General features: G+C 38.0%; 2 protein-coding genes, 1 non-coding gene and 1 pseudogene across 3 annotated transcripts; 3 read left to right on the top strand and 1 right to left on the bottom strand.

Annotated features, from left to right (window-relative positions):
• The first annotated feature begins 239,959 nt into the window (after nt 1-239,959).
• On the top strand, nt 239,960-487,103 carry PCSK2 (proprotein convertase subtilisin/kexin type 2). Its single transcript, XM_036229694.1, has 12 exons — nt 239,960-240,483; nt 274,480-274,584; nt 371,547-371,660; nt 373,926-374,034; nt 381,213-381,250; nt 422,389-422,465; nt 436,292-436,380; nt 444,188-444,363; nt 463,658-463,873; nt 465,941-466,041; nt 475,797-476,024; nt 484,070-487,103. Exons 1-12 carry the CDS (start codon nt 240,307-240,309, stop codon nt 484,554-484,556), a joined length of 1,917 nt encoding a protein of 638 aa, XP_036085587.1. The 5' UTR covers nt 239,960-240,306; the 3' UTR covers nt 484,557-487,103.
• LOC107498659 lies at nt 274,595-291,019 on the top strand (annotated as a pseudogene).
• A 7,379-nt stretch (nt 487,104-494,482) lies between the features above and the next one.
• Nucleotides 494,483-527,409, bottom strand: BFSP1 (beaded filament structural protein 1). Its single transcript, XM_016164896.2, has 8 exons — nt 526,983-527,409; nt 523,519-523,579; nt 514,340-514,435; nt 511,688-511,780; nt 507,474-507,581; nt 499,774-499,994; nt 497,427-497,512; nt 494,483-495,603 (listed from the first exon to the last, which is right to left on the bottom strand). The coding sequence occupies exons 1-8, from the start codon at nt 527,339-527,341 to the stop codon at nt 494,639-494,641; spliced, it is 1,989 nt and encodes a 662-aa protein (XP_016020382.2). The 5' UTR covers nt 527,342-527,409; the 3' UTR covers nt 494,483-494,638.
• On the top strand, nt 509,971-510,077 carry LOC118610139. Its single transcript, XR_004953798.1, has one exon. It is a non-coding gene; the product is annotated as a U6 spliceosomal RNA (small nuclear RNA).
• Nucleotides 527,410-559,477: the final 32,068 nt, after the last annotated feature.

Genomic DNA, 559,477 nt, shown 5'->3' on the forward strand with positions numbered 1-559,477 from the left:
AATATGTATTCAGTATGCTGATATTTTATATAGAATTTTCCATCTATATTCATAAGTGAGACTTGCCTATGATTCTTATCTTCCTTTGCAACTATTTTATGGTTTATGCATAAAAAGTTTTACTTGCCTTATAAAATGAGTTAGATGATACTCTGAAATAATGTGATGAAGATGGAAATTCTTTTTTTCTTAAAAGTTTAGTGGAATAATTCTATATCTATTGCATTTTTGGGGGGTAGATATTTGACTATTGTGACATTTTCTTCTATAATTACTAATCTATTCAGCTTTTCTATTTTTTCCTGCCAATTTTGATGATTCATTTTATCTACTTTATCTATGTTTTAGTAATTGTTGGTATAAATTTGTATATAGTGTTCTCTTATTTTTAAAATTCTTCTCTATTTGTTAATTATGACTTTTTCCTTCTGTGAGTGTTCTCTCTCTCTCTCTCTCTCTCTCTCTCTCTCTCTCTCTCTCTCTCTCCTACTTGCCAAAGAGTCATCTATTTTATTACTCTTCAAAGTATACATTTTTAATTACCTTAATTGACTATTTTGCATTTTTGTTTTGTTTTGTATTTATATTAGTCAAGGTTCTCTAGAGGGGGGAAATATATACATATGTTTTATAGAAATCGGTTCATTAGATTAAGGAGGCCAAGGAGCCCAACGATCTGCCATCTAAGAGCTAAAGAACCAGGAAAGCTAGTAATTTAGTCGGAGTCCAAAGGCCTGAGAATTGGGGGGGACCAATGGTATAAACCCTGCTCTGAGTTGAAAGGCCTAAGAGCCAGGAGTACCAATGTCCAAGGGCAGGAGAAAATGAATGTCCCAGCTCAAGCAGAGAGAAAATTTACCCTTCCTCTGCCTTTTGGTTCTATTTAGGTCCTCAATGGATTAGACGATGCTACTTACGTTGGTGAGAGTAGATGTTTTTACTTGCTTTACAGATTCTAATTCTACTCTCTCTTGGAAACATCCTCACAGACACATCAAGAATAATGTTTTGCTCGCTATCTGGGCAACCTTTAGGTCATTCAAGCCAACATGTAAAATTAACCATCACAGTACAGTATTATTTTCTGCGCTTATGTTCGTTATTTTCTACATCTACTCTCTTTGTTCTTTTTTCTACCTTCTAGTGTTGATGAAGCAATCATACCCCACACCAAGTCATAACCTTGCTAACAAAAGGTCAATAAACTAATATTTTAATGAATAAATAACATGACCAATTTCAAATGTTTTAGATTGGATCAATTTATGAAAGAAATCTGTGATTAGGTGTTAGATCAGCTCTGTATATGCCATTCTAAGATTAATTATTTTCCATCAACACTTTGAAGATAGTAATCTGTCATCGTGCATGTAGGATGTTAGTCTGTCTGACTGTGGACCAGATTTAGTGACTTGCTTGTAATAAATAGAAAGTGATACTGCATAACATCTTAGACGACATAATAAAAAGCAGCACACCCTACTCTGACCTCTCTTGGAATGCTTTCTCTTGGAACCCTGCCATCAACAGCTGGTAACAGCCACTGTAACAGTAAGGAAGTCTTTGTGGTGCCTCCGGCCCAGACACTGTCTGTCTGAAACCCCATGAGGAACCAATGTGAAAACCCCCTAACTGAGCCCAGTTAACCCTCTAGAATCATGAGTTGGGCCTCCTCCTGACTCTTTCATTGCCTAACTGTGTGACTTCGGGAAAATTACATAACTTATCTATAAAATGGTGCTAATAATACCTACCCCAGAAAGTTGTTCTGAGAATTAATCAGGACTATAACTCTCCAAGGTAGGTATTATTAGGCTCATTTACCTATGAGAATATGTGCCAAGAAAGGTCAAGCAAATTGCTCAGTCAGTCAAACATATAAGAGTTAGAATGTGAGTTTAAACTTAGATCTGAATTCCAAAAGCTATTCTTTTTATCATCAATTTCATTGCTAAAAATGATCACTGTAACAAGTCACTAACATACCTGGTCTCATACAAGTACCAAAAGAAATGTGTCCTTGCATGTCTGAGTTTAATTTAAGTCAGACTTGGCAATAGGCTAAAGCTGTGATGCCATTTAAAGCAAAAGAAAAAAAAATGTACTATGGATTTTAAATACCTGAGCCCACAGTAGGGTAAGCAGACATCATACTGTGCCAGCGTGAGAGAGAACAGCAAGTTCTTTTTGGCCTCACTTTCTCATAATACCATTTTTGGAAAATGGTTTTTACCAAAATAGCATGCATGTATGAATCTTGTTCAAATGCCAGAGTTGCTCTTGGAACCCAAATGTTGTTATATTGCATATTTTCATGGAAGACTCTAGCAAGGAGAAAGGAGCTGAGTAACAGAGAAGAAAGTGTGGTGAGGGTAAAATAGAGTCTCAATGCAAAATAATTTTCACACTCAAAATTTTCATGTGAATCTTGTTTGCACTGATGGAGCATATATGTCAGCATTGTTAAAATGTCGTCACAGAGACTTCCAATTAAGATGGTATAGTAGGTTGATGTTGTGCTCAATTTCCCTCATGACCACATAAAATTACAACTAACCTACAGAAAAAACTATCATTGGAAGTCACCTGAGGTCTGGATAAACAAATTCTGCAATGGGGAACATACATAAGAGGCCACCTGGAGACTGGTAGTAGGGGCGGTGACACAAAACAGGTTGGTCCCACACCCGCATGTGGTGGTCAGGAGGGATATCTTGGTTGTAGAGGTCCCCAAAGAGGAACGAAGTGTCCTGGCCCCAAAGTGGGCTACCCAGCCCAGGGTTCCAGTGCCAGGAAGAGAAGTCCCCACAAGCTCTGACTGTGAAAACCAGTGGAGATTGTGACTGAGTGAGATGGAGGGCTGCGGGAGTAACAGACATTCCTCTTAAAGGGCCCTGCATGAAGTTACTCTGATGAACTTGCTCTGAGCTCCAGAGTTGGGGCAGCTGCTCAAAAAGCACCAGGGACATACCAGGAGGAAATGAATCGTCTGGCTTCAGAGTGAGGGCTAAAAGGGCAGCTTTCCCCTGGGCAGAAGTGCTGGCAGTATCCATTGTTTCTTTGTTGAGCCCTCCCCTGCTCCCATCATGCAGATGCAGGTGGCAACCATAAACGAGTCTCTATCCCTCTGCTAACACTACTTGAGACACCCTGGTGATTACCTGCATCCTTGCCCCTCCTAACTTGCAGGCCCACCCAAACCAATTCCAGGGGCTTCTCTAAACAAATGGTTTGTCTTGGCTCATGCTTCAGACTTCCCTTACATCTCTCAAAGGTTCAAAAAACCCAGACAAACAGCATCTGATCTTGGTGTGCTCAGTACCTTTTGCTGAGCAGCCCCAAGCCTGGGACTAGTGGCAGTGACCTAAGTTTCTAGCTTGGCCTTTCAAAGTACCTCTAAGCCCAGCATGAGTGGTGACCATCTAAGATTGTTTGGTAACTTGCCAGGTGGTCCCAGGCAGTACACAGGCTGCAGCTGAACTTGGCCTATGGCAGAACCACCCCCTGGAGGTCCTGGGGCCAGCATGCCCAGTGGGTGGCTTTGACAGAGCTAGAGCATCAGCCAGGGCTGCATCAGACAATAATACTTTCAAAGGCTAGCATCAGAGCCCTGCTAAAGTGAATCCTACTCCATAAGATAAGCCCCTCACCAGCCTGTCCTCACAGCCAATCAACCCAAGGGGCCATCTCTTCCACTGATGTTCAAACAATAACCAAGGCTCAACTGCAACAGGAGGGAACATACCACCCATGCAAGTGATGCACCCAGCTCAGGTGACTAGGGAAGACTGCACCACTCAGCCTCACTGGACACCTACTACATAAACCTCCTCTACTAAGACTGGGAGACTTAGGAGCCCTAATTAATACATAGAAACTAACACAGGGAGGCAGCCAAAGTGGAGAGACAAAGAAACATGTCCCAAATGAAAGAACAGAATAAAGCTCCAGAACAACAACTAAACAAATGGAGATAAGCAATCCATCAGACGCAGAGTTCAAAACAGTTTGTTATAAGTCTGCTCAATGAACTTAAGGAAAAAATAGATGAACTCAGCGAGAACTTTAACAAAGAGATAGGAAATATAAAAATGGAGATAGAAAACATAAATAAGTCAGAAATGAAGAATACAATAACTGAAATGACAAATACATTAGGGAGAAATAACAGTCATTTAGATGAAGCGGAGGATTGAATCAGCAATTTAGAAGGTAAGGTAGCAGAATACATCCAATCAGAACAGCAACAAGAAAAAAAAGAATCTGAAAAAAATGAGGATAATTTAAGGGGCCTCAGGGACAAAATCAAGCATATGAACATTTGCATCATAGGGGTACCAGAAGAAGAGAGAAAGCAAGAAATTGAAAACCTTTGAAAAAATAATGACAGAAAAATTTCTAACCTGTAAAAGGAGATAAACATACAAATCCAGGAAGCTCAGAGAGAACCAAACAAGATGAACCTAACCAGGTCCATGCCAAGACACATCATAATTAAAATGCCAAAGGTTAAAGACAACGAGAGAATCTTAAAAGCAGCAAGGAAAGAGCAATTGGTTATCTACAAGGGAGCTCCCATAAGACTGTCAGCTGATTTCTCAACAGAAACTTGCAGGCCAGTAGGAATTGGCATGAAATATTCAAAATAATAAAAAAACAAAGACCTACCACAGGGATTACTCTACCCAGCAAAAAATCGAAGGATAAAGATATTCCCAAACAAGAAAAAGCTAAAGCAGTTAATCGCCACCAAATCAGTATTACAAGAAATGTTAGAGGGTCTTCTTTAAGAAGATGGAAAAAGAATAAACATATATGAATAATAAAAAGGCAAAACTACATATCTATCAACAAGTTATTCAAATGAAAAAGGATTAAATGCTCTAAATAAAAGACAGGGTGGCCGAATGGATAAGGAAATAAGACCCTTCCATATGCTACCTATAGAGACTCACTTCGGATTTAAAGACACACACAGAGTAAAAGTGAAATAATGAAAAATTATATTCTATAAAAATGGAAACAACAATATAAAAATCTATGATAACAATACTTGTACCAAACAAAATAGACTTTGTTTTATTTTATTAAATTTATTTATTTATTTTTCTGGTGACATTGGTTAATGAAATCCAGTAAGTTTCAGCTGTACACTTGAACAGTAAGATGTATATATATTTTAAAACAAAGGCTATAACAAGAGACAAAGACACAGTAATCTCACTTTTGGGTATTTATTTGAAGAAACCTAACTGCTTTAAAAGGATGTGTGCATCCATATATTTATTGTAGCACTGTTTATGATGGCCGGGAAATGGGGCACCCTGAGTGTCTATCAGTGGATGAGTGAATGCTGAGGAGGTAGTGTGGTGAAATATTAGTCATAAAAAGTAATAATAAAGAATGAGGTCTTGCTAAATGGCATGGATGGACCTGGGGCTATTGTGCTGCATACAGTAGGACAGATGAAGGACAAATGCCATGTAATTTCACTTATATATGGAATTTAAAAAACAACATGAATGGACAAACAAAACAGAAACAAACTCATGAATACAGAAAACATTTTGAGGGTTACCAAGTGGGAGGGGTTTTCAGAGTAGGTGAAAAGTGAAGGGATTAAGAAGTACAAATTGGTAGTTACAAAATAGTCATGGGAATGTATCGTATAAAGAATAGAGTTGATAATATTATAATAACTATGTATGGTGTCAAATTAGGCCTACATTTATTGGGGTAATTGCTTCATAAGTTATATAAATGTTTAATCACCATGTTGTACACTTGGTGATGTATACTTATAGCTCATCATCATCATCATCATCATCAATATGTTGAATACTTAGTATATTTAATATATAATATAGTTACTTTATAAACACTTACTATGTACCAGGAAGAGTTTTAAATACTTTTCGTGTATTATCTCCTTTAATCCTCAGAACAAAGTATGACACAAATGCTTTTTAATGCACACTTTGCAGATGAAGAAATTGAGGCACAGAGAAGTTAATTCATTTTCTCAGGTAGAAATTCAGGATTTGCAGGTAGACAAATTTCAAATCCAGCACCCATGTTCTTAACTGCTGAGCTATTTGTTAATATTATTAATATTAGCATTATCAATATGAAATATAGATAACATTTATTGATATATATGCCAAACTCAATGCAAAGTACTTCACCTTGACCAAGGCAGAGGGACAAGAGAGTAAAAGGGGAATGAATTTTTCAATATTTGAGTCAAAGTTAAATAATTCCTTACCTTCTTCTCTTATTATTCCTTAATAAATTTTTTGGGTTCTTTGATATATATATTTAAACTCACAGGTTCATTGAAACACAACACTTGGAGAAATTCTGGGTCTTTTATATTAGTGCCTTAAATTTAACAGACAAAATCTGAACATCTGTAGGACATAAGAGCTGTGTTCTCTGTCCTGCGATGATAGGAATAAAATTTTTCAAAATCATTTTTACAAACCAGAGTCTTTGTTCCTAACTCATTGTAGGAACTTGGCCAACGTGTCTAATCTGATTGGGCCTCATTTTTCTTATCAATGAGAAGAACTGGTTGGTGTGGGAATAGCCAAGAATCCTCACACTGAATATCTGCACTGTGGCCTAAGTGCCCTCAGGTCTATGCCATTTCATTTCAATATTAGAAAATAAAGCTCCCCTTTATACAAAGATTCCATTTTTTTTTGTAAGTCCAATTAGACTACATTGTCCTGACCAATGCTTCACAAATTATGGGTTAAGACCACCCACTAGAAATTCTGATTGTAAAAGAATAAAGGGAAGAAAATCAGATAACTTAGAATCATGCTTTTCATGTAATCTTTCTGCCTTCATCAGGGTGAAGGTCTCACTTTCATGGTCATGTGTCTTTCTCACACTTTCAGCACTTTTCTTTTTAATAAAGGACCTTCCCAGACAACATATCAAGCTAAAATTTAATAACATTGTTCAGTGTTTTCATTGTATTTGCTTTTAGTTTGCTTCTATTTTTCAAGTGAAAATATTTTTTCCTCTATTTGCAGAGTGCCAAAAAGACTGTTTAAAAATGAAGTTATTTAAGCAAAAAGGTTGTTTTAGAGTAAAATGTTGAATGACTAGTAGTAGGGAGGTAGACACACACACACACACACACACACACGTTATTTATTGCTGTATAACAAACTACTCCAAAAGCTAGTGGTTCTAACTACAAATATTTTATATAGATAACTATCTTATGGGTGACCAATTTTGGCTGGTCTCAGTTGGGTGTTCTGAACCTGTGGAAAAATCCGCAGATGGGTTATGGCTGCATTCCCTGTTTTATTTTGTTTTGTGTCTTCAGAAAAGCAAAGGTGTGCCAAAAACCTAGGGAAATAGTGGTTTCATCTTGATGAATATATGTTCTTTCAAACTCTTATTGGCTTTTATTGCTTGAGATTTTTTTTTATGAGCCGTATGTTGTTTGCTAAGGTTTAGTGTAACACAATGTTCCCCTTAGCTCAAATCTGAGGTTCTTTGGCATTTTGCTAAAGCTTCAGAGAGCTGTCTTTGATCCTTATCTTTTTTTCACAGGACTCAGATGAGCCTTACTTGATATTATCTATTTCCAAATATTTCCAAAAGATTCCCTGATGTCTCATGCAAGTGTCTGTCATTCTAACACATTTGGTTATTATATGTAATTGGTGGACTAAGGATAAAGGTTCTGGGGTGAGTAGGAAAGAGAACAGGAAGTAAATAAATGAAGGATGAAGAATGATGGTATGAGATCCCAATTCTTCTGGGATAATGAAGATACGATTTTGTCAGTGTTTAGAAAATGTTGGTGGGGCTATGTGTTGCGGCTGCTGATGCGAACCCGGAAAGCAGCTATGTTTCATTCCATTTCTTTGCCCTTCCTGGAAAAAGTTGCACCCTGCCCTTGCTAGGTAGTTATCTATATATCATAGGGCATATCACACAAAGATTCAAGAAATAACTGATCCCTTTTTCCAAGGACTTTAAGAAGGCATTTATCATGCTTTGCTATGGGGGATTCATTGGGAGTGTAGAGACCATTATGCCAAAATATATGATGCCTACATTATTGTTTAAGTGTCTGGAGTGCACAAAAATATTTCAATTAGATAATGAAATCTGAAAATTAAAAGAAAGAAACTGTGCTAATTATATATAGCTGATGACCTATATTGGCTAAGAAGTTTTCACTATCCATTAGAATTATAAACAGAACTCTCTGCAGAATGCTGCTGTAAATACGATGATATATAGCCAAGTAAGTCAGCCAAGAACACTTATTTTGGGGGGAATTAAAAATGCAGAAGTTTCAAGGGCTCTCATAGGGATTAAAAAAGAGGGAACTAAAATTTTCTCAGTACAGGATTAAATGAAGGACGGTACCCAACTAATGCAGTGTCAAAACTAAGTAATTATTTTACCCACTTGCCCATTTTTTTCTACTGTGTCATCAAATACCCATGAATCATTTAAAACATTGCATGTTTTACTTGTTCATTTTTAGATTACATAAGTAATAAATGTTTGTTGCACAAATACAAGTGATACAAGTAAAGATAAAAAATTATTTTCTTCCTATCAATCCATCCCTTGAGATAATAATTTTAAACAATTTAGTATAGTAGGTACATTTATCTTCTAGATCTAAATATCCACATTTAAGTGTGTATGAATATATAATCAAAATAGGGTTATTTTATACATATTGTTCTACAATTCACTTACTTTGCTTAAAATAACTATCTATAACTGTTCTATATAAAATTCCATTGTATGACCACCCTACTACCATTTATTTAAATTCTCCTAATTTTTGGTATTTAGGTTGGTTCCCACTCAATGTACACTAATTGAGAATTTGTTACCCTTTAGAAATGCTGAGGAAGAATGCAAGATATATAAGGAACTGCTGCTTCTCTCAAGGAGTTTGAGACTGAATATCTGAGTCAGATATATTGTGTAACAAATAGCCTTCACATTTCAGGAGAAGGTGATAAGAAATCCCAATTCCTCAGAATGTAATAACAAACTGGATGAAAATACCCCCCAAAAGAAAGGCATTGTGTAAGAGCATTTTATCAGTAGAAAATTCAGTATATTAAAACATAATGGTTAAAGGGCAATTATTCATAATATAAAGACTTTTTCTTACAAAATCTTTGATATAAGTACCTCTCTAGTACTTAACTCTTGATTTTTGTACCAACAGTTATTTGATACAGTTTAAGACACCTACCAAATTAAAGAAAGCTTAAATATTAGGAACTCCTGAAGACTGGAACTGTATCCCCATCTCCCAGAATATTTAAGTGAAAAAAAAAATTCAGCAGATTTAAAATGGGTTTTTGAAATCTAGATATGTCAGGAACTTTTAGTCTCACTTCAGATTATCTCAGGTTCACCTAGGACTGTTGGCCTCTTATTCCTCCTCAGCTTTCACTTTGTAGATCAACTTCACATAGATTCTTAATACTGCCATGGCCGCAACTGACAATGTATAAGAATTACCTGACAATGCCATGTCTCAAGCCCATACCTTGAACTTCTTGTCTTCAACACAGGGCTTCCCTGTTGCCACTGAAGCCTAAGATACATCATGACCTACTTGGCACTCACAGAAACACACTCTAAAGAGCACAGGAATTAATGCACCATGGGATAAAACTTTGATTAGTGGTAGCTGAAAATTAGTAGATAAATTCTCCCTCTTGCTTTACTCTTCTCCTCGCAGACTATCTTCAGATGCAGTAGCCCTTTTGGCCTTTCTGAAGCCCCATGAGGTGGTTCAATTACTTAATTTTACTTTAAAGCAGTGACCATCTCACTAGCGCACCACCTTATTTTTGCTCTGTTGTCTTCTTTGCACCACTCTCTTTCCTTCACTTCTCGTTATCTAATAAAAGAGTTGCAGAAGAGCTGTTGCCCCACATGCTGTTTTCTGAAAAACTCAGGATAAGACAACACAGTCTTAACAAAAAGAAGTAAAGTTAGATATATTCATTTTTTCTGCTCATTACCTAATTTTTAGCTACCCTTTGTTGAGCTCCTACTAAATGCTCAACAATTTTGCCAAGAGCTTTATATGCCATTGAACAACCTTCTTGTGAAGAGATTATTACTAGTAAATGCAGTTTTTATTTCATTCTACAGGAAGTAAAACTGAGGCTTGGAGAGTGCTTATATTGGATTACATTCTAATATCTTTGGCCTGGCATGTTATTGCAACTGGTGGAAGAGAGAGGAGCTAGAGGGTGCCCATTTCTACGTGATCATTCAAGCCCTCTTTAATCTTGAGGCTCCTCATGTTTAAAATATGTATATCGAGTATGTAAAAATGTAGTCATCATACAAGAAAGACAGATTTTGGACTTAGTGTTGTGTTCACAGGGCAATGCAGCAGAGGTGCCAGCTCAGAAAACCACTGACATATATCCAATCAGAAAGGATCAGCTCAGCCAGCATGGGATCTTGTTATTCATGGCATGACTCAGCTGTGGCCTCAGTTTTCACACCTCGGGGAATAGAAAGGGTAGCATATGTTCTCTACTAAAACCATCCCCAGCTTCTCAGAGTGCCACACGAGAAAGAGAATTGAGTTCTCTGCAGCCAGGATCTTTAACTCCTACCATTCTTGTTTCCTCATTGTGCTCTCTGTTCCTGTCCTATCTCCTTTAACCTGAGTTCAATCCCACTCAAGTTTTCTGTAAGAAAGTCTCTCATACCCAACTGATTGGTGGCCTTATAAACGTATGACTTCTAACCTCACCAAGGCCACCTTGATATTCAACAATGATTTTACTTATTCTCAGTGTCCCCCATGCCACACTCTGTTTCACACAGAAACTGTTTCAAGCATTTATTCCTCTTCTGCCTTCTTTCAAGTGGTTGTCCCCCCACCAACCCCACACTCTCAAGAGAAGAAAGATGAGAGCTCAACCTTATTTCTATCTTACAAAACTAAACTCATATAGGCCTTCCCCAGTTCTTTCCAACTCAGACTGTTTATGAAGCTCTCTGTGGTGCTTCCAGGTATCCTGGTAGGATTCAGGAAAAACAAACAAACAAACAAACATCTTCATGCCTGGCTCTCAGGTCTGAGATTTGACATGGAGTGACAGCTTTCCCTCCTTTTATTCCACATAATACAAAATATATAAGCCAAAACCACACTGGACTTTTGGTGTAACCCTTTAGAAATTCTTATTCAGCTTTTTGTATATGTGTGGGTCTCATTTATACAAGCCATTGCTGATTGCAGTCACTTAGGTATAAGGTTTCCTTATGGAAGAGATGGACAGTGAGGTCAGGTCACTTCAACCTTGGTCACATTTGGGAAGATGGAGACTTAGAGGTGGGAAAGATAGGAATCTAGTTCTATTTTAATTGGCCATATAAGTTTTATAAAATTTTGTAAATTTCATGATCTCATGAATCACAATATGGCACAAAACATGTCATGGAGCATTCTCCCCAGACTACTTATTACTGAGCTCATCTATTGGAAAGACCAGAGGAGCACACCAACAGTCCTGATGATAGCATGTGTCCTATACTTTGGGGCTGATGGAAATAAATTTAATTTGGTTATGAAAGTATGTTTATATCACAGCTCCTGGTTATTAAAATAAAATTCAGGTCATAGAACGCAAAGGCCTTTTTGCAGAGCTAAATTACTTTTGCTTTATACTAATTTCAATTAAAGAAACAAATTTATCCTTTTGAAAAGTTTTCTCAGTTTATTCCTACCTTTCAGGTCTATTTCCAACAATCTTTACCTTATACAATGAAACACAATAAAATATAAATAGTTAAAGTTCATTATTTTGATTTAAAAGGAAGAAATTGGTTAAGAAAAAGTTTGTATTGGACTTGAAAGAAATACAGTAGAAAACTTTCAGATGGGCTGACAGAGCAGTGTTTCACTGAGTGTCAATATCAGCAAATATCTCTAGATCACCTGTTAGATGCTAAGTACCATGTTATTTTTTCATACATAAATGCTAACAACAGCCCTGTAAGTTGAGTGTTACCATTCACATTCTATAGAGAAAAACACAGAACTTTCTTGACATCCAGCATTTAATAAGTTGCAGAGGTGGAATGAGTTCTGTACTGGATTGTGTCCCTCCAAAATTTGTATGTTGAAGTCCTAACCCCTAGTACCATAATGTGACTGTATTTAGAGGTAGGGTCTTTAAAGATGTAACTGAATGAAAATGAGATTATATGGGTGAGTCCTAATCCAATATGGTTGGTGTCCTTATAAGAAGAGGAGATCAGGACACAGATCCATACAAAGATGAGACCACTGGTTTTGTGCTTGCCATAGTTTTATCGTACTGGGGTTGCTTTTACCCATCTGCTGTATGAAAAGACCTTGTATAGAACTTGTTGGCTTTTCCTTTCTGAATTGCAGTTTGAAGTTTTCTCTTCAGCTTTCTGGGGTTGAGGGTTCACAGGTGAGGTAAGAGATGCATTCTATTGCATTTGTGTGCAGCTATTTCTGGAAACACAGATTTTACTCTCTCTCTTCCGAGACTCCATTATATGTCTAGCACCATAAGAAACCCCTGTGAATTTCAAATCCTTCTCCCAATTCAGCACAGTACACTGGAACATGGCAAGCCTGGGTCACTCTCTCTACCTATACAAAAGTAGATAGAGTTAGATGATTAGATGCAGAGCCAGGCTTATAATACAGGTGCGGAAGCTGGGTCTTGCTAAGCAGAGGGCAGGAAGCTGATTATAGAGGTTGGCAATAACCAGATGTGACTCAGTATACTGAGTTATCAGGAGGGTAAAATAAGAATAGGGTTCCAGGTAGACAGATAGATACTATAAATTAGGAATAAAGACAAAGGTGTTTGTTTGCTTAGAGATAATTCAACACCTTGGATAGCTCCATGGGGAGGAAAATGTTTTAAGTCTAAAGGACTGTTCTTATCTATTTAACCGTTTTCACCACAACTCCCCGCTCTCCTGCCTTTTTGAGCTGCTTTCTTAATGGAGGTTAAACCTGTTACTAGAGGTTAAGCCTGGATTACCATTTTAATCTAAATTTCATCTCTATAGCACCTGCATCATATGAAAGAGCTACATATTCTGTCCATGTGGATGCCCATATAATTCAGAGTTTTGGAGTATGGATAGCTCGGGTTGTCTCCCTCCAAATAATACTTGCATACATGAAAGTTAATTCAAATAGTTTATGTAGGAAATTATCCATGGAGCATTGGTAAGAGAGTAAGGAAGTGAGGCAAGGGAGAGAAAGAAGCCTATAAGGAGTATGTATTGAGCATATTACTGCTATGGACAACTGGGTTCAATCTGGATGAATGAGACAGCAGAGAATATGCCTTAGAGTTATCCACCCAAGGAGCAAGGGATCTTGGATATTTATCTTCAGACTCTTGTCAGTTATTAGTTGAAAACTGCTCCTAGGTTGTATAAGCTCCCTAGCATTCTCTGTATGTCTCACACTTTGGCTAAATGGACACTCACAGCTACAGAAAGCCCTCATGCAGAGAGGTGGTATGCTCAGGAATGGTGATTGTGAAAGGGTGATGAATGGAGCATCAATAACATTTGCCACACTGGGTTATGAACCTTCTTCTCCTTCTGTCTGCAGGACTGAAAAATCTTTCTGGTGAGTACTTCCCCTAGAGTCAGGCTCAGACAGATACAGTTTACAGAGACTTCCCTCATTCCCTTACTTAATAATGAATTGATATATAATGAAAAAATACGGTAAGGAACTGTGGTCATCAGGCTAGAAACACAAATGGCCAAAAATGATGAGAGGTAGCCAAGGCTACCTGAGTGATGGCTATGAATGGTTCCACTATCAACCTTTATATTTCCCTAATTATGAGAGATTGTTTTTCTTTAAACATTGAATCATGTCTTGCATTGGTTATTTGAAAACAATGAAAGTCATTTTTTTGTTGAGGGCTGGAGAATTAATAAATTCATATTTATTTTCTATCCTATACAAGTTACATAATTAAGAAAAGAAATATTTTTTTTCTGTGGAATGAGTTGTGTCCCTGTATCAAATTGTTAGTAACGTCATAACAAATACTCTTAGAAATTTCATGGTTATTCAAGTTCATATCTCTTATTTATAAGGCTAGGTGACAACTATTTTCCTTTGAGAAATTATTTTTCTTTTTTGTAATTAACCATTAGATAACATGTGATATAGAATTTTATGTTAAAAGAACTTTATTATATCTTGTGATAAAATACATATTTTTTACTTCATATTATCTTGATTAAAAAAAGGAAATTAAACAGAAAATTTAAATACAAAATATTCTCATTAAATGTAATTATTTTCTTAACTTTTTCTTACAAAAACCTTCAAATATGCAGAAAAGTCAAAATAGCAGTACAATAAACTCACCACCTTGGTTTAACAATTAACCTATTTTCATTTTTCTTTGTATAGGCTTATATTTTTCTAGTCACTGATATCATCTTTAAATATTTTTTCATTTATCTCCTGAAATAAAGATATTCTTATATAAAATTGCAATATAATTTTCCATGTAAAAAAACCTCACAATCATTTTCTAATATTATCTAACAACTAGACTATATTTGAATTTCTCCATGACACCCAAAATATCTTTTATAGCAATTTTTTCAAGCCAAAAGTAAATAAATTTTATGTATTACATTAGTCTCATAATTTAGAGCAGTATTCTTTACGCATTTTTATAACATTTCTTTCTTTTTTAAAAATAATATTTTTTATTTTTTAATTATAATTGGCATACAGTATTACTCTAGTTTCAAGTATACAACATAATGATTAGATATTTATAAATCTAGTACCCATCTGACACCATATGTAGTTATTACAATATTATTGACTATATTCCTTATGCTATACTTTATATCTCCATGATAATTTTATAACTACCAATTTTTACCTCTCAATCCCTTCCCCATTTTCTGCCCTTCCCCCAAAGACCATCCTCCCATCTGGTAACCCTCATAATGTTCTTTGCCCTTTGGGTGTGTCCTCTTCAGATGCTGCCTATAGTGGTGTTCCAGCTCTGGCTGAAGCAAGCCAATGGGTGTGCCAGCCTAAGTTGCAGGCCAAGTTCAGCCACAGCCTGTGCACTTCTGGGTCCACCTGGTAATAGTGACCAAGAAATCTGCAGATGGCTGCCACCATTGCTGGGCATATTGGTACCTCAAGAGACCAAGCCAGGAAGTGAAGTCGGCTCCTCCGAATGCTGATCTTGGAGCTGTTCAGCCAGAGGTACAGGGCATGCCAAGGCCAGATACTGCTTCTTTGGGTTTTGTGAGCCTTCGAGAGATTTTAGGAAAGTTTGAAGCATGAGCTAAGACAGGCTATTTATATGGATTAGACCACTGGAAGGCGATTGGGTGGGCCTGCAAGTTGGGAGAGGTGGGGTCTCAGGAATCACCTGGGCAGAGTGATCTGTGTTAGCCAGGTTGATGGAGACTCAGATATGGGGACCATCAGCATTCATACGCTAGGAAGGAGGAGAGCTCAATAAAGGAACTATGGATACTGCCAGCACTTCTGTCTGGAAGAAAGCCACCCCTACAGCCCTCATCCTGAAGCCTGACAATTCAGTTCCTCCCTCTATGTTTATGTTGCTCCTCGAGCAGCTGTCCGGGCACTGAAGATCAAATCGCAAGTAAATTTGTGTGCAGGCCCCTTAAGGGAATTTCTGTGACTCTTACAGCCCCTCATCTCACTTGGCCGCAATCTTTGCTGGTTTTCACAGCCAGAAATTGTGGGCACTTTTCCTGGTACTGGAGCCCTGGGCTGAGGAGCCCAGTGTGGAGCCAGGACCTCTCTCTCTCCTCTGGGGGAGAGGGCTCTGTAGCCAAGATAGCCCTCCCAATTGTTGACCACCACATGTGGTTGTGGAACCAGCTTGTTTAGTGTCTCTATCTCTCCTACTAGTCTTGAGGTGACCTCTTATATATGTTCCTACTTATAGGACTTCTGTTCAGCCAGATCTCAGGGGATTCTCAGTGATTGTTGTTCTGTGGTTTCATTATAATTTTGGTGTGGTCCTGTGAGGAGGCAAGCACAGCATCTACTTTCTATGCCATCTAACTGGACCCTCCCCCTACCCGCATACACACACACACAGTTGTTTCTTTAAGAGATCAGGCCAGTTGTCTTGTAGCATGGTTCTTACTCCAGATTTGTCTGATTGTTTCTTCAAGGTGTTTAACAAGTCCCTCTCTTCCTTGTATATCCTATAGGCTGGGAATGATATTTATAGGGTTGATTTAATTACAATCGTATTAAATATTATAGGCAATAATCTATCACAGATGATACTGCCTAATTTATTTTGGATAACATCAAGAGGCATATAAAGTCTGACTTTTTCACTATATATGATAAGTGTTTAGGTGGATTTCTCTATCATAAAGGTACATTTCCCATTGCTATTGACAATCTGTGGAGTGATACTTTGAAATTGGCTTAAATACATTTAAACTTATATTCCTATAACTAAAATTTGATTGAAAATATTTGTTATATAGTTTGAGTTCTAAAGCCACCACTAATTGTCTATATAGCATTCATCTATTTGTTTCTGTATAATAAATGTATTGAAATAGATCTTGAGTTAACAAACTACAGTCCAAATCCAGCCTACATTCTATTTTTGTAAATTAAAGTTTTATTTGGACATTACCTATGGTTGTTTTCACACTATATTGGCATCTGTAAATGGAAAGTCGGTTCTCACCATATGCAAGGTTCTTAAACTTCGATCTTAAACTTCCAGCCTTCAGAACTGTGAGAAATAAATGTTTGTTGTTCAAGCCACTCAGTCTATGGTAATTTGTTATAGCAGCCTTAAGTAATATTGTGCCCTTTTTGTGCACCATATTGATGAAACTCGGTGTCAAACTCTTATTTTTGGTGAGGCTTACTTTGATCTTGAAGAAGATGGTATCTACAGGGTTACTTCACTGTAGTTCCTGTTTTCCCTTAGTAAAATATTTTGAGACTATGTACATATCCTGTTTCTCATCATACTTTCACTCAATTTTAGCAGTCATCAAAGATTCTTATTTTCAATAATTGTCACTGTGGTATCTACCTAAAGGTGATTTTCTCTTTTTTTATTTCAATTTATTTAAACTAAAAAAAAGAAAAAAGAAAAACAGTTCACCCGTTTCTCTCCCCTCAGCTCATCTGTCTCTGGCAACCACTAATCTAGTCTCTGGTCTCTGAAATTATGAGTGTGTGTGCGTGTGTGTGTGTGTATGTGTGTGTGTCTGTGTGTATACATACATATACACTTTTTTATGGATGAATAATATTCCATTGCAGATATATATCACCATTTCTTTATCCATTCATCTATCAATAAATGCTTAGGTTGTTTCCATAGTGTTTTTGTTTTCTTTGGATAAATACTCAGTAGTGGAATTGCAGGGTCATATGGTAGTTCAGTTTTTAATTTTTTGAGGAATCACCATGATGTTTCCATAGTGGCCTCACCAATTTATATTTCCACCAAACATTCAAAAGGGTTTTCTTTTCTCCACATCCTTGTCAACACTTGTTATTTTTAGTCTTTTTTATAATAGCCATTTAATAAGTCTAAGGTTATGTCTCATTGTGGTCTTGATTTGCATTTCCCAGATAATTAATGATGTAGAACTTCTTTTCATGTATCTGTTTGTCCTCTGTATGTCTTCTTTGGGAAAATGTCTATCCAGATCTACCCATTTTTAAATCAGATTGATTGTTTTTTTGCAATTGAATTGTATGAGTTCTTTACGTAATTTGGATATTAACCCCTTATCAAATATATGATTTGTAAATATTTTCTCCTGTTTAGTAGGTTGCCTTTTTATTTCTTTTCCATACAGAAACTTTTTTAGTTTGATGTCATACCACTTGTGTATTTTTGCTTTTGTTGCTTTTGCTTTCGGTGTCAGATTAAAAAAATCATCACCAAGACCAATGTCAGGTAGCTTACTGCCTATGTTTTCTCTAGGACTTATATGGTTTCAGGTTTTATGTTCAAGTCCTTAATTTATTTTAAGTTAATTTTTGTGTATGGTGTGAGATAGTGATCCAGTTTCATTCTTTTTCATGCGGTTGTCCAATTTTCCCAACACTATTTTTTTTTTTGAAGAAACTGTCCTTTCCCCACTAAAGGTGATTTTCTGTTTTCATTATATCTTCTATGTTTTCTATGTTCATCAGGTGGAATTTGACTGTAAGGCAGAATTTAGTGAGTATTTGCTAAATGTCTGTGCTGTAAGGGAAGTGGGTCAGGGAATCAGCCTTCCTTCTTTTCTTCTAGGGGTCAGCGCTGGCTAGTAAAGCTCTCATTGGTTGTTTGATCCCCACAGCAGCAGCTGCAGAAGGAGGAGGAGAATGTTCACTCCCCTGAGCTCTTTGCTGCTCTTCTCATTTTCTTTCCTGCTGTTCCTTACACCCCAAAACTCTCCCCCTCACCTTTTAATTGTTCTACCAGCCTTACCTACAATAAATACTGAGCAGGGAGCTTTCTTGTCTTTAATCTTCCACAACAACCTTAGCACTTCTCTGTGCTCTGTCTGTCACAGCAAAGAATATACTATTACAAAACAGCCAAATTTCTTTATCTGCCACACTGTGAGTAAAGACTCACAGTTATTTATCTTTATATTGCTATTAGGCAGCATCTGGCATATAAGACCTCCCTGGGTAGGGATTGACGGAGAAGAAGTGAAAATAAAATAGAGTATTTGTCATAAAATCTTTCTCTACATTTAACATTTAAAAATATTTTAAGGTACAACATATACAGAAAAATTCAGTATTTTGATGTACAATTCTATGAATTTTGACAAATATACCCTCAGGTAATCATTTGCATGTTAAGACATAGAAATTTTGCATCATCCCTAAAGTTCTCCTGTGCCCTTTGTAGTCATTCGCTCTCACCCCCACATTCCTATCCTTTGGCAAACACTGATCCACTCTCCGTTTTTCCTTTTCCAGAATGTCATATAAATGAAATCATAAAATATGTCACTTCCCATAATGCTTGTGAAATTCATCCATCTTACAGTTACTGTCGGTACTTCAATTCTTTTTATTCTTGAGAACTATTTCATTTTATGGATTTACCACAGATTACCCAATCGCCAGACATTGGACATTGAGTCGTTTTCAGTTCTGAGCATTATTAATAAAGCTAGTACAAACAGTAATGAACTAGTTTTTGTGTGGACTTCGGTCTTCATTTATCCTGGATACATACCTAGGAGTGAAAAGCTAGGTCACATGGTAAGTGCATAGTGAACATTATTAATAATTGCCAAACCTATTCCAGAATGGTTGTACATTTTGCATTCTGTCCAGAAAGGTATGAAGTTGCTCCTCATCCTCACAAAAACAGAAAGGTAACTATAGTGCAATTTTAATCCCCATAATTTCGGACTAATGGTGTTAGGCACCTTTTCATGTACTATTTTCCATATGTATATCTCCTCTGGTTAAGTGTCTATTCAAATGTTTTGTGAATTTCTTAGTTTCTTTGTTATTAATTTTTGAGAATTCTTTATATAGTCTAGATATAAGCTTTTTATCAGATACATGATTTGTAAATATTATCTTTCAGACTGTGGCTTCTCTTTCCATCTTAATGGTCCTTTTTAAAGTAGAACTTTAAAATTTCAATAAGGTTTATTTATCATCTATTCCTTTTATGGTTCATGTTAAAATTTCTTTCTTTTCCTTCCTTCCTTCCTTCCTTCCTTCCTTCCTTCCTTCCTTCCTTCCTTCCTTCCTTCCTTCCTTCCTTCCTTCATTTCTTTCTTCCTTCCTTCATTTCTTTCTTCCTTCCTTCATTTCTTTCTTCCGTGATTGCCTAAATTATTTTCCTCACTCTGTCAGAATTTCTGAAAGAAATATATCTGTCTTGATTTCTAAAGCCATACCTAGAGCAATTCGCTTAACCTTTCGTGACTTTGTTTTCTTATGTTTTAAATGGAAACAATAGTCCTGTCTTTCTTGAAAAACTTTTGTACTTCCTCTTGGATGTGTCAAGATTTTTGGCTACAGAGAGAAGGAAAAAAGTGGTTGAGCTTTGAGAGTTTTAAGTGAACAGCAGCAAGTTGACGTGGCAAAAGGGTCGGAATTTGTGTTATCCTAGGATCCTCTCCTACAGGAAGACAAGGAGAAGCAATAGCAGAGAGAATTCAAAGAGATCTGCTTCCCCTTAATAAGGCCAGACTCCAGAGAAGGAAAAGTCTAGGAAAAAATATAAAAAATGATTAATATTTAATAAATTTAAGAGAAAGTCCAAACATTTAAAAGTAAGAAAAGTCATACATTTTCACTCTTCAATGCTGTCATAACCACTTCTCATGGAAAGATATTTTTCTATGAAAGTATTGTCTGGCCTCAGTTCCCTTTAGAAAGTTAATTTTTAAAAAAAGTAAGAAAGAAGATCCCATATACAGAATCCAAATATTTTCATACAAGGAATTCCTGCCCTGTGACAAGAACTTTACTTGCTCCCTTTGTTTGCTGCTCACAACTCCCTAGTGAGGACCCAGTGAGCCAGGATGCTTTGTCCCAATAACTGAAGAATATAATCGATGATGAGTGACCATGTAACATAGTATAACTGAAAATTTTAAATGACCTTCCTCGGAAAGTCGAAGTTCATTCCTCTTCATCATGCTTAAGTAAACCAGGCTTCTTTCTCCTGCTAAAGACAAATAGATTTAGAGAGAAACACAAGGCTCTCAATGCAATAACCGAGTAACTCTATTTGTATAGAACGGCTTCTCTTATTCCTGTCCCATTACATTCCTCGTTATAGTATCAGTTCATCTTAGAAAGGAGATGTCCTTCTGTGGCATTGCTTGAGTTAGGGATGGGTTAGGTACTAAGGTGGCTCTCCCACAAACTACCAAAACAAACTGCAAATTGAGTCATTTTTCACCACCTACCTCACAAGTGAATTTTGAATCTCTGTTCAAGTAGGATGGTATAGGATCTTATCAGACAGAACTTCGCCAGCTGGAACCAGAAAAAAAATCTGTCCATCTGGCCTGGGCAATGTGCCCTCCTGGAAAATCACTGAGTAGCTCCAAACTCCATAAAAATACATTCCTTAAAATGCCAGCAGAAGGCACAGACTTATGGAGAAACGAAGAAATTATGCAGCCTGCACAAAGCTCAATTCATCACCAGGCTTGGGTAATGGAAATAAATGCCCACCCGGACTTTGAGCCAGGAACATTAATAATTAGTCCATGAGAACTGCCATGCAGAAATGTCCTGGCTGTAATTCAGGTTCTGGGCATGAAAGAATGTGATGTAAACACTGTGAGACCATAGAGTAATGAGACATTTTGTCCTGTGTGGGTTGGGAATCAGAAGCAACCCTCTTGTGAAAGGGAGGCAGTGAGAGTGATGGCTCTGGGGATGTCTCTGTGGGTTGAAGAAAATTTGCCAAGTTAGTTCTGGCTGCCCTTTTCTCTTATTGTGCCCTTTACAAAACTTTTATTATTGTTGTCTTACTCTTCACAAAGAGGGAAGCCATCAGACTAATGTCTGTCAGCGTCATCCTGGCTGCTCTTCTATTGCCATTGCCTTCTCACAAGTCCCACAATACCTCCTCACTGGCCTCCCCACTTTCTCCCTCTCATGATCCATCTTGCCCTGTGCTATAGAATGTGTCCCCCAAAATTTCATATGCTGAAGCCCTAACCTCAACACGTCAGAATGCGACTGCATTTGAAGATAGGGCTTTTAAAGAGGAAATTAAGGTAAAATGAGGTTGCTAGGGTGGGCCCTAATCCAATATGACTGCTTTCCTTATTAGGAATTGGAGATTAGGATACAGACAGGTAAAGATAGAAAGCCATGTGAAGGCACAGGGAGAAGATAGATGGCCATCTATGAGTCAAGGAGAGAGGCCTCTGAAGGAGCAACTCTGCTGCCATCTTGATCTCAGACTTCCAGCTTCCAGAAGGGTGAGAAAATAAATTTCTATTGTTTTAAACCCTTCAAGCTGTGGTACTTTGCAATGGCAGCCCTAGAAAACTAATATGCTCTGCTACCCCAAAGAATCACTCTATCCCTTCCTCAGAACCTGACAGTGTCTTTCTGCTGCCTAATGAATTAAGTACAAAGGCTTGACTCTGACTGTGAATTTATTTTCATAGTATAATCCTCCCCAATCTTACCTTATTGTTTCCTACATGCTTTTGCATTCAGCTTCCCCGATCACCAGTTTTATCCCACACTTTCTCATCCCTTTGCCTGTGCCTTTGCTGTTCCCAAATTAAAATCATTCTTCCCTAATCACGGCCCCTCCTGCAAGTATGGTTCCCCTTCTCTGTGGAGTCCTCATTGCTCTCTCAGCTAAGAAGAAATCCCCCTTTCATATTTTTTGTGGCATCAATAATTTTTACCGCATATCCTAATTGTTTATATGCATGTTCTCCCTTGAGACTGGGAGCCATGCCCAATTCAACTTTGTATTCCTTCTTACCCTTTGCATACTGCTTTGCAGATTATAAGTTCTCTACCAATATTTGTTGAAAGGATAAAAGAAATAACTTGTGATTAATAATGGCTATATGACTTTCTGCCTAAGGGCATTTATACATGAGATGACAAAAATAACCATGTCTTTATGCTCAAACAAACAAATCTGTTTAGAAATGTTGGCTAAACCACATACTCTCTACTCTCTTTTAGAGCATTTCGTATTTCACTGCCTCTTGGTATGCTCATCTCTACAGGGTTATTTGTATCTACTTTATGAGGTTGCTGTATAGATCAAAAGAGAGAACACATGCAAAGTACCTACACGTATCAGACCCTTAAAGATACTAGTTTCACTCTCCTTTATAATTGTCTGAATGGAAATGCTTAACCTAAGAAATACATTTCTAACGAGAGAATTGTAAATATCAGAGGCAACTGGGTGGGATAGCCACCTCTGCAGGAAGCACTGTCTGAGGAAGCCACGTGCACCAGGTAAATAATCAGTCCCTCTACCCCTCCCTAACTCATTAGATCCAGTCATCACACCTGATGTGACGGTTCCAGATCCCAGGCAAAAACCTCCTTGTGTGTGTCAAAGGGCACCAGCTGTTACAGCCAACCTGGCTTAAATGACTCCTGGCTGCCATACCATGAAGGTTTAATACACATGAAGCTTAATTCAGTTCAGCATATATTTAACAAATGCCTGCACTCTGTGTACCTACAGAGTACATTCCATGACTGTCAGTGTTTTCACCTGACTGTGGGTGCAGAGCCACAGAGGCAGGGTGTTAGGAGCTAAAAAGTAGGGAGTTTCAAGTAGACTAAACTTCATCATTCATGGATTCCACATTTTCGAATTTTCCTACTCATTAAAACTTGTTTGCAATGCAAAAATCAATTCTCATGGTGCTTTCATGACAAGTGCAGGACGGTGAAAAATTGGAGTCACTTGACATGAACATTCCCAGGTGAGTTTGAACAAGATGATGTTCTGCTTATTGTTTCAGCTTTCAGACTGAAAACAAGTGTTGTTTCCATGGTCTACATACTATGACACGTTTTTCATATTTTTGTATTTTCTTTTTGGTGAGTTTGCTGTTTAAAATGGCCGCCTTAAGCATAGCATCAAATACTATCTAGTGTTCTTAAGTGCGAGAAGGGTGTGATGTGCCTTATGAAAAAAAAATATGTGCATTAGATAAGCTTCATTCAAGCCTGAGTTATAGTGCTGTTGGCTGTGAAGTCTATGTTAATGACTCAATAATATATATTATTTAAGGTGTCTTCTAATAAAAAGTCACATAAAACAATGTCATATATTGTTCAGTTGGTGGGTGGAAATGTTGCAACCAGAGGCTCACAGAAACTAAATTCTTCTAGGAGCAATGGTTCCATATTCTCTAATTCATTGTTCACAATGACTTTCTAGAACATAACTCCATCAAATAATAAGAATTGAATGTATTTTGGTATAAAGTATAGTTTAAAATTGGAAGTGGTGGATGAAGCTGGAGAGATATATATAAGGAAGTTTCTCAAATAGCAGAACTGGACTTTGTATTGCTGCTGGAGAATCAATGGAAGTGTAACACGATTAAATCTTTCCACTTTGATTCCTGTGTGAAGGATGGATTTAAAGAAAGATTTTGGCTAATGGAGGCTAGATTAAAATTACTCTCCAGGATTCTTTTACCTGTATCAGCCAGTTGCACACAACTTATAGGTATGCATACACTTCTAAAAACATGATTCTGTATGTGTTATGGGCTGAATTTTGTCCTCTCAAAATTCATATATTTACACCCTATCCCCCAGTGATGGTATTAGAAGGTGGGACCTTTGGGAGGTAATTAGGTTTAGATGAAGTCACACAGGGCTCTCAGGATGAGATTAGTGACCTTATAAGAAGCAACACCCCTCCCCCCTCCCTTTCATGTGAAGACACAATTAGAAATCAGTTGTCTATAAGCCAGAAGAGAGCTCTTACCAGAAAATGACTATGCTGTCACCTTAATCTTGGACACCTAGTATCCAAAATTGTGAGAAAATAAATGTCTGTGACATTTTGTTATGGTAGCCTTAGTATACTAAGGCAGTATGCAGGCTTAAAATTCCTAAAGACGATTTCGGAGATAAAAAAAAATCAGTTTGGTCTTGGGCATGTGGTTATCTTTTTACTGGAAAACCCACTATAAGTTAAGAAAAATTGGATATTTTCTACATTAAATTTCTTTCATTATCTGATTAATTAAACATACCACATGCACATTTGCATTTATGTACAAAATTCTCTCTACTTTGGAACACATTAGAAAGAGCGATGGATTAAGAGGCAGAGATTTGAGTTGAATCTTCAATTTTGCCACCAACTAGATAGCATCTCTGTGCCTCTGTTTCTCAGTACTTAGGTAAAGACAATAATGTTGTGTCGGTTTGATCCAGATCGTAAGGTCATTGCTGGGAGAGTAACAAACTATAGATGTAAAAAAAAAAAAAATCTATACGGATGCAAAGTGTGAACACAGCAGAAATAGAAATTGCTTCTGAATTGCTGGGAACCCAAGCCTGAAATAATTCTTGAAAGTAAGAAAGTCATATTGGACTTCATAAGTATCACATTGCTCTTCATGGTTTAAGAACACTATAGTAGCTAAGAGATGTTACTAAGGAAATTCATTCCCACCACTTGATTAAATAGTAATCTTATGGAACTCCAGTTTTTACTCTCATCTGCATGACAAATACACTCATATGCAAATTAAGTTCTGAATCAACTAAAATTCTGGAAAAAAGAAAAGAAAGAAAACTTGTGCTACAAACTAAAGTAGCTAGTTAATTTATCTTGTTCACAAATATCTGTGTACCTGTTATGTGCTAAGTATTGTTCTAAACGTATGGGGAAATATATAGCAGCATAAGATCCAATCTGTGCCTTCGAGAAGATAACAATGCATTTGGGGATAAGAGAATGACACTAAGAGCTGCTAAATAGAGCAGGGAAGTAGTACAAGAGATGTCACAGGCAGATCTCTGACAAGCACTGACAGTATGTCAAGATTTCAGAGAAAGGAGAGAAGAAAGCCTAAGTAATCATTAAATTTCCTGTTGAAAAGAAGGAACTTCGGTTGGGCTTCTATAGCTGACTAGGATTTAGATAGGCAGAAGATGAGACTGGCTTTGCAAGTAGAAGAAATATGGGTTCAAGAAGTCATGTACCAATCAGCTAGCTGGGACAGCCTCAACAGAATCTCTGCATATGGTGAAACCCACAGTACAGTTGGGCTCAGACCAGGATCATGAATACACTGATCACATAGCTCAGGCCACAATCACTACTCCTGCTCCCTTCTGGGTCACAAAGCCTTCAAAGTAACGAACACACAAAATAACCCACAGTGAATTCCATGGGACCTTGAAACCTTTTGAAGTATATCAATAGGCCTTACCCCAAAATAAAAACATGCGGTCAATAAAGTTTAGGAAAGACTACACACCATATCTCTGTAGAGATTTTCAATATACATTAGTGGATGCCTCAGATCGATTTTGGTAGTAGCCCCATTCCTTCCACATTTTTTTTTAAAGACTTCAAGATTCTTTGGTGTCCTGACATAGTACATGGCAGACTCTTAGCTAGAGGAAAGACAGGGTTTTTTGTTATAGTTCAGATGAGAAAAGCCTGCTTTATAGGGGTTGCACAAGGGGACAGGGTAATAACAGCAAACTAGAGATGTAAAGAGCAGCTTATGTATGACAAGCAGGCTGAGAGGTAGCTAGGTGTCACAGGCTCTCTGTAAACTGGCTAAGTTAAATAATTTTGTGGGCTCAACAGCATAGGGGCTGTCCCTAAATGTCTAGTACCCGACCCCAGTCATTTTGTGTAAGCCAATAATGGCCAAGGGTGAGTGTGAGAACCTGGTAAGGGAAACTGTTGGGTGTGGACTTAATTAAGGAAACTGACCAGTCTCTAGCCAATGTCTCAGCACCAAGTCAAGGCAATATTTCTAAAGCAACAACAACAAAACATATCACTCCCTTCTATGATCTCTGCAAAATTACAGAGACTATAAACCTGAAAACTGTATTACTAAATTCCTGGGGGCGGGGCGGAGGGAGGGGTAGGCAGGATTTTTATTAGATGCTGATATGAAGAGGCATTTATTCAAGAAATAAAAGAAAGAAGGGAAAGATTTACTGTTATTTCTCCACCAAGTGGCAGGAGCACATATGAACTTAATGAATCTGAGGCTTTGTCATTCTTTCCTGATATTCCTCTGGACATTGGTCTTGGGGCTGGAGGCAGGAGTGGTAGCTCCTGCAACTTCCCTCTGGTGATCCTTAAATCTAATGGAACCTCCACCTGATCTTTGCAGCTATAACCTTTTCAATCAGGTTTTATATTTCCAATTCCCTTGTAGTCAATTCTTTTCTGCTAGAATTCTAATGTGATTGCTACTACCTGACTGGGCCCCAATGGTATTGCATAGGTAAGCTTCTGAGGAACCTTGCTATAAAACAAAACAAAATAGTTTAAACTAGCATTTCTTAAATTTGAAAATATATTTGACCACAGAACCTATCTCACTATTGTACTCCACCCCCTGCGCCACAAGACACACCTGATATTCTGGGGAATCTGTGTTTCATGGTGTACCCTTTGGAAAACACCTAAGGGTTTGTAGGTTGAGAGCTAGAAATCCAGAAGTGTGCGCCTAATCTCAGCTATGTTGGCCTTGGGTAAGCCACGTCATTTCTCTGGTTTTTAATTTCTTCAGTGGATCAAAAAAAGAACTGGATGGAGTTCACCAGCAGGAGGTTTTCTAGCTCTAACATTTTTTGATTTTGTGAGAAATGGTGTTCTTAAAAACTGTTACCATTCAGGTAGTAAAAGCAAAATAACCAATGTATTTTGCTTTGCCTTCTCCTTTTTGACTTAATTTGCATAAATATTTTGAGATTTGAACTGAGAAAATTCCAAGAGAACTGGCAGCAAGTAAAGAAATGCTGGGTAGCTCTTACCAAAGTGATGTGGTGCTTTTAGAACTACAGAATATTAGTGGTAACCCTAGAAATATAACTCCTTCAGACCATGTTTACTTTTGCATTCCCAGAGCATGAAAAAAAAAGAGAGACATAAAGGAAAAATTGCAGCACTCAAACTGAGCCCCTTTAATTAGGTAGCGAGCTCCATGACACTGGAAACATCCAAGTAGAAACTAGATGTTAACTGGGCAGAAATGACAGAGAAAAAGTTTTGTCTTTTCAGGTTGTTATAGTTGAAAGAGATGGTACCAATCATCTACAGATCCCTACATTTTAGAGATGAGAAAATGAAAAAAAAACAGAAAGGCTATATGAATTTCCCAAAGTCACACAGCTAATTCATGGCAGAACTATGAGAAAGACCTAGGATATCTTCTTGTTCTCCACTGTGTTATTTTGCGTGCCTGGAATTCATTTTAGTTTGAGAAGTAAAATTCTCTTTCTGAACCTTTATTTAACATCCCTTTAAAGAAACGAAGTCATTTAGTTTGAGCTGGAAAACATTTGATGTTTCCAGATACTATGGAAAGCTGACAAGTCTGGAAAGTTTGAAGACATCTTTTTGGCTTCAAACCTCTCTTTGGGGCATCCTTGGGGTGGAGACCCTGTGCTCCAGCACTGCAGTGCCAATGATGCTAGAGCACCCACCATGGTTCTGAACATTCTGCATGTCACTCTGTCCTCAGAAAGACTGTCACTCCTGCCTCATTCTTACAACATCAGTCTCCCCAGGCAGTACTGAAAAACCAACCAAGCCTCTTCTGCAGGGTGGTTTGAGAAGAAACTCCCCATCTCCCCTCATCCCCCTCAAAGAGAAGCTACACAATAGAGGGAATGCAATGCAATTTGTAGTGCTGGTGGCTTGGATCTGAGACTGGGCTTCCTTTCCTAACTGCTTGACAGGATCCACGTGTGCTTTCTCAGTGCAGCTGGTAGTGGGTGTGTGTGGAGGGTAATGGCCTTTTCTTTTATTATCTAACTGCTTTTATCATCCAAATGCTCTTGTAGGGGGATCCAAAAACTGCTACCAAAATAGAGATCTGTAGCTGTGACTTTGCAGAGGAAGAGGTGCCTAATGTAAATCTGATTTTATCCTGAGTGTTTTTTCCAAAGAAAACCCAAGAGTGGTCAAGGAAGAAGGAATAAACCTCGGAGGTTTTTCCTTCTCTTCAGAATGATAGGAACAAAGACAAAGTAGCCTCTAGTTAAAAAAAAAGGAAAAAAAAATCTGAACTTTAAGTAAGTTATTTGTTCCTTTTGTGTTATAGTGTGTGGGACTTGTTTAGATCTTGTGAGAACTTCTAACAGTGAGGAATCTGGCACAGTTGAAAAAGTCAGCCCTGACTTTCTGGCAGACCATGGTTGAGGATTCTGCTGGAAGTCAAGAGGGCAGGTTAGATTAGGAGAGTTTGGGCCTAATACTATATTTTATTCTATATTTTATTTTATTTTACTTTATTTTGTTTTATTTTATTTTACTTTTTTATTATTTTATTTTCAGAGTTAACACTAAAGCACCATCCTTATCCTTGTTCTGATCTCTTGGCCACTACACTGAAGTGGTCATAGGTTCTGTTGATAATTTCCCTTTGATTCCACATTCCTTGTCACTCACTCACCACCATCACTTGCCTTTTACTCTTATTTTTGGTTTCTCACTGGTGTAGTGCCTTCATTCTCAACATGCTACAGTTGGCTCCTGGAGATGACCTTCTTAAACCCAGATTTAATGTTGTGAGTTCCCATTCAAAATCCTCTGATATCTGCACTCTCAAAGCCTTTCACGACCTAACCCATCTCCTTCCTCCTGCCCTAACCTCTCCAATCTCATTCTTGTTCTTTATCTGAGGCTTGTGAAACTTTGGAGGAAAGATGTGGCTTAATCTACACTTCTCATACTTGAGGATTATCAACCACATGGCCAGGGTTTAAGTAGTATGTCCTCACACCTTGTTGCTGTCCCCCTTATGGAGCAAAGGGAGTGTTCATGATTTCTCCTCCGAGTAGGACACATGGCTTGAAAAGTTTTGTTTTTTCTTCTGCTACACATCTATTTGGACAGAAGGCTCTCTGCTAGGTCTCTAGGACACATTAGTAAAGCAGACAAGCAAGATCCTTGCTGGTGAGAAGCTTAAATTTTAGTAGAAGACACAGATAACTAGCAACTAAATAAATAAAAGTGAAACTAATGAGTAGAAATTACCTATGTGGTATGTTAGAAGGAAGAGATGCTACTTCAAGTTGCCAAATAAGGGCTTTATGGTAAGATATTATTTAAGTTGAAGCATAAAAGATGTGAAAAGGATTTTTATAGGGGCTATATTTTGCAGAAGAAATAGACCTGGTGATATAGAAAATTGTGGCAGGGCAGACCATACATAGTAGGAAAAGGCAATGTGTTCTGCTCTTCCTACTTGGGAGAGAGATAAAACTCACAAGACAGTTGCCATCCTTCCTTTTTCTATTTAACATTGTATTTGAAGTCCTAGCTAATGCATTAAGTCAAGAAAAAATAAAGTTGTAAATATTGGAAAAGAAGTGAAACTTTTTATTTGCAGAAAACATATTGTACATAGAAAGAATCTAAAGGAATTGATTAACTCTTAGAAAAAATAAGTCAATTTATCAAGGTCACAAGATACAAGAGTGATATAAAAATGGTAAAATATTTCTATGCCAAGAGCAAACAGTTGGAAAGATGATAGTAAAAATAACAATATTATTTACATTACATTCAAGACATTAATTACATTGTAATAAACGTAATAAAATATGTGCAAGACCTCTATACTAAAAACTACAAATGTTGCTAAATAAATAATTAAAGTAAAATTCCATATTTATTATTGTGGCACATTCAAATCTTAGATCCACGGAGCCAATTGAGATGAATTGTGAGCCTTTATTAGCTGGCCAGTGACTGACTCTCCACTGACTCTCTACTATGCAGGGTTAGAGGAGATCAGCCCTGAGCTCCCAAAATAGGCAGTTTATAAAGCCTAGAACCACACCCTGGTTAACATCAAATAAGCAAGCAGATTACAAAAACAGAAGTTGGCTCACTTGAAAATTTTCCACCCTTAACATTTATGAATTAGAAGACTCAAAATTGTTAAAAATGGTGATTCTCCATAAACCGATCAATAGTTTTAATGTGATATTAATAAGACTCAAACAGGATTTTTGCAAGAATGGACATTCAACAATTTTATGTAAATAAAAAATCTTACAATTTTGGAAAAGAGAGCAAAATTGAAGGACTTACACTACTTGATTTCAAGACTTATTATAAAGCTATAGCAATCAAGGCATTTAGATAAATAGAACAGAATAGACAGCCTTGGATGGTCAAATATATAGTGAAATTATTCTAAATGAAGGACACAATGAGATTTAGTAAAGAAAGTTTTTTTTTTTAACAAATAGTTACGGAACAACTAGATACCTGCAATATCGTGATTTCGAATAAACATAGATGTGGTCATTCAGATGACCAATATATATTTCACATATGTATTTGGTCTTCATCCAAGGTTTCCTGCTCACAACTTCCAAAATTTGTGGAATTTCCTGAGTGATAAGAGCAATGCAAGCATCTTTTGTTATAATATTTGGTCTTTTGTTCTTAGTTCCTGAAATTGCTTCAGAGGCATGAACGTAAAATGGGTGTTTTGTTATTCCTAACAAGACTCTTCCACAACTGGGTTAATGTTAATGAGATAATTTATGGAATCTCCCAAGGACAGATGGGGGTTGGTTGCCAGGGGAACTAAGTAACTAGAAGATTAGCACTTTTAGGTTCACCCTTTCTAGGGAAGGGAAAAGGGGCTGGAAGTTGAATCAAAGACCAATAGCCAAAGCTTTTATCAATCATACCTTATGTAATAATGAAGCCTCCATAAAAAAAAAACAAAGAGGGAGTTCAGAGAGTTTTGAATTGGTAAATGCATAGAGATTTGTGGAGAATAGTACATTCTGAGAGGCAGCGTGGAAGCTCCTCTGTGTGTTGCGGGATTAAATTGTGTGTGTGTGTGTGTGTGTGTGTGTGTGTGTGTACACACATACATATACATATAATTTAATCAAAACCACAAACTTCTCAACCAAGACATCATTAAGAAAATGAATAAGCAAGCTATAAATTGTAGAAAAAAAATCAAGAACTTGTTATATAATACCCACAAATCAATAATTTAAAAAAATAAAATAAAAATGGCCAAAGACAAAAGAAGATAGAAGAATGGCCAATAAGTATGGAAATTAAAACATTGAAATACCACTTCACCCACTGTAATGGCTGAAACTTTTAAAAAGACTGTTAATACTCAGTTTTGTCAAGGATGAGGAACAATTAAAACTCATTTATTCTACAATAGGATTACAAAATGCTGCAGCCATCTTGGAAAACTAGCTGATAATTTCTTATAAATTAAGCATACAGTTATATGAACCAGAAATTACATTACTAAATATTTACACAAGAGAAATAAAAATACATGTACACACACATACACACACATATGCCTACAAGAATATAGAGTGTTCCATCGACAGGTGAATGTGTAAACGAAGTATGGTATATTCATAAGTGGGAGATTACTCATTTATAAAAGCGAATAAACAACTGATATAAAGAACAACATGGACAAATCTCCATAATATGTTGCAAGAAAGCAGTCAGACCTAAGAGTATTTAATATATGATTCCCATTATGTGAAGGTCAAGAACAGACAAAATTAATTTATAACGATATACATCTGAACAATGGTTGACTCTGTGAGTCAGACTGGAAATAGTCACAAGAAGACTTCCAGAGGTGATGGAAATGTTCTATATCTTATTTTGGGTAATGATTCTAAAAGTGTTTATACTTTTCAAAACTTATCAAACTGCACACTTATAATCTGTATACTTAATGTAAATAAAGTACACCTCAACTAAACAAAAGTGCTGCTTTTCCTCTCCTATTGCCACAAAGTAATGAAAACATTTTTTTAAATATTCAGAAAGCCTGTAGAGTAGGCAAAATTCTGGGTAGAGATGTCTATGCTTTTGTGTTGCCCTTATCACACCTTCATTTGTTCAAATTATCTAGACTGCTTCAGATGGTAGTTGTAAATTTAATACTACTAATAAATTATAATGTCATGTGTGTGAAAAGTGCATTTCTCTATAGATAAAATGTGTTTTTCTTTTTTTTTCTTTCTTTTTTAAATTTTTTCCTGAGCAGCACAGACTCTGACATGGAGCCCGCAGACAGCAGTGGGTTTCTTTGGTAGAAGCAGAAGCAGGAAAGAAGTGGGGCAGGAGAGCCACTCTCTTCCCTTCTCTCCTCTTCTCTCCCAGAGAGTAGTTCCTGAGGCACCTTTGTTCAAAAGGAAATAGTTGGAAACCATAAATGAAAGGGATTCTTTTGTGTCCAACTTATTACTTTGGCTTCCACCTAAAAAATCTTAGTAAATACTATTATAGAACCTCTCGGTCTTGCTGGAAACACATCATTTCTCAGCTTTGAGTAGCTTAAAAATAATAGAACCAGGGTTCTCTAACTGGACCTGTCCTGATCTACTCATTCAGTGTAGTCTCTGTTTACTGTAGGGGATCTAAATTTCCCTTCCCTGTCCTCCAACTCTCAGATCTATCAGAATCTGCTCCTGGCTCTTGCATACCAGGGTCCTGTACACATAGGGGTGAGTCAACACTACTGAGTTTTACACAAACTTCTTTTTCAACATTAGCTTTTTTTTTTCTTTCTTATTTACTAGCTCCTTTTTTACCTTTGTTTCACCCTTTTTTTATGATCACTACCTGCTTCCTACAGGTGTTTTTTCCCCTACTCTCTCTGGACCTCAGAGAAGGAAGGGATATATTAATGACTACAAAACCCCATTTCTAAAAATTCATTGCTCTGCAACTCTTCACTAAATTTTTGATAATGGGAAGGTAGTTGGTAGGGGTGGAAAAAGGCCATGGGTCAACACAATCATAATTGAATAAATACACAGTAATTGCTGAATTAATTTGAAAGAAGTACCCCAGTGAGGTGTTACTTGAGGTGCATGTTCCACAAACCACATTAAGATTGCTCATAGAACACCTTGCTTGCTCCACCTTAAAGAGAGTTTTAAATATTAACTAATATATGATTAATTCAGCCTTATGAGTTATCACTTTAATAAAATGGGCGTTGAAGCACAATCACAACTAGTTTGAGTGTGTTATTGGTTTTCTAATAGACTTTAATTCAACGATTAAGAAGCATAAAATGTGGTTTAATAGACATAATTCGATGACATAAAATTATTCATCTAGTGTGAGCCATTCATCTTCACTAATATATCTCAGGTCACATGGAAAGTGATTCTTTTCAGTAGGACCTACAGAGGCTGTTGTGTATGTGTGTTTTTTTCCTTCCTCTAAACTTTTTGTGCTGGAAAACCATGGGAGGTTTTTCCTGATACTATCTCTGTTATCAGCTCTTTGATCTTGGGCAAGCCACACCATCAAGTAGAATGATTTGGCTGCAGTATATGTATTGAGTGCATAATAAAATCAAGCTCTGTGAGTAGATACCCAGTCTTATATCTCTCATGTATATCTCCATAATACCCAGAAGTTATGAATAACAAGTATTTTGAACTAAATTAAAAATTAAATTTCAATTGTTGAATCAAGTTAAAAATAAAATGAGAAGAACTTCACATGGAATTCAGTGAGTTCACATAAACTGTGGTTTATTAAATCATGTTCATTTCTCTATGCAGTGGTTCTTATTTCACTTTTTCTAAGAGTATTATCCATTTTAAAACTTTATAGTTCCCCAACACTATTAGCATCCATCCTTGACCTTCTCCTGCCTCACTCACAATATTTGAATTTCCACCATCATCTTTGTCATACACAAAGTCCCTGGGTAAAATTCTTTGTATTTTGGTCTCTTCTTCAATTCCTGGTTTTATCATTCAAGATAAAACTTTAATAATTTAATAGGACTTATGTTTTCTTATTATGTTTTCACACTAATTTAGTGATAACTCTCTTGTTCATTCTTCGAGGACTTAATGTTATTCATTCTTTTCACTGCTTAATGGCCAATTCAACAAAAAATTACATTATTATGAATTTAAACATTAAAAGGGGGCAGTATAACAATAGTGGAAAAAATTAATTAGAAGAAAATATCTTGGGTTCCTGTTCTAGCTCTGCTGATAACTTAGCTCTTTATGTAGCTATGGACAATTTACCAAGGCTCTCAAAACCTCACTTTACTTATCTATAAGTTGAAGACAATTATACCTCCCAGGGCTGCTGTTAAAATCAATTGGGGGATAATTTCACAATTGATGTGAAAATTCTTTCAAAAATAAGAGTTCAAAGCCAAGAATAGTAATGCATAACAAAGCCTGAAGTATTGGTCTTTCCCCCTGCATGGCTGGCTTATATAAAACTTACCTGAATCTTTAATTAGGTGAATGTCCTTTAGTGCCTCAGTCCCTGGTGTCCAAAACCTGCAGAAGCTGCGGGTTTTAACCTGTTTCATAACATAGCTAATCATATTGCCATCTTAGCCACCCAAACCTAAATCATTGATGCCATCTTTGACCTGGGTAGCCATGTTCCAGTTTGGATAGCGTCATTCTGGTTATGCCTACTGACCCCATTTATTCATTTCTAACTACTGTAAACTCAATGGTTTTGAACAAGAGGTATTTATTTTCTTACCACTCTGGAGGTTAAAGTTCAGAACCTAATTGTCAGTAAGGTTGGTTCTTTTGGAAGTTCTAAGGGAAAATCTTCTCCATATCTCTCTTAGCTTATAGTGGTTGTTGGCAATCCTTGGTGCTTACAGATCCATCACTCCAACCTCTTCACATGGTATCTTTTTGTGTCTCTCTTTATCTTTCCTCTTATTATAAGGACACCAGTCCTTGTGTTGAAGGCCCACCGTGTAATCCAGTATTAACATAGGGAGGAGGCAAGAGAACTAAAATGTTAAATCAAGCTACATTCAGGGACTGTAATATGCTAATTAGCTCTGCAGCCAGGCCAGGAGACATCTGCAGAACAAAGGAAGATTTTTTGCTGAGATTGCTTCAAAGTGCTTGATTTGAATGATAAATTTTACAGTCACCAAAAACTTTGATTCTCTACTCACCTCCCTATCATCTCATCTACTTGCAGAACCAGGAAGCAATGATTTCTTGGATTTTATCTGTATCAACTTTAGCTGCATCATGGATCTTGATTTGTGACATCTCTCGTTACTCTGTTTTATCTCAACATCTGACCTCTGGCCAAACCTGCCATTGTCCTAGATCTTCAGGTTCAGCTTTTGGGGTCCTCTTACATGCCAACTCCTCATTCTTAGATAGAACTATCAGCAATCTGCATGCCAAATCAGCCTCTTAAGTGGTATATTTTTCTAGAATGCAAACCATTCATGCTTTGAATAATATATAATTTTGAATTGATGCATTTTAATCTCTTTCTCCTCCTATGAAGATAATAACTAGAACTATAAAATATTTTGCTGCTTCTTTTCAAGACTAAATTAAGGGTATACCGTGTTTGTTGATATTCATTCTTATGTCCTTAGGACTTCTTGTTAAATCCTTAAATTAAGAGTCAGATGAGGGTAAGAATTGGAAAAAGAAGGACAATCAGTTGAAGTTCAGACTTTTACAAATTATTTCGTAAACGCAATATGATGTACTTCTTTGGGTAAATATCAGAATTTTGATTAAAGGGCACTCATGATAATCTTGATTTGACTCTTAGTTTTGTAATAACTTGGTGTAGCTTGCTCTGCATTCGTACAAATCTGTGAGATTATGTGGGAGAAGATTATTTCAGAACTGAGTGGGTTTTGAGCCAGAGACTGTGGGAGGCCCACATGACATCTGTCTGCTTTTTCCTCCTCATGACTAAAATTGTAGTATTTTTGACAGACTTAAATTCCCAGGAATGGAAGAAAATTTGAGTGCTTTCTAAACAGCTAAATCTGCTCTGAATTCTGCTACACAAATGCGTAATAGATTACCATCAGGCAGAATTGTGAAGGTTGACTATTTTAAAAATCCACAAAAGAGAAGTGGTATATTTCTCCTATTTAGTACTCAAAATGTATGCTTGTGAGAGCCAGCAAGCTCTGTGTGAAGACTACTCCATTTAAGTGTATTAAAAATGGAAGGAGAAAAAGAGAAACATCTTTTAGAAACAGGTTTAGAATGGGCTGGAGGATTCTGACATGGTTAAAGGTTAATTTTTGGCATTTAGACCTAATTTAAGCCATTTAAGTTTCAAAGGACAGGAAACTCTGGCTGTGTAATGTATTCCAGGGTGATTTTTTTCTGGCTCTGGCCAAACCACTTGGGGCAAAGAGGTTTTCTGAATGAATGAATGAATGAATGAATTAAAAAACCAGTCCTGGCATAGTTGGAAGAAATGCTAACAAGGTGTCTTGAGAAATGACACTTCTCAAAGAGGAAAGAAAGCAGATGAAGGGGGAAATCAGAGCCACACCTGCAGCAAGCCATAGAGTAACCAAATCATGTTTCTGGGTCCTCATTTTTCTAGCACATTACGAAGATGGCAGAAACATTCTTATCATGATGGACCCCAGTGTGACTGGAAACAGGGGAAGTTTGATCTGAGCAGAAGACAAATTATAGTATTGGTTCTGACTGTATTTTAATCTACATATTTGTGTATTTATACATGGCAATTAGACATAGTGAAAATATGATACTGATTATGCTAATTAATAATTAAACAGTTAAAGGAAATACATAGTTGACAGCTTTCTTCTTGTGCTACCTAAGAAATATTTTCAGGTTGGTGCTGGGACATGCAGCAGAAGCAGGCTCTGCTCTAACCTTTGGGAGGACCACCCACATAACCACACCTAGAAGGAAATGAATGCTTGTATTATATACCCGGATCTCTATGTGTTTGATTGCAAATATCAGGTTTCTGGATTCTGCCACTGGATTCCTAAAATCAATGCAGAAAAGAAAGAAATATCATTTTTCTTTCATCAGAAACCTTTATGTTTTTCAGATATTTAAAAATAAGGAATGTTGCAGAAGCAGCCCAAGAAATAATCAGTAAAAAACAAAACAAAACAAAACAAAAAAACAAGGCGGCATCAATGGCAAACACTTTCCTGGAAAATACATTTTTACGAAAATTTTTATTTTTCATTATTTTTTCTTTTCTCATTGGAGGGAGGCTTTGAGAAAATGTCCTTGCCTTCTGGAGAGCTGTGAAACAAACAGAAGCTCTGATTAAAAAGTTCAGGTTTCCATATGGAGAATAATGTTTGTTCCCGCCAGCCTAGGATCCTCTCAATTGGCTGGTGATGATATTCCAGGAAAACTGACAACTAAGGAGCCCAAGGAGTTGTAGCTAAAATAACTACCTCTTTTGTCTTTCCACAGTTTTTAGCCCTCCCCTCACATCTAGCGCCCTTCTGAGCAGAGGATATTCAGTTGCAGGGAGTACACAAGTCTCAGATGAGGGACAGAGGAGACTGAAGAGAGTGATTATGTTCATCTCTGGACTGATTGGAAAGTTAGCGATTCTAGATTCGCTTGTGGATGCAGATAAAGCAGTAATCATGTCAGCTTATTGATGAAACACTGACAAAGATTCTTTTCCCGACTGTATTTTAGTCGGGCTCCTCTGAACCCTTTCCCCAACAATGCCCATTGATGTGTTTCCTTTTAAAATTCAGTTTTAGCAAGAATCTTGCCAAGTCAGCTCAGCGAGAATTTCCCACCTTTGGTATCTGATCAAACTCTTCATCCCTACTATGAACCCCAGGTGATAGCTGATCACTCCGGCCTGCCTTCAGCAAGAATCATATTAGATCAGTTCAGCCAGAATTTCCCCAGACTCGATATCTTTTTTTAGTAGTTGTCTATCCATCAACACCACCCCCCATCCTTTCAACTTGATCCTTGGCTATTGTGTGAGAGGAAAAATAATTTTATTTCTACCCTTCTGAATTCTTTTGGGTGGACTAATAATCAAATTAACATGAGAGATTAACAGGAGAAAGTGACAAGATTTATTATGAATGTACATGCAGGGGTTCCATAAGAATATAGGATCCTAGGAAACATGGAGCAGTTAAGTTTTATATGCCATTCTTGAGCTAAAGAGAAAGAGGGGGTAGTGATTTGGGACTTCAGAGGACAGGAAGTCAATTTACATGGAGATGAAAATGCAAATGTTTGGCAAACAAATGTTTGTTGGGCCATGCAGAGACAGTAGGACACAGAGACGACTTTGATCAAATAAGCCTTGCTAGGTCCTCCCTGTCTATTATACTAATTCATATTAAACTATAGTTATGTATGATGATAGCTCCCTTTCTGGATGCTACTAGCAGATTTTGTCTAAATTCTTTTAGACAGTTAGGTGAAAGGTCAAGGTTTTTCCTGAGTCTTTTGTTTATTGAAAATAATCAGTTTAAAATAATCACTATCCCAAAAGGCATATTTTGGAATGGAAAACTTTGTTTTCCTTCACTATAAATCCCCACTTGTTCTGGCTATATTTGGAATCAAGTCTAGTTTTATCCTGGAGTTCATCTTCACTTATAGCAATAGTTTATTGAATAAAATCTATCCCAAGTGCTTTAACTTCTGCCTGACTCTGACTTTATTTTGACAACACTAAGCATTTCCAGGTAGTATTTTCATCAGGTTAGATAATGGCAGTCCCAAACATGCCGGTGTTTGTTCTGTGACTGTTCATGGAATCAGCATCCTTATAAGACAAATTCCTGCTTTTCCATGTTGAACCACCACAGTCTGAATGGGGCAGTCACTGGTCCAGTGGTCAGCCCCACAGCTCCCTTCCTGCAGCTAGACCCCTGGTCTGCTCCAACTGGAAAGAGAATATAGGTGTGTTTGGTAACTGTAGCCAGAAAGACTAACTGGAGTGCCTTAAGTGTGAGGATTGAGGATTGTTATTCCCTGGCAGCAAACAATAACCCCAGAATACTCCAAATGGATTGAAATCATATTAACTGTATCCATTCCATTTTCACTGCTGTTCCTATGCCAAACTGAATTTTCACCATGTATAATCAAAACAAAGAGCTAACAAGCTGGGCCAAAAAATTCCATTTCCTGTTCACCTATGACATAACTGATAATTGTGTCTAAGAAACAATGGCTCACAATGTGATAACTCAGAGTAGCATTTTACATTGTACTTGTTTTTCACTTGAAAATTTAAATTTATATTTCATATCTTTTGTTCGTTTTAAAATAATTGTGTAACATTGACCTTGTTCCCTTTGAGATCACTTATTGTCTACATGTGAGTGTTAAAATGCTTTCTTTCTTTTATAAAGCAATGTGTGTAATAGATGACATCTTTGGCATTACAGTTAATTTGGATGAAATGGGAAAAAGTGATCTCCATATTAAATTAATAAAATACAAACATACTGGACCAAGAAATTCAAACATTTTAGAATCTCTAGAGAAGATGCTCACTTCACTCATTTATTCAAACATTTGTTGAGTATCTATTTATATGTGGATGTTCTAAGGCAGTGCCATGCAAGAGAAATATAGTGTGAGCCACAAATGTGAGCCATCCATGTAATTTTAAATTTTAAAAAAGTAGGCACATTTTTAAAAAATAAAAAGAAATAGGTGTTTAATTTTAATAATGTATTTTATGTAACATGCTGCATTCAAAATATTATTTTGACATATAATCAGCATAAAAATGTTAAAAAAGAGAGGGTGTCTGGCCTCCTAGAGAAGTGATAAACAACCAGGAGATGTGGGTCTACATGATTACCATTCAAGACAATATGAAAGAATATGCACACAGAAATGGGACTAAGTCCATTAAAGCACTTGTATCCATGAGAATCTGGGACAGTTCTATGGAGATGGGAGCATCTGGGGCAGACCTTGAAAAATGAGTGTTGGGAGGGAAACAATGAAAAGGGATTCACATAGGAAACCTAACTGGAGTGGCATGAATGTGGGTTTTGTTGGTACTTGAACATACAGCTCAGGGTCCCAGCTTCCGTCCTTTCCTATAATGACTACCACCTTGCATCAGGGAAGCTTCTTTGGAGTCGATATCACTGAAGCATGTAATTTTCATCTTCCATCGCTGTGGTGCCCTCGTCTGAATCTCTGTCTTGGGGTTGGGGTGCGAAGAAACCTTTCCTAATCCTTAGTTCCTTCACTAGCCACTCACCCTAGAGATGGCAACTGATTTTTATACTTGTGCTTTTGGACTTTCTTAGAATTCTCTTTTACCCCTTCTGGAAGTTAACCACCTTCTACTACTAGCTAATAATTATTTAGATTAAGTTTTCCTTATTTGAATCACCAAGGTGGCTTTTGTCTCCTATTAAGACATTCACCAATATATGCTCTTTCTCTCTTATTAAAACACTTACTTTTGTTCTCCTCATGATTGTATATGATTTAAGAAAGAGAACTTGAGCAAACATGCCTCTATTCCACATTTAAGCATATTTGTTGTGTCATCATTAAGTATGTGCAGCAACTTTGCCACATTACTTATATTCCGTGGGTCCTACCACTTCAGCATCCCTCCCTATTTCCAACTGTGACATCTAAATCTCCCTACTGGGGGCTTTCTCTGAAGCTGCAGAAAGTTGCTTAGCTGTTGTGAAAATTTCCAGGGCCAACAGACAGAAGAAAGAGAGTAACGATTCCAGAATTAAACAAAGAATTTATTAAGGGAACTTACAGACAGAAGCAGAGTCTTGGGTGGCAGCAAGATAGTGGATTTCTGCACCCAAAAGGGTACAACATGTGTTGTGTATTATAGATAGTGGCTCATGCTAACATAGTGGCTTGTAGCCATCTGGCATGTGCTTGTTAAGAGCTGTATAATCCAAGCAGTAAACAGCTTAATAGGCCCACATATCTATGCAAGAACATTACTTTCAGGTGATACAGCCCCATCCCTCCTGGGGTGAACTGCTGGTCAGCTTACTTCCTAAGATGGCATTGGTCATGTTAACTATTGAAATCATTTTGTCTAACATCTTCCCAAGCACATGGCAGATCAGAAATGCCAAGAAATTAATATACCTCAAGAGCAGGAGTCAGCCAGTGACAAACAAGATTCAGGGTACAAAAGACCCTGCAGGCAGAGTAACTTTGAGATGTGTGTTTTACATGGTCTCCCAGAATTCTCCATGAGGTGAAGCTCCAGTCACCCACAGTTGTAGCTGGGTTAACAATGCACACTTTATTGGCAGTATCCTTTCCTTCTCTGACTTTAAGAGTTTCCTGGGATTGCCTTCTAAATAAAATATTTTCACTGGAATCCTTGTCTCACGATCCGCTTCTGGAGGAATTGAATTCACAACAGTATGAAATCCCAAGTTCACTGTCATAGGGTGATTTACCACATATAAACCTTATAGATCATTAGTTATAATACCATCTATCTATCGCAATTTGAGGCAAAAGAATTGGTGTTTTTAAAATCCTAAATATGCTTTGAAGCTTTGAAAACATGTTGCTAAAACATCTGTTTGGTTTATTTACTTCAGTCCAATCATCAGTCAGTTCAGCCAAAAACATGTTTGCTTATATAAACTGAATCCCCAGGGGACTGTTGAAGCTTTCTACATTTCAGTTCCCTAGTTTGGTGTTGCTGGGACACATCTGTCATCTCAACCACCACTATAATAAACTGAAATAAGCATAGCAGCACTCTCCCTAGGCTGTTTTGAGGATAATTCCTAAATATTGTTGTAGGGCACACGGCACATAGGGAAGTGTTATGCAAATGTTAAATAACAAACATAGAATACTCTATTTAAAGGTACCTGGAGAAAACAGATTGAGGTGTATTAGTGCCTAGAACTGATATTACTTTTCTCCTTTGTACCACTGGTTAAAAGTATCTTTTATTGAGTAGATTTCCTGGTCATTTGGCTTTATGTTAAATATGAATAATTTCTGATGTCTGTCATACCACCATTTGGCTTATGAAGTCTGATAACACAAAACTGACAGATCAACATAAGTTGAATAACTAGCATAGTAGATTGTAAAGATAACCCCATTTTCCCCTCCTTGCACCAACTCTTTCACCACTAGACTTTGCTTTATAACACTTTCCCACCATAGGAAACCTACCCCACTCTTTGAATCTGGGCTCAGCTCTATGACTTGCTTTGCCAAATAGGATGTTAGCAGACACAATGCAAGCAAAGGCTTGAAGTGGGTTTTGCATATTTTAGCTTGTCTTCTCCTCTTTCACTGTCTTTACCATGAACACTTGGGTAGTGCTGGAGAATGGCAGGCATGTGGGGCAGAGCCAAGTCACCATAGTAACACTAGATGAATCCAGTCACAATCTGTCAATAGCATGCTATCCCCCACGCATGTGAGTGAGCCCAGCAGAGAGCAGAAGAACCACCCAGCTGAGCTAAGCACAAATTGTAAACCCACAGACTCACAGGCTAAATTTATGCTTCTTCTTTTTTTTAAGTGATTCAATTTTGTGGAGAAGTGTTAAGCAGTGTTATGGTAGTACATAACTATACATCTAATGCGGTCAAACCTACCGGCCATTTCTGCTGAGGTGTTGACTGATCCAGTTTCTTACCTCATCTCTTCAGTGTTGGTGATATTCTCAGACTTTCTGCACTGCCTTATTGCCAAGATCTTCCCTTCTCCTGGCTCAAGAATTCCATGGCTTTTCAACATTTTTCTTCCTTTGCCATTATTTCTCTTCTTAGTCTGCTATTAGACAAATATGGAGGCAAATTACTCAATGTTATAACTTTTCAGTAAGTTTCATGCCCTCTTTCACCTTTTATAACTGGAGTTCATTATAACACAGCCAGCAGCCACAAAAATATTCATTACTCTGACAGACAGCTTAAAATAAATTTTCTTTGACATTCTCCCGCCATTGTGGAAGCTGGAGAAACACACCGTGGGTGGGAAGAAGCTGATTGGCAAAGACACTTTCAATATATTTTTACACAAAGGGATGTATCTATAGTTTTCATAGCACTTGACACTTGGGTTGGAAATGCAATAGATAATTTTTCTCAAACCATATATTCAGAAAAAGAATATATTTAACAATATATTCAGAAGAAGACTCCCTTCTTTTCATGTACTCATGAAGATCATATTCAGTTGGGTTTTCTTTGTGGGTTCTATTCATACCTTCGGTTCATGCCTTTAGTATTACCTTTCTCTTCTTTTTTCTCTTCCCTCCTTTGAAGTGCTAAAGTAATCCCTAAAACACTAAGAATTAGTGAAGATTTTACTTAGGAAGCAAAGAATGAAGTCATATTTCCCATCATTTTGCAATAAAATCTCATGAAAAACTCTTTCACCTTTTGCCCAAAGAAGGAGCTTTATAAGTAAATACTAATATAAATACTAAAGCCTCAATATTTAATATTATTTGGGTAACAGCATGTAGTAGAAAATTGGGAGAAATGTTTTCTCCCTATTTTTGCTTGAAACACAACATAGTTCCAGAATTTTAAGGGCTCCAGAATTTTCGACATTACCTCACTGCTTCTTGAGCTCAGTTTTGGGGAGGAGGGTTCCTGGACATTAGCTAAGAAGCATTAATATCCAACAAAATGGACCTCAAGAGGCAGCTATGCTAATATTCCAGCGATGAGAGAGGTACCTTTCTGGAGCTTCTTTAACATCTGAAGCCTCAGTGGACACCACTGAGGAGGGTTGGAGGAGAAAAGGAACAGATTTCACTACCCACTTATCTTCTAATATTTGTGAGCAAGTGTGTGACACCACTGTGGTTGCCCAGAAATATGTAAATATGTATGAGATTTATTTTACAGAGCATTGGGGTTTGCTTTATTAGATGGGGTGTGAATACAATTCCTGGTTTTAAGGGGAAACATGAGTTATATATGAATAAAGACTCCATGTACTAGAAAGTCAACCTTTTCTGAGCTTCTTCAGTTTTGAATGTTATTACTTTTTGAAATTATTTACCTTTATTTAATTGCAAATACTTGATGTTATATATAAGGGAAATAAGAGATGGCGTGGGCCATAAAATATTCACTTTATTTTCTAATTCTGATTCTGGAGCCAAATAATAAAATGGAAATAAGAGAAGAATATTTTTAAATGAGTCATAAGATCCACAATGGTCTGAATAAATGATTTTCAACTCATAGATCATATTAGAATATACATAAGCTAATGAATCATATATCAGTGCTACTTTCCAGAGTGCTAACAGATGGCATTTTTTTTTTCTGAAGGAAAGTGAAATTTACTCATCTCTGTAGAAATCCTCTTGGATTAAGAGCAAGTAGCACAGAGTCTAGCATCAGTTAAGCAGCTAATTTCACATATCTATGTCCAGTGCTGTGAACTGGCCTCTCCACAAAAGTCTATCTTCATCTCTGCACAATGCAAATATACAATTAGAAATAAGATATAGAGGTGAATTATTGCAAAAAAACTATTATGTCCAGACTTATAGAGAAGGAACTATAAAAGCAAAGGCAACTACATTAAGAGAATTTTTTCTTTGAAGAGAAGTTATCATTGGCTATAGTGGATTCATTTGCATAGGAAAGGAATGGATATTACCGAAAGTGAAAGAAGGAAGACAACTGAGCTAAAATTTCATGGTTTAGATGCAACAGATGTTGACTTAACTGGGTTCATAACAGCTTCTATACAACCTTTCTACCAGACACTGTAGGTGCTGTGCCCACGTCTTCTTGATTTCTTTTATCATTTCTTACTCCTCCCTTGATTTGTGGTGGTGGTTGTTTTTCCTTGTAATGGCCTTTACTTGGACTCTCTTTGAAGGCCTGTCATTGAGTTTACTGGAGTCACTTTTCCCACAAGTGCAGATTTGGAAATGCCTTTGAGTTTAAGCCCCTTTGGGTGGCTGTTAGTAAAGACTGATGAGGGAAGATGAAAGCCCAGCTCCTTATGCTCTAGAGCTCCTCTTAAGCTGTATCAGGCCTGAAATCACACCCTTTTATGCCTTCTTTGGCTACCCCTATCTTACTTCTTCACCCGCTCACTGGTTTCTCCTGGGAGAACTTTCCTAATATGCTCCTGACAAATTGTTACTTTGTATCTTCCCCTAGGAATTGAATCTAAGATCCTTTCTAATGAATAGTCCTATCTATCCATGTGTTCAGTGGAACTTTTCTTCTCAACATTAGTTCTTGGTTTTAGATTATAGACTCTCTTATAGGTGGAGCCCAAACACATTTTATCAGAACATCTCAGGAAGGTGTAGATAGCAAGAGTATTCTTCACTCTCTTTCATTAGAAAAACCATAACTAGAATGATAAAGAGCCTCGATCTTCCAATGACAGGAATAAAACGTGACTTTTTCAATTTAAGAAAAATGACTGGGAAAGTTGATAAGTCGACTATCTTGTTAAAAAAAGAATACCTCCTTCTCTCAGTCAAAAGAAGTTAATAGCTTTCCTATTGGAACTTATTCAAATTAGAGGTGAGTTAAAAGCTAATTCTGACTCTGAAAGTCTGAAGAAAGGAATCATAATTAGTTTACTTGGAACATTTCATTATGTATTGGTTACCACGGATCATAAGTATAGAAAATTTGCCCTGAGAATTGGGGGTATCAGGGGGTGAATTTATCCAAACACAATGAAGACATTTGAATTTTCTTAGTCTAGAGCTCAAAGTCACAGTTGTTGAAATTAAGAGAAAACGCGATTCATTATTTGTCCCTTACATTTACGTTCTTAATGCAAGTTTTTTAGGAAGACTGCCCCTAGTCAAATTTACATTCTTTGACTTTGCATGAGAAAACTATTGTACCATTTAATCTGCAGGACTTCCCAGAACATTTGTTTTGCTAATGTGAGTTACAAATCTCTCAACACTATATTTTCCAAACTTAGTGTCATAAAATCCTGTTTTCCAGAGCACATTTGGGGCTATAGAAAAGATTGTCAACTGATAAGATTTCTTTTTACATTTCTCTACTTGATTTCTTTATCTCCTTCCATGGATTCCTTATATGAACCATCTGGTATAAAAATAAGTATGAGAAGTATAAGTCTATTATCCTCTTTGTCATTTACTGTTGTAAACTCAAATATTCTTTCTATAAAAATTCAAAATGTATTTCTTAAGGGACATAGAATCTATTGCATTCTAAAATGGTTTTATGCTTTGTTATTCTTCATTTATATGTCTCTGCCTCCAATTAGATTAGAAGTCCCTGGATAGCAGGGACTTATTTTTTTTGAAAGAAATCAAATATTGATGTTCATATTTAATTAATACAATTAATATAATAGTTCCAAAAGTTACAAAATATTTCCACTGAGAAGAAAGCGTGACAATACCTTTGGGAAATAGTCTCAAAATGTAAGTCTTTAGCATTTGCTCTTCACTGTCCTGAAACACTTCTCCCAGAGAATTTCTTATCACCACCATATATATATATATATATATGTAATCTCTTCCCTCCAGAATGTAGATTCTATAGGCTCAAAGACTTTATTTTATTTGCTGTAGTTTCCCCAGCGCAAGGCACATGGCAGATGTTCAATATGTAACTGTGGGGAAAAGGAAAGAAGAAAAGAAGGAAGGAAAGAAGGAAGGAAGGAAGGAAGGGAGGGAGGGAAGGAAGGAAGGAAGGAAGGAAGGAAGGAAGGAAGGAAGGAAGGAAGGAAGGAAGGAAGGGAGAAATCTAATATGTATATATGATCAGGGTACTTTTGTGCTTTTTGTCAGGATGAGGCTATGCTTTACATTCATATTTAAAATATAATTAAGTAAATGTTAATTTATATCATTAAATAGTAGTATAAATGGTCTCCTAGTACTTGAGTGACTTAGGGGTTAAGATAATTCTATTGACAGAATAGTTAGGGAATTAACTGAATTGAAAGCTGCAGTGAATATCTCTTGTTTTGGCCAGTTCGCTTGAAACATATATGTTAGAAAGGAGTTTAATTTATTCTAAATCTATTAAACACAGAAGCAACTAGGCTAAAAAGAAGAGATTAGTTAAGTTTTCATGTGAGGATTTGAGGCCTCAGATTCTTGTGGTGAGTTGAGTGGTGGCAGTGGGTGGGAGATGCTATCATCAGGAAGAGGTTTCAAGATGTTCCTGGCATTTACAACAGTGCTAGTTATCTAAAAACAAAAATACTAAAAAAGCAGAAAATTGGGTCCATTGGGAGATTCTGATTATTCCTTCTTATAAAAATTTATTTCTTCTTATTTTAATTTTTATTTTATTTATTTTAGTTTTCAATTATAGTTGACATTCAATATTATTTTATATTTCTGGTGTATAGTATAGTAGTTAGACATTTACATAATTTACAAAATATAGATTCCCTCAATTAGTCTAGTACTCATCTGGCACTAAGCATAGTTATTACAATATTATTGACTATGTCCCCTAATGCTGTACTTCACATCCCATGACTATTTGGTAACTACAAAATTGTACTCAATTCCTTCAACTTTTTTACCCAGCCCCCAACCTCCTCTCATCTGGCAAGTAGTTTGTTCTCTGTATATATGAATCTGCTTTCATTTTGTTTGTTTATTTTGTTCTTTAGATTCTACATATAAGTGAGATCATACGGTATTTGACTTATTTCACTTAGTCTAATACCCTCTAGGTCTATCAATGTCATTACAAATGGTAAGATTTTGTTTTACTATTGCTGAGTAATATTCTATTGTATATATGTACCACAACCTCTTTATCCAATTGTCTATTGATGGGTACTTAGGTTGCTTTTATATCTTGACTATTATAAATAGTACTGCAGTGAACATAGGGGTGCATATATTTTTTTCAAATTAGTGTTTTGATTTACTTTAGCTAAATACCCAGAAGTGGAATTGCTGGGTTATAAGGTAGTTCTATTTTTAATTTTTTTGAGAAACCTCCAAACTGTTTTCTGTAGAGGCTATTCCAATTTGCAATCCAACCAACAGTACATGAGGGTTCCCTTTTCTCTACACCCTCACCAATACTTGCTGTTTTTAAATTTTTTAAATTAAATTTATTGGGGTGACATTGGTTAATAAAATTATATAGGTTTCAAGTGTGCAAGTAAATAACATGTTATATGTATACTGCATTGTGTGTTCATCACCTAAGGTTAAATTTCCTTCCTTCATCATATATTTGATCCCCTTTGCCTTTTTCTACCTCGCCTGCTCTCACTTCTCTCTGATACCCCCTAAACAGTTTCCCATCCCGGTGTTTATAGCAGCATTATTCACAGTGGCTAAGACATGTTTTTTAAGACATGTTTTTAAAATTTTTTGATGATAGCCATTCTGACTGGTGTGTGATGATTGCTTATTGTGGTTTTAATTAGCATTTTTCTGATGATTAGTGATGCTGATATTTCTATTGGCCATCTGTATGTCCTTTTTGGAGATATGCCTATTTAGTTCCTCTGACCATTTTTAAATTTGATATTTTGCTTTTATAGTGTTGATTTGTATGAGTTCTTTATAAATTTTGATATTAATTCCTTACCAAATGTATTATAGGCAAATATCTTCTCCCATTAAGTAGGTGTCTTTTCATTTTGTTGGTGGTTTTTTTGTTGTTGTGCAAAACTTTTTAGTTTGGTGCTGTCCAATTTGTTTATTTTGTTTGTTTCTGTTTGTAAACTTATTTCTTAATTTTCAGTGAAAGTCAGTGGGGGAAAAAGAGTTTACTGGAACTGACTTTAAAATCAACTACTAGAATGTGAAAATTGTTTATGATTCTTGATGACAGGTCACCAGTTTTAACCCGCAACATTGGACTAATATAACAACTTGGTTCTTATGTTGCAGATGGTTTCAATATTAGAATAACTTTTTGCAATAATTCCTGTGGTTTTTTTTTTTTGAGAGATACCTCTAATCGTCTGTTCTTCTAAATTAGAAATATTGCAGTCCTCCTTGATCCTGTCTCCCTTTATTAAAATATTAAACCTACCATCAAATCTTATCCATTCTTCCTTCAGTGTGCCTCTTTTTCATCTCAAGCGGCATTTTCTTCATCCAAGGTGGGTCCCCATCAATTACCATTTGGATCCCTTCGCCAAGCTACTAGCTGCCTCCAGGCTCAGTGAGTCCTGGTTTTAAACCCAGATTGCTCAAGGGGACTTTCAGGTGGTGTAGAGAGAAGCACAAAGAAGTATAGGGTTCTAGTTATATGTAATCAGCAGGGAAAAATTGGAAAAAGACCTTTAGTTTGCTCAAGAAAAATTCTGGGATTTTTGTTTTTTAGTTATTGTAATAGGGTGCCCAGTGAGGATGAATTTAACATAGAAATTATGTTAGCTGATTTTTGTATAGGCAGAAACATGGGGTCTCCACAGAATAGATTTTTTTGTTTATAATAAGGTACCCATCTCACTTATGGAAATGTTGGCCGCTTACATGACGGAAAGCCTCTATGTTAGATTGTATTATTTGTTTACAATTCTTTCATCTCTCCATGGCTTTAGCATGGCTTCCCTAAAGGAAGAGTTTATTTCCAACCTTTTCAATTTGGGATTTGCCCGTGTAACTGACTGTGACTAATGGAATATAGGTGGAAGGGAGAGTACAACAGCTCTAAACAGAGGCTTCAAGAGGCATGACCTATTTTAACTGATCTTCTTGAGCTTCTAAGTTCCCCCATGAGAAGGGGATGCCTAACGTAGCCATGTTTCATTCAACCAGCCTCCCAAAGTAAAAACATATAGAGCAAACATGAAATTGACACAAAGCCTAGAGTTCAACCCAGCCAACCCAAGCCAATTGACCTACAACTGATTAATGTACCCATAAGCAAGAAATTAATGCTGATTTTAAGCTTCTGGTTTGGGCCATGTTTTTTATATACAATTGCTGCAGCATGACTTAATATAATTGTAATAGGGTCTCATGTTATTTTGGAATGGGACTCAGCCAAATCCTTTTTACCCACAAGAAGAAAATTTTCAGCCATGTATTGTGGTTTTCACCCCACCGTTCTGATTCATGCTATTTGCTCTTTGTTCTGCTACCATCGGACGTGGTAAGCAATATTCAAAATAATCATAAATATGTCAGAGAGGTTGACAAGGTGGATAGTAACAAAATAAATAATTCCTGGACAGAAGAGAAATTCTGTAGTGTTCTAGAATGTTGATGACATTTTTTCAATGGATAGCTAAGAAATAAATTCAAACCATCTGACAGTGGATATTACTGGGAGAAATTACCAGTACAAAATAGAGTTGACATTGTTGGCAACTTCACAGAAGAAAATTTGTTGCAGAAGAAAAACTTTTAAAAATATAGAGGAAGTGCTGAAAACTGCAATAATTGAGAAAAATTAGACTTTATAGAAGTAATCACCAGAAAATAAAACTAACAATGAGTCAATAATTTGACCAAGGAATCAAATCGTCTCAAGAAAATATTGATGTGAAAAAGATAGCCCTGGGAATATTGGGCTTGGTATAAATAAGGGTCACAGAAATATACTCTCAATAGTAGAAGTTGTAATTTGAATGATATAGACTTAAGTGGTACTTTTTTTGTTCCACATCCCCTATGGCATTGTGTATATGATATAGGCCTGACCGGCCTGAGTCAGGACAAGTGAGGACAAGGGAGGGGGCAACATTCTTGTCTCCTTAGGGAGCAGCACCTGCCAGAGGGCCCTGGCTGCCAAGGTCCTGCTTTGTGTATATATGGATCTCATATTCAGGAGTAAATCAATGTTACCAGATCAAAGCGTCACCCTCCTACTTCCAGGCAATCCTAGCTTCATGAGGCCGCACCACGGACTGTGATGAAAGCCAACCTCCAGTGGACTTTTTCAGTTCACCTCTGTCTGCCTTATAGACAGTAGGAATGTTCTCAGATTTTGATATTTTATTAACAATAAGTTAACTTTTCAGAAAGAACCTCCTAAAAATATGTCATGTTTTAAACCAGACCTTCCTAAAACAATTACGTTACTCTTTTAAGGTACAGTTGTGTTGTTGGTGTATGTGTGAGTGCATGTGCATGCAATATATATATATATATATTGCATAAATATATATATATATATTTTTTTTTTGACTGGCCATTCAATTCCAATAGTATTTTTATTAGAGTTTATGTTTTCTGTACCAACACTAAACTACTTTAATGTTGTTTTCTATATGGTTTTACTATCTGCAATATCGTTTTAATTGGGTAATCATTATTGTCTGTTTCACTACTGAAGAGATTACTCAGTCATGGATAGTCTCAAGTTAAACTTGAGGTTTACTTGGAACTCACAAATTCCATGTTTCTAAAAATATTGAATACCTGCAGAAGTGTAGTGGAACATCATTTTAGCCCTATGCATCCCAGCACTGGCACATAAAGGGTGAATTTATTTTCTCACTTGGCATATTAATGCCCATGCTACTTAGAGTATATTCCATGGGCCAGCAATGTTAGCATTACCTTGGAGCCTATTTGAAATGTAGAATCTCAGGCTCCACCCAGACTTCCTGAATTGAAACTTTCATTTTAACAAGATTCCCAGATGATACATATGAATATTAAAATTTGAGACTCTAACTTAAAGTTCTCAGTGGTTGCCAAATCTGAGTGTTCATTAAAAATAGCTTGAGATATTTTAAAAATGTAGAACTGGTATAAGACATGGATTTAAGGGGGCTGGTACAGCCAACTAAAAAATTCCTCTATGATTGGGGAGAAATTTCACATACAGGGCAGGTCTATGGATGTAAATGCTCAATACAATCCAGGTAAAACTATTAAGTCCAAATGCGCAATGAAGATTCCAACATAGAGTCCAGGTACAAACCAGGAAGGTGCAGATGACCTGAGGGGAGAGATTACGGGGATGGGGGACTGCCTCTGCAAATCCAATCACCATACTGTCACTGGACACTGGTGACTGCTGTCAAGGTTGTCTTTCTCCTCATATTCTGCACAGTGAAGCAACCCTCACAACTTGTGATAGTAGTAGGTCCTTAGCATCTAGAACCCTGAGTTTTCCTTCCCAACTTTCAGCCTTCACTCACTTGTTAATTCCTACTGAGCTAGAAGACAAATTCCAGATGAAAGGAATTTGAGCAGTATAGTTTTTCTTCTTTAGATGAAAAAACAAAGGTACCAAGAATTTTATTAAGTTATATATAACCAAGTTGATCTAGTTTCTAGATTTATTGATCAAATTTCCAGATACTTTTGATGAATCTACACTATCTCTCTTGAAATTGAGCTTCAGAGTTTATAGCATCTCATTATTTCTAAAGCATGTTATTGCTAAATAACATTTTAAGAGTTGTTCAAAAAATAATATTGCTAGTTTGTTTTTGGTGCATCGCATAGGGTATAATTTTGGTAGCCTAATATTGCATTATATAAATAACACAACTGAATTAAAATGATAAGCTGTGAATGTGAATTGTGCTTGATATATAACACAGCCTTTTATAATGCTAAGCTGTAACTAGCTATGCATTGATATATTATTAGTTCAAAATGATTACTCTTGTCTGTCTGAGGCAAAATGGCAAAATGATGCTACATGCAAACTCTTTCCTTTTTAAACCTGAAAGAAAGTTGGACTAAAGTTATCAGCAAGAAAGAGGACTATCAGAAGTTAAATGAGAAAATAAGACAATACTCTATGTTTTAATATTTGAAAAATGACAGTGATAGAAATGAGGATATGGAAGAATCTTGACATGATTCAGTGCCCCTACCACATCCCAAGGCAGTGTGGAAAAAAAAATTATGTAGAACAAATCTTTAAAAATCTGCCCAAATTTTGAGAAGAATGAATTAAAAAGATGAGTAGGCAGTCCAGAAATAAATGAAACATCTGTGAAATAAATCCTCCAACCACCCTGAGGGCTCTACAGAGATTAAAAAATAATTCTATTAGGCTCTGTTATTTTGTTTCTCCTGCTGGGCAAAAAGGTAAAATAGAAGACAACGTTATCATAATGACTCTAAACTAATTATCTCCAGAGATGAATATGAATCTAGTAGAGTAGTAGACAAAAGCTGAAATTCTTTGAAAGACAAAGGGAGAGAAAGAGTAATGAGGGTTTCAGATGAAGTTTCTTTCTCCCTCTTGCAAACTCACAGCTCTCACCTATATTTTCCCTCCATATATTGGAAGTATGTGAAATTCACTTAGAGAGAAGCAGCTGATTTGAGGGAAGAGAACAACTGAAGGTCTTCGATGAAAGTGATGGCCCTAAGACCCAGTTTTGAATTGGGAAAACAATCTAAAATATGCAGATGTCTATATGTACCTCCTAGACTAAATAGAGTGAATCTTGGTTCATGACAGCTAAAATTTCAAGAGAAAGTAGTATTTCAATCCCTAATCCACTAGGCTAGAGAAAAGTCCTCAATAAACAGCCCTCAAACTGAAAGTCTGAGAGCAAAAGACATAGGCTTGACAGATTCTAGAAAAATTCACCACATCATTTATGAATAAATTGAAAGTTTTAATATAGGTTGAATTCAATCTCACTTATACAAAATTATGAAAAAATATAAATAAAAAGAAAAGCAAATGAAAGTCTATTAGCATCCCCAAATCAAGAAGTTTATCCACAAAACATAAGAATGGTTTGGAGTTAATAAATATTAATATGATATAAAATAAAACAGAGTGAAATATATATGTATTGTATCCATGATATATTAAAATGATATGTCAGTATTAAATAGTAGCATAAAAAATTGTAAATCAATTATAGGGGAAAATTAGGAAAATTCAACATCCATTCTTGTGGAAATCAAACCAAACAAAATTGCTTTACAACATACTTGCTTACTACTCGAAATGACTTTTAAAATATATCAAACTAAATTCAAAATCTTGTAAGCCAATATGTGTGTATGTGTGTGTGCCCGGGGGTGGAGGAGGGATGAGATGGTTCCCAGTGTTCAAATTTTCCATTTCAAAGAAGTTTCTTATTAGTTAGTGGAAAATACAGTCCTTTCTTCCACATCAGAAATTTAAGGGATGAGATGTTCACTCCTCTTACCACCAGGTAGAGAGGTTAACAGGCCCATAACCTACGCTTAGCATTTTTATCTTTTTGTTTGAGAATTTAGACCATGAACAAGAGGAAAAGAAAAAAATGAATAATTATTTATTCTGGATGAAAGATTTTAGATAGTAGCTAATGACAAATCTTATTTTCTAGCCTCCTGCTGAATGCTAGAAGTATTTGATCATTTTCCAAAAATTCCTACTTGCTTAAAGTAAGTAGAGTCTGCTTTTGTTGCTTGCACCAAGGTTCTTGCCTAGCACTATGATATACTGCTTAATGGTGAAAAAAAAAAAAAAAAAAAAACAGAAACACTTTCATTTAAGTCAGAAAAAATACAAGGCTACATACTATTATTATTATTATTATTATTTATTTTCATTATCATCATCATTTGCTTACTTTATAAGTTTTTTAAATTTTATTTTATTAATTTTTAACATTGTTCTGGAAGCAATAGCCAATATAATTAGACAAGAAAAAGACATTTGGTTTACATGTCGGAAAGAAGGCAGAAAAAGTATTGCTTGTAAAGTGTTTTATTTTCTACCCAAAAAATCTAGGGAAAACAAACAAACAAACAAAACTATTACAAACAATAAGAAAATTCAGAGATATTGTTGGTTATAAAATCAAAATGCAAATATCCATAGCTTTTCTAGCTACAAATAATAGTCATAGTCTTTAGGAATAAAATAAATACAACAGGAGCTTGAATATAGAAATATATTTCTCTCTCTAAGCCCAGAGGTAGGCAATCTAGGCACAATTATGCTCCTTTTCATAGGGGAGATTCTATTAGTAAAGAATAAGGAAAGATATTACATCGAGAAACAGTTTGCCACTACCAATTTAAAAATAGAATTGAAGTAAAAATTTTATTGAAAAGAAGAACCCAGATATTTTTTTTAAACCAGAAATAAACTTAATAAGATTCATAACATTTTTCTATTCGGTATGAAATTCTTACATAATATAATGTATAAATTTTTTTCTGTAAAAATACAGAAAATACAGTGAAAAGTTGTTAGGGAGAAAGACATTTTCATGGTGCTAAAGCGTCACCCCATTAAGCACTTACTGGCAAGGTGGGGAAACAAACTTTTACAATGGCAAGATCATCTGGACCAAGTAATGAAAAAATATCATTAGCACTGCAACAACCTGATACTGTGGGCTTCCCGGCATGATCAAGTCTGAAGATGACAAAATCTTTTGTGAAGCACTCTCACTAGCTCGTCAAGCCTTTTGACTTAATTTCAAGTTTACAGGAAATACAGAAATATTGAAAAGCAAGTATAACAACTCCTTGAGAAAATAATCATATAATTCCAGAATGCAAAATATTCTATAAGACAGTTGGCCTAATCTCTTTGATAAGTCAATATCAAGAAAGAAAAGAATGAAGGAAGGAAGAAAGAGAAAGATGGAAGAATGGTGAGAGGACCGCTCTCTATTAAAGAGACTAAAGAGAAATAATAACAAAATAAAAAGGGTGAACTTTGCCTGGATTTTGGTTTTAAAACAAACTCAAAAGTTCATTGGTTAATGAATGGATAAATAAAATGTGGTATACATTCAGACAATGAAATATTTTTCAATAATATAAAGAAATAAAGTACTGATTCATACTGTAACATGGATAAACCTTGAAAAATAGGATAAGTAAAAAAAGCCAGACACAAAAAACTATATATTATATGATTTCACTTATATGAAATGTTCAGAATTGGAAAATTCTTAGAGACAGAGGGTAGATTAGCTGTTGCCATGGGCTAGGGGAGGGAAAATGAGCAGTGAATAAATTGGGAGTGACTGCTAATGGAACAGGGTGTCTTTCTGGGTTAATGAAATTATTCTGGAATTAAGTAGTAGTGATGGTAGCACAACTTTGTAAATATACTAAAATTCACTAAATTATACACTTTAAAAGAGTGACATTTAGAGTATAAATAACAAACAAACAAACAAACAAATGTAGCGAAGCTGCAAAAAACAACAAAAATTCAAAAGCTATAAGTGGCATTTTCAAAAAAGTTGAGAACATTTGAATATAGATTGGATATTAAATGATATTAAGGAAGTTACATAGGTATGATAATGATATTGTAGTTAGCAGGAGAATGCCTTTTCTAGGAGATTTTTATTGATATACTTAGAAATAAGTATCACAATGCTCATAATTTGTTTAGAAATAGCTTAGCACAAATATAAATAAAATAAATAAAAACTCATGACTAGAAATAAAATATGGCAAATATTAGTAACATTTGAATATAAGTGGTGAGTATATAAACTATCATTTTACCATTGTTTCAACTTTTCTGTATCTTCAAAATTTCTCAGGTTAATAGAAAGACACAAAAGAGGAACCAATAATACAATGACATCAAGTCTACTGACGTCTATACTTTAAATGTCATACCAATAAGAATACTATCAAGACTGTTTTGGAACTTGATATAGTAGTACTAGAGGTTGGCTGGAGAAATAAACATGTGGGAATAGCCAGTGAAATTCTGAAAATGAAGACTAATAAGTGAAGACCCTTATGAGCTATTAAACCATTATATAAATCTAAACTATTTTAAAACAGCATACTATAGAAGAAACAGTCAATTTAACAAAATTAAATAGGGAGTTCAGAAATTGACCCAAATACATGTGGGAATTGCTTATATTTAAAAGTAGCATTAAACATAAGTGGAAAAGAAGGATTATGTAGTGGATCGCTCTGGATCAAATGGTAAACTTTTTGTAAAAATGCAAATGTGGATCTCTACTCAATTCCTTAATCCTGATAATTAAGTCACATCTTGTGTTCCTGTAACAGAACAGCAAACTGAAATTTAAAAATAACTGAGCACTTCACATGTCGCCATTGTGAAAATGAGCCTTAATTCTCAAAACCTGGTTGTGCTGGAGGTTTTCGTTGCATTGCACGTAGTCAAGGAGGCCCTTTTTCTATATATCATCGAATGAGGGGAGTTACTTTTGCCCCCTGCCTGAAAAGAGAAAGAGGGTTTCACTTTGGGCTGGTGGTAGGAAAGGGCAGCCTAGAGCTTCAGATGCTTGTTAATCACAATTCAAGTTTAGATAGGCTCTGAGAGCAAGTGTGTGCGGTGATTTCAAAGACAAGAACAAATAGCTGATACCCAGCATTTTGTAGCCTTCAAGGGACATCCCAGGGCTTGCCTGGTTAAATAAATTACAATTCTAGTGCAGCTTTCTTACTTCAGGGTGTGCTTTGAATGTACAATGGACCCTAAGAATGATGATGAGGTTCACATTGAAAACTATAAACTCCATAGGTTTTCCATTTTCCTAAAAGATGCACCATGAGAGCTATATCCAGCTTCCCCTAGACACATGGTTTCATGGCTCCTGCAACTACGCAGGCTTCCCCACTGTTGGCTGAAGTAAAGAACCTTGTGTTTTGTTATGTAGTTGAAATTGATTTGATCTCTCTATCCCTGGCTTTGGACATTGGGATCTAATGTCCTTTCCCAAAAATCTATCTCTTGTTATTCTTGTGTAGGTGAGGCAGGCCTTACTGAAATAAATGGTTGGGGAGAAGAGGGATTTAAATGCCCTCATTCCCTATAAAAGTGCTTGTCCATGGGACCTTTCTCTCTCTCTCTCTCTCTCTCCCTCCCTCCCTCCCTCCCTCCCTTCCTCCTCCTCCTCCTCCTCCTCCTCCTCCTCCTCCTCCTCCTCCTCCTCCTCCTCTCCCTATCTACTTGGTTAAGCCCTCCCCTCACAGTATGTGGTGACTCAGTCCCTAGAACCTGTGAGTTTAATACATTTTGTTTTCTTGTGCTTCTCCTGTATCCCTTTCTTGTAGTCACACCTTACCGACCATCTGATAAAACAATACAAAGCAATCCCTAAGAAACATTTGGCATTATCTCTTAAAACTAAGGTTAACATACCCTAGGACTCCTCAGCAATTTCATTCTTAGGCAGATGTAATTTTACATGCTTTAAAAATGTTTATAAATAAAATAGTAATATGATATATTCTACTGCAACTTGATTTTTTCCTTCAATATTATGTTTGTAAGATTTATCTATATTGTTATGTGAAGCTTTGGTTTATGTATTTTTATTGCTGGATTATATTTCATTGTATAAATGTACCACAGGTGATACACCTAGGCTCCTGTTGATGGAATTACGTTATTGCCAAATGTTTGCTATTACATTCTCTTACGAACATTTGTTTTTGTCTTCTTAACCACATGTGCAACAGCTTATCTAGATATATACCTAGATATATACTAGGAATGAAATTGCTAGGTCATAGGATATATGCTTTATCGAATGCTGTTAATGTTTTTTCCAAATGGTTGTGTCAGTTTATCCTCCCATTAGCAGCGAATGACAGTTCCTTTTCTCTGCATCTTTTCTAACACTTGGCAACCTCATACTTCTCATATTAGTCAAATGATGGTTTTGAAATGTTATTGTATTGTTTAAAATTTTATTTCCCAGATTTAGTAGTGAGATTGAATGCCTTTTCATATATTTACTATTCTTTGTTCTGTTTTCTGTAACTGTTTCTTTCATATGTTTTGTCCATCTTTTTTTGTGTGTGGTTCATCTTATTAATTTATAGAAAGTATGTAATCTGGATAGCAGTTCTTTCTTTGTTACATGAGCTGCAGATATATTCTTCCTGGCTGTGGCTTGCCCTTTCACTTTTTAATGTGGTTATTATTGAACAGAAATTGTAGATTCTGATGGATATATTCATGCTTTCTTTTAAGGTTTACATTCTTTGTCCTAAGAACTCACTTCCTATTTTGAAGCTGAGAGACAATTCTCTTATTTTTTCCCTATAGTTTTAAAGACTTAAAACAGCATGTTATCTATATCTAGCCTGATATGAAAAGGAGAATTTTTATTATTATTCAGTTCTAAGATTTTAAATAACTTATTATAATTTCTTCCTTAAATTCTGAGTAATTTGAAAGTTTTTAAAAATTTACAAGTATTTGGGGAGTCTTCTGTGGCTTAATTTAAAAATTTTTAAATTTGTAAAATACACATAACACAAAATGTTATCATCTTAACCATTTTTATGTGTATAGTTCATTGGCATTAGATACATTCACATTGAATTCTTTTTGTCTTGCAAAACTGAAACTACATATCCATTAAATAATAATTATGTATTCTCTTGTTCCAATATCCTTGCCCCCAAAATGTGGGCAACTACCATTCTACTTTCTGTCTCTGTGATTTTGACTATGTACCTCATATAAGTAAAATCATACAATTTCGCTCCTATGTGATGAGCTTATTTCATTTAGCATTAGTTGGGCCATGTTGTTGTTGTTGTAGGAGTTCCTTATATATTCCTCAAGGTTCATCCATGTCGTAGCATGTGTTAGAATTTCCTTCCTTTTTAAGGCTGAATATTCTATTATAAGTATGTACCACATTTTGTTTACCTACTCATTCATCCATGGACTCTGGGGTTGTTTCCACATTTTGGCTACTGTGAATAATTCTGCTATAAACATGGATATAGACATGCCAGTTCAAATCCCTGCTTTCAGTTCTTTTGGGCAACTACCCAAAAATGAAATTGCTGGAATACATGGCATTTTGAGAAATTGTCATACCATTTTCCATAGTGGTTGCACCATTTTACATTCCAACTAAGAGTGCAAGGGTTCCAATCTCTTTATGTTGTTGACAACATTCATTATTTTTTTATTATTTGATAGTAGTCATCCTAATGGTTGTGAGGTGGTATCTTACTGTGGTCTTGATTTGCATTTCCCTGATGATTAGTGATACTGAGCATCTTTTCATACACTTAGTGGCCATTTGTATATTCTTGACATACACTTAGTGGATTCTTGACATATTCTTAAATGTCTATTTAAGTCCCTTGCCCATTTTTCATTGAGCCATTTTGTTGTTGTTGTTATTATTATTGTTGTTGCTGTTATTGTAGTTGTTGAGTTGTAGGAGTTATTTATATAGTCTGGATATTAACTTCTTATCAGATACAATATTTTCTCTGAATCTGTGGGTTGTGTTTTGACTCTGTTGATTATGTCCTTTGATACACAGAAGTTTTTAATTTTTATGAAGTCCTATATTTTTTTCTTTTGTTGCCCGTGTTTTTCATGCCATATGCAAAATATTATTGCCAAATAATTTCCAATGATTGTCATGAAGCTTTTCTTTTCTTAAAGAGGAGATGGTAACAATACCAATAAGTTTGTCCATGACTTTGACATTGTCTTTCTATTGTAAAAACCAAAGCAGTGCCATCAGGCTCTTTCTGACAATACTCATCTGCCTAGGATCAATGTATTTGATTAGCAGTCTTTGATGAGAATAAGCAGTCTTTGGGGGAAGCAAAATAATGTGGCTGAGGTGTGTGGCTGTTTATAAATCCAGGTTAATCCAGGGATATCTCAAAGTATATAATGGAATGAAAGGATTTCCTACTCATCATATATTTCTAATTAAATCCTGTTTCTTTCTGCTGAGCATTTGAAAATATTGAGCCACTAAGTGTTTCAAATTATATACCAACAAGTATGAATCAAGAGTTAATAGTAGAATGAATATGAGCATAGGTTGGCCTAGTTAAAATCCCAACTCCGCCATCACCTAACTGGGAGATACGGGAAAAGTTATTTAATCTCCCTGTTTCTTTACCTATAAAATGGGTGAAATAATATCTACTTTACACGGTTGTTGTGATAACTAAAAGAGAAACTTAAAAAAAAATGAATCCTAGTGTCTGATAACAACAGGTGTCTAAGGAACAGTTGTCCATTGTTACCTGTGGTGCCATAATCCTGTGGTATCAGTTAAATATAGAACCATGGTCTAAATGACTCAAGAGCTCAGGGGTAAGACTCAGATTATTTAAAAGATGAAGAAAAGAACATGTTCCTGAATGGACATCTTCTTCATCTTCCCTTAAAGGTAATCAGAGGAAGTATTTATTCACTGGTCCATAATTCTCCCCAGAAAATAATCTTCGTTGTTATGTAACCATGTGAACAATAGGGCAAACTATTCTTTCCTTGCATGGTTGTGGAAAACTTCTATAGCTTGTGTAACCAACTATCTCTTTGAACGTATAAATAATAAAACAAAGCTCAGCAAATGCATGAATAGAAGGTCCAATTTTAAAGGGTCAACTTCCTCTGGAAGTAGCTGAGTGTACATTTGAATGAAGGGAATTGTTTCATAAGGATGTCAAATATAGAGATCTTAAATGATATGTGGGTAAAGAGGAGGTAGTTTTCCAAACCAAAGATTTTGGTTTTATTTTATTTTATTTTTTAAATTTTGGTTTTAAATGATTGCTCTCCAGCCCTTCTTTTTGACAATAACTGACATAAATGGCGATAATAAACCTCGCCATCTGTAGACAAGACAATGCTTTTTTTCCCTTACATTTATTTTATCACCAAAGGGCACATACCCAGCCTAGAATGTATGTAATGTCACTAAATTTAACAAGCACCTAGGAGATGATGCACCAGTAATTATAGGTGGATTACAAGAATTAAGTAGACATGTGAAGCAATTGGAACATACTGCTAGTGAGAATGTAAAATGGTGCAGTCATTGGAAAACGGTCCGGTAGTTTTTCAAAAAGTTAAATGTAGAGTTACTGTATGACAAGCACATCAACTCCTAGGCATATTTACAAAGAAAGTGAAAACATACATCCACAATAAAATAATGTATAATAAATAATACCTAATAAAAAAACATCCACACATGCAAAAAATGTACATGAATATTCATAGCAGCACTATTCATAATAACCAAAAGATAAAAATGACCCAAATTTTCATGAACTGAAGCCTGGATAAACAAAATATAGTATATCCACATGATAAAGTATTATTCAATAATAAAAAGTAATTAATTACTAATTAACGCTACAACATAGATGAGCTTTGAAAGCATTCTGAAGACAATTATAAAAGGCCATATATTGTTTGATTCTATGTGAAAAGTCCAGAATAAGAAAGTCTATAGGGATAGAAAGTAAATTAATGGGTGGTTGCCTTAGAATGGAAGGAGGGTGGAATGATGAGTGACTGCTAATGGGTAGAGAGTTTCTTTTGGAGGCGATAAAAATGTTCTAAACTTAGATTATGATAATGGCTGCCCAACTCTGTGAATATACTAAAACCATTGAATTATATACATCAACTGAGTGAATTATGTGGTATGTAAATTGTATGTCAATAAAGATGTTAAAATGAAAGAATTAAGTAGGTAGTTTGGCTGAACTTATGAAGGGAATGTTATTCTAAAAGTAGCTGTGGGGGAAGAATCACAGATGGGATATTCCAGGTCAATAAACTCTAGAGCAGTGATTCTCAACCAAGGGTGACTTTGCTCCTCAGGGGACATCTGCTGATGTCTGGAGACATTTTTGGTTGTGACAACCAAAAGGAATGCTACTGGTACCTAGTGAATAGAGGCCAAGGATGCCGGTAAATACCCTACAATGCAATAGCCTTCACAACAAAGAATTGTCCACTCCAAAATGCTGATTTTTTTTTTTTTTTTGCTGAAAGGAGTTAGGAAAAAGTAGGATCGATTTTATAGTGTTATTCTTTGCACCTCCAATGCAACAAAGAATCTGGGTTAAACAGAGGTAGGAAGTTGTTACCTATTGGCATAATTTACACTGAGAATTTCATAGTCTAACAGTCTACAGTCTGATTCTTAGAACTGCTGACCACCCAGGATCTGGCTTGGTGGAAATTCACTGACATTTGATCAATTTCCAAAAAAATCTGGTAGTTTGGGGAAAAAAAATAGCATATCATCTCTACAGGTAGGTCCCAAGTTTATCTTTCATAAATTTTCAGGGATGAAAGAAAAATTATTTGTCATTTATTTTTAAAGACTAGAAACTAAATTTTTCTTAATTTACAGATAATCAGAACCCATTGTCTATGTGTTATTTCTGAATCCAGTTTCAAAAAATCACAAAATATTCACAGTGAAGGAGAGGATTTTTAGCCATTATTTAGCCCAGAAATAAAATTTGTAGATTTATGTATTTGATAGAAAAATCTATACAGAAGCCAATATAAACACATGGCTTCTCCTAGGATTTCCAGAAATTCTTTACAATCAGCCACACTTAGAGACAAGCCAAGTAGCTAATCAATCAAGCAAATTAGAGGCAGAGAATTTGAGAAAAACATATGTTGCCATAAGACTAGGCACATAACAGGCACATTCAAATATTTTATCTGGAACTTTGGGACATTAAATTGAGCTCAGGTTGCCTGTCAAATATAAATAAGGTTCCAGAGAGGTCAGGGGAACTGGTTTATTCACTTCCCAGATCTTCAGGGTTTCATTTTCTTTATGTATAAAAAAAAAAGGATTAGAATAAATTGGCGGCTCCCTGAATTTGTGGAGCTTATTAAATAAGTCTGGATTCCTACACTGTATTCCTAGGAAGTCTAAGTCCATAGATCTGGAGCCCAGGCACCTGGGCTTCAAGTAATGGATGATTTCATGTACATCCTGATTTGGGAATAACTGGATATAGTTATCATGTTCATCTTTGGTGTGTTATCTACAGAGATCCAGGGGTTATCATTGTGTGGCATTAATTACCCCTCTGAGCTCTTTGTCCAAATAAATCATAAAGTAAAAAAATAAAGAAATATTCCAGGGAAATTGAGGGCCTGGAACGGAGGGTGCTAAGGGGAGGGAGGATGCAGTAGTGCTGGATGTTGTTGCTATGGCAACCCCATTCTTTCTCAGCTTGTGTTCTGAAAGGCTGCCTGTGCTATGCAGTGGGCTGTTCCTCTGATGGTGCACAGATCGTTCATGTTGCCAATCTGGAGATAAGGACTCGTGGATAGAGCAGAATAATTAAATAAAAGTGCATTGAATGTTAACAATAAGCAGCATTTCTCAGTAACCTTTAGGGTTTGGTTCAGGTCCATAGCAGGTGAACCAAATGGAGCACAGGTTTCTGCTTTTTGTTTTTAAGAGACTTCTCTGAGTTTGCTACTTTTATGTTTCTCCCTACTCCAAAGCCCCACCTCAGGAAGGTTCATTGTCTCCTTTTGGGGGGAATAGCAAAAATGTCATAAAAGGTTTCCATTGACTCAAGTGAAGCTGCATATTTAACCTCATAGTCAGCCCCTGGAGGATGAACTTATTTTTTACTCTGGGTCAGTCCTTTGGCATCATTTGCTTTCTCTCCCAGCTACTTGTGAGATAGTGTGAATGATAAGAAGGGAGTAGGTCCTCTGTGGGATAGTAACTATGGGAAATGACTGACCAATACAGAGAAGTTTTCTTGTTAATGGCTCAAAAGTCCAAGGTGATGGGCTGGAAGAAATGTGAATTGTAGTCACAACTTTCCTTCTAACCAATAAAATCTGGTATTTATTGGAGCCTGCTATATGCTGCCCTAAGCATTTCCACGAATTACTTGTTTAGTCCACAAAGCAACCCTATGATTTAGGTTCTATTATTCCCACCCCACCCCCAGAGGGGAAAACTGAGGTTTGGAGGGTTTCTTTGACTTGTCCAAGATCTCACTGCAAGGTAAGTGGTAGAACAGGTCCAGACATCTGTCTGCCAAAGCTTGTGCTCTTAACTAATATTGCCTCCCAATAAGCCACATAACTTTTCTCATGTCCCCATGAAAGGACAGGATTAGACAGGGCATTCTTTAATTGGTGACACTTGAAAAAAGTTTGGGAAATAAATTAAACAAGGTGAAATAAATTAAACAAAATTTGTTTATAGGACTTCTTGAAGCCAATTTATTTTTGCTTTCATATAGTGATAGAACATTTATTTATTTCCAGGATTCATTTGACCTTAGAATGTACTTTCCTCTCATCTTGCAAGACTTTTGAATAAAAGCCACTTCAAGAAATATGATATTTGACAATTTTTAACTTAGTTTTCAATTATAGTTAACATTCAATATTATATTAGTTTCAGGTGTATGGCATCGTGGTTATACATTTATATAGTTAATGAAATGATATTCTGATAGGTCTAGTACCCACCTAGTACCATAGATAGTTATTACAATATTATTGATTATATTTACTATTCTCTACTTTACACCTATGACTATTTCTAACTGGCAGTATATACTTCACCCCCGTCCCAACCCTCCTCTCATGTGGCAACCACCAGTTTGTTCCCTGCATCTGAGTCTGTTTCTGTTTTGTTTGTTTATTTTGTTCTTTAGATTCTACATATAAGTGAAATCATGTGGTATTTGTTTTTCTCTATCTGACTTATTTCACTAAGTTCATTCATGTTGTCACAGGCATTTGATGATTTTTAAGAGCTTGACTAGAATTAAAAACAAGATTCTTTCTCTCCCTCACCTGTTAATTCTTGCTGTGCTTTTAATCTGCCCTACCTCCTCGTTTTTTTTTCTTTTGACAACTCTATTAGGGTATGATTTATCTATAATAAACTGTATATACTTAATGAGTACAATTGGATGAATTTTGACAGAAATATACCCATGAAACTACTGCTATAATCACAATATAAACATTGCCATTGTTTCCTTGTGTCCATTTGCAATCCATCTTTTTTGAGATCTTATTTCCAGGCAACCAGTTGTACTACCAGTTTTAAAGTGAATATTCTGACTTTGGACCAAATGGAAGATTTTTCCCGAGAATGGTGAAATATCACAGTTTTTCAGTCATTTCACCAACTATATAAGGAGATTTTTCTATTGAATGAACTTTCTAGCTTTTTTTCTTCTCCCTTTCATTTTTACTAACACAAAATGGTGTGCAACCCAGACATTTATTGCACCAGTCATGTATGTAAAGTTATCCCTAGAGCCCATCACTTTGACAGGAAACCCACCCATGTTCTGACTATCAGGAAAGAAATAAAAGGCTTTCATGTATATTTGAGAGAACTTGGAAATGTTCATCATCATTAAAAGAGGAAGGCAATAGGAGATAATTCACTGAGTTCTTTAAAATGCTGCTTGGCATTTCACAAACATTTATGTGAAAAAAATTGATTGTGCATTCTGTTTCTTCATAGAGAAATGAGAAGTTGAGGGTTTGTACTATTTTTATGAACTGTGTGGCCTGAAGAATGTTCCTTAATTAATTCAGGAATTATCTGTGAAGCTTCTACTATGGGAACAGCATTTTACTAGATCCTAGAGAGACAAAGGTGAATAAAACAGTACCAGTTATCAAGGAGTTAAGAGTCAAATATTTTCATATCATTAATTTTTATTTCAACACTTAGTTTTTAGCTTTGTAGTAAAACAAAAAAGAACAAATAAGAGGTTTTACTTAAATTGTGTTTTGCAACTTAACTAAATGTTTAGAGATTGTTTACAGTAATATTACTTCTTGTGACAACACCAATCTCATAGAAAATAGTAGTGTTAAAAAAAAAGTCTTATTTTGATGTTGTGTAGGAAGTCTAACTTTTTCAACAGCTTTTGATATGAATTAGCTTATTTCAACCCCCATATAAACCAGTGAGATAGGTAGTAAGGACATTATGATTAGGAAGGTCTCTGAAAGGATAGAAAGAATGCTGGTCAAAAGATGGCACTTTGTAGCTCTACAGTACTTTGAGATGGCTGTGATTATCTCCACAAGACAAAGACAAATAATATGGTCTTCCCAGGATCACACAACAGGTTATTGCTAGAGTAAGGCAAAAGGTCACCATTGGAAATGAAGCTAAATATTGATATAAGTCTGCTGCTCTAGGGTGGGATGGAACTTTAACACTCAAATGACAGTGCATAAGGCTCCAGAGGTCTTGACCCAATGTGAGGGAGGATAATTCCACACCCACAATGGAGCGAATCTGACATGAAGCTGACCTAGGAATGGCCGATCATACTTCAACTACATTCTATTCAGAGCCTTAAGAGAGCTCCTGGAGAGAGAGCTGAACAACATACTACCTCATTTGGTTCTCACATTGGACAGAGTCATGCTCAGCCACTGCTTAGCATTTGACTTTAGATAGAGCATTGCCAACCAGAGTCCTTGATAAGGGTTAAGAAAAATTCAAAGGGGGTGAATGTGCCATGAATTATCTGAGGCATTGGGGAAAGTTTATCTCCAGAGTTCTAGACCCAGTTATCTCCACTTTACCATCTTTAAATGATGCCTTAGTTTATTAATGCAATTTATTTACTCTTTTGTTTATTATTTCATTGAGCCTCATTATTTTTTAATTGCCAGATAGACATCACAGTAGCAGCAGTCCTACTAGTATAAATGTCTCCAACATTTATACTTCTTAAAATTGGATTTTATCTTTTTTGTTCTTTGTTCTATTCTATTTCTATACTTTAAATAAACTTAAGCTATTAGTTCTCATATGGTTAGGGCTCCTAATTCAATATAGTTATTAGGAAGAATGTTGGTCTAAAATCAGACATCATGGCAGTAAATGACTTCAAAGGAAGTCAGCCAGTAAACTGTTATAACATCTTTTCCCATTAGAAGCACATTTCGTGTTCCTAATCAAATTACCTGATGCTTGTCAAGTTATTCCTTTCACAAAACTGTTTCTAGTATTTTTCCACAAATGATATTTAGCTGACTAGCATGTAATTTGTTATTCCAGCTTATATTCTGGCTTCAAATAATGTTATTTAAAAATTTCCAGGCCTTCATCATTTAATCTGTGGAGACTTTTGGTTATTTGGAATGAGGGCCTCAAAGACCATGACTTATTTATCATCTTTGGCTACCTAAAGTCTGACAGAGTGCTTGAGATGCAGTAGATGTGTAATTAACACTTGCTTTTCCTTGTCATTGCCTTGCTTTCATTGTTACTCATTTTTTCATTGGAACTCAGAGATCTGCTATATGATTGTTGGGTTGGCCCTTGGATCCCCAAATAGCTCCTATATTTTCCTGTTGAACCCACTTCCAATCTTGTAATTCCAATAGTCAACTCACAGTTCTCCTGTAGTAGAAAGAAAGGAATATGAATTAACAGCTGCAGGGTGTTAGAGACCATGACGGTCTCTTTATATATGTTATCTCATTTTATCCTCCCAGCAGTGCTTTGAGATAAGTCCTTTTATCTCTTTTTTACAGATGAGAAAACCACAGTAAGCTGAAGGAACAGGGCTGATCTGATTCAAATAGGAGATGGTAGAATCAGAATCCAAGTATAGCTGTTTGACCACCTAAGCCTGTTAAATCATTCTGTATCATTTTCCCAGTTTGTCTTCATCTTCTTCAGCTTTGGATCAGCAGCTAATTTTATCTTTCCCTTTGCTTCCAAATTTCTAGTACTTCTACCTCCAAACTTTTTTTTTTCTAATTTCTTTATCTAGATCTACCAGACTTCTACTTTGTAAATTGTTTGCTGTGTATCCAACCTCTACCCCAGCATTTTCGGGTCATGTCATCTTCCTTTCTATCTTCCACTTCTATCCAACAGTACCGTTGTCTTCTCTACCAGAGTTAATGTTTGCACTCTCCACCTAATCACACTGAACACACCACTTTCCTTAAAGAATTTCCAAACTTGATCAAGAAACAAGGCTGCTACATACCACAAGTTAAAATATAATTCAAGATTTAAATTGTCATTGAAAACAATGATTTGAACATGACCACAAGACAATGTGTGATAACTGTCTATTGAATGGACTATTCATGTCATGGGGGTTGGTCACAGAAGGAGAGCTTGGGGAGCAAAATTAAGCTGGACCATGGATGATGGCAGGACCCAGGTAGGCAAAGAAGAGTGTCAGGGCCATGGCGAATAGTTGGAGGAAACACGTAGATTCATATGAACATGGCAGATTCAAAGGACAAGGGAGGAACTTGTTTCTGAATAGCTTCTGTGTCTCACCATGAGAGATGAGTTCTTTTGAAGAATAAACTTAAAGGCCATAGAGGTTGCCAGGACAGTGATCTATTTCATTGTTTTCATTATTCAGTTACATCATTTCTCTGCAGGTTGTTAGAACATTGCTTTAGCTTCACAGAGGACAGATAAATTTAGAAGCTATGATTTAAGCACTGACTTAGGTATTTATCTGCTTCTATAGGAATGTACCTTGCATCTCCATAATAATGATTATTGCTCCTCCAATTATTTATATTTTCAGATTTGCCTCTGCCAACTCTTATTTAGCAATTATTGAGTCGTATTCATCAAAATCAAATTCTTTTCTGTCTTTTTGTAGTAAATTTGGCTGCAGCCTGAATATTTTGACTGAATATTCTGACTGTAATTCTGACCTAACTTCATTTTTGAGATTGTCAAAAGTAATTAGGGACAGAGAGATTTTCTCAGTCAGCATCTGGAAATGCAGAGATACCAAAGAGCCTCAAGGGTTGTTAATAGCATCTTTCTGCCTGCTTTTTATATCACCCTATAAAATAGTCTATTTCACAGCCAGCAAGGTCTATTATGGAAGATTTTTTCTCCTGGAGTGTCAGATTTTTCCCTCTATTGAGAGGCTAGAATGGGTCACCACCTTTAGAAGACAGCATGGGTTTTGCTGTCACATTGACCTGCCATTGATGGCTGTGTGACATTAGGCAATTTACTTAACTGTCCCTGCTTCAGTTTTCTCATTAGAGATTATCTTTAGAGAATTTTTGACGATTCCATGGGATAACATGTGTGAGGCAAATTGCTAGTAATTGGCATGTTACAGCACTCAATAATGTTAGCTGTTAGGATTGGTAAGTATAACAGTGGAGAACTTTACACTCATATTATTTTCTATACACTACATTTTTCTTTTAATGAAATCAACAAAAAATATATTCTCAGAAGACTTTTTTTCTTCCAGAAACAACATGATCAAGAATAGCAATATTTTTGGAAGAATAGAGGTGAGATACAGAATGTCAGAGGAGTGAAGAGGGGTGTACGTTACTGTCAAGACCTACCTTTCATTTAATAATAGCTGAAGTCGCAGTACATTTTTTGTAGTGACTTAAATCTTACAGAAAAGTTGCAAGAATGCACCGATATAGCCAATCAGGTAAGAGAAAAAGATGAAGAAGGAACTGAGCGCAATGGCAATCGTTTGTGAATCCACCGCTTCTTCACCAAGGGCTTTCTTTCTTACTATCCCCTTTAACTAGTGCAGAGACAGCAAAAAATACATTTGCAGACACTTGTATGGAATCCAACAATGCATGCTCAAGTAAGCATTGCCTTTCAGCTGCAAGATAACTCAAGTTCTCATGATTTAAAGTGGATTTTATTTTAAGCACATCTTTTTGTTGTTATAGAGTACTTAATAACAAAGTTATTCTTCGCTGTACAACTTAACCAGCTGGGCTAAACCTCTGGATGACTTAACAACTGGTATTTTTTGGCATTTTATTTTTTGAAGAAAGAACCAAATGACAAGTAGAAAGCTTAAATTATTCTTAATGACATTAGGTTACAGGGAATTTTTATCTGAGAGACATGATGTTCTGTAATTAAACGTGAAAAATACCTTGTTCTTAATATGGCCTTATATCAAACAATCAGTTAAAATGGATCCATGTAGTACATATTAAGAGTTTTCGGTTTTAAGAGAAAGTAGCATGGGATGAGAAATAGCAGCCAGTGGGGAAAATGGTTGCTATGGTGAGATTGGTCAAGACTGGCAGATGCCAGTCATCAGGGTGAGTTGATAGTCACCAGAGTTACAAAGAGAGCTTAGGATGAGAAAAATCTCAGGGTCTTGAGAGAGTTCTAGGAGAAAAGGTGTCCTGGTGAAGGTAGACATGACTATGGACTGATGATTCATAGGTCCTTATATTTTTCTTACTCCATAACCTTACTTTATTCCTGCACTAAACAATCCTTGAAAGTTAAAGGTACAGTCCCAGTTTGGTGGCCTAATTATCACAGGTATTCAGTGGTCTTTTTTTTCCTTTGCCTAGAAAGGTCTGAAAACATTGTCCAACAGAGGGTCCTGTCTTCTGGGATGACACGAAGCCAGTTGGGGGTTAAACATTTCTGGACTGGATTCAATGCTGCCACCTGAAAAATTGGATGGGGTAATCTGGTGAGCTATTATCTTCCGTGATTCCCAATTCTTCCTAATGTGCCTACAAAATTGAAAGGAGTTTTGGTCATGATGAGAAAAATAAGCCTGCATTAATAGGAGATATGTAGGGTCAGCAGGGATTTGCAGGCATGCACACACACACAGAGTTTGATCTTTTATTTAAATATTTTTGAATTTGTATTTAAAAACCAAATTCTCACCATAGACCTACTAAATCAGAAACTCCAAGATTGAGCCCAGCAATCTCTGTCTTAATGAGAGCTCTGGTGCATTCTGATGAACACTGGTGTTCAGGAATCACTATGTTGAATACATTTTAAATGATAAAAGCCAGTCCTTGAAAGAGTTTTCTGCATTTGTTTTAGTTACCCAAGAAATTAATGTTGACACTATAGGTAACAATTGCACCTTAGAGGATGAAGGCTCAGATGTTAATTTTCATGTAGAAATAAGAATCATTCTCATTTAGGTGACTTTAAGGAAAAATTAAATCATAACCTAAAAAGTTTACATTAATCTTTTTTAGCCCCATTAGATTTTTAAGTCCTCCTAATCTAAAACTGCCATACTGTGAGATTTTAAGTCTTGTGCTTATAATAGAACTGTGGGTTTCTATCCACTGCACTCCTTTCTGTGAATCAGAGGATAGCCTCTCCTTGATGTGTAACATATTTGGTCTGCTCCATTAGCATACCACCACAGAGAAAAGAATCTATATAATGATGCAGGCTCTAAGAGGTTCAAAGAAAGTAGGAATTGTGCTCACATATGAGGACGAAATGCCCTTTCTCTTAATAGTTACTAGTGCTAGAGTATTTCTTATTTGGGAAATTACTCAGAGCAGCTTTGCTTTGAGTAGCCGAGATCCTGAGAGGGGAAAAAAAGGTCTGAAAAATGCAAGACCATGAAGTACTATGAAGAGCTTTGGCATGATACCAGAGGAGGAATATGTGGCATGCCTTAGGAGAAGAGAGAAGAGAGAGAAAGAATTAGAGAATGGTGGGGAGAGAATAGCCATGGGGCATATTGAGCTTACTGTGAAAAAGGGTTTTGGAGAATGCTCATAATTAAGTAGCTTGAAAAAATTTCAAGATGCCTAATATAAAATTGTAAACTTTTGCATTACTGCATTCGAAATGTGCTTTCTCTTCTCTAACTTACTTGTAAACATTTTCTTGGGCAGGATATTTTGTGGAGGGAAACAAAGTTGAGGTGGCTGGCTAAATGCCTGGTTTGGATCGATGTGGCAAAAAAGTAGAAGTCAGGAAACAGAGGTCACCATGAGAATAGAGGTGCCATGAATATGTCCAAATATCTTGGGTAAGACTTAAAACTTCCATAGAATGTCTTCTCCTCACCACTGAAATCTCAGCTTAAACTCCATCTCCTCAGAGAGGCCTTCCCTGATCATCCTCCTGAAGCCAATTTTAGTTTGTCTAGGTAGCAGCTTCTTTCTATTCTTTTCTCACCACTCATTATATCTTTTCTCCCATGTTCTTCCTCCCTAATTCAATCTATGAGCAGAGAACACATATAAGGAAAGTCTCGATTCAGTATATCATAACTTGTTTTCAAAATCTCTGTATATCTTGCAATCTTGACCTTGGATTTTGACACTTAAAAAAGCTCTTCATCCCAAGGACCCATAAAAGTAAGGCGTGAATGTCCAATGACAACTCTTTTTGGTTCTCTATAATATGTCTTCAATGGCTACTATTCTGTCTAGCTCCTGGATGTTGGATTTCTCTTCTATTTATGCACTGTACTCATTTTTATCTGCTAAGCCCTGGGTCACAAATTTGCTCTCCTATTGGTTTTGATCCATAGGGCACTTTATAACTTCTGATATAGGGACTTTGGATTTTTATTTTGTAATGTTCCTGGCTTCCTTGGAAATATACTCCATGTGCCTTGTATCCTGGCCAGAGTGAAGAGGTTGGATATCATTATATAGCTGGATCCAGATCCCATTGCTCAGTCTTTCTGTGTCCTGACTCTGCTGACCATTACTCAGCATCAAAGGACAGACTCCACTTTCTATCTCCCAGGACCCAAGTTTTTGCTCACAGGTTCTTAATGAGAAGTCCTCAATTCTGTGCCAGTTTACACATTTTCTCTGATCTACTTGTGCTGTTTTTCTAGATTTGGAACTTGACTTCCTGAATGGGCTTGTCCAATCCTCATGTCCTTGTTCCTTCTGCCCTTAGTCTTCCATGTTGACATATTCCAGTCCATCTCTGTCTGAGCCATGACTACAGCAAGAATTCAGTTATTAAGAAGATATGCTCACTCTTTGGGTTTCTTTAATCCCATAGTTTAGGAGCTCTGATCTCAGTAAGAAAATTTCTCCAACTTTCCAACATCTTCAACATATTACCCTTCTGCTAGACACACGCACACACACACACACACACACACACACACACACACACCATTATACAAATAACAGGGAAAACAGGATAGCCACAGAAAGACAAGGAATCCATATGTAAGAAAGACAAAAATATTCAGTAAGAAAAACTGGATAAGAAGAACAAAGATAGTCTCTTCCAGTCAAGATGGCAGAGTAGGTAACTGTGCTTGCCTCCTCTTAAGATTCCCTCAAAATTACAACTAAACTACAGAACAACCATCATTGAGAATCGCCTGAAGTCCAGTTGAACAAAAATCCTATAACTAAGGATATACAGAAGCAGCCACCTTGAGACTGATAAGAGGGACAGAGACAGAGAATGGGCTGGTCCCACACCCATGTGTGGCAGTCAAAAATCAGGGAAGGATATCTTGATTGTGGAGGACCACCCTGAGCAGTTAGGGGTTCCAGTCCCACAGCAGACTCCACACACCAGGGTTTCATTGCTAGGAAGAAAAGTCCCCAAAACTTCTAGCTATGAAAAACTAGTGGAGATTGTAGCTAAATGAGAGGAAGGGCTACTGGAGTTCCAGGCATAGACTTACTCACTAATAGATTCATTGGCTCTGAGCTGCAGCAATGAGGCAGCAGCACAAAAGGTGCCAGGGACATACAGGGAGGAATTGAACTGTCGGGATTCAGAACAGGAATGGAGGGGCAGCTTTCTCTCAGATAGAGGTGCTGGCAGATGCCATTGTTCCTTTTTTGAGCCCTTCCCACATCCAGCATACAGATAGCTACAGACAGGCACCAGATCTGAGTATCCATCAATCTAATACTATTTTCCCTTCCCTGGTGATTCCCTGAGATCCCTGCAGCACCCAACTGTCAAGCCAACCCAAGCCATTTCCTGTGGCTTACAAATAGCCTGTCTTGGCTCATGCTGTGGACTTTCCTAAAATTTCTCAAAGGTTCACAAATCCTAAACAAGCAGTAGCTGACCTTAGCATGTCCTGTACATCTTGCTAAGCAGTCCCAAGCCTGACACTAGTGGCAGCTGGCCTTGGCTTGAGCTTAGCCTCTCCCAGGCTCCCACAAGCCCAACACAAGTGGCAACCATCTGCAGAACACTTTGGCATTCATAGAAAGTGGACTTGGATGAGCCACAGGAAGCAGCTGATCTTGGCCTGCAACAGAGCCCCTCCCAAGAGGCCTTAGAACCAACATACCCAGTGTCTAGTTTCAGACCACACAAGAGCATCACCCAACCACCTCCACAAATGACACACTCAAAAGGCAAACTGGGCAGGTACCAAAGCCCTGCTAAAGCAAATGCTACTTTGTGAGTCAACCTCTGCACAATAGCTCCTCCACAGTAGTCCCAGCCAGTCCTCACAACTAATCAGCCTGAGGGTCAATCCCTACCATTGATGTGGAAACAGTAACCAAGGCTCACCCATAACAGGAAGACACAGAGAACACATACACACATACAACGTACACACTTGGAGCACCTGACTCAGGTGACTAGGGAGACTCTGTCACTGGGCCCCACAGGACATCTACTACATAAGGAAACTCTACTAAGACCAGGAGACATAGAATCCCTACCTAATACATAGAAACAAACACAGGGAGACAAATAAAATGAGGAGAAAAAGAAACGCGTCCCCAATAAAAGAACTGAACAAAACTCTAGCGAAAGAATCAAACGAAATGGAGACAAGGAATTTACCAGATGGAGGGTTCAAAACACTGATTGTAAGATGCTCAATGACCTCAGTGAAAACTTCAACAAGAAATAATAAACATGAAAATAGAGATAGAAAATATAAAAAAGAACCAGTTAACAATGAAGAACACAATAACCGAAATGAAGAATACATTAGAGATAAACAACAGTAATTAGATGAAGCAGAGGATTGAATCAACAATTTAGAAGATATGGTAGCAGAAAACACCCTATCAGTGCAGCAAAATAGGAAGGAAAAAATGAGGGTAGTTTAAGGGGCCTCTGGGACAACATTAAACATACCGATATTTGCATAATAGGGCTATCAGAAAGAAAAGAGAAAGAGAGCAAAGATTTGGAAACCTATTTGTGAAGAAATAATGATGGAAAAATTGTCTAACCTGGAGAAGGAAATAGACATGCAGGCCAGAAGGGATTTGGCATGAAACAGTCAAAGTGATAAAAAGCAAGGACCTACAGCCAAGATTCTTCTCCCTTGCAAAGCTATCAGAATCGAAGAAGACATAAAAAGCTTCCCATGCAAGAAAAGGCTAAAGAGTTCATCACCACCAAACCAGTATTACAAGAAATTTTAAAAATACTTCTTTAAGAAGAAGATAAAAAGTATGAATACAAATAGCAATAACTACATATCTATTAACAATTACTTCAAATGTAAATGGATTAAATGCTCCATTCAAAAAATAAGGTGGATGAATGAATAAGATAACAAGCCTCATATATGTGCTGTCTACAAAAGACTCACTTCAGATTGAAAGACAGATGGACTGAGATATTTCATGAAAATAATAAGGGAAAAAAACTATGTTCTTTTTAAAATGTTGTTTTAAAGTCTATTTTATCTGGCAATACTTATACTAGATAAAAAAGACTTTAAGACAAAGACCATAACAAGAGAAAAAGAATGACTTAGTAATCCCACTCCTGGGTATTTAGCCAAAGAAACCTAAAACACTACTTCAAAGGGACATATGCATCCATATGATTGTTGCAGCATTATTTATAATAGCCGACATATGGAGGCAATCTGGGTCCCCATCAATGGATGAATGGATAAAGAAGAAGTGGTACATATATGCAAAGAAATATTGCTCAGCCATAAAAAAGAATGAAATTTTGCCATCTGCAACAACATGAATAGATTTGAAGGATATTGTGCTCAGTGGAGTAAGTCAGACAGAGAAAGACAAATATCATATGATTTCATTTACAGGTGGAATCAAAAGAGCAAAATTGATGAAGAGACAAAATTGAGACAAATTTATGGATACAGAGAACATTTTGATGTTTGCCAGATTGGAGGGTGATTGGGAGGATGGGTGAAAAAGGGGAAGGGGTTAAGAAGTACAAATGAGTAGTTACAGAATAGTCATGGGGATATAAAGTATAGCATAAGGAATACAGTCAATAATATTGTAATAACTGTATGGTATCAGATGGGAACTAGATTTATCAGGGTGATCACTTTGTAGGTTATATAAATCTCTAATTACTATGTTGTACACATGAAACTAATATAATATTATTTTTAACATAGTTTCTAACTGTAATTTAAAAATTAAAAAAAATGTTTTTTTTTAAAAAAGGAACCACCCTCACATACTGGTGGTCAGAATGAAAGTGATACAGCTGCTTTGGTAGTTTTCAGCTCCTCAAAAGTTTAAACAGAGTTACCATATGTCCCAGCAATTTCAATTCTATGTATATATTCAAGAGAAATGAAACATATGTTTACATTAAAAAAAAAAAGAAGAGCAGAGAGAGCTGTAGCTTTAATTTCTAAAGAAACAATAACTACATTGATGTACAGTATCAAGGCGATGAATTCTAAGAATGGAACTCAGTGAATGTACTATCACATCAAGTATTGGATTTCCAAGATTATGAACAACTCTGGTAAAGATAAAATAAGGAAGAATGAAATTTGGAACCTTGACTTGAGGCCATGCATTGTAACATTTATATTTCGCTTTGCAGGTTATAAAGCGGTGTTTCCTCTCATTAAATCATAGTCATCTATCTCCACATGGGTCTGCTCAAAACAAACCATTTGCTATTTGAAAACAAGAACCATGTCTTGCCAATTTTGATCTCAATGCCAAGCACTAAGTAGGACTTCTGCTTAACTGGTTTCTTAGTTGTTTCCTCAGAATAACTCCATGAGGTAGGCAATTTGGTGTTACAAAGGGTATTAACGGTGTTAGTACTAAGAGACCCTGATGGATGGAGACTTTGTGCAAATAAACATGATTTCTGATCCCATAGAGCATGAGCTAGGATCAAAATGTTGAAACACAGAGGCAAAAAGTATTTATCTGCAAGAGCCTTCAAATTGGCTATTGATCCATCTATTTTGGTGATTTAGACAATGTTGGGCAAGAGTTGGACAACATGAAGGAAATGTGGTGTTAGAACAAGGAAAATAAAATCAATGTTGTCTCCTGTTCTTTCATAATGCTGCTGGCTGCCTTGACAAATATATCTGCTTAGTGTTTTGATCAAGGCCCTCTCTTGCCACCCTCCTTGAGAAACAGAGATAATGGACACCTTTATAAATCACTCAGTAACCTCAAATTTAACCCTAATTAAGTCACCCCAAATAAGCCAATAGTAAACTCATCATAAATGAGCAGTAAACCTATGGTCACACCTAACTTCCCCTCATCTCCTAAATTTCTTCAGATCTCCATTGTTTTTCCAACCACGTTTCTCTTGCTGTGATCTACACAATGGCTGTTAGGAGGGAGAGGAATGAGAAGGGCTTGGGACTGAACATTTCCCTTAACAGAGCTACCCAAAATCTGACGAGGGAAAGCTGAAAAATTGTCAAAATAATGTGGCTATACTGTTTATTTTCGTCATTGGATTCAAATTAGTGCTCTTTCCATTCTACAGATAATTTAAATTTGGCTATAGAAACGTGAAATTACATAAGAGAGTTTTCTGTTCTATATTGGCAAATGAGGACAAATATTAAAAAGCATGAAGTAGGATTATTTTATGGGGGTAGAGGGGATAAATCTTAACTGCATATGTATTGTCTAATGGCTACATTCCTTAAGCCTTCTATTTGCTTCTTATAATTTCTAACTTACAGTTTTAATACTAACCATGGAATGTAAATGTTCTAAAATAAAGAAGCAGATTTTTGAGCCAAATAAATCCACTGCCATTAGCACACAGCAAGTTGTATACTGTTAATAGCTAATTATTCATGTGGCTAACATAACCCAAGCATAAAGAAGCAGATAAAAAAAAAAGAGCTAGATGGGACTAGAAAAACAGCCTTAAGTAAAGCAAAGCTACTTAATCAAATTCCCTGGAAATAAATTTAAAAAACTATATTGTCCACTTCTAATTTTTCTTGAGATGCCAAACTGTTTCCACAACCTGAAGACACAAACATCCCAGAGAGCAGTGGCAGAAGCACCTTCCTCCTGCCTTTCCTGCTCTCGGATGCAAAGGTGCTCTAATTTCCGGGCCCCCTGTGAGCATTGGGATGGAATCTTGACCAGGCTATCATGAGGAAGTATTTTTTCTCTTTTTTGTATTTGATACCCATCTTTGGTAAATGAAATAATTTCACATGTTTCACTGATTATTTTTAGAAGAATTTTGTGTCCAAGGAAGAGGCCAACCCAAAGTGATAGAGTAGTGGCATGTCCTGTCTCTTTACTCAGATAGTCCCAGGAACACTAGTCCTTGGAGAGACTGTCCCTGCTCTCCCATTGAACAGGGTAGACTTTTAGAGTTGTGCAGTACCTGAGAGAGCATTTGCTTCAACTCTCACAAATAAACCGAGGACCAGAGCTGAGTGATGATTCATCCAGGGCCACACAGCTGGTAGGGAGCAGAATAGGGAGTTCAAGTCAGATTTGATGATGGTTGGACTAGCGCTCTTTCAAGAAACTCCTCTGTTTCCCCTTCCTCCAATGAAACATGCTTCTGCTCCATGCTGTGAGATTTTAGAAATTCTTTCAGTGTTTGACAGTAAGTTTGCATGAAAAAAAATTATCTGTGCCAGTATGTAAATGAGGATTGCATGTATTTTTTCTCTTTTGAATAAAATTTATTATTTGTTTGTTTAAATACTGAAAAACATAAATATTATGGTCCCAGAGCTCTACTCCTAGATAACCTCTGTAGATTTTAAAAATATAGGTACATTTAAAATGATAATAAATATAACATTAATTAAATTCTTATTTTGGGTCAGGTACTATTCTGAGCACTTCAAATATATTAAATCATCTCACTCTCAAAACAACCTTATGAAGTAAAAATTATTATTCGTTTTATAAATGAGAAAACTAAGGCCCATAGAGGTCGCACAGCTGTTAATTACAGGAGGAATCTGATTCCAGAAAGTCTGGCTTTATGGCTTGTGCTATAAACAAACTACTGATTGGTTGAATGATCAGAAAGTTTTTAAATGAAGATCAAAATCTTCTGCCATGCCCTGCTGGATTTTTCCTAAAAAGTTAGTAGTATTTTGAATCTCTTACCAAAGAAAAATAGTTCAGCTATACCAACATGCTATAAAAGCTATAAAATTTATATACATCTCTCTCTCTCTCTCTCTCTCTCTCTCTCTCTCTCTCTCTCTCTCTCTCTCCCTCTCTCTCTCCCTCTTCTTCACTGGGAGGCCCACCTTTGTGTTGGCTGACCTCCACTTACTGGTTTTTAGGCCTTTGCCTCTTCCTGGGACACCACAGTGGAGGGACCTGAAGACTGGAGCTTTTCTAGACCACAGTCTTTTAGTGGGAGTAAGTAGATGGGTGAGAAGGGATAGGATTCCATAGCACCAGGCAAATTTTTACAGCCTAACACAGGAAAACGGTTAATCTTTAAATTTAAAAAATAATCAATATAGTTTCTGTGCATTAGTTATAAATTACACTTACAATGATCCTTGCATTTCTCAAACAGGCAAGTAAGGGAAATCTGCAGCTATATCATATAGGTAAAGAAATAGAACAACAATTAATACTTTCTTTACTATTTCTAATCATCACCTCTTTGATTTGTATTATGGTTAGGATATGTTGTCTCACAGTTGGGAATGTTACAGTTCAGTATAGGGATTGGGGTAAATTTCAGAGATGGGTTAGAATTAGCCTCCGGAAAGCAGATGATGTGGAGTCATATGTTTGCCACATTTGCCAGTTTCAGGAATGACCTTTAAGTGCCATGCCTTTTTATTCTCTGAGCATTCACGGAAATATTAAATGGCCTGCATCTCTCTTGAAATTACAATAAGTATCTTTGTTTAATTTCACCTAATAAATAAATTTGGCTGCCTATTATTTTTTCCAACTTTATTAAAATATTATTGACATATGTCATTGTGTAAGTTTAAGGTATACAATGTGATGATTTGATATACCTATATATTGCAAAATGATTACCACAATAAGGTTAGTTAACTTATTTCCTCACATATTTACCTTTTTGTGTGCATAATGATAATTTTTAATAGCTACTCTTTTAGCAACCTTCAAGTATATAATACAGTATTGTTAACTATAGTCACAGTATATATATTGATACAACCTTCAAGTATATAATACAGTATTGTTAACTATAGTCACAGTGTATATATTGATATAACTACTATTTTGTATAGTAGTTGTATCAATTTATATTCCTACCAAGAGTGCACAAGTCTTCTCTTTTCTCCACATCTTCGCCAGCACTTGTTATCTTTTGTCTTTTTGATAATTTCCTAATGGGTGTGAGGTAATATCTTATCAGGGTTTTGGTTTTTATTTCCTTGGTGGTTAGTAATGTTTAGCAGCTTTTCAGGTACCTGTTAACCCTTTGTATATCTTCCTTGGAAAAATGTCTATTCAGATCTCTTGTCAATTTTCTAATAGGATTATTTGTTTGTTTGTTTTGCTATTGAATTATATGAGCTTCCTATATATTTTGGATATTAACTACTTATAAGATATATGGTTTGCAAATATCTTCTTCTATTCCATATGTCACCTTTTCATTTTGTTGATCTTCTATTTGCTGTGTACAAACTGTTTGATTTTATATAATGTCACTTGTTGATTTTTGTTTTTGTTGCTTCTGCTTTTGGTGTTGTATTTCTGCCTGGGTGAGGCTGCAGGCCTTGCTCAGCAATCTTGCAGGCCATATGCTAGTCTCCAGTGCTGGGTGGAGTTGTAGGCTGGGCTCTGCCACTGGGTAGTACCATAGGCTGGACTCCAAGGCTGCTCAGTATCACTGTTCAGTCTCCCTGGTTCTGGGGGCCAGAAGTTATGCTCAGAAGGTAGGCAGGACTGAAAAGCTGTTCCCCTGCCTGGGAAAACCTTAAAATGTTCTCCTTAGCTGCCAGGCATCTGTGGCTAGTCTTCTAAGAGGTATGGGACTGGAGGCTATGCTCAGCAGTTGGGTGGAACAATGAATTTGCTCCCTTGTCCAGGCAAAGCTGTAGAATGAGCTTTGCACCAGTGGAGTCCATTAGCAAGGCATCCAACTCAGGCAGAACTGCCATCCAAACTCCTTGACTAAACGAGGTCATCGGCTCAGCTTTGTAGATAGGCAGAGCAATTGGCTCGGATCTCTGCTCAGGTGCTCCTGCTAGCAGGAATGCAGTTCCCCAAGAGCTGAGTACCAGTTACTCTAAGTTCCTTTTCTCCTTCTCTTAAACCCAGTGTTCTAGTCCAGTAGATTCACCATGGGGTCCACCTTGGGCTCTGTTTTCCCTACTGTAGGAACTGTAGACCCAGGGTGGATTCTTGGTGTATCACTGTGCTGGCCTAGTGGGTGGGTGATGGAGTCAGAGTGTAGCGCTCCACTTACCTTCTAAAGCAGTTCTTCTCAGTCTCTGTGTTCCAGAGGGGCCCTTCAGCCTCACCCTCAAGTTCTGGGATTTTTCTCAATGGTGTCTTGCCTATGGTCCTCTTGTGAGGGAGACTGACTGGAATGACCTATGCTGTTACCTTAATAATCTCACTTCTGGCTGCCTATTATTAGCAGTACATATTCCATTTTCATTTGAAATTTTTGAAGTAGACATCACATTCTTTTTAGAGACTTCATGGGTTACACCAACCTCATTTAGTTTGATATCTTTGTACTGTGGGAGTGTTGGGAAGTTAGCACACAGTGTGAGCTCTTAGGGTAGATCTTTATTTTTTAATTATAAAATTTCTCAAGCTTATAAATTACTTAAGCAATACAGAAATGAATAAAATAAAGTTCCATACTTGGGTTTAGAATTAAAATTAGAGTAAGAGACTGGGATGGAGTAATACTGAAGTACGTCAATCATATGCTTTACCTGGCAATAAAAGCAGTGATTTCCTATTTTGACTGAGCTGACTTAATCCAGCATGAAAATGACAGCACTAAACTACCCCAACTGTCAAGTAAGGATGCTTCTCTTGGAAACATGTCTATGAAGGTAAGAAGAAAGGGCAATAGCTAGATGGGTCTGCATTGTCAAGGTGTTTAATTTTTTTGTTGCTGTTCTTAATTAAAAGTGACTCTTGGTCTATGTAAAAGTTGATATGAGGAGAGACTCTACCAACACAACTGGGATTAAATCTACAGATGACAAGCAAAGCAGAGCAAATCCCCCCTCACACTTTTGCTGTGCAGGCCTTATGCTCCTGTCTTTCTTTATGGTACCAGATGGAAATCATTCTTGAATAACTCTCCTTAGTGACTCACTGGCTCATTATCTCTTGGCCAACTAATGTATTTATATACTTTGTCATTTTATCTTGTGAATTCTCCAGCACATTTAAATCTGATGGTCCATTTTATTGCCTGATCACTGACCATCATATGGGGTATTTAGCTGAGGAGGTATTTCCAACACCTTGTGAATACTTTTCCTATATAAAGGCAAGCATTTGTTTAGGGCAGCTAGTCATAGGAGAGTAAAAGCTTTTGCTTCTACACTTTCTAGAGTCCTTGCAATATTCATTCCCTTAAGGAAGCCAGACAGATCCACCTGCCCTTGGTTCGTGCATAGTCAGTCAAAGCAACTCAGAGCTACAATTTTAATATACTGATTATTTTCTAAAGAAAAATATCTTGCTTTGTATGCAAGAAAATAATTTGTGCCTATTTCAGACATTATAGATTCTTTATATGGACTTGAATTTTTATTCTACAAAAAAGCCATTGTATTTATAGGGTACCAACACTGTTTTTGCTGCAGAAGTTTGGGCCCAAATAAAATTTGTGAATTATTTGTTGTAAATAATTTTTACTTTGTAAATATGTCAGTTGTACTATTGGATTATGTGAACTGCAGATGACTGGATAGTTTTATGACCCATAAGCAAGACATTGGCCAATTGGCACACGTTAACTCATGTACAGATTGGCCATAGAGAGTTTCATAAAGAAAGAGATAAACTTAATTCAGGCTATAAAATATGTTACTATTTATTAGCTCTTTCTATTACCACTTATGAGTTCACTGGTTTTTTTTTTCACCTTTGTATGTAATTTTTTAAATTAATAATATTTTTTTCAGTTTAGTTGCATATAATACTATATTAATTTCAGGTGTATATTAGATATCTATATAATTCACAAAGTGACCATCCCAATAAATCTAGTATTTCTCTGACACCATACATGGTTATTACAATATTATTGGCTATATTCCTTATGCCATACTTTCTATCTCCATGACTATTTTGTAACTACTAATTTGTACTTCTTAATCCCTTCCCCTTTTTTCGTCGACTCCTCTGAACCCTCCTCTCATTGGTAACCCTCAAAATGTTTTCTGTATCTATGAGTTTATTTTTGTTTGTTTGTCTGTTTTTTATATTCCATATAAATATGCAATCATAGAGCATTTGTCTTCCTCTATCAGACTTACTCAACTTAACACACTAACTTCTAGGTCCATCATAAAATATCTTTGTCCATCCCATTACTTGTAGTGTGTGTGTTTCTTTTAATCTGAAGTGAGTCTTTTGTAGGCAGCATATATAAGGATCTTGTTTTCTTATCCATTCAGCCGCCCTATCTTTTGATTGAAGCATTTATTTTTTTTACATTTGAAGTACTCATTGATAGGTATGTAGTTATTGCCATTCTTTATATTTTTGATACTTTTTTCTTTTTTTTGAAGAAGTCCCTCAAACATTTCTGTTAATACTGGCTTGGTGGTGATGAACTCCTTTAGCATTTTTTTTTTTTGGTCTGGGAAGCTCTTTATCTTTCCTTCAATTCTAAATGATAGCTTTGCTAGTAGAGTAATCTTGGTTGCAGGTCTTGGGTTTTCAGCACTTTGAATACTTTGTGCCAAGCCCTCTTGTAGCTAATTAACTACTTTCTCTTGCCGCTTTTAGGGTTTTCTTTGTGTGTTTAACCTTTAACATTTTAATTATGATGTGTTTTGGTGTGGGTTTCTTCGAGTTCAACTTGTTTGAGACTCTGAGCTTTCTGGGCTTGTATGTCTATTCCTTCACCAGGTTAAGAAATTTTCTTGCTCTCTTTCTTCGCCTTTGGTACCCCTATACTGTGAATGTTGGTATACTTGATGTTGTACCAGAGGTCCCTTAAACTATCTCATGTTTTCAGATTCTTTTTTCTGTTGTTGTTCTGATTGGGTGTCGTCTACTACCCCATCCTCTAAATCACTGGTTGATTATCTGCTTCAACTATTTGGTTGGTTCTTTATAATGTATTCATCATCCATGGGTTCAAATCTTAATAGAGTAAGAAACATAGCCTTTTAGTTTTCTTAATAGGAAAATGGGAATAGTAATAGTTGAAGTGACTATTGTGAGAATTAAAGAATATAAAATGCTTAAAACAGCACTTGATCTGCACTTAATTAACTCAATAAATATTAATTATTTTCATCTCTCAATGGCTTGATCATAATCAGTGTAGACAAGCTGGGAGTGTTGAAGCAGCATTGCTTCCCTAGGCCATTGCTCCTTGGAAGACTTGAGGATTAATACATGGTCAAATGTGTTGTCCTGGTAGGTTTTGTGAAATGGCTTGGGTTACTAATGAGTAGGGAGGATTTTTCAGCCTTGATGACTTTTCCTGCTTTTTAAAGAAAAATTTTGCTCTTTTTTTTCCTTAAGGGATTAGCATAAGAAGATGAGAATCAACATTTGCATATTTAACATTGGTGGTATCCTAACAAGCATGTGATTTGACTTTTGATTTTTTTACTTAATATTACAATAAGAATTTTCTAATTTGACTTATTTTCATAATGTTGATAATGTTAATGCTTAATATTTTGCTTAATATTGATATGTACATAATAGTTCCCTGTTTGATTCTATCATGATATAAGTAACTATTGTCGACTGATGAAGATTTTATGAATTCCAATATTGTGGTATTTTAAATAACATGGCAATGAGCATCTCTTATTGATTCACTTCTTCAGCAACTATTTATTGAGCTCCTACTATGTTCCAGGAGCTACTCAAGGCACTGGGGATAGCAATGAACTTAGCATAACTTTTGGTCTACACTTTTGATTTTTCCTAGGATCCCATTATTCAACTTCAGCAATCACCAAGACATATGTCCATTGTTGTTTTTTAATGCCATAATCAACTTCTGCTGGGTTGGTGGAGATGGGTACCATCAAAAATTCCGGATATCATTCTCACTTTGCTCAACATCAGAAATTTTATCTCTTGATTTTTAAGATAATTTATCTTTCATTATATCTGGCCACTGATTAACAAAAATATTTTGAAACACACATGCAAACACAGCTAGAAAAGAGCAAAAGTCTTACTTAAGGATCAATTTAGCAGATCAAGTTTTAAATATGGGTTTTTAAAAGGTGTTAATGTAATGCCATGGTCAGGGACATTCAGTATGGTGAGAACAATTTCTGGCACCCTCAAATAGACACACCAGCATCAGCGGAAGCAAATTCAACCTCAAACTGAGCACACTGGTTGTATTTCTAGACATAAAGAGATGATAGGATCAAAGAAAAAATGTTTGAAATCTGAAGCCATTATGGATCTTCTTGAAAAGTGAAATGACTTTCTATAAATGATTGTTAGATAAAACATTTTTAAACAATCTCATTCTTTAAGCCAAATATTCATGTTTTAATGAGTAAAGAGAACACTTGGAGAGAAAATATTGTTGCTTTTCAAATAGTTGAGAGTATGCCTAGAAGAGGAATTTCACTGACCCACTCTTATTCCTGAGGTCAGAACTAGGACAAATGGGGTGAATATTGCTGGAAGGTGACTTCATATCAACTTAACAAAAACAAACAAACAAACAAACAAACAAATAAATACAATAATTAACATTTTTCTAAAGTGAAGAGGGCCTTCATGTAAGACAGTGGGCTTCTGGTCAGTGGAAAAACTTAAACATAGGTTGGATAAGTACTTTCTGGGGAGGCTGAAGAGGGATTTTTATAGTACAATATGTATTAACTTGGTGTGTGTGTGGTGTATGTATGCATGTGTAATTGTTTATTCATGTCAAACTTTGACAACTAAAATTTTTGGTGGCCTCCAGAAAACATTAAAAAATGACTAGGAACAGCTTTAAACACATCATTATTAATTACAATATAATCACCACTGTGGCATAGTAATACTCCAAAGCTCTATAAAATGTTGGCACAGTTTACACATTATTCTTGTCACACTTCTTCCAGCCCTGTTTGTATCAAACTGTTTACTGTCATAAAAGACCCTCCTCTATATCAAAAGCAAAATTCCAGCATGTTCAGTGATTTAGCTCTGGGGCTGGGTAGATGCTATTCTACACTTTTTATCACTTGTCTAAAACCTAATTTATTCAGCTCAACATTCACCAATAGCATTGCTGTAATTATAATAAAAAAATTAACAGTACCTGTAATGACTTTCGCTATACTAATATGAGTTAACATACCAGTGGTTATAGAAAAGATGTTGGGTCTGACCATTTCTAAGGGGTTAAAGTCACTTCTCTAGCTTTGTATTATGCTTTTTGGTAGGAATTAAATCAATAATGAACAAATAGTTTCAATATTCTATGAAAGGAGGGATGTTCTTCTCCTGTGAAGTTTGGTTTATTTAAAAATCAACAGAAAGAGGGTGAGAATTTCTTTTTCTGGGGAGGGGTTCATTAGTTTTTTAAATTTAATTTTATTATTAATTTCAAGTATACAGCACATTGGCTAAACATTTAAATAGTTTATAAAATGATCCCCCCCCCCCCTAATTGCTTTTTCTCTCCTCTGGCTCTCTACCTCCACCACATTAATGTTAACTGCATTCCTCACGCCATGCTCCACATCCCCGTGACCATCCATCAGCTACTAATTTGTACTTCTTTAATGCTTCATCACATTCTCTCAGCCCCAACTCCCCTCCCCTCTGGCCATCACCAGATGAGGGCAAGACCTTCTAAAAATTGCTTTTGCCGAGTCCTACAATGTTAACTAAAGACAAAAATCTCAAGCACATGTTTTTGAATAAAATAACAGCTATACATAAATCATTGATGCTTGCATTAAAGAGTATGATTCAGCTTGTTTTGGAGAGTATATGGTACAGAAAATAGAGTCAAATAAGAATCTTATTTGCTTTATCCATGCCACCATCTTGAGTTGAATGTATGTATACTGAAGAAATTGAAGAATCAGCACATTATAGTTGATGCTTTTTATGTAACTGACAACTTTAATTTTTTTCTAATGACTAAAGTTATAAATCCTCAGTATGTAAAATTTGAAAAAATACCAATAGGTACAACAAGAAATCATCATTAATCCATTACTCATTGGTAAATTTTCTTAGGTATTGAATCTAAGTCTACCTAAGAATGTAGGAATAGATGATGTTAATGATGAAGAGTTATTATAAGTCAGAAAACCAAACTTTTCTGTATATATTATCACTAGTGCTATGGAAACCAACATCTGGCCTGGAGGGGACAAACAAGCATGTTTGATGAAGGGGAAGAAATGTGAGCTAGCAGCATCATGGAGGGCTGCTGGATGGAGAGGTACCATTTTGAAGCTGACTGTGCCCTAAACGAGGACCTCGGGAGGAATAGGCAGTACATACTGACATCTAAGTCAGGACAGAGAGCCTTCAAGGGCCAGATCTGACAAGAGACAGACCCATTTATAACAACAAGGCCAGGGTTCCAACCTAATTACATGGAATTAATCACCACTGTGTTATGGCAGAGAAGGTGCTCTCTAAGTATCTGTTGGATGTATGAGCAAAAGAAATAGAATAATCAGGACCACAATGACCCTTCCCCAAACCCTTTCTCTTCCATTTGTAAATGGGCCTTAATCAGCCTGTGATGGTTATTATGATTATAAATACAAAAGACTTGATATAAGCTGGTTTTGGTTTCCCTGAAAACATCTCCCTGGCTATAGCGAAGCATTCAGAACCAGGAACTTTGAATACAGTAGGACTTCGCACTGAGATGGCAGTTAGGGAATGATTAGGCATGGATGACCTTCATGCTAGAGAAGTAATTTAATAATAGCATGCTCTGGCTTCGGGCTCTTTACTGTAATCCAAATAAAAAAAGCATTTTCATAACTGAGTGACAGTACTCCAAATTTATCTGGAACCTTCTTTCTATAAAGTCTAGAGGGTAAAATTACTAACTAAAATTTGTATAAGCCCCTCCATGAGGTCTCTTTTACTGACAGTTGCAAAATTTTAGTTCTCTTTATAAATTTGTACACATTCCTCCAATTAAAGAAATATAGTATCCCTTAAAATATAGTTTAATTTATCTTTCATTTTCACTCCACTTGAAAATGATCTGTTAAAGAAGACCAGATAATAAGGCTCATGACTATGGCATTCCAAAGCAAATGAAACAACTTTTGAAAGCTACTAATCATTTGATAAACTAGGGCAATTTGTTTCCTAGAGATTAAGAATACAATATGTAGGAAAATGTGAGGTACTGATAAAAAAGTAACCTGAATAAAACATATTAGGGTAAATATTGTAGCCAATTATTAAAAAGGAATTTGTGAGCCACCAGTTCTGTGATCAACAATGATCAGAAAGGTGCTTAACACCCAAATGGGACATGCTTTGTCTCATGTCATCTGTAACACAGGAATTGTAGGTTTTCTTTTAACATCACTAGGATTAGGTTATTGTCTTAACAATTATTTCAAGGTCTTTCCAGTTGTCTATGGATTTTACAAGCAATTCTTATACATTTACCAAAGCAGCAAATAAAATTCTGCCTGCAACCGTTCCTTCTCCATGATTACATCTATCTGAAAAAAACCCACTCACTATTGTCTTCAACTGTGTATATTTAAGCCCCTATTGTAGAGAGCAACTAATTGCATGTTTTATGCTATACCCTGTAGCAGATATTAAAATGTCAGGTGACAATTTCATATTCCAGATATTAATCATATTTAAATATAGCTCTTGAAACGCAGCAACTCCCTTTAATGGGGAGTTTAAAATTTTGTGGGGTTTTTTTTTGCATAATTTTTTGTTCTTATACTATAGTAGGCAGAACTCTAAAATGGTCCTCAAGATTCCTGACCCCTGGTGTAAATGCCTTGTGTAATCCCCTCCCCTTGAATGTGTATTTACAGAGCATGCAAATATGATGAAATATCACTTCTATAAATAAGTTTCATTACATGGCAAAGATGACAAGGTTTTAAAGATGCAATTAAGGTCACTAATCTGTTCGCTTTGTGTTAATGAGAGGGAGATATACCTGATCTTTTAAAGCAAGATTAGAGGTCAGACAGATGAAGTCAGAGAAGGCTGCTCTTTGTGGCCTTGAAGATGAAATCTGCCATGAATCCTATAGCTGCAAGGAACAGAACTTGACCAATAAACTGAGTGATCTTGGAAGAGGACCCTGAGCATCAGATGAGACTACAGGCCTAGTTGACAACTCGCTTGCAACCTTTTGCGACCTAATCAGAAGATTTAGCTAAGCCATGCCCGAACTTCTTACCCATAACAACTGTGAGATAATAAATGTGCCTTGTTTTAGGTCACTAAGTTTGGGGTAGTTTGTTATATAGCTATAGAAAACTAATATGCCTCCTCTTTTACGAATGTGTGCAGACACGATCTATACCCATTTCATTTTTTTCAGCTTCACTGAAGTATATTTGATAGACAAAATTGTAAGATATTTAAAGTGTACAACATGATTTGGTATATCATTTGATAACGTTGTGAAAGGATTCTTCCTATCTAGTTGACTAACATATCTATCACCTCACAAATCTATCACGATATAAATGTATGTGTATGTGAGAGAACATTTAAATTCTGCTTTCTTCACAAATTTCAGTTATATAACACAGTGTTATCAATTATTGTCACCAAGTTTATTTGATAGGGAGCTCTCATTTAGAAAATTTTCCACTTTTCTTCTGGTAAATAGAGAAGATTTCCCCCTTCCCTACTTTGGGCACTTCTGTCTCAGTGTCAATGACAAGCAAGTTGCACCTGAATTTAGGATTTCCTTCCAATCCAAAACTTGGAAACAATCTATAGCACTATTAGCAGTATTTGTGATTTTGTCACTAATGAAAGTCACAGATATTTTCATACTACATTTCAGTTGTTGCAGCTCACAAAATATTATTTATAACTATCACAACTTCTAAATTATAATAGTTATGTACTAGGGTAGTTAGTTATTTAATGTATTAAATAATTATTTACTGCATTTATAGGGTAGCTGGTTATTAAATGTATTCATAAGAAAAAACACATTCTTGCAAGAAATACATAAACACAATCCAATCATAAGAAATACCAGATGAACTCAAATTGAGAGATAGTCTAAAAATAATTGACCAGTACTCTTCTAAATTGTCAAGGTCACAAAAGACTAAGGAAATGCAATAGCCACATACAATGTGGGGCCCTGGATTAGATTCTGGCACAGAAAAAAGGACATTGATGGAAAAGTCAGTGAAATCCAAGCAAGTGTACAGTTTAGGTCAGAAAATCATCCAATGTTAATTTCTTATTTTTGATAAGTGTGCCATTGTTATCTAAGATGTGGACATTAGGGGTATCTAGGTGAACAGTGTACTGAAATGCTCTATACTGTTTTTGCAATGTTTCTGTAAATCTTAAATTATTTCAAAATAAAAAGATAAAAAGAATTACATTTTGAAACTGAAGAAAAAGTAAAGAACTGCATATATTACTCTATCAAAATTTGTTTTTGTATCTTGATAACAGTGTTTTGAAATGATTATTTTCCTTTGAAGTTCTGTGTATTTAATGATTTAAAAATATTATCCTGAGAAAGGTCCCATTGGTTTTCTCAGACTGCCAAAGAGATCATGGCACCAAAAGATAAAGAGTCACTGATTTAAAGCAATTGAGTTGCAGATATCAAATGTCAAAGTGACTGGATTGAAATCTATGACAAAAAAGAAGCCAGAGGAACCTCTCCGTTTGGCTTTAGTTTTCAATGAGTTGGCCTGAATCCAAGGCCTTTTCTTCAGCATCTTTAAATTCCCCTCTTCAAATGTGTCATGGAGGGGAGCTGACTTAGAATGACAGGTGATACCAACACACTGAAAGCTTCTGGCTGTGAGCCACAGAGACACTTGCATCCTGCTACTCTCCCAGCATAACAATGCAGAAGGCTCATCGTTATGATCACACAGTTGTTTATAGCTTGGGTCAGGGATTAAATTAGTAATAACTTCCAAGGATAGTTGTTCCTCAGATTAGTTTCCAAACACGGACACACAGGCTTTATCTTTCTGCCATGCAATTACACAAAAACAACCTTGTAGATGTTACTGGCCACTTCTGCAGGTACTAATGGTAGAACCAAATCGATAGAGGAAAAACTAACTTGAAGCTACATGTTAAGATGCTTTTAGAAATGGGCATTTATCCAAATGTCTGCATTACATAAGAGGAGAAAAGAGTAGTGCCAAGAAAAAAGGGTGGGATGAGAATTCTGACTGCATCATCGGATCTACTCTAAAGGTGACTACAAAGTCTGCTTCTAATAAGGAACGGGCATCTGGGCACCAAACCTACCTTCCTTTTCTCTCCTCCTCTGACTAAAAGAGCCCTTAGTGAAATAAACTTGAGTGCCTCAAAATGAAAACATGAGTTTGCTCCACTCAGCATTAAAACAACTGTTTAGAAATAACCTAATACAATTAAATTTAAAAAGTACAGGCTGTTTAGTTCTTCAGTGGTAAATTGTTTGGCCATTGTGTACAGAAGTAGAGTAATATTAAACTACTGCCATCAGGTGACGTAGGGGCAGTTCATCCACCTTCCTACTTAGAGAAAACACCTTCATTCAGACTTCCAGAACAGCACCACCACAGAAATTTGCCTGTGTTTTGCCAGTTAAGTATTTCAATGTTATAGCTGTAATGGTTATTACTATCTGTGAGAATTAGCAGTGTTAGTACGGGTTCAGAACTGAGAATGGCAGGAGGGAAATCTTAAAAGCAGAACTAAAAATAAACATTCAACTAAGGTTTGGAAACACTTCATTTGGAATCTTAAGGGAGGTATTGGGAGGAGTGCCTGGTGATTTTATTTGGGCATAAAAAGAGTCTTCAGGACTTTTCTATGTTCTCAGCATCTTTATATGTTATGGGGCCTTGTAATCTATGTACTTTCTCTGTTGAACAGAATTAGAAACAAGGCAATTATATCTTGCATTCCCTCCGAGGAACTCCTTAACTACTAAATTGAAGGTGAAGTGCTAGACATTGTATTAAAAGCTTTATAGGCACCAACTCCTTTCATCTTTGCTACAGTCTTAGCAGATGGATACTATCAGTCCCATTTTACAAATATGCATGACTTCTTTGTGGACTGGGGTTCTGTATTTAGCGGTAAGCCACAGCTTTCTGGCCTATCTTCAAGAATTTGGCATTTCAAGTTCTGATCCGTTAGAAACTGAGAATTTCCTTTAAAAGTAATCCTTGTTTCTTTCCCTTAAAAAATTGTCACGTTGATATTATCAGAGAGAAGGTGCCATAAAACTCACATTATGTCTAAAAGCTTATGAGTTTTTTTAGTTGTGCAAATTTGTTGTGAATAATCTTTTAGATGAAATGTCACAGAAAAGAATTAAAGAAGCTACCAGTTTATAACTATGAGAGTAAAATTTCCTGGCCAGACTAGATGTTTTTAATCTAGAGAGAGGACAGCTCTGAATTAATTAACAAAGGGCCATGAACTTAAAAAATGGTGACATTTCTGTAAAGATGGCGCTGGTCAAGTGTCCTTGTAATGAGGTGAGAGATTGAGCACCTCCTTAAGAATTCCTTCCAAGTCTAAAATAAATAGAAGGTGAACGATGGATGGGAGAGATGAATCCAGCTAAGGGCAGCAGATACTGGCACTGTTCTAGGAAGATTCCTTTAGGGGCTACCTCAGGGCAACAGGTAAAGGACTGAAAAGAAGGACTTTTAACCCAATGTCAGGCTTCAGGTCTTGAGGCATCAAGGGCTCAGGTGGAAAGACCACTAAGTTCAGCTCTTCTCTCCTCTACTGAGGGCAAACCTATAAGGTATTGGTTAATAGCATGTTTAGAGTTGAAAGAACTGTGTTCAAATCTGTGCTGTGCTACTTAATAGCAATATGATGTTGGGCAAGTCACTTCATCTCTCTGATTTTTAATCTCCTCATTATAAAGCAGAATTATAATACTGCCCACTATAAAGAGTTTCATAAAGTTTAATTACTTAATATATGGAAGGAACTTGGCAGAGCTTCTGGCACATAATAAGTGCTCAATAAAAGGTAGAATTTCCTATTGTTATGCCTCCCAACCTAGGTTCCCTACTCTAGGCTGGACAGTATGAGGGAGGCTAAACTAATCAAACAAATTCACAAGAGTTAGACTGATACACAGATGGATAAAATCAAAATGTGTCAATTCCACAAGAGTCAGGTTAACACAAAACATGTAAAATATCATCAGTATATTTTCTCATTATTTTATTTACTACTTTATTATAATCTAAATTTAAAAAAATCTAAAATGAAAGAACTTTCATAGGTTCACAAGGAGACTTTTTTCCCCATACAGTCTGAAGTTCCTCAACATTATATTTAGTATAATATAACTCTTGGGGTTGAAGAGAATCTAATACTCTCTGTTCTCAAGGAAGTGACAATCTAGGGCTAAACCCAGACACAGAGGAAACAAAATGCTTCTCCGAAACACTTGTACAACATTAGGTTTATCTTTATGTTTCTTCTCTAGAATGTTTCTCTTTTTTTAAGATTTATTTAGTAAATTTTATGCATATTTATGAAATAAAACATTCATTTATCATTACTAAAAAAGAAATGTCTCAGAAAAAGGTAGCCTGGCAAAACTTTTATTCATCCTTAAAAGACTAGCCATTCAATTGTGACTCAGTTTGAATCAGTAAAATAAACTTGAGTGCCTTTATTCAACAGACATTTATTGTGCAGCTACCGTGCATGTTCTAGGCACAAGGTCAAGAGATGAGCCAGGGCAACCCTCTTGTCATGCAACACGCATTCCAGTGTGTGATACAGAGTAGCACTAAACGCGAGCAGGCATCTTGTGCCTGCTGTGTGCCACATGTCATCTGAGCACTCCCTATGGTTAACCATCCCCTGAGGTAGGTTCTATTACACATCCATCTTACAGAGCAAGATGTCAATGCACAGAGAGGTAGTGTAACCTGTCCAGGATTCCACAACTAAAATGTAGCGGATCTGGAAGTAGAAGCAACTAGTTCTAGTTGCAGAGTCTAAATTCATAACCCATCAGGCTAAACCATCTAAGTGAGAGAAGTAACAGGTAAACAAGTAAGTATAAAAGGATAATTTCAGGTAGATATAGTGCTATGAAGTGATAAATATTATAAAGAAATTAAACTGGAAATTAATGGGGGAGGGAAGTAAGTGATGATTTCTCTGGGAATCACATTTGCACTGAGACAAGTGATAAGCATAAACTAGCTGTGACCTGATCAGTCAGAGAGGTGTGAGCAGAGGGGTGTTGAGGCAATGGAGCAGAGGCAACAGCAAGACAAAAGCTTTAAGGTGGGAACAGGTTTGGTGCATTGCAGAAGGCCAGAGGGGCTAGAGCATCAGAATAAGCATTGGGTGGGGTCTGAAAGCTAGAGAGAAGCGGAGGGGTCAGGGCCCCAAAGGTCATTCTTAGAGCTGTGGGAGCCCTCAGAGAGTTTCACATGACAGGGATATGATCTAACACATACCACAGAGATGACACACTGGAGTTACTTTATTTAGTCTTGTGAGGAGAAAACCATCCTATTATTGGTACTTTTCACATAGAGCATAGGCCCTATCTCTACATAAATCAAAGATGTCACTTGACTACAAGTTTTCTGCTCTAGGTTTGTTTTCATCAGGCAACTGATCTATGGTTATTATTCACTACACACACACACACACACACACACACACACACACACACACACACAGCTCCAAGCCACATATCCTTGCTCTATAGAAGAGGAATCGTGGATTTCTCTCACCATTCTGGTCACTGCACCTGGAAATAAGCGCTAAGGGAACAAAGTCAGAAAGAAAGAACATAAAAAACATAGAAATGAGGAAAGGAACTAGGGGAGAAGGGAAGGAGAGAACGAGGGATGGAAGGAAAGACGGAAGGAAGGAAGGAAGGAAGGAAGGAAGGAAGGAAGGAAGGAAGGAAGGAAGGAAGGAAGGAGAGTATTGGTCAGGGTTTCCCAAACAGCAATGTATTATTAGTGTTAATATTACTATTAGGAATTGGCTCACATAATTGTGGAGGCTGAGAAGTCCCACGGTCTGCCATCTTCAAGTCAAAGACCTAGGAAGGTTGGTAGCTCAAAAGTTTAAGAGCTGGAGAGCAGATTGTGTAGATTCCAGTCCAAGCCTGAAGCTATGAGAATCAGGAATGCTGAGGGCAAAAGACAAAAAAAATAGGCAGCTCTTCAAACTTTTTGTTCTATTTAGGACCCCAACAGATTGGATGATGCACACTCACATTGGGGGGAGCATCTGCTTCTCATAGTACATCAATTCAAATGCTGATCTCTTCCAGAAATACCCTCAGAGACGTACCTCATGACCCAGTCATGTGGACAATAAATTAACCATCACAGAAGGAAAGAAAGCTGGCCTCTGAATGCAGACAGCACCCTGTCTCCAACACCTGGCCTGTTAGCTTCACTGCCCTTGAGGGCAACTCCCTGCCCCATCCTTCCTCACCACACTCTACAGTAGAAGTGAGCTATAGTTGATTACAGAGAGAAGTTCTTTGTTTTTGTTTGTTTGTTTTTTATGTCTGCTATTTTTCTCTCTGGACTCCAAGAAAATTGATCTCTTTTTGTGTTTACTGCCTTGTGCAGACACTAAAGAAAGATGAACAATTGTCTTTCTACCAACATTTCCACATTTGCTTAGCTGGAGATCTCATTTGCATGATGCAAATACCCCATTAATAAACTAGTGGCCTGGTGGGCCTAGTAGGCTTTGGGTCACAGAAAAAGGGACTATATGAACTACTGAATTGCTATTACAATGCCCCCTCCAGACAACCCACACTCAGATGGTGTGAAAACTTCCCTGGAGTCTGCATTCTTTGTTCTTTAGAGGATCTAAGAGGTAATAGAGGTCAGTGAGAACTGTGTAGACTCTGAAAACTGGTCTTGAAGGCCACGCCTTTGAAGTAGTAGTGGGCCAACTCTGAGTCACAAAATTCACCTCAACCTCAATCATTTTCTTCTTGATGTCCTGATTTATATATGAGTCACCTGGCCTTTTTAGGCCTCAGGGTTTTTATTGTTAAATAGTTTGCAGGATAAATAGCACTGACTGAGCATGTGCTGAGTACAGGTGCTATTCCAAGCACTCATGGGTTATTTCACGTAATCCCAATGGCCCCCTCATGAATAAGGGATGAGTATCACCTCCATTTTACAGAAGGGTACACTGACTTTAAATTACATCTGATATTCACTTTGATGGAAAGAAGTGCTTTTCTTGCTGGGCTCCCTGAGTTATGTGAGAAATGAAATTCCTTTTCAGAATGCCACTGGCTGGCTTTTGCTATCCATTCCTATCTCCCCTTTCCTAACAGATCCTGGATTTGCTCAAAGTGACAATGTGCCTAACTAAAAGTTGTCAGCTTTCCAGACCCTTTTGCATCTGGGAGTGGCCATGAGAAAGTTGATGTTACTAAAATGAATGTTCTCCAATCCCCAATTCAGACAGGTTAGAGATTTGACTGGCTCACAGGAGATGGTAAAACAGAACCACTGTCAATCATGTGCTTTTCCATGTAAACTATGTTCTCAACTCTACTGCTTTCACTCCCTATACCCTTGGGGCTCCTATCTGGTGAGAAGATCACACATGTTAACAGTCAACAATAAAAGAGGAAAAGAAATAGTAAGCAGTATAGGTGTGACCAAGACATGCCATGAAGCCACAGGCAAGAGTGAGTGTTCTTCTAAATGGAGGATCTTAGGGCACATCATAGGAGAGATGGGACTTGAAGGAGTCTTCCAGGGCATCCAGTGTCAGGATCGGCATGTGCAAATGCATGGAGATGGCCATGCATGGGGATGCTAAGGGATCAGATATTGGCTCCATTTGCATGCACACAGCATGTGTGGGGAAAGGGGTGCAGGACTTTGCTTTCTTGTTTCCAATCATTTTCCCCCTTTTTCCCTTTTCCTTATGGTGTGTTCTTCCTACTCATGGATCATCTTTCTCCACTCCGGTCACTCAAGAAGCACAATTGGTGCTGTTTCTTGAGTTTGATCAAAAGTCCTCATCCAAGTAGCATTTTCTGTTTGAGTCTCCCTCACATAGGTCTATGAAAGAAGGGCAAAGTGCCCAGATTCTATTTTGGGAAATATTGATCTGCATGTTAATTACACACTTTAATTCTCACAGTGTGTTACTTTGGTGGCAAACCTAGCTTAAGCCAGATCCAAGGTGGGTTGCACAAACAAATCCTGGAAAGGAAAATGATAAGCAACAGAGTTCAGGACACACTACCCCAAAATATGACACCTCGGCATCTTAAATATTTTAGGCTAAAGGAGTTTGAGAAAAAAGCAGAAGCAGGAAAGTCATTCAGACCTTCTCTTGACACTTCTCTCTTGGAACAGGTCATAAAATCCTCTTTCTTCCTCTGCACCTGGAAGAAAGAGTATCCTTATCTCTGAAGACAAGTGGACACAGAGAAGAATCTGAACAAGCAGTCCTTGCTGTTTCTCCCAGTTTACTATATTTACCTTGTGCTCCTTAACCTATCATATTCCTACAGGACTACCCACTCTTCATCAAACTTCACTTAAAAATACTCAGGTCTGTTTCTTCGGGTCTTCATTTCCCTATGAAAGCTCTCATATCATGTAAAACTTATATTAAATAAACTCATTTGCTTTCCCCCTGTTCTTTGTCAGTTTTAATTTTCAGACCTAGCCAGGCACACCAAGAGGTTCCAAAAAAACTTATCCTCCATTGTAAAGGATGAGCCCAAGCCTCAGAAGCCCTGAATAATGCTTGGTCTGTACTTGGGTTTCATGTCTGTTTCTCTGTAATAATGTTATTTTCTCTCCCACAAGGAGAAAAGCATGGATGACGGCAGCTCCCAAGTTTTATATTTTTCAGCTTCACAGAGAGATTTAGAATTCCCTCTTTTTCTCTCTGTGGGAGGATTTATTTAGTCAATCAAAGACCCAAAGTAATGATATGGCAGCCCAAAGTTGCCATTGGGATCATGGGGTTCCTAAAAGAAGGGAGGTGGAAGGGCAGATGGCACCCTAGACATTTATTTGCTTTATCTTCATCAACATCTCAGTATGGCCTCCAAGGCAGCACATTATTGAATTTGCAGAGTATTAAATTATTTCTAGACTTTAAAACAGTCATCTACTGCCTTCTGTTTTAATGTTAAGTTCTTAAGCCAAGAAGATCTCGTCTTCCTGCTTCCACCTGACTTATATACCCTACTTCCTCTGTTTCTTTTTTTCCCCATGTCTCCCTTGCCACATACCTCCCTATTGCACTAATTCAAGTTGCCCTACCTTTCCTGATCTAAAGATACATTCTTAGCTCACACCTTTTACTTCTTTCTCACTATACCTCCTAATTAGCACATTTTCTACAAATTAATAAGCCAGAACATAATGCTGACAGACAGCATGCTGCCTCATTAACTAGATATTTTGTTCTAAATTCTTTGTTTCCCCACCAGACTGTGGGTCCCTATTGGCAGGGACTTTGTCTTATGCTTTCTCATATTATAATGTTAGGTATACTAGTTAGGTTTGCATAACAAGCCATCCCAAAGCTTAGTAGCTTAAAATAACAGCTATGTATTTAGTTTATGCATCTGTGAATTGGCGATGTTGGCTAGACTCAGCTGGGCATCCTGCTGGCCTTGTGTGGGCTTACTCATGGGTCTGTGGTCAGTTTTTTGTAATTTAGGCAGCTCTGCTTCTGGAGGTGGATGGTTGTTTATTGAGGTTAGAAGGTTACTGGGCTGCATGTTTCTCATTAGCCAGCACACTAGTCCAGGCTCATTCATAAAGCGGTGGCAGCTTTCCAAGAACAGTGAGAGAGAAAAGGCTAATGTGCAATTACTTTCCAAGTTTCTGCTCATGTCACATTTGCTATTGCCCCGTTGACCAAATGAAGTCATATGGCCAAGGTCAGAGCCCATATTGGAGGAGAATAACAGGATGGATATAGAAAGAAGAGGAATTTTTGCCTATTTTAGTAATCTGTAACATAAGTACATTCTAATTTCTCAATAAACATGTATCTAGCTGTTTAAATCGTATATTTTCTTTAAAAAATCTATCTAAAAAAATTGGTAGAGGTGATTCTCTTAAAGTGGTTTTCCCTCTGTGGTCTATTTTTTTACTGGCCTTTTTCACACTATATTTGCTCACTTTCTGTCTTTCATTTCTCATTTGATCCTTTTGGGGACTGGATAGAATATATTTATCACTTTGAACTTGGATCCTAGACTTCAGGGTTTTGTATATGTGTATATGTATGTGTTTGTACATGTGCATGCACAGGCACATACATGCACATGTGTGGCAAATAGAAAAATATTTCTCCTTTGCCAAGTTCTAATTACCTTTAACCCAATATCACATCATCGGATACAAGTCAAGTTAAAATGGGAAAAAATCGAGTACATCATTTTTATATGTGCTAATTTTTCAATATTCCATGCTAGGAAAAGTAATGATAACAAAACTGATTGGACAGGGCATTTGTTACTTAGCCATAACTTCTATGCTTCCTTTGAAGCATATTCTGGAGAATTGTTTTGAGACAATGATGCTTTAATGGCAGCAAAGAACCATGGTCCATTGGACTTTCAATTCAGCAGCCAGGAATGCTGACATTTATCTTCACGTGCGAAGCCCCACTCTTACCAGAGAAGGTGTGAGCATGTCAACTCACATTTATATGGTTCTTCCATATACATTTGCTTGGTCCTGTGTAGAAAAATATGTTGGACATACAAAAACTTATTCAGACCTCTTTTTGGAGAAGTTATATCAAGTTTTAGAACTTTTGAAGAAGGCTAAAATAGTAGTTTAAGAGACTGCCTTGAAAAGGAGAACCAAAGAACAGATTTACACAGACTGCTCAACTCCAGGATGACATAAAGTCTAATCCCCATAATAAACCCTCATGGCATATCACTCATAGTAGATCTGTTTTTCTAGTCAACCCTTTACTAAAAAAGACATTTTCCTTTGCCTTTACAAATAGCATAGGGAAGAAGTGGCACAGAAACTTAGCTTGGGTTTTCCCCAGAGGCAGACACTGAGATGGAGACTTGGGGATAGTTTACTTAGGAGACAGTCCCACAAAGCACTGTGAGTGATGAGAGAGAGGCAAGGAAAAAAGCAGAGCTAATAAAAAGTATGTTAGTGAGCATCACTTTTGGGGGTACTTGGGGCTCAACTCTGTTAAGCAGTCAACCTCAAAGTCAACACCCCATTGGGAAGAAAGGCTGAGCATTCATCCACCTGTTTCCATCCTTCATTGTGTGAGGGTTACCCCCAAAGGCACCAACTCCTTTGCACTCCATGGGTGCAACTTCTTGTGGCTCCAAAGGAACTGGGGATCACTGAGGCAGGTCGAAAGAGGCAAAACTGCAGGTGAATCCAGGTGTGCTGTGGGATGCAGGTTGTGGAATCAACAGCATCTGTTATATAAAACATGTCCTAATGATTAAACCCATGGCAGATGATCAACAAGCATGGGTTTTGACTTCTGCTCTGTGGTTAAACAGTGATCTATTCAATGGCAGCAAACCACCTACTCTCTCTGAACCTCAGTCTATCTGATAAATGAAGTCATCAGGTTAGTTTTCTAGGCCAAGACTAGACAAAAAGCCTTTAAAGAGAGAGGCATATCAGGAAGTGAATAAATTTGGGCTCTGTTCCTCTTTTAAAATTGTGTTTTTAGTATAGTTGCCATAATAAAATCTTAGTTCTATTTATAATTACGAGAGAAAAATATATAAAACTTTTCCTCTAGCCAAATAAACATTCCCATTACTATTATATCCTGCTGTATAACAAGTAGTTGGTTTACAATGATATTTATCTTCTTACTTATGACCTGTGGATCAGCTGTGTCTCAGCTGGACATGTCTCAAGGCTCCTATTGGTTTGAAGTTTGTTCCATACATTTCTCCTTGACCAGCGGCTACTGTGGTTTTGCCCTTCCCATGGAGGTTCACAGGAGTGTGAGAGGCAATCCAATTTGCTTAAGCATGTTTAGGGTCTCTCTTCAAATGATATCCATTAATATCCTATTGACCAAAGCAAATCAGAACAAAAACAAAGGGTGAATAAGTGCTTTCAGCCCACCATGAAGCCATGGCAACATCAGGGACATTTAATTCTATAGCTGGGAGGGAGTGAAGAATTAAGAACAATTGTCCTACTTATCATCACTGTTGTGATGCTTGAAGCCAGCTTCCTCATGAGCTTCTTAATCACACCTACTCTTTTGGCCTCTTCTGAACCCTTGTGACATTTCCTGGCTGGGTCTTATTCTCATTTATCATGGTATTTCTTACAGGGAAAATGTCAGCCTGGAGCTCCAGGAAAGTGAATACTGAGGTTCATGGAGGGAGTAAAGTGAGCTTAGACTTTGGAAGTGGCACATCTGTGTTCAAATCATGGTTTTTCCATTAACAAGCTGTTATTCTGACAGAGTAAGTTAACATCGTAAAACCTCAGGTCAGCTTTTATAAATGAATGATAGAGGTACTTGAAGGACAATGATATTCTCCTTTGCACCCAGGAAAAATGTGTGGTTACAACTGCAGTTTTCTACTATGAGCTGCTTTTTCACAGTGTCTTGAATCTTAGGTTTGTTTCAGATAGAGCATATAGGACAATACATGGCTAACAGGCTGTCCTGGAACAACACAATGATGGCTTTCATTCACTAAGTTCTTGCTATGTGTTAGCCACAATGCTCAGTCTTTCTCACGTGTTGTCAATAACCTTATATTATTTCACCAACAACCATGTATAATTCTATCTTCTGCCTCTTTGTGCCTATTGGCAGTTGATCAGCCATATGACCTTGAAAATGTTTGAAGCTGTTGACTTTCACCTCAGTAAGTCAAGATTTGAGAGAATGTAGAGAAACTGAATTAAGAAATGTAAAAGTGTGTGGCCTGGAAGGACCAGATGGTATAAAATAGCTCGCCCACCGCACTCAGTGAGTGCTGAGTTAGAATATCTGAGCTAAGAGGCACACAGGGTTCTGGCACCAATCACGGATCCTATGGTTCATTTTTGCTTGCTTTCTGTAGAAACAGGTCATCATCTTTTCAAGACTCAAAGTCCCATTGGTTCTCCTAAAAGTACACAGCGCTCTCGTTCCATTTTCCTTCAATGCATTCAAATATTTTACCCAGCCTCACCTTCATGTTCAGACGTCTGCCTTTCCACATAGAAATTGCTTGAACTTTGAAGGGCTTTAACCTTTATTTAGAGAAAGGAAGACCAAAAAGATAAAAATGCCCTCCTCTCTTTGATACCCAGGAAAATATGTGGTTACAATCACCGATTTTCTGCAAGGCTGGTAGCTGCTGGTTGTATGGGACTTAATAGCAGTGTCCTGGATCCAGAATGATAGCTTTGTGGGGTTTTTCCATATCCATGACTTCTATTGGCACTGAGTGCAGCTGTGTAAATCTTCAGCAGCTATATTCTGCTTTGCAATTCCCCGGGTTCTTCATTTATTATTAATTACAACCATTATTTATACAGAACTGGAGAGTTTTATGTCAAGGCTGAGACCCAGCTAGAACATAAAGTTGTGTGGGGACAAGCTCAGAGGCAGAGGGAGAGCACAGATCAATTTGCACACCTTCTCCCCCCCCCCATCTCCTCCTTCCTCCACCAAGGGCAGAGGTAGAGAAAGGAAGTGGGAACAGTACAGACAAGAAGCAGAGGAAGGAAGGAGAAGTACTTGCATGAGCTTTTGTGCTCTGACAAGTTTCCTTTTGAGGCAGAGGGAGGAGCTGAGGAGGCAGAGAGGGTAACAGATTCTTAAATTTTATAGTTGGATAGATCATTTAACATGAGAATTTATTTATTCGATAGCCAATTATTGAGCTTTGATTATGTGCTAGGTGTGGGGAGTAAAGAGATACACCAATAGAACTGGTCTCTACCCTCCTGGAACTTGCCTGCTAGATGCATTATAGGACAAAACTGAGACTAGATAGAGCAGGAGTCTGGGTATTGGGGTGAGAAAGGGTGGTGGAGTAGGACATCCCTGGGCAGTAAGAGTGAGATAAGAGACAGACACTTATTTAAGAACAAAAGCAGCATGAAGGTTCTTTTGCATGGAGAACCATTTTATCTCAGCATGGTAGTTTTCTAGGCCTAGATTTTTGTTCTCTCTCTTGGAAGATGAACTCAGAAGCTATTACTCAAACATCAATAGACTATGGTGTTAGTTGTTATTTAACATCCACTAATCTGGCTTTCTACATGCCAGGTATCATTCAGTTTTATACATATACTCACTTAATTATCATAACAACTTTTCATGGTAGACTCTATCTTTTTTCACATCTTACAGATAAGGAAACTGAGACACAAAAAGTTAGATAGTCTGGATCCAGGGTTATCCTCTCAACCACAATTATGTTTTGATCTGAAGATGCTAAAGCTCCACACTTTGCCTCTTATCACAATAAATTATCATTCATTTATCCCCAAAAGAATATACTGAATGCTGACTACATGCCTAGTGCTAAGAACATAGAGAAAAAATCAGACAGATGGGATCAGGATTTGTGGGGAGGAGCAAATAGGAAGTAACTGCCTAAGGTATAGGGGGTTTTCATTTGGGATGGTGAAAATGTTTTGGAACTAGATTGTTGCACAACATTGTGAATGCATCAACTGCCACTGGATCGTTCACTTAAAATAGTTAATTTGATGTTATGCAAATTTCACCTCAAATGGGGGTGGGGGAAGGTAAGGATGAAGAGAGGCCTGGAGGGGCAAGAACGGTTTGCCCACTTCATTTGAATGCAGTTGGGGTTGGTTTCTAAAGGGATTTTGCACGTATCTAATACATTGCTATGGGGACCCAGAGGAGTCAGGGATTTATTTAGCCTCTGTGGTCAGAGAAGCTTTCACTAACAGTTTTTAATTGAGCTAAGCCTTAGCAAAGATCGTAAACCCAGAAGACTTCATGAGCCAGGAATGTAATGTAATTGTGAAGTCAGTAGCAAGGCAACTGCGAGCTGGTACAGACTTTGCCATACTGAGCATCCATGCCCCTCCCAGGGCTATTCAAAATTTTAAATGTTAAACATGATGGTGGCCAAAGAAATGAACTTGTTAGCCTGGTGTGGCCACTTTAGTGGTGGATTTCTACTCCTGACCTTAAAGAAAGAGGAGAAATTTAATGGGGAAAGACCCCATGTGGATGAGCATCTTAGTTTGAGTTATCACAGAAGCTCTGAGAACAGCGCTCTCACACTACTCATCTCTGTGTGCAACTGGGACCTGACCCTCTGTGTAAAACACACATCTCAGAACTAAGTGAGTTGAAGGGTGAGAAAGCTGGGATATTTATACTCTTGTTGCCATTAGGCACTGCTGATGCTCAGGGCTGCTCTGGGGGCTTTGCTTCCCAGTGCTACTTTCAGCCTGCTGCACGGCCAAAATGTCAGAGGTCTGTAGTACCAGCTGCTGGGTACACAGAAATGGTAAAGGTAAGGGGATATGGGCAGGGCACCAATAACATTTGCTACAATGGGTGTCCTTGCTGCTGAGGGAATTAGAAGTAGTCAAGAAAAACTGGATGCTTCCAGCACTTTGGATCTTGTTGAGAACTAATTGTGGCTGTAGTGTTTGATGGCGGTGCAGAGTCCAGTGTTGATGGGTGAAATTCTAACCAGCCTGATTCTTGGTCTCCCTTGAATTTTTCTGCTACCTGAGTCTGGCTCTCCAATCTTTTCTCTGATTCTGGGGAGTTCTCAATATCCTCCTGCTAAAGTTGCTTTTCTGTTTAACTTAGCCAAAGTACATCTCTATTCTTGGCAACTGAAGACCCCACTGGTACAAGTAGGAGATAGAGTAACAAGCTTTAGGAGAAATGTTTAATTTGAGATGTCAAATCATAAATACAAGAATTGGCAAGGGCATAACAATGATAATATAATACCAAGCAATAATGTTGCATGAGGTCTAAAGATGAAGTATGAAAATTTGACAGATGAAGGAAATAGATGCTTGGTACTAAAAGGTAAGATGTTGTCTGGAGAAAATTCTTAGATGGGATGGGACTTGAACTCTGAAGAAAACCCTAGGAAACATCAGGGAGAAGACTTACTTTTAATCAAGATTCCTAATGGCAAATTCCCATGAAAGAATACTGCCATCAGTCTCCCTGAGTTGACAGTGAGGAAGTGTAGGCCCGTCTTCTCCATAATTTCTACAGAGGCCTCACTTTGGTCTTGCTGGTATCCTTAATTTCCTTGTTAGTGTTTTGTAACCAATGGATAAATTGGTTTTGTTCACTGTTTCCTCATCTGAGTGCTATGCATTTATCACTTCAATTTCTTCTGGTTTAGATAGTGCTGAGAGACTGACAAGAGAAATTAATAGAGCAGGATTGGCAACATAGCTTGAAATCTAGCGAATACCTTTTAGGTGATGCATGAAATACCACCATTGTAGTCCTAGGGTTCAATTCCCAAAAGTACAAATGGTTACCCAGGGTGGTAACACGGGTGCTTTTATCAATCATTTATATATTAGTCTGAGTGACATTTAGATGCTGAAAAGTCAATGCTGATTATCAGTTATAGGTAAGTAGTTTAATTAGAGGTTATAGAGAATGGTTCTGGGGAGACGAAAAACAGAACAGTGAACCAAGAGGAACCCTGGAGTGAGGAGGTGAAAGTTTCCATTTTGGTTCTGCTACCAAGTAGATAATCAAAGGACCTTTGTATTTGTAGATGGTAAATCTGATGAGTCAGATTCAGAATTAGCTTCAAGAAGGGGACCTTTTTGAATTCTATCCTCTCTCCAATATCCAACAGGCTTCACCCTTCATTTCCATCAGGGTTTGTGCGCATGCCAACAGCCCATTAATCTGAGAATCATCAAATCACTGTAGCAGCTATTGTTTTCTATGAGATGTGTTGAGAGCAGAATAAATATAAGGAACTCAAGATATATTGGGACAAAGCTAGACAGATCTGTAAACTCCCTTCTATTTTAACCCTTGATTTTATAGTCTGATGTCATTGACTATAGATCCCTCAAAATCAAGGTTTGTGTTGTGTAGAGGGGCTGTACCTGGCACTCAGGAAGTTGGAGCCAGCCTCTGCAGCTCCTGTTGGAACAGCATCTTTAGAAGGCACATGTTCCACCTCAGATTTGGGTCTGAAGCTCAGACAGTTATTACAGGGCCTATCCAGAACCTTAGCTATGTCCTTCAAGGTAAAATGTCTTAAAAGTAAGTTTTGCTCTGGACCATTGTTAACCAAACAGTGATAGGTTTGAAGTTTGCCTTTCTCACAGCAAAACTGGAAATCATATGGGTTCCTCAAGGTATGAGTCCAGACAAATTCAAGTGCAAGTGGTTTACTTGTGAGATAATCCCAGGAAACAACAGCAAGGAAATGAGGAAGTGATATAGGGAAGGAGAGGAAGCCAGAAAATGATGTAGTATTAAACAAGGTACTCCTGTGGGCAGGTGGAGCTTAACCCCACTGGGGACCTCTAAGAAACAACATGGCCCATCAGATTTATCAGACAAGGTGAGAGAACACTGTAGTATTTCCCTGCAAACACCTGGCCCTTAGTGGTTGAAGGTTGCCTCCAGGGATGCTAGCTCTCTGGCACTTCTGGTTTGTCCTAAGTGATTGTAGAAAGGGCTTCTGCAGCCAAAGATAAAACATATAAACAAAAAAAAACACTCAGGCAGAGAGTGTCAGGTATTTGCAAGAAGCAGCCTTCAGTATGTAGAGATGATTGACAGGGTAGGTAGATATGAGCCAGAGGGAAAGGGACAATGAAGAGTTAACAAGGCCTCAAGACCAGCTTAGCAGAAGAAAATATACAACCAGGGGTCTGGCAGGTTTATAGATTCTTCCTCATTCCCCCAAGGTCAGAAGCCAGATAGGCAGACCAAAAAGCCTAGTGCCTGGCACCTTCCTCACCCCCTTCTTCTCATCGCTTCCCTTGGTTGGTTAACTGCAAATGACCATTATATAACTTTACTCCTGGGGTGCTTAACTGGTATGGGCAAAATTAGTTAATTAGGCATGCGCCTACACTCAAACTCTCTAGGGCGCAGGTGTATGACTTCCCATCTACCCGTGCACATTGCGCAGGCCCCAGCTTGGATTAGGAGGGTCTAAGGGAGAAGTGGAAAATTCATGCCATTTAAGGTAGGAGGAACAGAGGGAGAAAAAAAGAAGCTCTATGGCCTATATAACCCCCAACTCTTAACTTGTCCGGTCACTGGATTCTTCATTGAGCTGCCTGCTTGGACTTTCTCCCAAGTGTAATCTGCTTACTTGTTTGCTTTACTTAATAAAATCGCTTCTGTTTCTGCTTCTGCTTTCTACTCTCTGTTTGCTGTCCTTCACCAGGTGTCAGACCTCCATGTAAAGCTTTCATGGGGGAATCCAAGGACCAAGCCCTGGGTCTCACACAATGCTGACACCTGATTGTAGGTAACATGATGACTGCGAGAATACGGGCAAGGCGCTGGCAGCATCTGCTGCAATGTGTGGGTCTGAACTTTTGTAAAGCATTGAGCACATTATGATGTTGTTTCTGAGTTTCCATCATCTATATCCTTTTACTAGCCTTTCCAACTAACAACCATAATAATAATAATCCATCACAAGTATAAATGTTTCTTCCAGTATACCAGACGCTATACTAAGCTCTATCCATTCATCAGTTATTCCTTTATTCAACTCTTTAAATAAAGCTTATCAAATACTTCCCACAGTCAGGAGCAGGGATAGGTTCTGGGGATAAAATGAAGAGCAAAACAGATACCCTCTCTGCCCTTACAGGGAGAGCAGATGAGTTGGGGGACAGGCATGAGTCAAACAAGCATATAAATAAATGTATTTTGGGATGAGGAAAAACCATACTTCCTGGAGATATGATTAGTCTGGGGGTGTGAAAGAAGGTGTCCAGAAAACTGACATTTCAGCTGAGACTTGGTGAATGAGCAGGAGAAAACTAAGAAATAAGTGGGATCACAACACTTCAAGTAGAGGCAAGAACACAGGCAAATATCCTGAGGGAAGATAGAACACGAGAAACTGGAGAAACTAAGAGCAGAACCAGTGGGGATGGAACATGGTGAACAAGGCAGGTATGAGGTGAAGGATGAGGAGAAACATTGGAGATCACGAAGGATGCATTAAGGGTAAATGCAACAAGAAATCACCAACAAGTTCAATCTACAGCAAAGGGGTAGAGAGGAGACGAGTCTGAATGCATTGTAAAAGATTGCCCTAGTTCCAGAACTGAAAATGGTTAAAGTAAGTCAGCCACAATTTGGAAGACTGACAAAGAGACCACTCCAAGAACTTACCAACGAGGTAGAAGTAACCTGGGAGGCATGGCAGGAGAAGAAAGGGAGGCATAGTGGAATGGGGAGATCTCAAGAAAGGAAAATGTGCAGGAATTGATAAGTTCATGAGTATGAGGAGAGAGGAGAGGGAGTATTAAAAAAGACTAAGACGGGAATCGTTAACACTTTCATGCTTACTCAGCTTCTGGAAATGGGTACTAATGTTCTCTTGCTCATTTAATGAATGAGAAAACAGAGGCTCAGAGAGGTTAAGACATGTGTACAAGACTACAGAGCTAATATGTTGCAAAGTAAGGACATAAATGAAGAGCCAGTCGACATTGAAACTATGCTGTGCTCTATCACCCTCTCTATTGCACATTCTCTATGTCCTGTGTTGTCCTGCTCTATTATCTTTCCTATGGCACCTTTGCTGTGTCCTGTCCAATTCTATTGTACCATTATGTATCCCTTATGCTTTCTCTAATTAAATTGTTCAGCCACTATGTAGGTGTTATTATCTAGGAAAACTGCTCTGTGCTGGTTGCCATCCAATAATACAATCAATAAAACCAATTTGTGTTAATGAGGGCTAGACTATCCATTTTATCTCAGGCTTTCTGAAGAGTTGCCTTTGTGCAAAGCTACATAAACAGCATTCAGGACTTTGGCAACTGGCCTTGTAGCTTGTGACCACACTAAGAATCCCCCAGGGCAGCTCTGCACTTAATCTTTGTCACAACACTAGCTCTGCTAGAAGAAAGGGCTCAGAGTCAGGTCAAAGCCCCCACTTGGACCACCTTGACTGTAAGGTCATGTTCTAGAGGAAGTGGCATGTGAACAACTCTGTCGCGTTAGTAATTTTCAAAACTTATTTGTTTTCCTACCCAAAATCATACGTTGGAAGGTACCTTGACTAGCCTGGGATTTTCTAGAAGCTGTCTGCTGGCTCTTATGACACCAAAAATCAGAAATATTGAACAGAATCTGGACATCAAGAGAAAGTTTAAAATAACAGGTTTTTCAAACTTGATACCTTATATTATAGAAAAGTAACAGTCATTCTAATAAGCCCAATTTATTCACATATTGCAATTGTGAAGAATTTTTTTTTCTATTTTCAGGAATCACTTAAAGCGAGCAACATAAGAAATCTAAAGGAAGATCATCTAAAGCTAAAGATAGACATCTACAGATGACCCAACCTTGTTCTTTTTTTTAACTCAGTACCACAAACAGTGAGCAAATGTTGGGTGTTGCCATTTTGAACATTCTCTCTCTCCTTCTGTGTTCATTTGCCAGACTCTGAAGTGGGACCTTGCAATATTACAAATACCAAGCACTCGTGAGTGGCCACACGGAGCTGGGTGCCACAGGTTAAGAGGAGATGTCTGCCTCACTGACACCGTTTCACCAGACGAGTTAAATCTGCCCACTAGCACTGATTTGGAAAATCAAAATGGCACTATTTCATCATCATCTCCATCTCAGGTACACAGTTTATGAGCTCAGAAAACAGGTTGCTGTCATTTTGGGAACTTCACTTGGCTGCTTATTTTTGTATGCCTAGGTTTCATGCTTGCTTTTGATTTTTTTGCCTCCTATGATTGGCTAACTGTCAGAGGATAAAGAAAAACACTGCCGGTAAAATCCTTTTCAAGTGTGATCTTCTGAATAAATGGGAAATGATGTTTATGAAGACACCCACCTGTGGATCCCTGTAGAGGAGCTATTCTGTGTTAAGCTACTCTTATTGATAACTGTGCAGGAACATTTAAAAGCTCTTCCCCAAAAGCTTGGAAATTATGTTTTTCAAAACCCCTCAGAGGTTTTGGTAAATAGTTTCTAAATCTGATCAATCTTGAGCTTGCTATGGGTTCTGATTTTTAGAGACATAAATTGTTATTCCAGAGCCATGATAAGCTCTTCTCCATTTCCCTGGAAAACAGAGCAAAGAGACATTAATGTATGTTTAAGCAAAGAGATCATTTTAGTCTTTTAGGACAAACTTGGAAACACAAAAATACAAGTTGGATTGGGCCATCCTAATATGTGTTCTAAAAGAGTAACACAAATACTTCCTGCAGTAGTAGAAGCAGGAGCAGGGTCTCATTTACCATTGGGATTATCTGCTAAAAGAATTATCCTCACATTGGAGAGGGCTCTTTATATTTATGGCATATATGGCAAAATGTAACAGACACAGTTTACTTTTATGGCTTCAAAAGAGGGACATTTAGGAACTCAATTTGAAATTATTATTTAATGTTCATATGTTATCTTTCTTGGAGTTTATGAGAGAGGTGTTCATCTTGAAATCTTTCATATCTTCGGAGATACTTAAAATCCAGGATATCCTTTGTTCAATAAATCAGCATTTCTCAAAATTTCATGTGCACACAAATCCCCTGGGAACCTGGTTAAAATGTAGATTCTGATTTGCAGGAATAGGGTGGAGCCTGAGATGTTGCATTTCTAACACACTGTGTCTGAAACACTTCTGGATGGAAAGGCAGTAAATGGCTTGTGTCAGGGAAGGCCTATTTTAGGAAAACTCTACAAGTTGTAAATTTAAAATTCTTCTTCGATTATTAAATTAACTCTATTTTTTCCTTTTTAAAAGATACAAGCTAACTGGAAATAATTCAGAAATGTATTTATAAAAGAAACAGCTGTTACCATTATTTGTCAGTGGTCCTTACCCCTCGCTTAACATCACAGTTGCCTGAGAACCTTTCATACACCATAGATACTGAGATCCACTTCTCACAGTTTCATCTTTAATTGATCTGAAGTTGGATGTAGGCATTGGTAGCTTATAAAAACTCCCCAAGCAACTCTGATGTACAAAGTTCAGAGTCATTGGTTACACACAGCTCAGGTATTTATAGACACATAGCTATGGAAAACATACTTTTTACGTATAAAGGAAAACAGAATACACTCTTCATAGATCTCCATTGGCTTTTTGAGTGACTGAAAATATTCTTTTGGGGAGATACACACTCATTTAGTTGGTCAATCTCCTTTTCTTGACATTTATCTTATTTTCAATTTTTCTTTATTATAAACAGCATTGCTGTGAATATCATTATACCTACATATCTGAGTATGGTCCTTAGGATAAATTCCTAGCTGTGGAGCTACTAGGGAAATGAGACAAAATTTTCATACATGTTGTGAAATTATAGAAAATAGTACCAATGGACACTCCCATTAGCTATTTCTGAGTGAGCCCATATTCCCATACCTTGGTGTTAGCCTTTTAAAATTGGTCAGATTATAAAAAATATATTTTAATTTGTATTTTTGTGTTTGGTGGTGAAGTTGGACATCTCTTCATATATTTATTGGCCATTTCTACTTTTTCTATAAACTGCCTTTTCATATCCACAGGTGGGAGATTTTGTATTTCAACTAATTTGTATATGAAAGAAGTGAACAGAAGCCATTATTGTCCTCCCAGATCCTAAGTATAGAATCTGTCAATGTCTGCCAAACTCTTGTTTACAGAAGCAATCAAGGCCCACCCAGGCCCTGTGTACAGAACCCCTCAGCCTGAGCTAGAGATCACCTCACGTAGGCCTGTACATGCTATGGCTTCTGTGTTTCTCTACTGGAGAACATTCTTTTGACCCAAGCTTGGACTGGCAGAGGAGGCCAAAATTACCTCAAGTTTATGCCCAAGGAGTGACCTTCAATCAATGAGAGACAAGAGTTGAATAAATGCCCCAGCTTCCTTGGCCTGCAGAAGACAATTCTGTCATGTTCTCAGTCCCCAGAAGTATCTACAGAAGGAAGGAACACAGGTGTACTGCAAAAGGAACCCAATCCATAATGTTCTCTTTATCAGCTTTCCTCCCTTTTCCATCTCATGCTCCCATTCCCTCACAAAGCTTCCTGCTCATTAAACTACTTGACTACTTGTGCTCATCCCTTATCTCAGAGTCTGCCTTGGTGGATTCCAAACCAAGAACGTCAGGAATCCTAATTTCCTCAACTCAGTTGCACTGCTCTGACTTGATATACCCTTGTGTGCTGGTGGGAGCATGCCAGTAAGTTTGCCTCATGTGTCAAATCTCAGGAACTCTTCAGATTGGCAACTATACAGAGACACAAAGGGACATAGAAGACACTGTTCGTAAAACACCAGAATGTAACAAGCACTATTCCTAAGGTCTAAAGCACCATGGTTTACTTGGAGGAACCATGGCATGTACGTTCAAAATGCAGCCTTCCACAAATATAGCTCTTTAACATGGGGTAGGAATGGAATATGAAACAATACAATGCAGAGATATTTTCAAGGTTTTGGAAGGAGAGAGCAGGATGTATTAAAATTAATAAGAAATAATGTTGTAGATTTTGCCTCCAAATTGTAGCATGGGTGAAGGTCAATACAAAGGCTGCTGGCTGGGAAAGCCAGCTATATCCCTCACATTGGTGAGATGGACAAATGCATAAATGGAGTGTCCCTGAAAGAAGTGTGTCCCCCTTCTTTCCTTCCCATCCTGGGCTCTGTCCTACATCCTGAGAGCTGATTGCCCACACATCCAAGCTCCATTCAGCAGATTGTTGATTATTCATTTTGGAATTAAAGTCTTATAAATGATAAGAAACCTTGAGAAATCTCAATGCTAGACCATGCTAGGATTACAGCAAGAAAGCGACTAATACCTTTGTCACTTTTGTGGTAAACTCTATCAAATGACCTCTTGAGAGGTGGGAAACTTTGCAAATGATGCTAAATAAGTAGATGTAATCTTTCTGACAAAGAGGCCACCTTTGGATTAATTCACTTTTTAAGTGTTCCCAGTCACTTTTCAGTGGTTTAAGAATTAATTACAAAGCTTTCACCAACCTTCATAGCAGAAATATAGTAATAGGTATGCAGATATATCTATTGGAAACAGTGGATTCTAAATGCAGTGCACATAGCTCTCCAGCTACTAAATGTCTGTGCTAATCACACAGTCTCAAACTATCAAGGTTTGTACAACAGGACAGCTGTCCACTCATTAAAATCTGTCTTCAGATTTGAAATACAAAACCAGATATATCCCACTTGATGTGTGAGTGTGTTTGTGTAGGGAGTGTATACAAATAAGCTAAGTGGACCAAGCATGTGAGCATGGCACCAGGAATTCAGACAGACATAGGCCCTTGCCTGGGGCAACAAAGAGCAGGGGCCATTTGGTGCAGTTGTAGGAACAGAGTTGAGGGTGTTCACTTTTAAGAAAAAGCCAAGAGCCTTGCTACCAGCTCCATGAGGCACGACAAGATTTTAAAAATTGACTTTAGAGGAATTCAGAACATATATTAATAATTCAATCTACCACATTGAGCCTAAAGGATCCCTTTCCTCAAAACATACACATGCACGTTTTTGGTATCTGAATTATACTAATACATAGTAACTTCTTTAGACTGAGACATTAGTGCTGATATGACTCTCCTTGAAATGCAAATATTTTAGCTGGATGATAACAAATAAAGATATATAGTTATAAATAAAAGGAAAGTAATTTTTTATTGATTTTAGTTTGCACTACAGAAAACTCAATGAGGATGCTCTTGTTATCTCCAGGTATTATAGGAGGAAACTGGAAAAAAAAGTAATTAAATATTGCTAAATGTCCAATAGTTTTCAACTGGGATTTAAATCCAGGTCTCTGTGACAAATCCCTTGTACCTCCCACCAGAGTATGCTGCCTTCTTTATCAGAGTAATAGAGCACAGGCAGTCCCTGAAATTAGCACCTACGAGAGTTATTTTTATGAGTTGTAAAGAATAGACAAATCGAGGGAGCCCCTCGCTGTGGATACGGGTAGAATCTTCAGTAGTTTGAGGCCCCTGATGGGGTCAGGAGTGCCAAGAGCAAAACAAGCTTACCTTAGAATTTGATCAATGGCCATTCCTACTGTCAAGTTTGTTAATTTCACAGAATTGCCAAGCATGGCTCTTGCCAAGCAGAGCTATGTAAAGTCCTATTGACCCTCAGTGCTGTTCTGGTGATCTGTACTTTCCTCAACATTTCAGAACCCAGGTCTCCTTATCCCAAGACTACTCTGACATAGAAATGGTACTCCTTTATTAGACTTTGTAAAAACCATGGCATGCTTCCTGGACCTACAATCTGAATTACAAAAGCAGCAGATGGCATTTGAGAGTGGATATTTAAAGAGCTATTGGTTGGTTCTGGTTCTGAGATTGGCATCAAAGGCTAAATTAATAATGTTCCTGATTATAGTGTCATGCAGATGGCAATTAGGCCTGCATTACAGGGATTACTCATGTCGATCTCTGTACCTGAGATCAAACTTAGCTCTAATTTGCCACTCATATATTTTAATTTTATAAATTAGAAAAATAAGTTGCCAACAAAAATTCATCTTTTAAAAAGGCTTGTTTTAACCTTTTACAAAGTACTTGGGCAAAAGCATAGAGAAGAGCTTCCTGAGAGACTGTTAATTTGTTAATGTTGGGAGAGGGATGCTGTGAAAAATACTGCTCCAAACAATAGCTGAACACCGTAAACTAAATGGGAAAAAAGAGGAATGGGATAAAAGGTTTTCTGCCATTTTCTGAAACAAATCATTTCAGCTTAGAATGGAAGAATGTGTGACTATATTGAATTTGTACTGAATGTTAGACTTAGAACATAATATAAAAGTAAGCCAATTCTGGTGAAGGTGGCAGTGTAGGTAAATGTTGTACTCGCCTCCTCTTGCAACCATATCAAAGTTACAACAAAACTACAGAATAGCTGTCATTGGCAGTCACCTGGAATCTGGTTGAACAGAAGTCCTACAACTGGGGACAAACAGAAGAAGCCATCTCAAGACTAGTAAGAGGGGTGGAGATGAAAAACAGGTCCATACTCACATGTAGCAGTTTAGAATTAGAACTATCTCAGCTGGGAAAGTCCTCTCAGAGGAACAAGGGGTCCCAGCCCCACACTGGGATTCCCAGCCCAGGGTTTCAGTCCTGGGAAGAGAAGTCCTCACAATTTCTGGCTGTGAAAACCAGCAGAGATTGTGGCAGAATGAGACAGAGGGCTGAGGGAGTTGCAGACTTCCCTTGTACAGAGCCCTCTCACAGACTTACAGTGATGGATTCATTTGTTCTAAGCTCCAACCCTGGGGAAGCAGCTTGAAAGCTGCCAAAGACACACAGGGAGGAACTGAATTGTCTGGCTTCAGGGTGAGGGATGGAGGCTTTCTCCTAAACAGAAATGCTAGCAGAGGGCATATTCCTTTGTTGAGCTCTCCTGCACCTGACATGCAGACCCAGGCAGGCACCATATCTGAGTCTTTATCAATGGAGCTAACACAGGCCACCCCACCCAGGTGATTTTCTGAGACTCTTCCCCTACAACATGTGGCTCACCCAAGCTGCTTCCAGTGGATTTTCCATACAAATGGCCTGTCTTGGCTCTTGTTGTGGACTTTTCTAAAATCTCTCAGAGATTCATAAAACCTAAATAAGCAGCATCTGGCCTCAGCATGCCCCGTACATCTTGCTGAGTAGCCCCAAGCCTGGCACTAGAGCAGCCAGTCTCAGTTTGTGTCTTGGCCTCTTGAGGCACATCCAAGCCCAACATGGGTGGTGGCTACCTGTGGATGCTTGGTGGTTTATGCCAGGTAGACCCGGGCTGCAGCTGCACTTGGGTCTGTGACAAGACCCCTTCCAGCACTACCTGGGATCACATCTGAGTATGACACACCTAAAGGGCAGACAAGGCAGGCACCAGAGCCCTGCTAAAGCAAATTCTGCTCTGTAGGGTAGCCCCTGCACAACAGCTCCTCCACTGGTTATGGTCAGTCATCACAACCAATGAGCCCAAGGGTTAATCTCTCCCATTGACAAGGAAAGAGTAACCAAGGCTCAACTATATATAACAGGAGGGCACATACAACTCATACCAGGGACATACTTGGAGCACCTGGCTTAGGTGGCCAGGGAAAACTGTGCCACTGGGACTCAAAGCACATCTATTATATAAAGCCACTCTACTAAGACAAAGAGACATAGCAGCCCTACTTAATACACAGAAACAAACACAGTAGGCAGCCAAATGCAAAGATAAAAAAAAAATGCCTTATTTGAAAAAAACTGAAAAAGATCCAGAAAAACAACTAAAGAAAATGGAGAACAATCTACCAAATGCAGAGTTCAAAAACCTGGCTTATAAGGATGCTCAATAAACTTAGGGGAAGAGTAAATGAATTCAGTGAGGATTTAACAAAGAGATAGAGAACATTAAAGTGGAGATAGAAAATATAAAAAGGAATCATTCAAAAATGAAGAATACAATAGCTGAAATGAAGAATACCTTAGAAGGAATCAAATTAGATTAGATGAATCAGAGGGTTGAATCAGCAATTTATAAGATAAGGTACCAGAAATACCCAATCAGAACAGCAACAAGAAAAAAGAATCCAAAAAATGAGGATAGCTTAAGAGACCTCTGGGACAATATCAAGCATGTACCAACATTCTCATCGAAGGGATACTGGAAGAAGAGAGAGAAAAAAAAGGAATTGAAAAACTGTTTCGGGAAAAAATTACTGAAAACTTTCCTAACCTGGTGAAAGAAATAGACATACAAGCTCAGGAAACAGAGAGTCCCAAACAAGATGAACCCAAAAAGGCCCACACGAAGACAATCATAATTAAAATGCTAAAGGTTATAGACAAAGATAATCTTAAAAGCAGGGGAAAAAAAAGCAGTGAGTTCCCTACAAGGGGGCTCCCATAAGATTGTCAGCTGATTTCTCAACAGAAACTTTGCAGGCCAGAAGGGATTGGCAGGCAATATTCAGAGTGATGAAAAGCTAGGACCTACAACCAAGATTACTCTACCCAGCAAAGGACATATAAAGATCTCCCCAGGCAAGATAAAGATAAAGGAGTTCATATCACCAAGCCAGTGTTTCAGGAACTGTTAGAGGGTCTTCTTTAAGAAGAAAACGGAAAAATAAAAAAAATGTTAAAAATATGAATAATAAAATGACAATAACTACAAATCTAGCAGCAGTTACTTGAAATGTATATGGATTGACTAGTTTAATCAAAAGAGGGTGACTGAATGGATAAGAAAACAAGATCTTTACATATGCTGCCTGCAGGAGACTCACTTGAGACTGAAAAACACAAACAGAATGAAACTAAAGTAATGAAAGAAGGTATTTCATGAAAATGGAAATAAAAAATCTGGAGTAGCAATACTTAGACAAAATAGACTTTCAAAAACAAAGGCTATAACAAGAGACAAAGAAAGACCCAGTTATCTCACTTCTGGGTATTTATCTCAAGAAACTCAAAACACTACTTTGAAGGGACATGTGCATCTATATGTTCATTGTAGCATTATTTACAATAGCCAAGATATGGAGGCCACCTGGGTGTCCATGAATGGATGAATGAACAAAGAAGAGGTTGTATGTATACACAGTGAAATATCACTCAGCCATAAAAAAGAATGAAATCTTATCATCTCCAACAACATGGATAGAACTAGAGGTTATTGTGCTAAAGTGAAGTATGTCAGAGAGAGAAAGACAAATGTCATAGGTGGAATCTAGCAAACAAGATAAACAAACAAACAACAGAAACAAGCTCATAGGTACAGAGAAAATTTGATGGTTTTCAGATTGGGTGATGGGATGAGTGAAGGGAGAAGGGGATTAAGAGGTAAAAATTGGTAGTTAAAAAATAGTCATGAGGATGTAGAGTATAGCATGGGGAAGATAGTCAGTAGTATTATAATAGCTATATATGTCGTTAGATGTGTACTAGATTTATTGGGGTAATCACTCTGTAAATTATATAAATGTCTAATCACTGTGTTGTACACCTGAAACTAATACAATATTGTATGTCAACTTTAATTGAATAAAATAAAATATAAAAAATATATAAAAATATAAAAAATATTAAAAGATATAAAATATATAAAAATAAGATAGTATGAAAAGATTGTTCATTTTATTAAGTGCATCCATCCCATTGCCAAGTACATATTGAACACTTTTTATGTACTGAGTTCTAGAAAGACAATGATAGACCTCATGGCCATGATCACTGCCTTCATGGAGCTTTCAGCCTTGTTGAAGAGACACTCATTAGAGAAATACATACATAGATGAGTATAAAACTATGGTATTAAGAGAAAGCAGGGGATGTGAGGGCAGCCATGATGGCGTGAAATAAGATGACCTAAGTTAGATTTGAAGAGGTCAGAAGAGTGATCTTAAAGGGGAGACCTGAATAATGGATTAGAGTTGGCCAGCTGGAAGAAAGTATTACAGGCATAAGGAAGCCTGTAAAAAGTTTAAGAGGCAGAAAAGACATGGAAGGATCTGAAAGAAATTCAGACCACCCAAATAGAGTGGCTGATATTTGTTAGGTACTGACTTCAGATCAGGTTCCATATAAAGCACTTCCAAACATTATCTCGTTTAATAGAATTATCTTTATTTTACTAATTTAGCTTCATGAGGCTGGGATTCTTGCCTAAGGCCACAGATTCAGTAAGCTTTCTATTTTAGTACCCAGAGATGCCACAAGGCTCTTGGAGAAATCACCCAAGTTTTCTTTTTGAGGAAAGGGATATGTGATAGAGGATTGTTGGTGGCATAGGTGAGCTCACTGTGGCCTCTCCCAGGCCCTTAATGGACACCTACTGGCCCAGCATGCAGGAGATGCACAGACACTCCTTTATCCAGAGATTCCTTTAGTGATGCACTACTACAAAGTTACCACAATCCAAAAAAAATTCCACATGCATCAAAAATGATGAATAAAACAAAAGAAAACTGTAGGGAGAAAAGAGTAGGCTATGGTAATACACAGGACCAGGAGGAGTGAGAATGCTAAGAAAAGTGATGAAAAGAGGGACTGTGATGAGAACATGGCTGGAACTTGGCAACTGTGGAGGAAAGCATGAGAGGGAGGGGCAAATGAGAGTGATAGGTCTAGGCTATTTCCAAGGAGCTGTTTGAGTGACGAAGAGAGAATAAACATAGTGAAAAGAAAGAAGTCAAAATGACAAACTGGTACATGTACATGAGGGCGATGGGACAGGAGTTCATGGTTGAGGGTGGAAAATTAGCCAACACAAGCCTAGGGGTCACCAGTCCAGTGTTAACAGTGCTACTTCGACAACAGGCCCGGCATTCAGTCCTGAATGTTCTCATCCTGTAGTGTGAGTTGGCCATTCTGTTACCTTTTTGATGTCAAAATAAAAGTGAGACTTAGTGAATGACCCAGGTCAAAGTGGTCCCCTGGTTGAGGTGTGGGGTCCCAGAAAGGCAGTCCAATAAGCAGTTAGCATGCCTTTTCTGCACTCCACAGACCTTGAACTTTCCTCCATAATAAAACTTTGTGCCGATAAAAACTTTGTACCGACACTCCTTTCTATGTATCTAAGTCTTTCTAGCTAAGCTGAAGCTTGCTGAGGACAAGGACTATGCCTCGTGTCTTAGCTGTGGTTTGTTTTTTCAGCATTTGGTATAGCTCCTAGCACTTGTCACTGGAGGAAACAAAGATGCTTCAAAAGGTTTCCTTGTTCAAAGTTTGTCACTCATTACACTTGCTTGGAAGGTAGATACAGGGAGAAAATAAAAAATGTAAAAATCGTGGTTTGAGACACAGATTCTGGGCTCTGGAAGGAACCTCACTAATCACTCATCCCAATCTCCTGGTTATACAGAGGACAAAATCCAGGTCCCCAAGGTAGGGACTGAATTATCCAGATTGTCAGAGCTAGGATGACAAATCTGTCATTTGGGACTCAGTATCTCTCTAGCCCCACAGACATTAACACCAAAGTATTCTTTCTAAGCTTGTTCCTGCCTAACTTTCAAAGTGATTTTCACCATGATGTCTTCTTAAAAGGTCAAAGTACCTAAAGCTGAAGTTGGAGGGCCTAGAGAGAGAAGGCAGAGACAAGAGCACATCTGCTTAGCCTCTGCCTTGACCTCCCCTGGTGCACTCTAAGTATATTTATGTGCAGGGTTAGGAATTAATGATTTCTTCCCAACAAGAGTATAAATTCCATGAAAGCAAGGACCAGGTCTGTGTTCTTGGCTTCTATATCTATGGCTATGGCAGTGTGACTGGCACATGGTAGCCAACCAATAAATACAATTTGTATGATTGAATAAGTAAATGAATAGCCTCTCTTCAATTTTCAATCAAAGAACTCTATCATGATGCACAGAATTACAAGCTTCTCAGTCTCTTTTGTATTCACTGATCTCTATGGCTCAAGCTTCAAGGTCAAGAATAATTGGTTAAAGCCAGTGCTAGGAAAACTAGTGTAGATTATATTAATTTAGGGGTTATCAACTTTCCTCTTTCATTGAATACTACGAGAACTAAGAAGTTTCTTTTGAACTCAGGCTTTGTGAAGAAGCAACATACATTATTTAAAAAGCAACAACAAAAACAAACCCTTGTAAATATTGCACATCCATTCGCAAGCAGAAGATTAATACAATAATAACATTTTGGGTTAAAAAAACAGTCAGTGAAATGCAAACCTTTCTGAAAGAAATTGCCTTCCTGCTTGGAGAAGAGTCACAGGAGACTGAAGAGCAAATTATTTTTCTCAGCTCTGTGTCCTTTAGGGCATCAAAGCTTCCTGAAAAGGATTATGCATCATGGAAAGTGTTAATGTAACTTATTATTCCATTTCTCTCGATGAATTCTTTAGACTCAATAAAGGCACTTAACAGTTACGAATTATATTAGGTCACATTGCAATACCAGAAATCTCTTAGATTTATATAACACCTATCTTCAGCAAGTTTTTCTGAAGAAATCAGAGAGAATTAATAGGTTTTCTTGTTGTGTTAACCCAGTGAATCATGTCGATTTAGGGTATTTTTCTCCTTGTGGACTCTCTGCACTGTGGGTAAGACCAAGCTTATGAGTACTGGAAGTTTCCTGCATGTTCAGCTTTCTGTCGGTATGTTTTTAAAATATGTAAACTCACTAAGTATGTGTCCGAAATGTGGCTGGAAGATGGGGAGAAAATTACTACTACTCTTTGATAGAGAACTTGACTTTATATTTAGCTAGGAAAATGAGACAGGGAGATAGGGAAGATTGAATAGCTCTGCAAGACAAAAATGCAAAATAGTCACAAGGTAGCTTTTTGAACAATCAGTTCATGAAGAATAAAGCTGGAGGTGCTGAGAGTTTAGGTGAGGGAGATTCCCACTGGGTTGGTGTGTTCTTGAGAAGAAAAGAGTTGACCTTTGAAGAGAGGAAATCTGATTGGCAGACATAAGCACTGAGATTACTCCAAGAAGGATCTAAAGATGACACAATATTTGTGTTGATTATGTATTTCTTGTGAAACTTGTCTATTTCAAATTCATTCATGAAGTCATTGGTCAATATTGAAATATAAACACCCTGCATGGGTATCATCAAATTAAAAGAAAAAAAAGAAATTGAAAGTCAACATTCTACCAATGCTGGGGAACCATTCTAAGCTTTAGGGGCATCTGCTATGCAATGTTTTTCTACCTTAACTATTTTATAAACCTTATAACCATAGAGGATACTGTAAGTAAAATATTCTATTGCTCTATAATTTAACCATCCTTTGATCTCTTAATTATATTAGGGTCTTCTATAAAGTAATCTGCTCTAACACAAAACAACATAAAACAGGTCTTCCTTGATCTCTATTGTTAATATGCAACAGCAAAAAGTAAAACTAAACCACCTATAACAACTTGAATCCATTCATAGATTTATGTTCATTTGGAAGAACTTATAATAAGACTCTACTTCTCTGAGACTCTGTGGTGCCAAGTGTTATAAGAGATGTCACAGCCCTGAGTCAAGCTGATCCCTTGGAACTGTAAATATTCTCTACAATAGTACACGTAGGGTGGCAGAGGGAAGAGGCATTTATCTGAATAGTACCACTCAAGAAAGCTGCCAAGGGGTAGGGCTGGGGCGGGGGGGAGACTAATTTGGTTAAATCCACTGAATACTGTTAAACATTTTCCACTTTCTGTGCTTGTATTCATAGAACTTCCTTAGAATTTACACATTTAGAGAGACAGTACATGTTATTCCCTTTAGAGAACTTTTTTTCCTCAAGTGAAATGAAAATAGCAACCCTTCTGATTACATTTTTGGTGTCTATTCTACATGCCCTGGGCAGGCTTCTTTAAACTAGTCTTACCCCAGAGCATTTTAACTTTGGTCTTCTTATCTTGTTTTTCATCTCTGTTCTACCAGGGTATCCATCATTTTCCTAAAGCTAATAGGAAGATTATAGTAAAATCTATCAGCAAACTTCTACAGCTTACTAAATTCCCCCTTTTCCACCTCCATACTAATTAATTTCACTTCTAATCACTTTATTCTTTGTGTGAAACAAAACATCTAAATTTGTTTCTCACAATCTTTATCTACCTTCGGATTCCCAAAAATACCTGAAAACATGCATAAACAGAAGGTTCTGAGAAGCAAGCTTTATCTCTTAACCCTTAGCATTTTCGACTTGAAAACTTCATTGTCAGAAAAATCAGATGCAAAACATTCTCCCATTAGCCAAAGAAATAGTTTCCATATCTTTTGATATTGCTTATTCAAAGTAGATTTTCTTATTTTGGTTTGAGATCACATTAATTACACTATTTCTTTTTCTCTTCGAGATTCTTTTTTATCTGTTCTTGCTATCTTCTGAATATATTTCCTGCTCACAGAAAGATCTAAATGATAAATAGAATCTTAAACTTTAAAAGGTTTTTTTTCAGACTTTGAGGCACTAATATCTAATAGCAGTAGGTTTTTTAGTAGAAAAATACATTGTAAGCATTAAATTAATTTTTAAAAAGGTCATTGTTTTCTGATCAAGGGCTTACACAATAATCTGTGAGGTTTAGAGAAGTTTATCAGTGGGCCACCTAAGTGCTTGGATTGTGTACTGTCAAAAAAAGTGACAAAAAGCATTATGGCTACCACTCAGACCTGCTCAGAAACAGTAAAGAAGGTTTTAATAAATCTTCCTATTTCTTAAACACTTGAAAAGTGTCATGTAAATAATATACAGATAACAGTGTGCCATAGTGGAAAGAACTCAGAATGGGGAATCAGGAAGCATGAGTTCTAGCCCCTGATTTACCACTAACCTTCGCATTTAATATAGATTTCTCTGGTCACTTTTCTGTGGCTTGGCTTTTTCTTTTGTGAAGTTGAATGAAGAAAATGATCTCTAAGTTCTTTTCTAGTTTTAGTAAACAGTGACACTATATTTTTTATTACTAACACAGATTTCCTAAAATCTTATTGATTCCTAAGTGGTAAGACTACAAGGACTGTTTTTTGTTATAACATTTGGTCTTTGCCCCTGGTTTCTAACACACAGCTTCTAAAGCCCCTGTAGCTTCCTGGGTGATAGGAGTAATGCCTGGTGGGCTCCTGGATGGGGGCTGGTTATTAGAAAAAACGAGATATAATTAGAAGCTTGAAACTTTCAGCCCAAAGCCCTATTCTCCAGGAATGGAGGAGGAGCTGGAAATTGAGTTAATGATGGATTATGCCTATGTAATGAAGTCTCCATAAAATTCTCAAAAGTATAGGGTTCAGAGAGCTTCTTGTTTGGTGAACAGATCCATTTACCTGGAGGATGGCACAATCCCACTCCACAGGGAGAACATGCTCATGCTCTCGGGACCTTTCTAGACCTTTCCCTATGTATCTCCTCATTGAGCTGTTTATCTGTATTCTTTATCGTATCCTTTATTATATAATAAACTTTAAATGCAAGTGTTTCCTTGAATTCCATAAGCTAATATAGGAAACGATTGAATCTAAGGAGGGAGTACTGGGAACCTCTGATTTGTAACCAAGTTAGACAGAAGTTGTAGGACACACTGGGGACCTAATAATTGTGATTGGCATCTGAAGTGGGGGTGTCAGTCTTATGGGGCTGAGCCCTTAACCTGTGGGGTTTACAATAACTCTGGTTAGTGTCGAAATAGAATTGAGTTTTAGGATACCTAGTTGATGTCACAGAAAATTTCTTGGTGTGGAGAAAATACACACATTTGGTAACCATGGTGTCAGAAGTGAACCGTTCTATGTGAGTAGTAAACACACACACACACAGGAGTGTTTTTTCTTTATTGTAGCTTTCTGTAGAAATTTTTGCTTTACCTCTGTAACATGTCCTGAAGGCACTAGCATTTCTGACTTAACATTTATGTAGAGTTCTGTTTTCCCAGAAAAGTATAATGCATTATGTGAAATCCTTCCATAGTAAACTCTGAACAAGAGGAGATGCTTGTGAATATCGTAAACCTAAATGGCAAAGCGTTTCATTATTAAAACTCTCGGCGCATTTCCTAACTTCTCTCAGTCCCTGGTTCAGTGTCCTTCCTAATGGGGCATACATCTCTTTAATTTTCTCCAAAAGTGTTGTCTTTCTTGGAAATGAGAGAAAGTGGGGCTGCTGACCACTGCTGGGAAAGAGTCTCACTTCGTCTTCTGTAATTTTTTTTCCTTCTAAGGTTTCAAAAGTAAATGCCATCTTTGCAGACTGTCAGGCTCAGACTGGTGAACACCACATCAAGTTCACATGAAAGTACTGGTTTCTTGTGTTGAATCCGTCTTGCTCCTGCATGAGGTTGAATTTCTCTGTGACAGGGCATGGCCTAGCCACATGTCTGCAGTGCCTTCTAAAATATATAACCCTCTTGAGATACTTGAATTATTGGTTTCGTGGGTGGAAATAATCTTGTAGCAGAATCACTGCAGTACAGTGCAGGGACATTTGACTCCCTTATCCTGGGCCATATACTCATTAATATCATTTATGATCAAGGCAAGAGCTCATAATTTTGGTACTATAAGTTCTACCACTATGACTAGGGTTTGGAAAGAAATGGAGAAAGAAAGTTGGTAAAAAAAAAAAAAAAAAAGATTGTCGAATGAGGTTGAGCTCTCTGGGGGATCATGTTCTTTATGTGAAGAAATGAAATCATTTTTCATACATGTTCACACACATAAGGGGCATAATTTACCTTTTTTTGGACTGTGTTCCTATTTTCATTCATCTCCCTAGATGATAATGCTTTCTATCTAATTAATGACATGCCAGACTCCAGGTGTTCTACAGCCTTCCTTAATGAATGGGATAGTATTAGAATAGTTAGAGTAGGAATTCTTTGCCTTCCCATCATTTTCTAAATAGGTCTTACTTAGGATCTTATATATGTCTATTTGGCTCCAGATAGTCTTGCTTTATGCTTATTGCTCTGGAATAATTATTAAGAGTATCCCCTCTTTTTACCAAATTGTCCTGGTTTAGATATTACATATATTGATACTCTCAGTCAGCCTGCTATGCAAGAATCACACGTGCCAACATGTTCTAATTACCTGAACTCAGATAGTGACTTAAAGTATTTTTTGGCCCATGTATATAAAGAACACATGAGGTCACCAGATACAACAATCTTCCTATGATAAATATCAATTAACTGTGTACAAAGGCAAATCAAAAATAGGATTCATTTTCTCCATATTTTATGACATCTCCCTACTTAGTATAGGGTGTGGGTTGCGCTGAAGAAGTGAAGCTCATCTCAAGGATTATTATAAAAGGTATTGCACTGTGGCCTTAAGATGTCACACCAGTTATTCCCATAATGTTTATGAACAGAGGCTGGTTAAAAAAGTAGTCATGACTACTGTAGAAACTTAGTACTAGACACATCAATATCCTGAAATGTACAGCTATGCGAGATCAGCCTTTTCCAGTTTTCTTAACTCTTTTCTTTCTACTCCAGTCATCTTTATCTCCCTTTCATTTCTCATACCTAGAGATTGCATGAAAGAAGCAAGAGACCTAGCTTATTCCATTTTGACTAATGGTTAAATTAGGAATATATTCATAGAGTTGAGTCAATTATATGAGTGTTGAGTTGTCATAGAATTGCATTTATGGTTGATAGAGTCTAATTGGCTCTTAGCTTCTATATTTGGTATTTTGCCATCAGATAATACAAAAAAACTCAATTGATTATCATGGGATGGTTGAGTCAATTGCTTTGTCCCCTAGTTCTGTTCAATTAATCAGTCTCTCTGTACTCACCACTGACATTTGGGCAGAACAGGAATTAAGGCACTACTTGCATGCTTTGAGCCTTAGAGAAGCAATCATTCACACAAATCTGGTTTATTTAAAAAATTTTCCCAGATTATATCTTTTTTCAAGAAAACATGAAGTATTCTTTTTTATGGTTAAAAAAATGCAATTTTTAAAATGGGTACTTCATTTGAATAGTGATATATAAATTAGAGTTCTTAGCATAAGTTATTTTATAAGGGCACATTTGAAGATGATGGAATTCATAGCACACTAAACAAATGCGTGTGGCTGAAAAACACCTAGGCAATTTGTGTAGCACTTTCTAAACTAATAGCATGTGAAATCATGCTAAAATATTTGTAAACTTTGTCTTGACACTTTACAAAGCAAAAAATTATTGACTCTCCTATATTTTCCACATATGCAGATGGCGAACTTATTATATTGATTACAAAGTCATAATATTGGAACTGTCTCATATTTAAGTTATAATGATCAATGATCAATTTATAAAAATTTACAGATATAATTTTATATAACTGTTTAACTATATAATGAGCTATTAATATCTTTATTTTGCCAATGAGTTTGGAGGCTAATTTAAAGCTGAAGATTTAGATTTGGGAATTGTTAAAGTCTGTCCAACTGTGTAACTTTCCAGAACTTTACAAGAGTCCTGAGCTGTCCTAGGAATTATTTGAAGAAAAGAAATATTTCTTTAACTTATTCGTCATGAGAAATAGTTTTATTTATTTAGTTTATCTGTTATAAGAACTAGTCTTGTCTGAATCGAAGTTATTTTTTGAAATGCGCCTATTTTGTAAAAGAATGGGTGAGCTAAACACATGTATTCAAATTTTCAGAATACAAGCTCCTGGCTATGGGCTCCTTAGGATGTTTTTAGCCCACGGACTGGATATGCACACAATGGCAGGCAGTGTCTTTTTTGATTCTCACACTACCGGAGTAGTTGTGTACTGTTTGCTATAAATACCATATTGGTTGTGTACCTGGAAAACTTAAGAAAGTATTCTGCATGCAGGCAGATTGATGCTGTCATTGCTTCTAACTCCTAGACTTCAGAGCAGATAGAGATGCTATCTCAAACAGCACAAGTTGAGGTTGTGAGTTGATCCTACTTGTTTTCTTTAGAAGTCTCTTTTCTTTTTCTGGTGTTACCCTTTATCTTCCTACTGAAAGGCCAATTGTCCAGGACATGTTTAAGAAATATGTGTGAACATGTGTGTATGTGTAAATGTGTCTGAATAAAACTATGTTGCTCCATAAACCTACTTTCTCAAGGGGAGTATAATAAATAAGGTTTGGAAACACCCTCTTGAAGAACATTCAAAAATAAAAAATTATAGAGGATACTTTTCAAGAAGAACCCAAATATTTCAATCATTTGAACAGCTCAATTTGGGGATCTCTAAAACTATGTCTTCTCCTTCAGAGTCTTCCTTTCCTCTTCCCCTCCATTTCCATTGTTATAAAGGAATCTAGGGAAAGGTATGGATTCACATCCAGGTCAAGTATGACACTTCCTTGCCACTTTCATGTCCACAGGAAGGTCAACTATGTTATCTGTCTCATTCATAGGTTTCTCCAATCAGAGGCTTATAAAAAAAAGTCTTGAGACTATTGGTTTTGGGCATTGTGAATCTGCTAGCTCTCTCTCTCTCTCACCTTCTACTTTCACAGCATCACCATTTCTGTTTTTTAAGGCATATTTTAAAAGTGCAAGATTGTGTTAGATTTTTAAGAGTCACTTGATTGATAACTCATCTCAATGTTTCTCAGAATGCAAATGCAATTGCCAAGTAGGTTGGCAGCAAGCCAAGATTCATTTTGGTACATATGTGTACCTGTTTTGTTTGAGAGTTAAGAAGAAATTAGAATTCCAGAGTCAGTATTTTCATACATGAAGGTGACATACAATCAGGACTCAACTGACCAGAGCCAGGTCTGAGGTATTTGGTAAAGCAGAGCATATCCACCATGGGATCATGCTATGCAGGTCCCCAAATATACTGGGAAGTAAAGGAGCTACCATCATTACTACCACAAATGCAGTTCATATAAAAGAGAGATCCTAGGACATAAAAGAGCCTTTTATCACTATGAAAACTTTTATTAATATTGAGAAGCAGACCTTTTGTACCTCTTAATAATTTTATTAAGTACTAAGCTAACAGAACAGGATCCTTTTTAGTGCCTGAAATAAATTATCTGAATTTGAAACCCTCTAAAGAGGTTTTATAGATATGAAATTATATATAATGTTAATGAAAATAAGGATAATTAAATACTCTTTTATTTTATAAAGGTGATGATGTTCATTTGTAATTCCCACACAAGAAGTTGGGAATTGAAACTGTCTCATATTTAAGTTATAATGATAGTTGTATTTCCCAGAGAACCAGACCCAAAATAAGTTATTCTAAAAATATGATAGCATTTAACCGATAATCTAGGCAAGTGAAAAAAAAAAGATTTCACAATATGTTCTTTGTCCAGCATGTCAAGAGTTAATCAAGTTAGGTAAAGACCTTTTACCACAAGACCTTTTGAACCATCTTTGCATTTCTATGTAAAGAGGGGGCATATCGCCAATTCACAAACAGAAGAGTATGTTGTTGAATTTTTTGACCACCAGTGAAAATCAATTTTCAGTAAGCTACTTGAATTTTTCTCTCTCATTCCAGTTGTGACCATTCATGGACATTTGTAAACATGTTCATGATAGAGACTTACCACAGGCCTTGAGCCTAAAGGTATAATTACATTGCCTTTGTCTATCTCAACCATAGCTATTGCTGTGGTACAAAGTTGGGCTGTGCTATCCATCCTTCTACCTATCATCAAATTCTCTATCCCACTTGTTTTAAAAATCGTTATTGGCTGTGGCAGATTGTATTTTTCAAAGATGGCTGCAATGATGTATTCCATCCAACATGGTCTTCTTACAAAGTGACTTTGACACACTTCCCATTGAATTTTGGGGTCTAGGTCCCCTGTCCTTGAACATGGATAGAAATTTGTCATTGGCATGCCAATAAAGTATAGCAGAAATAAAATTATGTGACTTCCCAGGATAGACCATTGAAATGTTATGCACTCCTGCCTTGTTTGTTTGGGGCTCTAGATCTTAGAATCCAACTTCTTACAAGAAAATCAAATTGGCACCCACAGAGAAACCATATATAGAGTCCATGTGTAAGTGTTCTAGCCAGTATCCTAGGGGTTTCCAAGTAACCGCCAGCAAAGCCCACCAGACACATGAGTGTTGATACCTCCAGATGATCCAGCCCTGAACACTTAGTTAGTCACTTTAAATCTCCCCATGTAGGCCCCAGGCATTGTAGAGAAGAGAATGGCCATTCTCACTGTGCTCCATCCAAATTCCTGACCCACAGAATCTATGAGTATAATAAAAAAGATTATTTTGTGCCATTAAGTTTTACAGTAGCTTGTTATACAGCAATAGCAACTGAAGCACTGTCAAAGCTTAGACTTGGCTTGCTTTCAAGTCCTAAGACAAGAAATCATTTTCTATCCTCGAAGTTCTTCCATGGCCCAGAAAAACCCTTGACTTTCCACAAGTTGCAAGCTGCAGAGCCAACTGGATGAAATGTGTAAGCTCAAAGTGCCTCCAGACAAATACCTGTCTTCTAAAATAAAAATTTTTAAAGTGAAGAAAAGTCTATTTTATCCTTATTTAAAGCAATTTATTAATCCTGGTGCCTTGAAGGATTATATTTTCTTGGAGGAAAACATTAAAAGAGGAATGCAGCCTCCTTTCCTTATACAGATTTGAAGGATTAAGATGACCAGTCCTATTGCTCCCCATGCCACTTCTTACATTGTCAGAAGAATTAAACTCTCCTTCAGCACCACATAACATGATTTACTTAGATTTTAGACTAATTGAATGCTTCAACTGCCTTGGAGTCTAGTCATAACACTGAAAGTTTTATTTCTTAAATTAACATAAGAAAGAGATCAGCCCCTGTCCCATGCCATTGATACTCTCTTCCAAGCTGACACAAACCTTTCTTCCAACATACACATGAAAAAGAAAAAGAAAAAACTCACTAATTCCCTCCTTCCTTCACCCTTATGTGAATAAAGTACTGACATATACCCCAAGACTATTCTTTGTTGTTGTTGTTGTTGTTGTTGTTGTTTTCTGTTGTGGGAATTAGACAGTTCCTTAATGGCTTTCAAGAGAACACCATGGTGTTTCATCTATATCCAGGTGATCAGACTAGCCTCTCCCAGTACAGCTTGTTCCAAGGTCCACATTTGTGGAGTTTTGTGATAACACCCACATGCCCAAGTGCCCCCAAAACTAGGCAAAGGCTCTTCAATTTTCCTTACTCATCAATCTCCGGGGACAGAAGATTCATAATTTCCTCCAACATCAGGCCATTGAAAAAGTGCATCTTGTTCAGAACTAGACACTTGCTCCTGAGGATGGCACTTTGATTTGAATCACCAGGAGTCAGAGAAAGCAATCAAATCAGGAAGCAGATACAAGTCTTTAAACTGTCAGGCTACTGAACAGGGTTACTCTTGGGATCAACTTGTCCCAGGGGCAGGAGGAAAACATTTGATGAAATGCAGGATTTCAGTGGCGAACAAAGAGGCACCTGTATTGTGGATTGAAATTCTCTGGGGAAAACGAAGAAAAGCCAAGGAAGGATTTAGGACAAAGAGAGAAAAAACTATAAACAGCAATAAGACTTCAAAGTACTAGCTGCAGTACTGGTCATTGATTACCAGTAACCTTTTGAATTCAGCCAACTTCCTGATCAAAGAGTATGTTGGTAGGATATATGTCCCAGTCTAGGACAGCAGCAAGATCATTCTTCTTAGATTTCAATCATTTTTGGGGCCACATTTGGGCATTTTTCCTACTCTGTAAAGTCCTTCTGATAACTCTGTCACCCCAAGTCTTCCTGGCCCCCACTGTCACCTTCAACTATGGGGCTGGACCTTCTATGCACCCCTGTCTCTTCTGAAGAGCAATAACTGAAGGGTAATAATTGAAAACTCTTCCTCCCATTTTATCCTAAAGAGCATTTTAATAATTTCTTTTACTTTCAAACTCCAGCAGACAAAAGGCTCTAAAGAAAGATCTGTACCTTACTAAAATTGTGATGGCAACCGGTAAGATAACATATGATCTTGCCTCCTTAAAGTAGCATTAAGAAAGAAACTTCTCATCTTGGCAACTGAGTTCATTTTTAAGGTGCCAGAGTTGGACCATGTTCTCCCACTTTGGCATTATCTTCAAGCCCATCTGGGAGCCAACATTTTCATGTGGGGGGAAAATGTCAGCATATTGGCATCTGGGCTATTAAACAGACATGTTAATTGTATTTTAGGTGAAATATGAAATTCAAGAAAAACACTAGAGGATATTAGTGTTGCTAAGCAGAGACCTGTGCCATTAAAAAATATGTTTATTCTGCTCTGCCACTCATCATGTGTGAAATTTTGGATAATTATCATAGCTGAGCTTCATTTTTTTCAACTTTGCATTTGTAATATGCTGCGATTAGTTTTGGTAATCTCTAAGGTACTACCTGAAACTCCTTTATTTACTATTTGATGGGATATACCAAGCTCAACCAAAACCCTAGGGCTTACACTTCTACTCTTAGGTATAAATCCAACACAAATGTACACACATGCACCCCACCTCCCAAAGACATGTGTGGGAATGTTCACAGCAGCACTATTTATAACAGCCCTGGAGTGGGTTGAATGTTGGCTCCCTATAAGGTATTTTCATGTCTTAATCCCTAGAACCTGTGAATATTAACTTATTTGGAAAAAGAGTCTTTGCAGATGTTTAACTTAAAGATCTTGAGATTAGATCGTTCTGGATTAGTTGGTGGGCTCTAAACCCAATGACAATTGTTCTTATAAGAGACAGAAGAAAATAGAGTTTAGGGGAAGAAGAGAAGGTCATATGAAAACCAAGGCAGAGATTTGAATGATGCAGCCGCAAATCAACGAACATCTGAAATCACAAGCTGAAAGAGACAAAGAAAGACTCACCTCTAGAGGCTTCAAAAGTAGCACAGCCCTGCAGACCCCTTGATTCCAAGCTCTGGTCTCTAAAACTGTGATAGAAAGTATTTCTGTTGTTCTAAATGACCAAGTTTGTGGTCCTTTATTAAAGAAGCCACAAAAAGCAATACAGGGTGGACACTCCATTTAGTAACAAGGACGGGAAACAGACCAAGTCATATTTACTCTCAAACTAGTGAAGCTTAAAGTCCAGGACCCTTTGCTTAATGTGTGTAAGTAATGTGTTATTATTTTTCTTGCTGAGAAGCCTCTGCCAGTAAATTGTATGAGATTTTGGTCCTACAAAACCTAGGTTGATTCCTGGAGATGAGCTATCATTTTCCTTATGCTTCATCTCTTAGAAACTTAAGCACAATGGAGGGAGTAGAGGAAAATAATTTGAACCCATCATAAATTCCTTATATTAGAAATAAGGCTGCAAGATCACCATCTGCAACCACACCATCATCATCAACTTGTCATCACCATCTCCACATCATAATGACCATTATAATCAACTCCACCTACACCATCATCATCATTGTTTTTATGTGCACCACAGTCGTCATCATTTTTCTCTTCCACTTCATTATTATCTCTTTTATGGCTTTTCTACTCCATGTTCTCATTTATTCTCCAACTTTTCTGAAAAAAACAAAAGGAGCACATGCTAAAGTCTTTATTCTTGAGTCTGATAAAGAGGGGCACAGACTGGTTGATTTTACCATGGTTTATTGTTTATATCACTCTACTTTCAGCTTGGTACAAAGAAGACCATATGAGTCAAAGGAATCCAGCATTAGATCCCCCTGACCAGGGGTCAAACTTAGGCTATGTCACTAACAACTAGTGTAACTTGCAGAAAATATCTTCGTCATCTGTAAAAGGAGCAGAAAATAGGACCTACACTACAGTGAGAAAATGGAGATCATAAGCTTCATAGTACTTGTAACATAGAAGGCATTAACTAAACCTGTCAGCTCTCTGTATCCACTTGACCCCTTCCAGAGGACAGAATTCAACACACCTTAACATAAAGGATGTATATATAACAAAATAATAAAACAAATAATAAGACTCATGAAAGGGAAGAGAAAGCAAGTATATTAACCATGAGAGCTAACTTAGTTCTAATAGCTAAAATTTGATTCTGGATTCTTTGGAAGCCAGGAAAAGAATGAAATCATGAAAAGTTTTCCAAAAAAGAAATATGCGACTTTTAATAGGAATGAGTTGACCTTGGAATCAAATTCTAAAATATATCTTTCTTGTGAAATTTTATATAAGATTTCCCGAGACCAGTTTCCAAAAATGTAGAAGAGATTCCATGTGACTCTTACTTACATAGAACCTCAGATATACTAGGCACCTAAAATTGAAATCCAACACAGCCAAGGTGATTCTTCAGAAAATTAAGCATGGCAATTCAAGAACAGGGCTTGTTAGTGATCATATTTAAAATAGGGACAGAACTTAAACAACCTGGAGGGGATTGGGACTTTGTCCCTTAAACTTTCTTCTGTAAATGTTACTTCTCTCAGAGTGTTTCCAATAAAAGATAATTAGTGGAAGGTTCAAGGTTTTATTCTTTGACAGAGGTTTATGTACTAATGCTCAGATTCAAGGTAGGTCCATATGCTATAAGAGTAAATAATAATAATGGTTAAAGATAATAATATTAAAACAGTTCACAACCTCATGAACTGTTGAGTTTAAGCTGATTGGACATGAAAAACATCTGACAACAACCACCTAAGTGTCAAAATAATTAAATAAACTATTACTTCTAATAGAAAAAAAAATATTATGTTAGATTCAATTATCATTAATTGAGCTCAAAATATATCAAGAAATTGGAAGTTGTATTCTTAGAACTTCCTTGTTTCCCAAAAGCCAAATAATTATACAAAAACAGTTCAGATAATTGAGGAGTTTTAGAAAATATGCTTATTTTTCATGTACAAAAATTTCACTCCTGCTTTTATGTAGCTTTCTTTCTTCATCGAAATGACAACAAAATAATCATAAATTACCTTTTTTAAAACTCATTTATCTCCTAACTCCCATCCTTACTAGTTAAAACTTTATAAGACATTTCAGCTACAATATTCACTCTTGATAATGTTAAAGAACCTGGACCAGAAGGTAGCTGCCCGAAAGACTTTTAAAGGCACAATTATTCTTGGCATGATTGGTTATCATGTGTCTAAGGTACTGGAATTGCTTGAATCATTTCAAGTGAGTGACTAGGGAATATTTGTTAGTATTTGTGGAAAGCTTGTTCCTAAAGCACCAGAGTGTCATGTAACAGGACATCTAGGAATGAGTGTACCCCAATGTGATCCAAAACCTTGAGTCCTGATTTTTTTAATCAGTCCCTATTTCCTACAATTGTGTTAATACCACTATTTTTTGAACACCTTCAGACTTTAAGCACTGTCCTCAAAGCTTTACCTGTTCTCTCTCATCTAATTCTCATAACAGATGCTTCTGGTGCCATGTACCCATTCTCCCTTACTCATCATCAGCTTCCTACCATGATCACCTGAACTTCTCCATCTGGGTTATTATTATTTTTAAATTTTTTTATCTGTGGAGCCTTGAGCTTGATAAACTTGTGCACTGGGCAGGCAAGATATGCTGGAGAGTTTCTATTCATGAAATCAGCCTGAGACAATGATAAACATAACAACAGCAACAACAAAAAAAAACCATAAAAAAATAACAAACGTCCCACATGAAATGCCTTTCATGTGGAACAAATCTGAAGCATGTTTTATGCTGTCTCCTAGAAATCCCAATATATCTTGCTCTTTCATGCACTCTGTATTGACTTCCTTCCTATCTCATTTCACTTCTCATTCCCCTAATGGTTTCCTGGGACTGCCATCCAGGTTATTCTTATCTCAAGATTAGCTTCTGAAGGAACAAAAAAAAAAAGACAATCATCATACAATTTTGATAAGCTATTTTCATTCTCAGTTGACAGAGAAGGAGACTAAGACAGAATAATTAAGCAACTAGCCCAAGATCATACTACTAATAAGCAGGAAAACTTGATTTAGCTGCACATTACCTGATCTTCCCATTACACCACACTGGCTTGTAAAATTAGCAGAGGGTAGGGGAGAGGGGCTGATTTGCCATGTAGCTGGTACACTGACATGGCTTTGTGAACACAAGTGTCTAGAATTTTCAAGCCTTTCTTACTATCTAATATTCAAGTTTTTATATCTTTGGTTCTGTCTCATTGGTAACAACACATGTTTGGTTTCTGCTTCGTAAATTATGTGTAAATGGCAACTGCAATTAAGGTAATTGCAGTTTTAAGTTAGTATCATATATTCCTCATGTAATGTGCTCCATGTCTTCCCTTTGCCCCTGCAGATTTATTTCCCATCCCTCTCTACCCTGAGAGGCTGCCCAACCGAACTGATAAAAGACCACATGGGAGCAAGAAGTCATGGAATCCAAAGAGGATAGGTTAATCTTCTTAATCATCCTGTGGTTACACTGAAATCAGTTTTTTAAAAGAGTTATATTAGTAATTGGGATATGATGAGCAAACACACCTTGGATCATTTTTAGAAAAACAGAATTCTTTGTTTCATAGTATAATAAAAAAAGTATTTAAAATAGTGTAGGAAACTATGATCAAAGAGAGAGAAGCCTGTCTTTTTAGATGCCGCAGAACAGAAATATCTGTTAAAATGTCATATTTTTAAAGTTCTTGAGATAAAAAGTAAGGCTACATGCTTAAAAGAGCAAAATGTGTATTTCTAGCTGTGAAAATGCATAATGGAAAAAGTAGGTAGGAGGAAATTGATTAGGTAGGCAGAAAAGAGCAAATATCCAACCAAATTCAGGACATTTGCATGAACAGAGCCCGAGAGAAAGAAGAGAATTTCGAAGGGCATGCAAAAATAAAGTCACTTTCTACAGGCTCCATAGGTTTCCAAAAGGGAAAAAGAAATGTGTTTGTTGGGAGATGACCTTCAGAATGCCCTTCCTCCTTTCATCCAATTTTATTCACATTAAAGTCCAAGATTTACAGCCTTTTCCTCACTTGGTTGACATTGCCTTTGTGAACTAACCTCTTTGGGATTCACTTCTCCCTGTCTTTCAGAATAAACTTCAACTCCCTAGCAGTGGTTTGCACTTTGCAGCATGCTTACCTCTGCTGCTTCCCAGATTGCTTTCCCACTCACAGACACAGTTCTCTGGGACAGCCCTGTTCACTTAGTGGTAATTCCATATGCGTGCCATGTGATTCAGGAGCTGGCGCATTTCTTCTGCCAGGAATATTCTTGCCACACTTTCATTCCATCTACCTGGCTCACTCACTCCCACTTGCTCTTTAAGACCAACCAATGACACCTCTGCAGGAAGTCTCTTTGATTAGCTGCACTGATGAAGCTCCTGTCTCTCTTAGGTGTATTTTAGCATAAGGATTATCACGTGAAGTTTGAACCATCTGTTTACTTGTCTCTCTTTCAATAAACTGGAAATATTTTAAGGGCAGTGAGTTGTATTTTATTTATCTTTGTCTACCCAGAGTTTGACTGGGACACTGAAGATCCATGTTAAACTGAATCAAATTGAGTATGTTAAACATGACATTTGAATCAATATATTTCTAAAGCCTTCTTTACTTTCAAAGTTTTCAAATTCTTTGTTCCAGGGAATTTCTGGATATCATTTTGTATATTTGCCCCCAGATGTCTTTACAGTGCAGTAAAGTAAGGTAAGTGGAGGTGTCCAAATGGTACCCATAACCAACTGTATCACTAAGAGGTGAGGGATGTGTTACCTACACAGCCCAGTAACTTGGCAAAGCTCAAACTAGAACTTATGTTAATGAGGCTAAACTGATATTTCATAAAAGGAGGTTTACCTTTTGTGGATACTCATTTATTTTATGGCTGTGGTGGTAACACACCTTTCTCAGCTGTGTGCCTTTCACATGCCCCAGCTCGGCACTAGGCTCCCAGAAAATTGGGTCACCTAAGATACAAAGTCATATCTTTAAGATTTGTCAGGTTGAGAGGGAGCAGGCTAGGTACAGCAATCAGAGGGAATTTACTGCTGGTAGATGGCGATTTATTGGATTTTGCATTCTCTGAGGTACAATGTCTTTGATTGCCAGCACTGTCATTTCAGGTTTGTTTTTTTTCTATGGGGAACATCTGTGATGTGCAGCTTTTCTGTACAGGCAAAAAGACAGACAAGACACTGCTAATTTTTTTTAATCACATGATATAGTCTGACATATACAGTAACAGTTATGCTGCATCTAGGCTTAAATTATTTTTAAATTTTATCTGACAGTTAACAGTTTCTCATCTTATTTCTTTCCCTTGGTTTTCTAACTCACACTTTTGTGTCCACCTGTACTCCCAGGGTCCTGAGATGAAACTAAAATTATATATACTTCTTTCTCTTTTATTCAAGGAACATGGCCTTTTGAATATGGCCCTCAGATACACAGAAAAGCCAAAAAAGCATCATCAGGGTCCATCCTTCCCTCAATTTTTCCTTTTCTTCTTTTTACATCCTCCTTTGACATTCCCTGTCATATCTTATTCTTAACATCTCCCATGTTCTTCACATTATTCTAGATTGTTCCAGACAAGAGAGAAGATATGACTAAGAAACAGTTCTATACCTAACTTCAATAATTTTATTAATTCCTTCCCATTCCCCTAATATGCAGTCACTTTCACTCAATGTAATTACTCTTCTAGCAGTGATATCAAGTGAGTTCCTATGGAAAGAATTTCAGGCATCGATGGTAGTTTCTGGGGAATGAAGGATTAGAAGCTCTTCCACATGCCTGTAAATAAAACTGGTCCTGTCTTATCCTACAATGCCTGAGGTGACAACAGAACAGTGAACTGGCTGTCAGATATCGGTTCTGGGTAATGCACTAAATTGCTGTGGGACTGTGGACAAGATGACTTAATGCTTTGACCATAGTTCTCTCATGTGTAAAAGAAGGAAATGATATATTCCTTGCTCAAAGCCCTAAAATTTCACATAGCATTGAATGAGAGTTTATCGGACATTTTGAAAGGTTTCCCCCACACTCTGACATAGGTATGGTAACAAAACTAATGACAAGGCAACTATCTGCATGCTTATTATCATAAGGGCACCCTACTTACTTACCACTAGGTGAGGTATAGATACAGCAAAATACAAAACAAGAACAAAAATAGAACATGGGTCTTATATGGAGCAGCAACAATTTTTTTCCATCATCCTTAGTTAGTTTTAATTGTTACTAATTTTTGTCCACATGTTGTTGATTACTTGACAAGATGTTCCTAAAAAAACTGTACCCCCGAACAAGATTGGTTTTTGATAATATTTATTTTGGTTTATAAAATATATGACAGGTTAGACCACCTTTATATATGCCACTGCTCTTTTTAAAGCTATCTAGGATATTGTCATTATATTGCAGATTAATGATAATTCATTCTCTGGCATTCCTCCCATTAAGAGATGTGGTCTATGCCCTCCACCTTCCTATATAGGTAGGCTCTCAGACTGCTTTGACTAATAGAATGTGACAGCAGTGACACAAAATGTCTCCAGGCCTGGCGCATAAAAGACTAGCACTTTCTGTCTCATGGAGCACTCTGTCTCATGGAATACTCACTCTAAGACTACTTATCCCAAGGAAAGACAGATTCATGGAAGAAGTAGAAGTATGACTCCCTTGAGATCACCATGCCATGAGAAGCCCAAGAGCCCCTGAAAAATGTAGCACCATGTGGAAAGAAAAGAAGGCAGGGAGCCCCAAGATATCAGACATGTGGGTGAAGAAGACATGTTGGCCATAGATCCTCCAGACCCTGCTGTCCCAGATGATGCCACATGAATCAGAGAATAACCACCCAGTCAAACCATTCTCAAAACTCTGACACTAAAAATCTTTAATAAAATAAAATGTTTGCTTTAACCATTAGTAAGGGGTTGTTTGGTATGTAGAAATAGGTACCTGACAGTAATCATCAGAGAAATGCAATTCAAAACCAGAATGAGATATCACCTCACACCTGTTAGAATGGCTATTATCAAAAAGACAAATGATAACAAGTATTGGTGAGGACATGGAGAAAAAAGAACTCTTGTGCAGTGTCAGTGGAAATGTAAATTAGTTCAGCCACTATGGAAAACATTATTGCAGTTTTTCATAAACTTAAAAATAGAACTGGATAATATATACTATCCAGTAATTTCGCTTTGGGGTATTTATCTAAAGAAAACAAAAACTCTCATTCAAAAAGATATGTGCACCCCCATGTTTATTGCAGCATTATTTACAATAGTCAAGGTATAGAGACAAACTAAGTGTCCATCTATAGATGAATGGATAAAGAAAATGTGACATAGGAGAATTCTGGTCAAGATGGCAGATTAAGTAAATGCTGTACTTGTCTCCTGCATGACCACATTAAAAATTATAACTAAATTATAGAACAATCAACCTGGAGAACCATGTCAAGACTGGTATGAGGGGTAAAGATGCAAAATGGGCTGGCCCCACATCCATGTATGGTGCGTGAGAATGAGAAGGGCTATCTCAGCTGCACAGGGCTCCCTTGAGGAGTAAGAGGTTCCAGTCCTACACCGGGCTCCCCAACACAGAGCACCAGTGCCAAGAAGAGGAGCCACCACAACAAAACACTGTGAAAATCAGCAGGGATTCTATTCATCAGGGTGAGACAGATGGCTGCTGAAAACTCAGGCATTTTCATAAAGGGCAAACACACAGATTGTCTCACTCCCAGGAACTCACCCTGGGTTCCGGCAGCAAGACAGCAGCTTGGGAGGCACTTAGACATACAGAGAGAGACAGAGTTTCGTGACTCCAGGGCAAGGGCTGAAAAAATGGCTGCCATTATCCTTTTGTTGAGCCTTCCTCCCACCTAGCTTGTGAGTGGACGCCATCTTTTCTGTGCTGAGTTCTCCTTGCACACAGCCAAATCTGAATCTGCACTGACCTAATAAAATCTACTTGTTCCACCCTGGTGACTCCCTGGGACACTGCACAAGCCAACATGCCCACTGCCCAAGTTTTTTTTGCAGCAGGCAACTGGCATTGGTCCACAATGCAGTCTTTCTTGGACAACTCTGAGGATCCACAGTTCCAAGGCCGGTGGGGGTTGGTCTCAATATGCCCTGAGGTTTTTGCTAAGTGGACCAGGTTCAGCACTGGTGCCAAAACTGAATCTGCATTAACCCAGTGAACACCACTTGCTCCACCTTTGTGACTCCCTGAGACCTCACCTCACTCAACTCATGTACAACCTGAGGCTCTTTCAGTGGCTCAGCCTTAGAGTCAGCTTGCAGGTGGCAGCAGGTCTCAGAGTGTCCTGGGCCTTTTTCTAAGCTGCCTAAGCCCTGGCACTGGTGGTAGCTGGCCTTGGGGTCATAGTGTGACCTTTCCCATATGCTTCCATGCCAGGCAAAGACCAACAGAAAATTGTTTTGTAGCTCCTATCAGGTAACTCAGGGACTGATCACAGGCAGTGGCTCACCTAGGCCTGCAACAGAGCCCCTCCCAAGATGCCCTGACACTGACATGCCAGGAGGTCAACTTCATACCACAAGAAAGCACCACCCAGTGATCCCCACAAGGGTCACACACACAAAGGGTGGTCTCAGCAGGCACTGGAGCCTGTTGGGGTGAGTTTCCCTTCATGGAGTCGGTCCACACACAGCAGCTCATACACTGTGTTCATGGCTAATTCTCAGTCAACTGGAGGGTCAATCCTATTCACATCAATCCTAATGTGCCAACAGCAATCAAAACTCAACTACAATAGGAGGGCACACACCAGGAAAACTTCTGGAGCACCTGACTTAAGTGATCAGAAAGACTGTGTCACTGGGCTTCACAGGACACCTACTACATAAGGCCGTCCTGTAAAGACTGAGAGACACAGAAAAGCTACCTAATACATAGAAACAAACTAAAGGGCAACCAAAATGAATAAAACAAAACAAAACAAAACATATTGCAAAGAAAGAACAGACAAAATCTCTAGAAAAAGAACCTAACAAAACAGAGGCAAGCAATCTACCAGTTACAGAGTTCAAAACAGTAGTTATAAGAATGTTCAAGGAACTTAGTGAGAACTTCAACAAAGAGATAAAAAGCATAAAAGAAGAACATAAAAACTATAAATAAGAACAGTCAGAAATGAAAAATACAATAACTGAAATGAAGAATACTTTAGAAGGAATCAATAGCCGATTAGATAAAGCAGAAGATTGAATCAGTGATTTGGAAGATGGAATAGCAGAAAACACCCAATCAGAACAGCAACAAGAAAAAAGAATTTAAAAAATAAGAATAGTTTAAGAAATTTCTGGGAAAACATCAAGCATACCAACATTTACATCATGGGGTTACCAGAAGAAGAAGAGAGAAAATAAGGGATTGAAACCAATTTGGAGAGAGAACAACTAAAATGTCCCTAACTTAGTGAAGGAAATAGAAATACAGGTACAGGAAGCACAGAGAATCCCAAACAAGATGAACTCAAAGAGGCCCATACCAAGATACATCATAATTAAAATGACAAAGGTTAAAGACAGAGAGAATCTTAAAGGCAGCAAAAGAAAAACAATTACCTACAAGGGAGCTCCTATAAGACTATCAGCTGATTTCTCAACAAAATTTTATAGGCCAAAAGAGATTGTCACAAAATTTTCAAATTAATGAAAAAAGCAAGGACTAACAACCAAGACTATTCTACTCAGCAAAGCTATCATTTAAAATTGAAGGAATGATAAAGAGCTTCCTAGACAAGAAGAAGCTAAAGTAGTTCATCACTATCAAACTAGTATTACATAAAATGTTAAAGGGAATTCTTTTGAAAGAGGAATGCAGAAAAATAATATAAATATGAAAAATAAAGTGGCAATAGCTACGTACCTATCAATAATCACTTTTAGTGTAATTGGATTAAATGCTACAATGAAAAGACATAGGGTAACTGATTATATAAGAAAACAAGACCCATACATATGCTGTATACAAGACACCCATCTCTGATTGAAAGACAAACACAGGTTTAAAGTAAAGGAATAGAAAAAGGTATTTTGTGAAAGTAGAAATAGAAAAGGGCTGGAGTAGCAATATGTTTGTTAGACAAGATAGACTTTTAAAAAGGCTACAATAAGACAAGAAACTTTCATAATGATAAATAATTAATCCAAGAATAAGATATAACACTTGTAAACATTTATGCACCCAACATAGGAGCATCTAAACATGAAGCAAATATTGATGAACATAAAAGGAGAGATCCACGATAAGACAGTTATAGTAGGAGGCTTTAGCACCCCACTGACATCAATGGACAGAACTTTCAGACAGAAAATTAACAAGGAAACAGTGGCCTTAAGTGACACTTTAGACCAGATGAATTTAATTAATCTTTTTAGAGCATTTTACCCTAAAGCAAAATACAAATTCTTTTCAAGTGGAACATTTTCCAAGTTAGACCACATGTTAGACAACAAAACAAGTCTCTATAAATTTAAGAAGACTGAAATTATATCAAGCACTGTCTTTGATCACAATGGTATAAAACTAGAAATGTGTTATAAAAGAAACTGAGAAACACACAAACACAAGGAGGCTAAATAACATGCTATTAAATAATTAATGGGTTAACAAGGAGATCAAAGAAGAAATCAAAACAATACTGTGAAACAAGTGAAAATGAAAACAGCCACCCATGATACAGCCACCCAAAATCTATGTAACAAACAAAAGCAGCACTAAGAGGGAAATTTATTGCAATACAGGCCTACCTTAAGAAACAAGGAAAATCTCATTTAAGCTATCTAAACTTACACTGAAAGGAACTGGAATATAAACAGCAAACAAGGCCCAAAGTGAGCAGATGGAAGGAAATAATAAAGATCACAGTGGAAGTAAACAAAATAGAGTCTAAAAAAATACAAGGATCAGTGAAACAAAGAGCTGGTTCTTTGAAAAGATAAACAAAATCAATAAATATTTAACCAGACTCGTCAAGAAAAAAAGAGTAACCAAATAAATGGAATCAGAAATGAAACAGAAGTGACAACTGACACCACAGAAATTCAAAGAATTACAAGAAAATACTTTGAACAATTTTATGCCAACAAATTGGACAACGTGGAAGAAATGGGTAAATTCCTACAAACATACAGTCTTCCAAGACTGAATCAAGAAGAAACATAAAATATGAACAGATTGATTACTACTAATAAAATTGAATCAATAATAAAACTAAAAACTCCCTACAAACAAAAGTCCTGGACCAGATGGCTTCACAGAGGAATTAAACCAAACATTCAAAGGTGAATTAACACCTATCCTTCTCAAACTATTTCGAAAAATTTAAGAGGAGGGAAAGTTCCCAAGCTTATTTTATGAGGTCGTCATTACTCTGATTTCAAAACCAGACAAAGACATTATAAAAAAAAAAAAGAAAGAGAAAGAAAGAAAGAAAGAAAGAAAGAAAGAAAGAAAGAAAGAAAGAAAGAAAGAGAAAATTATAGACCAATCCCTGATAAATTTTGATGCAAAAATCTTCAACAAAATATAGGTAAACTGAATTCAACAACATGTTAAAAAATCATACACCATGATTAGTGTTCAATATCCACAAATCAAGATTAGTGTTCAATATCCACAAATCAATTAACATGATATACCACAAGATTAGTGTTCAATATCCACAAATCAATTAACATGATACACCACATAAAAAAATGAAGGATGAAAATGATATGATCATATCAATAGATGCAGAAAGTATTTGGCTAAATCCAGCATTTATTTATAATAAAAACCCTCAGCAAAATGGGGGATAGAGGGAACATATCTCAACATAATAAAGGTCATATATGGAAAATTCACAGTTAACATTATATTCAGTGAGGAAAAGCTAAAAGCATTTATTTAACTTAAGATCAGGAACAAGACAAGGATGTATACTTTCACTACTTCTATTCAACATTTTATCAAAAGTTCTAGTTATACCAAACAGACAAGAAGAAAAAAATCATTTAAATTGGAAAGAAAGAAGTAAAACTCTCATTATTTGCAGGTGACACGATACTACATATAGAAAACCCTAAAGAGCCCACCAAAAAACTACTAGAATGGATAAGTGAATTCAGTAAAGTAGCAGGATACAAGATTAATATTCATAAATTGGTTGCATTTTTATATATCGATAATGAATTATCAGAAAATTAAGAAAACAATCACATTTACAGTTTTATCAAAAGTAAAATAAGATGCCTAGGAATAAATTTAACTGAGGACTTAAATGGCTTATACTCAGGAAATTATAAGACATTAAAGAAAGGAATTGAAGAAGGTATAAATAAATAGAATCATACACTGTGCTCATGGATAGGAAGTAAGTAACATTGTTAAAATATCCATACTACTCAAAACAGTCTATAGATTCAATGCAATCCCTATCAAAACACCAATGACATTTTTCACAGAATTAGAATTTTTATCCAAAAATTCATGCAAAGCCACATATGACCCCGAATAGCCCAGCAATCTTGAGGGGAAAAAAAGAACAAAGTTGGAGGTATCACAATACCTGAAAACGAACTAGAATAAAAGCCTATAGTAATAAAAACAGCATTGTACTGACATAAAAAACAAACACATAGATCAAAGGAACAGAATAGAGAGCCCAGAAATAAACTCTAGCTGATATGATCAGTTAATCTATGACAAAGGAGGAAAGTATACAATAGTGTAAAAACAGTCCATTCAATAAGTTGTGTTGAGAAAACTGGACAGATACATGCAAAAAAATGAAACTGGACCACTGTCTTACACCATACATAAGAATAAACTCAAAATGAATTAAAGACTTAACTATAGGACCCAAAACCATGAAACTTCTAGAAGAAAACAAAGGCAGTAAACTCTCTAACATCTTTTGATAGTAACATTATTTTTCTAATATGTAGCCTCAGGTAGAGAAAACAAAAGAAAAAATAAACAAATGAGACTACATCAAAAAAGATTTTGCACAGCAAAAAGCCATCAGCAAAACAAAAAGACAACTTACTGAATAGGAAAAGATATTTGCCGATGATATATTTGATAAGGGGTTAATATATAAAATTTATTAAGAACTCATACAACTTAACTACAAAAAAAAAATCAATCTAATTTAAGAATGCGCAGAGGACCTGAACAGACATTTCTCCAAGGAGAATATACAGATTGTCAATAGACCTATGAAAAGATGCTTAACGTCACTAATTAGAGAAATGCAAATTAAAACCATGAGATGTCATCTTACATCTGTCAGAGTGGCTGTCATCAATAAGTCAAACAACAAGTGTTGGCATGGATGTGGAGAAAATGGGAACCCTTATGTGCTGTTGGTAGGTATGCAGTTGGTGCAGCCACAATGGAAAACTGTATGAAAGTGCCTAAAAAAATTAAAAATAGAGCTACTTTATGACCTAGCAATTCAACTTCTTGGTGGACATTTATCCAGAGAAATCCAAAACACTAATTTGAAAAGATATATAGAACCCTACGTTCATTGCTGCAGTATTTACATTAACCAAAATATAAAAGCAACCTAAGTGCTCATCGGTAAACAATTGGATATAGAGGTAGTAGGTATATACAATGGATATTACTTGGCTATAAAAAAAAGAATGGAATTTTACCATTTATGACAACATGGTTGGACTTAGAGTATGTTATGTTAAGTGAAATAAGTCAGACAAAGTCAAATACCATATGATATCACTTACATGTGGAATCTAAAGAACAAAATAAATGAACAAACAAATCAGAAACAGACTCATAGATACAGAGAACAAACTGGTGATTGCCAGATGAGAGGGGGATTGTGGCACTGGGTGAAAAAGGTGAAGTGATTAAGAATTACAAATTGGTAGTTACAAAATAATCACAGGGATGTAAAGTGCAGTATAGAGAACACAGTCAATAAAATTGTAATAACTCTGTATGGTGCCAGGTGGGTGCTAGACTATCTGTTACTATCTGTTCTCTTTATAAATTATATAAATGTCTAACTACTATGCTATGCACCTGAAACTAATGTAAACTAATATTGAATTTAAACATTAATTGAAAAATATAGAACATGAACACACACACACAGGAATTTAATTCAGCCAAAAAAAAAAAGAGTGAAATCTTGTCATTTTCAATAACATGAACGAAACTTGAAGGCATTATGCTAGGTGAAACAGTCAGACAGAAAAACAAATACTATATGATATCACTTACATGTGCAATCTAAAAAACAAAAAAAAACAAACCAAAAAGCCAAACTCAGAGTAAGAGAATAGATTTGTGGTTGCCAGACGTGAGTGGGGTGAAGGGTAGAAGACGGGCAAAATAAGTAGAAGTGGTAAAAAGGTACAAAATTCCATTTAAAAAATAAAAACGTCCCAAGGACATAATGTACAGCATGGTGACTATAGTTAATAGTATTATATTGTATATTTGAAACTTTCTAAGAGTAGATCTTCAAAGTTCTCATTACAAGAAGAAAAAATGTTAACTATGTGTGATCATGAAAATTAACTAGACTTTTTGTGGTGATCATTTCACAATATATACAAATACTGAATCATTATGTTGTATACCTAAAATTATTATAGGCACTAGGTACCTGGAAAGAGCCATTAGGACCTCTAAGAGAATAAAAGAAATGAGACAGTTGTCCCTTTTACCCCAAAATGGCAGGATGCCATTAAATGTCTGACCCTGACCTTCTCCTATGGCCCTGTGACTCAAGGTCTCTTTTAGTTGAAATCAATAGGACATTGCTCCTTCATGAAGTTAAACATTTGCTTCTGCTAATGAAGCCGTGGAGGCTCTCCATTACCAATCATTTGGAAGAGCTTAATGGATCTAAAATCCCAGGTGGTGTGTGTTTGGACAGAAATGTGGATAACCTCTTTTGTGTGGTGTTGCAAAAGAATGAATCAGCAGAACACCACTTCACTTGAGAACAGGATTTGGGGAGTAGAAATCACCAACAGAGCATCCCAGATGGTCGTAGGTAACCTTCTTCTGTCCTTAGACGCCCCGTGATGTACTCTGTTTTGCTATGCAGAACCTCATTGTTGAACTCACTTTGGGGGCTAGAGAAACTTTAAACAACTTGGATCTATTCCCTGATTATTTTTAAAGTCCTTTCTAGTTGCTTTTTCCTAGAATCTTTTCAATTTTCAGCAGTAAATTCTTCTAGCTGCAAGTTTGGAGGGCTTTTTACATTTTAATTTATTAGGTTTTTTTTTTCAGTTTTGGGCGCATTTTTAATTACTTGTTTTAGGGGTATAGTTTTAGGTTTACAGAGAAAAAAATGAGTGAAAAGTACAGTTCCTATCACCCTTCAGCCCACCACCACCAATTTCCCCTATTATTAACATCTCGCATTGGTGTAGCACATTTTTACAATTGATGAGTCAATACCGATATGTTATTATTAACTGAAGCCCAGAGTTTACATTAGGGTTCACTCTTCATGTGGTACATGCTATGAGTTTTGACAAATATATAATGACAATTATCTGTCATTATAGTAAAACCCAGTTTCAGATTTACAGAATTATTACAAAGATGGTACAGCGTTTATGTATACCTTGTACTCAGTTTTCCTTATAAACATCTAACATTGTTATGGTACATTTGTCATAATTAATGAGCCAATATTGATACTTATTAACTAAAGTTCACACTTTATTCAGATTTCCTTTTAGATTATTTTTTATCTAATCCTTTTTCTAGGATTCTATCTAGGATACCACATTACATTTATTCTTCATGTCTTCCTTGGCTTCTCTTGGCTATAATGTTTCCTAGACTTTCCTTGTTTTTGATAACCTTTAAAGTTTTCAGGTATTTTGTAAAATGTTCCTCTCTTGAGGGAGGAACTGGGGGAAGAAAACCAGAGGTAAAGTACTATTCTCATCATATTACATTAAGGGTACATACTATCAATGTGATTTATCACTGTTGATGTTAATGTTGATCATCTGGATTGAGGTTCCTTTGTCAGGACTCTCCACTGTACACTTACCCTTCTTTTTCTAACTTTCTATACTATAGTTGTTGAACAAAAGTCACAAGGACAACCCATATTTAAAGAATGAAGAATTATGCTCTATCTTTGTTTCCCCTCTAGCTTCATTGAGGTATAACTGACAAATAAAATTCTATATAGTTAAAGTGTACATGATAATTTGATGTACTTTTACTGTGTGAAATGATTACACAGTTTCCTATATGCATCATCTCACATAGTTAGTTGCGTGTGTGTTGAGAATGCCTAAGATTTATTCTCTTAGCAAATTTCAAGTGTACAATATAGTATTACTAACTGTAGTCACCATATTGTATATTATATCCCAAGAATTTATTCGTCTCATAACTAAAGGCTTGTACTCTTTGACCATCATCTCTCCAACTCCCCTGATTCCTATACCCTAGTAACCACCATGCTAATCTGTTTCTACTTTTACTTTTAGATTCCACATATAAGTGAAATCATGCAGTATTTATCTTTATCTGGCTTATTTCATTTAGCATGAGGTCCTCTAAGTTCATTTATGGTGCTACAAATGGCAGGATTTCTTTCCTTTTTATGGCTGAATAATATTCCATTGCATTTATATGCCACATCTTTATTATCCATTTATCCGCTCACAGACACTTAAATTGTTTCTATATCTTGACTATTGTGAATATTGCTATGCTCTACCTTCTTAAAGGCAAAATATCTATATAAATTATTTAGAATTCTTCTGCACAAGAAACATGTTTTTCTTATTTGTTCATATATGTATAGACTCATGGTTATTTGTTTTATACTTTGGATTATAATCTGATCTTAATTTATTGATTTTATTCCTGAAATTTTTCCCGCTTTGACCATTGGAAGCTCTTTTAGTTGGTTACTGTGTACCTTCAGTCTACTCCCAGCATTATAAGATTTGAGTTTTGTTTTATTTCATGTTTTGAACATTTCCTTGCTTTCTGCACTACAAAATGCCCCCAGTTGATCCTGTTTATATCCTACTCTAGTCCTGGAATTAGCCACTTATCTACTAAGCCCTGGTTCTTTTTATTGGAGAATGGCATTAGAAACCAAAATCTGGGTACTCAGTTGTTTGCTATTGGGATGTCATTGCTTCTAGGCACTCTCAACTGACAGAGATATATGTGTGTACTAAATGATGTATATTCACATATCTATAAATATTTCTATATGTAACCATCTGTATCTATATTAAGATAAACATAATTGCATACTGACGTTCAACACAAATTCATTATCACATGGATCTCCCTAGCTTCTTCCCCCTTGCTTATTTGTAATCCTGAAAAACATGGATCCCACCATCTACTATTCACTTATTTGTTTAATTCTAGAAAATATGTATAGTGGTTTTGGAATTGTTAACCTAATTTTTAATTTATTAAGATATGTTTATGTCTTAGATGTTGTGTATGTTTGAGAAATTTTTATATGAGCTTGAGAAGAACACGTATTCTGTTGTTGGATGCAGTATTCTACAAATTTCAATTAGATCAAATTGATTGATAGTGCTATTCAGGAAAACAATATCTTTATTGAACTCCTGCCAGCTTAATCTGTCAGTTACTGACAGAGGTGTTAAAGTCTGTAAGTACAATAGTAGATTTGTCTATTTCTCTTTCAGTTATATCAATTTTTTGCTTCATATATTTTAATATTCTATTATTAGGTACATACACATTTAAGATTGTTATGTCTCCTTGGACAATTTACCCATTTATTATTATGTAGTACCACTATCTCTGGTAATTTTCCTTGTTCTGAGGTCTGCTATGTTTGAAATTAATATAGCTACTCTAGCTTTCTTTTGATTAGTGTTAGCGTGGTGTATATTTTTCCAATTCCTTAATTTTAACCTGCCAGAGTCCTTATATGTAAAGTGGATTTTGTGCAGACAACATATATTTGAGTCCCGTTTTTTATCTGACAATGTCTATCTTTTAGTTGGTGCATTTAGACCACTTATTTACAGAGATTATATATATTTGTCTTAACATTAACCATGTTTTTAACTGTTTTCTACACTTAAATGTAAGGATTTTTAAAGTATTTATTCTGCTCGATGATCTCTAAACTTCTTATATCTGTGGACTGGTGTATGTTATTAATTTGGGGAAGTTCTCAGCTATTTTTACTTCGAATAGTTCTGCTCTACTGTTTATTTATTCTCCTTCTAATATTTCAATTACATATATATTACATCTTTTTAAATTGTCCCACAGTTCTTAAGGGTTCTGTTTTATTTTTACTATTCTATTTCCTCTGCATTTCAGTTTGGGAAGATTATATTGACCTATCTTCAAATTTACTAATTCTTTCTTCAGCCTTGTCAAGTCTACATTATTTTTATTTCCATTATTTTCTTTTGATTATATCTTAGAATTTCCATCTCTCTGTTTATACTATCAATCTCTTTTTTTGCATCTTGTCTACTTTTACCATTAGATTTCTTTACATGTTAATTATGGTTATTTTAATTTTCCTGTCTGATAATCTCAAACTCTATGTCATATTCAAATCTGCTCCTGATGCTTGTTTTGTCTTTTCAGATTGTGCCTTTCTTGTGTTTTGGCAAGCCTTGTAGTTTTTTGTTGAATAATGGGCAATGTTATATTGAGTAATAGAAACTGAGATTAATAGGCCTCTAGTGTGAAGATTTATGTCACTCTAACTAGGAGTTAGGCTTTGTTTAATGTCTCCTAACAGGACCAGCAGCTTCAAATTCCTTTGTTTGTTTGTCTTTGTCTTTCCTCTGAACTGTGGGCTTCTCTAATTGTGCTTCTTCAGAGAAAGTCTGTGTCTTGTAACACTTCCAGCTGTGATTTACTATTTTTATACTAGAGCCCAGTTGGTATGATGGTAAAGTGTTGAAGAGGAGCATTCTATAATCTTCCAATTTATCACATAGCATACCTATGTCTCTTCTTGTAATCTTTACATGTTTGATCTTGTAGAACTTCTTCATACTTAAGCAAGACAAGAAGATGAGAGGGGGTCAGTATGAAAAAATGCCCTTCCACCACATCTCTGAGACAAGGCTCTGGTTAAGTTCTTCTGGGTGAGAAGGTATTTGTTATGGAGAAAGCTCTGGACATCTTTCACAAGGATTTATCTTTCCCACCCCCTGCCAGAGCCACAGTAGAGTCTCAGATCTTTATAATGAGAATCTGGTTGGGATCCTTTGGTAAAGCCTATGAAGTATAAGGGCTCCCTTAAAACAGGAGCCCCTAGGAGTTTCTCTCTCTCTCTCTCTCTCTCTCTCTCTCTCTCTCTCTCTCTCTCTCTCTCTCTCTCTCTCTCTCTCTCATGATAGTACATACTCAATTTCCAGAAATTCATCAAAATGAACAATTAATTGCTTCTTAACACTTAATCATTTGATGGCTCCTGGCTTCTGCCCCAGGTAAGCAGATCTCAGCTGTAACTCTCAGATTCTCTCCAGATTTTTGGTGGCCAATTTCACCTGAAATTTCAGTTCTCTTGTGGATCCAAGGAAAGTCCTTGATTTCAGCTTGTCCTAATGTTTCTTATTGTAATAATGAGAGTAACAATGTCTATACTCTTTAACTTCAGTGATTTTAAGTTCTGCAGGGATGATTCTTCTCATACAAAGTCAGTATTGTGCTTTCTGAAAGAGGTTATGTTAAGCAAAAATGTGCTGCAAGTTTTTTAAAAATAAAAATTTAAATGCAATATGAATATATGAATCTACAGTGTTAACTAATACAGTGAACTTAATGCTGAAACTCTTAATTTTTCTGTTCACTAGAGTAGATATGAAGAGATTATTTTAGAAATTTAGTAAAAATTCATAGTTTTCATAAAAATGCATAAATGTGTATCCCATTTTAACCTTAAGGTGCTCAGAAAGAACATTCTTTAAAGAAGAAGTTTTGTTAGTTATCAAAGCTTGATTACAGTTTCACTTGAGAAAAACCATAGGAATCCTATTAACCAAGTGACATCTGATGGGCTTCCCTTATTATTTTTAAAGCTAAATTGTAAAAGAAGAAATAATATACCTGTACACTTGGAAGGTTGTACCACTTCTTTAACTAACTCTAAGTTTATTGTGCCTTTAATTGTCTTTGAGCTGAATATTAGAAAAGTGATAATGATTAAAAAGTGGTTACGTGGAACAAAAGATGGTATGCAGTAAGTTCTTCCATTACAAAAAAAAATCCTTTTTTTTGAAACTGCTTGTGAAGTAAGCACTTTAGAATTATTCTGTATATATGCACGTGAAAGGAAACCCTAGGAATCTTTTGTGTGAGCCAAACTTGAACATCTTGTTGACTTAACTCTCTAAGACTTAAAGGAAAGAAATACATATTGGCATTTCTGTTTCATGTTTTATTCTACTCACTGACTTTTGGCCACTGGCAAATGAGAAACTTTTGTGGGTAGAGTTATTTTTTAAAATCTTTTTATGTCTCAGGAGAAGTAGAAATCAAGAAGAAAGAAAAGGCAGTCTGTGAGGAGTGAATGCTGGAAAGATACCCTGTGACGTGTAGGCTTTGAATGCAGCCCACATCAACTCACTGCATACATTCTTCTGCTGAGAACCTTTCTTTACCTTCCATCTATCATAAACTTCTCTCATCTGGAATACTGGGTTAGACTCCAAGGCATGTGCCATGACCCAAGTGAAATGATTTCTGGAATCCAACCAGTTCAGATCTAGAAAAGACCTTAGAGATAAAATATTCCCTACTCATTTCTAAAAGAGAAACCTAAAGCTCTGCAGGAGTTGAATGATCTGCCCAAGTTCACACAACTAGGACAAACGCAGGCCAACTACCATTTCTCCTTTCCTGCTATCTTTTTTGTAACGACAAACCAACCAACAGATCAGAATATTGAGTGGCTACTGCATGGACTTGCTTGATTCTCTAGTTTTATTTTATAGGCAAAGGGAGGGATTTGAGAAAAGCCTTGAGTCACTTTTCATTTCAGTGTGTTCTTTTCTGTTAAACTGTCCTTGGAGTCACATGTTATTTTTTCTTTGGGACTTTAATTGCCTTTGCACTGAATAACAGCAAAATAACCCAGGTTCTTAATATTTGTGTTTGTTGCAAGAACACTCGATTATAATCTCTTCATTAGTCTTATGTACAAAGGCCACAGCCCTGTATTCTGCAAGAACTTTTCCTCCCCGGAGCTTTTCTTCTTTGTGTGGTGGAGCCAGCTTCTCCCTCAGCAATGGGCCAGGTGTAATCCTTCTGCTTATGTAACAAGCCCCCCTTTCCTCTGCAGACAAGATGAGCTCTTGAGCTCTGTGGTGAGCCTGTGATCATGCTAATTGAGGTCAGAGTCAGACCCTCTCTATCACAATGCTCCCTAGCTCCTGCTGGGTCCATGTCCCCTGACTCGAATTTAGGGCTGGCTTTTTATTGCATTTGGAATCTTTCTCCTTGTGATTTTGGTTCTATCCAGCTTTTATCCTGGGAATGTTTGCTCTCTGTATCCAATTCTCTCCCCAACTCAGTAAATATTTGTTTTTTGCATCAATACTCTCCCATTCTAGGTGATTACGTGATTACAGTATTTGTCTTTCTTGCTCACTTTCACTCTCTTTTAATTCTCTTACTGTTGAATTTCTTTTAAAAGTAACTTTGCAATACAAATTACTACATATTTCTCCCTGAGCCCCTTCAGTTAGCCCTGACTCTGAATCCTCCTTGCTTCCTGTGAACAATGCCTCTGCATACTGCACTGTTACTTTTTAGCACAAAGATTTTTCTAATGAATTTTGCTAACTGGTAATGATAAACTTTGCCTAAAAAACAACAGAGTAAAGAGGTGGGGATAGATGTCACTTAGCAACAAATACCCCTAAATTTATCAGCTTCAAAGAAATTTTTCCCACTGTGACAAAGGTTAAGCAATGCATCTGGAATCAATGACTTAGGATCTTTCCTCCTTCTGAAATCAGTAAGAAATGAATCAGAAACTTCACACCTATTGTTCCTTCTAAGCCCTGAAAGTCTCTTTCTTCTACTATAGTTTCATTAATTCTTCCTTATACTTTAAGTTATTAATTAATATCACCTCTTTAGAGAAGCATCCCCTGATCCTTCAGTCTAAATCATGTACTTTATTCTGGTCCTCAGGTCGACAGCCCAAACATCTCCTTAGATCTCAAGATTCTAATACTCAACATTCTCCTTGGTATTGCCAATGGATGCCCAATAGTCATCTTAAACTTCACAAATACACACTGAATTCTTCATTGTTTCCCTAAAACCTGTTTATCCCTTAGTGTTCCTCATTTCAGTAAATGTCACCATTATTGACCTAGTTACTCAAATCAAAAACCTTAGAGTCCTCTGTCTAAGATAAAGGTTATTGTGCAAGTGACAGATTTTGAGAGGACCCTCAGGAAAAACCTGTAAGGGTACAGGGCAGGAGAAGGAATTTGGCAAAGATGTGGGTTCTGCCACAAGGAGCTGTGGAGAATGAATAGCACTAGAATTGGCTCACTGAGAGGCCAGGATCTGGGCTTTGTTACCCCAGTATCAGTGACAAACTTTCTTCTCCTACCCAATGTTTCTACATCAGTGTGATCCATCGACTGAGGTAAAGTCTCCAGGAAATGAAGTACCAAAGGGCCACTAGCAAGCAACACTCACAAATTCGAGATGGAAGCATCAACCTGATGAAAGGGTATGCATAGAGCACTGAATCTACTATACCATCCTGAATTCCTTACTTCCTCTCCCCCTACTGCCTTCGCCACATTCAATCAGCAAATCCTGACAGCTCTACCTCAGAATTATATCCCAATATAACCTTTTTCTCACCATCTTAATCAATGTCCTTAGTCCAAACCACTGTCTCTCACCTTGAATACTGTGGGTCCCCTTGTCAGTAAGTGAACTCCTCTCTCCAAGAGACAGGAAATAAGAAAATTAAGATTACTTTCTTTAAGACCAAGACATGACCAATCAGAAAAAAAAAAACAGATGAAAAGTTGCACTTGTAGGAGTAGAATGACTACTGTCAAAATTAGATTGATGAGATTGAGTGGACCAGTGTACTCAAAGAAAGAATATTTCAATCAAGGGAGTAGCTATTCAGCTAAAGAAGCAACACAAAGAAAAATGACAAAGAGGAGCACTGAAAGAAATCTATGAAGTCTAAGTCAGTGGATATCGTAATCCATATCTCTTTGACAAGACCAATCCCATTTTAACCTGCTGCCATTCAGGGCAACCATTCAAATCCCTTCTTTATTCTGATTCAATGCTCACGAGGTATATAGCAGGCATAAAGAATTTAGGTGGTCCTATAGCAATAATATGTTCTTCTCATTGCAAACGAGTGGGCATTTCAGTCCTATTCATCAATTTATTGCTATTAAAAGTGATAGATTTCTTAGCTAGCAAGTCTGAGAGCTGGACTCTGGACTGTGACAAATTTCCCAGAATGTATGGCATGTTGTATTTTCCATAAATGGCCACAACAAGAGCTTTGGTTCCACATGGTCTCATACCCCCATCAAGAAGTGGGAGTCCATTTCCCCTCCCCTTGAATCTGTGCAGAGATGAGTTGTCCTCATTCAGCCATAGTCAAATTATAGATTCATAAGGAAAATAAACATGTTTTTTAAGCCACTAAGTTTTGGAGTGGTTTGTTATATGAAAATGGATAACCAGACAAGAGGCAACCTGCCTAAAATTGGCAGATCAGCCTAATATTGCCATTCAACTACATGAATCTTTTAATTTATTCTTTGCTTATGTTCATAGTTTCTAAAATCCTTAGTCTCTACTTTTATCAAATAGGAATATTCATACCTGCTCAAGTACAGTCTTATAAATTTGAGGTCTTAGATGATCCTACTCATTCATATGGCTCCCCTGCCCATTTCTTAAAGGCTGGCATTGCCTATACCTTTGTCTTGGTCTTATTCTCATGCTCCATTTGAGTTTTTTTGTGTATAAACATGGGTACAACTTTTCTATATACCATAGTCCCTTGATGATTTCAGTTAGTTGTATAGCTTTAATACCACTTTTATACTATAGACTATAATATTTTATCTCCAGCCTGGACCTCACCCTGCACTCTAAATCATACTGCTTACTTGATCTACATGCTTAGATGAATAACAGACACCTCAAACTTTATGTTCAAAACTGACCTCCTGATCTTTATCTATCTAAAATTGTTCCTCTCAGTTTTTCTCATCTTAGTAAATGGCAATTCTGTATGTTCAGTGTGCTTAGATTGAAAACTAGAGGAGAGAGAGAGGAAAAATGGGGCGGGGGTGAGATATTTATTATAAGGAATTAGTTTACATGATTATGAAGACAGGTAAATCTCAAGATCTCAGTGAGTCAGCAAGCTAGAGATTGAAGAGAGCTGATGGTATAGTTACAGTCCAAAGGCCAGCAGTCATGACACCCCAAAAGAGTGAATGTTTCAGTCTGAATCTGAAGGCAGAACAAATTCTCTCATACTCAAGAGAGAATTTGCCTATTTGTTCTATTCAGGTCTTTAACTGATTATGTGAGGCCTAAGCATATTAGAAGAGCAATCTGCTTCACTCAGTTTACTGATTTAAATGTTAATCTCATCAAAAGCACTCTCACTGAAACACCCATAATAATGTTTTACCAAATTCTGGGCACCCCAATCAAGCCGACACATAAAATTAACCATTACAGATGGCAAGTGTAAGTGTTCCTATGGACTCTGTTACCAGTTCTGAGAGCCCTTGCCTTGGTTTCTATCGGCCTACACTGTGCTGTCTTCAGAGGATGTTCTAAGGCTAGTGGAGGCACACTGACCTTGTGAAGCAGAGAGCCAGCAGGGCAGAGCTGTGAGTTCCTTAGAATTTGCTTCTTCCAGGATAGTCCTGAGGTGCAGGAGTATGAAGCTCCTGCCTCGACTTCAGACTTCTTTCACTCCAATCCTGGGTTCTCCTGGGATGTTTTTATCTATCTGTCTGTCTATCTATCTATCTATCTATCTATCTATCTATCTATCTATCTATCATCTATCTATTATCATCTATTTTATTATGGTGACATTGGTTAACAAAATCCAGTTTTACATGTACAATTCAACAGTAAGGCACATATATATTGCATTGTGTTCATTGCCCATAGTTTGATTTTTTTCTGTTATCACATAGTTGACCCCTTTTACCTCACCTACCTCCTCCCTCTCCCCTGCTCCCCTACCCTCTGGTAACCACTAATCTATAGTCCATGTCCATGAGTCTCTGTTTGTCCCACTCATTTGTTACTTTTAGGTTTATATCCCACATATGTGATATCATGTAGTTTTCAACTTTTTCTGTCTGGCTTATTTCACTTAGCTTGATTGTCTCAAGGTCCATCCACATTGTCACAAATGACAGTATTTCATCTTTTATTATAGCTGTGTAATATTCCGTTGTGTATATGTACCACAGCTTCTTTATCCAATTTTCTATTATAGGATATTTCAGTTGCTTCCATGTCCTGGCCACTATGAATAATACTGCTGTGAACATTGGTGTGCAAATATCTTTTTAGATATGTTTCCAAGTCTTTGGGGTAAATTCCCAATAGAGGGATTGCTAGATCATATGGTAGATCAATTCTTAGTTGTTTTGGTTTTTTTTTTTTGAGGAACCTCCATATTATTTTCCTTAGTGGCTTACTAATTTACAGTCCTATCAGCAGTGTGTGAGGGTTTCTTTTTCTCCAAATTCTAACACTTGTTATTACTTGTCCTGTTGATAACAGCTATTCTAACAGGTGTGAGATGATATCTCATTGTGGTTTTGATTTGCATTTTCCAATAGCTAGCAATGCTGAGATCTTTTCGCATATTCATTGGCCATTTGTATGTCCTCTTAGAAGTGTCTGTTCAGGTCCTCTGTCCATTTTTTAATTAGAGCATTCCTTTTTTTGTTGTTATTGAGTTGTATGAGTTCCTTGTATATTTTGGATATTAGGCTCTTATCAGAGGTGTTGTTTGCAAATATATTCTCCCATTTGGATGGTTGTGCCTTTATCTTGTTGGCAGTTTCTTTTGCTATACAGAAGTTTTTTAGTTGATGTAGTCCCATTCATTTATTTTTGCTTTTACTTCCCTTGCCTTTGAGGTCAAATTCATAAAATCCTCTTTAAGTTCAAGGTCCTTGAGTTTAGTTCCTATGTTCTCTTCTATGCACTTCATTGTTTCAGTTCTTATATTCAGGTCTTTAATAATCCATTTTGAGTTAATTTAGGCTGAGATAACAACAGCCTAGTTTCATTCTTTTGCAGGTGGCTTTCCTGTTTTCCCAGCACCATTTATTGAAGAGGTTTTCTTTTCTCCACTGTATGTTTTGGCTTCTTTGTCAAAAATTATTTGGCCATAAAAATATGAGTTTCTCAGTTCTGTTCCACTGGTCTGTGTGTGTTTTTCTGCCAATACCATGCTGTTTTATTATTGTCTCTTTGTAGTATAATTTGAAGTCAGACAGAGTGATGCCTCTAGCCTTGTTCTTTTTTTCTCAGGATGGCTTTGGTGAGTCAGGATATTTTGTGCTTCCAGACAAATCTGATGATTTTTTTGTTCTATTTCTTTAAAAAATGCCAATAGGGTTTTGATGGGGATTGCATTAAACTGGATAATACTTTAGGTAATGTGGTCATTTTAACTCCATTGATTCTTCCCATCCAAGATCACAGAATATTTTTCCCATTTCTTTGTACCTTCTTCAATTTCTTTTAATAGGGTCTTATAGTTTTCATTATATAGGTCTCTCACATGTTTCCTTAGATTTATTCCTAGAGATTTTTATTCTCTTTGTTGCAATTGCAAAAGGAATTATTTTTTCCTCTTCTTTTTCTAACACTTCATTATTAGAATATAGGAACATTATGGATTTTTGAACGTCGATTTTGTATTCAGAAACTTTACTGTATTTGTTTATTGTTTCTAGTATTGTTCTTGTGGTGTCTTTAGGATTTTCTATACAGATAATCATGTCATCTTCAAATAGTGACAGTTCGACTTCTTCATTTCCTATTTTGATGCTTTTTACATTTTTCTCTTGCCTAATTGCACTTGCTAAGACCTCCAGTGTTATATTGAATAACAGTGGTGATAGTGGACAGCCTTGTCCTTTTCCTGATCTTATAGGAAAGGCTTTTAGTTTTTCATTCACCATTCAGTATAATGTTGGCTGATGGTTTGTAATGTATGTTCTTTATTGTGCTAAGGTACTTTCTATACTGATTTTGTGAAGTGTTTTGATCACAAATGGATGCTGCATCTTGTTGAAGATTTTTTCTTCATCTATTGATATGATCATATGATTTTTATTTTTTAAATTTGTTTATGTGGTGTATCACATTAATTGATTTGCCTATGTTGAAGCATCCCTGTGGTCCTGGGATGAGGCCCACTCGATCATGGTGTATAATCTTTTTAATATGTTACTGTATTCAGTTCACTAGTATCTTATTTAGGATTTTGCATCTGTGTTCATGAGAGATATTGGTCTATAGTTTCCTTTTGTTGTGTTATCTTTACTAGGTTTTGGTATCAGGGTAGTATTGGCCTCATAAAACATGTTGGGAGGTATTGCCTCTTCTTCAGTTTTTTGGAAAAGTTTGAGGAGAATAGGTATTAAATCTTCTTTGAATGTTAGGTAGAATGCGCTGGTGAAGCCATCTCATCTTGGATTTTTCCTTTTTGGTAGGTTTTTGATGATTGTTTCAATTTTCATACTGCTGATGAGTCTATTTAGATTTTCCAGTTCATCTTGATTCAGTCTAGGAAGGTTGTATCTTTCTAAGTACTTGTCCATGTCTTCTAAGTTATTAAATCTGGTGTTATATACTTTTTCATAGTATTCTTGTATGATCCTTTGTATTTCTGCAGTTGGGATAAGTTTTTTAATAAAGTACTTGCATCTGATTCTTAGAGAACCTGGCCTGAGACAGCAACCTTTATCATCATTCTTTGTTGGCTTTGGTAAAGATTGTGACTTCCTTCCTGAAGCCAGGCTCTCTTAAGTTTTAGGTGATGATCTAAAGTTTCTTAACACTTAAATATCACCAAATGGTCAATTAAAGGTATTCTTTCTATGAGTATCACTAAGAAGTATGACTTAGGAAGGCATGAGCTCTCAAGTCAGCATGTACCTCTAGTCCTAGTATTCTGTGGGCACAAAAAGAGTCGACCTAGCTACAGTGTCCTCTGGGAGAGAAAACTCTACCCTCCACACCTTCCAGAATGAGAATTTGGGGCAGCCTGCCATGTACTACACTGCACGTGTTCCCATGAGATGATAGCACCTGGGAAAGAGCCAGATATGGAATTAATAATATCCAGTTAACATTTAATTTACCCACATGCTGATTTATTTTATAATGGCAGGTTTCTGGAGATGTATGGCTTTCTCTTCCCAAGACCCCAAGGACTGCAAATGTAATTACTGAAACAGCTCAGATCTGCTTAAAATGTGGAAGGCTCAGATTTTTGAAATGGCTGAACCCTTGGTGTCACTGAGCATCCCCTAAAGAGAATTGGGGGGCAAGAACCTCACTTAATAAATGGAATATTCCTTTTTTTTTTAGCTCACATATAGAAAAATACTTTAATTACCTTTCTGCTCTTCTCTGTGCAAGAAGCTACCCAGGAGACTGGAAAACACAATCGTTTAAAGAATCTGATGACAAACATTGTCAAAGAAAGCTCTTTAGAAAATAGTTACATGGTGTTCTTTGAAACCAGGGCATTTCAAAGGATTTACTGCTAGTTGATGAATCTAGGTCATCAAGCTATGGGACTCAGCATGTACAGTGTGCACATGCACATGTGCACGCACACACACACACACACACAGACACACACACACACACACAGAGTTATCACTTTTTTAAAGCCAAATATCTGGTATTGTCTGTGATGAATGCTGACACACTGGGAGAAAGGAGTATGAGAGAGCATTCATGCATGATTAAATGAACATTTCACTAGTCAAAACCCTCACGATGGCCCAACAGCATTCTCAGCCTCACTCTGTAAGTGACCCAAAGACTAACAAGACTACTGTACACTTTATTCTACTATATGCCTCACCCCTCTTCTTATATTGACTTCCAACCCCAGATTTGGCTTCTTGGTATTCACTCACCTTGATACACCCTCTGTGAAGTTAAGTAAGTATTCATCAGGTAGATGGAGAGAGGGTTCCCAATCAAATATCAGCAACACAAAGGCATGGGAACAGAAAATGGAGACAATATCAGGAAACTCAATTAGTTCATTATGGCTCAATTCTAAAAAGTAGGAATAGATAAGAAGGCAAAATGCACCTCAAGGAAAATTTCATAGTGGGCAAGGGTTTGAATTTAAATAGCTATTAATGTACTTTTGTCAGGGGAGGGAAATATCCCATGAGATTTTTTTCAGGAAGATCACTCAGGCAGCAGTGTGGATGATAACTTGAACAAAAATGGAGGCAGGAAGATCGGACAGAGGCTTTCGAGTTTTGATGGTTCAGGTCAAATGGTAAGTTCCAGGATATGAGATAAGAAAAAAGGATAGATAGCAAACACATTTTGGAGGTAGATCTGGCAGGAAGAAAGAATTTTAGAGGTCATGCCCTTGTGACTGGAGATGGTGATGTGTCAGGAGCCCAGAAAGCTAAGTTCTTTGGATATTTCTTCATCTCTGAGATGAGCACAGAATATGTTATAGGTACTCAGTAATTACTTGAATCATTTAAACTGATATTCATTTCTCATCTCAACCATTCTCTGATAGAGGCAGTAAAAAGATGAAAAAGCAAATAATATGACTTTGGTGGGTCTCGAATTTCCTGGATCTCTGTTTCTGCATGTATAAAGTGAGTGGGCTGGATGAGGATTTTGGCTGATATCTCCAGCTCTCATACTCCATGTCAGCCATTCTCAGGGGAGTTAACTGGAAGCAGTCTTCTGGGGGAAATGTTAGCCAAATTCTTGAGAGATGATCAGACTTTAAGAGCATCCTCTGGACCCCTTCCAAACCCAAAGGAGACTGCTGCATTCATTTGTTTGTTATACTCAGGTACTGAAACAATCCTCAATTCTGTAATTCCCTTTAGTGGAGGAAATAAATTAGCCTCATTGGTGGAGAGGGGCTCTATGTTGCCAAAGTAGGCTTTATTGGTGGTATAAAATTGTGTTTTTACTTTAAGTGAGTTCCCAGTTGGCTAAATTGATGCTGCCTTTGACAACTACTCAGTGCTTTGAATACAACCTGTTTCTCTTGGCTTTGTTTTCCCCAGGCACTGAGAGGAGATCTCTTGATGGTTGATGAAGCTATTCAGTAACAGCCTACAACTGTTTTACTAATGGCATTCTCTTGATTGATTCATCAGGGCAAGTAGGAGCCTGTGGCTGGGTCTCCCCCAGACAGTGTTGCCAGCTCTGCCCTTGAATCTTCAGGAGCTTGTGGGCAAAGAACCTAAAGGGAAGGCAGGCAGTTTTCAAGTGCAGTCTTGTCCCAGACTTCACCCCTGCTTAAGTCACTTTCCCATGTTGTGTTCTGGCACAGTGTTTTCCCTTGTCAATTCTGTGAAGTGAGTGGGAGGCTACATGGTGAACACTGTGTGCTCCTGGTTTAAAAAAGAAAGAAAGGAGAGGTTCTGTACAGTTCTGTAATGATTTCAAAGCCAACCCTTGATTAGTGTGTGAAGGGGAGGATGGGATCATGTTTAAGTGAGCGCTAAGGGCTGGAATTTTCCTCAGTGGAAGTGCTTCCAAGAGAAGGCCCCTGGACACGGGAGCTTTGGTTTGAAACTTACAGATTCCTTGTCTATGAAATTATAGAGGGGATTTATCTTACTCTTCTGCTTCTGACAGTTTTGAGGTTCCTAGAAATGTACCCCTAATTGTTAACATTAGCTGTTCTTAATCAGTGGGGTTGACAGGTAGAAGCTAAAAGAGAAACATCAGTGCATTCGGACCCTTGAATAGGAGCTATCCGAAGTGCTGAGGAGCTAGAAAGATCAGAGCACTCTTTCATGCAAACTAAGATTTCTGAAAATGAATGAGCATGCTCTTAATGTTTCCACCAGGGCAACAGGCCTAAATTGGGACAAATAGTCACCTCAAGAGAGCAGCACTCATTGGGTAAGACTATCCTGGTGAGTCCTTCACTCCTCTTCTTGCTCTCTATGACAGTATGCCTTCTACTACTCTGTCTTATAGGATCAGTCCTATGGCCCTTGTTGGTTCACTTTCTTATCAAGCACATAATAACAAACTATCTGTGAGGTGGATTGTTGCAATAAAAGCTCCTTTACCTGTGTCTTAAGTAGTCCTCTCCCATACTCTAGGCTTAGACATGTGACTTCCTTTGGCTATTGGAACATTAGCAAGCATACTGCAGAATTGAAAATTTCTCATACACTAGGGCACACATTTCTTTTCACTTTTACTAATTTGTAATTCTGATGCATATAATCCCAAGTGAACCTGCTAAATATAAGAGACCACAAAAAACATAAACAGACAAGGTCTATTCCAGATGAGGCTGTCTTAGACCAGTTAGACCCTAGACAATTTAACTGTTGATTGCAGACACATGAGTGAGCACATCTGATACCAGAATATACTTTTGCCTGAGCCTATCCTAAATTGCTAACCCATAGAATTATAAGAAAAATAAATGGTTGTTGTTTTAGGTAAACAAATTTGAAGTGTTTGTTATACAACAAATGTTGACTGATACACTTGTGTTGTGTTATAAAACAAGAGAGATGATCTATAAATATAGCACTCAGCAATGTACCTGGCATATAATAAATATTTAATAGATGATAGCTATTATGATCCTGTGATGTGGGTAAGTACTAAAGAAGTAAGAGTGATATTTGTGTCCTCAAGGACTTTTCCACGCTCTAATTATGTGAATAAACCTATTCATATGAAATATTAAGAGAATAATTTAAAGTGTTGTGTCTTTGAGTGCAAAAGTACTTGTTACCAATATTTGAATATTCTCACTGAGGCTTCTTCACAGTTTGTACCTAAATAACAGAAATGATGATTATGTGGAGAAACTTGTTCTGACCCCTAGAATGAATTGGGTGGGTTTTATTTCTTGTTACCAAGGTAACCTCTTTCAATAAGCCTTGGAAGATAATTTCTCTGTGTGAAGACTTGTTTTGCATTGTACACCAATACAGTCAACAGACTATACATTTACATAAGAAACAACAGATACACATAGAATCACCTTGGTTTTATGAAGTGCAATTATTCAAAAGGCAAACATACATTTATAAAAGGACTTAATCAGCATTAGTTTAAAAGTATCTCATCTCAATATATAAGACAGGAATTTAGTATAAAGGTTTTATACTATCTCACAAATAATGAAACTGAGACCCAGAAAAATTAAACTGTAGCTTAATGTCTCAGAGTATATTAATGGCAGTACAGGGACTAAAAATTAGGTTTTCTGACACATACTCTAATGATATTTTCATCGCTTTGTATATTTTTAATGACTATCTGCCAATGATGCAGAATGTATTATTAAAATATAATGTTATTTTTAACTTTTAAGGTAGCAATTAATAATTGACGATTCAAAAATACAGTGAAGCACAAATTAGAATAAAATGTCACAGTCTTCCCATACAGAAAAGATCATGGTTAATTTTTCATATATATCCTTCTAATCACCTTTCTACAGATGCATTCTGTATTTTTAAAAGTGGAGGAGGAATCACACTATTATTTTTACCCTGCTTTTTTCCTTTAATACTGTATTGTGAATATAGGTTCTGTGTCATTAAATATGCATTCACAGCACCATTGTAATGGCATGGCAGCTTTATGTCTTTTGCACATGCAGACTCAATAAACTTGACTCTCAAATTAGGTCTGTCCTGAATTTCTACTGCCTAAAAGGTCAGTCTCAATTTACTCTAGACTCAATTCTAGTGAGTCTGGAATTCAAAAAGAAAAAAAAAAAAAACCTTAGTCATGGTCTATTTAAAAGAATCCAAAGCCCACAGCTCTTAGACAATGGAAAGATCCTCAGTGTTATTTATAACAGAAATATGTATTAAAATTGTAATTATCCTTTTGCATTCGTTAAATTGGAAAACATCAACAAGTCAGACAACACATTGAATTGGAGAACATGCTGAATGTGGGAAAATCAGCATTCTCATGTACTGCTGATAGGAAGGGACATCAGTATACCTCTATGGAAAAAAATTTGGCAAAATCCCAAGTACACATATCTTTTCATTTAGCAACATCTTTAACTCTGGGTATTTTATTCATATTTATCTTCTCAAGTGCAAAATGTATGCACTTGAAAGTAATGATTGCAGCACAGTTTCTAATCAAGAAAGACTGGAAACATCTTAAATATCCATACATAGGGGACGACTGGTTTAACCAAAAAAACACCAAATCACATCGCCACAAAGAACAATGAGTAGGCCTTCTGTCTACCGATACGGAGCAAGCTCCAAGAATTCTTATTAAGCAAGAAAAGCAAACAATAGGATAATACATAGAGTGCATTGCCATTTGTGTAAAATGAGACATATATTGACTATTCCAAGAATATTAAAGAGATTCTTTTGTCATACAGAATATTGAGTACCATGGAAACTGATATCCTTGAACAGATAGAAACTTGGATCTAAGTTTTGGCAAATCTTTACTGATCAGTGACATGTGAGTTGTGCTTCTTATGTCACTTATGTTGTTTATACACAAGTCTGTTTTTTTTCTTTTCATGCTACAGATGGCTGTTTCCCTCATAAATGGAGATTAGGCAAATACAACTGTTTAAGGCTAGAAAAAGGTAACTTCTACATTAAGATTTTGCTTCTCTAAACCAACATTTGTATTTGGCCTTTTTATAAACAAACCTTGTGACATGAGTCCTAAATTAACCCACTGGACTCCAATCAAACAATGAGATTAAAAGTAGAGGGGAAAGCACTGTCGCAATCTTCTCAATTGCTGCTACTTATTATTGTACATTAGTGATATGGGCAGAGGAGGTCTCCTACAAATAAAGACTGATCAATTGAGGCAGGGAAACCTGGACATACCACCTAGTTATATTCTGAGGATAAGCAAAATAGTTTTCTTGATGCTTTTCATGTTCACACACAGATGTTTTCCAAGCTGTCACTGGCCCTTAAAGAATAAAAAAACCATAAGTCTCCTGTTACAAGAGTCCAACTGTCTACAGCCAGTTACTATCAACTATCTTTCTACAAAAGATAGCCCTTGAGCCAGAGCCCAGGCCTGTCACTGTCCTTCTCAAGTTACAGCCTCCTTCCTTTACATTATCTTCTCATGCACAGAATTTGATGCCTTCCACATATATCTACCTTCCACTAAAAGTGTTAGAGAAACAGATCATACCATTGGATGACTCAACTTGCTTTTGCAGAGCTTCAGTGATCTTGAAATCTATTCTGTTTGATTTTTTTATATTTTTTAAAACCTTCTCTATATCCTTGGGTTTCTAAAGGCAAGAAATTCAAAGCCCAAGTGCTACAAGATTCAGGTTTGCCTTAGTCTTTGTGCCACCTGATATCCTGTAGCAGATACTATAAGGATCCCTTCCATAACTTCTTAATACTCACCTCTACATGCTGAAAGCAAATACCAGTGATATTCTGCCTGAAGGATCTCTTCTCACCTATGTACAGAGCAAGCTAAAAGTGCCAGAGTCAATGTCTCTAGAACTATTTCCAAACAATGATGAGGAGCAAGCTAGACCCTTGAGGTTTCAGTTTACTCACCTTTCACTTTCAGTAACTTTAGCACAGTCTCTGTAGTCTCCCAGTTTCCCAGCTGCATTATTAAATTCCAGGTTGCCAAAGTGGTGACCTGCTTTATCATACACATAGCTACAAATGCAATATTGATATAATACAATATTATGAGAAATACTAGTTAAATATATATTCACCCAATACTAGATTTTAGAAAAAGCAAAAAAGATTTTTTTAATTGATGGATAAACTAGCTGATAAAGAAATAGAATTCTTTGAAGAGTAGAAATAACAATGAGAGATCAAATTCAAGAAATAAGCAATGCTAGTGCCAACATTTTCCCTATGGATATCTCTAGTGTCAAGTACTCTTGAGCATAGACTATAAAAACAACAACAACAACAAAAAAAAAACCTTGTCGAGAGGAGAGAGAATAGTTATCCATTCATGATTTGGCCTTGGCAGTGGAGAAACATTAATAATAATAAATGGTACTTTTAAAAGAAATTTGCTTAAAAATCCATGACCATAATCCAGAATTTATGTAACCAATGTGTCTTTAAATAATCCAAAGTCTGACTGTAAAGTTAGGTGTTTCTGGGTTCGTAATGCCTCAGTCAGCTGGCATAAACAAAGACACAACATTTTCAGAAGACCGTCATTTTGATTCTAATCTCTGAAGTATTCCCAGAGAGGAAATTCTAAAAAGAAATAAGTTCACAATCAAATAACACCAAACACATGGAAAACAAGTTACCTTGAGTGACAGTCAGGAAAAACAAAAAATAAGATAATTAGACTGGTAATGACTGGAGATATGAGAATTAGCAGAGACAGAACATCAGATAAATAGGTTTAATAAATGTACAGACATAAGAGAGTTGGAAATATAATAAAGAAATAAATAAACATAAGACATTCAAAATTGAAGAGGAAAAGAACCAAAGGAAATTCTGAGGAAGTCAAAGGTGAGGAAAATAGCAGATTAGACACATCATGAATGGGAAAATAGATCTTAATGAAGGTACACAGAGATGTGCAGAAAATGTAGCACAGAGAAACAGTATACTGGAGGACTAGATGAAATGGTCTAACATGTGTTATCAAGGTTCTAGAAAGAAAATATAAAAGGTGATGTTTGAAGAAGTAATGGCTGAGAAGTTTCTAGAACTACTGAAAGAATTACATCAATCTTCAGATTTAGAAAGCACATTGGTCTCCATCAGTATAAGTATAAAAAAAAACCCATATGTGAATATATCCTAGTAAAACTATATAATCTTATATTTTTCTTTTAAAAAATCTTCTACAATGCCATAAAAAGACAAATATATAATTACAAAGAAAGCTGATGTATCAATGACAATAGAAGGCACAAGACTGTAAAATAAAGGATTTTTTCCTTTAAAAAAATAACCAATATTCTGACCTCAATCATGATAGATTAGTTTTCTAAAATAGTTTTTCAAAGTGCAAACAAAAAGTAAATAACTGTCAGCATAAAATTGTACAGCTAGTAAAGATAAATTTGAAAAAAAGTTAACTAGACATTTACAGATCAAAAAAATAGACATTTCTACCAATAGATTCTAACTGTAAAATAATTAAAAGATAAACTTCAAAAAAATGATACCTGGAAATTCTAAGATGCAAGAAAGAATGGTAGGCAAAAAAAAATGCTAAATATGCCATGGTAAATTAATGAAATTATAAAATAAAGTGGAACTAAAATCCTTGACAACAGTAGTATAGACATCAGGAGACAGAGACTGAAGAGAAAATGTTCCAAAGTAAAATATTATTTGATTTAGGAGGAGCATAAAGATTATGCTAAATTTTCAACTTTATTAAGCTTATTATGGTAAATAAATACATTATATTTCCTAGGTTATATGAGCAGGTCTTCTGGGCATGAGGGATTCTATTTCTTAATCTAGATGCTGGTTCCATGATTGTGTTCATTTTGTGAAAATCTAGTAAGCTGTGCGATTGTAATATGTACATTTTTTCATATGTAAATCATACATCAGTAAAATTTTAAAATATAAGAAGGGAACTATCTAGGGTAACCATTAAAGCAATAGAAATTAGGTATATTAATAGGATATATAATTATCCAACCAGGAGAGGAAAAAGTGAATTAGAGAAACACACGATCCTAAAGAAGATAAACGAGGAAAAACTTAAAGCCAAATAAGAAAAGAAGCTTTAGAAGGTAAAATTAAAAAGTAATATAAACTAATATAATATGAGAATTTAAATATATCTGTAATTGCAATCAATGTAAATTTTGTTAAAAGACAAAAATTTACAGACTGCCATACGATCTTTTAACATGTCAAGCCAATGGTATTTATAAGCATGCCTAAACCAAGTGACATGAGCTATTATGCAAATATTAAGTGAAAGAGAATTTGTATAGCCACATTAATGAATATTAATATTACACAAAATAAACCTTCTGGACAAAGCATTATGCAGAGGTAAACTGGGTCACTAAAAGTTTGTAAAAGTTTCAAGTCACAAAGGCATTACAGGATTTCTAAATTCGTATGATATTAATAAAATAGCTTTAAAGTAAATACATTTGTCAGAAGACTGGAAGATAAGGGCAAATCTACTATGGTAGTGGGAGATGTTTAACTCTCTCTTCTTTTTATGAATGATCAAAAAAAGAAAAAGGATAGGATAGAGAAGATTTGAATAACAGCAGCTACTGAAGCTTCTTCTTAAAAATCACTGTCCTTGGTAAACAAAAGACATTTTAAAATATGATTTCAGTGCCTGAGATAACAACAAAAACACCTACATAACTTTGGATGAGTTTGAGTAAAATGTTCTTTTAAAACAAAAGAACAAAAACAAAACCGTATGTTTTTTTTTTTTTTCTGATTGCAAAACCCATATAATAGTCTTAAATAAAATTATAGTAAATGCATTGTTAGACATTTGGTTTTCCTTACACGTATTGATTTTGAGTGTATGTCAGGAAGTGCTTTTAATGTATCTCTGTGTGACTCTTGTAAAAGTCACACACGTTGTCAAAACCAGTACAGGTGACTGCAGACCTACCAATTAATTAGGCCTCCCCTTTCTGATTTGATGGCTGGAAAATCACTGGTTTGAAATTGTGGAAGAAATAAACCAGGTCAATGTATTAGCCGAGGTTACAGGATCCAATAAAGAGATGAGTTTTTCTGTCTAATTAGAGGGTGCATTTAAGAACCGGTTAATAACTGAACAAATACTGTATTTATCAATTGGACCTTTTCAAAGTTCCTCCCTGAATAAAAGTCTAGATACACATGTAGCTTTTAAGGGTCAAAAATTTAAGTAAAAGAAAAATGAGATAAGATGGAGATTAGGGTATATGTTTTGGTGTCCATTTAGAGACAACAATGAGAACGAATCCACTTTTTCAGATCATGTGTCCTGGTTCTCCCTCCTTTTCTGTCTAAGCACAAGAGAAGATTTGGCAAAATATTAGTCATTTTGCAACCCAACAGGGAGCCACTTAAAAAAGGTTTGCTGTCTTCTTTCAGAGGATTCCCAAGCATGGAGAGAAACTCTTTAGAAGGTCTATGTATTCGTTTTCCATTGTTTCTGTAACAAATAGCTACAAAGAGTGGCTCATAGAACATAAATTTATTACCTTAAAGTTCTTTAAGTCGGAAGTCCAACAAGGGTTCACTGGGCCAGAATAAGGGCCTCAGCAATGCTGTGTTCCTTCTGGTGGCTTTAGGAAAGCCTTCATTTCCTTGCTCATTTGGTTGTTGACAATTTAATTCCTTCCAATTGTAGGACCAAGATTCCTTTCTGCCTATCAGCTGAGGGTCATTCTCACATTCCTTGGCTCCTGGCCTCCTTTCTTCATTTTCAGAGCCAGTAATAATGTGTCAAGCCCTCCTTAAATGTCAAATTTCTCTTTCTCCTTCAATTTTACCTTTCTCCCCAGCTGGGAAAAGTTCTCCACTTTTAAGGATTTAAATCGTGCTCATCTGGATAATCCAGGATCTTCTCTCCATTTCAGGGTTCATAATCTTAATCATATCTGCAAAGTCTCCCTTGCCATCCATACAAGGTAATATATTTACATATTCTAGGGATTATGGTGTGGACATGTTTAACAGACCTTAATGCTGCTGACCACAGCTGGATAAAGGGATGCACAGCTTAGGTCTCACAGTTTGGTAATAAAGTTGGGATTCGAAGTTGAAGAAAAGTTCTTTATTGAGCTGGGAGCCTGGGATGGTGGTTCTTTTCTCTACTATTTTCTTCTTCTCCCTTCCCCTCCTCCACTCCCTAGCTTTGGGGTCCAAGCCCTGAGGTGAGGAAATTCAGGAAGATAGGACAGTCCTTATTGGGCACTTAGTCTTCGCACTCATTGGCCTGTCCAATGGTTAAAGAGCCCTTTGATGGGTTCTTCAGAGAGTTTCTATAGCTCTCTTGAACAAAGAAGATACATCTCTATTCATGTGGTCAAGTGCATGCCTCTCTCAGTCTCTGGGCATTCAACAGAGCTTGTTCAGCATATTCCTGCTGAGATCTCTTTACCCCTTCAGCCACCACACAGATCCTTCTCTCTAATAATCTCATTTGTTCATGAGAAACAGTTGTGCTCTTTTCACTCTTTCCAGTTGCCTGTAATAGGAAGGAATACAAGAAGTCAGCTTTCAGAGATCAAGCATATGACAATGGGTGGAGGTCAAACCGGGGACTCAACTGTATGAAATGGGGACTCTGTGAAGAGTGGGAAACAGCAATTAAGAGTGTGACGAGGGAGTCATCAAGTCAAGTACCTAGTGGAGTCTAGGTTTTAATCTCAGGTAGGCTTCCCCAGAAGAAGAGATGAAAATTTGAAGGCAAAGTTTACCTGGAAGTTTCTTTCAATGCTAGCAAGCGAGTGAGGACATGATTATAAGGAAGGAAAGGTAGCCTAGAAAAGGTATGTTGTTAAGTCAGACATATTATGGGCAACTGAAACTTCATGGCATCAGAGAGCCTGAAGAAACACACCTCAGTTGTGGCAAGAGAACTGGGATTTTTGTATACGCTCCCATCACTCATCTGTTGAGTGCCCTTGTGGGGGACATTTAATGTCCAGGTTGAGTGTCCTTGTGGGGGGACATTTAATAGCCTATGGAAGCAGAGCAGCCTATTTGAAATGTCTCCAGTCCCAGAGATGCAAGAACAGATATCTGAAGTCATCAGCTGCACACTGACATAGAAGAGTTCCAGAAAGACAAATGATACATTTGGGGCCCAGAATGCAATGAAAGGAAAGCTTAAGAGAAAAGCATGCAGGCTGTTTTTAAACCTTAAGAGCTTTAGAGGTAGAATATGTCCTACAATCTACAGAGGGGTGAATCTAGAAGCAGAAAAGAAGGTTTCACAAGTAGAAAGATACGACATTTGTTGTGACTGGGGAACCAAAACTAACACCTCAAATCATTAGAAGCCAGTGTGTAAGAAGAGCTCATTTGTGTAATATAAATGAAAATGCTGTGGGGTATCGATGAGGCAGAAGTGAGCGAAGCCTTTACGAAGAAAGACTGACTGTGATCCGTGGCTTAAAGATAGGAAATAGCAGAGCTCTACAAATATTTTGCTTTGGTAATCTCTTTCAGCTGTGACATTTAATTAAAACCAGTAGGAAAGTGAGAAAGAAAATGAACATGTCAACACGTAAGGGGTAAGGGCTATATCTGAAGGTTGACTCTAAATATAGCCATGGGTATGTCCCCTGAGCACGTGATGAACACTATTGAAGAGCTTGGGTTTGCTGAATGCTGAGATTGTCTCAAAAGAAAAGATCCTGCGGGTGTTATTTCAAGCCTGAAATGGCTTTCTCAGCTCCTTCTTCTTAATTTGCTGGAGACTAGTTCAGAGAAAATAATTAGAGTTGTTTCGATAATGTGTTTGCTTTACTCCTTTCAATTAAGGACAAGAATATAGTGAGAGAGAGCGTGCGTGCATGCGACCGTGGAAATACTTTTTTATGTCACCACCATTCTTCCATGCAAACTTGCACAACATTGTCATGATTATTTAAATAAATGAATCTCTAAGTTGTGCTGTTTTAAACTGCTTTATTAAAATATAATTAACATCCAGTGAATTGCACATATTTAAAGTATATAATTTTGATAAGTTTTGACGTATATATACATGATGAAATCACTACTATAATCAAGAGACTGAACATACCTATCACCCCAAAAGGTTCTATGTGCATCTTGTAAATCCCCTTCCTAGACCTACCGGTACCCCTACACCAACCACCTGTTTTCTGTCACTCTACGTTAGTTTACATTGTTAGAATTTTATACTGATTGAATCATACAGTATGTACTCTTTTTTCTCTGGTTTCTTTCACTCACCGTAATTATTCTGAGAGAAACCAAGGGTTTTTTTTTTAATCTATCGGTAGTTCATTACTTTTTATTGCTGAGCGGTCTTCAAGTTTTCAAGTTTGAAAGTTTGCAAAACTAAATATTTCTTTAGTTTTGAGACATGTCCACTGTATTAGTTTCCTAGGGCCACCTTATAAGTTATCACACACTAAGTAGCTTTAAACAATGGAAATCTAACCTCTCAAAGTTCTAGAAGCTAGAATTTGAAATCAAAGGATCAACAGCGCTATGCCCCTTCTCAAGGCTCTAGGGGAGGATCTGTTCCATGCCCTTCTCTTAGCTTCTGGTGTTGTCAGCAATCACTGGTGTTCCTTGGCTTCTAAACACATCACTTTTATCTCTGCATCTGTCTTCACATGGCATTCCCCCCGTGTGTCTGTCTCTGTGTCTCTTCCCTTTTATAAAGACACTAGTCATATTAGATTAAGGGTCTACCCTACTGTAATATGACCTTGTCTTAACAAATTATATCTGCAATGATCCTATTTCCAAATAAGTTCACATTTTGAGGTTCAAGGAAGAACATGAATTGGGAGAGGGGAGATACTATCCAACAATTAATTTCATATAACTGTGTGAAATTAAATTAGAAAGAGAGAGTGAATTTTTTTTGTGATTAAAAAAATATTTTGACCTATCTTGAGATAACATAAGCCAGGAATCACATTTTCAAAAGAAATTCTCAAATAATTACATGTGAAATAAAATAGGACAGTGTAGTCAAAAAACTTTGGTGAATGATGCATTTTTTTAAAAATGTCTTTATTGAAACCTTATCAATTTTTTTCATTGCCTTTCTCAGCACAGTATTGCTTTCAGAAGAGCTACAAGAGGATCAAATAGAAATTTAAATCTTTATTGCAGAACTCTTGAAAAATGCCACAAGGGAAGTATGCTACATTATATACAATAAAAATTGTTCCACAAATCCTCACCCATTTCCCTCAATCCTACTGATTACCTCATAGCAACTAATCCCAAATTGTAGTCATCCTCTTAACTAAATCTCCCCAAACCTTTTTGCACAATAAAATTTGAGCTGATCTTGTCTCGTCTTTTCCTCCTTTCCTCCCTTCTCAAATTCACTTCCTTTTAGAAACAAGGAAAGAGCTCTCTGCTCTTTTTTTAATAATATTTTCTATTTTTAATTATAGTTATAAAGCAATATTATATTAGTTTCAGGTGTACAACAGTGGTCAGACATCTATAAAACTCATGAAGCTATCACCTCAGTAAATCTAGTATCCATCTGACACCATACATAGTTATTACAATATTATTGACTATTTTCTTTATGCTATACTTTATATCTCCATAACTATTTTATAACTACTATTTTTTACTTCTTAATTCCTTCTCCCTTTTTCATCAACCCTCCAACCCCCCACCCTCTGGTAACCCTCAAACTGTTCTCTGTATCTATGAGTTTGTTTCTGTTTTTTGTTTGCTCGTTTTGGTCTTTAGATTCCACACATATGTGAAATCATATGGTATTTGTCTTTCTCTATCTGACTTAGTCCATTCAGCACACTACGCTCTAGGTCCATCATGAAATATCTTTTTCTATCCTTTTACTTTTCGTCTCTTATGTGTCTTTTCATCTGAAATGAGTCTCGTGTAGGCAGCATTTGTAAGTATCTTGTTTTCTTACCCATTCAGCCACCTTATCTTTTGACTGGAGCATTTCATTATTGTTCATTTAAAGTACTTGTCGATAGATATGTTGTTATTGCCATTCTTTATTCATAATTTTTATACTTTTTTTTCCTCTTCAAAAAGTCCCTCCAACATTTTCTGTAATATTGGCTTGGTGGTGATAAACTCCTTTAGCTTTTTCTTGCCTTGGAAGCTCTTTATCTATCCTTCCATTCTAAAAGATAACTTTGCTAGGTAGAGTAATTCTGGTTGTAAGTCCTGGCTTTTCATCACTTTGAATAGTTTGTGCCAAGCCCTCTGTCCTGCAAAGTTTCTGTGGAGAAATCAGCCGATAGTCTTATAGGATCTCCCTTTTGCATAATTAATTGCTTTTCTCTGGCATTTTAATTATGATGTATCTTGGTGTGAGACTCTTTGGGTTCATCTTGTTTGGGACTGTCTGTGTTTCCTGAGCTTGTATGTCTATTTCCTTCACCAGGTTAGGAAAGTTTTCAGTCGTTATTTCTTGAAATAGATTTTCAATTCCTTGCTCTCTCTCTTCTCCTTCTGGTACCCCTATGATGTAAAGGTTGTTGCACTTAATGTTGTCCCAGAGGCCCCTTAACTATCCTTATTTTGGGGATTATTTTTTCTTGTTGATATTTTAATTGGGTATTTATGCTACCTTGTGTTCTAAATCACTGATTCAATCCTCTGCTTTATCTAATCTACTGTTGATTCCTTCCAAGGTATTCTTCATTTTAATTACTGTATTTTTCATTTCTGACTTTTTAAATGTTTTCTATCTGCATTATTATATTTCCTATCTCTTTGTTAAAGTTCTCACTGAGTGCAACTACTCTTCCCCTAAGTTAATTGAGCATTCTTATAACCAGTGTTTTGAAATCTGCATCTGGTAGAATGTCTCCACTTTGTTTAGTTCTTTTTTGGAGCTTTGTTCTCTTCTTTCATGTGAGATGTATTTCTTTGTTTCTATGTATTTGGTAGCTCCTAAGTCTCCCAGTCTTAGGAAAGTGAATTTATGTAGTAGCTGTCTTGTGGGGTCCAGTGGCACTGTCTCCCTGGTCACTTGAGCAAGGTGCTCAAGGTATGTCCCTTGTGTGGGCTGTGAGTCCTCCTGATGTTGTTCCTTGGTTACTGTTTGCACTTTGATGGGCAGGATTGACTCTTGGGCTGATTGGTTGTGAAGACTGGCCAGTGAGTGGCTGACCCTATGGAGCAAGATTCACTCTAGCAGAGCCCCTGTGCCTTCTCTGCTCTTCAGGAGTGGCTTCCTCAGATGCAGTCCTGAGTGGTACTGTCACCAGTTGAAGCAAGCCACTGGAGGTGCAGGCCCAAGGGTCTCCTGGGAGTGGCCCAGCTGCAGGCCAAATTCAGCCACAGCCTATGAATTTCTGGGGCCACCTGGTGAGAGTCAGCAAGCAATCTGCAGATGGGTGCTATCCACACTGGACTTGAGAAGCCAAAACAGAAACCAAAGCCAGCTGATGCTAATGCCAGCCTTAATGCTGCTCAGCAAGAGATATGGGGCATACCAAGGCTAGATGTTTGTTCTTTGGGTTTTGTGGGTCTTTGAGAGATTTTAGGAAAATACACAGCATGAGCCAATTCAGGCCATTCATATGGAATAGACCACTGGAGGCAGGTTGGGTGGGCCCACAAGTTGGGAGAGGCAAAGTCTCAGGAAATCACCTGGGTGAGGAGACCTGCATTATCCTGATTGATGGCAATTCAGATATGGTGGCTGCCTGCATTCACATGCTGGATGTGCAAAAGCCTCAACAAAGGTACAATGAATACTGCCAGCACTTATGTCCAAGAGAAAGCCACCTTTCCAGCCCTCCCCCTGAAGCCCAACAAACCAATGTCTCACCATATGTCCCCAGTTCTCCATGAGCAGCTGCCCCAGTGCTACAGCTCAAAGTAAGTGAGTCCATCAGTGAGTAAGTCCAGGCGTGGGCCCTTTAAGCAGAATGTCTGTGACTCCTGCAGCCCTTCATCTCACTCAGCCACAATCTCCACTGGTTTTCACAGCCAGAGGCTGTGGAGACTTCTTTTCTTGACACTGGACTTTTGGCTGGGGGAGGGTGCTCTGTAGCCAAGATAACTCTACTGATTCTTGACCACCACACACGGTTTGTGGGGCCAGGTTGTTTTGCTTCTCTGCTATCCTACCATCCTTGAGGTGACCTCTTATACACATCCTCAGTTGTGACTTCTGTTCAGCCAGACGTCAGGTGACTCCCAGCAATGGTTGCTCTGTAGTTTTGTTATAATTTTGGTGTGGTCGTGAGAGGAGGCATGCAGAGCATCTATCTTCTAGGCCATCTTGGCCTGTCTCCTCTGTTCTACTAATGTAGAAAACTTTAGCCTTTAGGACTATCTCTAGTTTTTTCTCCTAATTTCCTTGATAATACAAACACACAAACATCTGATAATGTACAAAAGGAAGGGTGGTAAAAATTGTGAATAATGAGAAATCTACTGAGGTCAGTGGTACAGGTGTGGCTAAACCAAAAAAGAGTTGCTGAAGGAAAATGGCCCATGCTCCAGAGACATGATCGGTTTGCTCCAAATATAATCCCCAAGGATTTCTGGAGAATTTCTAAACAATGGAAATTTTCTTTGATGCTCCAATTGGCTTGTTCAAAAATGGTTTTCCCAGATAGACTTCTCTCTGCTAGCTCCCAGATCATCGGTTTACATAAAAATTGTGCAAACAAGATTTGCTGTTCCCAGCTGGTCAATAGTTTTATTTTCTCCCTTCTATCTATGACTTTTGTTTCTGCCTTTATTTCTAGACTCAATCTACCAAGTGACTCCTTCTCATGTGAGTAAACAATCTGCCTACAAAGTAATCTAGTAAGCATGCTGTAAAAGTAACTAACAAACATCTCCAAATTATTTTTTGATAAGAAACATTATTTCTTTCCACCTCTGTCACATAAACTATACTTCACTATGAATATCCAAGTAGGATATACCATATGCTCTAGCTTTTTCTGAAGTTCTACATTTGCCTTTAACAGCTTTTTTAATAATACATGGGAGGCTCCAAATACCTATCCCCACCTCACCCCACATTTTACAATGTTGTTACAAGCTAAATTTGCTGCAAGCCTGCAATGTTTTTTTTGTTGGAAACCACTGAAAACTAGACACCAGCCCATTGAACATTTACCATTCACAGGATGTACTCAAAACACTTTAATTTTTTCTACCATTTTTCTTTTAAATTCCCTGCTCCTGGATAAAAAATTGGATAGGACTAATGAATTAGGCAATAGACAGTGTTATGGCCACATTAAACACACAGAGCCTCAATTTAAAAGTTAGAATGACCAGTCTTTGATAGTAATGAAATATCTGAATGTGATTTATTGTCAAATCACCTACAGCACAATCAGGCCTGCTACTACCTGTCAGCTTTCAGGAATGGAGGCTGGGGTTGTCCTTCTTCATTCTTCTCTGCACTGTTCTCTCCTTCTGCATGTGCTGACTGCAGAGTGGGTCCCCTCTTGGGGGACTAGGCAGAGCTAGTCTTGGGGAAAGGCCATGTTCTGACATACTAGGTGTGTTTTTCACTTTGTGTCAAGATACTTTGGTCCAGGTGAACAATTACTGAGTCCCCATTGCAGGTTCTTCTGGGTGCAAATCCCACAATGTAGACCATGATTCTCCTTTGGTCAGCCACTCTATGTCCATATGGCTCATATGCCTACTATTGGGGGTCTCATCATCCCTTTGAGGTGGACTTCTTACCTGGGATCCAAAATCTTTCTTCCAGTGTCAACAATTGGTCCATGGGAGACATACATGCTATGACCCACAGTGAACAGATAAGATATTCTCTTCCCACATGCAACAGACAATCACCAAAAGATCTCACTAGTGCCTCTGGATTTCCTGGTTGAGAGACAGACTTCCATCTTCTATCTTCCAAAGCTTAGGGGATGCATCTTAAGTTCTCTGAGTGGTCCCATGGAGCTTTTCCCCCAAACAACTAGGCTTGAGATGAGGGAACAAATAACTCCTCCATTCCTCCTAGCAGCACAGTTTCCTCTAGAAAGTACTCATTCCTCTCTCTGCATCTGCACTATCTCGAACCCTAAATGAGACGCTCAAAAATTTTGAAACTGATTTTCTATTTTGTTTGTAAATCATGCATACAGTGATCTGGGATTTCGCTTTGGAATTTCATTTCTATTGTACCTTGATTTTCATTAGGAACTCGAGTTTAAAATCCTCTTAGGACAAGACACAGGTCAGAAGGCAAAAATGCTGGTATACTTTTTCTCTAAGAAAAACTTGCCAGAAATTTGGCAGACCTAGCACAATGTGATGTTTTTCTCTGGTGCTGTACTGACCTGATTCTCTCTGTATATATAACGTGCGTGGTGGTGGGGCGGGGTGGGGGGGGCGGGGAAGGGGCGGAGAGACCTATGCAAATATGAAAAAATCATGACTCAGAGCAAAAATTAACAAAGTTAAATTTTAAGTACTTCTTTGAAGTTTTGAACAGTATAATCTAAGCTCCAAAACAAATTTGGAGATAAAACATTTTAAAATAAGTAATTTTTAAATGACTTTTGGAAACAATCTAGATGTTCAAAATTAAGTGATTTATTAAGCAAATAGATGTAGTTAATATTTTGGAAAATCATGCAGTAATTACAAATAATCTAGATCTAAGTTTATCAAATAAGAAATTTTGTTTCAGCTATACTGTTAAATTTTAAAATTAAATAGTTTTTATAGTATGATATTCTTTAATAAGTGTATGTGTGTACATATATGTGTGTACTCATAAAAAACTGTGTGAAAGGATAAATACTTGTATATAAAGAGGAGTCATTTCTGATTGGTAGAATTTTATGAGTACTTTTCAGCTTTACTTTATATTTTTCTATATGCTCTGATTTTTTTTACATTAAATACTTTTACCTTTTTTAGTGAGGATACAAAAAAGATGTTTTCATTACTTGAAATACACTTCTCTCATAAATATGAGGTTTTTAATCACATAATTTGCTCGAGTTTACTGTTGGGAAATTCAGTAAGAATATTTTTATATTAACTATAATTTGGGTTCAATTCTGAATTAAGTAGTTTTTGCATCTGAATATGTCAATGGCAATTTTTTAAAAGATATTGATAGGCCATGCCATTTGCAAATGGAATTATTTATATTTTCATAATTTAATATATATTCCTTTTATTCAGTGGTTATAAACTGATTGTAGGCAAATATTTAGCTATAAAATTAAAATTTGTGAGCATTTTCCCCAAACAATAGGAAAATATCCTTAGGGATTGAATGGCTTAACTCATTCTATTTTAAGATTGTTGTTTAAATAGATTACTTGTCAACATTTGATATTTACATTATTTCAATTTCTAATAATACTTGAAGATTTCTAGTCTGTGTCTTTATTTTTAATATATATTTCATAGTCACTATGATATAACTATATGCTTTCCTGCTTCCCTGACATCAGTTCTTCATAGATCCAATAAGGAGGAAATTTCACTGCTAATGTAATGAATTTTATGAGAGAGGAGAGAGCTACAGCAGGGCTTAATATGTGCAGTGCATTTTTACTCAGTGTTCTTTGGGTATCATAGAGCTTATGGATGGAGAGTAAATGTGGAACAAGAATGATCTGGTATAGCAGTATCTTTTAATTGGAGTTTCTATTTCTGTCACTGTTTCATTTGCTCACCATAATAGCTTAAACCATAGCAATTGGAAGAAGCATCATTATTGGTTTGGACTGCAGACAAAAGGACACATGCATTTTATTTCTAAAGAGGCTTAGAGAGGAATTTAAGATTTTGCTTAGATTTTGGTTGGGGAACAAATTAGATCTGAAAACAGCTAAGTGCACATTTAAATCAGATTCCTGAGGAATCCTTGCAGCCAACAACATCTGATAAGTCATCTCCAATGCCTTTTTCCACTCATATTATTTCCAGCTAAAGGATATTTTTTATAATTTGAAAGGTGCATTTTCCTGCAAATGTCTTATAAAGAGACTGGGGACTTGGAGCCTGTGTTTGTGGGAAGCTAGTGATAAAAAAAAAGTCAACACATTTATACGAAAAATGTGAGCAGGCAACTTTGTCCTCACATAATAGATAGTGACATTTCTGATAGTTCCTGCCTTTGTTTGTAGGCATTTCATAAAAAAAGTGGGAAATGCTGGAGCTAATTCACCTGGAGGTTTTTCTTTCAACTCTTAGTGGTCAGCATGAGTTATTAAAGAGTACTTCCTAAGTAATCTGTCCCCTTTTGCTTCCAAGAGTTGAGTCCTGTCCTTATAAGAGCCAATTGTTTGTTCCCAAACTTGTTTATGCCCCATATCCAAATTTCTGAAGTTTCACAAACTATTTAAAAGTCACATAAAACAGTTAAATATGAGTGCAAAGTGACTTTTAAAATAAAACTAAGTGAATACTTTGGAAAATTTCAAAAAAGGTAAATAACTTAAAAATTAAATGTGGTATGACTATAAACAACCTAGAGAGAAAATAGCAAAAGTAGAAACATACCATCCACACTCAAATAATTTCTCTGTTGTTCCTGCTATTGTCCTTGAAATTTAATTCTTATTCTTTACAGAGATCAAAAACCAGAACTGGTAAGTGAGTCAGGTTACAGTTTATGCAAGAAGTACTAAGCAGTCCTGAGCAATGGCAGTTGTTAACTGATTCATTTGCAGGATTCTTCTTGTACCTTGTGCCCAGAGATTCTGATTTAGTTGGTCCAGGCCCAGTGAGATATGAGCCTTTGGAATTTAAAAATTTTCCCAACTAATTCTAACATATAGCCAATTTCGAGAATGGCTGCATTAGAATGTTGCTTCTCAAACTTTATGCATCACCTGTGAATACTGTGAAACACAGATTCTAATACAATAAGTCTGCAGTGGCAAGACCCAAGGTTCTGCATTTCTACCAAGCTTTAAGTGATATTGATGCTGCTTGTCTGGGAAGGAATTCGAGCCAGGTATTAATCAATATGAAATAACGACACCCTCTATCTTTGGTTCTCAACCTTCACTACACTTGCAATCATGATAGCTTGAAAACACGGAGGCCTGGGTCACTCTCAGAGATTTTTATTTACTTCTAATTGATTGCCCTGTGCACACAAGGCTGAGAGTCACATCTCTGGAAGGTGATGTCTTAAACTGTGCACTTGACAAAGCGCATTTATGTTGAGGCACCCCGTCTGTGAATTTCTACTAACATATGTTTTTTTGTTTTCTGTTCTCAGAGTGGTTCTCTAGTCCTTCTCCAGTCCTTTCCCTTCATTTATAAAGTTAGACTGTTGATTAAGGGTCCCTTGAATGGCCAATATCGTGACACTATTATTCCTTTGCCCTACACATTGAATCAACTCTAGAGACTTTAAAAGCATAAACGAGTCATTCATTTGAGAATACACACCATGTGTTATTCTTACCCAGGTTCTTCTAACTCAACTCCTGGAGCTGTTGAAAGAGCACATGAATTGAGATCCAAATGTCATGCTCTGCCAGTCTGGTTTGGTTACAGGTTTCAGCTGTGTGAATGTTCAATGCCTTGGTGAGCTGAGAGTCCTGGTGTGGAGGAGAGCTGGAGGAAGACTAACCCTCTCTAGAGCAGATCTGTGGGAATGAAAAGAGAAATTTGAACATCTAAATTACACACCAAAAATTAGAAAGGTTGTATTTTATTTTTCATTTCCACTTCTTTTTATTTTTTTAATTTTTACTTTTCAATTAGAATTGACATTCAATATTATTTTATATTAGTTTCAGGTGTACAGCATAGTGGTTACACATTTATATAATTTACGAAGAGATCATCCTAAATAGTCTAGTACCCACCTGGCACCATACATAGTTATTACAATTTTATTGGCTGTGTGCTCTATACTGTACTTTACATTCCATGATTATTTTTAATGACCAACTCGTACTTCTTAATCCCTTCACTTTTTCACCCAGCGCTGCAAAGCCCCTCTCATCTGGCAATCACCAGTTCTTTTATATATAAGTCTGTTTCTGTTTGTTTGTTTGTTTTAATTTATTTTATTCTTTGGATTCCACATATAAGGGAGACCATAGAGTATTTGACTTTCTCTGTCTGACTTGTATCACTTAGCATAATTACCCTCTTCTGGCCTGCATAGGTGTTTTCAGAAATCAGCAGACAGTCTTATATGGGAACTCCCTTTTAAGTAACTAACTGCCTTTCTCTTGCTGTTTTTAGCATCCTCCCTTTGTCTTTAACCTGTGGCATTTTAAATATGATTCATCTTGGAGTAGGCTGTTTGGGTTCATCGTGTTTGGGACTGTCTGCACTTCCTTGACTTGTATGTCTATTTTCTTTTTCTGGTTAGGGAAATTTTCAGTCATTATTTTTTCATATAGGTTTTTGATTCCTTGCTCTCTCTAGTATTCTGATACCCCTATGATGTGAATGTTTTTACCCTCAATGTCACAAAGGTTACCTATACTGCCCTCACTTTTTAAAATTCTTTTCTCTTTTTGCTGTTCCAATTGTGTGTTTTCTGCTACCTTCATCTTCCAAATCACTGATGCGATCCTCTGCTTTAGCTAATTGCTGTTAATTTTTTTCTAGGATATTCTTTATTTCAGTTATTGTATCCTTCATTTCTGACTGATTTGTTTTTAAGGTTTTTATGTCGTTTGTCCTTTTTTTATGCTTACTATCTCTTTGTTGAACTTCTCACTGAGTTCATCTACTCTTCCTCTAAGTTCATTGAGCATCCTTATATCCAGTGTTGTGAACTCTGTTATATGGTAAGTTGCTCTCCTCCATTTCATTTAATTCTTTTTCTGGAGTTTTCTCCTGTTCTTTTGTGTGGCTGGGGCAAGGATGTTTTCTCATTTTAGCTGCCTCTCTGTGTTTGTTTCCATATATTAAGTAAATCTGTTATGTCTCCCTATGTTGACCAACTAGTTCCCTGGGTGGCCCAGTGGTGCAGTCTGCCTGGTAACCTGTGCCAGGTGCTCTAGGAGTGTTGCTTATGTGGATCATGAGTCCCCTCCTTTTGTAGTTAAGCTTTACTGTTGCACATCAGTGGGTAGGATTGACTCTCGGGCTGACTGGTTGTGAGTATTGGCCATGTGCTGAAGGAAACTCCTGTTGTGTGGGGGCCAGGGCTGGTTGCCTAGCCATGAAGGTACCTCCAACAATATGTGAGTTGGGTGAGTTGGAGTCTTAGTGAGTCACCAGAGGTAAGTACAGAGTTTACCAGCCCAATGCAGAATCAGATTTGGCTGTGTGTATGGAGGGCTCAACACAGGCAAGATGATACCTGCCTATAGGCTGCACAGGAGGAAGGCTCAACCACAGGGACAATGGTAGCTATTTCACCAGCCCTCACCATGAAACCATACAACTCAGCCTGCCCCTACATGTCTCTTGCATCTATCTCTCTTCCAGAACCCAGAGTTCATGCATGTGAGCAAGTGAGTCTGTGTGTAGGCCCTCTAAGGTGATGTCTGGGTTTCCGGGAGCCTTCTATCTCATCTGGATGGTCAGACTCCCTGCTGATTTTTCATAATCAGATTTTGTGGGAATTCCTCTTCCTGGCACTGGAACCCTAGGCTGGGGTTCCCTGTTGTGGGCTGGGGCCCCTTGCTCCACTGGGGGGACCTCTGTGGCCAAGATATCCCTCCCAATGCTTAACCATCACATGTGGGTGTGAGGCCAAACTGTTTCACATCTCTGCTCCTCTTACCAGTTTCAGTGTGACCTCTTCCTTATATCCTCAATTAGTCTTCAGATGGTTCTCCAGGTTGATTGTTGTATAATTTAGTTGTAATTTAGTTGTAATTTCAATCTGGTCATGGGAAGAGTTAAACGAGGTATTTATTTACTCCACCATCTTGTAGCAATGTTGAATTTGCTATAGCTCTTAGAATGACTCAATTTGAGTTTATTATCAATCTTTAAAACAGCAAAGATTCACACAAACATGTGATTTATTTTATCATATAAAGAGCAGAAATTGTTCAGAGATTTAACATTTAAAAAGAATTTGTTAAACATTTACTGTATGTGACACTGGGCTGCTCATGGAAGAAATACCAATGTGACCCAGAGGTGCTCCACTCCCAACATATATCCTGTAGAAAGAATAACATCTCACCTTTCCTAACAGATAATATTCATCTTGCTGAGAATTTTACATTTATTCTATTATTTAAGCCCCATCCCTCAAAAAAATATAAGAAATGCTATCATTATTCCCAGATTATTTTGCATAACTGTCTATGGATTTGAAAATATATTCTCACCCATTATCTTCTTTGATCCTTATAATAACCTATAGGGATGGTTACAGTTATCCGCCTTTTACACATGAGAAAACCAAGACTCAGAGAAGTTAAGTAACTTACTCAAGATCACACAGCTGGGAAGTAACAGAGTTCAAATTCAAACCCAGATTTGGCCAAATGCTCCGTAACCTCACACTGTGATGAATAGCTAACTCACTCAGAGTGAACACATTATTTGTGTCTGTTCATGCTGATTTATAAGGCTAAACCCATGATTTTTTCTTTTCTCACAAGACACCAAGCATCTTCCTACAATAAATATATGGCTTCTGAGAAACTGGTAATTTTGGAAGCCAACATGAAGAAATAATGTTATCTTTTAAAAAAAATCTGTTAAGTGTTCATTCCTAATTTCCTGGTTTCCAGCCCCCTGTGGGCTGTGGAAAAATTTATTTTGTGGCTAACCTAGTAGTTCACTACACTTATCCAGAGGGTAGACTATCCTTGAAACAAACAAGAGGTATAAATGCTTTAAAAGTCTAGTTCCAAAGAACTAGTGTGAAAAAATGTGAGAATGAACTATGGGTGTGTGGTAGATTGCAATTTCTAAAAATGGCTACTTCAATATCTCCTGATAAAATACTCCTCTTACATGGTGATTTGAAACGCCTCCTATGGAGAGATGGGGTCTATGACCTTTTCCTTGATACTTGGCAGATTTTGTGACCACGGCAGTAGTGCCACTATGTTCCTTAAAAGGCAAAGTCATAAAAGGTGACAGAACTTTCATCAGTTTTCTTGGGATGCTTCTACCAGAATAAAGCCACAATGCTGTGAAGAAACCCAAACTAGCTCCATCAGAGAAATCACATGGAGAGGTCCCATGTAGGTGTTCCAGCCAACCATCAGGATCACCATCAGACATGTGAGTAGAGACACCTCCAAATGATTCCAGCTCCCAGCCATCAAGATATGCCTCCTTTTCCAGCCTTTTCAGCTAAGGCCCCAGACATTCTACAGCAGATATAATCCATTTTTACTATGCCCTCCCCAAATTCCTGACCCGTAGAACCCATAATCATAATAAAATGGCTGCTTATGCCACTGCACTTTAGGGTGGTGTGTTATATATCAATAGATAACTAATACAGGATGACTGATTTGTCTATTATTTATTATGACTCTAATACCAAGCTGTCAGGATGAGTGAATCATTAATCTGAGGCTGTTACATGTAACTCAAGGACATTAGAAATCCAGACTTCTAGTTTTAGCCTCTATAGTAAAATTAAAACGATAGGTGTGTTTGAAATAAAAGATGAAACAAATCTAACCATTAAACACTATGTAATTGCTAACCACACATCACTGAACAGGCATGCAAATAATAATAGACAAAGAAATCATGAATATTAAACTATAATTCAATCCCAGTATGTTATAGAAAAGTAGAGAAATGCCTGGTTATTTTTTTAATGACCTATTTAAGGATATCAAAGGCACAATTACAGCCAAAGCTTAATTTTCAAATGACAAAATATCTAATTATATTTTATATAAACAAATGAGAGTAGGTAGGTAAACTAATTAAAAATAAATTTCATTTTCATTATCATTTGTTCATGCATGTAACATTATTCTATTTATCTGTGTTCTCATCTCATTATTATTAGAAATGGAAAAATAAAAGGAAATTGGGAAAATTGGTTTAGAGAAACACATATATTAGTTTCTAACATATATCATAAATATATATTAGTCTCTATATACATATTAGTTTTCTAATATATATTAGTTTTGTATGTGGGTTTCAACTTAGAAAATTTAATGAGCTACTAGCATCTCCATTTTCAGAAAACTGCAAATCTGATATAGGTTTATAAATATAATATACAATAATGAAACAAGCCAATCAACTATTGTGTTGCAAGATACCGCCCTTGTGACTTGCTAATTTAACTCTTTTTTCTGCTCTGGGATCTGAAGCATGGACCTCAGGGTAAATAGACTAAGGAGAGGAGGAGTGAGGCCTGGGACTGTGATGGTCAGCTTCTCTTTTATCTGTCTCTCCTTTTAAAGCTATAGGATTCAAAAGAGCAGTCCTCTTTGTATTCCTTGTTTATCATTTTCTAATACTCAATTAATATTAAATAAAAAATCCTTTCAGCAACTTGCTTCTAAATCAGTTTTCTAAACTCTGCTCTTTTCAGAATTTACAAACAAAATATAATCTTTTTGAGGATGCGAAGGTTCACAGTCTTTTCTGCCACTTTATCACACCTCATGCCCTCAAAGCCCAGGAGCAAAAGTAATGTTTTTGTTTATTTACATTTCTGGGAAAAAATTCCCATTTTCTTCTGCACCTCATCTTTTTTTTTCCGAAATGAAGGCTAAAATTTGAAGATAATTTTTTTCATTAAAATCATTAAATAAATTAAAATTTTATTTTTTCAATAAAAAGAGGGTATTTCGTATAGCTCAAAAGAAAAGACGTGTTTAATAGAATTCATCAAATAGAAAAGCAAAAGCAAAATATGAATAAAAAGAAATTCCAACTGTAGCTGTGGGGGAGGGGTGCTTCCCCTTCTGACAAGTCAGCAGACAATATGAGCCCTGATGTCCAATGCATTCACCTGTGGGCATTTTAAAAACTACCTGAGTGGCTCCACTCACTGGAACACAGACTTTGCAGGGCTGGGCAAGAGCTAAGTGTAGGGCTGTTAATGTTCCTCAGGTAATTCTAATGTATGAACAGGGCTGAAGACCTCTTTTGGACTAGGGAGTCCCAGTTGCCTTTTAAGAAGGGCTGCAGGAGGTGGAAGAAGCAAACATCCTAAATGCTGCTTTGCTGAGCCACATAGTGCCAGGTATGGAAGTAGGTACAGAAGAAGGATGGAGTAAAATTTTGATCTCTTAAAAATTTTTTTCCATTTACAGAGTTTTCTCTCCAACAGGCTACCTGCCTTAAAGGCTTGTTTGCTGGGGATATGTATGTCAGTGTAAGGAGTCTTATTTTTCTTCTCTTAATTTTACCTCTAAGACCAGATTTATATCTCTTTGAACCCCGATAATATAATTGTGGATTTGGGTAGGCTAAAGAAATGTCAAAAATGATAAACACTTCTGGGGTATCCAGAAGAAACTGAAGCAAATTTGACGGATGGAGCATTGTCTCCAGTCTAATCAGGTGTAGGGGCTAAAACCTGCAAAAACAGTGAACAAAGACAAGATTCCCACTTTGTTTTCAGGAAACAGGCAAACACCTGCTGTTCATTTGTGCTTCTCCAAATGCAGGTGTTTGAAATCCAGATATGAGTAGGCTGGCACTTCTTCCAAACAAGCTGTACTCTATAGCTCTTAAATAACTCAACACATTTATAGGTAAGGGTCTAGCCTGGACCACAAACCAAGCATGGTCACTGCTGTCTTTGCTCCAGAGCCATGAACTTGCATGACTATAAATGTTGTGCCCTGCAGTTTTTATGAGGTTCTGGCTGAGAAATGTCAACTACTTAATGGTGAAGAAAGAATGAAGATAGAGAATATAAAAAATGAAGTCACTTTAACCAAGCTGCTAAAATTATTAACATTATGAATTTTGAAGCATGAGAAAAGACTCTATTCTTGTTTTAACTAGCATAGGAACTTTTTTAATTATCCAGTCCTATGTCAATGCCTAGGTATTTATTTGGACATACACCAGACATCCAGATAACCCTCTGATTGCAGCCCGAAGGACTCATGTATCTGGGCCACCTAATATTCACCTGACATTCATTATCCAGACCAGATGATGTCACCAAACCTCCTAGTACCACCCATCTTCTAAACCACCAGGCATCCATCATCTAGGCTGCCTGACATCTGATAGATCACCATCTTGGACTAATCCTAGAGCTAAGAATGCAGGACTGATTATTCTCAAGGATACACTTTTTACTATAAGAACTCTTAACTTTTCTGGAACATTTCTGGGTTTTTTTTTTTGCCTAGATATTCTCCAAGGTTACAAACCCTAAGACCCTTGAATAAATTTTTATCATTTATTTCTAGCCAAAGGCTCCATATTTATGAGTTTATTCAACAATGGTGTGTTGAAGAAGTGTAAGCCAGTGGAAGATTAAGTTGTTAGTTTGAAGTTACAGCCTGGCAATGAAGATGACAAAAAAATAGAACCCAATCCTCTCCTGGGACCAAAAGAATTCTCCTGATTCCCACTGATGATTGCTTTATATATGTATGTGTGCATTCGTGTGAATACATGCATGCTTCTGCAGATTATGTATATGTTCTTAAGCATGTTAATAAGTTTTTTACCATAGAAGAGGCACACACTTTGAAGTGCTTAACATGTTTAGAAACAATGACTGCCATTTCTAATCCAGTAAACCATTAGAAGTGAAGAGATTATACATAATTGACATTTTTCAAAAATGAAATATGAGAGACTGCAAAGGTATAAATTATCGGCTCTCAGAAGACCCAATGGAAATGAAGAACTTGGTGTCTGGAATCACATTGCTCAGGTTCACATCCTACCTCCATTATGTAAGTTCTCTGTGCCTTGGAACCCCCATCTACAAAGTGGGATTGTTCAGGGTTGTCAATGAGTTAATACCTATAAGGTGCTTAGAACAGTACCTGGTGAATCTCAATATGAACTAGAAAATAAACACAAAACTGACAGATTAACCAGGCTATCTACTTCAATTTATTTCTGTGTTGTGCTGAGGAGACTTCCATTTTGATAACAGAAATTTGTTTGTTTTCTGAAGTACACCTGAGATTTGTCCCCTTTACAACATTTCTCATTGCCATCATGCTAACGGATTCCTTTCCTCAGGTGAAGCTAGCACAGTAACTTCTCAGTTGTCTTTCTTGCCAATTATTGCTGCCCCACATCTTCCATTGGCTGTCCCAGAATCTGTTTATACAATGCTGCTTTCATCATCCCACACCCAGCTCAGTAACCCCTGTCTGCTATATGGAGCCTAAGGCTTCTGCCTAGTTTCCACACCTTCCACAACCCAAACTCTTCTTACCACCCCTGACCCTAAAACATGCTCCATGTGTCAGTAAGGCCCACACACACTATGCCAATTTCTGACTTCCCTCTTTTGCTAAGTCAGTGGGCCTCTCTGTATACTGGATCCTGTAGAATTTTTGTTTTCTGAAAGCAGGAGGAAAAGTTTTCCGGACAGAGGGTGGTAGCAGTGAGAAAAGAAACAAAGGAAGTAATGAATCAGATAGACGTTTTGGAGGTAAAAAACGGCAACGTTTCAAGACTCAAAGAAAAATTAAAAGAAGCTTGGTACTGTTGATTCCCTCTCTCTTCAATGCAGTGAACTCCCTCACTCAGTGCCTGGGACATGAGAATTAGTTGATGCACATCGATTTATTATGTCACAGGAAGCATTAATGAATTATAACCTATGTTCTTTGTTTTAAAAGACTGATTATGTGAGGAGATAATTTTGAGAAAAACTCTTAATTCTCATGTTTTCTCTCTTAGTCTTCACCCCCATGGTGTTTTTGTTTTTGGTTTTATTTTCTCTCTTCAAAGGCATTGTGTACATTCACTGTTGGCACCCACTTCTTTCTCTAGACTTGCTTCTCCTGTTCCAGCAATAGGTTTCAAGGAGAGCTGCTGTTCATAGAATCTTGTCCCTCTGACTGTAGCTGAGCCAATCAGAGTTCTTCCTGGGGTTTTGCAAAATCTCATTCCAAAGCCTACAGTAAATCATCCTTCTCTGTGCCTCTGTATTGTCTCCAATTGGGTGCCCACTTCCCACCATACACACTCACCCAACCCCCACAGCAGCCAGAGGAATTTTTTCTCTAATTCATTTTTCAAATCACATCAATTATCTTAGTTCTCTTTTGATTTACCATCCGTTCTAGATAAAACTCAGAATTTTCACTGCTTCCCACTCTATCATTTCATCTCCAGCCACTATTCTACTGCCATGCTATTCCTTGCACACACACCAGATACACTCCCACCTCAGGGCCTTTGCACATGTCATTTCTTTTACCTAGAACGCTCTTCCCACCGAGAGTGGCTCACAGTTCTTCTCACTTAGGTTTCTGCTCAAATGGCACCTCCATGGATATGTCTTTCCTGGACTTCCTATAAAAAATAACCCCTTGCTGCCAGTCTCTTTCCACATAACTCTGTTTTCTTATTCTTAGTATTTCACATTACCTGATATTCATGTACGTTACTTTTTGTTGTTTATTGTCTGTCACCTTCCATTAATATTTAAGTTTTTTAAGAGAAAAGACTTTGTCTATTTTTGTTCACTGCTGTTTTCTCAACATTGCAGTGTTCCACATAGTAGGTTCTCAATAATTATTATGCTGAATTGACTGTCTTAGTAAACCATGCCCTTCTTGACTACTTCTACAGTAATGTCTTCAACCAAGTCCTAAAAGCCTTTGAGTCCATGTTAATAAATCTTTTAGATGATGAATGAGCAAAATAAAGCTTCAGAAATAATCTTATCAAACCTCCTCTTTTAAAAGATTGAAACCCAGGGTGGGTTGAGTGAAGTGCCCAAGAACATACAGCTATTCATTGCACTGTTGCTTTTGGCAGAAAGTAAAAAACTCAGGCTGAAACTGCTTACCAGCAGGCACATATGCTGTGTGTGAGCTCTCCTGATTTCAGTTACCTCTGGTAAGCTCTGAGCAGGAAGTAGATGCAGCCAGCTGGCTTTATTTTCTCACAGGCCAAAGCAATATATGGCCTTGACCTACACATGCTTCCGAAGAAGGGACTGGGAAGCATGGAACTGAAGGTCTCTCTGTCTCATTATCTTTGGTTGCACAAATGGATCAAATAAATATCTGTCAAATAAATTACTCCCACACCCCAGGAGCCAGACGTGGGACAGCACAAAGGAATATGCCTTCAATCCTCACCTTGGCTTCTCTCTCCCACAAGCATTTCTGTTCCTTCCCCACCTCTGCACTACACACCCACACTCCCAAAATGATGGCTCACTACAATGATAAGTGATTCCAACTTGTTTGATAACAGAGCTCTATTCTCAAGGAATGCTGATAGCATCTCATGGATTCTTTCCAACACACTTTGGGAAATGCTGCCATAACACAGAATTGTAAAGCAAGAGGCAGTGCTAGTGGGCCTTTCATAGAAAGCCTTCAATTTACAAATGAAGGAACTAAAGTCTAAAGAGGTTTAATGGCATGCCTTAGGATCACGCATCCAGTTATGCACAGTGCACCCCAAGTTCTGAAATTTTCCCCTAAAAGAGAGTTATTGACTTAAATCAATTTCAATTTCTGAGCAAGAACCAAATTTAATTGCATTTTTCTCATGCAATGCAGTTCTTAAGTATGGTGCTCATAGTAGATAATTAAACCTTGCAAAGAGTTGATTTATTTAATGAATACAATATATACATAATATATGTGTATATATGCATATGTATTTGTATGGGTATATATTACATACAGCAAGCCCTCACTTAGTGTTGTCAATAGATTCTTGGAAACTGCAAATTTAAATGAAACAACAGAAAACTAAACCAATTCTAACATAGGTTAATTGATATAGAGTTAAATTTCTATGGCATATTTCTGGTCACAAAAAACATCACTGAACTTCTAAATAAAGACCCAATATACTTCTAATATTAAACATTGAAATAAATATGAGCTATTTAAGACATTTAAGAAAGGTTAATAAAAACAAGATAATTCTTTTTCAACCCCACTTTTTCAAGTTCAGAGTCACAGGTGGCCAAAGCCTCTCCTGGACAAGATGCCCTTCCATAAGAGTAAGTATGAGCACACTTACACTCATACCTACACTTTTTCAGACTGAGACTGTGCAGACACACCAATTTACCTCCCATGCACATTTCTGAGATGTGGGTAGAAACAGGAGTACCCATGCAGACATGGGGAGAATGTGCAAACTCCACACAGACAGTAACACTGGCTGGGAATCAATTTTTTTTCTCAACAACATTATAAGGAAATGACATTATTTGGAAACCCACTGTATACATAAATATATCACAAATATATGCACTTATACATATATATGAAGTTTTAGATATACTATAAGGCACATAGGATAATGTAATGAACACCATGTACTCACCATCCAGCTTAATATATAAAATATCGAAATTACCAGAGCATCATGGTTTTTATTTGAATTTCCTGCTTACTAGTGAGGTTCAATGTATGTTATATGTTCATTGATCATTCATACTTTCTTCTCTAAAAATTAACTGCTCGTGTAATTAACTTATTATTCTATGAGATTATTTATCTTGGTAAGAGTTCTTTATGTAATCTAAAATTTAATCCTGATCATTTACTTTGATAATATATATTCCAGATACTTCCCCCCCCCAAACTTTAGCTTGTTTTTAAATTTTTCTTAGACTACAGTGAACATATGTATTTTGTCCTGATATAGTTAGATTTACTGCTTTTTTTAAGGTTATGATTTTTAATTCTAAGAAACTCTTTCCTACCCCAAGTCCATAATAATATTCTTCTACAGTTTCTTCAAAATAATTTAATAATTTGCATTAAAGAACTGAATATAAAGTTCTTTAATGTAACCTAGAATTTAGAATTATATAGATTGTGGAGGAAGTTCCTAAATTAATTTTTTCCATATAGTTAATCATCACATCACTCCTTAGAATGTTCCATTCTTTCCCCGACAGATTTGCAGTGCCAATTCTGCCATTTGTCATTTCCATGTTGGCATGAACATGTTTCCGGGTTCGCTCTTTTGTTCCATTGTGTGGTCTCCTAAAGTCATAAAGCTAACAGCAGATATGGATTTCGTTTTCTTTAACAACACAAAATCACTCAAGCTAGGTAATGGGCCTACGTACAGAAACTTATTATACCATTCCCTCTACTTTTGTGTATATTTATTTATTTCCATAATAAAGAATTAAACAAATAACTGTATCTTAGAATATAAAATGTATTTCTGTGTTGCAATTGCTTATAGGCCATGCTGTTTGGGACATCAAATATTTACTTTTCATTTCTTTTCTTTGAAGCATCCTTCTTCCCATTCACCATCTATTCTCCTCCTAATTAATGACACCCCTAAAGACTTAGCCTCTGGAAGCATTTGCTGACCACCTCAGGCTGAGCTGGTGGGGCGGTCTTTATACCTGGGGCCTTGATTTTCCTGTCTGATGTTGCAATTACACTGAACTCCCTGAAAATAGAAATGATGTCACACTTATGTCTATTTCCCTACAATCAAGCACAATGCAGATATTGGGTGTCTAATAATTATTGTGTAAAAGAATAACTATAAATGGATGAACTAATAAGTGAACAAATGTTCAAATTCTTTTAGGACTAATGATAAGCCATAAAAAATAAATAGAGAGGCAAACATGTTGCTGATATATAGGATGGGTCGTTAGAATATAATCAGTGCTGGGTTGATTCTAACTTCCAACACCCAGATTCCTTCAGTAGAAGGGCTATAAAAAGCCCATCCTAAAAAGTGCAAGGTGTCTGGGAGAATCAGCAGAACGTGGAACCTAATGCATATAAAAGCATTTTGCAAACAAAAGCCCTACAGTTCAATGCAAAGCAGCATGCCCGTTATTATGAATAGTTTCTAGTAACTCGTACACTATTCAGAATATTTTTTGCACTTTAGATACAGTGGTTTTTAGGCATCCAAGCTGTATGCAAGAAATAATCAAGATCGTTTTCTAAAAACACTATGAAAAAGAGTACAGGATTTATCAACAAAGTAGACAGCACAATTCATCAGAGTTCAGAGATAATGTGACCTACCCTGCCTCACTGACAGTTTGAAATGCACTTAGAAAAAATAAAAACCATTTTACAGCAGAACTGATTAATAGTCAAAGCATAGTGATAATGTCTGTTTTGAGTGGTGTAATGTTTTCTTTTTGTTTCAAGGATCAGGCTCAAGTGTTTTCATGTTACTGTTATGAGTTGTTTTCACCAACAGAGGAAAAAGCTTTCTCTGGATTGAAGACAGAAAGATGACTCTCTACCCTGCTGTACCACTTTTTAACATTGAGTAAATCCTTTATTTTTCTTTGTTTTTTTCTTTTATTTCTCAAAAGGAGTAGTAGCAGGAAGTTGTTTCTAACAGAAAGAACAACCTATAATCTCAATAATTAAATACCAGGAAATAGTTATTGTCTCCAATTTGCAAATAAAAATAGGTGGCACAAGGTCACCTGGTCATTGAGTTTCAAGATTTTCTGACTTTAAATCAAATGTTTTCTCTCTTCCTCTACAGATTTATTTTTAATTAATATGCATTACAAACTAATTAGCATGAATCAGACATAATATGTAACACCTTTTGGAAACAGAAATTTGGGCAATTTGATAATTGGACTACAGATGAAATTAGTGAGGAATTAGGGAAAAATTTAAGGTAATCTCACTGTGGAATAAACCTGTGTCAGATGATGTTGCCCCAGAAGCTGAAGACTGTGTCTATTCTACCCAGAATGTGAAAAATGCTTTCATCGGCCTACTTAGCACAATATGAGACTATAAAAGGCAATAAGGTGTGGCATGTGGTTTTATAAAAATTGGTAGAAATGATGCTAGAAGAGAAAGAAAAATAAAAACAGATGTGTAAGCATGTATAATCAGAAAGGCATTATGTACATAATCCTAGCAGCTTTATTCAATGGCTTATTCCATTTCAGTAATCATGTTAGCAGATGAGCTAATTGCAAATTTGTTAAATATTCATAACCAACAATTTCTGCTAAGTAACAATGAACTGTTGCAGTTGAAGGGACTACAGACCCTAGAGTGACATGATTTCATAGTCTGCTTCCTCTTTCCCAAAAATTGTGTCCATCTGCTTCTTACCTATGGCATAGGCACTAAAGAGCAGGGCAAGTCTGGAGGAAGCATCCAGGTGTGGAGGGTCAGAGAGCAAGCAATAGCTTGTCAGTTTGGATGCCTAGTGGAAAACTGAGACTGATGCTTGGAAGTTTCAAACCCAAAGATCTTCTCTAACACCCAGAGTTTTGTAAGTGGGTTTCAGGAATATGTCGTTCTGGCATCTATTCAATTCTCAACTCTTTATTTTATATAATACTGCCTATGAACGTAAAAAAAAAAAAGGAGAAATGGCTAAAAATAATTTAGCCTATGACTTTTTTTTCTGTCACATAGAGCCTTGTTACTCAAAATTGTAGTCTGCATCAGCTAAGTCACGAAGCACCTCAGGCTCCACTCCAGACCTGTAGAGTCAAGATCTGCATCTTAACAGAATTTGCATCTCTAGGTAAATATTATGCATTTTAAAGTCTAGAGTAAAACATTTCAATTTTTTCATGGGGAGCAACCAAATACATTTTATGATTCAAGATCACATGGCAATAAAGGCTTAGATAAAATATCTCCCAAACATGGGATTCTGATTTTCAGGAGATAGATTGATCCCAAAAGTGCATTTGGGAGTTACACTTGATCTTAGCCAAAAGGTGTAGAAGTGATGCATTTGGAAGTTAACTCATCTGCTTTGCATCTCCATCATGGTTACTGTAATAACTAATTAGTGCCTCTCCTTTATCCAACATATAGGAATTTCATTGCTTTGTTAGCTTTTCTGATACTCCACCCCAAGTGAATTAATTCATAGGTTTCCAGTGTGACACAAAGTACCTTTTGTCAATTAATTCCTTGGCATCCTTAGTCTTTGTTAGGCAGTTTCCTCATCCAATCAAAATGTGCTCACATCTCCATATACACTCTAACCCTTCTCACCAACCTGATCACTGATAATTCTACATTTGTTGAGTTAAGATTAGTCTATTAATATAAATGTAGTTTTCATTTCATTCTGACACTTGCCATTACGGTTGCAGTCGATCAATTAATTCATTGCTGGTGCACTCATTGTCGCATTAATCAGTCACTGTTTATTGCACATCTGCTAGGAACCAGGTATTTCACTAAGCACTGCACATGTAGTATATCTAATCCTCTCAGGAAAACAACGTATTTGCCCATATATAAATAAAATAAAGTCTAGAAAAGTCTAGAAAAGCTTAAATTATTTGCATGAAATCACACAAGTAATTGATGAGGTCAGGGAATGGCATAGATAATAGATGCTCTGTTCATCCCTCTGGGAACCAAATCAAAGTTGTTACAGAAACAAGGAGCAAATAGCAAGGAAAAATCACCTGAGATTTAGATTTAGGGAGAAATCTAAGAAATCATCCTGCAATGGCAGAAAGTAGGATAGGGCGAGGACATGAGGCTGCCCGGTCCCAAGGGGCTGAGTGGGACAGAAGCTCTGGCAACAGCAGCTGCAGATGCCTCTTAAAGGGACCACATCAAGTGGATTTTCATGGTGATGAACCTGCTCACTCTGAGCACCAGTAACAACAGTTCGGTTGTGCAGGGGACACCAGGGAATTACAGGGAGACACTGAGTTGTCAGAGTGAGGGCCAAGGAGAAACTCACTCTGTACAGAAGCTCCAGCAGTATCTATTGTTCCTCTGTTGAGCCCTCCCACCCCCCCCAGTGCATGGACTCAGCACTGCCAAAGCGGAGACTTCATCAAACTGGATAACAGAGATCGCTCCGCCCAGAGGATTCCCTGAAACCTCACCTCTCCCAACTCACAGCCCCACCCAAGCCACATCCAGGTGTATCTTCCGTGTGTCAGATGCTCCTAGCCGAGCAGCGCTTAGACTCACACTAGAACAGCTGGCCTCAGTTTCTGGCATGGCCTTTTGAGGCAATTATAAGCACAGCATCTGTGGATTGCTTGTTGAATCTTAACAGGTGACCCTGGAGGGACCCGGGCTTGGGCTAAATTTGGCCTGCAGCCACTGGAAACCTACTACACAAATTCACACTATTAAGACTGGGAGACTTAGGTGCTTTGCTTGGTACATAGAAACAGACACAGAAAGTCAGCCAAAATGGGAAGACAAAGAAGCAGAAACCATATGAGAGAACAACAGAGATCCAGAAATACTGGAGTCAAGTAATCTAACAGATGCAGAGTTCAAAACACTGGTTATAAAGATGTCCAAAGAACATAAAGAGTGAATGAACTCAGTGAAAACGTTAATAAAGAGATAAGAAACATAAAAACTGAAATGGAAATTATAAAAAGGAACCAGTCAGAAATGAAGACCACATTATCTGAGATGAAGGATATATTACATGGAATAAACAGTGGATAAAGAGGATTGAACCACTGACATAGAGGATGGGGAAGCCAAGGACACCCAATCAGAACAGCAGGAAAAAGAAGCCAAGACTATAATAATAATTTAAGGAACCTATGAGACAATTAAATGTAAATATATCCATGTCATAGGGGTACCTGAAGAAAAATAAGAGGTTAAAGAGCTGTTTGAAGAAATAATGATGAAAAACTTCCCTAACCTGGTGAAAAAAAATAGACATACAACCCCAGGAAGCTCAGAGAATCCCAATAACCAGGAACCCAAAGAGGCCCATACCAAGATGCGTCATAATTAAAATACCAAAGGTTAAAAACAAAAAGAGAATCTTAAAAGCAGCAAGAAAAAAGCAGTTAGTTACCTACAAAGTAGCACTCATAAGACTGGCAGCTGATTTCTCAAAGAAACTATGCAGGACAGAAGGGTTTGCCACAAAATATTCAATGTGATGAAAATCCAGGATCTACAACCAAGAATACTTTATCCAGAAAAGCTATCATTTAGAGTTAAAGGACAGATAAAGAGCTTCCCAGACAAAAATAAGCTAAAGGAATTTATCACCACTGAGCCAGTATTACAGAAAATGTTGGAGGGACTTCTTTAAGGAGAAAAAAATATATATCAAAATCATGAATAAAGAATGGTAGTAACTATATTCCTATCAACAAATACCTCAAATGGAAAAGAATTAAGTGTTCCAACCCAAAGATAGAGTGGATGAATAGATAAGAAAACAAGACCCCTACATATGTGCCTACCAGAGACTCACTTCAGATTAAAAGATACACACAGACTAAAAGGAAGGGGATGGAAAAAGATATTGCCTTGATGGACCTAGAGGATATTGCGCTGAATGAAATGAGTCAGATAGAGAAAGACAAATACCACATGATTTCATGAATGTATGGAATCTAAAGAACAAAATCAACAACAACAACAGAAGCAGAACTAAACTTCTTGATACAGAGAATATTTAGATGGAAGTGGGCTGGGGGGACAAAAAAAGCCAAATTAATTAAGAGGTACAAATGGGTAGTTGCATAATAGACGTGGAAATGTAGAGTGTAGCATGGGGAAGATGGTTAATAATGTTGTAATAAATATGTAAGGGAGAAGATAGGTACTAGATTTAGTAAGGTGAGCACTTTGCAAGTTATGTGGATTCTGATCACTATGCTATACAACTGAAACTGGTATAATATTGTATGCCAACTATAATTGAAAAAAAATCATTGAATGTACAATGTAAATACAAGCAACTAATTGTCTATTATATTTTAATAAAGATGAAAAAATAGGTGTCATCTAAAGTGGCTTTTTTCCCTGCCTCAAACGTCCTCATTAGTATTTGGCAGCTTACATTATCACAAGTTTACATTCGCATACCAATGTTATTGATCCCTCATAGGTATTATAAACATTGATTTCAGATTATATGATATGCCCATGTTTCATTTGGAAAAAGAATGTTGAAAAGTTAACCCATGTTCTGTTCAGGTCTGTTTGGCTTGCCAGGAAGGGAAACTCAAACTCAAAGTGAAAGTTGAGTGAAAAAGTCCAATAACAAGAAACTCACCTGGGCCCCATAGGGGCTGAAGCAAGGAACTTGGAAGGCATGAATAATTGAAGCCATGAGCCACAAATGGAAACTCAAACTCAAAGTGAACCATGAGCCACAAACATCTCTGTGGGGCACGGGGTCTGTCTTAATAGCCATCGCTCACCCCACTTACTCTGATGAGAAGACCATCTCCAACTGCATGAAGCAGCTTTTCTTTTTCCAAGTAGAGAGGGCCCTGTTGTGCAAAAGCCTCCCTCTCACAGCCCACCCAAACCTGCTGAAGAGACCATAGTCTCTGATGATGAAGAATGATACACAGAACTGTCCAGACTTTGAGCAAATCCAACCCCTGTTCCATCACAGTGTTACTAAAGCCAATACAGAAGACCTATGAAGTGATTCCTGGCCCTGTGGTCCTTGACCTCCGGGTCTAGACACCTGCATTTTATATCTTGCTGAAGCTCCTCTCCAAAACTAAGTCCCTTTAAGCAGGAGAATACTGGCCCAAGTTTCAAAATGTTGTCATAAAATTAATGTCTTATTGTCTTTTCTTCCAATATATGGTGGCCCCAAAGGAGTTCTCGTGACCTTAGTTTTGTACCATTGTATCTTATCCACAGTGAATTAGGAGAATTTTGTGGACAGAGATGCTTAGGCAACTTAAATGCTAAAATTAAAGATTGGAGTAGTATGACAACAAGTCAAAGAATGCCAGCAGCCACCAGAAGCCTGAAAAGACAAAGAACAAATTTTCTCCTAAAGCCTCCAAATAAAGTGTGGCCCTGTCAACACCATGGTTTTAGCATAGTGATGCTTACTTCAGATTTCTGGCATCCAGAAATGTGAAAAAATAAATTTCTCTCATATTAAGCCATCAAGTTTTGTGGTGATTTATTATGGTGACCACAGGACTATTACACTTGAAAATACAAAAATTCTACATATATGTCTTCACAATAAATTCCCAGAAGATGCTAGCCTACAAGTATATGTTTGTAATCTTCAAATATTGCCAATTACCCCCATCGTGGGTGTACCATTTGACATCCCAGAAGCAAAGTATAAAGCTTTCTATGTGATGACACTCTTACTAACACAAAGTTATTAAATGCTTTGACTATAAAATGAAAAGTGATATTCTAATTATAATTTTAATTTAATTTCTATTATTATGACTTAGATGGGCTTGTTATATATATACATTTGTATTTCTTTTTTATAAAATATTTGTTTGTATTCATTGCCATTTTCTTGTTGTGGTTTTGATACTTTGCCTAATCAATTTGAATGAATTTTTATATGTTCAGATAATTAACTACTTGAATATGAGTTGCAATTTGTTTTTGTTTATCATTTGTCTTTTGACTTCATCATACAGGATTTTTACCACACATGATTTTTTTAAAATTTATGCAGTTAATAATTATAGCTGCTGGCTTTGGGGTCATGTTTTGAAAGTATTTCCCACATCAAGATTATTTTTTAAAAATGCTTTCTTCTAATTATGAGCAGCTTCGTATTTTCACGTTGAAACCTTTGATTACTCTAGAATTCAATTTGGTATTATATGTGAGAGATGGATTAAACAGTTGTTTTTATACATATCTATCCTGGAGTTCTAATATTACTATAAATGATCTTTTTTGTCTTTTTACATATAAATTCCCATATGTATTTGGGCCTTTTTCTGGACAATCTCTTCTGATACAGAGATCTTTTTGTCTACACATTTTAAAAAATTAAAGCAAAGCAGTTTGAATTCTGGTTATAGTGTTGTTTAAATTACTCTAGACTGAAGTGTCAGCCACCAGCCAGTCTCCCATTCCCTCAGCTCCCAGACTGGATGTGACAGACACTGTGAGAACCTGCAGTATTGGGAATCCCTGCCAGACAATGCCCATGCTGCATTCCAACGACCATTTGATGCTCCTGACTATGCTCCTGGTGAGGTAAAACTGCAACAGTGGGACCTGTTAGTGGTGGCAACTACAGGACACCCCTGGCACATGCTTGGAATCAAGAAAGATTCCCTTTCAAGGGACCTGTGTAAGTCAGGTCAAGACAATTATGACGCATTTGTGAGGAAAATGAATAAAAACCATCACTGTTTTTGCAAAAGTGATTACATAAATGCAAACTTTCAGTTTAGGCTGGTGACGTAGCCACCCATAGCCACAGGATGTTTCAGGAATCCTCTAAGCTCTCCGCCACAGGAACCATGAAATCTCTAAAGCCATTCTGGGAGTGAAAAAAAATCAGTTGGCACATAAGGGTCACTGTGTACTCAGCATCAAAGATGGGACTTGTGTAAATACAGTAGCAGACCACACTGACCTTTCTTCCTATAGATCCAAATGTGGGAGGGAGATATAAAGAATTTTCTTTGACATGTCCCTTTCTTGTGATTGTTTACAAAGCTCGCCATGTTTGTGTGCTATGTATAGCTCCTTTAAATTTTTTCTTTCTTTTTGTTCATTTGTTTAAGCTTCTTTGAATGCACAGACACATAATATGACTCGATATACACAGGCCTCCTTGTTCTAAAAAATGTAAAATAAAATAATAAAGTCAGTTAACTAGATGCCAGTTTTGGGTGAATGCAGACGAACAGGAGAGGTCAGCTTTTTTCTCATATTAATGGTTGAGGAAGCTCCTGTCAGTCACTTCCGTGATAGCATCAGCCTTCAGCATTCAGTCTAGTCTCTCTCAGAGACTAGAGACTTCACATAGAGTTACTGAAGTGATGCAGGATCTACACAGGTTTAAAGATACCTTTTGAGCTCAAGAACAGAAAGGGGCCCACACTCCCTCTAGTGAGTCTACGTGGACCCCTATCTGAGGGACAGTCACAACAGCAGAAGTCCCTATTAAAATCAAAATTAGCTAAGCAGAAAAAGATAAACAAATGTTTGCTCCTTCTTCATCTTTAAAGCAAAACGGCATATCCACTGGAATCAGGGACTTGTATAGTTCCCAAGAACTGTGTGAGAGGAAGTTCTACCCAGAGCCTGCTAGGAGAGGAGAAAGAGTGATGAGAGAGGCTAGACACAGACCACAGATATTGCTACTTAAACACATTCAGTCAATTCTCAGACCTAATAATATCGACTTCCCATAGTAACACTTTTTTATCCCTGGCAAGCTTTTATATTGAGCTACTAACTCTTCCTTAAAGATGTTATATACATTTTGATAAAGATGTAAGGGGAGTTGTTTGGCATCTAAAATATAAGTGGTGAGGAGTAAGATAGTAAACTCTTCAACTTAAAATCTGAATATGCACATTCCTGGCAACCTTTATGTAGACACATGCATGTGGACACCTCACGTGTGTGTTACAGTACCTTCTCTTCATTCAATATCATAGATAATTAAGATATGATTAAATTGGAGAGTATTTTTTCAGTTAACATCTATTCCTTCTAATATTAATGTTGTCATATCTTCCTTTCTTTTACTGGAGCAAGAAGAAAAACATCCTTCCTTGGAAAGGTCGATAAAAAATTTGAAGATAATATCAAAACATCATAAAATATCCAAATAAATCTGCCAACACATTTGATCTTGCAGGATTATTAAGGAAAATTATTAGGGTTAGCAAAGAACCAGAAGGCTTACAAAATACTTTATAGATATACAGATTCCCTTCTTATCTTGCTGAATTAAAAAAGCACAACACATTCTGCTTTTGATTACTGATCTCTCAAGAGGAAGTAACAGGAACTAAATTTGTCTTCTTGCCTGCAGCAACCAAAACAATATGTAAAATTTGTGGGCAATAGTTTTCAGCATACTAGATCTCAGGGAAAGAAGGACAATGAATCCCAAGAGATGAGAAACAAATAAAATTGAATTTAAAATTGCTTGAAATTAATATACCAGGACATCAAAACTGTTATTATAATTGTATTATGTATGATCGAAAGTTAAGTAAAGACATGTAGAAATGATAGGATCTGTATCCAACTTCTAGAGATAAAAATTACAGTGTCTGAAATGAAAATATAGTGGATGGGATTAATAGCAGGTTAGACCTTGCAGAAGAAAGATTAATAAACTTTAACACATAGCAATCGAAACCATCCAAAATTAAATTAAATTAAAAACAAGAGTGCAGCCCATAACATTTTTCAAATTCTATTGGTTAGAAGCAAGTCACAAGTTCTACCCACACTCATGGGGAGGGCATTACACAAAGCCACAGAAATGAGGATCACCTTGAGTGCATCCATCACACTAAAGAAAAACAACTGAAGTAACATTATTCATATGAGACAAAATAGATCTTAGGCCAAAGAATATTACCAAAGTTAAAAATGATCAGTTTATAACAATATAAAAATCAGTTCATCAAGAAAGCATATCAATTCTATATATTTATGCACTTACTAAGAAAGCTTCAAGCTAAATAAAGGAAAAAAAATGATAGAACTGCAAGGAGAAATAGACAAATTCACAGTTATAATCAGAGACATCAATATTTCTCTCTTAATACTTGATTTAAAAAAAAACAAAGTATTTAAGTCATGCAAAGTACTTTGTCATCAGTAGAATTAAATTAGAAATCAATAAGAAAGTTACTGAAAAAAATACCTAAATATTTGGAAACTAACACAATTCTAAATAACTAATGGATCAAAAAATCAAAAGTGAAATAAGGAATTATTTGAATTGAAAATAAAACCACAACATATCAAATTTTAGTTGTTACTAATGCAGTTCTTGGGGGAAAATTTATAACACTAAGTGCCTAATTTGGAAAAAAATGTATTGAATTATTTCAGCTTTTTCCTTAAGAAACTAATCTTAAAAAGCATAAATGAAACTGACAGTAAGCAGAAGAAAGGAAATAATAAAGATCAAAGTAGAAATGAATGCAACAGCAAAAAATATAGAAAATTAATGACATCAAAGTTTGTTAATTGAGATAATTGATAAAATTAACACATAGCCAGACCGATTGAACACACAAATTAGCAATGTAACCAGATTAATTGAAAAAAGAGAGAGAACACACAAATTACCAACATGCAGAATGAGCAAGTTGACATCACTACAGATTCTACAGGAGTTAAAAAGATAACAAAGTAACATTATAAAAAAGGTATGCCAATAAGTTAGAAAATAGTTGAAACAAAAAAAAATTCTTTGACACATACAAATTAAAAAATCTCACTCAAAGAGAAATACATAACCTCAACAGTGTTATATCTATAAATGATATCCAATTATTACAGCCCCATTTAGTGAAAAGACTATCCTTTCTTTACTGAATTGGTTTTTTCTTAATTTTTTATTATGAAAAAAACATACATTACTTAAAATTTACCATCTTCACCATTTTTAAGTGTACAATTCATTGGTATTAAATATATTTACAGCATTGAGTAACATCACCATCTATTTCTAGAACTGTTTTCATTTCATAAAACTGAAACTCAGTGAAGAAAGGATAAATTTTCACTAAATAGGGCTGTAATAATTGGATATCCATATCTGGCACAACATACAAAAATTAACACAAACATACTATAGTTCTAAGTAAACCTAAAACTATGAAAAAAGAACACAAGTGAGAACAATTTGCAGCTTGGTTTAGGCAAAGATTTCTTATATATGACAACAAAAGCATAATTCATAAAAACAAATGGATAAATTGAACTTAATCAAAATTAAACATATTTGCTCTTTGAAAGACAATATTAAGAGGATAAAAAAGGAATTATGAACTAGGAGAAAATATTTGCACAGCATATAATTGATGAAAAACTTGTGTCTACAGTACATAAAAGACTTTAAAAACTAATAATAAGAAAATAAACAACCCAATAAGGAAGAGTAAAAGATTTGAACACTTCACCAAAGAAGATATACAGGAGGCATATAAATACATTAAATGATGTTCAACTTCATTAGTCATTAGGAAGATGGAAATTAATACCACAATGAGATGCCACTACACATCTATTAGCATTACAAAAAGATTGACCATTCCAAGTGTTGGCAAGGATGCAGAGAAACTGGGACTCTTATCCACTGATAGTGGGAATATAAAATGGTCCTGCCACTGTAGAAAACAACTTTAGCAACATGTTACAAGAAGTTTAAAGACAAATCCAAATAACTACACATATGTAGGTATAGTTAAGAAGTACTGAAAATATTTATAATTAAATGCAAAACTAGTCAATATCCACAGAGCATTAATCAATTTCATTCCACTAGACTCAATTCGTATTTCATGGACAAGAATAATTTACATTACTATCAGTTTTCTACAACTTACAGAGTTGTAAAATAGCTCAAAAACAATGGAAGGTGGAGATAACATATAAGGATGAACTATGAGTTAAATCAATCTTTGGCAGGTGCTCATTTTTATCTGTATGAGGGTTATGATTTTACCTGTTTTTTTAAAAATTACCCATTAATAGGAACTGTGAGTAATGACCAGCTCATAATAAATATTCAATAAATATTAGCTTTTATGTCATTAATTTTATTTATATTTAAAATGACTTAAGTCACATTTTAAATTCATCTGGGAAGGTGCACTTTGAAGATTGCATTCACATGTTCAGTCATTTCAGATGTTTATCAAATCATTATTGAGCAATCCTGGGGACAAGGCATAACATTAATTGTTAGAAGTAAAGAAAATAAATGCCTCTCCTCCCATTTTACTTCCATTATGTTTAATGCTGATTCCTGAAAATATCTCAAAACAACATATTGATAAGAAAAAGCTGAGTTCACTCTTCTACAGGAAGTGAGAATACTACTTAGAGGGTCTTAGCAGCATTTCAGAAGGGGCAAGGCAAAGTAGGGGTACTCATGAGATTTTGAAGTCTCGTTCAAAGTGAATCTTTCAGTGAGAGGGGTCACAGGCTTAGTTATGAATGGGTAAAGATCATGACATAATAGTTTAAAATTAGTGGACATAGCAGCGTAAGGAATTTTTGATGAGGGTTCAAAGACTCGGGGTATAAAATGTCGTTTGATGCTTTTTTTCAAGAGTCAATGAGTCTTTGGGGGAAGTTTCTGAAGTGATCAATTAAGTTATTTGCAACTTCTTAGGCAAGAGTTTTCTGAATAATGATGGCATGTTGATGAAGATAGTGGAATAATAAAGTCATGTTGATGTAGGCTTTAAACCGTGTGGGTGTAGATGGTTTGGTTCTCAGGTAACATCTTTCTTCTGTACTTCACATTGGACATTTATCACTCATTGTCTATTTAATAATTATATTTCTGGTGCAAGTGTCTACATACTAATGCTACTAATAATCATAACTACTACTACTACTACTACTACTACTACTACTACTACTACTACTATAGCGACAGTTGTGTTTATTCTATGCTTACTTGGGTCTGTTATTTTTAAAGCTATAAGGTAGTACTCATCCTCACTTTATAGATGAGGAAAGTGTGGTTCAGGGAGAATAACTTGTCTCAGGATTCCTGGCTACAAAGTGGCAGAATATAGAATTGAATACAGGACAATAGGCTGCAAAGTCTACATTATGCTCCACAGCTCAAAGGTAAACTTCTAAATGCCAGGCCTTGGGCCATGACCTCGAGCATCCAGTACAATCCTGAGTACAGGGTATTAATAAGCTCTTGCTAAGCAATTATCAAAGATGCTGAACAGTGGGATGATTTATCCAAAGTTATACTGAGAAGCCTTCTGAAATGGGGGCATCTTCTGACTTTCGGCCTTTCAATGTAATCTCTGTCTGTTAGCCTCAGCTACTGCTTAGTTGGCTAACCAGGAAGGATACTGCACATTTTTATTTGTGTTTAGAGGTTGAAGTCTTAAAGCTCTCATAGTCGCTCAGTCTTTGATTTGGCTGCATAACACACCCAGCAAAAGCCATAAGGACTCTAATATCAGCAAATTGGCTCTATAAGCCACAACATTGGTTTAATCTGGCTGCATTAAAGGCCCAATGAGAGGTGGGAACTTTCATTCTCTAGCTTTTGCCATCATATACTAAAGATCACTAATCCCTAGGGTGAAATGGAGGGAAAGATAAGTTTAGAGCCTATGACAAGTAAGGAGAACAAAACTTATGTTTGTTGTGTCTTTTCACCTATCTCTGTGAAATTTTTGTAGCTTTCCACAGTGTAGTTTTGTTTATTATTTTGTTTGTACTTTTTTACCTGATACAAATTAATAAATATGTTTGCCATAATGTCTGTGACAAATAGACATTATATTCAATAATCATCTGACACGCCCTGTGCTTTTCATGTGGCCACACCAAGGCCCAAGTACCCAGGAAATCCATAATCCATATCATATTTTACAGTTCCATTAAAAATCAAGTTTTAGTTGATTTGTTAAATCAGCTCTCTTTTCTAATCTTGAGTCTTTTGAGCTTTTCATTTTCAGGTGTTTACTCTGAAACCGTTAAAAACAATGGTAAATATGTTTAGGATTCCCAGTGTTCTTTTACCTGAGGTCTCAAGTTCACTTTGTGGTTTAATGATAATAATATTATTTGTAATGTATAAAAAAAATGAGAGCATTCAAAATAGCCCTCATTTTTAGAATCCAGTGTTTAATCATATGGTAGAACGCTATAGAACAAGAGTGGCAAGCTTTGGCCCACGAGCCAACGCCAGCCAGTGGCCTGCTTTTTCCATAGCAAATATATGACAGACTGCATGTGGCCTGCAAAGACTAAAATATTTATTTTCCTGTTTTTTACAAAGAAGGTTAGATGACCCTTGCTATAGAGAAATAAAAATGAATGAACTGAAACTACATACTACACGGTTGGATCTTTAATACATATTGCTCAGTAAAAAAACAGCAAAGCAAAAACTCAACTATGATTTCATTGGTACAAAGTTTAAAATGCCAACAAAACTATAACTTCGGGATGCAGTCTTTACCTTTATAGGTAAAATTATAAAGGAAAGCAAGCAAGTGATTACCATAAATGTCAAGAGAATAGCTCTTTCTAGGAAGGAGAGAGGAGAATGGAATTAAGAAGGGGAAGGAGGGGGAGTGAACATCAGAAGTGGTGATAATGTTTTATTTCTTGTCTGTGTGGCAGTTATTTGACTGTTGACAGTAATTTGCTAAAATGTGGCTTATGTTTTATGACTTTTCCTGAATGTGTATTCTCTTTAATAATAAAAGATTTAAAAGGTAAATTTTATGCAAATTAAAATGAAAAGAAAGAAAGATAAGAGGGATGTTACCCCTTGATGATTTAATAGTAATTTCATGGAAAGTGATTGCTCATTAGTATATTTATAAAAAGATTAGCTTGGAGAAAAGGTCAGTGTTCATGCTGTGAATAAAATATTTATGAAAATAGCCTTGCTTTTTCTTTCTTTGTTTCTTTACCTGTGTCCAGCCACTTAACCTTGTGATGTGTTAATAACCTGCCCTAGTCTTCCTGCTTTTCGGAGATATTTTCATGACACCTTTTCTAAAGAAGCTGAGCCTTTTTTTAAGGCTGGCAAGACTCTCATTGTTTCATTCATTTCCTCTTTCTCTCTGAAAATATTCCACTTACATTTACTTCACTAAGGAGTGTTAAATATAGTGAATGACAGTTTTAGAACATGTGTCATGAGAATTTCAGAGATGCCATACTGCTCCAGAGGGAACAGTCACATCATGGCAATTTCCTGTACTTGTGCAATGCCCAGATCACTTAACTTATGTAGCAGCTTGGATAGCACTGTGTGGAGAAGTTAATATTAATGTTTTTGTGGGTTTCAGGTGAAGGAGAATGAGCTGTCTATAGCATAAAGCACTTATGTTAAATGTTAAATGAAATTCATCCTCTAAAACTTCCAAGATAATAGTAGGAACATTGCATTTTGTAATTAAAAAATGTTGATTTTCACAATTAAAAATACTGACAGTAACCAAAGTAATTTAAGTTTATGTGAACTGCATCAAATAGGCCCACGTTTAAGTATGAACTTTAGCTTTCACTAGCTATGTAATCTTGCACAAGTTGCTTCATTTCTCTGAGCCTCAGATCTTCAGCTAAAAAAAGAAAATGATGATAAGAGTATCTGTCTACTGTAGAGATTTTGGTGAGATAATATACATAATGCACAGTGCCTGGCACATAAGTGTCCTGTAACTATTAGATAATACTCTATTTATTATCTGACCATCTCTTCTTTCCTCCATAAATGTATCCATCAAGTCCTCCAGTCAGTTTTCCCGTACCCATTTTACCATATCCAGATGATTACCAAGCACTATCCATTATCCTTAATTCCCACATGCTTGTGTTATCTCCTTCCAACCTCTCAAAGGACACTTTACCTCCATTTTTGTTCCCTTCATTTACTTATCTGTTCATCTATTCATTCACTTAAAATTATATTATGCATGCAGAACGGTGGGAGAAGACCTCTTTGAAGAGATGACATCTGAGCAGCTAGATCAACTGAGAGCATGAAGATGGAGATTTCCAGGGGGAAAGCATTCCAGAAAGAGACACACTGAGACAAAAATGTTTGAGAGTCAGTAAGGAAACGGAGAATTTTATTGAGTACTAGAAGTTGTGGTTAGAGCAACCATCACAGGCTGAACCATATTAGAGACCCTCTCTTGTACCATAAGGAACATTGACAGGTGACATTTTTAGAGGATAACACTCTGAATGCAAGGGAGAAAGGGAGGGACCATGTAGAAAACCATTGCATAGATCCAGTTCATGAAGACTAGGATAGCAGCAGGTAGTCTTTCTAAAATATAGTTCTGATTAGGTAGCTCTCTCTACCTGGCCCATGCACACATCATGCATACACACACCTAAAACCAGCGAAAGTTTTCTCCATTGTCCACAGAAGAAAGTCAGACTCTGGACTCCTCTCCCAACTCCTGTCCTACATGTTGTCATGGTCCCGTACCTGTGCTTTTCTGTCTACCTGGAATGTTCTTCTCTCCCTTTTGTTTCACTATTCTTCAAAACTCTGTGTCATGAGCTCCTCTTAAAAGATGTCCTCAATCCCCTTCCTTCTCCCCTCCTTGAAAGACTTAACCACCTCCTCTACTGAGCAGCTATCAATCACTCTAGGCCATAAAACTATGATCATATTTTGTCATTCTGTCCTGTAATTATCCACCTTCAAGTGCTTCATCCTGTATTTTGAGCCACTTTATGTAGCTTTCCCATATTTTAACTTTTTTTCTTGAGCAAGCCCTTTGCAAAATCACTATCATTAAATATATGTTTAATTTGTAATTAATTTAATGTAATAATAAATGGAGTTTTATTCTGGGTAGTTTTCCAAGTCAAGCAGATTGCCTGATATTATTTAGGTCTCTCTTTGCTGGAATGTCAAGGATTCCATTGATATTTCCTTTGATACTTTGTCTCAATGTTCACATGTAACATTGCCAATTGCTGGGTGAGCTCTGATTCAGAAATTAACAATAAATGCTTCCCTTACATTAATTTGTTCTTTGCCTTTCCTGGGCTTTCAGTTTCAGTAGTGAACTCTGAGTTCACTAGAACCTGACTTCCTTCCCTCCAGCCAATTCTAGTCTAACTTTCTTGATCAAAACCAAATAAAAGTCATATACCCTTAGTATATCTTGACTTCAGCTCTAAAGAATTCTCCCCAAACACAGCTTTCAATATTTTGTCTTGAAATGCAACATGTTTCCATTCAGTCCTTCAGTGGGCATCTGTTTCACTTCAGTAGGCTTTGAAATGCTGTCTCTCACAGATTTTTATCAAACTCCATGAAAATCTAGCAGAGTGACACTGTATGATAGCCTGTGTTCTATTGTGTGATGTGATTTGGTTTGGGCCTGACCACAGTTCTTAAGTTCTGATGTGAATTTCATTTCCTGTTGTTTATCCTGCATGTTAACTTTCTGCTTGGTAAAATTGCAAATTCCCAATGAAAGCATTCTACAATCGATTAGATTCAGGCTGCTTGGCAATTTCTTTCTAATCTCTTTTATTGTGCTTTCCATAAAAATGACAGCCCTCATATAAATCCTAGTTTAAATCAATACAAGTAAGTGCTAATCTCTTCACAGCACTGAAGATGAAAATGTCAAATGGTACCTTCTGGGCATCAGAACTCCCACTATAAATCATCAAAAATTAAAGAAACACAAATTACTTTATTTTACTTCTTTGAAAAAATAACTTTCAGATTCATTATTTTTCCATCGAATTATTTTTTTTTCTTTTCATTTATATTCTGGTTGGACAAGTTTGATGAACTGAATTTCATGGCAAATATGTTGATGTCTCCCACCAAAATATCCAGGCTTATGTTAGGAAAAGCACTAGGATAAAGCTGTTATTTTAGAGTTTGATAAATATTTTTAAGTTACATTTAATCGTTCTTAATATGATAATACTTCGATAAAGTAGAATCTTGGTTGAAGAAGCAGTATCACCAGAAGCTATATTTGTACCTAAAAATGGCACAATCATGGAAAATAATTTCTATCCCCTTGACTTCCATTTTTGAAGTTATTTTCAAAGCTACCACAAACTGTTCTAGATACTGCCGTTACTAGGGTTTGACTGCTTGGAATCTGGGCATCTCACAAGATATAGAAAAATGCATAGTTCGAGTGTTAAGGTCTCAAGTAATCCTGGAAGAATTGGGCAATCATATAGTTTTTAAATCTAGGAGGAACTTAACCAAGCATCCTGCTGAACTTCATGCTCCACTCATTTGATCAAATAAGAAATTGAAACCTTGGGAGATTTAGTGACAAATTGATGGTCACAGATTTAAAGGCAAAGCAGCAGATTTATAGATATTTAATCCATGTCTCTTCTTGCTGCATCAAGAGAAAATATAAGAACTTTCCCATATTGAGCAAAGGGCATGCAAAAATTTGATGTGTGAGTGTATATGTTCATTAAAATAGTTCACACATAGAGAATAAGCTCTTCGTATGTGCTAATGAAACAGAAGTGGCAAGAAAAACTAATGTTACAGATAAGGCAAAACTTTAATTTAAATGGCTAGTTTCGGATTTAATTCTACACAACATATTTTTTTGTTTTTTATATGGTGCCATTTCATCTCTCATAGAGGTTGTTAATTAGCAATCAGATGCTTAGGAAATACGAGGCTTAAAGGGGTAGCAAAGAAGAACCATCCAGTAGACAAAGCAGTCTATAAAGAACATTTTCTTTGAATAATAATGGATTAGGGAAATTTCCATGAATTGACAACTAAGATTTCTCCAACCTCTGTTTAACTCAGTAAGTTATTCATCCTTTAAGTTCATAAAGAGCAGGAATCAAAATGCAAGTCCCTCGAAATTACGCATCTCTTCTCTCATCAGCTTAAGAGTAGCAAATGCAGGTGACTAGGGGCCAGGCAGGTAACAGAAATGACAGATGTGAACTGGGTAGAGACTGGCAAAAGAAAACAAAGCCAAAGGACACAGCCCATGCTGAACTTCAACAAGTTGTTGACACAGAAAAAAATGTAGATAAAAGGTTATTAGCTCATCTAACTTTTGCAAAGACGGCAAGCATTTAAAAGTTAATGTGAATTCTTTCAATTTATAAACTTGACAATTAATTCAAAATAACTTAAACACATCCGTGGGCTATCAGAGACCTTTAATTTAAGAGCGAGATGTCAACTAGGGTTTAACAAGAAAGAGTGAACCATGAAAAGTTATCACCATCAGGGACAACTTTGTAGTTTCTCTTGACAGTTTGTATTAACCATTGAGTATTTTTTAAATGCTCACTAAATTCATAGCTATATGTCATATAAAAGAATGAATTTATATGAGAAACAGAGAGGTCAGCATCCGATTGCAGATTTCAGAGAGGATGCTGTGGTCAGTGCAATGATCAGCAATGTGGAAACCAGATTGGGTTTACCTCTAGTTAATCTGTATAAACGTCAAAAGGATCACTTGGCTTATTGTGCAGACTCTTTCTCAGTTGTGAATTTGTAATAAAATACCTGATTTACTTGAACCACGTCTTCATCATGATAGAGGGTGAATGGGAAATAAAAGTTTCATTTTAGAAGCATGCAAGAGAATCCACATTCTGACTCTTTCCTGGATGGAGGTCTGAAATTCAGAAGGAATTTGAACATTGGTGGACATTCTGGTAAGAAGCCCGAAGTCAGAGAAGGATGAAAATAAGGACTCGGGGATGGTGAAGTAGACAGTGCCAGTGTTCTCTGCCCAGAACTCCTAGACCACAATTTTCACCATTTCTATGTGGCCTTTTCCTTACTTCTAAAGGCTGAACTGTGAGTGTCTCACAATGGCTGCTCTCTCAGGCAATTAGAACTGCTTTGCTTATACAGGAGCTAGAGATACCTTGGAGTATGTACACCCATGTGTTGGACTTAGCCCTGATGGCATCTTTGCCTCCAGTAGAGGAAAACTCTGAGATGTAATTTACACTCCAGTGCTCCCTTGACCAGATAGAGATTTTGCCAGAAATCACATAACTGTTCTACCTACTTCTGTACCCTTCCCTGTCCTGTTTCCTCCATTTCCTCATCAGAGTGTCCCGAGAGCACATCCTTAATAAAGTTCTTACAAATAAGACTTTCTCTCTTGGTCTGCTTCTAAGAGTGTATCCTAAAACACTCATTAATTTATTGAAACTGCCTCATTTAATTAAGAACTATATTTCAATTCAAAAATGTAAGACACGTTTATAAATGAAACAATTGCGTCAACTTTGGGAAAGTTGTGATGTGCATGTGTGTGTGGCCAGCTTTACTTTAGAAATTAGATAAGAAATTGTTATATCCTTCATAACACCATATGCAATTAAAGAGTAGTAACTGATATAAATATATAAATCAGAGATATCTAGGCATCAGACAGAATGTAATAGCCAAGAAACCAAGAAGAAAAACGTCATTTTAACTGATTCCTTTGAGGTGAGATATTATGATGTAAAGCATGATTCTACTATTTCTTGGATTTGAGGATCAAATATATGTTTTCTTACAAACAATAAGATAAACAATATGTTGTTTACAACTGCAATTTTTCCCCCATATCCCAAAATCGAGAAAACGTTTCTACAACACAAACTTTATCAATTAACCAACTCCACAGTAATTTGCAAATGCAGATACATAATTGGACTAACAGGTATTTGTGAAGCTAATTGTAAAAGAAATAATACTGGCATTATAATGCATTTTTCAAAATAATTTAGTTGAATATTTCAGTTCAGACAAATTTGTTGTAATTGCAAAAATTAGTAGGTAGATTAAATCTTAAGAATTTTCACTCTGCTTAAGAGCCGTGCACTATTTGTTTTGTTTTAATGATCTCTGCAATTATAGGTATATCAGATCAGGAAGATATCCTCATAGATACTATAATTTCAAGTCATATTTTATTTTTAAAAGAATAGAAATGGAAGAATCTTAAAATATGAGAAATATCTTAGGCTGCTGAAGGATGTTTAAGGGTGCTGAAAGTTTGCTAAGCCAGATTTGGTCTCTTCCCTCAATTATATAACCAACTGATTTTTGTTTGTCTGTTTCAAAAAAAAATAATTCAGCAAATATGAGCACAAGTTTCTGTATCATAAAAAAAATCTTGCCTAAAAATGTAGTATGAAGGCGAAGTAACATCTTCAATCTCAGTACTCAGAAATAAAACTTATTTTTAGCAAAACTATAATTTAACTATAAAGGCAAAGTCAGTATCCTCGGACATGTGAGGTCTCAGGGAGAATAACATACACACCACACACACACACACACACACACACACACACAGCTGAAATCTCCAGAAAAGAGAGAAATTAATTTAGACAAAGCAATGGCCTATGGAAAGTAAGGGTGTGTAATGTTTACTGTTAATTAAATAATTAATACACAAGTATACCTATGAGAGCTTTCAACTCGATTTCCAGATTGTCCCAATATGGCTGAAGGTGAAATGAGGGACAAAACAAGACTTTTTAATTCTTCTTTTTCCCCAGAGCAATGACACAGCTATTGGTCAGCTTCAGGTCAACTTAGCAGTTGGTTTTAATACATTGGGAGTAAACCCCTAAAGAATAAAAATAGAATGTTTAACTTTCAAACCAATAGTATAAAATTAAAACTATAAAAGAAGCAGAAATAATTTCAAATAAACTGTCTGAAATATGAATTTAAATAAATTTTTTAATAACAATGAACATACACTTAAGTATATTTTGGCCATCTCAATTATCAAGACATTTAGAATTATTTAATCTTAATTTATTACTTTTAACACTCTTTGGGGGAATGTTTCATGATATATATGATGGATTAGCATATATACGTGCATATATACAGACACATATATGTATATACATATAAATGTGTGTACATACACTTATGTACACACTAGATGCAACTCATAATATTTTGTTAATAGAATATTTGAATAAGTTTGTTGTACAGGATGAAAACCAACTCTCTCTTCCTGACATTCAGTGACCACCCATAACCTTACCCAGTCTCCATTTCCAGCCTCATCACTCTCTCTCCTTTTCATTAAAACTTCAATGCTAACAGAGTTGTTACCCTTAGTCATCTCATTCTTACCTCTGTATTGCTATCAACTCCTGAAACGACACTTTCTTGCCTTCCTGACTCACATCAAGGTTTGCCTCCTACATAAAGTACTCCCTGCCTATTTCAATCCCTCTCTACACTGATTTGACATACCGCACTCTCAGCTTTCAGCTGGTTATTTTGCCACGTACAAACTTTGTCCTCCCAACTAGATTTTAGGCCCTGGGAGTGTAAGAGACTATGGCTAATGGTTCCTCTGGGTGCCTCCCCCATGGAGAAAGGTATACACTATAGAATCTTAAATAATTGATGTGGTCAGTTTATCTGTCCCGAAGATGTAATAAGTCTCATTTTTCACTTTTTCCACTTCAATATTGCTGACTATACCCTACAGAAATTGAGGCTTTAAAGTAAAGCATGGAGTTTGGAAACCTGGAGACCTCATTTTGAGTTACAATCTGCTGTCATAAAAGTGTCCTTGGCCTTAGTTTTATTATCCATAAAGAGTGTCAATAACGAATTATTAATAAATCTTTTTTGTCATTCTATGTTTATTTCCAAAGAGTCTTCTACCAGCAATGTTTAAGCAAAAATCAAAATAAGAATGGTTTGCATGTTCTTAATTTCCTAAAGAACAATTCTAACTGGTAGATGTAGATGTCCAACAGACTCAAATGGCTCTAGACAAAGGGTCTCCCTGTCACCATAAAAAGTAATCCATAAATCTCTTTTATCCCCTCTTAGTCCCACTTATATTTTAACAAGAAAAGTTTAGAGGCTCCATTCAATTCTATAATCTTTTGTTGAGCAGCTAAAAAGTGTAAAAAGCATTGGTTCATTGGTCTGTCCACCCCAATCCACAATCTCTCTCTCTCTCTCTCTCTCTCTCTCTCTCTCTCTCCCTCATCTCCCCTCGCTCTATCTCTCCACTACCTCTCTCTCGCTCTCTCCCTCCCTCCCTCTCTCATTCTCTCTCTTCTCTCTCCTCTCTTTCTGCTCTCTCTCTCTCTCCTCTCTCTCTCTCTCTCTCTCTCTGTCTCACTGTCTCTGTCTCTCTCTCTCTCTCTCTCTCTCTTTCTCTCTGCTCAGATAAGAGTACTTGCCAATCAACCTCAGCTCTTGGGAGTGGTTTCTTCTGGGAATGTGGTCAGGTCCTCCCTTTTTCCTCTAGCAGCATTCAACAGGAGTGCCATTCCAGCCTAGACTACACTTCCATGTTAAAGTGCAAAGGCAGGTTGAAGTGAGTAGGGAAGAAGAACTCTTGAAAAGAAAAGGAGAGTTAAAGCAAGCTATTCTAGATTTTCAGACTTGAGTCTGAAAAATGCCCTCTGAAGTGGGGTTGGTGTTTCATAGTTGTTAAAATAGATGGTTGGAAAACACAGCATTGAAAAAAAAATGATTCTTTGTTTGGAGAAAAACACCTAGCCTTGATTTAAGCCACACTTGAAGGATGCTCAACCTGGAAGCAATCAGGTCTCTTGACTGCTGCTCAACTCTTGCCAAATGAGCAGGAGCCTAAAGGCCTCAGAATGCAAATTCATTTAAGTCTTTCTCTTTCATTTGCTCTTCTTGATCTGGAAAGCCTTGGCGATTACATGCATTGGGGCAAAATTCAATCCCAGAAAAATTACTTTCTTTGTTCTGTGGCTTCTCTTCATTAGACATATGTGTGTTGCCTTCTTAAATCCTGGAGATTATTTAGCAACCCGAGACTGTGTGATCCATATCCTGTGCCATACTACCATCAAATCTGAATGGGTGACCCATGTCATATGCTTTGCCATCGAACTAAGTAAGAGGAGGAAAAAAGCCACAATCTGTCTCTTTGAACTGCATACAGCCTTTCTCTTGCAGAAAGCCAACACACATCCTCTCATATCTTCCAGGAACTGGTCTTCCACACTAGCATTTTCAGTGAAGTTATAGCCAGGATGCTATTTTTCAAACATATTTAATGTAGGGATGTGGAATGATATCCTTCCCACTCTGCCATGCATCAGTCATGAAAATTTAATGTCCAGGTCTCAGCAAGGGTTCTGATGTGCATTAGTGATTTGTAAAGGTAAATATAGATAATAGATTTAAAATGGAATCAACATTGACAAAGGAATACCATAAAGAAAATTCTCTAAGAAGGGGGTACAGTGGGTTGCACGAAGAAAGTAAAGAACAAAAGAGAAAGGATTCTTCAATAACATCTTTTCTTGTCTTCTTAGCTAGAATGTTTCAGAAATAGCTGCAAGAAAATTTATTACAATTAGGCATGTATTTTAAACATATTTTTGCTTTATCCATGAGCGAAACTCTTGAATGGTGGTTTAATTTTCTGCCCATAGCACCTTGCTTAGTTCTAAGCTCATAAGTGCTCAACAAGTAAGAAAATGGTCAATTCAAAAGAATGCCATCACTTGGCAGTTAAAATAGTCTCAGAAAAACTGAGACTTTAACTGAGATGAGCTTAGTAACTAGCTCAAGGTTACATAGCTTGTTACTGAATCTATATTTGAATCCAAATCTGTTAATCTAAAAAGTGCATGTTCTTTTTCTGGGCTACCAGAGAGAAAATAAGGCACAAAATCATGATGAAGAGCATGGATTTGGGGCCAAATTCCCTGGGTTTCAAGTCTGCCTCCCCCCATTTTGTAGCTTTGTGATCTTAGTCAGAGAAGTAACATAAGCTCTTTGTGCCTTGGTTTTAGCATATGTAAATGGGACAAGAAAAATATTTTAAGTATAAAGTGAGTTAACAAGTGCAAAATGCCTAGAATAGTGTCTGGTACATAATAAGCACTCAGTTAATCATTTTAGCTATTTTATATGATCAGTATTGGAGTCAGGGAATATATTTTATACAGTAATAAAATCTGTGAATTAAGGTATAGGTTTCCATAGGCTGCATCTCTTGAAATGTATGCATAAGGAAGGAGTAAAGTGATTGAAAACAATCACAGTTTTTCTTTGCAGTAGAATGATAATATTGTCATCATTTTATCACTACATTATCTCCATCAACTTTATCACCATCATCACTTTCATTATTATCATAGATTTCATTATCTTCATCACTAACTTCCATTTATAACATGTTTACATCATATTTCACTTATACTCACAAACTTCTCTCCTAGACAAAGAAGCAATCCATGCTGAGGTCTTCATTCTTAAGTCACATTAAGAGGGACAGAGATGCTTATTTCTTATCTGAATGTGTCTCATGTGTTAATATCTGACTTTTTCAACCAGTAAGACAGCCTGACACAATGGAAAGAGAATGGGTCGAATAAATTTAAATTCAGATTCCAGTTCTGTCATTGACCATTTAGCATTTTCTAATTGAGCTGAATCTCAGTCTCCTCATATGTGAAATGGAGAAAAGATAAGATGTAGAGAATGACATAGAGAGTGTCAAGCCCAGATGACACTCGGCAGACACTGAATAAACAGATTTTGTCAGTGTCTTGTCTTGTCTCGATCATTTCCTATTTGACACAGCTTTTTAAAAAGGACAAATATACTCCAAGATTAGTAAAATAGAATTAAATTCATAAAATAAAGGAATAACCAAATACATTGTGAGCTGAAATAGTTCTTATAATTAGGCATCATATATGTCTCTGAGACTTCTGGAAGACAGGGTAAAATCTGAAACCAATGGATGTCCCCTCCAAAAAAAAAGTATACTAATGCTTCAAAAGAAATAAAGTCTAAACTGGCAGCAAATAATGATACATTTTTCATGTGAAACCTTATAAAGTTAACATTAAATGACATGATAGCTCTCCTGACATCAATTTCATTTCAAAAATGCTGACCAGATTTTTACATGGATGTTTTAATAAGGAACTTCCATAATGAATTAAAATGTTAATATCAAAATTCATTTCGGTTTCAATGATTCTGGAAGGGATTAAGCTGATATGGTCTAAAAATGATGTCTGATAGTAATTAAATATAATACAAGGGCAGAATCAGGAAAGCATAACCACTCTGAGTGCTTTGGAATATAAATTTATTATAGAAATGTAACAACATAATTATGGGAGTTGTTAATGAAGAAAGTGTCTGAAAAGGTAAATTGGAAGATCAGAGGAAAATCAAGAACCAGGCTTCCAGAAGTACAGCCATGGGTGGATGTGTTGGAGTTTTCAGTGAATTTGGAAGCAAAGCATATTCTGCATCAGGAAGGGGACTAGTATGAGGGGAGGTGTAGAAGTCTATGGAAGTCTGTTGTCTCTTTGTGCTAGTGCCTTTGTAAGTTAACAACCAAGAGTACAGTGTGAATCTGGTATTGCTGTTGGTCAGCAGAGCTGAGAGTCAGAAGAAAAGCTGAACTTGGAGTTGAAGGCAGAAGGGTAGGTGGAGACAAACCAGACCCCACCTCTGTATCTGTCTCTTGCTGCATCTGACCATCATTACTTTCAGAGTGTACTAGCTATGGCTTCATTTTATCCTTCCGCATCTCTCATAAAGTTCTCTTTTGGCCAATTCTAATCTTGAATCACTTTAGCCAAGTGTTCCTTCAACAAAAATCACACATGACCATCTTGAAGATTAAACAGCTTGGGCTGTATGTAGTGCCTCGTACAGTGCCTGACATGTAATAGATCTTCCAAATGTTAGTTTTTTCCAATACCTTGGCTTAAGCCTACAGGTCCCCAGATGATAGATACAGGGCTTATGATTCAAAACCCATATATTCTCAATCAAACTCAGCTCCTTGTCTATTGGTTGGCTGCCAGAACATATTACTTTTTGGGGCCATTCTCGATTTCAAACATAGTGGAAGCACATCTTATGTAGAGGTTCAGTGCTAATACCAAAAAGTAAGCAGAACATAACATGAGGTGAAAATAGCAACCCTTAATTGCTATTTATTTGGTTTAGCACTAGGAAAAAATGTTGGTTGAATTTTAGAGTCCTTGATGTACAAATCACAGATATTTTTAACACTGGGATTATACCCAATGCTGCCTGATACTCAAACCAAATCTGACACAGACTAAGAAAAGAGCAGATTGAACTTCCTTGGCCCACACTCACTCTGGAACACAAATGCATTAAGTAGTACAAAGAGTGGAGTTATCTACAAATTTAAATTGTTTTCCTCTTTAATATATTGCATGCACATATACCTGAATTTAAATAAGTTAGATATGTATATCATGTGATCCAAGTAAGGTTGCTAGCACAACATAAAATCTTTTTTATTTTGCCTCTTGCTTCAACAAAAGAGTCAGTGTCTCAATTAAGATTAAGTCTGGCTATAATAGAAAAGTCAATATAACAGTAATTTAAGAAGTCCAGGTTCATTGCTGGTGTGTTGCTCCATAATACCAGGAACCCTAGGTTCTCTCTATCTTTATTTTCTGCTGTGTATTAACTACATTTATAACATTACCTCATGCTCTAAAATAGCTTCTACAGCTCCGGTCATCACATCCACCTTCCAGCCATCAATAAAAGAAAAAAGAGACCAAAAAAAAGAAAATGAGTTAAAGGTACAGTCTTCCTTTCTAACAAGGATTTTTTTTGAAGCTGCTCATGGCATTTCTGCTTCTGTTTCAATAGTCGGGAGTTAGATCATTCTCTGATCAAGTTATCTCATCCTAGTTTTCAGACAAAATTTCAGAGTGTGGCAGAGAAGGCCCCCAAAACTGCTTGCTTTAATGCTTAATCTAACCAAAATCTCTGGGCTACATGGAAATCTAATCACCTACCATAACCAGATTGGATCTAGCTGAGTCTAAAACTGTACCAGATTAAGAGTGACTAAGACAAAACATCAAGTGAGCTTAAAAGGACTGGTATATTCGAGTATTATAATAACTATACTTATAATAATACAATGACTTTGCTGAGGATTCACTCTATATAAAATACGTTTTGTCTTTTTATTTTAAATCTCACAATCCTGTAAGATTTCATAAAAGAACAGATAGAAGCTGGATAAGTTTAAAATCTTGCTCCAAGTAACACAGCTAACAATATCAATCCAGGTCTTGAAGTCTGACCTATCTAACTCTATTTCACCAACCCTTCTTTTTCTTGTCTCCTCTCATACTGTTCAGTAAAGCATCCAACACTGCAAAGTACTTAACATAAAGGAGAGGCATGACACAAGGTTTAAGGTGTTACAGCTGTGTTAGCAACTTGGCGAACTGCAACAGTCAAGACTGGCTCTTGCCTGGGGTGTACCTCTAATGTACAAAGTTAGTTCCATTCCCAGGATTATCTCATGGTCCAAGATTGCTGCTCTGACTCAAGCCATCACAGCAGCAAATGTGATAGTTCTCAACTAATACAGATAATGTTACCCTCCCCCTTCCTCATCCTGCCAGGGCTGTGTAATGGTAAGATGAGTAACTCTACATGCTTGGTTGGAGTTGCCAAGCACATTGCCATTTATATCCTGGTTCTCAGGTTTCAACTTACTATGCCTGGAAAGCTAAATATTTGAGGTCCTCCCCATTTGAAGTCAGACAAACCCAGCTAGTTGGGCCAGGACATTATTTCTCACTTGCATATCTATTTGAAAACAACTTTGCTAACATATTGCTCCTAATGTTGTTGCATAATTAAGGGTTTTGTTTTATTGTCTATATGCTGGACTTTGGTGAGCTGGTGAAATTTTGTTCTGACTGTGAAAGCATTTCCTCTTATTTTGTTAATGGGGTAAAAGTACCAATAACTTGGTCTGAAGCAAGGAAAGAAATAAGGGATATAGTCCTTGTTTTGCATCCTCCATAATCTTGTTATCCAAAAATTTTGACCAAAATCATCTAAATAGACTCTCCACAAAGACACCAGGAATTTCTAAGGACAGACTACCAATTTCAAAAAGAAATTTATTAAATGCATTTTGCTTTACTTTGTTCATGAGTAGAAAAACTTCTAGCAGCCAAATTTCTAAGAAAAGAATGAGCTCATAGCTAAAAACAACATACATATTAAATCCAATGCCTGTGCCATGTGCCCTGAACCTACTTTTGTTTTTAAAAATCTGCAAAGTGTCCAAGGATGGCCACACAACAGGTTTGTCTTTTTCTCTTGTACTAATGTAAACAAACCATGAGAGGCATGGAATAATTTTGACTCTAGTTCTCCATGTCTTTCTCTTTGTAACATTTCACTTGACTGCACCATTTCACTTATGCAGCTTTATTTGAGTACAGTTTATGTATTCTAGTTATCAATTTTCATGTTATTTTAAGCAAGCTTCCATAGTTTCATTGTTATATGATCAATTAATTAGCAGTCATTAAAATTAGTATAACAAGAAAAGTGTTTTTACTTTCTATAAATCACCTGTTTTCTACAGAGGGTGCCTCTTGCTTTCTCCATAAGCAAAGTTACTCTTGAGTACTTTCATAGGTTTGGATATGCACATTTAGGAGAGGAAATTCAAGAGGGTCTTCATTTTCATATCTAACACAATGCTTTTAAGAACCACCAATAAGTGCCAGGAGTCCGGAAGTGAAGACAAGTATGGGGTAGTAGTCTCCAGAAAATTTCAGCTTCCTCAAGGAGGACTAGGATCCTCCTCAGGCCATCCATTTGGTGTTTGGAACAATTCTATCCAGATCTCAACAGCTGGAAGAGTCTGCTGATCTCTGGATTACTTTTTATCTATTTATGTATTTTACACATTCATGTGTGCTTAACTTATTTAAACCCAATATAATCTTGTGAATTAGATAGCTTGTCTATTATTTGGGGGAAACAATTGAATTCCAAAGGTTACAGAACTTTCATTCTGATAAGGCAGGGAACCTGTGTCCTGAGATACTTTAATGTTCTTGTCACCACACACAGAGACTTTTACAGAATCAGAGGATGAAAGGCAAAAGGTTGAACACAAGATGATTTTCAAATGCTTGAATTTCCAAGTGATGATGTTTGTAGTTGTGATTGTAAGTGTATCCTGTGCTTTTTGAGAACTTGATTACAAAACTGGGAAGACACTTCTTGCTTCTGTTTGGTGGTCTCATCAGATTAATTTTCTCCTCATTGTTGTAATTCATTTCAGGTTCCTTTTCCCAGCCACATCAGTTCATTCTAATCCAAGGATAAGTTTTCAGAAGTCACACAATGCTTCCATAAACATTAAATATTACATTTTAAACTTAATATTTTTAATATCAGACCTGCAAAACTTCTCAAAACTGCCATATGAATAAACTTTTCTCATTGAGCATACATTTGGTATTTTCCCAAGAAACTACATTTTTTTTATTTCTTTAAGAATAATCATGTTGAAGATACTTTTAAAATGACCTGTTTCTTTCCCTTCCCTTGGTTAGTGTTGTTAGAACTAACAATGATACAATAAAGTAAAACATAAGATTTAAATTGCAATTTCTTTCAGAAACACAAAAATATCCCTTGTTGTATACTCTAATTTATCCTCATCCTATTCTTTAAAACATTTTTTGACATTTTTTACATACAGTAACAATTTTTCAACCTAGTACAAAATATCGAAAGGCATAGAAGAAACTCAGTCTCATATTTATATACAGATATTTGAAGTATTTACATCTTGTAGTCTTAAGAGTTGTTTTTGCCCTGGCCTCTTATTTTAAAAAAGTTTCTCAGAGTTTTCAGATTTGCACCTATCTTTACGGTAAATTGTTTTATCATGGTAATATGCTCAGATCAATTGCCAGAGGCAGTAATGCTAGCATCAATGGTGTACAAACGTGTAATAACTAGGAGACAAATGACATTACCCCCTTTTTTCTTTTAGCCTGGTACACTTTGCTCTTCTGGAGAATGCCTTTAGTATAAAATAATTTCTAAGGAAGTCTGAACTCACATCAGTTAAGCATTAAGAATGCTTTCAGTTTACCTAGTCTTCGAGGGAGAGGGGATATATGCATGAGCGTGGACTCTGCCAGCACCATGGACAGAGCCACCATGAGGCTGCTACAGATGGTTCTGAGTGCAGTCACCTAGCAGGGGTTCTGTAACTTTCATCCTGCCTCCTTAAACCCTACGCCACACCCAACACATACACATATCCTCATCTCTCTCTCTCTCTCTCTCTCTCTCTCTCTCTCTCTCTCTCTCTCTCTCTCTCTCTCTCTCTCTCTCTCTTTCAGTTTTTCTCAGTCTCTCTCAATTCTTAGCCCTCAGATGTTAGGATTTCCTGGTTGTTCACAATTTCAATTCTCATTGTTTGGTCCTGGCAACTTTCCCTCAAAATTCTGATTTTCCAATTGTATCCATGCCTCCTAACATAGTTTTTATTAATATTATTCCACTTACTCCAATATGTGTCACATTTTTTTGTTTTTGTTTGTTTGTTCTTACTTTTGCTGCTGTTTTTACACAACTGGCCTCCCAGAAAGCTGAGATTTGTTTTGATTACATTCACCACAAATGCTGTGTTTAAATATGAAATAAATTGAATTAATTGTATCCTATGTCTTAAAAATATATAGTACATGTCATATTTTAAATAGGTAATATGTCAGTAAGGATACCAGCAAGAAAGAAATGATATATGCAGATGAAATAATTGAAGAGAGTTTATTAAGGGACTGTTTTTGAATATATGGGAGGATCAAGCAAATCCAATTAATGTAACCAAGCTCCAAAATACTGGAGCCTGAAAACACAAAGGAAGGAAGTGGCTAGTAGAATCTGGAAAAGGGTTGTAATGGAGAAGCCTCCCCAACAGAAGTTGTGGAATTTAAGAAATAATGAATTCAACATGTGGTAACCCAACAGCAAAACATTCTGGAAAATAATAACTCTGAGTTGATTCCTTTAACTCACTCTCCAAAATTTTTTGATACTTCTTCCAGTTGGCTGAATTTGATGGGAAACCATAAAGCAATGAATCTCATTGTTGTGGTCCATTAAAGTCTGTCAAGAGCAAAACACACATTAGAGAAGGGAGAAGAGATCTGAATAGGAAAACAGAAATAACCAAACACACGTAATATACATAGTTGAGATCTACATAACAAAACATAACAATGTTGAAAATTACAAAGATATTGCAAACTCAGATTGTATAATAGAACCCAATTTATCCATGTTCATCATGTTGTAGTTATAACAAGTAGCTGATCCTCAGGGGTCTCTTGTTCAGACATTCTGTTCACTATTGAGTATCAAAGTCAATTTTCTTCATGAAATTCATCACTCAATCCCACTCACCACTCAATCAATTAAACAAACACGAGTAGATAATTCATCGTTAGCTAACACTCTAGCACATATTTGAAATGCCTCAGGCCAATTTAATAAGCAATATGTGAATGATTAACTTCATGTTAATCAAACATTTTCCTCCATTTATTCAATGACTTAGATTTAAAATTCTCCGTGATTAAGGTTGAACATAACCCTTAAAATCTGAAAACGACCACAGTACTGTGGTTTTTGACAAATCACCTCTGCTAAAAGACACAAGCTCATGCTCCTTATTTATTCATCTGTTCTTGCCAAGAGAACTTGCCAGCTCCTCCTGGTGCATGTCTCCTGGGAAAGATGAGAGGAGAAATAATAAGGGGACCTTGAAGAAACAATGTAATTATACATAAGCTACTGTGGGCAATGCTGAAAGTTGAGATGATTTTGCCATCTCATGTGGAACTGAGAACAAGAGACCTCCTTTCTCTGCCATTGGGGAAAAACATGAAGACTTATTCAAGTATAAGTATATTTTACAAAGTTTTATTTTTATCACCATGTGAATCCTGGCATTTATATACTGCTACATGATAAAATGACTAACTGACTTCCCTTCATGAAGAATGAACCCATAATTTGATTTTACCACCCCCTTACTCTAGCTGAGTCAACCCATCATTGAGAAGTCACCAGATATGAGTTTGTGACATGTTTATACCCATTGGCTAAGAGCTGTCATTTCCTGTTGAGCCCATAAGAATGTAATGGTTCTTCTTAACAACCACAAATAATCAATACAACAAATATCCTTCTCTCTTCTCAACATGTAGAACATGTATTGGTATAGTACCAAACAGCAAGGGAAAATCACCTGGAATCTAAATGAGCAAACCATACAACTAGGGAGAAATCCAAAAAATCACCCTGCAAAGCAGAAGGTAGGACAGGGCAAGGATGTGGGTCTGCTCAGTCTCCAGCGGCTCAGTGAAACCAAGGCTCTGGCAGCAGCAGAAGCCTTTAAAGGGACCATGACCATGAAGGATTTTCACAATGATGGACCTACTTCCTCTGCTAGCTCTGAGCATCAGTGCCGATTAGGCTACGGCCATGGGGCACCAGGAACTTACAGGGAGACACTGTTGGAGTGAAGGCTAAGGGAAGTGGTATCCATTGTTCCCTGTTGAGCCCTCCCCCATCCAAGTGCACTGATACAGAGCTGCAATAACTGTGAGGTAATCAAACTGGATAACAGAGGTCACTCAGCCCAGAGGATTCCCTGAAATCCCACCTCCCCCAACTCACAGCCCCACTCAAGCCACATCCAGTTGTGTCCTCAGTGAGTCCCATGTTCCCTGCTGAGCAGACCCAAGACTCACACTGGTGGGAGCTTGCCTCGGTTTCTGGTGTGGCCTTTTGAGGCAACTATAAGCACAGCATCTATGGATTGCTTGCTGAATCTTAACAGCTGGCCCCAGAGTGGCGGAGGCTTGGGCTAAATTTGGCCTGAAGCTGAACCCCTCTCAGAACTATGCCACTGGACACCTACTAAACAAAGTCACACTAATAAGACTGGGAGACTTAGGTGCTTTGCTTTGTACATAGAAACAGACTTGGAAAGGCAACCAAAATGGGAAAACAAAGAAACAGAAGCCATATGAGAGAAAAGAACAGAGATCCAGGTATAATGGAGTCAAGTGATCTAACAGATGCAGAGGTCAAAACATTAGTTATGAAGATGCTCAATGAACTTTTGGGAAGTGTAGATAAATTCAGCGAGACCTTCAACAAAGAAATTTTTTTTAAAAAAAAGCATAAAAATGGAAATGGAAATTACAAAAGGGAACCAGTCTGAAATGAAGAATACATTATCTGAAGTAAGAAGTATATTAAATGGAATAAACAAAGGAATAACAAAGTGAATAAAGAAAAGAATCAAATGCCCTATCTAGAAGATGGGAAATCTAAGGACACACAATCAGAATGGCAGAAGATAAGATGCCAAGACTATAAACATAATTTAAGGAGCATATGGGACACGATTAAGGGTCCAAATATCCATCTGATTGGTGTAAATGAAGAAAATCAAGATGTTGAACAGCCATTTGAAAAAATAATGATGAAAATTTCCCTAATCTGGTGAAGGAAATGGACATAAAATCCCAGGAAGCTCAGAGAAATCTAAAAATCAGGGATCTAAAGAGGCCCACACCAAGAAACATCATAATTAAAGCACCAAAATTTAAATACAAAGAAAGAATATTAAAGGCAGCAAGAGAGGGAAACAGATAGTTACTTATAAGGAAAAACTCATAAGAATGGCAGCTAATTTCTCAAAAGAAACTATACAGGACAGAAGGGCTTGGCAAAAAAATATCTGACAGGATGAAGACTCAGGATCTACAAGCAAGAATAATATATACAGCAAAGCTAGTATTTATAGTCAAAGGACAGATAAAGAACTTCCCAGACAAAAATAAGCTAAAGGAATTTATCACTACCAAGCAAATATTACAGGAAATGTTAGAAGGACTTCTTTAAGAAGAAAAAACATGTATCAAAAACAAGAATAAAGAATAGTAACAACTACATTCCTATCACTACATACCTCAAATGGAAAAGAATTAAGTGTTCCAACTAAAAGATAGAGCGGTTGAATGGAAAGGAAAACAAGACCTCTACATGTTGCCTATAAGAGACTCACTTCAGATTAAAAGACACACACAGACTAAAAGGAAGGGGATGGAAAAAGATATTGCTTTGATGAACCTAGAAGGTATTTAAGTCAGACAGAGAAAGATAGATGCTACGTGATTTCACTTATATATGGAATCTAAGGAATGAAAAGAACAAACTAACAAAAAACAAATTCACAAATATAGTGGACAATTTAATGATAAACAGAGGAGGGAGTTGAGGGGCTGGAAGAATGGGGCGAAGGATTAAAGAAGTACAAATTAGTAGCTGATGGATGTCATGGGAATGGAGAGCACAGCATTGGGAATGCAGTTAGCATTAATACGTTGGCTAGGTGGAGGGTCAGGGGAGGGAGTGAGCAATTGGAGGGATCATTTTATGAACTATATAGATATCTGACCAATGTAATGTATACTTGAAACTAATTAAAATAAATAAATTTTTAAAAATTATAATAGATATATGTTGTTTTTATCCATTTAAAGTTCTTACCTTATTCTATGGGGAAAAGCCCCCTGGTTTTTTCATCTAATAAAAACATCTCTATTCTCAGTGCATAAAATTCAGGTCATCTGTCAGTTCCAGGAGAAAGCACAATGCACAGGCTTGGCCAGTAGCTGACTCCTATCCTCTGGACTCTGTGTTGGGGAAGAATTGGTCACAAGCCACAAGCCATTTTACAAAAATTACTGGGGGAAAAAAGCTTCCTTTCCTCTGAGGTTAAACCAAAAAAAAGTACATTGGATGCTAAAAATGAAGATAGAGAAAGCTCTGGATTCAGTGTTACCTGAATCCGTATCTACTTGTGAACTTTTTAAGAATGTGAAACAAGGAATCTCCTTATTTGTTTAATTCAGCTAATGTTCCAGTTTTATTACTTGCAACAAAAAAAAAGAAGAAGGAGGAGTAGGAGACAGGGAGGAAGAGGAGGAGGAGGTGGAGAAGGAGAAGAAAGAGGAGAATTAATACAAGTGGGAAACTACAGTCTGGAATGTGCTTGTAAGTCTAAAGTCACATAAATAGATTCTATGACCTTTTCTCAACTCTGGTCTTCATATATTTTATTATGGTTTAGTCTGAGCTCATCCATTTTGAGCCCATATTAGCCTTATTTCTGTCATCCACAAACTGAACGTTGTCATTCCAGTCATACTCAGGTCCCAGCAAAGCTTATTGCCTATTTTGAAAAAATATCCAAAAGGACACCTACTCTAATTCTAAAGGCCTCTAAGAGAAGAGTAATTTATTCTTCCACACAGAAATAAAATTATTTAAATGGTCTTTCTCAATATTTAGAACATATCCTAGATTCATCATACATATTAATTTAGAAATTAACCCTTTAAAATAGTTCCTGAGATGGTTATTTAAATTGGCTTTTTATCATTAATTGGCTTGTGAAAATAGGCTTTTCAATAAAAATGTTTACAGGCACTGGACTTTTCTTGTTATAATTTGTATTAGTATTCAACAAATCTCTCTCCTCAGTCTCTTACTATGGACAAAGTTAGCCTTGGCTTGTGACTGACTTGCTTTGGCTAATAGAATGCTAGTGGACATGGTGCAACAGAGGGCTTAACTGTTGTTCTGGGTTTGGCCTGGGTTTTGAGTCATAAGAGTATGCCTCAGGTAACCACTGCCACTTCAGTCTGGGCTTCAAACAAAGTACATGCGGAGGAGATCTAAACCAAACTCACAGGCTGGAGTCAAGTTGAGCCAATCTATATCCTGAAGTAAAGCCCAGCCTAGATCAGCCAAACCACAGGCAATTAAAACATAAGAATAAAATACTTGTTGTAAGCCATTAAGTTTAGTGCAATTTGTTACACAACATATAGTGGCAATGATTGCTGTACTTTGGAGGTTTTTTTAGTTGTTTTTATTTGAATTATAGTAACTATTATATTAGTTTCAGGTATATAAGATAGCGATACAATATTTTTATATATTATGAAATGATCACCTTGATAAGTCTAGTTACCATGCATCCTCATACAAAATTATTACAATATTATTGACTATATTCCTTATGTTGTACATTACATCCCTGTGACTTATTTATTTCATAATTGGAAGTTTGTACCTCTTAATCCTCGTCACCTATTCCACCTATCCGCCTACCCCTCTCCACTCTGGCAACCATCAGTTTGTTCTCCATACCTATAAATACAGTCAACTATTATAATAATTTTGTTATACTTTACATAACTACGTTTCTGTACTTCACTTACCATTACATAGCTTATGCAGCCAGTAAACCTTAAGAGATACAAGATATATGAGAGGAATAATTGCTTGATCTAGACTTATTATCATCGAAAATTATCTCTAAACAATCTTAGACACAATCAGTCTAAGCAATTAATCCCTACTCCCAATTAACATTGAGGCACAGAGAATGAAGTGATTTACTACAGGTCACATGGCTAAAATGACACACGGCCAGCATTAAACAAAAGAATCTTTACTTCCAGCCTCGCAATCTTCCCACAATGCCACTCTACCCTCTCTTCTCATATTGGTAATCCTAGCTCTATATTCCCCAGGCATTCCTCTAAGGACTACCCTATAGCAAAATACAGAACATAAGAAAAGCTAACCATATTGGATATTTGCAAAGGTTTTCACTAACAGAGAAGGGAGGAAATGCCAATTCGTCTACTCTGTGTTATCTGATGTTTAAAAATGTGACTTTTGGCTAAGACTTTCATTTCACTGAAAGTCTGTATTCTGGAAGTCTGAGTTTAATATGTTAAGCTTTTTTACATCTACGTTAATTTTTTTAGAGAATATGCTCTTATTTCCATATTGTTGAAGTGTATTCTATTAAAGTCATTATAAAAATCTCTATAACAAAATGAAATAGACTTCAGAGATTATTTAAACCAGAAGTCACAAATTTAGATGGCTTTATGGAGCAGGTAAGGAATGTAAAACACATGAGTCAGGATACTAGGTGAGGATTCTGGCAAACTAAGCAGCTCAGGCCCTATTACATTTGGGGGAGGAGAAGGAGGATGGCAACTATTAACTCCAGATAATTGTTACCATGTTGCCAAATCATCGATCATTCCGAAAGCAACCACATCTTGAATTTTTTTAATAAGAAATGATCTATTTTTAAAGGGTAGTGGTTATTTTTTTAACACTGTGATCCAAATAAAATTGTTACAAACTTGAGATCACTAGCAGAAAATAATGCATCATGGAGTATGTTATTAGAAATTAAGAATACTATGATTGGATCCTATATCAATTATAATCTCTTGATTGCACAAATTTAAAAGGTAAAATAAATCTATAAAGGCCACAAGGTATTGTTTTGAGTAGCTAGTTTTATAAATATGTTTCCAAGTGTATTTTGGGGTCACTCTCTCTAGTATCAGAAGAAAATAAAATGAATATTGTATGATAAACTTTTATAAAATAGACTATGCCATATTTCTAAAACCATGCAAGGATCAAATATTTTCAGAAGAAATGGAAAATGGAATATTTGACAGTGCAGCCATAAATTTATAGATGTTCTTCCAGTATGTCAAATAACATTATATATCAACTTTTCTACTTGGGCTAGGTCATCCAAAACAATATTAAATAGTGTGTAATTACCCAAAGAATCTAGATATAAGTAAAGACTTTCCTAGAATCAGGTGTTTCATTGCAATGCCAGAGTTAGCCTTAAAAATTAGTACATTTTAACGCTTGAAATTTTATTTTACAAATAATATTTTTATCTTCTTAAAGTCATTTATATTTGCTAACAAGTGATATGCTTTGTTTCCTCTGAATTGTTTCTACATTATATTTAGTTTAAGGAGCAAAGAAAAACAAAAATAATCTTCTTGTTAAAGATAATTTCCATAATCATTCAAAAAGTGATTTGAACATTTACTGTATTTTTTAAAAGACCATAAAAAGAGAAATAACTCAAAGTAGAGAATTTGTGAATAGGTAATCACTTTCTATAGATAATAAGCAATGTTCCAATAAGCCCTGAGATATAACTAATTAACTTTCCAGGTGAGCAGACATTATTTTGTATTCCTGTAGACTAGAAGAATCTAAAGATAGTAAATAGCAATGTGTTCCTAATTTTGAAAAGAGCTTTAAAAGGATTCTTGGTCCTCATTATTTAGCTACCTCAAATTCTACCAAGATAATAAAACCTAAATTAGCACAAAAAATTAATTTTTGCTATGCTTAAAAATAAAGAAGCAATGAGTAACTTTTGTTTATGAAGAGTTTATTAGTCTGAATAAATATGACTGCTTGTTGATGAAGTCACGAAATGAATAAAATCCAAAGCACTCTAGATTTAATGATTTGATGATAATAAAACACTTGATAAAGCCCAATGAGTCCTCCACACTATATTAATTTAAGATAGCTTAGATAACAAAAGTCAGCTAAGACTTTGCAACTAAAGGAAAAACAGAGATAGATCATTTAAGGAAAAGGTATAAGTTGATAAAAGCTATAGGAATGGGAGGTAAGACCAAGTGAATCTCAGTAATTTAGAGGAAGTGGGTGCCTACCAAGAAACTAATTAAAAATTTCTGAGTCCTTGAATTTTAAGATACAGCAAATACAAGACTGTAGATAAATACCACAAAAGAAAAAATAAGGTGAGATCTTGGAAAACAAAAATCATCTGGATAAAATAAGAAAAACTTTATCAATGTTGAATTCAAAATTTGGCAGAAACTCATTACATGGTAACAATGCTTCAGAAAGCCTGAGTATGGACTGGGGTGGAGGGGGCAGCCAGGGCAAGGTCATTAGGAGGAATCTACTTGAAAGTGTTAGTAATACAATATAATAGTAGAGAATTGTGACACCCAATGAAATTATTACTATTGCACTTAAAATGCTCAGAATGAATGCAAAAGAAATGACAAAGCCAAAACTGATTTTTAACACAGCTGTATTTTAAATTGTACCTCCTGTTGTACACCCCATCCAATTGAAAAGAAATCAACAGAACCTAAGATCTTTTCCATAATGGCCCAAGGAATATTCAAAGATTCAGCAGCCTCTTCTAAGGCTGCTTCTAGCTTTCTCTCTTCTACTCGGTAATGGGTTTCCCTTGAACTGAAGCTCCCTGAGACCAAAGTTCTTTCCAGAAGTACATCTGAGTGGGGGGGATCCCAATTATACCTTGAGTGGTTTGAGTTCTTTAAATTACACATAGGTCTGTTGATTTACAGTTATGAAGTCATAAAAGGGGAATTTCTGGTCTTTGTGGGACAATGATGTCAAAGAGACTCTAAAGGGTATGTGGCATATCTGAACTGAAACCAAATACCATGTTTTCTCAACAGATACAACAGTATCTTAAATAATAAGAACCTAAACATACTGATGGTTTTTATGTCTGGTACTGTCACTTAGTTTATGTCAGTTATTCTTTCTTCATATCCACAAAACTAGCAAATATGAGACTCTTATTGGGAGGCTATATAAAAATAAATATTTTTGGCCACCATAAATGTTATAAAAAATATATGACTGTCCTCAACATTTCTTAAGCTGTTGATGCTTTCTGCATTATTGTCTTTACTTTGATATCTCCTTGAAATTGTAGGTTTTTGACCTGAAGAATATCTAACCCAACAGTATCCTTTTATATCTAAGGAGACAGGGCCTTTGAGAGATGCAGTGATTGAGCCCATGTGGCACAGTCAGTAACAGCAGAGCCTACAATAAAATTTATGTCAACAGGATTCCATTTCATTCTGCGGCCATTCTCTTGTTCACTTTCTTATTCCAAAGTTACTATTGGTATTTGAGGGGAAAAAAGAACTTAGAAATAATTATCTAAAAGAAGCAATGTGTACAAGCACATGGATTTGTATTTGTATTTCAAATAACAATTAATGTATCAATTTACTTCCTCCACTTGGTACTACATTATTTTACATTAGATATTTAGCATTTGCATCACAAAAAGAATTCTATTTTCATTTACTATGCTGTTCTGACAATACTATGATGAACTCTATTCTAAGTAAACCACTAAAAATGGCTCTTTTTAATTATCTATCTAAGGCTTTCTTTAGCTTGTACCCAACTTTACGTGGTTTTAATTATTTGAAATGCATATACGTAAGATCCAACATTTATTAGCATTTTATCTTAGAAATTTATTTGTAAAATAAAGTATTGCTCTGTGGTTTCAGAAAAAAATTAATAAATATTTCTGAATAGATGGTAATTTCATGTTCATTTTCAGAGAGATTTAGCTACATTAGCAGTGCTATTTCATGACACCCATAATTTTCTAAATTGACTTATTTGATGCTCTTTAGAATCTATTTTTCTGAAGACTTAGATTTTTATCTCTGTTGCTGCTTTTGAAATGCTCTCCATGATTGTGAATCCATCTAATGTAATTTTCACATTTGGTGTCATTTTTCTCAAATGACAATACAGGGCAAGAAAAACAATTTAAAAGTTCTTCATACCAGCCTAGTATTTTGATTCAAAATATGGATAAAATGTGAAGAAACTAGAAATAGGAAAATTTGAAGGTCTCTGCATAAGAAAACCTAGTATTAAAATTAAACAGATGGAGTATGAGGGGTAAGCTGTGGAGTAAGATAGGATAATAAAAAAGAATCTCAGCAGAAATGAGCCTATGAACAGTAAAGAAGTGAGAAAATGAGTAGCTCTCTTTCCTTTTGTTAACACTTTTGCGGAAACCTTATTTCTACTTTGGCCCTGCTCATCTTTAGCCTATATCCTAACATCTCACTTTTCAGCACCTCACTTAGATTTTCTTAAAGTAATTCAAATACTGCTGCTACTACTACTACTACTACTACTACTACTACTACTATTAATAATAATAATAATAATAATAATAATAATTGCATATAGATTTCTTGTACTTTAATTAAAACCTCCAATAATGCCTACATTTTTATTTGGCAATGTTCGAAAGGTCTCTAGGGGAGCCAACTATGTCAGCGAGATCTGCTATGAAGACAGTGAGTCCCACAGCATTAAATGAGTATTAATTTCTACTAATAATGTATTTTTTGTACGTTCTGACTTTACACTAAAATGAAAAAGACAAAGTCTGTAAAGATAAATAGATGATAGATAGATAGATGATAGATAGATAGATAGATAGATAGATAGATAGATAGATAGATAGAGATAGAGATATGTATGTGTGTGCAATGTGTCAATATTCTCTTCTCTCTCTTTCTCTCTGTCTCTCTCTCTGTCTCTCTCTCTGTCTCTGTCTCTGTCTCTCTCTCTCTCTGTCTCTCCCCCCCCCAAGTAATTCAGCATTTAGAACTTTGGAGCTAAATGGTAATCAAGATCAGTGTACATACTCTGTAATTCAACAATATTTGAGTTGTTTTAAAACAATGCTCTCTCGTGTTGTTGCAGGCATCGTGTCTTTGCTTTCTTTCTGGCAAGAAGAAGTCAGTTGTAAGCAATTAGTAGAGTGTGAGTGTACAGTTCTCAACTGGATAACAGCTGATCCCCTGCCACTCTGCCTGAATTAACCCCTAGTTAAGAACGCCGAAATGGAATCTTGGCCCAGTGCCTGGGATTGGTGGATACACCTTCCCAAAGGCACACCCTTGCTGTCCCCAGGCAACCAATATCCCTAAATCTGAGAATGTACTTCTAGGTGTATCAGTCCCAGCAGCTGTTTCCTTGAAGGCGATGTAGGCAGTGCAGCTTAGATTCCCAGAGGAGTCTCATTTAACCACAATTGCTGGTGGGGCAAGCTAGATCTCCTGCTAGGCTTCCCAGCTGCTTAGTTATAGACTTGCCTGAAGCATGCATGCATGCATGCATACATACATACATACATACATACATACATACATGAATACATACAATAGCTCATCCCTGCACTCTCCCCACCCCCCATGAGTCACCACCCCCAGAAGGTGCTTTTCCCAGAGTTCCCAGTGCCAGGAAGGGGAGCAAAGGTGTTATACCAAAGTAGCAAGAAGAAGGTTAATATTTGCTTTGTTATTCAAAAAAGGGGAGGCAAGTATGCCTTGAGTGAGTGAGTGAGTGAGAAAGTGGATGGGAGGAAGCAGGTTTTTGCAAGGGAAAATAATCAGAAAAGAGGAATAGGCAGAGGTCGGTGCCCCAGCTCCCCTCGGGGCCTCAGAAAGTGGCACACACAGTAATTCCCTCTACAGAGCCTTACAGATTTTCACAAACAATGACATCACTCGGGTGCCGCCGACCAGGTTACTAATGGGGGGATTTTCCCGGGAGCAAGGAGGGCCCGGGTGGAGAGATGGAGGAGCTCTCCCGGGTGCTGACAGGGACGGGGAAGAGGACTCTCAGAGAGAAGCCCCCTCCAGCCGAGGCAAACCCGCCAGGCCGGGGGCGGACAGGGGCGGGCCCGGGGTGGCCCAGGGCGGGGTTCGCCGCTTCTCCGACCCTCATTGGCTGCTGGAGGATTCACGTCACCCAGGCTGGTGCTCTCCTCCCGACCCAGTGGAATTGGAGCTAAGGAGGAGCTGAAAATGCAGATTTAGCATCAAGCACAGACATACACTCGCTCTTTCTCTCAGATACACACAGCTCCTCACATTTGCACCTCTGCCAGCGAACTGGGCCGCCTGACTACACGGCTTCCCCGCCAGCCAGATGCTGGAGAATACACATTGATTTGCTGCTTCCTATGCCCCTAGTCTCTTCCTCTATACAAAATTTCTTTTTAAACAACAAACAAACAACAAAAACTATATATCTGTATTTTTTATTTGCATCTTTGCTCCGGGTCCCCTGCTCCGCCAGCCTGTGCGCCTCCTAGCACCACTTTCCACTCCCAAAGAAAGATGAAAGGTGGCTCTTTCTCCCAGTGGAAGGCGGCTGCCGGGCTTCTCTTCTGTGTCATGGTCTTTGCATCTGCCGAGAGACCAGTCTTCACGAATCATTTTCTTGTGGAGTTGCATAAAGGAGGAGAGGAAGAAGCTCGCCAAGTTGCAGGAGAACACGGCTTTGGAGTCCGAAAGGTAAGATATCCCTTGCATTTCGCATGTTGTTTCAAAACGGGGACAGCCCTGCGCAATCTCATTGCAGATTTGCAAGTTTTCTCTCTTTCTCATGCGATGCAGACATTGTGCCATCGGCTCTTCAACGCGACATTGCCTCCAGTGATCTTTCACGGGTTATGTAATTAAAATGTCCTTCAAATTCTACTAGTAAGGTCGTAAAAAATAATTTATTGCTCTTTGACTTGTAGCGAAAACAGGATAACACATTTCAAACAATGCTGTGCGCCGGGCTGCTGTCCGAGGTACCAAGTTCTCAAGGCTGCCTGGGGATGGAGGGATAAAGTGTTGAACATCTGAGCTTGGCGTTGGCTGTCCTGCCAGAGATCTATCCCCCGCTCTCAGCCCCAGAGAAAGAGTAATCTGAAGGACAGGGCTAGAAGCTTAGACATTGTAATTCATCTCCGTGCTCTTTGGACCCCGCGCCAGGAGGACTTCCCTCCCGGTGACTTCGGTCGCTGCTCTTTTCCAGGGAAAGCAGACCTGAACTGGTTTTTCTTTCCAAAATCGGGGCTGAACTTCTCGCCTTCGTCCCCGCCCACCACAGTTCACCCCCGGAACGTACTCCTAGTTAGCGCTCACGTTCTCAACGAACAGCTATAGAAGCTTGAAAGGTACATTTTGAGGGGAGTTTCCTGTGGAGAAGTCGGGGTGCCTCTCCTGGTTTGTGGGCAGCTGGCTTGGCTTTCTCAAGAGGACGCGGGGATCCCCATTCCAGTAAGTTGTCAGAGTTCTATGGTTTGGTCAGCTGGATGGGGCTCCCAGTCTAGGATGCCTAGGGACTCCTTTGGAGAGTCCAGGGTACCCATTCTGTGAGGGCAAGGAAGAGAAGAACACTGGGTGACTTACCTGATCTTTTTGCTAAATATCATGTCAGGGATATCAAGTGTCCTTACGAGACCCGGTGAGTGGTGGGATAGAGTAAGGGTGCAAGGAGAAACCGAGGAGAGTGGAATCTAGAGGACAAAGGGATGCGATTTGGCAACCAGAGGGCCGGCTGGAGGTTCGTGGGATTCCTGGCCCAATCTCCCTCCTGAACCCAGGAAGGAGGCTTGAGATGAAGGGTGGGAGCTCTCTGTTGTTGCTTTTGCTCCTCAAGGGCAGCGCGAACTGGGACTGATATCAGTCCCTCTGTCCCAACTTCCCACGCCTCCTACCTCCCTCCCAGCCGCGGCGAGTGCACTTTCACAAGCTGCGAGCTCTCTCGCCTCGGTAGGGCGTTGGCAGCCGCAATTTCGACCAGGTGGGTTTGACAGCAAGTTTGTGAGAGGTCTCGGAAGAGGCGCTGGGTCTGCCAGTGGCGCGCGGGCGGGTCTTGCAGAAGCGAACTTGTTGCTCCAGGGAAGCGTGGGTAGAGCAGGAGAAAGAGGACGCCAGCTGAGGGAGCAGCCCGCTGTTGTTCTGGCCCAGGGCCTGAGACTATTTTAAGAGTGCCGCCAAACCAATAAAGCAAGCAGACCCTCCTTCTTTCCCACCCCACTCCTCAAACTTGGGAAGATCCAGGACGCAGGCGCCATAAACATAATAGTGATTATTATTAGCTGACAGTTATAGGGAACCTTTACGTGCTGGAGTCCTTACATATATTCTTATTTAATATTCTCAACAATTTTTAGGAAGCTACTATTATTATTAAGCCTATGGTACCGATGAAGAAATTGACCAATAAGGCCCATGATAAAAACAACCAAAGATTTAAATACAGATCTTTCAGAGATGAACTCATGCTTTTTACCACAGTACTTACCAAACCATGCTAAGTGCTCTGCAGGGTATGTTGGGCATTGAAGTATGCCGAAGTCTTCAGTTCTTGAGTGTAAAGGCCTACAGTTGATGCACAAGTAGCTGTTACTTTCTCCCCCTACCATGCACATTTTCATAGTGTAGGCAGATTTTGCTATCTCCCCTTTATTTCCCCTTTTAAAAATATGGCCCTAGGATATGATCTTAGAAACTTAATCAAATTTAGATGTAGCCAAGATTGATGATGGCTTAACTTACTAATTGTCTAAGAGGGTTACTTTTTTTTTTGTATACAGGTAAACAACCTAATGAGAAATTTACAGTTTTGATGATGGAATTTGAGCATGGAGGTGTCAGGACAATCTCATTATAAATGAGGTTGAATTGTCTCAATACACTTACCTTCAAATCTCAAAGAACTCATACTATAGAGTGAAATCAGATACCTAAGACTCTTTCTCCCTCATTCTTTCTTGAAGAGGAGCCCACTGGTTTTGAATCATGGCCTCAAACCTTCAATTCCTATCTAGGAGACATGGGCATCTACATTGCTACCTCTCTCCTTACCTTTCTATACCTCTCAGAACTAATATCTCTTACTCGAATGATTTTGCTCCAATACATATTTAAGTAAAAATCAGTCTTTGGCAAAATAGTTCTGTCTGATGAACGTTTGCTTAATGCTACACCTGTCTAGAATGAAACCTCTTTTTTTCCCCTTGGATCCATGTTCCACCCATCCTTCAAGACTGAGCTCCAAAGCTTCCCTGATTCTGTGGACCACAGTGAGCTTTTTTTCTCTCCAAATTCCTGTAGGACAAAAAGCAAAGCTTGCACAACATAAGCTATATAGTCATCACTTCTCTGGTTATTTCATATATGTACATAAATATGGATATAAGTATTACCTTTCCACTTAAAAGGTAAATATTCAGAGATATTCTCTATATTTCTGGTTTCCTCATCATAGCCAGCATATTACTAGGTTTACCAGCCTATAAAAAATCTTTCTTAGTTTTATTTATTACTCCAAATTTCCCAACCACTGTCTTGTTTTTTTTTATCATGCTTTATTGTACTTTTGTTAACATTTGTTATTCATTTTCATTTTAAACCCCTAACATTCAGTACACTTCCCAACTTCCTACTGCCCCATTATCTCTACTTCTCAGTGTCAGACACCAAGGATTCTCAGTAATTATTTATTTATCCAAAAGAAGGGTCAACTATGCACACTAGAGGAACCTGCTATTTTACTGTTATCTCATCCAACTTCACAAACCTATGAGGTAGAAATTATTAGCATCGGCCCTAATTCTCAGATGAAAAACTTAAAGTTCCAAGAATTTAAGTAACTGCTCATATCTGGAAAGTGAAAAACTCAGATTTAAAACCAAATTTGCTTTACCAAAAATAATTTCATTTTTCTATCATGCTGCCTCAAGTGAGCCTTTCCTGACTGCTAAGAGCTCTGCCTTTCGGGCACCATTTCGGAACTCTGATATTTTTCTTTTCCTTTCTTTTTTACTACTTTGTTCTATATCTAATACTTATTTAGTATTAACATATGAACCTACAAAATGTATATGAGTATGTATTTCTTCAGATAGATCATAAATTTTCCAAGAAGAGAAACAATATATCGTCTTTTTATAGTTCCTATATTTTGCATTGTGGCCTGTTCATGAGGTATTCAATAAATATTTTGTTGATTATTTTGCCTAACTCTTACTCTCTAAAATGGAGTAAAAATACCTTTGACTTTACCCTCAGAATGGTGTATTACAACTAAAGTTTTCTATTTTATCATGACTTAGCCCAAAGATGTATGTTCATCAGAGAAGATGCATGTGTTTAGGAGAGTCAATGAATTTACAGTAATAACAAAGGCCTTAAAATTCTCAATACACTATTTATTTTCATTCCCTTGGGAAAAAAATATTTGTTAAAGCTATATGTTGAAATTGGCCAAAAATTAGATAAGAATTAAGGAAAAATTCCAAACCGACAATTGGTTTTTTTTGTTTTGCTATAGTATGTTTTGTTTTTTATCCATGTAGGACTAAGTCTAAGATGATTAGACAAGTAAAATCACATGAGTACTTTATATGTGTGAAAGTTTTTAAAGATTTAAACTAGCAATAATTGTGTTCTTATGTAATGAAATAAAATTTTTGTCATTTTAATTTTATTGAAATATAATTTAGAGAAGAGCACAGCTTAATACATTTTCATCAATGGGGCATATATGTATAACAGGCACCCGGATCAAGAAATAAAATATTATCAGGATCCTATAAGCCTCCCTCTTGCTCACTTGGGTAGTTTTTAGTTTTTGATTATTATAAATATTGCTTCTGTGGATATTGTCATATATGTATTTTAGTGAACAAATATATGCCTTTCTGTTGGGAACATCCCAAGAAATACAATTGCTGACTCAAAGGGTATGCATACATTCAACTTGACTACACTGTGTCAGTTTTCTCTCACTGTGTAAAAAATTACTACAAATGTTGTGGTATAAACCCATGCAAATTTATTATTTCCTAACTATCATGGATAAGGAGTCTGACACATTTTAGTTGGGTCTTCTACTCAAGAACTCAGAGACTGAAATCAAAATATTGGCCAGGTGTGTCCTTCATCCAGATGAACAACTAAGGGAAAAATCCAATTCCAAGCATATTTGGGTTTTCAGGAAAATTTAGCTCTTCATACTTAGAGACCTAGAGTCTTCATTTTCTTTGTGGCTTCTGGACCAGGACCACTCTCAGCTTCTGGAAACTACTCTTAAGACCTTGGCACATGACTCCTTCTATAATTCTTCTCACATTCTAACCCTTCGAATTTCTTCTTTCAGCAAGGGCCTGGTCCTTGCTTAGGGTTAACATAATTAGGCAAGGCCCACCCAAGATAATTTCTCATGATATTTTTCTTTTAATATTGTTTTAAAAAATTTTTCAATTATAGCTGGCATACAATATTGTATTTGTATTAGTTTCAGGTGTACAACATAGCGATTAAACACAAATAACTTATAAAGTGATTGCCTCAGTAAATCTAGTACCCATCTGACACCATAAGCAGTTATTACAATATTATTGACTACATTCCTTATGCTATACTTTACAGCCTCATGACTATTTTGTAACTACCAATTTATACTTCTTAATCATTTCCCCATTTTCATCCACTCCCTACAACATTCCTACCATCTGTCAAACATCAAAATATTCTCTGTATCTATGAGTTTGTTCATTTATTTTGTCCCTTAAAGTCCACATGTAAGTGAAATCATATGGCATTTGCCTTTCTCTGTCTGACTTACTCCACTCAGAACAATATCTCTAAGCTCATCTATGTCATTGCAGGTGGCAAGGTTTCATTCTTATTTATGTCTGAGTAATATTCCATTGTGTATATTTACCACCTCTTCTTTATCCATTCATCAGTTAATGGACACCCAACTGTCCTTCATATCTCTGCTCTTTATTATAAGTAATACTGCAATGAACATATGGATTTAAATATCCCTTCAAAGTAATGTTTTCAGTTTCTTCAAATAAATGGGATTACTGGGTCCTTTTTTTTATCTCTTGTTACAGCCTTTGTTTTAAAGTCTATTTTGTCAGGTGTAAGTATTGTTACCCAGATTCCCACCCCTCATTTTTATAAAATATCTTTTCCCATTTATTTATTCTCAATCTGTGTGTGTCTTTCCATCCGAAGGGAGTCTCTTATAAGCAGCATATATAAGGGGCTTGTTTTATTATTCATTCAGCTACTTTATCTTTTGATTGAAGCATTTAATCCATTTATATTTAAAGTAATTGTTGATACATATGTAGTTGTTATTATTTTATTATTTATACTGTTGAGCTTTTTATCTTCTGCTTCTTAAAGAAGTCCCTTTAACATTTGTTGTAATACAGATTTTGTACTGATGAACTCTAGCTTTTTCTTATCTGGGAAGGTCTTTTTGATTCTATATAATAGCTTGCTAGGTAGAGTACTCTTGGTCATAGTCCTTGCTTTTCATTATCTTCAATATTTCATGCCAATCTCTCCTGATCTGCAAAATTTCTATGGCAAAATCAGCAAATAGCCCTATGAGAGTTCCATTGTAGGCAACCAGCTGGTTTCCTCTTTCTGCTTTTAAGATTTTTATTTGTCTTTAACCTTTGGCATTTTAATTATGATGTGTCTTGGTGTGAGCTTCTTTGGGTTTATCTTGTTTGGAATTCTCTGCGCTTCTTGGGCTTGTATGTCTATTTCTTAGCGAAGATTTGTTATTATTTCTTCAAATAGGTTTTATATTTTTTGCTCTCTCTTGTCTTTCTGGTGCAAGACAAGAGATGCAAATGTTGGCATGTTTGATATTATCCCAGAGGCCCTTTAAACTATTCCCATTTTTTGAATTCTTTTTTCTTGTTACTGTTCTGATTGAGTGTTTCTGCTACCTTATCTTCTAAATTGTTAATTTGATCCTCTGCTTCATCTAATTTACTATTGATTCTCTCTAAGGTATTCTTCATTTCGGTTATTGTATTTTTCATTTCTAACTGGGTTTTTTTTATGCTTTCTATCTACATTTTTATGTTTCCTATCTCTTTGTTAAGTTCTCCCTGAGTTCATCTACTCTTCCCCTAAGTTCATTGAGCATCTTTATAACCAGTGTTTTGAACTCTGCATTGGTACATTGCTTGTCTCCATTTTACTTAGTTATTTCTCTGGAACTTGGTCCTGTTCTTTCATTTGGAACATGTTTCTTTGTCTCTCCACTTTGGATGCCTCCTCATGCTTGTTTCTAGAGCTGCTATGTCTCCCCGTCTTAGCAGAATGGCCTTATGTGATAGGTGTCATGTAGGGCACAGTGACACTATCTCCTTGGTCACCTGGGCTGGGTGCTCTGGGTGTGTCCCTGGTATATGTCATGTGTACTCTCCTGTTGTAGTTGAGCCTTGGTTGCTTTTTGCACATCTATGGGAGAAATTGACCCATGGGCTGATTGATTGTAAGGACTGGCTGTGACTTCAGTTGAGGAGCTATTGTCCAGGGGCTGACCTTAAAAAGCAGGATTTACTTTAGCAGGGCTCTGATGCTTGCCCAGTCTGCCCTTTAGGTGTGTTATTCTCAGATGCAACCTTGTGTTTTGCTCTGGCTCTGTCCAAAGCCTCCCACTAGGTGTGACAGCCCAGGGACCTCCTGGAGGGGCTCCACTGCAGGCCAAGTTTAGCTGCAGCCTGTGCCCTTCCTGGGACCACCTAGCATGAGCCACCAAGCGATCAATTGATGTCTGCCATCATGCTGGGCTTGGAAGTACCTCAAGAGGCCATGCCATGAATTGAGGCTGGCTGTCGCTAGTGCTGGGTTTGGAGCCGCTAACAAGAGCACACCAAGCCACATTCTGCTTGTTTGGATTTTGTGAACATTTGAGAGATTTTAGGAAAGTCCATGGCATGAACCAAGTCAGGCCATTTGTGTGAAAAAGCCACTAAAAATAGCATGAGTGAGCCTGCAAGTTGTGTGAGGTGGGGTCTCAGAGAATCACCAAGGTGGGGTGACCAGTGTTAGCCACATTGATGGAGACTCAGATATGGTGGCTGTCTGCGTCTGCATGCTGGAGTGGGGAAGGACTTGACAAAGAAACAATGAATTCTTCCAGCACTGCTATTTGGTAGAAAGCTGCCCCTCCAGCCCTCATCCTGAAGTCAGAAAATTCAGTTTCTCCTCATATGTCCCTGGTGCTTTTCAAGCAGCTGCCCCAGCACTGGAGCTCAGAGCCAGTGAGTTCACCAGTGAGTAAGTTTGTGTGCAGGCCCTTTAAGAGGCACACCTTGTACTCCAGCAGGCCTCCATCTCATTTGGCCATAATATCTGCTTGTTTTCAAAGCCAGAAGTTGTGGGAACTTCTCTTCCCAGCGCAGGAACTGTGAACTGGAGAGCCTAGTGTTGGACTAGGACTCCTCACTCTTCTAGTGAGACCTCCATAGCCAAGATAATTCTCCCAATTTATAGTCATCATATTTAGGTGTGATACCGGCCTGTTCTGAGTCTCTGCCCCTACCATGAGTCTCAAGGTGTGTGTCCTTAGTTGTAGAACTTCTGTTCAGTTAGACTTCCAGTGATTCTTAATGATGGTTGTTCTGTAGTTGAGTTGTAATTCTGATGTGGTCATGACAGGAGAGAAGCACAGCATTTGCCTATTCAGTCATCTTGACTGGAAGTCCCCAATTTCTCTTAATTTTTGATTACTCAACTAAATTGATTTGAGACCTTAATTTGATTTGGGACCTAACTACATTTGATAAATCTCTTCATCTATGTCATGTAATGTAATCTAAACCCAGAAGTGAAATCAATTATATTCATAGCCTTGCCCACACACAGAGGAGTGTGGATTTTAATAGGGCATGTAAACCAGAGCATGGAAACCTAGGGGCCATCTCAGAATTCTGCCTACCACAGACAAATTGAAAAACAGTTTTTGAAAGCAGTTATGCCAATTCCAAGCACACCAGCAGTGCGTTAAAATTCCGACTGTTCCACATTCTCTCCAACATTTGATATTTTGCACCTTTTTCCTTTTGGTTATTTTGGTAGATATGTAGTGAGGTCTCATTGTGATTTTAATTTGCTTTTTCCTAATGATCAATTGAAGCTAAATGCCTCTTCATATGCTTATTAGTAATATGGATATTCTTTTTTACATAATATTTGTTCAAGTCTTTAGCCCTAAAAAGTTTTCCTTATGAGTTGTCTGTTTTAATTTTTGGTTTGTAAGAGTTATTTGCCTATTATGGATAGAAATCTATTATCACATATACGTATTTTAAATATTTATTTTCAGCCTTCCTTTATTAAAATGTACTTAAATATATTATATTAGTTTCAAGTGTACAACATATGATTCAGCATTTATATACTTTATAAAGTGATCACCTAGATAAGTCTAATAACTGTCATCATATATCGTTAATATAATATTATTGACTAAATTTATTATGTTGTACATGAAATCTCCATGACTTATTAATTTATAACTGAAAGTTTGTACCTTTTAATCTTTTTCACCTTTTCTTCTATCCCCCAAACCCCCTCCCCTCCAGCAAACATCATTTTATTCTCTGTATCTATAAAGGTATGTTTTGCTTTGCTTGTTCATTTGTTTTGTTTTGTTTTAGATTCCACATATAAATGAAATCATATAGTGTTTGTCTTTCTTTGACTTATTTCACTTAACATTATGCCCCCAGGTCCATATATATTGTCACAAGTGACAAGATTTCATTTTTCTTTATGGCTGACTAACATTCTATTGTATATATATATACCACATCTTCTTTATTCATTTATCTATTGCTAGACACTAGGTGGCTTCTGCATCTTGGTTATTGGTTATTTTAAATAATGCTGCAATGAACATAGGGATGTGCATATCTTTTCAAATCGATGTTTTTATTTTCTTCAGATAAATACCCAGAAGTGAAATTGCTGGGTCATATGGTAGTTCTATGGTGAAATTTTTGAGAAAACTTCATACTGTTTTTCACAGTGGCTGCACCAGTTTACAATCTCACCAATATGGGTGTCCCCCTTTCTCCAGTCTTCACCAACACTTGTTATTTGTCAACTTTTTGATAACAGTAACTCTGACAGGTATGGTTTTCACTTGCATTTTTCTGATGATTAGTGATATTGAGCATCTTTTCATGTGTTTGTTAGATATCTGTATGTCTTCTTTGGAGAAATGTCTATTCAGATCCTCTGTCTATTATTTAATCAAATTGTTTGGTGGTTTTTTGCTGTTGAGTTATATGGGTTCTTTTTATATTTTCGATATTAACCTCTTATTGCATATATCATCTAAAATATTTTCTCCTATTTAGTAGGTTGTCTTTTGTTCTATTGATGATTTCCTTCACCTTGTAAAAGCTTTTTAGTTTAAAGTAGTCACATTTGTTTATTTTTGCTTTTCATTCCCCTTATCCAAGTAGACATAGCTAAAAAATATTGCTAAGACTGATGTCAAAGTGTTTGTTTCCTGTTTTCTTTTAGGAGTTTTATGAATTCAGACCTCACATTTATTTTAAGATTTTAATCCATTTTGAGTTTATTTTTGTACATGGTATATGAAAGTTGTCCAGTTTTATTTTTTTTTTTGCATATATCTAACATCAGTTTACCTACCATCACTTATTGAAAAGATGTCTTTTCCCTAATGTATATTGCCTTCTTTGTCATTGATTAAATTGACCATATGAGTATGGGTTTATTTCTGGGCTCTTTATACTTTTCCATTGATCCATGTGTCCATTTTTGTGCCAGTACCATATTGTTTTGATTACCATAGCTTTTGTAGTATAGTTTGAAATCAGGAAGCACAAAACCTCCAATTTTTTTTTTTGACTCAAGATAATTTTGTGTATTTTGGGTCTTTCATGGTTACCTACAACTTTTAGAATTATTTGTTCTAGTTCTGTGAAATGCTATTGAAATTTTGATAAAGATTATATAAATCTGCAGATTGCTTTGGGATTTATGGTCATTTTAACAATATTAAACCTTCTAATCCATGAGCATGATATATCCTTCCTTGTATTGTGTTGTCTTTAATATTATGATCAATGTATTCTAGATTTCAGAATATAGATCTTTCACCTCCTTATTTCAGTTTATTCCTAGATATTTTATTCTTTTCAATGGTATTATAAATGAGATTGATTTCTTAATTTCTCTTTCTCATATTTTGTTATCATCGTACAGAAATGAAACAAATTTCCATATGTAAAATTCGAATCCTGCCACTTTACTGAATTCATTTATTACTTCTTATAGTTTTTTAGTGGAGCCTTTAGGGTTTTCTGTATATAGCATCAAGTCATCTGCAAACAGTGACAGTTTGACTTCATTTGTCTAATCTGGATGCTCTTTATTCCCATTTCTGGTCTGATTGCTATGGCTAGGACTATCAATACTATGTTGAACAAAATGATTAAAGTGGACATTCTTTCCTTGCCCTTGGTCTTAGGAAAGCTATCACCATTAAGTATAATGTTAGCTATGAGTCTATCATGTATGGCCCTTGTTATCATGAGGTATGATCACTCTATATCCACTTTGTTGAGAGATTTTTTTCTATCATAAGTGAATGCTGAATTTTGTCAAATGTTTTTTTTTTTTGTATCTGCTGAAGTGATCTTTTAATTTTCATTCTTTGTTTTGTTAATGCGATGTTGATTAGTTTGCAGGTATTGAACCATCCTTGCATTCCTGGGATAAATCTCACTCGATTGTGGTGTATGAGCCTTTTAAAGTTTTGTTGAATTCAGTTTGCTTATATTTTTCAAAAATATTTACATTTATGTTCATCAAGAATATTGGCATGTAACTTTTATTTATTTTCTGTAGTGTCTGGTTTGGGTATAGGTGATATTGGCTTCATATAATAAGTTTGGAAATGTTCCTTCATCTTCAGGTTTTTTGCAATGGTTTGAGAAGGATAGATATTAATTTTTCTTTAATGTTGGTAGAATTCACGTGTGAACCCACTAGGTCCTGGATTTTTGTTTTTGGGGGGAGTTTTTTGATTATTTTTTCAGTGTCATTACTAGTAATTAGTCTGTTCAGATTTTTTTGTTCTTCTTGGTTCAGTCTTGGAAGGTTGTATTATTTCTACAAATGATTCCATTTATTCTAGGTTGCCCAATTGGTTGGCATATAATTGTTTGTATGCTGTGTCTTATGATCCTTCTTATTCCTATAGTGTTGGCTGTAACTTCTCCTTCATTTCTGATTTTATTTGGGCCCTCTCTTGTTTTTCTTGGTGAATATGGCTGAAGGTTTATCAATTTTGATTATCTTTTCAAAGACCAGCTCTTGATTTTATTGCTCTTCCCTGTGGCTTTTTCCCATCTGTATTTCATTATTTCCTCTCTTATCTTCATTATTTTCTTCCTTCTACTAACTTTGGGCTTTGTTTGTTCTCTTTTTTTAAATTTCTTTAAGTGTAAAGTTAGATTGTTTGTATGGAATTTTTCTTGTTTCTTGAGGTAGGCCTATGTTGCTATGAACTTCCTCTTAGACCACCTTTTGTTGCATCTGTAAATTTTGGAACATCGTGTTTCAATTTTTGTTTATCTCAAGGATTTTCTCTCTCTTTCTCTCTCTCTCTCTCTCTCTCTCTCTCTCTCTCTCTCTCTCTCTCTCTCTCTCTTTGATTTCTTTATTGACTCATTAGTTGTTTAGTAGCATGTTGTTTAGTCTCCGCATGTTTTTTTTTATAGTTTTCTCTTTGTAGTTGATGTGTATTTTCATACTTTTGTAGTGAGAAAAAATGCTTGATGTCACGTCAATATTCCTGAATTTGTTTTGTGGTCTAACATGTGATCTATACTGGACAATGTTCCATGTGCAATTGAAAAGAATGTGTATTCTGCAGTTTTGGGTGAAATGTTCTGCATATTTCTATTAAGTCAATTGGTCTAATTTGTATCTCAGATATTTCTGTAAGAAAATATATAGAGAGAAAATAGATAGTTAGATAAATTGCTTTACAGAACTATAATCATATTTTTAACTAATTTAATTATAGAATTTAACAGAAGGAAAGGAAATTGAAAGAAAACTGAGAAAATTGTTAAACTTTAGATAAGTGAGTCACATTAAAGAGATATTTCCTAATAGATCTTCCTAAAGTTAAGAGGAAATGTATTGTATGTAAAGTTATTTTATATATAAATATTAGGTAATATCTATTTAATTGCATGTTTATTTAATTCCATATTTCAACTTCAGTGAATTATAGACTATGTGCTTTGCAAAATAGGACAGTTAGCATCCTAACACTTTCTCTCACCTCCCTGATTTTCACATTCCAGTTATTTTTAGGTTTGTCGCTATTTTAACATCATGTTGCATAGAAATACTGTCTGTGTATTACCATAATTCATAGTATTGCTTATATTAGCTATATATTAAAATTGTTTCTAATTTCATCACAAGTTCTTTTACCAGATCTTTAGTCCCCAAGTCTTCATTTTCATTCATCTCTTGGTTAGCTAGATTTTATCAAAAAGTAAAGATATTTGGCTACACATGAAAAGGGAATTCTCCTCTCTCCAAAGAGAGAGGAATGGGTAAATGCAATTCAGTTTGTAGGTCACGGAAGAAGATATAGGTAGAATATTCACTTTGGAGTCATAATGATTTCAAAGGTGTAGGAGACAAAGTCAATGCTTTGAGTGAGGAAAGAGGTGACAGAATTGAGGCCCAAGGGAGAATAAATGTTTTATACTGTTAATGGGAGTAGGAGGGGATGCTGACAAAAAACAAACAAACAAACAAACAAACAAACAAACAAACCATGACTTCTGGGCAGTACTGAGGGGCCAAGTGGGAGAGAATGGGTTTAGAGTGGCACCAACTGAGTCATTTTCTTAAACAGCATTAGAATGGGGATGGTGGAGGTGAGGAAAGAGAGAAATGAAGTTTTCTGAAACTGGAATATAAATAAAATAGAAGAGAATGTAAATTGGGATTAATAGTGAGAAAGCTGAATGGGAGAGAGCTATGATTAGTGAAGGGGATTTTGAAGCTCAAGTCTTCAAAAATTGAGCATTTCCAGATAATAATAAAGTCCATGAAAATGAGCTACCAAAGTCAAAGAGAAGTGAAAGTGGTTAAAAGACTGAAAATCAAATGCATGAGCATCCATGCACATATGCCTTAGTCATGGAATGGCGGGTGATAGCGTTGCCAAGGAAGACTGGTGAGAGAAAAAGTAAAGAAGAGATCTTAGGACAAAATCTTGGAGAACTTTGGATAGGAAGGAAAAAAGAGAATTGAGGAACTTAGATTGTTAGAAATATTAAAGGAGAATCAAAAGAGTTCAGGGCTGTGGAAGGAAGGGAGATGGAGGCTAAGGAAAATGAGGCATAAGGTAGTCCTATTTTTAATTTTTGAGAATTCTTTATATTGTTTGCCATGGTAGCTACCCCAATTTGCAATCCCACCAAAAGTTTTCAAGGGTTCCATTTTCTCCACGTCCCCACCAATACTTGTTGTTTCTTGATATATTGAAGATAGCCATTTTGACAGAGGTGAGGTGACATCTCATTGTGGTTTTAATTTGCATTTCTCTAACCACTAGTGAGATTGAGCATCTTTACATATGTCTGTTGGCCATCTGTAGGTCTTCTCTGGAGAAATGTCTATTTAAGTTCTTTGTCCATTTTTTAATTGGGTAATTTTGTTGTTGTTGTTGTTGTTGTTGTTGTTTTGTAGGAGATCTATACATATTCTGGATATTAACTTCTTATCAGATATATGATTTGTAAATATTTTCTCCCAATCTGTGAGTTGAGTTTTGACTCATCTTTTCATATGTCTATTGGTCATTTGTATGTCCTCTTTACAGGAATAACTGTTCAGGTCTTCTGCCCATTTTTTAATTGGTTATTTGTTTTTTAAGTTGTATGAGTTCTTTATAAATTTTGGATATTAACCCCTTATTGAATGTATCATTGGTGAATAACTTCTCCCAATCAGCAGGTTGTCTTTTTGCTTCTTGATGTTTTCCCATTCGTTTGTCTTTCTTTTGTTTTCCTTGCCTAAGGAGGCATATTAGAAAAAATATTACTAACAGCAATGTCAAAGAGTTTACTGCCTATATTTTCTTCTAAAAATTGTATGGTTTCAGATATTACATTTAAGTCTTTAATTCATTTTGGGTTTATTCTTGTGTATGGTGTAAGAAGGTGTTCTAATTTCACTTTTTTTTTTTTGCGTGTATCTGTCCAGTTTTCCAAAAACCATTTATTGAATAGCCCCTATTTACCCCAGTATATATTCTTGCTTCTTTATTCATAAATTAATTGACCATGTAGGTACGGTTTATTTCTGGGTTCCCTATTCTCTTCCATTGAACGACATATCTGTCTTATGCTAGTACAATGTTATTTTGATTAATATAACCTTGTAATATAGTTTGATATCAAGTAGTGTGATACCTACAAATTTGTTCTTCTTTCTCAAAATTTCTTTGGCCATTCAAAGTGTTTTGCTGTTCCATAAAATTTTAGGATTATTTGTTCTAGTTTTGTAAAAAGAATGCCATTGGCATTTCGATAGTGATTGCATGGACTCTGTAGATTGCTTTGAGTAGTCTAGACATTTTAATGATATTAAACCTTCATATCCATGACAGCATCATATACATCCATCTATTTGTATCTTCTTCATTTTGTTTCTTCAATGTCTTATAATTTTTCCAAGTACGGATCTTTTACTTTTTTGGTTAAATTTATTCTTAGATATATTGTTATTTCTGATGCAATCATAAATACAATTGTTTTCTTAACTTCTCTTTCTGATAGCTTGTTATTGGTATAAAAAATGTAACTGATTTCTGAATATTAATTTTGTATGATGCTGCTTTATTGAATTGATTTATCAGTTCTAATAGTTTTTTGGTGGATATAGCCAGGATATGGAAGCAACCTAAATATCCATCAATAGGATTATTAGTTGCCCATAAAAAAAGAATAAAATTTTAGCATTTGCAACAACATGGTGGACCTAAAAGGTATTATGCTAGGTAAAATAAGTCATACCAATATTCATATTTTATATTAAATATAAAAAAAAACAAAATAAATAAATAAACAAAAAAGAAACAGACTCATAGATAAGAGAAAAAACTGATGGTTACTAGATAGGAGAGGGGTTGGGGGACTGGGTGAAAAAGGCAAAGAAATTAGAGCATAGGGAATATAGTCAATACTATTGTAATAACTCTGTGTGGTGTGAAGTGGGTACTAGACTTATCAGGGGAATAACTTTTAGGTTATATAAGTGTCTAACTGCTATGCTGTATACCTGAAACTAATATAATATTGAATGTCAAATGTAATTTTAAAATATTAAAGTTAAAATTAAAAAAATGAATAGAGCAATCATGGCCACTGGTTTTAGAGATGAAGTCTTTGTTTGTTTATTTTGTTTTGTCTGTTTTTGTTTTGTTTTGTTTTGTTTTGTTTTGTTTATCAGCCCATAAGTTTATTGTGTCTTGAAGACACTACAACGTAAACTCCTTTCCCAGAGCAGGGTCTTTCAAAGACAGGGAATCATTCTCCAGATGAGTTGCTCATTTGTCATTTTCATAGTTAGCTGGATTCTTCCTCTTGGATTTCTCAAACTCCTGGGACACCCAAATGTAAACAAGATAAAACACTACAAATGACAGTGTAACCCAAAGGATGAATGCCCCAATGTGGTGCAGCATGTTAGGGATTTCCTTCCTGCTCAAAAGGCAACAAGCTGTAGATGATTGTAAACTGTATTTGTGTCAGCTTCCAAAAATTGCAGCCCATGGTGACTATGGCACCTTGCCCTTCACAGTCATGGGATTCACCTGAAGTCACTGTTAAAATCAGAGGAACCACCTCAGCACTTTGGAAGTGGAGGGGTATGTTAGTTTCAGTTTCTGGAATAGTCCCTGGGACAAGGATTTGAAAGCAAATTGTTGATTTAAGGAGTGATTCTAAAAAAATATTATAAAGGAGTGGAGAATTGAGACAGGAAAGGGAAGACAGAAATTAAGGGTACATTATAGAACAAGTTGCCACTGTGGGTAACTGGGTCTCAGCCCCACTGGGAAATTCTGAGAGCTAGTATAGAACACTTGCCCCAGAGTCATCCTGCCTGAGGGGTGAGGGAGCTGGTGTATTTATATGCCAAATGCAATTCGACATTGATTCATAATTGATAGTTACTCCTGGGTGGTGTTGACTCTCCAGCATTTTGACCTGGCACATCCTCAAACAGAGCAACATTTGGCTGACCAAAGAAAACTTTCAGATAAAGAGATGTGGATGTTGGTGTGCACTAAATGTGAAGGCTCAGAAGAGTCCAAGCAGAAAAGTAATAGTGTCTGCTACAGGAAGGAAGGCCAATTGTGAAGGGTAGTGGTAAGAATGATGAAGTGGAGGCATCAAGTGTAGACAATTCTCTCAAGAAATGCAGTGGTAAGAAGAAGGCAAGAAGAAAAGTATTCTTATGATGACTTATATTTATGTGGTTTTAATTATTTTTTATAAATAATGGTTTCTAAACACACTCAGCAGACCACATGGAAATTGCTGCTCTGCCAAAATATTGTGACATACCTGGCTAATTATTCTAAATGCTTTATCCAGAGTCATTTAAATTTTTACAAATGATAACTGCAATTATGAAATTACAGCCTGTCAGAGCAGGAAGGGATCTTAGAATGACGTTAATTTAACTCTTCATTTTACACATAAGGAAAAGGAGATCGAACATGATGTTTATGTTCTTAACTATTTGCAATGAGAATTTGAACCTGTTTCTTATTGGCTGTGGTTCAGAAAATCCATCATCAGAACCAGTGCACCACACTTTCAGTATGGGTGGACTGAATGAGATTCCTATGAGTGATTAGCTACATAAACCCAATTGGTCTGACCATGCCAGTTCATTTCAGGACCTCCTGGTCTGCTTTTCACCATTTTACTCCTAAAATTTTTATGAATTCCTATTTTCCAAAGTTGTTCATATATTTAGTGATTCCACACTAATAACAACTTATTGAATTTAAGATAGAAATTTATATTTATTTAACTTACAGATAAAGCCCATTAAACGTGATGGAGTCTGCATACACGAAAATGACATATTCAGACTTATGTGAAAATGAAATATAAGTTCCCTAGGCCAGTTTATAATACTTTACTTGATCTGATGTCTCCATACAGCTATTTTATAAAGTTGGGGTGTGGAAAACTCTAACAATTGATCTTTGGTTCTACATACGAAGGACCTTCTCAAACCAAGCTCACCTTATAACGTGTCCTGATAACTTGAGGCTGAATAGTATACTCCGTCACATCTGGTTACCTAAAGAAATGGCATTCTTATTTCACAGGCCTCCTGCTGACAAAGGAGCTGAAGGAACATGCAAACAATTAGGCTTCTCTGCTGCCTGAGCGGCATCTGTTCAGAGGAGCTGTCAAGTTTTCCACTCCTCTGGTGAAATCATATTTACTTTATTCATCTAAATAATGAGGCTTGTTTGCCTTCTGTATAAAATTGTCTCATGCTGTTTCTCATTGATTGATTTTTATGAGATAGCATATCATTTCTATGCCTCCATATGGTACTCTGCTAAGAATAGAATGGTTTCTTATTGACTAGTTTCAACTGTTATATCCTTTTATAGTTTTGGAGTCATGGATCTTACTCAAAGTGTCCAGCTCCTATCCCTATTTATTTACTTACCAAACATACCCCCCAAAATTAAAGAAAAAATGATGAAAATAAAAGTAATAATCAAAAATAATTTTTAAAAGTCACAGAATCTATATTCCATTCCCAACATGTTGTTCCCTGTTTGGGTAATTATAGCACTTATAATCCACTGAAATAAGCTATATCTATTTTAAAACTATTTTTGAAGCAGTTTTAAGTTTACAGCAAAATTGACAGGAAGGTACAAAAATTTCTCATATAACCCTGCTCCTACACATGTATATCCTCTCTAATTATTAACATCATTCACTAAAATGATATATTTTTTTTACCAAAGATGAACCTACATTGACATATCATAATCACCCAAATTTTATAGTTTACCTTGGGGTTCACTCTTTGTGTTGTAAATTCCATGAGTTTGGACAAAAGTATAGTAACATATATCCGCAATATTACACAAAGTATTTCGACTACCCCCAAATCCTCTGTGCTCTGCCTATTCACCTCTCCCTCCCTCCACCCTTGGCAAACACTGATCTTTTAATTGCTTAGTTTTGCCTATTCAAGAATGTCAGATAGTTGAAATCATATAGTATGTATCGTTCTCAGGTTGGCTTCTTTTACTTAGTAATATGCATGTAAGTTTCTTCCATATTATTTTATGCCTTGATAGCTCATTTCTTTTTAGTCCTGAATAATATTCCATTATCTGAATGTACCACAGTTTATTCATCCACGTACTGAAGGATATCTTTGTTGCTTCCAAGTATTAGCAATTGTGAATAAAGCTGCTATAAACATCCATGTGCAGCTTTTTGTGTGGACACAAGTTTTCAACTCCTTTGGGTTAATACCAAGGAGTACATTTGCTGAAACGTATGAAATAATATGTTCGGTTCTGTAAGAAACTGCCAAACTCTCTTCTAAAGTAGCTGCCCAATTTTGCATTCCCACCAGCAATGTTTGAAAGTTCCTATTGTTCCACCCTCTCACCAGCATTTGATGTTGTCAGTGTTTCAGACTTTGGCCATTCTAATGAATGTATAGTGATATCTCATTGTTGTTTTAATTTGAAATTCCAAATGATATATGATGTGGACTCTTCATATGCTTATTTGCCATTTACATGTCTTCTGATTGAGCTGTCTTTGGCTCATTTTTTTTTTTTGTTTTTTCTTTTTGTTTTTGTTTTGTGTGTTTCCTGACAAGTTTTAAGCATCCTTTGTGTATTTCAAATAACGGTATTTCATGTGTCTTTTGCAAATATTTTCTCCCAGTCTGTGGCCCGCCTTCTAATTCTCCTAATGTTGTCTTTTAAAGAGTAGAAGTTGTAAATCTTAATGAAATTCAGCTTATCATTTATTTCTTTTATGGACTGTGTCTTTGTTGTGGTATTTAAAAAGGCATCACCATACCCAAGGTTATCTAGGTTTTCTCCCAAGTTATCTTTCAAAAGTTTTATAGGTTTGCATTTGCAAAAGAAGTCTATGACCTCTTTTGAGTTAATTTTTGTGAAAGGCATAAGGTCTGGGTGTAGATGTATTCATTCATTTATTTGCATGTGGATGTCCAGTTGTTTCAGAACCTTTTGCTGAAGAAACTGTCTTTGCTCCATTGTTTTACCTTTGCTCTCTGTCAAAGATTAGTTCACTATAATATTTATGTGGATCTATTTCTAGGTTTTCTAGTCTGTTTTATTGACCTATTAGTCTATTTTTCACTAATATCACACTGCCTTGGTCATTGTAGCTTTGTAGTGTGTCTTGGAATTGGGTAGTGTCAGGCCTCCAACTTCGTTCTTCTCCTTCAATATCAGGCTGCCATTTCTGAGTCTTTTGTCTCTACATATAAACTTCAGAATCAGTTTATCAATATCCACAAAATAAATTACTGGGATTTTGTCTGAGATTGCATTAGATCTATAGGTCAATTTGAGAAGAAATGACATCTTGACATTATCAATTCTTCTTATACATACATATTGAATATGTCCTCATTTATTTAGTTTTTTAAATCTCATTCATCTGAGTTTGTAGTTTTCCTCATAGCTGTCATATATATTTTGTTGGATTTATGCCTATCTAAGTACTTCATTTAGGGGTGGTGCTAATATAAATGGTATTGTGTTTTTAATTTCAAATTTCACTTGCTCATTGTTTGTATAGGCTATATTTTTAAGTTATTTGATATCCTCACACTTGACTGTTCAGAAAAATGTGAGCTAGAAGGGCTGAATGTTCCTGTGACTATGTGTGCTTAATAAGCTCACCATTAGATGAGTGGGGTCAAAATTGTTAGTCTGAACTTAAGGTAGCTGCATTCTAAAAGCTGCACACTTCATCAAGAGGTATGCACCATGACTTGTGTGATATTTTTCTCAAAATGTGTAACATCTATCTAATGATGAGGAAACATTGGACAGTTCCCAACTGAAGGACATTGTACAAGATAACTAGCCCACACTCTTCAAAATTAAGATCATGAAAGACAAAGACAAACTAAAAAACTCTTCCAGATTAAAAAGGAAATGACAATTACATGCAGTATATAATCCTGCATTGAACTTTGGGCCAAATACTTTTTACTGTTAAGATTATTAAGACAATTGGCAAAATGATATCTGTAAGATAGAAGATAATATATTAATATTAGTTTTCTGATTTTGATGCTTGTTCTTGTTCTTAGGAAACACAAACACCATTTACAACTTACACTAAAAGAATTCAACAAAATCAATATGTATATATAAAAATGATAAAATTAAGTAAAATGTTAATAATTGAAAAGTCTGGGTGAGGGTCCTATGAGAGTTCTTTGACTTATTTAAATTTTTCAATGAATCAAATTAATTCAAAAATAAAAAATTACCACAAACAAAGGGTACATTGACTTCAAATTAACATTCAGGTCTCTCCCTCTTTGAAAGAAGTTACACTTTCTTAACAACCATGAGGTTTTGTCCCATCCCTGACACTATAGAGCAGTGTGAACTTGACCAAATTATTTAACTTTCTAAATCTTGCTTTTCTTACCTACATAATCCAGGTGTCAACTAGAAATGTCTGGACCGTTGGGATCTAGATAAGATGCACTCATCCTACCCTCATCCCCATCACATGCCCTGTAGAAATCCCAAGCCTTTTCCAACATTCTTATAAATTCTGAAGGTGGGAGCTGGATCCTTATTTCACTTCTGGATCCAGTTTTCCACTTCCAATAAAATTTTCCAGTTAACAAATTATGTCTTCATCCACATATGTAATCTCTGTTCTTCACAATCAAAACTCAGGTGTGAAATTCAGCTACTACCCTGATTTCCCCACTACAACCAAACCCTAACCACTTATCCAAGGCACTTGTAACTGTAATGTATTTTACTAAAGATGTCAAGGGTACAGAGAGGCAATTTATATTGTAAAACATAAACAGCTTTAAAGTATGCACAATGCATCTTTGAGAAATCTTTTGCCACCTCATCACTGGGACATGAGCAGTAGCCCATTCTCCCCATATCCTGCCAGGCCTCAAACCTCTTACTAGCTTCTCTCTCTTTTATTTTTTCTGCCCCTTTGTTTCCTTAGCGACCCCTCCTCTCATGGGTGAATACAATTCTTCTTAGGGAGAGCAGATCTTTTTGTATTCTAGGCACCTATGGCCTTAGGTTTCTACCAACCATCACAAGATTCTCTTAGATAAAAACAATCCCCTCCCGACAAGGCACTTGGGTGCCAGCTAAGATGTTACAACATCTGTAAAGTGAGATATAGTGCAAGATACTCTTTCACATCATTTCTAGTATGAAAATGCAGAGATGCCATGACATATACTTGCTTTTATTTTATAAAATGAAATTACCTCTATTATATATGTCAATTTTTAAGAGTATACAGAACTCATTATAGAAAGTGAGAAAATAGAGCGGTAAAGAGAAGAAAAGTAAATCATCCTAAATTTCACACCTGTTATTAACATTCAGGTGAACATTAGCTGAACATTCTTCTAAGTGGAACCCTTACTTGCATGCACTGTTTTGTTTATTCAGAAACAATATATTGTGAAGGTCTCTATGCAGCAGTGTAGAGAAATGTAGCATCATTTTTATAGCCATTCACTCTTTGAAAATGTTATAAGCTTTCTTTCCTGTAAACCCCTTTCTTTCTTCACAACCTTTTCTATGCTCTCTGTAACTTTGTTCCAGGCTGATATTTCAAGATTTAACTCATCCTTAATACACAAAGTTGTATAGATTAGATAGATAGATAGATAGATAGATGTCAAATATGAATTCCTTTTCTCCAACCTTGTTATCTATGTGGAATTTATTATGGAACCAATAAATCCCCATTAAAAAATCATATTTGACATTGATATTGACTTGGCCAAATGCAGCATTCTTCTTGGTTATTCCATGTTTTGAAAAAAACAGCTTACTTGTAAAGAAATCAGCAAGTCATTTCACAGCTTAGGCTTCCACTTTTCACCCCTTCATCTCCTTTACAATTTAGAGAGAAACTCATCCCTAGAACTGATGTTTGGTAGTGATTTATCTCTCTTGTCTTCCAGAGCTGCTCCAGAGACCATGGGCTCAACTACAAACAAAAATAATTAATAGTCTCAGCTATGTCTATAATCAAGTGGAATTTCCTCCCTCCCCTGGAATACCTGAGGGTATTTCTGCTCCACATTCAAACACATGAGTTTTTGAGTTCAAACTCTTTTATAATGGGCCTTTGGTCAAGAACTTATTAAAGTCTTAGACTGTGCAGAGCTATAAGTTACAATATAAATCACTATTGTCTCATAAATTGAGTTTTGTTAAGCCAGCACAGTGCTTTCAAACTGTTTGTCTTGAGGAGGGGTATATACTCTCTCATTTACCCCACTCCATATTACCTATACTTGATTCACATAATTATATTTCCTGCTTGACTCAAAGCACTAAGTGGTTTACTAATGCCCGAAGAATGCCAAACACGGAGAGATCTAGTTATCTACACTGAGGCACACAGCTGCTTAGTGACTCTTTCCAAAATCTAGAAACTCTTGATTTTTTATTTATTCAACAAAAATTACTCAACAAATTACTTACTACCAGCCTTTGATAGTAAGTCACCATTGAAAAATGACCTGTCTGTTTCTAAGCATCAGAATTCTTGCTAGATTAATTCTTGCTAGGTCAACTTGTCTTGCACACAATCCAGGGAAACCAATAATAGTCTCTGGGCGGATGTCAGTAATGTGTAGAGTACATCCTGTAATTGAGCTAGAGGGATCAGGTCCTATACAGGAAAAAAATTTTGGGAAGAGTAAAGGAAGGAGGAAGAGCATGAGCTTCAAAGTCAGCCAGACCTGGGTTTAAATAAAGTTCTTTGAACCTCTGTCTCCTCATACTTAACATGAAGAAAACACCCACTTTGTAGGACTGCTATGATCAGTAAATGGGATAATGTTTTTGAAGAGCCTGGCATATTGTAATGTAAATTTACAAATGGATCTCTTCTTTGAGCAGTTTTCTGCTGACAAGTGGCAATATTCTGGTTTTTGGCCTCACACTAAGAATGGCTTCTCTTATGAATTAATTATTCCATCTAGCAGATCTGAAAAGTTTGGCATTCATGTCCTACTTTCTGGGGAAAAAAGTTCCAAGGCATCAGCCAGCACCTTTATACATGCTTTGAGATGGTCTGTGATATATCTTCAGAGTGAGATTCCCGGCATGTTCTGACTGTGGTAGGTTAATTTATTGATGGTCCAATTATTGGCCTTCCTACATTACCTCCTATATTGCACTAGAACTTTGAACTCCTTCCTACTCTGACTCTGGCTACCCTTTGACTTGCTTTGTCCAAAAGAATATGACAGAAATGTTCATGTGCCAGTTTCAATTTGAGACTCAAGAGGCCTTGCACATTCTCATTTAGTCACTTGCACTACCAATTTACTTTTGGAGCCTTGCCTCATTCATGAGAACAAGCCTGGGAGAGTATGCTAGAGAATGAGAGACCATGCGGAGGAGACCATGAGATGTCTTAGCTAACTGCCAATCAATCCTCAGAAGTAGAGCCAACTAGATGAACTGCAGCTTGGTTACAAATGCATGCAGTAGCCTGGTCAAGGTTTAAACAACCATTCAGGGAGCCTACATTTCTGACTCATGAAATGTGAGCTAATAAATGGTTGCTGTTTGAAGCTACTAAGATTTTTGGTGATTTGCAACCCATATTGTCATGGTGATACATGATTGAAACTCAAGCGACTTGAGAGGGCTTCTTTAATTCTAGAGAACCTAAATGAGGACCCCTGAGACTCCCCAGCCATCAGATCAGCAACTTATCTCCATGGGTTTACCTATCTCTTCCATGTTCAGACTCTGAACACATTTCTGAGCTTCTTTTTGATTCACCTGCGATCCTGACAACAGAAGCAATTAATACTAATTCTGTGAAGGCATAAGATAAATGAAGAGTATTGAGCAGAAGAGGAGGTGATCTTTACCTGTTATTCTCCAGACCTGCTTTGTATCCATCTCTCTTTCCAAAGCAATGCAAGAAGAACTAAGAAGATTCAAATAGCCGAGATGTGTGATCTTAGTTCCAGGCTTTAAGCAGGAGAAACTTTGGTTGGGGAAAGATGCAAGTCAGTACAAGTAAGCATTTAGAACCTATACAAATAGATTGTTCAGGCTGAGGCATGGTTGTCATATAGGCAGTACTATGCCCTCTTTACCCCCTTTTCTATCTCTCTTAATTCTCCTCTCTTTCTTTCTGATCCTAGAAACATCCATCCTGTCAGCAAATTTTAGTTGGGACATTTAACTGGCTATTGCTTAGGGTATTATTCCCCATCAGAGATAAAAATCTTTATACATGGTGTGACATCCAATGTTCTATCAACCAGACTCCCAACTGAACTTGACCAATTATCATGAAAACCATCACAATGGACAAATGCAAAAAAAGCTGCCAAAGGAAGAATGATGGGTCTAAACTAGAGAGGCTGGGGGTTCTGGACCCATTTGAGAATCTGTAAGAAGCAGTGGGCAATCCTGAAACAAGCAATGCATAAAGGTACAAAATTTGGGGTGGAAGACATGTTCACACACCTTCTGGAGCATTCAGGGATTGCCTCAGGGAAAATAACTCAGGTATAGAGGAAAGTAGGATTTGGGCTCCATAAGGATTTAACACACTATCTTTCCACAATTGGTTGCCATGCTTTTGAAGAAAGGGAATATGTGAGTTAAAAAGAGTAGCTTCAGCTTGGAGCCATGGTTATCAGTGGAAAAAGGAAGCAAGAAGGAAGGAAGAGTAGCAATAAAAAGTGCTGCTGGGATTCATAAAATTTTGCAGCATAATGAGAATTTCTAAAAACTCTGTAAATCTGAGTTAGCAATATTATTATACTGTTATCCAGCCTGAATTTTCAAGCTGAAATTTGCTGTGAATTCTGTGAATTCCTTTGCTTTCTTTTTTCTCCTTTTTAGAACCATGCATATTTTTCCTTAAAAGAAAAATGTGATGGTATAAAAGGTGTGTGTGTGTGTGCGTGTGTGTGAAAATAAAGAAAACATTTGAAAATATATAAATGCTGACATACATGAGATGTTTCTTACTGGGACACTCAGATGAATGTTTGGGCACCGAAGATTCTTTTTAATATATCTTTTTTATTTGCAAGATTACCATTATGCTTAAGAAACTGAAGAATGCAGGAAGATTACATCATTGAGGTCTGTGTAGGCAGCAAGTACCCTATAAGTCACACAACATCTGTCTTTCCCTGCTTGTGGTGGGTTTCATGCATAGACAATGATCTCAGACAGTAGCTTCTCAGATCCTCAGAAGGCAGTATATTCAGGGTCTATATTTCAAGATAAGAGGCAACGAGACCACAAAAAATAACCAATACTTACGTGTTAATCTTCTAAGTCTGTGATAAGTTGGTTTACCTCTTTATTGCCAGAATTTCCAATTTCAGCTCCATGAGACCAATTAGCTCCATTTCTTCCATAGCCAAGACAGTGTTTCTAATCAAAGAATCACAGGTTGTAGGTCCCAGTGCAGCAGAGGAGATGTCACTCACCAGCCTGGTTGTCCTTAAGTCATACTCATCTTTGACAAGAATTCTATCCTGCAATCTCCTGGCTTCATAACCATGGTTACAAAGGGGAATGAGACATAAAACGAGACTGCAATAGAAGCAATGTGGTGGTAAGTGTGCTAGACTTACAGTCAGGAGACCTGGGATTTTTCATGAGAGCTCCTGCTTAACTGGGCAGTTCCTGCTCCTTGAACCGTAATGACTTTCTCTATAAAATGAGGCAAGTAACATAACCTTGTAAAGTAACCTTGGTATGTGACAATAAGAAGTAGTATGGTTTCTGGCTTGAAATTAGTACATACATGACCTTCTCAAGGACATTTAAATTTAATTTTTAAAATGTTTTTACATTTAAAATTTTCAACTTGGAAATAATATTAGACTCAAAAATATGTTGCAAAAATATCACATAGGATACTCAGAGTCCCAAAACCCAGGAACTTAAAGAGGCCCACAGCAAGACACATCATAATTAAAATGCGAAAAGTTAAATACAAAGGAGAATATTAAAAGCAGCAAGAGATAAGCAGATAGTTACCTACAAGAAAGCACCCACAAGACTGGCATCTGATTTCTCAAAAGAAACTATGCAGGACAGAAGGGCTTAGCTCAAAATATTCAAAGTGATAAAAACCCAGGATCTACAACCAAGAATACTTTATCCAGCAAAGCTATCATTTAGAATCAAAGGAGAGATAAAGAGCTTCCCAGACAAAAATAAGCTAAAGGAATTTATCACCACCGAGCCAGTATTACAGAAAATGTTGGAGGGACTTCTTTAAGAAGAAAAAACATGTATCGAAAATAAGAATAAAGACCGGTAACAACTACATTCCTATCAGCCAGAACCTCAAATGGAAAAGAATTAAGTGCTCCAGCCAAAAGATAGAGTGGCTGAATGGATAAGAAATCAAGACCCCTACATATGTTGCCTACAAGAGACTCACTTCAGATTAAAAGACACACACAGACTAAAAGGAAGGGGATGGAAAAATATATTGCCTTGATGGACCTAGAGGGTATTGCACTGAATGAAATGGGTTGGATAGGGAAAGCCAAATATTGCATGATTTCACATACATGAGGAATCTAAAAAATAAAATCAGCAACAGCAACAAAAATGGAAATACTCATAGATACAGAGAATATTTTGAGGGATACTAGTTGGGAGGAGGGTTGGGGGAAAAAAAGAGGGCAAAGGGATTGAGAGGTGCAGGTGGACGTATGTAGAGCAGACATGGGGACGTAGAGTGTAACGTGGGAAAGATGGTTAATAATGTTGAAATGAGTATGTGGGGGGAGGAGGTGCTGGTTTTGGTGGAGTGAGCACTTTGTGAGTTGTGTGGATCTCTGATCAATATGCTGTACAGCTGAGGCTGGTGCGTTGTATACTAATTATAATTGAAAAAAAAAACTCATTGAATTGTACAATATAAATGCAGTCGACTAGTTGTCTATTATATTTCAATAAAGACCAAAAAAATCAAGATAAAAAATATGTGTAGTCAGTCCTCTCTGATAGTTACTGTTCATACAGTATGTTTTTTTCACACCTCTTTAATTCTAACCCTATTTACATATTTTAACTTAAAGTGTATCTCAAGTTCCAGTCAATATGGCAGAGTAAGTAAATGCTGTATTTGCCTCCTCCCACAACTGCATTAAAATTACAGCTAAATTATAGAACAATTGACATAGAGAACCATCTGAAAACTAGCTGAACATAACTCCTATAGTTAAAAATATAAAGAGGCACATTGAGACTGTAGGAGGGGCAGGGATGTGAAAATACTGGCCCCACACGTGGTTAAGCCTTAGGAGAGATCTCGGCCATGGAGGTACCCCTGGAGGAACAAGGAATCCTAGCCCCACACCAGGGGTCCCCAGCCCAGAATTCCAGTGCTGGGGAGTGGAGTCTCCACAAAATCTGGCTTTAAAAATCATTGGTCATTTCCACCATCCAGGTGAGATGGAAGGCTGCTAGAAGCTCAGACATCATCTTAAAGGGCATGCAAACAGATTCATTCATTTGTAAGCACTCACCCTGGGCTTCAGCAGATGAATGGCAGCTCAGAAGGCAGCAGATATACAAGAAAGGACTGAGTTGTGTGGCTCTGGGGCAAGGACTGGAGAACAGCCCCATTGTCCTTGTGTCGAGCCCTCATCCTGTGCAGGCTACAGAAAGGCACCATCTTGCCTATGTTGAGCCTTTTCCCAACATAGTCAAAACTAGATCTGTATTGGCCTGGTGAATTCAACTTACTGCACCCCAGAGACTCAGAACCCCACCCCACCCAACTCACAAATTGCTGTAGGCATATTCCTGGCTGGGCAGCCAGCTCCACCAGCCCCTCTTGACCAGAGACTCTTCTGGCAGCAATCAGCAGTCCTCAGGTCACACACTTCTGGAGCCAGTTGAGTTGCCAAACGACCAATCCCTGCTCAAACTGCAACATTTCCTTAACAAATCTTGAGTGTCTGCAGGGCCCCAGGTGGGTGGCAGCTGGGGCCTTGGTGTGATTGATTTGAGACTTTTGTGAATGGCCGCAGGTTCAACATTGATACCAAATCTGGGTCTGCGCTACCTTGGAAGGGCCACCTGCCCCACCCTAGTGATTTCCTGGGACCTCACTTCAGCCAACTCATGTACCACCTGGGAGTCCTTTAGCTGCTGAGCTTTGCGAGTAGCCAGCAGTTGGCCTCAGATCTTGGGATGCCCTGGATTCTTTGCTGAACTTCCCCATGTGGTCTCTCTTTTGTTTTGTGTTAAATACTTTTAATATATCACTTTAAGCACTTTGTTGTTTGTTTTATTATATTTTTAGTTATTTTTAGTGATTACTCTGGAGATTGCAAGTAACATTGTAAATGATCAAGTTCAAAAGTAAACTTAATTTCAAACGTACACAAAAACTTTGCTCCGGTATAGCTATGTTCTCTTTTCTCTCCTTTGCGCAATTATTTACAAATTATATCTGTATATTTTATAAGCTCATAAACACAGTTTTATAATTATTAATTTATGCAGTTGTCTTTTAAATCATATAGAAGGAAGTAAATTGTTGCAAACAAAAATACATTTATATAGTCTTTTATATTTCCCTGTGTATTTACCTTTACTAGTGTTATTTATTTCTTCGTGTGGATTAGTATTAATGTCTAGTGTCTTTTCATTTTAGCCTAAAGAACTACCAGTAGCACTTCAAGTAGAACAGATCTGCTAGCAGTGAATTCTCTCATCTTTTTTCCAAGAATGTATGACTTTTTTCATAATTTTTGAAAGGTAGTTTTGCAAAATTTAAAATTCTTGGTCAACAATTCTTTTCTTTCAACACTTTGAATATGTTACTTAGCTGCCTTCTGACCTGCATAGCTTCCAATAAGAAGTAACTGTTAGTCTGACTGAACATCTCATATATTTTCTCTTACTGCACTACTGTCAAGATTTTCTCTTTATCTTTGACTTTTGAAAGTTTGACTATGACATGTCTAGATGCAGATCTCTTTGAGTTTATCCTACTTTGAATTTGTTGACTTTCTTGGATGTGTATATTATTCTCATGAAATGTGAAATTAACATGCAATTAAATTCATGAAATTAGAAAAGTTTTTGTAATTATTTCTTTCATATTCTTTCTGTTCCCATTATGTATATACCAATATCCTCAGTAGTGTCCCACAAGACTTTATTTTTCTTCACTCTTTTTTATTTTTGTTCCTCAAACTGGATAATCTCAATTGACCTAGCTTCAGGTTTGCTGATTCCTTCTCTGCCAACTCAAATCTGCTATTAGGGAGAGTCCTTCAAAATGGCGTAGATGATAGAGGCTCTGTTCATCCTTCTGGCAACCAAATCAAGGTTGTGACAGGAAGAAGGAACAACAGAAAAAAAAATTCACCTGGGATCTAGATGGACAAGCCACACAACTAAGGAGGAGTCCAAGAAAGCACCTTGCAATGGCAGAAGGTAGGACAAAGCGAGGGCACGGGGCACCCCGGTCCTGAGCAGCTGAGTGAGATGGAGGCTGCAGCAGTTTCAGTGGCAGACGCCTCTAAAGGGGCCTTGTTCATGAACAGACTTTTGCAGTGACAGACCTGCTCGCTCTGAGCGCTAGCAGTGGGCTGGCTGCTCTCGGGGTGGGGGGGAGCCAGGGACTTACGGGGGAACACTGAGTTGTTGGAGTGAGGGCCAGAGATGAGGCTCACTTGATACAGAAGTGCTGGTGGTATCCATTGTTTCCTGTTGAGCCCCCACTCCTCCCAATGTGCAGACACAGCACCAGCATAGCCAAAACGTCATCAAACTAGATAACAGAAGTCATTCTGTCCAGAGGATTCCCTGAAACCCCACCTCCCGAACCCGGGCTCCACCCAAGCAACATCCAGTTATATCCTCAGCAAGTCAGATATGCCTTGCTGAACAGCGCCTAGACTCATACTGGAGGCAGCTGGCCTTGGTTTCTGGTGTGACCTTTTGAGCACAGCATCTGCAGATTGTTTGCTGAATCTTGACAGGTGGCCCCAGAAGGGTAGAGGCTTGGGCTAAATTTGGCCTGTAGCTGAACCCCTCTCGGGACTGTGCCACTGGACACCTACATCACAAATCCGCACTAATAGGACTGGGAGACTTGGGAGCTTCACTTAGTACACAGAAGCAGACATGGAAAGACAGGCAAAATGGAAAGACAAAGAAGCAGAAACCATGTGACAGAACAGAACAGAAGTCCAGATATAATGGAGTCGAGTAACTTTACAGATGCAGAGATTAAAACACTTGTTATAAAGATGCTCGATAAACTTTTGGAGAGAGTACAGAACTCCAACAAAGAGATAAAAATGAAGATGGAGATTATAAGAGGGAACCACTCTGAAATGGAAAACACATTATCTGAGATGAGAAGTATACTAAATGGAATAAACAAAGTGAATAAAGAGGATCACATGCCCTATCTAGAAGACAGGAGAGCCAATTGGGACACTCAAACAGAATGGCAAGAAAAAGGAGACCGAGACTATAAAGATGATTTAAGGAGGATATGGGATGCTATTAAGGCTCCAAATATTCGTCTGATCAGCGTAAGTGAAGGAAATCAAGATGTTGAACAGCTGTTTGAAAAATAATGATGGAAAACTTCCTTAACCTGGTGAAGGAAATGGACATAAAACCCCAAGAAGCTCAGAAGATTCCAAAACTCAGGGATCCAAAAAGGCCCACACCAAGACATGTCATAATTAAAATGCTGAAGGTTAAATAAAGAAAAAATTTTAAAGCTGCAAGAAATTTAAAAGCAGCAAGAAAAACAAATAATTACATATAAAGAAACACCCATACGATTGGCAGCTGATTTCTCAAGAGAGACTATGCAGGACAGAAGGGATTGGCAAAATATTTTCAAAAGAATGAAGACCCAGGATATACAACCAAGAATAATTTATCCAGCAAAGCTGTCATTTAGAGTTGAAGGACAGACAGAGAGCTTCCCAGACAAAAATGAACTAAGGGAATTTATCACCACCAAGCCAGAATTACAAGAAATGTTGGAAGGACTTCTTTAAGAAGAAAAAACGTGTATTAAAAACAGGAATAAAGACTGGTAACAACTACATTCCTATCAATAAGTACCTTACAGGGAAAAGAATTAAGGGCTCCAACCAAGGGATAGAGTAGCTAAAAGAATAGAAAATAAGACCCCTACATATGAGAATGAAGGGGATGGAAAAAGATATTGTTGTGATGAACCTAGAAAGTATTTAAGTCAGACAGAGAAAGATGAATACTATATGATTTCACTTATATGCAGAATTTAAGGAATAAAAAGAACTAATCAAAAACAGACTCACAAATATAGAGGACAATTTGGTGATAGAGGGGAAGATGTTGGGGGGGGCTGGGAAAATGGGGATTAGGGTTAAAGAAGTATAAATTAGTAGCTGATGGATGGTCGCGGAGATGGGAGGCATAGCATAAGGAATGCAATTAGCATCAATACATTGGATAGGTCAGGGGAGCGTCAGGAAGGGAGGGGGCAATCGGGGGATCAGTTTACTAACTATATAGATGTTTAACTCATGTAGTATATACTTGAAACTAATAAAAAAAATTTTAAGTTTGCTATTGGAACCCACTATTAAAAAATTTATTTCAGTTATTTACTTTTAATTCTAAAACTTCTCTTTAGTCCTTTTAAGATATTATCTTTTTATTAACAATTTCTATTTGCTAAGATACCATTTTAATACTTTCTCTTAATTCTTTAGACATATTTTTTTAGTTATTTGAGTATAGTTATAATAGCTGATTTAAATTCTTTGTCTATTAAGTCCAACATCTAAGCTTCCTCAGAAAGTTTGTATTGACTGCTTTTTTCCCCCTATCCATATAGGTATAGTTTTCTGTATCTCATAATTTTTTTTTGAAAACTAGGAATTTAAAATAATACAATGTGGCAACTCTGGAAATTGAAATTACTCTCCCTTCAGATTTTGTGTGTGTGTCTAGGTTTTGTTTTGGTTTTTAGTGACTTTTCTGGACTATTTCTGTAAAGTCTTTAATTCTTATAATGTTCTACTGCATCTCTGCTAGCTGCTTAGAGATCAGCTAATAATTAAACTATGATTTCCTTAAAGACTTTGAATCAATAAGAATTATTTTACCCTTTGCCAAGGGTCTCTATGTGTATATTGGGGCATACTTGACCTAAAAATCTCAAATCAATCCCACCTACTTTGGCAAAGCCTTAGTTTCAAAGCACCTACATTCCCTCCTTTTATTTTCCAAACCATAGGTGGTAACACATATACCTAAAAGTTTCAATAGCAAATACTTTAAGTAGTGAAATGCTTTTTGGTTCAAGACCTCTTTGAAAATCTGATGAAAATTGAGAAAAATGCACACATGTACATAGATTTTGGCTATAATTTTCAAAGATTTATTTAAATTTACTGATCAGGTTAAAAATTGAAAACAACATATTGTCATAAAAATGAAGACATGGAGAAAGGATAGAAATCTGGGAACTTTGAAGTTCCATCTATACATAGAAGAGAAAAAGATCTCCTCAGGGGAAATTACTTACATAAGATTAGATTTTGACAGACATGAGCCACATCCAGGTCTCTTAACTCCCAGGTCAGGACTCCCCCCACCAAGTTTCCTTGAATCATAGAACCAGTAAGAGTACTCTTTAGGTTCTCCTAGATTCTCACGGGCCCTGGGTCCCAGAGAAACTCTCACTGTTGTGGCTTCTCTAACTAACTCTGACACTCATACCAAATTCCAAGGGTCTTTAGGAAAACCTGGCCTGTCATCCAATAGCTACTTATTATATTTAGATAGTTTTATCGTGCCTAGAATGATGAGAGATATTGAGGTGTCAAATAGAATGATTAGAGGAATTGAGGGATCTCAGAGAAAGCCCAAGATATAGGATAGACAGTCCAGCTGTGAAGACAAGATTAGAAAACACAATTCTGAAGCAATCCAACATGGCACGTAATCACTAGTCTGAGGGGAATTGAAAACTTGGTATGGGAATGAACATAAAGGCAAGGCTCCATGGAGGAGAAGATTGAAAGATGGAAACTAAAGAGATAGAGGAAAGAATAAAAGATATTTGGGGCGGGGAAGGGAAATGAGCACTACATAAGGGGAAAATAAGGAGAAGAAAGGAGTACAATGATAGGGAAACAGAAGCTCAAATCTGATAGAAGGTTGTCGGTGGTTTTTTCACATACATCTTCATTCTCTGGAGCCTCAACATGCAGCTCTAGCTTTGGTTCCCTGTTTTGGGGCCACCCCCAGAAGCTAACCATGCCATATGTCTGTTTGACTCTTCACAGCTCCCCTTCACTGAAGGCCTGTACCACTTTTATCACAATGGCCTTGCAAAGGCCAAGAGAAGACACAGCCTACACCACAGACAGCAGCTGGAGAGAGACCCCAGGGTAAGTTTTCCTAGAAACCTACCTTTCAATTTCTGATACCCGCATGTGGGCTCACTAGGAGAGTATAAAAGAGAGTAGGCAGAGAATTTTGATGTAAAAGCATTCCATGTATTGAGATAGGCCAAATGGATTCTTGGCAGGATAACACAGGGGACTCTCTACTTTTCTATCTTGTTCATTAAAAATAAACGTTGTATAGGGCTGGGAGAGTGGTAAACAGGGATTCCACTCTTTACTTGTTGTCTTCTGCATTAATGTATAAAGATTTTTAATTCCCTGGGAACATGTTTTGGGCTGTGATAGATGGAAAGACACCCAGCAGTTTAAGGGGTCATTCTCTGGAAGGCTCCTATTGGAAAATCCACATGCTCTAAGGAGATTGCCATGCCCCATACTATGAATGGGGGAAAAAAGAGTGAGCCAGCAAATGACCAGCTCACAATAGGCAGTGGGTTTCTCAGTATCCGTGCATGGTTGCAGCCACAGGACCATGTCAGCTCCTCTTCTCACCTTGTACTTCTCACACTGATCTAATTTACTACCATGCTTCAACTGCCTTCTTAATACTCATGACTATCACTTTTTTACCTCTAATTTTTACCGTGTTCTTGGACTCCAGATTTCATTGCCTACTCCCCTGGTAGCTTAAATCAACTTTTATGCAGCCAAACTTATCATCTTAGCCGCAAAGTTGCAACTTTTCCAGTGTTCCCACTTCCTGTTTTCAGAATAGGAAATTTGGTCTTCGATGAATCTTCCCACTTCAAATTTTGTCACCATCCCAATATACCAACACAGTTATTTGATTGAATAGATTCTGATTTCCTTTATGCAATTCACTAAGTGGGAAATTAATAATACAGGCAAATTGTTGTCTATATATTGAAGGCTGCATCACCTCTTCGCCAGGACTCTTAAAGGAAAGCAGCTATAAAGAGGGTCAGGAGTTTGAGTTAGGAATTTACACGTGAGGCTCCTTGAGCTGATGGAATTTGTAAACCCATTCTTGTGGGGTTTCTCATGTGAATATTTGACTGGGTTGAATTTGGGCTTTAATTAGCAATGTAGATGAAACAGGCTCTCCAGAAGATCACCAACTGACAGGTCACAGGCAATTTTCCTTTAATGCCTCAACCCAGGGGATCCCACATTCCCTAGAGTGGAAATTCTGCTCTGAGAAGCCACTTTATCTTTGCTCTCACAGAAAGATCCAAGCTGCCTATGCTGCCAGTCAATGCTAAGCATTCTCAAAGGGTCTGTAGTAGAAGCTGGCACTTATATGTAAGGGAGAAGCTCTTTTTCCTATGTCACAGCAGCCTCGACCCTGCCTGTACCAAATCAGTGCCCAGGGTTGCCTTTGGGAAACTCATGGACTGGGATCCTGCTTGTCTCAGCTGTGGATCCAGGGTGGGTACCAATAGATAAAGATCACTCTGGTGCACTACACTGGTTTTCCCTATACTTCATCCTTGATCTTACCCTTTATGATCAATTGTTTTCCTGTCATTTATATATTTGCTTATAAGTCCTATTGGTTTCTACTCTTCCACGATTAAAGATGTTTCTCTATGATCATTCAGAAATAAACACATTTTAAAAACTGAAACAGAAACAAAGGTGCTTAAAAAGCTTGGAGTGGGAAAGTGAACTGAGGAATAAGAAAATAAGAAGCCATTGTTTGGTTCAGAGAGAATTCTTAGGACCCTTTAGGCTAAGATTTTCTTATTCTCGCACTTACTTAAAATGGTCTTTGAAATGTTTATTCTTGAAGTATTGAGTGAGTGATGTTTCCAAAAGGAAAGAAAATAAGATGGGTTGAGTAACAAGGAAGGAGATTATAAACTGGTGATTCTAATCATTGACCTTTCTCCTCAAAATATTATCTACTTTAACCAAAAAGGACAACCATTCACTGTTCATGGTCCATTATAAGAATACTGGTAGCCACCTGCCTCTACTGATAGGGGTAACCATCTGCCCTGCTCATGAAGACCAACAGAAGATCATAAATCTCTTGTACCTTTTCTCTGTCTTCTCAACAAGGTTAAATGCTAGGGCTGTTGTCAATAATAAAGTCATGTTAAGAAAGAAATAAAGCATAAAATCTCATAATTCTTTACAAAAAGAAAAAAACTGCTATGACTGCCTTGTTTTAAAATATTATATTAAAGCCCGAGTCTTTTCTGCATGATGTTTTTTTTGGTCATTTAATTTTATCATTAGCTGATTGCAAAATATGGGGCAACTATTCTTATATAAAAAGTATTGACTATGAACAATGAAAGAATACAATATGAGGATTCTGGCATGTGGGCTTACAGACCTTAAGCAAAAGAGCAAAAATGTCGAGCATTAAGATACTTCAATTTTTGAGTTTTCAAGTACATTTAAACAGGCTACTGCAAGAAGAAAAGTAAATAGAAGTGTAGAGAGAAAAGGGGAGGTCACTTGAAAGAATTACTGATTCAGGCTTTTATCTCTTGCATAGATCTTGTAAGCTACAGTTTATGAACCAAGCTCTTATGATCAAGTTGTTTTATCATTCTCTGAAATGTGTTGTCTCCTAGACCTACAAACTTTAATCATGTTTCCAGCCCTAGATTCCTTTTTCTTCCATTGTCTACATTACTATCTGGTCTCTCTTACCTGCTGTCCTCTGGCTTGTGAAAGAGAATGCAAAGCCCAAGGAGCTACACACTTTGAGCAAGAGGGCTTGAAGTACTACAGGCTCTAAGGGTTGAATCTACCTAGGTAGCTTTTTAGCCAAAGAAACCAGCAAGGAATGCTACCAACCCAAGAAATAAAGAAGAAAAATAGAGAGAACCGAACTTGCTTTTGGTTTTGCTCTAGCATCATAATAGAAATTTCAAGGATGTTTGTCAATCATTTAGCAACTAATTTTATGTCTAAGGAAAACAAGAGAAAGACTAGAAAAAGATCATATGTGCTTTTTCCCCAGCCCAATAAAGTGTAGCTTTTGATATGTCTATATTTGTTCATCAATATGCAGAACAATAGCTAAGAAAATAGATTCTGATGTAGACTGTTTTAAAGGCTTCTCTTTCCGTTTCTTTCTGCTAAAAGTATTAGCAGAATATTGAGTAGCAAAATTTGTGTATTGTTTATTTCTAAATATACTTGCATAGTGCAATTTTGAGTACATAGTAGATTAATAATTTTTCCTCCTGGTTTAATCCATGAAATAGTATTGTTTTTATCATTTTGTTTTTTATCCCTATTCTAAAATGTGCATTGATTAAGAAACAGAAGTATAGCTTTCTCTCAAGCTCTTCCTTTTGATACATTCTTAACTGTGGGTAAAGGAAGCCAATTATCATTTAATTACTTCCAAGTCTTATTGTTGAGAACCCCATGAAGAACCAGCTTTTTATTTCCAAAGTCCGACACACTGTATTCCTGATTATATTCAGTCCTGGTATACCCTCTGAAGTGAGGACAATGTGTTGGGAAAGTTGGGGTAGCTAATATATTCTGATGATGTAAAAATGCATTCAAAGCTGGGATGAAATAATAAAACTAAAAATGCCTTCTCAGCATAGAGATCAAGAATAAATATTCGCTGTGTAAAACCTCTGTGAGATTCGTTAAACCTTAGCTTAGAACTAAACCAACCAATCTTGAAGGTAAACCTAACTGTGGTCTTCAGTCTACATATCAAACCCCAAAATGTTCTGCAAGTACCTGAAATGTTGTGGAGAATAGATTTAAGATAATATTGGTTTCACAGTTCTGTCAAACCATATTTGAGTATCTAATATAGCACTGAAATGAAATACATTCAAAAACATGAAGACATTGTTTAATGATCAGCACATACTACTCACATGGAAGCTGAGTAATTTAACAAAAAAATAACCTAAACTTTATTTACTGAGAGGTGTTATGTTTGATTCAAAACTTACAAACATTTATTTCCTTTTCTAAACAATTTCACTGGACCTTACAATTACCCCTTGAAATAATTTTTAAACCTCTTAATTTCATAAATCAGAAACTTCTGCGAGTCCACTGAAAACTTTCTCTATTCCCTTTGAATGATTTTTTTTGCATTCCATATATGGCAACTATCTTTCTAGCTTCTTACTTAACCAAATGCATCCATATATCTAATGACCTTAGGTGTCAGCCACATGGGCTATTTGATCCATTTTATTCTTTAAGGGTCTATTCTGAGAGTATTTGTGGAGTTTTTAGGATACTGCAAAACCCACAAAAGAATTTCAATGGATAATCCTTCAAAAATCTCATAGAACCACACCTCCGGAACAAAAGAGAATTTTGCCTATTCTTTGAAATTAACTAGACATGATGTGTGTAATATGCTTGTAAAAATCCAAATAATGATCAAACCAGGCTTTCTTTGTCCATGGTGTTTAATAGTACAATAATTGATTTTGAAAAAAAATGGATTCATTATTACGGTTGAGACTCAAGTGGTTGATAGAAGCTGCAATAGCTTATAATTACTTCAGGTCCTTTTCTGACATGACACAATGTTTTTAGGTATAACTCAGATGGAGTAACTTAGCTATGATTGTTGAATACCTGTACAGCTGTACATAAACTCAGATAAGAAAGCATAGACAACATGGACAGTATGGTCTGAAGGAGACCATGAGATGATCAGAACAACAATATAACAATTTATTTATAAGCCATACACATCTTTCTGAAAGGAATACTAGCATTTCATCAGTTCAAAACAAGCAAAGAAATTATTTATCCTCTTCCTCCACAGGTTACATAAAATTAGTATTAGTCATAGTAATTTTTTATGGTAATAATGTGCCATTTGTATGTATTCTTTGATTTGTATTAAATAACTTTGATAACTTAAATTAAAATTATAAAAAGAAAAGCAAAAGCACCATTATCTTTTGGAAAATCTACTTTCAAAAAGAAAATAACATGGAGAAAAATGTCTTTCTCCACTTTTGGAGGAGAAATTTCAACCAAAATTTCTTCCAGTGGTTAACGTAGATTTTGAGGTATTTTCTCTTTACCCTCACAGTGAGCATATGACAGCCTCTCAACCTGGGGGCTGGGTAAAAATAGAAATTAGATAGTTTTAGTACATTTTCAAAAAAATGTATATCTAAAGAATAGGTTGTTTTTTATCTTCATACTTGTTAACTCTAAAATAGTAAATTTTTAAGGTTTTGAGATACAACATTAAGAAACATATAGAGATTCTCCAATTTATCTTCTGAATGTTTCCTTGAGAAAAAAAAAGGAAGCAGATAGATTTAATTATATTTAGCTTATTAAAAACCACGAACATGGTAAGTTTACTATAAATATTATAGCATATACTTTAGTATTTTATATTTTTATTCCAGAAGTCATTTATGGCTACCTTTTTCTTCATCTTTTCATTTCCCTGTAGCATGAGTTGGAGCAACAAGTTATCCCATTCTGAAATGGAGGAGCAAAGAGGTAGACATGTGTTTGAGTCACACATGAGTTTGTGAAAGCTCAAATAAAAACTCAAGTCCCCAATACTAGTGACCATCTATTCCGACCTGGATTTAGCACTCCTGTTACTCAAGGAAGAGCCCACTTGGAATTGGGATTCTCACAGGGAAAGAATCATTTATGATGAATTATTATAACAGCCCAGTTGTCCACCAATAAAGCTGTACAAGTATAGAGTTGACCATTAGTGGGATTTGAAAGTAGAATGAAATTTCTTTAACTCTTATGGCCTTAGAGGTACAGATTAGCCAGAATTCCTAAGACAGCCTCCTTTATTAGCTAATAAGTGTTCATGGGTGCCTCTACCATGTCTAATCCAAACAGAGAAATAAACTGGAGACATATGGAACTGATTTTGTTGCTAGATAGTGAAGGAGAAGATAGAGAAGGAAAGACAGAGGCACAGGAAAACTTTTAATATAAAAAAATTTAATTGAGTGAAGTGACTGAGATCTAACCCCACACCCAATGCTGCACCTCCCACCCGCCTCCCAAAAGCTGTCTCAATATCACTTGAACCATGTGACCCCATCAGTGACCTGGACATTTCCTATTCTGTAAATAGTTCAAATATATATATGGACCATATTGCCCACCTTGAAGGGGCAAATAACTCCAAAAGGAGTATGTGATAAGGTTAAGCAGATATCATTTCTTCCTCCCTTCCTCTGATTTTCTCTCCCTACTCATCTCTACCTTATTTCCTCTCCTAAAGAATCCACAAGCAGCAAACACACACTTTAGAATGTGCTGTGTGTCTCGGGCTCCAAGAGGAAAGTTGCTTTACAAAAAATTAACTATAAACACAAGTGAATACATGTACTGTGAAATTCATTAGGAATGTATTTGAGCTCATATACCTCTATCCCCAGCCAGCCAGGTAGTTAATTTCCCTCTGAACATTAGAGAGGAGAAAGCAAGGACACAGTCCTTCAGCTATTGTACTTGTGACATTTCTACAAGAAACAGACCACTGAATCAGAGGAGAACAGACAGGATCACTCCAGGACTTCTTGCTTTAATTTGATAACAGTTGTAAGAATAGTGAATGTGTGTAGAATGCTACTGTTTTAGTGTGGATCCCTGCAAAAAGCAAACCCTGAAATAAGGACTTGAAAGAGGGTTGCTTGTTTGAGAGGCCAATTCTAGGAAGCACAAGAGAAAGAGTGAAAAGAGAAAAGGAAGTGAAGAAAGCAACTAGAGGGTAGATTTTTTTTAGCAGGTTTCTATTATAGGCACCTGAGACTCAGTCCCACTGGGGACTTTCTGAAGGTATCAGTAGAATGTGCCTCAGAGTTGTCCCACAAGGAATGAGGTTACTGGTTCTGTCTCTCCTTTATGAGTTGACCTGGATGTTAAATACTTGGCACTTCTGGGCTGCCCTGTTCAAAGGCTGAAGAAGTATCAGGATGCCAGAGAAAGTCTTCTAGCAAAGAAGCGGTGATGGAGGTGATCAATGTGAAAAAAGAAGGTATCAGCAGTGACAGGTGGACTCAGAAGGGGGGCTGAGAGAATATGGGGACAACAACAGCTATTGCTGCAAATCCTACAACACAATGGTGTGTGAAGGATTTAAAAATACAAGATCGCATTAAACTTTAAATGTTTCCTGTGAATTAAATGCTGTCAGATTCCTAGTTTGCAGATGAGGAAATGAAAGCTTAGGGAGATTCACGATGTTCAGAAAATTCCGTGATTTGTAAGGGATCTTCACCACTGCATGATGCTGTTCTGTCACTGGTTTGTATTTCATAAATTAATTTCCCTGCTCCTCTATACAAAGAAAATTATAGATCAGAAAGAATTCAAAGGTAACACTGATTTGGCCCTTTGCTTTAAAGCTTTATAATATAATTTTACCATTGAGCCAATAAAATATCATTTTACTATTGAGACAAAATAGACCCAGAGAGGTAAGGGGAGGAATAATAAAACTCATGACTCCTCCTCTCAATACCAGATCTAATTTAAATAAAAAGCTAAATGAATTTGTGATTCTTTAAAATATTGTTCTTGCTTATTAAAAATAGGATTCCCTAAATCAAAAATAACAGAGTGAAAAAAAGTGAAATTACATCATTAGTTTATGTAATTTCAACAAACTCAGCTATAAAAGGAGGAGGAAATAATAACATGGGAGGGCACATTCTTCTCAATCAGCTCATTCCCCGAAGTGGTGGTGTAGGACTAAAGTTGGGGAGTATATAGTCAGCCTCCTTCCCTCCTGCTTCCCACAGTGGGGACATGTCACCTCTCTGAGTGAGAGACTCTAGCACTTAAAGATAATGCTTTTGATATAAAATATTTCCTAAGCACAAGCCAACTTCTTCATCTACTGTGAGAATAAAGAGACAAGAAAAAATTCTTTGTGGAACGGAAACTCCATACACTTGTGATGTATTGAGACACAACATATCAATTTTCAACTTTCCTAGGAAATTTTCAAAGTTAATTTGACCATGCATAGTTTCTGCTTTACCCATTTCAGAACTAGTTCCTCCAGTGTGATTCCTCTATGAAAAAGGAACAAAGTATGATATCTTAGCTTGGATTTCCTGGAAACGGACTCTGAGCTGCATGTATAAAAGATGTTTCTAAGAATGCTAGTTGCACACATGATTGGGAATAGCATTATCTCATGTGGCTCCTTCCATCTTCCAGCTAACAATACGCATCAAATTTTTCCTGTGCTTCACATTCCTCTTCTTCCTTTTCTGATAAAGGGGTTCATGTGAATTCATTGGGCACACCCAGAGAACTCAGCATAATCTCCCTCTCTTCAAGTAAGCAGATTAGTAACCTTAACTGTATCTACAAGTTCCCTTTTACCCTGTGATCTAACAAAACTATGAAAGTAACACCAGGGCCTGGAGACAATGGAGGTCAAAATTCTGCCCTGAGCCTGCCCTGGAAGAATTGGCATGCCTTCTAGGGTCAGCAAGTTCTCCCTAAGCAGACCTGCTCCCCGCACTGCCATCTTCCAGGGACTGCATTTAGCTCAGATGAAACATAAATCTGTAGGCACATAAACTTAACCACACATTGAGTTCAAATGGTGAGGCTGAGAGACACATGTGAAACAGATTCTAACTTAGATTCCCAGCTTGTGACCAAATTCATTTTCTAGACACCTCATAAAGAGGTGAGCTCAGCAGGTGTAAACCTTCCATGGGATATAAATTTTGAGAGTGACTTGACAGCATTAGGAGAAGGAAAAATGTACTGGGGGAGGAAGCAGGGGCGAAGTGTCTTCAATAATGTTTCAACCTGTGAGAAAAGCTAATCTGCCCTAATCTTCTGGTTTTATTATGCAGCAGGGAGTGACTTTCCGTATATCTTCTGGGCATTGCAGATGTGTCTGGCTTTCTGCCTCAAAGAGTTGCTGCTAGTGCTATAATTAACTATTTGTAGGGAACAGAGAATTATTTACTATGAATTCAGAAAGGCACAGTGAAAGCTGCTAGTGAGTAAGCCTGGCTTTTTCTAGATGTTGTGAGCATATCTTTAAGTGATTACTACAGTTCGTGGTGCCATGCTTATTAAAAGAAAAGGGAATATTCTGGGAGACAACACTTGAGGAGTTTTAACATTTGGGAGGTTTTTAACAAGCCCTAGTGCAGAGAAAAGCGACACCAAGAGAAGAAAGTAGTTTTGTGTGATCTTTATAATCCACAAGATGAAGACTCTCAGATAATGAGCTGGCAAATTTTGAGGATTTCCTAAAATCCTGTTTCTGTGGCAAATTTTTCCAGACTTGCCTTACCTGGCTCCTTCCCTAACCTTCTCCAAGATGGAAAAGAAAATGTCTTTAAACATCTAAAATGCATCTATCGTATCTTCTAAAAATGAAAGTGAACATTTTCTGTATGCTTATTAAATTCACAATATAACTCCATTGCCTAGTTGCATGCTAGCAAACCATATGTTCATTCAACAAATATTTATTGAACTCAGCTACATGCTAAACACTGTTCTACATACTGTGGCACAGCAGGGAACAAAACAATGTCCTCATTCCATGAAGTTTATATGCTAGTAGAAATGAAGGACAGAGATAAAAAGAAACAAAAAACGAACAAACAAAAAACAGATGAGAAAAGCGAAGTATGAGGAAGAGGGAGTGCCAGAGAGGGGAGTTTCCATTTTATAAAAAGAATTCTGGCTTGGGGACTTTGGTAAGATGGAAGTAAAGAAGGTATCTATGTGGCTGTCTAGAAAAAGGACGTTACCAGAAGAGGAACCTGCAAGGGGAAAGGCCTAGTGTCCAGAGCACACTTGATGCATTTTGTGAAGAGCAGAAATGCTGGGGAGACTGGAAAGATGTAAGCTGAGAAGAACGGGGAAGAAATGAGGTCAGAGAGGAATGAGGTAACAACAAGACCATGGAGGACATTACAAGTCAGGGTAAGGACTTTAGATCAGCTCTGAATGAGATGAGATTTTTCTGACTTCAGGTGAAGAATAGACTATGAGGTGAACATGGGGGAAACGTGCAGAAACCAGGGAGATCAGTGCAAGGTGACGGCAACATTCCAAAAGCAAAAGGCTTAGGCCAGGGTAGAAGTTGGTAGAGGTGATGAGAAACAAGTCAGATTTGAAGATATATTGTGACGACAGAGCCTTAAAATTTATGGATTCACTTGCTATGGGTCAGATAGAGAATGAGAGAGAAAGAGAGAAGGCGAAGATGACCCCCAATGTTGCTAGTCCAAGTTACTACAGCATGGAGACAGCATTCACATAGATGGGGAATATGGGGTGGGGGAGGACAAGTTAGTATGAAGTGGGTAGGGAATCAAGAGTTTAGTTTTAAGCATGTTAACATTTGAGATTTGAATTTAGTATCCAAATGGAGAGGTAAAATAAGCAAATGGACTTCAAGATCTAGGATAGAGGTCACAGTTATAGACATATACTAGGGTCACTTACCTACTGATAACTTTTATACCATAAGACTAATTGAGATCATCTAAGAAATGAGTATAAATAAAGAAGACAAGTTGTGTATGACTGATCCCTAGGACACGCTAACATTTAGAAGTCTGGAAGATAACTAGGGACCAGCAAAGGAGACAGAAATGACAATGTAGGAAGAGTATCAAAGGCCAAGCAAAAACTAATCTAGTCTGTGAGTCCTTCCTCATTGACATTTTACCAGAGTAACTTGCTCATCCCTATAACTATTTCTTACTAGAACCACTTAGAGATATCAATAAAATGTTTCTTCAGTTTTCCCTGTCTGATCTATTTTTTCTCCAAGGGTATTGAAATTCACGGTGCACACATGAGCTTATGTAATAAAAATGGTGGCATGAATTTTATCTCACCCAGACGCTATTGTGTCTGAGCTGGGCAGTGTGCTTTAAAGCAGGGAGTCACATTTGACTCCAAATGAATGAGAATCAAGCCCTTAAAGCCTCAAGCCCAAGTAGGCAACATCTCAGAGCCAAGACCTGGTGCTGGGAGCTACTGGACAAAGTCACTCAGAAACAGCCTCTGTTTGACATAGCAAGAGAAGAATCTGAGTTGAGCACTTTATTTTAATTTTAAGGAACTTAAATTTAAAAGCCATGAGAAAGATCAAGTTGACTGAATACCAGAGGAAGAACTCTTAATCTCCAAGTAAAAAAAATAAAAATGCAAGCTGTGTTGATACAATCCTGATCACATTTTCATGAATTTCAGAAAGACAGAGTTCTTAAAATAATTTCCCGTTAAGATTCAAAATCTATCTTCAAAGTAATTTCTCACTCCTTAAGCCACTGCTCCAAAATGATTTTTATTCAAAGCTTAGCTGAAGGAAACTATCAATTTTCCTTACTGATGACATATATAAATGGTTAAAATAGATATGTCTATCTACTACTAAATTTTCCTGAGATGTTTTGTGAGGCAAACAGATTTAGAGTTGGATTTGCCTCAGAAAGAAATTTTTAAAAACACTCTTTAAAACTCTCTTCTGGTTTATTAAACTGGTTTAGCCATTTTCCCTCTACAATGCCCATTGCATGTTTGCGATCACGTCTCCATCTATAAATAGGCTTCATGCTCTTAAATCCAAGCCAAGAGTATTTTGAAAATGAGTGGAGTTAAATTCTTACTATTTCCAGTAGTTTCAAGCCCTTGTGGGTTGAAGAGAGATTACGAGTGAAGCCAGGTCTAGAAACAAGTAAACAGCAGTTAGACAAAGAGATTCGTGTCTAAATAACAACCCAATTGCTAGAGTTTATTTAATTGGTTTCCCATTATTTGTACTGAAAATGTTACGTTTTTCACCCTCTCTGAGTATGTCCTATTTAGCAATAAAGAACTTATTGCCTGAAAGAAAACAGCTAAGGCAAAACAATTTTCCATTTTCCATCCCCCTTGAAAAAGGAAAGCAGCACATCCCACATAAAAAATTGCTTGATGGGTGTTAGTTTGTAAGGACGCCTCAGAGAAACGACAGGAGAAAACCCTAACAAAGAGCAGAAGAAAGTCAAAGCAACTCAAATCAATTGTGTCAAAAGCGACTCAAATAATTGTCTACTAAGAAGAAAAAAAGCATAATGGAGAGAGTGAAACTGGAGGTCATTCTTGAGTTCTAATACTAGCTCTGACGCCAATAAATCATTGAACAAACCATTTTATCTCCCAGTCTTTAGTTTTAGTTTTAGTTTTTGTTTTTGTTTTAAATCTATACAGTGAGGAGTGTAGCGTAGTTATTCTCCAATATGCCCCTCACATCTTAATAACTGAGATTCTAGGGGCAAAGTGAAGTTCCCCCAACTGGTTAATGCCAACACCAGGACTGAAACCCAAATATTTCCACTAGTTTGTGATTCTTCTTTGCATAGCTTTATTTTAATCTGAGAAATGAAATTTTTCTTTAAACCAATACTCCGAAGTGCTTAAAAGAAATATCATTTATGTTAGTATCCTCATAATTTAGAAGAGAATTTCAAATCCTGTATTGTTCAAACCAGTCCTTCAAAGGCATTAAAATTTTATTTTTTGCCTCAAGGGAAATGTTAGATTATGAGGTACAGGTCATTCATCCACTTTAAAGGTAATAGTTCCTTTGTCTTGTTTAATAAATTGAGATTTGGCATCAGATTTCATTTGACAAGTGGCTATGGAGGATTGGAGATATTTCAACTAAAAAAATAAAGTTCAGAAACCACTGATTTCTCAATAGGTCCTGTTCTCCTATCCAGTCAAGTGGTGTATCTAACAAGGACCACAAACTGAGTGCCTAGAGAGGCCAGACAAATAAGTTACACACTGAGGTGGGTTGGATGTAAGCACAGCAGCAACTCGAGAGGACAAATGAGAACATTATCTTTTTCCTCTATGTGGAGAATACAATAGCGAGCAGAGGGGACTATGGAGAACCACGGATTACACACCTTGTCAAAAGAAGGAAACAGAACTTTTTCCCCAGCTGATTTTTACCTCATAAAAATAGAGGCTTATGGTTGCCAGATTTCCAAATTTTTTCAAGAAAACCAGAGAATACCAATCTTGTGCAAAATATTTGTGTTTTTAAAAAATATTAGTGACTAAGTCAAAAATTTTTAACACACTAGGAAGCTAAAGAAAATGTGTTAACAGAACAAATTTGTCCATGGAGGTCATGTTGCAATCCCTATTCTAATACTGCTCAAGACAGGATGACCTTTATTTCTGGCAAGACACCTTTATAACTAGCCCTTGACTTCACCGTTTGCAAAAGTCATCCACATAAAATTTCTTCCTTAAAGCTACTTCCTTAAAGTGTTGGTCCACAATCCAGGTTCTGCTTTCTGGGGCCAAATGATTTCATTCTCCATGTTAGAGCCCTTTAAACACTTGAAGATAGTTATCATGTCCCATGGATCTTCTTCAGCATAGACACTCCTGATTCTTTCAGCTGTTTTAATTTGGTGCTCATTTCTTGTGCTTTCCTGATCTCTTTAAACATTGTCTGAGAACTACACACACTATCCAGCTACAGTCTGATGATGTCAGAGTTTCCCATATTTTGAAAGCTGTTCTTCTATTAACACACCATAAGATCACTTTACCCTTTTTTTTAAGAAGTGATATATCTTGTTATTGACTAATACTAACCCTACAGCTAGCCAAAATGTCTAGGTTCTTCTCAAATATTCTGTGAATCAATTCATCCTTGGAGGATTAGGGTATTGGTCCTAAAGCAAAAATTTGGTTTAATTTTTGAATATTTTACCTTATCCATTTTGACCTGTCAAGATTTTATTGGATCCTCATTCAGTCTCCTTCAGCTTCCTGTCATCTATGATTTTGATCAACATCTTTTACCAGTACTTAATAAAAAGGTTAAATAGGACAGAAAAAAAAATGGCAAAGCTCAGATCCTTTTGTCCAGGAAGATATAATTGATTCATATAGACTTTAAGGAGTATCTCACATTGACTCCATATTGAAAAGAAAGTATAGAGCACCCAAAATTTTTAAAAAATCCACATCATTCAGGTTAAATGAAAAAATGTCTCACAAGGGAGGCTATTTGAAGACTGAGTTTATATGGCTTAACTACATCATTCTGAATCTATTTGATTTGTTGTGTACACTGCTCTCTGAGTAATCAGTTTATTTGCCAGGAGCAATCTAATTCCGCCATTCACATGACCAAAATCACCAGACCAACCAGTTTTCAACCTGGTCTTTTAAAGTAATTTGAATTCAGTTGATAATTTGTCCACACATCTGCAACTGTTTGATGTTCAGTCATAAAATATTTTAATCAAAGAGCTACAATCAATGAGTAATCATTAGTTCTAATCATGAGAGTACCAGGTGGCACTCAAGTGTGGACCAAATCAAATTTTTCTAAAACTTAATAAAGTGATTCCTTGAGTAAATCGAGATATAACAGAAATAGACACCATGTGTCTCAGGCTTGCTTGGGATTCTTGCCTGGCTCCACTGAGAAAGGCCAACAGTTTGGCCCACCATGTTCTTCTCTGAGGTGCTCCAAACCCAAGTGTCTGGCCTCACCACCCAATGGAGAAGGTATATAAGGAATTTCTTTAAGACAGTGGTACAAAATGGAGCTGGATGAGCTTCATGTGTTCACAGAGATACTCCTGAGAATAACCCAGATAGATAGTCCATTTGATTTCACACTGGAAACTATAACAGGATAGAAACAATTGTAAAAAGAAAAAAAAAAGAAAAAGAAAACCTGGATTTAGCCCAAAGTCAGAATGGATGGCTTCCCATCTCTGCTATAAACAATGTTGCAGAAGTTCTACAAGCACCACCAATGAGAGCCTATGAAGTAGCAACTTTTTATACAATATATAATCAAAAATCAGTTGGAAAGTATCACATTCAGGTCTGCACTTCTACACCTTGTGTGTTTCGAAACTCTGATTGCATGCTGGAAGCCATTCAGAAAAAGCATGGAATAAAGGTTGGGGAGACTACACCTGACAAACTTTTCACTCTTACTGAGGTAGAATATTCAGGGGCTTTATAAACACACCAATAGTTCAAGTAAATGACAACTGCTATGAGGAACTGACACCCAAGGATATTGAATAAATTATTGATGAGCTCGAGGCTGGCAAAATTCCAAAACCTGGGCCAAGGAACAGACACTTCTCTTGTAAGCCAGCTGGGGCATTACCTCTTCGACTGAGCCACCCAAAGGACCTGGCTTTGGTGTACAAGCTGGCCTTTAATTTATATCACAGGAGAAATAAAATATAACTCTCCTGTCTACATACATTTTTAATATTGTTCATTTCGATCTGTGTACATGTTGGTGGTAACCTAACAACTTGTGGCTGTAAGTACCATGTCAAAACTTTGGAGCTCCATTTTCAAGCCTACTGCTATCTATGGCTAAACATGAAGACATTATTCTATAATCTAGCTAACAGTTACTCTAACATCACACATTTTCAACTGCCAGGTCACTTTTATCAGTAATGATATGTTATTGTGAAATAAAAATTCTGTCAAATTAAAAAAAAAAAAAAGACATCTCAGAAACAGACTAGTTCAGCTAAGATATTCTCCATGGCTAAAATGTAACTTATCATTTGACTTCTATCAGAGCATTCAAAAATTTTTCCTACCACTTACTCATGTGACCTGGGCAAGTCACTTAACTTTCACTAATTGCTTCTATTTTACCATCTCTATCATTAAATAACAATGAAAGGCCAAATGTCTGGAAATAAATTACCTTAATTTTTAATCTCTATCATGAAATCACAATGAAAGTGCAAATGGTCTGCAAATAAATGCCCAAGACTTCAAAGCTAGATGGATAACTTAGTCTTTGAAAGTATATATTAGCTTCATAAATACGTTATAACTTTTGCCAGAGCAGAAAAGGTGACAGTATCATCTACTTCTTTTGAATTTTCTCCCACTTAATTCTCTACTTATTCTCCTTGAAACATTTTAGTGTGAATTAAATTAGTGTTCCTCAAACTGTATGAAGTTGGGGTCCTTATATTTCCTAACAGAATGTCATGAATAATAAAAATATTAGTTAAGATAAAAGAGACTATGTTAAGATAAAGTTAACCCCCAAGTCTCAATGGTTTAATATACAGATGCTTACTTTCTGTTCATGTTACAAGTCCAGCATGGATTGGTGTGCACTCTGATTAACATTATCTTTCAGTCACTGGTTCTGTTGAATATTCCAACATTTTGAGATGCCTTCATCCTAACATATGGCTTTCAGGGCACTGGAAGAGAAAGGGGATGAGGAAGCATGATGAGCTTAATCCATTCTTAAATGCCTTATCTTGTAAATGACACATATCATTTCTCCTCACCACCATTGGTCACAATGCAAATCTCAATATGGAAAAGCTGAAAAATGTTTTGTTCCTGTGTATTCATGAAGGAGAGACAAACTGGATATGGGAAATAGTAAAAATCTTTTGCACAGTCCTTTTTATTCAAAACAATTATATAAATACACATATATATGTATATACATGTGTGTATATATGTAGATATACACACATATGTGTATATGTATGTGTGCATATATACATATATACATACATATACATACATATATATGCACACATACATATACATACACACATACATATGCATGTTCTATGTTCTATTCTTGTGGGTGATTCCTTGGAACTAAAGCTCAACACTCATGTTTATAACTATATTGGTAATTACCACCAAGCAATCTCTGGCTAGTGAGAAAGGATGAAGCATTCGTTACAAACTGGGGCACTTGTATTTTGCTAAGATGGTCGAACCAACATTTCTCATGTGTGGTCTTCTGCAATGTGATCTGACCCCCTTCTCTATCAATATATAGAGTCAATTTCTCCATCCAGGCTCCGTGACTTTTGGTCCAGTAAAATGTGGTAGGGATGATGCTGTGACTTTTCTGGGTATAGCCCTTTCCTCACCCAGTGGCTTCTACTCCTGCTTGGGACCCAACTACCATGTAGGAAATGTGACTACCCTGAGAACAATCTTTTTCAGCAAGCCAAGCCAGATGGAGAGGGTGATGTGCTGTGAGGAGAGAGAGAAGCCGATGAGGAACAAGACAGTAGACATAGGAGCGAAGAAACCATTTTAGAAGTGGATCTTTAAGCACTAGCCACTCCAGCTTCTGCCACCGTAGACAACCACCCCGTCATGTCTCCTCTGAATTTCTGACTCATGAAATCTTGAGCAAAATAGAATAGTTATTTCAAGCCACTAAATTTTGGGGTAGTTTATTATGCAGCAATAGATAATCAGAAGATAAATGAATCTTCCCACCAGTTCAAATGGGAATGAGTGAGGGAGAACTGAGTCATGGCATGGAGTATTTAAAATGGACAGACAGGCTGAACACCGAAGACACTGAACCCCAGTACAGCATATTCTCAGGATCTTTTAGTCAATGTTATTTCTTTGGCTATTGATTTTTGTGATATTGTTTATATTTAACTTGTAAACATGTTTTAGTATAAAACATGTATAGAAGCTATAAACATTCAGAGTTGCTACCAAGTTTTATTTTGTGCATATTGTAAATAGCATATCAATATTGGAAGATCAGTGAAAAAATGATTTTCCTTTTTCTTATAAAAGAGTACATTCCTTGTTCAGGTTTATTCAAGCCTAAGAAATTAATGAAACTGAAAAAAGATCTCAAAGAGGTGAGCTTCTTTTAAGTGTAAACTTCAGAGTGAAACAGAAGCAAAATGTCCCTTGAATGGCAGTGACATCAGTGGGTGCTACACGGGGAACCACACGAGGAGACACATGAGGAGCTCTATATGTGGTGGGTTGTTGAGGGAAGAATCGGGAGTTATGAGTTCTAATCACAACTCTGTTATTTTATTACCTGTGGATTACAGAAAACCACTTCTCTTTTATGGTCCTCAGTGCTGCCCACCTCCATCTGTGAAGTGATGAATGACATCAGCCCTGCTCATTTCATGGAGTTTCTGTGGCGATCAAATAAGATGGTAGAAGGGAGGCTCTTTGAAAATTGAAATGTTATTGTTGTTCATAAAGATTCAGAGCATTTTAAGTTTTACGCTGAAAAATCTATAGCTTTACTAAAAATTTATAGGAAGTGAGTTTTAAAGAATCTCAAGCGAAACTATTTTTAAAATTAAAACCAGTGCCTTATCAAATAGCAAATTACATTGGATTTAAATTCTCTTTTAAGCACAAGGAAACTTGCAGTCTGCTGGCATCTTGGTCTGGAAAAAGAGTCTTGTCCCTCTCTGAATTCTTGTACCCTCTTCATCTGTCTGCAGTGTTGGCTTGTGGCCAAGTTTATGAGCTTTGGATAGGTTCAAATTTCAATCTCTGGTACACCACTCCACCTTCCAATGGTATAAGTTTAATTAAGCTACTTAACTTCTTATACTCTCATCTATAAAATGTGGCTAATAATAATACTGCCTATCTCAAGGCTTGATATGAACATTAAATAAGATGATGCTAAAACTAAGTGATAGAAAATGATACCCATGATTTTCTAGCATATAATTACATAGTGACTGATATTGATTTCTGAAATTTACCTTGCTAGCACTTTTATTCCCTTTTGTCCTTTTATAACTTTACACACATTATAAACACATTACATTTAGTTATGAGTAGGTGATTTTATTTTTACTGTAATTCTGCCAAAATAATACAGCTTTTAAAATTAAATGTAAGGCTTATTCATCAATTTTTAATTGTTCATCATGCTATCACAACATTTTAAAATAATATGTGTTTGCTGAATTATGTTGATTTTCTTTTTATTTCAGTTGTAGTCAATTGGCTTTCTTCTATAGAAGTTGAGAACTTTCTCAAATACAACACAGTCATACACACACAATGTATGTATTTCTTTCAGCTTTGAATGTAGTTATAACACAATATGGGACTAAATTAAAATTCAGTGTTTATATAAGTAATAAGTTTATCCACTTATTACGCCAATTTCATCTCCTTTCTCAAACAGCTCCCCATCCCCTCCCCTGGAATTCGCAATTGCTTCGTTTTTCATTTTCTTAATTTCCTGAGTTCCTATGTCTAATTTTCTCCCTAAAATGTCCAATAGTTGTCTGTCTCCTCTCAGCATAGTCAAACACATATGATAAATGATCAGTTTCTTATTGAGTTGAGTCATCCATTCTGGAGCCACCACCTCATGGGTTCTCTATGTAGTGACTGCTCTCTGAACTAGCTCACACCTCTTACTTCATCATCATTCCAGGAATTACCTTTTGCTGCTAGTATTGGATACATCTTCCCTAGATCTCATATATTTGTTTTCCTCAGTTTAGTCCCTTATTCTGAATGAGAATGTCCCTCATGGGACATGATATTTCTAAGACTTTTATTCCACATTCAACTTCACTGATAGCTTGGCTGGTTATAGATTATTTGGTTAGAAATAAACATCTCTCAAAATTGTTGCTATATTATTTTGGCTTATAGTAGTGCCTCTGAGGATCTGATGATCATTCTGATTCCTGTTTGACACATGATGAATCCCTTCAATCTGGAGATATGTGTCCTTCACTTCTGGGCCATATTCTTGTATTACTATTTTGATACCTTCATTCTCTGTTTTCTATTTTCTTAAAAACTATCAGTTAGCTGTTGGGTAAATTATAAGATTGATCTTATAGTTATCTTATTTTTCATTTTTTGCTTTCCATATCCTTTTTCCTTTTGCTTTACATTTCTGGGAGATTTTCTAACACACATACATACATTTGTACATATATGTATATATATATGTCATATGTGTATACATATAATTTTAAAATCTAAGACCTCTTTCTTATTCGTCTTTTATAGCATCATGCTCTTGTTTCATTAATGTAATTTCTGTTCTCTCCAGGGTGTTTCTTCTAGTTTGTTTAAAGTTTTGTTCTACTCCCTGCATTGTCTCTGGGTTTTCTGAGGTCACTATTTTATGAGTTTTGTTATTATTTATTTCCTTAAAGTTTCATTTTAGAGTATTTTCCCAAATACCTGATTATTCTTATCTGTCTATTCAAATTTAAAATTCTACTGAAACTTCTTTGTATGCAAGTGGAGACACAGCCATTTGTTTGGGTACCCCCAAATAACTGCAGGTCTTATCTCTTGAGCACATCAGTTTTCCAAAAAGAAATACCCCCAGCCTGGAAAGAAAAGTCTGATTGCCTGCACTCTGGGATTCAATCATGAGAAGAGAATGTACCATTACAGTGGTGGTACCATTTCAATTACTCCCCCATTTGTAATATGACACTTATTCTCAACACTTTATTATCTCCAATATAGAAACTTTCTGGTCCAATTTCAAAAATAGTAACCCTAATTGTCCTTCATATAGGTTTTGAACCCTTCTCCTCCTTTTTTGATGTAGTTGGTGCCTCTGACTTTTTAGTCTTTCTGGGATTCCATAGCGTATATCTTGTTGGCTTCTCCCTTGATGTGTACTTAGGTTCTAGCTTCCCAGTACAGCTAAATCAATGACAATTATGTGTAGTAAATAAAACATAACATGAAACCTACTCCATTAATAAACTTTAAAGTGGATACTACAATATTGTTAACTGTAAGCATAATATTGTTCAGCACCTCTCTATAACTTTTCCTCTTGCTAGACTTAAAATTTATAGCCATTGAACAGCAACTATCAATTTCCTCCTCTCCAGAGACCCAGACAACCACCACTCCTCTTTCTGTTTCTATAAGTTTAGCTACTTTAGATATTTCATATAAGTGAAGTCATCCAACATTTTTCCTTCTACAAGTGGCCATGTAACTTAAGATAAGGATTTCCTTCTTTTGTGGTTGAATAATATTTTATGTTATACATGTACCACATTTTCTTTATCCACTCGTCTATTGGTGATCATTTCGATCATGGTAAATATGATAGATGCAATATCTATCATATTGAACCAGAAGTCAAAAATATGATAGGTCAATTATGGTCAATCTGCACTTGACTGTGAGCCTCATAATGGTAGATTCTGTGACTATTTCATTATTCTCAGTACCTAACATATTGCCTTACACACAAGTGCTCAATGAATATTTGCTGAATGGATTCATAGGTAATTGTGAATATTTAGATCAATATCCTGAAATATATCCACTTCTCTTCTTTGAATTTTCTTTCTTTTCCTTCCTTCCTTCCTTCCTTCCTTCCTTCCTTCCTTCCTTCCTTCCTTCCTTCCTTCCTTCCTTTCTTTCTTTCTTTCTTTCTTTCTTTCTTTCTTTCTTTCCTTTCTTTCATTTCTTTATTTCTTTATTTATTCCTTCCTTCCTTCCTTCCTTCCTTCCTTCCTTCCTTCCTTCTTTCCTTCCTTCCTTCTTTGCTTCCTTCCCTCCCTCCTTACTTTTTCTTTCTTTCCTGCTTGCTTGCTTTCCTTTTCTTCTTTTCTCTCTTAAGTACCATATACCACTCTTTCGATTGATTTAATTTAAAAATATATTCATAAGAAAAATTGGTTTTTCCCTCAACAGAATATATTATGCATAATCCCTTAATTACTGTCTTAATTTCTTTCTGTTTCCCGTTGAAATATCCACTGTCTAGTAAATAACATTTCCACTGCCTTTTAGATGGCTCAAATAATGTATTGGTTAAGGTCATCCTTGAATATTACTGAAAACCAAGATAAGAATGTGATAAGAAAACTACATATCTCAGATGCTCCCTCCCAAATTTAGCTGTCACTATAAGGATCTAAACAGCATAATGCATGTTTTCTAATATTAAAGAATTAATATGCATAATGTCTAGACAGACTGAAGTCATACCTTTGGCATTTTATTAATGCTTTTCCCCCTACTTTAACAAGAGTAGAAGATGATGTGAGATAAGCTATATTTTTCTATAATTTATTTCTGCTCTTAGTTCTCTGCATTTTGTAGTGGATTCATTTCTTTTTTATTTGTTTTTTCCTTTTGTTTTACTTTCATTTTCCCATCAAAGTTGGGTTTTTAATTATTGGCATGACATTTGAGCATTCATTGACTGCAAATCTTAAAATGTTTAAAAACCTTAAGGTGTCTCAAAGTGTGTCTGTGTGGGCCATCCACATGTAAATATCCTTGCTTCCTTAATAAAATTGTTGATCCTACTCTCAAATTGCTGATTCAAACTTCTTTAAGAAATACTTTTATATTTGGTTATTTTTAATGACACAAATAATGCATAAATGCATTTTTATTGCTAAAAATCCAAACAAATGTAGAAGATAAAGAAAAAATATGTCCCTGTCCCCCATCAATCTCTCTCTCCTTCCCAGAAGAAAATACTATTATCACCTTAGTGTGCAGCTTTCAGATATTTTTCTGCATGTCTGCATGGATATATGTGTACATATGGAAATTAAAAGGGGATTTGTGTGTGTGTATTAACAGGTTTTTAAACAAAATGGATCGTATCGTATATGCTATTTTGCAAATTCCCCCACACACACACTTATTAGTATATTTTAGAGAATTTGGCTTCTAGGTACATATGCTTTTATTTTTTCTTATTAAATACTGTATAGTATTTAAAAATGTTATGTACACTATTTAACTATTAACCTATTGATGGAAATTATGTCATTTCAAACTTTTCACACATAAACAATGTTGCATGCCTCTTTGTGCACATGTGCAATTGTTTCTTCAGAATAACCACCAGAAATTCTACCTGGCTAAATAGGTATATTGCAAATAAAGCACAGCAAATGATAAACTCCTAAGTCAGCAGTTTGGAAACCCTATGTCTGCTGCACAAATCAATTATTCTGATTTGCTTTTCAGGAATCTCACTGGATTATTCTCCTCTATTCACTATATTTTAACTTGCTCAGTAGGTCTAGCAAGTGATATAAATACAACTTGTAGCCAAATCCAATATCCTGCCACCTTTACCTTCTCCCTCTTTTTCCTGGAGACTTACTTTATATCTTTTCGAAAATAATTTTAGTCGGATGTGAAGTGGCCCTGGTGAAGTTCACCACCAAAGCTATTTTGGATCGAAGTTGGCATGTGATGCCCTTCTCAGTTGATTTGCCACCCATGTTGACTACCCATCCACTAAGCAGATTTTGTAGGCAACTTTTCTTTATTCTCCTAACTGTGCAATGAAATAGACTTCTCACATACCTACAATGACCCCTTACTGATTTTCAGTCCTCCTGAAACTCCTTCTTTATCTGAACACTTTTTCCTAACTCTGATGAAAAGTAGAGTACAGAAGAAAAGCCTGTGAACTTTGAAGTTAGGTGCTCCTGTCCCCTTGGGGATAAACCTCAATAAAGACAGGATCCCAAACATGGGTGCTTTATACAGCTTGTTCTAACCCTTACTATGATACCTGTGTTCTTATGGTGATGCTGAGAGTGTCTCGAGGACTTCTCACCATTCTTGTACCAGTTCAGGGTGATGAGTATGAGCATGCAAACGGCCATGTGTGATGTTTCTCTTCATTCTAATTAATCTGTCTGCTAAACATGGCTGGAATGGCTTCTCACCCCTAGACATCATTTTATCATATACTCATCTTTACTTGTCTGTTTCCTGTTGGTTGTTGTGAATCCCTATGCATGCTATACCTATTAGCCAAACAATTGCAGGCCATGGCCAACTTTTGTATTAAGCAGGATATTCAAGTACCTTTTGTTACAGGAATGAAGATGTCTCTGAACCCTCTGGACATTGTCCTGCCACTCTCATCTGACTGCCACACTCACTGCTCCTGTCTGTGGACAAAGTCTTTCTCTGGAAATTGTGGGGGAATTCTCTATTTTCCTACTTGGCTACTCCTCCCATGATGCCACTTGACAGTAGTAAACCACCTGACTATTGGCCTTGGGTACCGCCCTATTCTTGTATCCATCCTCCAACTTTGAGTTTCCCAGTGTCATGCACACAATCTGTAACAGTTCTCTCCTGCCCTGTTTTATTCTATATTATTCTGACTATATCTTTCAGGAATTTCTTATGGTGTATGTTCCACCAGGAAAACCCTTTCCTATTCTTCAATGCAAATAAGGATTTTTTTTTTATCTATCATTCTGTAATATCTAAGGATTTGAAGTAGAAAGAGGGGGTGGGAAGAGGCTTTCAGTATACTATTTATGCCAATTCCTATGTAACTTTAAGTGTGGAACATTCATTTTTTTTATTGGTTGTGCTTGGTTTTGACCCAGATATAATCATTATCCCATGTACTGCTCTTTTATAAGGGGAGCTTACTCAAGAAAAGAAAGATGGAGGCACCCCACTGTTGTATCAAATACTGATAAGCTTATGCCAATATAATACCTCCTCCTCGTCTTATTTCTGTAGCTTAGGATAAAAATAAAATCTCCGAAGGAGGTCTAAAGAACAGCACATTAATTAAAGGAAAGTTGGGATTTTTTTCCTAAGAAGCGCCTAATAACTAATGGACAAGCAAAGGAGACTCATTAGTGGAAATAATTCCTTTGAAAGGGCATACATGCTGTGAAAAAAAGAACTGTTATGCCAGGCTTTTTTTTTTTAAAATAAAGTAAGACCTTATGTCTTTTTCTTATTTATCATACAGGCTGGAGAGAATTAGCCTGAGTGAGTCTTGTAGATAAACTACCATGATTTGAAGTTTATTCAGGTCTCAGATTACCTATTTCTCTCTATTCTCAGTGACAATTTCTTTCATTCCTCATTACCTTGCCTAAAAGATGGTTAAAACTGGGGCCTCTTTAGAAAGTTAGACCTAAATGTGACCTTACACCCTATTAGCCCAGTTAACTGATCAACCATTTGAACACCTTTTGTGGGTCCTGCTCAATTGAGCAACCGAATGGGAACCTGTTCCCTTTTCTTAGAATGCTACACTCAGACAGGAAAGGAAAAGGCGCTATGATAGATAAATGGATGGATGGATGGATGGATGGATGGATGGATATGTGAATACACATACATATGTACATACATACATACATAAAGAGACTAGAGAAGAATTGAGTACTAAACTCTGTAGAAACCTAAAATGAAAAAATGATATTCATAGATGGGGGCGATCAGGATGAATTTAAATACTTAGGGAAGTTTGATGGATGCATGGAGTGATGTCTAAGATTTGCATAATAAATTGAGATCTTATCTGGAGCTCATTTGCCACCTCCCACCCGACACCCTACTGTGATGGTTTAAACAGCCTCAGAATCTCCAGAAGAAACTGGCCAATTTAACAAGCAAAAACACAGCTGGACCAAATGGAAAGGATGCTGAGGCTGAGCTTCCACACATTAAGTATCCCTTTATCAGACGAGGCCTAATTTCTAGCTATCTCTCTATCGAGCTAGAATAAGACCACCATATGATTTTTAGGGTAAGCATTTTTTGACAGGTGCTTAAGGCTTCAGTTTCTTGTGCTGAAGAATTAAGTTATTACCTATCTTCTCATGCTAAGAGGCAGAAGACAATTAGATTTCAGGTGCAGGCACTGCCAGTTTCTTACCCCACCTAAATCAAATTAGTGACCATACCTAGACTAGGATCAGCTATAACAAAAATTACTTATCTACTCTGCTTCTATTCAAGCCTCTCTTTATGGGCACAGATGAACAAAATGAGTCTCACAGAAGTTTTTTAACTTTCCTGAGATGCCCCGGTTTATCACTGCTAGAGCTATGGCTGGAATTCACTTCTTGCATGTCTAATGTATGTGGCCCATCCATATTCTCCTCTGATATTTAGATCTTTGACATGAAGCCCTGTCTCTCTTGGGCATCTTATAGTAGGTATCAGCTCCACCCCACCATCACCACCTCAAACAGACTAGAAGTTTATAAATCTCTTTCATCCTCTGAGGATGGTATAAGATAAGCCCGAGAGTATCACTTCTCCCACTTTGAGAACATCATACCCACTAGATGTAAAGACTAATTCTCACTTTTTAAAAGTGAGAATTACATCCAGGTTTTCAGTGGCACCAATCTTGGTCTCTGCCTGCTTCTCAACTAACAGGGCTCACCGAATCTCCTGGAACCACCTCTTATACTTGGTTAAGAGGCATGGAGCGAAGTCTAAAATTTGCATAATAAATTGAGATCTTATCTGGAGCTCATTTTGCCACCTCCCAGCCCACACCACATAGTAAGTACTGTCTACTACTATTGACAATGCTTTTCAACCTGTCCATGAAAGTATTTCTTGATTTTCCCTAGGCCAGAACCTAATCACCACCATGACCATTTGGCTCTGTCTTCCAGTATTTTTATCTGCTACATTTTCCCAGTCCTTTTCTTATGTGAGAGAGCAGGCACATGCAAGCCATGAATCTCTCAATAGCCCTCAATTCTTGACAAGACTGTATTTTGAGCTCCTCTTTCAGACAACAGAGTGGCCCCATGAGAATAGTAACCTTCAGAACAAAGCTTTGAGGAAATGCCAAAAGATGGTACAACTCATTGATCGGGTCTATACCTGGCAACCATGACCCATCATGACTGTTAAATAATTAGGAGTAGAATATTTCTTCCTTCCAATCTAGAAGTTAGGCTATGGTCTACATCAGAGGTCCCCAACCCTCTTGCCACAGCCCAATACCAATCCATGGTCTACTAGGAACCAGGCCACACAGCAGGAGGGGAGCGGCGGATGAGCAAATGAAGCTTCATCTGTATTTGCAGCCACTCCCCAGTGCTAGTATCACTGCCTCAGCTCCACCTCAGACCATCAGGCATTAGATTCTTATAGGGGCACCAGTCCCTGAAGCCAGAATGGTTGGGGACCACTGGTTTACATCATCCAGGCCCTAGCATTTCAGAGACACACCTGTGGATCACACTATGGCCTCAGAGCAGACTTGAAAAAAATTTCACTGCCAGAATTCACAGGTACTCCTGACAAAATTCCAGGATGAAAATAACTATAGATTTATCTTTAGTCTTTTTAGTTAAATTATATTTTTATGAATCTTAATTGGTAGAAAGTATAAATTTCAAAGCCTGCAGAAAATGTATAAGTATAGGCAAAGATGGCCAAGACTTTCCTCTAAATAATTCTATATGGTGAATAAAATCTCACTGTCATTACTGGATTGTTCCTGTCTTTTCCACAGTGAACAGCTTTGCATAGCAAGGGTACCGCTCTTCCTGGAGCCCCATCGCCAAAAATTAGCAATAAAAGAAGACCTTTCTACCTGACACATGTGGCTACTTGAAAATTATCTGAAATAAAACAAGCCAGAATCAGTGTAATAGTGTATAACAAAATCCAGATGTCTCTTGTGTAAAAGGTTAATCAAATGCTAACGCTAAATGAAAGAGTTTCAAAGACAGAAGGAAGAATATTGAAGATATATAGAGAAATTAGATGCAGCCTCGATGCAACTGGAAGAGCAAGCTCTCTGCACAGAAAGGTTTTTTTAAAAAAAGGAAATTAACCTTTTCTTTAACACCTAGAATGTGTCAGAGGCTTTATGAGAAATGTACTAAATACCATTCCCGGAGCTTACAATTCAAATAAACAAATGAGCTGAATTTGGAAGGAGTAAAATGTAGCAATTGCTGCAATGCTTTGAATATTACCCTTCAGTCATATTTTGGGAGACATTTATATATAAATCCTAGTTTTGCCAGGAATTCAAAGAGTTGGTAATATTTTAAGCCCACTTACTTTGATTCATAGATTGCAAAATAGTCCCAACCCTTAGCATTTGACCCCTCTGTGATAGAAGGTCATGTTCACAGCCCATATAGCTCAGAGTTCTCCAGAGGAACAGAACCAAAAGGATCTACATATGAAGAAAGAGAGATTTATTTTAAGCAGTTGGCTCATGTGATTGTGAAGGCTCGCACATCCTAAATCTGTAGGGCAGGCCGGCAGCCTGGAAATTCCAGCAAGAGTTGGTGGTGCCATCTTGAGTCTGAAGGCTATTTGGAGGCAGAATTCCTTTTTCCTCAGGGACCTCAGTCTTTGCTCCTAAGGCCTTCAAGTGATTAAATGAGGCCCACATACATCATGGAGAGTAATCTACTTTACTCAAAGTCTACAGATTTATATGTTTGTTACATCTTAAATAATACCTTCACAGCCACATCTAGACTAGTGTTTGATCAAATATATGAATATCATAGCCTAAACTATTGATACATAAAATTAACCATCCCACAGTCCAATGATCCAAGCAAACAAATCAAATGATAATTGATATACAAGGGATATTAGGAAGGTCTGCTGAGAGAAAGTGATGAGTTTCCAAGAGTAAAGCAGATAAGGCAGAACAAACCACAGCAAAAAATACTTTTCACTATTTCTCCATGAAAATGTGGAGGCATTTCAAGGATCTTTGTGTTCAGAATGTTTTTAATGTAAAGGGTGTGTGTGTGTGTGTGTGTGTGTGTGTGTGTGTGTGTGTGTGTGTGTGTGTTGAAGTGGGAGAGGGCAAGAAGGTGATGCAAATAAACCTGAAAAAGTAAACAGACCAAGAAGCGGAAGATTTATTCTTTTTCTGTTTAGTGTTATTGACCCCCCAGGCATAGGGCAAATGTAGTCATGTAATTTTTTAACCAGTAAGGTTTGAGCATCCATATACCTTACTGGAAAGAAGTCCTCAGTTCTCTAAGAACCCTGGAGCTTCAGAGGCAGCAGTACAACATAGCAGCCACTGTCCCATCTTAATCAGGCACCAAGCCCAAGGCTCCTTTTAGTTAAAATTCCCACCCCTGGCCTCCCGGTGTTCCATCAAGCCACCCTAGTGGGACACTTGGGGAGGCTTGGGGAGCCTCCCCGAAACCCTGGGGCTTGTATAGCACCTGGTCTTAAAGCTTGCCTGCCTTTACCATCAATGCAGCTTTACTGGGGCTCTTGTTGCTTTTGCCTTGTACCTGTCCTTGATGTACCCACCCTACGCCACCTGAAAGAGCAACCTGACCTGGAATCTGAGGTTTGGGTGGTTTTACCTTCTTCCTCAGAATGTCCTGCCTTCCTTATACTAAGTGGTCTCGCACCCACTCACAGACGAGCTCTGCAGTCTGGATCATGTCACTGTGTGTGCCCTTCCCCACTTGTCCCCTAAATCTACATGGCAGAACACAAACCCTTCTTGAGCCTCTCTCACTAATAGAAAGCTCTGCTCTTAGGAGAGCACTGCTTGTGGAAGATGACATAAACACTATTATAAGGATGCCCTTTAATGGGGTCTCCATCTAATTTTCACATTAGCAGATACCCTGTTACCCTAGGGAATACGACAATGTTCCCAAAGGCAAAAAAAAATCCAGGATGTCATTTCAATAATTGGAATGACAAAGGCTTTGTGGAAAGGGTCTGGCCCAGTGGCTTTGACAGGGAGCAAACCAGTAGTGACATGACAAATGCAGGTGCCATTCCAAGGGTGTGGAAGGCTGAAAGAGGAGGCAGCAGTGAGTCTCTATCCCCCTGTTCGAATTTCTGTGGCTGCAACAACATAATTCTTAGTATTATGGGCTAAATTGTGTCCCCTCAAAATTCATATGTTGAAGTCCTAACTTTTGGTACCTTAGAAAGTTACTGTATTTAAAGATAAAGCCTTTAAAGACATAATTAAGTTAAAATGAGGTCATTAGGGATGGCCCTAATGCAATCTGGCCAGTGTCCTTAAAGAAGAGGAAATTAAGACACACATAAAGGGAAGACCATGTGAAGACTCAAGGACAAGATAGACTTCTACGAGCCAAGGAGAAAGGCCTCAGAAGAAACCAACCCTGCCAACACCTTAATCTTGAACTTCTGGCCTCCAGAATTGTGAGAAAATAAATTTCTGTTACTTAAGCTGTGATACTTTATTACAGCAGCTGTAGCAAACTAATATACCTAGCTTCACTCTAAATTGAATTATAGTTAGCAATTCTAAATTACTGCACAAAGCTATCCTAAAAGGTTACAAGAAAAGACAAGCTGGATTGTCGAGCTGTGTTATTGGATCACAGAAGGAAGGAAATAAGGACAACAAACCATCTTGTGCCTGGAAGGAGACATTTTATTTCACTTAACAGGAATATCAGCAGAGTTCTAGATGATGTAGAATAAATAAGTGATAAAATCTCTTCTAATTTTAGATATAAATTTATGTAATGATATTACCTCTTTGCTTGTTCTCTTAAACTTGTTAGATTGATCAATATCTGTGTTGAAGAGCAAAATGAGTGTTATAGTTCATCTATTTGAAGTCTAGATTTATACACCTAAAATGAGCATATATAATAATGCAGGAGGGAACCATGCATAGTGAAGGGTCAGAATAAAGCTTCTCTCTTAAAAACTAACACATTGATTGTAATAAATGTTCCACTGTAGAGCTGATGTCAGCAGTGGGGAAGGCTATATATGAGTGGAAACAAGTATATGGGAACCCTCTGTACTTTCCACTTAGTCTGCTATGAAACTAAAACTGCTCTAAAAATAATTTATTAATAAATAATTTATTAATCTCAAAAAATAACTAAAATTAGTTAACAATTTAAAAACACTTTTACTATTAAAGAAACTAACACATAAATTTGTCTTATGTATAGCTATAGACATATAGGTATTGATATATCTATACATATAGATAGATAAAGATATAATAATCAATACATATAAATAATCAATACATATTTTTAAAGAGTATAACTTTGTCTTAGTTAGCTCAGGCTGTTATAACAAAGTACTATATACTGGGTAGCTTAAAAAACAGACATTTATTTCTCATGGTTCTGGAGGCTGGGAAATTCAAGATCAACATGCCAGCAAATTTGGTTCTTGGTGAGAATTCTCTTCCCATCATGGTAACTTCACCCTCTCAACCTAATCAAAACATAATCACATCCCAAAGGCCTTATTTTCAAATACCATCACATTGGAGGTGAGGGCTTCAACATATGAATTTTGAAGTTATACGTTCAGTCCATAGCAACTTTCAAAATAAAAGCTACCCATAGCCAGGGTTAAATATCGCTTAACATTTTTTGCTTATATCTTTTTAGTATCACTATTTTTAAATTTTTATTTTATAAAACTGACAGCCTATGGTATAGTCAATGTCAGTTTTACTTTATTCTGTATTATTGTTTTTGAAAGCTACTTTGTTTTTCATTATTGAGGTATAGCATGTTTATTTAACAAGTTCCCTGTTTTGGACTAATGATCATTTTTAAATTTTTTTGTAGTAACAATGAGCTTCGGAGAACACTGTTGTAAAGAAAGTCTTGTTTGTACTTTCTAACACACTTCTGACTGTTTGCAGAAGATAAATTCCTAGAAGTAGAATTGCTGCATTAATCAGTTTGCCCATTTTTTAGGTTTTTAAAAACACATTTTTATAAACAGGATATTATTGTAATTTTCTATCCTCTCATTTGGGAATCCAAAGATGGTATCTCATTTTAGTTTAATTTGCATGTATTTGATTTTCAGTGAAAGTGAATTTCTCCATATATTTCCTAGTCATTTACATTCTTTTTCAGTGGAAAGCCAGTGATCTGGAGTCTGTCACTTGCAGCAGTATCTGCAGAATAAAGCATTGCTGGCATGCAGTAGGTCTTCAATCTGTGATAAAATGAATGATTTGCCTTTTGAATTTTTTGCTATCTTTCAGGGGTGTTTATATTTTCCTTAAGGACTTCAATGACCCCATTTATCATAAGAACATTAGCCCTTGTCTATTATCCATATGGTGAATTGTATGACAATTTAATCATATTCACCACCAGTATTTATCACCATGTACTTAACCTGGGATATACACTCTACATACTTTATCTCATTTAATTTTTACTACCACCCAAGGAGGTGGATATTATTACCTTGTTTGCTAATGGAAAAATTAAAACTGCCAGAGTTTAAGTAATGCTCTGGTCACGTCAAAAAACAGTACCCATTTCCATCTGAAATTTCATAAACATTTACCTTTGATGATAGATTTTCTTCTTTTTAAATTACTCTTATGTGTGTTTTTTGGAATAGTAAATATATTCACATGGATCAAAAATAATACATATAGGTATAAATTTTTAAAAAATTCTTCTTCTCACTCTTTCCCCCATTTGCCCATTTTCGCTTATACCTACTCTAAGTAACTGCCATTAGTAATTTCTTGTGTAATCTCCCTGAGTTTATGCATTTACAAAATATGAATATATATATTCATATTCCTCCTTTTTACACAAACAGTAGTACACTATAAACATCATTATACTCTTCTTTTTGGTACTTTCCATATCGTTTTTTCTTTACAGATAACGCTGTTTCATTGTATGAATGAATCCTATTTTACCTAACCAGTTCTCTATAAATGGACAGCTGGAATGCTACATAATTTGTTTTTTACATGTGCAAATTTATTTATAAGATAAATTCCAAGAATTTGAATGGTTAGCTCAAAGAGTATGTACATTTGTAGTTTTTATAGATATTATCACAGTGTCCTTCATAGCAGTTATGACACTTGTATTTATGGTGTTTTTAAGGTATAAAAGGTTTTAATTTTATTCATTAGAAATTGTGTTTGGATGCTAGTAATAGAGATCCAATCACATTAGGACAAATATAGAAGGGTTTATTTCCTCACATAAATGGAATCTGGAGGCACGTAGTTCGGGGCTGATATGGCAGCTCCACAAAGGCAAAAAACAAACAAACAAACATACAAACAAACAAACAAACAAATAAGCTCCTTCATTTTTTTGTTTTTGTTTTTGCTCTGTAATTATGAACATGGACTCCCAATCTCAAGGTAACAAAACGACTGCTGAAACTCCACTCTTACATGTGCATTCCAGACAATAAAATCAAGAAAAGTCCTGGAGTAAAAAATGACTGCCATAGTAGGTCAAAAATATCATTACCTAAACTTATTGGCAAGGGATGATATTAAGTACAGTGTTTTGGTGGAGCACATAGCTGTCCTCAATGATATATGCGTTTTATTATAAAGGTAAAATAAAGAGTATTATAAAGGTAGAATAGAGAGTAAATAGCAATAATTATGACATGAATCTAGGTCTTTTCTTCATAGATTCTTTATTCCAAAGTCAAATTTTACCTGCATTTCCTTTTACATCTTTTACAACCTCAATTTTAATGCTAATTTATCTTGAATTTATTTTAGTACATACCATTTTTTCTTTAAAAAATTTATTTAGAAATAAATAAAACATTTTAGAAAGCTCTTCCCCCTTCAGTCCTTCAAAAAGAGAATAAGAAAACTACTTCTATATTTTCCCACAAGATAAAATCTTAAGTATTTGAAAAATTGATTTAAAATATACTTTTACATGGTTAATCTATTTGGAAATGATTTAATATGTGATGTGACATAAGAATTTTTTTCAGTTAGATGATTGACTCAGTACCAATTATTTAATTTGTTTAGACCTAATAATTAGAATTTATCATGTACCAAAGTTTTTACATCAAATATTTGGATTTAGTTTTCATTAAATGTGTATTACTGGGAAGCTGAGGGAGAATTGACATCTTTACAATGTTGTATCTTCCCCTTCGAGATCATGATATGTCACTAAATTTATTCACATATTCTTGTATGTCCTTCAGTAACAGTTCATAGTTTTCCTTATTTAATTAAGTCTTTCATATTTGATGTAGGTTTGTTCCCCGGCTTTTAAGTTTGGGTTGTTAGTACTTTTTCTAAAAGACAATTGCTAGTGCATAGGAAAGCTATGAAATTCTTAAATGTTTATTTTCTACAGCTTTCTGAATCACATTAATTATGATAGCCTGTAAAATGATTCTCTTGGATTTTCTAGGAAGAAATTCAGATAAAGTATAAATAATAATGAGTTCACATGTCTTTTATACTATTTATATATCATACATTTTTCTTGACATTGTTTTGTTTACAACTTCCAAAGAAATGAGTAATAGCTGTCAGTGTGAACATCCTGTGTTGTTCATAATTTTAATGAAAATGCCTGTTTTGTTTTATATGTCTTTTGTATTCTAACAAATACCTTTCATCATGTTTCAAAATATTTATTGTTTTATAAAAAGTATTTATCAGAAATGGGCACTTTATCAATATACTTGTAAATGTAACTTGTACATGATCACATTGTTTTTCTTTTAAATAATAAACTTAATAAAGTATATTATTTTGAGAGATTTCCTAATATAAAAGCATCCCCAAATTACTAGATTAAAATTTACTTTGTCATGAGATATTATCCTTTATGAAATTCTGGATTCAATTTGAATTGATATTTTATTTAGAATTTTTAAAATGTGTATTCCTAAAGCTATTTATCTCCAGTTTCTTTCGGCAATCTTTTTCTCAGGAGCTGTTAAGCCCTTATAATAAACTGGAAACTTTCTGTTTTTCTGTGCTTTCTAACAGATTAGATAGCAAAAGTAAAACATACTTCTTGATCAATGTAACTATTTAAGACTGGGCAGTTTTTTGATCCTTCTTTGAAACTATTTCTTTGACAACTTTTAATTTCTTTTAAAATGCATGTTGTCTATTCAGCCACTTCCTGTATCCATTTTGGTAATTTATAGATTCCTTAAAGAGTAATTATTCATCTCAATTATCAATTCTGTTGCTGTAATATAAATGTGTAACCACTATGCTGTACACCCGAAACTAATATAAAATAATTGAAAAATAAAAATTAAAAAAAATATATAATTTGTATACAGTATTCTCTTATTTAGAAATCCTTTTTGTATCTATAATTACATGCTTTTATATCTAATATAGTGTATTATAATTTTATTTTTCTCTCTTTTTTAATATACTTTTTAAAGGTTTGTCTATTATATTACCTTTATCAAAAACACCAAAATTTGCTTTTATTTATCAATACTACTCTTGGAAGGAGGGGACATTTTTTTCCCATTTGTATCTTTCTTTTTTTTCAATTACAATTGACATTCAATATTATATTAATTTCAGATGTACAGTGTAGTGGTTAGACATTTATATGATTTACAAAGTGATCCCCCTGGTAAGTCTAGTTTACCACCTGGCAACATACAGTTACTACAATATTAATGACTATATTTCCTATGTTGTACTTTACATTACCATGACTATTCTTCAACTACCGATTTGTACTTAAAATCTTCAATTTTTTCACCCAGCATCCAAACCTCCTCTGATCTGGCAACCATAAGTTTCTTCTCTGTCTATGAGTCTCTTTCTGTTTGGTTTGATAATTTTGTTCTTTAGATTCCACATATAAATGAAATCACATGGTATTTGCCTTTCTCTGTCTGAATTATTTCACTTAGCGTAATATCCTCTAGGTCCATCCATCCATGTTACCGCAGATGGTAATATTTCATTCTTTTTATGGCCAAGTAATATTGTATATCCACTGTATATATGTACCACTTCTTTATCTAATCATCTATTGGTGGGTACTTAGGTTGCTTCCATTCCTTGGCTATTATAAATAATACTGCTTTGGACATAGTGGTACACATGTCTTTCTGAATTAGTGTTTTAGTTTTATTCAAATAAATACCCTGAGCTGGAATTGCTGGATCAGAAGACAGTTCTATTTTTTAAACTTTTGGGAAATCATAATGTTTCCCATAGTGGCTATATCAATTTACAATCCCATCAGCGGTACATGAGGTTCCCTGTTCTCTACATCCTCGCAGCACTTGCTGTTTTTTGATTTATTGATGACAGCCATTCTCACAGGTGTGAGGTAATGTTGCCTTGCGCTTTTTATTTGCATTCCTCTGGTTGTTAATGATGTTGAGCATCTTTTCATGTGTGTATGCCTCATTGGAGAAATGTCTGTTCGTATCATCTGTCCACTTTTAAATTGGTTTGTTCATTGTTAGGGTGTTAAGCTGTATGAGTTCTTAATACGTTTTGGATGTTAAGCCCTTATCAGATGTATTACTACAAATAATCTTTTCCCATTTAGTACATTGTATTTTCATTTTGTTGATGGTTTACTTTGTTGTGCAAAACTTTTTGGTTCGATTTATCCCATTTGTTTATATTTTCTCCTGTTTCTCTTGCCTGAGAAGATATATTAGAAAAAAATATTACTAAGAGCAATATCAGAGAGCTTACTGCCTATGTTTTTCTCTAGGGGTTTATGGTTTTGAGTCTTGTATTTAAGTCTTTAATCCATTTTGAGTTTACTTTGATAATGGTGTAAGAAGGTAGTCTAGTTTTATTTTTTTGCATATATCTGTTCAGTTTTCCCAACACTTTATTGAACAGACTGTCTTTACCTCATTGCATATACTTGCCTCCTTTGTCATGGATTAAATGACCAGATAGGTGTGGGTTTATTTCTAGGATCTCTGATCTGTTCCATTAAACTATGTGTCTGTTTTTAGGCCAGTACTATGCTGTTTTGATTACAATGGTTTTGTATTATAGTTTGACATCATGTTGCATGCTAACCTCCAACTTTGTTCTTTTTTTCTCAAAATTGCTGTGTCCATTCAGGGTCTTTTGTGGTTCCATATAAATTTTAGGATTATTTGTTCTGTTTCTGTGAAAAATGTCATTGGTATTTTTGATAGGGATTGCACTGAATCTATAGAATGCTTTTGGTAGTATGGCCATTTTAATTATGTTAATTCTTCCTATCTATTAACATGGTATATGCTTACATTTATTTTTATCTTCTTCAATTTCTTTTTTCAATGTCTTATAATTTCCCAAGAACAGGCCTTTTACTTCCTTGATTGAATTTATTCTTATTTTATTTTTTTCATGCAATTAGAAATGGATTTTATTTTCTTAATGTCTCTAATAATTCATTAGTAGTGTATAAAATGCAACTAATTCCTGTATATTAATTTTGTATCCTGCTACTTTACTGAATTCATTTACCAGTTCTAATAGTATTTAGGTGGAATCTTTAGGATTCTCAATATATAGTACCATGTCATCTGCAAATAATAAAGTTTTACTCTTCCTTTCCAACTGGAAGCATTTTCTTGTCTGATTGTTGTGGCCAGGACTTCCAATGCTATGTTTAATAAAAGTGGTGAAAGGGGACATCTTTATCTTCTTCCCAATCTTCAAAGAAATGGTTTTAGTTTTTTTTTTTTCTATTGAAAATGATGTTAGCTGGGGTTTGTCATATATGGTCTTTGCTGAGATTTTTTATCATAAGTAAATGCTGGATTTTGTCAAATGCTTAGTCTGCATCTATTTATATAATTGCATGCTTTTATCCTTCATTTTGTTAATGTGGTTTATCAAAGAACCAGCTCTTGGTTTCATTAATTTTTTGTATTTTTATTTTAACTCTCATTTATTTCTGCTGTGATTTTTATTATTTCCTTTGTCCTACTAACTTTGTTTTTTTTTTTTTGCTGTTCTTTTTATAATTCCTTTGATATAAAATTAAATTGTTTATTTGAGTTTTTGTGCTATGAATTTTCCTCTTAAAGCTGTTTTCGCTGTGTCTCATAGATTTTAGGTCATTGTGTCTCATAGATTTTAGGTCATTGTGTTTTTATTTTTATTTAGCTCAAGGTATCTTTTAATTTATTCCTTGATTTCATTGTTAACCCATTCATTGTTTAGTAGCATGTTATTTAGCTTCCGTATGTTTGAGTGTTTTTCAGATTTTTTCTTATAATTGGTTTCTAGTTTCATAACATTGTGGTTGAAGAAGATGTTTGATATGATTTCAAACCCCTTAAATTTATTGAGACTTGTTTTGTGGCCTAACATGTGCTCTACTTTGGAAAATGTTCCATGTGCACTTAAAAACAATATATATTCTGTTGCTGTGGTGTGAAATGCTCTAAAAATACCAATTAAACCCATCTAGTCTAATATGTCATTTAAGGCCACTATTTCCTTTATATATATCCATTAATGTCAATGGGGTGTTAAGTTCCCCTATTTGTGACTCTGTTACTGTCAATCTCTCCCTTTACATTTGTCAATATTTGCTTTATATATTTAGGGGTTCCTATGTTGGGTGCATAAATATTTACAAAGATTATATCCTCTAGTCGAATTGATCCTTTTATCATTATGAAATGTTCTTTTATGTCTCTTATCATAGCCTTTGTTTTAAAATCTATTTTATCTGATTTAAGTATTGCTACCCCAGCTTTTTTGTTTGTTTGTTTCCATTGCATGAAATATCTATTTTCATCCCTTTACATCCAGTCTCTGTGTGTCTTTTATTCTGAACTAGGTCCCTTATAGATAGCCTATGTGTGGGTCATATTTTCTTATCCATTCAGCTACCTTATGTCTTTTGATTGGAGTATTTAATCCATTTACATTTAAATTGATTATTTATAGATACATAGTTATTGACATTTTATTTATCTTTATGATACTTCCCCCCCGCCCCCGCCATTTTTCTTCTTAGAGAAGTCCCTTTAACATTTCTTATAATACTGGTTTGATGATAATGAAATCCTTCAGTTTTTTCTTGTCAGGAAATCTCTTTATTTCTCCTTCAATTTTAAATGATAGCTTTGCTGGGTAGTCTTGGTTGTAGAACATGTTTTTCATCACCTTGACTATTTCGTGTCAATTCCTTCTGCGCTGTAAAGTTTCTGTTGAGAAATCAACTGAAAGTCTTATAGGAGTTTCCTTATAGGTAACTAACCACCTTTCTTCTGCTGCTTTTAGGATTCTCTCTTTGTCTTTAACCTTTGGCATTTTAATTATGGTGCATCTTGGTGTGGTTTTTTTGGGTTCATCTTGTTTGGGACTCTCAGCACTTTCTGGACTTGTATGTTTAGTTCCTTCACCAGGTTAGGCAAATTGTCAGTCATTATTTCTTCAAATGAGTTTTCAATTTCTTGCTCTTTCTCTTCTCCTTCTGGTACCCTTATAATGTGAATGCTGTTATGCTTGATGTTGTCCCAGAGGTCTCTTAAACTACATTCATTTAAAAAAATTTTTTTCTTGTTGCTGTTCTGATTGGATTTTTTCTGCTACCTCGTCTTCCAAAATGCTGATTCCATCCTCTGCTATACCTAATCTGCTGTTGATTTCTTCTAGTGTATGCTTTATTTCAGTCATTGTAGTCTTCATTTATGAATTATTCTTTTTTATGGTTTCTATATCATTTTTATGCTTAATATCTGTTGAAGTTCTCACTAAATTACTTAAGCATCCTTATAACTAGTGTTTTGAACTATATATCCAGTAGATTGTTTACCATTTTATTTAGTTCTTTTCTGGATTTTTGTGCTATTTTTTTATTTGAAAGATGTTTCTTTGTCTCCTCATTTTGGCTACCTCTCTGTGTTTGTTTTTATATATTAGGTACACCTGCTATTCCTCCCAGTCTTTATGTAGTAGGTATCCTGTGGGTTCCAGTGGCACAATATCTGCAATCACCTGATTTGGGTACTCTAAGAATGTCCCTTGTGTGAGCTGCGTGTGCCTTCCTGTTGTAGTTGAACCTTGATTGCTTTTGATGAATTGATGAGTGTGATTGACCTGAGCTGCTGTGGAGGGCTGACTCCACAAGTAGGATTTTGCAGTAGCAGGCTGTAGTGCCTGCTGAGACCAACCTTTGGGTTTGCTGCTTGTGAGGCAAATCAGGTGGTGCTTTTCTGTGGCATGAACCCAGCTACTAGGTGTGTTGGTTTATGGACCTCTTGGGAGGGAGTCTGGTGCAGACCAAGGTCAGCCACTGCCTGTGACCAGCCTGAATCTCTCGGGTAGGAACTACAAAGCAATTCATAATTGGTTGGTACCTAAAGGCACATAGGAAAAGCCACACTGTGAACTGAGGGTGGCTGCCACAAGTACGGGGCCTAGAGCAGATTAGCAAAAGGCACAAGGCACCCCAAGGTCTGCTGCCTGCTAACGGCCCCTAAGACTCAGTCACTGAAAGTGCCTCGAATTATATGCAAGTTGAACGAGACAGGATCTCAGGGAGTCACCAGGGTATAGTGAGTGGTGTTCACCAGGTTAATGTAGATTCAGATTTGGCACACATACTCACCCTGGGGCCACTCAGAAAAGGCAAAGGGTACACCATCGCCAGCTGCCACCTGCCTGGTGGCTATATATCTTTAAAGCTTTTCTAAGAAATATTGCAGTGTGGGGCCAAGGCCAGCTACCTGCAGCAAAAGAGCCTCTGGTAGTGCTCAAGTTGGGTGAAGCAGGGTCTCAGGTAGTCATCAGTGTGGATTGAGCAGAACTCACAAAGCCAATGCAAATCCAGTTTTGGCAGAGTTGCGGTAGATCTCAACACAGGAAACATGGAATCCACCTGCCAACTATGTAGGTGGAGGGTTCAACACAGGGACAATGGAGGTTGTACCTCTAGCCTTTGCCCTAAAGCCACACAACTATTTTTTCCTCTATGTCTCTCGTATCTCCCTAGATTCTATCCCTCCACAAGAGCCCAGGGTGAGTGCTTGCAAGCTAGTCAGTCTGTGTGTGAGCCCTTTAAGAGTACACTTGGTTTCCAGCAGCCTTCTTCCTCACCCAGATGGCTAGCCAGAATCCTCACTGATTTTCACAACCAGATGTTTTGGAGGCTCCTCTTCCCAGCATGTTTCTCTAGGTTGGGGAGCCCCAAGTAGGGCTAGAATTCCTCGCTCCTCAGTAGGGATATCTGCACTGAGATATCCCTTCCATTTATCAATTGCCACCTGTGGATGTGGGACCAGCTTATTTTGCATCTCCATTCCTCCTACCAGTTTTGATGTGGGTTCTTCATTATATCCTTAATTATAGAATTTCTGTTCAGCTACTTTTCAGATGGTTCTCCAGGTTGATTGTTTGATAATTTAGTTGTAATTTTGATGTGGTCATGAAAGAAGCCAAGCACAGCCTTTACCTATTCCACCATCTTGACCAGAACTTCCAACCTGGGAACCAAATGGAAGGAAACATGTTTACACCCCATTTTTATTTTAACACCTTTTTCCTATTTCCTTTGAAATTATTGTTTTTATTTCTTGAGTTCATGCTATGTTATTTGTAATAAAAGCTATATAGATTTTATTAATAAATATACTTCATTAAACATTTTTTCTTCAAATCAAGATTTGGATTTATCTCATGGGTTTGAAATGCAATCATCCAGTATTTCTTCTTCCTAAGTAGCCTATAATTATTTTTTAAATAAGTATTCGAAGAAATATGCAGTATCTGTTTGATAATGAAGTTTCGTACATAACTGAACTCGTACTAAATTTGATGTGTTCATTGTACTACATAGGTCTTCCACATCCTTATGATTTTTTGCTCCTCTTGGTCTGCCATTTTTGAAAGACATATAATTGATAACCAATTGATTTCTCCTGTGTTCTAAGTTGCTGATTTACGTATTGCAAAGCTATAATAAATGTGTAAATGTTGGTGATTGCTGCATCTTCCTGGTGGATGTTCATTTTAATAATATGAGGTAGTCCCTACATCCTTTTTAGTACTTTTCACATAATTTTTGTTTCTTCTGATATTAACATTGCCAGCCCTAATTTTGAATGCCTTTTTGTGACAGTATATAACTGGTACTTGCTTTGGTTTATTCGGTATGAAAACCTTTGTCTTTAGTAAGCATCTAAGTCATTCAAATTCATTATAACCTCTGAATATGTACCTTAGTCCCCTTGTTTTAAGTCCTCTGTATATTATACTATTTTGATGTTTCCATTTTTTTCTTTTCTGTCTTTTGCTGGAATAACCGACTTTACTTTGTTTCTTCTGCCCTCACACATGAAGGTTAGATAGCCTCAAATTAAATTCAGAAGCCACAATCTAGTTTCCTCTGAACTCTGTAAATCTTATTCTATTTTCTCTTAGCATGTAGTATTTCAAATAAAAAGTCTAGTACCTAAGAAGTGCAATTTCATTCTCCTACCTTTATAATTTTTTGCCTTTTCTAAAAGTTTACAGAACTTTTATTCTGGAAATTTAGAAATTTCTCAAAATATGACTTATTTTCAACAACCTTGTCTGTTATTCAGTAAGAGTCATCAATTTAAAAATTAAGCTTTTCTGCAGTTAAAAATTATTTTTGTCTATTCTCCTTCATCTCTTTTTTTCCCTTCCCTTCTCAGACTGATATTTTATAGATATAGGATATTCCGGGGCTCTCCTCCTCCATGCCTCTTACCCTGGCTTTCTTTCTTTCACTCTTTGTTCTGTTCTCTGAGATAATTTTTTGAGTTCATTTTACTCATTAACTTGGTGTTTAGCAATGTCTATTTTATTCTTAAATTAAACTTGGGACAGCAGTTGTTTCAGTTTTCTTAAAAAATTCTCTTTTTCCTGTTTATTCTTTTCTCATAGCAAATTGTTCATATTATATTGATAAGTATATCTCTCAAATTTCACTGATCGTTTAGAAATTGAAGTGATCTTCCCTGCTTTTTTATTGTTTCAGTGAGGGTCACACACATTCACCTACCATTTCAAGAAAATTTAACATGTCCCAGATATTGTTTTAAATGCTTTATGTTGACTTGTTTAATACTGAACAACTCTGGGGTTATACAATTATGACATGTATAGTTATTACTACCAACATCTTACACACAAGGAGACCAAAGCAGAGCTTGATGCCAACTCTGGCAGTCTGATTCCAGAAGCCTGAAAGCTCCACCCCATGCAATGTCAGCTTTTGCTCTTTATGCTCAGGTGGGTGTCCTCCAAGCTGCTGCTTCTAAAGATATATGTTCATGGTGTTTCTGTTATATGATTCATTTTCATACAAAAAATTAAAATATTAATAACCTATGTGGCCTTCACTCTTCCCCTCCCAAGCAGGGGACCTGCAGAAGTGCTTGTGGGGGTGATTGACTTAGCCTAGAGATAAAGCCATGCCCACTTCTCTGGATGCAGAGCTCAGAGGAGTTCAAAGTTCCAGGATCTGGTGTCTGTACAATTCTCTGCTCCAGCCCCTGCTTGCTGATGGGCAGTTAGTAACTGCGCAAAGCAGAAAGGCTACCTGAGCAAAACAGGAGACTCCCTTGGGGTCAGAGACATGGTGTGGCAAAGGTGGGTGCCCGGGGCATGTGAGCAGGACATCAACAGAGTCTGCTACACACATCCGCATCAAAAACGCCCAATATCCCAGAACAAAAGATAGTGAATCACCTGTGTAAACTGGGACAGATAAACCATAGGTTCTCTTAACCTAAAACTATTTTGAAAAGTACCAACGTTTTAAGGTAGATATTAAATTCAAAGAACCTGTACATGACATTTTGTAGACATCTCTACCTCTGACGCAGCAAAACCACATGCGCCCCCCATCATCCTTTACCTGTGCTCACCTTGAGGCCATCTGTTTCCTATCTTACAGAAATTTCTTGCAACCTGACCTGTCAAGTCTGGCCTGAGGTTTTCAGCTCTGTTGCATATTTTATCTTCAATTTACATTTCCTTTGTTATTTCAATAGAATTTTTGAAGGGAGAGAAAGAATCCCTGAGCTAAAATCACCACTTTGAAAATGGGTCATCTTGTATTTCTGGCAGATTTTGCATTACATATTTTTAAATAAATTATCATATTTGTTTAATCAGAAGAAGAAAATATGGGGAAGATATTTTTAAGGCAAAGTCACCTCAACCCTTAAAATTTTGTTGAATTATATTCTATTTTAAAATGTAAGCAGCAAGCCCATTGGTAACAGGTCCTAATAAGTTAATGTATATTTAAAAATCCTCCATTTTTTGGCCCAAAGATGCTACATGAAAAGAAAATATATTTCATTGTAGACTAGGGAGCAATATACCTAGAGAGCAAGATAAGCTTAATGATATTCAAAGCGGTTCTTTTATATTTATATATTTACATTTATTTCAAAGGCATTTTCATGACATTTGAATTTAATTACAATTGCATAAAATACATTAATTAAAAATTGGAATCTGAGCAGAGAAGTCAGTGAATAGGGCATTGCAAAAGTATGTTCTGGGTGTTGTACTCATTCGGGACAGCTAAGTTCAACGTTAAAAAAAGGGACAGTTTTCTTTAGAGAAATAGGAAGAGGACAGTGTGGAGAGAGTGAAGGAAAGCAGAGGGTGACAGCAGACTGTGTCAGGCAGAGACATGGGGTCTTGGAAGCAGCAGTAGTGAGCTTGAAAGTAAGATTTGGGATTTTGGAGACAAGTTTGGTAATCCCACTGAGACTCAAGAACAGAGTGACATAGGTGACTGTCCAGGTGCCATGGTTGAGTTTCTCAGACAGAGAGAGAACAAAGAGAGACTATTCAACATTGGAGCATCACCTGGTAAGGTGGGAACAGATTTATCATAGAGGAAGCCAGGTTCGACGTCACCATCATGTACAACAGCACTAGCTGGCAGCCTGAGAGTGGCAGGCTACACATTCCAAGATGCAGGTTGGGCTTGAGACTTTTCCACGTGTCTCTCTTTCTAGGACTAGTGTCTCCCTGGAACCTATGTTTTTTGTGGTATTTTAGTCAGCTTGGCTGCAATAACAAAAATACCATAGACTATGTAGCTTAAACAACAGACATTTATTTCTCACAATTCTGGAAACAAGACCAAGTCGCTAGCAGATTCAGTGTCTGGTAAGGGCCCAGTTCCACACTTAAAAATGGCTGTCTTCTTACCGTGTCCTCTCATGGCACAAGGAACAAGGGAGCTCTGTGGACTCTAATCCCATTCCTGAGGGTCCCTCTCTTATGATCTAAGCACCTCCCAAAGGGCCCACTTCTGCAATGAGAGTTAGGATTTTAATTGAATTTGTGGAAGACACAAACATTCAGTCTATAGCACATGGCAAATAGCAAAAGTGTGGTATGTGTTTTTATGTGATATTATTTGGTTCAGAGTCATCATGGTTACATCCTCATTGTAAATATAGCTACTTATCAATATAAAGTCATGTCATTCAATCCTTTTTGCCTTTGAGTCTATTTTGTCCAGTGTTAATATTGCCACCTTGCTCTCCTATCAGTACATGAGCCTAATACATCTTTTCTAGTCCCTTTATTTTTTGCCTTCCTGGATCAATTTCTTTTTAGGTAATTTTAAAAAATAGCATACAATTGAATTTGGAGTGTTAATCTCAACTAAAAGTATTTGTCTTTTAGTGCAGCATTCTAAGGTATTTTTATTTATTATCAAAGCTAATATATTTGTTTTTATGATTGCTAGACTGGTTCCTTTTTTCTTTTATTTTATGGATTATATTTTTATTGTTCTTTTCCTTCCCTTCATACTTTGAAAACTATAATCTATCTTTATTCTCTTCAAGACTACCATAAAAATTTAAACATATGAACCCATTTTTCTCTAATTATAAAATGTCAACTATCAAACAATATTTATTAAATTATCTTTGAGGAAGATGCTAAATTTCGGCATGCTTGGCTATGTTCCAATTTCAATTGACATAGGTGGTGATTTTAGACTTAGCCTCCCTCCACCTCATAATATACATTTTATAATTTATCTTTAGAACAGTGGTTTTCATCAGGGGCAGTGGGGTGATCTCGGCCCCCAGGGGACACTTGGCAATGCCCGGAGACAGTTATAACTGTCTGAGTTGAGGGCGGGAGGAACATTGCTCCTGGGATCTAATAGGTAGAGGCCAGAGATATTGCTCAACATTCTACAGTACACAAGACAGAATATGCAACAAAAAATGATCCAGCCCCAAATCCCAATAGTGTTGAGATTGAGAACCTGTGTTCTAAAGGTTTTGTTGCTTACGGTAGTTATAAGTTAATATTCCTGATCATATTTATAGCCTCATTCTTAAATTTTTCATTGCTATTTATGCCTTACGTGGCCAGAAAACATTTTTAAGTAATTTTTTTTCAAGTAGACCTTGCAGAGAAGAGGTATACTTCTCTACGATCCAGTATTAAAACCCTTTCTCTCAGTACGCTCACAGACAAACTCATCTGAGAAGATGAGGGTGGTTGGTCATAATCTTTCTCCTTCTGAGAAAGGGTATTTTTCTGGTAAGCAAGTTTCCCATATATTTGCATTTTTCACACCTCCATTTGTTGATTTCCTGTCTTTGTCTTGCCTATTTTTTTATTTCCGTTGTCTCTTATGCAACTATATTATTTATTATAGTAACCCTTTGTCTAATATTTGTAGTGTAAAGATTAATCTTTGATATTTAGTATATCATTTATATGAGATTTAATCAGATTTCAGATATTTCGATATACAAAAAGTTTACATTTTCCTTTAAAAAAAATTTACTTCATAATTTCTTCCTTCTCTCTTTTGCCAGAAAGGCCTTCTCCATTCTGAGAGTAGATATTTTCTTAATTGTCTTGAATTACCTTTTTACCTGTAATGATTTTAACTCAATACGATTTATTTTGAAGCATGTTATAAAATACCCTCAGATAGTTAAGTAATTCTCCTAATATAATTTATTAAACAGTCCATCTTTCCTCCTCTAATCTGAAGGGCTAACTTCTGGAGTTTATGTTTTGTTTTACTTAATCCAATTTTTATTGCACTGACCTCTGTGTTTTAATTGTTTTGACTATATAATATATTATTATACCTGCCAATCTTCTGTCATTACAGTTACTTTCAACAGCCATCCTTTTTAAAAAGAAATTAAGTTTATTGGGGTAACATTGGTAAATACGATTATATAATTTTCAGGTGTACATTATCATTTGACATCTGTATATTCTATTGTGTGTTTACCACCCAAAGTACAGTTTCCTTCAGCTACCATATATTTGATCCTCTTTACCCACTTCACCCTCTCCCTAAACCCTATATTTGACCCCCTTTACCCCATCTACCTCCCCCGATCCCTCCCTCACCCCACTAGTAACCACTAGTCTATAGTCCATGTCCATGAGTCTCTGTTTCTTTGTCCTGCTCATTGGTTGCTTTTAGGTCTATATCCTACATATAAGTGATATCATGTGATTTTCAACTTTTTCTGTCTGGCTTATTTCACTTAGCATGATTATGTCAAGGTCCATCCATGTTGTTGCAAATGGCAGTATTTCATCTCTTCTTATGGCTGAATAATATTCCATTATATATGAGTACCACAGCTTCTTGAGCCAATCATCTATCATAGGACACTTTAGTTGCTTCCATGTCCTGGCCACTGTAAATGATGCTGCTATGAATATCGGTGTGCAAATATCTTTTTGGATATGAGTTTTTAAGTCTTTGGGGTAAATACCCAGTAGAAGGATTGATGGATCATATGGTAGATCAACTCTCAGTTTTTTGAGGAACCTCCATACTGTTTTCCACAGTGGATGTACCAATTTGCAGTCTCACTAGCACTGTATGAGGGTTCCTTTTTCTCTGCATTCTCTCCAACATTTGTTATTACTTGTCAACGATCGTTTTTTTTAACTTTCCCAGCACATTTATTCTTTCAGAAGAACTCCAGAGTAAAATATACCCCTTAGAACTTTTGATTGGAATTGCATTAAATTTTCCAATTAATGTGTAAAAATTTGACATTTTGCAATACTAAACACCCTTGATCCATCCTCCATTTTTCTTTTCTTACATTACTTTTTAACTCTATTATTTTTTTTCAAGTTCTGGAAGAATTTCTCAAATTTACATTTTCCTTCACCAATCTCATTTTCTGCATTCTTCTGGCATGGCAGTTTTGAATTTAATAACCCTGTTTCTGCTCTTCATGTAATCTTCACTGATATTAAAGCATTTCTTTCAGGGAAACTTTCAGCTCTACTTTCATGAATCTGGTTAGAAATTAAAAATACACTCATTTTTCTTTCGTGCCTTGCTATGGATCTGTATTGGTGAAAAGCATCAGCTCTGTCTTATAAATGAACATCCCAGCTTTCTTAAGATGCTGGGGGGCTGTGGGGGAATCTCTGTTTCTCCTCAGAAAACCAGCTGTGTGTTAACCCTCACTTGCTCCCAAGAGATGACTCTCTGAAAGACTGCTGTCCACAAGGAAAGCAGTGAAAACCGAAATTCACTCTGGTTTGATTCCACCTGTTCAGAGACCCAAGGGAAAGTGCTCAAGCCTGAGGCATTGTCCCTTAGTCTGCCTCTTCCCCCTGTGCCAAGCAGCCATGAATTAGTCCCAGCAGGGTCTCTGTGGTCCCAAGCAACACTGCCCTCAATACAAGTCTGCAGTCTTGTCCTCCCAGCAGAGCCATCTGTTCCTGTCATAGCCTGGAATCTGCACTGCTGCGGGCAATTGCTACCAGGTGATATCAATGGGATCAAAACATATCTCCCAGGGTCTGGCCGCTGTGTCCTCTCTGCAGATCCCTATCCAGCCTCTCTGCATTGAATCAGCAAGAAATGCCAGACAGCTCCTAATAGACTTCCCAGTTTACAATCTGTGCATAGATTTCACTTTTTATATCCTTTTTGGTCATTTCCACAGAAGTTTGGAAGAGTGAGATTTTGTTGTCTGTGTCTAGCACACTCACTGGACACTTAAGAAGTACAGGGGTGATCAAGGAAAATTTGAGTTCCATGTTTTGATTATTACAATGAGAATATTTTCATTTTTCTAACTTTCTAATTTTCATACTTTTTTGATTAATAATGAATAGAATGATTTTCAGTGGTAATATTCAAAATAATTTATAAAATATTGCATTTATCCTAATGTTAGCTGAGATTTTACCAAAATAATCCTCAAAAACAACTAATTGCCTTAAGGTGAAGTCCTCATAAAACCTCTTATTAGGCACTCTCACACTTACTTTACTTGAAAAATAAATTTCTGCTTGGAAGAGGCATAACTTGTCTTAACCTCAATCAATGCTAATTTTAGATGCTTATAGAAGTGACCCAATGAAACAAGTGAAAAAAAAAAAGATTAACAAAGACATAGTCACCCTCGTCTGGGTATGATCTTGTACCTCAAGTCAGAGGGAAGGTGTCATTGTAAACAAGCCTTTTAAAATCAACTTAAAAGGCAAGACACTAAGGCCTGCAGGATAAATGAAAAGAAGAAAGGTTTGATGTTATATAAATAAGAATTTGGGACTTAGAATAAAAATTCTAACACTGGCATCACATGTGGATTCTGAAAGTGCTGCATCTCAGATCACTGCAATAGCAATGAAGATGTCTGAAGCCCTGATCTGACACCTCTGTGTGATGACTCATAAAGCAGCTTGGAGAAGGACCCCAGTATCCAAGACACCTGGGAAGAGTTTGAATAAAATAGTATCGCGAACTATGACAGTGAAAAAGCAATGGTTTTAAATGTGTGATTTTAGATGTGAGCAAACAAATAACTTAATTACCATAGGAGGACATTTGACTCATTCATCTATATTCCAAAAAGCTTTTATATTTGCATTGCCCATGAAACTTTTTTTTGGATATTCTTCTTGGGCTCACCTTTTACTTAGACAGATGCAATATAAACACTGTCATAAAACCTAAAATGTTGTAAGGAAAAAAATAGCCTTTTTATTTCATTTCATAGCCCAATTCTATTTATAATCTTTTAAAATACCAAGGTTATAAACAATACACATTTGGCTATATGTTACCCTAATGCTTATTAACAAATTGCAAAATGTTTTCAGTGAGGTGTTTTTATTATTTTAATTCCATTTAAGGAGTTTGGTACATTTTTTGGTGCTGCAACAAAGAAAAAAATGCTCATGGTCAAGTTGGTAGAAATCCCCAAACTGAAAAATGAAAGATCTCGTGTATTGCCAATCACAAGAATCCAAGAGATCAAAAATAAATACATAGAGAGATTTCTCCTCTTAAACTCACATACTTATTATGGCAGCCTTGACTTTCACATTAAGCCAAAGTATGTGAAACTAGAAATTTCCAGGTTTAGAATGTAGACAAGCAAAAAAATCACACATTTGTCTGACTTCTCTCCATAGAATGTCCCTGCTTAACCCAGAACTTCAAGCAACCCCAGGCCTTGAATAAAAAAAGATTTTCTTGTTGGGTTCCAGTAGGGACTCACTGCTTATTTTAAAACAGTTATCTGACACTCAACTTTCTTAAATGCTGGAATTTCATGACCCAATATCCACTTTACAGCTCCCTTCCAGCTTATATCAGTTTCTATCAACTGGTTCTTATCATTCATCTCAAACATGTTTAAATTTACCAACTTTTTTCCGGAGAGTTTTATTGCTGTTTTCGACTCTTGCTTCTTATATCTTATACTTCCTCTCCAGGCCTCATTTTTTTCTTGCTTTAAATTTTTCTCAACTCTGCCACTTTCCAGCCACGTGATTTAAACTTTATTTTAGATTTTAGACTGTTTTCGAACCCTTAAAATGGGTTAATAGTAGTTCCCTCAAAGGGTCTAATTAAAAAATATGAGGTATATGGCCTATTAAATGTGTTTTCAGGACAGGAAAGCTTAAACATAAAGTAAACACAGAAAATTGTCTTATTTACTTTATTCTTTGCACTCTTAGCATTTGACAAAGCATCATTAATAGTTAGCATTCATTAAATCTTGTTAAATAAATAAATAGATAACATTTATTAATTTACTTACTGGGTAAATAATCAAACTTTTGCAAGTTTAGCAGTGTGCTATAGACACAAACATTAAAAAGACTATTATGATTGTAATTAAGTTGCATATGGTGCGTCCCATTGCTGTTAGGCTTTCCTATTGTGAATGCCATAGCATTTTCTTAGCGGGACTTTTTCTGCAAAACTGTTACTTCTAAAATGAGGGCTGAACTTGCATGAGTTGTGTTTGGGTACTAAATACTGGATTTATTAGGATGAACTATTTTTGTAGAGCTTCCTAAAAAACAATTAAATGAACTATATCAACTTACCTCCTTACAGCTACAGGGTATTAGCAGTGCAATTTGTGCCAAGTTTACATGAACTTAAGTTCCTCAGCTTGGGCTGTTTCTGGTTCGCAGGTAAATCATTCATGCAAAGTAGATGATTTATTTTCAACATGGCATTGGCATTAAATGACTGAAATATGCCAAAATAAATAAATTACTTAAAATAATACCTTTGGTGAGGAAAACTGCAATACTAAAAGAAAAGCCTGAAACTGTCCAAAGAAAACAGTCTGAATCTTCAAACAGATGGTTCCAGGCAGGTGATTACTTAGCATATCTATGGGGCACTGAGTTTGCAAAAAAACTGCCTTCCACAAGGTTTAAATGTGTATTGCGTGGGAATGGTGTCCTTCAACTCCACCCTCATTTCTCATTAGCACTTCACCTATGCAAGTCCTGGGTAGACCATTGTATTCATTAACAGAGACACTTTCAATGACTCCAAAATCTTATTTATGTTCTATATAAAGAGCAAGGTGTGATGAACTACACACACTCTTTCAGTCATAATACCTTTCCTGAAGAAATTAACATCATATCTAATAACTCTTTTGCCATAAATCTTTAAAAAAGGTCTCTCTGGAAACAATATTGATATTTAGAAAAACTTTGAAATCTAAACGTTATGTATCATTCATGTAGGTACCTAGTTTAGGAAGAAAATTATTCCAGATGCATTTATTTGGCTCATTCATTCCACTAAAGTTGGTAAGAGTTGTTAATTTTGAAATATTTTTACCTAGCTAGGTCTGCCTTAAAAACAAGGTTGCCAAGTTGTAAGATTATAACTCTCTCTACCTTGCAGAATTATTTCAGACAGTATCTTATTTAATATGGCAAATATTTTCAGAGAGCCTTCTTGCCAAGACCTAAGAATACAAAGTTGAGTAAGTAGTAGTCTCTAACTTTAATGAATTTTCAGGCTAAGGAAGAAGACTATCATAGAAATATTTGTTATGAGTTCTAAAAATATAGATAACGGAATAATTAATTCTCCTTAGTGACCAGAGATGAATAGAAGGAGGAATTGAAAGTTGAGCTGAGGGCCTTGGGGGAATGAATGAGAGTGTGACAAAGGCCATTCTGAAATAAACAGCATGGTCAGAGGTAATGAGCCATTAGGGAATATGATACATGTAGCCCCATGTGGCCAAAGGGTAACGTTGATGGTGTCAGGAGCAGCCTGAGAGATAGCTAGACCAGAACAGGAGTTGTAAAAACCCTGTTAGTACCGATGGATAATAACCACCCAGATTTTATATATTGCTTCTGCCAAATTGGAGCAAGTTAAAGAACGCCTTCCCTTTCTTTACCAATGTTTTATTGCCCTACCATGTACCAGCAGCATTCTAGGCCCGGGACATACAACAGACTTCCTGATTTCATGAATTTTACATTCCATTTGCATACATAGAAAATAACTAAAAGAACAACAAATTTTTTAAAATATCAAGAAGTAGTAAATGCTGTGTGGAGTGATAAAGCAAGGTAATGTAATAATAGAAGGTAATTAGGTAGTACAATTAGAAAGGATGGTCAGGGAAGGTCTCTCAGAAGAGGCTACACTTAAACTGAGATCTGAATCACATGCAAAAATCTGAGGGAAGAGCTTTCCAGGTAGAAATGCAAAGGTCCTGTGGAAAAAACGAATTCAATGTGTTTGAGGAATAGAAAGAATATCTGGGTCGCTGGAATGGAAGGAGTTTTGTATGTGTATCAGGTAGCAACTGTGTATAACAAATCCATCTCAAAACTTAACTGCATAAAACAACAACATTTTTTTTAGCTAACTATTCTGTATATCAATAATTCAGGCTGAACACAGCTAAGTGACTCCCTCATACATCTCAGGATAGCTGTGGGTAATGTAGGCACATTTGCTGATCTTAGCCAGGACCCCTAAGATGTTTGGGGCCTCAGGTGGGACTTTTGAGCTGACTACTCTGCTCCTTGTGGTCTCTCATCTCCCAGAAGGCTAGCCCAACTTGGCAACTGCATAAGGTCCCAGAGAGTACAGAGACTGCCATGCCTTTGAGGCCTCAGAACTGGCACACCATTCCCCTGCAAAATTCCATTGCAGAGTAAATATCAAAGCAAGACAAAAGGCCAACCTGGATTCAAGGGGAGGGGAAATAAACTTTACTTCTTGACAAAAAGAGCCCCCCAAAAAACACATTGCAAAGGGAGTGACTGAAGTATATAGGGAGAATTGAAGTATTGTGGCCATTTTTACACAGTGTACCATAAAATTGAAGAAATTGGCCAGAGACAGTTCTTGAAGGGCTTGGCAACCTCTGCTATTCAGATCATAACCAGATGAGAATTGGTCAGTGAAGGGTGGGTCTTTTTTTTCATATGACCATGAAATAATAGTTAGGACTAGAATAGCAGGGAAGAAATAAAATCTTTAATCATGATCACTATATAGTTGTTGAGTTGGAAGAGACTTCATTGATCCAAATATAATCTTCTCATCCTTGCTTAGTTCCTGACACTTACCAGAAGAGCTGAAGTTTTAAAGCAGATCTCTTAATTTCAATTCAGGAGTCATTCCATCTACCATGCTGTCTGGTTGTCTAAAGACGCTCTGGGATATTTACTGCCACCTAATAGGCTAAAAACACAAAAACAGATGTCAAGTTTCACTATTTCCCCTGGGCACTATGTCTGGAAGTTTAATTGCTATTACAAGGTAGAAAACATTGGTGATAATAAACAAATGTGAAACTATTTCCTTTATATGAAAATTTTATTATCTAATATCCCTACCATTTAAAAAAGTTAATAAAAATAATATATAATAATTCCCAAACTGGTTGAGAACTTGCCATGTTTACCTTGTCTTGACCTCCGGAATGCCAAAAATAAGTGTTGTCAGTTTATGCATGTGCCAATATTCAAACTATATTTTCTTCTATTGAAATATAACTCTCAAAATTGGTCTGTTCCCTCGGTATATAATTTCCTTGAGGTCAGGGACTAAGTCTCATTCATCTTCATGTAACATAGCATCTTGCACCAAGTAGATTATCAGAAAATATTTGAAATACATAAATGAATGAATGAAGTCTTCCTTGGGGATAGGGGGATAAAAATAAAAAGTCCTCAAAAGTATTCAACAACTAGAGTAGCCTGAGGCCTTAAATGCCGTGCAAATATCCTGAGAAACTCTCATCATTCTGTATTCATTGAGCGCCTTAATGAAAATACTCTGCCTTTAAGAAAAAGGGTTCACTTATATTCTGCATTCTAATAGATTCTGAAAAGATTTCCATTGAAAACATCTACTTTTTAATCTACTTAGTGTTAAATAGGTAAGTTTTCAGTTCCTGGAAAATTTACTTATGTGGAATAATTTATTTCCTGATAATTCCTGATAAATATTACATAAATATATCATCTGTATGTATTTCTTAAAGATCTTTAACCTGTGTAACCTGACTGGTTACACAGGCCAGGTGGTATCACCATCATTTAACTGATGTTGCTAAGCTGCTGGTCTTCCAAGGTGACCCAGAAAGTAGATGGCTAAATCTAAAAGTGGGTGATTTATCATTTCATTCTTAGGGAGTGTGAAAAAGTTCTCAGCTCTTAGGATGCACCTTGAGCTATTAAAGTGCCTGTTGACAATGATAAATGTGCCTTCATTATGTGATCTATAATGAATAAATCAGAAGTTGGACAAGAACCCACATCTTCTAACCCTGGTAGAGTCTCTTTTTAGGAAGAGTAACCCTCATAGATGACCCTGAAAAGAACCTAAACTGGAGTGAAATAGAAGGCTGTGTGTTTTACAAGACGTAAAACAATGGCTCCAGAACTGATTTTATAGGTTAGCTATATCTCTAGAGAAAATAATTCTCTTTCTTTTTCCCTGCTTCTGTAATTGACATATACTCCACATTCATTCAGTATATTCCCACAGCAGGCCTAACTAAACAAAGGGACCTAAATAAATAAATAAATAAATAAATAAATAAAAGATGTTTCATTCAGGTAGTATAACCTGACTGTTTAACTCTGCAGCCCCTATTATTGATAATTATCTATTTTGGCTACAAACACATCATTTCATCAAAGGGTCTTTACAAAGCAGATGGCATTGAACAGCAGTCTCTCCTTCAGGTTTAGGGACTAGGTTTTATGGACTTCAAAACTCAGAAGTCATCTTGCTAATCTGACCCAGTCCTCCTGCCATGCCTAAATTTTGAAATTAGTCGAGGAACAATCATAGAGTGACAGCAACCTCAGAGGCAAGGAAACAGGGACTTGTGATTTCTTCAGTTTCTCAAGAAATAAATCCTTATCTATCACTACTCTCTTTTGAAAGCTAGTGATAATACACTCATTGAGAACCATTTAACACTTTGTAAAATATTATACTTCCAAACTTGGGAACTCATTTGATCCAGATATCAATATTATGAACTCAACAGGACAAACACTAACATTTTTAGCAAATGAGAAAGGTGCAGAGTGCCCAAGCAATTTACTCAAAGATAAAGCAAAAGCCTGGGCATTCCCAGGACAAGAAATAAAATCTCCTGACCTGATCCCTGATTAGGAAAATTTCCACCCTTCTAAGCACAGTTTTTCTTCAAGATTATGAGAGAAGAGGTGCAATCATTATAGAGCAATAAGCTAGTTGTGGAATGTTTCTGATATTGTCACTACAGCCACCAAATCTGGCCCCAAAGATTTGCTATTAAACTTCGGAATGGAACAGATACAACCCTATCTTTGGAACTTTAAAACTGCTAAATTTTTATGTCCCAAACTTAAATCTTTCCCCCCTCCTTTCAGATTCTTCTCAAAAGTACTAACTTTATTTCCCAAAAAGAGAATTTGGGTCACTTATTGTGGTCAAAGTGACTTCCTCTAGTGGACAAATGTCCACTAGAAATATAAAGTGAGCCATGCAGGTGATCTTAAATGTTCTTTTAGGCACATTAAAAAAAAAAAAAAAAAAGTAAGACGGAACAATTGAGATGTAATTTTAATAATACATTTTATTTAGCCTAATATATCTGAAATGCTATCATTTCAGGATGTAGTCAATATTCTAAAGTATGTTCATGAAATAATTACATTCTTATCTTCATCCTCATTCTTCAAAGTCTAGTATGTATTTTACACTTAAAGCAAACATCTATTTGGACCACCCCATTTAAGTACCCTAAAGTCATACGTGTCATGGCCGGTGGCTGACAGCACAGATCAAAAAGTGTTACCCACACTCTGGGTCAGGGACCCAAACCAAGATCCTTCTAACTAGTACTATTCATGCCAATAGAATGAGACTGAGTTCAGTAAAGCAGAGCAGAAGCCATATTCTTTATCAAGAAATGGAGAAGTGCGACCTCATGCTCTAACAGGACATTCTCTCTGACTGGGAAAAGCCTTCTGTATCTATAGGCTGTGGGGTGGAGTACACTTGTCCCCCTATTTACCTGGTATTTTTTTTTACATGAGTTTTTAATATGTGGTAAATATTCTCCTGTTTACGTGGACTTTTTTATATACAATTTCTAGATACACAGTCTCATTTTATGCAGTTCTTTCTTTTTCATTTCCATTATTAGCAATTACTCTTTCTAGAAAACAATAGCTTAACTCAGTAACATACAAAAAACTAATACTTACTAATACACAATTAATTATCTTCCTGTTCATTGGATGGCAAATAAAAAAGTATGGGTGACTGCTGATGCTTTTTTGGGATTGGTTTTACAAATGTTCTGCTGTAGAAGCTGAAAATTATAGAAGGAAAAAGTCTTCCTATTAAAATACTTTTACTTTTAGATAATGCACCTGGTCATCCACATAATTTGGAACATCCAAATATAAAAATTGTATGTTGCCACAAATACAACTTCCTTGATCCAACCTTTAGATCAAGGCATTATTTCCACCTTTAAGATTAACTATATTAAATGGAGTTTTAATGATATTTTTAATAAACTTGAAAATAATGAATCACTTACAGTTTATAGAAGCCTGGAAAAAATACACAACTTTAAGTTGTATCAAGAATATTGCTTTAGCTTTGAGTGACATAAAGCCATCAACTTTAAATGTTTGCTGGAAAGTAATATGGCCAGAAGTGGTTGCACCAAGGAATAAATATGGTTCCAACAACTGAAGAGGGATTAACTGACATTATTAATTTGTTAAATAAATTTCAAAAAGAAGGCTCTGACAACTTAAATGTAGATGAAATTAATAAATTACTGGTTGATCACAAATTAACTGATAATGAATTAATTCACTTAATATCTGAAGCCCATCCTGCTGATGAATATGGCAGTGACCTTAAACCAGTTTCATTCGCTGCAGAAAATATTTACAAAGCTCCTTAATCGGCCACAAAATGGGAAACTGCAATTCTAGATATTGATCCAAAAGTCCAATGAGCCTTGAAATTTTGAAGACTTTTTTAAAAAATGTTGCAGTGAATATCAAAGAATTTATGAAAACTTAGCAAAAGATAGAGTTGGAAAAAGATCATCCAAAAACATAAACATAAATAATGAAACCAAAGCAGCATTTCCAAATATTTTGATAGATGAAGGTAGTGACTTTGTGCCAATTAAAAAAGAGGGAAGGTTGATTAGATTACAGTACAGACACCAAGAGCAAATAAAATTTATTTTGTTTTTTTCTGATTTTTCATTAGCATTTTTTGTGAAAATACATGAAATAAATATTTTGATGACTTATATTGGCTTATTTTGTTAGTGGTTTTTTTTCGTCCTGGTGTACTCTTTTTATGCAATTTTCTTCTGCGTTAAAAAGACGCTTGGAACAGATGTTCAGTGTAAATCTTTTAGGCATACGTAGTTATTCTCCTGTTGCACTCAGCCTTTTTGCCCATAGTCCTTTTTACCCACAACACATAGCAACCTTGGTCTTTGCAGTCGGGAGTCCTTTTTAGTTCTGTAAGCAAACATAACTCAGGACATAGATTCGGTATTAATAAACATTAGAATATTTTGGATGATAGCCCAGTGACGAGAGCACTCGCGAGCTATTCCTCAGATTTTATAAAACTGCCTCTTCAGGAATGTACTCACCTTCTCCCTTTCATCCCTGCTGCTCCTGACCTCCATTCATCACCAGAAAGAAACCCCAGAAGCACCTCAAGTTGCTTTTTCTGAGGGGGCCACTGGCAACACTAAAGCCAAGCAGGGAGCAATCAGCATTAGAGCTTACAATGACTTCTTCATTAGGAAAGCAGAGAGAGGCTGGCAAAGAGGGGTCACTGCCACTCCTCGTCAACCTCATTCCCAACCAGTTTGCATCCTGGAGAAGAGAGAGGCCTCCAGAGTTACTTTCTGGGTCACTACAGGGTGATTCACCCAACAATGGACCATAATTTATAAGGTTCCTCTCTACAAGTCAACTACTGCTAATGGCAGGCCTACATTAATGATGTTGACAGACTGGAACATAAAAGGGTGGATGTTTGTTACATCAGCCCGTTGAGTAATCCAAGCCCAAACCCATTTACAGAACATTTCTTAATAGATAAATGAAACACAAATCATGTGTACCTGACTATAAATGAAAAGCTCAAATGCACAAGGTAAACTCTGAAAACTTCATTTTTCAACCAAGACAGCAGTGACTAATGACTTGTTTTTGTTTCTACTAAAGCCTAAGTGCTTCTTTCCAGTAAAAAATAGACCTGAACCTCTGCCTCCATCACAAAGAGGCTGAATTACTCTGATTGTTAACATACGTTGCCAAACAAATGTGCAGGTGACCAAAAACCAAGCAATTTTAGCCATTTAAACTCTGTCTTAAAATAGAACCTTGGTAGATAAATGAACCTCCCATTTAGCAATTTTCAGAATTTCAAATCTGCTCTGATTTCTTTTCTATGTATCTTTCTATTTTGTGTTTCATCCAGCACCAACTTTTCAATATCAAGGGAAAACCAGAGCCTGAAAACAATGCTGGGACATTGAGATTCAAACTTAGAACACAAATGGACAGTGTTATCCAAATCTACATCAATGAAATGCTGTTGTGCCAGGTGATGTTTACCATTCATGTAGGAGTCATGTTGGTTTTGCATTTAAGGATTCAAAGTTATGCCCTGAGTTATGCTCTGAATAACTTACATATTGCCTTGGGAGTTACCAAGCTGGGGAAGGGACAGGTTTATGTGCAGTATCCCAAAGTGACCTTCAGCATGGTTTTTGGCTTTTCTGTACAAGTGGGGGTTTTTTCCTACTTTTATTGTATATTAAACCAAATGAACCCAAAGATGCTAGTTGTTGCTTTTGAATGATTTTAAAAATAATACATCTAGTAGGAAATATTGATTTATTCTATAGATTTTTAAAATATCCTTTCTAATTTGCCAGCCTCTGCTAGCCATTGGTCTCAAAAATTAAATTTTCACATGTTGCCTTTGCCACTAATGTTATCAGACACTTTTTAAATGTTCACTAATCTGTGACTCTTTCCTACTTTTATTTCTAATATTCTTTTGTGTTAGCAAATTTGTTCTCTGGGGATGTGCCGATTGTTAAATTACAGCAAGCATGAGATTTAGACTAGACAGAAAGGACTATCTTACAATGAGAGGTATTAAATGCTGAAAAGGTTTCTCAAATCTTTTTTGAAATAAGCCAAGCAATAAGCAATGGAACCACTTTATTGTGGTGCCCTTGAAAAATCTGTGTGGTCTTCTCTTTGTATCTCCTTAATCAGGAATGCCAGACTAATGCCCGAGGTGCCAGGGCCTGTGAATTCTGGAGACCCTCCAATGGGTCATTCCTGACATAAAGTTGACATAAATGCCAGACTCTCAAAATGTGGCATGGTGATGGTGGTGATGATGTGTGTCTGTGAGTGTGCTGGTTGGGATGGGGCCTGGGGAAAGAGGTAGAATACAAAAGTAGAGGAAGAAAAAAAATTGAAAATTAGCCTTTTCAGATTCCTGAAAAGCACAACAAATGTTGGTCTTCATAAAGTTATTTACTGAAGTGAAATTTTAACTTTATTGGTAGCTGATCTTTTTCTGAATGAGGGATTCCCCACCAGGCAAATCCTCTGGGGGAAGCTCCTGCCTTCCAGAGGGGCCACTCCTCAGGGAAATGCTATAGGGTGCACTTCTCACACATCCCATCTCTGCTGAAGCAGAGGCCTTATAAGACCCTAGACAACATCAGCTGCCTTTTTTCTTACCCTTGTCCTATGTCTCCAACATTCCCCAACCCCTCCCATACTCCAAAGAGAAGGCAGAGCCAGACTGGTGGAGCAGACACAGCTCCGCAGGCCCCAAACAGGCTGCAGAATCAGGGTGGTCCTTCTATTCCTCACACGACAAGCTTGAGGTACCTAACTAGTGAATTGATGAGAAAAAGAAAAACCAAAAATAGGGTAAAGCTGGATCTGGTTGAATATAAATTGACTTCAAGGCCTCTTATGGGCTGTGAGGCTTCCTACTCTCTGACCACCTCACTTTCCTATAGGTTTACCCCATCCATGGCCAGTCCACTACCTCAATGTGAATTCATGGCCAGCTGGGCACACCTGTCAGGTATGCACAGGGGGCAAGGTAGCTAGCGGTTCCCTGAACATGAAAGTCCATTTCCCAGTGTTAAAGATTAACCTCCAGATCCTCACTATTAACACCTCCATCATTACTGCTGACAGCACGGCCCCTGCCACTTGGCCTCCCAACCCGGGAGTAAGAGTACCACAGAGGTACTCAGCCTTTGAAATCAGGCTACGTGGGCTCCACTCTTAAACCTCATCTTCTTTATGGCTCCTTCTTCGGCTGTCAGATAGGAATCCCAAAAACTTGCTAATGCACCAAAAACACCCAGCACTACATATGAACAAGCTGTCCTGCTCAATAACTATTAGCTACCACCCCCACGGTCCCTGCCCCTCTTTTTACTGTCATCACATACTTTCATTGTCACTTCCATCTGGATTGCTACTCACCCAAAGTTAGGCTGAAGTAAGCAAAAAACACTGCGGAGTAACTTATCCAAGTCATTCAAGCATTTAAAAATTATATGATGTGTGTATGTGTCTATAGACACATAAACATGCCTGATTGTATGTTCGTACATATGTATTAGCCTCTCTGTGTTTCGATCCCTTTGCAAGTGCATATATAGGTGAAATACCATTCCGGCAAGGCCTTGTACAATTTTCTTCAGATATCAGGCTTGAAAACACACCCTCTACTGGTTTCCTTCCCTCCCCTGTTTCCCTTCCTTACCCCCCTACCAGAGCTTTCTGAAACTACCTCCAAATGAACTACTTGCTCTGGAATCCCGTGTCAGGATCTGATTCTTAAGGGAAATTAGAGTGCTGACAACTTAGAATTCTTCCTCAGGATTCGGGTTAATATCTTAAATATAGAACACCTGCGACATTACACGAGCGAATTATAAACTAGCATCAACTCGTGCTGATCATTAAAGGAACAATGGCCCCTTTCTCCCTATTTCTGATTTTGTGATGTGGGATGGTGTGGTTGCAATGTGTGATACGTGACACGACGGTGAGGTTCTAAGAGTTGAATGCAGGAGGAGTATTTCTGTTACATAAGTAGTTCTCAGCCAGCACACCATCTTGGTCCAACAGCCAAAAGTAATTAAAGGTAATTCGAGTATTTCCTGACCTCTCTCAAAGAATGGTAATGGGAGCATTTCTTGGGGTCTATTTTTCTCTCACCCTTTTCTCCAGTTATTGGAATGTCACATCTTCGCTTCTTGCCCTGACATCTCCCAGCTGCCTGAACACCCTGCCCAAAAGGCTTATTTTCCCTCTCAGCAAACTTTTTCCCTAGCTAGCTCTTAATTAGTTGAATAAATTTGGCCTCTCTGCATGTATTCATTTTCTGTCAGCTTCCAAAGTCTCTGTAATAAAGAAGAGCTTGGGAGCTGACTCAATTCTTCCCCAGTATAAGGTGATGATATGAGAAGGGAGAAATGTGAATGTTTATACATTAATAATGTTTGTCCCCGTTAAACTTTTCTCCCAGGAACATCCTTATGGACTCTGCAAATAGTAGCCCACTATTCACTCAGTTTGTCCACTTGGCCTGTCTCTCTTTTCCTTTTTTCACTGGAGGTGTGGGCATAGCTTTTCGCAATTTCCTGTTGTCTTGCCTGGTTGATTCCGGCTGTGTCCATTAGTGCCTCTCTTGGCAAACTTGGATTTTGAAAATGGGTAACTAAAGAGCCATTTATTAAAGGTGTTTTTCTTTCACTAGCAGCTGCCATCTGTTCTTCTCCACGTCAATATAACCCCCCTCTATCCCTCCAGCATCCTCCTGAAATATTTTCATTCATTGCTCTTTATTCATTTCTATATTCAATTGTCATACTTTTTTTATATCTAAACATTTTTCCTGACTTTATTGAAATGTAATAGACAATTAGTTGCTCATATGTACACTGTACAATTCAATGAGTTTTTTTCAATTATAGTTGGCATACAATAAATTAGTTTAAGTTGTACAGCATAGTGATTAGAGATACACACAACTCACAAAGTGATCACTCCACTAAATCTACTACCCTTCTTCCCCTTACATATTTATTACATTGTTAACTATTTTCCTCATGCTACACTTTATATCTCCATGTCTACTTTGTAACTATCCATTTGTACTTCTTAATCTCTTTGCCGTTTTTCACCATCCCCCCAACCCCACTCTCATCTAGTAGCCCTCAAAATATTCTCTGTATCTCTGAGTTTGTGTCCATTTTTGTTGTTGTTGTTTTTTATCTTATTTTTTAGATTCCACATGTACATTAAATCATATGATATTCATCTTTCTCTATTCCACCTATTTTATTCAGCGCAATACCCTCTAGGTCCCTCGAGGCAATATCTTTTTGCATCCCCTTCCTTTTAGTCTGTGTGTGTCTTTTAATCTGAAGTGAATCTCTGGTAGGCAGCATATGTAGGGGTCTTGTTTTCTTATCCATTCACCCACTCTAACTCTTGGTTGGAGCACTTAATTCTTTTCCATTTGAGGTATGTAGTGATAGGAATGTAGTTGTTACCATTTCTTATTCCTGTTTTTGATACATGCTTTTTCTTCTTAAAGAAGTCCCTCCAACATTTTCTGTAATATTGACTTGGTGTTGATAAATTCCTTTCACTTGTTTTTGTCCGGGAAGCTCTTTATCTGTCCCTCAATGCTAAATAATACCTTTGCTGGATAAAGTACTCTTGGTTATAGATCCGGGGTTTTCATCACTTTGAATACTTTGTGCCAAGCCCTACTGTCCCGTGTAGTTTCTTTTGAGAAATCAGTGGCTGGCCTTATGGATCCTTCCTTGTAGTTAACTTCTTTTCTCTTGCTGCTTTTAAGATTCTCCGTTTGTATTTAACCTTTGGCATTTTAATTATAATGTGTCTTGCTGTGGGCCTATTTGGTTTCCTGGTTTTGGGGAATCTGAGTTTCCTGGGCTTGTATGTCTTTCCTTCACCAGGTTAGTAAAGTTTTCCATCATTATTTCTTCAAATAACTCTTTAACATCTTGTTCTCTTTCAGGCACCCCCATGATATGGATGATTTACATTTAATTGTGTCCTGTAGGCTCCTTAAATTATTATTATAGTCTTGGCTTCTTTTTCTTGCCATTCTGATTGAGTGTCCTTGGCTTCCACATCTTCTATATCAGTGTTTCGAGCCCCTTTATCAACACTGTTGATTCCCTCTAATATACTCTTCATCTCAGATAATGTGTTCTTCATTTCCGACTGGTTTCCTTTTAATATTTCCATTTCCATTTTTATGTTTTTATCTCTTTGTTGAAGTTCTCACTGAATTCATTTACTCTTCCCCTAAGGTCATTGAGCATCTATATAACCAGTGTTTTGAACTCTGCATCTGTTAGATTCCTTGACTCTATTATTTTTGGATCTCTGTTCTGTTCTCTCATATGGTTTCTGCTTCTTTGTCTTCCCATTTTGGCTGCCTTTCTGTGTCTGTTTCCATGTACTAAGTAAAGCTCCAGTACTAGTGTGGATTTGAATAGTAGGTGTCCTGAGGGGGACTCTGCTCCAGAGTCCTGAGGGGGACTCTGCTGCAGGTCAAGTTCAGCCCCACCCTGTGCCACTCTGGGACCACCTGTTAAGATTCAGCAAGCAATCCACAGATGTGCTTATAGTTGCCTCAAGAGGCCACACCAGAATCCAAAGTCAGCTGCCACCAGTGTAGGTCTTGGAGCTGCTCAGCAAGGGACACAGAACTTGCCAAGAACATGACTGGATGTGGCTTGTGCAGGGCCGCGAGATGGGAAAGGCAGAGTTTCAAGGAATCCTCTGGGAAGAACAACCTCTGTTATCCATTTGTTGATGTCTCAGCTATGGTGGTGCTGTGTCTGCACACTAGGAGTTGGGGAGGAACAATGGATACTGCCAGCACTTCTGCCTGAAAAAAAGCCTCACCTCTGGCCCTCACTCTGACAACTCAGTGTCCCCCTGTAAGTCCTGGTCCCCCCCAAGCAGCCAACCTGACACTGGTACTCAGAGTGAGCAAGTCCATCACAATGAAAGTCCACTTGAATCTGCAGCTGCCGTGGCCTCTGTCCTACTCAGCCAGGCAGGACCAGGCAGCCTCACATCTTTGCTCCCTCCTACCTTCTACTATTACAGGGTGATTCCCTATTTCTCAGCCTAGTTGTAGTGCTTCTATTTATCTAGTTCCAGGCAACTTTCTTGCTGTTTGTTCCATGTTTCCATCACAACTTTGATTTAGTCACAAGGGGACGAACAAAGCCTCTGTCATCTATGCCATTTTCTCACCAAGCCCAATTGTCAGACATTTTTTGAAAGAAGAGAAATAAGAAGTAACTCAAAATAGAAATAATAATAAAATACCCCAAAATAAAAGAAACTTGGGAAGAGTCATGGAGGGGAGAGAACATATAAATAACACATGGAAGTTTAGAAAATAACAAAGAAAATGAATTTTAAAGAAAAGATGTAGGTGCAGAAAGGACAGATTAGGGTATGGCTGGAAAGATGAATAATTATCAAAGAGCTGGAGGGGGGCCTGCAGCACAGATGAAGGGTATAAGAGATGAAGGATATAAGAGGAGGGAAAATGTTTGGCTAATTCCTTTCTACCGGTAGTTCTTTAAAAAGTGATGTGCCATTCAAATTTGTTGTGATGTGCTAGACATACCCAGTGTCTGTCCTGGCTTTGGATGGAACTTAGTTAGATTCCTGGACATGTTTTAAGATATGCCATCCAGGTTATATGCTGATTTACTTGCTTGCAATGAACTCCCCCTACAAGAGCACAGTTCTGAATGCCAAAGAAAATCGAGAACGGAACACATCCACTTCCATTTCCATCCATAATGTGGAGGGGAAAAATCCCAATCCTCAAACTTGTGCTCTAGTGTATTATTTGCCTCTCAGAGTTTCTGCAGGACATTGCTTCGTGCCTGCTCTCTATGAGAATTGAGAGATGTGACCGGCTCTTGCTGAATAGCCATTCGAGATCCAAAATATGTTGAAGTTGACTCATTTGCCATCATGATTTTTTATTTTCTGAGGTCCCCTATGGACAGAAAACAATATTACCAGTCCCTGTTTCAAAGGCAAAATGCATTCTGCATTGTATATGAGCTGGGTAATGTCAAGTGGCTATGATTGCAGCGTGGGAGTTATTTTGGTTTGTTTTGTTTTGATTTAAGTCAAGAAATAATGAGTATTTTTGTCATTTTCTAAACATTATGGCCCCAAACCACTTGTAGCTGGTGGTCTTTCATCTCCACAGGGCACCCACCTAACAACCACCGTCTACCAGGGACGCCTACGGATGTCAAAGTTCTTCTGAGTTTCTCTAAAGCCCGCCTCTGCTTTCAGCAGCTTTGAATGAGCTACAGGGCCACAATTTACTCCTATTGTCATTTCTTTAGAGAGACAGAGGAAATACATCTGCTACTTCAGACAAGAAGCCCATGGGAAGAGTACACATACAATTAGAGCAGCCCAGTGCAAGATCATTCAATTCAGCAATCAGAAAGAGGGAGAAAAAAGTGAGAAAAAAAAAAGGCCCCATCTCATTATGTGCAGTGTTTATTTCTGAGCCAGTGTTTGAGGAAGGAGCATACTGCTAACTTTGTGAGATAAACATCTATTCTTTTTTATCAAATAGGACATAGTCAAACAAAAACCAATCATTAATTGGCCATGAAAAAGTCAACTGTAAGGGAGATAACTAATTTCGAATGACAAAAATGGCATTTTGTGTGTAGCCTCCTATAATGTTCCATTGTCATAACTATCAAGCTACACCCTTACAAGAAGCCTATATGGAGACCTCAAGACAAAAAAGTTATATAAATTTTGCTTTTGTTATGTAACAAGCATTTATTAGTTCATGATTCTCTGGCTGAGAAATTTAGGGTGAGTTAAATGGGAAATCTGCTTGCCTTGTCTGGGGTCTCTGGTGAGGGTACAGTCATCTGGTCACATGGTTTGGAGCTGATTGCTCTTGAGTGACCTCACTCACATGTCTGGTGTTTGGCACTGGCTTTCAACTGCGGAAGCAAAGGGTGACTGGGCCCTGCCTTCAATAGGCTACACTGGGTTTATTCCCATGTTGGTGGTCTCAGTGTTCCCAGGTACAGCAAGAGAGGGCACACCCCAGTTGGACAAACACTCTTCGAGCCTCTGCTTGTGGCATGTTTGCTATATCCCATTGACAAAAGCAAGTCACATAGCCAGGCCCAGGGTCAGTGTGGACAGAAAATAGTCAAGGGAGGTATAAATAAATTGAGGCCATTACTCTAACAATCTACACAGAAGTATTCTTAGAAACATTTTTATCTGTATCCATCTGACTGAAATATGGGGACTTAGAATCAGGAAATTGTGTGACAAAATGGATCTTAGGTCTCCAAGTTCAAATCTTTCCCTTTGATAGATGAGGCAACTTAAATTCAGACAGGTCACTTTTTTGCCCACGATCACATGACTAACTCGATAATATATTAATTATGAAGGCATTGGAAAGCATCTGGAGTCACTAATATCACAGTCTGATTTAGTGTTTAGGTTAGGTAAAATTATTTACACTGAGAAAAAATTATGGGACTAGAGAGTCTATTTTAGAAAAGAAAAGACTGAGGTCAGATAGGTAGGCAATATATAGATTTAATGACAGAAAAACAATTGAAATATCAAGGTGTCATATTTTCCTCCTACTTTGTAGATGCATAATGTAGTGCTTCTCAAATTTTAACATCTTTTAACACCTGGGGTCTTGTTAAAATGCAAATTCTAACTTAGGAGGTGGAACCTGAGACTCTGCATTGCTGACAAGCTCCCAGACACTGCTGATCTCAGGATCACAGTGGCAAAGTCCTAAGGTTTTCCATGTCTATCCAAATCCTCCTGTCTCATCTCTATTCAGCCTCTAAATTCCTCTCTCCTTGCTGACATCACCACTTCCCATATTAACATGTCAGACATCTGACTACCATGACCTCCCATGGAGAGCTCTCCTAGTAAAAGAGGTATATACCCAGGAGACACTTAGTTCTCATCCATGTCATTGCCAGAAACCACATAGAATGCACAGGATATAGTCCCAAACCTAGATTCTTCCCCACTTTATGCACCTCAGGGAGATACTTTTCTTCTGTCTCCAGATCTCTTCCTCCCAGAATCAGTTATTTTCATGCTATTGTCATCCATGAAGATATAGGAGATCTGAATTCTCATGTCTCTACTCCCTGTCCAGGCCACTTTGTTTTAAAAAACTTTGTACCAAGGGTGGGAAGAATTGGACAGGAAAGGGACCAAAGCCAATAAAGTGTGTCTTATTGAGCAAATTACTGCTGTGGGCAACCTAGCCTCAAACCTGCCGAGGGCCTCTGGAAGACTGTGTAGAACATGCCCCAGTGTTACCTCACCTAATGGGGAGGGAATTGGGTGTTTATACCTCAATTACCTGGCAGGTACTGGTCAAGGGTGCTCCCAGTAGAATTAATTCTCCAGTTTATTTGGCTCTCCTAGGCATGGGGCTGGAATTTGAGAAAAGGCTTTAGCTAGAGAGTCACTGAAGTTTATAGGAGGCAGTTTTAAGCTTGTAGAGAAGAATGCAGAAGCAATGTCAGGGAGCCTAGAGTTCTTTGGCCTTAACCATCCTTAGAGAACTAACCAGAAAGTTAGGAATAACAAATGTATAAAGACTGTAACTTAAATAAAGGTAAGCACATGAAAAGCAAAACATGTGAAAAGTATTAAAGGGAGCAAAATATTATAGCATCAAACAACCCTTTTGATTTTTTTCTCTTGAATTGACTATTTGATTGGTTTATTTCACTGTTATTTTTTCATGGAAACTAATAATGTGTTAGCTGCCTTAAATACATGGTTGGCTTTCAATGTTATCCACCCAAGTCATTCAACAGGAAAGCAAAGTTTGTTTGTTTTTCTTCATTGCTTTCCATTAGGAAGCAATAGTAGATCTGGAATTCTTTCTGTCATTGTCATTTACCTAAACTGTGATCTTGGCTAATTTATCCCCTCCAAGCTTCAGTTTCCCCATTTGTCGAAAGGGAATATCAATCCTGACTGTACACGATGTGGTAAGGATAGAATGAAAGAGAGCATGCTATGCAGCTCATCCGTGAAAGGTACACAAATGTCTTCCTCCTTCCTCATTCTCTAATACTCTCCTCACTTCTGAAGAGGAAATTAATTCCATTTCATCAGTTTTCTATATAAGTCTTACTGTGTGAAAAATAGCTATCTCAGACGCAGGAAATATAGAACTAATAACACAACCTTTTCTTTCCAGTCACTTTTTGCTTTGGAGAAAGGCACATATATAAAGAAGTAGCTCTAATAAAATCAGGTTGTGGTAAGTACTTCTTTTAATATAAGGAGCGTTATGTTCTGATCTCACAGGGAAAGAGAAATCATTCTGTATTTCCCTGTAATTTACAACAGTATTTAGTTCCATAATTAATACTTGACTTCTAGAGTCTGCAAAATTCCCAGCAGCTGCCATGTTCAATAGAATTGTATTGAACATGAAAACAAAACAAAAACAAAAACAAAACAAAAAACAAAAAACAAACTTGTGACCAACCTCTAATTGATTCTGACATTCTGAGGACTATGAGAAAGAGTTTAAAATAATTTAGAAACTGCTGACTTGTATTAGGTATCGATACATTCAGACAAAACAGAAAGACAGAAGGTTTTTGAAGATTATTTTGTCAATTAGGCATAACAAAGGAAGAAAATAAAAATTATTCTTCAAGCTTTGAAAATCCTTTCTCTTGTGATGAGATTGGACTAGCAGAGAAAAACTAACATTTATTGAGCACCTCTAAATTTCAGATATTATAAAAGTCTTCATTTATCATTTTATTTGATCCTGTCAACTCCCCAGAGACCACCAGAGGAAACTGTTGATCAAGCAAAGCTACATTTAATAGACTTACTGCAGCAAGAAAGAATACTGCCTTGATAAAGAATGGTTTTAGGACTGAGCTGAGTAATTGAGGTGGATCTTGCAAGGCAGGGAACTTGTTGGAATTGGGCAAATTTTATGACTTTATTATTATTTACTTTAGGTTGGTGAGCACATCAAGGTAAAGATTTTGAAGAAATTCTTGATGAGTAAGCTGTTTAGTTTGTATTGAAATGAATCGTATCCCCTCAAAACTCATATGTGGAAGCTCTAACTACCAGTACCTGAGAAAGAGACTGTATTTGGAGAGTGTCCTTAAAGAGGTATTTAGGGTTAAATGATGGCATGTAGGTGGGCTTTAATCCAATATGCACTTAAGGGTGTCCTCATGACAAGAGGATATTAGGACACAGACACACACAGAAGGAAGATCACCTGAAGACACAGGAAGAAGATGGCCATCTACAAGCTAAGAAGTAAGCCTTCAGGAGAAACCAACCCTGTCTGTCAACTCTTTGATCTTGGAGTTCTAGCATCTAGAACTACTACAAAATGTTCTCTAAGCCACCCAGTCTACTGTATTTCATATTGCAGCCTTAGCAAGCTAATACAGTTGGTTTGCAGTCTTCTCTTCTAGAAGCATTTCCATGAGCAGGAGATTAAGCAACATACCCAATATTACAAAGCTATAAAGGTGAACCAAGATTCTAACTTCGGTTTACTGAACTATAAACCCAACTCTCCTCTTTATGTTTAACCTTCCTCCAAAGCAGAAACTAATTATAAATAAAGGCTAAATAGAAAGTAACTGAGGCTTTATTATACCTTTTATCAATTGGTAGTTTTCCATGGGGCAGGACACAGCACAGGATATTTATAGTTTTTTTCTATAGCCTCCAGCCTGGGATAGCATTTTTCGGTTTACAAGATATAAGGACCAGATGGTGTTTTATCCAAATGTGCAGACACTCTTGTGTCTCCCTCATCCCCATCAACATCCCTTCAGCACTGACATATTTCGGTGCAGAGATTCTGAGACTTTCAGCTGCTAATATCTGTAACTTTTCACCTGAGCAAATTACCTGGTCACTGGAGCCCACCTGCCCCTTATTCAAGACAGACAGGAAGTTCTGGGAATTGAACCCCCACCTCCCCAGAGCAGCTCTCAACCAATGACTGAGATGAGTTGGTGAATATATACCTAGTTCCCTCCTCTCTCAAGTGGAGTAACTCTGAGCCATGCTCTATGCTGTTCCAAAAATTCCCCATTAATACTGTCCCCAGTTGCCTACAGTGGTACCTGGCTTGAGACACACCCTTTATAGCTGTCTTCCTTCTCCCACTGGTGCTTACTGGGATGACCTCCCCAATAAACTGTTTGCACTCAACAGCTCTCTTAGGGTCTTCTTCTGGAGGAACTCCACTGGAGAAACAAATCTATAACCACTGACTGCAATCTGACAGTCCCCTCTCCTTCCTCAAACATCTCTATGAAGCTTTAGTTTTCTTAGGCTATAGGTCACATTCTTTAATATAACCTGAATGATCTGGAATGATCTGGCATAACACCTTGTCAGGGTTCTTGGCTTTAGCAACAGTGAGAGTGTCTGGATAACTAAAATAGAAAAGAAATTTATTAGAAGGGCCTCTTACAGGATCAGCTACAAGGACAGGAACCTTATCTGATTCAAAGGTAAACAGACAAATCCCTGCTCTGAGAACCATCTGTGTCAGACACCCCTGTGGACCCCTTTATATGTGAGTCCTGATCACATTCCTGCTGCAAAATTCCACCTTAAAAGCATGCTACCACGATGGGAGAAGAGGAATCTCTTTCCCACTTAAGCATCTACAGTGGGAAGTGGGGGCCTTCCAAAAAATCAGCGTGTGTATACTGGGTGGTCAGAATCCAGTCCCTTTCTTCCCTACGAGCACCTGCTTTTCCTTAGGCATTATGCAGCTCCATGAAGCACTGTGTTTCTTCCTGCTGCAGAGTGCGCTATTCCCTTTGCACAGAATGCTCCCTTCTTCTGCCCAGTCAACTCCCCATTGCTTCAGAATTCAGGTCACCTTTCCTCACAAAAGCTTCTCCTGAGACCACAAACAGTTCAGAACCCCCCATAAATGCATACACAATAGCTTTCCTCTGAAAAACACATCACCGCTGTAACTGCATTTTTATTCACATCCCTCCCATGAAGGCAGCTCCCTGAGGGCCAAGACTGTGTCCACTTTTGTTCACGCCTGTATGGTCAGCACCAAACACAAGGTCCAACACATATTAGGTACCAAGGAAATAGATGTAAAAGGAACAAATGAATACATTCTTAAACAGCTCAATTTAGATTTTACCGAAATCACTCCATAGTTTGTCAATAGTCAAAGACATTGTCCTTTGAAAATCAGAGGCAGCTCAGATTTTCAATGAGAAACTTGTCCATTCATGACAGACATTAAAATAGCCCCAAAAGTTATGTTGTCCCCTTGATTATATGTTCCCCCCAATTTTTTTTCAAAGATTGGCATTTTTTAAAAAGTTTTTAAAAAGCATTAAGTTGAAAATCACATGATATGACTTATATGTGGGATATAAACCTTAAAAGCAACAAATGAACAGGACAAACAAACAGAGACTCATGGACATGGACTACAGACTAGTGGTTACCAGAGGGTAGGGAGTAGGAGAGGAAAGGGGAGGTAGATGGCATAAAGAAGGTCAAATATAAGGGGAAAAGGGAAGGGTGACGTGGGTAAAGGGGATCAAATATATGGTAACTAAAGGAAACTGGACTTTGGATGATAAACACCCAATAGAGTGTACAGATGTCAAACTATACTGTATACCTGAAAATTATATAATTGTATTAATCAATGTTACCCCAATAAACTTAATAAAAAAATAAAGTAATAAGATTAAATTAAATTAAATTTAATTTAATTTAATTTTAAAAAGCCTTAAGTGTTTTCAACCTTAGGGCGTATATCAACTAAGTACAATAAGCTCTCCAACTCAGAGCCTAAAAATAACGATCACTGAATATTGTTTATTCATCTGTAATATGTGTAGGGGTGAGCTAGTGTAAGCTGGGTTCAGCTGAGGGTGGCTCTACTCTATGTGACTCTCATCCCTCTCCTGCCTAAGTGGGCTAGCCCAAGCATGTTCTTCTCATGACAATGACAAAAGCAGAGGAAGTCAAGTGAAATCATGGAGGTCTTAAGACCTGGGCTCATTCATGGCCTACCATCACTTCTGCCTGCTTGCTGATGCCTGACACAACTTAGATGATCAAACTCAAAGTCGAGAGTTGGATAAATAAACTCCACCCACAGTAAGGCCACTACAAGGCTAAGGATGCCCGAAAGGGTGAAAAACCAAGGCCAATAATGCAATCTACCACAAGATTAGAGGACAAGTACATGATGAAATACATTTAGAAAAGCAAATGGCTAAATGACAATAATATCTTCAGTCATCATGAAGGTTTGAATTTCTTTGAAAAGCAGTACCCCTGAAAAGTGTCAAAGTATCAAAAAGCAAGAAAAGCCTGAAAATTGTCACAACTAAAAATAATAAAAAGAAAACATGATTTAAAAAAATGTAATGTAAAATTCTAGATGGGATAATGGGACAGAAAAAGGGATATTAGGTAAAATTTAAGAAAATTTGAATGAAGTATTAGTTTAGTTAAAAACAATGTTTAGTTGTTGGAAGTGTGCCATGATAATGTTAGATATTTACAGTAGGGAAACTGAGTATGGGGCATAGGGAAACTTTCTGTACTTTCAACTTTTCTATAAATTTAAAACTATTTTATTAAAAATAAAAACAAGTTTATTTAAACAAACAGCAGTCAAAGATGAAATATGATTTATGATAGCAAGAATCATTTCTTATCCAGATTCATCAAGAACTTAACCTTATTACTGTCTTACAAAGGTCAGATTTTCTGCCTGGGGGCAAAAGTCTCCTTTCCGAGACTCTGAGACTAGAAATTATACTTACCTGAGACATCTGCTCAGAGTGAGGTTGGACGTAGGCGGAGAGGGCTTCTGTCAGTCACCTGTCAGCCAGGAGAGACCAGCTGCCTGCAGTGCCTGGGATGTGGAGCAGGCTCCTCAGCCCCTGAAGGCCTCCCTTGGGGCTCCTTCCAGCCTCATTCCACTTCACCCTTGTTCCTCTCAGCACATATGCCGTGCCATCTCCTTGTTCCTCTCCCAATTCTGTTTTCTCATCTGTATGGAAAGTAAGACTGGATGAGTTCTGGACTCAACATCAAACTTCTATCATTTTGGAGTAAAAATGCAAACACTAACTTCAAAACCCAGTGCTACAGAGGGATCAGGGTAGTCCATTTTAATTGAATTTATTCTTTGAAATCTAATTTAAATCACACCTCCAGTTAAGAAAACTTTCTTAACTGCTACAGCCTTCATCAACTGCCCTTTCTCTCGACACCCGAAGCTCTTTTTTATACACCTTTTCTTAGGGTGCCTCAGCCTAACTGTAAGTTCCTTGAAGGCAGGAACCAACTGGAATACATCCTGCATCCTCCAAAATTTGATGAAACATCAGGCCATATGCCCCCACCCCTAACCCCCAAATATCTGAGGTAGGATCAATATTCTGCACACCTTCCCTGGGGCAGAGCTGGCTGCCTGAGGCTGCAGGCAGCTCACTGGCATAGCTTGCTGCTATGGCAACGTGGCATCCATGGAGTCATGGAGCAGCTGCTACCACTGACCTCCACCCGTGCCATTTCTGCTTCCCTGAATTTGATATTGGCTAGGATAATAACACAAATTAAGGTATTTGCTGCTTTCTATTACCATTATTTGGTAAATCACTTTTTCCATATTAATGCACTGGAAAGAGATTGTAAGCAAACATATCATTTATTTCACTGAGAAAAAGCTTTAAATGCTCAGTCATGTTTTTCTAATACAGTTCAGTGCTTCCAAATTTATTTACTGATGCCTCAATCAATCCAATTCTTTTGTACACACAAGCTATGCCCATGTTGAGAAGAGATTTGTTAATAGGCTATGTTTGTTGAGTCCTGGGTCTTACTCTACACCTAGAACATTGTACTGAGATTCTAGTCAATAATGGAATGAATGCTAGCAAAGAATTCTCACTTTATCCTTTAAGGAGTTCTAGTTCACAAATGGCAGGAAAAATGGAAAAACAAAGAGGGGGAAAGGGAACTTAAACTCCCTATCCCTTCTCTAAAATTAAATTTCCAAGCAGCAATTCCAAAGCATTTTTAAATTTAGGTTTTATTGCAGATTTGGAAATATAATTACAATGTTTTTTTTCTCTGCCTCTTCCTAGAGAAATTTTTGGAGTCTGAGTTTATGAATGTATTTTTTCCACAACATTGTTTCTTTTCCATGTATGTGTATTTAAATATATATGCACACATATATATGCATATATATATAAATAAGTATATCTAAGTATATATGTACATATACATATATCTACATATATTATATAATTGCATATAATTTATATTATGTATAAAATAATATCTAATTATATGTAATTTTAATATAGTTGCATAATTTACTATATGTTTTATATTAAATTATATATAATTTTATACATAACACATATAATTTGCTATATTATATACATATTTAGTAGTAAGGACATCTGTAATGCAGATAATTAACGGGGAATTTAAATGTCAGACAATGCACATGTTCTACTGATTACTCTGAACATTAGGAAAAAGAGGGTGATACAGAAGGAGAAAGAGGAGAGGATACGGCAAGTTGAAAACGATTTTGGAGATTACCTCCCAAACCAGGCTGGTGAACTACGCCCCATTGGTTCCAGAACCCTGGGTGCTGTTTTGTTTTCCAGCTCCATCAGCAGGTTGAGAATCAGGTCCTGGCTTTTTAATTAAAAATAATAATAATTAAAGAACTAAACACAGTGTGAACTAGAAACAAACCATTATTTTTCCTTAATCACTTAGGCCAAGTAATTTATCTTTGTATTTGGCAAACTCTCAAAAGGAATAAATCAATATTAAATCTGAAATTCAGTAACTCAAAGATTTTTGGAGAAAAATAAACCTCCCAGGCATAACATAAAGGCAAAGTCCAAGATGAGTTTGGGGTGTTTTACAAGTTGTTATGTTCTACCAATGAAAAGAGTTAGCATAAATATTTCTAGTTATATTTGAGCTAACCCAAAATCACCTTAATTTCTTTATGTCAGCTTTTTAAATTGAATTATTAATGTTTATTTCATAAATATCCCCCAGTTATTCAAAAGCAAGCTCATTTTATATATAGGGTTCTGCTGATAAAAAAACGGATACTCTGTTTCATTTCCACAAATACTATGCTACATTTCTCTGTATGCTTTTTCTGATATTTAAGGTTGTAGAGATTTAAAATGCCTGGTACTTATATTCAAGTGCATATAATGTTCCAAAATAAATGATTATCAAGTTTAAAAGCTGTACCCTTGAAAGTACCATGCACGTAGCTTTATAATTGACAAGATATGATTGCATATACTAATTCATTTGTTTTCATTTTGTCCTATACTCCTAGAACTCAGAGAATTAATCTACAAATATATGTTTATTGTAGAAAATTTAAGAAGTATATAAAGAAAAAAAATCCTTTCAATATCAAGTTCTTTTTTCACTTTCACACACTGGAGGTTATCATTATCATTAATTTGGCATCTATCCTTCTAGAAAAGTGCTATCCAAAGAATATAATATAGACCATAAATGAGTACATGACATTAATAGCCACATTTTTAAAAAAGTGAAACTGAAATTAATCTTAATAATAGCATTTTATGTAACTCGATATATCCCAAATATTATCATTTCAACATGTTATCAATATAAAATTATAGTGAGATATTTTACATTCTTTTCTTGTACTAACTCTTCAAAATCAAGTGTATATTTTATACTTATGGCACATCTCAATTCAGACTGATCACATTTCAAGTGCTCAATAGCCACATGTGTAGTGTGGCTACCTATTCAACAATGCAGCTCTAGATGTTCCTTTCTATATATATTGAGTGTATAGTATATGGTGTGTGTGTGTGTATGTGAGAAAGAGAGAGGGAGAGAGAGAGCACCAAAGAGACAGACAGACAGACATACAGACTGAGACCGAATATAGGATGGTACATCAGTTAAATGTTCTTTTGCAGCTAGTAACAGAACTAATAATAGTTTAAATAATAAAGGTCGTAATTAGCCCATGTAACAGAAAGTCCGATTTCCAAGACTGGCAGTTCCGAGGCTAGACCAGCAACTAAGAATCCAGGCTCCATGTTGGTGTTTCTGCAATTCCCTCTGTGGTTGCAAGATGGCAGCTGCAGGTCCAGAGGGCATATGTCTGTACACCAACATCCAAACCAGGAAATGAGAAAGGGTGGTTCCTTTATTCATGAAAGAGGAAAAAAATCTTTTCCAGATGCCCTTTTTATAGCTTACTGGCCAGAATTGCTCACACGTCCTTCCCAAGTCACAAAGAAGCTGGGTACACAGGCATCTGGCTATCTCGGTCTCTGTAGTGAGAATCGGAGAATGGAGAATGAGGCACCCAAAGATCACATATAGATCAGAAATGTAATTCTTGACTCAAACATCATGCCAGCTTTAGAGTTGGATGGACTCTTCCAACATGCACTCCACGTGGGCTATGCCAATTTTCATTTCCTCTAAAAATGTATAAGAAATATGTTTTACCCCATCTGCAGCAGCACAGGCATTATTGGATTATCAAATAACCCTGTACAGTTTATACTTTTATGAAAATCACCTTCGTTCTACCAGAGGCTAAATGATTCTCCTGGGTCACAACCAGGAAGAGGCAGAGCCATGAATCATTCCTTAAATCCTGGTCTTCTGTTAACAAACTTACTGTTTCTTCCACTCTTAGCTGAGACCTGCCTGAGGAGTAAAAAATAGTTCATGAAAACTGAACATATAATTAAGTAATCTCACATTGAATTTTGTAATTAGTTTGAAAACCCAATATAAAGTTCAGCTTCTTCCCAGTATAATCTCTAGTATTTGTGAAAACCTCTTGTATGCAGTCTTTGCCTGAGCACCAAACAGATCCTGGAGTGCTGAACAATCTGTCTACTGTGATCTGCTCAGGTAGCTTTCATTCTCGAAGAGAGGGTAAAATTCTCAAAGTACTTTTATGTCCATCATGTGATATGGTTTGGAAAAAAAAAAAAAAAAGCCCTGTGAAGTTGGCAGAAATGTTCAAATCTGTTGCATAAATGGTCACTGAGACTCAAAGAAGTGATTGGGTCAAGAACAAATATGCGAGCCAGAACCCAGGTCTTGGATTCCAGGATACTAAAAAGGCCTTGGATACTAGATGTCAAGGAAGGTTCCTTCTCTTCTATTATCAAAACTTTCCCAGGGGTCTACATATCGGGTATAATAATAATTATAGCTCACACCTACGGAGTATATATTATACCCTAAACACTATTTTGAAGTTTTTACATTTGTTATCTTATTTAATCTTCACAATAGTACTACAAGGTTGTCTGTCAGTCAGCTACTTCTGCAAACAAACGAAACTTGCAGGGGTCTATGATACACACTAAGTTCTCATTAATGCATATGTATGGTTAGGTTATGGTTCATTTGATATAGTGTAGGCTCAGCTAGTCATGGCTCTAAGCCAAAGGCTGGGTTCAAGTTATGTGTCCAAAAAACTATCTGATGGAGGTCAGAAGTTCCCAAAAGAAAAACAGAAATACCTGATACTCTTAAGGCCTAGGCTTTCTACAGCCCCCACACTTATACCCACATGTTACTGGCCAAAGCAAGTAACATGGCCGAGCCCAAAATCAAAGGATAGAAAGCACACTCTTCTGACAGAGGCCGAGGGAGAGAGGGTGACTATTTGTTGAATAATGATTTAATCTACCATAAGTGCATTTTATTATTATTCCTCTTTTATTGATGAAACAGATACAGAGAGGTTAAGAAACTTGCCCAAAGTCACACAGTTACAAAGTAATAGAGTTGAGATATAGAGATTGAAAGATAAGCAAGATTCAGTTCTGTCTAGGACATGGTACCTTGCCTTAACACTTGAATTCAGCAATTAAGAAATTGGATGAAATTCCTGGGTGGGACATCATCTAATATAGGTTTTAGAGCAGTGGTTCTCAAATTGTGGTCCCCATTACTTGGTCCAATTACTTGGGAATTGATAGGACCACCCAGAACTACAAAATCAGAAACTCTGGAGATTAAAATCCAGCAATTTGTGTTTCAACAAGCTTTTCAGAGGATTCTAATTTTAAGAACCACTGCTCTAAGGGATTCTGAGAACAAAACAAAACAGCTGTGTACAACATTTACTGTTGCTGACCTGCTAAAAGGATAATGGTTGGCACTGCAGCTTTCACATTCTTGGTTGTTGTGAACTCTGCCTTTATTTTACTATATGTACAGTAGCTGTGTTTGCTTATAGTCATCCTAGTTATTGTCCTACAAGGGAACCACACCTTATATTATATTTGGCTTTGGTTTCTCTAAGAATGGAAAGTTTGCAATATTTTCCCTTTTGAAAAGTATATAAATCATCCTAAATTGAATCCTAAATAATTTTTGCCATAAAGAACATTAATGAGACATTAATTGAATAAAGTGTGAAAAATAGATCATATCAATGTTAATTTTCTGATTTTCACAACTGAAATGTGATTACGTAAGAAAATGTGATTGTTTTTAGGAAATGCACACTGGCATATTTAAATTTAAGGGGGAATACTATTTGCAATTTACCCTTAAATGGTTTAGAAAAAGCGCGTGTGTGTGTGTGTGTGTGTGTGTGTGTGTGTGTGTGTGTGTGTAAAGAGAGAGAATGGTAAAGCAAGTGTAGTAAAATGTTGCTATTTGGAAAACCTAAGTGAAGAATATGTGAGTATTCTATGCACTAGTTTTCCTATTTATTAGTATTATTTCAAAATAAAAAAGTTTAAAAAAAGAAAAACAAACAGAACAGTGATTTATGCTCCAAATGTGTGCAACTTATTTGACAAACTCTCATGTTCCAAGCATCACTTTCAGCCCTGCAGTATGTCAGGATTCAGAGATGCCTATGGGGATAGAGTGGGCACCAGGCATGGGGAAGGGTACAATGATCGTCACATTTATTGTCTTCATGCTTATTTGACAATCTTTAGAAGTGGTTTAAGAGCACAGCTTCTGGGATCAAACGGCCAGGGTTCAAATCCTGCCTCATCCACTGTGACCATGGTCAGGCAAGCCTCTGTGTTTCATTTGTAAATGGGATTGTAAGAGTAAAGGCAATTAAATAAATATAAAGTGCTAAGAACTATGCTGAGCATGTAGTAAGTTATTCAGTGTTTACTATTGTTATTATTGCTATAGATGTCTTTATTATAAGTCATTTCATTTATTTATGTGTCCAACTCTATATAGTTGTGTATCCATAGTAAGTTCATAGCATGTTCAAGTTTAGCTGATTCACTCTCAGTTAATACTTGATGAAATGCTGACGTTAAATAACTTGTCCACGGTAACATAGTTTGTCAGTACTACTTACAAGTCATTTGTGCCTGAAATAATTTCTGCCAGCACACTCTCAAGGTGAGGGGTTTGGAAGAACGGTGGTATGGGCACACTTTGGTTTTCCAGGGAAGGTTTTTAGGTAGGGAACAGCTTTGTTTAGAGTACCAAGCACCTCCTGAAGTGGGAATAATATTTCTCACTGAAGTCATCGGAATGAGAAAGTTCCAGCTACCCTATGAGCACTGACCTATAACTTATTTTTTAAATGTTTGGTATTTTGAGGACAGTAGGACAGAACACAGTAAAATGAGAGTCAGAAAACTGTGAGATTAAATTTACCAATTAACTAGAGCAAGTCACTTAACTTCTCTAAGCCCCATTTTCTGCACCCACAAGATACTGTTAGCAGTACTTCCCTCCCAGTGTGGTGACAAAGATCAAATGAGATGATTACTGGCAAATCGTGTCTGGAGCCATGGCAGGCAATTATTTCAATTCTTTTCTCTGAGAAAATGAAGATGGCTGATTTTGGCAGAGAAGCTGATGGCGAAGATCATGCTGGCGAAGGCTAATAGAAAGGTACCAGTGAGGGGTGGAAAGCCCTAGAAGAAAAGCACCTAAGGGTTCTTCTCTGAGAGAAGTCAAGAGGACCTAGAATCATGTGACCCATACTTTCTTATTCACACACTTGTGCACCTGGGATTGAGATCTTCGCCACCAATTGGATCTTCAAGGAAGCATATAAAATACTGATATTTCATTTTTACTCACATATATTTGGTTGCATTTGGTTCTCCCTGCATTTAACCAACTAATTTGAAAAGCATTATGATATAGAGTCAAGAACATTGGTTTTAGATTGGGGCAAATCTGGTATAAAACCAGCAACTTTGAAACTGCGTGACTTTGGGCAAGTTACTCTAACTTCGTGAAGCTCAACTTCTTCACTCATAAAATGGTGGGTAATTGTTCTGGCTAACATTGCTGTGTAACAAGTTACTCCCACACCTAGAAATGTAAAACAACAGCAATTTTATTCCCTCAATATCTTGTGGGTCAAGAATTTGGGGAGGGTTCAGCAGTTCCCGCCTGAGGTCTCACGTGGTTGCAGTTAGATGGGTCCACTCACATGGCTTTAGAATGGGAGCCCAGCTGAGGACATTGGTCAGAGTACCTGTGCACGGCCTCTCCGACAAGGTGGCCTCAGGCTAGTTGGAATTCTGTGCATGGACTGGCTTCACTACATCAAAAGAACCAGGTGGCTTTTTGTGATCTAGTATGAAAGTCAAATAGCATCACTTCTACCATGTTCTACTGGTTGAATCAGTCACAAGCCCACTCAGAGCTGAGAGCTGAGAGAAGAACAGAGACCCTAGTCTGTATGGGAGGATCATCCTAGAATTTAAAGACATGTTTTAAAGCTGTTGCAATAATACTGCTGAGTAAGACTGCTGAAAGGACTAGACATAATAATTGTAAAGTAGTTTGCATTTAGTGTTGTTATTGAGATTTCTATAATTATTGGCTTATAGCGGGATGATAGGATACAGCTTCTCATTAGCTGGAGAGATGCATGTTATGAGAGAGAAACACAAGTACATGATGTTGTTTCTTCAAGTCACAGTTTTATAAAAACCAAGCCACTTGAATCCAGGCTAGCAACTAGTTGAATGCCATCGATTGCTTAGGTGAATTAACCAAATGCCTTCTCGAGGTCCCTAAGATGCATGATCTCCCACTTTCCTCCACAGCACTGTATGAATGTCACTGACTGGTGAGAGGCTGTCTAAATGGGCAGAGATATTGATTTTCTTTTCTACATTTTTTGAAAGCTCTTTGCTTACCAGGTGCTGAGCAAACATCAGGCAAATGGCAGACCATGTAGAAAGAGATCAAGTGAGGAGCAACAAAGGCAGTTATGGCTTTCTGAACATCAAGCTAGTTAAGCTTCAGGTGCTTTCTCCACACACACTCTGGTTTTAGATTTGAAAGTACACATCATTGTTCACACTGCTATCTGCCAACTGATAATACACCTCACCCAGGTGGTACTAAGGAGCATCATGGAAAATATTTCTAACAAATCCATAAAAATTAAACTCTAGCCCTGTATAAAGTGAGCTAACTAAAGGCTGAGGTGAATACAGTGTTAAGGACAGGTAGCACTGTGCATTTCAGAGGATGGGGTATGCATCCTAGGATTCCCAGTACAAAATTGATTCTACTCTTGGAAATAATAAGGAAGGTTCATCTTACTCTGCCTCAGTGGTGACAGGATTTCTTTAAGATGGAGGAAATTCAAGAAACCACCAATCAACACTATTGCTATTGACACCCAGAAACACTGAAGTGTAGTCATCTCCACTCAGAAAAAAAAAATGCCAGGAGTTCCCTCAGCCAAAGGGAGGCAGATTGGAAACCACCTGCAAGTCACACCATTGGAAGGAAACCAATGACTAAGGCTAAAAAGGGCCCCTCAAATTTTGTTTGGCTCTGTCTCCAAAATGGATTCTCAAAGAGCTACAGTTGATCCTCAAGGAACAAAACTGAGAATCTCCAAAGAGTGATATTTAATAATTTTGCCAATTTTCCTGAATTTAAGGAGATTATTCTTTATTATAGTATAAGATGAAAACCAAATGGGGTGGCTACTCTTGGGCTTAATTTTAGATTTTTGCAAGTTTTTTTAGCAAAAGACTCCAACAGAGCAAGTGTGTCAAGCTCTGTGTTTGGAGGACATTTTCAGCATTTAGTTTAAAGAGCATCCATTTTACCCCCAACTTCAGATGAAAACAGAATGCAGTGATGTCATTTCAAACCAGAAAATAAAGTTTACTTTCCTATTTAATTTCTAGAAAGAATAAAAAGAGAAAACCTCCTCGTCTTACCTTACGCTAATGAAATTTCTTTGTCTTCCCTGAAATGAATAATAAATTTTTTCAAAGTATTGAAATAGAATAAGGAGGAAAATAAAACCTCTGTTCATCAAGACTATTACACATTTTTAGAGATATCTTTTCAACAATTAAAATAACAAGAGTCCCCTCTAGAAGGCTTCTTGGGGCTACACAATGCTTTTCAGATTTCATAAACTGGCAGCATAAAAGTGATCAAATTTCACAGTGTGAAATAAAGCATAATATAGCTTTTTAAAATGCTGACTAGGCATGGGTAACCTGGTGACTTTCCTTTGTCTTTTAACTGTCATATGATCCAATTCATGTTTGGAAGTGGGGAAAAGAAGTGACTAGAAATCACGCCCCATCAGGAAGTAATGGTAGGCTGTCCCCATGTGGGAAGAGGTGGTGGTGGAGGTGGTAACTGTAGCCCTCGTATGCTCACTGTTCCATGAATGCAAACCTGGAATATGGAAATGGAAGAAGGGTTTTTCCTCTGAAAGGAGGACAAGATATATTTTTATACTTGGTTTTGTTTTCCCCAAGGATATTATAGCTTAATGGTGGGTACGATACCAAAACTCAGAAAATGTTCAATGGTCTAGTACTAAATGACTATTCAAGTCCCTACTGTGTGATTTAAGCAATTTATTTGCAAGAGAGTTACCAAAAATTATGATGGCTGATATCAAAAAAAATGAGGAGTGTACAGGGAATGTTTTGTGAGTCAATATTTTGACACATAAACTTTGAGATATGAGTAAATATATCCTAGGCAGGAGACACATGGGAACAGATGAGGATTTATAACACTATCCTGGCTGGGTCATGGTGGAGGAACTACGGTATGGAGATGTAAACTGGACAGAGGGGGTGGGGATTCTCTGGCACCTTGAAGTCTAAGCTAAAGTATCTTTGCATTCTACGGTGGGGGAAAAGTGCTAGTGTCTACAGAGAAGAATCCAGAACTTAGACATTCAGAGGAGTGAAAGTAATTTCCCTAGTTAATCCTCTAGGAGGAAATGAGCAAGCAGCAAATGTATAGGGCAAAGGAAATGACATTGTTCTTTTGGCCAGATCTATCCAGAGCTCCTAACCCAGTAGTTATTATTACATTTTAGGCAGCCCCCCAGTCCTCGAGTCACACCCAGCCTTTGAGTCATTCTCACCAAGTCCAGAAATGCCACAGAGATAAGCCATCCCTTGGTGCTATCCCCAGATCCCAACCCCCAGGATCTGTGAGCATAAGGACAAGCTTTCTTTAAGCCACCACATCTTAGGGCAATTTGTTATGCAACAGCAGTAGCTGGAACACAAACAGTGGCCTCTTGACCTGTCTACATTTTGTCCTTGGCTTCTGGCATTGCAGAGAATGCTTAAACAATTTGGCTATTTTCTATTCTTTTGTGGTTAATATGTATTTTGTTCTACTTGAATTATTTTGAGATTCTATCTCTATCACTACAATTCAAGCATTCCCTGGAGTATGGCTAAGTATAGATCTCACTTTATCAATCTTGCCTAGAATGTGCTGAGCCTTTCCATCTATACATGCAAATGTTCTGCTTAATGTGTATTCCAGTGGTTCTAGGTTTCCTTTTTTCCCCCCAGAATATCGTCTATTCCAGTGGTTCTAGGATTCCTTTTTTCCCCCCAGAATATTGTCAGCTCAGGAGCTGGCCCCCTTATAAATCTGAGACCTTGAGTCAAGCCATTCCCCTCTGCGGCCCAGCTCCAGTGCTGTCACCACTCTAGGTATAAGAATCAGCAATAGAAAAGAGAGCAGTATCTTCTAAACTATGGGCAGAGTACGGGCTCAGTTTACTATTGCTTACAGTGAGTATTAGCAATGGAAGAGTCTCATGTTAATACTTAGGACCTCTTAGGATCTGAGGTTCAAACTTTGTTCTTTATAACATCCATGCAACCCACTCCTACATGATGCTGGCTGTAAATTCCCTCAGACCTCAGAAACTGTGGCTATCTGGCTGTAAATTCCTAAGCAAGCTGTCCACACCAAAAGCTGGCACTGATGAGACAAGAAAACACAAATGAAACACAAATGAGACAAGAAAGCACCTCCCCCCTCTTTATCTCCTCCTCTTAAATCTTATCAGTAAGGAGGGGTTGAAGCAGCTTAGGCACCCCATGAACTGACCTGAAACTATCCACATTAGAGATCAGTAATATTTGCTTGTGAGAAAGTATTCAGGATTTTCCCCATCCCCCTAGCTAACTATAACTTTTATGTTGTATCTCTGTTTCTCTGCTCTATGTTCTACACAGCTATAATTTTCTTTCAACCCTTTTTATCACTTTCTGATAAAACTAAAATTTATTATTATTGATCAATTCCCACGTTGTTGATTCTGCACTTTGCTGCTTTTGTGCTTGGCATCCTCGTAGTTGTTCTATATTTTATGAATGTACTTTTTGTTCCTGTCTTGATGTGTGTGTGTTTTTTTTTTATCTTAGTCGTATGGATTTGGGCTTCTCTTCTGCTAGGAAAATGAGACTGCTCCTTATTATTTCAAGAAAAAGTCATTTATTATAAGGACCCACAGCTTTCCTGAACAAAACTGCAATGTACATATTTGTCTGTTTCTGCTTCATCCAGTGATGTTAGTCAATTTTTCTAATCTAGGATATTGTAAATGCCCAACAGCATTTTTTACAATGTGTATAAGTAAAAAGGTTTAACTACATATGCATAAGCATCCCATATTCATCATTAGGATTTTGGAAAATATAGAAAATAACAGAAAGGAAAATTAAAATTACTCCTCTTTACTTATGCCAAATGGATACATCAAAAAACCAAAAACTTCCCTTTTCTTTTTCTCCAATACCATTCTTTATAGGTAGCCAATATTGGCCACTATCCTCTCAGATTTTTTTTTTGTTTTTAATCATACATATGTACACACACACAAGACACACAGTTTTTGTGCTGATGTGTTTATAAAAAATGCTGTATGTAATTTCTATGCTGTACATAATTTATATATGTTTTTATCTAAAATAAAACATGGACAACTATTTTAATCAGTATTGAATCATTCATTTTAATAACTGTGCCGTATTTCTTGAAACTGTTCCTCTATTAATGGACATGTACTTTCCTTTTTCTCCCCCTTCTTTTCTAACATAAGCACTTATAACCACAGCTGTACTTTTCAAATCAACATATAAAAGCTACCCATCTGGATAAAGACATGTTAAATATTTCAGTGCTACGATGTTTGTTTAGAATTATGTATGTCTTCTTTAGCATCTGGAGTCTACATAGCAAAAATTTACTAAAAACTCAGAAAGCCTCTGGAACAAATATGACTATGTACTATTAAAATAGAAAGACCCAACATACTCTGAGATTGAAAGAGAATACATAATGCCAATGTATCAATCAGCTATGAACCAAAAAAAAAAAATGCTGTATAATAAACTACACCAAAATTCAGTGGCATACAACAATAAGTATTTATTTTGCATCTATACATTGGCAGGTTTCACCTTGTGCTTTGAGCTACAACGTGAAAATGTGCAGGCCCACTAGGACAGCTCTATTCCATGTGTCTTATTTTAGGGGGCCTACCAGGACACATTGGGCATATTCTTCTCACAACCATGACTGAAATCCAAGAATTCAGTAATGGACAAGTATACTTTTCCTAGCATAAGTCCAAAGTAATTCACTCTGCTAAACCTAATATCATTGGAGCAGAGAAATATACTCCTTTAAGGGAGGTGGGGGGATGAGTAAATCCAAATAGTATAGTCCAACAGGTAAAGAGTTCTGAAACAGGCCTTGGAAAACTCGTGCCCAACCAGGTAACCATCTGGAACATGTAGTAGACCATTCCATTCTGAATATCACCATTGCAGTTCAACCCATGAGCTGAGTTTGCACATCTTGTTTCCTAGCTATGATATTTCTCAGATTTGTCATCGCCTTAGCTCCTTCCTCTGGACACAAAATTGACAGTGACCTCCTAAAGTGCACTTCAAAACTTAACAAGCTCATAGGTATTGCCTCACCAACTGTCTCAAAAATATCTGTCCTTCCCTCTATCTGGGACTCTACTTCTCCTGATGTACCCAGAATTTGAATTTACTTTTCAGTCACTGGTATTAACTTCTATTATTCTTTTACATTAAGTTGGTGGTCAGCTAAAACCCTACATTTCTATCAAGACTCTCTTCTCTTTCTTGTAATTGTACAATAGATTTTTTCAACCTAAGAATAGCATTTTGTATCTACATGTACTGTCAATTATATTTGATTGATATAAGCCAATCAGTTCAATCTGTTAACATCTTTGGACTATCCATTCCTCTAAAACTAGTATCATGCATCAGCTATTAATAGAAAGAGTTCAGATTACCCCAGCAACCTTTTACCACTAAATTGGACCCCTTCATTAATACTTTGCCAATGGTGATTCATCCAGTAATATGGCTGTTTTGTTTTGTTTTTTTCTGAAGAATTCTGGGTTTTCTATATCTCCATCATGATTCCTGCATCCCCACAGAGATATCTTCAGTAGAACTAGTCAAGAATCAGCTTCATATTTCAACATGAATATTAGCTTGCTTCCTGTATGTCGTAGGGAGAATTGTGGCCCCCAAAGATTTTTACATCCTAATCCCTATGAATATGTTGTGGTACATTGCAAGGAGTAATCAAGTTTGCTAATTAGTTGACTTTAAAATACGGAGATTATTCTGGGTTATCTTGGTGGGCCCCATGTCATTGAAAAGATCTTAACAAAGGGAGGCAAAAGAGGAGGTGAGAGTGATACCATGCAATAGCTTGACCTATCTTTGCTTCCTTTGAAACTAAAGAAAGGGGAATCATGCCAAGTAATGCACACAACTTGTAGAAGGCAGAAAAGACAAGGAAATGGATTCTTTCCTAGGGCCTCTAGAAAGAATGCAGCCCTGCTGACACCTTGATTTTAGACTTCTGTCCTCCAGAACTGTAAGAGAATAAGCTTGTGTGTTCGAAGACACTAAGTTTTGGTAATTCGTTACAGCAGCCATAGAAACCTAGGACCCTGCAGAATGAAAGCCGTTTTCTCCTGGTTTTTCTCAGAGAGCAGACCTAAGTGCATGGTTGGTTCTGTGCCTTCCAGGAGCACTATTATAAAGTTGATTGATTACTTTCTTCATTTGTTCTGTATCACATGCTGGGCTCATTAACACCCTATCACTGGGTACTCCATGAATAAGTAGAAGTGTGTTAAGAATCAATAGCTCTGATCTTTACTCCTTGTTCATGTTTTGCCATTCATGGGCTGCTTTGCTTGACATATAAATTACTCTCCAGCGGCCTGGTGAAGGGGCTGCAGTTACCAGCCCCCAAATATTTCAGACATACCTTATTTTCTAGCTTATTAATCTGGAATTGTTCCATTGGCAACTGATAAAGTACCAATAAGAGGAAAAGAATTGACAAGACATTGCTGTTGACAAAAGGGCTAACCTTTGAGGAAGATTAAAATTGATGCCCTTTAGGAAGAAAGAGCTGAGGAAGTGAATATTCTCTCTTTAACTCAGTAGTCTATGGTCCAAATCCAAACATCAAAACTTCTTCAGAGTCTGTGAGCTTAAGAAAAAGAGATTATGAATGTTGAAGAATCCATTTGTATTCTCTAACAGACAGCTTTTTGGTTTGTTCCCCACTGAACATTTATGAGGGAACAACAGTGCAACCTTTGGCATATTAAGTAAATGGTGAGTGTATCCTTTATACTGAAAACATGTCATGCATAGAGACTGTCTAAAAGCAAACATCTTTGGGAGGGTTTTCAGCATATCTTCTCACCTCTTTAATCTTTATCCTTTCTCCCTTAGTGGCACCCAATCCTAAATTCTGGGTCATCTGTTGTTGCTTTCTTTTGGGAGCACTTCTCCCTGGCTTCCAAAATACTGCCCAAGAGTTTCAAACTACTTTTTCCATAAATTCTCATTCCTTCCTTGCACCAGTCTCAACAAGCATCATTGAGAAAAGCCATCTAATCAATAGCTCATGCACCTGTGTTGGTAAGTGATAACACCTGGATGTGGTACTGTTCCCAAAGGACTTGTTTTTCCAATCTTTTCAAATAGACATAATCAACCTAGATAATAAAGGCTTGAAATGAAAGCTTAACTCTTTATGGCTGGAATTCAGTCAGTGTGCATGCGTTCAGGGGAGGTGATCTGGGTCACTGGAAACTTTCTTTGTGCCCTCAAATCATATCATTTGCACAACTACTCAAAATTCTGCCCTTGCTTTTACCTTCATAGATGAAATGGATTCCTAAGACATATTATGCATCATAACTATAGACTTTTAATGTATGTCTCATAGTTCCCAACACGGAAAAATTATTTCATGTGATCCTCATGATTAAGCCTATATGGTTAAGAATTCCACCATCTTCATAATATGCATCAGGGGCCAGAGAGCAAATACTTTAGGCTTTGTGAGCCACATAGTCCCTGTTACGACTACTCAACCCTGCCATTGTAGCATGTAAGCAGCCAGAGCCAGGATGTGAACAAGTGGGCACAGCTGTGTTCAACAAACTTTATTTACAAAAAAATTTTTGCTCTAGATGAAGAAAACGTGATTCAGAGGACTTGAGGGACCTACCTCAGAACACACAAATAAGAAGCAAACCAATCCAGAAACCGAACCCATTTCTTTCTAATTCCAAATCCAGTGCTTGTTCATCCCACCACACTGCATTTGAGACATGGTCTTTCACACTTTGTAGAGTCATGACTTTGGATTAAATCATTCACACTTTGTATCCACTCCCTCTTTTCCCCACACACATTTGTGAGGCAGCAACTGGGGCTGGGGTCCCTTTATTACCCTGCAACCACAGAAACAGAGTGAAGGTAACTGACCCTCAGGACCAAGCCAGATGACCTTGATATTAACTCTCCATAAAGAGGCTTACAGCCATAAATAGCATAACTTATGAGACTTGCATTGTTTTTTTTCAGTCAGATTCACCCATTTTTTTTCCGGAAACACATTACTGAGCTCCCCGCGCCCCTGCCCCCCGCCACTAGCCCAAAATGGGATATAGGCATCCCAGATACATCCCCATCCAACATTTTCCTTCTTGTTCACTAGCCGAATTGAACCATGAACCAGCATCATGATGGAGGCCTTGCAGGGGATGAAGCTTTTGGAAGCTGTGTTTTTCTGTGCTGTGCTGGAGACATTTATTCCCAGTTGGGAACTATGAGCACCTTCTCTGTGGGCCCTGCCAGCTTCTCTTCACCTCTCAATCCTGAGTGCCATCCAGAGTGGGCTGGTCAGGTGTGAGGACACTGGGGTAGGGCCACAGCTAGAGTGGACAGGGGTAGAGCCTCCGCCTTAATCCTCATCTTCTCCCCACTATCCTCCTGTTCCTCCTCCCATTTGTTCTTCGAGGAACTGTCTGTGTTAGAATGAGCTTCTTATGCCCATCTGTGGCAGGCTCTCTTTGGCTACATTGTGTGCATGGCCAAAGTTATTAGTACATTAGTACATTAGTACATTAAGGTGACTTAGCTTTGCTTTGCTTCTTTTCCACACTCCTCAGGAAAACCTCCTTGAGAGGATTATGTCATTTTGGCCAGAACAGTGTTTAGGAGTTCCTGGCATCCCTGGAAAATTGTCTTCTCAAGTATACCCTAGTCTAACCATCCCTGCCTCCACATCTAGCTTAAGTACCTACCATCTTTTAAGATCCTTTTCTTAATAAAATCCCCTAAATCCAACTTATGATATTACTCCACCATCCTAGAAACAAGAGGAAGAGGAAGATTGAGCTCCTGCTGAAATGCAACTCCAAACATAATACACATGTTTCAGCAAATGTAGGAGCTGGAATTGTACCCGCTAAAGGCATTCCTGTAAGTTGCCTTTGCAATTGACTCCACTAAAAACATCTTTCGACCCCTCTCTAATTACATTAACTTATCTCATAGTATATCTTATATAGAGGGCTTTAGCTGATAGAGAGCAATTTGTTAATATCTTCTCACTGAGTCGCAGTAACTAGAACTGTGGCCAGAGGCATGCAGCCATGTCCTCCCGATTGATCGTCTTCATTCTTGCAAGATAGGAAAACCTCTCTAAATGAGGGCAATCAATATGGTGCATTCAGCCACGATTGTGGCTTAACTCTCTGTTCTTTGAAAAGTAAAGCCCTGTAATTTGCCTATAATTAGGATTTCCAAAAAGTCATCTCTGCCTGCCCTAGGGGTAAATTAGGTACCTGGACTCCCTGACAGTTTGGTGCCTCCTCCTTCACTTCTCCCTCCCTCTCAGCAAATTGACCTGCCAGGGTCATGTCTTCCCTCTCCAAATCTTTCTCCATCTCTAGATCCCTGTTTAGATCTTGACAACCAATGCCAGCAGTTGATAGGAAGACAGATGAACTAGAACATCTGAGCTTAGGAGTTGCCTCCTTCCCGCATCACCCCCATTAGTGGCTTTTCTGGATTTCATATTTCATAAACTGTGTTCAGCTCATCCGTTCAATACCAAGGTAACACACTGCCTTGGAGAGACAAAGGCAAAAAGAGTTGCGCTCTTCCTGAAGATAGGTCTTCTGCATCTGAACACACACATGGAAATAAACTCCTGCTGATTTCTCTTGCCATGTTTACTTTGATTCACCTTCAACCAGCTAAGAGCAAAAAGAATAAATCAAGGCACTCTGGCCTGCTTTGGAATAAGACATATCAGGCTTGAGGCAGGATGGAACGAGGGAAAGCACCATCCCACTGTTTTTCCACACAACCTGAAATATTATAACGACATTGGCAATAATTATAGTAGAAATCGTAGGCATTTATAGGGTATATACTATGAGCCAGGTGTTATGCATTGCATGCATTATCTCATTTGATCCTTACCACAATCCCCACATGAGGTAGGAGCAGAGAAGCAACACAATGCAATAGGAAGGTATGCAGACTGTGCAACCAGATCGCTGGGGTAGTATACAAGTTTTCTGGGACTGCTGTAACCAAGTACCACAAACAACAAAAATGTATATCTCATAGTTCCAGAAGCTAGAAGACCAAGATCAAGATATGGACAGGGTTTCTTTCTTCTGAGTGCCATCAGAAAAGAATACACCCAGACCTCTCTCCTTGGCTTGGAGATGGCCATCTTCACCCTGTGTCTTCACATCATTCTCTCTAGTGTCTGTGCCCAAAGTTTCTCTTCTTACAGAGACACCAGTCATATTAGATTAGGTTTCACCTTAATGATCTGATTTTAACTTATTTAACTTAATTACCTCTTTAAAGACACTATCTCCAAATATAGTCACATTCTGAGGTACTAGTGGTTAGGATGACAACATATGGATTTTTTGGGGGGCATGCAATTCCTCCCATAACAGATATGGACCATGGCTCTACTCTTGACTACCTGTGCGATTCTTATCCAGCCATGTACTTCTTGATGCCTTCATTCATAACTCCCCACAAGTTTGCTTTGAAACAACAAAGATAATGTCCATGTAACTGAGATAATGTACATGAGGGACGTAAAGCACCACCTGGTACACAATCAGCCCTCAAAAAATGTTAGTCATTATTGGGTCTCATTCCCATTTTATAGGTGAGTGGATTAAACCTTCAATATATCTTTTATGGACACACCACTCAGCTCATAACAGTGGCAAATAAAATAATTCTTAGTAGTATAGAAAATAATAATGTGGCAATCAATGGCGTCATGAATTCATAAACTTTGGTATTTTCAGCAACATGTCAGTTTTATATTTTATGTTTTTTTTTTCTTGTGCTCACTTCAAGCCAAGATGTTCAACAGGCCCTTTGAGATAGATTTCCCTACTGTTCCCCTTTCCTTTGGCCCCTCCTATTCTACAGGGTGGATGATAATGAGCAGCTGATTAATTATCAGTCCTGCTGAGAAGTGATCCTGGACCTGATCCTTAGAGTTACGTCCACAGTTAAGCTGTCCCAGCTACTAGAATCTTGACTGTGTTCCATGCCTTAGGGAGAGGCAATGCGGCTTAGTGGAAAGTTCATAGCATTTAGAAGTAGTCAACCTAGGTGACTTCGCCATGCTTTCAACTGTTGAACAACAGCCTCTAAACCTCCATTTCCTCAACTGTACCCATACCACGCCACAGTTTTGTTGAGAAGATTGAATGTAGTGAAATTACCTTGTTAATGTAACTTGTAAAACAGCATGCTATTGTGCAGAGATAGAATCTGCTTTATCCTAGTTTGTACATTGTAGATGCACAGAAATGTTTGTTAACTGAAAAATTCTTAATTGAACAGAGGGACTGGAAGGGAAAGGATGTGGATAGAGTTGCTCATGTAAAATGTGTGCTCTGCACATGTTTCAAATCCAGGTTTAAATGCTTAACCAGGATTGTAGAATATCCATCTAATCATTTTTAATAAAATAATACCCAGTAATAAACACTCCTGTTTTTTAAATATTTTTTATTTGTATAAATGTTTAGGTCAATAGACCGACTTAAAGAAGCATTCTAAAATAAAATACCAGAGCTACTTGTACATATTTTTTGAAAAGGCAAGAAGCTACAGTTAAATTGTATACATGACACTGGTACCACATCTAAGGGGTAGTGAAAGGAAGAGGAAGAGAAAAAAAATTGGCCTTTTAGTTGTAATATGAGAAAGAACTATAGACACTAGGAAATACTCTGACATTTAGGGCTTTATCACAAATAGAATTATAACCCTGAAATCTTCCCCAGAGATCTTTAAAAATAGTTTATAACCTCATCTCTCTGCTCATAGCAATTTTACTTGTAATGAAAAACAATCCAAATGACCAATAAGAAGGAAAAAAAGATCATGGTGGGTAAATTATGGTGCATTACTTTATGGAATATTTAGGTAGCCATTAAAAATTAAAATATGAGACCTATATAGCAGCATATTAAAATACTTATGGTTGGATATTTAGTAAAAAAAGAATGTATAATTCTATCTATAGTATGATTATTATTGTGTAAAAATTAGGTTGAAATGCAAATTCAGATTGGAAAAAAAACAGGAAAATAAAAGCAATTGATAGTATTACATGGTATCATTGTGGGGGAAAAAACTGTTCTCCAGTTATTTTTGTGTAATAAGTAAAAATATATGTCTTAAAGGTGTTCCTCTCTCTTGTAATTGTAAGTGTGATCTTCACTGAGGACATGAAGCTAAACTAATGGACTCAGAAAATCCTCTGTGGTTTTAGGAGTCCTAACTTTTAGTAATGCAAGATGCAAACTACAGACACCTAAGTCATGGTTTGTCAAGGAGGAGTGCTGTCCAGAGTGCCACATTCCAAAGCATCACTGGTCTCCATTAAAATTTAATTTATAGAATTAAAAATAACTTTTATGGAAATTAATTTAAACAGTCTTGTCATTAGAATGCACTTGAGTTTGGAGTGATATTGTAATAGCTGTTTCTACACTGTTATCTAAAAGGATAAAATCGAATGTGTCTTTCCGTTTTTATGCTGCTGGGAACCTACAGATGAGAGTTTCTAAATTTCCACGTGGTAGATGCTCTTGCTTAGTGAAGAGCCTAGCGAAGGGTAGGCACTATCTCAACGAAGTCATTCTTGACAATGAATCCAAAATAATGGGAATCCCTCAAGGCAAGCTAGTCACAGCTGCCCATTAATTAATAGCAAATAAAGAGCTTGCTGTGGGACCAAAATGGGAAGCTGTGATGGCCAAATTCAGGATCCTTCCTTCCCAAGTTAAAGTGGCACTCGTATTTGAATATAGTGTACACCCTTATCCATGGTTTTGCTTTATGTGACTTCAGTTACTGGTGGTCAGCCTTGTTCTGAAAATATTAAATGAAAAATTCCAGAAATAAACAATTCACAAGTTTTAAATTGTGCATCATTTTGAGCAGAATATCAAAATCTCACACCGTCCCACTCCGACCCGCCTGGGATGTGAATTGCCCCTTTGTTCCATGTCCACGGTGTAGGTGTTTCCTGTCCATTAGGCACTTAGTAGCCGTCTGGGTGACCAGACTGACTGCCAGTAGCAGCAGGTGCTGCAGTGCTCACGTTCAGGTAACCATTACTTAATAAGGGCCCCGAAGCACAAATGATCCTGGCAATTCAGATACGCCAAAGAGAAACCATTAAGTGCTTCCTTTAGGTGAAAAGGTATATGTATATAGAAAAAAAACATAATATATATAGGGTTTGGTACTATCCTTGGTTTCAGACATCCACTGGGGTCTGGAATGTATCCCTGCGGACAAGAAAAAGTACTGTACTTGCTTCTTCAGTAAAAAAAAGTGTTAAGGGGTGTGTCACGGCTCTTTCCAGGTTGAGAACTACATTCACTTCAACATTTTAAATGGTCTACACTAATGAATACATACACACACACCACACCACACACACACACACACACACACACACACACACGCAAACACGTATATAAATAAATGTATATATTCTGTGGCAGCTGCATGAACTTGCTGCACAGACCTCTGATTCCAGGGAGAACAACTGACCAAGGACCCCAACTGCTACACTCTGAAAACTATTACTGTGTTGGCAACAGGTCACAATGGCTGTGGCTGCTCTAGCCAGTGACAGAGCACAGCACAAGTACTGAGGTAGGCCCGTCCCCGGGAGACACAGTGTTCCTCTGACAGCTGACTTTAAATCCCCAACAGTCTTGCCAAAACTTCTTTAGTCTATGGAGCAGCTGAGGACACTTTTGCCCAACCTTGTTCACTCACTCTTTTACGGGGTCAGACTTGCATCACAGTTTCTTCCATTTTCTCTCCTAATAGAATCCCTGCATGTTTAATTCCATCTTGGCAACTGCTTCTCAAAAGAGATATATATAATACACACCACACACACACATATACATATACATATATTTGAATCATAATTTATCTCCACTATTTTATTATTTCTTTAGGGGATTTTCTTTAACTATGCCACAGTGAATGTGTCTTTCTGGAATAGGTCCAAAGAACTCACAGAGTAAATGCCACATCTACCGCTTCTTTTCTACATGTATAGCGTTTTGGGTATAGTAAAGAATTTTTCTGGCAAATGAGGCCCAGGTTTTCTGTGTGGGTACGTAGAGCAAGAAAGTGAGGGGCTACTCTCCCACAGTGTTCCTCCCCATTCCAGGGGAGCGGGAAGGGGAGGGTTTGGGCCACATCCGTTGTCTCTTTCTTCTTTCCTGCCCACCATCACTTTTGATTTGGACCCTCTGTCTTCCTCTTGTTTCATATCAGAATTCTTGATTGCAACAGGAATTGATTATGGACAATTTAAGCAAAAGAGAATTTGTCGAAAAGGTATGGGCAGCTCACAATCTATAGGAGGCTGAAGGGTTAGTCTTGGGGGAGCTCCCGGACTGGGCTGTGGGATGCAGATCCTAAGAGATATCCATGAGGCACCTCTGAGGTGGAGAGAGTCTTCAGTTTCTTTACAGCAGATAGGGCCTCAAATTTCACTCCCACTTACACAGAACCCAGTGGATTCGAGGTAATTCCCCAAATATACAAGGAGATTTGAGGAAAGGAGAAATAAAATGAAATATAATTTTAAAAAATAATGAATATCCGGCATACACTCTTTTATACATTTGCATTGTCCTTGAGTTTGTAGACATTCAGAGACTGGCCACAGCTATTGGATGATAAATTAGTTATTATCCAAGTGAAAGAAACTTTTCCTGATTGGGACAGAGCCTAGCTTTTGCCAGGAGCCTATTTGAACTAATTCATCTCCTAATTCATTTCCATCCAAGGGTTTGGGGTTCTGTTTTACTATCCAAAACAAAGTGTTGTCATTGCAAGGAACAGCACCATCCATCAATTTCTCTTCAAAGGTCCCTCACTTACCTTGTGGAGTTTTCCTATGGACTTATTGGCTTTCCATGCAGGTTTTTTTGTTTGATTTTGTTGTTGCTGTTGTTGTTTTGGGCTGATTCCCAAATGTGATAGCACAATATTGCCAACAAATAGAAAGACTTGAAAACTCTCCAGAAAAATGATCGATGCACTTTTCGCTCTCTCCCTCCCTGAATCCACATCACTCTTTCTTTCACAAAGGTATTCCTTTGCCTTGTTTTATTTCACTTAATGACCCTACCACCTTACCTTCCTTGAGAATGCTTTTCTCCATTTAATTTTTATTTTAAGGAAACTCGCTTTGAGTCATCACCAAGCCTTTTTGTTTGGCACAGCAGACGTAAATGCTCTTGGAAAATAATAATAAAGTGTATGTGTGAGATGAACTTGGCTTCAGCTTTTTTAAAAAAAAACACCTTATATACAAATGGAATTTGAATTCATGGAAATGAATTCCAGAAGAGGGATGTTCAGGCTGATATTCAGGTAATATGCTAGTATTGTCATTCCAGGTAAAGATGGCCTTGCAGCAAGAAGGATTCAACCGAAAAAAGCGAGGGTATAGAGATCTCAATGAGATCGACATCAACATGAATGATCCTCTTTTTACAAAGCAATGGTATCTGGTAAGTGTCTCTGCATCATTCCTAATGTTTCTCATCTTGAGCCTCAGATAAAAGATGCATTTCTATTTCTTCATTATTCTTTGGGATGTTAGCCAACATCCAACTCAGTGAACCGTTCTGTCCTTTCTGATATGTATTGATTTTCTATCACCACCTATGCATCTCATTCTCTAATCTGCTTTCTTCTGAACTGCTAATAGCCATGATCTCCTAGGGTCAAAGAAACTACCAACAATGAGTCAGACTCTTACAGACTCTAAAAAAAGTGCCAGTGTAAGAGTGAAGACTTTCAAAGGCACGTAAAAGTCAAGTCAAAGGTCTGGGAAAAGTTACTTGGGGTCTCAGTAGTCAGAGTAATGGCAAGATATAATGAAACCACCGGCATAAGAGAAAGACTCAGGTGACTTCACAAGGGACAAGCAGGAGACCTTACAGACTAAAGTAACATAAATAGTATCTGTTAGTGTTTTCTAAAATAATGGCAGGTGATCAGTTCCATGGGGCTTAATCGATGCAGCATTTAAAGCAGGGAAAACCAGTCTGTCTGGTGAAGTGAATATTTTCTGGCTCACCGACAGTCCTTCATGATCCACTTAGATGGATTCAATTGTGTTTTAAAGGTCCTCAGTGCCTCCAAACCATCCAAACTGCAGGACATATTGGGAGAAAAAGAGTGACTAATTTATAAATACGAAACTTTATTTAAGATTAAAAGATGTTGATCAATAGAGAAAATAAATTATGACCCTGTGGACTGCTACATTGTAGGAATGCATCACAAGCCCCCTCTTGGGGCTTCAGAATTTGATTATGCCTTATGCTTTTTTTTTGGCATGGAATTCTTAAAAGCCCATCTGAGTGACTAAATAAACTCATGTGCACAGTCAGCCCTTCCGATCTGCAGGTTCTGTATCCATAGAGTCAACCTACTCAAATATTTGAAAAAAAAAAAGTTCCCAGAAATTTCCAAAAAGCAAAACTTGAATTTTCCATGTGCAAAGCATTGTAATGAATCTACGCAAATGAAGAGAATATGTAGGCATACCCAACTTTAGCCTATATGCAAAATATAGGTTATATGCTAACACTATGCCATTTTATATGAGATTCGAGCATCCATGGATTTTGGTATCTATGGGGGTCCTGGAAACCAATACCCCTTGGATACAGAGGGATGACTATAGTAGGATGAGCTAGGTTCTTGCAATAATGCCCAAAATAACAATGGCTTAGTGAAATCAAAGTTTCTCACTGATGCTATAAGTCCAATGCTTTATAATCTCTCAGGGACTCAGGCCGATCAAGCTTCATCTTTGCTCCATCTTGATCCCTGCTTTCATGAGCTCCTCAAAGAAGGGAAGAAGCAAATCACACACTGACTCTTAAAGCTTCTGCCTGGATGTGACAAATGGCACAGGAGCCCACATTCAATTGGCCAAAACCAGTCATTTGATCATTCTCACTTTCAAGGGAATGGAGAGCAGCCATTTTTATAAAGAGCACTAATGACATTCACATAATGTTTCAGCAATACTGTAATAGTCAATTGGTCACTGTGGGTTTCTGCCAGTACAAATTCTGATTTCACTATTTTTTATGATTCATCTTTGAGAGAAAAGGGGATAGTGAGCATATTTGTTTGGAATTTTTCTTTATTTCTTCTTTGAATTTTTAAGGGGGGGATTTATTTTTTATAGTTATATATTTTTTTCATTAGAATATACATTAAAGGTGAGCCAGCTATCTTTTTAATTCATTTCAACAAATATTAAGCAAGATTGGTGTGGTACTACTGAAATAACCAAGGTAAATAGGACATCTTCTTTTTGCAAAGGATACTATATTTAGTAAGGAAATCATATTCAAATAAGACTAATCTAAGGCAATATGTGCTAAATTCAAAACATAAGGTATAAATAAAGAACTACAAAAGTGATCATTTAATTCTAAATTGGGGAGATTTCTTGCAATGTCAGCTCTAAAGAGTTTCAAGCTAGCAATCTAGTCATAAAGGATGAAGGATTAAAACTGTGTTTGCATACTTATCTAAAACATAAAACATCAACTGTGCGTATCAAAAAATGGAAGGAGAAGTCTTAAAGAGGTGGGTGGGAAAACACCCAAAAGTACTGGTTTGTGGAAGATGTGGCCTTTGAGTTGGCCCTGGAATATCAGATGCCTGCAGAGCACATCAAGCAAACATTTACACAGGTGCTTCGCTACACCAAACCAATAAGATTCTCTGCTTTGTAATTCCTGTATCAGATCAATACTGGGCAAGCCGATGGTACTCCTGGCCTTGACTTGAATGTAGCAGAAGCCTGGGAGCTGGGATACACAGGGAAAGGTGTTACCATTGGAATTATGGATGATGGTGAGTATTTCAATGCCTTTACATCATTTGGAAGGAAATGTATCTTTGCATGCCTTCAGAATATAGGAGAGTCATTGTTTTGGAGGCAGAATAGCAAGATGCTAGGCCTGATAACAGTCTATACCGTGACTAAACCCTCACCTTCCCCCAAAATTCATGGTCTTTGAATTTGAGGATACCCTAAACAAGTATTTGTTAAATTAATAAACTATAAAAACTAAAAAATAGACAAATGAAATCTGGCCATCACTCAAACTTAATCTCTCATTAGGCCATTGCTTATACCTTACCTTAAGGTATACATCCACACTGTCCAATGTAGTAGCCACTAGCTATATGTGGCTATTTATGTTTAAATTTCCATTAATAGAAGCTAAATGAAATTAAAAATTCAATTCTTAGCTTCATTTCAAGTTCTGAATACCCACATGGCACTAACAGCTGCTGAAATTGAAGCCAACTCCATTTTTATCATCACAAAAATTTCTATTACACGGTGTGGCTCTAGATTCATGAAATCACTTTTTAGCAGCAGGTTTTGGGTTTGGAGAATTTTTGACTTCATTGTTACTTTCAGAGTGAATTCTTGTAAAGCATATATTGATAACATTTTATGACATATGCCCCTGTAATATGTTATCCTATCCCAAATGCTGTCAAATAAAGATTTAACAGAACTTTATTTTCTATAGTTTGTGATATGGAAGCCAATGGGTTGGATGAATTGGTGTTTTTCTAATCATACATGTCCTTGGCTCTGCCAAGATTCTGCAGCATCTCTGCCCCATAGTCATTTCATCAGGGATGTACTGTTGCCCTTCGTCAGCCGTCTGGGTCCTCCAGTAAAAGCTCCACTGTGCAGTATTGGCCCAATTACATAGAAAGACTATACAGAAGCTAAACAATGGAGCCTTTTCCTTCTGAGGATCCTCAAAGAACACTATGTTCCCTAAAGCAAATCTTTGAAGCAGAATTGATGGAAAAACAAGGATAGCCAGAGTGATTAAAATTGCTGCTGTCTTTGTGTGGGCTCATTAAACAGCAACATAAAAACAAACACTGTTTTCTGATGTGTTGGACGTTTTGAAGTGGATGTAAAAGCTTCTTCCAGTGGCTGAGGACTTTCTCAAGAAGAAAGGAGCTCTGCGCAACTGTGCATGTACCAGTGTTGGGAGCTTATAACTGTCTCTTCTTTCCTAATGTTTTTAAAAACCAAAGCGGCTAAAGCCAGCTCACCCAAGAGAAAGATGCATGTAGGCTTGAGGGAAATCTGCCTAGGATATATTCTAATGACCATTTCATACAGCATATCTTCTGGGTACCCCTCTGCTATTACTAGAGCATCCTAAAAGTAGCACTACAGTACCAGCAGACAGGCGCCCTCTTCTTACAAAACTTCCAACAGTCCCGTGATGCCCATTTCAGGACTCTAATGTAGTTCGCTTGATTGACTGTCCATTATCCTGTCCAAAGATAGCAAAGCAGAGGATGACTCCTGACTCTGTTCCACATTTCCTGGCTTAAGAGTCCAAGTCCTTCAGAAAATTTTGGCAGAAATTGTTTGATCTTATTCTGCTAGTTAGTGACTTTTGGGATCCCCAAATAGCAAACTCTGCCTCCCAATTAAAACTCCTATCTTCTCCATTGCTTTGATCACCTACTACTGCAGAACAAACCACGCCAAAATTGAGTGGCTTTAAACAACTACCATGCTGTTATCTCTCACAGTTCTGTGAGTTGACCAGACTCAACTAGACAACTCTGCTGCTGGTCTCCCTGAGTCTCTAAGGCAGTTGGAGTCAGAAGATGGCTGGGACTGTATTCAACTGGAGGCTCCCTCCCACTCCATACAGTCTGGGGGCCTCTCCACTCCATGTGGTCTCCCCAGCATGGAGGCTGAATTTCTTACAGATGGCTCTAGCCTTACAAGAACAGGCATTCTAAGAATCAGATGCTCCCAGTCTTTTAAAGTCAGGACCTGGAATGGGCAAGTATTACTCTGACACTTCTGTTGGATCAACAGTCTTGGGATGAATTCCAGAGGAAGAGTAATAGATCCTGCCTCCTGGTGTGAAGAGAGAAAAGGATTCATGGTAATCTTTAATTCAATGTGCTCTTATTCAGTATGATGACTTGAGAAAAGAAGGACTGCCAGACCATTCTCCAAATTTACCGTTGAAGAGTAAGATGAGCGCATTTGGGACAAGAGTGGCCTCCTGTGCAACAAGTACAATTCCAGATGCTCATTAGGCTCGAAACATGCCTCTCAATTGAGCATCTCTGCCCCAACACCTAAAAATGAGAAGTAGTGAAGATGAGACTGGGACCATCAGTGCTGTGTTTCCTCTCTAAACTACCTGGACACGTGAATAACATGGCATTATTTCTCAGATACTCTCTCAGCATGATATCATTGCAAGATAAAATTAAAAACAGACACAGATGCTGACTCTCACCCCTAAGAGCAAATAATATAATATTTTATAAGCTTTGGTTTTCTATATTTTGGCCTATATGACAAATATTCTATTACCTCATGTGGAATGTTCAATTTGTAGACAGCCCCATTTATTTTTAAAGTGTAGTTAACATACAATATTACAATAGTTTCAAGTGTACAACATAGTGATTCGACATTTATATATCTTACAAAATGGTCATCAGAATAAGTCCAGTAACCATCTGCCATAATACAAAGTTATTATGATATTATTATATCTTCTCTAAGCTTTGATAGTTCGGTTTTAATAATCATTCGCCCCACTCTGATTGCACAACTCAGAAGTCAGCCATCATTCCCTCTGCTAGGCCCAGGGACTTGATTGATGCTCAATAAATATTTGCTGCCTTCAGTCATGTGTGACTTAATGTCATTTCCATACACTACATACAACTAAGAGAGTTCTTCCGTGGTTAATTATTGCCCAAAGGAGCAGAAAGCATTTCTTAAAGGTCTACTTTGACAACCCAGGAAATTAGATGTCAGCAAGCACCCCTCTTAATAATGGCAATTTATCCTTTTTGTTGTAATAGAATTGTTCAGTGTTGGGAATTTGACCTAGAAAATGGGATGCGACCATAACAAGACATGGGGATGGTCAGGAATCACCCCTGCCAGGCATAATTCAGGGCAATTGGCTGGCTTTCAAAGTCAAAGATGGTCAGGGATGACAAACTAAAGTCTTTACCTGATATCAGATGAAGCCAAGAAAGTAAGATTGAATGAAGGCCAGTGAGGTGGGGTCAGAGGGAGCTTCAAGCTGAAGTAATAATAAAAATTAGCATTTACTGAGTACTACTTAGGGACTACTTAGCATTTTGGAAACATAGCCACAAATATTCTCTAAGGTTAGTATTATTATTATTATCCACATTTTGCAGATGAAGAAACTGAGATTTAGAGAGGCAAGAAACTGCCTGAAATCTAATTGATTCTAACCACCATCCTCAGCGCTTGAAACTCACCCATTAGCTCCACCTCCTTTGTAGACTTTGTGAATGGGATCTTATTCATGTAAGTGGAGGTCCAGACAGTCACCCACACCCTTCCAAGAGATTTAGAACTCTGCATCACATAGAATAACAACATTTTCTCTCCTAACTTGGCTTCATAGGCCTCAAAAGTTCCAGCAGGATGTCTCTTCCAGTTCTTATTGCTGTGTAGCAAATGACTCCAGCACTTAGCAGCTTGAAGTAACTATTTATTTTGCTCATGATTTTTGTAGCATAGGAAGAGCCCATCTGGGCAGTTCTCACTTGAGGTAGCTCATTCAGTGGAGGTCAAATGTCAGCTGGGCTGTGGTCATCTGAAGTCTCGACTTAGCTGGACATCCAAGACGACTCACTCTCAGGCTGGCGATTGATGCTGGCTATTGCTGGAGCTGAGCTGTGAAGCAGAGTATCTACATATGGGTTTCTTACATGGCAATTGGCTTCCTTCAGAGTGAGCAAGTATCCAAAGGGAACAAATGGAAGATACCTGGCCTTTTCTGACCTAGGCTTGATGTCATGCAATAGTGTTCTACTATATCTTGTTGGTAGAAGCAGTAACAGACCACTCAGACTGAAAAGGAGAGAATAAACCTACCTCTAATTGGGGGAGGGGCAACCTTGTCACATTGTAGAAGACCATATGGGATGAGAGATATTGAACCACTACCTTCAAAAACTACAATCCATCCATTGATGTCTACTCCTCATCAACATATAAGTCAGTGGGCATAGTGTATGGGGCTAGCTTTCTCGGGACAGTAAAAGGAACTGGGCTTAGGACATTCTAACTAGGAATATGTACATGAAGCTCCTTGCCAATTCTCTGAAGTCTCTAGAACTGTCAGAGCTTCCTGGGAATTTGCACTATTATGGATTAAACTCCAAACTAATGACAGAATACGAATGTTTTATAAACAAAACTATAACCAAGTATTTGTTATTTGTGCGCCACATTCATCATGATTGGCTAATGATGAGTTGGTGCCCCCTGCAGACTGGGAGCCATAGACAATTGTACAGCTCAGCTTTTATATCCAAGTTGTTTTTTTTCCCCAAGACCTACATAGTACCTGTCATTCATTGCTAAGAATGAACAAATTCATGAAAAATAAAAATGAATATATTACTAATATAAGAATTTTTAAAAAGTATGTTTCAAAGATTTATTCAGTATATTTCCCCTCAAAAAATAATCAAATATACAAAAATATTAAAATACTATGTAATTACCAGGTTATCATTTTCAGGCTTTTAGTTCATTATTCTCTTTCTGAATCATTTTCTTTCCATCATCCTTCACAATTCCATAAATCATCTTTTTTTTTTCTCAGACCAAAGTCTGGGTCTGTTCTAACTTAACATTTAGTCTTCCCTTTAACCTAAGTTAAAGATCTTTTACTTTAAATAGGCTAAATTTATCTTGTTTTAATTCTAATTTCTTTCTGGTCTCAAATTATCTCTGTGCTTCAATATTTTCCCTTCAGAGAAAAGAGACTACAATTTCTCAGAAAATTCCTCCCCTAAACAACTTGCACTATCAGAACATGATGTCATGTTTTAAAAACTGACTCCCTGTTAGAAAAAAGGCACATTTTCTGTGTGTATATGTCCTTCTTTTATAACTTATCTGTATGTTACAATTTTTTTGGCCTAACAATGAGCTAACACAATTTAACCAATTTTAACAAATATACACAGCAATTTAATTTTAACAAAATATTCTAAAATCACATAGATTTTTTTAATGTTCTGCACTTCTACATTATCTGCATAACTCTAGTAATATGGTAGATGGTGGTACTAATGATGGTAGAAATATAATTTAACAAGTGTGTACTACAAACTACTATCAAAGAATTGGCTCTAATCTTTAAAATTGCTTTGCAAGGTAAATAGAATCCCCATTTCAAAGGTGAGGAAACCAAGGATCAGAGAGATTATGTCACTTGGTCAAAGTCACACAAATATTATAATGTGTGGGCCTGAAATGGAACTGCGTCTATTGGCCCTCTAGCCTGGGCTCATCCCCAACTTCACCCATAGCCTAAGCTGACCATCTCTGAATTAGGGTTCAGAACAAGGGTCTGCAAACTTTTAAAATATTAGTCTTTAAATATTCTGACTCCTGTCCTTCTACAGTCTTTGAAAGGGAGGAGGAAGAGAATGGTGGGTGGGAAGTGACCTCCTATTCTCTCCTAAGCTATAGAAAGTATCCATTATAACAGTAATTGCTTTGAATCTCAAAATATCAGCAGCAAAATGTAAAACGCATTCTATAGAACAGTGACTCCAGGTCCAGAAAGTACTTAACAAAAATTACATGTGCAACCAACGAAGAAGAATTTGTTTTTAGAGAAACAGTTGGCCCTCGAAGAGTGTGGGTCCACTTTTACATGTGCTTTTCCACTGACCCATGCAATTCAAGCCCACGTTGGTCAAGGGTCAACTGATGGTTGGGAATTTGTGAATGTGGAGGGCCAACATAAGTTATGAGAGGATTTTTATCTGTCCTGGCAGTTGGCTACCCTAACTCCACTGTGTTCAAGGGTCAATTGTATACATCCTCATACAAGTTGTTTTTTGCAGTGTAAAGCTATAACTGAAACCTGGCCTTAGTATGCATGCAGTGAAAATGACAGCTATAAGAAGGACTTAATGATACTTCTGGCTTTTAAATATTGCATCCCAATAGAGTCGTCAAATGTCGCCAGGACATGCACACTACATTGTTCTTACCCTCACTAGGTCGAGAAGAAAGGAAGCACAGAGAAGCCAATTACCTTGCCTAAAGTCATGCAACCAGTTGGCATGAGGATTGGGATTCAAACTTAGATCTTTGATTCCAAAACCTATACTTGGAACCATTCTGCTAGCTAGTACAGGAACCTGGCTGGTTTCTTGGAGGGCTGGATGCTCAAATATAACTACTGCAATGATTATGTGACTCTCAGACCTGTTTGCGAACTTTTGGCCTTGAAGTTCCAGGGTCCTTTCTGAGGCCCACATGTCTGATGGAACCCAGTAGTTCATGGACCATAGTTCTGCCTTTGAACAACAATTGTGCAACAAGGTCATCCGCATCCAGGAAAAAGCACAGGATCCCTGCTGGGAGACTCAAGGTCTTGGGCTTCCTGGAAAGACACATTCTGGAAAGACAAGCATCAGCTCCTCGCAGGAGACCTTTCGCTCTTTGCCTAATTGCTTTTCTTGCCCAGTCGTGTTCTTATTTCCATGCCAGAGAAACCTCTCCTAATCCATTGCTGTTCAGGCCCTGTTAAATAATAATTGTTTTCCCTCCCCAGGGCCAGTTTCATTTCAGAAGAAATGCCATTTGATGTTTTAGAAATGTCAGGATTTCCACAAATCTCTTAGATCACTGCCCTGATGAGCTATCCATCCTGCAGCCACTAAACCCCTTAATGCTGACATTTATGGCAAAAGTGTTATCCTCTGAGGCCTCAAATCTAATTGGCTTCACTCCTCTGATGCATTTGGTGGCATCTGTCTCTCCATTTGGGCAGTGCAGCCCACCCTCACTCAGGAACGGAAATGCAAGGCTGGGGCCTCAGGCACAGTTGCTCGCCCCCATCCAAATCTCCTGGTAGCACAATATAAAGAGGGTGCTTTCCTGAGGACAGTGGCAGGTATTGACCTTTCACTCCTTTGCTGTTGTTGTCTTTTCACAGGGATTGACTATCTCCACCCGGACCTGGCCTCAAACTACGTAAGTACAAGCCAATCTGTTTGGGGAAACACTTGTACCTTAGGTGTTCTGGCATCCCTCATTATTTGGCGCGCGCGTGCACACACACACACACACACACACATGCACTCACACATACATGCATATAAAAACTCACATGGGAAAACGTGCAGGCATGCATGCACACAAGAACTGCCGACCTCATTAGAGGCACAGCTCAGGCCAAATACAAACAGACAAGGCATGGGGTATGACAACAGGAAAAGCCTGTGGCTTTGTGAGAAGAAAAGAAGGAAACTTGAGACCTGAAAAAACAGATTGCCAAGAAAAAGGTATAGGTAGGGGCAAAGAAGAGAGAGCCTTGGCATTGAATCGAAGGGTGTAAATGAGCCATTTGAGTTTTGCTGGATAAAACTGATGGCAAAATGCCAAATAGTGCAGCAACTCACATTGCAACCATAGCTATATGAAAGCAAGGACATCATCTTTTTTATTATTTCTGTGTTTATGAGCACTGAATGCCAACTTTCCTCTACAACACTATGTACAGCATTTAATTTCTTCTGACAAGTTAGAAATAGTAACAGAAAGTCATGGTAATGGTGTTAGGCTAGAAGCACATGCTTTGACTTCTGATCCAGCAAGTCACATTGCTTCCCTGATGAAACCTACAAACCCTTTAAATGTAAGTGATCCCTTTATTTTAACCCCAGGAAGTACACTATTCAAGCACTGGTGTGTTCTCTTAAAATTATCCAAATTCTTACTAAGTTATACTTCTGTAACCTGCATATCTAAGTATTAAAAAGTGTTATTTTAGTAACTGAAGAGATCATATTTAGGAGAACATGGACTTAAATGGTGAAAGATGGTTAACAAGTAGAAGTGTTTTGGGGCATTCTGGGTCATTCATCCTAGAAGGTATGTGGTCTGCACTGCAAAAAGAGAACAGAGATTTTCTCCATGTTTAGTGTTTTGGGTATCAGGAAACAAAATTAAGAAGAGTATACACAGGACTGAGCATCTTTTTTAATTTTTAAAAAATGCTAAATGAATCATTGACACAGTCCAGCCAATACACCCCCAGAGAGACAGAGAGACATGACAGAAATTAATCCAAAATTCTATTCCAAGAGATGAGAATCCACTCCTGTAGATATGACAGTAAAGAAACATCTGAATGGTAGATTCAGCCTCAGCAGTCTGTCTGCAGTCTAAGGACATGCTTCTCCTTTTCCTATGTCCTGCTTTCCACTGCAGGCACACGCGGAGCTGTCTGCCTGGCTGCCCCTTCTGCTTCCTTAAAGGCACCGCCCCACACAGATCCTTGTTCGCCTCCTCTAATGCCCTCCTTTTCTCTGCCTCTCCAATAACTACAGAGCCCTTGAAGAATTCTCCAAATGAGAGACTGAGAAACACGAGTTTTGCTTTTCCACCAAGGCTTTGATACCCAGAGGCCTTTCCATACTCATAGAAATGGCGGGAATAATAGTCTTCAGAAGCCAGCAGATTCAGCCACAGAGGCCTGTCCCCTGTGCCTCCCAGGCTGAGGGTTGCATGGGATTCCTGTCATCTCCAGGTCCCAGCATTTCACAGAGCAGCCAGTTAAGAGTATGCTCACTTTTAAAAACTAGTGTTGCTCCAGCTTGCAACTTGTTGGACTTCTAAATGGAGTAGCTGTCAGTCACGCTGGCAAGTTGACAGTGCCTGGCTTCCTTCTGCCAGTCCAGCCCCAACAAGGGGCACTTACATGAAGACTTACCTGGGCATCCTTCCCTTCTCCTTGCCCAGTCTAGGTGGTGCCATAGCAGGTTGCCTCCAAGGGTCAATTACCAGATTAAAAGAGATAATAATTCAAGTGGGGAAAAAAAATCCTCTGGGGCTCTGAAAAACTGCAGGTATGATGCTAATCGACAGTGTGATTCATCTGCCAAAAGCCCTAATCTGAAATCGGAAAAAGAAGCATTCAAATTGAAAGGTGCCAGCTTCCCTCAAATCTGTAATATCAGAATATACCTGAAGAACTCTGTGGGTCCAATGAGTGTTATGTTCCTTTTTCTTTTCCTTTGTTTCTTTCCAAAAACATTTTTTTCTGATGAAAAATTAAGTACATGTTTTCTCTAGAAAATTTGGAAAAGCATAAAACAGTCAAAACTAGCCATATCACCATTCTTAATGAAATTGTACTCATTGAATATACAGTATCTCTCCTTTCACTTGATATGTCCTGGACTTTTTTTTGTTATTATTCTTCAAAACATGATTATAAGGGTGATACAGTATTGCCTCATGCTGTAATTTATTTAAACTTTCCAGTCCCAATTGTTGGACAGCTAGGTTGCTTCCAATGGGTGTCTCATTCTAAGAGGGAGAGTAATGTAATGACAAGGCTGGTAGAGGGGCTCCAAGCCAAAACCTGCTAAAGAGAGCTAAAAGAACTGGGGAAAAAAGACAACTTAAGAGGCACGTATATAAAATACATTTTCAAGTAGTTCAAATTTTCCATATAAGATGAGGCATTCAATTTGTTCAAAATATTCTTCCAAGAAAATTCCCATCAATGGATGACCAATGGAAGAAAATTTTAGTTCAATTAAAGGAAGAATTGTCTAATGATTCTTCATTAGACAATGAAAATCAGGTTGATTAAGCGATGAACACACAATGCAATATATATATGCCTTACTGTTGAATTGTGCACCTGAAACTGACCGGATTTCATTAACAAATACTGCCGTAATAAAAATAAAAAAAATGTAAAAGTTAAAAAATAAATAAAATCAGGATAATCAATAAAAGGAATTTGCTCTTCTAGGACATAGTGAATTCTCCGCATCTGAAAATGGTTAAAAGGAGGGCTGGTGGCCATTTAGCAGGGATATTGTTGAGATGACAACACCTACACTAAACTTAACTAGATGTATCTAAGAATTGAACAGAAAACATAAGTTCCGTTCAAAACTGCATGTTTTGACAACTTCTATCCAGAGGAAGGTCCAAGTCTTCAACATTTACCAAGAACTTTACAAAGAAATTATATCTAATTACACATGGCTGTGAAAATTTTCTGTCTTTGGTATAGGTGAGAAAAGTGACATCCAAATATGCTTAATTCCTCAGCAGGGACCTGATCCGACTGGTTTGTGCCAATCTGGGTGTCTCTTTCACCCTGTGCAGAGTTGACAGTGACAACTTTGAAACTACTAACCAAATTTATCTTCTTTATTTTTAATTAAAAATTTTACACTATAATTAACAGAATGAGGATGGCAAGTGCAATAGACCTGCCCAGGAGAGCAATGAAATCAGTGGACAGTGATAAGTTCAAAAAATTTTTGAGCAAAGGATTAACAGACAGCTTCGCACCTTGTTAGATGACTTAATAACTTAGATGTGATGAGCTAGCCCAATGCCCTTCTAGCGAAATGTACTTGAGGCAGTGGGGGGGGGGGGGGAGGGGTCTGTGTTTGAGTTCTGCCAGAAGTAGACTCTGAGATAAGGGTTTGAGTGCAAGTAGTTTATTTAGGAGGTGATCCCAGGAAGCAAGGATAATGGGGGAAATAAAACATGAAGAGAAGGCAGCCAATAAACTGTGCATTATCAAACAAGTTACCATGAGGAGCAGCTGGAATTTCATCCTACTGAGGAACCTGGGAGATGGTGTAGAATATGTGTGCCAGAGTTATCCCATCCAGAAAGCTATGGCATTTATAAAGCACCTCCTGTTGGTCATTAGTTGAGGGCTGGCCCCAGGGGATGTTAACATCCCAGCACTTCCTACCTTCCCACAACCCTTAACAAATAGATGCAGGAACAGGCAGCCAGAATTCACCAGGTCCTGGCAACATCTGCCACAGAGAGGATGACTTGAGAATTCATTAAAGGTTAAAATAAACAAAAATGTTCTGTTTTGGAAAAATTCCTTCTTGATACTGGTTATTGTCAGTGATAAGTGAAAACTCTAGCAGAGGTTTTTAGTCAAAGGTGACAAAAATTTATTCATAATTAAACCAGGTAAAATGATTCCCAAAGTAGAATTATTTTCAAAACTTTTTTCCCTTATATTAAAAGAAAAGAGTCAACGTACACTGGTAGTCTGGTGCTCTTTCTATTTAAATAGAGAATTCAAATCCTTTGAAAACTGCAAATCAACATATAATGTGAGTCATTAGTGTTAATTTAATTCAACAAATCTACAGTGAATCTGTTGAGAGTTAGAAGCAAAGGATAATGATAGCTGCTTATATTATTACTCCATTATTCCACAATTGAATTTAATCTGAGGGATCTAGTACCACTGATAAATGCTCACTATTCCAAATAATTAAAAAAAAAAATTTTCCATCCCAATAATAGTAACATGAAATGAGTATTGGCCAAGACATTATTCTAGACCAAGTCAAAATCAGAGTTCCTTTACCTCGTCTTCTCTGTGTAAAAGGTCTAGCTATATGCTCTAAAGCAATCCAATCACTGTGTATTAGAACTGCTATGTGTTCTCCAGGGGAGCCCAAGGTCAGTAAGGACACAGGTGTGGGACGTGTCTCACAGGTGAGGGGTGGGCAGGCAGGGAGGGTATTCATCTCTTTATTGGGTGATGCTATGTTCACAGCATTGGTTCAAGCCCGCAGGTCCTTCCAGGAATAGAATGAGACTTCTCCAAAAACATGAGAAGTGTGACTGAGGTTGTAGCTCTCGCATTGTGGATGTAGGTGGGGCCGACCATCTCCTGCTTCACCTAAAGCCTGCCCTGCTAAAGCTAGAAAGGTAAAGAAGTGGCCAGTGGTTTGGTAAAATCCAAGGATAGTCTTCTCACTGTAGGTGGCGGTTTTCTCAGAGGCAGACCTGAGACACGGATTGGAAGGCAAGTAATGTATTTGGGAGGAGATCCCAGGAAGCATCGGCTAGGGGAAAGGGAAACAATTTCAGAAAGGAGAGCAGCCTGGAAAGGGTTTTTGCAAAGCCAATTACCCCTGAGGCAACAGGAGCATAATCTCACCATGAAACTCTGGGAAGCAGTATAGACAGAGCCACCTCAGCGTTATTCATCAACTCTTGTCAATCACTGGTTGAAAGCTGCTGTGCCCCAGGAGTGGGCACAAGGTGGGAAGGTAGGGACCTTACCTCTACTGGCCTGTCCACCATACAAAGAGAATAGCGTCAGCAAACAGAAAGAGTCTTCAAGTTAAGTGTTGTCGGTGCTAACAGAAATCAGCCAGCATGCAAGGGTAAGCTTCTGCCAGTGTGACAAAAGTGGAAACTGAGTCCAACCTGAGTGACACCTGGCCTCCTAATTCATAGTTGCACAATCTCAGACTACCCTATTAAACCTCTTTGAATTTTAATGTCCTCGTTTGTTAAACGAGCAAGGTCAACATCAGGCTTGCTATGAGGTATCATTGAGATATATCATGCATATAGGTTCTGCCAGATAATAGATGCTCAATAAAGATTCATTTCCTTTCTGAAAGAGCTGAGATTACAACTCTGCACAATATCAGGTTGTCTTGATGGAGAAGAACCAGGAGCGTGCCTCAAGAAACCAGTGCTATTCCCAGTGCCTTCCACAGAAAGCTCGAGGTTCTCAAAAGAGAAGAAAGGGTACCTCATCTGCGCTAAATATAAGATTGTGAGGCCAGGAAAGCAGAGGCCAAAAAGTGGAGGCTACCAAAATGAATGTCAAAGATCGGAAAAATAAAATATTTATTTGAGAAAGAACATCCAACAATAGAAGATAAGGGGAGAGAGAAGACCCATTGCCCATGGCCAGGGATGCGATAAAGAAGGATGCCCTCGAGAGAGAGAAGAATTTCTCATCTACTCTTCTCTGTCTCAGATCTTTGAACTGAAAGAAAAGTCATGGATATTCATAAGAGAAGCCTAATCCCCAAGGTGAGCGAAAAGAAGGTAAAATGGCAATTTTTCTGAATAAAGTTTTCTCCAGGCCACAGAAATGATAGCTCTTGATGTTTAAACAATCACAAGGAGAATAGGCCCACTTCTTGAATTTGAGCCTTCATCTTTCAGCTTGGAAACTGGGGGTTATCTTCTGAGCAGCTCCAAGACCCTATGCTGAATTTGTGCAGATTCACCTGCTATTCCTGATTTTTTCCACAAATTACTGAGTGCAGCAAATGTGGAAGATTGCATTCACTCCAATTCTTTATCCTTCCCTGGACCTACAGCTTCTGCCACACAGCATTGCAGAACCTCCCTCTGAAAAAGGGAGGTATATGTCTCACTCCTTGACTTGGGTTGGGCCATGCAACTTGTTTAATAGAGTAATACAGAAGTGTCAGGGTGCCAGTTCAGAGGCCTTAAGAGGCCTTGTGTGTTCCCACATGCCCTCCTGTGCCTCTATCATCACCATCAGAAGAGCATGCCCAGGCTAGCCCACTGGACCCAGGAGGAAGAGGAGAGACACCTGGAGAAGTGCTACCCACTGCCAAACCCCAAAGCACGGCCATCAAAGTTGACCTACAGAACTGCAGTTAGAAGCAGAGCTGCCTAGCCAAGGGGACCCCCAATATCAGCTAACCCCAGACAACCCCCTAGAAGCAGGCAAACCTAGCCAAGATCTAAAGAGCTGCACACCTGAGCCCAGCCTAGATCATCTTACTCCTAAATGAACTTCAGACTCGTGGGTGATATAAATGCTTATTGTGTTATGCTGTTGACATTTTATTGTTCGTTTTATTTAGCAACTCTTATAGTTACCCATGCTAGACCCCCTCTTCAGTCCTCCCACAGTTATTGATGCCCCTCCCTGTCTAGGGAGAATATAGATTTTCTCTGGCCCTACCCCAGACCTACTAAATTGAAATCTTTAAGGATAAGCTTCGTAACATACATTTCTTTGAAAACATTCCCAGATTCTGATGATTAACATTATCGTTCATGGTGGCACTTTATTCATTCACTCAATCATTCATTTATTCAACAATACTAGTCCCCCTATAATGTATGATGAAATCAGAAGTAGATCACAAGCTCTTTGTAGGAAACTATGTACTTTTTAAATTCTGGGTCCCCCTTAACAGTTAACACAGTGCTAAGCCAATACTTAATAAACATTTGCTAAATTGCGTTGACTATTAATTAATTCATAATTCATATGTTGCAAATGAGATCAGGAGCTAAATGATGAGTCTCTATCAGTTATGATGAGAAACTCCAACAGGCAGAACCCTCTAACTCCAAGCTCTCAACGGCCTCGTAGGTGATGCCTCACTCCCTTCCCCATTAACGCATGCTGCTGGTGAGGGGACTAGAGGACCATAGGATTAACTGACGTCCTCATGGCCAAGGGTCCAGAGAGAATATGATTCTCAGTGTAGATAATCTACATACCAATAACTAAGAGCTGTTTCTTTTCTGGAATGTCTAGAATTCCTTGGATTGATGGAAATGCAATTAAGTTCCCAGATGGAAAAGTGTGCATTATGCTGTTTGGTTCAGTTCAAAATTTGGAAATTTATTTATACTCCAGGGTTGTATTTCACCAACAGTAGTTCCTATAAAAGAAAAAAAGCCCACACCTTTTTCATTCTTTTGATGGGTTCCTGACAGGTGACTATCTCTGAAGAGGGCCTTTGGAGCACTGTGAAGGGCTGCCAGCACAGAGCTTGCAGGAAGTGCCTTTGAGCCCGGCAGCTGTGTGCACACCAGGGCTCCAGGTGGCAGGTGGCTGCCGTGGTGAAAGGGTGCCTGCTGGAGATGGGCCCTGTCCTCAGGCCCTGAATGACTCAGATGCTATGAAGTATTGATTCCATGCATCACCCCAGGCTTTTAGACTGGTTAATATTTAAATATGGCGCATTAATATTGCATATAAATTGAGGTTTAAAGAATCTTTGTGTCTTATTGAAAGGAGGGGCTGCCTTTATTCAATGTATTCATAATGTTGGTCAGATCATACTAGCACTTTATCACTAGGAGGCCACACTAAATATTATGGAAAAGAACTTTTCGAAAATCATTTGGATAGACCTCAGTCAAATGACTATGATCTGATTTAACCCATGTACTAGAAGAATCTGTCTGTTTTTACAGGGACATACATCAATATAAAAATTGGATTGAAAGAAAAAATCTTGTTTAACTGAAGTGAAACTGCTTGTTTGGACCTGAACTTACAGCTACAGGTGAAAGCAAAGAAAAAAATCTGGTCAATTTTTCCCACATTGCTCAGTTGACTATTTTTTTCCATTGAACTTAGCCAACATTTAAGACACTCGTATTAATTTTCTTCTGTATGCAAGATGCTGTGCTAAGGACCTAGATTTTAAAATGTGAAAAATCTGAACCCTCCACTCAGGGATTTCAGAGTTCAATGGGGGAAGCACACGTGTAAGCATATAATTACAGCACAATGTGCTCAGTGCTGACCTGAAAATGAAAACAACACCCGCTATGGGAATGCAGCAGGAAGAACAAGCAGGTCGGCCCTGAAACTTACAGACAGAGAGATACTTAAAAGCACTTAAAGAATGTTTTCTTGGGTCGATACGGCATACGAATTCATCTAGAAGCTTGAACTATCTGATACTGAACAAAGAGTGATTGGATTGTAATTGGCTTTCCATAGGGAAATTTCCTTCCACCAAGAACTCTAGACTAAAAGTTGCCCACAAAAATCATTTCCTCACCTTAAATTCCCTAAAGGCCTGTAACAGAGTCTCATTTTTTAACTAAATCTAAGTGATGTAAAGGCCAAAATAATGACTTCCATTTCTCTTATTCATGAAAGAATCAACCGAAGGCTTCATTCCCAAGATCATTAATACAGATTCTTATATAAATAGATGACTGAATTGTGAGTGGGTGGATGGATGGATGGATGGATGGATGGATGGATGGATGAATGGATGGATGAATGGATGTTAATGAGATTATTAGGATTTTACTGTGCTTATCACAAAACGTACCTGTTCTGAAAAAGTATAGCAATATTTACATTATATGATAAGCCACAAAAAGTAATTTACACAAATATAAAACATATTTTCCCCATTGCCTTTATTTCTTTCTTACTCTCTTTCCCACTATGAGTATATATTCATTGAATTCCCAAAATGTGAAACCTTTCACCAGGTTTACTACTTTGCATTTTTTTTTTTTGACCTGAGAAAACCAAAAACCCATAGGTGACCAAACCTTGCTTAGAGCAGACCCCACAAATAATTAATAACTCCTTGCTGCAGCTGTAATGAGAAATGCTGCACTTATTGAGGTGACATCGGTTTCACTCTCTCCCTCTCTTCATGTGCCTATTTCTCCACTATACTTCCTTATAGCCACAGTTCTGGTATAAGAGTTAAGGACTAATGGACCAGACGCCTTGAGTTCATATCCTTCCCCAACTACCTGCTAGACATTTGACCCTGGGCAAGTTAATCTCTCTGTGCCTTGTCTCTAAAATGTTTTAATATAATACTGACCTTATTGGTGGTTGAGACAAGTCAATTAAATAGTGTACACAGGTTGCTGGCATATAGGTCACCCGATATTAAAAGGTGCAAGTTACAAGTTAAGTTGTAAGTTAAGCAACTTGCCCAAGGTCAGATAGCTAGAATTTAGCACAGGAAACCTGAGACAATGAGATTTCAAAGTCCTTGCGCTTAAGTTCTTCCTCCCTTCCTGCCTCAAAGACACATAATGGGTTCATAGAGAGCATATTGAAAAGGAAATTAAAAGAGGCAATTAGTGTGTTATTCTAATTTTTCATGTTTTCCTTTCACTTTCCTGTTATTACAAAGTATCCCAAAAGTTCATCAGGAATAGTATTTCTTTGTTTAGCTTTTTAATCCAACTCTAAGCCAAGTTCCAGATATTGCAAAATGAAAGTACTTGAATGATTGCCTGTTTGAGAATTCTATTTTAGGTCTGAAGGATATGTTGTAAGTATATTCTGGTACATGGTACATGACTATGTACCTTGACAGGTACATGGACCAACGGAAAACGTGAAATTTGTCCTTCCTCATTATTACAAAAATAAAGTATATACATGCATATACATACACACACACACACTCACCAGAGAGAGATGAAAGAGATTAGATCGGTTATTATTATTACTAACTATCTTAGGATAAATTCCCTGAAACCAAAGTGGGGATTCCTGAGAAAGCGTTTTTATTGTGTATTATCAGGAGAAAGGGAAGGAGGAAAGCAGGTCCACAGAGGAAGGAATCTGACCTCAACCTGACCCCTTAGGGGGCTCTGGAACATGAATCACATTACAGAGTCGGTCCCTCCCTGAGGAAGAGAACCAGCATTTTGTAACTCTGTGTCATCTGGTCACTAACTTCCAGCAGTCCCTGGGGCCTTTGTAACTTCCTGAGCTTGGTGAGCCCCATTTGCCCGAGGACAATTATCCTGAGGAGAGAGCTATGACTTTTCAGCAGCTATCATGCCCAGAGCTGGAGTCTGGGTGCACTGGCCCAGTGAAGGGAACCTGGGCAGGCACCCATAGCATCATTACCCAGGCACTGCATCTCTCTGGGCCTCCTGAGTTAGGATAGGACCTGTGCCTATTACTCTCCACATCCTCAATGCCTAGGGCATGACTTGTAATAAAACAGACAGTGAATAACTATTTGCTTGCTGAATGAATAAATGAATGAATGAAGTCAATAGAGCAATCTAATCTGAAAGATTGAAGAGAAAGTCCCCATCAAAATCAAAGGTGAGACGGAAGACATAATGACCAAATGGTCATGTAGTCAATGAAATAATGGCCCCCAAATTGTTACATGCTCTAATCCCTGCAACCTGTGAATATGTTAGGTCAAGGGTATCCAAAATCCAGGCCACAGACCAGTACCAGTCCATGGCCTGTTAGGAGCCGGGCTGCACAGCAGGAGGTAAGCAGTGAGCAGGTGAGCAAAGTTTCATCTGTATTTGCAGTTGCTCCCCAGCACTAGCATCACTGCCTCAGCTCTACCTCAGGTTGTCAGGAGTTGGATTCTCATAGGAGTACTGGTCCCTGGTACCAGAAAGGTTGGGGACCACTGTGTTAGGTTACATGTCAAAAGGGACTTTGCAGATGGATTTCAAGTTAACTTAAAATGAGGAGATTCTCTAGATTAGCCAAATGTAATCACAAGTCCTTAAAGGCAAGAGAGGAAAGCCAAAGAGATGTGATAATGGAAGGAGGAGAAGAAGAGATTCAAAGCATGAGAAGAACTCATCTCATCATTGACGGATTTGAAGACGGAGGAAGGGGGACACAGCCAATGCATATGGCTTATGGGCAGCCTGGAAACTAGGAATGGCTCTCAGCTCATAGCCAGCAAAAAAAAAAAAAAAAGGAAAAAAAAGAAAAAAGGGAGGTGGGCACCTCAGTCCCATAAGGAACTGAATTCTGCCAACAACCTGAATTAGCAAGGAAACGGATTCTTCCCTAAAGCCTCCCAGAAGAAACACCACTCTGCTAACACCCTAATTTTAGCCCAGTGATATGACTCAGACTTTTGACCATAGAATGATAATGAACTATGACACATTTGTGTTGTTTCACCATTTAAGTCTGTAGTAACTTGTTACAGCAGCAATAGAAAACACAGATCATCTTCCTTGAAAACAGTGTTTTCCCTTCACCTGATGGAGAACTGAACATGAAACCTCACAAGTGATTGAGGTGGGACATTACTCCTCAGCCACTGTCCTAGCACTGCAGGCTCCGGGGTGGGAGAGATCTGGATAAACCAGTTCTGAAATCAGCAGTGGCCGGGATGAGCTCAAAACTGTTCCACATGGAAGCCCAGGAAATTAAAGCCCCTCAGGCAGCATGGTGAGCAAAAATGTGTGGACTTTGAGGTAAATCCACAAAATCTATCCCCTAAGACTTCTCAGAAAGTCCTTATTCAAATAGACACACAGCACCTATACCACCCCGGCTCTCCATCACATGCTTTCTCGAAACTGAGACGGCCTTCACTTTAGTAAATGTGAAACCATTAAGGAAGGATGGTCTGCCCTGGGTATGCAGAATGGTGAGCTTTGTAAACACCTCAGGGAATTTGAGAGGCAGTCAAGTCTGGTCCCCCACTCAGTACACAAGAGGAAACTGAGGCCCAGCAGGAATGTGAAATGCCAGAGGGCATGCAGCAGGTTAGAACAGAGCCAGTCCTGGAACTTAAGTCTCCAGCATCCCTCAGTCCTGAGGCGTGGCTGCACCTGCTCACCTCACAATGCCAGTTCACAGCACGGAGATCCACATCTGGATGTTTCCAAGTGCTCGGACCAAACCTGGCCCAGGTAGAGAACCACCTACAAGTCCTTCTATGGAGCTTCAAGCCTCTTATCCCTACTCAATACAATCTTCTCCCCGCCATGTCCTCCCAACCTACCTTCTGCCGCCTACAACTTTCACATTCAGCCACCAAAGGGAGCCTTCTGGAGCAGGTTATGTCTTTGTATCATTTTTCGTGTACTGCACCGCTTTTTGTCTGTTTTTGCCTCCAAACTGCCAGCACCTACTGCTCCTTTTGGAGGACTGCCCAAGGGCTTCTCGAACCTTCTTTGCCCCACACTTGGAGACGTGATATATCTGGGAATTTCCACCCTCCTCTTGGCATGCATAAATCTGTGACCGCCTGTGGGGGCATGGAAAATTTTTCTCACTTGGCTGGGAAAATGCAGATGTGTAACTATCCCTCCAGGGCCCCCTGCAGGATGTACCGGAAATCACATCTTGGTTCAGCTTTCTCCAGGTAAAACAATCCCGCCTCCCTCTCTCTTTCACTAGCCTCCCTGGAAGCAAATCTTTAATAAGTCACTTGCCCACAGTCATCATTTCAGAGTCTGCTCGGGGCATCCTGACCTCCTTACATTTGAGCAGTCTGAAGCTTCATGCAAAGCAGAATTTTCCATCCTTTATGGCCAAGGCAGAGAGAATATCTGACATAGAAATAAGATTTGCCTCTCAACCATGGTAACCCTGCTGGCTCCCAACCTATGGAAAATTATTTTTCACAAAAGAAAGAACCCTTAATTACTAACTGTTAATTAAAACCTGAAGCCAAGTGCAGGAAGCTAGGGCTTGGCTCTGAGCAATGTTCCTCACCATCGTCCCTAGTATATTGGTGAGTTCTGTACTTTGAATATCACACACACAACCCTCCTTGCTCTGCTAGGAGAAAGAATAAGATGTATTACAGCGGGAGATGTTTTCATTAAGCTATGGAAATAGAAGGCTTATGTTTTATAGCTCAAACATTGCCAATTTTTTAAAATAAGAGGTCTGGTATAAATCTAAGCTATTCAGGGAGTGCTAGTTCAAGGACTCCCTTTGAGTCACTGTGAGCAAAAATGCATTGTTTGATCTTTATGGTCCTCAGTTTCTCCACCTATAAGACGGGGATGATTGTCTTTCCTCCTTTAGAATTAAAGGGGTATAATGTATTGATTGTCCATATCACTGATAAGAATAATGGGTCTTTGTTGATTTATCAAAAAATATAAATTTTACTCCCCAAAGTGCTACAGTCATTGATGTCCTCTGGCTACTGATCCTGGACTACCTTTCTTTCTCTTCTCCATCTTACCCCACAGACATACACGTGTCCTCTTTTGAACTTGTAGAGAATATTCTAGAAGACTCATTGGGAAGGAGCCAGTCCCTGTGCGAGTGCCAGTGTGGTGACCAGATAGGCACTGAGTTATTTAATACAGTCAGTACCTTGTTGAGATTTTTAACAGGCCCCTAACAAAGAAAAAATGTATGCTCCGTGAGTAAAACCATAGTCAAGGTTCATAAACACTTCAACTAAAATTCACAAGCAATGTCAATTATGCTATTTTGCACAACAGTTGGTTTGGGAGTTTTCATGCGATGCTTGTTTCATCTTAGCTCATAAATCCATAGCCCCTCCGATGATGAGTTGACTGTTCATCAACAGAGTATAAGATTCATCTTTTCTCTCCCACATCCCCTGCTTCTTCTTCCTTCCTTTGTTCTGATATTTTGGCTCCTGCTGTTTAGTCTCTTTTGTCTCCTTAGCTTCTTCTGATCCACAGCAGTCCTAGTACCTAGCATTCGTTGAGTATGTGCTACATTCTTGGCCTCGTGTTTTACATGCATTACCACATTTAATTTGCATGTAACCAATAAAGTAGGCACTTTCTTATTTACTTCTCTTAGAAACTGAAGATCAGAGAGGTTAATAATCTGCTTTAGCTCACACAGCTGGGTGAGAAGTGAAATGTCAAGTTCACCATCCATCACGCAAACTTCATTCAGCTTAGCCCAGCTCCAGGCTCCCACAGCTCACCAAATGACACTGCCATGGATACAATGATGAATGTCACAAACAGGAGAGTCATCCTTGACTCTTTACCCTTTCTCTCTTCCCTCAGTCACTCTATCTGCTAGTTCTAGCTCCATTCTGCAACACATCTGTTTCTCTCTAGTTCTAACAACGGCTTCCTGGACCAAGCCAGCATCCTTTCCCTCCTGGACCCCACAAAAGCCTCATCTTTCTGCTTTCGTTCTTGCTCCTTTCAACGCACTTTCCCCACAATAACCAGAGATATCATGACAGAGAATAAAAGTACCATAGGCCAAGTCACTCCCCAGGTTAAACCCATCCAGTGGCTCCCCTTACACTTGGAATCATACCCTTTTTCCTTCTCTGTGAGACTTCACGTGTCCTGACTCCAGGCACCCTTTCATACTATCTCCTGTTCACTCATCATACGTCAGACTTCACAACTCCAAGATTTGTTCCTAATTCAAGGCTCGTACACTGGCTCGTCCCACAGTTGAGCCCATCTCAATTTAAGTATCACTCCCTGTTTAGCCCCTTCCTAGCTATTTTTTTAAAAATAGTCTGTAATTATATCTTTGGTTCTTGTTTTTTGTGCCTCCCCCCATCCCTGGAATGTCAGCTGCAGGCACATGGGGATCTTAGCTGTCTTGCTCACCTCTTCACCTTCAGCAAAGCACAGTGACTGGAACAGAGTAAGTGGTCAAAGAGTGTGTGTTGGATGACTGACTGGCTGTTGAAAGGTTTTGCTTTTCTCCTTTTCTTTAGCGTTCACCCCTAATTTCTTCTAACTTTGCTTTCTCCTCAAAAAAACCCTATCTCTGACTTTGCTATGCTTCTCCTTCTGTTCTGTTCATAGTAGAAATTATTCATTTACACTTCAGTAAACAGCAGCATTTCACTATGGAATGAAAAGCTCTGCTCAGTGCCGTTAGGAAGATAGTTTACACAGGAAAATGAGCACTTCTTAGTACTTCCCAGCGTCTGGAGAGAACTGGTATTATTTTTTCACAACCACAAACCAAGGCACAGAAGTCCCATTTATCCAGGCTGACTTGTGCCCCACAGAGAGCCGCAAGAAATTAAGAAAGAGTAAGAATGGTTGTCTTGATGTTTTCAACTCATTCACTGGTGCTACATGTAACTAACAATAGCCATTCGATTTCTCAAAGCATGCATTTTCAAGCTAAAAATATTAACCTAGGTTTTTGAATACTGCAAGTATCTAAAAGATTTTGAATTAAAGAAAAAAAGATGTGCATGGATATGTTCTTACCTAGTAAGTTTTGCCTAGTCACTATTCCACTAGGAGAAGGAAATTCCAAAAATTTGGAACTCTAGTCATAGGACTCTCTCTAGAAACATGTGGTATCATTATGTCATAATTATTAATATTAAACTCAATGTACCATATTTACAAACTTCTCTAAAGGAAAACAAACCTGCCCTGGAAACAATGCATATAATTATAATTGTGGTTGTTATTTGTTCTTCACAGGGAATGCTTAAAATATCAACTTAAATGCAAATGAATCTTATCATTCCAAATTAGACTCACTCCATTGTGTTAAAATTAATGTAAAAAATATTAGTAATTAATTATGAGTAATTAATATTGACACAATGAAAAACATACACTTCATTTCAATATTTTGGGGAAGAGAAGGCTTATCTGTGGGTGCACTGTGTGTACTACAAATAGTAACTAAACCCCAGTGCCCAGTAGGTTTAATGCGCAAGATTAACATGATAAAAATATGGGGGGCAGGGAGACAAATGGCAGCGATGCATCTTGGGACCAAGTAAGCTATACTTGAGGTCTAAGGAAAACACACTTTCATATACATTTAAGTGACTATGTGTTATTTAAAAATCAATTAGAAATACTAAAAGACTTTAAGGGGAGTTTGGAAGTTTTGAAAACAAAGAGAACATTTGTCTCCTCTATAATCTCACCTAGGAGATGGTAAACTACACTCCACAGACTAACCATTTGTTTCTGTAGACCAAGTTTTAGTAGAACCCACGATGCTCATTTGTTGACTTATTATCTAAGGCTACTTTCACGGTACAATGGCCAAGGGGAGTTTTTATAACAGAAACTGCCAGACTGGCAAAACCTATAATTTTTATATTTTCACCCTTTAAGAAAAACTCTGCTGAAATCCCCTAATCTACTTACCCCGTTATATATCAAGATGTATATCAAAGTAAGAAAATAGCTGTATTAGAAACATGAGTCCAGGGAGTTGTGATGTTGGTCCAGTCACATCTGTACCACTTTCTAGCTATGTGGCATCTGGCAAGCTGCTAAACGTCTTGGAGGCATAGCATCCTCATTTGTAAACTGAGAAAATTGGACCTGTCTGTTATAACTTTAAAATCTTATGAAACTCTCCGCCCTTCCAATAAAATCACTGATTAAGAAACAAAAGCTAAATTGGTTTTATAAGGAAATGAAATTGTCAAGTAGTTAGAAGCAACTGAACTTGCTTTTGAGAACGGCAGACATTAAGTCAAAATTATGCTCCTTTTCCATTATGCTCTCTACATTAATCACTGTGGAAATAATTTTGAAGAGTTTTACATTCATTTACTATCTTCATTTGGATTCCTCCAAAAGCTGACCCTGAGGTGTATATTCACAGACCAGTACTTAACGTGGGATGTGATCTCAGGAAGCACAGGTAGAGGAGGGAGCCAGGACAAGGGTATGTATGAAATGAGTTAACCAATATGAACAACTAGAGTTCAGTTCTGCTGGGCAACCCCAGGACATGGGTTAGAACCCATGAGGGGAAAGTGTTGAGGTTTTAACACACTAATTCCCTGTACTTCTGGGCTGCCAAGATCATGAGGAAACTGGGCTCCAGAGAAAAAAAAAAAAGATGGGAATCTGATAGAAGAAAGTTCAGCCAATATGCATTGAAATGCTAAAAGCAAAGAATTAAGAATGGGGCATCCAACAGCATCTGCTACACTTAAAAAATCAGAGGTCTCCAAACTTTTTAATCACGAATCCCTATCTGTAAATTTTTTGAGCAGGCTCTTAAAATATACTCACATTTATTTGCACAGTGTGTGTATTTACTACTATAATAATAGACAGTGTACATTGTAAAACATATCCAAGAAAGAAAATTTTAAAGGATAAAATATAAACAAATACGTAAAAAGTTATAATACACACTCATGTTCATAGCGATAGCCAAAAGATGGAAGCAACCTAAGTCTCCATTTACGAATGAGTAGATAAGCAAAACGTGGTGTATACATACAAAGGCAGGAAATCCTACTAATTGTGACAACACAGATAAACTTTCAAGTATTAGGCTGAGTGAAAAAAGCCAGTCACAAAAAGGCAAAATACTGAATGATTCCACTTCCATGAGGTACCTAGAGTAGTCAAATTTATAGAGTAGAAAGTAGAATGGCAGTTGCCAGGAGTGGGGGAGGTGGGGAGGAATGAGGCGTTACTATTTAATGGATATAGCATTTCAGTTTTCCAAGATGAAAAAGTCTGGGTATTTTTGCACAACAATATAAATATATTTAAAACTACTGAGCTGTACATTTAAAAATGGTTAAGATAGTACATTTTATGACTTTTTAACACAATTAAAAATAAATATGTAATTTTTTAAAATCAAGCTAAAGAAAAGAAGTTATAATATTTTCTCCCCATACACCAAAGGATTTCTTGCACATCCCCTAGGGTGGGCAAGCCCCACTTTGGAGACCTTTACACTAAACAGCCAGTGTGTAACCCTATTCATGGGATATCAATAAAAAGTTCTGAAGTAAAAATGCTTTGGCTAGCTAGATTTCCCGCTTCAAAAAAGATAAAACGGTATAATAAAAATGGCACTGAAAGCAACACAATAGGTGGATCTGGGTCCAATACTCCCTCTATTATTTAGTTACTATGATTGGGGCAAGTTATTCAACCTCTCTGGGTTGTACATTCCTCTAATGTGAAAGAAAGATAGTAAAATGTTTCCATTTATTCATTCAACATTTATTGAGTCTTCTACTATACCAGGAATTATGGTGTATTAATTACTTAATATTGCATAATAAATGGCCCCTAAAACTTGGACATATAAAATAACAACTTTTTTTTTATCTCACACATTATCTATGGGTTAGGAATTCAGGAGCATCTTGGCTAGATGTTTCTGTTTCATTATGAGGCTGTAGTCAAGAAGAAGTTGGCCAGGGCTGTAGATATCAGTGGAACTAGAGTACTGACTTCCAAGATGGTTCAGATAGGGGCGGCAGGAGGCACGGTTCTTCTCATTGTGTGGGTCTTTGTGAGCTGCTTGAGTATCCTCGTGACATGGCAGCTGACTTCCCCCAGAACAAGTGGTCCTTGAGAGGGAGCAGCTTGAAAGCTACAACGTCTCTCATGACCTAGCCTCAGAAGTCACCAACTGCCATTTTGCAATATCTTGGTTATATGGATCAGCTGGTTATATGTGTTCGTTGTGGGAGACTTTAATGCAAGGTCATAACTACCAGGAAGAAAAAAACACTGGGGCCAGCTCGGAGGCAGTGGTACATTGATGAAGAAAGCAGACATAGTCCCTACCCTTAAGGACTTTATTGTCTACAAGGGGAAATTGATTCCAAATCAATAATCACAGAAATAATTGTTTATTTACAACTGTGGGGCTTTTCCATGATGGAAAAGTATTGGGTCCTATGAATGTATTTAACAAGGGGAGCTTGATCTAGACTATTGGGTGAGGAAAGGATTTCTTGAAGAAGAGACACCTAGTGCCGTAAGGATGAGGAGTTAGCCAGATATCTGGCAGCAGAAGAAACAGCTTGTACAAAGGCCCTGCAGCAGGAATATACTCACCTTTTAATCTGAAGAAAGCTGGTATGTGTTTTGGGGGAAGAGGAAAGCATGTCAATCCAGGGAGAAAATGGCCTGAGATGACACTGGAGAAGTAAAAAGAAAACTGATTGTGTGGAAGCAAAGGGAAACTTTTTCTTCCAGGCAAGAGTGGAGGATGTCCCTGGTTTGGTATTTTTCAAGGATCTGTCTGCTATGGAGATGGATTGAAATGGGCTAGAATGGAAGCGGGGAGACCTATAGGGGGATTTTTCTAGGAGAAAGATTATTTGAAGAACAGTTCCTGTGGTTTTGTTTGTTTATTTATTTGTTTGGTTGTTTAAGAGAGCAAGAGAAAATGTATAGTAACCCAAATTTAGAAGACATTCACTAAATATTACTTCTCTATTCCTCTTAAAAAGAAACAACTCAGGGACATTTAAAATAAGGTGATATCTACAAAGCAAATATCTCTAAAAAGAGTAGGCAAAAATATTGTCAAATGCTGCAGGCCTCATTAGGCACCTTATAAGCTCAGGTACCAGGTTCTAGAGGGAGCCTCAACTGTGGGAAACTCAGAAAAGGATTCAACTGCAATCTTAACATCTCCCTCCCCCATCAGCAGGAGCCCAGACCAGCCCACGGAGAGCTCTGAATAGCATTTATGATGTTTAATCAGAAAGCATGCAGCCTTGATCTGGGAATTAATTGGATGCGCAGGTTTTTTGCAACTCAGAGAGAGTTAGATATTACAAAGATTTTGACAGAAATATATTTAGTAAGAGTATTAGTGATGTTCAGTCCCAAGCAGGGACACATATCGACTTTGGGGCTCATTATTTCCTGAGTGACAATGGGTGCTTAGTGACTCTCTTTTGATTATGATGATGAACCAATATTGTTCAGGGTGTCTTTAATAGTGAGTGAGGAATAAGACCAGACCTGTGGTTTTCTAAATATTGCTCACCGAACTATTATTTATGTAATCATTTTTACTTAATTGACCTACTAGTTTAACTTAAGTTAAAATAAGTTAACTTAAATTGTTTTTAAAGGTAACTGTACATTACCACCATAAATGGAAAACCTCACTTGCCATACAAAGTGAACAATCATTAAAAAGAGATATAGTCCGCTCCTAAAACCCACTCTGTGAAGCTCACGGTGCATGCAGCACATCCTGAGAAATGCTGCAGGGGAACTGCTTGTAGCAAAGGATCTTGGGAGGAATGTTAGGGTCATCGGTTCCCAAAGCTATGTGTGTCTACAACACAATTGATATAGGACAAGAATGGAGGAGAAAGAAAGGGAGATTTCTCAAGCGAACAGCAATGAGGATCTATTGCATAAAACTAAAGAAGCAAAGGCTCTATGGTACGTGAAAAGATTGTGAAAATATGCTTAGGTCTAGAAACTTAGACTTTGCAGCTCCAGGGACCAGCAGCTAAAAGGGAGATTAGTCTTCTGGACTCACCTCCTGTTGCTGGAATCAGCATTCATTCATTTATATTATGTCCCTATCACCTAGGATGGAGCAGGGACTGAAATGGGCAAGGGCTCGGTACTGTTTTTACTGCTGACGAAAGTTTCCTTTAGCCTTTGCTATAGGAAAATACCTACAGATGTACCAAAGTTTATTATTTGCAAGCAGCAATTTCATATATTACCAGCGGGAATGTCCAATGGTGCAATCTGTTCGGAAGAAGGTTTGGTAGTCTCTCAAAAAGTTAAACACACACTTAGCATACTACCAGCAATCCTACTCCTCAGTATTTACCCAAGAAATGAAAACGCATGTCCATAAAATGATATAAACAAGGATGTTCATAGCAGCTTCGTTCATATTAGCAAAAATTAAAAATAATGCAAATGCCCATCAACAAGTGAATGGATAAATAAAATTGTAATGTGTCCATAGAACAAACTACTGATGCATCAATAAAATAGATGAATCTCAAAAACATGTTAGCTATTTAGGGAAACACAAAAGAGTACATCCCCTCTTGTTCCATTTACATGAAGTTCTAAAAAAAGGCAGAATTAAGTTATAGTGAATGAAATCAGAAGAGTGGTTGGCCAAGGTGAGTAGAGATTAACTGAGATGAGCACAGAGGACTTTATGAGGAGATGGAAGTCTTCTGTATCTTGACTGCCATGATGGTCACATGGGTGTATACATTACCAGAACTCATCATGTTACACACTTACCATCACATAGTTTGCTATAGATAAATTACATCTCGATTTTTAAAATGCTGTTTTAGAAATATCCTATTGGTAAAAGAGCCAATTTAGAAATCAGTTGCTACTGAAAATGCCCTGTGAAGCACAAGAATGGAAACCTTCCTGTGTTCTGGGAAAGCGGCTTTTTCACTGCCCCCCGGGGAGAGGATGTATGCTGACCCACCTCCCTAGGTCTTCTCCAGCAGAAAAGAAGATAAGAAATGTCAAGACACTTGGAAACTCTCCAATCACTATCACTGTACAGGCTGAAAGAAATATTGTTTGATCATAATTACTAAGTTCTTAGAACTTCATCACTCTTGCTTTTTCCCACATTTGCATTTTTTAATATAGAGGTAAGCTGTGCTCATTATAAAACAAATTCAGTCGTTACTGAAGTGTAGATAAAATAAAAACTGCAATTTCCTGTCTCTCTCCTCTCCCATTTCTCCTCTACAAACCCTACTCAATTCCCAGTTTTGGTGATTTGGTAGTTTTATGTGGATTCATCCAGGTTTTTTTCCCCAAACTAGAATTATACAGTAGATCATATCGTGCAATCTGCTCTTTTATTTAACAATGTATTTTTTTTCTCATGGTATAAACACACCATTATTGATTTAACCAAGCCCCTAATGACTGACATTTTGATTCTCCCTCAATGTTTTCCTATTATAAACTATGGAATGAATGTATTTCCTTGAACATAGATCTTTGAATTCTTATGTGTATATCCCTTTATAATAAAATCTTAGAAATAAAATCTAGGTCAAGGAGTACATTCAATTTTAATTTTGATAAACCTATCAGGTTATTCTCTGAAAAGATTGAACCAATTTGCAGTCCTCCCAAGAGCCTCACTTCTCAATTTTATCTCAAAGAGGGAAAATAAGGTGGAGAGAATGTTGCAATATTCAAAGACTCTCCAATACCCTTGAAAAACAAAGGTGATGGTAAAGCCAAAATGTCCCTATTTTCAGCTGTCTTGAAATTTCCATAATGAGGAAATAAAACACATGATTTAAAAAAAAATCTTTTAAGCAATGAGATTAATAAGAGTTGAGAGCCTATGACTTGAACATTTGCTGGTTAATAGACTTAGGGCTGGAAACAGTGTTGTGTCAATTACAGTAATTAACCAGAGATGAAGATGAATTGAAGGGAGTCTCACTTGCCACCAAGTCTCAACCTAAAAGCTAAGTAATAAGCTACTGGTGGGGGTGGGAAAACCAGAACTCTGGAACTGGGTTGGGATGGAAAACATGACACAGCTCTTATTCTCGAGAATGCGTGCTGGGCTCTCAGAAACAGAGAGTTCCATGCTGCCTTAGCATCCCGACGAATCCCTGTCTCATACAGCTCACCCTTCAGGAAATAGGACATTTTCTAACAAACAGATTTGTCTGTATCCCCAAAGGTTTTTTTTTTTTCCTTAAATGGAATTAAACTCTTATTGAACCTGAAAGAATATGGCCCTGAAGGAAACTTAGCTTATGCCTGTGATGAAATGCATAAACATGAAAAACACCAAAGACAACAATTTAGCATCTTGCTGACCAAGTCTGAGAGAATCCACGACCCACCCTGTAGTCAATTTTGTTTGAAATAGTTCTTTAGACTAAGGGGAAAAAAGATTTGAGAGAAAAGACAATGCATTTTGAAGCTATAATTTGAAACGATTGATAATATTCCATCAGAATTAAAGCACTTTACTTATTATCACATAAAATCACTCTAGTTACTGGGTAGCCAATTGCTATATTTTAATTCACTTCTTTTTTACAGAAAGTAAAATTGACTCTTTTGGTGCACTGTTGTATGAGTTTCATCAAACACATAAAATCATGTAACCACCCCCATAATGAAGAGGAAGAACATTTCCATCACCCCCAAAATTTCCTCGTGCTACCCCTTTTTGGTCAACCTCTCCCGTTTCTCACCCACAGTCCCTGGCAACCATGGATCTATTTTCTGTCCCTATAGTTTCGCCTTCTCTAGAGAATGTCTTATATGCAGAATCCTATGAAATACAGCCTATTGAGTGTGGTTTTCTTCATGCATTTGTGATTTACCATATAGTTGGATATATCAATATTCACTCTTTTTATTGCTGTGTAGTATTCCATTGTTTCAATGTACACTTTTTATTTATCCATTCTTTGTGGGACACTGGATGACTTCCAGTTTGGCAGTTATAAATAAAGTCACCATTTACATTCAAATATAGGTTTTTCTGTGAAATTAAGATTTCCTTTATCTTAGAATTGCTGGGTCATATAATAACCCAATTGCTATTTAATCTCTAGAAAATAACATAACTATCCTCAGAGTGCAGGGAGACTAGAAACAGCTCCACCACCCCTGAATTTGAGAAGGTTCTCCATGAATACTGTTCTCACTTAATTAGCATGGGTCTAGAAGGGAACAGGCTGTGATCTGGGCTTGTCTGGCCATCCATTCTAGCTGCAATTCCAGCATGGGATAAGGAACTCAGAATGTGGAGTCTGATGCCTTCAGTCCAATGAGTCCAGAAAATCACTAGCCCATTTTTATTTTAGTCCCTAAGTCAAGTTAAACCAAGACATGTCATTTCTTTTCTTTTTTCCATCAATCTGAAAAGTTTTGCAATAATTTATAGACAGATACTGGAATTTTTAACTAAAGAAAGAAATTTAAATGGAATTTGATTGTTTCTCCATTTGGAATTTTTTAAAAAAATATACAGTTCCCCGATTTTAACATTAAATGTTAAAATATATTAAAATATATATTAAAATTATTATAATTATAGCTCAATTCTTGGACATAATTTTTGATGATTTGTTTTCAAAAAGATAAATATTTTTAAATGTTTCTTCTTTTCCATGGCAATTGAACACAGCTGAGTTCAATCTAATGCGTATTGGATGGAGGCTTAAGGTTTGCTGTTCCAGCACACCTAATGATCTCTTTCTTGTTTCAATTGAATTAAGTTTATGAGACCTCTATGTTTCCCTAGTGTCAGCTTATTTCATTTTTCCATTTTCTACTTGTTTTTTTCTAAAATAATAAGGGGAAAATGCAATTAAAATATGCAAATTATGCTGCTTACAACACCACGGTAGCTAAACGTGGTAAAGATAAAGTGTGATGATGCTGGCACATGTGAAAAGAGGTTTGGGGACATCAACATTTAATGTACAAAAATATAAGCAGTGAAAAGGAAAATGTTTAAAGGTTTGGAAACTCTTGGAAGCACACTTGTGTTGTTCTGCGCAATTCTAAAAACAATCTTATTTTAGCAATTTTGTTAATGTACAAAAATGAGCAAGCTCCACATCATAACTCTCATCACATCAAATGATACTGGAGTCTACCAAATGATTTAGACAATCATTTATTCGTTCAACATGCACTGAAGTCTGCTACATGCATAGTAGCATCAAGTAAGAGACATGGCCCATATCACTGAACCACGTACAGTAAACTTGAGGAGATGGAAAAGTGAGGAGAATCTGATAAAGGTCTATCTATCCACAGCACAGTGTTATGTGGGGAGAGCTCTTCCTAAAGAGGTGATATTTAAGCTGATTCATGTTAGCCAGATTTAGGGAGGAGAGAATTCCAGACAGATGAGAAACAGCATGGAGGATAGTCATGGATCATTGCATGCAGGGGAATGGAAAAAGATAACACTAGAGCCATAGATTCATCTCCTAGGGCTGCTGTAACAAATTAGCACAAACCAGGTGGCTTAAAACAACAGAAAGTTATTCTATCACAGTTCTGGAGGCTCTGAAGGAGAACCTGTTCCTTGCCTCTCTCCTAGTTTCTGGTGGTTGTGGGCATCCGATGTCACTTGGCTTTCCTTGGTTTGTAGACCCATCACCCCAATTTCTGTCCCCACCTTCACTCAGTGTTCTCCTCTTTGTGTATCTCTGTATCTCTATCCCTTCACATGGCCTTTTTCTAAGAACACAAGTCATTGGATTTAGGCCCACCTTAATTAGTTCGACCTTATTTAACTCATTTACATCTGCAAAGATGCTATTTTCAAGTAAGGTCACATTCACAGAGGGTTAAGTCTTCCGCACTAGAGTTATGACTTCAATATGTCCTTTTAGAAGACACGCTTTAACTCACAACGAGCAGAGTTCTGAAAACTACAGCCCCCTCATCGCTTTTTTATTGTTGCTGATTATGAATAAGGTTTTGTGGAAACACAGCCACACCCATCTGTTTACATATCATCCTTGGCTATTTTCCCACCACAAAGGCAGAGGTGAGTCATTGTGACAAAGACCACATGGTCCACAAAACCTAAAACATTTACCATCTATCCATTTTCAGAAAAACTTTGGTGACTCCTAAGCTAGAGAGAAACTGGTAACAGGCTGATCACAAATGGTCTTGGAAGTGAAGCCAAGAGTGAGAACCTGACCCTGCAAACTCTTGGGGACATACTCTAGTGTTGATAGGAAGCGTAAAATGCAAAATGAGATGGAAACAAAGTGGAGTGGGTAAGGAATTTGCAGGCCCCAACGAGATACATTGGTGGTTAGAGGAGGAGAGAAGTGGGAGAACACAAAGCAGAGAGTGGAGAATACATTTATGTGAGTTCAACAGTTTGCATTCTGGGTTTTGATTAGATCAAGGGAGGTGATAAGATGGAATTGAAAAAGGAGTTTTTAGAGTTGGGGGGAAGGCAATGGAATGGAAAGGCAAGGGGACCAGATGAGCATTTTTTATGGTCCTTCGAAATGCCGAGAACAGTGGCGGCAACATAGGTGGCAGGGAACATTGTGAGTTGAGGGCATGTCATACCCAAAATGTCAGAGCAGAGTATTTCCTTCATGGGAGATCAGTGTCCATAATTCAACAGATATAACACTATGTACAAAGTGGTTGTGTGATTAATGTGGCTTCTGGTGTTCCATCCTTGCAGCTACTTCATGAGATATGTGCGTAGCCTCCAAATGAAAGCTGTAATCACTTTTCCATAATTTATGAATTATGAAGTTGCATTCCCATCACAAATTCTGTCAAAGTTTTTTGGCTTCAAAACCAATTAAAATGATGAATAGCTGTGAAAGGAACCAGGAGTGCATTTAATCTTTCTCCAGAACAGTTGGGGATCATTCCTGTTTTTGTGTTATATTTCACATTGACTGGGAACATAAAATTGGCCTCGTTCAAAGATAAACCTCAAACAACTTCATGAACAGGAACTGATCCACTTGGCTTTTTTCCAACTATAAACACTGAGATATTTACAATGCGTCTTGTACTGCCTTTTCGCATATTTCCCAAGGTCATTACACTCTATTTCCATCTTCTCCTCTTAGCAAGGTTATCCTAAAAAAGAATCACCAAAGCCAAGATTAACTGTTTGAAGCAAAAGAGACAAGCGAGAAGATTATTGACAAGCTTTTTAGTATAATTTACTATGATTGCAACAGTGAGTGGCAGCCCAAAGGCCTGAATCCCCCCTATCTTGATGCTGTATATTTTAGGTCTTAATGCTGCCAGTCAGTGCTGAGGTGCTGAGAGAAGCAAATGTTTATTCTCATAATTTTCTTCTTTACTTTTTATCATAGGAAAGAACTATGGATGCCATGAAATACAAATAGAATGAGTCTGAGTCAGAAAATCTAATTTCTAGTACTAACTTGGCCACTTTTAGCTAAAAACCTTGAGCAAGTATATAACCTCATTAAACCTCAATTTTCTTTTCTGTAAAATTGGGGTTATATACTCAATTCTCAAAATTTCTGTGAGGCTCAACTGAAATCAATTTGTGTTGAATTATATGTACATGTAATTTATATACAAAACATATGTATGTGTATAATAGCAACAAACCACTGTGCAATATATTTATTATTCATATTGCTAGGCCTTTAAAAAAGAGGAAAATATATTGTATAAGATGTGCTTAGGACAAAGTCTCCAATAACTGATATTCAGACAGAACAACCCCTTAGATGAGGTGACTCAGCTATCAGTGAACGCGTCTTTGCTATTTTTAGGGCTGGAAAAGGAGAGGCAGGTGATATTGAAGTTGTATAATTAGTTGCACAGGGAGGGCTGTAAACTAGTGTCTCCCTCTCTCCCAGGACATCTGGACTCAGAGGTAGTCGCCTTGACCTCAGCAGCCAAACAAGGGCAAGGAGAACGCTCACAGAAGAAGCGAAGGTGGAGAAACCTTGAGCATATAGCTCTACAACATTGTAGAACTCTCAGTCAAAAGAGAGGGAAACACAAATTGACTTGTACCTCATCACCTTGACAACACAAATTTATACTCTGGCTGCTGAATTATCTTCTCATTCCCTTTTCAGTACAGTGTCTGGCTATCCTTGTGCTGATTTTCACAGTTGCTGTTTCAGGGTCTTGACAGCACACTTAGTCTTTGTGAAACTGCAAGAATCGGCCTTGAATTGCCTTTCCAGCTGGCCACTCCTGGCCCTCTCAATCTGCCACCCGGGCAAGTTCCATAACAGCAGCTATTGTAAGCCCATCTGTTGGCTGCTCCCCTTTTGTCTTGAGTCCCGGAGTACGTCCCTGCAGTCACCCTATGTGATCACTCTTCTCGCCCTCTTATTAAGGTATCAAGGCTAAATTTAACTGCTTTTCTTAAACCCACGTTTTCTTGTTCTTCAACCTGAATTTAGCCATTATTCCTGTCATCTTCTCCTGAAGAGATGAGTAATGAAGTGATAAAGGTTCAGCACAGCTTTTATACAACTCAAGGTCAATTTTGTTATCCCAGGGGTGGGGAGGTAGGTGTGACACAGACAGACCCCAGCACCAAAGGCCACTGGGAAAGGAAAGAAATCCAGTAGGATTAGCACAGGGTTGGGAAAGTTGACCAGTTAATGGACTGAGTTACAAGTTTGGATTGGCTTCAAACAGCATTTATACTCAAGAGGACAAATTTGGGCTATAAAGCCAAGAACTGACTGAGCACAGAATTACCTATGTGAGCCTTCATTTTTACTAAATCAAAATAATATCTTACTATATTGTTAACTTTTGTTTCTCTACATCATTTATTAGAATAGAAAACATTGTTTCTTTTTAAGAAAAAATCAGGATATAAAAATAAGCATGCATTGAAATATAAACATATTTAAAAGAAATATTTTCATTCCTATTGCTGTTAAAGTAGTTTGGCATTTAGTTTGTCTATAATTGGGTGTATTTTTAAGAGTTTGAAGAAACTTTATTTTAAGCAGCAGGAGGCAAAAATAATTCATACCTTAATATTCACCAAAATTTATTTAACAGCTGGAAAGCTTTCACTTTGAACTTTTACTCTTCTTTCTTGCAGAATCAATTCCCCTAAAGCCCTCACCTTCCAGAAGCACAGAGAACCAATAATATTGTGCATAAGAATCTCACACTTTATCTTGCTTTGTTTTGTTTTCTTTGGTTCATCAGGCCTCTCCTTCAGAACAAAAGGAAACCGTTGTGGCAACTCTGGTCTCAGAACTGACCCTCTATACAGAAAGAACTTCAATCTGAGAGGTGCTAGGAAGTTCCCGACACTCCCAAAATACCACCTTTCAATTTCTACTGTTAGAGATAGAGTTCTTTAGCTTTTTCCAATATCCACTGTCTTCTGTTAGAGCAAATAATATTGGGAAGAACAAGGTACTAAATTTATTCATGCTAAAATACGAATGGCTTATCAAATTTGATTTCTTTCAATGAAAGATTTTAGGTGGAAGGGGGAGGAGAGAAAGTAGGAGAAAATTACATCAGGCAAATTATGGATGTGAAGAAGGAAAGTAAAGAGCCAAAGGGAAACCTGGCCCCAGGCACCTGTTTTACAAATAAGAGAATCAATGTACATATGCGAGAAGATCCTGTTAAAATGCAGATTCAGATTCAACCAGTCTGGGTAGGACCTAAGAGTCTGCAATTCTAACAAGTTCTCTGGTGCTGCCAAAACTACTGGTCCGCAGACCACATTTTAAGCAGCAAGGGAGCCAGAATGTGGATGATTTAACAAGGTGTTAGCTCAGTGGTTCTTGACCTTGGGTATACATCGGAATCATCTGAAAAAAATTTTTTTTAACTACTGATGCCCAAACCACACCCCAGATCAATTAAATCAGAATTTAGGGGTCCTTAAGTATTTAGATTTCTAAAAGTTCCCCAGGCAATTCTATTGAGCAGCCTGCCTGATTTGAGAACCACTGTTAGCTGATAAATACATTAAAAACTTGGGTGTCAGTCTATAACTAATGTATTAGCTCATGAGAGCTAAGGCAAGATAGCCCGATTGAGGGCATCTTCCTCTCTAATAGTAACTTGCTATTGCACAGTGCCTGGCAAATAGTTGGTACTCGACAATAAAAAAAATAAATAAAAGATTGGCTGAATGCACGCATGAATGAAGATATTTGAAGGCCCACCATAATCTAAAGAATTGATGCCATAATGTTAAAATGACAAGTGACAGAATGGAGATTGAAGGACAAAAATCTCCCATTATTCCTTCAGATCCCCTGAATAGATACTCAGTTTACTCTTACGGCTGACTCTGCTAATAACTGGAGGAGTCAAAGCCATAAATATTATCATTGCTTTACTCCAGCATTTCCCAAACATCCACCAGTCACAGCCCAATTTTTGCTATCAATATTATTATTTACCTCATGTTTCCTTAAATTGACTCACTTTAGTAACCTAAATGAATGTATTTTAAGGATAAACTATATATCACTATTTTAAATAGAACACAGTCAATATCCCTTGACATAAGTAGAAGTAACTATCAAAATAAATACAATGAAAGCAAGTCAAATTGGATGCTGCTGCTTGCCAATGCTCGCCTCTGTCAGTTAAGAAGATAGATTAGGAAGGAACAGGGAGGTATTAAAGACACAGGAGCACTTAACAAAGACTTGTTATTGGCATAATAAGAAAGATTGGAGGAGTGTTGAAAAGAGTCACAGTCTGGTCCTGTAATGCTATGTTACTGAAGGCACCACATGCAAACATCTCACAAAATACAACTTTCAGCCAATGATTTTTTAAACTGTACTCAGAAACCCAAGGGCCACCAACAGTTCTGAAGAAGTTCTGGGAAAAAGATGCATTTCCAAGATTTCATTTTCTGAGGAATCCAGACATCAGTGTTATTTGTCTCATACACAGTGCGATGTTTGTTTGTTGTTTTGTCTTTTAAAAGCCCTACTTCTAATAGAAACAACACAATCAACAGAGAAAAAAGGAACAGATTGTTTTTTGCTGTTGAAAACAGGGGAATTTACTTTCTTGTTGGCGGCATATTTATGGTGTAGGCCTCGAAAGCATTATATTTACTTTGGATGAGATAATTCACTAGATAAAACCATGCTATTAAAAAATGGTTGGATCATACAAAGTAAGAGATGTGTTTCCTGGATCTTTAGTAAGTTGTGCCCAGTGTGGAGACTAAATTATTAGCTCAATTTATGTATTTGGATTTGAACAGAATGAACCATTGACATGTTAAGGGGTAAATCTACAAAACTATTATTTTTTTATTTGCATTTATATTTGTTTTTCTCTTTAAACAATGCAAGCAGTAGAATGGGCTAGTTATGATTCTAATGCAAAGAGGCAAGGTTGCACAGTTAGGGGAGAGACCTCCGGAGCCAGACTCTCTGGTCTAAATTCCTGCTCTGCATCTTCTCATCTGTGTGACCATGGGCAAAATATGCAACCTCTCTGTGCTTCAGTCTCCCTGCTTATAGAATGAGAGGGATAATGAGTACTACTACATAGCACATCATAAGGAGGAGCTAATGTGTACAAAGCATCTAAAAGAGTCCCTTGCACAAAATAGGCACTCAATATATGTTACCTGTTATTATTATGGCAAAAACATTTTTATACAAAACCTAAGGTTATGCAATGAATGAACTATGTCTTCCTTCTACCCTAGACTCCAGACCCCTCCCTAGAGACAAAGTACTATAAAAAAGGCTCTTGTGTATCTTTTCAGAAACACTCTATACATTTACCATCAAGTATATCCTTCTCTTCTATGCAAATGGGAGCTCACTATGCACTTTATTCTACATGTTGCTTTTTTAAATTAACAGTATTTCTTGGGGAACTGTTCATCACAGGCCTTGTACCTCACAGTTTGCCAAGACTGCAGTTTTGCAGGTTTTGCATCGTGTGGGTACACCATCATTTATTTAAGTCATTTCCCATGTTGAATGCTTAAGTTATTTCTAGTCCTTTACTTTTGCAATCATGTTGCCATGAATATGTTTAAAGCAAATTTTTCACATATGTGCAAGCACGTATCTTTAAGATAGATTCTTAGAGGTGAGATTGCTGAGTTAAAGAGTCCTTGTAGCTTTTATTTTATAAATATTGCCAAATTTCTCTTCAAAGAGATTGCACAAATTTACATACCAACCACCCATGTATGCAAATGCCTCTTTCCCCTCATTCTCAGAATAATATTTTAGAAACATAAAACAAAATACATATAATAACCAGAGAAAGCAATTCTATTAAAACACAGTTATCAAACAATTAAAAATACACATTTGTGAAATGGAAATACATCTCCTCTTTAATAATGCACTAAATACAAAATCTAGTAAGGGTGAGTAGAAGAGATAGTTCAGCATATCTGCAGCAACTATGTGATATGAAAGTACATTTTTGTGACAAGCTCACAGCTACTGCTAATAATATCGTGGCTTATAGTCTACATCCATAATTGAAGGAAATGCTAAATTTGAGTTGGCAGCTCATGAAAATAAAGATGTAAATTTTTTTCTGAACAAGTTTTGGACCCTGCCTTAGAGCCAGCTCTTAGAGATTAATTGATGCTTTTAGGGGAGTTACTAAAATTCATGCATGAGAATTAGCCTCAATATAGCCTAATAGAGAGCGAGACAAGCCAAGAAGCCATGGACAGTCAGAGATACCTCTAAAGGAGTCATCCAGAGGTGCTGCCTTGACTGTATCTCAGAGATAGTAACAACCACACTTCTTCCTTCAATACTTCTGCTCTCCTACCCTATAGCGTTTTAGAGAATATTAAATAAAATAAGAGAATTTAAACTCCTTCGAGAAACTTAAAGGCACTTTTTTTAAAAAAAGTATTTATACCTACAGCACCTGGTCTTCCTAGGTGGTCTCCCATCCAACCACTTACCAGGCCTGATGCTGGTTAGCTTCCGAGATCAGACATCAGGCTTGTTCAGGGTGGCATGGCCATAGACCATGGACCATGGCTCCACTGAGGTGTGAACCCAGGACTTTCTGCATGTAAAGCAGACATGCTAACTGCTACACTATGGAACCATGTCCAAAGGCATTCTATTAATTTAGGGTACTATGTTAACCATTAAGAATTAAAATTATTATTATCTCCTCTTACGTTTAGTGCTTAGAACTAAACGTATAGTCTCTCAAATATGCTGATAAGGGTGATGTTGCGAGCCAGAGGATGGAGCTGCTTAGCTTTGGAAAATATACAAAGCCTAGTAGTTTGGGCATGTCTTGGGACATGGTAATACTTGCCAGCCCAGCTCTTATGTTGCATCATTCTGCTTACCTAGATAGTGCTCCAGCGGCTAAAGAAGTTGCTGGAATTTCCAGGAGCAAAAAGGAAGTGATAGTAGGAGGTGTCAAATCTACTATCAGAGAACACTTTATCACTGGAAAAATACGTGACTCTGAAAATCTTAGGAGTATAGAAGAAAGACTACAAATAATTTTCTAACTATACATCTTTTTAAAAATTTTTTTGAGTGCTGGAAAAATGTTAAATTTCATTAAGTTTTACAGCCAGGCTTAATATAGACATAAATCCCCTTAATGTTGGTTTCAGTCAAAAGTAAGCTGAACATTATCATTAAACCAGATCATGTGGGAGAATTATTTGAGGACAATCAAAATAGACACAGTTGGGAACATTCAGCCATGACCACATTAGATGCAAGCAGACGCAACAGCAAAATTCTTCAGATTCTAATGGCCTGGGCTCTTCTGTCGCTCTGTTCCCACGCAGATGAGCTTTATTCTGGGGCAATATGGCTGTAGTTTGAGAGTCTATCTGGGGAAGCTCATTTCTCCTTCATTAGTCCATGAGCACAGTGCAATTTCATCTAATATTGTTACACAGCTCCTAGCTGTGTTATTTGGTTAAATGCCTTCAGGGAAAGTAGCAAGCCAGAATTGAGGGATAAATGCATGTACTTTCTTGTTCTGAGTTCCTATTGACAATGTAGAATTACATTGTCAATCAATAATATGCCATGCTGTACTCATGATCATAAATGCCTATTGTCTGAGATATTATTTAAGTCTGGTCTTACATGACATTTCACAGAGGACATCTTGTCTCCTTGGTACAATTCTCTGATGTCGGAATTTATATATGACTATAACTAGAAAGACTTATTTCTTGCCATGGCTCATAGACACGCTAGTGCTTATATAGAGCATTTGTGTGAAATTGAAAAAAGTGCCCCCTACTAGTGGGTAAGTTGCAAAATAGCACCCTCCCCTCCAGGCAAACAAATTAGAAAATGTTCCTCTTTCTAAGGAGACAAATGAAAAAAGGGTGGCCTCTCTGGGTTGACCAATTATTAATTAAAGCCCCATCCCAGGTACACCAAAACTAACATAATATTGTATATCAACTGTAATGGAAAAATAATTTTTTAAATTAAAGAATAAATTAAATTAAATGCCCACCCGAGGGCACATGGCTTGGCAAGTCCTGTGCAGCTCCCATGCTCCCCTTGGGTGTGCACCTTTATACAAGACAAGACCTGCATGACTATACATAGCAGCCCAGATTTAAAAGATACCACTTTCTTAATTTTGTAGTAGGACCACAGAGCTTGTTCAGTCACACCAGTGGGCTCTCATATTAAGTATATTGGCCTATTACAAGAGCCTAGTATTAATAAAAGGCCAATGTAGCACCTCATTTAAAAATAAAAGATGGATGAGGCTTTGTGTAGCAGACACTATTTGTACGCATACTGTATAGACAATTACTGCTGCATGCTGAGGGCTGTTTACTGTGAACACCTGCTGTTCTCTGCCACTGGTGATGCTCTGAGTAGGGGAACAGACAGGACACTGCAGACGGACAGACAGAAGAGCTAGAGGGTTGGTGCACTTAGGAGCATCTTTTAACCGATGATAGATAGGGGGTTGATAGAAACAATGGTGGGCTCTCTACTGACTCTATGAGCACCCCAGCAGGCTGAGCCCCAGTCTCTGACCACAGTAACTCCTGATCACCCACCTTTGATTGGTGTGAACCCAGCAGAGGCAAACTTCAGACTCCTAGCAATGTAGTGAGGGTAGTTTATATCAGATTCCTTTTCAGCAGCAAGAGCCCACCTAAAGAGAAGGGAATGTGAGACAGACACGTCTCAGAGCAAAGGGTGCTTTTCGGAGAGACAGGGACTGAGAGACAATGCTCTAACATCGGCCTCAGGCTATCTATCAGAAGGCACCCTGGGAGCCCGAAAGACCTACAAGGTCAGTCAAGAGTTAGAAAACTCCACCTACGAAGACCAGGTGCTGTAAGCATAAAATATAAAAAATAAGGGATTGTAAACTGAAAAGTTCCTTGCAATTTGTGAGGTCAACCGAGGGTTGCTTTGCCAAAAAGAGAGAGAGAGAGAGAGAGAGAGAGAGAGAGAGAGAGAGAGAAAACTCTTTCTCTTTCTATAAAAGATAGTAAATATTTAAGATTTGTGGGCTTCTGCCAAAACTATTTGTCTGCTGTTATAATGTGAAAGCAGTGAAAGGCAACCTGTAAACAAATGGACATGACTATGTGCCAATAAGACTTTATTTACAAAAACAGATGGTGGGCCAGATTTGCCTGTGGGCATTTTTTTGACCCTTGCCTTAGGTGATCAAAGAAAACAAAGGACACAAAAGGAGAAGTGAGAGAACACCTATACCTTGTTGACCAATGTGCTCACCAGTTTACATCCATTTCTTCATTTTATCCTCACAGCAACCAAGTAGTTATGGTTTTATCATCTGCACTGAAAGATGAAGAAACTGTGATTTGCAGAACATAAGAAAACTACCAAGACCAAGGAGTCTAGGTTCAAAACCAGATCTGTCTAACTTTAATGCCTCTTCCTTCCCCTACTCCAAGCCTTGCCGACACATTTGCCTTGTACATTTCAAGAAGAAAAGTCCACTAGTCCCAAAGGCATTCCATTCCAGATTTTGGGGTAAGGTTGGCAGTGACAGAACTGGTTTCAGTCTCAAGGGTCTCAGAAGCTTCTCTGAGAATGTTAAAGCAATGGGCAAGGTTACTACTGGATCCACCACCAGCTTTCACAGTGAGACCAGCCCTAGCGCTTGACATGTGCCATTTGTTGGCCTGTGCTTTTCAGTACCTTAAATGCAGTACCTTAAATCTTAAAAGTCAGAAGATTTTGTAAAAATAAGTAATTCCTTTGTCCTCTATTACTGTGCAGGCAGGCATCTGATGGGAAGGTGCACAGTGCAAACAATGGCCAAACCCATAATTATCAAACTTCCTTCATAAGAACTAATCTAGTCTTTTTTTCTAACTCTGCCTCAGAAATTAAGCCTTAGAATTATTAAATACCAGAGGTTCTTTTTTTCTCTTGCACTGAACTCTTGTGAAAGAAAATGAGCCTTTATCAGAGTTTATTTCAGAAATAACTTCCAGGGAAACCCTGAGGTCAGTTTGGATTCAGCCCAGTCTTCTCACTTACTGCATGATGGTACAATGATAATTCAAATTCTTAATGATGACTCTGAATCATCCTGATCCTGAATCATCAATGATTAAATTATGTTCACTAAACATCTAGTATTTTCTAAAGCAATAAAATAGACTAATGCATTTTAGGAACGAATTATAGAAGAGTTTAAACCAAAATGAGCCTCTGGCTTAACCTAGGATGACCAGAGCACTAAATTTACAGACACCACTTTCCCCCAAATGTGCATGTTAATGACTATCTTAGAAAATTCCAGGATAATTCAAAGCCAGTTTAATTTATTCCTATACACAAATAACTTTGTAGAAGACAACATTGTAATTCAGATCAATAAATGACTTGGTTTGGGCTATAAAAGTATAAATAGAACCCTCACAAAATTCTTGCTATAAACCATTTGATTTTTAGCCAGAAAACATACCGCCAAACAATAACAACAACTGTTTTCATTCTTTAATACTCAATACAGACTATTACACAAGGAATTAAGCATTAGTCATCAAATTAATCATAAAGACAACAAAATACTTAAGAGTTCCTAAGTCATTATCTATTTCAACATTCAGAAGTGAATTTGACATAAGGCAATAATACATGGTCTTTCTTCTTGTTAAAAGAGTAGTCTCAGAGTTCTGTGGATTCTCGGCTACTGATTCTGCTGTCAGAACTCTTTAATTCTTCCCATGAGCTCCGACCCACCTTAGGGCAAGCCATTTTCTCCAGAATCATAAAGGAGCACCAGAAGGCCTCACCCCAGGCCACAGGTGATGATTATGAGCCAAAAAGGTGAGCCAGAGTAAAAAGTATGTAAAAACAGGTAGCAAACACAAAGGTGCAGAAAATTTTGATTTGATTTTTCTCTAATTGAATTTAATTTCTATCTGCCTGCCTAATTGCACCTATAGTATACACTTGATCTTGGTCAGCTCAGGTTTTTCCCCACCCTTCTATCTCCAGAATTGCCCTCAAGCTTCAAAGGATAAACACAGCATTAAGAAGAGAGGGACAGGGGTCCTGGTGCTCACATCTCATCATCTGTATATCCTGGACTTTCCTGCTGCATGCATCTCCATGCCTCCTGGCACGTCAGTTCATGCAAATCCTGCCTGAACCCCAGAACTTTTAAAGCCAGCTGGTTCTCACTGTCATGTTCTCACCAATCTCAGCATCCCACAGAATATACTGCTGTTCCCTACTTAATACTGAGGGTAACAGGAATGCAGAGTGGGTCCAACACAACCCCCTCAGCTAAGATGCCTCACAGAGCCACTTCTGATCTGCAACTTCATGTCCTTGTCCAAGGATGAGTCCCAGACTTCTCTGAAGTTGAACATTCCAACATACCTTCAACCAACTCCAAGAACACAGATCAGAAGAAAGAGGTAGCTCTCAGGCCTTCCTGAGACCCCTACAATGGCTAATCATGCTGAATTTTTTATCCAACTCACCTTAGACCTAAGAATTTAAATCACTATGGAGAAACAAATCAGCCTTAGCAAATAGGGCTCCAAATTTATCACTTAAGTTTCAATCTCAGCTTTGAAACCCAAAAAGAAAAATGTTAACTTGTACTTCTATTGATACTCCTACCTCAGCAATTCTACCTAAGAATGCTCTTGTCTCAAAAATTCAGGGAAGGTTCGGGGTAACCAAATATACTTAGGGTAGTCAAATACTATTTCAAAATAATATCCCTCAAAAGAACCGAGATACAAATATCTTAAGAAAGTCAAGAAAAAAAATAAAATAACATGCCAAATCTGAGAGGATCTCCCAGAGACAAGGATTATACACCAGAAACAGAATTAAACTTTTAAAGCTTCTGAGATCAGATGGGTTTGGGCTTGTTCAGGGTGACACGGCCATAGACTAAATATGTACAAGTTTTTTGTATATCAATTATACCACAATATAACTGGAAAGTGGGGTCCTCTCCCAGAATGTTGTCCAGGTTCTTGATGTCTCAAACAAAGAATTGAGCAAGACACCGAAATACAGTAAAAAAGACAAGTATTATTGAAGGGAAAGTACACTTCCAGACGTGGAAGTGGGCCTGAGTAAGAGAAGTGTGGCTCAAAAAGGCCTGGTAACAAAGCCTTTGGGGTTTTTATCTCCATTTACTATGGGTGGTTACTTTTCTTAGAGGAGTAGGCTTCCTTGATTGACAACTATGATTGACAGGACGCAGTGATTCATCGCTTCGCTTTCTGCACATGTTTGTTCCCAGAATTCAGTTTGTTATAATTATATTAATGAATTTCCAGGCATATGCATAGTATTATAATAATGATATAATGAGGCTCAGGTGAGTTGAAGGTTGTTGGGGTTTTCATTGCGTAGGTGCTAGGTGCGAGTGACTGGCTTAAACTGGTATCTAATTCTTTGCCTACTTATTTCCTGTGTGAGTTAAAGAAATGTCTTTTGGTTTGCTTAATTGTGGGCAGATTGGGGCATACTCCTTCTAGGATAGGATGACCTCAGTGTCTTTCCAGGCAGACCGAAACCCCCTAACTTCCCTGCCTAATTCTTTTCTAAGTTCATGAACCCCCTTATTATTAGTACGGATGTTGAGGGAAGGGAGGGCTCTTATTCTGTTATCTGCTTCCTGCTGAGAATAGCCATAGTCTCTGCCTACAGGGGTTCATGGCGCTCATTCCCTTTCTGCCGCAGTCAGGGTGGGGTCTTGGGTTTGCTAAAGTCCCTAGACAAGGAAAAGGAGATACAAACTTATTATTTAAATCATATAGCTATTAATTTCTATTATTGATTTGCCTATTGAGTGAGTAAAGGGAAACAGGCTTGGTTAATATACTTCTTAAAGAATAAAATAACTTTTGGGATGAGGGTCCTCTTCCCTCTCAGACTCTAAGGGCCCTGTCTGGTTTAACACCATTTCTGCTAACAATGGGCTGATGACCCTTATCAATAGCCAGAGGATCTGAGTTGCCAATTTCAGGGTAATTATCAGGATTTGCAGAAGAGGGCCTTTTTCCCTAAGAAAGGAAGTAAACTAGGTTTACTAAAAAGATTAACTCTGCAAGAGATATTTCATTGCATTTCCTGCTAAAAGATTAAGAATGTTACTAGTAATACCCTGTCTCAACAATAAAGCTAATAAATTAAAAATTAAAAATTTTTAAACAAATTTCAGAGCAACTTTGGCCCCAAGCACAACATTTAAATAAATTAGTATTACAATTGTGATCATTACAACTCTTTGTCATCTAACAAATGGAAACACAAGCTAATGGAATTAGTCAATTTGCCCTTAAAAACATTATTTACTATTGCATTAGGTTTAGAAACTAGAGTGAATCACAAACTACAATGTTTTGCCTCTTAAAGGAGCACAATTCCTGCAATTGTCTCCAGACCCATGGAGTTAAGAAATGCCCAAGCTGCAATAGGCATTTAACCCAGTGCTTCCTAGTCCAGTGTACGCTTTGGATCAGGAAAACGTCTGGAATCTTTATTGGCAATCCCAAAACCGAAGGAGAGAAGAATGAGAGGTGGAGAGAGGAGCTTCACAGAACTCTGCAAGGCCGGGCCAGCAGAGAAGGCGGCAGGGGAGGCGGCAGGGCAGGAATGGACTCGTCAACAAATGGTGGTGGATAATCTTCTATCACAGACCAAAATTAATGGCTAACTAACTAAAGATCTAAATTGGAAAAATTAAAACATGAAATCACTTAAAGAGAATTTAAGTAGTGAATATGTAATTTGTTTTGAAACTGGAGGGCAACTGAATCTGGAGCTCATACTGCCTGTGCTGCTCAGGCACCCGCGCAGGAGTTGAGATATTTAGAAGAAGCGTTTATTGTCAGAGAGCCAGTGACCTGAGAAGGCAGCAGGTTAACACCTTCAAAACTGCCTTGCCTTCTCAGTGTAGCTTAGAGTATTTAGGGAAAATCTGGGCATTATTCCAGGGGGCTCTATGACGTTTGGTGTGGGATTGAGGGTGGTCTCCAATGCTTCATGGGCGCCACTCCTCTGGCCAGTAATCCTCCGAGGGCGTTAGCAACCCAAGAACAAAGAAAGATGGGAATAGTCTGGAAAAAAACGCTAGACCAGAATTGTGATCAGTAAGCCTAAGGGTAGTAATCGTAATTTTCAGGGCAATTTTCTGGGCAATTTTCTGTGGCAGGAGACATTCCAAGCTTTGGGTCAAGCTGAGGGGAACAATCTATTGTTAAGCTCTAGGGCAAGGAAAAGTGAAGCCGGGGATGCTGTGAGGCCTCTACTACAGCGGGGCCCTTCTTCAATTTCTGTAAAGAAAGACTCGCAGTGGAAAAAAAAATTGGAGGCGTTGGATTGCACAGAGTTTAAACTTCCTACTGAATACTGCAGGGTTTAGGAATCCGTCTAGTTTTTAATTGCTTATTTATTTGTTTAATTATTTGATCGATGTCTTATAGCTAGGCTATACGTTATATGAAGGCACGGATGTCACCAGTATATTTCCATACTTGAAAAATTCTCTGCATATATTATTAGACTCAATGATATGTTTTTCAAAAGAATTTATGCTATAATTTTGTAACAGCTCATATAGTCCCTTTCAATGAATGAAACAGCGAATTGTGTGAATAACTGAGGTTGATACTGTGGCCAAAATTAAGGGCTTGAGTCAGTCTGAAGCAGGGAGCTGGAAGTGAGCCTTCTGCATGAAGCAAAAAACTCTAACAGCTATCTCATTTGTGACATGAGAACTAGAACATTTTGGCCATTTGTCCGGAGAAGCTTAATATAAGCCCTGGATTACAGTTGCACCCCATTTACCTTCAAGGGGTAACTCAGCTTAAGTTGAAGACAGTCCTGAAGAGCACAGTGCTCAAATTTCTAACTCATTGAAGACCTGAAATAGGATGAGATGAAAAAATTTGGAAAAGGGGATAAAGGGAGGATAGAAAGCTCCAAGAACACACTGCAGCTCTGTCACCATTTTGCAAGGGCTGGTCCAGAGAAGAGCATTAACACAACATGCCAGGGAGGGTCTATAAACATGAAACAGTCAGGTCTCACAGCATTTTCTCTTGCCTGTGCCTCTGGCTTTATTGACCCAGTGAGACATCTTGTGTTTTTCAGAATGCCGAAGCAAGTTATGACTTCAGTAGCAACGACCCCTATCCTTACCCTCGATACACAGACGACTGGTTTAACAGGTAAACTTGGCCTCATGAGGTGGCTTTGAATTTATGTTTGGGGATTTATTCTGCTCTGTTTTATTTTTAAGGCTTGAATTTCACCAGCAAAATAATCTCAATGATTCAGTAAATTGTATTGTGATTTTTCTTCTCCATGGCTACATTTTCTAAATTCTCAGATTTTTAAAATATTATAATTCTCTAGATTATCTTTTGAATATTTTATTTTGTTGTACTAGGAATTATTTGCTACTTTATTATAGATGGAAGAAAATAAAAATAATAAGAAACCCTTTCTCTATCCACCACAAAGTGATTTAAAACACACTGATTTCACTTGATTGGGTGAAACTACCACGGAGAACTTTTTTTGCACCACGGCTCTGCATCTGTATGTTTTTGAAAAGTGTCTCTACTATAACCTTATAAAGTTCATGTAGTCCCCTTCAGCAAAACGGCAGGAGAAACTGGCAGACAGCCTGGGTGGAGGCCCCAGTGGACAGGCAGCTCCAGGGACCCAGTGGCTTGGTATCCTACCATACAAAACTATCTAATAACCCATCTGTTTTCTTCAGCTAATTTGGCTACTATACACATAAATGCAGTCTCTCTTTTCTCCAAGTAAAATTCTTGCTTAAATATAGATTGCACATAAGCAATCTCAAGAAATAAAGATGTATGGCTTGCTCATCCAGATAATACTATACTTTTTAAATCTAGTGCCTCCCTAGTACTGATGTTTGTTCTCAGGTTAAGTTCAGGAGAACATATAAACTTTAATTAATTCTGTAAAAATATATTATGTGTACTACACTTTACTCATTCTTTTTTACTTCTCGTGACAAACTCATGGTACATAAAACAAATGTTGTCACTCTCAGTTTGGTGACAAGAAAATAGATGATCTGCAATAGACAAGCAGAAAGATTGAGTGACTTCCCTGGTCAAACTTAATATATGTCAGAGACAACACTTGAACCCAAGCCTCATAAATGTCTCAAATTCCAACTTTTACCATTTTTTCATAAACATCATTTTTATGAAGAAAGACAGGAAGGATAATGGCCAGAAAGTAGCCAGGGACAGGTCCCTCATGGACCAGATAGCTTAGATACTGTCCCTACATTTAGCAGGTTGATCCAAGAACGTCTAAGATGCATACAGGACACACAGGTTGGGGAGTTTGGCAATTACAGAAATACAGAAAATGCAGGAAAAGAATAAAGAAGAAAATACAATTCAAATTTATAAGATTTTTAAAAGATCAACTTCAACTACGTCTTTAAAATTATCATGAAGTGCTTGGAAGTGTGTGTTTAGGGGATTAGGATATATAAAAACAACTGAGAACTTTTGACATGAAGAGTCTCTTCATGATTTATAACCCTAGATCCTAACAGTCACTTAGTGAAAAACTTTTCAGACACAGGGATGTGATGTTACAAAACAGATGTCACTAAGGCAGAGGTGAGCCATAACTGGGAATTGCAGTCTGGAGCACTGTGTTAGAGGGACCGTGACGGAGTGCTTGGCTGCAGCATGACTGGTTACCAATTGTCCACATGACCTCAGAAAGGGCAGTAGTGATACACGTGCTGGCTCCTTGCTGCAGCTAGTAGGAATAAGATTAACCTTTGATTAATTAATCCAGGCATAAAATATAACTGACAAAATGGTTTTCCCCCTTATTTCTTTTTCTGAACCCAACACAAACTTTCCCCAAGCAATTCTTCCTGTGAAATATGCTATAAGAATATTATTTTTAAAAAAAGATAACTGTGATGTTTATATTAAGTATTTCCATTTGCAAACATGTTTCTTGAAAGTACAATTTTGAACTAACTAAAATCTTCCAACCAGAACTAATTAGTGCTTAGCGCAATGAAATTCTTCATTGTCAACAGTAAAAATTCCCAAGTGTTCAATTGTCTGAGGTACAGTCATAGTGAGTCAGGTAAGCATGATTCTTGCCTCTTAGGGAGCCAGTGACTCAAAACATAGTGTCTACTTTGGCAAATAAATGGGACATTTCCCAATTATCAAGTCATTTTCAAAGATCCCCATCCACCATGTCTTATTATAACAAGGATTAGATGGTGCCACAGTTCAAATCATGGCCTCTCAAAGCATAATTATTATTATAAATGATTATGAGAAGGAGACGGGTCAAAGTTTAAGCCCACATCGCTGGGAGGATCCATAGTCTGAAAGGTTGAATCTGTCCTGGAGGCAGTTCCTGCTTGGCACAAGGAGAATTGAACAGAACACCCTTCCCTTGAGTGTAGGATACATTTATTAAAAATTCCCCTTGAGATGAAATATTATGCCTGTATTTTCTTCAATACAACTTAGAGTTTGGAGCAAGAGAGAAAAGAATGACTGAGAGTACAGAGGAAATAAAATTGTATATGAGTTAATAATTGTTAAAGCCAGGCGATGGGTACATGAGATTTTACTCTCTTTTATATCTTTGACATTTTCCATAGTAAGAAGTAAGTTTTAAAAGCATAGGGCATAAAAAAGAGCAATAAACAGTGTGGGATTTCAGTTTGGTACACATGAAAGTATTAGTTTTGGTGCGTAAGCTGTTGAGGAACTTGCAATGTCATATGAGGAGGCAACAGATGCCTAAATCTTTACAGTGCTAAGTGTAGCCAAGGCTAAGGAAAAAAACTTTAAAAACTAATGGCTATCAAGCAGTTATTATGTTTAAGGCAGTTTTTAAAGTGTTTTGTATGTATTGATTCAATGAATTCTCATCATAACCTCTGAAATAGGCATTATCATTATTATTATTCTCATTTTGGAAACTGAGGCACAGAAAGGTTAAATAACTTGTGCAAGGTCACACAGCTAAAAAGTGGTGGAGCCAAGGTTTGATACCATTAAAGGGGCCATTACATGTATTGCCTTATAATAAAGATGCTTTGGTGAGCACAAAGAAATGCAAAATTATCTCTGGTTGGGCAGTTGGGACAGACTTCTATGAAAAGGTGATATTTGGTCTAAGATTTTAATGAGGGTAACAGGTATTGGCAGAGGTGGGAGGTGTATTCCTGGGTAAGGTACAATTTAGATGAAGAAGGAGTCAGGAGGTGCAGTTCACAAGGTAGTCTGGATAACTGGTCTGGGATTTAGGGACTAGAGCATGGGGCAGCATTCTAAGAAAGCTTCATGGAAGACTGGGTATGAAAGGTTTTGGACAGGTTGATAGCAGAAACGCAAAAGAGAGATTCTGTGGTTGGAAGGGAACTGGGCCAGAGGCATAGATGAGGACCGTCCTCCATTGCTCTCCAGAGGCTCCCAGAGCCTTGAGCCCAGCACTTGCCTTTGGCAGGGTTTGCTGCCAATCCAGCATGAGCCTCTGGCCCGCTGTGCAGCCACAAAGACATGCCAGTTCTCTTCTGGGCGTGGGCACCATATCCAATGCCCCATCTCTGTTCAGCAGATTTGGGGCTCTTGAGAAACGCTCATTTCAGCACATACCAAAACTCTGATAAAGGGCTGACTGATGCTAACTAGCAATAACTTGCTGCTATTGCTATCGTGGCCACACTGCCTACCACAAAGGCCAGTTATGACTTAGAGGCAATTACTGCACAGAAAAAGGCAGTGGCTTTCCATCACAGGATTCTCATTGCTGTGAAAAGTAGAAAATAAAATGAACTAAAAGGAGTACTCTCAAGCAAGCAAATAAAATGTTCCTCTTGGTTGGGAACCAAGTTCAAAAGCAGCATGTCTCTCCTGGGCTTTCCTGAAACCTTAAGCCATCACATCAACCCTTCTGTACTGATTTGTTAACTAACTTGTTTTCCTTCAAGTGTACATTTCTTTAAGAACGTATTTAAAACTCCAAGCCAAGTACTCTATGAAAGCAAACTTCATACATATGCAGAATTGCTTTTAGTGGATATGTATATTAGAATTTTTGCCCTGTGCTTAATTTAATTTTGTAAGATTCTTTTTAAGCAGAGCAAGTGTATTTATTCTACTGTGAGCCATTTAATAATTACAAGCAGTATCTGAGGTTCAAGGATATTTGAACATTTGAGAAATTTGCAAAAGGAGACTGATTTTCTTCTGGCTTACAGAGAAATGCAAATGGTCAACTAAAATAATAATAATAATAGTAATAATAACACAAATGCCAAAAAGGTACGAAATAGATATAACTGATTTGCTGTGAGGTATCAGGATTTAGCATCACATTTCCTTGCTGGCACTCAATTAATATAGATTGGCTGGTTGATTGATAGATGGCATACCCTCTCAGCTATGTCAGGATGTTGAGTGGTCTTGACATCTGTCCAGAGCTGCCTACTTCTCCCAAGGTTTGCAGCACGTGCTTTGTCAATAATCTTCTAGCATTGCTTGGTTTTAGGTTAATGTTTGGTGATGCATTGCAAATCTGTATTCCATTACCGTGATGCTGTCCATAAAAAATCCCTCTTGCATAGCATTTCTTTGACAGGTGTTCACCACGAAATGTCATCCCTGCCATCAGCAATATTTATGGAGCATTACAGGGCACAACACGTTCTATCTATTAAGCCTTAAAGAGATAGAGATAAGAGATTCTGGATTAGATGCAATTCCTGGCTGCAAAAAGTTTACCATAAATTCAGGAAAAGAGAAGACATTTATTACTCAAGCAACCAAAATGGAGGGAAGGAGGAAGGAGAAATGGGTGCTGAGGAACATTTATCTCTATGTGAGCTCATTTGACTGATAGCATTAGTTAAACCTTCAAATAAGAAAGATTTTCAGTAATTAACTTTTTATCTTATTAAAAGTCATATTTCATTTTGAAGAACCCTATGAGACAAGCCAAAGAAGAACATGTGAGAAAAATGACCCTCTGTGGTTGGCTATTTATACACTGATAGAAACGGATACTTTACTCTAGTGACACTTAATGGTTTAGAAATAGACAAACACTTTTCCATTCTGTCTTTATAGATAATTCTGAAATCACCTCCTGGATAATAAAATACAAACTGCTTTCAAAGACCTAATTTAACTTTTTGTTTTATGTGAGCTTTGAGACTATAGTAATCTCCCATTGTCCATGGGAATGCATTCTAAGACCCCCAGTGAAATCACAGATAGCACTGAACTTATACATACTTTGCTTTTTTTTTCTATACGCACATACCTATAATAAAATTTAATTTATAAATTAACATAGTAATACATTAACAACAAAAACTAATAATAAAATAGAACAATTATAACAGTATACTGTAATAAAAGTTATGTGAATGTGGCATTAAAATAAGGGTTATTTGAATACAAGCACTGTGATACCATGACAGTTGATCTGATAACTGAGATGGCTACTAAGCAACTAATGGGCAGGGAATGTATACAGCACAGGTATGAGGGACAAAGAGACGATTTACCTCCTGGGTGGGATGGAGCAGGACGCCAGGAGATGTCATCATGCTACTCAGCATGCACACAGTTTAAAACTTATAAATTACTTATTTCTGAAATTTTCCATTTAATATTTTCGGACCACAGTTGGCCATGGGTAACTGAAACTGCAAAAAGCGGGACCAGAGGAGAATACTGTACTTCATAAGCAATATTTGCTCGAAGGTTGCTGTTGTCATAAACCTTTTTGTCTATCCAAACCACAGTACAGTGAAGCTCAACGGAGTTTAATTTTGTTAGCTATTCTAAGCCATCGGAGAAATAACACACAAAAAAAATTTTAAATTTTATTTCTAATCCCTTACCTGAATTAGACAAGTCTTCGCTACTTAAGTTTTCCTTTCAGAAAAAAAAAAAAAAAATAGACATGACACAGATTTAGGAATTATGGAGGGAATTACATTGTTAATGTATTACTATGTTAATGTACACATGCCATACATGGTGATTTTATAATCCTCAGGTGGCAATAATTCTTTCTCTCTTTCTTTAGAGAGAAAAATATGGCAGATTATGATGAATAAATGTAGTGTGACGTTAGTTACTTGATATGGAATAATTAATTAATCACTTAATCAGTTTCCCCTCTCCATAAAATGGGAGTAAAACTCTACTCAAAGGTTTATATAAGGGACTAGAAACATTTATATATAGCGCTTGGTACTGGGCATGACACATGGTAGGCACTCCCCAGTGGTAGCAAATATAATTGTAAAATTCAGTGAAAGGATTTCTACAGGAGCCAAGTCAAAGCTTCTCTAACCAGATAGAAAATGAGGACAATTTATGCTAAAGGAGTAAGCAGATGGCCCAGCCAATCACCCATCTTTCTCAGACAACCATTCTTTCATCTAAGCTTTTAAGAGAAATTGATAATAATCAGCTCAAGATTAAACTTTCTTTCAAGAGTCTAGTGCCTATGCTTTGGATATAGCTTTGAAGTTATATCCAAAGATAGCTTGTATACATGAGACGAGCTTGATCTATTTGGAACATTGGAAAACCCAGTTTCTAGATTCAGAAAGATGGAGAGCTTCTTACTTCTCCAAAAAGCACTAGGTGCTTGCCAGCAGACCTGGGGTTTTCTTCAAAAGCAGCTGCATATTCTCAACTATTTAACCAAGATTCTTGAGACCCTAAAGTCGTACTCTGTAGAACTCATTAAACATTAGCCAGCATATATGATTGATGCCAAACTAGCTAGGTAATCTCTGCATCTCAGCTCCAATATATCCAACATGGAAGCATCTTTCTTCATAGACATGGCTGAAAAGACTGTAGCTCGACACTCTGGGACTTTGGGTGCCTAAGAATCTGTACACCTAAAGAGACTGGGGACTGGAAGACAAACACAGCTTCATGCCCATGAATGTGGCCAAGTTGCCCACTGGGTTGCTAAATCAATCTGCCTTATTCCCAATATCTCTGTGAATCCAGAGCCCTAAAACTCAATCGTAAAATGTGGCTGTGGGATATAGAACTAAGGAGTCAGTTAAAATAACCATAAGATCAATAGCCAGGAATGGATAGTAAAGGAAGAGAGAGAAAGAAGAGGGGGAAAAATCCCTGACTCAAAATTAGCCTGCAAACCAAAATTCAAAAAGAGCTGGAAAAAACACATTCAACAAAATAAAAAAATAGGATCGGAATTTATACCAGGTGAAATTAATTTTATAGAGTCTTGAAAAATACTTTATAATTGTTATGTTTTAAAACCCTCATAGAAACACCCAGAATAATGTTTGAACAAATATCTGAGCACCCCATGGCCCAGGCAAGTTGACACATTAACTGTCATGCTTTTTATCTGCACATTTGCTCACAATGACAAATGCATGGATAATATCTGTTTTAAAAGCAAAAATAAACATGAATGTGAAAAAGAACCTATTACAATTGAAAAATATAACCTTTGGAATAAAAATCTCAATAAAAAAAAATAAGATCTAGCCTGAGTGCAGTTGAAGAGGTAATTAATAAATTGAAGATAACATTGTCTGTTATCAAAAACTAAAGTAAACTTTATTCTTAATGCTGAAATTTTGATGACATACTCTTTAATGCTGGGACAAATTAAGAATGCTGCTTATCATCTCTTTTATTTGACAGTATGCCACATCTCATGACCAATGAAATGACTATAAATCTAAGTAAATATATGTGATAACATTAAGGAGAAAATTATAAAACTTAGAAAACACATAAAAGGAGTCCTGAATGAATAGAGTGACATACTAAGTTCATAGATAGGAAGATGTAACAACACAAAGATGTCAAATTTATCTGTTAATTCAATGCAATTTCAGTTAAAGTCTTAATAGCATTTTTTTTCTATGAAACTAGGCAAAAGGATCCTAAAATTGATTTAGAAAAAGCAAAGGGCTGAGAATAAAATAAGAAAACAAGGGAAGAAGAGGAGGATGAGGTAGAGAAGGAGGAGGAGGGGAGTGAGTATGAGGAAGAGAGAGAGAGAAGGAGATCAACAGCAGCACTGTGGGGAACCTTTGCCTATCAGAGAGCAAAACTGTACAAAACCATAGTAATTGTGAGAGAGTAGGATTAGCATAGGGAGAGAGAAAAGATCAAAGAAACATAATAGAGAATCCACAAGCAGACCCTCACATATAAAAAGCTTAACATCTAACCAAGATGGCAATAAAAACAATGAGGAAAGGATTGTGTGATATTTAATAAATGGGGCTAGTTGTTTATATGGGAAAATAGCTGTTCCTCTCACATCTCAAGCATAAATAAAATCCAGGATAATTAAGACCTAAATATTTTAGAATTAAAATGTAGAAAAACATCTTGACGACCTAAGATAGGGATGAATTTCTTAAACAAAACACTTAACCACAGGAAAATGAAAAGATTGATAAACTTGACTACATTAAAATTACACTTTTCTTCAACATGTCACAATAAAGTTGAAAGACAAGCCACAGACTAGAAGAAGAAATGTGCAACAATTTTTTTAAAAAATGATTTACTGTCTAAAATATGTAAAGAACAACTACAAATCAATGAAAAAAAAGATTAAAAATAGAAAAAATAGACAGGTTATGCATAGGCAATTAACAGAGGACAACACCTGAGTGAATTCACATATGAAAAAGTTCTCATTCTTCCTAATAATGAGGAAAATGCAAAACGAAACAATGAGATATCATTTTGTACCAATTGGACAAGCAAAAATCGTAAAGTTTGACGATGCTAAATGTTGGCAAGGCTGTTCGAGCAACAGGAATCCTTCCACTCTGCAGAAGCAGCATATATCCATAAACCTGTTTTCACCCCTATGTAGAGAAATTCTCCACATGTGCACAAGGAAATAATATACAAGAATGTTTCTTTTCAAATTATTTGTAATAGCAAGCAAATTGCAAACAACCTAAATGCCTTTCATTAGGAATATTAATAAGTAAATCTCAGCATATTTATAAATGAACTACTATGTGGCTCTAAATATGAATAAAACAGAATTCATGAATAAACCTCAAAATTACAAGTGAATAAAGCACATTTTAAATAGATCATATACTATGAAACATTTACATGGAGTTTTAAAACAAGCTAATAGTGGCATCTATGCCTATGCATATCTGATTATAAGGTAATGGCATAAAAACATGCATGGGTGTTCCAAACATCACACTGAGTGTAGAGGTTGACTTTGAGGCATAATGGTCTCAAGTAGGGCTTCGATCGCATATACACATATTTATTTATTGTTAAAAAATCTATACCAATATAAGACACATGGAATGTGCCCTTGTAATTACATATTCCTTTGGCCCTGAGGATATCTAGGATTCCTTGACTGGTCATGCTCGGAACTACATACGTTGCTTTACTCAAAATCCACCAATTTAAAAATTAATCTCATCCAAAGTGCCCTCACAGAAACACCCAGTATAATGTTTGCCCAAATATCTGAGCACCCCATGGCCAACCAAACTGACACAAAAAATTAACCATTACGCTTTTTATCTGCACGTTTCTGATAGTCAGGAATAGGTGACGGTCAAGAGTGTGGTTAAGAGTAGGGTTTGGAAGCTGCAGCCCTGAGTTTGAATTCTGGTTCTGCGTCCTAATTGAGGAGTGATTTAATATCTCTATGCCTCAATTCCTTCTTTTTTAAAATTGGGATAATAATAGTTTGTTTTGAGCTTTAAATAAAATAATGCATGCAGCAGTCTCAGCACAGTGCACCCCTACTAGATAACAATAAAGGAGACATTGCCCAATACGACTTATCCTGTGCCTTGAATGGAACACATATGAAAGGATATGCTTTTGGATGTAAAAGATAAGAAGGATCATCAAGAACTCCAGTGGAGGACCAGTGATGCGGGAAGAAAGGCCGTGCCTGAGCTCTCTCTCCGGTGTTCCCCAGGGTCAGGGGCAGAGCCTCAGATTTTCACTTGGACAGCCACTGCAGCTGTTTGGGGAAGCCCCAATGCAGTCATCATGACAGTCCAGATTGAACCCCATTCCCCTACAACTTAACCATGGGTTGTTCCTCTAGCCTTGTTTATCCATTGTATCAGTTATCTATTGCCAAATAATGCCACATAATAAGTTACCCCCAAACTTAGTAGCTTAAAACAATAAGCTCTGACTATCGCTCACAAGTCTATAGATCAGCTAGATAGTTCTACTGATCTGGACCAGGCCCAGTTTTTGGCTGGGTTCACCCATGCTTCCATTGGTTGGCTGGGGACTCATTTACTGGTTTAGGATGTCCCCTCTCACATAGAGGATAAGTGTCTGTCACCTGGAGTGACAGGAATGACAAATTGCATGTTTTTCATCACCCAATAGGCAAGACTGGGCTTGCCTATATGGCACTTGAACAGAATTTCAAGAGAAAGAAGAGAGGCTGCAAGTCCTTTTGCGAACTAAGAGCATCATTTCTACCACTTGTTTTTAGCCAAAACAAGTCACAAAGCCAGTCATATTCCAGGGAGGGGAGAATATGTTCCACTTCTTCATGAAGAGCAAGAAAATCACATTGTCAAGGGCATAGGCCCAGTAGAATAGTGGACCGGAGCCATTGGGTAACACAGCACACCCACGACTCCTGTCACTTGCCTCCTGTTTACCTTCCTCCCATGGACCTTTGTTAGAAGGAGGCCAATCTAACAGCCATATTTGTCCCTAATCCCCTATAGCTATTTGCACTTCTGACAGACTAATGTTTTATTCTAGAGGCAAGAGGGAGCTACTGGATATTCTTAAGAAAGCAAGGAGACCAATGAAAATGAATTTGAAAAAAGATTTTCCTGACATTCAGGGAGCAAGTATGTTTGCCTGAGACAATCAGTAAGGCAGGATTGAGGGGAAAGCATTCAAGGAAGTGGGAACAGAGCCTACAAAGTCCCAGAAATATAAAAAGATGGTGTTGAGAACAATTATAGGAAGCCTCTACTAGCTGCTTAAAATTAGTGTTGCCTAATTTAGTAATGAAATGTTTCTTCTCATATGTTCCTCTGGAAAGCCCATGATATTCATCTCCCCACTTAAAGGCCAAAATTAAAGATATGAAGCTTTCAGTGTTTTTCATTTGCTCAAGCCAGTTCACATGCATTTGTCCTCCAACCATTAGTGAGCAGTTTTAGATCAGAGAGGGCTTATCAGTGTGTGGGAAGGTAGTGGGGTGATGAAGTAAAAGAGCGTTGGTCTCAGACCTGGCTCTACCACCTTCTCACTGTGCACCTGCAAGCCAGAACCTCTAAGAATCAACTTCGACATCTGTGAAATGGAGCAATACCAACTCGTAGCCCTCCTGTGAGGATTAAAGGGGGCTAGGCAAGAAAAGCACTGAGCACAGTACCTGGTAATGAATAATGACCAGAAAGTGGCAGATGGCTGTTCGTACTTTTAGCTCCTTACTCTCCTAGAGCAGGGTCCGCATAGGACACGGCCTCCGTCGGTACCTCCGTGTTCTTCACAGACGTCAGGGAGTGTGCTGACTTGCCCAGGCAAGGCCCGATTGCACATTTCATGTCTCAAAAAGGAGTTCTTGACAGGGCTGATTATTAAATAATAAGGAAATTAGTGCTCAGTCGAATTAGACATGGCACTGATTTTTAAACATTCATTTAAAAATTACTTGTTAGCATGAACCAAACAGCAAGCAAACAAGCCACATTTAATCAGTTTTCATTAAAGTTCTATTTTTAAAAATATATGTGCATATATATAAAGCATATATATCTACTTTACATATGGTATGTATTTTATATAAGTATATATTTAAATACATACTATGTGGGTATATATATAGTGTAGGTATATATTACATATAAACACATATGTATATAATTATAAATATATAAATCTATATAATAATATATACTTAAATATGTACATTTAAAGTATATATGTATGAATCAATATAAAGGGTGTGTGTGTGTGCTTCATGCTGTTTTTCATTTTAGTTTATCAATTTCTTCAGCATTTGGAGCTGCGAAAGCCATGCCCATGACAGACTCTCTCATAGAATTAAACCACAACTAAGCACCTTCTCAAGAATCTCAAATGTGGTTTACAGAAAACTTAAAGACAAGTAGACAGTGGTTTGTTCAGCACTTTAAGTTTTCTCAGATCTTTCACCACAGGGGCTGACCTGTAATGGGAGGTTTGCGTGGACAAAACATACAGATTTTATTATTGTTCCAAAGGGAATTTGGAGCCCAGAGATATGTAGCCTTTATGAAGGCAGGATTTACTTTTGCTCATACAAAGAAAGAAAGTGTGTGTGTGCGTGCGTGCGTGTGTGTGCATGTGTGGTTTTTATGTATACATATGTTCTTTTTTAAGGGCTGATGCAACAGCATTGCTTGCCCCAAGAGGATGTCAAACAATACACCAGTCAATACTGCAGAAATCAGAACTTCCTAGGGCCCTGTAGCCAGTCAGCTCCTGTACCCACATTTCATTATTGTAAACCAGAGTTTAAACAGTGAGTGGAAAAGTCCGCCCTCCTCACCCAGCCATCAGTAGGCTGTGGTCACACTGTTCTAGCAGACTTGGTAATGTGACCGTTTAATCCCTTAGCTGCTTCACAGACCACCAAAATAGGCTTTTCGGCATCAGGACCAGTAGTTTCTGATGACTTCTACAAATGGAATCTTCCAATCGTGAATGCTGTTTGGGGTTAAAACACTGCATTCTAACTAAGAGTTCATATTTGTTTTAGTTCTCTATTGCTGCTTAACAAACTTCCCCAAAACTTAATGACTTAAAAAAAAACACATACACAAATATTTATTTGCTCGCAGTTCTGTAATCTGGGCAGGAATAGCCTGTCTCTCTCCCTAGCTGCTGACTGGGGTGATCTGGCTGACAACTTCCCTCACAGGTTGGATGTCTCATCTGAGGTGTTAGAACATTGGAGGTTACTGGGCTTCTCTCTCCATGGGGCTCGTCCACTTGTGGGCTAGTTCAAGCTCCTCTATACAGCACTAGCTGATGGAAGTGGAAGCTGCCAGGCTTATTAAGAAGTAGTGCGTCTTCCTTCTACTGCATTTTATGGATCAACAAAGTCACCAAGTCAGCCCAATTCAAGAAGACAGGAAATACACACGGGAGGGGAAGACCTATTTGGAACCTTTTGTTATAAGGGAAGAGAAAGCAAGCAAAAGGGATAAAATTAATGGAATTATGGTGTTTGTTGCAGAGAATACTCTAGAACATGATTCCTGAGAAGGCCTTGCTCAGAATTATATGGCCAGACGAACCTCAGAAAGAGTATCTAATGAATGCCTGGGGTCCATAATCTGGTCAGCCTCAAAGTTTCTGTGGACTCCTTGAAACTGTATGCAAAATGCTGCCAATATATGCTTTTTTATTCCTGGAGAAAAATGGGAATCTATAGCACTCAATATATCCTCAAAGAAGTCTATGATCCAGAAAAGATAAGAATCATTATCCTGTAACTGACAGGCAATATTACGTCCCAATGGATGGACCAGCCTTGAAATTAAGAAGAAGCCCACAGTTCTAGTGCTTCAAAAAAAATCAGAGCTGTTCCACTCAGCACAAACCTGTCTTACATTGCGTTTGTTTTTTTTTTCACCAGAAACCTGTAAGTGCAATTTCTGCAGGAAGATACTTCAAATTTTAAAGTAAAGATCACATTTCAAGGTCGAAATGTTCTAAGAAGCCTCTTTTGGTAGAAACAAGCCAAGGTCAAGAAGGCATCTGGGAGCGGGGATGGGGAAGAAAGGGGACCCTAGGATACACAGAGGGAAATGCAGCGGGTGGGGGGAGGAGGGACGTGCTGACTCCAGGCTAACTGAGCCGTTGAAAAGAACCAAATTGCTTCCAATTGATAGAATTTAAAGAAATTCCTCCAAAGGTTTTTGAAGTTGTATGTAACTTGTCTTTATTTTTCTCCACAGCCACGGGACCCGATGTGCCGGGGAAGTTTCTGCTGCAGCCAACAACAATATCTGTGGAGTTGGAGTAGCATACAATTCCAAGGTCGCAGGTAAACTGTCCCTGCCAAAGAGCAGACCCCGTTTCCGGCAGTCAGTCCCAAACGCATCGCGGCCTGGGCTCCAGGCTGGCCAGGGCCTGGCGAAAACTACTCCGCAGCAAGGGGCCTGGGACTTAGCAAGAGTGAAAAAAATTTTTAATTTTAACCTACATGGCAATATTAATAAACTTTTAAATTTTTTATTAACATGTAATATAATTACATAAAAGTACACAGATCACAAACATACAACTCAATGAATTTTCACAGGCTGGCCATACCACATGTGGTCATCAAGAAACAAAACATTACCAGCACCCCTAAAGTCCTCCTTGTGTTCCCTCCCAGTTACTACTCATAAACACAAGAATTACCACAATCCTGATTTCTAACAGCAAATATTGGTTATTGCCAGTTTTTAAACTTTATATAAATGGAATTTAAATTGTTATAAACATACTAAGAATCTTCAAAGCAGTTTTGTTTTTTGTTTTTGTGTTTTGCATCTCAGCTCTATGGGAAGGATATTTAGCAATTCCATCTTCACAGGGGACTTTATAAATGAGGGTATTAGGTCACTAAAAATTTAGAAAGCAACACCTGTCCCTACCACCCTAAAAGAAGAGGGAAAGAAAGAGGATGAAAGAGAGGGGTTCGTAATCTTTCAACAAAATGCCAGAGAATGGAGTGGCTCCTGGCTCATTCTGAGTTTTGCATCAAATTTGTTCTTAATTTATTTAGGCTGAGTCACCCAACCTTGTTATTTCTTTTTTACAACTGTCTTGATATTTTTTTCCTGGCAATTTAATGGAACCGTAAACATACTTTGTGCTGACGCTTAAATTTCCAGAGGCCTAAATAAAGCAAGAGCAACCTGTACAAACCTACCATTAACCTCTTTCAGAACTGTTTGCCAAGAGGCTTGCCTGAGCTGGGTGCTGAATTTCACAAAAGAATACATCTGGAAGGTTCTGAAATGTAAATAAAGGAGGCTTTGCCCCTTGGGTTTCAGCTCTCTTTGTGTGCATCCAAAATGTTGGCATTAAAATGTCAGAAGCCATTATGAGCTCAGGGGAAGGAATATCACCCGATTAATATTTTATAAGCTAGGATTGTACCAGAGTGGTAGCTGAGGTGACATGGGCTCTCTATTCACAAGACAGGACTGGAGGCAACTGAAAAATTCAAATCTGGATTTCTATTTCACAATGATTGTCTTCAAAATAGTTTTTGAAGCCTCTGTACATCCCAAGCAACTGGTTTTTTTGAATAAGGGATTCTTGGAATTACTGCCTCTAAAAATTAAGAGTGAGAGCAACTCAAAGTATTCTGGAGATTTATTGGGGTCCCTTTCCCCACCTGCTTCCTCTATCACTTTCTCTATTATCTGTAGTCTGAAAACATCTGAGCTGCTCATCAAATGCACCTGATTCACCTGCTCTCCTTATTTGAATTTCCTAAAAGCAAAATGAGAATGAGAATTTGGGTATGTAAAGGAGGAAGAAATTTTCCTCTACCCTTCTAGTTTCTTTTGGCTGGTCTAAGAATTAAATTGACATGAGACAGATTAATAGGAGAAAAGAACCAAATTTAATTACATACATATATACACGGGATCCATAAGAATATGGGGCCCAAGGACAAATCAGGCAGTTGAAGTTTATATGCCAACTTGAGTTAAGGAGAGGGAGGTAGTGGTTTGGAACTTTGAAGGAGAGAAAGGCAATTCATAGAGAGATGGAAAAACACATTTTGGTAAACAAATGTTTCCTGGGCCATACAGAGACAATGGGACACAGAACAGACTCTGAGTTCTAAGTCTTCCCCACCACATGGAGTTCATATTACATTATAGTTATTTATGGTGAGAGCTCCCTTCTAGGGAGCCCTCTATCTAAATTCTTTTAGGCAGCAAGAGGAAGGTAAAAGGTTCTTCTTGACTCTTCTGTTTTTCATAAATACAATAATCTTTGTGCTAGAGAGAAATATTTTGGGGTGACAAATTTTGCTTCCCTCCAGGTACAAGGAGTTTATTTGGAAAGTAATCAATCCCAGGAAGCCAGAGTAAGGGGAAAACGGCAAAAAGGAGCCTACAAAGTGAGTGTAGATAAGCCAGCCGCTCCCATGGACAGCTGGGGCTCTGAGGGACAATGGGGACACCCCTCAGAGTTGCATCCCCAAGGTGAGGAAGCTGAGGTGTTTATCCACCAACTCCCATCCCTCATTGGTGGAGAAGTCTCCTGGACCACGAACACCCTGGCCTGTCTAGCCTGTTAGCTCACATGGGCTGAGCAGAACTCTTAAGGCAGAGAACAGCCCCCAGACAGACAATCAGATGGAGCCGGTGGATCCAGGCACAGCATGACAGCCTCTGCCTCACCTGCTGACTGACCCTCTTCCCAAAGGCGAGTTAATGAAGCCTGACACCTCAAAGACATGCCCTGTGCTTTCTGAAACCCTCACAGCAGTGCTCTGAGATTCCAGAAACCAAGCCCAGAGCTGGTGGAAGCCATGCCCAGCCATACAAAGTTTCTCAACAAAGCAGCCACCTTTCTCCCCTTTACTGCTTCCTTAACTCCAGCTTTGCTTCTCTGTAACCACTTATGCTGGTTCTAACTACTCAAGTGCCAGGAAGCTCTAGTCCCCTTTCCTGTGCTCTGTAGGACAGCCAGTGTTCTTTAGGCTTCCCCAGGGGAGCAAAAGGAATTCATCAGGAAAACACACTGGAGTGTAACTCGAGAATCCCAACAAAAGCAGAATTTAAGGCTCCTCAACCTTATGTATTTAGGGGAAATTTTTGTTCTGGTTGACAATTCTAAAAGTTAGCTGGTTTTTATTTTTCTAAACGAGCATAACCTTCCAGAGAAATCTTCCCTTTCAGGAGCTTTGAGACCACAAGACTGTGTAGTTCGCCACCTGGTGGCCAACTGAGGTCATTGCTAGTCTCTGGCAGTCCCAAGCTGTTCAGTTACAGGTTGGGGAGATACCGGCTGCAATGTCCCAAGCCCATCCCAGGTCCTGGGTGTCTCTCCACCCTGCCTTCAAAAAAAGGCTAAAATTAAGGTGCTATAGAGTCTTAGTCCAGAAAAATAAAAGAAAGTGAGGATGAGATTATAAAATGAGTCTTCTGAAGGTAAAAAAGGGAAAAAAATCATTGAGTATTTCTTTATCTGCCTGTTAGCCTCTTAAGTTCTCTTATATTACAAACTCTGCTCATGTCTCCATATTTTTCTTGTTTGTTTGCAAGCATTCATGATATGTTCTAGATACTAGCCCCTGATCATTTTTAGTAGATGCAAATATTTTCTCCCAAACTTCCACATAAGGTCATTAGTTCATCCAAATTCCAGCTTTGTGCGTCATGCTCGCTTGGTGTCCAGTTTTATTTTTCTTCAAACAATGAGTCAATGTCCCCAGTACTGTCTATTTAATATTCCAGCCTGTTATTTTGATTTGTGGTGCCACCTTCATTGTACATACATGGTTAGTCTCTGGATAAGTATAATTTAGATAACTCCTCCTAACAAGTATAAACTAGAAAGTGTAGCCAACCCCTTCTGCTACTGAGCCTTTGTGTATGATTTTCCCTCTGCCCAGATTTGCTCCTCCCTGCAGTATACCTGGCCTCCTCCCCTTCATCTTCAGCTCTCAGGTTCCCGTTGCTTTCTCCAACACCACTTTCCAGACCAGTTTCCTTATCTATACTTGATAAAGCATGCAGGATTTTTCCTTCCCAGCACTAACTACTATTGGTTATTGCACATTCTTATGCATGATTATTTCATTAATATCTTCCTCCTCAGAGAGACAAGGGTCTCCATGAGGACAGGAGCCATGTCTGTTTCTCTCACTTCAGCAGCTAGCGTGGAGTCTGGACACAGCGGATGCTCAAACCGTATTTGCTGAATGACAGAAAGTAAGGAAGAAGTAAAGAGAAGGAAGGGCCAATGAAGAAACCCATTATAAGCAGAAGAGATTAATTATTAAATGAAAGAATGCATGGATGATTGGAGTAGAGGGATTAAGGGCATGAGGCTCTAAGGACCCAAAGCTGATGAAATTTCTACCCGGAAAGCTTCCATGAGCACCTTCTCACCTTTTTCCCTTTATTTCAATCGAATCAGTTCCAGGGAGACCTGGGCCTTACAGTTGGGTGCTTACTGTGTGCCCAGCTCTACTGTAAATGGTGGGATACAACAATGAGCCTGCAGACAAGAAACCTGCCCTCACACAGCTGACAGTCTAAGAGGAGACCCTAACAATGAACAAATAAGCATGATAATATCAGATAATGATTGCTGGTAGGAATGAAACAAAGCATGGTGGCAGAGAATAACTGGGGTGGGGCACGGCTAGTGACTTGAGGATGAGCTCTACAGCACCACCCCAGGCCTGATCACTGTATTAATGACCAGTGGCGACTCTGCATCTTCTTCCTCCCTTCTGTAGAGCTTCTCAGAGCAGCCTCAGGGTGCAAGCCGGGACGGATTGACTTTATCTGCCTTCCTTTGAAGTCAGAGAATATAGATTTATGCACTGGACTTCAGGATGAGATCTCCTTTGATTAAAGATTCTGAAGAGTTTGAGAACCACACTAGTGAGCACTGTCAAAATACTCTGGAATTTGTCTACCAGCAATGAATTGCTTCCACATATTTGGCCAATAAAACTCATAATATTTCCAAAGGTTTATACATATTTTATCTGAATTTTTAAATAACCAATAAAAATCACCCATTAGCACAATGATTAACACATTTTCAGATCCTTAAAACCTAGATCAGTGTGATTTTGCTCCTCAGCCTGCAGACTAATATTCATAAGCACAGAAGGTGGCAATTAGAGACACTGAGGTTTGTGGGCAGCTGTAGCATTTCCTAGTGTCAGGTACAAGGTCACCTTTTGTAACAGGATTAGACACAGAAAGGATTTAGCTCAAATCCCCTGGTCCATGAAACCCTAGAACCAAAAGCTCCAACAGTGCAAGCAGTGCAGGCAGGCATGAGGCTCAGACCCTAAAAGAAGGGAGGAAGAAGATGCAGAGTCACCACTGGTCATTAATGCGGTGATCAGGCCTGGAGTTGGGGGAATAGATGCTTGATGTGCACTGTGTGTCCTCACCATCGAATCACATCAGACAGTAGAGCTTTTTACGAATGTGGAGACACTGGGTCTAGCTTCCAGGTCTGACCTCTCCTGCCTCTCATTCTCATCTCCTGCCTTTTCTCTAGTTCGTTCTCTCTCTCTCTCTCTCTCTCTCTCTCTCTCTCTCTCTCTCTCTCTCTCTCTCTCTCTCTCTCTCTCTCTCTCTCTCTGTCTCTCTCTCTCTCGCTCTCTCTCAGTCAGCACCCAGAGACAGAGATGAGGCCCTCCCTAAAATCCCTTGGGTCACCCTGAGCTTCTGTCTTGGCTGCTAATAGTTCAGTCTCTTGCAAAAATTAATGCCATGTCTCATTCAATTAATGCATGCCTCATTCCTCCCAAGCTTAACGAGATTAAAAGAATGTCGGGCGCCTGGCCCCTGAATATGAATGAGAGCCTTGCTCCAGTTTGTGGCTGCCCTTGCCTCCCTTGATGCTGAAAGTCAGAAGATTAATGCACACCAGCTCTGATTTTCTGTGCAGCAGAAGGGGAGGGAGCCAGGGAGGCGATGAAGAGGGAAAGAGACAAGAACAAGAGCTGCAAAGAGAAAGGGTACAGGGCATGGCTGGATGCACCACGCGCTGGCTGTATGACAAAATCCAGTGTTGTCATTGGCTGGCATGTGGAACCATCCAGGACTACTTTAGCCAAGGTTGAATTTCTCTCACCTTCCAGTTGAGGTGGCTATTAAGTCCTGGTCATCTGGGCACTAGACAAGTTCAAGGCCATCTGAGTTTTCTCTTTGCAGGAAAGTGAATACCAGCCTCTCTGTAATGTTTCTCCATCCACAAAGTGGGCATGACTTCTAGCAAGAAGAAACTGCATTATTTGGTTTATTCTGTCACCTGTTGGCCACCTTTGTTGAACGACTTTTTTAAATAATTAAAAATATGGATGGACCAAAAACTAAAGGGAGAGTTTGAAATTTCATATCCTTTATAAAATGAAGCATAAAACTTAGCTTTCAAAAAGTTCAATTAATAGACTATACTCATTCTAGATGAGCTTCCTCCAGGACAAAAGATGTTATCTCATAATTGGATATATTTTTTGGCAAAAATGGTGACTTGATTTATAAGGTAATGGTAAAGGATGGAAAATCTGGACCTGTTATTATCTGTTCTTCTAAACCCGTTGTTTCTGTTAGGGAGAAAATCAACTAAATAAAGTAATAATACTAAGCATTTATTCATCAAATATTTATCAAGCTTAAGATAAATTCCAAGCACCATGCTGTTGCCCTGGACACAAAGTGAACAAAGCAGATGTGTGCCCTGTACCCAAAGACTGCTGTCTGGTGGTGAATGAAACACACAATCAATCAATTGTAATGGAAGGCTGAAAGTGTGATGCCAATGGAGGACCTAGAGAGCTAGACCCAGAACGCCTTCTGGGGAAATGCCTACTAGACACATAGGTTAGTCAGGAGGAGGGTGAGCCCTGAGGGAAGTTGCAGTGCAAGGGGCGGGCTATGAGAGTCGAGGAGGAAAGAGAGGCCCTTAAGAGAGAAGGCAATTTCATGTGTCCTGCAAGAACCTGAGTGGTTGCAAGAAACTAATTTGCATACTTTGTTAGAGAGTGACACTTGTGTAATAATATCCTTGACCATGATGAGTAAGGAGAGTCAGCATCCAAGCCTTTATTATGTACAGCCCAGCTCTTGCATTTCAAAATTCCATGGACAGAAAGACTTAGTCAAATATACCTAAATTTTAGGCTTCTTGCCACAAAATAGTGTATCAGGAAAAAAACAATATGGCTCCAAACAGCAATGTTTTGAGGTTAGTGATAGAGGGACAGAATGCTCATCCCATTGATTGCTACTGAGTTAACCTTGGAGAAGCTTTTTACAGACAGAGAGGGTAATGTGAACCATGGGTGCCCAAAAGCATGTTCCTTGTCCCTGTATGCCATTGCCCAGCTCAAGTTTACCCCTCATACAATCCTGGACTACAGGACTCTGCTCCTTATCAACTTGCCAGCAAGAAGTCACTCCCACAAGGCGTCAGAGAGTAGCACAAACTTTACAAAGATGTCATAGAGGAGAAAGAGGAGGTGGTTATGTCACACACCCCATTACTAGTATATTTCAGAACAACCCATGCAACATTTCTGTCCTCCCCCTAAGTTCCTTCTCAGATATAATGCAACTGGGAGCTTCTCTCTTTCTGATCTGCCCGTACCTGCACTGTCCCTAACCCCATCCACCCGCTGCCCTCTGCCCTCTGGGATTTCTCCTTAAATATTTAATATCTATTGCCTCCCCCTACTGTAATGCACAGTAGCCTTATTTCTTCTCTGAAACTTGACCCCAGTCATCATCACCCAGTCTTTGGAGCCTGACCTTCCACTTAGAAACATGCTTATCGGGTATGTCTTCAACAAAGATGGTCTCTCCCCCATTGGGAATTCTGGTGAAGTTTGCTGGGGGAATAAAATTGTCTACAAATAGTTACATAAGGAAAGGTGAAGGTGGGGGTTCAGAAAGGATTTGGTGGGCGTTCTGTGCCTCCTTCTTGATCTTCTGAAGCTGTAGTTGTACTCAGGATTGCAGTGTCCCCCAGGACACCTGGGATGGAAAACTCTCCAGCCACACCCAGGACTGAGCCCTCCTCCCCTTCTGTCTCCTAAGAATTGGGAACCAAAACGCTGTTTCCCTGTCCACATATGTCCGCAGGTATCCGGATGCTGGACCAGCCATTTATGACGGACATCATAGAGGCCTCCTCCATCAGCCACATGCCTCAGCTGATCGACATCTACAGCGCCAGCTGGGGCCCCACAGACAACGGGAAGACAGTGGATGGGCCTCGAGAGCTCACGCTCCAGGCGATGGCCGATGGTGTGAACAAGGTAAAGTCGTTCCTGCTGCCATGAGGCTCTGGTCCAACACCTGGGGGGTGGGGCGGACAGAGTGGTTGAGAGGAGGTGATGACAGAGGAGGAAGGGGTAGGGCAGGAGCAAAGGTGGGGCTGTTACCCTGTGCATTAACTCGGGACCTGCGAGAAATGGATCCCAAAATGGAGGTAGACAGCTGACCTGTGAAAGACAAAGTGGAGGTAGCCAGAGGAGGGAGGGAGCACCTTCAGACACAGAAGGTGATGTGGGCCTGGCCCCCGCAAAGGAGTGGGAGGAAGGAGGATCCCACTCTGCCTTGGTCCCGGCAGGAAGGGCCTGAATAGCACCCTCTCCCTGCCAGTCCTGGCTGGGAGCAGCCCGCAGGCAGTGGGGCGTCTGCGCAAACTGGGTGGTGGATTCAGGAGGCAGCAGCAGGGGCTGTGAACCCACAACGCTCTCAGGCAGGAGCTCTGAGCCACGTGTCATCTACGGCTGCAGTTCCCTGGCATTAGCGCAGCAACCAACAGAGCCAAGGAGATCCGACCAAGGCAGAGCCTTCAGAGGGAGGGCAGCAGGAAAACACCGGTCGCTATGCCCGTCGGCAGCTACACAGTGAGAGAAAGGAGATTCCGTCTCTGCGATCTCAGCGTAGGGGCCACCCAGACAAGGCATGAAGCAGGCTCCGGGATCAGTCTCCCTGGGTTATGGTCCCGGTTAACCACTCAGGTCTGAGTCTATCCGCAAGAGACGACCTCACTGTGCTTCAGTTTTCCTGCCTATGAGATGGTAATAACAGTACATTCCACCTGGGATCGTTGTGTGAGATAAATATGCAAATGCTTGGCACTGGGAAGTGCCCCACAAAGGACTGGTTCTTGTCCCTGTCATTATAGACGCTTAATATCACTGCCCCAAAACTTTGTGACATAAAGCACAATGTTTTACTAGGCTTGTGGATTCTGTGGGTCAGGAATTCAGACGAGCCCAGTGGGAATGCTTGTCTCTGCTCCACCATTCCTGGGCCTCAGCTGGAAGACTAGTGATTTGAATTACCAGAATATTGTATTTTCACATGTTCTTGCGATGTGCTGAATCCAGAATTACTCCTTATTGGTGCCACAACACCCACCACTCGGAGAAGTCGTTTTGCCTCACTTGAGTCTTTTTTCAGGACTGAATTTGCCATTGGGTTGACATCACTGTCCTCTCCATTCTTTCAGTTTGTTTGTCTAATCAGCCATCATGTGGGAATCACATCCCAAAGATTGCAACAATGGTGTGTAGAGTAAGAGTAATCAGGTCCTAAGTGAGGGAAAGACAAGTGTATGAGGTTTGGAATATGGACTTTTGGAAATCCATTTTAGGAATATTTTTAAATTTTGCTTCTTGGATTTTGATAAATTTCAAATAGATGAAATGGCTATAACTATATTTACATATGCAGACTAGCATTATATAAATAAATTGTAAAATGCATCTGTCCTATGTATATATGTTTAAATTATTTATAGTTTGTATGTAGAAAATACATAAGCTCATTACTTATAAAGTTATAGCACTACAAGAGATATATCTACAAAATACTGTATTTCACAGTAGCCTAGAAAGGTAAAAATATTGAAGAAAATTAGAGTGAACAACTGAAGGTTACTTTTTCTTTTCTTTTTCTTTCTTTTTTTTTTTTTTTTGAAGAATTACAATATGCCAAGCATTATTGTATTTTTTTAAACTATAGTCACTACTCTTTACATTAAATACCTAGAACTTATTTATCATATAACTGGAAGCTTGTGCCCTTTGACCAACATCTTCTCAACACCCAACCCTACCTCCTGCAAACCCAGCAACCACCATTCTACTCTCTTGTTTCTACGAGTATGGTTTTTTTTTTTAGATTCCACATGTAAGTAAGATCATACAATATTTGACTTTCTGTCTGACTTATTTTTTTTTTAGCAAAATGCCCTCAAATTCCATCCATGCTGTCACAAATGGCAGTTTTTCTTCTTTTTATGGCTAAATAATATTTCATTATATATATATGTATATATTTCACATTTTCTTTATCCATTCTTTTGCTGATGGATGCTTAGGTTGTGAGTTATGCTGCAACGAACATGAGGTGCAGTTATCTCTTTAAGATATTGATTTTATGTCCTATGAATATATATACTCGGAAGTGGGCTTGCTGGATTATATGTTAGCTCTATTTTTAATTTTTTAGAGCACCTCCATACTGATTTCCATAATGACTGTACCAGTTTATATTCCCACCAACAATACACAAGAGTTCCCTTTCTTCCACATGCTCAATAACACTTGTTATTTCTTGTCTTTTTGATAATAGTGAAGGCTACTTTTTCTATACATTTCTGAGATCAGAAAACATGTTTTCTTCTCTAGCTATCCATCCGCAGAAATAACTTAGCACTTGAAAATATGGTACATCAGCTATTCAGTAAATAGAATTAACACATAAATGAAATTTGATGTGAAAGATTATAAGTCATATAGAAATCTATAACTATAATGGAAGCCTTTGGTGGCCCCTCGCACACCCCACCCCACTGCTCTGTTTGCTGCTGATAACAGCGCAGCTGCCTCTTCCCTGTAGAACTGCCCTGGCTAATGGGAATCTTCTCATCCAGAAGGTTCTGCCCCCACTCACACCCAGAGGGCAGCCCACAGCCAGTGAGGAACTGATTCCAGGTGGAAAGGGCCAGCCTGCTTGTCTCCAGCAGGGACCACTCTACGCTGTGACTTATGCTCCAGGGTCCTTAGTGAATCAGGTCAATACTTTACTCACAACTACATCATTAGGGGGCTCCTTCCCCTGCATCTCCTGTTTTATTCCCTCATTCACGGATTTCTCCTGAGAGCTCTTCCTCAATACAGCTGCTGCACTCAAGTCCCTCAGACCCTGCTTCTAGGGAACCTGCCCTATGATGTTAACCCATTAGAGTATGCTCTTTTCCTTGGCTGCCACGAAGCTCAGAACTAAGTTTGTGCCGAACAACATAGGTATTTTTAGGCTTGGTTTACTGTTACCCCTTTTTTCTCTTCTCTTTACCATCCATGGCCTCCACAATCATTCCTTAGCATTTGTTCCTGCATCTTTATTTGTAATCTCATTGAATCTAAGCCTCTGAATACTAAGCAATGTAAAATTTGTAAAGGAATTTATAAAACGAGCTCAGTTTAATTAGATCAAATTTAGGCATGAAAAATCTAACTTTGGATCCTCTAATTGTTGCTTGCTTACACACATTCCTAGTCTTAATGGACTAACGTGTCTCAATGAACAAAAATTGACAACACCTAGGCCCTAACAAATAGTCAACAGTAAGTCAAACAACGTGCTGCCCCTCAGAGCAGAGTTCAGCCAACCTTGGCCCACAAGCCAAGTCTAGCCCACCAGCTGTCTTTGCAAATAAACTTTTATTGGAACACAGCCGGGCCCATCTTTCCAGCCACGATTTCTCTTCCAAACACACCTTTCATAGGCTCCACATGGGAGGAAGCACATGGAACACTAAATGAATGGAATCTTCACTCAGAATGAACAGCTTTTATGCTGGCCTGTTCATATCTACATCTTCAGATAAGTGGACAACTGAGCTTAAGAGTTGGGAGACTTGAGTTCAAACCTCAATACTGTCCCTCGTTGGCTGTGGGACTTTAGACTAGTCACCTCTCCATTCCTCAGTTTCTTTTTCTATGAAATAGTCCATAACAGTACTTCTCTATGTGTGGCCGCTGGCCTGCATGAGAGTTTGTGAGAAATGCAAAATCTCAGCCTCACCCCACTCACCCATCTGATATATCAGAATCTGCATCTTAACAATATTCCATTAAAGTTTGAGAGGTGCCACTCTAAGTGATCTCTAGAATATCCATCATGTAAACCTAAGATACTAAGACCATAAAGTGTGTTGTTTTAAAAAGCCCACAATGTGTAGAAAAGAACGATGGAGGTGAATCATTTTCTGGAAGTAACAGCTTTGCATGTCCTCATCTGGGTGGTGCATTGGATGAATTGATGATTGAGCCATATGCGCTAATTTGTCTCTGAGTTGCAGGAACAGAGGCCCAGGTAACTCAATGTAAAGGGGTTTCTTGCTGTAGGAAACATGAGTAGTGAGAGCAATGAGATAGATCCAGGCGGGACCTCATACAGACTGGGACCAGACAAGGGGGCTGCAGGATGCTGGCCACAAGAGTGTGTGGAGCTCCCCAGTAGGGCTCTGCAGTCACAGAGCTTGCCTGTTTCTCACTGGCTTTGTGTGTTCACCTCTTCAGTTCATTTTTCCTCTTCCTTGAGGATTATGTTCATGTGGTGCTTCCTCTTGGACAGAGCCCTATCAGCATTCTCATTGTTACAACCTGTCAGCCTCTACCCCAACTGCCATCTGCTCCCCCTTAATGCTTCAGTGAGAGACTGTCCTCCCATTAATAGGCTCAAAAAAAAAAAAAAAAAAAAAAAAAAAGAAAAGAAAAGAAAGTGTGGTCCTGTTGGAAGGACTTAGATTTAGAAAGGTCAGAGGATAGTCAGAAGATTGCTAACAGAGCCCCTTTCTTTTCTATCCCAACAAAATCAAGTGACAGTCATCTATATTCATGCTGGCTTTCCAGCCCTCTGATGAAGTTTCTTCTGGGCTGTTGAATTCTTTCAAAGTTCTAAACAGAAATATAAGACCACGTGCTCTGCTCTGTTATGGTTTAATTGTATACCCCAAAATTCATATGTTAAAGTCCTAACCCCCAGGACCTCAGAAAGTGGTCTTATTTGGCATCAGATCATTATAGAGGCAATTAGTTAAGATGAGGTCACCACAATGGAGCAGAGTGAGCCCCTAATCCAGTACGTGTTTGTATAAAAAGGTGTGATTTGAACCCAGACACACACATAAAGAATGCTGTGAGAAGATGAAAGCAGAAATTGGGGTGATGCTTCCACAAGCCAAAGAATGCCAAAGATTGGCAGCAAACCACAAGAAGCAAGGAAAAAGGCATGGAACAGATCCTTCCCTCATAGCCCTCAGAAGGAACCAAGCCTGCCAACACCTTGATCCTAGACTTCTAGCCTCCAGAACTGCTAGACAATGCATCTCTGTTGTGGTACTTTGTTATGGCACCCCTAGAAAACCAATACACCTCCCAGTGTCAGAATGAGCAGTCAAAAAAGAGATTTGGCCAGACTCAAGCAATACGGGAAGAACATGGTCACTTTTGTAGGTTACCTTTGATGTCACTAGGCACTCTCTTTTATAGACAAGATGGCTGATAGTTGATCCAATTACAACTTTTTTCTTCTCCTCTGGAACCTTGAGAAGATCCATCCTCCATTTTCTAACATAGTCCCTCAGAGGAAAAGCAGGCAAAAAATTTCATGATGTAATAGTAGGAGAGAATAAGTTTCTGCATTTGGGACAGTGCCAAGCTGGAGTTGGCTCCTGATGACATTACATAGGTAACTTGAAATTAGACATGGTGACTGTGCCCCCTGCAGAAAGCGGGTTGTTACACATTTGCCAGCACACTGCTAATAAGAGGCCTCAGCTGGCTTCCCTTCAATTATTGCAGTTAGCTACCTACTTATTCTCCCAGCAACAAAAGGCCAGCTTTGCCTTTGAGAAGAGAAAAATCACCTGAAACCCTAAGGTTTAGTGTTTCCCCAAAATTACAAGTTTCCCAACCATAGTCACAAGTTACCCAAGACTATGGAGGGCAACTTTTCTAAGTATTTTAAATAAAGACCTCACACCTCAGGCCATTCAGCATTCATGCATTCAAGAAAAGGATCCCAGAAACACTGTAGGAAATGGGAAATTGAGTCCTTGAAAGTGAACAGTATCCATGACAGCGACTAAATATTTATTGCTATACCAGGATGGGCCCATTGAGGAAATAATACAGTAATGTTTTATTACCAGGTTATGCTAACCAGCTATGGCATTCAGCCCATCTGAGACAGCAAGAAGACCCCTGACATTTAAATAGCACAATGCCATTTACAGAGGGGGTCTACAAAGGATTGGGGTGAGAGGGAGGTGGTGATGCTGCCCCATTTCAATGCCCAGACCCTTAGGAGTCTTTTTAAATTAAGTTTATTGGACTAACATTGGTTAATACAATTATATAGTTTTCAGATGTACATTATAATCTCACATCTGTATAGTCTATTGTGTGTTTACCACTCAAAGTCCAGTTTCCTTCAGCTACCATATATTTGATCCCCTTTACCCACTTCACCCTCCCCCATTCCCTTATACTTGACCCCCTTTACCCCATCTACCTCCTCCCTTCTACCCCGCCCTGCTACCCTCTGATAACCACTAGTCTATAGTCCATGTCTATGAGTCTCTGTTTGTCCTGCTCATTTGTTGCTTTTAGGTTTATATCCCACATATAAGTGATATCATGTGAGTTTCAGCTTTTTCTGTCTGGCTTATTTCACTTAGCATGATTGTCTTGAGGTCCATCCATGTTGTGGCAAATGAAAGTATTTCATCTCTTCTTATGGCTGAGTAATATTCCATTGTATATCATAGCTTATTTAACAAATCATCTATCACAGGACACTTCGATTGCTTCCATGTCCTGGCCACTGTGAATAATGCTGCTATGAACATTGGTGTGCAAATATCTTTTGGGATATGAGTTCTCAAGTCTTTGGGGTAAATACCCAATAGAGGGATTGCTGGATCATATGGTAGATCAATTTTTAGTTTTTTGAGGAACCTCCGTACTGTTTTCCATAGTGGCAGTACCAATTTGCAGTCCCACTAGCAGTGTATGAGAATTCCTTTTTCTCTGCATCCTCTCTAACATTTGTTATTACCTGTCCTTAGGAGTCTTTAGGATGAAACTTTTACACACAAACAGCTTATTCCCTTATCACAATATTCACTGTGTGGATGGAGAGAAATGGATGTACCTCTAAGCAGGTACTCAAGGGAACACTTGGCAGATGTCCCCTTTTCCCAGAAGACATGGATTTTCAATGAGAAGCATTTTTTGACACCTGAGGCCAAAAGAGAGTCAGACGAATAGGTGCCATATGCCCTTGGTGCGAATTTACAATGCAGATGGAGCTCGATGCAGCACACCCTGGGTGGCTCCTGTCATTTTCCACAGACTTCTGACTGCTCCAGCACAGTTCAAGTCTGGGTACTTCTCTCTCCTCCATCTGTAGCCCCCCCTGCTACAACTAAGAAAGACCTTTCAAGTGTGACTGTTCTGCAAAGCATGCCAAGCACGTGAAACTTGAGAAAATTTGTTATGACTTATAATCAGATGACAGCATGTAAATATTTTAGAAAGTGAAGTGAGTATTATAAAAAAATACATGATTTCTCATTTGACTTTCCCCTAGACTGTGTGGATGATTCTTTTTGAGTTTCACAATGACATTTTCGGACAATGTTGTAGAATTTTGTGAAAGATGGTATATTATATATTCCTATTGTGCATTTCCCCTCAATTATTTCAACTGTCTTGTCTACTCAAAAGGAAAATTCACTTCTAAAAGATGGTCCCCACCTAAACGAAGGAGTCAGATAATTACCTATTACACAAAAATAGTTCTTATGCTTGTCTTTGAATTTTAGCATCTTGTGGATAGGTTCTGATTAACCAACACAGTAATGATAAAAAAGAAAAGGAAAAGGAGGATAAGAGAACTTTATCCAGGGGTATTGTTTGCCAAAGTCCCCACCGCTCCCAATTGTTTCACATCTGCTTCACACAAAACACCACCTACCTGGCTCCTTAGGGATTTGAGTTTACATCTACTAAGTTTGGTCAATAAATATTTGAGGAGGCAGCAAAGAACAGGTTGAGAGGAAGGGAAAAGAAAAACTTTCTCCCTTGGTTTATTCCAATCTTTTTTACTTTAACTTCATAGTCTACAAGGTGAATTTATAGTTAAAGTGGTCTTCACATTATATATAGGAAGTAGGTGACAGACCCCTATATTATGGGATTTCTAATAATTAACTTCTGTCTTAGTTTAGGGTCCCTTGGATGCAGAAGCTGGGACAAGAACTGAATTCAAGTAGTTGATTTGAGAGGTCAGATCACCAGTAGTAAATGGGGAGATTTGACAGGGAAGAAAGAGACCAATAAAGGGTGTGTTATTGAGCCAGCTACCACTGTGAACAACTGGAGCTTAGTCCTGCTGGGAAACTGGCAGACCACGTAGAACACACACTGAAGTTATCCTACAGCAAGGGAGCTCCGGTAAATGTCATCGTCTAAGTAAACACCCCAGCACTTTCGGCCTGGGACAGGTGTGTGGAGCAGCCTTTAGCCTCTTGGGAGAAAGCCCTTAGACAAAGAGATGTCTATGTTGGCATTTGGAAATTCTTATGCACAGAATATATAAGGTCTAAGAAATATGGGCTGATACCCACTGCCATCTCTGGTGCAATCTCCAGAGTGCAGTGTAAGTAAAACCTAATCTGAGACCTAGAGTCATTGTTCTCTGGGTAATAAAAGACCAATAAGGCAATGTGTTTGCTGGTCAGGGAAAGATGTAGCCCTTGCATAGAGACTAACGGAGCAACAAAGTCCAGCCCTTGTGGGACACAGTGTGTTATATTGCTCTAACAACCAGAGGGGAATTCAGATAAAACTAGAGGGCCTTGAAAGTGACAATTGATTCATGAACTTCTTTTCAAATCTTGAGGAAATGCAGCTGCCCCAGGCAACCCTGGCATGTCCTTGGCTGGCGCTGATGACTCTACACCCCAATCTCTTATTAATCACACTCAGGGTTGCTACCAGAGGGAACATCTTAGAAATGTTTAAAGACAGGATGTAGAAAATCCTCTGAGGCACGGATGAGACAGAACATTGATTGTTTATTCCCTGGGGGGTTGCGAAGGGCACAAGCACAGATCCCGGGTCATCAGGCTGGACTGTACTAGAGAAGGGTCACTTGCAAGAGAGCAGTTCAAAAACCACCATCCAGAAAAGGGAGGGGGGCGGCTGCCTAGGAAGACAGTGATTAATCTGGAATGGGCCAGGCGAGGCCCTGGTGCTGCTTGCTGAAATTTAATCAGAGCAGGGGTCTGACACGGTGTCAGCAAGTGCTGGGGCCTCTGGCAGGCAATGAATGCCTCCTGCCAAGGAGCTCTCAGGAATACTCCATGAGCCCTGATTTATACTCTGAAACGAAATGAAGGTTCACAACTGAGCAGGGGCAGCAAGGAGTCTACAATTCAGCCTCTGAAATGGTTGTTGCAGTTACAATCCCTCCTTTCATTTCCGTTAGGTTGATGGGTCAGTGGGTTTCAGGTGACTGCCCCATCCTTCCTTTGGCTTTCCAGGAGATCCTGACACCCTCAGCCGACTCCACTGAACTCCACTGAACCCAGTGGGGGTGCCAGGGCAGACTCTGTGGTGCCCGTGGGTGGCTGTAGTGCCCAGCTTGGCAGGGCCAGCCAGCATCTCTGCTCCTGTGCCTGAGGACCTTCTGGGCACCATGGGAGTATGCTTCCCAGGGTGCGCTCCATGGGGAGTTACCCCAGGGGCAACTGCCAGCTTCGCTGTCCTAGTTACAGGTTCACAGGGAGTCTCCAAGGAGACTGAACCCAGGTGCCCACAGAGGGAAACTGCTCATCAGTTCGCACGTGGTTGTCTTTTCTCCCTTCCTTGTCTCACACTTCCCCACTCTTCGCTAGTGGTTCCTGAGATCATCTCCCCTTGAATTAATGACCTGCTCCCAATTCTTTATCTCAACATCTGTTTTTGAAGGAACATAAAGTAGGACCAAGCCCTTTAGCCCTATAGTTGTGGCAGTTCTCTGAAAGCAAGCCCAGATCTTTTCAGAAAAATCCATTCACCCACTGCCCCTGCTTGAATCCCTGTGTGACTTTGCTACCACCTCCAACGCTCCACGTACAGAAAAGCAGATAAAGAATGAAAACATAAAACAGTGGCATGAAAATATAGCTCAGTTACTGATATTGTGGCAGAGAACCTTCCTAAGCATAAACACAAAGGGAAAATATTTAGCAAAAAGAAAAAAAAAGAATAATAATTATTATATAGAACTATTAAAAACTTCTGTAAGTCTGGTCATTGTTAAAGCTGAGTAATGGATACATGGGGAGTCATTATACTAGTCACTCCACTTGTGAGGTGCTTAACATCTTTCAAATTAAAAGGTTTTTATTCACACTAAAAAAATTAAAAGCAATTCAGTAGGTGGTTAAATTGTCAAGAGTAAGAATATACATCTAAGGAAAAGTGAAAAAAGCAATGTTCTAATTTTATACAAATGTCTACTTGTGGTTTGCAATAAAAATTTCAGGGACTGCAATACACTGAGATTTTTAAAAAAATGTTCTGTCTCAGTGGTCCCCAACCTTCTTGGCACCAGGCACTGGTGCTCCTATGAGAATCTGATGCCTGATGACATGAAGTGGACCTGAGGTGGTGATGCTAGCGCTGAGTGGCAGCTGCAAATACAGATGAAGCTTGGCCCACTCGCCCACTGCTCACCTCCTGCTGTGTGGCCTGGTTTCTAACAGGCCAGGGACCAGTACCGGCCCGTGGCCCAGGAGTTGGGGGCCCCTGCTCTATCTGATATAACCTAAATGGAAGTGAACTGATTGAACCGTATGTGGTAACAAGCAGCCTCAAAAGCTCAAGGGCTTCAAACCATAAAGATTTTTCATTCGGCTACACATCCATCATGGTCAGCAGTGGGCTCACCCAAGATTCCTTCTTTTAGAAATTCTGCTTGAGGAAATAAACAGAAATATAGACACATATAAAATGATGTTCACTGCAGCATTTTAGAACCTAGAAATAGCCTTCTACATATGTCTAAGAAAAGGAGTAAATAAACTACAGAATGACTATTATTAAGAAACAAAAAATTATGGTACAGAATGATATTTAATTATATGAGGAAATTTTAATAATATAGTGAGAAATAAAATTTTAAGCAAGGCCACAAGGTGGATATATTTTATAATCCCAATTTCATTCCTTTTTATAATTTTTATTTTTTAGTTAGAGTTGACATTTAATATTATTTTATATAGTTTCAGGTGTACAGACCAGATGGTTAGACATCTATATAATTTACTGTGATCTCCTCAATTAATCTAGTACCCACCTGGCATTATACATAGTTATTACGATATTATTGACTACATTCCCTGTGCTGTACTTCCAGTTTCATTCTTAAACCTGTTCTTATATTTTGCATTTATGTATGACCCTTTGTCTTTCTGTGGTGTCTGTTGTAATTTCCCCTCTTTCATCCCTGATTTTGTTTGTGTCCTTTCTCTTTTTTCTTTAGTGAGTCTAGCCAGAGGTTTGTCAATTTTATTAACCTTCTCAAAGAACCAGCTCTTTGTTGCATTTATTTTTTGTATTGTTTTTTGTTTTCAATTTCACTCATTTCTGCTCTAATTTTGTTTATTTCTTTCCTCCTGCTGACTTTAGGCTTCATTTGTTCTTCCTCTTCTAGTTTTTTAAGATGAAGCGCTATGTTGTTTATTTGGGCTCGTTCTTGTTTTTGGAGATAGTCCTGTAATATAACTTTCCTCTTATGACCACTTTTGCCATGTCCCAAAAGTTTTGATATGTTGTGCTATCATTATCATTCATTTCTATGTATCTCTTGATCTCTGTTTTTATTTCTTCTCTGACCCAGTTATTCTTCAGTAGCATGTTGTTTAATCTCCATCTATTTGTGGTTCTTCCTGATTTCTCTTTGCAGTTGATCTCTAGTTTCAAAGCATTATGATCAGAGAATACAGTTGGTACGATTTCAACCCTCTTATATTTGTTGAAACTATCTCTGCGTCGCAGCATGTGGTCGATTCTTGATAATGTTTCATATACACTAGAGAAGAATGTATAAGCAGTTGTTTTTGGATGGAAGGCTCTGTCAATTATGACCAGTTGGTCTAATGTGTCATTTAAGGATGTTATTTCTTTATTGATTTTCTGTTTGGATGATCTGTCCATATCTAACAGTGGGTATTTAGGTCCCCACTATGATAGTGTTTTGGTCTGTTTCTCCTTTTAGTTCTGTTAGTAATTGCTTTACGTGTATTGGCGCTCCCTGATTGGGAGCATAGATATTAACAAGTGTTATGTCTTCTTGGTGCATGATTCCCTTTATCACTATGAAGTGTCCCTCAGTATTTTTCTTTACCTTTTTAATTTTGAAGTCTATTTCATTTGATATTAGTGCCACTACTCCCACTTTTCTCTGAATGCCATTTGCTTGAAATATCATTTTCCACCCTTCATTTTGAGTCTATATTTGTCTTCAGAGCTGAGATGTGTCACCTGGAGGCAGCATGTGGTTGGGCTTTGCTTTTTGATCCATTCTTCAACTCTGTGCCTTTTTATTGGTGAATTCAGTCCTTTTACATTTAAGGTGATTATTGAAATCTGAGGTCTTCTTATAGCCACTTTATCTTTTGCTTTCTGGTAGCTTGGTGTTTCCATTGCTTCCTTGTCTTTGTGTTTCTGTTTTCTTTATTCTGATTGACTTTTGTGGGTTTCCCCCCTGGTCCTTCTTGTTTTATATTGTATACTTTAGTTCTGAATCTTTGGTGTGGTTACCATTACAAATATGTAAAGGATATGTGTGTGTGTGTGTGTGTGTGTGTGTGTGTGTGTACAGTCATCCATTTTCTTCTGTGTGCCTTATCTCCATTCCCCTTTGTGAATTTGGATCTTTGAATCCTCTCCTTTTTAGTCATTGTTGTCTCAATTTGTCCCTATGTATGCTGAATGTTCATTACTATCTTTCAATAGCAATTCTCTTATTGTTTAAGCTTATAATGCCCTGTCCTTAGTGAGGGTTGCACTCCTCTGGTTCTATTTGCCTGATGGTCACCTTATTCCTAATTGTGCTTTTTTGTTTTTGTTTTTATTTTAGATGATAATTACTGACCCCTTTCAGTATTTCCTGTAGTGTAGGTCTCATAGCGGAAAATTCCCTCAATTTTTGGAAAGGTCTTTATTTCTCCTTCATATCTAAAAGAGAGCTTAGCTGGATACATTATTCTATGCTGGTAGTTCCTTTCACTTACTAATTTGGATATTTGATTCTACTCCTTTCTGGCTTGTAAGGTTTGTGCTGAGAAGTCCGATGATAATCTTACAGATTTTCCTTTATAAGTTACTGTCTTCTTCTCTCTGGCTGCCCCGAGAATTCTGTCTTTGTCATTGATTTTTGATCATTTTAATACAATGTGTCTTGGTGAAGGCCTTTTTGGGTTGAGATAATTGGGTGTTCTGTTGACTTCTCGAATTCCAAGCTCCAGCTCATTCCTTAGATTTGAGAAATTCTCATCAACTATTTGCCTGAAAATGCTTTCTAGTCCCTGCTTCTTTTCCTTGCCTTTGATAATGCGCATTATTCTTATGTTTCCTCTCCTGATGTTATCAGCTAGATCTTGTATTTCTCTTTTATTATTTTTCATTCTTTGGTTTCTCTCTTCTTCCTTCTGATTTATTTGTAGATTTCCGTCTTTGATATCACTGATCCTTTCCTCCATTTGTTCAACTCTATTTCCCAAGCTTGCTATTTCGTTTTTTAATTCTTGCAGTGTGTTCTTCAGCTCCAGAATATCTATTCTGTTCTTCTTGAGGGTTTCAATCTCCTTGCTCTGCCCATCTAGTTGTTTTTTTAATTCCTGAAATTGTTGATATGACTCATTTTGGAACTCACCGAGTTTTTTCAGAAGTACCATCTTGAATTCTGTCATTTAAGTTGCATATTTCTATGTCTGTATGCTTGTTTTCTGGAGATTTTTCTCTTTCTTTCTGAGATGCCTTGTCGCCTTGGTTGTTCATGTTGTTTAATGGACTATTTCTCTGCCTGAGCATTAATGGAAGTGTTTTGTGCTTTTTTTCCAGAAAGAAGATTTATTATATAAGGGTCTCTTAGTCTATTGCAAAGAAGGTGCTTTTCCTTTGTTTTCCAGTAGGTGGCATCTAAGCCTCTTAGATCCCTGCTTTATATAAAGCCTTAATAATGGCTTTTTTCTTATATATGTTTAATCACGCTCACTATTCTCAGTCTCAGTCCCTGTCAGTGTTAACGACAGTTTCGGTAGCGTTTACTCAGATTCCCCTGGGCTCCTCAGTGTTTGGTCTCAGAGGAAATGGGGGGAGGGGCACTCTGGGTTGGGGACTGGTTGCTGCAGTTCAGCCTTGGTTTTGCAACTGTGGCTGGTAAAAATTAACTGTTATTCCTCTGCTGTCCTGCTTCTCTGCTTCCTCTCCTGCCACCAGCCATGTGAAGCTCACAGCAGTCCCAGGCAGAGCTGTTCAGGGAACTTGCTGCACCTTCTCCCCTCCCCGTCCTCCTATAGGGAGCTTTGGCTGCTGCGAGAAGCAGCTTCTTTATTTCTCCCAGTCTACTGCCTAACATCCAGGCTTCTGACCTATGGTAGGTCTTATGCACAGATCCCATGCTCAGATGTGCTGGTGTGCAGTTTGGGTGTTTTTTGTTTAGTTTTAGTTGTTCAGCTTATTGTTGTTTCAAGGGGAGAGATCTGAGGATGTCTCTCACTCCACAATGTTTCTCTAACTCTCCCCACATTTATATATAAAACTGGCAGAAATCCACAAAATATCACCAGTGATATTCTAATCAGGGAAGACTATAAATAATTTTTGTTTTATTCTTTATACTCTATTATAGTCTATATAGCAATTATTATGAATGATTTTCTTTATACTCTATTATAGTCTATATAGCAATTATTATGAATGATTTTCATAATAAAAAATATAACTTTTTTAATGTCTACCAATGTTGTATTAAGATATCAAGGTGACTGGAAAATAAAACTTAGTATAGTTTAGTGTTTAGGAAAGGGCAAGCACTACCAGAAGGCGGCTTCACTGAGTATCCGCAGATAACACTATTGGGCCAGGACCTGGTCTGGTCATTAGCCCAGGTCACTACACACTGGTTAGAGTAAAGAGACTGACTCACTTTAGCCCCAATCTTCTCAAAGTGAGATTTTCACCTGAGATATAGGTGATGTGGTAGGGACATGCAGAACCATACCACCCGGCTCTAGTTGGAACTTTACCTAGGCTGATGGTAACCAATTTGTGACATTATTTTTATGTTATGAACACAATATAGAATCTGCAAGAACGTTTAAGAAATGAGAGGCTATGTTAGGCTGTGACCTAAAAACCAGCAAATTTCAACTCATTGCCCTTTGCCAATAGGTTAGAGCAGAGTTTCTCAGCTTCAGCACAATTGACACTTTGGGCCAGATTATTTTTTGTTATGGGGGACATGGGGAACTGTCTGATGAATTATAAAAGCTTAGTAGCATCCCTGGCCTCTACCCACTAAATTGTAATAACGCCTACGTGTACACACAAAATTGTGACCACCAAAATTGTCTTCAACAGTGTCAAATGGCCCCTGAGGTGCAAAAATTACCTGTGGTTGGAAACCATAATACTTAAATACTATGTAGTGTCTGAGTGAAAAATTCCCCTTTGGGAAAACTTTAGAGAAGCACTAATCCTGCTAAACTCCAAAAGACTGGTTCAAAACAGAATTCAAAGTGCAATTGTACCATGTACTTCTTTCATCTAAATATACTGCTTTTTTTCAAAACAAATAATATTGTATGTCGATTATACTTTGATTTAAAAATAGTAGTAGGGGAATAGAAAGAAAGCAGGCAATTCCACTGTCAACAGTGCAGGCAAGTCTTACTTCTATTCTATCCTCTGAGCATGTGCTGCAGAATAAGGATAGGAGACCCCCCAGTAGACAGACCGTCCTCACGGGCCCAGCTCCTGTGTACAATGCAGGCTCCTGGGCCATCTCCCCCAGTTTGATCTCTGGGTGCCCTCCATGCCCCATTTGGGTTTTTGGCTCTTTACCACTTAATCCGTGGATCAAATTTCCTCTGTTGAACTGCTCGATATGGCAATATTTGCCTGACTGAATCTCAGTTGATTGAGGATGTTTATTAGGATCATGCTAAATTTGTAAGTTAACTTGGGGGAAGTTGATATCTCTGTGACGCTGTCTTTCTATACAACAATGTGATGTGTTGATGTGTCTTCTGAGTAGGTGAAATCATCTGTGTCTCTCCATAGAGTTTCGCAGTCTTATTTAGTACTTACCTTTTTTTTTGAGTTTGTGGGCTTTCTTCTTAAGTATTTTATCCTTTTTGTGGCTAGTGCGAATAATGCTGCCACAGAGGACTACTGTGTAAAGTACTATGTAAAGTATTTGAAGCAGTCCCTGACATACAGTAGGTGCTGTAGAAGTGCTTGCTATAATTATCATCCTAGTTTCTTCGTTGTATCCTCCAGCTGATTATCATTTAAATGTAAGTCACAGTTATTGTGTCTTGGTCACTTCCAGTTCCTGTTCAGATGAAGGTGGGGGGCAGAACTAAATCTTGGGACATTGTTTTAACAGTGTAAACCTAAAAATAAAAGGCCAAAGTGAGAAGCAACAGCATTTATTTATTTAAGATTGAAAAGAATAGCTCTTCAAAAATCACTGATTCAGTCAGAAACCCAAAGTGTTCTGATTAGAGAGCAAAGGCAAGGGGTATAGAAGGAATTTCTATTGGTGCAGATAAGCTAACATAGTGATGCTAATTCTAAAGAATAGTTTTCATTTTCAGTCAGGTAGTCATAATATATGCTTTCTTGTTATCTTTGCAAACAGTTGATTGAGACAGATGTTGCTTTAGGCCCAAGCCAAAGGTCATTCTTCTCTGTTTTAACATTCCAAAAGTTTGAGGAGTAAGAAGTATGAGGTGGTTCTTCTAGGATATAATTATTATTGCCTCATGTGTTCTATCTTGCTTAGGAAAATGAAGCTTAATACCCCTAGGAATCAAAGTATTCTTGTGGGTAAGTCTTACACTCTAATACAAAACTAATGTTTGTTACACTTCAGAAACAGGCTGACAGTTGTTCTCTGTGTATCAGTGAGCTAGGCCGCATAACAAATTGCCCCAAAATTCAGTAGCTTACAATAACGACTACTTAAGTGTGTTCATGGTTTATAGGTCAGCTGGGTTGTTCTGCCAATCTGAACCAGCCTTAACTCATCTAATCTAGCCTCACTCATGCATCTGTGATCAGCTAGAGGGCAATCTACAGTCTGGTCTAAAATGTACTCCCTTGCATGTCTGGCAGTTGTTGGCTGTGAGCTGGGGCAGTAAATTTCACTGGGCTAATTTGTCTGTCATCAACTAGCAGGCAACCTTGGACTAGTTTCCCATTGTGCAACAGAATTCCCAATGAGAGCACAACTGTGTAGGGCTTCTTAAGGCCTATGCTCAGAATCGACACAGAATTGCTTTTTACCCCATTTTACTGTCCAAAGCAATACAGGAGGCCAGCCTGGATACAAGGGGTGGGAAATAGATCCCTCCTTTTGGTTGGAAAAACTACAAAGTCATATTGTAAAGGGGCATGAATACATGGAATCCTGAAAAATTAATCACAATCTACCACACTCTCTACACCAAGGTGAGAACATTTTGAGCATTAATTGTCTTTTAGCATTGCTTCTTCTCACTAAGTAGCCCACCTGTGGACTGGTTCAGAGGAAAGTTCCACAGATGGTGGGCCTCACCCATTCACCCTGATTCGCATTTGTTTCACTTTCAGAGGGTGCCATTTCTTGACAATGAGCCCACATCCACGTCTATTTGAGAATGTGACCCCAGCTATAAGGATGATCTGTTTCCCTCTCTGTCTTGGTTTCTGAGAACAGTTGCTTGTTTTGGTGGAGTTTTTTAGTATAGATTTACCCAGACACTAAGGACAGTTCTCAGCTAGTGGCTAAATAAATCTTTGCTGACGTATCAAAACAATCAATCGCAAGCTGATTAACTCCAAGTCCTGTTAAAAGCAATCGAAATGTCACTTCTCATGATCAGGAGGCAGAGAGGACTTGGAGGTAAGCCAGTCACCTCCCTTCCTTCTGGCATCTCCCCTAAATCACTGAGGCAAGCCCATGGACCCCTGGTGGCCATGCAGGGACAGAGTTATTCTTCCATAGTTTCAATTTGCCTTCTTGATCCTAGAGGGTTACGAAGCCATCTAAGCCAGGCTGTAGAGGGACAGTGTACACTGGCTGCTCGCCTCCCACACTGCACCGCTGCTCTCCTCTCCTCCCACCCAGCCCACAGGGTAGCCCTAGCCCTACTGCCCCCCAGGGTCAGAACATAGGAAGCCACAGGAACAGCCACTCCTGGGTGATAATGGTGGAAGACAGAGAAAGAGAAAAGAAAAAAATGTTTTGTTTAAACTAAGAACATTGAACAGAAAAGCAATACTAATTGTAGGTATTTATAACAAAGCTTGCCATTTATAACTAATTAGCATTTGGTAATAACATTGTGCATATCATTATGTGTTTAAAGTTATTTTTGCTCTATGTTTTACTTGATCGTATTAGACTTTCTTCCTATATTTGGTGTTCCCTTAAATATATGACAAGTAAAATGTCATATATTGTGTTTAAAAGAATTCTAGTATGATCCATATGTAAAATATATGTATGTATATATGCACATATATACATGTACATATGTGTATGTGCATGCATATACATGTCCATACATGTATGTGTACATACACATATGTACATGTGCATATTATATGTGTACATATTTGTGTATATGTGCATATGTATATATGTACTCTGTAATATTTATATATTTTGGAATAAAATGTGTATATTATACTTACAATATTTACATATAATGTAAATTTATATATAAAAGATATATGACTAAATATAAAATAAAAGATATATAAATATGTTTTCTATCTTATATAGCAAAATATAAACGTATAGGTATACTTACATTTTTGAGGGAAAGGATACATAAGAATTGGATAATGATTACACGTGGGGGGATTTTTTTTTTCATTTGCTTTTCCATATACTTTGACTTTTTACCATGAGAAAATATTACCTTTGTAGCTTTTTAAAAGTAGTTCATTTGAAAATTTTATGGAGATTCTTCCAGCTTTTCTCACCTGTTATCCCCAACTTAAGTTATAAATTTAGATGGCTTTTTATATTGAATCTTTCCTGAAAAAAAGAAAAAAAATGTTCATGGCACCCCACCAAGATAGTAGTTTTCACAAGGCAGAGGAACTGAATAAAGTCATTTCATTCAGCTGCTGAGGAAGCCCAAGTCCCGACCTTTCCTGGGTGGAACCCCCACCCTGGAGCAGGGCGCCCCCCTTGCAGCCCCTGGAACCTACGGGTGTGGGCGTTGGTGGCATCTCTCCTGTCCTCTCACAGGGCCGAGGGGGCAAAGGCAGCATCTATGTGTGGGCCTCTGGGGACGGTGGCAGCTATGACGACTGCAACTGCGATGGCTACGCCTCTAGCATGTGGACCATCTCCATCAACTCGGCTATCAACGACGGCAGGACAGCCTTGTACGACGAGAGCTGCTCCTCCACCCTGGCCTCCACCTTCAGCAATGGAAGGAAGAGGAATCCCGAGGCCGGAGTGGTAAGTGCAGCCACTGGCCCTCTGTGAAGCTGTGGAATGCACAGACGCTGACATCATGCACAGATACCGTGACATCATGAGAGGAAAGGGAGAGCCCCCTTTCCCGAAAAAGTTAGCGCATGTTCTGAGGGGAGATCCCTCTTCTTCCAGGCTTGATAATGCCTTGTTATTGACATAGAGATGTACATACCAAGTATGAATTGAAAGGAAAAAACGTGATGACCCTCTTCCAGCTTATTTTTCATAGATTGTCTTTCTTGTTTATTGTTTTGGTTTACAAATAATTATGAACTCTGGTTTATCAAAAAGTTGCCCAAGTAGGTCACTTATAAAGAGAACTAATATTAAGAACTTGGGCATCACATCACAACCTCATCTGAGCCAAGAAGCCATCCATGTAGTAAAGTAATTAAAAAATAGCATCCATGGGTGGATATTTCTGGGTCCATAAACATCCCAAAGTAAGGCACACATGTGTATTTTCTCAGAAAAAAAGAGTAGTGATTTTCATCAGTGTAAAAATGGATCAATGATTGAGGGAAAAAAATTAAAAATCATGATATTTATTGTACTTTTCTGAGCATCTCTTCTTTCTTGGGCAACTAGCATAATGGTGAATTTTTTGAGTCCCTTAGAAATATATATCTGTTCATTGTAATGAACCTTTTTTATCTTTTCCTCTCTCTGGGTATTTCACTCATCAGCCTTTCCTCAGACCTCCAAGCCAGGAACTTGGTAGATGGTTCAATAGTCCTGCTGAGTTAGTTACACCCTGACCAGCTACCCACCTCAGCTGGGGCTTCTTGTGGGTGGATAGCAAGAACTCAGCATACAATCATTGCCAACCAGTGCTTCTTCTATTCCAAGTTCCCACCTTGGCAAGCTGACCAGGCTCTCACATGAGATCGCTTTACCTACAGGAGATCCAGACCTTGGCCTGGCTCTCTCCATGAGCCCTCCTGGGTTCCTCCTTAGTCTTGGAGAAAATAGAGAGTGTGCTAGCTCCTCCCAAGCAGAATGAGACTTCAGCCCTTCTTATCCTACACAGAAAGAAAGAAGAACAGCAGAAAGAGACAAGTGAGGGAGGCCCCAAACCTGCTCTGTTTGTAAGGCTTCACTACTCCCCCTGGAAATTCTTTTCCCAAAGGCCTCTCAACCTTATCTAGGACTATCTTTCTACTTGGGCTGGAAAAGTGCCTTGAGTTTCCTCTGAATATTGTAATTTTCCCCAATAGATGCCTTTAAACATCCCTGATACTTTGTTCCTCAAAATAATAGGCCCACTTGAGGATCCTATAGAGTAGAAAGAATAATTCTTATAGTTCATATATGATTTTAATGAAAACCTGACTCTTACAAACATTGAAAATGATGTTTTCCTCTTTGTGAAAGTTCTTTAACACTTGGTTGGTCATTAAGAAGATCTCCCCACTTAAGAAGAATTGTGGAGGTAATCACTCACATATAAGTTATCTTGGCTCAACATGTCTCAGAATCTCTCCATGAATTTTAGATGTAGAGAAACATTTTCTTGTAATGGCCTCTCCTTCTAGCAAGTTTTAGCTGAGCATGTTATTCTTCCTCTTTGGGAATGCCATTATTTCCTTCCTGAAGGGAAAATGCTGATACAATGGTTCTTGGGTTTTCTGAGAGTCAATCCCAAGCAACAAAACTCACCATTGCATTGACTATGGTGCTGGTATTGACTAGTCATTTTCTACCTATCATGTTTCCTTTTTAGGATCCAGGAAATAAATTTCTCTAGTCTGTGAAATTGCTACAGATATGCTTCTCTGAACAATTACTTTTATTTTTTTATCTTGTGGATGTCGTAACTACAACTCATTGTGTGCCTCTTTTTACATGGGCTGCTAGGAAGATCAGATAAAAATGTATGGCAAAATAGATAGATATATGAGTGCTAAGTTTATGCTTACCGTCATCTTAGTATTCTTCAGAACAAAGTCAAGCTTAAATAAAAGAAATGAATAGTCTTCTGCTCCATATTGTTTTGGGGTTCAAAATAGTGTGATTTATTCACTCATTACTCAATATCTTTCCTTTCAGGCAACCACAGATTTGTATGGAAACTGCACTCTGAGGCATTCTGGGACATCCGCAGCTGCTCCTGAGGCAGCTGGAGTGTTTGCACTGGCTTTAGAGGCTAAGTATGTTTCCAGCTCGAGGCCAAGGGGCGGCTCTGCAGGGTGTATTAACGTGTATCTCTCCACCCAACACCAGATGTCCATGGCAAAAGAGGGTGTGAGAGCCCATGAACAGTCAGGGTCAATGAACTCCGGTGGGATTTTCTAAATGTACCATAGGCCATAAGTCTCTCTCCCCTTCTCTCTCTCTCTGTCTCTCTCTCTCTCTCTCTTTTTCTCTCTCTCTCCCTGTCTCTCTCTCTCCCCACCCCTTCCTCCCTCTATATCTTTCCTTCTCCACAAAACTACATCCCTAGGACAGTGCAAGACCCCAACTCCCAACTGCACATATTAATTACTTACTCATACAAAATAGGGGCATGTAGATGTTTTTTCTTTATAAAAACTTCTCTTTATACTTTGTGTATCCCTTGGCTATTTTACTCCAATAATACTCACAATCAACTAAATGAAGGGAAACCATTACCAGCCTTAGTATCTAGCAAGGTATGTCAGAATGTGTGGCAAACAGGGTGCTCCCATTCAAGATGTGTTAACTTATAAAGTGAAACTCACTTTTTAACACTGAGACAAGGTGGGCAAAGTCATGCAGTAAAGACTAAGATATGGGATTTATTGGAAAATTTTCCAAACTATAGGTAAAAAAAGAACTATCTTTTTGTTGTCACCCTCCCACATATCACTACTGCTGGGCACACCTTGGATGTGAGCATCAGCCAAGGTACTTGGCTAGCCTTGTGTTTGAACAATGAACATGTGGGCTTCAGGCACCATGCACTCAGTATGAGTGCAAATGTCTGCTATGTAGGGAGTTGTCTGAGAATGTAGCACCAGGAACTTGTGAAAAGTTGGGTTCAGGCTCCTGGGGAAGCAGAGAGAGTCCTCATCCCACACCCCTCAACCGTTGCTAGGCAACCAAAGCTTCTAGCATTACTCTCGAGACAGCCCTGCTCATCTCTCTCCACATATGCACTACATTTTCTGATTTGCAAAGGAAGCAAAAGTTGATTCCTAGAATGGGGAAGGGATGTTGAACAATTATCTAGTCCAACTCTCTGCCTTCAAGCAGAAAAGGCATAATTATCCTCCTTTTACAGATAAGACCCCAAATTGGAAGGTACTCCTCTCTTTGGATCAGAAAAATCCATTTCGATTCTCCTAACAGAAGTTAGGTGGAAAATTTAGGGCACCAAGAGATGGACACTGGTCAAAGCATTCCTATTTTCACACAGTGTCCTGTTAAACACAGAGACCTAAACTTACTCATAGCTTATGTGCATTTCCTGAAGATGAAACTGTTCGGCCTGCTCCCATGAAGAGCTCTGGAGTATAAATTATGTCTCAGAGATTGTTCTGCCTCTAGACACGGGAGCTGGGCTGCCATGTTCTTGTGCTGGCCAGTCATTGGCTAAGAGCTACCTAGGGAAAAAAACTCTGAGGTACCTCTGGCTTCCTGAACCTACGAGCAAAGGAGATCCAGTAGCCAGCAGTTAAAACCACTGGTTAGCATGAAATAGCACAGAGACCCCAGAGGGAGGAGGAGGGAAAATCTCTCCATGAACAGTTCCTACAGCTCTTCTCTCTTTATCTTGGAACAAGACAAGTGGGAGTCCTCAATGACAAGTGTGACAGCAGTGGAGAGCTCTTTCCCACCCGGAGGACCAATAAAAAAAAACTTTTACAAAGCAATTTGGATGCAGTAAACAAATTACCTTGTCTAAATGTATGCCCATCAGGACCATAAAAGAGGGAGAACAACCGCCCCATGACTCCAGGGGAGTAAAAGAAACCCTTCCTCTTTCCTGCCTGGTCACCACTTTGTTGTTTAATCTCATGAAGTGCTTCCCTCCAAATGCTTGAAAATGGCTTCTTGAGTCACAGGGAATATTGCTTACATTTCCCAGTGTGATCAATCTTGTTGAAATATCAAAGGATTTCTTTAGTGAGGGGTGACTGTCACCTTCAAATATTTTATATTCTCTATATAATTCAGGGTTTTCTGTGTGATTCTAGAGGACTGAGCTAGGTTTGAGGGGTAAAGTTCATAAAGAGGCAAATTTTTGCCTCAAAAGAACCATTTATAGTAAAGTGGCCTATATATTGGACTAGAACAATGTTTTCATAACTGGCCTCCCAGAGGATGAATTTTTTTTCAATGTAAAACTTTCATCAAAGTACAGTGAACACTAAGGAAAGGGCACGAATATTAGGCACAGCTTAAAGACTTCTTACAAGGCTACTAGATCCACGTAACCATCACCCAAATCAAGAAGCAGACCATTACCTGAGTACCAGTCTGTGGCCTTTTGTTCTGAGAGTCTGAGAGATTCCTCCAGGCTATTGAGTGTGGTTATAGGTCATTCATACTTGTGGACTATTACTCCATTGTATAAGTGGATATTTGGGTTATTTCCACTTTAGGGCTATTATGAGTAATATTGCTATGAACATTCTTGTACATGTCTACTATGGTGAAGCTATGGACACATTTCTGTTGGGTGTTTACTATGGAGTCAAAATGTTGAGTCAGGGATGTACATATATGCAGCTCCAGAAGTCACCACCAAGTAGTTTTCCAAAGTGGATGTTCCCATTGACACTCCTACCAGCAGTGTATGAGAGGTGCAGGTGTGCAGTGGAATTGCACTGTAGTTTTAATTAGCATTTCCCTGATAACTGGTGAAGTTGAGCACTGGGGGGAGTTTTGAAAATGGTAAATTCGTAAGTGTCAGCCAAAAATCACTGAATACAAATCCCTGGGGACAGATGGCCCAGGAATTTATCTTTTCAACCCCATTTCAGGTACTACATAAGCAGCCAGCCCTTTGCTAGTCTGTGGACTGGGGTGTGTGGCACCAAGTAAGTCAATGGCTCTATGAACCTCTGAATCATGTTGTTGTTGTGCAGAACAGGAATATCTAGACTCAGCCTCTGATCAGGTGCTAGGATTAGGTCAAGATTGAAGACAGAAAATCCAAATAACAATAGCTAAACCAAGAAGAGGGGAAGTATGTTTCTGTTATGTGAAAGATGGTACAGAGGTAAGGCACCCTGGGCAAACGTGGGGGTGCCACCCGTGAGTTAGGGAATCCAGCTGTCTCTGGATTTCTGCTCTGCCACCTCATGTTCTCTATACGCTGCCAGAGCTCCAGCCATCGTGTTTATATTTCAGGCAAGAAAAGAGGAAGAGCAAAGGGGAAAAAAAAAGAAAAAGAAACTGACCAGCTGAGATTGTTCCAAAACGCCCCATCCAGTGACTTCTACTTATTTCCCATTGGACAGAGCCATCACAAGACCCCTCCAGACTGCAAGGAAGGCTAGAAAATGTAGTTTTGTTGCTGATAACATTGCTGTTCTGAATAAAATTGAGGTTTTCTTATTGTGGAAGGAAGAAGGATAGATTGGAGGGAGAGAAATGCTAGTGTCTTCCAGCAACTAAATGGGCAATTACTCATCTTCAGATCGCTATTGTCTCTATTATCTGGAAAATAGAAAGTTAGATTATCAATAAGTCTCCTATGACTTTCTGGATAAAAATATCATGGCTTTAAGAAACTATATCTTAAAATAAGATATGTATAGATTTTAGGGTTGAATGTGACTTAAAGCTGAAAAATTTTTACTTAATTTAAAATATTGTGACCAGTACTTTACCTGGGAAACTGTCTATTCTCTTCTAACAGCAATGCTCAATATATGTGATAGACTTTATTGTTAATAATAATAATAACCTCTTTATTGAGTGTCCATTACCATGCTAGTTACTTTTCACATGGCAACCTACATTTACACCCTGCAACAAACCTTTAAGGCCTTATCCCCATTTTATAGATGTGAACCCTGAGGCTTGGATTGTTAAAGTAACTTGTCCAAATTCACACAGCTGTAAAATAGCAGAGTTGGGATTTAAACCTTAGGGAGCCTGGGCTCCAACTCCATGATCTTTCCTTGGCTCAACTATGAGACTTAGAAGAGCCACCACCCAGACTGAGAGTCTCACCACTCATTCTGCCCAGAGCAGTGGGCTGCAGTGAATGAACTGGTTCTTTCTCAAAAGCAATGCCAAAATCAAGCTTCAGTTTCTTCAAAATGAGGTTTTGCACACAACATCTACACCAGGGTGTCATGTAAACTAGTTTTCTCTCACAGTTTATAAGAGTTAGGCAAATAGGGACTGTGGAGAGAATACCAGCTTGCCTTACAAATGCATTATTTTTCTCAGACTGGAAATAATCCAGACCCTTAAAATTGTTTTTTGATCTTGTCAGATTATAGAGAATAGACTCTGAATTCTAAAGCTGAAAGAAAACAAGTGGATTTTTCCCTACTCCAAACATCTTTTCTTATGCATAAGAGAGCCAGGCCCAGAGCAATGAAGCTGCTTGCTGAGGTTCACACACTTCACTCTGTTCAGATAAAGACTATATCCAGTAAGTAGAGGGATTAAAAATCTATTGGCTTCTAGAATGTACCAAATGTTAGTAGAAGTCTTTCCTCCAACCTTAACACTGCAACCTCTGTAAAACATTTCAGTTCTCAAGTTCTCTCAAGATGGATGTTCTCTCCTTAAATTCCCTTTGCTGTCTTGATCATTAGGAAAAAAATGTGATTTGGGTCCAGGAGAATTTGATACCATAAATAGGACTCTGAAAGATGATGCTGAGGGGCAATACTCACAAACAGGGAACTCAAAAAAAAGGTAAATATTTTATACTTTATTCTTTGTTGCGAGAAGTTGGTAAACCTACCGTACATTTTAGCTAGTGCAGAACTCCATAGGTGATCTAGTTCTGCCAATACACATAGGCAAACAAACGTAAGTATGTAATACGCTTGCAACTGTAGGTGGTTTAAGAAATAGTCCTTTGTGAGTCTGCCTGGTACAAGATTCCTCTTTCAGCCGTGCAAGGCCATTCTCTTCTTGGGCTTCACACTGGCTTTCCCAAGAGCTCCATACTTCTTGCTCAAGACCTCTGCCACAGTGTCCAGAATTTTCTCCACAGTGTCCTGAGTGACCTCTTTCTTTGGAGCCCTGGCCTCTCCACATGAAGACATAACCATCCTCCATCTCCACCAGACACCTTGGTTTCTACTTTGATCTCTTTGGGTGCTCACTCTCAACCAAGAGCAAGCTGGTCTACCCTGAGTGGCTTAGGGCAATTAAACATCTGTCCTTAGAACATCACAGTTTCCTACAAGTGATTGGAGCAAGGTGCGCAAATGTCACAATTTTGTTGATCGTTTGGGATTTACTCATGCACGGCCCTGTGACCATTTGCTCCCAGCTTCGTTCCTTATGGCCATATCTGGGCCAGATTCCTGCAGCAGCCTCTGACTTGTGTGGCCATGCCTTCTAGTCCCATGCTCCCTGCTGATGTTCATAAAGATCAGATCACATCTCGTTCTGCCTCTACTGGCCGTCACTTGACATAAAGGTCCAGTGCACTAATGTGGGTGAACACCCTGTCACCCTCTCCTGCCTTAAAATTCCTGGGTCTTCCTCCCTGTCACGCTTAGGTCTCCTGCCCTCCTAAACTTTTTAAAACTTCTCACCAGCATGATGCTTGCCTTCTCTGACCCCTAGATCCTTCCTTCTAGAACCTTCTCTCCCCTAGAACTCTCCCTTTCCCTGTATTTTCAATCAGTCGCTCCAACTTGTCCCCTTGACCTTGGCTTAAAATGCTGCTTCCTAAGGGATCCTTGCTGAACTCCTGGACCAGAGTTTCTTGAATTTCCTGATAACCAGACTCCCTGGAGTGCTTACTAAAAACAGGTATCCAAGCCCACCCAGGTTCACAGGCTCAGAATCTCCAGGAGAGCACCTACAAAGCTGTAACTTTAATGTACATCCGCAGTGCTGCTCAGGAAATTAGGAACCACTCCCCTAGACAAGTTTTACTCAAGCTTTTGGCTACATGTTGGAAATGCCAGATGTTCGGGCAAGCGAAGTGAATCATCTCTGGGTCCCATCTGACATCATTTTTAAACATTCGATTCACATGTATAGCCAAGGTTGAGAACTAGCATCTTAGACCAATGTTCTCAAACATCCATGTGTACAAGAATCATCTTAGGAGTTGTCTTAAGTGCAAATTCTCAGCATCGACCTCCAAAAAACTGAATCAGGAGAGCTGGGGTTGAGACCAGGAATCTGAACTTGTTGCTCCCCCAGACATGGTTCTGACACGGGGCCTGAAGACCACAGCCTGAGATCCCCTTGGTGGGATAACACAGCAGCTCCACTGTTGGCTCTCTCAGCATCCTAGCTCCCCCTTCATGACAGCTCTCCCTTTTTATTTATTTTTTCCAGTTTTTTTGAGGTATAATTGACATGCAGCACTGTATAGTATAAGTTTAAGGTATGTAGCATGATAGTTTGTCTTACATATATTATGAAAGGATTACCACAATATGTTTAGTTAACATTCATCATCTCATATAGATACAATAAAAAAAAAATTTTTTTCTTGTGGTAAGAACTTTTAGAATCTACTCTCTTAACATTTATATTTATCATACAGCACTGTTAACTAAGTTATCATCATGTTGGACATCACATCCTTAGTACTTGTTTTTCTTTTAACTGGAAGTTTGTACCTTTTGACCACCTTATTCCAATTACACCTCCTCTCAACTCCATCTTTGATAACAACTAATCTTATCTCTTTTTCTATGAGTTTGAGTTTGGTTTTCCTTTTATTATATTCCACATGTAAGTGAAATTATACAGTATTTGTCTTACTCTATCTGACTTATTTCACTTAGCATAATGTCCTCAAGATCCACCTATGGTGTTGCAAATGAAAATATTTCCTTGTATTTTTATGGCTTAATAATATTTTATTGCGTACAAACACACCCCCCCCCAAACTTCTTTATTCATCCATCGACGAACACTTAGATTGTTTCCATGTCTTGGCTATCGTAAATAATGCTGCTATGAACATGGAGGTGCTTATATCCTTCCAAGTTAGTGTTTGTTTCCTTTAGATATATTCCCAGAGGCGAAATTGCTGGGTCATATGGTAGTTCTATTTTTAACTTTTTGAAAATCCTCTGTGCTGTTTTCCAGAGTGGCTGCACCAATTTACAATCCCACCAACAGTGCACAAGAATTCCTTTTCTCCACATCCTTGCCCACCATTTGTTATCTTTTGTCTTTTTGGTAATAGCTACTCTGATAGGCATGAGTAATACCTCATTGTGGTTTTGTTCCTTTTTAAATATTGAGCTGTCTCTCTATCACCCAAGGCTGTAGGCTCTGAGAGGGCAGAGGCCTTCCTATGACAGCGCCCGGACGTGGTAGACACTCAAGAGACATTCATAGAATCACTTCATTGTGCAGTACTTTTCCACATATATGTGTCTTTTTTCCCCAAGTATTACATAAAATATTTTAGAACAGGAAAGAACATGTTATGTTACTTGTTCTATAACACCAAACACAGTGTTATATTGTAGATGCTTTATATTACAAGTACTCTGTAAATTTATTTTTTATTATTTAATGGGTATTACCTAAGATTTTTGAGCTGCTATGGTAGGATAGCATGAAATACCTACCTTATACAATAGTGTATTCTGTCAATTCTGAAATTGCTCAGAAGAGGGAAATAGGAGAGATGCAGTTTTACTTTTCTGACATATGCAAATGACTGGCTGAATAGCATGCTCTCTCGCTCTCTCTCTCTCTCTCTCTCTCTCTCTCTCTCTCCCCCCCCTCCCTCCCTCCCTCCCTCCCTCCCTCCTTCTCTCCTTCCTTCTCTCCTTCTCTCTCTCCCTCTCTCCTTCTCTCTCACTCTTTCTCTCCCCCTACCATGGATCCCATAAGAATAAGTCTGTGGAGAAGCATCTGAAGGGGTCCTTCTCCAAGTGTTGGGAAGCATAGCACAATTTTGCGGCAGACTCCAGCAAAGATGAGAGATGCTTCACCTGCCAGTCAGCTCTCAGGTCACCTCAAAAACACCAAATCTTTTATTTGTCAATTATACACCATTCTGGGTTTAATGAATTCGGAATCTTATTCTGGCAAAACACTGAGCTTTAATTCGTTATCAACTTCGGGAAGTTTCACACCATTCACCTGGGTCCTGGGGACCATACGTCCAAGATATGTTCTTGATTTTCTCAAATAACCATTAACTTTCCTGAAACTTTCTCCTTAAAAGCTGAAGGTCTACATTGCAAGAGCATATGAGTCATTAGTATCTTTTGGCTCTGATTTAAAACTTCAAAGCAATGATGCTGGGTGTGTTGAAATTTTATCAAATGAGTTATGTTGTTCCCAGGCCCTTGAATTATTTGACTTCTGAAGGGAACCATAGTGCAGAGTTTTTCCAACTTTTTTGACCATGACTCTCAGCGAGACAAAATTTTTCATTGCAACCCAACACACCACACACACACACACACACACACACACACACACACACACACAGATACTCCAAAATTTCCATGACAAAATGACTTTCCATATTACATGCAATGTATACAGCTATTCTATTCTATTCTATTCTATTCTATTCTATTCTATTCTATTCTATTCTATTCTATTCTATTCTATGCTGTACATTTTTAGTGATGGTCCCATCCGTTAAAGCACTGGTTCTCAACCTTAGCTATCTAGTGGAATGAGCTGGAAAGTGTTAACAAATCACAATGTCTGAGCCCCACTCCCAGAGGGTCTGGATCGATTGGTCTGAGGTGTGGCATGAGCAGTGGATTTTAATGTATATCTCAGGTGGGTAACTTGTGCAATAAGCTGATTTCCTAGCCCACAAAAGGGACATGACTTGCAGTTTGAAAAACACAGACACCAAGTAACGTTAGACAGTAACTTTAAAGACAATAGCATTTGCGAGCAGACTTTTTTATTCACTGAACAGACAGTATGCCAAGGGCTGCCTTGGGCATTGGGGATACAAATATGCTGAAGATATTGTCTCTTCCCTTGAAGAATTAACAGCCTCATTTTCACAAATAGAACACACCCATGCAGCCAACACCCAGGTTAAGAATCAGAGTACTGCCAGCACCCAGATGCCCCTTTGTGTCCCCTTCCAACCACTAACTACTAATGTGACTTCTAACAACATAGATTAACTTTGCCTGTTTTTATACTTTAAAAATAAAATGACTGTCATACAGTATACTCTTTTCAGTGTCTGGTTTCTATAGGTCAACATTCCATTTGTGAGATTCAACCATGTTATTCAGAGTAGCTATAGTTTATCCATTCTTGTATAGTATTCTACATTCTATAAATACATCTCAATTGGTTTATTCATTTTACTCTAGATGGGCCTTTGACGGCTTCACAGTTTGGGCCTGTGAACATTCTAGTAGCTACGTGTGGTAAATATAAACCCACATTTTTGTTGGATAAGTACCTAGAAATGGAATTTCTAGGCCATAGCTTAAGCATAGAGACAACATCAGAAGATACAGCCAAATAGTCTTCCAAAGTAGTTGCAATGACCTACACTCCTATAACAAAGCACATGTGTTTCGGTCATTTCACATTTGTGTTTTAGCCATTCCAACATGTGCGTTAGAATGTGCATTTGAAATAAATTTAAGTAAAATAGGCAAGTTTATATATATATATATATATATGTATGTGGAAATTCTCCATTGACTTGGGAGTTCATAGATGTTCCAAAATCTTACAAGGATTTTTTCTTAGTAATTGTGTCTTTCTCCCTCTCTCACCCTCCCCCTTGCTTTGTTCTCGAACTCTCTCTGCCTCCGGTATCCAGCCTGGCTCTGACCTGGAGAGACATGCAGCATCTGACTGTGCTCACCTCCAAACGGAACCAGCTTCATGATGAGGTCCATCAGTGGCGGCGGAATGGGGTCGGCCTGGAGTTTAATCACCTCTTTGGCTATGGGGTCCTTGACGCAGGCGCCATGGTGAAAATGGCTAAAGACTGGAAAACTGTGCCCGAGAGGTTCCACTGTGTGGGAGGCTCCGTGCAGGACCCTGAGTAAGTGGGGACAGTGTTCTTCTGCTGCATGTGCAAGTGCCTCAGGGGTGGTGCTATGGCACTGGCAACAATATCACATTCCATGTCAGAGAGGAGGGCTGTGTGTGATTCAGGGACAGCCAGCTTCCAGGTGGAGCTATAGAATTGCACAACTCGGGGGGGCAGGGGAGGGTTGCCATAGAACACAATTGTGTAACTCAGAACCCCTCTGAGGTGTGAGCCCTAACTACTTGGTGCCTTATGCCATTATTTTTAATTGCAAAAACCAACCAGTATAACCAGTTCTCAGATCAATAAACAGAACACAACCAATATCCCAGGAGGCTCCCATGTCCCCTTCCATTATCATTTCCCCAAGGGGAACTACTATTCTTATCTCTAACTTCATAGATTATTTTGCCTATTTTATGCTTAATGTAAATGGAATCATACACTATGTTCTCCTTCATATCAAGATTGTTCTGCTCAGAATTACACTGTGAGATTCAACCACATTTAGTGTGTGCTTATAGTTCATTTATTCTAATTGTTGACTAGTATTCCTTTGTGTGACTATGACACAGTTTATTTAATCATTCTATTTGTGGGGCAATGTAAGGACTTGATTCGATCCTGAGTGAGGTGGATAGCCATTTGGAAGAACCTGAGTGAGAAGTTTCCCCACACAGAAACCACTGGGCTGGTCACATGTACCTACTTCCTTTCCAACTCCCATCACAACAAAAAGGTTAGACAATAAGGATCCCTCTTTATTTAATTTCTCTCCTCATCAGTCCATCAGTAAAACAGAAATAGTCATTTTTATCATTATTATTTTTAATTGAAGTATTGTGCACATATAATGAAATGCACAGAACTTAAGTATATTATTTAAGTTTTGATAAATGTATGCACCTGGATAACCACCATCTAATCAAGAACTGGAACATTCCATAACCCCAGGAAGATTCCTTGTGCCCCTTTCCAGTTAATCCCCACATCTCGTATGTAGTCATTCCTGTCCCCATAGAGTAGCTTTACAGTTCTTGACTTTATCTAACTGGAATCACATGATATGAATGCTTTTGTGTCCAGTTTCTTTTACTCCATATTATTTTTGTGAGACCCATCCAAGTTGTTATGTGTAGTAATAGCTCATGAATTCCCTTTGTTGTGTCATATTGCATTATGAGAATGTACCTCTGGGAACTTATGTCACTTAAATGGAGGTAAAATCTATCTCTTTAACCATCACCTACCCCAGCTTTGTTTCTGTTAATCATCTGAGCTTGACCAGAGTCAGAGCCCTTTCACAATACATCTTCCCCTTCATTCTCCTTTGGTCCTGAAAGGACTTGCAGCTTCTGTGGATGATTACCCAGACCTGGATTCAAATCTTGATTTCAGCAAATTGAACAATACTTTTCACCTGTCCAAACTTCTATTTTAACAATTCTCAACCTTTATACTCTAGCCCCCTTCAGCAGTGTGGTGAAGTCTATGAACCATATCTCAATATACTGTTTTTAAATGCATTCGATAAAATACATAAAACTACAATGAAATATATTGAAAACCAAGCATAAAATTTTTAAACAGATTTGTAATGGAGTGATATGTGTCCTTTCTTTTATCAAGACATTAAGTAAAAATGTGTCATACCACTCCTGGTGCCAAGTGTAATGGCCATGATAATTTCAGAGCAGTGATAGAGAAGAAAATGCTGCTTCAAGTTACCTGCAAAGACTATAATGGGATACGAAAATCTCTGGGCTCCTTGATGGCAAACCAAGATAGTACTAATACCACTCTGGCATGTGGCCTACTTCATAATCAAAGAAGAAGCTGTTTCTATTATAAGTTACTGAGAATTAAGGTGTAGGTTTTTTCTATATAAATTCATATACCCCTTCAATTCTTCCCTTATGGGCCTCAAAACAAGAGCCTCTTCTCTCTTTCCTCACCAGTAAAATGGAGCTAATATCTCTGTCCTCACCAGGCTGCTGGGTGACTTTAGTGAGACAACTAGCAGAGAGCTGGCACACAGTGGGCACTCAGCAAATGGAATTTTGCCTTTTCCTCAAATTTGACCATGACTTTTGACACTCCTAGTTCACAGCTGTACATAAGCTTCATAATCACTCTGTTGTTGAAGATGTGCCTGGCCTCACACAGTCAGGGTGTGGATATTTTGCAGTATTAACAACAAACTGGTCCACTGTTCTATTTCAAAGAGAAGCCCCTACCGTGTGGCTGGCGTGAGGCCTTTTACATACACTGTTTGGTGTATCCTGTCATTATTACTTCTTACTAGTGAGGAAGCTGAAATGCAGAAAGCATAAGACATGTGCTCTAGGAAGGAAAGACCAGGACTTGAAACAAGGTCCATCTGAATCCAAACCCCAGGCTTTTGCATTATAAGACATTGACCTTGGTGAGCTCCTACTGTACATTCAGACCCTTATTAGAGTAGCCCTGCTGTCAGCTCAGGGGTGTCATTACAGACGAGAGGAGGCTCAGAAATGTTATGGACACACTGAAAGTCACCCAGTTACTGAGCAACCAAACTGGGGTTTGACCCCAGGCACAGCGACTTCGGGACTCCACCCCATAAGGGACCTCAGTGTGCCTCAGTGATTCTCCACAGGAGGAGACGAGGCTCAGGAAATATCAGAAGGGCCTGGGAGTTTTTAAATAATCCTTCCAGGACTCTAAAACACCCACCTAACAGATGTCCTCCCTCCCCAAACTTTGTAAGTGCCATTCTGGAGACCCTATCACTGCCGAGGTCTATGAATAAAGGGACCAAACAGAAACAAGACTTGGACTCACTGTCCAAATGGGGAATTGAAGGGTAAATCTTACTCAACATAACTGACTTTGTCCAACGTCAGCATTTCACAGGCATTGAAAGCTGTGCTCCCTTGTTAGAATTCAGAATAATTTTCTGAGTGATTTGGAAGGGTCAGGAGACTTTCTGCAAGTGCTGCAAATGTTCTATATTTGAGTGTGCAGTACAATAGCTTGTGGCTATGAAGCACTAGAAATGTGACTCGTGTGAAAGGGGGAACTAAAGTTTTCATTTGGTTTAACTTCAGTTAATTTAAATTTAATTTGCCACAGGTGGCTAGTGGCTCCCATCCTGGATAGCTCTGCTCTAAGGCACATCTGGTAATCACACAGTAGCAGGAGAGATGCTAAATAGCAGAGACAGAAAGGGAAGGGTACGTTTAATAACGTCGACTCTGTGAAGGGGTATGGTGATGTCAAGCCTGTCAGTAAGCTGGGTGAGTCCGTTTCACAGCTAGCGCCTCCCTCAGTGCCCCTCTCATATCCTCTGCTCACTCTAAAGGCCAGACTAAGGGTGCCCTTGGGAGAACGCAGGCACAGAGCTGCCACCTACTAAGAACTGCTCTCAGACAGTCACTAAGCTAGCACTTTTCTGCCACGATCTCATTTAATCACAGAAGATTGACATCACTTAACAGGCTAATTACAGGTAATAAAACAGAGGCCCTAATTCACAGAAAGAACAACTTCATCATCTATCCAGTCTGCAAAGCCCTGAGGCCTTGAAACTCTCCGTTATTGCAGAGAGAGAGAGAGAGACAGAGAAAGAGACAGAGAGAGAGAGAGACAGAGAGAGATTTATAGAGAAACTTGCAGAGAAGGAAAGGCTTACAATGTTTGTGCCTTTACAGATGCTCCATCAGCAGCAGGTGAGGGCCAAAACATCCTTCCTGGGCAGTGCCACTGGAGCCATATCTACAATTAGTTGCACATCAGTTACATAAGCAGTATGGTAGCCTGGTTGCTCTATTTAGGGAGTCAGTTTGGGATGCACTGGGGCCTCTTAATTGTGGTACATGTTGATATAAAACCTTCTTTTCTGAGGTTGTATTGAAAGAGAAGCATGGATGTCTAATGATCTTCAAGCTCTGTGCATTTGTGAGCAAGGGGTGAGGGAGGAGGGAGGTGGAGAACATATGCTGAGAGGAATAAAAATTTATCTCCCAGTTTCTGCATACATTTAACATTCTGTCGCAATCCACATAAAGGCTGAATTTAGAGCCAGAGGCAACACTGAAAATATGCTATCCATGTCCATAATTTTATAGTTAAGGATTATGAGACCCAGAGATGTGAACATCCCAATAGCTCACAACTACTTCATAACTTTATCCATTATTAGCAGCATCATTTTTAAAGAAAGGAAACTAGAGAGCTATTTCAACACTAACTCATTTGGGCTCTCCACGAGGACAGGGACCTAGTCAATCTTGTTTAGTCATGTATCCTCAGAGCCTACAAAAGAGCCTAGAACTTAGTAGACACATGATAAACATTTTTTGAATGAATGGATGTATGAATGAATGAATGGCTACTCAGCCAGCATCACTTGTACAAAGAAGATGTCTAAACGGTGGCAAGAGGACCGCTGGACCAGCCAGGGAATCTCAGAAGGAGGCAGAGCCTTGGTGGAGGGGCTCTGCCTCCCTCTCAGTGTTCTTTTCGCCCTCCACTCCATACCTAAACTCATTCTCAGATGAAAGTGAGCTCGGTCTAGGGCAGATGTTCTTGGTGGAGAACTCAGAGGCTGGACAGGGAGACCCAGAGAGTAATGCCCAGGCTGGCTGTGCCACTGACAGAGGCCCTTATCACCATGAATTATGCTTCCGAGGAGCTGGGATGAAGGGGTCAACAGCCTAGGCAACCATGTGCAGAGTTGCACAGAAACAGCCTCTGAGTGAGATGAGGGGCAGGTTTATGTGTTTCCTCAGCACTAATCTTCCCAGAGAAGCAGTTAATTTGAAAAGCAATTTTCTAAAGAGACTTTATCAGGAGAGTTGGTGAAGGGTGCTCAACTAAAATAAGAGGAGAAAATACAACTGGCTGCGAGCATCTGTACTAGACCATCACGTGCATGGGGCGGAGCACCGACGGCACCACACAGTTGTCCCCACTTTGATGCCAGGGCACTGGCCTTATATATTCCCATATCTGCCGGGCATCAACCAAGTAAGTGACATGCCAGGCAAGGCCATTCCCATCACCTGAGGGAGATTCTGCAGAGAAAGGGACAGCAGAGAGCCATTAGCAGCCAAAGCTCAGAGCAGCTGTGGAGGGTATCTGGCTGAGGCACTGTCATCTAGTGAAACTCCCTGAGCCAGGGTGTACCTCAAGATTGTCTCAGGCTTGATGCAACCCCTATTTCTCTCCTTCAGTCATAAGAGATCATCTCAGCCTCTTGTACAGGAGACCCTGTTGTTCTTCATTTACAGAAATTCCATTGCACAATGGGCTATGGATCTGATTTCCAGCCAAAGTGGCCATCCTATCTCTGATTCTTGGCCAATCAAAGAACTATTTTCAGTTTTCTCCCAGGAAAGTAATATCACTTTTCCTCCAGAGTTTTCTTGTAAAGGGACAATCAACTGTGTGAACTCTGGTCCATAAGTGCAAACGGGGACAAAAAATAAACTTCTTTAGAATACAGCTTGTGTTTTGAATCCTCGTGATAATGGTGACTATGGTGTTTGACACTGATTAGTAAAGCTTTTTAATACCTATAATGGTTATTACTTACATAACAGTCTCTGTTTGTTAGCTCATGAATTTCCTTCCTGAATTTTTCAAGGCGACCTACAAAATAGGAAAGGGGCTCAAACTCAACTCAGACTCAGAGCCAGGGTCTCTCTTCCCACTGTGGGCCCCATCCTTACCCTTTCTACCTCCAGTTGTGCTTAGAGAGTTCCAGAGCCCCTGAGGCTCCATTATAGGAAGAAATCTTCCACCTTGGACCTGCCTGCTTGCCCATGTAGAAACCTGGTGGACTCACACCTACGGTTCAAGCCATTCCAGAAGCTTCCATCCAGCAAGGTGGCCAGAAAATCTGCATGACAGGATCCACAGTTTCCCCAACCACTTTTCCTAGAGCCTGTGGACCATAGTGAAAAAATATGTGCTTAAAATAGAAGCCCGAAAGATTCCCCTGGTGATAGTGCTATTGTTATCAAGTTTAAATTAAATATACACAATTTACATCAGTGTTAGTCCATACAGAAATAACCAGCCACATGTGGCTATTTAATAAAATTAAATAAGTTTAATGACTAAAATTAAATTAAATTAATTAAAACTTTACTAAAGTTTCTTACACATTTCAAGTACTTGATAGTCACATGTGGTCAGCGGCTACTATATTGAACAGGACAGATATAGAACATTTCCATTTTTGCAGAAAGTTCTACTGGCCAGGCTGGCATTTGTAATATGTGATGGATATGAGTGTGTGTTTATATCTTATCTTCACAGCAATTCTTCTAGGCAGGAAGTAATATCCCCCATTGTACAGGTAAGGAAAATGAGCTCAGACAGTTCAAATGCCTTGCCCATGACTGGACCTTTAGTCCACCCTGCATAGCTTTCCACCTGCGGCTGGAGCCCAAATTATTGTTAGTCATTTATCAGCTCACCTTTTTTATGTCTAAAATAACAGATACTGAGTAAATAGCATCTTCTTTGAAAGATCAAGGTAGTGCTTATCCATACTCTAACCTCCAAAGCTGCGCTAATGCCTGTTCTGCACCAAATTAGGTGATTTCTTGAGAGTCTGGTGCTTAGGACCCCACCTCTACTATCACCACGGGAGCTCCATGGCCAAGGATGCTTCTGAGAGCCCTCCCAGGTTCATGGCCTTGGCTCCAAGGGCACTGAAGAACCAAGGCTTGGCTCTAAGCTGGGTGTGTGACCAGCATTTTTTTGTAGGTGCACCCTACAAGATGTGAATTTTAAAATATCCACCATTTTATGCTCCAAAGTAAAAGTCATGGTAAGGGAGGATGTTAAGATAGGTAAAGGCCGGGGAAGGGGAACTAACACTCTGTGCCAGGCACCATGCTCGATGTTTTCATACATGGTCTTATTGAACCTCACAAAACCCATCCAAAAGGACAGTGAGACTTCAAGTATTTGAATAATTTGCCCAAGCTCTCCTAACCATACATGTAAAAACAGAATTCTAACCCAAATAATTTTGTTCCCAAAGTCTAGAGTCTTTCCATTATACCATACAATTCTCAAATATAGTTTCCTTTATTATGTTTCTGATGTAAGATACTTTGAACATCTCACCTTCAAAGGAGACCCACTCCAGAAAGAAGATTGGTTATATGGAAAGAGCTGAAATGCTTAGACTGACCCTCCATGGGGCTCCAACTCTATGATCAAAGAGTCGCCTCTGTTTCCCTGAACTTTCAAAGGGCTGCCCTTCACTAGGATTAATTAACCCAAATTCAGCTTTTTTAATGATAACAATAACAATCACATTGGCAATGACTTTAAATTATCAAGGTACTTAACACTTAAAAAAAAAAAGGCATTGTGAGCTCCTGTCTCAATCTGGGTTGCCCCAAAAGTAGACCCTGAAATGAGACTTGAGTGTCGACAATTTTTTGAGAGATGATCCCAGGAAACACAAATGAGGAAGAAGAGATTTAAGACAGGGAAGAGGAAAATGGCCAATAAAGAGTACATTGATGAGCAAGTTGCTGCTGTGGGCAACTAGGCTCAATCCCACTGGGGGCAGAGTTGTCCCACCTGAGGAACTGGGAAGCTAGAGTATTATTTATCCACCACCTTCTGTTAGTCATTGTAGAGAATTGTCCCTGAGCAGTTAAGTCCCTGACAGTTTTAGGCTGCCCTGCACAAAGGCTAAACCAATTCCCATGGTGCAGGAAAAAGGTTCCAGGAGAGAAACTGGGAGATGCTGATGCCTGAGATGGGAAGTAGGCAGGGTACACAGATGCTACAGCTACAGTTGAACTCAGAGTTGACTTAGGAGGAGTGAGAGGGGTGTCAACAGCATCTGCTACATTCCCCTTCTACACAGAAGGTTCAAAGGGTATAGGTAGCTTGCTCAGGCTCACACAGCTGGTATAGGAATTAACCAGGTCTATCTGACCAGGTGCAGAGCTCTGGCTCTTTCTATAGCATGAAACTGTCTTCAAAACTCCTCATGTAATATGCCTATTCCTTGCCATCTCTCCTTATCATTTTGCCCTCAGGAAAATACCATCCACTGGCAAGTTGGTGCTGACCCTCACAACAGATGCATGCGAGGGGAAGGAAAATTTTGTCCGCTACCTCGAGCATGTCCAAGCTGTTATCACAGTCAATGCAACCAGGAGAGGAGACCTGAACATCAACATGACTTCCCCTATGGGCACCAAATCCATTTTGCTGAGTCGGCGTCCAAGGGATGATGATTCCAAGGTGGGCTTTGACAAGTGGCCTTTCATGACCACCCATACTTGGGGAGAAGACGCCCGAGGAACCTGGACCTTGGAGCTGGGGTTTGTGGGGAGCGCCCCCCAGAAGGGAGTGCTGAAAGAGTGGACATTGATGCTGCATGGCACACAGAGTGCCCCTTACATTGACCAGGTCGTGAGGGATTACCAGTCCAAGCTGGCCATGTCCAAGAAGGAGGAGCTGGAGGAAGAGCTGGATGAAGCTGTGGAAAGAAGCCTGAAAAGCATCCTGCACAAGAACTAGAGTTACACCATGGCCTCCATCACCTCCCTCCCTACCCTGTCTCTGCCTCTCTGTCTTCACTCCACACTGTCAGGCACCTAGCAATTACTGTCACCCCTACACAAGCAGTTCCAACTTCTTGATCTGAAGCTTCACTCACTGTCAATGATTATTTTCATTACAATGGAAGCAATCTTTTTTATTCCATGCCCCAAATACAGTGTTCCCACCAACACCTATGTTCTATTTGTGACTCTTAAGTTCTTTATTTGTGTCATTCAAATAAGTGATATCCTGCAAACAAAACTGGGACAATTTTCCCCTCAATTTTTTCATATCTGAGAAGAGAAGAGAATGTATTTTAAAAGTGACACACAGTGACTGCAAGAACATTTATTCATGGTCTCAACTGAGGACCTGTTATGTAAAAAGAAAATCAAAGATTATGACCAAGGGTGAGCTCTGAATCTCTTAAAGCACAAGAGATGCTGTAAATGCTTTGGGGAAATATGTTTTGAAACTAGTAAGATTTTTCAGTGGCATAGATGAAGGTAGCATGATTCAAAAGATGCCATCCATGAGAGCCCTAATTTTTGGAGAGGGAAGAAAGAGTCAAAAAGCATGAGAATTGGAAATCTTACTACCAATACCAACATCATAACTCATCCTACCCAGCCAGCATGACAAATATAAAACCCAAGTAGCTTGGCTGTCTTTTCACCAGCTGCAGCTCTGAGTTATGGTAAAATCTGCTACAGAAGCCCAAATTACTCTAGGTTTGCATAGAGTTCATCTCAACCCCAATTTTCTGGGGTTTCTCACATAGCTGTCCAAGAGGAAAAGGTGCAAGGTCTGGCAACACATTATAGTAGTTTTTAACCCAGAAATGTTCCTTTGTCTAAATCACTTTGAGGTTTCTTAACCTAATGTAAGCAAGAAGGCAAGGTGAGTATTTTTGACAGCTATCCTAACATAAATTTAGGCTCTGATTTCCAAAACATATGATTGGAGGGCAATATCTTACTCTTGCATGTTGTGATTTGTTAGAGAAATGGCCTCTACTCTGGCAGAGGCATGTGAAGGGGAAAGGGAGTGTGTCTGAAGATGTGAGCAGCCACCATCACATGGACCTCCATTTGTATGGAGCCTTTTCTATCAAAGTGGGGAACGCCAAGTCATTCCCCAGTAACTTGATGCTTGAAGGAAGCAAAAGAAACTCTCAGTAGGGAAAGCACACAGTTACCATCTTGGCAACTAAGCAACCCATGAGGAAGTTTAACATACAACCCAAAGTGATGCATTCCTTTTCCCTGTCAACCCCGAAGATACCACACCATTTCACTACCAAACAGAAATGCTTTCTGACTTAGTCTCACTTTGTTTTCCTACTCAAGGATTGAATTCTCAACCCCAATCCCAATGCTCACCCAGTCCTAAGAAATGATTTGTTTGTTTGACTTGTATCTCAAGAACTGATCAACCACTTCTATCCACACTTCATCTCTTCCCCTGGAGCACATAGCTAAGCCTGAAGCTTCTTTCTCTAAGCCGGCAATGCTAGAGCACTAGGTTTCATTCCCCGAAGGTGGCAACTCTAAGAGAGAAGTCTGGAAAACCCATTATCTTTCTTTTTCTCCCATGTTGGCATAAATATCTGTCTTCTCTAACACCATATGCCCTTCTCTATATAATGCTTTAAAATGTAATAATAATCATAATTTTTAAAAGAAATTTATTACTTGTTGCGAAGGTCTTTTTAAACCAGTTTAGATTTAAAGAAAAAAAGCAATGGAAATCATCAAAAATTCATTTCACATTAACAGTCTGAAAATGAACCAAAGGACATTATGTGTGCATGTGTGTATAAGTGCACACAGGAAAATATATACATATGTAGACTATATACATGTGTGTATATATGTGTATATATATACACTTGTATAAATGTATATACACACATATACCTAAAATGTGTGTATGTGTATTTATTGAAGAAACAGACATCATATTCATCTCTAAAAGAATATTCAAAACTATCAAGTTGACTCTGGCTGAAAAAAAATGCCAGTGGAAATTCAGGTGAAAACGTTCATTGGTTCCCATTTCATCACTTCTGTAATTTTACAGCTCTCTGTATAAACATTAAATGTCTTAAATGTCTTATATAGCAGCAAAAATATAAAACAGTTGTCCATATTTTCACAATCACGGTATAATTTATGAAATTAGAGTGTAACTTATCAGCTTCTTAATAGAAATGGCAAGTTTTGATATAAGTATACAGTATATAAATATATATAGTGCCATATGAAACTATTTGGTCTCTATTTCATATTTTGCACTAGTATTAACACTAAAATATGTCTAGCTGGTGAGGTTTTTGTGATATCTCTGATCCTAATGCAAGAGAGTTATTTATAGTCATTTATTTTAAAAGATGAAAATAAACAAATGATGGTTAATCAGGTTAACATTATTACTCCCTATGACAAAATTTTATAAATAAGTTTAAAAAGACATGTTGTAAATTAGGAGACTCAATAATAAAATATTACCTTTCAAAAATTATGTAGGGTGTGATATGTATTACATAAAAACACTTCCATACATTCTAGGAATAATAAAAAGTTACCAAAAAGATATCTAAAAAGCCTGCTTTCATAAGTATGCATGAAAGTTTATAATTAACAAATAAATCATGCACAAATTATGACCTACAGTATCATTTTTCAAATTCAGGTTACACCTCAGTGGTGGATTATAAAATAAATTTAGGGAGACAAGAACCACCATTACAGAATGGAATGGAATGGAATGGAATGGATCATGCATATTAATGATAAATATTGTTTCCTGAAATATTTTTTTCAGAAATGTGTGTGTGTGTTAGCTCACAATGTAAAATACATTTTTTTATTATGAGTTATGGTCAAAATCTTTTAGAAACATTGTAGAATATATTAATCAGAGCAGACTAAGTTATACTGTAATAATGAATAACCTCAAAATCTCAGTGGGTTAACACAACAAAGGTTTATTTTTTATTCACATAAATCCCACTGAGGTTTCAGGTGCTACCAAAGGCCACAGACCTCAATGTAGTGACTCAGAAATTCAGGCTGCTTCAACCTTCAATCTTATGGTTTGTAATCACACCACAAGGTGGCTAAAAACAGATATCGAAAAGTATAAGATCCAAAGTCTGACCTCGTAACAAACTGAGACACTGCTTTTCAATACTAAGCTCAAAGACTGATTTCCAAAAGATTGAAAACTGATCATTCTTATAGAGTTACTGCCATATGTCATTGTTACTATCATGTATAAATTAATAGGAGTGGTTTTCATGTGACCAATGCCTTCATTGGTTGGAGTGGTCACATGAAAACCACACACTACAAATCTTTTAGGAAACATAGCTAAGTATTTTATATTTAGAGGGATAAATGCTGAATTAGGGGAACTGGTACCCCCACAACCAGAGTAAGTTCTTAGATGCAAAGAGTCTAATCTGATAGAAATTTCTAAAAATCAAAATGCCAAGATTAGAGACAGTGGTTGAGGGAGAGAATAAGGGGTTCTAAAAACTCTGGGAGTTTGGGAAACATCAGCACAGAATGTGTCCTGAGCCAATGAAGGTGATTTGGTTGTGGCCAACTGGGTGGTTCTCTGTCTGCGAAGAATGAATAAATCAACAGACAAGGCAGGGATAAGGGCCACCACTCAGCTCATGGGCACTTAGGAAAATAGGGAGTTAGAGACAAAATTTGGCAGAGTATCTGGCGATGTTCAGAATAGGGAAACACAGTGGCTGTGTAAAGGGTGCTTTTGGTCTCTGAATAGCTGAAGCGTGTTGAAAACAGAGCCCACTGGTCTGATTCCAGGCCCAGCCACAGCCTCCTAATCTTTCATCCAGCCTCACAAGAACATTAACATCGGGAGATGGGGGAACCAGCACTGGGATCTCTAGAAAAGAGAGTTCCCCTCTTTGCATTGCAAATTACTCAACTAGCACTTGAGTTCTTCCATTAATCTCTTGTAGGTTTGTTTAGTTACCAAGAGTCCCTTCCCTTGGGTTAAAAAAAACTCTGTTTGCATTTGGTTTTAGATTTAGAAGAGACCAGGTATCAAAGTCTGACCTGAGGCAAATTCTCCAAGCCAGCCTGTCAGCTTCTTTTTCTCTTAGAACTTAGAAGAGACTGTTTGTCAAACTGGAGACAGAATAAACTGACCACAAAAAAATGTATTCAGCCCCAAAAGATGAAGACTATGTTTTACTAAATTCCTAATGCTCAATATTATGTGGTTTGGGGTGGGATCGAGGCGATTAGCAGACTCAGCCCACAGAGTTTTAAATGCCAGAACATCTATATGAGGCTGGGAATTCCTTAGGTCTAATGTGAACTGTCATAGATTTCTACCATGGAGGCTTCAGGCCAACCCACCCTCACTATCCCAACATAGGGTGTCCCACCTCATAGCACCCTCAAAGATGTTCCTTTGCACCCAAGAGGACACCCCATGGGCTACTCAAAGCTGAACAGAAGGAAGAGGCTAAAACCTTTTCTCTTTTGGCCCCATGTGCTGGAGCCACTGACCAGCCACAGGTGACAGATGAGCTACCTGGTAAGCACCTGGTCATAAGGACACACGCATGCAGGTAAAGGGGCAGGTGTAACTGGTGAGGGCACCAGCACAGTGAAGTTATTGACCAAGGGTATATCTCCAGGTAGAGATATATCTCAACTCAAAAACTCTGTTTCTTTGAATGAAACATAAGACAATGTGGCTTTTTTGTGGCGTTTATTTGCTTTTACCCAAGCATGAGAAATTGGCATCAAGCATTTGCTCTAATCAAGGTACCAAATGGTGTTCTTCATTATCAACATGACAAATGCTATATGAGTTTTGCGCTGACTTCATTCACCAGCAACATGCCAACTACAAACCTATGATACAAAAAATTTTAGGATAAACTTGATTATAATGGTGGCATAAAGATCCTTTCTATAAGCTTCAAGTTGAAGAAAGATTTCAATGGAATTTTCCAATGTGAAAGGGAAAGGAAGAAACAAGATGCCAGGGTAGAAATGTCTTCTGTTATGTAAATTGAATTTGGTATTAGATCCTGTTGCTGCACGCTCTGCATCAGGGATCAGTAAACTATGGAGCCCAGAGACCCAGTCCAGCACACTGTCTGTTTTTGTATTTTGGTTTTGTTTTTTGTTTTTTGTTTTGGAAATAATCCTGCCTATTTGTTTTTGTGTTGTCTGCGGCTGTTTCCATGCTACAATGGCAGAGTTGTTATAACAGAGACTGTACAGCCTGTAATCTGGCCTTTTATAGAAAATATCTGCCAACCTCTGCCCTATAGCTATCTCCTTGGCCCACACCTGAGGTCGCCTGTAGAGTTTCATACATGCCAAGTGTGCTATGTCTCTCTGCCAGTGGGTATTCTCTGGCTGCGGATATGCACCAGACCTAGTGTGCAACTGGAAAAGTGCCAGGGGATCGATGTCCCAGGGCCACCCCCACCTTAGGAAGGATGAGAGCTTGTACGGGGAGATCCCAGCTTCCTAGCCTCCTGTTGAGACATTTGAGGATGTTCTACGTGGTCTCTTCGGGGGTTCCCAGTGGGATGGAGCCCCAGTTGCCCACAGCGGTGATGGCAGGTTAATGCTGCCTGTGTTGGTGCTTCCCCTCCCTGTCTCACGGCCCCTCTTTCACCAGTCAGGAGACAGAAATCCTACCAGTAATGTTAACAGAGAGAATTAAATATAAAGCATCATGAAATGAGTAGTATAAAGAAGTATTTCCTACTTAATTAGAAAGGCAAAAGAGAACATTAAACTATCACACAGATCAAGCAGTCTAACATGTGCTCAAGTCAGGGGCTCACTGGGACCATGGTGGGGTCCCAGGGAGGGAGAATCCCCTGCTCCACTCGCCTTCCATCCCCGGGGGTGGAGTGTGAGTGCATGTGGTGGGCACCCAAAAACCCAAACATCTGCAGATGGGCATCAACTGGCTGGTACGCTCGTCTCTGAGGAGATTGTCACGAGGCTGCTGCTTCTGCAAATGTTGGGAAACCTGAAAACTGGATCCAGCTGCTGCTACAGGAAGCACTGCTGTGGCCAGGGTGAAGAAGTGCTGCTGGGGAGATGAAGATAGACAAGAAGGAGCAGGTCCCTTCCCCCTCCTTCCACCTTTTATTCTCCGCCTACCAGGGAGACCCTGGCCAAGCAGAAACAAGGTGGCAGGTTCCAACTCCTGCACTGGAAAGGTGGGCTTGGAGCGAAGAGGTAGGCGCTTACTAAGGGCACCCTGAGCTGCTGTGATCACTGCTCTAATAAACCTCCCCATTTTGTTTAGGGTCTGCTTTGGGGCAACCCAACTTAACTAAAATCTCCACAAGTTCTCCACTGATACTGAACCTCATTCATTAGCAGTTACCTTTGGGATTTCTGGGGTCAAAAGCAACAGAATGCAATGCCAACTAATGAAAACAAACAGGCAGCATGTTCAAAGCACGTGGGGTAGCTCTCAGGACTGAAGGAACGCCTGAAGAACCAGCCTAAATCCACTCAGAAAAGGAATGGAGACTGGAGCAAGCCTGGGGGTGGGGATACATAGCAGGAACCAACTGTGACCACGTCAGAACTACCCCTCAAGGAGCCAGCTCCACCACTTTCTGTCCTGGTTTCCCTGGACTCAGATTTCCAATTCCAACAACAGGTCTCATCTAGGGTACTTGCCCACCCCACAGCTAGAGAAAGGCGAGATGTCTTGACAGTCTGATCAGGATTGCACCCCGTGTGGAAGGAGCAACTCCTCAACACAATATCAGAGCTGCCACCTGAAGAATGGGAGTCTGTGCTGGGAAGGTGCCAACCAGCTGTCTTAAGTTGGGTCCTCCCAGAAGTGGACTCCGAGTCAGGAGTTGAGGTCATTTATTTGAAAGGAAGCATTTTTATATAGGGGAGCAGGAAAGTGAGATAGGAAAGGAAGGGGACCAGTTTGGGACACACTGATGAGTCGGTTTCTTCGTGAGTATCCGGGACTCAGGCCCACAGAGGATTGCAGAACATGCCTTATCCCAACAGACGGGTGAGAAAGCTGGGGTATTTATGCACCAAGTCCTGTCCACCCTGGTTGAGGGCTGCTCCCCTCATGAATGCACCAGCACTCCCAGTTTACAGACCAATCATGTTCCTAAGGCCATAGGCACCCCTAAGGCAGAGTCACATGTGCTTGGTGTGAGAAGCCTGGATGTGTAGGCCTGAGCCAGAACAGTGAGGGTGGGGGATCTAAGGGGTCAGCACCCAGGGCAGCTCATACAACAGTAGTCATTGGTTACTGACTCAAGTGCCTGGAGAATGGAGGAGTGGGGAGCTTGGACACAGCTTCTCCGTGGGGGAGGCAGTTTCTGGAGAGGCTCAGTGCCAAACTTGAAGTTGAGTTGGAAGGAGGAAGCTGGGGGCCCTCTAGGGTAACAGTTAGGACAAGCCACCCACAGCACTTGCCTTCAGGTGTCTCAGGGCCAGTCTAAGTTCTGACACTCTCATTATCAATGCCTCTGGGAGGCCTGTTCTGAGCCCCCATGTTTCCTAACGAGAAATACTTTTTATAAAACTAAATGCTTGCTTTCAAAGACCTTGGGGTAAAGAAAAGGCAGGAAATGAACCTGTTCTGCAACTCTGCTGGGGAAAATAGAACCAAGCAGTGAAATTGGAGAGTAGCAGCCAAGAAAATGAGCAAGTGGAGCCCAACTAGACTCCAACATGCTAACCACAGGCAGCCCCACATTTCACACTGGGAGCCTGGCTTTCAGGTGGAAGTGAGCCTGCTGGGAAATGGTGCTCACCTGGTCCCTGTCTCTCGCCTTGACTTCTCCTCCTTCCATTGTTCCCCTCAATCCCCTTTGTTCCTCCTCCTTGAACAGGCTAAGTCCATTCCTGTCCAAGGCCGTTGCACTTGCAGTTTCTCTGCCGGAAATGCTCTTCCCTCCGATCTGCACATGACTGGCCCATCTGGTCATTCGGATCACACGTCACCTCATCCACAGTCTTTACCTGATCACCCAACCTAAAGTAGACCTCCAGTCACTCTTACATGTCACCCTGTTGATTTCCTTAGTGTTTTTTTTAGTTATGTTTCCTTACACATTTCCTTCCACCAGAATATGTAATGTGAGAGCAGAACCAGGTCTGATTGCTCTCCACTATCTCCCCAGGGCCCAGAACCATGCCTGGCACAGGACAGGCCCCCAATCCATTTTTGATGATTGAGTGAATATAGAAATGACCTTTCTTTCCAAAAGGATACCCCTGCCTTTTTAAATAAGAATATTAACTGAACACATAGTCCAAAAAATAAAAAGACTTCATGGGGGAAACGAAAAGGTTTACAGTGGCTGTTTTGTTGAATACAATATATACATTGGCCAAATTCCTAGTACATTGTGATCCTGCTAATGGTTTCCATCATTTTCCCTTAAGCTTTTAAATTATAAATATTTCAAAACTGTGCAATGGAGTGAGTCTTCATCTTTTAGAAAAAACAACAAAAGCATATTTCTTCCTTGAAATCAAAACCTCAGATGAATTCAGAACAAGATTTTTTAAAGCTCTAAATAAAGGAAAAGTGACTCCATTTAGTATTCTTTCTATTGTCCATAACAGAGAAATAAGAGAATTTATGACTTAGTCAATTTTCTCTAATAATGTGTAGCTGTCTTGCCAGATGCTTTCGTTTAGGCAAACATAATAATCCATTTAAGCATATTTACTCAGTGCCCGTAATGTACTCCCATCTACAATGGGAAAGGAGTACTTTCTTCTTATAAGTAAAAAAAATATTTTTAGACTGAAAGAAAAATAGATGCCTAGAGGCAAAATAAAAATTTCTGTGAAGATTCTGGTTTGAAATAACCTGTTTCCTAAGATGCAACACAGTAAGCACCTGTGTGCACATGTGGATTTGTGTACGAGATAGCATGCACACACACATGTACTACAGCAAACTGTATTATGGTTATTAATAAGCCTACAAATCCTCCCCTTATCAGCATAGTGTACTGACACATAGTATATGCTCGATAAATGCTTATTAGACTAATTAACCCCTAAACAAGAAACTACGCAGTGACATTTGATTTTGCTTTTTGAAACCTGACCTAGGTTTGCAATCTCTGACTGTGAAAAATTTGAAGTAACTCAAACAAAAAGACATTTGGCACATATGCTATGGCAGATGGCATTGGTGTCCCCGCTTATAACCCCGTGACCCTTACCATTTCCATGCCTGATGTCCAAATGCCAGAACCTATGCTTCACTTGGACACTTCATCTGCCCCCAAAGTTAACACCCTGGGAGCAGCCCTCGCCACTGGCTGACAGGAGTTGGTGGATGAACACCCCTCTCCCTTACCCTTCAAGAAGGATAACTCTGTGGCACATGTTCTATTCTGTCTCCCAGAATCCCTTGGGGGACTGAGCTCCAGCCGCCCACAGTGCTTTCAGACCTGGTAACATACCTCCTACTGGCTGCCCTGCCATCCCTGTCTTCCTCTTCACTGTCCTACTGGTGCTTCCTGAGATCAAACCCCTAAGAAACAGCATTTAAATCCTCATGTCAGGATAAGCTTCTAGGGGAGCTAGGACAGATAGCTTTAATCATTTTACTTCTTACAAAATGCTACTCCATGCGAGCATATGCTTGTGCTTGAAATGCATTGAGCATGAGCCAATACCATCAACTATCATTTGTGTGTGTGTGTGAAATCCAGATACCCTGTGAGTCTCTAGTGAGTTTCCCAATGAACCATGATGAAGGGCTTGTCTCTTTCCTAAACAAGAACAGTTTGGTGGCCATTTAACAGAACATCCTATCTTGAGTGTGGCTGATCCACCTACATTCCCAAGGACCTGTTAATCAGACAAACGATGTGCAAGCAAAGAAAACTTTTTAATTAAGGCTTCATTGGCAATGCCAGGTGGGCCAATTATGGTCTAATCCAAATAGGAACCCTCACTCTTTTATCATTTTTTCTACATCAAAAGCACTTCCCCTACAGTGGCCCAGAGACATTTCTCCCATGGAGCCTAGGCATTTTCAGAGCCATTCTCTCCCAATTTCTTCTTGTTTGCCTTTGTCTTTTCAATCATGGTCTCCACAATTACAGCAGTTTCTTCATATGTCTGAATGCTCTCAGTTGAAAACTTCTCAATGGATTCCATCACTTCCACTTTCTCATATGCCAAAGTCCTGGGAGGGCTTCTCTCTTGCAGGTTGCTGCTCCTAGACCCCTGTCCCTCAGATCCACCCTGACTGGCTGCAGGCTTTTGGGGTGGGGGTGTGGATGGTCCCTCTGGACCAGGTATGACCACAAGACAGGGCCTCCTGGGCCCTTCATCCTTCTTTTGGCCATCACGCTTCTCCCTGGGACCTTTCAGTTCTTCAGTGTCTATCTCATTCTCCTTGTCCACAGTATGCTGGTTGGGTGAATGTCCATCTTCTCTCCCTTGTGGACCTCCCTGTCCATTCTCCAAAGGGGGCTCAGGCTGCTCAGGAGAGGGCTCCACAGGACTGTCATGATGCAGAGAGTCGTTCTCAATGGAAACAACCACTCCACCCCTGGCTGGAATGGATGAGGAACAGAATCCAGGGTCCACATAACTGGCATCCCCGGAGACCAGCACATACCGCCCTTTGGTGTAGAGGTCAGCTGGGGGCTCAGGCTCCTTGGGGCTTCTCACTTTCTCCTTGACCATCTTGCAGAGTTTCCCAAAGGCTTTGCTTATCTTCCCTCCATCTGGCACGTCCTCCGGAGCCTTTTCTAGGGTGGGAGGACTTGCTTCTTCGCCCTCTGATTCAAGCTTAGGTTCACCTCCTTCTTTAACTACCACCTGCACCGGCTTTGTGTCTTCTGGACCTTTCAGTGGTGTGTCTTCCAGACTTTCATCTGCTTTATCTTTAGCTATAATCTCCTTTTTCCTTGGAATGTTCTTGGGGAGGCCTTTTTGTCTTGGTTTTGCCGTTGTTATATCCTGAACAGCCCTGGCTAAATCTTAATAGAAAAATGGACAATAAATCAAATATAATTGTCAATGAAAGAGGAAGAAAATGTATTCGCTGAAAACTATGCTGTCTTGGAGACCAACGCCTACTACTGGGGTGGGTTTAGTAATAATGGGGCAAAGCAAAAGGGAAAAAGGCCTGGATCTGTAGCATCCATGGCCTGTGTTGAGGTCCCGGCTCTGCCACCAATTGTGCAACTTTGAATGAGTCACTTGACCCCTCTGGGCTTCCAAAGGGGAGGGAAAACATTGCTTAATCTGACACTCACAGTTTCCATCCCATTGGGTACAATTTACTGAGACGTGTGATTCTACTACAATAATATTCAGTGGGAGCAGCAGCTCTTGTCCCAGCCCAACTCCCTGCTGAGCTCGTGCTGGCTATTTGGGTCCATAGACAAAATGATGGAAACTCATTCCACAAAGTCATTCCTGCCTTGGACTTCCCCAAAGGAGAGAAGGCAGAGCTGCCTGGACCTCTGACATGTTCAGAATGGCCTTAGGCATGGGAATCATATCAATTCATCTGGCTGCTCCCTTTTACATGTGTCCCAAGCTAAATAAATATGACCACCCTTTGCACAGCATCCCTTTCCTCCTGGGTAAAAATGGGAAGTGATGCTATTATGACAGAACTAACAGGAATCCCGTTTCCTAGGCCATATTTATTCTTCAGATTAGCTAAAAGGAAAAACTAAAAGTTTAAGAAACATACAAAATCTAACCCTGCCTCATCCATGAAGATTTTCTACTTCACTCACGTGGTAATTTTTTTTTTTAACTTTTTCATCCCCAAAATCTTCTTCATCCTATTAGCCAGAGGACTAAGACAGACAAAGCAAGGGCATCTAGTGTGATTTATAATGAGAGAACAGAGTAATCAGGAAATGGCAGAAAGGGGCCATGAAGCCACAAGGGAGAAGGGGGTGCAGAGTGGGACCCACCAAAAGAAGCCAGCTGGGAGCAAATATGGGAGGATGGGATGCTTACAGGACCAGCTACAGAATTTCAGGGCCGAGTGCAAGAAAAAGGCAGGGCCCCTGTTCAAAATGATTAGGAATTTCAAGACATTGGTTGCGGAACATTAAGCCCTTGTGAGTACAGTGCCCTGTGCACGGGTCACATGTCTCTAGAGCTAGCAACCTTGGGTGTCTGGGGACTGCTGCCCCTTCCAACAGTATTCTAACTCTGGAACCCCATTTCCACGAACCCCTCTGAGCTTTCTTTGAGACACATGGATTTGAAGGCACTCACTCTAACTATGGGCCACCAACATTATGACCTTTTCTTCTCCCAGAACACCATTTGTTCAGAATTAGGGAGGTTTAGGCATCTCACAGGTGTCTGAAATCAACCCGAAAGGGTCATATGTTGAAGGCAGAAGTCACACTTGCCAACCAAGCTGCTTCTGCTCAGTTGAGAATGGAAGAGAAAAGGAGCAGTAATTGAATATTTACTCTGCTCCAGACGCTGGATTAAGCACTTTTGTATAGTCCATTTAATTTGGGGGGTGGGAAGTGGGGGAGAGATACAATTCAATATTTACTTCAATTTGTTATGTATTTGGTGATGCATTCCCAAGGAGGTCTGCCTGATTCCCCCTCTCCCATCTGATTTCTCTCCTTGTGAACTTTTTGGGCAGACATCAGCAAGGCAGAGAAGGAGACCTCACCTGAAAGCATTTAATTTCCAGATGGATTGAAAGGGAGCATGAATATTAAGTTCATGAAGAGAGCCACTTGTTTTTTGGGTTTTCTTTTTTCCATTTTTTCAAAGACAGAAAACAGCAGAAGCTGGGGATGGGGAGCATTACCTTTCCTGCTGGGCAGAGGGCTGAGGGAGGCTCCATGGCCTGGGGTGAAGAGAGTGACAGGCGTTTCAATGAATGCGGAGCTCAGCCTGGCGGAAAGGACCAGAAAGAGGTGGTCACCATCGATAATGCATCAAGCCAAACAGATGGTCAGAGGGTAACAGTGACCCTCTAATTAAGAGCAAAAATGAAAAAAATCTTTCTCTAGATTGAACTGCTCATGAACCACATACATATTTACACACTAGATGAGGATATAAAGGAAATGATCATTTCTTTGAGATCAAACCATAAACTGTGAAACTCATAGAAAAATTGGGACGTGGAGATTGCTTATACCGTAAAAATGCCACTTCTCTGTTGAACAGTGTGTTTGTTCTCTTTTTGTTTTTTGTTTTTAATAAAAGAGTGGCCAGCCCAGGCTAACATCCTGAGGGCAACCAGAGTACGATAGCTCCAACTTTTTTTTTTTAAAAACAATGTGCATTATACATAGAGAATAAATATAAAGCAATTTAAACAAAATGTAAACTAGTGAAGCTGAGCAAAGAGTATTCATGAGTTCTTTGTTCTATGCTTGCAACATTTCTAGTGATTTGAAATTAGTATATTAAAATTAGAAGTTATACACGAACCAACGAAAGAAGTATCTGGTTACCTTTTTGTGAAGCCCTGCCTCCAAAACAAAAATTTTGCACAAGAACATTTAAATGCCGGTTCAAGATTTATTTTTGCAAACGTGTGCATAAAGCATTCACTGTGACATAAATATAATTTGGAATTATGCATGATACATTGACTATAACTAGAGGAGGAAAAAAACCCAAAATTTTGATTTTCTTGTTAAACATTCAAGTACTTGCAGCCAAAATAGAGTACCCAGAAAAAAAGAGAGAACTGCTCCTTATGGGGTACTTCTGGGTATTTCTCTTTTAATTCAGTCTAAACCTAAAAATATCAGCAAAAATAAATCAAGGAATCACAACTTAATAGAGAATCATAGTCCAAATATGAGTGGCTGTCCCCAATCTACTCTCTGATGGTAATTATAGATATGGATATGGATATCCACATCGTCACAGATGTAGGTGATTAGATGTAGGTGCCAGTACAAATAATGCAGCTGTAGTTATAGATGTATATGTACATGATGTAGCTGTTGATGCAGTTAATACAGATTATGTATAGATGTATATATACATGAAGGTATAAAGATAGATGATGTAGGTGTAGGTATAGATACAGATAATGTCAGTATAGATGTAGATGTCAATCTAGATAATGTAGATACAGGCTATATGTGGATGGAGATGACATAGATGTAAGTGTAGATGTAGATAATGTAGATATAGGTATAGGTGTAGACAATATCGATGTAGATGTGGATGATGTAGGTGTAGGCATGGATAATATAGATATAGGTGTAAATAATGTAATTGTAGGTACAGATGCACATGTAGATGATGTAGATATAGATATAAATGTAGGTATTAACTTAGATGATGTGATATAGATGATATTTAGGTGATACAGATGTAAATGATGCAGATGTAGGTTTAAGTGAAGGTGTGCATCTAGATGTAGGTGATATAGACATAGATGTAGGTGTAGATAATGTAGATGTAGACATCAATGTACACGCGTAGATGATGTAGATACAGAGGCAGATGTAGGTATAAGCATAGATGATGTATATGTAGGTGTAGGTAAAGGTATAGATGTAGATAATGTAGAGGTGAGGATAGGGATAGTGACAGAGATGTATTTCCCGGCTGTCTTAAAGTGAGTGGAGTGCAAGTCACAGCTCCATTATGGACAAGACCAGACAATATTGACAGTCACATTATAGACCCAACCAAATGATAAAAATCATGCAAAATCATGCTGGCAGCATCAGTGATAATACTAACATCTCAGAGAACTTGTCCAGCATCAAGTACTGTATAAGGTACCTCACCTGCAGCATCTCATTAAATACTACTGATTATCCTCTCTGCTAAGACGATTTTGTCTTCAGAGGCCTGAGAAGCAAAAGTAGCCTCTCCATGAGATCTCTTCTGACTGCCAAACTCAAAATTTCAAACATTTCCACCAACATCCCCATCGCCATTCCCCTTTTCCCTGCCATAATAGCACATAGCACTTGTCATAGATCATGCTCCTTCTGTTACAAATTCATTCATCATTCAAGCTCCATGAGGTCATGGATTTTGTGTTTCATTCCCTGCCACATCCCCACTGCCTAAAACTGGTACATGGGAGGCCCTCAACAAAGATTTGTGGAATATATAAGCCTCTGGCAGCAGGGAGAGAGTGGCACTCCCTCAGCTGTGCTCCTCTGTGACCACACCTGTTGCCTTCATTCTCAATGATCCGATGATACCGGTCCAGCTCATTCTTCAGGGTTTGCTGGGCGACCACCAGCTGCCGGCAATCATAGGAAGACTTCTCCAGGCTCCTCTCAGTCTCTTCAATCTCCTTCCGCAGGGTTTCAATCTGTTCGTTATAGAGCTGAATCTCGTCATCGTAACACTCTTGGGCATCTTTAATAGCTTGTTCCAGGGTTGCTGTCTGTGGGCAAAGACACAGCTGTAAGGAAACCCGCTGTGCCCTCTCCCTTAAGACCCAGACTTGGCAGGGAGAACCCAGACTCAGTATTTCAACTTTTGTTTTATTTGTGTGTTTTTCTGTCAGCAATGAGTTAGCAAAATTCTGATAGCCAAAAAATAAGTAAAAAGAAGAACACATACTAAACAGAGAAGAGGTTATTTTTACTGAAATCATTAAGGGAGGAAGAGTTTCCTTGTTCCTATTTTAATGATGATGCTCTATTTTTCTCCATGATTTCTGATCAGTAGTTACCTGTATGTTTTGGTAGTTAAAATGTATGTGTGTATGTGCATGTGTATGTATGCATGCATGTGCACACTTGTGTATACATAAAGTAATTTCAGGGAAACACTATTTCTATATTAATTGAGAAGTCAAAATTAAAGTGGGGAAAATAGAGGTGGCCTTATTTTCACTTTAAGACCTTCTGACAATGCACAAAGAGCCATAGTATACTTATTTATACACTTAGTATTCATAGTCATAATTCTTTTATAATCTCATTTTCCCAAATAGAAAAGAATCCAACATGCACTATTGGTCCTCAAAAACAAATACAACAAGCAGCACTGGCACAGCACTTTCCAAACTGCAATGTGCACTGCACTCCCTGAGGATTTTGATGAGCTGCAGGTCCTCTCTAAGTGGGTCTGGCATAGGGGCCAGAGGTTCTGCATTTCTAACCTGCTCCCACATGATGGCGCTGATCTCTGAACCACACTTTTTGAGTCAATGAGAGTCTAGACAGGTATCTGAATTCAACTTCTAGTATGTCCACTACAAGGCATTTCACACAAACAGCTAAATATGCATCTTGGACAATCTAGAGCACAATTGTTCCCATGATGATTTGATTCTTCACTTTATATACAGATGTGGCCTTAGAATAGTGAAGTTCCCTAAGTGATGGCTTTTGAAAACCTAGCTTACAAAGGTCTTCAGAAATGTATCTGTTGCATCAGGAAAGAAGCAAGGGGGTGGCGGGGGGTGGGGGGAGGTAGGAGAGGAGAGACAGTGGGGAGGAGGAGGGGTACATGCACTAGACACTTTGGGAAGATGTCTGCCAGCCCGTGTCATTCCCTTGTCTGATGACTGCCCCATCTCACTTAGAGAAAGGTCCCAGCAGCAATGTGACCCCACTCCCCTGATCAGAGCACTAGAACCAGGGCTGGGCCTAACTCAGGCTGGTCTATCATATGCTTCCTCTCCCAGGAATTTGGAAAAGGATCTCAAAATAGAAGCAAGTTCGGACGGCTTCATATAAACTTGGGGTCTGAGGCCACCATTTGAAAGTGGCAATCTTTCATAATGTGCATGAAGAAGCTGAGAAAGACAATTCTTCAGAGTTGCAGAGAAATGAAGCCGAAGGGCAAAGATAAACAGAGACAAGAGCACCTGTGGGAAGAGAAGATGTCAACGAGAGACAGCTGCTGCCTCAGATCCTGGTTCCTGGTTCCTGCCATACACCCTGCTCTGACATCATCATCTACCTTTTAGATCCTGTGCCGTTGAGGGGGAAAAAAATATGTTCACAGTGGAGAAACATGGCAGACACCACCTCAAGCAAGTGATCCAAGTCACATTGTCAGTGCAAAGCTCCCTGATAAGATGCACTGAGAAGGACATATCGCTTCTGTGGTGTTCCTGCCACAAACACATAGCCTCAACCTAATTCTCAGGATGTGTCAGGGAAGCCCAGATGGTAGGACATCCTATGAAATACCTGGCCATGAAAGATGTGCACTGTCTGAGATCGAAGGAGACTAAGGAGACATGACACCTAAATACAAGCAGGATCCACAACCAGAAAAAATGTTAGTGGAGCAATGGGTGGAATCTTAATTGAGTCCATTACTAGGATGATGCGGTTACCCTTCCCACTTTCATCGCTGTACTGTGGTTAAGTTGTTAATATTTGAGAAAGCTGGGTCAAGAGTGTGTGGGAAACCTCTGTGCTATTTTTGCAACTTTTTAGAAGTCTAAAATTATTTCAAAATGAAATTGTTTAAGCTAGTTTGATCAGGTTTCTTTTCTCATAAAAGTGGGGGGGGGGGGAATCTCCATTCAGTTACCTGTAATGTCAAATACAGAGGCATACCCACTAATTTCTGCTGCAGTCCCATATTCTTACCCATACCAGCATTTTGCACACACTAGGAAATGCTTCCAAGAAATAGAAATTTAAAAGGCTTGAACCTCAGAGACTAGAAGCTATCTGGGTATGGATGAACTCCGAAGTCAGACTCTCCTTTTCTACAGAGCAGATCCAAGAACTAAGCCTGCGGGACGCTGGCTGGTATAACTGGGTTCCAGAGCAGGGCCAGGGGTCCCAGTGTCAACCAGGCAGCAGGGAGGCTGTGAACGATAAACGTGACTGCCTCTTACCAAAGCTTAGCTTTCTCCCTCGTGTACAGGAAAGAGCTGGTGCCGGGAGCACCCAGATTTTAAAAGTATGTATATTCCACAAATTTCAAAAAAAAAAAGAGAAATGGAGAAGAACCTGTAGGTTAAAAGACTTCAAGTCTATGGCCATGCCACCCTGAACAAACCTAATCCCATCTGGTCTCGGAAGTTAAGCAGAGTCGGTCATAGTTAGTACTTGGATAGGAGACCACTTAGGAAAATCAGGTACTGTAGATAGATAGATAGATAGATAGATAGATAGATAGATAGATAGATAGATAGATAGATAGATAGATAAAGGAAGGAAGGAAGGAAGGAAGGAAGGAAGGAAGGAAGGAAGGAAGGAAGGAAGGAAGGATTGTAAACTGACAAGGTCTTTGCAACCTGTGAGGTCAACCAAGGGTCGCCCTGCCTAAAAAAAAAAAAAAAAAAAAAAGACTTCAGAGACATATAAACCAGTTACACTGTATAGACCTTATTTGGATCCCAATTCAAACAAGCTTTACAATGTGGACCTTATTTGGACCCCAATTCAAACAAACTTTAAAGGAAGAAATTGTGGAAAAGACAACACAGTCTTATTCCATTTACATGACAACCTGGAAAAGGCAATACCAGAAAAATAGAAAACAGATTCAGCGGTTGCCAGGGGGTGTGACGGGAGAGGTTGACCAGAAAAGGACAGCTGAGGGAATTTTGGGGTGAGGGGGCTGTCCTATATCTTGATTGTAGGTGTAGTTATAGCACTGTATGTGTTTGTCAAAAAGATATATTGTGCATTGAAGAGGGCGACATTATATGGAATTACCACCTCAGTTTTAAAAATTATGAGACAATTGGAAATCTGATCCCTCAGTGGACATTTGGTGATATTAAAGAACTGGTGTTCATTTTTAAAGGTTCACTTTGCAGCCTATAAAAATAACACTAATATTTTGGAGATACACATTGAAGTGTTGCTGAATAAGATACATGGTGTCTGGGATTGTTTCAGAATTACATGGGGTGTGGGAGGCGTTTAGGTGATGTAAGAGAGACCATGTGTATGTTTGAAATACTTCAGAATAAAGAAAAAAAGAAAAGATTAAGTATGAAGAGACTCTATTACCTTTTGGGTATGAGCTCCCCAGCGCAGAGCGGGAGTAATGGCTGTATAAGTGAGTTCTGACATAGATCAACTCATCAGCCTCGCAACCTTATGGGGGAGGGGCTGACATTATTCCCACTTTACAAATGAAGAAACTGAGGTACACAGGCAGTGACTTGGCCATAAATACAACAGCAAGATTCAGACTCACCTGTACAGGCTCTGAGATACTTCCAGAAATCACGAACATTCCTCTTTCAGTCTCCTTCCAAGCTGCAGGGGACCAGTGTGCATGCTTACACACAAGCACACATGCATGCACGCACGCACACACACACACACACACACACACACACACACTCCAAGGCCCCAGGAAAACTCCCCATTCCCACAGATCAACAGGCAAGCACCATAAGCCTATTCTCACTGAAGACACAGGGGACTTGTATGACCCCCATCAAACCCCTCCCTGAGCCTATTCACTTAGCAAACTTTTAAACCATAAATAGGATAGTGAAGGGTTGTCACGAATTGGAAAATCAGAAATGAGAAAAATGTCATCTAAACCTCTGGACCACCAGGGCAAACACAATGTTTCTTATATCTCACGAGCTAGCGGTTGGTTGGTTGGTTGCTGTCCTCTGATGGGATCTGTGGGAGAGCTGCCTGCCCTGGGAGGGAGGCTCGGTGGATGACTCAAAGGCGCCTTCCAACTTGTGACTGGCACAGCTGCTCTGCGTGGTTCTGCCTGTGACCACTAAGGTTCCACAGCGTCTAGTGAAGTGCTGACCAGGTTTATAAAACTGTGGTCTTCATAGTTCAATAATTTAAACTATTTATCACAAGGAGGAGTGTTCAGGGAATGTAGTAAGAAGCCTACTTTCACCAGCTCAAAGGAGCCAAGGAAGATGTCCCTGATATGAGTGACCTTAGCACAGGCGTCAGGCGTTATCCAGCATCAGCCTGGCTGTCGGAGAATGAGACATGGACCCTCCTTCTTGGAGTCCGCAGTCCAGCAGGGAAGGCAGCTCTGTTACATGCCCACGGAGCACATGGAGCAGCCCAAGGGCACTGGAGGGTGTCAGAGAAGGCTTCCTGGAGGTAGTGGGGCCAGTCCTGAATACTGAAGAGGAAAAGAAACTTCCAGAAAGAGTAGTGATGAGCAAAGGGGCAGGTACCAGGAACTGCAAGAAAATACTGGGGGGAGCCAGGGAGAAGAGAAGAGACAGCAGCCTACAGCCAGTCCAGAGCTTCTTAGAAAAGAATAGCCAAGCGGATACTGGAGAGAGAAGCAGGTAGGTGTGGGCCATGAGGCAATTTGAACTTCATATTGAGCAAAGGTGACTATTGTGTTTCTGCTTTTACCAGTTATATCATCTGGTTTATAGCCATCTCCCTACTGAGCTGTGAGCAGCTGAGGGCAAGAGCCATGTCATGCTCTGCTCAGTATCCCCTGAATCTCACGTGGAGCTTTGCAGTAGAGGTTGAATGAAAAAAGTATTCAAGCATAGCAGTGGGGCTTGCCTTTGCAAAGCAGCGGTCAACAGGACCCCAAGACAGCACCTTATAGTGAACCACATCTGGAGGGGCGACCTCCTACATCAATCTCCTTAGGCTCCCAGACTCCTTTGAGTCCAGGTCTTTTTTCACAAAGGAAAAAAAGAAGTCATATATCCTTCACTGATTACATAGTTTTACCCAAACCTACCACTAGATGGTGCTAAGCAACTTTAATTAGCAATGATACCCAGGAGGTTCACTTTCCAAAATAACATATGAGGGTTCTCACTTTCCTGTCACAGAAACTCTCAGTCGATGCAATTTAAGGAATCAGAAGTGCCTGCCCTTTCTCTTCCACCTATAAGTGCCATCCTCAAAGGGATGGGTGCTGTGTCCCCCATTCTGTGGACCAGTGTTCTCAAACTTGAGCTTTGTAACCATCTGGAAGGCCTGTTAAAACAGATTGCTGGGCCCCACTCCAGAGCTCCTGATTCAAGTAAGTCTGGGACAGGCCGATGAACTTGAATTTCTGACAAGTTCCCAAGTGATGCTGATGCTGCTGGTTCAGAGAGCTCACCATTAGGCCTCTACTGTGGAAGGTTGTGGAAGAATCAGATGCCCTAACCATAGGCAGCACAGGTGGGACAGAGGGGGATGGCACGCTACTCTGAACAATGTACAATTTAGAACTTATGAGTTGTTTATTTCTGAAATTTTCTATTTAATATTTCCTGACCACAGTTGACTGCAGGTAATTAAAACCATCGAAGTGAAACAAACAGTGGATGGGAGGGGGGACTACTGTATTTAATGTAAGTACATATATTGTTATATAGGATATGATTTGGTAACATTTTGATAACTGTTTCAATAGAATTGGTTTCCTTTTAATTATACATAGACTTTATTTTTATTACATGCCTTCAACATTTTCCTGAGAAGGGAGTCCAGGGGCTTCACAAGACTACCAGTAGGAGGAAATGGCACAGAAGAAAAGGTAAAGCCCCCGATTTAGAGAAAAAATGACATCAGACTAAGACAAGTACGTCTTTCTGCAGCAACTATGGGTGGGGACAGGTGGCCAACCAGACAGTTCCATTTCCTGGTCTCAGAAGATAGGTTAATCCTTTATGAAATGTTTCCTTTTCATACTCAGCAAATACATATGTGTATGTAGAGGGAGAAACATTCTTTTGCTCTGGAGCTGGAATTTACCACATCAGGCTGGATTCTTTCATCTTTCTCAGTATCTAAGGCAGTGTTTTTCAACTTTATCACCAGGGCCACAGGAAGAATCACATTTTGTATCATAAACCATACATATCTTATGAATATGTATGTGTGTGCATTTATTTGAATATGTATTTATATAAATATACATATTTATTAAAAACAAGATGTCACAAAATAAATCCCTTTCTAATTGCCAAGTACTCTTTCTTATTCTATCTTGGCCTAGTGTCAATTTCTTCTTTTTCAACTCCAGTCAATTCTATTGAATTCATTTTACAACCCAAAAATGAGCTATAACTATTGTTTTGAAAAACACTGGTCTAGACAATGACTGAGCTTGCATCCACTTCCTCAATCACACATGCACACGCACACGTACACATATATCCATATACATAAATATATACACATGCATATGCATGCACACACAATACACACGCACATATACACGCATACATAATACATGCATTTACACACATATATACACACTTACATACACGTATATACAATATGCACATATACACACACATACACCTTCCCTCTATCCTTTCAGTACCTCAGAGGAAACCACACACTACCAGGTCACCAAAATGGTGTACCATGGAAACAGGACTGAGCTTTTCTGTTGAGTTTAGTTTCCAAAATAAAATTGACTCCAAAAAAGGGGGATGGGATATGTGGAATTATGAGCTTTCTGCTAACAAATTCTGAGCTGAGCAAACATTGACATAACTATTCTTTTCCAGGTTTGTAACCAAATTCCAAAGGAGAACTTTTAGGTCAAAGGAGAAACAGGAACCACAGATGTAAGGAAGTGTGGAATAAAAATCTCAACATATATCCATTTCTTATTTTTAAAAACGAATTTAAACTGGGCAAAAATGGACTTATTTTACAGCCTTACCCTTGGTGGGGAAGGGCCTGTGAGGGCACTCTCTGAGGGGCCAGGAATTAGTGTGACCCACCGTCTCTGTTCACCTAGGACTTTTCTAGTCTGCACCCTGATAAACCCCTCGGTCCAGGACAAAGCCAGACAGCTGGTCATCCCACTCAGAGTGCTGTTTCTGGCTGAGCGCTGGCACACAGATGTGTTGTTTGTGAGAATCACTGAGCCGACCATGTGTGCACATCTCTGCACGGACCTGACACTGAATAAAACATGTTGTAAACCCTGGAAGCCCGACAGCAAGATGGAGACGTGAGGGGGTAGGGCCTACCTGGGCCTGTAGCTCGGCTCTCTGCGCCTGCAGGAGAGACAGCACCTCCCGGCCCTCCTCCAGCTGACTCTGCAGGGCGGCTGCCTCCCGCTCAGTCAGGAGCTTCTCCTGCACAAAGGAGGGCCAGACTCAGCACTCACACACACTTGACATGTGAGAAAATCCAAAAGGGTGAGAGGTGTGGGCCTGGTTATGTTCTACAGGTTTATGCGTCCCCACCAAATTCATATGCTAAAGCCCTAACCCTCAATGGGATGGTACCTGGAGCTGGAATCTTTGAGAGGTAATTAAGTTTAAATGAGGTAATGAGGGTAGGGTCTCCAGGATGGGGTAGTGTCCTTATAAGAAAATAAAGGGACACCAGAGCTCTATCTCTGTGCTACATGCCTCTCCGCCCCCCATAAAAGGTCACATGAGAACACATTGGGATGGTGGCTATCTACAAGTCAGGAAGCAGGTTCACACCAGGAACTGAATCTGCTGGCCACCCAATCTGTGAAATTCATTAGAGCAGCCAGAGCAAAGACAGGCCCATGGTGGCCACTGCTAATGCCTTTTCGCCTCATCTTCAACATCTGAACCATAAATGCTGTGAGTGTAAAATGTGAAGACGTTGTCAGGAGACCCACATTTTAGAGCTGGTTGTGCCACAAAGTCTGGACAAGGCACTTTCCCTTCTGTCAAAAGAAGCACGCAGAATGCAGTCTCTTGTGAGACTCTATTCTCCGTGTCTATACAGATGGCATGGTCAGTCTGAGCCCTGAGACATCGACTATGCCAAGATGCTGCTATGCAAAGCAGGAGCCAAGGAACACAAGAGAAGCCAGGGCCCTGGTGAGACAGCTGCACTGCCTACTAACACTCCACAGAATGTTCTAGAAGGAAATCCTCCCTCAATCAGCCTCTCCACTGTCTATTCAGAAACATCCAAATTGCTTCGCAAAAGCCTGACTGCTCAAGAGTAGTGCCTCTGACACAGAACGTGGCCTCACAGCCAGGTAAAGTTAGAAACAAGCATGTGCCCAGTTCACATGTTCAAGGCCATGTGTTTAGGACAGCCCCGCCTCTCCCTGTAAAGTGGCTGCAGCAACAACGCAGAGCCAGCCAAAGCAAGACGGATGTGGTTAAAGAGGAAGTGTGCGTCTGGTCCTATGGTCTGACTCCACGCAGAAGGCAAGACTTGAGACATAACTGCAGAAGAACGTCCTCGACTGCATGTGTTTATTCCTGCGTTTCTCGGTGCACAGAGGAACACAAGCTCTCAGTCTCTCACAGTTCTCTCAATCTGTCTCTGTCCTCTGTTTCTTTTTATCTCAGTCCCCACCTCCCTGCCTCAAAGTTGCAGACAAAGGGGTAGCTGGGAGCAGAAGGGGACTTGTGCCCCTGGTTATCAGTATGGAGGACATATAGTATATGGAGATATACCACACATCCTAGACCCGCAGCCTCAGGATAGAAGCGGATCCAGTGTAAATACATTACACTGCTTCCCGCCAGTGCCCTGCCTGCTTGCCTGGCCCCACCTCTTCTGACTGCCCAGCTCCTACTCATCTTACATCCCTCCCACACCTGCCCACAGCCCTCAGATACTAATTGAAGATGAAGGGAGATAGCCCTGAAGCTGTCAGCTAGTAGCTGGAACTAACTGCCAGGCCATGATGCTCCCTACTTATAAATAATGCCACACCCAACATCCGAAGATGTCGCTCTGGGGCCATGGGTGAATGAGACAGAAATAAGACCCCTTGTAATTTTGTCTGAGCTCAGACCAAAAGACTACTATGTAACCACAAAAATGGCCAATGTCTGCTCTCCTGGAACACAAGTGATGCTGTTCAATTTCCAGGCACAGCTTTAGCCACACTCCATTCCCCTGCCTCCTAGACACAAATTATCAGGACACTTGGTCATAGGACCATCTCCCTCCTGTCAGCATCCAACCCAGAGCAGGGCCTGTTACCTGACCCCTCCCGCAGATCACCTAACACACTGAGACACCCTGCAAGTCTCCACAGGATACACCCTCCCTTCCTGCAGTGAAAAATAAGTCCAGCTTTATGTAACCACAGGCCTGTCCCCAGTGGCCTCTGACTATAGGGCACTGGCATTATGCTTACTGACACATTAACCAGCTGACCTGTGTTCCTATAATTAGCAATGCTAATTGCATCCTCATTTGAGCAAATGTGACACACATTTTCTAGGATGGTATAACAGTCAATGACACAACCTGAAAGTGACCATTTAACTCATATGTAGAATTTTTAAGCTAAGATTAATCAAGAATGTGATTCTTTCTAAATCTGTGCTTCTCTACCTTTAACGTGCACATGGATCCCTGGGGATACTGCTAAAATGCAGATTCTCACCCAGTGGGTCTGCGGTTTGCAAGGCCAACGAGTGAAGCCCTCAGAAGAAGCCTAATCAGTTTCCCCAGTCTTAGAACTCAGAATTTTGTTACATGAAGCAGATGACATGATTTTTAAAATGTGCTCTGGTGCTCGCTTCAGCAGCACATATACTAAAATCAGAACGATACAGAGAAGATTAGCATGGCCCCTGTGCAAGGACGACACGCAAATTCGTGACACGTTCCATAGTTTTTAGATTTCAAATTATAATGTACACCTGAAAATTACATAATTGCATTAACCAATGTTACCCCGATAAACTTAAAAAAATAAAAATAAATTTTAAAAAATAGCAGCAATGCCTAATTTACTGCAAAAAAAGTGCTCTGGTATAAAACACCTTTGAATTAGAGGGAAAAAATGTGTTTGCAAAATAAAAATGAGGTATCTGGAAAGAAATCTCTGACAAAGAAAAGTAAAGCTTTAGGAAAAGCTAATTTAGGCCTTTGTAGCAACCTCGGTTACATTGAGGAAAGTAGAAACCTGAAATGATCATTGGTGGACAAAAACTGTCCCATGAAGGCCGAAAAAAAGAGACTTTCCTGCCTCTTAGATGTTATTTGGTACAGTTCAATAGTGTCTTCAAAAGCAAGTTTGGAAATTTCTTAAGCTTTGATATTAAAAAAAAAATTAAGTTAAAACAAAAACTACTCACGCGGTCAGCTGCCCTAGCCCACCGGTTATACAGGTGGCCAACTGACTTGGGTTGTGGTCTGGGCAGACTCCTGGGCAATTCCTAGTGCCACTAGGGTTGAGAACCACTATTCTAAGTGATCCTTACCAAAAACAAACAAACAAACAAAAAGCATCGTATCCATGGACCAGTCCACAAAACCCAGTACCAGACTACTACAACCTCTGGAGAAGAAACACATGACATTTTTGTTTTAATCTGCATTCTTTATCGTGTATGTTTATATGTATCATATTATGCATCACAAAGTCCCATAAAACACATTAAGAAAAAAATACATTGATATCCTTTTGTGCAATTAGAGAGCTAAGTGAAGAAGGAACATGAAACATTATATTGAAAATGTTTCACATCCAAATCCCCATTTTTAAAAAGTTGGCTTCGATAATCTCTATCCTCTCCAGAGAGTTTTCATGCCAGACTCACATAATCATTAGCAGACCCTGTCCCTGAAAATATAGTCACTAATATCTGAGACTCTCTGTATTCAAAACTTACAGTCAAATAGATAAGAGGATTAAGAAAACAAACCACCCAATTAAAAAATGAGCAAAAGACTTGAGCAGATATGCCAAAAAAGAAGATACATGGATGGCAAATAAGCACATGCAAAGATGCACAACATCATTAGTCATCGGGTGATGAAGTTAAAACCCAAGCGAGATGCACGGCATACCTATCAGAAGAGCAATGAGCAAAAGTAAATAAATACCTGACACACATAGTGCTAGTAAGGGCACAAAGCCAACGAAACTCCCCCACGTTGCTGGGGGGGATGCAACAAGGAGACACCATTTTGGGAAACAGCCTGGCAGTTTTCTTATAAACTAACCAGGAAGAACAACCCACGATTCTCAAGGAAAACACCTAAGAAAATGGCCAGGGTCACAGTTTACGTCCTTAGATGTCTAAAGAGCAGTGTTCACTATCTGAGTAGTAGAACGGAAAACTTTAAATGTGAACGTAAAGAAGTGGAGCGGAGGGAACCCACTGCAGCTCCACGCAGTCTGGCCTGCCGCCTTTCTCTGCGTACCTGTAACTAGCCCCACAAAGACGTCAGAACAATCTTCAAATGTGCTTTCCCCTGCAGCCAGGGCTTCGATTCTTACCTCCCGCATCCCACCTGTAATTACAGACGCTTGAGGGGTGGTCTGGATGATCTGCTGCAGGATGCTGACATAGGTCTGAATTTCCAGAAGATTCTGTTGGAGGAAAGAAAGCATTCTCATTAAAATCTGAGCTTCCGGAGACCCTCCAGGATCAAATAACCACAGGGATGAAGGCTTTCACAGGTTTTACCGTCACAACTAGGACAGCCCCGACCTGTGCAGAGGACACTTTACATCTTTAATCTTCACTAGAACAATGGGGCAGATAAATAAACTGAGGCTTGGTTTATTTTGACATTTCCCTTCAGTTAAACAGATGCTTTGCTGCTGTCTTCACAGAGCCCTGGGCGGCAGAAGTATGAGAAAAAAGCAGAAATGAAGGACAAAGATGCCCCAGAAGGTACAAAGGACCCTTTCTGACACAGAACAGGACTTCAAAGGATGGAATCTGGTCAGTCGGTCCCAGATTAAATCACCTATTAGCTGTGTGAGGCCTCAAGCAAGCTATTTATACCTTCTAAAACTCAGGCTCTTCTATAAAAGTAGGATAACAATCTGAAGAACACCTGTGCCCAGCTCTGTGCTAAGGACTGATAACATCACACAGCTGCCCTCTCTCCAGAGAACTGCCCCTGGCCAGACAATAGTCATCTTGTCCAGGAAGCTACAAAACTTGCCCCAAATCCTGCCTCAATCCCAATCCAGGTCAGGGACTCATTGGCACAGAAGTACAAGAAACCAACCCTCTTGTCTCAAGGTAGGAACAACCTTGTGTTGTGACTCATGCCCCAGAACCCCCACCCCTATGGTGGGACCAGGCTGAGGCTCCAGCAGAGCCCAGGTTCCTGCTTAGCTCCTACCCCTGTGCTATCCCACTCCCCTTCCTCCCTCCCTTTCTCCTGGATGCTCTCCACCCATATAGCAGTCACACAAAAATCACCACCTCAGGCTCTGCTGACTTAAGACACTATCTCATGAGGCTGTTGTTGAGATCCAATGGGATAAAGCATCATGTGTGAGTGCTTATTATCATTATTCTTAAATGGCTCTGAAGAATGTTTTTAGCTTCTTAGAAACTGCCCCCAAGCACTGTTCCCAGGATTCCAGTAAAGTACAGCAGAGGCAGGAGCAGAAGAGGGACCAGACTGGACCCTCCTGTGTGAGGGAAGTTGGAGGAAGCCAAAGGGAGGGGAAATATTCCTTCAACGCAAAGCAACAGGGCCGCCTTTATGCTGAAGCAGGTACAGGGAATCTAATACTTGCCGAGCGTTTGCCAAGCTCCAGGTGCACCAGGTGCTTCACCTGTATTATCACATTACCTCAGTCTGGGTTTCCCCTGAAGTAGACTGTTACACATTGAATACTGTGTCCCTCCCAAATTCACACGTTCAAGCCATAACCCCCAGTGGAATAGTATGTGTAAGTGGGATGTTTGGGAAATAATTAGATTTAGATGTTGTCATGAGGAGGGCCCGCAATGGGGTTAGCACCTCTATAAAAAGCACCAGGGAGCTTGCTCACTCGCTCTCCTATGTACATGCTCCTAGGAAAGGCCAGGTGAGCACTTAGGGAGAAGGTGGCCATCTGCAAGGCAAGAAGAGGACCTTGCTAGAACCTGACCATGCTGGCATCCTGATCTCTGTGTCCCAGCCTCCAGAATTGTGAGGAATAAATTTCTGTTGCTTATAAGCCACCCAATCCATGGTACTTTGCTATAACAGCCCCCACTGATGAAGTACAGACCCCAAGAGAGGAATCTGAGTGAAACAGTTTAGCTGAGCAAATGTGCCAGGAAACATGAGCAACAGAGTGGGGTGGCGAGAGAGGGAGCTGGGGGACATAACCGCCAACTCACATCAGTCACCGGCCAGGGCTGCTGCCCAGATGTTAAGTCTCCAGCACTTCCTGTGAGGTGGAACAGCCCTCCATCGCCTAGATAAAATCCTGAGGGAGGGCTGCAGATACTGGCAGCTGGAGGGAGGACAGAACCCACTGGAGAGGTCAGCCCTGAGGGTCGTGGCCACAGGTCCGCAGCATTCAGTTAACCACACAGCTCTGTGGACAACAGTCTGATATCTGCTTTTGAAAATAAAGCAGCTCAGAATGGTTAGGCCACATCCCAATAATCACACAGCTCTGGGATCTGATTTTTGCAGTACACCAACGCCCCCAAGGGTAAGGCCTGTGAAAAGCTGGCCAGGGTTGGGGGCAGAGCAAAGCATTACATGAGAGGAGGCTCCTGAATGCCATGTATTCCCTGAATTTACTGGCTCAGAGGCAGAGTTAAAAGATTATATATATAGCATTTTCTGCATTTCTTCCATTTTTGAGCTGAAACAATTGACAGATTTTACCTTAATCAAGACAGATCTATGTAAAATCACTTTGTAAACTGTAATGTACTATAGAATTATTAGTTCCCAACACTCCCCCCTACACGCACACACACACACACAATTATTGCCTCCTCCTCTATGTTCACTCACCAAGAGGTGTCCAGCAACCAACCCATTACCCACTGGTTCAGGGGCAATGCACGCAAAAGTAACATGATCTAGCAGTCTCACCTTTCAACCACAAGTGCCCCCAACTTGTCTGGACAAACCCGAACTGGGTCATCTGGGCGAAGGGCTTCAGAAGGGTCGTGGTTACCTTTTTGTACCTGTCCTTTGCCGCACTGATATCGTCTTGTAGAAACTGGGCTTCGATCTGAAGGCGCAGGTTATGCAATAAGGCTTCATCAGCTTCCTGCAATGGGAAAGAGTCAACGCCAGGCTTGCGGAGCTCACGGTGGAGGCATCTCACATCAGTGTGTGACCACCAGGTGTATGTGCCCATGGACCACTTGGGGTCCTCTTAAAATGCAGACTGCTGTTCAGGAGGTCTGGGAGGGTCTGAGATTCTGCATTTCTAATGAGGCAGGTACAAGGTTAGTGCATTAGACCTGGTTAAAAATAGTAGTTCTCAATGAGGAATGAGTTTTGTCCCCAAGGGATATTAGGCAACATCTGGAAACATTTTTAATCGTCACCACTTGGGGGGTGGGGTGTTACTACTGGTATCTAGTGGGCCAGGGATGCTGGTAAATGTCCTGTAATACACAAGGCAGTTCCACACAACAAAGAATTCTCCAATCCAAAATGTCAATAGTGCCAAGTAGGGTCTATTTACATACTAATAACCTTAAGTTTTAAATTACATCTACATTCGTTCTATATCTCATCATTGGTGAGTTGAGTTTCAAAAACTAAGAAACAGCTTTCTCTTAACAGTGAAAACTCTATTTTAATAGTTTTATCCCAAGGACTGTTCTCTCTTATTCTGAGGCCATGTATCTTTAATACAAAATGCATTTTTTCTGAATGACTGCTGTGGCGAATAGCATTTGCTCCTCTAAAGTTGGAAATGGCATTTATGACAGAAGATGGAATGTTTTCTCCAAACTTTTTGATAAGTCACCTATTTTTCATTCATTGATCTTGTTCAGATGAACCAAACACGTTGAAGAGCTGTTTGTGCAGTTAATAAGATAGTGCTGTGATAACTGGAATTGACTTTAATATTTCAGTGGTCCAGTGTGATATTATAGGTGAGCTTTACCTGGGTTCCTCAAGATTGCCACTCCTGTGAGACACCTCTGCCACGCATACCTGCCAATATCTGAGGCCTTGCTAAATGAAGTTTTACTGACTTATTAATGACTTGTTGAAAAGCATGATGGATGTTAGCAATAGGCTCTCATTAAAAGAAGTAGATACATGGTTTGGCTAAAATATTTAAGACACTCTCCATCCTCACATGAACAGTGTTAAGACAGCTAAGTATGTGGACAGTCAAGATATTTTGAGAGATTTCCACCCTTGCACTAATAGGGTTTAGGTTCCGGAGAGGCCTTGTGCCTGCACTCTTAGGAAAGGCACTTGATTCCTTAACCTTGTTCCTGTAAAAGACCACTGGTGTGGGAAGATATGTGATCGTCTGATGCTGACAATAGATAACAGGATTCTGACTCTGTTGGATCACCTGCCCTGAATGAGACTGTCATGCAAAGTGTTGCCTTAGCACCTAAAATATCAAAAAGCATAGACTTCATTGAGCTTAGAAAACAGGTTGTATAAAATTTGGGGGCATGCAGCAGAATCAATTCTTATTTAAGAAACATACACCTGTGTGAATTTGGTCTGAAACATCAACAAGAATATAGAGGTCTGGTTAACGCTTACCCAACTCAAACCTCTGAAGCTACTTCATCTGCCAAAGAGTTTAGAGTTTATCTTAAAGAACTTAAGAGTTCTTCTACAAGATCAAATCTGTCAATCTGCAACTGTTAGGAATGTATATTAAAGCATTCCTTTTTGCATGAATTTATATAAGTAAAAATTAATTAAGTTATTCTAATACAGCAAGCCTCAGGCATAATTTTAAATAATGTTCTAGTAGCCCTATTAAATAAAATAAAAAGTAGATGTAATTTTATTATTTTCTTTCACCCAATGTACTCAAAATACTATCACTTCAGGATGCGATCAATATTTTTAAAGTTATTAATGACATATTTTACATTCCTTTTTTCAGGCTAGGTCTCTGGAGCTTAGTGTGTGCTTTAAACTCATACCACATTGAAACTTGAACTCTCCACATTTCAATCGCTCCCCAGGCATGTGTGGCTTTTCCTGGGCTGGACAGTACAGCTCTATAGGATTAATTTAAGGCACAGTTGGGCATCTCATTCTTCCTAAATGTCTCCTCCAGGTTTCTGCTCTAGGATGAATTCTCCAAGTCTCTCTGTACTCTAATTTTCAGTTACCAAATCCTTTCCTCTGAAGATCTCGAAATCCCTTCATGGGTACCGGGGATACCAACACCGGGTGATGAGGCAGCAAACCTTCAGATGGAAGGAAGAGAGGATCTCGAGGTCCAGAGCTAGCTCCTCACCCGTGGCCCCTGGACTCTCTCCTGTCTGCCTTCTCTAAGGCTCTGCTCACTTCTCACCCTGGAGCTGGGTCTCCACTGCCCACAGGGAGAAGCAAGAGCATGTGGTAAAATTGCACCCTTTGAAAGACCTACACATGGTCTGAAGATTTTTTGTTTTTTCCTTTAATCAGAAGTAAAAGAATGAACCAAATTACAAAACAGGTCGCAGGTTTCCAGGCGCAGGGCTCTGAATTATCTGAATAAATTAATGTGAAATCCAACTGTGGGTGTTTGACTTCTGAAGTCATTCTTTGGATTAATAAATTAATGAGTCACTGACTTTTAATGAGCTTTACTTTCAGGAGTTCACCATTGTGGGGACTTAATGATAAGTCCTCAAGGACAGTTACACAGAGTTCAATGAAAACTCAACAGTAGTGTTTCCGCTTTCAGAGGATGCATGCTGCCCACCTCTGGAAGATGGGAAACTCACCTACGCCCATGTGCAAATAAGGCATTAATTCCCCAAGGAAAGTGGGTGGGCCACTTGGAGTTCCTGATGTCTGGCTTCCTAAAGTACCCAAAATTATCACAAAAGCCTGGTGAAGTCCCTTAGTGAGAGAAATGGTGATGAAAAGAAAGCCTTGGTCCCTTTCCGGTAATGGGAAAGGGCTGAGGAACCAGAGAGATACTGGTATGGACCCCATAAATTATGGACCCCAAAGAAAACACAGCCAGGCCTCAGGAAGGACAGAAACCAGGACAGTCCCAGGAACCTGAGCAGCAGGAGTTAGTGGCACTGCCCTCGGAATGACCCAGCACCAAATGAATTCATCTCTAAGCCTCAGGAGTAATGTTTCTGAGAGCACGTTGTGATGGCCAACATGGTTACAAGACCATCGTCTTGACTGACAGTCCTACCAAGCCCACATTAATGGGAAGGGAAATCAAAATGTCTGGAGACATAGCACCACTCCCATCAGGGACAGTGGTCCCTTGTGAAAGTGATTCTTAGCTCTGGGGATGGGACACCCCTTAGGGGCAAAGCTAAATTTGGGGCAGACGGAGTGTTGGGTGAAAAGTTGAGTCCTTCTGGATGTTATTCTACCCTCTCCCATCCCCTAACAGGGGAAGGGATTCTCAAACATCTTATCCCCTAGTGCCCCTCCCCTAGCGCCCCTCTTAAGACTGCTGAGGATGGGGGGAGGAGATTCTCAAACATCTTAATTTCTACCTAAAATTCATCCACAATTTATCCACTGTTACTGGAGCTGAAGAACTGGAAATAGGGTTTCAAGAACCCTTTTTAATTGCTTATAAAGAAATCAAACACTCAGAATTTTAGAAATAGAAGAGACCCTAGAGATCACTTGGTCCTCTAGGGTCTTTTTTAAGCCACATATGTCATCCTTCAAACAAAATATCTCCAGGAAGCCAATGTATAGAGGTAAAACACAGATGCTCTTCTTGAAGGACATGATGAGGGGACAGGAACCCCATCCACCCAGCAACCCTTCTCACTCAGAGCCCCTTTGAGCAACTCCAAGAAACCTGAGGACTCTGCCAAACACAGCTCAGAGACTAGGGGAGGCTGGGGCCAGATTGATCTTGTGGATCATAAAGATAGTTAATGGAGGTTAACAGAAGACCGTGGGACTAGACTCTTGGGCTTCTCTCTACTAGACAAGAGTTGAGCGCTGAGTCCTGATCCTATCCTGCCAGGTGCCTGCCATTCTTCCCCCATCTCTTTCTTAGGATCATGATAAAACAACCACTCTTATGTCCTATCGGCCAAGCCTTTAAAACTGCTCATAGGGATAATAAAAAGCCAGCCAATATTTGTCCTTAAAATAGAGATTAACCAGATGCTTCTGCAAGCACATTCTCTTGCTTTGAAGACAATCATCTGATCAACTGCCCCAGAAAACTCCCAAAGGTGAGTATGTGCAACTGGAATGTGCAGTTGCCGATATGTTGAGGAGAATGCATTTGGAAGTGTTTTCTTTTGTTTGCACCAGAACTCAGAAATGTGTAGACGCTTGTGTTTTTATTATGCTTTGGATGCTGTCAGCTGCATTTTCAAAAGCTCTACCAGCATAAGCATCCAGATTTTTCTGATTTGAGACTCTGGTCAATAGCCTAATTTTAGGAAACATTCCAACCCTGATATTGTGTGTTTGAGAACTAGGTCTGTGGTTCTCAAAGTGTGGCCCCTGCACCATACCACCAGGGAAATAAATAAATTTCTAGGGTCAGGGCCCAAGCATCGGTGTTTGAACACACACTCCAGGTGATGCTGATGCCCACTAAAGTTTCTGAGCCACTGATTGAGAGCACTTTTCAGAAACGGACTAGAGAAATAACTAGAATCCAATGTAGCCTCGAAAAATCAGCCTTGCTAACCCATTCACAGAGCTACTAAAATCCGTTAGAAATCCCACTGCCTGTATTTACATGCAGGCCCAAATTCAACCTCTAAAGAGCCCCACTAAAAAACAAACAAAAAAACGATGCTAAAGAATGGGTATTCAAGTTCATTAAAATTTCTAATTAACTAAGGCTCAATTTTTTAAAAAAAACAAACTCTTTGACCCTGGAATTCGAAATCCTTTCCAAAATTTTCCAGTCACTTTCCTTCTCGGTGCTCAGGCTGGCCTGGAGCAAGGTGCTGGACGTGTGGAACAACTCTGCACCCTCCCTCTTCCACTGCCTCATTTCCCTCTACATTCTTCCTCCCTCTGGCTCTGCCCTTCTATCCTCTGAGCCTCCCCAACCCCAGGCTCCTCCTAAACATCTCTCTCCCAGTTCCTTCTCTTGCTTTTCTCCAGAAGTTCATTCTAGCCTCAGAGGACTTCTTAGGCATCTGAAGGCTTGTAGCCCTGAAGGGGAAAGCTTCATGCCCACCCTTTCAACCCACAAACTCCCCTGCCTCTCACTCTCTTCCAGGCATATTAAAGATATGCGAATTACATGGAAAAGCACCTGTGGCAAGCATTAAATATTTCTTAACATTGTTTTTAAGTGAAAGCATTTAACTAGAGTGAATATTTTTTAATTCTGGGAATTTCAAAGAAGAGAGCCTTAAAGTCTGCTCCTTACAGTTTTCTTAAGATAAGAAACATCAGACATTATTGGGAGATATAGATATATAATGAGTCCTAGAGGTTACCAAACCCAAATACTTAAAAGTCATCAGGAATTCTTACTACATCAAAAGTCTTAAAGTCTGAATAACTTTGGCCATAGTATGTAGGTAATATGTTGAAGAATTTATTTCATTTCCAAGTGCATAGCAAACAGTGGCTTGCCTTAGTTTGCTTGGCTGTTAAAAATACAGGAGCTCTTTGAAAGGGACATTTAATTACATGGGCAGTATTAATACATGGCAGTTTTGTGAAAACAATAGTAATCAGTCCTGTACCTACTGTAATATTTTCCAACTAAGAGTCGAAGACTAGGTTAACAATTCCTGCTGTACCCCCTTTCCCATGGTCACACCCAGGGATGTGAGACCAAAGGAAATGGGCACTGAGACTGAGATGACAGTAAAAACCTTGCTGCTCTGACACATGTAAGCATTCAAAGATCTGTTGACCAAAATCATTGATATGACCAGCCAACAAGATGTGAATTCTACTCTTCCATTTTCACCTCCTTCTTCTCATCTGACCATCTCAATGGACAGAAAACCTTAAGGTCCAGACTTCACCTGGCTGATCCCTGAAGGGACTGCCTTAGCTTGGGTTCCTCAGAAGCAGACTCCGAGGCAAGGACTGGGTACACACTGTTTATCTGAGAGGTGATTCTAGGGGCACTGGTAGGGGAGGCGGGAGTGATACAGGAAAAGAAACAAAGCCAATAAAGATGTGCAATGAGCAGGCCAGCACTCTGGACAACATGAGCTCAGTCCTGCTGGAGACTCTCTGAGAGACTGAGGGACTCACCTCTGAACTGTTGCTACAAGGGATGGGCAACTGATGGACTGAGGGACTGAGGGACTCATCTACCTTCTCCTGTCACCCATTCTTCTAAACTATGCCTCCTGCAGATCAAGCAAGTTTCCTAAACCAGAGAGATAAAGGAAGGTGCCACTGTGCTCAGCATGTCTGCATGACCTTGAGGGGGGAGGGGGGTGCCAAGGAAGATGGATGGGATACCAACATTGAATGTAAAGGGGCCATCTTTACCCAGAGACTCTATCTACTTTGTGTTTGTCTTCTGGGAGACAGAGATTTCCACCTATGACTAGGAAGAGAGAATGACTCGGATACAAAAGACTCTCCTTCTGCCTGTACTTGCCTTACAGATGGGCAGGGGGGCTCTGAGGTAATTTAACCTCGCCGAGAGTGAGTTTCCCCATTGGTAAAGAGAGGGTGCTGGACTGACTGGGTCATTTCTGGGGGTAAAACCAATAACACCAGGCTATTGTCAGGTTCCCACGAGCTAGTGCAAGGACCTCTCCAACTTGCTGCATTTGCATGATGTGTTGGTGATTTCTGCTATATCTAAGTGCTGCTTATACTATTATTAACCCCATATTTTCTTCAGATTGATTTGTTCATACTCACATGTATTTAAAAAGGAACCTTTTAATGTCATCTGCTGTAGAGAAAAAGTAATCATAAAAATAAATTTACAACTACTAGAAAGTTGTTCCTCCATACACCATCTAAGGTCATCTCCCACTCCACCACGGTTCGGCACCCTAGTCTGGAGAAAATTAAGCTGCTGTCCATCATATGAAGTGCTTAATTATAACTGTGACAGGTAAGTCACAAACATTATTATGTCATTTAATTCTCACTAGGCACACAGACAGACATGGGGATGGTCATGGGAACTATTATTGTTCTCATTTCACAGATTAAAAAGCTGAAGCTTTGAGAGATGAAGCAATTCACCCAAAGTCTCACAGATACTCAACAGTAATGTGAAGGATCCTATTAATAGTTTAAACACTCTTCTAGATGGCATAGCTCACTTGCGGGCAGAAGTGTCTTTCCAGGAAACAGCTACACTGATGCTCTGTGCTGATCTTCGCCCATGTTCTCAGTACCATCTTTTCCCAGAATTTTCATAACATTCTCGCCAGGCTCATACTTCAATCATCTACACGATGTACATGAAGGTGTTACAGCTGTGTTCTCTGGGGGGTGAAATGGTCAGATGCCTTTCCCTTACTTTTTATCATCTCTACTATATTATTTTTCTACTGAGAATATGTGTTGCTTTTGGAATAAGAGAAAACAACAGAAGATTTGAGCTTGTTTTTAAATCCAGTGTTACTTTCTATCAAAGATAAAAGAAAGGACCACATTCTTTCTCCCTCTTCTTTGAGTCATGCACACGACGGCACCTGATAAGTGACAACCTTAGAGGTAAGTCCAGAAATAGCTCTGCTTGCAGTAAGAACAACTACAAACCAAAATGTGGTGGCGTTGGGGAGGGGCTGGATTGGTATCGAAGTGAAGGGTGTGGGGTACCTATGTCCCTGAAGGTGATGATCTGTAAGCAAGATGGTAGCCCCATTTGGCAGACCGGGATTGCTACCAAAAACAAGAGTGGGATGAACTTCAAGTGTCAGCAGAAAAGCTGGGTGATGTCAGATGCTAACAAGAGCCAAATCCGAGTTCAGACTTCCAAAAGGCTTGGGGCCACAGCAATGCTGAACACAAGGCCAATCACTGAGCTTGTGTGCTGAGGGTTCTCCTGAAGCATGCTCTCTCCCTGTCTTTGTGTTTATATGTGCCAGCTGCCCTAGTTTCTATCAAAGAACCTGCATAATTATTGACAGCACCTCCTTTCACACAGTGTCCTAGTTTGGAAAATTTATTATATGCTCACATAGAGAAGGGCATGGAAGTATCAGGCAGTAGATAACACAAAGAAAAATTCAGTTATCTCATATTTTAGTTCTGCCTTTCCCATCAACCAGTAGAATAATCACAGACAACTGAAGTTGGACAAAGCCGCAGAAAGCAAGTATCTTGAGCTAACTCTGACTGTCTGAAGTGGTTTTCTGGAGTTCCATGTGGAGAAGAATCTTAAGGCCACATCTGGCACAATAGGGAAAGGTGCCATGTTTTACCAGCAATTTTGATGAGGTTATGGGCAGGGGAGAGATGGAGAGGAGGAAGGCAGCTATGTGCCCTAAGTAAGCAATCCTTCAACTAAACTTTAGATAGTCTCCATGGGTCCTTCTGCTCTGACATTTGAGCTCTGAAATGATCAGGAAATAATGCTTACAGCTATGTGTCCCTGGTTTGTCTAACCTCTGTGGTCTAGAATTATTCTGCTATTTGGTAGGCAAGTTCTCCTGACTAAAGCAAAAAATCCAAACCATCAGGATGGTGATGGAGGATCAGAAGTAAGCTGCTCTTGAGAGGAGCAACTCCACACAACCTCTGCAGAAGGGTCTCCAGCAAGAAGCTAAGGATCCCTGGTGCCCCCCATGTGGCTACTTTGAGAGTGAGAAAATTGAGAGGAAGTGGAAAGTCCTTCCTCTGCTCCCTGAAGAGTTTTCCTGTGGAGGAATAATCTTGAGGCTCTTCGCCAACAGGACAGAGGTATCACTGCATCCAAATAAGCATGGCTCAAAGCAAGTGCCCTCGTAAGGCTGATGTTTGGAACCAGGATGTCTGAATGGCAAAACAAAACTGGATGTAATGCTAGTACATTTTGATAGCCCAGCACAAGCAATAAGCTTCATAGTCTAGGTTCTCTCTCAAGAACCTGTATTTTGTGATAGAGGAGTTGTGTGGACATGTGAGTTCACACAAAGATTTAGTTGAAATTACAAAGTCAAGAAAGAGAGTGACAGCAAAATAAAAAGGCGAATCCTGAAATAACACTCATCACAGTTATTTTGATCAACCCTGTCATTAATCTGCTCAAACCTAAAGATGTGCTCAGCTCACCTTGTTTAGTCGCTCAAGCATCTCTTTTAGCAGCAGTTGACATTCACATTCGTTTTCATATCTGCAAATTGGACACATAAGACAAAGTTGAGCAGCTTCCGTGATTCCACACATGCTGATCACACAATCAACATTAAATTTAACCTGAGATGAGTTCCATGCCTTCTCTTTAAGGAGCAGTTCCTAATTTTAAAGCAGGAGCTAATGCTGCATTTGTGAGCCCATCGCTTCCCAACCTCTTTCACATCATGGCACAGGTAGGAAGTGCTGACATGGGTACCACACATGGGATAACCGGGAGCGGTAAATGGAAGAGGAGTCACCCAGCCTGGAGGCCCAGCCCCAACCCAAGCACCTCCCTTCCAGCCACACCAAAGATGAGGGGATCACATCTCTGTACAACAGTAACCAAAGTCTGGGAAGCTGCCCTGCATAAGCTACAACGAGCACCTTTACCCTGACTTCCTCTGGGTTGCCTATACTATTGTATTTATCGACAAGAGGCAGTGTTTCTAGATTATGCCATTTCATCCTCACAAAACTCTGGAAAAAGCAGCTATTATTACCACTGAAGGGATTCAGAACAGGCCTCCCCAAAATGTGCCACTCTGGCATATGAGTTGTTTTGAGGTAAAGGCAGTCAAGAGCCTATGGGCTCAGGAGGAACTTTTACCGCTCCTTAAAGAATCTAAATAAGAGATACCATTATAAATAATGCTTGAGGGCAGGGCAAACTACTTGTTAGTGAGCCTCTGCTCTTCTAATCACCCTGCAATGACCCTCTGAAGTCCCAAGCTGCCTTACCTCATCCTTAGCTTGGAATGTCATATAGACCCCAATTTCCCTGTCTTTAAGTGTGTGAGGTATGTGAGGTCTCTGACTCTTACATATGTGGGGTTCCTATCCGTACACAGGTAATTAGATGTGGTTATTTTCTCTAATCTCTTCCACATAGACTTAATTATTAAACCCACCAAAAAACTTAGTAGAGTAGAAGAAAATTTCTTCCTCCCTCATACCTCCTTGAGAAAGATTAGAAAACTGAGGTTGAGAAACTGGCCCAACGCCGAAGGCAGATGTTGCCAGCATGCCACCCTCATCCTTGCGGCATCACCCCTGCACACTGAAGACCTGCTCTGAGCCTGTGGGCAGGGCGGGCTGGTTAGGCCACAGAGTCATTGCTCCTGGCAGGAAGGTAAGCAGGTACATGGATGGATACCCCAGCTTTCTTGCCCTCCGCTGGGACAAGTGAGGTGTGTCCGCCACTCTGCAGGTTCGTCCTGGTTGCCACAGTGATAACAGTGCACTCAGCATTAGCTGCCTTCCCTTCCTGTCTCACTTCCTCACTCTCCAACTCGGGCTTCCTGAAGTCACCTCCCAAATAGCTCCTTGCCTTCAAATCCCTGTCTCAGGCTTTACTTGTGAAGGACTCCAAACTAAGTGAGGCGTGAATCAGATAAAAACATAGTTACACAAGTGTTACATTTCACACCAGGATATCGCATTTAGCAGTTTCTTTTATGTGTGGCTCTAATGGAGCCAGAATTTTTTTAATGGTTAATTTTGAGAATAAAACTGTTAACAAAATCTAATTTTCTCATTGCTTTTTCCTGCTAGAAATATCTAAGAAAATCTGTAGCTTAAAAATAGGATCGATAACTTATTAACATAATTTTCATACTAAATAATTATTAGCTATAAAATATTAATAAGAATTCATAATACATTCATATACATATAAGTGAATATATAAGTGAATATATAAGTGAATTTGTAAAATGAAAATAACGCTTTGGCTTCAATTATCTGATTATTTCACATAATTATTTTGGTTTTCTGTAATTTAACTGGCTATACTCACTATTATATTTTTATAGTTTTGTTTGCTTTTAGTTTTATTTTAGTGTGTTTGAAATGCTGAAGACCGATTTTAAAATTGTTTAACTATCCAAGTAGAAAATATGACTAACAAGGTTGCATACAGCTACCCATATCTGCATTATTTTCACCTGCTATGGTTAGCCATCAACTCCCCCCTGAAATGTGAAACCACACTTAGTGTGTGTATACCTACGCAGGTAAACAGGTATGATTTTTTTATAATAATTTTCAAATCCCACTAACCTAGTCAGAATATCAAAACTTTTCCAAGGGGGCAATAGGAGGTATAAATCAATGGGATTTATTAAATAAATCATAGAGCCTGAAAGGACTGCTCCATGCTGGACATATAACTCAGAACGAAGTGAAATCAGGAAAAAAATATGACCACTTTTTCAGTGAGGGCCACTCATTCAATGAGTGCATTTGCGCAGCTAAATCACAGTTGATTGTGGCCTAATTACCAGGTGAAGGCTATTTAGAGATCTAGGGGATCCTGCTGACCCATGGATCTGAGTGCCTGAGCCAGCACACACTTCCCTCTGTTTTGAGAACATTAGCTGTATTTGAAAAAGGTCCTAGGTCCTTCACGGGGCCTCATTCCACAGGAATCCAAAAATGGCTTCTCACCACAACACACAGTGTTCTAGAAAGATTATGGGTCCAGGGCAAGAAAATCTGAGTTAAGTCCTGCCACCCAAAGGCCCTCTACAAGTCTATTTTCCCATGATGGAGTGAAACCAGAAACAAGGACTGATAGGAATGGAATCAATGATTATGATCTGATAAATGCCCTAGAAGACACAAGACACACATTGAAACAATTTCCAGGTGTTGGCTGTGATGCAGTCTTCACTGCAATGAGACTTAGCATGCCCAGCATTTCCATCCAGTCCCGGGGTTGCAATTCGCTAGCTGAATGTACTTGCACCAAATCTCCACAATTCCAGGCCTCAGTTTCCTCATATGTTAAATAGGTACCTGCACTACCATCAATAACAGGATGAGGCTGTGAGGATTAAATAACATCAATGTGTCTCAAAAATCTCATACTGAGCAAAAGAAGCCAGAAACATAAGACACGAGTCATATTCCATTTTCGTGAAATTCTAAAACAGTCAAAATTAATCTATTGCGGTAGAAATGAGATCAATGGGTGCCTTTATTTTGTTTTGTTTTGGGGGAGGTGGTAACTGAAGATTGACTAAGGATAGAAGGGAACTTTCTAGGGTACAGATATATTTTGCTTGTTGTGGTAGTTACATGGGTACATACATTTGTCAAAACTCACTGAACTATGTACTTAAAATCTGTGCATGTTATTGTGTGTAAATTATACCTAAATTTTAAAATACATTAAAAGTAAAGTATACCATTTCATGTAAACTGTGAAGTGCCATCAAAATGGAAGCTAGTCTTATCTTAGAGAAATGCACTACATTCGTGCCTTTTGCACAGATAAAGTCATCTGTCGCTGGCGTAGCAGAAACGTCCCTCCAACCCTAGGTGGCTGCCCGCTCCCGGATTCGCGCTAGGGGGCCGCCCCCACCCTGCCTCGGTTTGCCCCCACGGTCGACGCTTACTTGCTCCTGAACTCATCGAGCGCGCGCTGCGCCTCTGCGCCCTGGCGCTCCAGCCGGGCGCGCTCGGCAGCCAGGTCCCGGGCGCGCTGGCGGTTGCCCTCGACGTGGCGGGCGAGGGCATCTTCGGGGCCGGCCAGTTCTCCCAGGCGCTGGAAGGCGTCCAGCTGCCGCCGGAGGACTGCGTGGCGCTGCTCAAGCGCGCGGGCCCGCTGGACGTGGGCGGCTACGCGCTCGCCAAGGCCCTGCAGCGCCGCCAGGGTGGGCGCCGCAGCCCGGCCCTCGACCAGGCGGTCGGGCGCCTCCTCTGCGCGCTCGTACTGCTCCTTTCGGGTCTGGAAGACGTAGCTGCGCCGGTACATAGTTCCTCTGCGGGCGGGCGCACGCGAAGCCGGCTCCGGGGGGCCCCTCGTCCAGCAGCAGCCGGCTAAATAAACATCGGAGGCTGCTGGCACGCTGCTGGGACGTTCCAGAACTGATCAGCTGTTGGGCTCAACACAGTGCTCAGCCTAGGGGAGAATAAAAGAGCAGCAGGCTTGCTTTTGTGAACTGGATTAGTGGACCATGTAGCTCTGGAGGTTGGAAGGTTAAATTAAGCAGTGAGGTTTTTGTTTCGTGATAAAGTCTATTGCTGTACGATTGAATGGAGAATCAGGAGGCACAAGAGAGGCATGATTTTCTTTTGACTGGTTACACTGGAATTGTGAGGAAGTCCAAGGGAGCATAATAAACTTGAACTAGTTCAAGAGCCCAAAGACCCCTATGTCTTTTCCCTCTTTCAGTCGAGATCTTAATTATATTTAACAATAGCGGTTTTTTCCCCCTGATTACTTAAGCGATTTCTTTTCATAATTGCAGTATAACTTGTCATTTAGGAACCCTCCTATGGTAGGGGTTCTTAAGCATGGATGCAAAATAAAATGCCACGTCTCAGTGAAGTGGAGGTTTGTTATAAGTAGTAAGTTTTTACTGCTACTAGTGCATATTTGTGAAGCATCTACTCCTTGTATAAAAACTTAGGAAATATGCCCAATTATCGTTATTATAATGTCACCCTTGCTTTCTTGGATTCTGACACCCTTTCTGGACTGGGAGAAACAAATAGAGCTCCATCAGGATATTGGCATAATAGTTTCTCTGAACTAAAGAAAAAAAATCCTTACAGCCTAAAATTTAACAAGTTGCCAAACTCTCAATTAGAGAATATAAAAGAATTTTTGGTCACCATGTTTCATTGGAAATAACAAAGCTAGGCTTTGACAAATTTAAAAATGGATTGTGGATGTTGAAAGAAATTAATAGCATTTGATGAGAATGTTCCTAAACATAAATATTTTGTCATATCTCCAATTTTAGATATGACATAAATATTTTGTCATATCTCCAATTTTAGAAATCATTTAGAAAGGCTCTTATTTTTTTTTTTTTAAAAAAAAAAGATTAGTAGTACCATATGTGAATTGTACATAATTATACTATAAAGTCATGGTTATCAAAGGTCAAGAAAATTACACAGATCTGTGTTGGTTTATTAGGGTTTACTGTTACTCCAAAAAGATTGTAAGATAATAGATTCAGTCTTGAATGAAGTTCTTTAAGGTCCCAAGTTGTGCTAGTGGTATGGTTATTGTTTCATTTTCTTTTCTTGACCATTTTAAAATAGATTTTATGATCAAATCAAGGAGAGCCACAGTGTATATAGTAGGAACACATAAACCATAAATTGGTTTCAGGTTTCTTAGAGAGCAAACCAACATAAAACAAGAGTTATAAAATCATCCATTCCCTGTGACATTATATATCAGTCAGGTATTACTACAAAACAAACCAACCCCAATACTAAGTGGCAAACAAGAAGTATTTATCACTACACTCCCAGGTCTGCAGGTAAGTTGGACAGCGGTCCTTCAAGCTGCAAGACTTCTAATCGGCTGGAGCAGCTCTGCTCTGAATATGTCTCATCTTCCTAGAACTACCAGTGACAGAAGGACAAAAGCACCTCAGCCACATGAATTTGTTCTAAGCCTTTGTTTATATCATGTCTACTAACATCTCATTGGTCAAAGCAAATCACATGGCTACAGCCAAAGTCAAGAGGCAAGGAATAGGCATAGCCCACCTCAAGGCCATGGCAAGGGTGTGGGTATGTAACCCTATCACACTGGAGTGAAGTTTGGGGACCAGCAAGTCAGTGTACCACACACAGCAATTCCATTTGAGAAAAGTATATCCCAGAAACATAACAAAGGAAAAAAATATAATTTCAATTTAATCTAGTAGAACAAACAGAAAATATCTTTTAACAAAACATAATCTCATGGAGATAAATACTGAGCAAGGTCAAGTCCCAAACCTCAAGGTGCAAAAGGCAAATTTCTACCCAACTAATGAAGAAACAGGAAATCTAGGATAAGTTATGAAATAGAGATCTTAACAAAATGCTGTGGAGTATGAAAGAATTCATAGTGAGTAGTGTGTGAGTTGGTACAGAAGTTAGAATTCCAGACATAACAGCATAGACGAGATGTGAGAGCACCTAGTATGAGGTGAAGCAGGCTGAGCCACGTGCTCCCTGAACATGGGAGGCTGAGCTGAGGCAGGCATAGCAAGAAAGGGCCCAAAAAGGAAAGCTTGAAGGGAGGGCTGGGCTTCCCATTAGTTGTAGAGAGTTGAATTCCCCCTAAACCCTACCAAAAACGGCAGCAACAAACTTTTTTAGATTAGAACTCCACAAAATGAGGAAGAAAAGATGTTAGGCAAAATGCTTTTTGGTGCTTGACATGACCAATGCCGTCTTAAGAAGCAAGTTGCTTTCAGTGACCTCCAGTTGACCCTGGGAGGGGTGGGTGCATATGACCTGAAAGGAATGTTCTTACATAGAGAAACAGGTCCATTAAGTTGTTTACTGCTTTGGAATATACAGTTCTTAGCAAGCACGTGCCACATGGCTACAAGCCACCTGTGTTTCTGGAGGCTGCATATATTAAGCCTCATCCCCTTTCTGGTGCAGAGATCCACTGTCTTGACTCTGGATCTAAGGCTCTCTGCTTAATAAACTCTGTCTAATTCCGGAGTTGTCAGTCTTTCTTTGGTCTCTGTTCAGTTGGTCTTCCTTTGGAGGTCAGTTTCAGTACACCTTAAGAAGTTTTCCTAACAAAAGATCGCACTGGACAAGGTACATCAACAAATTAGCAGAAGGCTGAGGAGAGATAAATTAGTGGCTACTGACAGCAGAGTGGAGAAAGCTGAAACCTAACAGCCTGCAGAGAGGAATGGGAAAGAAAAACAAACTGGTTCATGCAAGAAGATCTCAGAAAAAGCTTAGGAATTGAATGAATCAGATATGGCAGAAAGAGGGGGTAAAGAGCAGAGCTGAAAAACCAGAGGGTTGCCAAAGAGTCTAAATAAGAAGCAATTTGAATTTCAAATCTCCTACCCCATTCTTGCATAACCAGGCAACTGACCCAACCCCCATCACGACAGGAGAGCTGGGTGTTATTTTCTGGTGAAATTGAACAGGAGAGGTCTTAAATTCAAGGTCACCAGGCACAGTCAAGGGCAGGATAAGGCCATATTGAAACAAAGGGCATAAGGTTGGAGAGGCATAGCAAAGGCTGAGCTGTACACTCTCCCATGTCCTATTCGCCATTTCTCTCCCAGGATGCTGGCACAAATTCCCCAGGCACAAGATTTGGGAGTATCTTCTAGAGAAGTTGAGTAACTGCAGAGAAAAAGGTCTCCATTCAGATATCGATTTTGAAATGTTGATTAATTGGCTTTTGGTTCAAACATGGAAGAATATGGTTGTATGTTCCAAAAGAATTCAAACCCAAGCCATTGATCATCAAACTAGACCCATCTCATAATAAAGTTTTACTTGTTACAGCATAGGACTTTTAAATCTCTTGTTTTCACTTAGATTTTTTTTTTAAAACTTAGTGTTTTCCTCAAAATGTACAGATTTTAAAAGATTTATGTAACTTGAATTGTTCTATACCTGGACGTTGGTGCTATCATGCTATCCTGCCCTCATCTGTTGATGCTATTAAAAGTGTAAATATTTATAAGAATTTTATTATAATTAATAGGGTTTTCATCACCTATGAGAAAGAGACTAAGTTGGTATAGTTAGCTCTTCTCCATAGGACATTTATCTGGTTTGTAACTTTAGAAACTACTATTAATTTTTATTTTTTAACAGGCTATACCTGAAATCAGAGCTAACCCACAACTGGATTTCCTTTTTACTTGGTTATCTTAGTTTGGGTCCTTCTAAAGCCAACTTGTGATGAGCTAAAAGGCAAAGAGTTCATTTGGAAGGTGATCCCAGGAAGGTCCTGTAGGAAGGTAGGAGGGAGAGGGGAAAGGTAAAGCAGAGTTTGTGATAACATGCATATTTCCATGGTGGAGAAATACAGTTTAATCCTGTTGGAAGCTCTGGGAGACAGCTTAGAACAGGCACCTCAGAGCTATCCCACCCACGGGAGAGTGAGTTGGGGATTCTCTACCATTCCATTGGCTGACAGCTAATCTCAAGGGCACTTCAGCCTGGGTGGGCAGAGTTGACTCAGCAGGAACTCCGAATGGCCAGATGAAGCCCTAGAGAAAGAGATACAGCTGCTGGTAGTGGGAAGAGGAGCCAGCAAGCATGGAAATGGTTGGAGCTCAAGGGCGTAGTCAGAATGTCTGCAGTAACTCCTAGATTCCTGCAATAGTTAAAGGACAATAGCAGTGCTCATTGCTCCTCCCACTCCCTATATGGTTCCTGCATTTCCAGCACTCATTTTTTCCCCTGATTTCAATAGATAGAAACAGAAATATAAACAGGTATTGATCCATGCACTATGCACTTCTATAAGCTTCACAGAAGAAACAAAATATCCATATATGTTAACATTTTCCTTCTTGTTAAGATCAATAAAAAATAAATATCACCTACTATAATCATTCTGCTTTTGTTTTACAAATATTTTAAAACACGTGTAATTTGCCTTTTAATCAACATCATATAGTCTTTTATAGGCTTCATTTATTTTAATGTAAGCATTATCTTCATTCTAATTATTTTATATGCATATCATCCCAATATGGTCAGTGGGAGTCCCACTGACTGGCTCCTTTGTTCTTCCAACAATGTCCCTAATGATCTAGAAAGCATCCTTGCTTTCTAGAAATAAGATATTCAATACACATCTGCTTTTTTCATGCCCCAATATGTGGGCATGAAAAATTAACTTCCATCAAAGGAAGTCTTCTTTCTTTAGGTAAAGAGCTAATTTTGAGGGCAATATGAAGGCACTTGGGATACATATACAAGTTAGTGGTAGATAAGAGTCCTGCTGCTATTGCTGTAGCATTAGCCACTTTTAAAAAGAGTGGAGAGTAGACCCTAAGATTTCTCATCACAAAGTAAAAGACATTTTTTTTTATCAATATGAGTTGATGGATGTTAACTAAACTTATTGTAGTAATCATTTCATAATATATGTAAGTCAAATTATGATGCTGTTTACCTTAACCTGTACAGAGCTTTATGTCAATTATATCTCAATAAAACTGCGGAATAAAATTAAATGGATAGATCTAAGATATATATAAATTTATACCAGTTATTGAAATTTACTAATTTACTAACCGTACTGTTCTTATAGTATGTGGATCCATAAGTCATGAATACTTTCTTCTAATCTAAATCTCTAAAGGAAAAAAAACGAAAATGACATGAACCGATGGAGTTTAACATGTATAATGAGTATTGAAGCAGGTTGTAGATTCCTCTTAGAAAGTTTGAGGAGATTAATGATAAGTCCCTGGACAAATAAGCAAACAAAAAAATAAGCCAAATAACAACTCCAGGAGAAAAAAACAAAAAACAAAAAAAATGAGGAGGAAATGCAATATAAGCAAAGTATCCTACTTGACTCAGTGGAAAAACCATACATATACAGTCTTGGTGATGAAGCATTAATTACTGGTTTGTCAAAAAATTGTGATATAAATAATTAGGAGAATGGGGTGGTAGAGAAAGGGCTGTATGTGTAATAAGATTAATTCTTCATCTTTCATAGTAGAAAGATAATATACAATGTCTGCAATGAATAAACCAAGAAATAATAGTACTCCTACAAAATATAGAGTTATAAAGTAGTTAATATTTATTATAGACTTAAATACCTAGGGTTAAAAGTGATTAGCTCTGGAGAGAGCAGAGGGATAGAGAAGAGCCGAGAGAAGAGGAACAGGACAGAAATCAGCTTTTTCCTGTTATAAAATTAAACTTTATAGTATTATTTGACTTTTAAAACATTTATATACAATGAAATATATATATATATGCCTTACTATTAAATTGAAACTTACTGTTACTGAAACTTACTGGATTTCGTTAATCAATGTCACCATAAAAAAATTAAAAATAAATAAAAATTAAAAAAAATAAAGCAAAACAAAACAAAAAAACATTTATATATTACACTGATAAAAAATTAAAATTAAAAACATAAACAAGGCAGGCTAGTGAATCAGACCATATAGACTGGTTTATACTGAAATAACAAACAACCCCCCCTATATTGGGGGCTTAAAACAACAAAGGTTGATTTGTCATTCACAGTACATACCCAGCTAAGGTTCACTGGGGTGTCTGCTCCATGTCATCCTAACTCCAGAATGCAAAGCTATTGGAGCAGCCACCATCTTGAACACTGCTGGTCATCATAGGGAAAAAAATTAGAGCATGAACTGGCTTATAAAGTTTCCATTCAATTACATAAAATTGACCTAAGCAAGTTACACAGCCCCACCTAACTTTAAGTACACTGGGAAATGCAATTCTGCCATATGCCTAGAAGGAGCAAGTGGGCGTATTTGTCAACAATCCTAATGATTACATCTCTGGTGAAAGATTATTGAGTAGGAATAGAAATCATACACATAAGGAAGAAATTGTTGCTGAACAAATGTGTTAATAGAAGAGATGTGTAGAGATAGAATCCACAGGACTTGATGAATAATCAGTTACAGAAGAGCTACGCTAGATACAGCTGAATGGCCATGATTCAGGAGTAAGGCTAGGAAATGGTGTTACAATGAGAAAGCCATGAGGTTAAGTTATGACCCCATCATTTTGGTAAGTGATTTAACTAATCTGCTCCCAGCATGGGCACTGGTAAACTGAGAATACTCACTTACATAAATAAGTCACTATGTATCCCAGTTCACCTGAGATAATTCATGTTTACACCTTTATCTCAGCATAAATATGGATAGCACCCTCTTTCACTCTCAAGAGTGTCTTGGTTTGTCTGAGAAGGACACAGCATCTCTTATTCTGCCCACATAACTCGAATGTATAGCCTGAATCTTACCATAATGAAACAGCCAAACAAATCCAAAATAAGGAACATTCTACTAATAAAAATAGAGGGGATAATATTCTTTAAATATTTAATATTATAACAGAAAAATAGAGGCTATAAAAATATTTCAGATTAAAGGAGACTAAAGAGGCCTGACATCTAAATGCAATGCAGATCTTAGATTGGATCCTATATTGGAGGAGAAAAAAACATACTATAAAGATCATTACTAGATCCTTTGAAAAAATGAAATGTGGACAGTAGATAAAAGAATTACATCAATGTTACATTTACTGAAGTTTATGACTATAACAGTCAAGTAAAATAATATCTTTATTCTTAGAAAATGTACTCTGAATTATCTAGGGGTAAAACTCATGATGTAATTCAACTTATTCTCAACTGATTCTTAAAACACATTATATGTATAAATATAAACATAAATATAAAAATGTATGGAGAGAGAGATATGAAATGGGCAAAATAGTAACAATAGGTAAATCTGGGTAAAGAGTATGAGTGTTGCTTGTACTCTTCCTGCCATTTTTCTTAGAAAGGTTGAAACTATTTTCAAAAACATTTGTGAAAAGTATGATGACCTTCTCCTTTGCAGATCAGCTTATCCTTAGGCATTTAATAAATATTACTTGCTTTACTTTATAGTTACACACACACACACACACACACACACACATTATTATAGCAAGGAGAGGGAGAGGGACAAAGAGAAAAATGATCTAGCCAACTGTACAGTTAAAATAGGAGAAAAGGGTCCATAACCATAGAATAATTTTAATCATTAGTAAGTGTGGGATATGTTATGATATTAAAAACAATGTTTATAACAAACATAAAGGAGAGCAGAAAAAAATTCCAGCTATATAGTGATTACAGTCATATTAAAAAACATATAATCAGAAATTAGTATAATATACCAGGTTTTATGTTCATTATATCTCTTTATTTCCATTGAAAGTTGTTTAAATATATAACACTTTTGAAATGTTTTAATTAACATTTTTGTTCACTGAACAAATATTTTAAAAGCCTGAGTAAAATAGGCATAGATATTCTGTCTTTTAGTCAATTTCCTACTCTAGAATTTTGAGGCTTTCTTTTCAGTTAAGATACATTTTGAATTTGCTTTAGACTTTTTACTGACACGAAGGGTAGTAGAGAGAATTCTATAGCTATTAGGTCTCTACTGTCTACTAGCTGTGCAGCCTTGAACAATTCTATTAACCTGTTTTCTAAAACGATGGATTTGAGCTAAAGAATCTCTAAGATCTCTTCCTTGTTTGTTACAGGTTGAATCGTGTCCTCTAAAATTCATGTGTTCAAGTCCTCCGCCCAGTACCCCAGAATATGACTTATTTGGAGATAAGGACTGTAAAGAGGCAATTAAAGTAAAATTAGGTCATTAGGTTAGGCAACATAACAGAAGTTCTTAAAAGAAGAGATTAAGACACAAGCAAAAATACAAAGGAAAGACCATGTGAAAACATGGGAAGAAGACTGCTATCTACAAGCCACAGAAAGAAATCTCAGGAAAAAACCAACCCTGCCAACACATTAATATCAGTATTATAGGCTCCAGAATTGTGAGAAAATAAATTTCTGACATTTAAGTCACCCAATTTGTGGTAATTTGGTACGGCAGCCCTAGAAAATTAATATACTGCTCTAACATCTGATTCTGCATCATCTCCTTTAATAAGTCCATCCTTTTCCCAGGACATACAAATATCTGCCACAAGAGGGCCACATTGACCCAAGAGTGAACATCCTGTCTCCTGGCCCCCAAGAGTGATTGCAAATAGCAGAAAGGGCAGATGGATGCACAGATGCACAGCTTGAAGGCTTTCCACCAAACTGGATCCACTTAAAAGGCAAAGTCAGCCTGGAAAGGCTTATTTCAAGTAATGTGGCCAGCAACCCCAAAATGAAAGGGCATACGTATGGCTCCCCCAACCTCTGCTACCTTAGACTGGCCTCTCCAACAATCCCTAGGCTCTAAAGACCCATTGTACAGCATGTTCAGCTGCCCTCTAAATGATGAGTCAGAAAGAAGGGTGACAACGGATGAAGACACAGTCAGAAACAAGGCTCTCTCTCCAAGTGCACACACATGGTTCACTCTGAAGACTTTCTGGAAAGTGAAGCCCATGGATTCATTAAGGCAGGAGGGCACTAAGCACCCAACCTGCTCTTCTCATGGTCTAACACAGAAACTGACACAAGTGAACAAACCCAATTTGCTTGACAACAGATGTATTTCTGGTAGTCTTTGACTGATGAGACCAACAAAAGGCATAACAACTAAATGCAATTGATCCTGGATAAGATTCTAGACCAGAAAAAAAAAAAAGCTGTAAACATTATTGTGATGATGGATGAAATTTGAACATGGAATATAAATTAGATAACAATATTATAAATGTTAAAATGCCTGATTTTGAAAATTGTACAATATCTTGTAAAAAATGACCTTGTCTTTGGGAAATACACACTAGTTTGAGATGATGAGGCACAATGTTCAACTTACTCTCAATAGCTCAGAAAATAAATAATATATGTGTATATATACTACACATATACACATATATATAAGTACATAGAATAATGAAGTAAATAGAGCAAAATATAAATAATTGGTGGATTTGGGTAAAAGGTGTATGGGAGTTCCTTGTACTCTTCCTGCAAAAATTCTGTGAGTTTGAAATTATTAAAAAAAAAAAAAAGTTACCCGCCCCACCAAAATCCCAAACACCTCTGGGAAAATTGTACTGAGAATAGATATTCCTTAATGATAGCAAGAAAATGCAAAAATACTCCTTTGATTCAACAGATGATATTTGGACAGCAACCAGGATTTCACTGATGACATTGGTAGGAGTTTAACACCACTAACGATGAAAATATTTTGAAAGGAACTTGAACTTGCCTTCCTTGAACACCAGACAATGGGGCACAGCCTTAGAATGTTGTGGAGACATTATCACACCTCTACTCATTCATCATCGCTCTGATTATGCATGAAAACTGGCCATGCCCATCACCTCAGGGATGCAAAAATGAGTCACTATCCCAGCAGGCTCCACCCTCAGGGCTGAGTTCAGAGAAGTCTTGTTCACAGTTATAATTTCTTATGGATTTAAATCTAGCCATGCCATTAATATTTTTGCTCCAAACTTCTCTTTACAATATCATTAAACAGATACACTATCACTCTCAAGTTGGGTCAGCCTCTATCTGAACCATAGCCCCTTTTCTTCTGGGAATAGATTGTCAAGTGGTTTGATGTATCATCCAGCCACAGTTGGCCAAATGGCATAACCACTTTGCCCTACTTCATACCACATAGGAAGTGAACCCCAAAGAATTTGGCACACATATCCATGAAGGCATTTCTAATAGAAAAAGACATTTATATATTCAAACATATACCTGGAATATCTGTATGGATATGGGTATACTTTCCTATTGATATAAAAGAAGAATTGTTCAAACTATTTCACAAGAGATGTTTTATCTTCCAAGAATTACCAGCTTCTCAGCTTTTACCTTAAATCAGGAGGGATGCTATCCCAAGCTATTTTATTGGCTATTTTCGGATTCTGTACACAGTTTAAAAGTATAGTAAGGGATACCGAGACTATACATTTTAATCCCTAACATTCAACTCTTACACCTAAACTCCATGTAAAGTTTTCTGATAACATTTCTAACAAGAGCAAATTTGAAGAACATTACTATTGTTTGGCAGGCACATGGGTCTACCCCAAATTCAAAAAACTACCTATTCAAACTTCCTGATTTGTTGGTTCATTTGGAAAAGGGTTAAAAGTAATGTGAATATTATCCCTCTACCACCTGCTCACAGTTGATGCCAATTGGCTCTCACTCTTTCATTTATTTAACATTTTTGTCACCTGGTATTTCTTCTCACCCAGCAAACACCATCTTTTTCTTCATTTGCCTGTGTCCCTCAGTTTGGTTACCAACATCTTCCTTATTCTTTTGCACCTCTCACCCAATCGCTCATACATATTAATGTATGAAAATAGATGTCTAGAGAGGTCTTTAGTTCCACATACCCAAGCCCCCATTGACTTAGCCAAGATACCCTCTGGAAAAGGCTCCACCTTTCCATTATCCTAGCAGCCCTGCCCATATGATTATTCTAACTAGGTTGCAAATCTTTGAAAGCAGAGCCAAGATTAATGATATTCATTGCCCAATGGCCATCTTCCACCAAAGGATCACCCTAGAGGTCCATCTTCCATTCTTCCCTAGACTGCTTGAACCCTAAAAGGCTGTTCCTCCCAAATTGTATCATCTGCCTCTCCGGCTTCCTGTAGGGTTTGGCAAGTGGGAGTCACTGGCAGGAGATCAGAGAGACTCCCTTCTTGATCACCTCTCCCTTTAGGCAGAATCACCCCTCCATGGCTCCCATTTCTTGCCCCCTTTGGCATAGAAGTAGTAAGAGTTTCCTGCCATTGCTACTTCCTGGTGCTTCACATGCTTTGTTGATTTTCTTAACCTTGCACACAACTCTGAATTGTCCTTTCATTCAGTTCTCCTTGTTTATGCCATTTATTTCTTGTTAGATACAGAAGAACACTTGCAGATACAATATCTCATTTATCAACTAGTAAATTTTTAGACACAAAGTCAGTGCCTAATAAAATAGATTAAAGAACAAATGAATCTTAGATAGAAACTTGAAATGAATGATAGTTTTTGAATGTTGGGAGGTTCATCTTAAAACTTTTAAATGAGGAAACTAGATATAATTTGGCCAATGATGAACCAAGAATCTTTTTTATCAACAGCTGTACCTAAGGCCTGGCCTTCTCATCCCACATTTGCTGACAGGGCTGTTTCAAAGGGCATAGTCAAATTTTGTAACAGCCCTAAACTGAAATTTACTTTGCTCTCCACTGTGAGACTAGGTTTATATCGTCTTTCATCATTAGAAGAAATATATAGGGACAGAACAAACATACATTCATTTAGAAAGAAAACAGTGCACCAGTCATCAGAATGACTGTAGTTACAAGACACACTAAAAGGAAAAACTAGTTCCTTAGAAAAGAGCTTTTTATTTTTAGAAGATGAAAAGAAGAAGAAATGTACTCAAGTGATAGATAATGAAGACACTTCCCAGGCATCCTAAAAGGCTGTGGCTTTTCAGATGTAAATGTAAAACAAAATCCATTACAAAGAGTGGTATCCAAGTTCAATTCTGGCTGCTTATTTTGTTCTGTGGTCAACTTATGCTGAGCCTTGTGGTTTAAATTCAAGCTGCAGAGCTGTGAGTGGCCCCTGTCTCTAAAATGCCTTTGGATGGCCCTCTTTGACTCTAGATGTATGACATAATATCTGCAAATACAATAATTAAGCAGTATATTGGGGACCAAATTCTCTCAGGGTACATTATTTTTTCAAGGTAGCTTGAGTTTTGGGGTAACACACACATTGGATCCAAAAGCTCCATTCTCAGAATTTGCTACATGATGTCCTAGTGACCTCAAAGATCAAGTCTAGGGCGTCAAGAGCCAACAAACCTGTGTCCTCAAGCCTGCATTTGGGGCACTATTTGGCTGAGTTCACTGAACTGTTGTTCTAGAGCTCCCTCTTAGGAGCTCATAAAAGCCAATTGTTAAATTTTCAGGAATTTCGGGAACTGGTTGACATCTCATTGGTAACTTGGGGTGGGAATATTTACACCACAGGAATTGACAAACACTAGAAATAAAGACATTTTACTCCTTTGCAAGTCAGTCATTCAACGTTTACTGGCATCACATTACCTATTAAATAATATAGATTTCTCTCCCTATGGCTGAAATTGCTAGAGAAACACTTTTGGTCTCCTTTCAAATCTCAGCAAGCTCAAAGAAGAGAACCAGTCTTCCCTAGAATATTATTTAAAGTGGTGCCCTAAATTTAAATGCTCAGTTAAAAATATTAGACTAAAATTAGAGTATATAGCCTGAGAAAATGGTTTGCTTTGATTTCAAGTTGGCTCAAGAAGTTTCTGAAAATTAATTTATAATGAATTGCCTTATTAAGTTAAAATGCCTTTCAAAAATTTATGGGGCCACCTCAAAAACTGGAGAAGTTAGCCAATAAATTAAACTATATGTCTATAAAGAGAGAAAGAGATTTATCTCAAAAGTAATTTAGGCCTAGCTGTAAAAACTGGTCTCTCTCTCAGTGGAAAGGGAGATAGCAATCCCTAGCTAATCTCAAGAAATTTTTTTTTTTTTGTCCTGAAGCAACGGCTGGCCATTGGCTCTGTTGTTTTTGGCCAAGTCTTCTACCAAAACAAAAATTTTTCAACAGCAATGACCTAACTTGGGAAAAAATTTTATAACATTTTCTAGGAACCATAAAATTTGTTTTACTCTTTCTGAAGCCCAGCAGTAAGACTAGGAAGAGAGCATAATACATTCCCTTGTAACAAAGGAAAAACTTGATAAAGTCAGTAGCTGGAAGAATATCTCGGTTCAATGAAGGGTCATTCAGAGTCCATGAAATGTTGTCTTCCAAACCAGTGATGCACATGCCTCACATAACAGCACAACCAGCTAAAATCCTGGATCCATTCAGGTCGTTATTAGGGCATAAATGGTGACCTTTATTTACTATACAATAAATTGTAAGCTAGACAGCTAGTTTTGACAAAAACAAGCAAACAAACAAACCAGGAACAGTAGTTAGCTGCAAAAACAGACTTAATTTTAGAGGAGCCAGGAGAAAACTTCTTGATGTTGTTAGAAAAAAAAAGATGAGCTTCTTGCAGTGACTCAGGTTTCAGTTGGATGAGTGCAGACAGTCCAAGTTAGGCAACATTATTGTGCTTATAGATTGCAAAAAAAATCTATCAGCTCATCCATCAGCAAAATGCCCTCACAAAGCCTATTAAATAAGTACCAATGAAGATATTTGAAGTAATCTGATACACTGTGTCACAGGACATACTGTGATTAAAACCACGGACACTCGAGTTAGTGCAGGTTTAAATCCTTCATGACCCATTAGCTTTGTGACCTCAGAAAACGGACTTAACCTCTCTAAGCCTCACAAGCCTCATCAGTAAACTGGAGGTGATGGTTGTGCCCAAAAGACTTGTCGTGAGGGTTAAATGGTCTGCTTAGAATGGTGTGTGGCACATAATAAGTGTTTCATAAATATTGACCATTATTTTTACAGGTAGCCTGACTTATCTGTCTTAATTTGGAGTCCTCCAGAAGCAAACACTGAGACAAAAATTTGACAAGTAGTGTATTTGGGAGAGGATCCTGGAATATCAGGAAACAACTGAGAAAGTGAGGTCAGGAAGGAAATGCAACCAATCACTGGGGCGGTACTGGAGCTCACTGCCTCTGAGGACCCTAGGAGATAGAGTAGGACACACCTCAGAGATATCCCACTTAAAGGGTGAGAAAGCTGGGTGCTTTTCCACCAACTCCCTGTCCATCTCTTTTTGGTTGAGAGCTACTCCCAAGGGCATTAACACTCTGAAACATGGGACAGAAAATGGCAGGTAGTTTGGAGTAAGAGGCTCTAGGCATTAGAAATAAGTGCTCAGGGGACATAAAAAAGCTGGCAGCAGCTGCTAGAGCCCTGCGTCATTTTTTTCTGATCATGAAACAAGCTCAAGTTCCTCTATATATTTGTTTTAATGGGTCAGCCCTTCAGTGACAATAATGCAACAAAATAAAATAAAAAACTGTGTTCATTGTATTCTAGTTTTAATAGATGTACTAAGAAATAAATTATGAAACTTTAAAAAAAATGTATATAAATTCCCGTTAAATCAACATAGCATTGGGAATAATATATAAAATCGAACCCCTAATTCTGCTTTGAACCACTTACCTCTTCCTCAATATCCATGGCTTGAATCAAGGGATGTATCCAATGTTTTTTACCATGCTGTGGAATAACCAAACCTTCATAAAAATGGAAACCATTCATCTTTTTTTCAAAATCACCAAGCTTTAAGTAGCTGCAATAACTGGCTTCTCCACTCAAGTTTTTAGAGAAATAACATAATAAGACTTTCCCATGCATCCAGACAGAGGTTCAAATACTAAATAATAATTAACAACTATAAACTTCATTCCTAAATTGAGAAATATATGTTCCATAATCTGATCATTTGTGTCTTTGTTATCGGAGAAGAGGAATGTTCATATATGTAGCTAACATTTCTAAAATAAATACTGTCATTTGCCATATAATGATGTTTCAGTCGACAATGAACCATATATATGACACTGGCCCTATAAAATTATAATGGAACTGAAAAATTCGTATTGTCTACTTACATCATAGCCATTAAAATGTTGTACCACAATGCATTATTCACTATTGTGAGATGCTGGCGTAAACAAACCTGCCAGTCATATAAAAGTATAGCATATGCAATTGTGTACAATATATAACATTTGATAATGATAATAAATGTCTATGTTACTGGTTTACATATTTACTATATTAGGCTTTTTATAATAATTTTAGAGTGTACTCTTTCTATTTATAAAAAAATATTTTCTGTAAAACAGTATGCCATGTCATGTTGGCACCAGCTCTGTACATCTCATGTTTACTCCATTTCTTGATTGCATCATTTTCTTTTGTGCTTGATTTAATCTCGTATTGTTTTATATGGTAATATGCTGTACAGACTTGTAGCCTAGGTGTGCAGTAGGCTATACCATCTAGGTTTGTGTAAGTGCACTCTATGATGTCTGCACGACAAAAGTCACCTAACCATGAATTTTTTTCAAAATACATCTTTGTAGTTAAGTGACACATGACAGTAACTGCCTCAGAGGAAAAGACCGATACATTTTCCAATACAAAATACAAACTTTTTGTTACAAGAAAGAAAGAAAGAAAGAAAGAAAGAAAGAAAGAAAGAAAGAAAGAAAGAAAACCTTAAACAATGTTAAAAGGCAACCAAAAATCTGGGAGAAAGTTTGCATATTAAATAAAAGACTAAGTACTATATAAAGATTACGCATCAGTAAGAAAACAATAAACACCTATTAGAAAAGTGAACAAAGCACAAAAACAGTTGAGAATGTAATTTTAAAAGCCTGACCGTTTGCGATCTTTTCAAATGAAAAAGAAAAATAGCCATATATAAGTGGCACAAATTTCTAAAGCAAATAATAACTTTAGAGTTTGCTATGAACTGTGTAAGTTTAAAGAAGGCACATGGTTAAAAAATATGATAGAATGTTCAACCTCACTATTCATCAAAATACTACAAATATAAAATGAAAAGGTGGCACCTCTCAACAAGTTGGTGAAAATGAAAAAGATGATAAATACCTATCTAATGTTTATGTGAGTCTAGGGACCCAGACATCTGTACACTATTCCTGAAAGTATATATTGATGTAACATTTCTAGAAAGCAAACCAATAATATATTTTATATTTCTTTAAATATCTCATGAACTTTGTCCTAGAAATTCTACTTGTAGGAATTTAGCCTAAGGAAATAACTGGACAAATGTCTGAACTTTCCATATTCCCAATGGATGCTGTATCAGTCAGAGTTTTCCAGAGAAACAGAACCAATACATGGGCACACACACATGCACGCTTGCGTGTGTGTGCGTGTGCGCGCGTGCGCACACACACACACACACACAGAGGGATAGAGGTGGCTTGCCAGTCTGAAATCTACAGAACAGGCTAGCAGGCTAGCAATTCAGGTAAGAGTTGATGTTGCAGTCTTGAGTTCAAAATTCATAGAGCAGGCCAGCATTGTGGCAGTTCAGACAGGATTTCTAATGTTACAGTCTGGAAGTGAATTCCTTATTCTCCAAGAAACTCGGTTTTTGATGTTTAAGTCTTCAATTAATTGGACAAGGTCCAACCACATTATGGAGAATAATCTGCTTTCTTCAAAGTCAACTGATTATAAATGTTAATTACACCTATAAAATTCCTTTATGCCAACATCTAGACTTGTGTTTGACCATGCTTTCCATACCATAGCCTAGCCAAGTTGACATATAAAATTAACTGCCACAGATTGTTATGCCAGCTACTTCACAAAGAAAATAAGAATCATTAAAATGATACTCTCTCAACTTCTGCCCACTGTGTTCTCAGTTCGACACCCTATCTCCCTTCCTGGGGACCTCTCGTCAACATTTGAGTCTATTGTCTATATCTTCCTTCTTGAAGCAATCTTTCTAGCTCCATGATTTCACTTGCTTCTGGGGTTTCTCCCATTTCTTACTCCTTCTCAGCACCTTGAAAGGATCCTCTTCAACGTTACATCTTTGAATTATTGATATTGCTGGGGGATTCTGTTCCAGTTCTTCTCTTTTCACCCTCAAAGTAGTTCTTAACCTTTCTGGCCATCGATTGGTATCACATATGATTGCATTCAGATGCACATAATAGACACTCAACAACTATAGCTTAACCAAGTAAGATTTATTCTTTGTCTTATAACATGGAGTTTAGAGGTAGACAGTTCAGCACTGGTGGACCCATGGAACCCAGATTTTTTCATTTTTCACGTGTTGTCCTTGGTATGTGGCTTTGGTGCCCCTGCTCACAAGATGGTTGCTGCCCTCTAGGCATCATTTCTACACCTGCAGTGTCTTCCCATCAACTCTTTGGGACCTGATCCATTTATTTATTCAAAAAATATTTATTGTGAACCTACTATGTGTCAATACTCTTCTAGGCACTGAAAATACAGATGTAGATGAGGGGTAAAAAAGATAGAAATCCCTGTTCTTGTGGAACTTATATTCAAATGGGGAACATAGAAAGTAAATAATATAAATGAGTAAAATATATACTATATTAGATGGTAATGAGTGAGGAGAAAAATAAAGCAGAGAAGGGAACTAGAAGGATAGTGGTGAGTGTGGTGATTTTAGACAAGGTGATCACAGATGGCCTCGCTGAGGTGATATCTGAGTGAGAATTGAGAGAAGTGATGGGCAAGCCATTTAGATACCTGAAGGAAGAACATCCCAAACACAGGGAAGAGTAAGTGTATTTGGACTATGCCTGGCTTATTTAAAAAAGAGTGAGGAGGCTGCCTTGGTGACAGCAAAGAAAGTGAGTGTAGATGGAAGGTGATAAGGGCACAAGAGGTAACAATGAACCTGATACTAGAAGGTTTCTACGAAACTTCAAAACGAGTTGGCTTTACTATGAGAGTGAAGGGAAGCCATTGAGAGTTTTGACAAAGAAGTGGCATAAACTGATTTACGATTTAATAGGATCACTTTGATGGCTGTGTTTAGAATAAAAAAAGCAAAGAGACCAGTTAAGAGGCTATTGTAATAATCCAGTTTAGATGTGATGGTGAGTTGGGCCAAGTTGTAGCAATGGAGGTGGTGACAAGTGAGAGAATTCTGGATATATTTTGAAGGTAAAACCAATACGATCTGCTGATGGGAGTATGAGAGAAAGAGAGGAGTTGGTCATAAATCTGAAGATCTTGGCCTAAGTTACCAGAAGAATCAAATTACCATTTACAAGATGGGAAGATTGTAGGTTAAGTAGATTTAAGGGAGAATCTCAGGAGTTCTGTTTAATCATGGTAAGTTGAGATATTGATCAAATATCTAAGGGCAAATGTCGAATAGACAGTTGCATCTATAAGTCTGGAGCTCTGGGGAGAGATTAAGGAAGGAGATTTAAATTTAGGAACCATCAGCAGAGAGCTGTTATTTAAAATAATGAAACTGAATCAGAATATCAAGGAAATGAGGGTAGACAGAAAAGAGAAGTCTAAGAACTGAGTATGGGCACTCTAGGGATTGGGGATCAGGAGATATAAGGAGGAACCAGCAAAAGAGAATAAAAAGAAAAAAAAAATCCAGGCACATAGGTGGAAAATCAGGAGAGTATGAGATTGTGGAAGCCAAGTAGATAAAGTATTTCAAGGAGAAGAGAAGATGTGATTCACTGTGTTGATTGAAATGAAAACTAAGAATCAACCATTGAACTTAGCAATATAAAGTTCCCTGGTCACCTTGGTAAGAGTAGTTTCAGGAAAGTGATGGGGATGCAACTAAGAGGATGCAGGGCTAAACTCAGCAAGCAGAACTGACACTTAGAAACTAAAGTTGTCATCGTAAACAAAGGTATCCCTCGAAAGAAAAAAATAATTACTTCAATCAACAACTTCTACAAATATTTAGTGTTTGCCTTCTATGTGCCAAGTGATATTCTAGGAACTGGCAGTTCAGCAACAAAGAAAACAAAGTTTCTGGTCTTATGGAGCTTATATCTATTGGAGGCAAAGAGACAATAAACTAATTCAGTTGCTTAAAGTGTTTTGAAAAAAATACAGATGGAAAAGGGGATAGATAGGGTGGGTGGGGCACTATTTTAGACAGTGTAATCATTATAGCCTCTGTTAGAATTGAGATCTTTGAAAAGAGTGGCTTAAAACTTTTTAAAAATGCATACATACACACACACACACACACACACACACACATTTGTGTTCTAGTCAGCTCAGGCCGCTATAACAAAATACCACAGACTGGGTGGCTTATAAACAACAGAAATTTTCTGGAGACTGCAAATCTATAATTAGAGTGTTAGCATAGTTGAGTTGCGGTGAGGACCCCCTTTCAAGTTGCAGACTGTCTATTTCTCATTGTATCCTCACATGGCAGAAAAAGGGCTAGAATGGTCTCTGGAGTCTTTTTTATAAAACACTCATTTCATTCATAAAGGCTTCACTCTCATGACCTAATTACCCCCCAAAGAACCAACCTTCTAATACCATCGCATTGGAGGTTAGGATTTCAACATGTATAAATTTGGGGGGGACACAAACATTCAGTCCATAACAGATGAGAAATCTAATCAAAACAAGAGATGCCACAACTTATTATAATTGGTATAAAAAGATAACAAAACTACAATTACTGGTAACATAGTTTCAGTATGAGGGAAAGGGCATATTATGTACAATATATTATATACCCTCAAAATGAAAATTTACATAAAATGTGTAATTTTCTAGAAAAAAGACAAAGTAGCAAAATTGACTAAAGAAATAGAAAACTTCAGAACAACAGTCACAAATAAAAATATATAAGAATCAATTTAAAGGTTTTTTTCAAATATTTTTTTTATTTTTCAATTACGGTTGACATACATTATTATATTAGTTTCCAGCATAGAGAATAGTGATTAGACATTTATATAACTTATGAACAGATTGCCCCATAAGTATAGTACCCATTTGAGACCATAGTTAATAAAATATTATTGACTACATTCTTTATGCTATAGTTTACATCCCTGTGACTATTTTGTAACTACCAATTGGTACTTTTTAATCCCTTACCCTTTTCACCCATCCCCCTAATTCCCCTTCCATCTGGCAACCATCAAAATGTTCTTTGTATCTATGGGTTTGTTTCTATTTTGTTTGTTTTTTAGATTCCACATATAAGTGAAATCATATGGTATTTTTCTTTCTTTGTCTGACTTATTTCACTTAGCATAATACTCTCTAGGTCTATCCATTGTTTCAGATGGCAAGATTTCATTCTTTTTTATGGCTCAGTAATATTTCATTGTATATATGTACCATTTTCTTTATCCAGTCATCTATTGAAGGACACTTAAGTTGCTTCCATGTCTTGGTGATTGTAAATAATGCTGCAATGAACTTATGAATACATATGTCTTTTAGAATTAGTGTTTTCTGTTTCTTTGGATAAATACCAAGAAGTAGAACTATTGGGTCCTTATTTGTCCTTTTTTATCTCTTGTCATGGCCTTTGTTTTAAAGCCTATTTTATCTGGTATAAGTATTGCTACACTAGCACTTTTTTCATTTCCATTTTTATGAAACATCTTTTTCCATCCCTTTATTTTCAGCCTGTGTTTGTCTTTCAATCTGAAGCAAGTCTCTTGTAGGCAGCATCTGTAACAGTCTTGTTTTCTTATCCATTCAGCTATCCTATGTCTTTTGATTGGAGCATTTATCTATTTACATTTAAAGTAGTTGTTGATAAATAAATAATTGTTGCCATTTTATTACTCATATTTTTAAAAATTTTTTTCCCCTTTATTCTTCTTAAAGACATCCTTTAATAGTTCTTGTAATACTGGTTTGGTGGTAATAAATTCCTTTAGTTTTTCTTGTCTGGGAAGCTCTTTATCTGCCCTTCCTTTCTAAATGATAGCTCTGCAGAGTAATCTTAGCTGTACGGTCTTTGCTTTTCATTACTTTGAATCCTTCATGCCAATTCCTTCTGACCTGCAGTTTCTGTGAAGAAATTAGCTGACTGTCTTATGGGAACTCCCTTGTAGGTAACTATTGCTTTTTTTCTTGCTGCTTTTAATATTCTCTCTTGGTCTTTAAATTTGACATTTTAATTATGATGTTTCTTGGTGTAGGTCTCTTTGGGTTCATCTTATTTGGGACTCTGTGCTTCCTGGGCCTGTATGTCTATTTCCTTCACCAGGGTAGGAAAGTTTTCAGTCATTATTTCTTGAAATAAGTTTTCAGCTTCTTGCTCTTTCTCTTCTCCTTCTGGTGTCCCTATGATGTGAATGTTGGTACACTTGGTGTTATCCCAGAGGTCCCTTAAACTATCTTCATTTTTTTGGATTATTTTTTTCTCGTTGCTGTTTTAATTGGGTGTTTTCTGCTGCCTTACCTTCCAAATTGCAGATTCAATTCTCTGTTTCATCTAATCTGTTGATTAACAATAGATTAGATGAAGGTATCAATACATAATATTAGATGAAGGTATTAACACATAATATCTCTAATGTATTCTTCATTTCAGTTTTTATATTCTTCATTTCTGACTGGTCCTTTTTTATGTTTTCTATCTCCATTTTTATATTTCCTCTCTCTTTGTTGGCATTCTCCCTGAGATCATTGAGCATTATTACAATCAGTGTTTTGAACTCTGCATCCGGTAGATTGCTTGTCTTCATTTTAATTTTTTCTGAAATTCTGTTCTGCTGTTTCATTTTAGACATGTTTGTCTCCTCATTTTGGCCATCTCCTTGTGTTTGTTTGTATTAGGTAGAGCTGCCATGTCTCCTAGTCTTAGTAGAGTGGCCTTATGTAGTAGGTGTCCTGTGGGGCCCAGGATATAGTCTCCCTGATTATCTGAGGTGCTCCAGGTGTGTCCCTTGTGTGAGTTGTGTGCCTTCCTATTGTCGTTGAGCCTTGATTGCTGTTGGCACATCAATTCGAGGGAATGACCCTCAGGCTGATTGGTTGTTAGGACGGGCCATGACTACGGTAGAGCAGCTGTTTGTGAATGGGCTAAACGTATGGAGCAGGATTCACTTTATTGGGGCTCTGGTACCTTCCAAGTCTTGCCTTTAGGTGTGTCATTTGTGTAGTGATTGGAGGGTGCTCTGGTGTGGTCTGAAGCTGGCCACTTGGTGTGTTGATTCTGGGGCTTCTTGAGAGGGGGCAGGGCTCTGGTGCAGGCCAAGGTCAGCAACTGCTTATGCCCTGCTTAAGGCCACTTGGTATGAGCTACCAAGTGATCTGAAAATGGTTGCCACATGACCTGGGTTTGAAGTTGCCTAGGAGAAGCTAAGCTGTGAACTGAGGCCAGCTGCTACTAGTGCAAAGGCTTGGGACTGCTTAGCAAAATATATAGGCGACACTGAGGCCAGATGCTGATTGTTTGCAGTTTGTGAACCTTCGAGAAATTTTAGGAAAGTCCACAACATCAGCCAAGGCAGGTCATTTGTATGGAAAAGCCACTGGAAGTGGCTTGTATGGGCCCACAAGTTGAGTTGGGCAGGGTCTCAGGGAATCAATAGGGTGGGGCAAATGGTGTTCACTAGGTTGATGGAGACTCACACATGGCACTTGCCTGTGCGTGCAGGCCACGTAGGGGTTGGACTCAACAAAGAAACGATGTTTTCTGCCAGCACTTCTGTCTGAAATAAAGTTGTTCCTTCAGCCTTTGCCCTGAAGGCAGACAACTCAGTTTCTCCCAATATGTCCCTGGCACTTTTTGAGCTGCCCCAGAGCTGGAGCTCAGAGCAAGTGAGGCCATCAGGGAGTAAGTCTGTGTGCAGGCCCTAGAAGAAGAATGCCTGGGACTCCAGCTACCCTCTGTCTCACTCAGCCACAATCTTCACTGGTTTTCACAGTCAGAAGTTATGGAGACTTCTCTTCCTGGCCCTGGAACCTGGGCTGGGGAGCCTGGTATGGGGTTGGGACACTTTGCTTCTCAGGGGGACCTCCACAGCCAAGACATCTCTCCTGATTTTTAATCCACTACAAGTGGGTGTGAGACCAGCCAGTTCTGCATCTTGGCCCCTCCTACCAGTCTCCACATGGCTTATTTTGTAGATTCTCAGTTATAGGACTTCTGTTGAGCTAGAGTTCAGGCAATACTCAATGATGGTTGTTCTGCAGTTTAGTTGTAATTTTGATGTGGTTGTGAGAGGAGGTGAGCAGAGTGTTTAGTTCATCTTGACCAGAAGCTGAATCTAGTTTAATGTTTAACTTTAAGTTAGAGTTGTGTTTCAGATCAGATCTCATGACTGCTGGTTTCTCAGAGCAATACTATTAAAGCTTTAAGAATTAGGTAAGTCCCATCTTACAAAACCTGGTCAGAGCAAAGGCAAAGAAGGAAATAGTCCCAACTTATTTTCTATCTTAGGACCGAAAGTGGCCCAGGATATTATAAACATAAAACATACATCTATCTCACTTCTGAAATAGGTGTAAAGATCCTGAATGGCTAATAAACAAAAGCTAACAGTGAGTCAGGTGAATAAACATTGTAGCTGAATAGAATCTATCTCAGAATGCAAGGATAGTTCAACATTATAAAATCCATTAATAGAATTACTACATTAACAGATTAAAGGGGGGGGGGAATTCCTAGGATATCTCCAAAAATATTTAATAAAGTTGAATACCCACTATTTATAAAAACTCTTAGCAAACTAGGACAAGAAATTTCTTTAAATCATTAAAGGCAAAGAGTGTTAAGAATGTAAAGAGAGTAAGAGATGGTGGAATATTAGAAGCTTCCCACTAAAGTCAGGAACTAGGCAAGGTTGCTAGCTATCATTGTCACTATTCAGCCCTATGCTTTCAAATCTAATCCATGTAATGGCAAGAATTATAAGTTAGTTTTAAGAATTAGAAACAAGAAACAGAATTGTCATATGGTATTCATGGTTTATGTTATTCTCAAAGCATTTCTAAGCACTAAGTAGAAAAGTACTAGAATTAGTGAGGGCTCAGTTAGGTAGTTAGCTGTAAGACTAGTATACAAAAATCAATTGCTTATCTTTACCCCAGCAATAATTAATTACAAAATATAAATAATGAAAACCACAAAATATCTTTAAAAATAATTCAATTAATCCACACATAGACTGTACATGAAGAACAGTACAAAAGAAGACATATACAATTACAGAACCATGCCATGTTCATAAGTGAGAATAAGCTATACTCTAAAGATACAGAGTCTCCACAAATTAATAATGAAAACAATGCAATCCAATCAAATGCCATCAGAACTTTTTACAAAACTTCACAAGCTGATTCTAAAGTTCACATGGAAGAGAAAGCACAAAAAGATAACTAAAGGTAATTTTTAAAAGAATAATAAGAGCATATCAAATACTTAACATATACTATGAAGTTAGAGTAATTAAAAAGGTGGTATTTGTATAAGAATGAACAAATCAGTGGGGAAAAGGTAGAGTAAACAATAGACCCAGGTGAACCTATTTCCAAATGGGAATGGACTATATGGTAAAAACAATATTTCATCAATGGGAAAGGATAAACTAGTTGAACAAAAAGTTCTGGGAAAAGTAGATATACATTTGGAAATAGTAAAATTAGATACATAACAACATATAAAACTAATTACAAATGAAATCTTGGTGATAGAGTAAGCCTTCTTAAGTAAAATTAAAAATGTTAATAATCACCAAAAAAAGGTTTATCTTATTAAGATATCATCATTTACCATGTTTAACATTATTAAAATATGTGCTAAATGATACTATAAAAAAAGTTAAAAGATGAGGAACAACGAGGAGATCTATTTTTTTTACATGAACAAAACATGTTCTGGATTAATAACCTGAACATAAAGAAACTACTAAAATCAGAAAGAGATAAAAGGAAAATTCAGCAACATGTGAAAATGTATTTTACAGAAGAAAACCTAATAAACATACGAAAAGATGCTCAACATCTCTAGTAATCAGGAAATTGCAAATTCAAGCAATGAGACACATTTTCATCCATCAAGTTGACAAAATTTACACTTATTGACATCCAAAGTTGATGAGGACATGGAGAGACACACACTGCTGATAAGAGAATAGATAAAGCCTTTTGGAACAGCGATTTGTCTCATTTTAAAAATTAAATGTGTATATATTCTTCAACATAGTTACACTTTTTAGTTATCTATACTAGATCTATACTTACTCATGTGCACAAAGAGGCATGTACAAGTACGTCAAATAAGCAGTCTTATTTGACAGTGGAAGGAACTTTAATCTCTCTCAGTAATGTAAATAAATAACTCTTATATTTTCATACAATGCAACACTATGCAAGAGAGCCAAGAGGGATGAATCTAAAAGAACAGCCATAAAAAGATGTCCAAAATATACCACTGAATGAAGAAAGCAAGGTGATGATGGACTATGATACTATTTGTTTTCCAAATATCACAGGAATACAAAACTGTATCTATCGGTCAATCAACTGTGTGTGTACATAGTGTATATGTATAGAACAAACTCTGAAAAAACATTCCAAATCAGTGATAGAATTTAATTTCGGTAAGGGGTAAAGAATGCAGGAAAATGAAGGTGAAGTCTTCTATGTGGCTTTTTAATAAGGTATTCCCAGGTAATTTGTGTAATTAAAAATTTTTTAATCATCTTTTTTATTATTAGATAAAAAGGTGATGGGATAATGAATTGGAAACATTTATTTTCTTATATTATACACTTTCAGTTTTTTCTTTCCAATAAATCTGCATGTTCTAATGAACAGGAAAAAATGCAACAAAGGGATTTTCATTCTGTAATCACTTTTAATGCTTTTTGGCTCAACTGGCAAAATGACCCAAGGCCCATCTGTGTCATGGCTCAGGGCCCAGGGGCTCCCTCTCCCTTGGCAGCCAGTGAGGTGTTCTTGCAGGAGCCATCCACACAACTGTTGCCTCTGTGGCTGCCAGCATTACCTTGGCTACCTGCAGAGACACTCCTGCACAGCCTCTTAGGGGGAAAGAGCTTCCTCCTCATCAGGTTGAAATGCTTATTAACATGAGCGAAAAAGCAGAGAGGAAAAAATACAGAGAGCCAGACCTTCCAAAGAAGTCCTGTTTCCTCAGTACTACCCCCCAGGCTCCATGATTAATCTGGTTCTCAAAGTGTCTCTCTCTGGAGAAACTTGAGATTAAGTCTCTCAGCAGCTGGGTCAAAGGGCAGATGATTGTGGTGTCTTGTTGCACATCCCTTCTTACCTGCACTGGTGTTCCTGACTATGCTTGGCACCTCTTTTTCTCCAGCCTCATGGTAGTTTCCCTACAAGAGCTTATGGGATGGCCTTAACTGTTTCTCTGCCCTCCAACCTCCCCTACATGTTCCAGGGTCTCAGTCCTGGGTGGCTAAGTCTATCCTAACATGGCCTCCTCAATCTCCAGGGAAGTCCATATGCCCATGACTGGTTGTAGAAAGGTCATTGGCAAGACCTGGCTGACTTAAGGAAACACCTTTTCAGATCTGATGCCTCCTCCTAGGTCCTGGCTTGGGACCCTCACACATTTAACAGTCCCTTTAGCCATTGTATTTGAAACAAAATTGTGGCCTGGGTCTTTTCTCACTTTCTTTCTTTATTAATCCTCCTCACCATGTATGTATCATTACGCTAGGCTGTAAAGTTTGTTGTATATGTGTTGGGATAGTCAATTCTAAAGAATACTCCTAGTAAGTAATGCTACTCTGTTAATAAACCTACAATATACAGGATAAACCAGCTGAATGGTAGATTCAAGCTACGCATTACTAGATTTTGGTAAGTTGTTTACACTAGCCTTTTCCTTGGGTATAAATATTAGCATATTATATTTTCTTTAGAAAATAAAATCAGCTGATGAGAAGTTAAGGTAATGCTTTGTTTTATAGAAATAAAACTTCTACTCAGGAAGAGCCCAACCATTATTTATGGCTCATACTTCCAAAATTTTCTCTGAAACAAGTTGATATTCTGTATTCTTAACATCTCTCCAAAATGTCTAGTTTCTTCTACACAGAGATGTGGAGGGATTTTTTACTCAGGAAGGAAAAATATTTATTTTCTTTTCTTTTTTCTTCACCCTTATTAGTTTTTATGGTTGATAAAGAACTTTCATATTAGCCAAAAAGAGTCTGTTCTTAAAACCAAAGGCATTCGAAATGGCTTCCTGGCCAGGAAGATACTATATCCATCACAGGAAAGTTTCTAGCCTCAGTTAAAACAAATGAAACCTTGACCAGTCAGGAAGGGCAGCTCACAGAATCCAGACAATGCTTTCTGCTTTTTCTCTAAAAGTTTGGAAGCGGAGTCAAGGTTTATTTGTTGAATACATGCTCCTTGTTTCTTGTAACCATAGAGTCTGGTTTAGTTGAGTGTTTCTACTGCTGAGCCAATATTTATCATTTTAGAAATTTCCATGACTCATAAAATAAATCTACAACCCACTGTACCTTCTATGGGTATTTCTTTCCTAGAGTTGTTTAAAATAAAAGGGAAAATAAGGCTAAATCTGGAATCTCACATTCACATTTATCAAATCACATATATATTTTCTCTTATGTGAAAATCCTTCTCTACTTTATAGCTATTCAAGGGGTGCTGCCTGAAGTATCTTTCCACCCCAACAGCCCAGAGCCCCTCCCCTCTCCAGAGGGCCAGGCCAGGACTGCAAAGGAAGCTGTAGAGGTTTGAGGAAGTGACTCACTGGCTCAAGGGGTAGGAGGGAAGGTTTTCCACAGAAGCCAGAATATAAATGAGCAAGTGATTTCTCCCACTTTCAGCATGGAAAATCTTGTGAGGGTACCACCTCTTAATGACTGAGACTTTAAAAAAAATAAAAAGATTGCAAGATGAGACATGTTTCCCTCTCATTTACATGTAAGAGTGTGTGTGATATTAATGTAATATTCTTCCTATGTGCCAATCAGCTCCCTTTCCCTAACTGTGGATAGCTGAGAGAACCCCATTAGTCTACAACCTGGGCAATTATAGCTACTTACTGATTTTGCTATAAAAACAGTCCCTGTGCCAAGAGTTCAAAGCCTAGGGTTTATAAATTGAAATTCAAAGGTCTGCCTAGTATTACTAGAATTGGGTACTCAGTAAATTGCTAATATTGTGCTAGATACTTAATAAATCTTCTGTATAGTGTAGGCATCACATTTTAGAGATAAAGGGGTTAAACTCATCAACAGCTTCAGTTTGCAAGTGAGGATAAGGAGGATCAGAGAAGTATGTATACCTTGCAGGAGGTCACTCAGCTAGTCAAGACTAGAACTTGTGACAATATTATCAAATACTCATTGAAAGACTAGTGATAAAAATATTAGAATCTTAGTGATAAAAGCAAAAGCTATACTAAAAGACACTCGAATTTCATACCATAACCATTGTTCCTTGGCTGTGATTTGGTGGAGCTGTCTTGAACTTGCTCTGAGTTCTCTCATTAGACAGAGCTAGATTTCTTTGCCTGAACCAGCATTTGACATCCCTCCTTTCACCCTCAAATTAAGAGAAAACTAGGAAGCAAGCCAGAGCAACTTCCCAAAGGAAAAAAAAAATTCACATGTGTACCTATATATAGGTATTGTGGTCCACAGGGTGTAATTTTTTGGTAGGGACAGTTGGTGTTCTTTTCTTCCAAACATCAGTCTCCAAGTGAGCATTTTAGCCATCTTTTCCATACTCATCATTAACTTAAGTGAAAAATCATATTGGTAACAAACACACTCTTCCTTCCTCTTCAGATGCCTCACTAAGATCTACTAACATATTCCTGGTATGATCTACTCCACCGGTCAGGAGCCTGAGAATTCCCAAAGTAACTGGGGCCGAGTTTATCTTGGAGTTGATCTGTTTTCACTCGTAATCTCCTTAAGTCATGGCCGGCCCATGACTTATTAATCTTTGTAGTCCTGGTAGCTGACATGGCTACAGCTGGCGCACAGCAGAATCCCGGTAAACATCTGTCAAATGTAACTGAAAATATTTCAAAGTAGCATCTCATTGTGAACGTAAACAAGATCCTTGTTTTGCCTCCAAACACAACCTTTTTTTTTTTTCTTAATACTTATCTTCTCTTTTTCATATGAGAAATTCGGGGTGGTAACAGTAGATGATGGGGTAATTCAAACATCCTTTAAAAGGGCCAGGCTGTTCTGACTCCTACTCAGTTAGTGTGTATTAGTAAGAAATTCCTGCTTTTGTAGGTCAAAGATAGTTGAATAATGCCCATTTCCTATGTTCAACCTAGTATAATTGAAGTATAGATGTAATAATACATCACTTATATTGAGGCTATAATTGTTTCTTCATTAATCCATCGTGATCTCTTTAATACTGTCTCCATGGTTTGATTACTGGTTACTTGCAGCCTCATCTGGGTCCACCCACCCTGGCCCTCCAGGATCTAGCTGTAGTTTTCCTTTGTTTTTGAACATCCAGCTCATTCACTCGCTAGCCATGCTCTTCACTTCTATCGTCACATAGCTGGATCCTTCTCGGCATTTAAATCTCAGCTTAAATTTCACCTCTTGGAAAAGACTTCTCTGAGCACCAGCTTAAATGTGCCCTCCCCACCCTGTTACCCTTTGCCACATCACTCAGTTTTATTGTCAATAAAGCACCTATCACTACCCGGTACATTTTAGTTTAGTTGTTTATTGTCTGCCTGTAGCTGACTGGAATTTGAGTATCAGGACAACAGGAAACTTTTCTATCCTAGTCATACTCTGAACAGTTGGCACATTGTAGATACAATATAAATGTTGAAATAATGAATTCAGTTATTTTAAAAATGAAGCAGAACTAAAGTTACAGTTATTATTTATTCAAACATTTTCTTCCCTCGGTTTACTAATTTCACTATCCTGAAATTCCATCATACAGATACTGACCTTTTCCTCTCTATCCTTCATGCCTCTTAATTTTTTCTCCTATTCTTCTGCATCTTTTTGTTCAAGAATATTTCATGTTCCTAATGTTTCCATAACTGCTTGTTCTTGCTTCTGGTTTCCCAGCATATTTCCTTATCTCTCTGAGACTATTTACTATGCTCACTTTAATTTCTTGTCCTGCCTCTTGAACTTGAGTTTATTCAGCTGGCTAGCTTTCTTTCAAAATGCTTGGATCCCTACTATGTCTTATTATCTTCACCTACATACATATATCCTTAGGATTTTCATCTACCTGGGCTTGTACGGAATACCTGGGGAAAGGGTGAGAACTGGTGCCACTCCTGGAGCGTTTAGGGGGAGATAGCTGGGGATGCACAAAGCTGAGAAACATTTGATGTTGCAATCTGTGCTCAACTCCCCACACCTCAACCAGGAGGCCCTTTTGGAAGACTTCCCAGCAACCCCTCTGCTCCAGAATATAATTATTTAGTCCTCAGGTGTAGGGGAGGTAAAAATGGGTTGAGGTAAACTTCCAGGCTTGAACAACCCACTTGTGTTACGAGTATTACCTCCCCATAACCCAGCAAGGCTCCAGCACTGCCTTGATTTTACCTGGCAGCTTTAGAGACAGGTGTTTTGCTGGTTCTCAGGTTTCCTTGCCCTACACTAGTCATGGGAGAGGCAGAAGTGTGCAGAGAATAATGGCATGGAAGAAGAGAAAAATGGGTTCCAATCAGAGAGCTTGCCACTCTCAGCCTGTTACTGTTAATGACATGCTTTTTTCTCCATCTGCCATCTTCTTTCTGTCCTTATCCACCATATAAAATACTTATTTTTCCTAAAATTACATCTTTTGAGCTTTATAAGAAGTCCTCTTATTTTTGTTAGAATTTGCTGCAACATTTCTATTCACTTCATTCCTACTCTTCATGATTTTGTTATGTGTGATCAACTCTGAGGCTTCTGTACAATTGGAAGCATTTGAAGTCATTTAGTCTATCATTATATGAAATACTTCACTCCTTTATTTGTCCCTTTCTGAGTATTTTGTGGCTCCTTTTTCTTAATCCAGAAGTACAGTAACCCAAGAACTGTAGAGAGAACGTACTATGCTTCTGAAAAATGAGAAGACAATATGGATGAATTCCCAAGATATACTGCACAATGAGTAAATAAAAACAAGCTGCAGTCTCATATGCATTGTGGAGGCCATTTATATATTTTAAATGCTCGATATTGTAAGGGCCCGGAAGGCTTCATGTCAGACTGATAACCACTCTGATCTTGGCATGTGGATTGTGGGGGAGGAACAGTGGGACTGTTCATTTATCCCTACCCTGAGTTTCCTTTTTATAACATGTCCCAAAAGCTTTCTTGAAATATCTAGTTTAATGGATGGGCATCGGGGTAGTCAGTCCATGAGCTCCCTAAAATTGTAGGTTAAGCTTTGCAAATAATGGCAAATATTTACTTTTCTAGAGAGAGGGTCTGTAATTTTCAGCAGAATCTCAGAGGAAACATTTGGTCCTAGAGGGGTTATATGGCAGTCGCCAATGTCCATTTCCCCTTCTTCCTTAGTAAAGGAACCCCAATTTCTTAGTTGAGCACACACTTGTGCTCAGAGAACAGACCACGTAACTCAGCCTCCCTTACAGTGAGTGATTCGACTAAGTTCTGGTTGATGAGATAAAAGTGGAAGCCCAGTCTGGTACTTATGGGACTTTAAAAAAAAATGTAGGTAGACTTCTGGTTTCCAGTTCCGCACAAAAGGAGCTTGGAAGTTGCCACTCAGTTCTTGACAAGTAACCAGCTGAACAGGCAACTCCTCTTGGATTTGAAAGAGAAGGAAAGATACAGGGCAAACTGCTGCCCCCAAAACTGGAGACAGACAGGCAAATATAGGGAGCTGCGGCTTACCAGAGCAGGCTCACAAGTAGAAACCACT

Source organism: Rousettus aegyptiacus, unplaced genomic scaffold (genome assembly GCF_014176215.1).
Source record: "Rousettus aegyptiacus isolate mRouAeg1 unplaced genomic scaffold, mRouAeg1.p scaffold_m13_p_12, whole genome shotgun sequence".
Classification (NCBI taxonomy): Eukaryota; Metazoa; Chordata; class Mammalia; order Chiroptera; family Pteropodidae; genus Rousettus; species Rousettus aegyptiacus.

Bases quoted from the DNA above. Each gene is read 5' to 3' on its own strand.
- PCSK2 (XM_036229694.1), top strand. From the start codon at position 240,307: ATGAAAGGTGGCTCTTTCTCCCAGTGGAAGGCGGCTGCCGGGCTTCTC. The intron at 274,585-371,546 runs GTAAGTTTTCCT...TTGTCATTCCAG, and splicing joins AGCTGGAGAGAGACCCCAGG to GTAAAGATGGCCTTGCAGCA. The intron at 476,025-484,069 runs GTAAGTGGGGAC...TTTTGCCCTCAG, and splicing joins GGCTCCGTGCAGGACCCTGA to GAAAATACCATCCACTGGCA.
- BFSP1 (XM_016164896.2), bottom strand. From the start codon at position 527,341: ATGTACCGGCGCAGCTACGTCTTCCAGACCCGAAAGGAGCAGTACGAG. The intron at 514,436-523,518 runs GTGAGCTGAGCA...TTCCCATTGCAG, and splicing joins TGCTTGAGCGACTAAACAAG to GAAGCTGATGAAGCCTTATT. The intron at 499,995-507,473 runs GTAGGCCCTACC...CTTTGCCCACAG, and splicing joins GAGCCGAGCTACAGGCCCAG to ACAGCAACCCTGGAACAAGC.